Genomic DNA, 576,716 nt, shown 5'->3' on the forward strand with positions numbered 1-576,716 from the left:
ATAAATAAAGAAACCCAAGCTTTAAATGATACATTAAACAAGATGGACTTAATTGATATTTATAGGACATTCCATCCAAAAATAACAGAATACACATTTTTCTCAAGTGCTCATGGAACATTCTCCAGGATAGATCATATCTTGGGTCACAAATCAAGCCTTGGTAAATTTAAGAAAATTGAAATCGTATCAAGTATCTTTTCCAACCCCAGCGCTATGAGACTAGATATCAATTACAGGAAAAGATCTGTAAAAAATACAAACACATGGAGGCTAAACAATAGACTACTTAATGATGAAGTGATCACTGAAGAAATCAAAGAGGAAATTAAAAAATACCTAGAAACAAATGACAATGGAGACACAATGACCCAAAATCTATGGGATGCAGCAAAAGCAGTTCTAAGAGGGAACTTAATAGCAATACAATCCTACCTTAAGAAAAGAAACAGGAAACATCTCGAATAAACAACCTAACCTTGCACCTAAAGCAATTAGAGAAAGAAGAATAAAAAAACCCTAAAGTTAGCAGAAGGAAAGAAATCATAAAAATCAGATCAGAAATAAATGAAAAAGAAATGAAGAAAACGATAGCAAAGATCAATAAAACTAAAAGCTGGTTCTTTGAGAAGATAAACAAAATTGATAAACCATTAGCCAGACTCATCAAGAAAAAAAGGGAGAAGACTCAAATCTATAGAATTAGAATTGAAAAAGGAGAAGTAACAGCTGATACTGCAGAAATACAAAAGATCATGAGAGATTACTACAAGCAACTCTATGCCGATAAAATGGACAACCTGGAAAAAATGGACAAATTCTTAGAAATGCACAACCTGCCAAGACTGAATCAGGAAGAAATAGAAAATATGAACAGACCAATCACAAGCACTGAAATTGAAACTGTGATTAAAAATCTTCCAACAAACAAAAGCCAGGGACCAGATGGCTTTACAGGCGAATTCTATCAATCATTAGAGAAGAGCTAACACCTATCCTTCTCAAACTCTTCCAAAATATAGCAGAGGGAGGAACACTCCCAAACTCATTCTACGAGGCCACCATCACCCTGATACCAAAACAAGACAAACATGTCACAAAGAAAGAAAACTACAGGCCAATATCACTGATGAACATAGACGCAAACATCCTCAACAAAATACTAGCAAACAGAATCCAACAGCACATTAAACAGATCATACATCATGATCAAGTGGGGTTTATTCCAGGAATGCAAGGATTCTTTAATATATGCAAATCAATCAATGTGGTACACCATATTAACAAATTGAAGGAGAAAAACCATATGATCATCTCAATAGATGCAGAGAAAGCTTTCAACAAAATTCAACACCCATTTATGATAAAAACCCTGCAGAAAGTAGACATAGAGGGAACCTTCCTCAACATGATAAAGGCCATATATGACAAACCCACAGCCAACATCGTCCTCAATGGTGAAAAACTGAAAGCATTTCCACTAAGATCAGGAACAAGACAAGGTTGCCCACTCTCACCACTCTTATTCAACACAGTTTTGGAAGTTTTAGCCACAGCAATCAGAGATGAAAATGATATAAAAGGAATCCAAATCGGAAAGGAAGAAGTAAAGCTGTCACTGTTTGCAGATGACATGATACTATACATAGAGAATCCTAAAGATGCTACCAGAAAACTACTAGAGCTAATCAATGAATTTGGTAAAGTAGCAGGATACAAAATTAATGCACAGAAATCTCTGGCATTCCTATACACTAATGATGAAAAATCTGAAAGTGAAATCAAGAAAATACTCCCATTTACCATTGCAACAAAAAGAATAAAATATCTAGGAATAAACCTACCTAAGGAGACAAAAGACCTGTATGCAGAAAACTATAAGACACTGATGAAAGTAATTAAAGATGACACAAATAGATGGAGAGATATACCATGTTCTTGGATTGGAAGAATCAACATTGTGAAAATGACTCTACTACCCAAAGCAATCTATAGATTCAATGCAATCCCTATCAAACTACCACTGGCATTTTTCACAGAACTAGAATAAAAAATTTCACAATTCGTATGGAAACACAAAAGACCCCGAATAGCCAAAGCAATCTTGAGAACGAAAAACGGAGCTGGAGGAATCAGGCTCCCTGACTTCAGACTATACTACAAAGCTACATTAATGAAGACAGTATGGTACTGGTACAAAAACAGAAAGGTAGATCAAGGGAACAGGATAGAAAGCCCAGAGATATACCCACGCACATATGGTCACCTTATCTTTGATAAAGGAGGCAGGAATATACAGTGGAGAAAGGAGAGCCTCTTCATCAAGTGGGACTGGGAAAACTGGACAGGTACATGTAAAAGTATGAGATTAGATCACTCCCTAACACCATACACAAAAATAAGCTCAAAATGGATTAAAGGCCTAAATGTAAGGCCAGAAACTATCAAACTCTTAGAGGAAAACATAGGCAGAACCCTCTATGACATAAATCACAGCAAGATCCTTTTTGACCCACCTCCTAGAGAAATGGAAATAAAAACAAAAATAAACAAATGGGACCTAATGAAACTTCAAAGCTTTTGCACAGCAAAGGAAACCATAAACAAGACCAAAAGACAGCCCTCAGAATGGGAGAAAATATTTGCAAATGAAGCAACTGACAAAGGATTAATCTCCAAAATTTATAAGCAGCTCATGCAGCTCAATAACAAAAAAACAAACAACCCAATCCAAAAATGGGCAGAAGACCTAAATAGACATTTCTCCAAAGAAGATATACAGACTGCCAACAAACACATGAAAGAATGCTCAATATCACTAATCACTAGAGAAATGCAAATCAAAACTACAATGAGATATCATCTCACACCAGTCAGAATGGCCATCATCAAAAAATCTAGAAACAATAAATGCTGGAGAGGGTGTGGAAAAAAAGGAACACTCTTGCACTGCTGGTGGGAATGTGAATTGGTTCAGCCACTATGGAGCACAGTATGGAAGTTCCTTAAACAACTACAAATAGAACTATCATATGACCCAGCAATCCCACTACTGGGCATATATCCTGAGAAAACCAAAATTCAAAAAGAGTCATGTACCACAATGTTCATTGCAGCTCTATTTACAATAGCCCGGAGATGGAAACAACCTAAGTGCCCATTATTGGATGAATGGATAAAGAATATGTAGCACATATATACAATGGAATATTACTCAGCCATAAAAGGAAACGAAATTGAGCTATTTGTAATGAGGTGGATAGACCTAGAGTCTGTCATACAGAGTGAAGTAAGTCAGAAAGAAAAAGACAAATACCGTATGCTAACACATATATATGGAATTTAAGAAAAAAAAATGTCATGTAGTACCTAGGGGTAAGACAGGAATAAAGACACAGACCTACTGGAGAACGGACTTGAGGATATGGGGAGGGGGAAGGGTGAGCTGTGACAGGGCGAGAGAGAGTCATGGACATATACACACTAACAAACGTAAGATAGATAGCTAGTGGGAAGCAGCCGCACGGCACAGGGATATCGGCTCGGTGCTTTGTGACCGCCTGGAGGGGTGGGATGGGGAGGGTGGGAGGGAGGGAGACACAAGAGGGAAGAGATATGGGAACATATGTATGTGTATAACTGATTCACTTTGTTATAAAGCAGAAACTAACACACCATTGTAAAGCAATTATACCCCAATAAAGATGTTAAAAAAAATAAAAAAAAATAAAAAGAAAGAAATGTGTAAAAAAAAGAAAACTACAATGAGATATCATCTCACACCAGTCAGAATGGCCATCATCAAAAAATCTAGAAACAATAAATGCTGGAGAGGGTGTGGAGAAAAGGGAACCCTCTTGCACTGTTGGTGGGAATGTAAATTGATACAGCCACTGTGGAGAACAGTATGGAGGTTCCTTAAAAAACTAGAAATAGAACTACCATATGACCCAGCAATCCCACTACTGGGCATATACCCTGATAAAACCATAATTCAAAAAGAGTCATGTACCAAAATGTTCATTGCAGCTCTATTTACAATAGCCCGGAGATGGAAACAACCTCAGTGTCCATCATCGGATGAATGGATAAAGAAGATATATATACACATATATATATACATATATATACAATGGAATATTACTCAGCCATAAAAAGAAATGAAATTGAGCTACTTGTAATGAAGTGGATAGACCTAGAGTCTGTCATACAGAGTGAAGTAAGTCAGAAAGAGAAAGACAAATACCGTATGCTAACACATATATATGGAATTTAAGAAAAATAAAATGTCATGAAGAACCTAGAGGTAAGACAGGAATAAAGACACAGACCTACTAGAGAATGACTTGAGGATATGGGGAGGGGGAAGGGTAAGCTGTGACAAAGCACGAGAGAGGCATGGACATTTATACACTACCAAACGTAAGGTAGATAGCTAGTGGGAAGCAGCCGCATAGCACAGGGAGATCAGCTCCGTGCTTTGTGACCGCCTGGAGGGGTGGGATAGGGAGGGTGGGAGGGAGGGAGACGCAAGAGGGAAGAGATATGGAAACATATGTATATGTATAACTGATTCACTTTGTTATAAAGCAGAAACCAACACACCATTGTAAAGCAATTACACTCCAATAAAGATGTTAAAAAAAAAAAGATGTGATATATATATAACCGAATACTCCTCAGCCATTAAAAAAAAAAATAATGAAGTCTTGCCATTTACAACAACATGGATAGACCTTGATAGTATTACACTAAGTGAAATAAGTCAGAGAAAAACAAATACCATATTATTTCACTCATTTGTGGAATTAAAAAAACACACAAAACAAACACATAAATACAGAGAACAGCGTAGTGGGGGAGGGTGAAATGGGTAAAGGGGATCAACTGTATGGTGATGGGTAGAAACTAAATTTTGGGTGGTGAGCAAGTGTAGTGTATAAGGAAGTAGAAATATGTTATACACATGAGACTTACGTAATGTTATAAACCAATGTTACCTGAATAAAGCATATTTTAAAATTAAATTAAGAGTATTCAGCATGAAAACTGTGTTTGTAAAACAGACTCATGTTTTCAGTGTTTGGAGCAAGGATCTTTTATTACGTAGTGACAACTCAAAACTTTTGTAATCCAGTGTCCTTGAGCAGTTTTTAGTGAAACTGCAAATAAAAGAGGTCTTTGGAGCAGAAGCATCAAGGAGATTACGGGATGGTTTATGGCTCAGGACCTGCTACTGTGATTCCTAATTTCTCAAAAAACAGAAAGAAAGAATGAAATTTATATCACTATTTCTAACACTAGTGGGTTATTTTCAGCTATTTTATTTTTAATAATTTAATGTTTTATAAGTAAATATAGACATACATTAATAAATGGAAAGAATTCTTTTAAATACCAAATAACTTTGTAATTTTAGAGCTGTCATTTGAATGGGAATCAGTTAACATTTGGAAAATGAAATATGGGGACAAAAAGCTAATTAAGTTATTTGATTACAACCAAAGGATACTTCAAATGATAATATGTGATAAATGCCTTCCAGCGTTTTAGAAATCACAATACATTTGATTTTAATTTATTTAAATTTCACTTTTCCTTCTTTCTCTGGCTCTAATATTCAGAACTATATTAACTTACCAAGATTTATGCTTTTCCTTCTAGTTTCACTTCCATATAAGAAAATAGCTACTTCTGTTAATAAAACTCTGGAAGGATTAAAATTAAGAACAAGAGCTTTGTAACCCTCTTGTTAATTGGGAACACCATACGACTTAAATCCTAAATAAAATGTGTTTAAAGTGGATTTTCTTCCACTTCTGAAAGACTTGGTCCTTTTGCCTGGCTACCCTATAAGCCCATTGGGTTTAATGTCTAATAATTTTATTAGATATATTACAGTGTTGGTTCCACTGGATCAGTTTTTTCTGAAAAAAAATGGTATACCTTTTAAAATATGAAGATTCAAGTTTTCTTTAATTTACAGAAAGTTTTCTTAAATTACAGTTTAAAATCTGTAATTCAAAAGCCCTCTTTTCATGCTATTCTGCTATACTGTATTTTACACTTACATTATAACTCATTGGCAGAATTTAATATTTGGGAATGTCTGTTTTGTGTGAGGCTTTGTCTGAGCTGTTTTACATGTTATTATATGAACATATATGTTACCTATTTACAAGCCCAGTAGATAGGCATTAATATTCTCATTTTTATAGCTGATGACTAAGGTTCAGAGCTAGTAAGCGCCAGAACTGGGACTTGAATCATGCCTTTTCCCTCTGCAAACCATACATTTTCCAGTACATCATCATCATGAACAAAACTTGGACGTACATAAATTATACAATCACATCGAAGGGAATACATATATATCCATTTTTAGATGCTCAATTATCTGAATTCGAAGCAATGTGAAAAAATTTAAAATGGCCAGTCTAAACAGTTTTTTTTTCTTAATAGTAATGTACAAAGTCCTCCTAGGTGACCTATTTGCTGACCTTTAGTAATAACTTACTTTAAAAAAGAAAGATGCAACAAGATGAAGTTCTAGATATATCTGAGTCAGAAAAAGACATTTACACTTAGCTAGTTCTGTCTCCTGATTCCATAGATGAGAAAACCCAAGACCCAGAGAATTGAAGGCAAGCGTCCAAGATGATGTAACAGTCTTTTAAATTCAGAGCCGGAGCTTCTTCGAGCATTTGAAACAGTCTTTAATAGGAGGAGAGAGAGGTACTGAGAGGAGTTCAGTATAATTTAGAACTATCCTTACAAGAGGATTTGCCTTCTTCAATTAATTTTGACCTTCATGAACTGGATAGAATAGAGGAACAATGACTCAGTGTAGCACCTGCCAAACTTTACATGTTTATTGTTTTAATGACACATTTTTAGTGCTTGAAAGACTCTTACTTTGACCTTTTATAGAGAGGCAAGCAACGGGTATCTGGCGAAGCCACCCTGCGTAGTTCACTAATGGGTGTCTTGGTGGTTTGTTCTGACCGTTAAACTATCCCTTGATTAGTGGGAGGGGCAACTGTAACATAATACACATCCAGACAGAACAAACCATATTATGGCAGCAGGCACTGCGGCATTGGAAAATCTGAACACTCATTATACAATGAGATGCAGTTTATAGATCTAATATTAACAAACAAATGTTATACCGTGTGCTTCTCTTAGGACGTCTCATGTCTTCTCATAGGGGATGGTTCTTCTTCAGTCTGATACATATCTTATCCTTTCTGCTTTTGAAGCACTGGTTTGCTAACCCTCTTCCTTATAGTATATAGTCTTCTCAATCCAGTCTAACATGAAACAAAATTGCTGCTTCCATGTTTGGGGCATATAATGTAGGCCACAGACATTTTTCAGTCTCTCTGTATATGACTCAGACTGTTAGTACTTACCTGTACTTATCTGTTTTGGACTAGGGTAATGGTAAAGTAGAGAAATGAAAAATCACCAATTTTTTTTAATGAGGTTACTATAGAACTCATCGATGCAATGGTGAAGCAGAGAAAATAAAGGATAATACCTAGCCTTCCAGCTTGAGCAGTTAGATAGTAGGTGGCAATGCATTTTACTATTGACTGATAGGACTAGAATAAAAGTAGGTTTGGTACAAGGGAAAAATCAAAGATTTCATTTTGGGCTCATTAAGTTTAAAAACCCTATTAGACACCTACATGAAGATATCAGGGAGGCGGTGGCAACAGAAGAGAAGTTTCAATCGGGAGTGAATTGGGGAGTTTTCAGCATATAAATGATATCTGAAGCCAAGGAGAATGGCTGTAACGAACAAGAGAAACATAATGAACTTGGTCTAAATTTTACATGCCACCTGGTGCCAAGGTCCTTGTCCTTTATAATGTTGATGTATTTTCAAATGTCTTCCTTGGTGGCAACTAACGGGATTTACCATTTTTTCATTTCACTTCTGCTATATACATTAGGCAACAAATCTCCTAATAAATGGGTTATTCTTCATTTTTCTAAAGCCAGTGGCTTGTTGTTTTCTTTTTTCTTTAGTGAAGAATATGTGGTTTATTTTATATTGTATTAAATAACAATCTTAATATTAATTAAGTCCCTATTGCAGCATTGTCCAAAGAGCTTTACATATATTTATTCTTTAGATTATCAAATTCTCACAGCAATACTAAAAGGTAGGAACAATTATTCCCATTTTATAGATGAAGAAACTGAGGTTTAAAAGGGTTGCATAACCTGCCCATGATCAAATTGTTTACAAGTGGTAAAGCCAGAACGCACTTGTAGAGCCAGTAGCTTTTACACATTTTTTAAAACAGGGGCATTATTTTTAATACTGTATCAGGTAGCACCCCACAGTGACAAAAGAAGGAAGAAGGGGCTGAGGACAGAGACTCCCTGACTCAGAACATTTCCTTCTCCTACCTACTTCCCCTCTCTCTCCCTCCCTCCCTCCTCCGAGGCAGCCTCTGATGAGCTTCCATGGAAACCTAGAGTCCATTGACCTCACATCTGAATTTCACTCCCCTCGTTCTGTTCACGTAATCACATTTAATATTTTGATTTCTGTTTCACAATCATATCACATCCAATTTAGCACGCATTCTTTCTAATCCAAATGTCTTCTATTTGGATTTGTAATTGTCTTTGGCCATCTCTGTACAAAGTTAGAAACTTTTCTAAATGTCTGCATTCTGATTTTTTTGGAGATGAAATGAATTTGAAAGTAAATGGCTCAGAATTAGTTATTTGCTTTTCTAGTAAGCAGTATTTACCAAAGCTTGTAGATTTCTCTTCCAAGCTAGGCATATTCACCTCTCTCTCTCTCTCTTTCTCTCTCTCTCTCGTTTTATAATTATCATATTGTCATCATAATATATAATAGTTTCAGAATTACAATATTCTTTATAAAGATTTTATTAATTATATTTTGCTGTTGTTAGTAAGGGGAGTGTTGAAAACTTTTACTGGGAAATTATTTTTCAATAAAATGAATTATTGATACTATCACTATAAGAAGAGAAAAGCATATTAATTCAAACATGTAGCAATTCAACAGAGAATAATACTGTTTATAAAAAGTAGAGGATATGTGAAAATATCTATATCCTTAATTTCCGATCCTCGTAGATAACCAGTAAATGGATGGAGTCATCTACTTAACTCTTACTCTTACTGCTTCTCAGACCAGCAGCATGGACAGTGAACTTAGACATTAGAAATTTACTGGGCATAAGTTCACACAAACAGATTGAAGTGGGGAAGAGAATCAATCAGCCAAATAATTGCAAAAATTGCACCACTGCCTTAAATATCTTGACTGATTCACAAATGTTGAACTTTCGACAAAAGGATTCCAATAATAATTACAAGCCCCCCTTTTATTTGAATATTACATACAAGGTTGTATGTACTATAACTAGCTATAAAAAAACCTCTCTGAATTTTGTTTTTCCCCTCCTGGGTAAGTAAGTCCAAAGATGCATTTTAGATATTTAAAGAAAGAATTTTCCATTCAACTCGTGTCTCAGTAAAAAGGTATGTCTCTAACACAATGCTACAAATCAACTATAGTTAAATTTTAAAAAAAGAAGAAAAGAGGTTGTGTCTCTATTGTCAAAGTGCTTTTAAGTGTATTTATGAGCCTGTGAGCTGGGAGATGTCCCATGGGACAATATGTACCAGTGCCTCTTTCTCTTCCACCACAAGAAAAATACCCAGAAGGACCCCTTCATGGCTTCTGGCCAGCACACGAGATCCACGGCTGCCCATTAGAGAACTCAAAGACATTAGAAACAGGTATCATCCTTCTAAAATGAGGGTATATGAACTGCCCCAAAGGGAGAGCCAAGTGCTAACTCTGTTGGTAGCGCTGCAGGGTAGGTTGTGGGAGTGATACTGTCAACCCTGAAAAGGTAAGGAATGTCCCCCAAACAACACCATCGTGCATTTAACTAGATATCTTTAGCTAAGTAGGAACTCAACTTAGACTGTGATTTTGGAACTGACTGAAATATCCTCCTACTCTTTCTCATGTTATCGTATGTAATTGCAATATACAATTTTCCAATAATGAAATGATTTTACTGTGACTTTGATGTTCATGTATCATCTTGAATTTTACATTCCACTTCAAAAAGTTCCTTTAAGTCACCTATATAGGAGGTTGGCAAATTCAGAAAAGGTCTTAAAAAATAAGTCCCAGGGCTTCCCTGGTGGCGCAGTGGTTGAGAGTCCGCCTGCCGATGCAGGGGACACGGGTTCATGCCCTGGTCCGGGAGGATCCCACATGCCGCGGAGCGGCTGGGCCCGTGAGCCATGGCTGCTGAGCCTGCACGTCCGGAGCCTGTGCTCCGCAACAGGAGAGGCCACAGCAGTGAGAGGCCCGCGTACCGCAAAAAAATAAATAAATAATAAACAAGTCCTAGATGATGTGTGAAAGTTTCTCCCCGACCCCCTTAAGACTTCTCTGGATTCACGTCTGTCCCTTCGACTTCTCTCCTGTGACTGTGGAATCCTTATGCCACTTTCATGTTCCTGCTTAAGGGATTTCTGAAGAAACGTCTCTAACTATGAAAATCAACCGCTGCTTCTTGAAAATGTTCTCCAGATGCATCACTCCAGGGCAGCTAGTGAGACTCCTTACTCCTGTTCCAAGTCACCTTGGGGCCAAAAGAAACCTTGATTTGAGGACAAACACCAGAGTCGGCTAGATCTCACCCACAGATTCAAGGCAAGCAGCCTCGCTCAGCCTCTTTCATCTTCTTTCTCCTGCCCAAGGAAGTGTTTGCTTTCCCCAGAGAGCGAAGTTTGCTCCGATCAGGAAATGTGAATGCAGACGTTAGCACTTGAATTTTCCTTTAGCCATCATAACAAATAACCAAGAATTAGTCAAATGCACCATTTAAATGGAAAAAGTAGGTTTTGCCAGCAAAACCTAAAATATTATTCTCTTTGCTGATGTCTTATTTTGGTTATTGAAATTCTGCCCCTCACTTCCGCAAACCCTCTCCAGTGTAAGGCGCCTGCCGCGCAAGGATAAATGTTAGACTAACACATCTGACTGCAAATTCTTCCAGAAGATAACGGGCATGTGTGTCATCAGAACAAAGTAAGAAGGGAAAAGAAAGTCAGAGTCACCCTGACCACCAGCAAACAAGTCGTCGTAGCCTGCGGCTCTTACTCTTTCCCCGTGTCTCCGCAAGGGTGTTGGTGGGACCGGGCAGTGGAGTTACTAGGTGTCTGGTATCGGGAATGAAAACAACTTAAATTAAGAGGAAGGCACATGCTCACATTTTCAAAGATCCTGGCAAAAATATAATTTTTTAAATTATTAGGAGATATAAAAGTATATAGGCAAATACATCATTAATCTTGAGCATTGAATTGCCACAGTATAATAGCACGTAACATGTTTGTCATTCTAGTGACATCTGTTAAAAAGAAACTTTCAAAATGCTACTTGAATTCGCACAATTGATAAAAAGAGTGACTTCTGCAAGCAAACTCTGCTCCCCCATTTAATAACTATTGGACTTTGAACCAGTTAAATAACATTCTAAGTCTCAATGTCCTCATCTGTGAAAAGGAAATAATAGTGCCCATATCAGAGCACTGATTTGTGTGTTATATGTACTAATCTGAAAAAAAGATCCTTAGCACAATGCCTAACAAAATAAGTCCTCAAAAATATTAGCACTACCTGAGAAAAGCATTCGTGACCAAACAAAATAACCCGGAGGAGGGAAGAATTAGAAAAGAGGTCCTGCTTTATAAAGATGAACATCAAGTATTTAAAATCTGGATCAAAATAAGCTAAGAAGGGACATAATACAATTCTTAAAAGCACACCCCAAAGTACAGACTGAAAATATGTTGGCAAAATGTGTCAAAATGACAAATTTATGCACTAGAAATATATAAGAGGCTATTAAAGAAAAACTGGGATGCTTTGAGGCGTTTTCATATTTATTTTGAGAGACTGTTAATGGAAAAAAAAAAATGACCCCCTCTCAAACTCTTTTCTAGCATTACTGTTGGGAGTTGAGAGCTCACTGAATGCACAAGAACAACATTATTTTGTCCACTGATGAGAATATACATGAGGCAGAGTTTCAACGGAGAAAAGTTACTATTTCAAGACAGTGCTGAGCCCAGTCATCTAATCATTAGGTCAACAACTATTTACTGACTGCGGTTTGTGCTTGGACACAGTGAAATGCAGAGGACTGAAAAACAGACAAAAACCAGAAAGCCGTGAACATAAGCAAACGTGGCCCAGTTATTTCCACACGTTGCCTCTTATCAATAACGGTTCAATGAACATTGGTGTGCAGATATCACTTCTGTAACTTATGGTCACCAAAGGGGAAACGTGGGGGGAGGGAGGGATAAATTAGGAGGTTGGAATTAACATACACATACCACTATGTATAAAATAGATAACCAACAAGGACCTACTGTAGAGCACAGGGAACTCTACTCAATACTCTGTAATAACCTATATGGGAAAAGAATCTGAAAAAGGATAGATACATGTATATGTATAACTAAATAACTTTGCCGTACACCTGAAACTAACACAACATTGTAAATCAACTATACTCCAATATAAAATAAAAATTTTAAACAAGAAAGAAAGACGTTAAGAAAGAAAAAGAGAAAACAAACAAAAACCAAAAAACAGTGAACATAAGCAAATGTGGCCCAGTTGTTTACATATGTTGGCTTTTATCAATAATGATTCAATGAACATGGGAGTGTAGATAGCACTTCAAGATAGCACTTTCAATTCTTTTGGATATATACCCAGGAGCGGGATTACTGGATCATACGGTAGTGCTATTTTTAATTTTATTAATTGTGGCTTGCAGGTTTCTCTCTAGTTGCAGCATGCAGGCTTAGTTGCACTGCGGCATGTGGGATCTTAGTTCCCCGACCGGGGATCAAACCCATGTCCCCTGCATTGGAAGGCGGATTCTTAACCACAGGACCACCAGGGAAGTCCCTATTTTTAATTTTTTGAGGAACCTCCGTACTGTTCTCCATTGGGCGGCACCAGTTTACATTCCCAACAACAGTGTGAAAGAGTTCCAGTTTCTCCACATCCTGGCCAACACGAATTTTTTCTTTTTTGATAACAGCCATCCTAACAGGTGTGAAGTGATATCTCATTGTGGTTTGATTTGCATTTCCCTGATGATCAGTGATGGAGAGTATCTTTGTGTATACCTGTTGGCCATTTGCCTGTCTTCACTGAAAAAATGTCTATTCAACATAGAGAAACAGAGAATAGAATGGTGGTTGCCAAGCAACTGGGGGAGGGGGAAATGGGCAGTTGCTGTTCAATAGGAATAAAATTCCAGTTACGCAAGATGAGTTCCAGAGATCTCCCTCACAACCTTGTGCCTGTAGTTAATGATACTGTATTGTGCACTTAAAAGTTTGTTAAGGGGGGCTTCCCTGGTGGTGCAGTGGTTGAGAGTCCGCCTGCCGATGCAGGGGACACGGGTTTGTGCCCCGGTCCGGGAAGATCCCACATGCCGCGGAGCGGCTGGGCCCGTGAGCCATGGCTGCTGAGCCTGCGCGTCCGGAGCCTGTGCTCCACAACGGGAGAGGCCACAACAGTGAGAGGCCCGCGTGCCGCAAAAAAAAAAAAAAAAAGTTTGTTAAGGGGATAAATCTCAAGTTAAGTGAAAAAATAAATAAAATTGATTGTGGTGACAGTTAAATTTAAAAAAAAGCAAACATGGTCCACACTTTCATGGTACCCACACTCCACTGTCTGGGGAGAGGCTGGACATTAACCAAATAGCTATCCCAATGGTTGTTTATTATAAACTGGGCAAAGAGCAAAGTAAAGGAAAGAAATGTGGCCCTAAGAGATCAAAGAAAATAGGAATTACTGAGAGTGGGGTGTGTGTAGTATCTGGAGAAGAAAGATTTGTGCTGAAATCTGAAGAATGAATAGTAATTAACTAGGTATGGCAGTTGAGTAGAGGATTATAAGTGGTGTTTCTGGTCTTAGGGAATAGACCAGAGTCCTGTGGTGGGAAAGAGTAGGTTAAGCTGAAAGACACATGGGATTAAAACAAGCTGGAGAGCAGGAAGCCGGGGGGGGGGGGGGGGGCAGAAAAAAACGCATAATCAGTGACAGCCACTATTGCCTTAAATCCACATGAAGTGAACAGCATTCCCAGCTGAAAACTCAATTATGACTCTTTGTCTCAGCATCTGATAAAATTATGGAAACCTCCTTTTGTGGGGCAAGCCAGTACTTAGATTCCTTTGATAATCATGGAACAGAAATATTGGTAAAATAAGAGGCAGAAAATTGTCAGAGTTTCACTGCATTCTCCCTTTATTCCTCACCAATGTCAGTGCTGAGGAATGCCCCAGGAACATGCTCGCCGCTCCTGCACTCTGTCTAAAGATGGGATTCGTCAGTTTTCCAAAGGGTCTCAGGGCCCCAGAGCAGGTGCAGTTCACTCAGAGGGCAACCTCTGCAAGCAGGTTTAGGGCGGAGCGAATGTCCTCATTTTCACTTTGGGCGGAAATCAAGGGTAAGTGATGTTGACATGCAACCACAGTCTTCTTTTATTTTACTTGAGACACTGTTAGACCAGCTGCCTCCTATTCTTTTGTAAAAACATAAAAGTAAGCAGCATAATTTCTAGAAGAGGGACATTTAAAGGGGATCTTTTAGACCTTATGTTTCTCCTTATGCATTATGAATGGCAGAGTCCAGCAAGTGTCTTAAGGACAATACAGACGAGACTCACACCATTAATCTTAACCACGTCCAACGAGAAATCATTATATGGTGGCACTGGGATGACTTGAGGTCCTCTAAGGGGACTTTCCTGAGGGAATCTGTCAAACAGGCTGTTAGAACAATCCAGGTGAGAAACAACAAGGAAAGGCAATAATAAGAGGGATGAAGGAGATTCACTGGGGTGACTTAGGGATTAGTTGGAGAAATAAAATGAGATTATTTGGGGATATTTTGAATTTGAGTACCTCAAGAACGTACTGTCCAGTTGTCCAAAAGCAACTGGATTTTAAAGCCTGAGACTCAGAAAGTTCTGGTCTGCAGATTTCAGATCTCTCAGATTAAAAATAATGGATTTTAGCATCAGAGGTGACAGAGGCATCCACAAAAAGTGTGCAGAGTGAGAAGGAGAGAAGAGGGGCCAGACATGGTAAGACAGAGGAAAGTGAGCTCCCTCGGGGACCACGGAGTTGGGTGAAGATGGAAATAACCAATGATGTTAAAGGCTCTGAAGAATTTCAGTGAGATGAGACCCGAAAGGTTCTCCATTGTGTTTGACAATTAGTAAGTCTTGGTGGCCTTCGCAAGAGTGATTTCAGGGACTTCCCCGGTGGTCTAAGTGGTAAAGAATCCACCTTAGAATGCAGGGGACGCGGGTTCCATCCCTGGTCAGGGAACTAAGATGCCACATGTCTCAGGGCAACTAAGCCCGTGCGCTACAGCTACTGAGCCCACGCACCCTGGAGCCTGTGTGCCAAAACTAGAGAGAGAAAATGCACACACCACCGCTAGAGAGAAAACCACGCACCACAACGAAAGATCCCGAATGTCGCAACTAAGACTCAACACGGCCAAAAAATTAATTAAATAAATTAAAATAAATAAATAAAAGGAGTGATTTCAGTAGAGGCAGGGAGCAGAAATCAGATTTCAAAGGGCTGAGGGATGAATGGCAGGTAAGAAGGTGGAGTGCGGAGTTGCGGCCTGAGGTTCTGAGATGCTTTGATGAAGAGAATAGGTACCAGAGGATGGGGGGGTTGGGGAGAAGTGGTTACAGATCAAGGAGTTTGCGGTGGTTGTTACTTTCAGGTGTTTCAAGCAAAAGGTTAAAATGGAGAAAGTGAACAGGAGTCAGGATTCAAGTTCAATTCAGTTACTCTATAAACTGGGTAAATTCATTCAATTCCTGAAGAACGGATTCACTTTTTAAATTTCTGTAATTAAATATATGTCTTTATAGTCTTCTCTTAGAAAGGGTCGGTGTTCATTTCAGGGGAAACTGGGCTAGCCATTTGGTACCTTGACAAGGAAAACCCTTTTTCGATGCTGTAAAAATAAATGTTTCCATCCAGGCCCAGCAAGGAGAGTGAACACAGCTCAGGGTTAACTCTCTGAGGCCGAGCTAAGTAAAGCCTTTGCCTAAGGCTCCCAAAGACCCATTTCTGGAGGATAATAATGTCCAAATAACTGTTTCTCGGGGGGGAAAAAACCGCAATTTCTACTCTTGGGAGTAGGCATTTTTGCCTATTCGTTCTTTTTTCTAATTATGGGTTCCATTACATTTCATCAATTCGTAGGCTTATCTCTGGTTGAAATAGGTCTGTTTGTCAAGGCTCCAATTTACTGTGTCTGGGATTTATCCTGGGTTTGCTGACCTCTGGCAAAGCTCTGCCAGGACTGGGTGCCCTCCTTTTCACTAAGGCTGTCTTGACAGATTGCCTTAACTAAGGGATCTCATAGGCATGGAGGACGTCCTCGCCCTGGGAGGTTTCTATTTACCTTTGGTCTTAGCGGCATTTGTCTAAGGCTGGGCCGCATTCTCTCAGAATCCCTGCCCCTCCGTCTCTTTATGCTCTCAGGGCTACACCTTGGTTACGAGCCGACCCTTTGTCCCAGCTGCTGTTTACTTGGAGAGCTTAAGGATTTATCAAATGACCTAGATAAAGGCACTCGAAGCATGTCATCTGTGTGTTGTCCAAAGAAAATACGACTTGTTTCAGACCTAACATGACTACAGATCACAGTTATGAATGTATCATCTTGGAAGTGTTTGAAGATGACTTTAAAAAGAAAGAAATTTAGAGGTCAGTAAAGAACAGACTATTGTTGACAGAGAAGCTAGGTAATTGGTATGTTATGGAAGGTTCAAATCACCAAAAATGAGCTGACTTTGACTTCAAAAAGACAAAATAAAGATGAGTATGCTCTCAGTCACGTGTTCTGTATGTAACCCTCCACCACTGCTAATGGAGATAAAGGACAACCGTGGTCACATCATTTTCAAATAATTAGCAACTTTTGGTTAACAGGCCATAGACATTATATTTATTTGTTTTTCTGTTTGTTTTTATAATTTTTTAAAATTTATTTTATTTATTTATTTTTGACTGCATTGGGTCTTTGTTGCGGCACTCGGGCTTTCTCTAGTTGTGGCGAGAGGGGGCTTCTCCTCCTCGTGGTGTGCGGGCTTCTCATTGCGGTGGCTTCTCTTGTTGCGGAGCACGGGCTCTAGGTGCGCGGGCTTCAGTAGTTGTGGCTCGCGGGCTCTTGAGCGCAGGCTCAGTAGTTGCTCTGTGGCATGTGGGATCCTCCCGGACCAGGGCTCGAACCCATATCCCCTGCAATGGTAGGCGGATTCTTAACCACTGAGCCACCAGGGAAGCCCCACATTTATTTGTTATTCAACAAGTATTTATTGAATTACTTTCCAGGCATTGTTCTAGGTTCTAGAGCTAAAGTAGTAAAGAAAAGAGACAAAGTTCCAGGCTCATGAAGCTTACATTCTAGTAGGGAAAGACTGGCAGCAAAATAAGCAAGGGACTGTGTACTGTGTCAAGCGGTGATGCAAATGAAAGTCGCGGGAGGGCTTCCCTGGTGGCGCAGTGGTTGAGAGTCCGCCTGCCGATGCAGGGGACACGGGTTCGTGCCCCGGTCCAGGAAGATCCCACATGCCGCAGAGCGGCTGGGCCCGTGAGCCATGGCCGCTGAGCCTGCGCGTCCGGAGCCTGTGCTCCGCAACGGGAGAGGCCACAACAGTGAGAGGCCCGCGTACCGCAAAAAAAAAAAAAAAAAGTCGAGGGAGGGAGGTTGGTAGAAAGGGAAGTTTGGTAGGGGAACACCTCAATGAGAGAAACTTCTGGCAGAGGTGTGAGAGAGGTAAGGGAGCAGCCATGCTCGTATCTGGGGTGAGGACATTCCAGCGGAAGGACCAGCACAGGTAATGAGTGCCTGGTGTGTTTGAGGGACAGAATGAGCGATAGGAGGTAGGAAATGGGTTGACAAGTAAGCGATTGTCAGGTCATGCAGGGCCTTTCAGCACATGGCAAGGATTTGGGCTTTTATTCTGAGTGAGATAGGAAGGCATTAGAGGGTCTCAGCAGATGGTGTCATAGTCTGAATTAGGTAGATTGGGAGCCCATTCTGTATACTCTGTTGAAAATGTAACCATAGGGGCACATGGGTGGAAGCTGAAAGAACAATTCAGGAGCTATTGAAATAATCCAGAGACGGCAGAAGATTGTACCAGGGCAGTGACAGCAGAGGTGACGGGACACAGTCGGATCTCTTTTAATGGTAGAGAAAACGTGTTAGTTAATTGGATGTAAGATGTGAGAAAAAAAAGAGACGAGTCCAGGATAAATCTAAATTTGTGACCAGAGCAACTAAAAGGATGGTAAGAAGATATTAGGAGCAATAGTTTCAGGGGTAAAGGGAGTATCAAGAGTTTGATTTTGAACACGTTCATTTGAAGACCTTTATTAGACTTCTACATAGAGGCAGTTCCACATACAAGTCTGGAGTCCAGGGGAGACATCCAGGCTGGAGCTAATGAATCTGAGACCTTACAAGATGAAACTGGGGTGAGACAGATGAGATGAGATAGGAGGTGAGACAAAGAGACAAGGTCCATGGACTACGTCCCGGGACTCTTAGACTGAGAAGGGCAAGGAGAAGCAACCAGTAAAGGAGCAGCCAGTGTGGGAGCAGGAAAATCAGGAGTGTGTGGAGTCCACGCCAGGAAAGGAAAACTCTCAGGATGGTGGTGGTGGGTATTTGGGTTAGTCTGTGTTATTAGCAGAGTAAGAAAAATTCTAAGGACAAAGAACAGACCTTCAGGGTTAGCCCTATGGAGGGCATTGGAGACCTTGTCAAGAGCAGTTTTGCTGCAGTGGTGAGGGTCAAAAGTGACCGAAGTAGTGACAGTGGGAGGGGAAAATACAGAAATAATGAGTATGGACAGCATGTGAGTTGTTCTCCAGTGAAACAGAACCAATAGGATGTATATATACAGAGAGAGAGAAAGATTTATTTTAAGAAATTGGTTCACGTGATATGGAGACTGGCAAGCCAGGAGACCCAGGGGAGAGCTGCTGTTGTAGTGCAAGGCTGAAGGTGGTCTGCTGGAAGAATCCCCTCTTCTTCCTGTCTTTTTCTATTAAGACCTTCGGCTGATAAATGAGAAATGAGGCCCACCCACATTACGGCAGGTCTCAAAGTCTACTGATGTAAATGTTAATCTCATCTTTTAAAAAATACCTTGCAGAAACATCTAGAATGATGTTTGATCAAGTATCTAGGTACCATGGCCCAGCCAAGTTAATTCATAAAATGAACATTGAGACAACTCCAGGAGTACTGTTGTGAAGAGAAGGAGAAACATAGGCAGTAGGTGGAGGGGGATATAGAGTCTAGAGGTTTTTTTTTTTTTAGGATAAGAGGAAAAATAGCATGATTTTGAGACTGATGGAAATGAAAGTGTGGAGAGGGGAAAATGGACAATGCAGGAGAGAGAGGGGAGAACTGCAGGAACACCGTCCTTGAGTGCGTGAGAGGAAAGGTTCCCGTGCACGAATGGGAGGGTTGGCCTTTGATGGGAACCAGGAAAGTCACCCCTGTTCCAGGAAAAGTTCTGAGGATAAGACCCAGGTGCGGGCAGGAGAGTCAATGAGGAGAAAGGAGCTTATCCAAGTTGTCTTCTGAATTCTTCCATTTTCTTTGTGAAGTAAGAAGCAAGGCCACCAGTGAAAGGTGAGAACAGAGGAGGTATCAGAGGCCTGAAGATCCAAGGAAAGGGATAAAACACTGGGCAAGAAGAATATGAGCTTGAACCGCTAAGGAAACTGAATAGGATTTTCAGATCACGTACAGGACTCATTTAAAGTTGTCATGAACTGAAGGCGTGATCAGTCTGCACAGTTGTGTTTTTCTGCAACCATGCTCAGCAGAACCGCTGCAGGCGCTGGGCAGGCTAAGAGTTTGGATCCATCAGACCACGGGCATTTGCCAGGCAAATGCAACGCAAGGAGAAAGGGGCAAGGGAGTGGAGAGTTCATGTGAGGGAGTGATTATGACGATACACCATGAAGCCGAAGCGGCGTAAGAAGGGAAGTGCGAACGTGAGGGTGATGAAGGACAGAAAAAAGCTGGTAGGATCAATGGATGTCTTGTTGGGGGTCAAGGAATTGCTGAAATTGGGATCCTAGAGGGAGTGAGCTGGAAAATAGGCGGAGGGGGTTGGGAGAATAAAATACCGAAATTATGGAGATTACAGAGGGCTGTCAGCCCTTGATAATGGCAACTGCTATGGTATGTGTGGCCGAGGACAGTACCATCAGAGTAGAGGAGACAAAAAAATTCAAAGGCCAAGGTATTTCAGAGTTGCTCTCTAGGGATATTGAAATCACCACCATAAATACAACAAGAACACCATTGAAGAGAGTGACAGTGAGGCAGGGGCTGAAATCGAGGAATGAGGGAGGTGGCTTGGGGGTCTGTGAGGACTGGTATGGAGGGACAGTGGGCTGAACAGTGTGACGACGTGGAGGCCCCGTTGGGTGAGGTGGGCCCCCCCCACCTCCCCCACCCCCCCATCACCGCAGGCAGGAGCGGAGATGGGCCTAGAGCTCTGCTGACGGGTTTTAGGAACAGAGATAGAGCATATTCAGCAAGTGACAAAGAAGCAAGGAGTACAGTTCTCCCATTTCCAGACACCCTGGGGTGAGGGTCGTGGGAAAGGAAATGGCCATGACCTGAGCGGGGCTGCAGGGGAGGACATGGTGGTTTCGGGGCTGGGCCCAGTTTCAAGTAGAGTGAGCAGGTACTGGTGGATGTCAGCAAAAAGGTCGAGGATGGAGGGGAGGCCGCACATCACCCACTGGGAGATGCAGGCGATGTCAGGAGGGGGAGGGGCGGGCAGGTGAAGTGAAGAGGAAGAAAGACGGGTGATGATTAGAGTCTGGGGGTGAGAATTCCTTGCTTCCTGTGGGGACTGATAGGAGTAAAGCAAAGAGAAGAGCCTTGATGTTCTCAAGGCAGACGGTTCATACTGCTCATTTACGTTGTTACGAAAGAGTGGCTACTACCGTTAGTTGGCATGACTTATATTGGGGGATGGGGAAGAAGACTCAGGCACTGTTTCCACTCCCTTCTCTGGAGATACGATGGCGGGAGCGTGTCTCATCTAACCTGCGCATCGTGAATTCCTGGTCCCTCCTGGCTCACTCTCGACTCCAGGAGCATCTAGAGCTCTCGGGGCCACGTTTGCCTTACAGATTAGGTTTTTTCTCCTCAGCCCAGGGGCTGGATCTCTTAACCCAATTTGACTTGGACTCAGTGCCAAAGACTTCCATGAACAGTCCAGCTAACAGTCAAGGTCCTTAACTTTGTCAGAACAAATCTGTCTCTCTCAGCAGAACTTTTTTCCAAGGCCCAGCTCCTGCTGTGTCTTCATTCGTGCTGAGTTAAAATGCCAGAGTGGGCTTCCCTGGTGGCGCAGTGGTTGGGAGTCCGCCTGCTGATGCAGGGGACGCGGGTTCGTGCCCCGGTCCGGGAAGATCCCACATGCCGCGGAGCGGCTGGGCCCGTGAGCCATGGCCGCTGAGCCTGCGCGTCCGGAGCCTGTGCTCCGCAACGGGAGAGGCCACAGCGGTGAGAGGCCCGCGTATCGCAAAAAAAAAAAAAAAAGCCAGAGTCAGGACAGCCTGGAGCCATAGCGCTGGCCTGGGTGGGAGGAAACTTGGGTTCCAATCCTGCCTTTGCCTCTAGGGGGAGCCCCACACCTCTCTCAGCTTGATTCCTCGGCTGTTGAAGCCGTGAGAATAGATTGAGCTCACAAATTCTCCCACTGTCCCTGTGCTCAATGTGGTGGGCACACCAACTGATTACTTCTCAAAAGCACTATTCAAGAATGAAGGAAGCTAGAGGAGTGAAGGGAATTTTTTTCAGTGATGTGCTCTACATCAAAAGAAGAATGTCAGATACGTTTGAGATCACCCCCCCATGGACAGGGCAAGTCAGACGGACAGAATGCAAATCTCTTGCAACCCAGGATCATTAGAAATGATCTGGAGACAGACAGAAACACTTGTGGACCCGATAACTGAGAAACAGGTCACAAATTTGAATGCCTACAGAGGCCTAGAAGGAAGTAGAAGGAAGTAACATGGGCCAGCTGTAATACAATAGGGCATAGTGGGGACTGTGGCGCACTAGAACGGGTCCTAGTTTTACGAGCAGCCATTAATTGGCTCCAGCTGATTGTTTTCTTCCAGGAGCACAGGACTTGTGTTGCCAGATCTTCTGTTTTGAAAAGCAGCCAGAATCTTGATTTTATGTGAAATGCACTTACTTTCAAAATTTGCAACTAAATCAAAATATTAAAACTACTTCATGGGTGTTTAAAACAAACAAAAAACACTTACAGGCAGATGTGACCTTCAGGCTTCCAATATACAAAGAGTATTCTAAGGTTACACATGGGAGAAATGCAAGTTTAATCAAGGCATGCAGAAGCCTGTGAAGTCCTCCGAAGTCTCCAGTCACAGGTCAGCGAATCACACAATCCTTGGCACAGAAAAGGTTCTCCTTCAGTATTTCTTGAATGAATGAACATACAGAGTCAAAGAACTACAGCAACTATTTAGTCCAGTTGTTTTCACATGTCATTTGGCTTCTTTTCTCTAGTCAGGTTTCCTGGGAAACAGACTCTCAGCTGGAGACTTGGGTACAGCTGCTTTACTGGGAAGATGCTCTCGAGAGCGACACCTTCTTGGGACTGAGAGAAGCGGGGCTGGGCAGGGAAGGAGGTGAGCTGGGATGCAGTTGTGACACAGACCCAGCCAGTCCCTGGGGAGCTCTGAAGCTGGGCTGGTGCTTCAGGGAGCCCCAGACTGAGGCTGGGGGCTGGGTCTTTGTCATCAGACATGCCCTGCCCCTATGTATGGGCAGGAGAGGGGCTCAGCTCTGAGCTGTCATCAGCCAACACCCTGGCGGCTGGAGCGATGACTGCCCGGCCCTAAAGGGAGCATGTGGGCAGTGCACCGTGGCACCCACTCTACTTCTCAACCCTTTGGTATGTGAAACTGCACAGAGAAATTTAATGGAAAGCAGAGGCAACCAGAGTTGCTCCGGTTATAAATGGGATGCAGAATCCTACCTCACCCTTGCCTTTCCTCTGCTTACTTGCTTCCTCCAGGGTGGCTCTAAGAACGCATCTTCACCTTTGTGAAAACAGCCCTCAGAAGTTACTCACTTATTACTCAAGAATCCCCTCATCTGAGACCCTAGAAAGCCCCTTCAGGGAGACCTCACCCCACCTCCCAACTAGAGAGCAGCCCTGCCCCCCTTTCATGTCCCACCTGGGCTCTCAGCACCTCAGTGCCACAGCTCACCTCCTTGGCAGGGGGCTTGGGGGAGCTACACTACCTCAGGGGAGCCACTTAAACAGCACACGTCGCCTTTTCAGGGAATATTCTCTGATAGGAGTGCGATGATCTGAGAATCATGATCAAGGGTTCTTTCACTGTAAGTGATTCATCTCTGTGGAGACTGCTTAGGTTTTCTTTCTCAGAGAAATCTCTCCAGCATACTTGGCTTCCTCTTTGAAGAACAATATAATTATAGAAAAGAACAGAGAACGCCATGCAGATTAAAATGAAAGGTTCTTCGTCCTTACAGGCACCCCAGTGCCGAATAGAACAGCATTCAGATGTCCCTGAGCTCACCTTCCAGTGCGCACTTTTTCAGAACTGGAAACTTTTTCAAATGAGGCATGCTCGCTGACTGAACTCTCTTTTCTTTCACGTAACCACTTACCTTCCTTGCCTCATGTTAAGGAGCTCATTAAATTGCCTCAGACCTGTTTGTTTTCCCCAGAAATTGCCTCTCTCTTAGTCTCTCCACTGAGTTTCTTTGATATCTTTGTTCGAATAATACATCTGAGTTGCTGCTGTGACATTAAAAAAAAGTGCTCCTGGCTGCTCAAAATGGCCTATCCACCGCATCCATCATTTTTACAAGCTCTTTCCACAAAGCGAGGTCTAGTTTGTATTCATGATGCTTCTCTTTTCTCCTTCCCTGGTCGTCCTTTCACCTCTCCTCACCCTTCTCCCTCACCCACTCAACCCCACACGCTCAGCTCACTAAGGGCGATCTCGGAGCAGAATGCACGCCTCCTTGTCCCAGCAATGGACCATCTTTTTGCTCATTATCTGTAGCAGGGCATTTGGCTGGATGCCTATTTACTTCCTCTGCTTACTCAGCTAAAGCATGTCATCTGGGAAGATTTCAACCATCAAATTCAAGAAAGCGATCTGAGGACAGTGTTTGAAAATGGAGACATGTTATTGACACAAGCTACAAATCCACGGTTTATGTCATGTCCATGAATCTTGTGCCAGCTTCTCTTTCATCAGACACCAAAATAAGAAAAGATGACACACAACAGCACAAGGGCAGCCCATCAAACAACCAAGAAGCTGACATGCTCTGCAGGACTATAGGAAAGTTGCCATCTCGCCTGTCAGATATAACCTTTTCTTCCAGTTCTGTGCTCCCCCGAAAAGGTAGGGAACGATTGCTTACGTTTCTGAGGTTGGCACATTAAAAATTCCAGGAAATAGCACACAAGGCATTTGATTAAGTGGGACATTTTTTTAATCTCAATAACACAGGCTCCCTTTCCCCTACAGAATACAGCTCCCTACCGGGACTATTTTCAGTTTCTGCAGAAGCCCCAAACTCCACCACCTCTTCAAACGGTCACTGGAAGGGGGGCTTCTATACCTGCTCTTTAAGATAAACTCAGCAGACTCTATAGCTGACAGCCTTTCCCTCCACCTGCCTGGGCTGAAACTTGTGAAGCTATTGTGCTAAGAATCATCCAATGAAAAACCCAAGTGGCGGGCTTCCCTGGTGGCGCAGTGGTTGAGAGTCCGCCTGCCGATGCAGGGGACGCGGGTTCGTGCCCCGGTCCGGGAAGATCCCACATGCCGTGGAGCGTCTGGGCCCGTGAGCCATGGCCGCTGAGCCTGCGCGTCCGGAGCCTGTGCTCCGCAACGGGAGAGGCCACAACAGTGAGAGGCCCACGTACCGCAAAGAAAAAAAACAAAAAGAAACCCAAGTGGCAACACCACGCCACACCAGAAGTAAACATTTTTCCGGGTACACAGAGTAGATCCCTTTCCCACAAAGGCCAACACTTTTGATTTCATCAATAAATCATTGATAATCAAGATATTCAAGCTCAGGTTCAAACAGACTGGAAGCTGAACTCCTGGAATTGACAGGGATAAATATGTCAGATGTAGACTTACATGGATAAACAGTAGAAAAGAAGGATCTATTACCTCAGGAATTTTTTTTAAAACTGGAAATTTGACTCAGACTTGAAATTAAAATTGAGAGCTTATTAAGGATTTGCTCTTCTCTTTCTCAGCTCCCATACTTTCGATTGCTATTTCTACCATAATCTGAAATACACATTCTTGAAAGCGATAGCTCTGTCTAGTCCAATTTGTGTAGCTTAACTGGAAGAAGAGAAACCTCTCTTTATATTCCATCAACCACATAATCAAATTAACTTTAGAAATTTCATGTAGAAAAGAGCGGTTATTTACATCTGAGTTCGTAGACACATGTCACCTAGAAGCACTTGCAGAGATACAGGCACTCTGACAGTCACCAGGTTCAACTAAAGGAAACACAGAGAGGTGCTTTTTTGTGTTTTCAGAAACAACAGCTGATGCTTTCACCTACACTGAAAATCACGAAATAAGGTGGCCTCTCTCTAAAGTGCATTACGCATAAGCTCAGACTGAGTGGTGTTTATAAACCAACCCATTTTGGAAAGACCAAAAATGAAAGGCTTTTGGAACTAGAAGGGATTATATAGCTGCATCCCTTTTATTTTATGAATGAAGCTACTGAGGGAACATCTACCTCTACTTCCTAGGATAAAAGTCACAGACCCCACAGTCAACAGTCCCTCCCTCTACCTACTTCATCTGAAATTTGTGAAGCAGTTATGACCAGAATCATCCAGTGAAAAACCAGAGGAGCAGTGCCACACCAGGATGAAAAGTTTCCTCTGCTCTCTTCACTCAACATCCAGTGAGTTTCTGTAGGATGCTGCTCCCTTAAGAAGAAAAAGCATTTGTTTTTCATAAAATAATATGAAGTATTCTGCTTTGTAAATGAGCAATAACATGACAGATAGACATTATTAAATTACCAACAAGAGGTTGCTTACTTGGAGACCTGAGCTAGTCACAGAATTCTCATATCCTGTGGTCTGATGGTAATCACTTCTCTTAACAGCAGGGATTGGATGTCAGTTTGCAAGGAAGAATCAGAAAGCCAGATCCATGCTGGTTTTTTTTAAAAAACAGAAACAATGGTAAAGTGCTCTCTTATTTTTAAGACACATCACCTGAATCTATAGCTTATATTTATTATATAGTTAAATAGCCACTACAATTTTCATGTCTTCTGGCAATTTTCTGTGGCTTTATAGGTTAGGTTTAACAAGGCCACCTAAGTGAGTATCTTGTGATTTTCCCATTTAAGGGTTTGCCAGATCTAAGTTATTTAGAAATATGAGGTTTCCTAATAAGGGAGAGAGACTGAAATCAGTTCTTCAATCCAGTAAGTTCACTTTAACGTGAATGGAATCTTGAAATCAGTACTCTAGGTGGGGAAATACTTTCTTGCTGGCATGACCACCTAGTCACAATTATTGAAGGATGAATACTTCTGATTTTCATTTAAATGACTTTTCTAGGTTATAGAAAAGTAAAAAATGAATTTCAGCTTGTCTCATGCAAAAAGTGAATATAAAAATACAATATGCATTCAGGGATCCAATGACCACTGGCATCTGAAATTATGTCAGTGAAATGAAGAAAATGTTGTGAGTCTCTCAAATTGTCAAGACCAAGCTGGAAATGCAATTGTTCAAAAACCAAGAGTAGGATGGAAGGTGCCAGGTCGATTACATTTCTGACAGGCAGGGTTAGGAGTTGATGGCCACTTCTGGCTGCTATCTCTTTTGGTTTTTACCACATTATTTTGCAAAGTTTAAGACAAGGCTATTGATACAAGGGCAAAGGGAAACTATAAGAGAAACCATAAAAACTTAAATTTATAAAAACTGAATTTATAGCCTATAAAAGACAGTTCAGGAGAACTTTAATTTTTGTATATAAAGTCTTAACCAGCCTAGTTAATGCCAAATTCAGTTACTATTTCTTCAAAAGACAGATAAGAAAGCTCCAAGTGTAACTGCAAACAAAGAAAAATAAATTTGAAACAGATGTCATAAAATCACCCCCAACTCTTACTTTTTTAAATTATTGAAAAATCATGAGCTTGTGTATACAAAAGCTTACTGGAAAAAAATAGCAAAACATAAACACTGGGAGATCTTTCAAGAAATAATTACTGTAACTAGAATCCTGAGGGAATTGGAATACTAAGAGAAGATAAATCTTAACAGAATGAATAGGCTTCAATTATTCCCTTAGATTTTTTATTTTCTTAAACCTTAAAGAAGTACAGTAGAAAAGGATAAATTAGAAGGGCCCAGGCAAATTTTTCCCCCCTATAAACTTGATTCCTACTGAAGAACCAATGTTCAAATCTATATATTTTTTAAATGTTTGAAAGGATCAGACTTTCTTTTCTTCAGGAAAATCCAATGGCCCCAGCTCTTGCCTAAATTTCGTTCAGCTGCTCCTAATAGCTTTTTTTTTTTAATTTATTTTTAGCTGTGTTGGGTCTTCGTTTCTGTGCAAGGACCTTCTCTAGTTGTGGCAAGCAGGGGCCACTCTTCATTGCAGTGCGCGGGCCTCTCACTACCGCGGCCTCTCTTGTTGCGGAGCACAGGCTCCAGACGCGCAGGCTCAGTAGTTGTGGCTCACAGGCCCAGTTGCTCCGCGGCATGTGGGATCTTCCCAGACCAGGGCTCGAACCCGTGTTCCCTGCATTGGCAGGCAGATTCTCAACCACTGCGCCACCAGGGAAGCCCCATAGCTTTTTAATATTGGTTTCATAGCTTAAGATATCTGGAAAGTTTCCAGGAAAAAAAACAGTAAATGTGCAAATCCTCGCTATGAACCAAGAAAAGAAAGTGTTTATGACAAAATGTACCATCTTTGCACTAAATTTCCAAATAGTGGGTTTTGACATCAATATTTTGCTTCTGAAGGTTTAAGTGATTTAGGCAAAAACTTACTATGTTAAATTTTATTTCCCATGTGGAAACCCTTTAATTAATAAGATTTTCCTGTTCATTTTGGTAGAGTTGTTTGGTGAAGTTTAAATCAAAAATTACATTTAATGACTGAATAGAGGGTTGGATAGATGGATAGATGAGCAACAAATCAAACAGGATAATGGTAGAATCCAGGCTATAGAAAAATGGGTGTTCACTATACACTTTATTTCAAGTTTACTATGTATCTGAAAAACGTTATCATTAAATGCTGGGAGAAAAAAAAAAATCACAGTTAAGAAGGAATGACCTGGGCTTCCCTGGTGGCGCAGTGGTTGGAAGTCCACCTGCCGATACAGGGGACACGGGTTCGTGCCCCGGTCCGGGAAGATCCCACATGCCGCGGAGCAGCTGGGCCCGTGAGACATGGCCACTGAGCCTGCGCATCCAGAGCCTGTGTTCCGCAACGGGAGAGGCTGCAACAGTGAGAGGCCCACGTACCCCAAAAAAAAAAAAAAAAGAATGACCTTTCTGAACTCCGCCAACAGCAAAAAAAAAAAAGGCTTATTTCAGCAGCTGCAAGTCAAACCAAACAGCAATGAACTTTCAAGTGAGTCCGCGACGGGCGACTAGCTCATATCGCGTAGCAGTATTAGACCCAGAGGGTTGAGTCCAAATTGAAGAGGCATTTGGCAGATATTCCAGGCATTCTAGATATTTCTAGCCTATTTGCAAAGCCCATACCCTAGAGATTAGGCACTCAGAGGACCTCACGGTGCCTAAGGCAGACAGAGAACAGACAGGTCTAGACAAAGTAGGACCACAGGAGTCCAGAACTTCCCTCATTTCCCCAAGTACCTCTGTCCCCAAACCTGGTTCTCTTCTCTCTTTACCCATGATTAGCAAAGTCTCTATCAGTTGAGAGTGCCCAGCAAGCACCACAGGCTTCAGCAGCCACAGGGAAAGGCCTAAGGCTCCTGGGAGCCCAGGTTGGGGGACAGACACATCTGCAGGTTGGGAGCAGTGGGCTCAGATACACAGACAACCTGCAGCCCGGGTGGCCAGAAGTCCAAGCAAACAGCCTTGTGCCTTCCGATTCTAGGGCTGGCTTTTGGTCTCAGATTTTGTCATTTAGTCATCTGGGGGAGACAAGAGCTTTTAGGTATGTTTTTTTCAGGTAGAGAAAGGCCAAGTCCCATAGTTGTCAATGATTGTAGGTTGCCACGGAGCAGCAGTTCTCAATGTTTTTGACCTCAGGAACCCTTTAAACTTTTAAAAGTTATGAGAGCCTCCAAAGTGCTTTTGTTTATGAGGGTCATCTATCAATATTTATAACACTCAAAATTAAAAGGGAGAATTTTTTTTAATATTCATTTATTTTTAAAATGGCAATAATGAATTGATTACATATTAATGTAAATAATCTTTTTAATGTGACATGTAGCCTGTGGATAACTTTACTGCTATTCACTCTTGAAAGAAAGAGAGTGAAAAAAAGGGGAAATGTCTTAGTATAGTTATGAGAATAGTTTTGACCTCGTGGTTCCCCTGAGAGGGTCTTGGCACTCCCCCCTCCAAGTAGTCCTGGAACACACTGTGAGAACCACAGACACAGAGGCAATGGCTAAAACTTTGAGGGTTCTTGACCATATCTGCCACTGTAAAAGTAGCCTCCAGGTTGGTAATTGTAGTACACACACACACACACACACACACACACACCTTTGTAGTAGTAATGAGCTTCAAGGAGAGGTGAGTGACCTACTTACTTTTCATAGACTACCAGATTGGCTCAGATAACTTTGACAATGTAGGCTGTTTATCCTCCAGATTTTAATTCTTCAAGGCGTTTTGCTTTCTTCCCCTTCTGAGCCTTTAAAACTGATTTTTAATAATTTAGCAGCTTGGAAACACAGTTACAAATGATTTCCTCATGTTCGCATTCTTATGATGTAGATAAATAAATTGATTAAACCCAACACAGGTCATCAGCGGCCAGAAGACTGGTCTTTAGCCTCTGATGGGCACCTAGGTATGTCCTGCCTCTCTCCACACAGGTCTCACTGAGCCCACACGAGCTCCCCGGGTGCATCAGGGACCAGGCTACTGTCCCTTTGTTCATGCCCTTTGTGCAGCAAACTCCAACTCGTTCTGAAGGCCAACCAAAATTGTATTTGGCAATCTATGAGCCCTTCTCCTCTAATGACTCAGAAATTCTAAGCCCTGTTTTTAAGAAAGACCAAACTGAGCCACAGGGAGGAAGGAAATCTCCCCAGATCCCGTACAATTAATTGGCCGAGACAGGAGTAACACACAGATCATATCTGATCACCATCATCCACAATCCAATTAACTGTCTCCTCCGCCTCCTTGCAAAGCAGACGACGTTCCTGACTCAATAAGTCACATGTGTTTGTCTTTCGTGTTAAAACTGGAAGGGCATTTATTTATGCTATACCTCTGTTTTGTACTGCACTAAAACAATGCCGAGCTCTGCAACGATGAACGCGATTTGTGTTGAAATCTGAACTGCAAAGTTGTTCAAGAGCAAAGGCTGCCCTACATTCCTTCAGCGTCTCCTCTGTGGGTTCACACAGCACTCTCTCTCCTCAGTGCCTCCTCAAGAGGTACAGACTCACCCTACGCTTCTTCTCCTCTCCAGAATTCACTAATTTCAGCACTATTTGTCTCATCCATTCATTCATTCATCAGCCAACAAGTATCTATTAGACATCAATCCCATGTGTGAGACGCTGGAGATACATGGCCTCCACGTGTCTTTCTTACAAGGTTATTCACATCCGCAGAGAGTTCCCGAAACCCGTGTGATCTTGGTAACACTGCTGTACCTCCTAAACCCAAATCCTAAGAGCCTTGCCACCGCATCTCCCAAAAGACCAACAGGAAGAGCCCCACTTGGTTGACTTCACTCACACAGAGGCTGGCTTCCTTCTGTACAGCTATCCCCCATCAGCTGCCACCTCCTCCACCTTCCGAAACCTTTCCAAATCCAAATCCAAAATCCAAATCCAGCAACGCCAGTACAAAGTCTCGTTGTTTTTTCCTGATCTGAGTAAAGGCTGTCCTTTCCCAGCAGGTTCTCTGCTCTGAGCAACCTTATCCAAACTCAGAAACTGGCTGCATATGTGAAAGTGTCTTCTGTCTCTTGCTCACCTAAGAAGGTCTCATCTTTTGGGAATTTAATTCTTTTAGACGTTTTTGAGTCCATAGCTACTCCATGACTTTAAAGAAAAGTATGACTGGGGGTGGGGGGGGGTTCATTTAAAAATTTCTTGTTGTTTCAGCAGAAATAAAGGTACTCCTACATTTTAACCAGAAGTGAAAAACTAATACTTCTTAATGATGATTTAAAATGCAGTGTAAGGAAGACGATGTACAATCTACTCCTGGTAGCCTCATAAAATGACCAAGTGTGCTTCAGTAACATCAGCCATTTCCCCAAAGGGAGAAAAATGACGTCTGGTACCCTCTGAAGAAAAATGAAAAGGAATAAATGCTGCCTTGCATTCTAGTAATTGAAAAGTAGCTTCATTGCTGCTGCTAACACTGGAAATGTCATACCATCTGTCTAAAGTAGAGACCTCTACTGTTAGGTATTAAAATAGCATTTACTATAAATGGAGTTCGTTACAAGCAGTAACTGTTTGTAATCAAACTTCCGTAAAGATTTTGGGTCAGTGAATGGAAAATAACCACAGATACACAATGAATGGGACAGGATCTAAACCTTTATGATCCATCTTGGTCAAAGCCCTCCTTCCTCAACTGGCATTAGCATCATGGATTCTAATATAAATTCAATATTGTTATCAGTCTATCAATATGTTTTACAAAGAGTTCTGAATACTTTATGGTTTAGAAATAATCTTCCAAGAAAGTATCATCTGTAGTAATTTACCGCTGCTACAACAAATACTCCTTCCCCTAAGCTGGATAGAGCTACACAGAACTGGCTTTCTCCGTGAATCAGAACATAGATTAAAACATATAAACATTTTAAAGCACTGTGAGTCTGAGAGTCTGCTTTCTTGCACTGGAGTGTCCAGAGCCAATCAATCATGTAGTCTTACTCAGCAAGGAAAAATGGAATTGTTTAATCATTGTTATAGATGAAGACTTCTTTCTATGACACCTGTGTATATTTCAAGAATTATTCTTATAATTATTTTCATGAATTTGTTCAAGGAAAGTTCTAATTTTACAAGGATATTGATCTAGGAATAAGTGGCAGGCAGAGCTACCCCTCCCAAGAGGTCATCACTTTTTTTTTAACATCTTTATTGGAGTATAATTGCTTTACAATGGTGTGTTAGTTTCTGCTGCATTACAAAGTGAATCAGTTATACATACACATATGTCCCCATATCTCTTCCCTCTTGCATCTCCCTCCCTCCCACTCTCCCTATCCCTCCCCTCTACATGGTCACAAAGCACAGAGCTGATCTCCCTGTGCTATGCGGCTGTTTCTCACTAGCCATCTATTTTACGTTTGGTAGTGTATATATGTCCATGACACTCTCTCACTTTGTCCCAGCTTACCCTTCCCCCTCCCCATATCCTCAAGTCCATTCTCTAGTAGGTCTGCATCTTTATTCCCGTCTTGTCCCTAGGTTCTTCTGACCATATATTTTTTCTTTTTTTAGATTCCATATATATGTGTTAGCATACAGTATTTGTTTTTCCCTTTCTGACTACTCCACTCTGAATGACAGTCTCTAGGTCCATCCACCTCACTACAAAGAACTCAGTTTCATTCCCTTTTATGGCTGAGTAATATTCCATTGTATATATGTGCCACATCTTCTTTATCCATTCATCTGTTGATGGACACTTAGGTTGCTTCCATGACCTGGCAATTGTAAACAGAGCTGCAATGAACATTTTGGTACATGACTTTTTTGAATTATGGTTTTCTCAGGGTATATGCCCAGTAGTGGGGTTGCTGGGTCATATGGTAGTTCTCTTTGTAGTTTTTTAAGGAACCTCCATACTGTTCTCCACAGTGGCTGTATCAATTTACATTCCCACCAACAGTGCAAGAGGGTTTCCTTTTCTCCACACCTACTCCAGCATTTATTGTTTCTAGATATTTTGATGATGGCCATTCTGACTGGTGTGAGATGATACCTCATTGTAGTTTTTTTTTTTGCGGTACGTGGGCGTTTCACTGTGGTGGCCTCTCCCATTGCGGAGCACAGGCTCCGGCCGCGCAGGCCCAGCGGCCATGGCCCACGGGCCCAGCCGCTCCGCGGCATGGGGGATCCCCCCGGACCGGGGCACGAACCCACATCCCCCACATCGGCAGGCAGATTCCCAACCACTGCGCCACCAGGGAAGCCCCTCATTGTGGTTTTGATTTGCATTTCTCTAATGATTAATGATGTTGAGCATTCTTTCATGTGTCTGTTGGCAATGTGTACATCTTCTTTGGAGAAATGTCTATTTAGGTCTTCTGCCCATTTCTGGACTGGGTTGTTGTTTTTTTTTGTTTGTTTGTTTTTTTGATATTGAGCTGCATGAACTGGTTGTAAATTTTGGAGATTAATCCTTTGTCCGTTGCTTCATTTGCAAATATTTTCTCCCATTCTGAGGGTTGCCTTTTCATCTTGTTTATGGTTTCCTTTGCTGTGCAAAAGCTGTTAGGTTTCATTAAGTCCCATTTGTTTATTTTTGTTTTTATTTCCATTTCTCTAGGAGGTGGGTCAAAAAGGATCTTGCTGTGATTTATGTCATAGAGTGTTCTGCTTATGTTTTCTTCTAAGAGTTTGATGGTATCTGGCCTTACATTTAGGTCTTTAATCCATTTTGAGTTTATTTTTGTGTATGATGTTAGACAGTGTTCTAATATCAATCTTTTACATGTACCTGTCCAGTTTTCTCAGTACCACTGACTGAAGAAGCTGTCTTTTCTTCACTGTATATTCTTGCCTCCTTTATCAAAGATAAGGTGACCATATGTGCATGGATTTATCTCTGGGCTTTATATCCTGTTCCACTGATCTATATTTGTTTCTGTGCCAGTACCATACTGTCTTGATTACTGTAACTTTGTAGTATAGTCTGAAGTCAGGAGCCTGATTCCTCCAGCTCCGTTTTTCGTTCTCAAGATTGCTTTGGCTATTTAGGGTATTTTGTGTTTCCATACGAATTGTGAAATTTTTTATTCTAGTTCTGTGAAAAATGCCAGTGGTAGTTTGATAGGGATTGCATTCAATCTATAGATTGCTTTGGGTAGTAGAGTCATTTTCACAATGTTGATTCTTCCAATCCAAGAACATGGTATATCTCTCCATCTATTTGTGTCATCTTTAATTACTTTCATCAGTGTCTTATAGTTTTCTGCATACAGGTCTTTTGTCTCCTTAGGTAGGTTTATTCCTAGATATTTTATTCTTTTTGTTGCAATGGTAAATGGGAGTGTTTTCTTAATTTCACTTTCAGATTTTTCATCCTTAATGTATACGAATGCCAGAGATTTCTGTGCATTAATTTTGTATCCTGCAACTTTACCAAATTCATTGATTAGCTCTAGTAGTTTTCTGGTAGTATCTTTAGGATTCTCTATATATAGTATCATGTCATCTGCAGTGACAGCTTTACTTCTTTTCCAGTTTGGATTCCTTTTATTTCTTTTTCTTCTCTGATTGCTGTGGCTAAAACTTCCAAAACTATGTTGAATAAGAGTGGTGAGAGTGGGCAACATTGTCTTTTTCCTGATCTTAGTGGAAATGGTTTCAGTTTCTCACCATTGAGGATGATGCTGGCTGTGGGTTTGTCATATATGGCCTTTATTATGTTGAGGAAAGTTCCCTCTATGTCTACTTTCTGCAGAGTTTTTATCATAAATGGGTGTTGAATTTTGTTGAAAGCTTTCTCTGCATCAATTGAGATGATCATATGGTTTTTATCCTTCAATTTGTTAATATGGTGTATCACATTGATTGATTTGCATATATTGAAGAATCCTTGCATTCCTGGGATAAACCCCACTTGATCATGGTGTATGATCATTTTAATGTGCTGTTGGATTCTGTTTGCTAGTATTTTGTTGAGGATTTTTGCATCTATGTTCATCAATGATATTGGCCTGTAGTTTTCTTTCTTTGTGACGTTTGTCTTGTTTTGGTATCAGGGTGATGGTGGCCTCGTAGAATGAGTTTGGGAGTGTTCCTCCCTCTGCTATATTTTGGAAGAGTTTGAGAAAGATAGGTGTTAGCTCTTCTCTAAATGTTTGATAGAATTTGCCTGTGAAGCCATCTCGTCCTGGGCTTTTGTTTGTTGAAGATTTTTTTTTTTTTTTTTTTTTTTTTTTGCGGCCTCTCACTGTCGTGGCCTCTCCCATTGCAGAGCACAGGCTCCAGACGCGCAGGCTCAGCGGCCATAGCTCGTGGGCCCAGCCGCTCTGCAGCATGTGGGACCTTCCCAGACCGGGGCACGAACCCACATCCCCCGCATCGGAGGCGGACTCCCAACCCCTGCGCCACCAGGGAAGCCCTTGTTGGAAGATTTTTAATCACAGTTTCAATTTCAGTGCTTGTGATCGGTCTGTTCATATTTTCTATTTCTTCCTGGTTCAGTCTCGGAAGTTCGTGCATTTCTAAGAATTTGTCCATTTCTTCCAGGTTGTCCATTTTATTGGCATATAGTTGCTTGTAGTAATCTCTCATGATCCTTTGTATTTCTGCAGTGTCAGTTGTTACTTCTAATTCTATTGATTTGAGTCTTCTCCCTTTTCTTCTTGATAAGTCTGGCTAATGGTTTATCAATTTTGTTTATCTTCTCAAAGAACCAGCTTTTAGTTTTATTAAGAGGTCACCATTTTAAATGGAAATTCTTGCTCTATGATCCAAAAAGAAAAAAAAACAAAATTTTTTTTAAATTCTCTTATTTCTTAACTTCGGTTGCTTATCAAACTGGAGTCCTTTACCCTAATTACTCATCAACCACTTTTCTGCCCCAATGTCAGCATACACACACTTGACCTCAGCACCCTGTCCTGGCAGGTCCCGGTAGGGCAATACTGACACCAATACCCTAAATGAGGAACCCCTCAACTTGGAAAGTCAGATCGTTCCAGTTTCCTTGACTACATTCTTCACTCCCTCTTTACAGTATTTCGTAACAGAGAAGTAGCGTGAGTATTGATGAATCAGCTTGGATTTTTTCCTAAATAAAGGTCGACATACATCTAAATAAAGGTTGTTGCCCAGAAAGGTGTCATCACAGGAGGCTTTGCTCCTGCTGTGCAAAGATTTTTTGAAACTTCTCATTGGGAACAGCTTTTAAAGCCCATGGTGCCACAGCAGCAATGGTGGAGCACAGATTTCCATGAATAGTAGATTTGATTTTTGAGAACCTATATAACAGGACAATGTCGTTTGTTTAGGAAAATACCATGCTAGAACACTTGTGGATGGAAAGAAGTTTCATACTGCATGGCCTACAGCAGTGGCATAAAACACGCTTCACAACAGGATGGAATCTACTGAAAAATTCCACTTTACCATGAGCAATGCACTTGGGTATTTTCTATTTGATTCTATTTTCTTAAAATGCTAGTTTCAACTTATGGAATAAATTTCTCAGCCCACTACTTGATCACAACCTGCAACTGTACGAGCACTAGTCTAAAAGGAATCATTAAAACATAGAGAAAGCTAATCTACTTTGAATGAAAACTTGACAGGAAGTTGGAGGTGAAAGGGAGGAGTGGGGAAAATGAGGAAAAGGGAAGTAAAGACTGTGGGACACGGCAAGAGGTTGGAAGCCAGAGAAACTGACCAGGGAGAAACCCTCAGTGACAAAATGCATGAAGACTTCTAAGTTGAAGATTAATAATCTGTCTTAAAGTGTCTAGGGACAGCAAGGTAATTAACGACCCCTATTGCTACAAAACAACATTAAAATTGTGCTGCATTTTACAGTTTTGTCTTTGTTGCATTTTGGAGAGACAAATAAGAATGATGGGGCTTCCCTGTTGGCGCAGTGGTTGAGAGTCCGCCTGCCGATGCAGGGGACGCGGGTTCGTGCCCCGGTCCAGGAAGATCCCACATGCCGCGGAGCGGCTGGGCCCGTGAGCCATGGCCGCTGGGCCTGTGCGTCCGGAGCCTGTGCTCCGCAACGGGAGAGGCCACAACAGTGAGCCCGCGTACAGCAAAAAAATAAAAATAAAATAAAAATGATGTGTGCATAAGGCAGAACAAAAAGAGCTTGGAAAACACAGCAAGATCATTCAGAGACTGACATAGTTCAATGAAGTTAAGCTCAGAGCCAGTCGAGACCACATAAAATAACTCCCTCCCTCCCCTAACCCTCCCTTGCAAAAATAAAATAAAATCTTTTAATTCTATACATTATAGTAATAAATAATAAATAAATAAAATAAAATCAACAACAACCAAAAACTCAGAGATATTTCAAGGGCACTGGATGTCTTAGGACTTGTAGAGTGGAGACAAGTCTATTTTATTTGAGTCTCAAAGGCTAGGATGATTGCAGATGGGATCAAGGTTGCACACCCACAATTTTATTCCTAGTCAAGTCAGGTGAGTAAGGAAAGTTGCCTAGCTGGGTATTTCTGTTTGAAGGAAAGAGTTTCACAGGAAGCAGGCTATCTGTTGAGCTCCGTTCCAGTGAAAACATCAAATGTGGGGACTTCGGTCACTCTCTGCTTTGCATAGATCTTCTTAAATACTTCAGAACGATGCCTGGTCTGCCCTTGTGAAGACAAACACTGCAGAGCAAATTCTTTGAGCTCGAAGAAACAAACCAAGTCTGTCTTCCCTTGTTTCAACATATGGACTTTCTGAGATGTCAGATGTTTGGCTTTGATATTTGCTTTCTTGATCAGAGCGAAAAGAATCTGTTTTATTCAATATTTATTCTTGCCTTCCCTGGCCCCGTGCTAGTTTAACCCATCCAGACGGCAAGTTCCTAAATCAATCTTGACCGAAGTGGGCCAGAGATCAGTAAGCTGTCATCGACCAGCGGTGCCACCTGAACCTGCTTTCATTGCTAATAAATCAATACCCAGGGAGGCTGGGGAGAGCCCAGGTCAGCTGCCTGCTCACTGCACGTGGGCCATCGGGTGACCTTCGCTGTTAGTCCAAGTCCATCCAACAAGGCTTCTGCCTAAATTCTTAGAGGACCTTATCCCAAACTCCAGTCAGCTTGACTTTGACCCTATGCCCCCCTCTAACCACTGAATCGTCTCACTTGTACTCCCTGTGCTGTAGGCAGGAACCCTAATAAATTGTGTGGATATACACACACCCAACTGACATTGACTGACTCTCTCCCCAAGACCCTGGAGCTCCAGCTGCCACATCCCATGTCAGGAGCAGAGCTTCTTAAAGACCAGCATTGATCCAGATCGGATCTAGATGTAATTCTTCTGCCCACTCCCCCCCAGTTCCTAACCGTCCCTGGGCTGGCTCAGGACCCCTCAGTGTGTCTCACTTCACCCCACCTTCCTCCTCTCACTCTCCTGAGCAAGGGCATCATGACACCCATCCTGCGCCTGCACTCACCCAGCAGAGACGGTCAACGTTAGCCCATGTCAACCTACTTTTTGAAAAGAACAAGTGTTTTTAGACCCTTTCTGTTTCTCTCCCAAGATATGGCAGTATCTTCATAGAAATGTTTGTCATATTCATAATTTTCTGTCGGACCAAGTCTATCTGCTCACCTGAATCTTCAACAGTTTGAAGACCGTCTATTAGAGAAATCCAAATCTCTGAATTCTGGAAAACCACCTCACGCCTCACCATAGACGCCTGCCCTTCCCCTGTGAAACTCCTTCACTCAGCAGCTCTCGCTCTTGCCTTAACAAATGTTCCCTCTACCTGGTCACGGTACTACTCAGAAATATTTCGTGCACCTTAATGTATACTCTTTGCTCTCAAGAATGGTGATTTATTTTTATTTTTATGCTGACGTGAAATAACATATATAAACAAACACAGCATAAGATGGCCAGCACTGCAAATCAAAGCCTGCACTGCCCACCTCTGACATGATTTATATACTCCTCTGGGGGTAGGAGTTACATCTTTCTCTAATCACACCCTGTGTATCTTTTTAAATTCCAGTGTATTTAAATTAATTTTGATCTAAGAAATTTAGTATCCTCTAATACCCTTAGAGATTACTGGTAATGCCTTAGAGCAATACTATACAGTAGGACACGACACCTGTCTCTCAAACATGTTAGCAACTCACAGAGACCCAAGTCCGCATGTAAACAGATCAAATGCTTCAGAATCACAGATCTTTCTGTATTTCAGATGCCACAGACAAGACGACATTCAAGGTACCCTTTTTCTTCACAGAAGTTCCTCACCAATTATTTAAAGAGGCAATAATTCTATTTTTGTTTGAAGGCAGGGTGGCGAATTCTAATATTTTTAAATTCCTTAAGGAAAAGAATGATCACTGATATCTTAAAAATTTCTTCTCTAAGTGGAGAAGAAAGTTAAATAGCATATGTGATGGTAAAACAGACGTTTCTCTCAAAACTTCCTCACAACATTCAAGAGGCACCTTACTGTCTACCTCATTTTAGTTTTCTTCCACGACAGCACAAAAGTTCTCAAATATGTTTTCGTTGGAGCCCCTGCTGTTTGCTGAGCCTCCTCACTGCACCAGGTTCATCTGGGTGACGGCAACAGAATTAAGCACAAAGAATCACTGGAAAAACAAGCAGCAGCAGAATCTGTTTTGCTCATGTTGACTGCAACTCATCTATCAAACTCACTTTACTTTCCTGATCTGTGTGCTACTGACTTTGTCATAGGAAAATTAGTCTAAGAAATTTAAAAAATTATTTCTGGATTTCAAGAACAGGTGACAGAATTTTATATGAATGTAAGACGACTTTGGGGAATTCTACAGAATTCCAAGTGCATCACGAGTTGAGAGTTTATTTGTTTCCCCTCATTTCCCTCTTGAAGGAAATTCTGCAGCTCAGAAAATCCTCACCTAAAAGCAAAAGGGCAGGAGACAGTAGCGCAAGTAGGAGAACATGCCTCCCACCCCGCCCTCTCTCCCGCTGTAAAGGAGTCTGGTTGAGAATTTCTTCCTAACTGCTGCAGGGAAGCATAGGTGGTGCAAAGGAGTGAATGTTCCTCCCTTCTGTTCCAATAAACTACAGCAAGATGCAGGTTGAAATTACTATCCAGAGAGGTTTTAACAAGTTTCAAATGTTATCACTGGCTGCTCAGAGACTTCCCACACGGTTGCATTTACCCTGATGAATTCACTACAGCCCAAGGTCTGGTCTCAGGCTAGCAGGTTAAGAAACCTGATTTTACTGAGCCCTTTGGAAGTAGCTCTGCCACCCTTCAGAGGCAAACTTGCCTTCGTCAATTCATGGAGCCCGAATGCCTGTTTATGGTCATCTAATGAGAAGCAGGCATATGGGAGACCAAGTTATTAGAGGGTTTCATGGCGAGCACAGAGGCAGAACTCAGGAGCAAGGTGACCTTAAAATGAACCTCCCAGCAAACGGTGCATCAGACGAGCCACAGGAATAGCTCCGCCAGGGAATCCATAATGTCGAGGGACCGAACTCTCCTCCTCCCTGGATGGTGTGTGGACATAACAGCATTGATTTGGGGGGAAATTTCTTTTGTCTCAGCTATCAGACTGACCAACTCTTTTGGCTCAAACGTGTATAGATAATACCTTGGCATCCACTCATTCACAACCACAGCAAGTAAGCCCACCCACTGTGTTCAACTCTCAAGCCCTCGAGAGGGCGGGATAGATGCCCTCTGTGTGCATAAGGCTTACCTTACCTGCTGTGGTTCCCATGTGCTCACAGCAGCGATTAGGTCAATTAACAAATCCACTGATAATTAATGAGCACCTACTCTGCTCCTGGAATCCTACTAGGCAGGATGATATACACAAGACAGGTAAATGTCTCCAGTGCCCAAATGCTTTTGTCTGTCTCTGGAGGGCAAACGACTGCACGTAAAAATAATTTAAACCACAAACGGCTGGAAAAGACCATAAATGCAACAAGAATTTTAAACATGGAAGAATTATCATTGAGTTAAAATAGGAGTGGCTTCCTAGAGAAAGTAGGACAGAGCTAGAATCTGAAAGGTGAGTAGAAAAAAATAATAAAAAGTGATTTTCCTGTCTGGAAAAGCAGCATTAACAAAGGAAATAATATGGAAATTAGTACAAAAGTCTGCAAAGTGTTGGAACATAGTAGGCACTCAAAAATATATACTGAATAAGTGAATGTAGTTAAGGGTGCAGAGTTGAAACGCCATAAGAAGTAAGATGCATTTAGTAATATGAGAAAAAGTAGACTAAGTTTGGAAATCCAGGAAGAGTAATATACATAGACTTGATATCTTATTATATACCAAGAAAATACTGGAGATTCACCTACAATAATTACTTTCCAAGTTCTTTTTTTTCTTTCCCAATTAAGAGGCCAGCATTTTTATCATGGTATAATTCCATGCGCAGAAGTGCTACTCAAAACACACTGTGCTTAGTATGAAATTTCCAGGCAAATTACAGCTAATGATACAAGTAGATAGTTTATGTAATAACCATTCACCTACAGCATTCTCTACAATTCTTTTTAAATTCAAAAGCTATTTCCAACTTTAAAATTATGAGGGTGGGGAAGACCCATTTATCCTCATTTATTTTTCCCTTTTCCCTTCCCCTCTCTTTCTACATTTCTCATTCATTTATCCATTCAACAAATATGTAGTGCTTATTACTTTTCAGGCCCGTGCTAAGAACACAGTATGTGCTGAAAAAGAAAACTGACAAGATGCTCACCTAGTGGAGAAAATAGACAAGGAGAGGAAAGGAAATAAGGAATGCTCCACAGCAAAACTGTGACGGATCACTACTACATATGAAATAGGTAACTAATGAGAACTTACTGTGCAGCACAGGGAACTCTACTCAGGGCTCTGTGGTGACCCAAATGGAAAGGAAATCCAAAAAAGAGGGGATATACACGTAGCTGATTCACTTTACTGTACAGCAGAAATTGACACAACATTGTAAAGCAACTATACTCCAATCAAAATTTATCAAAAAAAACCACCTGTGACAGATGCAAAACCCAGGATTAAAAGGAAGTGGCAGAGAATGAGAGGAGGGAAAACACTCAGACACAGGGCAGCAGGAGGCTTCTTTGAAGGGGAGACTTGGAGTCAAGACCTGCCTGGGAGGAGCCTGCTGTGTGCATGCGTGTGTGTGTGTGTGTGTGTGTGTGTGTGTACGTCTGTGCACAGGGCGTGGTGGTGAGAGCCTAGTGTTCCCGGCAGAAGGGCCTGAGACAGAAGACCTCGGTCTGCTTGAAGACCCAGCGAAGAGAGCAGTTTGCCTGGCGTGTGCTGGGTTGGAGGACGGGGGTGGGTGGGACCCCAGGCACAGTCCAGGAAGCACCTCACAGGCTGAGTTTGGAGTTTATTCGAAGGGTGAGTGGGACCAGGACAGACTTCTGCTTTCACGGATGACCCTGGTATCTAGGTGGAGAGTAGGTCTGAAGGACAGGGAACAGCGGCAGGTGGGGCTGAGGCGGGAGCCCTGGTGAGGGCAGGGGTGGCGCAGTTAGAGGGGAGTGGGTGCACTTCAGACACAGTTGGAGGTGAAAAGACGAGACTTGGTGATGGACTGGAGTTCAGGAGGGAGGAAAAGGCAAAGCAAGAATGTCTGCGTCTCTCTCCCCACCTCCTTCTGGTATAAATCCCACAGTCTGGTCACGAATGTTTTTATAGTACATATTTCATGGTGCCACCCTCCTTCTTAGGTCAAAGAAGGGTTCAACAGCAGTGGACCCCAAACAAATAAGCATTCTTATTTTAGACAGTGCTAGAAGTAAGTAGAGATACCTGAAGTATAACTCTCAAATGACACTTTTAATTGTATAAGAAAGAAAAGCAGGAGATAATGGCATGCCATGCGTTTGTCATCAAACGAGAAACCATTATCGTTCATTGGGAATCAGCTAGAGAGAACACAGTTAAAGTTACAACCTCTCCTGCGGATTTAATTAACGTGAGAGGGATTTAATCATACAAACCAATGTAACGTCAAGGAAAGTCCCCACACACACCTCCTATGAAGTGGAAGTTTAGTCCCTATATCCCATGATGCCAGATGCTTAACAAATGAAGCCAAGGAAATAGGGGGAAAGAGGGTGCGTGTCACTGAGCGCAGCCCCCGAATCACGGCACGGGAGGTCCAGCCTCTCTCCCACACCAAATGAAGCCTCCTCCATCTCCCAGCTGCAGGAGACGGTACAAAGTGATTATAAGGAAGTCCCACCTTTGAATACACACACTGGTTTATGAGTAGAAATAGAACAGGATTTTTTAAGTGTTTTCTCAAAACCACCTTTAGAAGCGGGCTTTCCCCCACCCCCATCAACTGCAGCAAGTTGAAAACTTAAGTCTGCAAGTTCCTTCGTCGCCTGAGTCCTTTTGCCTTAACACAGTCAGTCCCAGACAGGCTTGTTCAATTTCAAGTCTGATCATTAAGTTAGCAGTGACTTAAAACAAATAATTGTGCATGGGCTGTTTGTTCCTTTCATGCAGTAGAACACAGAGCTCCCTAACATCCTGTTAGGATTCTAACTCATAACTGTGGCCAAAACAGGTGCTGATCCAAGCACAAAAATCCGTCTCATGTCTGCAGTTCTGAAGGAGAAGTGTCTGAATGCTATTTGGTTCACGAATGTTCATAACGCAAGTAAAAGTTCCTTTTTTAAAAAATTGTTCCTGGGTTATTTTTCTCTCATTTTTAGCTACCACTATGAGGTTACCTTCAGACGGCTCCTTAGCTGCACAACAAATATATCTTAAAGATTTATTTTTTGTTCAGGAACCAGATTTGTCTGGGGGAAAAATGTCAGAAATTCAGAATATCTGAAGAGCACATCTAGGTCATGTCTACATAAAGCAGAGATGATGGTACTTTGGTCCCAGCAATGGTAGGAGCCGTATCTCAGGCTGACTTCCAGTTTAAACTGGCTCCACATCCAGGCATAGAGAAGAAAGAAGACTTAAGTTATGTCCCCACCAAATGCTTATGTTGAAGTCCTAACCTCCAGTACTTTAGATGTGGCCTTATTTGGAAATAGAGTCATCACAGATGTAATTGGTTAAGATGAGGTCATAATAGAGTAGGATGGGGCCCTAATCCAATGTAACCTGTGTCCTTATAAAAGTCATGTGCACAGGGTGAACACTGTGTGAAGGTGAGAGGTATGCTGATGTAAGCTGAGGAACTCCCGGAAGCTGGGGGGTGGGGGGTGCCTAGAACAGAACCTTCCTTAGCATCTTCAGAGGGACCATGTGGTACTTTGCTACAGCAGCCCTAGAAATCTAATACAAGGACCTCACAAGTATCCCACAGCACTTACCTTCCTTATGAAGGAAGGGCTTCTTTCTCCTGAGCACATGTTAGAAACTCCCAGGTGATTCCCAGGTTCAGCCTGGGTAGAAATCACTGTTTATCTTCCCATAAGCCTGAAGAGCCAACTGTGTGACCAGGCAGGCAGGGTTCAGGTAGGAGACCACCTGGGCAAAGCCACTGATACGAGGTGGACCTCAGGCTTCCAGGAGAGAAAGAGGAGTGGAACTCATGGGGTAATTTGGGTGGAGCTTCCCTAGAAGGATTTCTAGATTAACCTAAGTTATGTTCACTTTAGGATTCGGGAATGACCAGAGAATGGGTGGGATGGAATCTTCAGAAGATCGTTTATGAGATGAACCCAAAAATTTCCTGAGGTTAGTGGGGAGAAGGGAGAATCATATAGGAGAGAGTTGTTATACATGTTTTGTATCAGAAGAGTAGTGTCACCTTGAAAAGGACCATCCCAAGTACCGTAGAAGTTCTGCTATGTAGTGAGCCTTCTAGCCCCTCACCTATGGTTTCATGGGTGAAAGTATAAAAGACGAGAATAAAAATCAAAGTGTCTGTGGCACTGAGAGTTCAAATCCCAACAGAATCGGTACCAGCATTCAGGAATGAGAGCCCTCACTCCCTGGAGAAGACAGCATACTGACAGGGGACATGGCGAGCCTCCCCAAAGGCTTCTGGGAGCTGTGTCTGCCGCATCCAGTCAGCTACACACCCAGGAATAACCAGCAAACCCCACAATGGGGGGCAGACCACTATGCCACATGGCAGGAAGAATCTGTGTTCAGAACACATATGAAGCATCTTCTAGGAACTAACTCAACTTCTCTGGAGGATTGTAAGGAGGGGAGCTATGGGCAGGGAGGGGCTATAGGGGAGGAACCAGAAAAATATATGCATTTGTGATTCTTCCTGTCCTCCAATCACTCCCAGGAAAGGGATACAGATTTCTTCTTCACCACAGCTGACATGAATGGAGAGGCAGATCTGAGCACATGTCAGTCACGACAAACCCAAATCGAATTGGGAGGACTCGTGAGGCTCTGATTATCTGGGACACTTTACCTAGTAAGTTCACACCATTATTATTTAAAAATCAATTTCATGAATGAGTACCTATTTGTTAACACTCTCGCCTTATCAAGGGAAGAAAAGATATGAATATATGATGGATATGCTTCAAGGGTCCTTAAAACTTGGTTCAAATTACTGCAGAAAAGACTGACACAGAAGAGGAGAGATGTAAATGGAAAGAAAGATATGGGCAGCTCTGAGAGGAAAGGTGGTATGATGCCATCAAGACCAATAGACCCAACCAGTAAAACCAGTAAAAAGAAAAAAAAAAAAAAAGACCTTTAAAAATGTCTAAAAGCCACATGATATACTGCCGACTTCTCTAACAAAGAAAGCAATTTGCCTTTTTATTAAGAGATGCCCCAGTTACGATTCTGGGAAAACTGAATCGCACAGGAAGTTGCTCAAGATCAAATAAGTTATTTTAAAAACTATGAAAAGACACAGAAACTCTGGAATTCCATCCGGTCCCTTGCTCTTGTCAGAACGCTAAGCTTGTGACTCTGTTTGCAACACCCCCCAACCATAAAAAGAGCTCTAAAAGCATGACAAGGGCAGCAAACAGCTCTCCCTCCTGTGTAAAGGAATCTCCTTTCCTGAGCCCCAAGGACTCTGAATTTTCCCTCGTATTATCCATCGTAAATTCTGTCGCCATCTGTCACAGACGCCCTACTTACGAAGCTAAACGCTGAACTATTGGCTTAAGGTCTTCTGACTAAAAAAATGGGTGTTTCTCATTTCTGATCCACTGTGTTTGGACACTGCTTCCCTCTGAGGAAACACCGGCCTCCAGGTCTGACCGGGCTTTCTCAGCTGCCTAAGGGTGTGGGACCCAGGCTGGCCATGGGGAGAAGGGGTCAGGAGAGGGAATGCCACTCAGAGCAAGTATTGGGATGCTCCGAGCTGCATGTGCAGTGTGGGTGAAGGGGAAAATACTGATCAGGAACGCATAGGCACACTTGATGTACAACCACACAGAGAGTGAGCGGAACACTGAGGGTTACGTTAGGGTCAAAACTATACCAACCAATCAGAATATTGGTCCACGAGACTAAGATGGGATACAGAGAGGGAATGTGTGACAAACCAACCATTCAGTCTTCCTTAAACTTAAACATGAAAGAAAGAAAGAGAGAGAGAGAAAGGAAGGAAGGAAGGAAGGAAGGAAGGAAGGGAGGGAGGGAGGGAGGGGGGAAGGAAGGGAGGGAGGGAGGGAGGGAGGGAGGGAGGAAGGGAGGGAGGAAAGAAGGAAGGAAGGAAGGGAGGGAGGGAGGGAGGGAGGGAGGAAGAAGAAAGGAAAGAAGAGAAAAGAAAAGATAAAGAAAAAAGCCCTTACTATATATCTTCTTTTCTCTACCAGCCCAGAAGCTTTGTGTCACTTTTTACTTTCTGTAGTTGGTATTATTAAAACATAGGTATAAAAAAATCATCTACCAATTCCACCTTCTCCTCCATGCCAGCATATTCGTCTCTGTTGGGACTCTCACTCAGGTATTCAGACAAGAAAACAGTAGCCATTTCTGGGGTGTGATGTTGCTCCCTTAGGTATGAAATGAGGGAAAGGAGGATGTGTCCTCACCCAGCGAGGATGGTGTCATGTTACATTGCAGGGGGGCGGGGCGGGGGGTGACATAAAATGACTTCCCGCACCACAGGGACTGTTTTCAGCCTGGTCCCAAAGTTCAAGTCACTCTTCCCAACAAAAGAAAAAAACTTAAGAACACAGTTCCCATCTCTGCTAAGTGAGTTGGTCAAAGATGCCACTGAGCAAGAGACCCAGATACCAGCACATCAGGGACCACAGCATTGCTGGGGTGATAAATAACAGCAGTGGGTATTTTTACAGAATGCTGAATGGAGGATAAACCACTTGGAAAGCAATTGACAAAAACTCTCTATTTAGGGTAAACTTCGAGATTTTTAGCATAAGGTCAGACTAAAACTTCTGAATTTTTTAAAGCTTAAATATAGTTATTTATATGTCTCTGCATATGTACATTAGTCAGTGTCAATACAGAATGACATAAGGTGAGTTTGGTGCAGGACTTTCCAAACAGAATCAGTAGAAAATGAATCATGTAAGATGAAATAAGAGACGTCCCCAGCCCTACTTGGCTAAGGATGCAAGCAATTTCTATTGAGGAAGAATCGAAAGTTTAGAAGCTTATATCAGAACTTCATTGTGTATTACATCTGGTTCACAGCATAACTGGACTTCAGTTAACTGTATGGTGAACTGTTATTCTCATTCCATAAGTTGAGTCTGTTTCAAGTAAGCTTATTGGAAACCTTCTATGAACAATTAAGTGTGCTAGGTAGGCCCTGGAGATACGAAAAGTCTGAGTTCAATCATTTTCAAAATCCTTTTGTCTTCTTGCAATTTCTAGTTAAATCCTCCTCAAAATATTGCCATAACAAGCCAGGTAGAGCCCAAAGGGCCAGTCATAACCCCAGTGTTCAGAGAGGGTGTACAAAACAGGTCATCATCCCAACTGAAGCCTTCTGCCTTAAAGATTTATCCAACTGGGGGTGCTACCTGTCAAAAATGCATTTGCTTTTTTCCTGACTGAATATTTCCATGAACTACTTTTCTGGCTGTTTTTGGCAACCATACAATCCACTAAAATGGAATTTTAAAAGTTCAAGGAACTTTTGAAATCAGATACCTAAAGTGCAGTTTGGACCTTCTGAAATTCTAAGGTGGATACTTCTGAATTGTACTCATTAATGCATGCTCCTCTACTAAAAGTGGAGCAGCCGTGGTTGAACAAATGTTTAAGGGATCTAACGACCCAGAAATCTGGGATTTCTAACATCTTGCTTTCATCTCTGGGCAAAACGATGAGCATTCATTCAAATAAAAATCAAACTTAAATAGCTTGGACTATTCCAAGCTGTGAGCGTCAACCATATGTGCAAACCCTGGGCAAGTCTTGCCTCTGTGGAATTTTGCGAGTGGGAGGAGGAAATAGATGATCAGATGACTGGACAGATGTTCAAAAAGATCCTGGCGTGGCAAGACAACCTTCCTCCATTTCAGCTTCCTTAGAGGCAAACGGAAAGAACGAACAAAAGCCTGGAGGTAAGGCAAAGAAAGCAAATTGCAGCTGGATGACAAAGCAACTTAAAGAGAAGATTCAATTAATAGTAAAACACATTTTTTTCTTAGGAACAAAAACACTCACTGAGAAAAGAAGTAAAATTATGGTGTTGGTACCTAGTAAATGTATAACCACCACAAAGGGTTTGAACCCAGGACAGTTTCTCAAATCAATGTACTGTGGTTGACATAAAAACAAAGGGCTAAGACTCAATCTACACGGATCAGAAGTAACTTTTCCTCCGTCTTTGGCCTCCAAGGAGATGTTGTGGATATGTTTCCTTCTGCTTTCAAGTTGACTCACAAGTGCCTACATAGGAATTGATCTTTGAAAAGAAGCTGAGGAAGGCTGCATGGAAACCTGAGAAGAAAGTGACAGAAAGTCTTCGAGTCTCTGTTATATGTTACTCTGTAGGGGATCTTGTTCACTGGGTTTTCTTACTCTGGGCATCAGAATCATGACTGTCCAAAACCAGTAGGGTTCACAGTGGGTTCAATACATTAGAAAAGTGGCTGCCATGACACTTTTTGTAACATCATTAAACAACTCACCAGGGTACCAACTGGATAGAACCATTTCCACTTGTCTTCTTAGGGTCCACACTTCTAGCTCTTCAAAACCAATCAGTGTCTAACTTTTCTGAGTTACATAGTGATAGATATTGACAGATGAGAAGCTGAAGCTGATTTGACTAATCTTCATCATTGCCTGATGAGAACCAGTTAAAAAAAAAAAAGATGTATTTTACCAAACCTTGTGGTTGTCTCCTTTTCACAAGATATTGTGTTCTAGGACGTCCTTTCACTTGACCAAATACCTCTCTTTGCTTTGACTTGATTCTACTTCCAAATATATGTTTTGCCAAAATAAATGCTTGTATTTAGTTATCAACTGAGAAATACAGGCTGGGGCTTCCCTGGTGGCGCAGTGGTTGAGAGTCCGCCTGCCGATGCAGGGGACACAGGTTCGTGCCCCGGTCCGGGAAGATCCCACATGCCGCGGAGCGGCTGGGCCCGTGAGCCATGGCCGCTGAGCCTGCGCGTCCGGAGCCTGTGCTCTGCAGCGGGAGAGGCCACAACAGTGAGAGGCTCGCGTACCGCAAAAAAAAAAAAAAAAGAAATGCAGGCTGAATTCATGAGGTTTTCCTGTTTTCCTCCTTCCCCAGATGGGTGCTTATCTGTTTCTCAATTTCCTAAAGAAGCCATTATAGATTCTTCAATAAGTTAGAGATTCTCTGCTGCTTTTAATTGACCTAAGTGCATTTCACATTAAAAATAAGTAAATAACATGAATACTTATGTTCACACAAAAATCTGCACATGAATATTTATAGAAGTTTCATTCATAATTGCCAAAAAACTAGGACTATCCCAAAGGTCCTTCACTTGCTGAGTGGATAAATACTTATATACAATGGGATACTACTCAGCAGGAACTTTTTATCACTAATGAAACTTGTGAAAACATGAATAAGCCTACAAGGTACCATGCTTAGCGAAACAAGTCAGACTCAAAAGGCTATGTGCTCCATGATTCAATTTCCATGACATCTGGCAAAATGATCATAGGGACAGAAAACAAATCCATACAAAAGAACACAGGAGAATCTGAAGCATAATAGAACCGTTCTTTGATTGTGCCGATTACACAGGTGCATGCAATCGTCAAAGGGTGAGATTTTACTGTATGTAAATTATATGCCTCCCTCAATGTTTGCTGCCCATCACTGCCTGCTCATAACTTGTCCTCTTAAGACAGAACTTGTAGAAGGGCAGGTAGATCTAAACTTACGAACTGCTCCAGAGACCGCTTCCAAAAGCTGGGGTAAATGGAAGGTATGGTGCCGTAAACAATGTTACAACTGGCAGGGGGGGTTCTAGGCGGGCCTTCAAACTCCGCCTGCCCACAAAGCACGTCAATAAGGGAGCTCTTGCTTCTAGCCAGAGTATGGAAATAAGTGGCCAAGAGGCATACGCACAAGGAAGACGGTCGGTCTGCATCAACTCATTCCTTTCTTGTTGCAGGGCCAGTCCTAGACCAACTTTAGAAATAGATGACGTGAGCCTTTGGCCTTCTGCTTTCTCCAAAAGAATTATCCCAATCTCCTTGCTCCTTGTCTTAGGTGACTATTGTCTTCAATAGATAGAAGGACCATGCTCAGTTCTGCCCCTCCCTACCAGCTCCACCCGCTGGGCTTTCGGAGAGAAAACAGTCAAATAAAACTGCTTCACATTAAAGTATAAAGAACCAAAAGAATCTTTTGCTTCTTCCAAGGGATTTATAATTAAAAAGAAATGCAGCACTGAGTCAGAAGGCAAACTGGTAAGTTATCTAGTTTAACACAACTTATTTTACATAGATAAATTTTAGCCCAAGATAAAGTTTCTCGCCCAAGACAAGAAGCTTTTTAGCCCAAATAAATCACAAATCTGGAACAAAGTAAAAAAGAGAGAAAGCTAGTAAAAGGAGCAAGGTTTTTATGTTCTGCGTATGGGAACAAAGTTAATGATTTGAACTTACTTAATTCCTGGTGTCGCAAGTTGAATCACCTGTAATTTTTCTATTCTTGTTCTCCATCTTACAATCCCTACATTAACCAGTGGAAAGGTTTACATATGTAAATTCTCAGCACTTACAAATGCATCCACGAGACAAAAATCCAGCTTCTTTTTCTATTCCAAATCAGTAGGAACTTGTAGTAATCTTGTTGCACAATTTTCCCAAACTTCAATCATTAAGGCACTACCTTCACAATTTTTGCCATACCTGAGATCACAGTACTCACATGTCCTTAATATTTTCCTTTAGCTGAAACTGCATTAAAAAGGAAGACTTATATTACTCGTTAAAATGGGGGCTTAGTAATGAATTAAAATAAATATATCACTCTTAAGAAAAATCTCAGAAAGTGAAAAATCAGCCCTGCTAGTAGTCAGACAGGGATGTCCCTAATAGCGCAGCAACAATGTTTCTAACAGAACCTATGCAAAGCCACGTGGCTGCTGCAAAAGGAACAGTTCTTTCTTTTAAATGATCAGGGCTTTCTTACAATTAATATTCCCAGTGCCCTCTCATTCCTTCTATCCTCTGGGCAGGTATCACTGAGATACCGTTTGCCAAACTGAGGGAAGCAGCAATCCAGAGCGAAGTTAACTCCCTCAACCCCTGTATCCGTTTCCTAGAGCTGCTGTAACAAAGTACCACAAACTGGGTAGCTTCAAACAACAGAAATGTATCCTCTCAGTTCTGGAGGCCACGTGGTATCCCTGGGGCCATGCTCTTCCTTGCCTCTTCTAGGTCGGGGTGCCTGCCTCAATCCTTGGCACTCCTTGCCTTACAGACTCTTCACTCCATTTATATGGCCATCTTCCCCTGTGTGTCTTCACATCATCTTCCCTCTGTGCATGTCTGTCTCTGCACCCAAATTTCTCCTTTTTACAAGGACATCAGTCATACTGGATTGGGATTCACCCTACTGACCTAATTTTAACTTGATTATTTCTGTAAAGACCCTATTTCTAAATAAGGTGACATTCTGAGATACTAGTGGTTAGGATTTCAACATATATTTTTGGGGGGAAACACAATTCAACCCGTAACAACCCCTTCTTAGAACCTTCGGCACGAGCCCAAACTCTACACGAGGTGGGCCCCAACTCTGTTACTGGGACAGTCCACGGTTCCTCTGTACCCTCTCCCTTCTGCAGTGAGTTGAATAATTTTTTCCCCCAGAAACAAAGGACTTTATTATTCAGGGTACAGCAAGTAGCATGAGCATCATGTTGGTTCGTGTCATTTCCCCATGTCACCAAAGTCTCTTGGGGGTGATAGAAGAGGGGCTAGTGGATGCCACATACACAGTAGGTTGCAGTGTCTGAGCCTGGGGTACCACAGCTGTAGAGTAACCTGTAATTCAGCCTGCTTTTCTTACTGGGCGGGGGGGTGGGCAGCTCTATATCATCTGTCAAGGCTGCTCGCTGCCAGCACAACCTTGAGAAATAGCCCAGGGAAGGATGGATCAGGACCCTCAGTTCTTGGCATACTCAGCAAGACATCATAGGAGCTTAAAGAGACCCGTGAAAATCTGTCTCTGAATAATCGTAACACTGACTTCAGATGTCTTCCTGGTGGTCTTTGACAGCTGGACTTCAAAAGTTCTAATATCACTTCAGGTTGTTTTACACATCACCAGGGTACACACACCATGCTTTACTAAACCCTGCTTTAACAAGCCTAGTCTAAGCGCAGTACTAACCAAATACCTATGCTAGTGGCATAACATAATGGTTAGAGTGTATAACCAAACCAGAAAGCCTCATAACCAGCATTCAGTTGGGAGCACCTCCATCTATTAGCTGTGAGTTACAGATTCTTTCTAAACCCCAGTCATCTTATCTATAAATAAGGGTATTATAATTGCACTTACCTCATTTGTAACGAAGATTATATGAAGTCATAATGCACACAAAGTGCTCACTCTGCACAGCCTAGGCACATTCTAATTATTCAGTTAACGTTGGCAATAATCATGATGATTGATAGTGGTGTCAGTTACTACACTAAAACTGTCTGGAGAATAACAGAAATACTAATTTCTGGAACTCCCCAGGATCCCTACGATTTCAGAATGATGGTGCTAGATTGGCGCTGAGAGACCCTGGTCCAACTTCCTCATCTGCTGGAGGAAGAAGCTGAGCATGATGGACTGGGTATCATAGGAGACCACCTTGAAGTGTCTGTGGTTCTCACTGTCAACGGCACACAAAATCGAAAAGCTTTGCTGAACTCTTAGACACAACCTTATAGAAGTCCTCTTTCCTGAAAACAAAGCACAGGCTAATGAATTGTTTCCTATCTGATTCTAGTTTTCCATCAATCCCTTCAAATGTCAATGTTAAATCCTCAGTAGGAGGATTTAATTACACTGAGGGTGGAAACAAAATGTGGCGACAATCCTAATAAAGGCATTTTTAGAAGTGAATTACATTGAAATGCCACTTATTTTCAATCCCACACCTGGCCAAGTAAATAAACAAAATTGAGTTTTATAACTAACTTTCTGAATCCTAGAACACAGAATTTTTCTGGTTGTCTAAATTTAAACACATTCCAAAAATCCAAAGGAAATGGTAGGAATGAACAGCCTTAAAGAAAAGGAGAAAATTAAAAATTATAAAATGTATCTATCTCTTTAAATTGTATTAACTCTATTCTTCAAATAATCTTTTATAAAGCGTAAGGTAATTCTTAGTGTTTTCCTTTATTCCCCTGGCCTCAGGAAGTCAGAATGGAGCCCAGTACTAATCGCAACACGAAGATTTAGCAACATGATAACCCTGGGTTTCTGGTCTGATTGGTTACACAAACCTTTCTTCTCTTCTTTTTACCCTCCTTCTTTCTGATCGCCTTCTTCTCTATGACCTTTGATCTTACACTCTTTCACTTATTCTCACATTAATTGAGAGTCTGCTTAAGGAGTAGGTGTTGGCAAAGCGAAATGGAAAGCTGTTATCGCCTGAATTGTGTCTCCCCAGAAATCACACATGGAAGTTCTAAGCCCCAGTGTCTCAGAATGTGACCCGATTTGGAGACAGAGACTCTAAAGTGGCCGTTAAGGTAAAGTAGGGTCATTCAGCTGGGCCTGATCCAATATGACTGGCGTCCTTATAAGAAGAGATTAGGACACAGAGAAGACGGCTACCGGCAAGCCAAGGAGAGAGACCTCAGAAGAAACCAAACCTGCCAACACCTTGATCTCAAACTTCTAGCCACCAGAACCGTGAGGAAAATAAATTTCTGTGTTTAAGCCACCCAGTCTGTGGTATTTCGTTATGGCAGTTGTAACAGACTAATACAAAGGCACAATTCCTACATCAGAGAGCTTGCAATTTACAGGCAGGGGTAGGTAAGAAACAGAAAATTACAGTGTGGTAATTGCTGTGACACAAGGAAGCATGAGAAAAAGAACTGATGCCCATACTGAAGGTGGAAGACATCAGAGAAGGCTTCCTGGAGGAGGAGGAAAGGAGCTACCAGGCATTCTAGAACAAAAGAACAGCATGGGTGGGCTAAGACAAGGACAGAGTTATAACACACAGAGAGTTTGAGAAAGTGAACACTTCATTATAGCTAATATGTGGGTAGAAGGTGGGAGGGGAAAGTAATGGAAGAGATTGGAGAAGTAGGAAAGGGTCAGATCAGAAGAGGCCTGATTTGCCTTGCTGAGGCCGTTAGCCTGGCTCCAGAGGGCAAAGGACAACAATGGAGGAATTGAAGCAGGTGAGAGAGTGACAGTCAAAGATCACTACAGAAGGACTGTAGAGAACGGACTGAGGTGATCTGGAAGACAAAACAACCTGCTAAGGGGTTGTTAAACCAATCTAGGTTTAACATTTACTTCTCATAGTTCTGGGAAGTCCAAGATCAAGGCGCCGGCCGATTCAGTGTGTGGCGAGAGCCCACTTCCTAGACGGCAGTCTTCTGGTTGTACACTCACGTGGCAGCAGGAATGTGCTCGTTCTGTGGGATCTCTGAGGACCCCACTCTCATGACCTAATCGCCTCCCAAAGGCTCCACCTCCAAATAACATCACTTTGAGGATTAGAATTTCAACATACGAATTCTGAGGGCACACAAACATTCAGACCATAGCAGCCATGTTGTATGATTACAGTTTTATGAAATTTCCAAAACAGGCAAATCTACAGAGACAGAAAGTAGATTAGTGGTTGCCAAGGATCTGGAGAGAAGGGGTTGAGGAGTGATTGTTAATGGGTCTAGGGTTTATTTTGGGGGTGATGAAAATGTTCTGAAATTAGTGGTAATGGTTATACAATCTTGTAAATCTACTAAAAACCACTGAATTATATACTTTTAAAGTGTACAATTTGTGTTTGTGAATTTATATACAATTTATAATGTGTGAATTACACTTCAATTAAAAAATAAAAACTTTGGACACAGAAAAAAAATTATCCATCATATCATATAAGTGATTGTTGAAGTCGTAGGCATGAATGAGTTTTCCCAGGAGGAGCAGGGGAAGAAAAAGTCATAAATCGTGCTTTTATTGTAAAACCTGTAAGTCCTTTTTGAAAAGGGCCCAACAAACAAATAAATAAGCATGAGGCTTTCCTTATCTTTTGGAGAAGCTGAAAAATATCTGTGAATCCTTCATAATTTATTATAACAACTTAGGATAAAATGTAAGTGGCAGCAGCACACAAAGCTAAGGCTTGTGGTGTCCACCCCCTTCCTGGCCATGAGCTTTGTCCCGATACTCACTGATATATGCTGTCCAAGTCATGGCAAATGTCCATCGCTCAATGACCAATTTGAAATGAGGCTATATTCTAACTTTAATATAATAGTTTATTCATTTAGCTATTGGTCAGTATCCCCACTAGGGGCTGTTAGCCCTTCAAAACAGTGCTTGTTGAGTATTCTTTGTTGCTTCGAGTTAGCTTCTAGATAAATGTTAGCTGTGTAAGGAAAGATGGTGGATGAAGGTTAACTGCACGAATGTGTAACCTGTGGAGGTAAATTTCTTAATGTCTTTAAGGCTGTAATCCTATTTAGTGAATGCTTGTTAAGTGCAATATGTTTTAAAGCCATGGATTTTGCTTACCTTCTACCCATGATATTTGGCAGTGTCGGGAGACACTTTTGATTGTCAAGCCTTGGCGAGAGGTGAAGGTGGGAGTTCCTATTCCATTTAGTGGTACAGGCTAGAGATGCTGCTGAATATCCCATAATGCACAGGACAGCCCTGACAACAAAAATTATCCAGCCCAATATGTCAGTAATGCCCAGGTTGAGACACTCTGCCTTAAGTTACGCTGACATGTAACGGCCATAATATTAACAGGAGACGGACCACCCGTGTTCCAGGATCATATATGTGAGTCAATCTGGCATAATGATTTGTTGCAACGAGATCAGATTGGGGCAGGACTTACGCAAACTCTTACCAATTTTTTTGCAACTTCTGCATTAAAAAGCCATGGCATTCATTTTAAATAGCCCACCTGGCATTCCGTAACACATGTAGTACATCGTTTGTGTTTTTTTCTCTTTGCTCTTGTCCTCACATCATCTCCACCCATATCACAGACGGCAAACCAGTGGGGAACTATAACAAACAAGACAGCATCACCTTCTCACAGACCTACAGAGATCCTCAAGTTGGGCAGACCAACTTGCACTGAGCAAACAGAAAGAAGGTTGATTTTTTTTTTTCTCTATTCATCTAAACTAGTGAATGAAGAAGCTGGTGAAACAGGTTTATGGCCTGGTCAAAGTCTGGCACCTCCAAGTCTCACCTCATTATGTGGGCTTAATATAAACATGAAATCAATTTAATTAATCTTGACCATGAGAGCTATAAAATTTCTTCCCAGCAGGATTTCCCATAAACCCTGGGGGATATGCAAGACTAATTTAACCACTTACCTACCTTCCTCCTGGACCAGAACCCTGTGACTTTCTAGCCATTTCCTCCTTTCTAATAACTAAGAGGAGAATGAGAACTGCAGATAATGAGTGAGTATAAAGGGACAGACAACACAAGTGTGCCCTGTTTTATGTTTGACAAAGATAATTCATCACTTAAAGTTTCAGCTCCTTGGGAATGGAGAGGTCTGTCTGCTTTCCAGCCTCAGGGCCCAGGAGGACTTGAAAATATCTCTCCTCCAATTTTCTGTCAACTGAAATAAGCCCAAGTGTGAATGTTGACAGTTTGGAGAATGAAGACAGCCTTTTTCCGTGAAGGAACCCCTTTCCTGAGCCTCCCTTCCCCTATGGAAGCCATTTGGCTGGAGTCTGCTAGCCTTCAGAAGAGAGAGAGAGGATTATCTGGGTTTCAGATTATTTCCAAAGAAGAAAGAAGGGTTTAATGGGTTTTAGGCCTGAATTTTTAATCAGTTTTTTATTTCTGATTTATCATTGCCCAGGTGACCACTGACAATTGGACGCATTGTTTTATGAGTATGAACATGAATAACAGAACAAAGAATTGATGATTCAACTCACAAGTGACCATCACAACTGCCCAAAACTGGAAGCCAACTGTTCACACACAGAGAAAAAAGTTACTTGATAAGTGAGCTTAAAGGTAAATCCAAAATGCCCACATCAGTCTATTAAAATGAAACAAATGGATAAGCATTCTTTAGGTGAGAAAAAATTATAAAATTTCATTCATTAATCTTTAATTAATCAAAAACAATCCTAGAAAATCTGCTGTCTGCAAAATATTCTGGTAAACTTTGTAGTGAACACAAAGATGAAACAAAGGTAGGCTCTGTCCATGAGGAAGATATGGTCTAGTTTGGAAACTGTACTTATAAATATGTAATTATAATGTAAGGTAGAGAAAGGTAATAAGTGAAATAAAATCCTTCAACTACTCTCATAACTTGCGAACGAAGTACAAACTCCATAGCTCATCAAACAAAACCCTTTGTGATTTCACTTCTGGCTACATTTCCTGCTTCGTTTCCTGACATTTCTCTATATGCTCTGGTTACTTCCACCAAAATGAACTGCTAGCACCAGGCCTTCGCACATGCCTTTTCCCTTTAGCTGGAATATACTTCCCACCTCCCTTTTCATCTAATCAACATTTTGCCTTCAAAATTCAACTCAAGCATCAGTCTTGTAGAAAATCTTTCATGAAGACTCTTCTACACTACCCTTAAGGTCTAGGCTTCCCTCCCTGTACTGGTCCCTGCTACTGTACCTGTCATGCCACACAGTAAACACTATTTTATTTGTCTTTCCAGCTAAGTCAGGAAGAGCCTAACACAGACCCTGAGCAGTAAAAGAACTTAGAAGATAAGGAGGTTAAGAGAGATTTCATATATCACATAAGTTGTACCTAAAAGAAAGTAGGGTTCGGATAGTCACAGGTCAGAAAAGGGTATTACACCCAGAATGATGGAATGTGGATAACAGCAAACTTGTGTACGAGACACATGCAAGTGTAGAGGCCATCCTGCCTTTACAGGACCTTTACTAGGTGCAAAGAGTATACAAGTTGCTTTATTATTTTATCTTGCTTAATCTTTACAGTAGCAAATAGCATACACTATGTCTAGGGCATAACACTCACCCATTGGAATAATGGGAATATAGGTGGGAAAGGTAAATCAGGGCCATACTCTGAAAGAGGGGTTCGAACTAGGAACATTACCAACTCCTGGGGAGCAGGTGGACCTGTCTGTTTGTCAGAGTAACAGGAAGACCATGCATGCTGGACATCCTGCGATATATAGGGCAACCCCTCACAACGAAGGATTGTCTTGTTGAAATGTCATTATGGACCAACGGAACATGCTCAGAGATCTTAAAAGCCAGGCTAAGGAGTTGGAACATTATTTAGTAGCAAATGGGGAGTGGCTGAAGGCCTTATAGTGTCACAGGAATTGTGAGAATAAGACTTTTACCACTTGTATTTCCCCATGAAGCTCTGGTCACATCCCAGGGGGGAATCCAAGGAGGAATGGCCGTGAAAGCAGAACTACTCACTTCTTCTTCTCGAGTGTAGGTGGAGATCAAAGCATCCCAGCCAAGAATTCATTTGGAAATTTGCACCATGCTATTCATCCTGCCCCAGACGTGCTGTATGAACAAACTGAAGCCCCCCAGGAATAGTTCTCGAGCCTCCTCTAGCCTTTTCAGAGAGGTTAAGCTTGGTGTTGAAAAAAAAAGGTTTTCTTTCACTCTGAGTTGAGATTGAACTGGAAAGATATTTTTACTGCTTTTGGAAAAGACTTCAAATGAGCAACTTTTCAAAAACAATGCATCATTAAACAGATGCTAGAAGTCAAACCCCGATCCAGAGGTGTCACAACAATGATGGTTTAATTTTACCATTGGTCTCGAGTGGCCCTGCTGGGAGGTATAGTCATTAGCCTTTAAGTACAAAACAAAAGAACATCCCAGCCCTCTCATATAAGAAGAGCAGGGCCTGCGTGGTGTTTCTGAAGTAATTATAGACTGCATTTTGGGAGGAGGTGTAGTCCTGAATGCTTCAGGTCTGGACACTTAAGAGTGGAAACTTCAAAAGTAATGGCTGCGCTCTTCTAACTTATGACTCAGAAAATGTGGCAGAACATGGGGATCAGGAGGATAATTTAGTCATTTGACCATTTTGGTGGACAAATTCATACCTCTGTGTGGCCCTGATGGCCCATTTACAAAGATGCTGTCAGCTAGTATAAACCTCACACATCTGCACTCTAAAGATACAAAATATCCCACCTGGGGGAAAGCAAACTGATGCACTACATTCCAGAACTTCACACCACAGACTAGATTTTGCATTTTACGTTTGCCTAAATGATGAGCTTCTGTCTGTTTTCATCTCTTTTCCTTGGTTCTTTGCATCACCTGCTGCTACATATTTATTTACCTGGGTTTACAGAAGCACTCTGATGTAAAAATTGTAAATGTCCTTCTATCCCCACCTGAATCCAGGTAACAACAGCTGGCTCAACCAGCTGCAAAATATCATGTGCTAATGACTGGAGTGAGGGTGCAGCAGGGAAAGGATTACAGATGTGAACTGCTGTAGTTAAGAAGTCAGAGCTCCTGTTTTATGCATTTTTTTAAAGGTCTCTATCTCTGTGTGCAGATGCTAATGAGGCCGAATTTGTGGGATTCTCAGCACGATGCTCTAAGGAGTCCTTTCTTCATTCAAAAGTCCAGAATCAGAGAGTGGCGAGGAGCAGAGGGAAGGGAGATTGAGCTTGATTGGATTACTTAGTTACTGATACATTAAGGTTGCCAGAAAAATACATTTACATTTGAATTTCAGATACACAAAGAATACTGTTTTAGTATAAAGTATAATCCATGCAATATTTGTCCAAGTATTGCATGGAACGTACTTACGCTCAGAAACTACCCTTGGGGCTTCCCTGGTGGCACAGTGGTTGAGAATCTGCCTGCTAATGCAGGGGACACGGGTTCGAGCCCTGGTCTGGGAGGATCCCACATGCCGCGGAGCAACTAGGCCCATGAGCCACAACTACTGAGCCTGCGCATCTGGAGCCTGTGCTCCGCAACAAGAGAGGCCGCTCTAGTGAGAGGCCTGCGCACCGTGATGAAGAGTGGCCCCCGCTTGCCACAACTAGAGAAAGTCCTCGCATAGAAACGAAGACCCAACACAGCAAAAATAAATTAATTAATTAATAAACTCCTACCCCCAACATCTTCTTTAAAAAAAAAAAAACCTACCGTTGTATATCTGCAATTCAAGTTTAACTGGGTGCCCTGTGTCTTGGTGAAATTGGCAACCCTAATTAAGATGGAAAATCGATGAGCAGAGACATCCATTCAATTCCCAAATTTCAGTGTGTTGAAAGGGAGCAGTGATGCCATTCTTAACGACCACAAAGGCATAATGTTTTAAAATTTGTGTTTAGCTTTGAGGTAAGGTGGAGTGTTTATATGTAAACATGGGTGCACTCTGATGTTCTAAACGTCACCAGTACTTCTGCAGCCTCTGTTCCCTGCCCCGGCCAAATCATCCCAGCAACACATACAGGCTTCTTTTCAAACTAATGGAAAGCAGAAATCAAAGCAGGAAGGTACATGTTTGCCAGTCTTGCCAGAATTTACAACTGAGTTAAGTTTTTATGTTTCAAATAGGAGTTTCTCCTTATTAAAGTCTGTACTCAAGAAAAGTAGATAGTCGATAGTTTGCCTTCAACCAGGACACAGTGCAAAAATCATTGGTATAAATTTGGAAGAAAAAAATAAAAAATGATACGCTATGGGTACATCGAAATGTCAATATATTGTGAAAATGAAGTGTTAGCTTTGGTCTCCAGTGGTAAACCAAGTAGCTGTGTGCTGCTCAGAAGTTTATAGGTAAAAATTCCATCACCTACCAGAAACCCGATGTGTCTCCTGTCTCATTATGTACTAGCTGGGTCATGAAGAGAAGCACAAGACGGTATGTGGGAAAATCAGCAAGTGTAGGGAAGCAAGATTTGCCACCCCAAAATGTCTCTTTGGCATGTGGGTTATTTCAAGCTGAAAATAATCAAGGCCCAAAAGACTCAGGAAGAAACTCTGACCTTCCTCATAACTGCCTAAAAGAATTTAGATAGAGAGCCTGTTCCAAGAATGGAGCTATCACCAGATATATCTGCAAAGAATATGGTACTTGGTGAGGGAGGGGAAACTTGGCAGGGCCTAGAGGTCAGGGTCCTCTCTGTGTCCCCTTGTCACTACAGGACCCAGCAAACATTTGTTTACCAAACATTTGCTTTTCCATCTCCATTTCCTTCCTCCCCCTCGAAGTCTCAAACCACACCCCCGACATTCTCTTTTGTCTTTAAATTGAAGATGTTATTTAAGGTGAGGGCTTAGCCATTTTGGCGAGTTACTCAGTCTTCCTGGATCTCTCCCATGTGTACATGTCATTCTGCTTTTGTTTGATTTTCTCCTTTTCATCTGTCTCATGTCAATTTAATTCTTAGACCACTCAGAAGAACCTAGAAGGGTAGAGGAACATTTCTTCCTCCCCAACACAAGCATTGTTGTTAGAGCTCCCCTGAAAATCCTGAAGATGGACCGGAAATATCGAGACAACACTATCTTCCCGAAATCAAAGTCAGTGACACAAAGGGAAACTGTACTGTAACAAATTCTGCCTCTCAAGGTGGAGAAAACTTAAGCATGTGAAATGCAAAATGACATAAATTGTTGACATTTCTGTGGTGCTGCCTGACGTACAGCCCAGCCAAGTAAACACAAGGCAGTGTAAACAGTGTTTACCAACCATGTCTCCTCAAGATGCTGTGGAAACAAGTTACAGCTGTGGCTTTGGAGGGACCCAGACTGCAGCCTGGTGATTTCAAAGCCAAGTTATTTGATGTACAAATCTGGATTCAAAGAGCTTTTGCGAAGTGGGAGAAGGTGCCAGGGAAGCACCTTCTGGAAACAACTGAAGACCAGACATGAACTTACAGATTGAGAGATATGACCTGAGGAGACTAATAAACTAAAAAGATTTAGGAACAAGAACGTGATCCCAGAACCTTGACTGTCACATTATTTGGCAGAGATGTGACTGCAAAAACACTATCATTTCAAAACACACAAAAACAGAGTGGGTGTGAAAGTCATATTATAATTTCTCAAATACAGACCTTAGTTCAATCCAATTTAATCTAGCAAGCATTTAGTAAGGCCCAGATGAGTGAGTTAGTATAGCAATTACCACAGATTCTTAGCTGAGCTGTAGCACAAAATACGAGGGATTCCTCCCCTCCTTTTTACCTCTTTCCTTCTGAAAAAAAGTATTGCCATCTTTGGGCTTTAAACATAAATTTGAAATGGATTGAAGAAGAATCCAGTCAGAAAGGGTCAACTTATGAATTAGATTTAGAAAAGTTTGCTAATCTTAGCTTTGATCTGGGAAAGTAAGGATAAATCCACCCTCAAGATTAAACCTCAGGATTTATCAGCAGGAGAATTTTGCTGACCTTCAATGCCCTCCTGGTATAGGAGGCTAAACGAAAAGTCTAAGTGATCTAAAACTGTGACTCTCGTAATTAAAAAAAAAAAAATTCTTTAAGTCGAATCCACAAATATATAAGAAATTATTGCAACTTATAAATATTGGTATATTGAGACTGTGATAAGGTTCTGCTACCAAGAATAGCTCCCAAGTAGCCTAACGTAAGACAGCATATAGAATATATATAGACTCCTTTGTATCCAAACAGTAAGATTTCCCAGTTAAAGGTAAGACTTTTATCTGGGAGAATCATTCATTAATTTATGTGCACGAACACCGCAGTGCCTGATTGACAAGTGATGAAATAAGGTTTTCGGAGGGAAATAAACACCAAGCAGGGTGGATGGACCAGAAGAGGCATTGAGGCAGCAAGAAAAGCAAGAAGAGAGAGCTTGGAGGTAAGAGGAAAGATGTTTAACAGCAGAATGGAAAAGCCTCAAATAGCTAACTTTCTGCCAAATGGATCCTAGGCACATCAGAGACCAGAGGCGTGCTTCTCAAAGCTCAGCTAGCGTACGATGATATATCCCCACCTGCGAGCCTAGGAAACAAAACTGAGCGACTCCATACGCAAGGAAAGTGAGAGGCGGCAACCAAACGAGAATAGAGTGGGTAGTAAAACATAATGGTGATCTGGGGGAGAAAAGCTATAGTTCGGTATGGCTGTGCCATTTGTGAGTAATGTGATTCTCTGACACATGTGGCAATAAGAACTTCACAATTTCCAGCATTTTCCTTCTCCCAGGATATTGCTGCATTGGATATAGAGACCCTTCAAGCCATCCTTATTTACCACTTTAATAAATATTCATGAAGCCCTTTCCTGTAATCCTTTCAGGCTCCCACACTGCAGGGGTGCTACCATTAAGCTATCCCACAAGCCCCCTTCCAAATAAAATGCTGTAATGTACATCCATTTATACCCCGTATGTTTTGCAGTTGAATTTTCGTACCTGGAATGTTTACAGCTTGGCTCTAAAAGGAAATGCCACCTGCACTTGAGACCAGGATTCAGTACTGAATGCTAAATCAGAAAACTTATCTGAGGCGCTAAGCCTCAGAGAATCTACTACTGTTCATTTCTCCTTCTCTAGCCTGTTGTCTAGAACAGAGAACTGCCTTACCGATTTTTCTCCTGGTAGCTACAAAAATGAACTTTTAATCAAACACAGGTTTCCACAGTCATTTAAATTAAATTTACCAAGCCAAGGAATGATAGGCTTATGTCTGTAAGGGGTAACGTGTTTGCAGGAACTTGATACCCTAAGGAATTTTGCCTCCGTCAACAAGATTTTCGACAGCAAGTTGTGTGCGCGACTGCCAAGTGCTCTAAACCGGCGGCTCAGCGGCTCGCCTTTCCCTTTTTGCTGCTTTCTGAATCGTTGTTCCCAGCCCTGGGTACTTTTTCTGATGTCTAGTTTTTCATTCACATTAGAATGGTTTTGTTTTGTTGATTTGTTTGTGGTAGGGAGCCTCTCTCCCTCTCTTTCTTTTTAGAATTGCTCTCGGGCACTACACTGACTCTTCTCCGAGTTTATTGATTTGGGTGTGTATTCACGATTTCCCGTTGTATCTGGCACCTTAGGACATAAATAGAATTTTCTCTCTCTTGCAGTTTACATTTTGCCTGCCCTTGCTTCAGCTAACATCAGGTCAGCTTCAGGACTGCAGAGAGTGAAGGACAAGTAAATGATTTCCACTCAAACTGCGTGACTTTAACGTGAGACCCTTTACTTCATGTTTTATTCCATTTTTCTGCTTCAGTCGTCAAAGCTTTCTGGGTAGTTCAGCAAAGATGCACTAGTTGCCACTATTACTTAACTTAATTCTTACCTTGTGAAGACTTCCCCCACCCCCCAAAAGCAAAATCAACCAATCAAAATAAAATGCTTACTTCTCAGCAAGGACATGAGTGAAATCAGACAAGGATGGCTTCCCTTCCTGTTGCTTCCTTTCGATTTTTTTTTTGCAGCATCTTTTCACTTTCCACCATGTAGTGGCTTCTTGTTCTCCCTATGCTCTCTCCAATTCCAGCCACCTCAACCTCCAGCTGTCCACTTGGAAAGGTTCAGATAGATGACTATCTCATTACTCTGAGGATTTAACAGAAAATACCTCATAATCCAAAAGAATGAGTCTCTAATGGAAGAATTTCATTCCTGACAGAAAGAAAAGAGATTTGAGGACAGAGGGAAGTTTTCTGATGGTTTTCAAATGGTGCCAGATCTCATGCTTCCTTGATCTCTGCTCTCTTTTGAAAAATGGATTTGAGGCACCTTATAGGAACACACCAAAAATTAACGTGATAAAATTAGGGGCGAGGGTACAAAACATAAAAGAGGGTAAGATAAGTCGGGGTTAATGTTACCACACAAAATACACATGCAACAACAACTTGAACGAGTGCTAGAACTGGCCTATTGCTAGAAAGCATAACAATGGTTACCTGAGAATAGGGGTTGGGGGTGTGGGAAGGACTCTGAAGGAGCATGAGAAAACCTGGGGGGATTATGGGCATGTTCCTTATCTTGACTGTGGTGATGGTTTCACGGGTATGTGCCAAAATGTGCCAGATCGTCCACTTTAAATATATGTATCTCACCGCATGTCAGTTACACGCCAATAAAGCTGTTTAAAAATAAACACAGAACAAAGCCTCTCAAATGCCTCTCTTCTGTGCACATTTCTCTCTCTGGCTCACCACTGGCCCTAAGCTCTAGCAGGGAAGGAGGACGTGGGTTTAGCTCTGCCCCTCCCAGGGCATGGTCTGGTTCACTAATGCCGCTCGGTAAGTATCTGGTGAATCGTATTGTGATGTCTGATAGTAATGGCTACCATTTCTGGTGTCAATTATCTGCCAGCAGTTTTCACTGATTAACTCTTTAATCCTCCCCCAAAGTTCTCTAAGTTGAGTCCTGTTATTACTCCACTTTGCTCTTGAAGAAACCCAGACACCCACTCCAGGGGCCTTGCTCTCTTTAATATGAGCCAGAGACTGCCTTTATGCATTACACTCAAAATAAATGAGAATCTTCAGAAAACTTAAGCCAAGACCTTAGCGCCTGTGGGGTGGCGATGCCAGAGAGTTTAGGAACTAAGATAATGAACCCAGAAGACCAAAGGAATAGGACTAAACTTGGCATCAGAAAATTTGGTGTTGAGCCCCAACAGGGCCACCTCAGAGTTACTGCAAGGATCAAATGAGAAAACGACTAGAGAATTATCATGTCAATTGAACAGCATCATGATCAAACTCTAGGATACATCCATTTGGATGATAAGAATTCTAATTAGGTGAGAAGCTTCATGTAATACCTAGTTCTCCCTGCAGCACACTTCCCCTCCATTACAAAGATAAATTTAGATCTCACATGCCAAGCAGCTGACAGAGTAAAACAAGAGACGCCTTTTGTCACTGTCACAGTCATATTGTTGCCACACGTAGCATATGGTTCTTTCAGGATCCTCATGGTTTGCTCATTCTATAGTCCTGAGGATCTTGTGGAATGAATATTTTGCTTTCATCGATCTCTTTGGTCTCTACTATTCTGTTTGGTTCTTTTATTAAATGTTTAATTATAAAGACATTGCGTATCATGTTTGTACATTTCGTGAGCTTTGTCCTAAGCAGCCTAATCGCTACATACCATTTATTACATAAGTCACCTACACAAGAGCTAGCCCAGAAGATGCCATAGTACAGAATTATCACAGGAAGTTCACTGCCTGCTATGCCACAATCGCTAATGTTAAACTGTTCGTATTATCAGGTCCGTTTAATAGAATTCAGTGTTAGCATAAATGGGTATTAAGTTGGAGGTTCAAGATGCTTTAAAAGTTTTTCCATTGAAATTAATCATAATTATATACTTGACTTAGAGAATTTACTTTTAGAGGGGTTTGGGGGGGAACAAATTAACCCTTGAATAGTGAGGGAAAGGCTATAAATAATATAAGGAATTAATATAATGGCCTTTATATTTTAAGCCCACAACATCCCATTTTTGGGCACTGTTTCCCAAATTGAATTCAAAGAAACAATACGGGGCCATTGTTCAGATGGAAAACACTGGTTGAAATTAAGTCAAGTAAGGCTATTTTGTAGGATTTCTCAAAAGCTATAATACCCAAGAAGAGAACATAGAACAGAGTATTTCCCCAAAATATATATATCTTACACTAATGTTTCCTGGTTAGAAATGAATGTTCAAGTAATTTGAAATTTAGTTGGTTGAAAGTGGGAGACATTTAAGGATATAATCAGGATGCAGTGAAAAAAATATTCTTTTGAATCAGAAGACCTGAGTTCAAATGCTGACTCAAAAGCTTTTTAGGCAAGTGATCTAACATCTCTAATTCTTAGTCTCTTCATCTGTAAATCAACGCAATAAAAATATCTGTTCCACTGGTGTGTGTAATTGAAAGCAAAATGCTATGCAAATGAGAGTTAGTTTGGGGAAGCATTCAGATTTTTCTAGTTCTCCTTCAACTACTCAATTCAGGGTGAGTAAACAGTTCACTAAATTCCACAATGTATTTTAGATTTCTAAGTCCTTGGACTAATTTAAAAGGTATTTGCCATAGGTAAAATAAATAGGAAGAAGGGGAAATATCCTCGCCTTGGGAGGTCTCTACTCAAAGATAGGGTTGACTTAGGCAAAAGTTCCAGGAACCTCAGGCATCACTCCATAAATTGCCTTTCCCTTTAACTTTCATTCTCTTAGAAATCTTCTCTTTCTTTAAGGAGTTTTATACTCCCGAATAATTCATACTACAGTGTTAGTGACAGATATAGGCATATTTGATTTTTAAATGGTTTAAGGAAAGACACATAGGGAATGCTAGAAGTATTTTTTATTCCAATGTTTCTTCTTCTTTAAGGCTGAATAGTATTCTGTTGTATGTATATACCACGTATTAATATCTATTCATCTGGCAATGGACATTTAGACTGTTTCCACATCTCAGCTACTGTAAAAATTGAGATTTCAATTCTTTGGGATATATACCCAGAAGGTGGGATCATATGGTGTTCTATTTGCTGGACATGGTATCCATTTCTTCTAGGTTATTTAGTTTGTTGGCATATAATTGTTCATAGTCTATTTTAATCCTTTCCTTTTCTGTTATTAGTTGTAATTTCTCCTCTTTCATTTCTGATTTTATTTATTTGAGTCTTCTTTTTCTCTTAGTCTAGCTAAGGGTTTGTCAATTTTTTTATTTCAAAAAAACAAGTCTTAGTTTTGTTAATTTTTTTCTATTTTCTATCTCCTTTATTGTTGCTTTAATCTTTGCAATTTCCTTTCTTCTGATAACTTTGGCCTTGGTTTATTCCTCTTCTTCTAGCTCCTTAAGGTGTAAAGTTAGATTATTTATTTGAGATCTTTCTTCTTCTTTTATGTATATGTTTATTGCTGGAACTTCCCTCTTACAACTGCTTTTGCTGCACCCCATAGTTTTGGTATGTTGTATTTTTGGTTTTGTTTGTCTCGTGGTGTTTTTCTAATTTCCTTTTTCACTTCTTCTTTGACCCAATGGAGGCTCAAGAGTATGCTGTTTAATTTCCACATTTTTGTGAAATTTCCAGTTTTTCTTTTGCTCTTGATCTTTAGTTTCATCTCACCGTGGTCAGGAAAGATACTTGGAATAATTTCAGTCTTCTTAAATTTGTTGAGACTTGATTTATGACCTAACATGTGATTTATCCTTGAGAAAGATCTATGTGGCTTGAGAAGAATTTGTATTTTCCTGTCCTTGGGTTCAATGTTTTGCATATGTCTGTTAGGTCCATTTGATGATAGTGTTTTTTGAGTCTTATGTTTCCTTATTGATCATCTGTGTAAATGTTCTCTGTTGTTGAAAGTGGAGTGCTGAAATCTCCTACAATTATCTACTTCTCCCTTCAGTTCTGTCAATGCTTTTTTATTCAGGTGCTCTGATGTTGTGTGCATATATCTTTGTAATTGTTACATCTTCCTGGTAGATTGACCCTATTTATCATTATGTATTATCCTTTTTTGTCTCTTGTGATAGTTTTGGAAAGTCTATTTTGTGTAAATGTAGCCATCCTGCTCTCTTTGGTTGCCGTTTGCGTGGGATATCTTTTTCTATCCCTTCACTTTTAATCTATGTATGTTCTTAAATCTGAAGTGAGTTTTTATAGGCAGTATATAGATCGATCTTTTTTTAAAATCCATTCAGCCACTCTTATGTCTTTTGATTGGGGAATTTAATCCACTTATATTTAAACTAATTATTTGTAGAGAAGGATTTACTGTTGCCATTTTCTTGTTTTCTGTTAGTTTCTGTTTGCCTTTCCTGCTCTTACTATCTACCTTTGTATTTTATTGATTTATTTTTGTATTGTATGCTTTGATTCCTTTCTGCTTTTCTCTTGTGTGCATTCTATAGGTGTTTTGATCTAATCTGCTATTGAATCCCTCTAGTGAATTTTTCAGTAGAGTTACTGCATTCTTCAGCTTCCTAATTTGTTTGATATATTTTAAAAATATTTTCTACCTCTTTGTTGAAATTCTCACTTTTTTCATGAGTTGTTCTCTTGACTTCACTAAGCATCTTTATGACAGCTATTTTGAATTATTTATTTATTTATTTATTTATTTTTGGCTGTGTTGGGTCTTCATTTCTGTGCAAGGGCTTTCTCCGGTTGCAGCGAGGGGGGGGCCACTCTTCATCGCGGTGCGCGGGCCTCTCACCATCGCGGCCTCCCCTGTTGCGGAGCACAGGCTCCAGACGCGCAGGCTCAGTACTTGTGGCTCACGGGCCCAGTTGCTCCGCGGCATGTGGGATCTTCCCAGACCAGGGCTCAAACCCGTGTCCCCTGCATCGGCAGGCGGACTCTCAACCACTGCGCCACCAGGGAAGCCCCGACAGCTATTTTGAATTCTTTTTCAAGTAAATCATATAACTATGCTTCATTTGGGTCAGCCTGGAAACTCATCTTGTTCCTTTGGAACATCTTCCCCTAATGCTACATTGTTGTTGACTCTGTGTTTGTGTTTTCACACATTAGATAAAGCAGGCACCTCTGCTTGTCCTCACTGACTGGCCTCACACAGGAGATGCCCCCACCAACCTGGGGACCTCTACCAACTCTTTCCGTCCCCAGGGAGAAGCCAGCAGCTGTGGTTTCTGTCAGATGGCTTTGTGGTAAAACTAAAGGTGAAGCTGAAGAATGCAATAACTGTACTGAAAAATTCACTAGAGGGATTCAGTAGCAGATTAGATCAAAATACCTATATGGGATGGGGAACTATACCATCTGCTATTCCAAGCTGCCATCTCCAGTCTCCCCCAGGCTGCTAGACTACAGTGGACCCATCCTAGTTCCTACTCTGTGAGGACAGAATTCAGTCCTGTAGGGAGCCCTCTCAGAAAAGTTCGGTGCTGGATGTGTGAACCAACCCATTCCCGCCACTAGGAGAAGCTGAGAGCTAGGGAGGCTCTTTCTGATCCTCTGGTGCTGCAGTAGGGGAGGGGACTCTGGTATGCGAATTACAATACCTAGATCATCTCAGAATCTATTCAATTTGCTACTTTTCTTCGGATTACAAGTCATATGTTCCTGCTTTCTGATTATTTCACGATTTGTGAATATGCTAGACCTTGTGGAGGATGCATGGTAGAGAGTAGATTATGTTGCCTTTCTTTAAGTGATATTGCATTTTATTCCGGCAAGCAGTTAATTACTGGCTGATCTTTTCAATCCTGTCAAGTTTCATTTTCTTCCTTATTAGGACAGGTCTATTTCCGTCTTGTCCTTCATCCTAAGGAATGGCCCCTAGTCCAGAGGGTGATCCTTACTCCAAAGGCATGAGCAAAACAGCCACTTGATTTAAATGAAAAGTTGTGCTTCTCCAAGAGACATATAAACTGATCTTCTGCAGTGCCTGTGATAACTTGTTAGTTTAAAATAACTAATTTTTAAAAAGATGATGATGTGTCCTCAGCAGACTTGTGTCTTCTGGTCTTCATATAGTCACTGATACCACCATCATCTGCTTCATAGATCAGAAATGTAAGTTACACATTCATCATCAACGTGTCTGAGAAAATTAAATATCAGTATTTAATTTTTCAGTAAACATTTCTTTCTCTTTTTTTTTTTTTTTCGGTACGCGGGCCTCTCACTGCTGTGGCCTCTCCCGCTGCGGAGCATAGGCTCCGGACGTGCAGGCTCAGCAGCCATGGCTCATGGGCTCAGCCGCTCTGCGGCATGTGGGATCCTCCTGGACTGGGGCACGAACCCGTGTCCCCTGCATTGGCAGGCGGACTCCCAACCACTGCGCCACCAGGGAAGCCCTCTTTCTCTTTTTTAAGTCCTTGCTCTGGATAGTTTGTTGTAAAAAAATTTTTTTAACTGCCAAACAATATAAGAAATAAATAGTTGTAGATCAATACTACAAAATGAATGAGTTAATGGAGCAAGAGCATTCAGACCACTCTCTAAATCCTCCGCGATAGGAATGCTTAGCCTCTAGCTCTCACACAAATTTCACATATATATATATAATTTCCCATTTTCCACTGACTTCACTGACCAGCAGCCTGATGATTTTGTGCATCTTGAAGGTTACGGCAAAGCTATAGACAACTAGCTGATATACCAAGTGGCAACAGGTTAACAGGCATCAGATCCTTCCCCTATCATAGTCTGAAACAGGAAGGAGTTGAGTTAGTTACCCTTTGCTATTTGCGTCCAGAAGCACTTGGTTGTATCACTGGATGCCCTAAAAAAATAATGCCCTTTAAAGGATATTATTAGTTATCTTGAGTCTGGAAAGATTCATATTAAAAGAGAGATAGGTCGTTGTTAGTGGTCTTTCATATTTAACCATGCTTTAAGGTTATTAAAGGGAGAACCCTTTACCCATGCCTTTAATATAATGTGGGATGAGACCATAGCAGAAGATAAAAGGATAAAATGAAGGTCTATCAACCTCCACCGTTACTGTAAATGCAACGATTAACAGTAAGATTAATCATAATTAAAAACCATATCAATGCAACTAAGTAATTTTTAAACTGTATTTAAAAGAATTTGGACAAGACTTGGATGGATCCCAGGGCAACTGCTATAACTCAGGATTGATTGTGCCTGGCAAACTAGAATGCGTGCTCACCCTGCTAGATAAGCTACTTGAAGAACAGTGAAATTCTTAAAAATGAAGAGGAAGGAGGAGGAGGGTGCAGAGGAGGGGAGACTATGACTATATGAGAAAGAAATTATATATCCAAGGCAACTTGGAAAAATAAGACTGTTTTTTGACACTAAAAGATGCTGTTTCTGTTCTGGTTTAGCCTGAAACCATGTGTTGTTGTTTCTTCCTACCGCTTTCCAAAAATGATTTGTGCTTACTTAACTGCCAAAAGGGATGAACTAAATATTGTATAAAATCCCTCTAGCTTTCACATATTGTGGTCTCTTTCCAGCCTTTTTAAGCCTAACACATTAAAAAATCAGAAACTTGGGCTTCCCTGGTGGCGCAGTGGTTGAGAGTCCGCCTGCCGATGCAGGGGAAACGGGTTCGTGACCCGGTCCGGGAAGATTCCCACATGCCGCGGAGCGGCTGGGCCCGTGAGCCATGGCCGCTGAGCCTGCGCGTCCGGAGCCTGTGCTCCGCGACGGGAGAGGCCACAACAGTGAGAGGCCCGCGTACCGCAAAAAAAAAAAAAAAAAATCAGAAACTTTTCTGTGTTTTACAACAGGTTCAAAGCTAACTTAATTTTTTCATCATCACTCTATTTTTATGTTAATGGTGCATCTATACAGAAATATTGTATAATTCCAGTGTCATGTAACAATCTTCATTAAGTGACTTAGGTTTTATTTTCAACTGTGAATTTTAAACATCATTACTCCATGTGTGAGGAGAAGTAATATTCCTTTTTTCTTTGCATAATACTTGTCATTCCCAAAGCTATTTCTAATGAAAGCAACTCTCCTGATCCTGAAAAGAAAAACACAGTGGTCACCCTCTTCACCTCTTCCTCTTTTACTTTCAGCTTACTCGGCATTTACAACTTACACTAATTAAACTGTGTGTCCCTCATTAAACGTGCACTGATTGGAGGCGGCAGTTATGGGCTGAAAAGTTCGTCAAGCAATTTCATCTTCTTTCAGTATAATGAATCCACCAGGAGCATCAGCCATTTCCTGATCTGGGGACTTCCAAGTTGACAACTACCACCCTTGGTTCCACATTGGGGACTGGTCATTGAACTTGATCAGGTGGTAACTCTGACCCTCGGGCTGGCTCCTAACCCAAGGGCAGTGCTTACACCCTTGGAACTGGAAATGTGGAAATGATCCTCATGAGAAGAGGGGATGTGTCAGTTCTTAAACTGTGGGTTTCCATGACTATAACTAGCACCCTTGAGGACAAGTTCAAAAGTATGAGCGCTCATTCTGTTTCCGGGAAGCATCTGCTTGACCCACCCCAGCCCTTGGTATTCATACGCTTTCATACGGACCCATGCTCAGAAAGGTTTTTAAGATACCAGCAAAATATAAAATATACAAACAGCTCATACAACTTGACAACAAAGAAAACAAACAACCCAATCAAAAAAATGGGCAGAAGACCTAAAGAGACATTTCTCCAAAGAAAAAAGTACAGATGGCCAATAGGCGTATAAAAAGATGCTCAACATCACTAATTATTAGAGAAATGCAAATCAAAACCACAATGAGGGACCACCTCATGCGGGCCAGAAAGGTCATCATTAAAAAGTCTATAAATAACAAATGCTGGAGAGGGTGTGGAGAAAAGGGAACCCTCCTACACTGTTGGTGGGAATGTAAGTTGGTGCAGCCACTATGGAAAACAGTAGAGGTTCCTCAGAAAACTAAAAATAGAATTACCATATGATCCAGCAATCCCACTCCTGGGCATATATCCAGACAAAACTATAATTCAAAAAGATACACGCACCCCTATGTTCATAGCAGCACTATTCACAGTAGCCAAGACATGGAAACAACCTAAATGTCCATCAACAGATGAATGGATAAAGAAGATGTGGTACATATATACAATGGAATACTACTCAGCCATAAAAAAGAATGAAACCATGCCATTTGCAGCAACATGGTTGTAACTAGAGATTATCATACTAAGTGAAGTAAGTCAGAAGGAGAAAGACAAATACCATATGATATCACTTATATGTGGAATCTAAAATATGACACAAATGAACCTATCTATGAAACAAACAAAATCAGGGACATAGAGAACAGACTGATGGTTGCCAAGGGGGAGGGACGGAGTGGGAGTTTGGGATTAGCAGATGCAAACTTGTATATATGGAATGGATAAACAACAAGGTCCTACTGTATAGCACAGGGAACTATATTCAATATCCTGTGATAAAACATAATGGAAAAGAATATGAAAAATAATGTATATATATATATACGTATAACTGAGTCACTTTGCTGTACAGCAATAATTAACACAACATTGTAATTCAACTATACTTCAATAAAAAATAAATGAAAAAAAGATATCAGTAAGATATAAATAAACTGATCTCCCTTCTGCAAAGTTAAAAGCACACTGGAAATGGGTCACAGATTTCACCTTCAAGGTTAGAAAGTCTTAGGGTTTCATCTCCAGATTCTGGCTACAGTTGTGTCCCAGCCCTGAGAATAAAACAGGATCCCCGAGAGCAGTGCCTCTCTAACTGAGCACTGTGACTTATTGCTGGGTCCCAAGCAATCCAATGGATCTTTTTTTTTTTTGGCGGTACTTGGGCCTCTCACTGTTGTGGTCTCTCCCGTTGCGGAGCACAGGCTCCGGACACGCAGGCTCAGCGGCCATGGCTCACGGGCCCAGCCGCTCCACGGCATGTGGGATCCTCCTGGACCGGGGCACGAACCCACGTCCCCTGCATCGGCAGGTGGACCCTCAACCACTGCGCCACCAGGGAAGCCCAATACAATGGATCTTCATCAGCAATTTTTTTTAATGAAACAGAAGAGAATTGAAAATACCAGAAGAATGTGCCTGTACTAAGCATGAGAATTGTTTTCTGAAACATTCATTTAAGCTTTGTGTGTGTACGATGGGCTGTGATGTAAAATATAATTTTTTTTTCCTCTGAGTATGAATCAAAACAAGTTGGAAGAACACCACTGCCTTAAGCAACTCAGTATATTTACTAAGAAAGTACTTACTTGAAGGCGCAGGTGGGAAAAAGAATGAGGACTTACACTATAGTGAGGATTAGAACTAAGGGCAGAAAGTATACATTGTAAGGGACAAATTTCAACTTAGCCAATGGAAGCACAATTCCTTTCCGGTAATGAAACATCCAACCTCTCCAACCTCCTGGGGAAATGGATTGCTATTTAAGAAGGAGCTAGGTGGTCACCTGCATGAGCTATGGAAACAGTGTGTCCTGCATTTAGTGAGTAGCAGCTCTGGATGATTTCTATCCACTCCTTGGGATGTCTTTATTTTTCTACAATGATCACAAATTCCCAAGTTGCTGATTTCTGCTACTGAACTCTAAGTTTTTAAGCTATTAAGGATGTTTTTAAAAACTTTTTTCTGTAACTTGGCCCTTTTTCTGCCTTTTAATATATGCCCTAATTTTAAAATAGCACTTTTAGGGTTTGGGACTGAGAAATTTCAAAATGGTAAAAAGCAAATGCTGTAGTTGAAACAATAGTCCAAGTTATGTTCCATTTTATTTCTTTTTCCTTTATGTTAAAAAAAAAAGAACAATGTATTACAAAATAGGCAAGAACAAATAAAATAATACCAGTTGCAGTGGGAACACTTTAAAATTAGTAGTTATAAAAATAGCCTTATTTTCCACTGAAGGCTACAGCACACTTTAAAATGAGGAACTCTATAAAATGGTATTAGTATGCTTGTGTTTCTCAATGAGGAAGGCATATAAATTCAAGACAGGATGTTATGTTGGACAAAGATGCCATAAAATAAAATAAAATGAGTACTTGTGTGGGGTTTGATTTCTAATTTCAAAATTCAGCATGCTGAATTTATGGCTTCTCAGATACAGGCCTGGACCCTAGTATCTGGTCATAAAAGGTTTAAGCATTTTGGATAGGGATAATCTCCAATACATAGGATGAAATGCCAGCCTGGGTTTTACAAAGACCATTTTGGTAAAGAAAATTTACGAGTTCACTTAAACTACATGTGGTTCCACAGTGGAGGAGGGTTCCCGGAGAGTGGTGTGACTTGCTTGCCAGAGAGAATGTAGACTTGGAACACCAATCTTCTGCTCTATCTTCCATTCTCTTTCTTCCATTCTATTATATTGAAGCTAATGGTTCCTAATTGTCAAAAGGAATCAACTAATTCAAAATCCACAAAGCGCTATACCCTACATTGGCCTTCAGGGTCCCCCATGGGTGAATGTAAAGCCGGTGGAAACAAGAAGTGACTTCCTGAGACAAACTGGCAATTCACCCCAACATAACGAGCTTTGGAAGACATGTAGGGTCACAAGCTTTAAAAGGTCAAAATTCATTTTACATTCAATCCACTCAGAAATTCAAGTGCACTTAAGTAAGCTGTGCTGATTAATTCAATTTCTTTAAGCATGCAAAACCGACATTCTTCTATATGGTTAATCACAGGGATTGCAGTATCTACTAAATTACTTCACAAACTTAGAAATCATATATATTCCCAGTATGGAAGCCCAAATTGCTCACCCAGTCCAGCTTTCCATCAGCAATAAAATTTCCACTATAGCTTAAAAAAATTAGTTGGCATAATGAATAATATACAGGAGACCTAGAACATTCTCAATTTCTTTTTACTTTTTCAGTAATGTAGCTGCCTGTGCTCCTCTTATGTAGAAGAATGAGACAGAGTTGGTACAGTGGCCAGTGGTCTAGGATGACGATTTTAAAAGCCCTAGGAATTAATTTAGGCTATTTATACCCTGGGAATGTGGTGTCAACCACTTGTCATTGGCCAATAAGTTCAAGAGCTCTCACCCTCACAGACGACTGGTCCTTCCTGTCATAATATAATTAGTAATCTCATTATACTAACGATTTTATAAAACGTATCCCCATCTATGACCTTAGCCTTTGCCATTGGTAGGAAAGATATCATGTTAGTTAAACAGGATTTTCTTTTCATATGTTCCACGTTTTTCTCACTCATTAAAATCCCTGCTAATACAGAAGCATATATTTTTCTCTCAGGTCTGTCTCTCTGCAATCATTATTCCTTTGACAGCACTTCTCATTTGCAGCTTCTTTATCATATTCCTTAAACTTTCTAGTATCATTTCATAAAATTCCTTTTTATTTCCTTTCAATCTCACTGTCTGCTTTTCAGTTCATGGGCACTTTTTATTCCCATTGCTCCCTAACTAATGAATCTTTTCAGTCCTTCTACTATCTAATCTCTTAGGCCTCAACAAGATTTTCAGAAGTTCAGACTTCAACGTTGTAGGCCATTCCAACTTACTTTTCTGTGTAGAGCAAGGAAGTCTGCTGTGGTTAATTATGCTGTCTCTTAGGAGGCTCCCACGTGCACTCGTGAGTTTTAACTCTTCTTTCTAGTGCACCAAAATGACTCAGTTTCGAAATTCACTTCCAAAAGAACCTACTAAGTGTAACATCCCTATTCTGCTGCCATCTATAAAAATATGTCTCTGGAGCAGCTTAGGGACTCTTGGGTTGTGGGGTTTTCTTTTCTATTTCTCAGCCTTAATTAAGCTTTTTTGATTTTATATCTCAAATCTACCCTTTTTTTAAATTGAATTGTAGTTGATACACAATATTATATTAGTTTCAGGTGTACAGCATAGTGATTCAGTATTTTTAATAGATTGTACTTCATTTGAAGTTATCATAAAATATTGGCTATATTTCCTCTGCTGTACAATATATCCTTGTAGCTTATTTATTTTGTACATAGTAGTTTGTGCTTCTTAATCCCACACCCTTATCTTTGCCCTTCCCCCCTTTCCTCTCCCCACTGGTAACCACTAGTTTGTTCTCTATAACTGTAAGCCTGTTTCTGTTTTGTCATATTCACTAGTTTGTTTTATTTTTAAGGTTCCACATACAAGTGATAACATACAGTATTTCTCTTTCTCTGTCTGACTTATTTCACTAAGCATGATACCCTCTTGGTCCATCCATGTTGTTGCAAATGGCAGAATTTCATTCTTTTGTATGGCTAAGTAATATCCCATTGTGGAGATATCTATCCTCACAGTGGCATATATATATGTCTATCTCACATCTTCTTTATTCTTTATTCATTCATTATTCTTTATTCATTCATCTCTTGATGGACCCTTAGGTTGCTTCCATATCTTGGCTATTATAAAAATTCTGCTACGAACACTGAGGTGCATGTATTTTTTCAAATTAGTGTTCTGTTTTCTTCGGATATATACCCAGGAGTGGAATTGCTGGATCATATGGTAGTTCTATTTTTAGTTTTTTGAGGAACCTCCATAATGGTTTCCATAGTGCTACACCAATTTACAATCCCACCAACAATGTACTAGGGTTCCCTTTTCTCCACACCCTCGTCAACATTTGTTATTTGTAGACTTTTTGATGATGACCATTCTGACAGGTGTCAGGTGATATCTCATTGTGGTTTTGATTTGCTTTTCTCTGATGATTAGTGATGTTGAGCATCTTTTCATGTGCTTGTTGGCCATCTGTTTATCTTCTTTGGAAAGATGTCTATTCAGGTCTTCTGACCATTTTTTAATTGTTTTTTTTAATATTGAGTTGTATGAACTATTTTTATATTTTGGATATTAACCCCTTTCGATCATATCATTCAAATCTATTCTTGACCTGAGATGACAAGTTGCCATTCTGTAACTGACCCAATTAATCCTAACCAGTACCTTTCCACTTAGAACAGGATGCATTCTATATCAGCAGGAGAGGAATGGGGCCAAATCTTAGTTCACCTGTGCCTCTGACCTCCTGCTGGAAAGAACCAGCCACACGCAGCGGTCCTCTGTCCGATGAGATTTCTGAGGACTGGCTCCAATTCCAGGATTTTCCAGACAGTACATGTAGTAGGTAGACCGCAGATTCTGGCTTTGGGTGTTTGTAGATTTGCATCCCAGCTCTATCTACCTCTTACTAACTGTGGGATCTTAGGCAAATTATTTAACCTCTCAGATCCTTGACTGCCTCTCAGGGCTGCAGTGAGGAAGAAAAGACATGCATATAACACAGTAAGGGTTAGCTATTATTATCTTCATCAATAGGACTTCAACAAAGTGTTAATTGCTTCTCTTTCATTTATTTAAAGATGTTGGTGTTTCCCAGCATGTTGGGGTTAGAATAACTTCCATGAGTTTTCCTACTTTTGTTTTTCTTTGGCTACACTGCGCGGCATGTGGGATCTCAGTTCCCTGACCAGGGATTGAACCCGCACCCCCTGCATTGGAAGCACAGAGTCTTAACCACTGGACTGCCAGGGAAGTCCATGAGTTTTCCTACAGCTCAATCTCTATAGGACCTTTATATTTTAGATACTATTATGAAAAGGACCATGTGGAAGAAAGGAAAACAATTCAAGACTAACAGGTGAAAAAATAATCCTTGCTACCCAGACAGTATGTTTCTACAGGATGGAGATTTTCTTTCATTTTTCTTTTCCATCGATTCAATCACTAGTTATTGTGGGCAATACCATGCTACACTCTTTGGAAAAATCTAGAGAAGCGATAACCCGTCTCTGACTTACAGATGTCACAAGGTGATTCAGGAAACCAGACTCACACACATGACTGGTTGTCTATACAGGATGGAAGATAATTAAATGCCAGCAGATATGAGCTGGAAATTACGAGGGGCTAGTTTGGTGCTCTAAACACAGCTGATCTTCAGGCAAAGCTCCTTAACTAATACCAGTAATAGTTTATAACCAATCCCATCAGAAAGTATATGTCTGGCGTTCCCAGATAATAATTTTCAGAACATAAAAATGTGTTGTCCTTGCCACTAATACCAGTAGGGTCTGTAAAAGTTGGATTCCTGTTTTTATCTTAATTAACAAATAAAACAAAATAAAGGGACAAAAACTTGACACACCGCATCACAGGAGAACTGCGTAGAGAGCTGGAGCAAGACGAGTGGAGTGAGGGTCATTTTACCCCCAGGCCCTCGCAATTGCTATAATTCGTACATATTTGAGATTCTGTGATACTCTGACTTTCTGTTCCCGTGAAACAATCTTATCAGCGAGCTTCCCTCCAGTATTCACCTCTACAAAGGCACTTTCTTTCTCTAGATTCTTGTCATTGTTCCCGTCAACTGCTGATGAGAGATCAACGGCCCAAACATACCCTGCAGCCTATCTACCTGGAGCACAGGACCCACTGGAAGCTAAGAGAACACAATTTGTTCTTCTCGGATAAGTGTCTCTCCTTTGTTACTTTATCCTCAGGTCTATGAACCCCTCTGGCTTGAAAAAGAAACACTCCTAAGAATCTTAATATGAAAAGAGGCCAAGAAAATATTACCATTCCTGAAGCAATATCTAGTTATTAGAGTAAAAAGACAGAGAAAATCTGTGTTGGGTAGAAATTTCATTATCCTGCAGGATATTAAAATCTTGATATCAAGGTTGTCAACAATGTGATAATAAATGCAGCCCTAGGAGTCACTGCTTCTTGAAATATATCTTTAAAGATCATTTATAATTCAATAATATCTCTACTACCCTTACCGCTAATATTAATTAGCAGTCAACTGCATTTATCAACTGCATACAATGAGAAACTTGGGGAGTAAGCAAAACAAAAATGAAGAAAAACCAGAAGGAACTTTTGCAGGACAGTTTTTATAAAGGGAAAAATCACCTTGCTTTTCTTTGAATTCTGGCTTCTCTGTAATAATAATAACCAAAAGGAAGCTACAATTTCAATAGAGAAGTAGAAAAGATACAAAGAATACACTAGAAACTTACTATAATACTGAACTTGACTTCTATATTCTAAGTTTAAAAATAAAATAAAACCAAAGGTTATAAGGAGATCTTCTGGGACCTTTAGTAAGAGAGCCCTTAGGGTAAGATTCAAAGTTGTTAGGCAGAGCTTTCTTAGAAGATTCCTGTAGACGTTTGCCTGCTCTAAGAGCTGAAAGCCAGTATTATGGAAGCCTGTAGGACAAGATTCACAGTGGCATGTAAGGCTCCCAAAGTTCCCCAAGTTTGGGAGATGGACCAGTGTATGCAACATTCAAGCAAATAACTCAAGAGAAAGACCTAAAAATGCTCTGTACTATTTATTCAAAAGCACAAGGTATGTCCCCCAGAATGTCTGTTTCTAGAATGGCTTCTACTCCATCTTACTTTGGACACACTGGTTGCCAAATAGTACTTTAGCAAATCCCAGGATACGGATATGTGGAATATTTAGGAGATTATATTGACAAGGTCACCCAATCAACAAGAGCCCCAGCTCAGATCCCCCATGGCAGCCCCATACCAAGAATGGGTCCTTTCAAGTTACTACAGCAATAACAATTGACTCACCTAAACTGAAGGATGGTTAGTGTTTGAGCATCACTTGCCTAAGTATTCCTATCACCAGGCCCCGTCTTTTATATTCCTGTCCAGAAACAATTCTTGGGATTTCCAGATGACCCTTTGTGTCCACCTGGGTCATGGGAATGCTACTTAGAAATGAACACTCGACAAAGGGGACAGCTGTATCACTATAGCCAATTTGGGCTCCTTGTGCCTCTGAGTCCATAAGCAAAGAAAAGAGTTACTACACTCGTCGGGGTGACTGATCCTGACTACCCAGGGGAAACTGGACTACTCCTCCACAACAGAGGCAAGGTAGACTATGTCTGGAATACAGGAGATTCCTTAGAGTGTCTCTTAATATTACCGTGACCTGTGTTTAAAGGCAATGGAAAACTACAAGACCCAATCCAGGCAGGACTAATAATGGCCCATTCAGGAATGAAGATTTGGGTCACCCCACCAGGTAAATAACCACGACCAGCTGAGGTGCTTGCTGAAGGCAAAAATAATGTGGAATGAATAGTAGAAGAAAGTTGTTATAAGGAACAGGTACGACTATGTGAAAAAAAAAAAAGAGCAATCGAGTAGGAGGGCCTAATTGAGAAGACCTTACGGAATGCTCTAAGAAGGCATATCCTTAACCTTTAGTTTAAGGATAGCCACATGTGCCCATGTTGCAAATGAGGCAACTGACAAAGGATTAATCTCCAAAATTTATAAGCAGCTCATGCAGCTCAATAACAAAAAAACAAACAACCCAATCCAAAAATGGGCAGAAGACCTAAACAGACATTTCTCCAAAGAAGATATACAGACTGCCAACAAATACATGAAAGGATGCTCGACATCATTAATCATTAGAGAAATGCAAATCAAAACTACAATGAGATATCATCTCACACCAGTCAGAATGGCCATCATCAGAAAATCTGCAAACAATAAATTCTGGAGAGGGTGTGGAGAAAAGGGAACCCTCTTGCACTGTTGGTGGGAATGTAAATTGATACAGCCACTATGGAGAACAGTATGGAGGTTCCTTAAAAAACTCAAAATAGAACTACCATACGACCCAGCAATCCCACTACTGGGCATATACCCTGAGAAAACCATAATTAAAAAAGAGTCATGCACCAAAATGTTCGTTGCAGCTCTATCTACAATAGCCAGGACATGGAAGCAACCTAAATGCCCATCGACAGACAAATGGATAAGGAAGTTGTGGTACATATATACAATGGAATATTACTCAGCCATAAAAAGGAATGAAACTGAGTTATTTGTAGTGAGGTGGATGGACCTAGAGACTGTCATACAGAATGAAGTAAGTCAGAAAGAGAAAAACAAATATCATATATAAACGCATATATGTGGAATCTAGAAAAATGTTACAGATGAACCAGTCTGCAAGGCAGAAATAGAGACACAGATGTAGAGAACAAACGTATGGACACCAACGGGGGAGAGCGGGGGTGGGAGGTGGTTTGGGATGAACTGGGAGATTGGGATTGACATGTATACACTAATATGTATAAAATAGATAACTAATAAGAACCTGCCGTAGGACTTCCCTGGTGGCACAGTGGTTAGGAATCCGTGTGCCAATGCAGGGGACACGGGTTTGAGCCCTGGTCTGGGAAGATCCCACATGCCATGGAGCAACTAAGCCCGTGTGCCACAACTACTGAGCCTGCGCTCTAGAGCCCACGAGCCACAACTACTGAAGCCCATGTGCCACAACTACTGAAGCCCGCAGCACCTAGGGCCCATGCTCCACAACAAGAGAAGCCACCGCAATGAGAAGCCAGCGCACTGCAATGAAGAGTAGCCCCCGCTCGCCGCAACTAGAGAAAGCCCTCACGCAGCAATGAAGATCCAACACAGCCAAAAATAAATAAATTTTTAAAAAATTGTTTAAAAAAAGAACCTCCTGTATAAAAAATAAAATTAAATTAAATTTTTAAAAAACATGAAAATGAGCACTGAAAAATAAATAAGTAAAAATTAAAGGGGAAAACATGTTCTCTCAGATTCTGAAATAGTATTTAATAAAAGTCAGTACATGTTAAGCATGTATCCAATAAACAATTAGTGACAAAATATATTTTTAGGATTCCCATACATGTTCCTTACATGTTATAAATATTTTAACTTACTCAATATTTATTAAAATAATTTTTAAAACTCCTAAAGCCTATAAGCAAGGAAAAACAAATTGATAAGTTTGCAAAAGACATGAAGTCAATTTACAGAAGAAATCTGAATAGAAAAAGAAATTGAAACGCTCAATCTCACTAATTATAAGGGAAATGCAAATTAAAACAACAATGAAATACTTATGATTGTCAAATATAAAAAAGCAATCCAATCAGCTGGGCCATATTCAGTAGCATTGAAGAGGTGCATACCTTTGAACCAGCAATTCTCCCTTCTAAATGCTACTTTAAGCAAATGTTTTTACATCTTCACAGAGACCTGTAGAAGAATATTCACTGCAGCACTGGTGGTAATATTTAAAAACTGGGAAAAGTAAGAGAAAATAAATAGTTTTGGGCATATCCAAAATGAACCAATTACATCTACTTTGTCTCAATGGATTAAAAAATATATACTGAATAAAAAAAGTAAGTAGCAGAAAGATAGTGGTCGTATAATACTGTTTATACGAAATGTGAAATTGTGCAAAACAATATTTTTATTGTTTATGGATAGATGCATATTTATTAATGGCATAAAAAGATGTATAGTTATGATCAACACAAAATTAAGGAGAGCAGTTACTTCCAGGAGAGAGAAAGAAATAAAAATGAGATCAGAGGTGGCTTCTATGCTCCTCTTGTATACTCCCTAAAAATCCTAAACAAATATGACAAAAGGTTTATAGTTGATAAAGCTCATTTGTGTTATGCTGGTGGTCATTTTCTTACTCATTATTCTTTCTATTGATTTTAAGGAAATATTAAAAGACTGATTGGCAGCTCTGTGTCTGAATACGGGGTCTGCTGATGGCTGGGATTCATTGAAGGGCAAGGGAACCAGGAGTTCCCAGTACTCTGGGATCCCCAGATACCAAAATGTCCAGGGCTTTTCTCTGGCAACTTTCAGTCTCTCCTCCAACCTAGGAGTGAATGCCTGCTTGCTGAGAAGCTACCGGTGGACGGGGAAGGGAATGGGGATTCTACTCTCCCAGCACCATGTCTGGTCTCTCTGACGCTCTGAGGTGCTGTGGGACACACTGGAATCTCGTCTTCCTCATAGCACCCATGCCCTGGGGCAGTGGCTTTGAATTCTACTCTACCAGTCACCCTCCCCCCACCTGCTTTCCATCGAAATCACTCAGATTCAGACTCTCCACTTCACTTTGTCCCTGTAGGCTTATCCCCCTTTTGTCCCTTTACTATTATTTTAAGGGGGTCTTTGCAGACCGAAAAGATAATGTGTGTGATAATCTGACATCCTGAGACCAAATGGATAATGAATCTGTATGAAGAGAAAAGTGAAAAACAGAGGGTGTTGCTGTGGACTGAATGTTTTTGCCCACACCACACCCCATTTACATGTCGATGTGATGGGAAATGGACCCAGGGCCTTTGGGAGGTAACTAGGGCATAAGGGTGCCCTTATCAGAGGAGATTAGAAAGAACTTGCTTCCCCTCTCTGCTCTCCGCCACGTAAGGATATGAGAAGGTGGCCACGGACAAACCAGGAAGCTGTTCTTCACCAGACACCAGATCTGCCGGCACCTTGATCCTGGACTTCCCAGCCTCCAGTACTGTGAGAAGTCAATGTTTGTTGTTTAAGCCAGCCGGGCTATGGTATTTTGTATCAGCAGCCCAAGTAAACTAAGACGGGGTAGTAGAAATGTCCTGGGTGACTTGGGTATATTTTCATGTTTCTGCATGCAAAAACTAGCAGATATGACCCAATAACACAAAACCAATATGGAAAAGAGGAATGAGAAATTTCCTTGGAACTGTGTGCAAGTAATTTCCTGGACAATTCCTGCCCCTAGTCCAATAAGCACCAGTGCTTTTGATCTCATGTTCCATAGACAAATACCCTGCTTAGGAGCAAAATAACCCATGTCACAACTGCCTTAGTTAGTTAACTTTCCAATCAATGAGGAGTTCTTCATGAACCATACCACGTACCACAGATGGAGACCTAATGATTGGTGTATATTGTATACCTAAAATGTTTTTAATGCCAAAGGAATATTTTGGCAGCAAAAGTAATACCAAAGAGAGAGTTTCTAATTACAAAATTTACTCTAGAAATTATTCAAATAAATTAATAATCCAATAAGACTTTTGAAAATAAATTCACTTACCCTTGAGTTTCTAACCTAATGTATAAAAGTGCCTGCTAGAAGTGAAACATTTAAGAAAAATATTAAAGGATAAAAGGATGACCCTAAGCAGTAGCTTAGGCATGATAAATAACCCGAGAATATTTTCTGAATTTTGTGAAATGTTGATAGCTTGGGGAAGAATTTTCAGTGCACTGCTCTAAGGATAGAAAGTCAAGTTCTCCTGGCCCCATGCGACCTTCAGAGAGCTTCTTCACACTGTTTGGACCCCTGGACTGGAAAACTGAGTTCATGCAGAATCAGCTGTTTCATTGCTCACTGAGAAAACATCGTGGTTTTCAGCAGATTTGGCATTCAAAATATGAAGTGGTTTGTTTTCAGTGATGTCGTTCTCCCTGCCTACGTCTCCCATACACACAAATAAACAGGTATTCATCATAGAAAGAGCTCGTGTGTGTGTGTGTGTGCAGCACACGAGGCAGAGTGAACCAAACCTTTCAAATGCTGCACTTGTTCAATCATCTGGAAAAAACAAAAGAAGTAATTTACATTTTCAGTTTAAATAATGCAAACCCTCTCATCAGAAGATGACAAATGGTTTATGAACACTGTCTCTGACGAACACTACAAAATCACTCTGGTTTTGAGAATAAAAATGCATGCTGCACACAGGTCAACAGTCTTTCCAGCATCAGCAAGGAATGAGCTGAGCTAATTTCAACACCACAGTTTGTGTCTCTCCCAACAGTAACTGGGTAACACCCACGTGCTGACTGTGTGTATTTTGCTGCTAGTTGTACCCCACAAATGGCAAAGCAACCCACTGCCAGAGACAGATTTGATTTCACATAATTTATGCTCAGCCTGATTTCCCTTTCATTCTTTGTTTAGATGCTTTCATTTTAATCTTATGGATTCTTTATGATCTTTCAGCATACACCTGTCCATCACTACAGCCTCTCAAACATCACAGGACCTCTGCTGAAGGGGATGCTTTTGAAGAATTAACTCATTCAATCTTTCAACATTTTCCAAGCCAGTTATCTTGCATCCTAATGCCAATGAACATACGGCACATCCAGACTGATGTGAGGTGTGCTTTCATTATCAGGTACATTCACGTCCCCCAATACCCCTTATACCACTACTTCTCCTGTCACTCATCATCACAGCGACAGGGGTTGAGCTGACAATCTCTCGTTGCCTGTTATCCTCACCCTCAGCAGCCCACATTCTTCCACATCATTCTCCACACTCAGGATCAAGGCAGAAAACTGAGAGGCTAGGAGAATAACTCCTCATTACTTTGGAGGACCTGAAATCCATCCTGGGTGGTACCTTAGTGCTGGAGCCGGCAAGAACCTAGACCCTAAATCCTTGTGTACGAGTCAGGGTTCTCCATAGAACCAACAGGATGTGTAGATAGATACATACATACATAGATAATAAGGAATTTACTCATGCAATTATGGAGGCTGAGAAATTCCAAGATCGGGGTTTAGGAAGCTGAAGACCCAGGAGAACCAATGGTGTAAATTCCAGTTCGATAGCCAGCAGTCTCAAGACCCAAGAAGAGCTGAAGTTTCCATTCAGATCTGAAGGCAGGAAAAATACTGATGTCCCAGCTAAAGCATTCAAGCAAGAGGAGTTCCCTTATTTTGAGGGAAGGTGTCAGGCTTTTTGTTCTATTCAGGCCTTCAAATGAATGGATGAGGGCCACCCACAATAGGGAGAGCAATCTGCTTTACTCAGTCTCCCCCATTCAAACATTAATCTCATCTGAAAACAACTCGCAGACAAACCCAGAATAATGTTTGGCCAAATATCTGGATACCCCACGGCCCAGTCAAGCTGACACACAAAATTAACCATCACACCTTGGTTTACAATCTTAGCTGTAAACTAGAATCAATTGAGAGCTTTTAAAAACCTTGATGTCAAATCTGTACCCCAGATCAATTAATTCAGAATCTCTCGAATGTGAACTCATTTTTAATGAGTATCCAGGCAACTGCAATATAAGTCCAAAGTTGAGAACTACTGCCCAAGAGATCACACTAAATAGAATTATCCTTTTTGCTTTGTAATATATCATTTGCACCTGAGCAGGAGAAAGCAATTCGTTGACTATGCACACCACGTGTTGGGCAGGGTGTAGAGGAAGTGAAACTCTTGTACAGTGATGATGGGAATGTAAATTGGTACAACCAATTTCGAAAACAATCAGGCAGTTTCTTAAAAGTTAAACATACACCTACCATATGCTACAGTCATTCCACTGTTATTTATTTATGCAAAAGAAATGAATACCTTTGTCCATACAAAGATGTGCACACCAATGTTCACAGAAGCTTTGTTTGTCATAGCCCTAAACTGGAAACCCCTCTAATAACCATCAACAGGCAAATGAACACATCAAAACACACTGCATGGGGGCTTCCGGGAAGATGGCGGAGAGTAAGACGCGGAGATCACCTTCCTCCCCACAGATACACCAGAAATACATCTACACGTGGAAAAACTCCTACAGAACACCTACTGAACGCTGGCAGAAGACCTCAGACCTCCCAAAAGGCAAGAAACTCCCCACGTACCTGGGTAGGGCAAAAGAAAAAAGAATAAACAGAGACAAAAGGATAGGGACGGTACCTGCACCAGCGGGAGGGAGCTGTGAAGGAGGAAAGCTTTCCACACACTAGGAGCCCCTTCGCGGGCGGAGACTGCGGGTGGCGGAGGCGGGAAGCTTCGGAGCCGCGGAGGAGAACACAGCAACAGGCATGCGGACGGCAAAGTGGAAAGTTTCCCACACAGAGGATCAGGGCCGACAGGCACTCACCAGCCCGAGAGGCTTGTCTGCTCCCCCGCCGGGGCGGGCGGGGCTGGGAATTGAGGGTTGGGCTTTGGTCGGAGCGCCGGGAGAGGACTGGGGTTGGCGGCGTGAACACAGCCTGCAGGGAGTTAGTGCGCCACGGCTGGCCGGGAGGGATTCCAGGGAAAAGTCTGGACCTGCCGAAGAGGCAAGAGACATTTTTTTCCCTCTTTGTTTCCTGGTGCGCGAGGAGAGTGGATTAAGAGCACTGCTTAAAGGAGCTCCAGAGACGGGTGCGAGCCGCGGCTATAAAGCACGGACCCCAGAGACGGGCATGAGACGCTAAGGCTGCTGTTGCCGCCACCAAGAAGCCTGTGTGCGAGCACAGGTCACTATCCACACCCCCCTTCCGGGGAGCCTGTGCAACCCGCCACTGCCAGGGTCCCGGGATCCAAGGACAACTTCCCGGGAGGACGCACGGCGCGCCTCAGGCTGGTGCAACGTCATGCCGGCCGCTGCCGCCGCAGGGCCGCCCCGCCTCCATGCCCCTCCCTCCCCCCCAGCCTGAGTGAGCCAGAGTCCCCAAGCAGCAGCTCCTTTAACCCCGTCCTGTCTGAGCGAAGAACAGACGCCCTCCAGCGACCTACGAGCAGACGCGGGGCCAAATCCAAAGCTGAGCCCCGAGAGCTGTGAGAAGAAAGAGAAAGGGAAATCTCTCCCAGCAGCCTCAGGAGCAGCGGATTAAAGCTCCACAATCAACTTGATGTACCTGCATCTGTGGAATACATGATAGACAACGAATCATCCCAAATTGAGGAGGTGGACTTTGAGAGCAAGATTTATGATGTTTTTTCCCCTTTTCCTCTTTTTGTGAGTGTGTATGTGTATGCTTCTGTGTGAGATTTTGTCTGTATAGCTCTTCTTCCACCATTTGTCCTAGGGTTCTATCCGTCCTTTTTTTTAAAAATTTTTTTTCTCTTAATTATTTTTTATTTTAATAACTTTATTATATTTTATCTTACTTTATTTTATTTTACTTTATCTTTCTTTTTTCCTTCCTTCCCTCCTTCCTCCCTCCCTCCCTCCCTCCTTTCTTTCTTTCTTTCTTTCTTTCTTCCTTTCTTCTTCTGCTAATTCTTTCTTTCTACTTTTTCTCCCTTTTATTCTGAGCCGTGTGGATGAAAGGCTCTTGGTGTTGCAGCCGGGAGTCAGTGCTGTGCCTCTGAGGTGGGAGAGCCAACTTCAGGACAGTGGTCCACAAGAGACCTCCCAGCTACACATAATATCAAACGGCGAAAATCTCCCAGATATCTCCATCTTAACACCAGCACCCAGCTTCACTCAACGACCAGCAAGCTACAGTGCGGGACACCCTATGCCAAACAACTAGCAAGACAGGAACACAACCCCACCTATTAGCAGAGAGGCTGCCTAAATCATAATAAGTCCAGACACCCGAAAACACACCACCAGACGTGGACCTGCCCACCAGAAAGACAAGATGCAGCCTCATCCACCAGAACACAGGCACTAGTCCCCTCCACCAGGAAGCCTACACAACCCACTGAACCAACCTTAGCCACTAGGGACAGACACCAAAAACAACGGGAACTACGAACCTGCTGCGTGCAAAAAGGAGACCCCAAACACAGTAAGATAAGCAAAATGAGAAGACAGAAAAACACACAGCAGATGGAGGAGTAAGATAAAAACCCACCAGACCTAACAAATGAAGAGGAAATAGGCAGTCTACCTGAAAAAGAATTCAGAATAATGACAGTAAAGATGATCCAAAATCTTGGAAATAGAATAGACAAAATGCAAGAAACATTTAACAAGGACCTAGAAGAACTAAAGATGAAACAAACAATGATGAACAACACAATAAATGAAATGAAAAATACTCTAGATGGGATCAATAGCAGAATAACTGAGGCAGAAGAACAGATAAGTGACCTGGAAGATAAAGTAGTGGAAATAACTACTGCAGAGCAGAATAAAGAAAAAAGAATGAAAAGAACTGAGGACAGTCTCCGAGACCTCTGGGACAACATTAAACGCACCAACATTTGAATTATACGGGTTCCAGAAGAAGAAGAGAAAAAGAAAGGGACTGAGAAAATATTTGAAGAGATTATAGTTGAAAACTTCCCTAATATGGGAAAGGAAATAGTTAATCAAGTCCAGGAAGCACAGAGAGTCCCATACAGGATAAATCAAAGGAGAAATACGCCAAGACACATATTAATCAAACTGTCAAAAATTAAATACAAAGAAAACATATTAAAGGCAGCAAGGGAAAACAACAAATAACACACAAGGGAATCCCCATAAGGTTAATAGCTGATCTTTCAGCAGAAACTCTGCAAGCCAGAAGGGAGAGGCAGGACATATTGAAAGTGATGAAGGAGAAAAACCTGCAACCAAGATTACTCTACCCAGCAAGGATCTCATTCAGATTTGATGGAGAAATTAAAACCTTTACAGACAAGCAAAAGCTGAGAGAGTTCAGCACCACCAAACCAGCGCTACAACAACTGCTAAAGGAACTTCTCTAGGCAAGAAACACAAGAGAAGGAAAAGACCTACAATAACGAACCCAAAACAATTAAGAGAATGGGAATAGGAACATACATATCGATAATTACCTTAAATGTAAATGGACTAAATGCTCCCACCAAAAGACACAGATTGGCTGAATGGGTACAAAAACAAGACCCATATATTTTCTGTCTACAAGAGACCCACTTCAGACCTAGAGACACATACAGACTGAAAGTAAGGGGATGGAAAAAGATATTTCATGCAAATGGAAACCAAAAGAAAGCTGGAGTAGCAATTCTCATATCAGACAAAATAGACTTTAAAATAAAGACTATTAGAAGAGACAAGGAAGGACACTACATAATGATCAAGGGATCGATCCAAGAAGAAGATATAACAATTGTAAATATTTATGCACCCAACATAGGAGCACCTCAATACATAAGGCAAAAATAAATAAGGAAACCCAAGCTTTAAATGATACATTAAACAAGATGGACTTAATTGATATTTATAGGACATTTCATCCAAAAACAACAGAATACACATTTTTCTCAAGTGCTCATGGAACATTCTCCAGGATAGATCATATCCTGGGTCAAAAATCAAGCCTTGGTAAATTTAAGAAAATTGAAATTGTATCAAGTATTTTTTCTGACCACAACGCTATGAGACTAGATATCAATTACAGGAAAAGATCTGTAAAAAATACAAACACATGGAGGCTAAACAATACACTACTTAATAACAAAGTGATCACTGAAGAAATCAAAGAGGAAATTAAAAAATACCTAGAAACAAATGACAATGGAGACACGACGACCCAAAATCTATGGGATGCAGTAAAAGCAGGTCTAAGAGGGAAGTTTATAGCAATACAATCCTACCTTAAAAAACAGGAAACATCTCGAATAAACAACCTAACCTTGCACCTAAAGCAATTAGAGAAAGAAGAATAAAAAAACCCTAAAGTTAGCAGAAGGAAAGAAATCATAAAAATCAGATCAGAAATAAATGAAAAAGAAATGAAGGAAATGATAGCAAAGATCAATAAAACTAAAAGCTGGTTCTTTTAGAAGATAAACAAAATTGATAAACCATTACCCAGACTCATCAAGAAAAAAAGGGAGAATACTCAAGTCAATAGAATTAGAAATGAAAAAGGAGAAGTAACAACTGACACTGCAGAAATACAAAAGATCATGAGAGATTACTACAAGCAACCCTATGGCAATAAAATGGACAACCTGGAAGAAATGGACAAATTCTTAGAAATGCACAACCTGCCAAGACTGAATCAGGAAGAAATAGAAAATGTGAACAGACCAATCACAAACACTGAAATGAAACTGTGATTAAAAATCTTCCAACAAACAAAAGCCCAGGACCAGATGGCTTCACAGGCAAATTCTATCAAACATTTAGAGAAGAGCTAACACCTATCCTTCTCAAACTCTTCCAAAATATAGCAGAGGGAGGAACACTCCCAAACTCATTCTACGAGGCCACCATCACCCTGATACCAAAACCAGACAAGGATGTCACAAAGAAAGAAAACTACAGGCCAATATCACTGATGAACATAGATGCAAAAATCTTCAACAAAATACTAACAAACAGAATCCAACAGCACATTAAACGGATCATACACCATGATCAAGTGGGGTTTATTCCAAGAATGCAAGGATTCTTTAATATATGCAAATCAATCAACGTGATACACCATATTAACAAATTGAAGGATAAAAACCATATGATCATCTCAATTGATGCAGAGAAAGCTTTTGACAAAATTCAGCACCCATTTATGATAAAAACCCTGCAGAAAGTAGGCATAGAGGGAACTTTCCTCAACATGATAAAGGCCATATATGACAAACCCACAGCCAACATCGTCCTCAATGGTGAAAAACTGAAAGCATTTCCACTAAGATCAGGAACAAGACAAGGTTGCCCACTCTCACCACTCTTATTCAACATAGTTTTGGAAGTTTTAGCCACAGCAATCAGAGAAGAAAAGGAAATAAAAGGAATCCAAATCGGAAAAGAAGAAGTAAAGCTGTCACTGTTTGCAGATGACATGATACTATATATAGAGAATCCTAAAGATGCTACCAGAAAACTACTAGAGCTAATCAATGAATTTGGTAAAGTAGCAGGATACAAAATTAATGCACAGAAATCTCTGGTATTCCTATACAGTAATGATGAAAAATCTGAAAGTGAAATCAAGAAAACACTCCCATTTACCATTGCAACAAAAAGAATAAAATATCTAGGAATAAACCTACCTAAGGAGAAAAAAGATCTGTATGTAGAAAACTATAAGACACTGATGAAAGAAATTAAAGATCATACAAACAGATGGAAAGATATACCATGTTCTTGGATTGGAGGAATCAACATTGTGAAAATGACTATACTACCCAAAGCAATCTACAGATTCAATGCAATCCCTATCAAACTACCACTGGCATTTTTCACAGAACTGGAACAAAAAATTTCACAATTTGTATGGAAACACAAAAGACCCCGAATAGCGAAAGCAATCTTGAGAACGAAAAACGGAGCTGGAGGAATCAGGTTCTCTGACTTCAGACTATACTACAAAGCTACAGTAATCAAGATAGTATGGTACTGGCACAAAAACAGAAAGATAGGTCAATGGAACAAAATAGAAAGCCCAGAGATAAACCCATGCACATATGGTCACCTTTTCTTTGATAAAGGAGGCAGGAATGTACAGTGGAGAAAGGAGAGCCTCTTCATCAAGTGGGACTGGGAAAACTGGACAGGTACATGTAAAAGTATGAGATTAGATCACTCCCTAACACCATACACAAAAATAAGCTCAAAATGGATTAAAGACCTAAATGTAAGGCCAGAAACTATCAAACTCTTAGAGGAAAACATAGGCAGAACACTCTATGACATAAATCACAGCAAGATCCTTTTTGACCCACCTCCTAGAGAAATGGAAATAAAAACAAAAATAAACAAATGGGACCTAATGAAACTTCAAAGGAAACCATAAACAAGACCAAAAGACAACTCTCAGAATGGGAGAAAATATTTGCAAATGAAGCAACTGACAAAGGATTAATCGCCAAAATTTATAAGCAGCTCATGCAGCTCAATAACTAAAAAACAAATAACCCAATCCAAAAATGGGCAGAAGACCTAAATAGACATTTCTCCAAAGAAGATATACAGACTTCCAACAAACACATGAAAGAATGATCAACATCATTAATCATTAGAGAAATGCAAATTAAAACTACAATGAGATATCATCTCACACCAGTCAGAATGGCCATCATCAAAAAATCTAGAAACAATAAATGCTGGAGAGGGTGTGGAGAAAAGGGAACCCTCTTGCACTGTTGGTGGGAATGTAAATTGATACAGCCACTGTGGAGAACAGTATGGAGGTTCCTTAAAAATCTACAAATAGAACTACCATATGACCCAGCAATCCCACTACTGGGCATATACCCTGAGAAAACCGTAATTCAAAAAGAGTCATGTACCAAAATGTTCATTGCAGCTCTATTTACAATAGCCCGGAGATGGAAACAACCTAAGTGTCCATCAACAGATGAATGGATAAAGAAGATGTGGCACATATATACAATGGAATATTACTCAGCCATAAAAAGAAATGAAATTGAGCTATTTGTAATGATGTGGATAGACCTAGAGTCTGTCATACAGAGTGAAGTAAGTCAGAAAGAGAAAGACAAATACCGTATGCTAACACATATATATGGAATTTAAGGGGAAAAAATGTCATGAAGAACCTAGAGGTAAGACAGGAATAAAGACACAGACCTTCTAGAGAATGGACTTGAGGATATGGGGAGGGGGAAGGGTGAGCTGTGACAGGGCGCGAGAGAGGCATGGACATATACACTACTAAACGTAAGGTAGATAGCTAGTGGGAAGCAGCCACATAGCACAGGGAGATCAGCTCGGTGCTTTGTGACCGCCTGGAGGGGTGGGATAGGGAGGGTGGGAGGGAGGGAGGCGCAAGACGGAAGAGATATGGGAACATATGTATATGTATAACTGATTCACTTTGTTATAAAGCAGAAACTAACACACCATTGTAAAGCAATTATACTCCAATCAAGATGTAAAAAAAAAAAAAACACACTGCATGATTCCACTGACATAAGTTTCTAGAAAATGCAAATTAATCCACAAATACAAACAGCGTATCAGTTGTTTCTTAGGGGACAAGGAGTGGAGGAAGGAAGGACGTGTGGAAATCTTGGGGGTGATTGAATATTCTCATTATCTTGACTGAGGTGCTGGTTTCACATGTTTATATATTTGCTAAAAGAACAAATTATACACTTTAAATATGGGCAATTCATTGTATTTCAATTACTTCAATAAAGCTTCAAAAATATTTAGGCCCTGACATGTGGCTGTTTACTAATCTTGAATCTATAATCATTTTCCTCATGGATTAATTCTCAGAATCCCTCTGTCCCATTTGTCCCTCCTTCCGAGAACCATTCTTATTTTCTTTCATCCCAGAAATGCATGTCTAATAGTTCCTTACTTTGTCTTCAAGGCAAAGTAGATATCCACAAGGCATATAAAATTTCTCATGCAATCCTCAGGGAAAGGATTAGAGAAAAGGAAAATCAGAGGTGTGGGGTCCCTAGCTAATCATACACTCTGTAAAATACAGGGAAGCAGCCAAACCACAGCACGAGGCCATGGGAAAAGCATGGAACACGGGGTCATGGCATGCATCCCTCCTTCCCATGGAGTAGAGACGTAGCAGGTTGTGTTTTCCAAAGATGCCCACATTATCTCCCACACATGTGGCCCTCTGTCAATGGATTTGACACCTTTTCCATTGAGAGGTGGGTCTATATTGTCTCCACTTGAATATGTGCAGGCTTGTGACAAGGGCTGAATTGACCCAATGTGACCTCTGAGGCCAATCATAAAAGATGATACAGCTTCTGCCTGGTTCCCGTGGGGCACTCGCTGTTAGAACCCAGGCTCTATGCTGTGAGGAATCTCAGACAGCCATGGGGAGAATTAATGTCTAGGTGTTCTGGCCACTGGCTCCATCTGAGATCCCAGCTGAAAGCAATGTCAGCTGTCAGTCACGTTAGCAAATGAGCTTTCAGATAATTCCAGTTCCGCAGCCATGGAATCTTCCCAACTGAAGTCCCAGATATTGTACAACAGAGACAAACTTTCCCCATAGGCTCTTTCCAAATACCAAACCAACAATATATTAGCTTAATAAAATGGTTGCCTTCTGTCTTCAAGTTTCAGGTAATTTGTCACAGTACATCAGTAACTAGAACAGGAGGCCAGGCCATCGTTTTTTTCATTAATTTCTATCTGTAGGAATCTGTCATTATTGCTGTTATTCTCAAAATTACTGTGAAGATACTTTAATTGGGAGGAAAACTCAAAACAACATTCTCTACAGCATGTTTCTGAAGCGGTCATGACCATGAAATACATTGACAAGAGTGTGACTTCAATATAGTGACGCCATGGCAACGAATAACAAAAAACCAAACAGGATGCTTTCCATTAGAAATTCAAAACCACATATGCTTAAAATGAAGTAATTAATTAATTTAAATGAAGCTAATGTCTATTGACCCATAGGAACATTTCTTATCAGAGCCCTTATTTTATTAATTACCATAGAATTGGAAGCGGAGAAAACAAGCAAAAAAAAAAAAAAAAAAAAAAGCAACATCCTTAGTTTTGGTGAAGTATAACATTTTATAGTAAAGTTAACTTTATTTTGGTTGAAAATATTTTCTCTTTTATATTTCATTCCACCTTCAAAATAATAATACCTTCACCAGCAGAGGCACAGCTTGGTTGAAAGTACATGGATGTCGCTTTGGTTTTCCAGCTCAGTGAGAAAAATCACATATTCAGAAAGTGAAGCCACAATTCTCCAGCTTAGTTCAATATAAATTTATTAAGCACCTACTAGAAGACATCAGTGGGATGGCTCCATTTCCTCTGGCCAAGTTCACTTGTCCACAGACATCTTAATACAGTCAATTTTCTGATGGAAACAGGATATGAAAGGGAGGTCTGCTGAAATGAATGGAATGACACAGTTATTGGCAAATCCCAAGGCACATTCTCTGAGCTGGATGCCATCCACTCAGGACAAATGATGCAGTGTTTCAGAATGAACTGGCTCTCTCAGTTAAATAAACTTTGGGACTAACGGCTTCTCTTAGACTCCTAATTGTTTCCCTGCACTGATGGATCTGACCGGCTATTCTGGAATTACACAGATCCATTACTCCCCATACCTATCATGCCATAAGATGGATACTTTCATTTTCATTTATACAGCTTTCCTGAGCTAACAAAAAGAAGGGCATCACAGTTCCTAAAACTGTCTATGCCAAGAAGCATAAATGAATTTTTCAATATCATTTTTTCCTGCCAAAAAAATAACCATGTGCTAAAAAGAGCACTTATTTGAGAGGTGACATCTGGTTGAGTCATGTCATTGTCACCAACTAGCTCTACGACCTAAGCGAGGTCCTTCTCTTCCTCATTTTTGTTGTGAATCCATGATTCTAATATAGTTAACAGTGCCACTTTGGCTCAATAAATGCGCTATTGCCTAAGGTTGAACCAATATTAGAAATATCAAGTTACAGTTGAGATTTTTGTTGTGAGAATCCAAGTCACAGGACTTTTAATTCCTGATCCAAGTAATAGAATGTCTGGGCCAAACAAATGTCCTTTTAGACTTTCCGGCTCCCAGAGAAGCTGCTTACCTTTGGCAAATCACAGGATGCTACATTAGAGAGAGAATTCAAAACCCAGAGCTAGTTTCGGCTTCACTGCTATGACTACTGACACCCTGGCTTTTTAGTTTCTGCGGTTCTTCATTGCTTGGTCACATTTCTTGGCCTTTATGATTTGGTTTGAAAGAATAGAAGAAGAAATAAGCTAACATTTACCAAATGAATAACCTCTGTTGAGTACCTAATCTGTTTCTGGAGAGAAAAGAAGTTATGGTAAGTTTTCAAAATAATTCTATGGGACAGAGATCATTTTCCCAATGTCATCCCAGTCATAACTGGTAGAACTGGGACCTGAACATAGGTCTCTCTGGCCACAGAATTCATTTTCCACCTTCAGTGCAAAATGACATTGGCAAAATACTGGAGCAAATATTGACTTCAATGTCATTTCCTCTCTTCAAAATATCTCACCAACAAACTTATTTCTGGAGCCCTAAATTCCACGATGCATTGATCATATCAACTCACTGATATGATACACTGATGTCCATTAAAATAATAATTGTTATGGATAATATAGTAAGCATCTAATTATTCCCATTTTGCTTTATTTTTGTGTGCATTTTATCAAGGCTTTACCAATGTACCTTTCAATAAATATATATATTGAAAAACAAATGTTTACTGGGAAAGGTCTGATAAAGGCTCCTTACCAAATGATAGGGCACATAGATGTTCCTGGACTGGAAGAACTCATGGTCTAGGGAGTGTTAACAGAAATATAAACCTCTGCTCTGCAGCTGTTCACAATCAAAGATCTATAATAGAAGAATACAGAAAGTGATTTAGGGAAGCAGAAGAGTCAAAGAAGGTTTCGACTAAATGATGACAGGTCATTGGAAGATTGGAATGGATGCTGTCAGTTTCCTCCAGAAGAGAAGAAATGTCAAAAAGAGAATGTATTAGTCAAGGTCCCAGTAGAAAAAGAAATGGCTCTCTCAAACTGTGTATTTTGAAGAGGATATAACCAAGAGATGACTTACAAAGCACTGAGACAGGCTGGGACCCGGGACCCTGAGCTGCCGTGCTGCAGTGCTTGCCCCTGCACACACCTCTCCTCAAACAGCAAAATACAAGGAAACTACAAGGGGCTAAAATTAACTGTGTGCATGGCCAGTTGGGGCAAATTCCGGACGAAAGATACAAAAAGACCAAAAAACCCCTGCTGCCACTTTTGAAGAACCTGCAGCAAAAACAGGGTGTTGGGAACAAAAGCAGGGTACCTAGCATGCCCCCTGCACTCAACACCACCAGAGGGGTGGGCAAACCGACTAAGCTACCCTTCCGGCCCGACCCCTGGACCCACCCCTACCCTCACCCCATATAAGGAACAAGCTCGCCCCCCCTCAGGAAGCGAGCGAGCAAGGGAACCTTTTGCTTGTTCTCACTCCCCGCTGCTGCAGCAGGGGCCCCAATAAAGCCCTGCCTGAATTTCTTGTCTGGCCTCTAGTCAATTTCCATTGATTGCGGAAGGCCAAGGACCCTGGTTGGTATCAGTATGGGCAGGTGTAGGGACTCACGGGGGCAACGTAGTGTCCCAGGACTAGTTACCACCCAAAGTGTGAAAGAGCGAAAGGGGAGAGTGACATTGAACACACAGACAGGGCCACCTGACAAGGGGTACGACCTTGGTCTAGAGACAGAGCCCACTGTTGGTGACTGCACTTAGAGGGAGACGTGAAAATAAGTACCTCAGCCTCACTCCCCTCCTGCCCTTCAATCTCCTGTGGGTGCTCTCCATGGGCCAGACCCAACCAGAAGTCAGAGGTCAAAGGAACAGTTTATGTAGTTTGAACAATCTCACCTCCTAGGATAGAAAGAAGAGTAGAAAATGAATCTGGGTAGACAAAAAGAAAGTATTCAGGCAGGGAAGCAGGAACATAATTTGTCAACATCCTGCATAGGGAGGAAATAGGACAGAGCCTTAGGTAACAAAGCTTGACCCTAAACCCTGGTTGGACAACTGTTTAGAGCCACGTGTTGATTTAAAACACAGTGAGCAAAGATATGGCACTTTTGAATGTATGCTTGAAGCTGATAGTCTTATCTCATGGAAAAGACTTCATCTTTTTGAGGAAACAATGTAGTGGAAATAATGACCCACTTGCATTTGGAGACAGAACAATAATATATTTTAAAGCCCTTTATCAAATGGAAGAAAGAACAATTCATCAGAAAGCTATGTTCCCACAATCTACATACACATAGATAGAATGAGTGCCAACCACATTACCAGGGCTGAAAAGAATTTGTGTAATCATCACGCTTTTTGAAAGCTAAAAATACACTTTTCCCAGAAACAAAAATAATAATTGAGTAAAAACTTGAAGCAAAGGATCAGACTTAGGAGATTGTACCAGTTTCAGATGATGTCAGATTTAAAGGTTTTATGGTTTCAGGGAATTCACTAGAATCAATCAGTTTTATACACAGTCTGAACCTCTTACATAATGTTTCACTTCTTGAAGGGTCTTCTCGTTTGTAATTTTTAAATCTTTTCCATATTATGTCCTTGTAGAAACTTTGATGATTTAAGAAACTACTAGAATTCTGAGTTTACAGAATTTGAGAAGTGTAATTCCAAGACAACAGACAGGCAGCGTCTCTCCGTATTTAGGGCCACACCTCCTAATCAATGACGATACTATTCTGGGAGCTCAATTGTCTAGGAAGCTCGACTTAACATATTTCAGAAGATAGAGTCAGAAATTCGTTTTCTTTCATAGAAGCCTGATCGGTCAAGTTGCAACAAGCGTAGCCCCATGTCATCTCCAAGAAGATACATTAGGCTATCCCCCCAACCCCAAACTCACCTGAATCAAGAGGTCCCCCTCCCAGTCAAGTGTGAGTCAGATAAGACTGTACAGGTGCTTCAAAAGCATGAAGATACCCAGAAGAGTTTAACCAGTGTCTTGGACTAGCTGGGCTCACTTTACTCACAAACAGGAAACAGTTTGATTTCTCTCCCTCACTCTCTTTAAGATGCTCTGGTGGCTCTCCCTTCCCCACCCTGAAATGGGAAGAACCTATCATTTTTTCTAGGTACCCTGCGTACTAATAAATAAATAAATATTAATAAATAGTCCATAACCAGGTAGTAAAATGTTCCATTTGTCATCCCACCTATAGCTTCTCCCCTTCCCCATAGCTCAGAGCTTAACCACATTCAAAGACCTCGAGTAGGAATTTTTTTTCTCCTGTTTCAGCGTCCCCCCCCACCCCTGCCACGCAGGAGCTGCTAGTGGTTCCTCAAGGGTTGGGGCCGGAGGAGTCAAAACCAGTTAAAGGGACCAAAGGTCTTTGTGGACTGGTGCTCAGGTGGCAGGTGTTGGTACCCTCCATGCGGAAGATGCTCAAGTGGTGGCTCTTCACCCACATGGCTGCAGGTGGCTGTGGGGCTGTGACTACCTCTTAGGTACCTATGAGCAAACCCTGACCATGGAGGAGCCAGCACTGGTCTTTAGAATGTGTTCTTCTCAGCTAAAAATCCAAGACCGGAAAACTCACGTTTAACATTCGTTTATATCTTTAAAACTGCCTGTACGCTGTGGGAAAAAAAATCGAAGTCGTAAGGTGACAGGATCTAGTGATAGCAGCCTTGCCCTCAGCATCAGAACAGCTGGATGCCTTCTATGGAATAATTACTGGCTGCATTAGCCTGACCAATTCAACTAACTCTTCTTGGCCTTCGTTGCTTCATCTATATTCTGTACGTGGTTAGATGAGGATATCTCAAAGTCTTTTTCCATATCTAGTATACTAATTTCCTATGAAACTGCTACCGCAAATATTATATAGTCCCAAAGTATTAGAAATGTTCCAACACATACAAGAGATTTCCACAAAGTATCTCTCTGGCATGTCAGAACCCATGTCCAGGCGAATGTAGGACATGAACCCATTAAGCCCCGGAATCTGGAATTCTTGTTGTTTTCTAAACCCTGTCTGCCTACCCCATTCTGCCCTGCCTTCACAAACATCACACACATCTTTGTATTTTCTTTGCATATGCTCGGCCATATTTACATGGATTTCTACCTGAAAACGTTTTTAAAAGTATTTTCAAAAACTATCCAAACCAAATTCAGAAAATAAAAATCTCTGAATTTTCAGGCTGTCAGAAAACATAAACCTTTGCAATGCTCAGACACAGGGTTTTCTGACCTGAAACTGTCAGTCCTTTTCCATCTGCCTTTATCCACTTCTACCTTTAACCAATTGTAATTCATTAATTATCAAAACAGGAGAAACTGACAAACATTCTTTTTAATTGCTAATTTGAGGAGCTTCATATAAGAAGCAAAGAACTCAAAAAAAGAAAAGGAAAACAGACACTCATTAATGGCATTAAGATAGTGCTGGGTAAAGAAAACTCTTGAGAGAAGATTCCCAGCGTTAGGACTTTTGATTAAATCAGATTATAGGTCATGTGGCCAGCTAGGTGTGCACCATTCTGTTAAATCTCAGTACTCTTTTGTAATGAAATAGATACCCGAAAACATACTGGAGACATTACCTAGCCACATAAATTCAGGCTACATTATATATAAACAAATGTACCAAACTATTAATATTTTCAAAGGATCTATTGTGGACAATAGAAACCACTCCAAGCCACCAAATTAGGAGTCATGACTCATCTGTATCACTTTGAGTAATTTATTTGAGCTCTCTAGGCTACAATTGCCACCTTTTTTCAATTTTCTCATCAATTTATCCAGTTTATCCAGTTGGTCCAGCACCAGTCCTTGTTGAAGTGCTTTGGCATGTCTGTCAAAATCAATTGGCCACGTAAGTGCAGGGCTCTTTCTAGCCTATATTCTATTCCATCATCTGCATGATGCCATTATTATGTCTTTGTTGACATAATTTTAAAGTCTTGAAATCAAGTAGTGTAGGTCCTTCAGCTTTATTATTTTGCAAGATTGTTTTGACTATTCTAGATCCTTTGCATTTCCATATAAATTTAAAATCGGCTTGTATATTTTGCCTCCCAAATGCTGCATTTTTAATGTGTGTCATCTATAGATGAAACTGGGGAGAATTGATGCTCAACAAATGATGAGTTTTCCGATCCATGAACAGCAATATTTCATAGTTTTCAGTAAAGCAATCTTGTACATCTTTTGTTAAATTTATCCCTAAGAATTTTAAGATGCATGCTATTGCAAATGATTTTTTAACTTTTGTTTTCCATGATTTGTTACTATTTATAGAAATATATTTGATTTTTGTACACTGATCTTGTATCCTGAGAATTTGTTCATTCTAGTTGTTATTTTGCATCTTCCAGAGGGTTTTTGGCGTATGTAAATGTCATCTGCAAATAAAGGTAGTTTCATTTCTTCCTTTCTAATATTTATGCCTTTTATTTCTTTTTCTTACTTTATTGGACTATAATCTCCAATACAACATAGAATAGAAGTGGGGACAGCAGGCATCCCTGTCCTATTCCAGGTTTTAGAAGAAAGTATTCAAGTTTCCCTTTTAAGTGTTTGGTAGGTGCCCTTTTCCAGATTGAGAACATTTCCTTCTATTTCTACTTTGCTGGAAGTTTTAAAATTATATATCGGTTTTGAATTTTTCAAATGCCTTTTCTAGATCTGTTTGAAATCATCATGTGACTTTTTTCTTTATCCTGTTCATTTCCGGTTGTTATGCATATTGGTTTTCTAGGGCTGCCATAACGAAGTGCCATAGACTGGTGGCTCAAGCAACAGAAATGTATCTCCTCACAGTTCTGGAGACTCGAAGGCCCAGATCAAGGTGCCAGTAGGTATGGTTTCCTCTGAGGGCCATGAGGGAAGAATCTGCTCCAGGCCTCTCTCCTTGGTTTGTAGATGGTCACCTTCTCCCTGTGTCATGACAAGGTCTTCCCTCTGTGTCTGTGTCTGAATCTTATCTTCTTACCAGGACCCCTGTCATACTGGATTAGGGCCTCCCTTAATGACCTCAGTGTAACTTAATCATCTCTTCAAAGACCCGACCTCCAAATAGAGTCACATTCTGAGGTGTTAGGACTACAACATATGAATTTGGAAGGGAGACACAACTCAGCCCCTAGACACGATGCATCTTCCTTCTGTATGTTGCTGAGTTCCATTTGCTAATATTTTGTTAAGGATTTTTGTATTTGTATTCTTAAGAAATATTGATCTAGAACTTTAATTTCTTGAAGTCCTCATTAGATGATCAGTCTCCTTTCAACTCTAACAGTCAATGATAGTACAGCACTGAGAAGAACAGTGCTATGGAATGCTTGCTTTCTATAAGCTAAGTGCCAAGAGATGTTTCATATGCAAAATGGCATGACTGGGTCAGCTGCACTACTGCACATGGAACTGTCATGTTTTGCTCAGTAAACTGTCATTAATAACGACCGTGTGGCAGATCTGAGGTTCAAAAGCAAATAAGACAGATCCTTCGTCCTCAACGTGTTCACAAGCAAACATAGAGAAAACTGCAGACTCAAGACAGCATCCAATCAAAATCGTGAAGTAGAACACACAATGGAGAACCAGTTCAGACTCCAGAAATGTGAGGATAAAGATACTAATATGATTCTCACTAAGAAAACAGAAACGGAGGAGAAATCCCTAGACTCCAAAAGTAAAACCCAAATGAATGGGGCAGACACAATGATGACACACACGTAGAAACTTTGCAGCCTTGCATGTCCATGATTACACACCTCACGTCCAAGCATTTCCCCATCTCAATGTCTCCCCACCTCCACATCCAAATTCATCCATTCTCCAGGCTATCCCTCCTTCTCTACAAAGACTCCCCCTACATTCCCCAAGAAGAAGTAATTCTCACACTTCTCACTCCCTACCTTTTATCATGTGCATGTGGTCTCACTGCGACTAGAAATACTAAATTCTCTGAAGGGAAAAATAATGTCTGTCCAGTTTATCTGTGTGTGTCTCTCAGAATCTAGGACACAGTGGAAGCACAACAAATTTTAGTAAAGGTAAATTTCTCACCTCCTTACCTGCAGTGTATATACATATCTGTCCTGCACCTGGGCACGATTCACCCACTCCTATGTTCTGTCAAGTCACTACAAGTGACAGTTTTCATGTCACTACAAGCCCCATAGTCTCAGTATGAGACAACCTAAAAACTTGACAGCAAAAATATATGAATCACTTCTCTTCAAATTTCAAAATCTCCTTTTGACTAGACTACAGAGCCTACTTCAAAGACATTTAACTAAATTGCCAGTTGTGGCAAAAACACATTTGCAAAACTACATTTTTCATAATTTTTAATCTACCCTAATGTTTGCTTGGGATATCTATCTATCTATCTATCTATCTATATGCCCATATTTTATTACGGTCATAAGCACCTACTTTTTTTTTTTGCGGTCCGTGGGCCCTTCACTGTTGTGTCCTCTCCCGTTGCGGAGCACAGGCTCCGGACGCGCAGGCTCAGCGGCCATGGCTCACGGGCCCAGACGCTCCGCGGCATGTGGGATCTTCCTAGACCGGGGCACGAACCCGTGTCCCCTGCATCAGCAGGCGGACTCTCAAGCACTGCGCCACCAGGGAAGCCCAGCACCTACTTTTTGATTTATGACCTTCCTGTACTAGAAAATCAAATTGGCGGGCGTTAACAGTGCTTCCAAGTCCTGTACAGTCCTGAAACTCGGTAAGGCAGCAGGACGACTGGTAACGCAAACCATCCTCCAGGAAATAGCTGCTTAATGCATGGCATCTGCCTGCCAAGTGTGAAATGGCGGGAATGGGTTACGGGGAATGGAAATAGATTCTCAAATCTCAACATGCCCTCCTATGGGATGAGTGCCTGGCTTATTATGTCTTCTTTTAAATGTGATTACTTGGAGAACACAGCTGAAGGAAACTCAAAGTAATTCCGTTTTGAGATGCAGTCTTAGCCAGGGAACTGGATTTGGTATCAAGAGCCATTATCCAGAGACTGGGCTCCCAAATGATCTTTCTCTGTTCACTAGATTATGATGTTTTAAGTAACTGGCTTAGTATGCCACAGTGTCTGTCTTGCCTGCCCTAGACTCCTGTGGTCTGGAAGGGTGACCGCATCTTCCAAATGTCTGTCATCTCTAGCCAGGAAGATTCGGGGCTGCGGTGGCCTGATCTGTATAAACAGCTGTAGTAATAGTTACAGAACATCTGGTTCTCTTATCGGCCTCCCCATTGACTAGCTATCTCATCTTGGGACAAACAGTTAAACTCCCTATTAAACTGGTTTCCAATCTAGAGGAATTCCTGTACTATAAACACCTTCTAGAGAGGTGTAGAGGTACGTACAGTGTACCATTCCTGCTGGATACGTTTGAACAGAGATGTTTTTTCATGAAATTTTGCTTGAGATGATAACAATTCCTTAGCATACTGGTTTGGGAAACACTAACCTAGCCAGATGCCACAAACAATAGGCCTGACTCATCGGTTACATGTATAAGACATACTGTTAGTATTTGCTAAGCAAGATTGGGTCATGAAGGGCCCAGGCATCACAACTTCAAGGGCCAGGCTACTGATTCTTTGGTTTGTAGAGTAAATGGGGGAGTCCGTGAATGTCAACAGAAACAGGGGTTACCATGAGTAAGAGCAAACAGATGAAAGAATAGGATTGTTTTAAATCCCATTTTCATGGCCATTGATGTAGACGACAATAAAAGAGAAGAAAGGCCCTGCCAGGATTGAGAGAAGCAAAATTTTTCTGTCCTCCTTGGGCAAGCTCCAGAGAGGACAAAGCCCAAGGCTTGACTTCTTTGGAGAGGAAGAAAGACATGGTGGATGAAACAAGGGCTCCAGGTTCAGACAGAGCTGGGTGGAGGTGGGCTTTGCCACATGGTCCAGCTGCATGGTAGCAGAACGCTTGTGTGTAGGGCAAGCCTCGAGGGGAAGGTGTCACCTAAAAAGCAAGGCCTATAGGATTTGTACACGCACGGCAGGAGGAGAGGGCTGAAGGAGGAGAGGTCGTCAGATCATGAGGGGACCCATGAAGACGGCTTCATCCAAAAGGCAGTAGGTTTCCTCAGAGAGAAATGACATAAGTAGGACGTGATTAGGGAAAGAAAGAACTAGCTTCTCCATGTGAACCATTAGATGCGGGGGAAAAGGAGCCACAAGTCCAGAACAGTGTCCAGTTTTCTGGATTAGGCAATTGGGTGAATGAAGCAAAGATCAGAAGCAAAAAAAAAAAAAAAAAAAAATTAGTCCAAGAGGCAAAGTTGTGATCAAAGTCCAACATGGCTCTCAGATCCCAAAGTGACAGCTGCTCATGGCAGTGGCAGCGGAAAGGATGACAAAGAAGCAAACCCGGCTTTTGCATCCTCATGAACACATCAGCAGCTTATCAATGACTTTAAACAAGAAGAAAAATGCTCACCACAGCGCTGTATTGAGCGTCATTCAAATTAAATAATTTGGATAATGGGGTGAGGTTGGAATCCTTCTAAAGGACTCCAGGCCAGGGCCGGCACCTAGAAAATATTTGAGGCGTTATGGGATATTTTAGAAGGCAGCTGTCTGCTTTGCCTTCCTCACACAAGAAATTCAGTGAGCCTGGAAAAGTTCAGCTTCACCAGCCAGAGTGTTTCAAGGCCCACAAGGTGGAAGTCACTGAAGGTAAAAGAAAATTTCAGGCACTGATGGTTAGGTTTCATAATAAATTGTCCAGCAAAGGACACTGAGACCTTCAAAATAGCACATGGTAGAGGAAATGGCAATGACTACAATTTCTGCAGGGTGTTGTTGGTTCTAATGATAGAGTTTCTTTAATAAAAAAAGAGTTTGTTTAATTTTTTTTAAGTGCCTGTTTAAACAGTGTTGAGCTTAAGAGCTTAGAAGGTCCTTGCCCCTCCTATGCAGAAATCCTGGGTTGTGTGTTTCAGGGAGGGAGCCCCACCCATGGAACGTTAGAAAGAAGTAAAGCTGACTCACTTCCTACCACTTTGCCTGACTGTCTGGGGACAAAATGGAATCAGGCTAGATACACGTGTTGTAGCCTTATTCAAACTCCCTAAACAGTTTCTCAAATGTATATTCTTTCTTTTCCTTTGCCCATAATTCTACTGTATGCTTTGTCTTGCAATGTCCTTGAGCTTCTGTTATGTTTCTTATTTCTCTCACTCGGGGACCTAAGATGCCACCAGGATTTTTTAAACATGGGCTCCTTATATCACCGTCCCTTTTATCATCATCAAGCCGCCTGGGGCACCACCCCTGCGCGGGTTCTGTGCGCTCTCCTCCTCTCTACAGCCGCCAATCAAATGGCCTCCAGCTACAGTCACATCAAATCACCCAAGTTAACAGAACGAAGACGAGTCAGTCCGTGGTCGGAACATCTTCAGTGGAGACGCGTGGCTGTATTTACTAGGCATCACGTCGCATTGAAGGAAACATTCCTTCTGTATCATGTTTAGCAAAGTTATGGGAAAATGTACTTATATATTACATTGCTTTTTGGAAGACTAAGTGTGACAGTCTAATTGAAATACAGTATTTAATAGCAATAATATTTAGAGCTTCGTACGGGAACTTTTATCCAATGATCTTAGAGATTTCTCTCCCTCATCACCCACCGCCATGGGAGTTATCTCTAAGGCATCTGATAATCAGACTCACACACACACACAATTCTAACTGCAGGACATGAGGACATAGAGTTATTTCTAATACCTCAGCAGTAAACCTCAATGAAACAACCAACCCTTTAATAATTCTTGTTCGGGCTTTCCTGGTGGCGCAGTGGATGAGAGTCCGCCTGCCAATGCAGGGGACACGGGATCGTGCCCCGGTCTGGGAGGATCCCACATGCCATGGAGCGTCTGGGCCCGTGAGCCATGGCCGCTGAGCCTGCGCGTCCGGAGCCTGTGCTCCACAACGGGAGAGGCCACAGCAGTGAGAGGCCCGTGTACCGCAAAAAAATAAAAAATAAAAATAAATGAAATAATTCTTGTTCCCTGAAAAACATGAAGCTGGCAATAAATCTATAAGGCCAGATCTACATTAGCAAAATGAAGCAGAGAATTAAAGCAATTATCTAAATAATTTATCATGAGCCTGGGGTGGGTAGTTGGATTACTTAAATGACTATTTCAGGGGGAAAATGCATTTTGGGTTTTAAAAAAAAGATTTTTGAAGACTCTCTCTTGGCTCATTGCACATAGAACAGGAAAATCATTATAATGATGAAGTCTATGTGTACATGGAAGGTATCCCTGCTAGAGCTTTGCTTTGAAAATGTTCAAAAATGTTACTGTGGTTTAGAATTTTTGCCATTTGGCTAAAAAAATAAATAAATAAAAACCTAGGAAGACCAAACAATGATTCACTCACTTGGGATTCGGTTCTCTCCTCCATTCTTTCCTGGGTCCCACAACGTAAAGGCTCCAAGAACCTTCCAGGTGTAATTTCCTTCCCTGCACTTATCTCTAGGTGAGTCCAAGGTCAACACCTACCTCAACGGCAGAAGACAGAGGCAAATTTGAAAGTTTCTCATGATGAGATATTTCTTCACTTCCTTCAGTGCTCAGCCCATCTCAGGAGGAAGGTTTCTGTTGCTCTGACTTGGTCTCACTCTGTTCCTACATTCCTGCCACACAAGAGCCATGGGTCACACCCTCTGAACGGGCCAGGAGGATGCAGGGCAGGGTACCAGGCTCTCCTTCCAAGCAGGGGGATTTTAGATCCTTGCAACTAAAAGTGTAGCTCATAGACCACCAGCAGCGGCAGCAACACCTGGGAGCTTCTTAGGAATGCAGAGTCTCAGGCCCTGCCCAGACCTGCTTATTCAGAATCTGAACCAGCTCCCCAGGAAATCATCATTTGTGAAGCACTGACCACGAGGGCACTGTGGGACTAAGAGAGGAAGGGGGAAATGTTGAGCAAACTGGCCAAGGTGGAAGAAAAAGGAGAGAAGGATCACAGAGGGCTGCAAGAGTCCAGAGATCTGAGAAAAAGCAAAAGGACGGTGAACAAAGTGGGCTGTTGCATCACGAGCACAGGGCCTGCTGTCTGTTGCTCCCAGCTGAGTGTCAGTGCCTCAGGGTCACAGGGGTTAATTGTGGCCACAAAGCGCTCAGAGGCCCGGCTGTGAATCATCCCTGTAAACGGTGTCCTTCCCTGGAGGCAGGTGATGTATATAGAAGACGTCCAGTCCCTCAGTCGTCATTAGGAGCTGGGGGAGGTGGGCTGAGAGCAAACCGGGTATAGATGAGAACGCCCATTTTAACATCTTTCCTCACCTGAGCTGAGCGTGATGCAAACACGCTGTTTCCACAGTACACATTGTGTTAGCTTCTATTTGAACATATTATTGCTGCCATTGATTTGATTATTTCATTGACTGATTTTGCAGAGCTTGCATCCTGAGGCCTTTTTTTTTTCCTAAGGAGAAAGCTCATTTCAGGATGAATGGACAGATTCCACATGTGGCTGAAACCAATTTCCTCTTGATTTGTCCTCAGAAAAGATGGAAAGCAGCTGGCTGGCTTCTTCCACGTGTCCTTAAAGAGCACAACTGAGTCCTAAGAATGCCCTAATCTCTGAAACCCAGCAGGACCCTGTGGGGCTCCTGGGCACGGAAGCCTTTCTGTGTCCCCCATTTCTTGTTTGTAGGGAATAGGCTTCAGCCTCCATGACCTTCCCTGAGTTCCAGAGGACAGGTTCAAACAGCTGCTAATCAGGGAAGGGAGGGGATGCACAGACAAGGGAGGAGCCGCCAAGAAGCAGTAGCGCAGCCTTGGGGCAGGATCCTGGTTCTACCTCAAGGGGGATACATGACAATATCTTTGAGCTCTTCTACAGAACTAAAACCCCCAACAAATGGACGATGTTGACTACCTGATGAAGCATTCTTCATTCCAGAGAGAAGGGCACAGTTTGATAACCTGGAGAACCACAGAAGCTCCTCAGAAGACCACCAGATGAAAGGCCAGATTGAAGGAGTGCAGGCCCTGCACTCACCCTGATACTTCTCAGCAACCCCACCCTTGAACCACTGTTACAAAACTCCTCACCAAATCCCTCCGGGTTGGGACACACAGTTTTGAGGGCATTAGGTCCCTGTGTCCCCCTTTGCCTGGCAAAGCAATAAAGCTCTTCTTTTCTACTTCACTCAGAACTCGGTCTCCAGGATTCCATTTGGCACTGGTGCACAGGGGCCGAGTTTCAGCCTCATTTCCAGGCTGAAGAACCCCAGGCCCAATCCCCTTTGTCAGCAGTATCAATAAGACCATTACTGTTGCCAGCTATGTGCGCAGTACGATGCTGTTGTCTCTTAATTTCATAATAGACCCAAGTTCCCACTGGGTTCTAATCTCAGCTTCAAAAACTCCACCATTTAACTTCTCTTTTCCTGACCAGACTACCTGCCCTGGCTGCACACCAGGGTTGTTTTTAACATCACATGAGAACATCCGGTGGGAGGGAGCAGCTCACCATGTAAAGGCTCACTGCTCCCCTGGAGCTTCTGTTTTCACCTGGAACTTCTTCCACAGAGATTCCCAAGTGGGACACGGAGGAAGCCTGTTACCTGCGCTGACTGCCACAGGCCCCGCTGAGCTGCCACGATCAGTAGTCACCTCTCTGTGCAAATAAGCCAGCCCTCCTATCAGACAACGGGGCTCTGGCTTTCCCTCCCAAAACGAGTTACACTCTCTTGCTCGTTATTAAACTCGTCCAACTTCATATTTAATTCCAACGCTGTCCTTCACACTATTAGCCACACTCGCCCCATTTGCAGCCATCAGTGGGTCCTCCCCAGAGCCCCACTGGGTCACAATCACCCAAACACTATCAGTTACTTCCTTCACCCAGCAACGGCGAGGGAGTTTAATTTATTTCAACATCGAATGTCTTGGCGAAGTCTGACTGCACTTTAACATATGCAATCAATACTTCAAATGCTCTAGGATGACATGCGGGATTCCAGATACCCAATCTAGTGACGTAAGACTCAGATTCAACATAATGTTCATTCAATAGCGTCTCCCTCTCCATTGAGCCCTGGCCAGGGGTTTCAGATTCTCAGTCCTTACGACAGGCTTATGAGATAAACAGCATGATCCCAATTCTACAGTGAAGGAGACGGAGGCTCAGAGATCCTAAATGCCTTCTCCAGAGTCACGCTGCTACTTGGAAAAACTGAAGTTCAAGTCCAGGACTCCCAGTTCCCAGTCCAGATGGCTGCTCACCATGCCACAGTTACCATCAAGAGCCATGTGGAAGAAACATTTACGGCGCTCTTCATGGAAAGCCTTCCCTTTATTACATCTGGGAGCTTTGTAAAAGTGTCTTGAGATGCTTAAAGAGGAATGTCACTTGCTTGATTTAGCTGAATATCTATTTTCCTGTCACTACTTACTTCATAAGGGTGCAAAACACATGAAGTACTGACTGCAATGCTTTATAGTGCTCATCGAAAATGACTCAGTGTTATTTCATATTTGGCAGGGATGAGTACGTTTTGTCAGCCTGAAAGAATTTTTGGCCAACAGGTTTTCTTTGGCTCCACAGTTGTTAACTATTAGAGATGTCTGCAAAAACATTCGCGTTGGGCTGATTGAAATATTTAACTAACAGCCAGGGTCAACTGAAACTGAGAATCTCTGGTTCTATAAGGAAATGCCACTGGCATCCAAAAGCAAAGGAGGATTTCATTGTCTCCCACCATTCAGGACATAGGTTTGGGGATGCAAATTAAACCTTTCTGTTCTAAGACGAGCTATGTGGACGATACGGTTCTGCAGGTTTAGACTCTCCATCCTGTTGAACTGAGTTGTCATTTATGAGAGGAAGCCCAATGAGTTGTATTAGTTAGAAACTTCATTCAATTACTGGCAACAAAGACCAGAAAGACAGTGACTTCTTTGTTCATTTTCGTAAAGAAATCTAGAGGTAGGCACTTTAGGGCTTGTGTGAGTTCTATCGTGTCATCAACAGCCCAGGATCCTTCTATCTTTCTACCGACCACTGGCTTCCACTGTGAACAGGGTTTCTTGGTCCTTGCTGGCTGCTGGGGCTCCAGCTAGTATTTCCACATTCCAAGGAAGCAGGAGGAAGGAAGATGGGCAAAAGAAGACCTAAGAGCTGTCTGTTGCCTCCTTAAGAAGCCTTCTCAGACCTTCTACACAAAGTTTCCTAGCTTCAAGAGAAGCCAGGCTTCTATCTTTTCATTCCCAGCCAATAAAAACTGGGCTTTCTTACTAAAGAAAAAAGAGTGAATGGACATTGAATAGTTGACTAAGAGTCTCTGTCAGTTACGAAGAGATAAAAGACTCCCTGTCCATCTGGAACATTCTTTGGGTGGATTCCAACCATGGATTCATAAGCTTTTAGAAAGACCTAGTCCAACACCTGCATTTTAAAGTTGAAAAATGGAGGGCCAGAAAAGCCACTGGACCTGGCAAGGACAGCCAAGGCAGTGAGCATTAGAGCTTGGACTAGAAACGGGGGCCTGAGGTCAGGGTCTGAGAACAGGGTGTCAGCAGGTCAGGTACTCGGTGAGGGCTCTCTTCCCAGTTTCCTCCTTTATGGTCATTCCTTGGTGTGTGTGCATGCAGACAGAGAAATCTTCCTCTTTTTATAAAGGCACGAATCCCATCTTAGGGCCCCTACCCTCATGACCTAATTTAACCCTAATCACCTCCCAAAGGTCCCACCTCCAAATTCCATCACATTGGGGATTAGGGTTTCAGCATATGAATTGGGGGAAAGGGGAGTGGACACAAATATTCAGTCCTTAGCACCCACCTAACCGCTAACTGCCCCAAGCCCCTACCTCAGGGGGCCGGCAGACTGGTGTGGAGGGACACACCAGAAGCCACACCCCCTGCAGGAACCCTGGCTCAGAAGAGAAGGGGCGGGGCTGAGCATGTCCTGTACCTTCTCCCAGGAAGAGGAATCCTTCCAACGCCCCGGCAGGGCACAAGAGGAAAGCAAGGAAAGACCAGACGTGATTCTCTAATGGGTTCCTCCAAATGGAACTTCCTCCACATGAGACCAGAGAAGAAGCGTGCCCCTCCACGCCTATGTTTATTTGTACCCTTCATGCTTCCTTCATAATATTCTACATGGCTAGACTGCTGTGCGCCCTCCCTGACTTATTATGAGACTTACTATGTGGTTGGCCATGAAAGGGTCTGGAAAGTAAGGCACCAAAAGGTTAGGAGACTTGCTCCAAGTCACACAGCAAGTTGGGGACCAGCTGAAAGTGCCCCACTTCCTGGGAGTTTACTACACTTGGCTGCCTGTCTGACAAATCAGCTGTACACTAAGCAGCTGGGGGGCAGCTGGAGCACTGCAGTAGCTCCCGAGGCTTTTGCTGGATTTATATGGCTGCCCCTCGCAGTGAGCAGAAGCCTCTGAGGGTACAGGATACTCAGGCTTCATGACAATGGCTGATGGGCGGAGAATTAACTCAGCTTGTCAAGAAACATTTTCACGCACCTTCTGGGTGCCAGGCTATGAGTGGGATAAAGTGGTTAAATTAAAAAAAAAAAAAAAAGTAGCTGAAAGCTGTCTGAGCCTAGTGGGGAAGACAGAGAAGAAGACAGACTTTACAGTGACAAGTACGATGACAGACGAGTGCTAAGTGGGGGGGGGGGGGGGGGGCAGGGGCGGGGTGGACAGGATTTGAGAGCAGAAAGCAAGCAGGGGTGGGAGACCATGTCTCCCTCTGATCGTTGCAAGTCACTTCGAACGGCCGGATCACACGATGTAAGGGAAGAACGGAAGGGAAAGAAATTTCCTAGGGACACACGCAGGTTGATGTTCCAGCTACTCCGGCAAACTGTGAAGGGCCCATCGAAGTGCGAGGTCATCACAGGGGCATCTGTCACTTGAATAAGAATAAACCTAGAAGACACTCACTTGCAAATGATTCATTTGAACCTCCTTTCAACTGTTCCAACCCCTGTGGTGAAGTATTACTGCTGACATCAACACAGAGCCATCGCTATGCTTGATTCCCTACCAGTTTCCTTTTATGCGGACCCAGATGTGCACTTAGCAACGTAGCTTATGTGTTTCCTTAGATGGACTCTTCTATTTATGCTCAGCATTTTCACTTAAACTTTGTTTGTAGCTCTGGCTCCTTTCTGAAGGAGGCCGGCTGTACGTTGGAAGTGACTTCAGATCGACTTGGCACGTTGGAGAACAGATGACGGAACAGGTTGAATGGGAATCACTGAGGCTTCATTCTTAGTCTCCACTTCAGGTTTCAAGTCCTCAGAATGACCTTCTACATGTAGATTTCCAAAACCTCTAAGCCACTAATCCTGCCTCACCTCCGTGGCAGCCCCTGAGATACATTCACAGACCCCTGTCCCCCTGGGAGACACGGAGAAAACCGCCGGTCTGATCAGGGTAGAGATTGGCGGGCAGGGTCCCTCTACATAACGATCCTCCCGGGGCCTCACCCCTCACCCGGGCTGTGGGTATGCAGACGATTGCAGACCACCTCAGCACCCTTCCAAACCCCCCCGCCCCCCCCCCCCCCCGCCGTTCCCTCGTAAGAGCTCCAGCTCTGACCTCCAGCCATGCCGTGGACAAGCCAGTTCCAGTCCCATGGGAACAGATGAAACTACAGGATCCCACTCACCTGAGATTCCCAAGCTCCAGTCAAAGGCACACTTCCTTTAAAAATAGCAAATGCAAAACAAGTCCTGTAATTAACTGTTCCCTGTGTCATGTGGTTTCCAGGCTCACTACCTTGAGAAGTTTCTCCTGGATAGATTCCAGTTTGCCAGAGTCTAAGGAAAAAAAATTTTAAGAATACAATTAAATTCTCCAGAACGGAAGGGCAGAATTATAAAGGATTTTTTTTTTTTTTTTTGGTGGGAGACAAAAATATTAGTGATGGCTTACAATGTCTGGGCATTTCACATATGTTACATCTTCTAATCTTTAGGTAACAGGTATGACAAAGCTAGATCACCAGAAAGTCTTTCTCTGGTAGCAAAACTAACAAACAGCAACAAAACAGGAAAACAAGATTCAGGCCTGTGGGTCTTCTTGGATTCTTCAGGGATCAAGCGTCTTCTCGCTCACAATTCCATGATCCTTAAGGGGTTGCCCTTACCCTCATGGTCCAAGGACGTATTTCCTTCCAGACGGAAGGAGAGAAGGAAAGAAGAGAGAAGGGCGAAGAGCAGGTGCCGCGTCTCTCTTCGGGAAGGTCTGTGGACACCAGCACCCAGCTCTCCTCCTGGGTCCTGTTGGTCAGGACTTTGTCACACGGACGTATCTAAGTGCAAAGAGCCCAGGAAATTTCTTCTTTTTTTGATGGCCATTGGCTCAGCCAGAATCTATTTTACTCTGAAGGAAGAGGATATAGGTATTTGGGGACGATCAGCAGTGCCTACTACACCTTCCAACAGCTCCGTGAACAGGTGTTAGTAAACTCACGGAACACATGGGGAAACTGGGGGTCACAATGTTTAAATAACTTGCCTGCGGTCATACATCTAGAATGTGCTATAGCCACCACCTAAATTAGACATTTTTATACCAAGCCTGTTTCATTTCCCTTGTATGCTGCCATAATAAGTGTGGAATGACATTTATATAGAAAATTGTCCAACTTTCCTGCAGTGGTATCACAGCATTGGTTTCCGGGACACTCTGGTGAACTAAAGCAAGCTGCCTTTCTCTTCTATTTCATTTGCCACTGCTACCAGCCTAGTGTAACCACATTGCCTGACTATTGCCACTGCCTACTAATCAGATTCTCTTCCCTTCTCTCCTCTTCTCCCCCTCTGATTTATTCTCCACACGGCAGAAAGGTGGGCTTTTAAAATCTCAACTTTAATCATTGTATTTCGCTGCTTAAAAACCTTTAACTTCTCATTGCTCTTTGGATAAAGACCAACAGTGTCGGTGAGGTTCCCAGGCCTTGTGTGCTCTCTCCCTGCCCACCTCCCTAGCTGCCTCACTCATGACTCTCCTCCTTCCCTCTCCGGGCTACTCTGGACTTCTGTGGACACTCCATCGGTCCTCCTATCTTGGGGCCTTACCCATGCCATTCCCTCTGTCCTCAGTCTCTTCCCCCTATATCTTTGTCAAGTCCAAAAAAAGAAATTCTTCATGATTTTGTTAGGATCTATTAAACTTGTAATTAATTATGGAAGAATTAACGTATTTATGATGTTTAATCTTCTCATTCGGGAATGGGCCTCTCCATTTATTCATACTTTTATATCACTTAGCAGAGTTCTATCATTTTCTTCTTACAGGTCCATTCATTTCTCATAGAATCATTCTTCGGTTTTGTTCTGCCTTGTTCTGCCTTTCTTCCCATGCAGAAGGGGGAGATGTCCAGTTTCCTAATTTTAGAGAATCTGTGTTTCTAAAGCAGAGACTAAGCAGGGGAGGAGGAAAGAGCAGGTCTTTCTACCTACATGTAGGCAGTTATTTATAGATTACTGATGGTCATCTTCTTCAGCCTCGAATTTAGTAAAATTAGTGCTTGATCCTGGCACTAATGTGGTAGGCAGTCCTGATTTCAGTCTTCTTCTTTCCTGGGTGTTCACAGGTTCTCTAGTAAGAATTTGCAAGAGTCAACGGGGGAACTCACCGAATGTCACTGGGTAGAAAATTTTCTGTTCATTCTGAGCAGTTTTCAAACAGGTCTCAGCCGTCTGAGAGCACTTTCATTCCTATGTGTATTTTGCCATATTATCCACAGTGATATCTTGACTGATTTTGCCAAACGTTTTCCTAAAACTAAGAAACATTAGATCTATGTTACTCCCCCAATCTCCCACGTCAGTAAAAAATGCTTTCATAAAAGATGAGGTCAGTTTGGCGTGACTTGTTCCTGGTGATTCCATGTCTTCTAGCAGTCAACACATTCCTTTCAAAGTGTTCATAACACATCTGCTTTAAATTCATTCTATAATTTGACCAAACGTTGACCAAAGTTAATAGTCTGTAGTTTCTGGGGTCCACCCCTTTTCATAACTTGTGACACTTACTTGTCATTAACTTTCTGATTCTTCACTTGTTGTACACGATTTTTTAAAGATTACCAGTGGTGACTCCCTGATTACATATTTGAATTCTTCCAGCACTCTGGGAGGAAACTTGGCTATACCTGAAAACATGAACTTATGACATGAATTAAGGCTCGCTCTCCATTTCCAGTCATTTGGGGCTGCGATTCCTTTATTATATAGATTGTTCTACTCTGCTAGAATTCTCTGGGACTCTCCAGAGAACCAGCAGCTGTGGGGATGTTCTCGTCCTTACCAGGAAAAGTATCTTAAACCAACACAGAAAGCAAGGTGTTTCCTGACTTGCGATCAGTGACATCCAGACTTGTGGTGGCACTGTTTACTCTCTGATCTGGTTGCTCTTCCTGGCTTCTCAATTTCTGACCTTTGCCCTGTCTCCTCTCATTGAAAACCTGCATGCACCACACCCATTTTGAATATCCAGCTCAAACCTCTGGATTTATATTTTGCCCCTAATTGTTGAATTGGGCCTGGCGTGAGGACCTTTCCACACACAGCCCTGCCCCTGTTGTTTCTGGATGAACAGTCCCATAGCCAGTTCTTGGGTCTCTATGCCACTCCCCCTCTGGCCTGCCCTGCCCTCGCGGCCAGTATTGGTTCCACTGTACGTTCTCCTCGGGAAGTCACACACACTGTGCACCAGGGTCATGGGTGTGTTCCCTCAGACTCCAGTAATATCATTATGAATTTGTCAAACTAGCATGGACTGCACAAACTACTGTCCCCATGGCCCTACTGCGTCCCATCACCCCTCCCCCCCACCTCCCCCCAGATCAGTTCAGGTCAGAAGACCCTGTGTTGCTTCTCTGCACCCATATGAACTGGATCTGGCCACATGTAGAAAATTAATAAATGCTTATGGGAGTGATTTAAGTAACAATGATCTACCTACGTTCACTTTGGGAAAAACTCTATTATAAGTTTTGCAGCTGCCCATTTTCACACACCAGATTTGTCCTTCCAGAACGACATCTGAAGCCCAGGAGGATCCATTACAGCTCTGTCTCTGATCTGTGCTGAGACACAGCCCTCTCTCCGGCTGTCCTCATGCAACTGCCCAAGCCCCTGAAACTGGATGTAATTCAGACCTGGAACGTTCTAGGCATCCTCAGGATCCTTCAGCTCGGGTTCCTTATCCTAGTGCCCAGGACCTCTCTGACCCCCAGGATGGGACATACTGACAGAGTCACACCACAGCTCTGGCAAGGAGGCTCTAGGTATCATGCAGTATATTTACCCGCTGTGGGGTCAAAGGATGACAACCAAAGGTATCAGAAGTAAGCCAACCTCCAAGATCTGTGTGAAAACACAGAGGCTGAGACATTCTTGTCCAGCCCCACAGGACTGCTAAACTCTGCTGCACCGGACACACATTTCATTCCGACATACAGGCTTCCTGTGGGGACCAGGCTGTGCCTTAAGTTATGAGTCCCTCCACCCCTTCTCCCACCGTACCCTCAGATCAGTCAGATGATCTTTAAGCATCACCAGGAAGTTCTACGTCAATGTAGTAACTATGGATAATCAGTAGGATATTAATTGTATCATTACTTGTCAGCCTTTATTTGCCAATATGGATGTGAGTGGTATACAGAATTAAGTTATTTCTAAATAGAATAATTTTATTTCACCTATGTAATAACAAGTTTATGAAAGATAGTTTCCTATCATACTGATTATTCACATATTCAATTTTAGCCTAATCTACTGTAGCAAAAGGTATTCAGAAACAGTACACAGCTGCCCTCTTGTGTCACTTTCATATAATTAAATCTATTGGTGTTTAAATACCAGGATTCAATCAGCTATGCATTTTTAAAGGTCACCACATAGCACTACTTTTCTACTTTTGAAATTAATATCCTAACTGGTAATTTACAAAGCACAATATGTAAAAATATGCCAGATATCTCTATCAATTAAACAGAACTTATTGGCATAAACATCTAAATATTTAAAAAGTAATGAAGTTACTCTGTCGAGGTCCTCTCTTAACCCAATACCCAGAAGTCTTTACATGCATCTGCATTATCTCATTATACTTAATTAGTGCTCAATTAATAGACCACCTGCTCTTATTAAGTGCATGGATTTGCACTAATCTTTTGCTACGGGCCACTCAATGGCGCCGGAGAAGGTGACATGGAAGCAGGTTCTCTTCTGTAACAGTTGGCAAGGGCGTGCCCCAGAGACGGCCACTATGGTCTCTGATGCCATTTACTAAGCACCTAGTATGAGCTAAATCCTGTGCTGGGTTCTTGACAAGCAGAATATGCAGAACATACGTGAAAGAGAAACCTTATCTCCGTTGGACAGATAAAGAAACTCAGGCGCAGGAGTTAGGTAGCGCCTTCCAAGAAGCTAAAGGTGGTGTCATTCTTCAGACTATAGCCCTGCCAACCCAGACGACTGCTCTTTTCTTTGGCATCCCTCCACCATGATAAGCCATCTCCATGAGCGCACGGTCTGCCAGCCATTCACCATCCTGAAAACAATCTGATTAAAGTGAGAGGAAGCTTAGACAATGAAGATAGGTTTATCATCAGGGTTGACACAAATGGATGTTCTGTTTATTAAGTTGTTGTGTTTCCTTACTAAGTACTATATGCTTCTAGCTCTGTATAATGTTTTCCACATTAGGAAAGAGTGGATATAAAAACTGAAAACAAGCCCTATTGTTTCAGGGAAATTAGGAACTGTGCTTTTGCACAGGTCAACACTTATTTGGTGGCTACCTACAATAACCAGGTAGACAGAGGATCCAGCAGTGGTACAAGAGGACAAACCAGCTGTGCAGTCTCAGTCCCTCACCTCCTGGGAGATGGAGCTTCTATAAGAACTTACAACAAAGAGACAGAAATAAGATGTAGTGAAGAAAGTATAAACTGAGGTCCAACATTCTGTGACCAGGTATGCAAGGAGGTGGAAAGGGTAGGTTCTGGGGAGGCCTGGGAGGTGGAGAAAGGGGGAGGGATGTGGGATACAGGGCAAGGAGGAGACTGCCCCCCATGTTGTATCAATATAGAAACCAGCTCCTCCAGCAGAGCCCGAGGCGGGCTCCCTCCAGACAGGGCATCAAGTGCAATTGATCCCGCTACACTGACTCCAACCTGAGGGAGAGAGGAGAGGCGGGAAATCATCCTTCCACAGAGCGTCATGTAGCAACAGTGATTTGGGGCCTGTAGCAGTGGCTTGCTTAGCTCAAGATCACTGCCAGGGGTTGGAGTCAGAGCAGGAGAGACACAGGGCACAGCCTCACTGAAGAGCTGAGCTTCCTGAGGCAGTGCAATGCAACAGGAAAACCAGGAGAGTTGAAACGCTGAGTCCTGGGCTCCTGTCCTAGCTCTATAACTAACTTGCTGTGACTTTGGGCCACCTGGCTCACCTTTCTGGCTCCTAGTTCCTTCATCTTTCAAATGCCTTCCCCGGGCACTCAGACTGTCCCTCTAAAATTCTCTAAATTCAATCCCTTCCAAGCTACACCTGTTTGTGCCTGGCTGCCCAGAAGTACTGATTTTTTTCATTCCTCTTATGGGCTGAACTTTGTTCCCCCCAAATTTATATGTTGAAGCCCTAACACCCAGTACCTCAAAATGTGACTATATTTAGATAGAAGGTCTTTAAAGAGGTAATTAAGTTAAAATGAGGTAATGAGGATGGGCTCTGATCCAGTATTGACTGGTGTCCTTATAAGAGGAAATTTGGACAGAGACAGGTACAGAGGGGAGCACCTGAAGACACAGGGGGAAGACGGCCATGTGCAGGCCAAGGAGAGAAGCCTCCGAAGAGACCAATTCCGCTCAGGTCTGGACCTTGGACTTCCAGTCTCCAGAACAGTGAGAAAATATCAATAAACTCCTGTTTAAGCGACCCAGTCTGCAGTACTTTGTTATGGCAGTCCTAGCAGACTAATTCGACTCCATACTCTTTTTCCTAGTCAGCCCTTCTCCTTCACACCTGACTCCTTCTCTGCATTGTCTATTTATACTTCCTCTCCTGCAAAATTCTGTCCTTCTGTCTGTCTCTCTCTCTGTACTGTCTCTGAGGTTTTAACACACAGCAATTGCGTATGTAAAAATGATGGCATTAACAGTTTCTGTAACTAAAAGGGGTACTCACAAAAATTAAAACAAACAGTAGCATGCAGTGTCAGAAAGGGCTTGACGGAACAAACGGTTGATGGCAGTATAAATTAGAGGAAACTTTCTGGAGGGTAATTTGGCCATACATACCAAATTGAAAACAAACAAACAAACATTCAGACAGCAGTGCTGCATATCCCAAGCAACAGAATGGAAGACCAGGAAGCTGGGGGCAGGGAGAACGGACTGCAAACAGCCAATAGCATGTGAAGAAAACGTTCAACCTCACTAGCAATCACAGAAATAAACGATGTAAAAGAGGAACAATCTACTGATAGTAGGTATCTAAATCGTAAATTTTGCTGAGTGACAAGTTAATAACAGTATTTATTAAAAGCCTTGAAATTATATGATCCTTTTATCCCAGCAATTCCCTTTTGATGGAATTTACCCTAAGGAAATAATAATGGAAATAATAATATGAAAATAGTCACTGCATTATTTTAAAAGGAAAACAATCTAAGTGTCCGGTAAGGTTAAATAATTCATACATATGATGGAATATTTTCCAAAAATTACTTAATGATAAAAGAAATTTTCATTATGCAACGTCAAATGGGAGAAAGGCCCATCAAATTGTCTATAAGACAATTGTTGTTAAAAATTTACACACATGTATCAATAAACACTCTGCAAGAATACACAGCAACACCACAGTTTCTGATAGTGGGCTTGGAAGTCATTTTTTCCTTCTCTTTACTCTTTTGAATGTTTTACAGTGAGGATGGATTACTTTTTTAAGTAGAGAACCAGTACATTCTTTTAAAAACAGGAAACAGAAGGGATGGAATAAAAGGAAAGAAAAGGAAGGGGAAAACAGGATGGCACACAACTGGGAGGGGGTGACTTGTCACGAGCCCCAAATCTATCTTAGGCGTCCAAATCCAAACCCTGCTGGCATCACAAGTGGGACAAATGTTTAAGAGTTTAAAAAGCGCTTGTGGAAATGACATTTAAAAACCAAGCTGGTTAGAAGTCCTGAGGCATTCTAACTACCCGAACGACAAGAGGTTTGAGTTTGGACCAGATGGTAGCTTCACTCATCCTATTAAAGTCCCCTCGGGAGAAGAAAGGGCTGGACATGGAACAGAACGCTTTCTGACTTCAAATCAGTGCTCTAAAGACCCTGTTCTCCTTTTATCTTAATTTGCAGTTGCAGAGTCTTAAAGGAAATGAGATACTGCCTTCCCGACCTGTGATATGAGAGTCTGGACACCATCACTTCTTCTGCTACTCCAAAGTGTCCTTGCCATGGTTTGGGTGATCAAAGCGGGGCACCGCCTGGGATCACTTTCCTCAGCGCTCACAGCTGTGCAGCAGAGCCAGTATTGGGACATTAAAGGAACAAGAAGGGCAGCTCCAGATAAGCGCTCACTCTTCTCCTCGCCATCTGAACCAGATAGAGCGGACGTCAAGAGCAACACTGTGTGAGGGGAGAGGCACCATGATCGAAGACAGAGGAGCTAGGTTTTTATCCACCTTCAAAGTCCAGCCATTAGATTATGATAGAGTCACCAACTTTCTCAGGCCCTGGTCTTCCAATCAATACAACGAGACAATCATGCCATGTCTTCCTGACGGTAGGGGTTTGACTGAAGGTCTCTGCTCCCCTGAAAATCTGTGAGTCCAAAGGCAACAAGTGTGAAAGGGCACGCATGTTGCTGGTTGAAACTTGTCCCTCTCAGAGATGTGAGACACCCAAATTCTACCTAACGCGGGACCTACTCAGCTCCGCTCCGATTAACATGGCTTTCTCAGACTTTAAAGGAAAAAAAGTCCATATAAAGGCTGGGGCATCACACAATACTAAATTCAAAGACTACATCCCAACTTGTACTCACACAAAGTGAACTTTCAGCATTTTCCAGATGCTTTCTAAATCCATCGTTCCCCCAGAAAAGCTCAGCAACACAACTGAGTGCGGCATTATTTTGTGGACATGACAAAACTGCAAAGACATGGGAAGATAACCAAGGCCAACACAGAGAAACTCTACCTCCTGAGACTGGAATCATTTTGAAAGACCCAATTCCAGTTGAAGCAAAAACTTTGACCTTTCATCCAAGTGAGGCCTTGGGCTCTTCAGATCTGCCCTTGCCCCAGCTACGTCCTTCCTTCTCTTTCCTGCGATGCTACCGTTCCACAGGTATTCACTCACTCACCTGACATGGTCATCTTTGGTACAGGACTTCTTTTGGCCGATAACTCCCCTCCACCCCAATCAATCGTAATGTAGATCTTGGATCTGTGCTGAAATATAACTAAATTAACTCTGTCAAATTCTTAAGGATTCTACATTATGAAACTACCATTTTAGGGTCTCCGTCATGATCAAGTAGCATATCATTTGAAGTTCTGAAAATGTTTCAATACCCTTCAGGCATGAAATCTTTCGATAATACTAAGAGCTGACATACTATAATAATGTTCTCATACCATAAACATTTTTATTTGCCTGCTTCGAAAAATAAATCAGCATAGGAGCCATCCTCTCCCCCACTCTCACACCTTTCTAGGACTTAAATCATGGAAGATAGAAAAATCTCCCCGTGCCCGTCCCTTGTTTTTCTGGGTGGAGGATGGCTGTAGTCAGATGCTTTCCACACTCACCTGGACCACTGGGTGGGTCACACAAAACAAGTTTGTCCCCCGGGTTTTCAGGCACCTCTTCTCCCGACCCCACTAAAATGAATGTAAAACAGTGGGCATATGGTTGTAAACAAAAGAAACTGTGTTACAATACAAATATGATGGCTGTAGTTGGATCATCAGAGCTACGCTTTTTGGAAGAAAAGCAACATAACAAAAAGATGTAGAAGTTCAGAAATCGCTTTATGCGGCACCATTTTGAAAGTCAAAACACTCCTTTCTAAAAGAAAGATGTACATGCAGCCAGCAAGTATTTATAAATATCAAAAAGTGTTCCCACACAAGCATTATGAGAGCCAAATACATCCAAAGTATTATCGATCATGAATTTAACTGGGGCAAGGGTACCGCAGATAAAATGTGCAAACATACTGTCAGATTTTTAAAGGAGACGGATGTTCAACAATCTTGCCAGAATTCTATAAACAAAGCTATGATTTACCTCCAAGCAAGGACTTATTGTAAATAATTACCAACAACTATCTTGCTTTGTGAGTGATTTTTCCCTGTGTTGTCCAGTTAATGGTTGAAAATCTAACTCATATCACATATTAGATGGAAGGACAATTCCCAAACCTGTGGAATCTAAAACAGGAGAGAACAGCATTTTTAATCAATGGTTCTGCTGCAGACTGTAGGACCGTAAACTCCAGTAAGCACATGCTTTCCAAAAATACTCAAGGAGGAAGTAAGGACACAGGAAAGTCTACATAATAACCAATTATCCAAAAAAGGAAGTGAAGTATTCCACATCTGTGCAACTTTGTGTGTATAATTAACTCTTTGCAACCTGCTGACTTTCGAAGTGGAATAAGTCATAATTAGAATAACCAAAGGGTAGGGCATGCACACATATTCGTGCACGTGCATACCCCAACTTTTGTTCATGAAAATTTAATTGAATGAAAATTACGAAAGCCTGCCATTGCTATTTAAATTAAAACCTGGCAGAAGACTAGAGTATTTCTATCATTAGCGGCCAGTGACTAAACTTTCCCACGCATCTAAGGCTTAGATGGACTGAGCTCTCAGTGCGGCTTTCAGCTCAGTTCAAATAGCAGATCCTCAGAGAAGTCTTCCACACCTTCCCCTGCGCCGAGTCCACAGGTCACCCCGGCCCAGCTCTAAGAACTCAGGGAGCACTAGGCTCTCCTTTCACAACATCTCTCAAACTGCAATGAAACAATTAACTGTGTTAAGTATACACAACTGTATACAAGTGGATAAATGCATATCATTGGTTGTTTAATGTAAGTCCCCCCTCTACCAATATAATACGAAAGTTCCTGTGTTCTGTTCCTTGAATCACGTAAGCATTGAATAAATCCATGCTGAGTGAGTAAGTTACAGTTACTGCTTCATCCACCTTAATCAAGAACTATCACCGAGGAAACCTGGAAGAATTAGGTATTTTTGAAAGCTCTGCAAAAACAATTCAGCTTTTGTCACTGGGACACCAGTGCCTGAGTCACTCTCTAAGGTGGCCCAGTCGTTCCCATGTTCTTTTCCAAACACTTCGAAGTTGATGAGAACATTCCTCTCCCTATCCTTTCTTTGTACAAACCCACTGGTTGAAGTTAAATTCATCTGTTATTAATTATTGATACCCTTCATAGAGCCTAGGGAAACAACTTCTAACTAAAGTGGTTTTCAGTAGCACGTATACGGTGTAATATGTCGCATCATAAAAGAAAACAAGAGAAAATTATTTAAGACAACCTTGGAACATTTCAACTGCAAAAATGTAATTGGCATTTCAATCACGTTGGCCACTTGGTGTTTCGTTTGGGGGACACCCTGCAAGTGTTTCCAACATTCATGAAATTTGTTCCTTATCGAGACAGGGGGAGGTGGCCTCACACTGGCAGCAGGACCAGGATAGAACCTTGAGCATCTGACATGGAGTGTGGCCACTTCCTCAGCAGCAGGGGCTGGGGCTCCCTACTCTCAAGGGCTGCTGTTAGCAAGAATCAGTGTCTTCCCATCTCCAGGGCTTGTGCCACCACCAACCATCCACTTTATTTTTTGCTCCATCTGTCCTAAATATCTTTTCCCCATCTCATGAGCTTTCCCCATCTCATGCTTTCTGCTTACTCACAGCTCTGCTTACTCTCGACTTCCTCCTGCTTTCTCTATGTCTTTTAGCTTTTAATAATCAGACCAGTTAACCAACCTGCTCTATACTGTGAACTTGGGCTCCTCAGGGAGACGTGGACAGGTTCAGTGACCATCATTCCTGTTGGGCAAAGTTCTTGTGAGGCTCCTATCAAGGGCTCCTGGGCATGCTATAGATGGGTCACCTCCATCCAGCCGCCTGTCATGAGTGGCGAGATAACAGAAGTTAATAAGGGCCACGTGGCCTTGGGTAGAAACCCTCTGGAAAAAGTGGGCTGGCTCAAGAACCAGAAACGAGTCCATTTTAAAAGCAATTGAGTAACTAAATTTGGAATGCAGAAAAGTTCCTTATTTTCTCAAGTGAAATAACAGCCGTTCAGATTTTGCTAATTTCTCTATTTTAGTCTATTATTCTCTTTCATGTTTGCTACTTTTTAAAAAAAGTGAAAGCAAAGATCAAAATGCCACAGTATAAATACAAAATCAGTAACTGTGTCCTTTGTTCTAATACTGACTTTTCACCCTTTAAACCCATTTTCTCATTCTATTTTTCATCAGAACTCTGCTGCTCCCAAGTACAAATATAAATGGACAAAGGCCTGAGAATTTTGCTTAGAACTGCAGAAAGGAGTTGAAGTTCACACTTGGACCATATCCAGTTTTCTGCCATCACAAAACTCTATTCAATCCCCCTGCTTAGGAGAAGCAAATTACATAAAGAAAGGAACAAAACTTTCCTTTTATCTATTTTTCAATTTATTATGTATAAGTATTTTTGTAAAAAGTTACTTTGGTAGACTTCTAGTGGTCACGTATGTCTCAATTACCTGTACAACTAACTTCACAAATTTTTAAGTTAATAAAAATACAAGCATAGTTTATCCTAAACCTAAATTATTTTAATTCAGAAAAAAAAAAATCTTACTAAGTTACTCATGTCTCTGTGGGTTGGGTTCCAAAGAGTAAAATCTGTGAGCACGGTGGGGAAAAAAAACTTTGAGAGAGAGAAAAAAAAGTAAATTCTTCAAATAAATAAATGAGCAAGCTGTTTTGTCATTTGAAATATTATCAGTATGTTTGCTGATTAATATCATACAAATATTCATTTCATACTTTTGGAATATGAGAAACACAAAACTCAAGATTATGAAGCGTGTTTACTCTATAAGCAAGAGTACTAAATGTGTCATCAGCAGAGTTTATCAGTTTACAATTAGGAGGGCTTAGGCACCATCAAAGAGGAACTTCTACAAGATAACACAATAAAGCTAAGATTCTAGTCTCAGCAGATTTATATGAGGGCAAAAAAAGGAAGTAACTCACTTTTTCCAACTATGGGAAACAGGAAGAAAGCAATTCTCCTCTATGATAAATGAGCCATTCTGAGCTGGGAAATCAGAGCATCTCCCTGTTTCATGCACTCCGTTTGTGCACTTCCTATTCTTTGCTGCAACCTGTTTCTTTCTTCTTACAAATACAAGAAAATTAAAACTGTACTGTTGAGGACATATGAGGAATTTAATCTTGAAAGAGGTGAACTACGATGATGTATTACTATAGTATGCTGATATAAAATCAGAAGGAGACTGAGCTTGCAAAAGCATAATATTGTTATCATTTAAAGCTAAGTTTATTTGGGGGAAGAAGACACATTCTGAATGACTCACCAAGGTTAGTGCACTGAGGCCACCACAGACCTTCGAGGCCATTTGACGTGAGTTGTCTCGATAAACCCATACCCAGGGTGTTATCAATGACCCCTGCTCCAAGAAACCAAGGTGAGAACCAACAAGTGGAACCATTTTGTTATATCCTGCATTTATTTAAGCAAACCGAATGTGTAGAGATAGGAAATTAAAGCGTTATCATGTTTTACAAATACAGAAAGAAGACACAGAATAATAATACCCTGGAGAGAGCGCATCTGAGAACGCGGTTCTATCACAGGAGAACACTTGCAGGGACCACTTGGAAGCCAAGGCCGATGCATCCATCTGTCATTCTTGTTCTGACATCGTTGACGTCGTTTTAACAGATAAATCAGCGATCTGCTCTTAAACGAATGGTAATACTAATGATTATGGTAGCCGTGAGGGGTTTGTGAGTAGCTATCTATACATACATGATGCTAGGCTTAATGTGTTATTTCAATGCCGCTGTACATTATGCAGGGGGAAATAACGTCTTGTTACACAATTCCTGTGACATCCACTAAAATGTGAACTAGTTTGCATAGGTTAGTCCTTTGGGCAGCACGATGTTGCTCTAGTCCACCAAGGCTTAAAGATTCACAGTGTAGAGGAAAAAAACATGAATTAAAGCATTTCTACTAAAATATATTTTAATAGCTGGTGTTAACAATTTGCATAACAAAAGCCAGATTATATTAATAACATTGTATTGTTCTGTAAGCCCCTTCATTTTAAAAACATGAAGCGTTTCCTGGAAAACTGTATGCTCTCAAAGTTAGTACAATCTTGCAAATTAATCATCAACCACAATTCTACATATTTTGAGGCAAAGAGAAGCCAATCTGCACAATGATTCAATTTTGGGTTTTAATCACAGGTCAAAGACCAACGGTTCCACACCCCTCCTGTAACACACTCGGTGCTGCTTGTAAATGCTCAGCAGTTCATTGTACGAACACCGAGGAAGGGAACTATGATGCAGTTTTCTCTTTTCCTTTAAAATAAATCATTCTTAACAGCAACTGGATTACAAAGAAGTATATACTATGCAAATTGAATACCACATATCAAACACAAAAAGCCTGTGGAATTCCCACGAAGATACTGAAGTAACAGGGACAACTGGGGAGGAGGTGTGCCTTAGGGATCCTTCCAGGCTTGCGGATCAGGGAATGATGGCCACAGAAGCATCGTACAGCGTCTTGACTTTTTTGGATCAGCACTGGTTGGCAGTGCCTGGAAAGAACCCTAATGGGCACGGAATACTTCAGAAAGAGACCTTCATTTTAGCATTCTTAACTTGGTTTACACAGCTTCTTATTAACCAAAGCTTTCTCACCTCCATGTCGAGTTACCCCAAACAACCATACTCTAGCCACTTTCAGATTATCAGAAGCAAATAGCTAAGGTATAATGAATTTATGAAGTGAATTTCATCTTATGTAATGAATTCAGCCTCATAACATAACTCTTCTATCTTACAATAGGAATTTTAAATCTCAAACCTAAAGTTAATGTTTATGCATCTCAACTATATATAAATCCAGAAAGAACCTTTCAGAAATAGACGGAAGAAGTCAGTATTTTCTAAACCTCTAGAGGTAAAATACAATCATCTATCACCTTTCGTATCTGTCAGGAGCATCTCACTTCCCCACCATAAAAAATACCAATCATATAATAAAATATTACTATAGAATAGGCAGAAGCTTGCTTGCTTGGTTTTCTTTTCAAGACCATAGTGAATAAACAAGGGTAATCATAAAGGCACCTATATATTTTTTATATCTCTGTATTATAATTTTGGTATAAACTATTAATATATCCACTTTATATAGGGAGGTGTTATTAAAGGATCACACACATGTTCTTTATCTTTTCATTAAAAACATTCTACTGGAGATGGACAAACCTGAAAAAGAGATGCACCTTGAGCTTCCACTGTGTGTTTAGAAAAGTCTGCTTCCCAAATCCCAGAGTGTTGTCTAGCTCAACATGGAGGATAAGGAAAGAAAGACTGTGGCGAGACTGGCGAAAAGGTATCTTCGTCATCCTCATGCAATGAACCTGGTGGCAAGAGAGGGGCTGGTCTGATCGCATCCATATTCATACAGGGTGCTCCTGGGAACTGTGCTTGCAAATTCCTGTGTGGTGTCTGAGGTGGGGGAGGCCTGAGAAGATGCGGGGACAGCGCGGAGATCTGACAACCAGATAAATATTTCAAAGTGGGCTACACTGCGGATGTGTAAACAATAACAAGAAGACATGAAGACTTTGTCTTGCCACAGGTTAGAAATAGAAAGCTCTCCCAGAGAACGAGAATTAGTAAAAACGCCTACTACAAAAACTTACACCAAAAGCAATATATTCTGTTGCCATGCTCTTCTCAAGAGAGAGATGATCCACGTACAGTTGTGTTTTCGGAACTTTGAAAAGCGTATCGAACTGCCCGTGTGCTTTTATCAGGATTGAGAACACGTTTAGAAAATCAGGTGCCTGCTCTCTGTGCTCGGGCACATACACAGTCTTCTTTAACTTGATTTTTAAAAGGATTGTTTTTGAAACCATCCTTGAGCTGTCAGCGTTATATGTAGCATCTGCCCGCTGCCAAATCGAAGGCGAGAGGGGGAGTGTGGAAAGGGGAGAAGCTGTCCGAGAACACAGTTTTGAAAATGATGCTGTAAAAATAGCGCTTTGGTTTTATACATCTATTGTTTCCTATGTTTCTACTGAGATGCTTAATATCCTGACAGGCTTTAGTAATGGTGACAACACTATCAAATCATAGCATCGTGAACATGTGCAACTGGTTCTCCCTCAGTCTTTATTGTAAAATAACTGCTCTCTAGTTAAATTCTGATCCGATCTTAATTCCTGAAGGCTGGGAAGGAGAAACACTTTACCAGGCAAACATTATGTGAGGCTTAACATTTTAGGAGAATTATTCCCCAAATAAGTATTGACGTTTACATTCAGCGAATCTGATTTTGAAATCAGTGGATGAGAAAAACAATGAAACATCAAGCTGTTACTTTACGGTTACTTCCCCGATTATAATCATCATTTCAAATCGGTCTCCTTTGAGCTTCCTATAAATGTGCTATTTATCAAAAATTGTACCCGTCTTACATTTCCTCTGCAAATTTAATCAACAACTACTCTTTTATAATCACAAAAAAGTAGTCTGTCTGGGTGAATCTTAAATATTTACTTAATGGTATAATAAAATTAATAAGCAAGCTTATTGCCCTCAGTTTTAATGCACAGAAATTTTTGCAAGAATATTGCAAGTTCTGCTTGTCTTTGCAGGTTTTTGTATAAGACACCCAGATCGATATGGGGTTTAATCAGATGAATCACAACTGGTCATTTCAATGACAGAAAATCAGCTAAGCTGGCTATGTGGTAATATGTAAAACCCCCTCAAAAAATCTCTAGTTATTTGCCTGAATTTTTCCCTTTTCAATTTTACATCAGCGTCATGCAGATGCAGCTTGAATGTAATAAACCTTATTTAATTACTCTTTTAGCCCGATGAAAATAAGACTACAGATTCTCAAAATGATGTGCTTATTTTTCAAAGGTGTAAATGAATTAACATTTGCCTTTGGACCAATAAACATTTCAGTAAAAGATGTTTTACAGCATATTTTGTTAATTTCTTTGAATATATTATTAAGGCAGAAAGCCCCAAGGCCCATACATTTGATTACATTTTTGTAGCTTTACTTTTTCAGTTTCATTACAGCTATAGAGTCAGGCCCTACATGACTGCTACCCTGTTGCAAGTCTCACTAAGGGCATGGTCAGAAAAACACAGAGTTGCTGATGGACCTTAGTCTCTCCAGTGATCTTGACTGTGGACTCCAGGTTAAACTTCACGACATGACGGTCACAGCTGTGAATCCAGCCAGAGCCTGCAATGTCACTCATTTGGAAATGAAAATGTGACAACGATCTCTTTTTAAATGAACAACCTGTTGGGCCTGTACCTCAAATCTCTGGTGACATCCCAATCTCACCCCTGGATGTGATTTACAAAATAAAAACCAGAAAGTGGAAAGGAAGTCTTTTCATTAAGCGGTTTTAGTGGCTAGATTCCCATTCCAGAATCTGAATACCATTTTCCCAAATAAGAAACCAGATCACCTGTCTCTGTGTGCGGAGCTGGTAATCTTTTGTTCGCTGGCTTCCCCCAGCACACTTCGTATTCCGACTTTGTAACTGGCTTTTATGAAGTTTTCTTTGCTTTTAAATCAATAGCGGCATTAAGTTAATGAAAGCTGTTCAATAAACACCTAAATCACTTATTTGCTAGAGTATACATCTATTTCCTAAGGTGTAAATCCTTCAAAACTAGAGTGCAATGCGGCAAGAGAATCTCAAGCAACTTTTCAAGTTATGTTTTTCTGATGAGCTGGCAACTAGAGGAAAGGGCTTTTAGATATCGGCCACACTTTTTGTTTTAATAAGAGGAACAGGCAGTGCAGCTGCCTATGTTACAGAAGCTTGAACCTACATGACATGCAACAGGGTAAAGGCTATTAGTATCAGGGAAATAATATAGATGACCTTAAAATTTGCCCTTTGTAGAGTAGCTGTGAAGTAATTTGGTCCTGACATTCTAGGCAGCCAAGCATATACTTAGGTCCATAGAATGTAAATGGAGAGTAGGATACACCTCGGTACAAATGAGAAATAAACAGACCCAAGTTGGCCCAGGGAACAAGGAAATTTCTTTGTTCGGTAGAAGTTTCTAGATCCCTAAGGCCACCAGTCAATATAATTTTAACCAAACTGTCATTCTGCCACTGCTTACATTTAATATATTTAGGCAATTTTCACTTGAATTGGAAATTGCGTCATGACTCAAAAGCTAAATGGTTTTTAAATTATCGGCTGTGTTGCTGAATTACGAGGACTGGCTTCTGGTGATTCCAAAGGGACAGCTAAGAAATTTCATATACTTGTGACATTTAAGGGACAATCAACGTCTCTATTAAAGTCTACAAAAATACATTTCCCCAGAAGGGTTCACGATAGCCAATCAAAGGAAAACATTAACACAATTAGCAGCACCAGGTCTCCAGACCTAATTATTTTGTTTATACGAATTACCGAAAATGCTGCTGTTTTCAGCCCAGAAGTCATTCCTTCTTCCTGGTACCTGCGTGTCTAATTGTCAAAGGAAGGATAGATTACTGTAAAATAACTGCCAAGTTGTCTTAAAAGTATCTTCTACCTTTTAAAAAGATTACGTTTAGTGTACATTAGAACAAAGCTCAAAGGGCAAGGAAAAATGATTAATTAACAAACTCAATGTAATTCGCCGGAAGCATCCCGGTTTTCCCAGTTCTCTGCACCGTGCCGTACATCCAGCCGTCGTCGATGGGCTGCACGTTGACGATGTAGTCGCCATCCCTGAAGGAGACTTCATCTTCATCCTGGGCACTGTAATCGTACATGGCTCGGTAGGTCCTCTGAGGAGGGAAAGACGGGGTCACACGATGGACACCAAGATAGTCACAGCCGCAAATGCGGGTCGCAACAAACCAACCCACGCATAAAGTAACTATCAGGAATCTTCCCAAGCACATCTATTTCTGGAGTCCTGCAAACCAGAGCGTACTGTCTGTCCTGACTGTGTTCATCTCAAGGTTACTAGTCTGGCAAAAGACGTAATACTGGGGGCCAGAGCAAGCCGCTAAATACAATAGCTAGCCCGTCAAAAAGTAAGCTCTGAAGCAGTAAAGCCACTCCCCCAGCTTCAGATAAGCCCAGACACCTTAGATTATGTAGATTCTCCACATTCTTCAGAGAACAAAACCCACCATAGTGGCAGACAGGTCCAAGTCACTGCCAAATCACTACCGTCGGTCTCCTGGCAGAGGTAATGAACTTGACTAAAAATTTTTGTTTCCTCTTAAAAATATTTAAAACAAATAAAAGAAAAAATCCATAATATACTCAATAGGTTTTTGTATCACAGTGATAGAAATCTAGCATATAAATGTCCTGAATATTTAAGTACATATAATTAAGTCCTTGTTATAATGAGGAAATTTTTTAAATGAGTTTTACTATATTTGTTTTCATTTGAGGTCAAGAGTTTAGCTAATGATATCAGACAATCTCAAAATCAATCATAGACTGAGGAAACTGGCTGAGATGCAAAGAACTTTAGAGTGAATAAAGATACCTTACTACCAGTTATAAAAAATAAGTAGGTCACAGACGTGTGACATATAGCCCAGAAAAACAGTCAATAATATTATAATAACTTTAATGGTGCATAATCCATAAAAACACCAAATCACTATGTTGTACACCTGAAACTAATATAATATTGTAAGTCAACTACACTTCAACAAAAATACATTTTAAAAAAGGTATTTTACAAGCTTAGAAGGGCCACCTCTTTCTAAGTGCACAGGCGAAGGCCAAGGGACTGTGTCGGAAGCCTGGAGAAGCAATTTCAGCCTAAGATGCCACATTTGACTAAATGACCCGGAACACTGCTTCCAAGCCTTACATTCAGTGAATGAATCAGCACTCCAAGATTTCCAGAGGAGGACTCAAAGACATATGCTGGCTGTGTCATTTAGCTCTCAGTGGCCATTCTGATTCACTAGTTAACGTGACCAGATATTTGTGCTTTTTTTACTGAATGAAGACCGTAGTTGACAACTTCCAATCATGAGATAACAATGAGGTTATGGTACTGGTAGAGTCTTTGTATGTTTTACTGTTTGCATGTTTTCTCATCGTGCCTCCCCTTCTCAACGGTCTACCCCTATATGTCTTCCACTTCCTTAGGGAAGCCTGTAAAAATGCAACACATCATCATTTACCCTTTATATAAAAAATGTACCCTATTCAATTCAACTGTATTCTACGTGCATTTACATTCTGGAGATAAAATATGAAGACCAGGGAAGGAGGAACGCTTCAAATGGGCACTTACTAGATTTGGTGAATGCTGCATTGACCTCATGGATGACAAGCTGGTCTGATGCATGTACCCATACCCTTGAGAATGGCTTTGCTGGTAGGCTCCAGGAAGAACAGGTGCTGGGCGTTAAACAGACACACACACAAAGAATCCTTAAACCGAGTCTCGAAGTACCCCTCCCAAGCCCTCAGGTGACCCCATGCTCTGCTAGACATTTCTGAAACCAAATGCCATTTTCAGTGTCATGTGAAATTTGAAGAGTGATATTGTAAGTGATCTCTAGAGCAGTATAAATGTCAGTAATTAAGGACATATACAGGTAATCAGTTTAACATGCAGTTAAATATGTTAGAAATATTTGTATTACACTATTGCAGATGCTATGTTAAAACAATACAAAACAGAAATTTCCCGCAATCCCTTAACAAAATCCTGTTTTCATTTGGCCGTGGGATCCTTGTAGGTATTTTCCAAAATAAAAATAAGAAATTTAAAGGAATTTACAACAAGGACCTATTGTATAGCACAGGGAATTATACTCAATATTTTATAATAACCTATAAGGGAAACTAATCTGAAAAAGAACAGATTTACATATATATGCATAACTGAATCACTGTGCTGTACACCTGAAACTAACACAGCATTGTAAATCAACTATACTTCAATTAAAAAAAAAGAAATTTAAAGGGATTTAATTGGATTGTCAATGACAGGGTATAAGTGTTTTCACAGGATATTTAATAATGGGTGCTTTCAATATTTTGAGACATACTTTTGAGAATATTACCTTTACAAAGGTAAAATATTACTTTTGAGAATATTACCTTTACAAAGACGGTAAACATAGCATAGGTTTAGCAACAAATGTTTGTTAAGCCTTAAAAGAAAATTTTACTTAGAATATTACAAATTATCCATTTTATTTTTGGCTATAAGTTAGCTGGATAGTGTTAGGAAAGCCTGAGGAACGAAACCACTTAAAGAATTTCGTAAACATTATCCTTCTATAATACATAAAAAAAGATAGTATTCACTTAGTTTGTGCTGTTCTCACCACTAATTAATGACATTCAAAAGACATAGTTCCTGTTTTGAAGAAAACTGAATTCTAGGTAAACCAATACAGAAGCTACATAAAACCCTACGAAATCAGTAGTGTGTGTTTAAGTATTTGCAACCAGAATCATGGGCTATAAATGAAGGTATTTTAGTAGGCATGCCCTTCGTTGTGGTTTGAATAATTATATGATGCACTAGTAAAACTTTTATGATATACGTGCTATAAAAACCCACAATAGGTTGCCATCTTTGTTCAATCAGGTTGAGTATATAAAGTAATTATCACGGGTTGATTTATTCAGGACAGTTATAATAAAAGAATAAAGCAGATATAATTCTTGGGTATCATGAATAATTAATATTTTATAAGTGGCACACTCATTCTAATGATCTATGAGAACATCAAACTTGAAAGAATTTAATCATCAGAAAATTACAAATCATTAATCTGTTCTCCAGATAATAATGATATTAGGTTAAATGGGGATTTTTTAAATAGTTCTTGAATTAATTCATATTACAATGTTGTTACAACTGTGTTTATTTAATGTCTTTTTCGAGAAAGAGCTTTACTTGGATTGTAGTATATTATAAAGCGATTAAACATCAAATATGTCAGAAAACAGCACTTTTTAACATTATCAACTCAATTTGAATATTAACATCAATAGATGTCAAGGATGTTGTCATAATTCCCTCATGAAGAAAAAATACTGGAATTCCCATAAATATCTAGACCTACTTAACTAGCTGAGTAAAAGAGCTTTTTCTTGTGTTGGAAGCTGGAAGCAATGACCATTCATTTATTTACTCCCTTGACTATCAGCAAGCATTTAAGAGACTTCATGCATGCACAGAGCTTACTACCTTTCCGGTCACTTAGTAAGCTGGCATGGATGTTAACAATAATCACTGCCCGCTATGCTCAAAGCATGCAGGTATAAGAGGAGTGACAAAACTAACTGCCCTCCTAGAGCAGTGATGGCCTTGGACATCTGTCCTTTGCCCAATGAAGGAAATGGCTCAGGATACTTAGGGCATTTCCTTAAATACATTATTAGTCAACGACTCCAACTGCATCCCCAGGCCAGCAGTCTTGAACTGGTTTTTAATCCATTTAAAGAAGACATTGCTTCATTATTATTTTGATCTATCTGTAAATACTTAAGATTAAATAAGTAACCCTTGACAAGTAATAAAAATAAAGAATTAAACACTTAATCCTTTGTTACACTACTTAACTATGACCTTTAAATTTTGATGTATAGAATCACGCACAACCATCTTAAAATATTTTGGGGAAAAAATGATCAGGAAAGGATAATGATGAAAAAACTCTTAAATATGTTATCTCATCAGCTGTAATGCGTTTATGTTTACACAGGTTGTGCATGATAATCCCAGTTTAGCACCCATCAGTACTGACAACTCAAGAATGTCGTTTAACAGTGTTCTCTAGATACAGAACCATAATTCAAAAAGACACATGCACCCCAATGTTCATTGCAGCACTATTTACAATAGCCAAGACATGGAAGCAACCTAAATGCTCATCGACCAATGAATGGATAAAGAAGATGTGGTACATATATACAATGGAATACTACTACTCAGCCATAAAAAAAGAAATAATGCCATTTGCAGCAACATGGGTGGACCTAGAGATTACCATACTAAGTCAAGTAAGTCAGACAGAGAAAGACAAATATCATATGATATCACTTATATGTGGAATCTAAAAAAATGGTACACATGAACTTATTTACAAAACAGAAATAGGATCACAGATGTAGAAAACAAACTTATGGTACCAAAGGGGAAATGGGGGGGGCGATAAGTTGGGAGATTGGGATTGACATATACACACTACTATATATAAATAGATAACTAATAAGGACCTACTGTATAGCAGAGGGAACTCTAGTCAATATTCTGTAATAACCTATATGGGAAAAGAATCTAAAAAAGAATGGATATATGTATATGTATCACTGATTCACTTTGCTGTGTACCTGAAACTAACACAACATTGTAAATCAACCATACTCCAATAAAAATTTTTTCAAAAAGAAGAAAAGTGTTCTCTAACTTTGGCTTTTAAAAATGAAAATTCATGCCTACTCAATTGTTCAAATCCGACCTTCAAAAGGAATCTGTAGCTACTGTCAAATACAGAAGGAGAAGAAGGTATTTATCCTAAACACGTGTGGGCTGGAGAGAGCAGGAGAGTTTAGAATGAGAAACCTTGTCCTTACGGTCTCTCCTCATGCCTTGATTGATTATTTCCATCTCCCTCTCTGTTTACATTATTTAACGCAAGTCTCTTTGGGGTTATCAAACTTGTTATCTACCTTATACCTGGTACAATAGAAGATATTTTAGGAAGCTCCTATTAGGACTATGAAAAATATAACTGAGAGCTCAGAGGAATCAACTTACTAAAAGCAAATCCCTATTTAAAAAGAGGCACAGACATTGCTTTTTTATTGTTGTGCTACATGAACGTTTTTTATGAAACATAGGTGAAACAAGCAAAAGGAAATTTCAGGTAATGGCTTTGGAAATTGGGTTTATTATGGATTTGGCTAAAAGATAGCTATTCCACGTGAGTATGAGACATTGTCCACAAAAATATGGAATTCAATGGGTTTTTGCAAAAGCAAGATGTTAGGCTAATTTTGCAACAAACAAGTACTTCTTATGAAAGAGAAAAACACACAGTGCCCTCCTTATTAAACTAGTGGTCAGACAGCATGAGCATTATTTTTTTCTTTTGGCCGCACAGAGCGGCATACGGTATCTTAGTTCCCCTTGACCAGGGAATGGAACCCGCATCCCTTGCTGTGGAAGCACGGAGTCTTAACCCATGGGCATTAGTACAGATGGTGGTAAAGGTATGATGGTCTTCCAGCCCAAGAGTCTTGAGGTTGAGCAGTTTCTATTTCAATAGCATAAAAGCCACAAAACAGTGGCTTTCATTATACTAAGGCAACAACAAAACACAAAAGTGTGACAACTTTCATTTCACATTGGTAAGATTTATGGACCAGAGGTCTGGAAGATGACTAAAGCTCTGAGGGTTTCAGGCTCTATTTGAAATGTCCTATAGTATTTATAAAACTGAAATCTCTCTTCTAGTGCACAAAAAATTCTTACATAAACAGCCAACACTAATATTTTCTAATTAAGGCTTATTCTTATGATTGAAGGAGGTAAAGTCAAGACAAAGAAAGAAGTAAGTAGACAGGAAGATCATAAAACAGAAGGTAAAAATGGAGGAAGGAAAATTTTTAGGAGCCTTCAGAAATCTGAAACTGGAAAAAGAAGGAAATACATGTAAATATACAAAGATTGGAGTAAATGAACCACAGAAATTCACCCAAATTAAAAGCGGAAAAAGCACCCCAAAAACGTCCACTCTGGGGAAGGTACCCAGAGCAGATGGGAGAAGAGAAAGAGAATTATGGAAGTGTCCTCCGTATGCCTGTGCTTTATGTATCGCCCCTTAATTAACAGAATAACTCTCTAATACAAGTGTCATTCCCACTTTATAGAATACAAATACAGAGGCTGGGAGATTAAGCAGGAAGGCATCAGAACAATCATCTCTGCGCAGTGACACCACAATAAAAGTCTCAGGTCATTACAGAAGGAGTGGAAGTTTTGACAGCCTCACAATGACCATAGAGTAATAGTATATGGCCAAACTCCAAATGCAGAACATAAAAATAAAAATGGTGCTTTACTGATGTCTTAGGTCATCTGGGGTGCGTATAAAAAAATACCACAGACTGCGGGGCTGAAACAACTAACATTTATTTCTCACGGTTCTGGAGACTGGGAAGTCCAAGAGTAAAGCTTCAGCAGATTCAGTGTCTGGTGAGAATCTGCTTCCTGATTCACAGAAGGCCATCTCTTTGCTGCGTCCTTACATGGCAGAAGGTGAGGGAGCTCTGTGGGGTCTCTTTCATAATGGCACTAAATCCCATTCATGAGGACTCCACCCTCATGACCTAATCGCCTGCCAAATGCTACACCTCCTAGTACTATCGTATTGGGGGTTAGGATTTCAACATATGAATTTGGGCGGGGGGACACAAGCATTAAGTCTATAGCAATTAGCTAACTATAGACGCAGAATGAACAGAGAAAATAATTTTGGGGTTTTTCTCATAGGCTTACTTTTTTAAAAATCTAGAATAAGGAGAAAATCAGCCCTCGGGAATTTTCCAATGAAGAATACAAGATGCAATGAAATCAGAAATATTTTAGATATTTAGAAATTCTAAAATATTTAGAAATAGATGGTTTTATCAGCTAATGCATGTCAAAGAACTTAATGAGGTTTTTTTTTTCCCCTAGGACAGAAAAATCTCTATTTAGACAATCACAGGAAAATTGCTACTGAACGAAGACATAAACGTAAAAAAGAAAGTATGAAGATGCTGTTAGTTTTGAAGTAAATATTAAATAATGAGCTAGATCCTAACTAGATCTCATGAAGGCCATGAACCAGGTGGTTGAGCTAACTGGTAATAACATAGGCCCCTGATGTGAACCTTCTTGCTCAAATGGCTTTTGCACGTGCCATCAAGAGTTCCATGCCAGGGCCGCAAGTCCTCGTGGCCTCTGATTCTCTCCACAAGCTACAGTGGGGACTAAATCCACAACAATTATGCCTAATCCAGCAACAGGATGCTATTTTTTAATCTGAGAGAATTCCTAGCACTATAGAAAATGCTTTTCCGTCCCTGCAGTAAACAGAAACAAGCCAGACTGCCTCTAGGTTTTAGTTGTTGGTTTTTAATGATAAGCTGTGAATAGACAACTGCCTGAGAAACAGCCTTGCTACATAAGAAACTATGAATAAACAGACTTTAACATAAAAGTGAAACCAACCATCTACCACTGAGTTAAAACCACCAAGTTTTAGAGACAGGCATAGTCATCACTGTGATATAAAACATTGCTCAAACTTTGGAAGCCATATGTAAAAATAAAAGCAATCATTACTCTATCATATTTTACATTTTCAGCTCCAGTGTGGGCCATGAACTGTGGGAAGGAAAGGAGGAGAGAGGAGGATTCAGGTACTTGCAGTGAGTTTCAACCCTGGCTGCATATTAAATTCACCTGGGATGTTTTAAAACCATGCTATGTCCAGGTCCCCCAGATTAAATCAGAGTCTCTGGGGTGGGAGTGGACACTGGTGTTTTATTTTTTAAATCTTCCAAGTGATTCAAATGGGCAGCCACGATGAAGAACAACTAAGCTACTGCTGGTGTCCTTCTTCTCCACCTGACACAAATTTAGAGGCACATGTGACCCTATTTATGCTACTCCCAAATTCCCTCTCTCCCCCTGCAATGGACTAAATGTCTGTATCCTCACAAATTCATATGTTGAAATCCTAACCGCCCCCCCTACGATGTGATGGTCTTTGGAGGTGGGGCCTTTGGGTGATTAGGTCATGAGGGTGGAGCCCTCATGAATGGGATAAGTGTCCTTATGAGAAGAGGCCAGAGAGTTAGCTAGCTCTCCTTCCATCACGTGAGGACACAAGGAGAAGATAGCAGTCTGCAGCCAGGAAGAGGGCCCTCCGCAGACCTGACCATGCTAGCACCCTCATCTCTGCCTTCCAGCCTCCAGGACTGTGAGAAATAAATATGTGTTGTTTCTAATCCACCCAGTCTATGGTGTTCTGTTATAGCAGCTGAACAGGCTAAAGCACACACACACACCATGACTTTTTTCTACTTGTGGAGGAAAATGTTTAACCCAGGGCTCAAGAAGCAACCGGGGATTGTGGGAAGAAAGCTGAGCCACGAGGAAGCTCGCCACAGGATAACTGGGCGGGGTTGGGGGGGGTGGGCTACCATTTGACACTCCTGGTGAGGCAAGAGCTACGTGGCACCAGCAACGGCGGGGGGGGGGGGGGGGTGGGCGACTAATAAAGTCCCTACTTCCAGGTCACCATCCGAGAGGAAAGGGAGACTGGGCAGCCAAGAACCATCTTTGCAATAATAAAATCTCCCTTTCCTCCCCAGAGAAGACTTGCTTCCTAACCAGGTTGATACAGACAATGTCTCCCTGTTGGGCAGGTTTGTTAGTGGTCCCCTTACACGATTGCGAGTTTCCTGAGCTTAGCACTTCTCAGCTGTGACAAAGATCCACTGTGTGCTCAACATCTACCTGCACTTGCTCCCATGACCCACCGGCCACGGTCTTCCTTGGAACTCAGGGGGTGGAGGGGCAAGGGGAACTGTGGCCACATGAAGCCCATGCTGCCTGCTGTGTCGTGGGTATAAAGGTTTCTTTGTTTTCTTACCAGCTGGGTTTATGAAGTGTGGTGAGACAGCCCTGCAGCTACACCGCACTTAGGGATTGCTTGATCACTTGATTTAACAGTAGCAATCTGTGATTATATTTTCTTTTGTGTGTGATGTTTTCCTGGAGGTAATCGTTAACCTCTTTTATTATTTGCAGGGTTCTAGGCATTTGGGATACATTTAAAAAAATATCTTTGCAAAATCAAAAATTATCTCTCAAGCCAATGCTATATTCCTAACAATTTCTCCTTCTAGACTCCCACGTCATCTTTGTTTTAATTTTCCAGTCTTTTATGAATTTTATTACTATAAAGTACCGCAAACCTCCTTTAAGAAAACGCGGTACACATGAAGATGTTTAAGCACCTAGGTATGCGCTTCTGTGAACCTTAATGAGGGAAAGATGTAACATAGGATTCCCAAGGAATACAAAATATGAATATGATAAAATTTGAATAATATAAATGAAATGCTTACAACTAGGAGGACCAACTCAGTTTGCTTGGAACTTTCTCGGGTTTCACACTGAAGGTTCTGCTTCCCAGGAACCTCCTTAGTCTTGGGCAAATTGGCACGGTCGGTCCCTCTCCTTATGCCATGCGGGGGCCCTGTGCCTAGAGTGTCACATGTGTGAGCTGGTGGAATCGTCACCCTTTGACAGATGGTAAATGCCCATTTCACAGACAGAGAGTCTGAAGGTTAGCAAGATTCATTACTTGGTCAAAAATATCAGAGCTATGAGGAGCTAGTATTTAAATGCCAACAGTCTGACTCCAGAAACCAAACTCTGGGCTGTACCACACCAAAATGATCATGGAAGAAATGACAAGATAGCATGAGGTTAATTTACAAATAAGCATTGTGAATTCAGAAATGTGGAAGAGCGCTATGGTCTGGAGAGGAGCTTCTAGGGGCGGGGAGGACCCGACCTGAAGTCGGAAGAGTCAGCATCAACCATGCACTCCTGCCAGTGGGGCAGAAAGGAGTTAGAGGGAGGGAAAGAAGAAAGAAGGAGGTTTAATGGGGAGATATGCAAAGCAGGCTTCTTATGCTCACAGGGGCAACTCTAGTTGTCACTGACTTTTCTGTGGTAAACTCTGGGGTACAAACCCCCCAAAAAGTTTCTGTGTCTGTGGTTGATGAGGTGTGCCAGGACATCCCTGGAAGGAATCATAGTGAGAACAATTCAGTCACTTTTGGAAAAGCAAGCTCAAATCACAGACAGTAGCATCACTTCTGAAGCAATGGCTTTTAGGTTTCTTCTAAGGGTCATTCTGGCATCTGATAATTCTCTGGAGTGTGTGTGTGCACACATGTTTAACCTTTGCTGCTTCTTCCCATTGCCAATACTATCCTACGTTACCTAGGGTGCTCGTCATTCAGTCACCTCATCCTGTATGAATGATTTCAGGTCTATGTTCAAATCACGTCTCCTAGTAGGAATCAACCACTTTCCCACTGAGCAGCAAAGACCCCCATCATGACGCCACCGAACAATTTTCAAGGTCATTCTGTAGAAACTGCCTGAAAAATGTCACTCTCTTGAGTCATTGTCAGCATAGTGACAAGCTCTACTCCCACAGACATTCCAAGAATCTAGCTGAAAATACAATGAAGTCCAGGAGACTATTTAACTATTTTCTTCCCTAAACTTAAATGATAGACTTATAATGTTGCTTCAATCAAATATAAGTTGGCTATTTAAAGATTCCTAATTACCTGTTAACTGCAAAAGGAAGCATATATAGGTTATGTACTTTTTAGAACCATGCATACATACATTACATCTCACCATTTCATTTATATATTTGGCTTAGTTGTCTCAAGCAAGAACTTCTAAAATATTGTTTTGGGACTCTGCAATTCCTAAATGTTGAAAAAGACACAAAGTTAGTTATATTTTAAATTATCTGCCAGTTACACTTAATTACTCTCGAAAGCCCAGAAAAGCAGTACGTTTTGATTTCAAAGCTGTTTTTTCTCTAGAAAACGTAAGTCTGTGGATGTTCTCTGACAGAACCGAGCTAAGACGTAATGTGGTTTGAATAGAAATAGAGCACTTTGGATTGAAGAATGCCTGCTATTTTGCTTCAGAATAATCTAGCCAATTTACTCCTACATTTAGATTTGAATTTCAACTTGCGTAGTTTTTTTCTCAGATTTATTTCTAATTTTTAGCTATCAAAGCCAGAATAAACTCCCCAACTTGTAACCGTAACCCAACCGTAAATATGAGCAGGTCTGTCACTGATGGAAAAGGAAATAATTTCTGCCCCAGATCAGAGAGTCTTTAATAATATTCTCATGGCACAAAATCCATATGGCATGTATCTGTGTCTACAGGCATATGTACACGATCCCTCAAAACAAGTCAGAAGGGCTCCCCTGGTGGCGCAGTGGTTGAGAGTCCGCCTGCCGATGCGGGGGACGCGGGTTCGTGCCCCGGTCCGGGAAGATCCCACATGCCGCGGAGCGGCTGGGCCCGTGAGCCGTGGCCGCTGAGCCTGCGCGTCCGGAGCCTGTGCTCTGCAACGGGAGAGGCCGCAACAGTGAGAGGCCCGCGTACCGCAAAAACAAAACAAAACAAAACAAAAAAAACAACTCAAAAAAGAAAATAAAGTAATGTACAGTGTAGATATAGATATGTATGTGGTTTCCTGACAAGGACTATATAATTTGGGGCAGTTCTTTGATAAGATGAAAGCAATAGGATAGCAGGTAGATGGGGACGCTGTTTCCATTTAGGTAAGCCATACCACCGAGACTAGCTTTTACACACAAATTATGCCATGACTGAAAAGTCAGCTCATAGCAAATCCCAATTTTCCTCAGTGACCACTACTGCTGGTATTGTGTAAATCAGTCTTATACAGCAAGATTCATCATCATTCAAGTACAGTGAAAGAAAATCTCATGACACGATTGAAGAGGTAATTCTGTAAATACTTGCTGGATCGATATACATAATATATTCTCAAAGACTTAAAACTGGACTATGCATTTAGTTTATTCTCGCACTAATCAATTCAGATACTGACCCTTAAGGAATACCATCAATCCACGAGGAGTTCTTGAATAGTTTTACATGAGACTCCCCTAGCAATAACCCACACTAAATATCACATCTAGACATGTCTCAGTATTGATTACGTTTGTGAATGAGCAGGTATATTTTCTTCAACCAATGAACATTTATGAAACTGACTCAATGTGTTCCTGACATGATTTGAAGACAGGGAAATGTGGGGAAATGAGTGTTAAAGGATTGTCTGGCTTTCCCAGAGCCCAAGCTCTAAGTTCAAGGTGAGTGGCAGGGACTGGTGAAATAGGCAGGTATGAAGAGTCACAGGCAGGTAAGGAGGTGAGCAACGGGTCATTGTGATCAAAGGCACACAAGGGTAACGACCTTGAAACAGGGTCTAGGAAAGAGCTTGACAGAGAGACTAGTAAACAATAAGTTCGGTACACATGGGCCAGGTAGATGGCATAAGATAAAGATCAAGAACCAGAATGTATGAGAAACGCAGCATGGACAGATCAGGAAGATTTGCGGGGAGGAAGATCAGACAATAAGAAATAGGAAGTCTGGTCACAAGAGAAACAGCACGTGACAACGAGGCCAGGCAACAGGAGCTAATGAGCAAAGAAAGGCAGAAACTCGATACATCGCCCAGCTGTATCAGCCCGTGGACATCTTAAGTAGTTCCTGTAAAGTCAGGATCCAACCCTCATGACCTACTAGCCTGGGGCTTGGGGCGGGAGGATGTGGGCACCTAGATGAAATAGGAAGTTGGGGGAGAACAGGGAAATTCGTGACTACAAAGATAACATTAAGACTTGACTGTTTTATGTGTAAGACAGAAATGTAAATATACGTACACTCAGTCTAGTATCCAACCTGGACATCAATTTTGATCCATAAAAAACAAAAACTACCATTTCCACTGCCAATGTTTAACAGTACCTAATAATAAATAATAAACAAAATAAGAAATAAAAATCCAAGAATACCTATTCGCTCCTTTACATGTATGCCACTTACGATTTATAAAGCTCTTCCAAAGTTTACTCATTTGACACATATGCTATAGCCACATTTACATCCTTCCCTTCTCTTTTTCCCAATCAGCTCAGCTTCACAGGAAATATATTTTTAAAGTTTTATTGTTTGCTACTTTAAGTGTCAGATGGTTCTCCTTCAGACACATATGGAACCCTTTGATTTAATTTTGGCAAATCAATGAAAGACACATGTGCATCTTGGAACAAGTGCTATTCATTAGTATTTGATCCTTTCCCCAACTTCACACTCAGAAAAGGAAACTTATGACGTTTCTTTCATTCCAAGTCTATTGATACTAGGAATATGAGCTTCTCTAAGGACTTCAAGTTCAGTCAGTCCTGAACCTTTTTCTTGGGGGAGTAACAGAACTAACTAAAAGTTTCTAACAATTTACATTGTGTGCTTCTTTTCTAGGCTAGATGTACTGCCTAGATGGCTAAATATAATTGTCATATTCTACTAATTGGATTTCATATTATAAAGGAATCATTTGTTTTCCTATAGATTAGTTTTAATCACAGAAATTTTGTATTTCAATCATCAACTCCTTAAATCTTCCTAAACTTAAATGAAGATACTAAACCATCACTTTTTTGACAGATGCTAGCAAAATTCTCAAATTTCGATCGGAAATAACAGTCAAATATAGAAGGGAAATAATACAACTGGGATTCTCGTACTGAATGTATTTTATTTACAGAAGTCAGGCTGGGAAGGAGTTGGATATTTTTCAAGGGATTGGGGGTTGTCAATCAGTAATCAGAAAATGGAATTAGTGGCGAATATAGAATTACTGGATAGTTTATTTCAAATGATGGCAAAGAGTTTAAAATTTGGAGTGTATTTTCTTGTAGGTTGTTCTGGTTATCTAATTTTAAAATTGAAAATCACCGAAAGCCAATAACATGAACTTGGGACAGAATGGCGTCTATAAATCATAAGACATAAATTTTCAATGGCAAAAGAGAATCAACAGAAAAATTAATGTGAATATTGGGCAAAGGATTATGACTTTATGGACACTTGTTATATTAAAAGAGATTTGGAACCAGTGCTGGTTGGATACAATCCGTCCCTTTCAAAATATATTAGTAGTTTATTATTGTGCCTGCGTTTAACATTTCTGTTCCCAGTTTCATTGCAAATTCAGCTTTTAATGACAGCTATTGCCCTTAGGAGCTTAAGGCAGATCCCAGAGGTCTTCGCTGAGCCTAGGAAAGCGATGGCTTGCTTTTGCTCTTCGCTGAGCACCCACGGTCCTGTGCCAGGCTCTGGAAGGAAAGCCACATGGTACATTCTATTCTCTATCTCCATGGAGTTCATGATTGAACAATAAACTAGAGTACACTGAGACAGAAGCCATGAAAGGTATGAATTTCAGAATTCTGATGGGCACTTCTACGCTATTGAGTCCCTACTGAGGACAGACGTCCTCAATAAACAAACAAAACACTGAGAGAGAAGTATTTATACGAGAACGGAAGTGTTAACGTAGGAATAATTTACTGATTTCTTGGTTCTGAAAGGTAATTAGCTGACTCAGGTTTTGTAATAAACACAGGTCACAATGTTACATGCTGGTGATAATCCTTCATGACTGCTTTTTAAAAAGTTATAATAAGGATTATTATTGCACTGTTACTCTCAGGTCAAAGTAACTTTAATTAGACCCTAATAAATTAAAGACTAATGCCAAGTTTTAGTGAGTTAACACATGCAACAAAGCTGTTTCTTTACATTTCAGATCAGATTTAATTTGAATATATTTATATATTTAACAATATTTACTGAGTGTCTAATACAAGTACTGTTCTAGGTGCTAGATATAGAATAGAGAAGCAAGCATGCGGAAAGAGTCTGTTCTAACAGAGTTGATATTCTGGGGGAAACATAGACACTACACAAACTAATTAATACATAATGAAATGTCAGGTAGTAAAAAAGAGTTATGAATCCTACTCAGAAGTAGGATTGCTGGACCAGATCTGGAACATTTTGGAGAACCTCCATACTGTTTTCCATAGTGGCTGCACCATTCTACATCCCCACCAACAGTGTGTGAGAGTTCCAATTTCTCCACTTCATCACCAACTCTTATCTTTTTTTGGTTTTGGTTTTGTTTTGGTAATAGCCATCCTAACAGATGAGGTGATATCTCATTTGATCTTGAAGAGATCTGCATTTCACTGATCTCTAAGAGACATCTGTAGTCCCTTGTTCACTGCAGCCAGACGTGCACGCAACCCAAATGACTACTGGCAGGTGAATGGAAAAAGAAACTGTGGTACACACACAATGGACTATTATCCAGCCTTAAAAAAGAAGGAAATCATGCCATTCGCGACAACATGGATGAACCTACAGGACATTATACTAAGCAAATAGAAGGGCAAATACTGCATGATTCTACTTAGATGAGGTACCTAAAACAGTCAGACTCATAGAGCAAAGATAGAATGGCAGTTGCTAAGGGCTGGGGGGTTAAAATGCTCTTTCCTTATTTTTACTGTTAGGTATTTTCTATTTTCTTTCCCTTCTTGAAGAGGCAACTTTCTTTCTCTTTCACCAAACGTGTACCTCACGTACTTTCCAACACCTCTTTCAATACTTACTTCCCGGGCTTCCCTGGTGGTGCAGGGGCTCAAGATATGCCAAAACACACCAGGTTTCCAATGTGCTGTGTTCTCTCTCATATGCTACCTCTCTTCCTAAAACACTTCTTTCCCATTTCTCTGCCTGGCTAATTCTAACTCTTTATATTACTCTATCATAATGCCTTCCTGAGCACAATGGATGTATGTATCTGGTTCACCCACTAGAATGCAAGTTCTCTGAAAACAATAAGTATATTTTTTGTTGCTGTTGTTTCCAGCATCTCACACATATGGGAAATACTGGATAAATGTTTGGTGAATAAACAGATGGAGTTATGGGTGTTTACCAGGGCTACTGGCTACCTAATTGGTGCACTGCCCTCTTGTCACGCCTATGGACAACAACTGAGAGTTCCAGGATGTACTGAAGCACCTCTTGCAACCTAACCTCTTTTGAGGACATATTACATGGGATGGGGTGCTATAAGCACAGCACAGCTGGGGCTGTCCTAGAACTCAGAAACTTGTTTTCCACCAGTTAAGGCAGGACTAGGTCATACCAATAAGATTCTTTCACAGCAGAATGGAAAAGTTCACAAGGTTGGAACACTGACAGTGTCTGCTTTGAAAAGTGCATCTGGTTTTCCTCCCCATCACACCCCCATCCACTTTACGCTCCAGAGGAAAACAGAAACACATAAAATACCTGAAGCAAAAAACTGAACCCAAGTTCAAACTGAGAAGGGTAAATATTGGGTGAGATGGCAAACACATGAGAATACCAGTGATACAAAACACTGTGAATTAAGGAAAACCAAAGGAATACAAAGCAGTACCAGAAGGCAAATACATGTTGCTGGTAAGTGCCCTAAAGACAAACACAGAGATCAAAGAAAACCTCACAGTGAAATAAGCAGAAACCATCAGGATTGTTTCCACTCAAGGAACTGTGTGTCAAGTGAAAATAAGTTAACCTAATCTAATACCAAAAGTCAATAAAGGTAATTTCAAATAATACTATGCAAGAATCAAAACAAAATTAGATGAAATTGAAATAAAAGCCTCCTTTATTGAATCGAAGTAACACAGTAGATATGGAAAATGCAAACCCTTCGGTAATGTAATACCTCAGATAGTAGACCCAAAACTAAAGAAAGTCCAAAATAATCACATAAGACAATGAAAATATTCAGCAATCAAAGCAAGATGGGAAAACATCATGAGAAATGCATAACTAAAACAATGATAAAAATGTAAAGGAGAAGGCTTTTATGTTAATGCTCATGAAAACCAAATGTGAATGATGAAAACTTTGTACTTCTGCCTCAAGGAAATGAGCTGATTGTTTAACCCTTCGTCCTAACAAGCTAAATTTCCTGTAACTCAGAAAAAAGGACCCTGAAACTATGACTCTCATAACTGCCCAGCCATTTAATTCAAAAAGTAAAACAGGTCACCTTCAGGACATAAACACATTCTCATACATAGAAAGAAGAGAAAGAAAAAGGAGTTTATTTAATTCATGGCACTTAGCTTAGGAAATGTAAAGTATCTTAGAATAGAAAAGCTACTTGTTCTACATCCTTCTTGTTACAGATGTGGAATCCGAGCTTGATAAGGTTAGGTGACCGCCTGAGAACCCAGACCAAGCAGTGGGAGAGCAGGATGGTCTCTTGCCCCCACACAGTGTTCTGTCCACCATGGGACCGCGCTGCCACACACGTCACCTCAAAGGCGGGAAGACGGCCCAACATTAAAGGGCCGTCTTTAATGTTGGCCATAACATAACACATTTTATCATATAAAATTCCAATCTAAATTTAAAGAAATCAATAAAATCTGGAAAAAAGGGCTTCCCTGGTGGCACAGTGGTTAAGAATCCGCCTGCCAATGAAGGCGACATGGGTTCAAGCCCTGGTCCAGGAAGATCCCACATGCCGCGAAGCAATGAAGCCCGTGTGCCACAACTGCTGAGCCTGTGCTCTAGAGTCTGCGAGCCACAACTACTGAACCCACGCACCTAGAGCCCGTGCTCCGCAACAAGAGAAGCCACCGCAATGAGAAGCCCGCGCACCACAACAAAGAGTAGCCCCTGCTCGCCGCAACTAGAGAAAGCCCGTGCACAGCAACGAAGACCCAATGCAGCCAAAAATAAATAAGTAAAGTAAATAAATTTTTAAAAATCATATTAAAAAGCTATTAATGAGATTTAAAATAATTGTAAGAAAAAAAGATGGCATCTCTCAATACGAACATTACCTGTTTTTCTTCATCTTGCCACTAACAAGTATTGTTCTAAAATTCTTTCCAATTTCTAGAATAGTATTTAAATAAATGCATATGATTAACTAAGGACAGTAAAGGTTTTCATCAAACAGCTGTCATCACCATAAAAGTTTCCTCCTTCTATGGAGTCACTCAGCATCTCATTACCAGGGCCCAGTGTAATACACATTTCAAAGGGGACCCCAAATTTCAAAGCAACCAAGACATCATGGATACTACTTCTTTGCCTCCCGACCAGAAAAGAAAATACCCTGCGAATGTTTCCACTTTAGGGGTTTTTTGTTCAGCTATGCTTTAATGTCACTGAAACATATCAAAACATCATCAAAACAAAAATGGAAGAATTTTCTTGAAAGGCTTCCACAATAGAATTTTAATTTTTAAAAAAACTCACATGTATTTGTATATTCAGTTCTAATTTTTAAGATATTAATTTTTGTACACCTACAATTATTACAATGTATTACTACAATAATACAATGTTGTATGTCAATTATATTTCAATTTGTTTAAAAAGTGAAGTGGCATGAGTGGAAAAAAATATTACTTTGACCATTTCATTCATTCACCAGATATTTGCTGAGTGCTTATTCTAAGAGCTGGAGATAGAGTAGTATACAAAATAGTCAATATCCCAGCCATTGTGGGGCGTCTATCCCAGTGAGGCAGAGGCAGACAAGCAGATGAACGAATAAATACATATTTCAGGTGTCAAGTGCTATGAAGAAAGAGTAAAGGGACAGACAGAATGGGAAGGGGTGCTGTCTTATCTCTGGTAGTTAGAGAGGGTCTCTCTGATAAAGTGACATCTGAGCAGAAACATGAAGCAAAACGGATCCAGGCAAGCACATGCCTTGGGTGTGGCAGGTGGGTGAGTGTTCCAAGCAGGGGGAACAGCAGATGTGAAGGCCCAGGGTGGGTGCTTTCTTGGAAGATGTGAGTAAAGCAGGGAGACCGGGATGGCGGGAGTGGATGAGTCTACCGAAAACGGAAGCAAATGGTTCAGGGCGGCAGTCAGGGCTCATATCAGGTACAGGCCCTGGAAGGCAACGGTAAGGATTTGGGATATACCCCGAATGAAATGGTAGCAAAAGAATGACATGATCTAACTTGTGTTTCAAAGAGATGCTCTGGTTGCCACGTGGAGAACAGACCAGGACAGAGGGTTGGTGGCTCAGGGTGGAAAGAGCAGAAGCAGAAAACTAGTCTGGAAGCTTCTGTGATGACCCGAGGGAGAGAGGGCAGTAGCTGAAAACAAGCGGCGAGGGCAGAGGTGGGCACAAGGGGTCAGATTCTGGATATATTTTTCCCGGGAGAGCTGACAAGATTTGCTAATGGTCTGGATGTGGATGGGAGTAAAAGACAAGTGTGGAGGATGATTCCTAAGAGTCTGAAGTCCATATCTGGAAAGCCGCAGGTGCTACTTAGCAAGCTGGGAAGCCTGGAAAAGCAGCAGATGTTGCGAGGAAGGTGGGAAGGTGGTTTTGGACTTACTAGGTTAGATGCGTCACTGATCATTTGAATGCAGACAGACATAAAGTACCGATCAGTAGAATGTGATGGGCTTCACTTACGATAAACAGAATTCGGAGCATATTCCCAGATATTCTAAAATCTTTTTGAATTAACTCAGATACCCTGTGGGTATGCCACCACTCGTGTTAAGGTTATAAAACTTACTGGTGCATCTTTACTTTTGCTTCATGCCTCAATATCTAGTTTCCAAAATTGGAAATGTCACCGAACACAGGCCTTGTAACAGGTAACTGAGAAATGACAGGTTATAAATGCCTCCGAGGAGTCAGCTTTTCTTACAAGGCATTACTTAAGCTACTGAGACACTCCTTCCTGTCAAAAAATCTCCCCCTACCACCTTCATGGAGTCTGAAATTCCCCCACTTCAAAAAATGTAATCATTCCCTCTTAACCATGCGTTACTCTTCCCCAAATTCTTGTATAAGTGCAAGAATATTTATGTGTACTTTCTTTTAATGGAGACTTTTCTTATGCAGTTTGGCATAACGTAGGGTCCTCTTGCTAGAAATACTTAGGAAGAAAAGGAGTGGTGGCTTGAGAGGAGAAAGGGGAGATAAACCAACAGCAGTAGGTTTTTAGAATGCAGCCTTAGAGGAGCCAGTGGAATTGGAGACGCGCGAACCTGGCGTGGAAGGAGCTGGGGAACCTGCCAGAGGGGTCTCAAATTCTCCTTCTCTGCGTAGATTCATCCAAGACCCGATCACGGACACAGGTGATGACTTCTGCATTTATCTGCAGTGCAGCCTCCTCCTGTGGACTCTGACTGCCTGCTCGATGCCTCCATTTGAATGTCTCTTTGATGCACCACTTCTGTGCTCTGTTCTCTCAAGGAGAAACATTATTTTCCCAAAGCCCCCTTGGCCTAGTTAACTTCCATTTAGCATTCACATCTCAGCTCAAATCTTCCTTCCCTGGGGAAGGCTTCCTTGATATTGAAGCCAGATGGAGTCCCCCCCCCCGCTTTGTGGCCCCCATGGCCTCCCCTCAGAGCACTTACTCAGTCCATAATTATATATTACTTGGGTAAGTATCTGCTCAATGTCAGGGTCCCCCGCCCCAGACTCCAAGCGCCTTAGAGCAGATGCATATCTCTGCTGCTCAATGCTGTATGTATTGCCAGACCCGAGCTCTTGGCTGGTGTACAAAGAGCACTCAAACATTTGGTGAATAAATGAATGAATGCCTCGTTTGTGCGTACAGACGTGAAGTAAAAGGGTCCCTGACGAAGCGAACACTAAGGTGCGTCGCCTTTGCGAGAGACATCAGCTCCAGTACACTGAGCTGAGTAAAGTTAAATAAGGTTGATCGAAATTTGTTCTCGTATTTGCTTTGGGTTTTATTTATCTCATCAGGCATCAACATTATTCTGTACCTCTAGAGCCACTGAAGGGAGAAATCAACAACCCTAAGTCCAAAAAAAAAAAAGTTACTGAATCCTTTGTTACATAAGCAGACACATGTCTGTAGTAGTTGCCAGAGGTTGGGGGGTGCGGGAGGTAGGGAGAGATTGGTAAAAGGGTACAAATTTTCGGCTATACAGTGAAGAAGGTCCAAGGATCTAAAGAATAACACAGTGACTATAGCTGATAACACTGTATTGTATAGATGAAATTTGCTGACAGAGTAGAACTTACGTGTTCTTGCCAAAAAAAAAAGAAAATAAAAGAAGAAAAAAGATAAATCCGTGAGGTAATGGCTGTGTTAACTAACTAGGTGGGGGGACATCTTTTCACAACGTACACATATATCAAACCACCACGATGTACACTTTAAATATCTTACAATTTTATATGTCAATTATACCTCAACAAATCTGAAATTTAAGAAAAGCAAAACTTTTCTACCAAGGTAGGGCCAGTCTGAATGTATAATTTAAGACGTATTGACTATAACTGATTTTATTCTCATAGGTGCTTTCCTATGAATGCAAAAAACAATTACTCAACTACAAGAGATTTCATAGTTTCATCAGGTCCTCAGTCCCATTACATTTTCCCCCAAGATGTTAAACTGCTCAACTTCAAAATCTCCTGCCTCAGGGATTTCAGCCCTATGGACTTTGGCTGAAAAGGAAATTCCGTTTTCCTTTTGTTCTTCTGTGCTCGCTACTCTCTCCGTCCCCATGTCACTAAGCCGTAGCTACACCTCAGTCTCAACCTTTAACAACAGCTTTATCAGAAGGAGTAGTTAACATCCAAAACAATTTCAACTACCAATTTCTAGACCTAGCCCACCAGCTTGGATGCAGAAAACAGGAGAAGGTAGAGGAAAAGTATGGTTATATAAAATACAGAGAAGATTATTAACAATCAACAGTATTTTCCATTGAAAAAAATCTCATATCCCAAGTACATACCCCATTTCTTTTTGCCAAGATCTAACTCTGTCTGCAGCTATATATCAATATTTAAACACACAAATTCATAGCAACCTCTTAGCCACTCAAATATAACCGTAAGATTGATTTTCCTTAATGGAAATCAGATACGAACTCCGTAGAACTCAAGTTTCCACTCTGGCTGTGTATATTCATCACATACAACTCCTGTGAAACAAACTCATGCAGCAGATCCCAAGACGCTGTTGTCATTAAAGATCCATTTGTAGCAAAAACAGTGAAGTAAGACAGGAAAAACAAGCAGGCAAAGATGCAAATTAGTAGTTAAAAAAAAAAAAAAGACTTAACTTTCTAAACATAATTTAAAATGTTCAGATACACCCAGGCCAAACGTTTGCGCAAAAGTGACACATTTGTTAAAGACACGCTTGTGGCACATTAAAAAAAATTTCTGAGAGTGGTTAACGTCTGATACCTCCTTCATCAGACGGTCTTGTTACCTCACTGCAGCACGAAAAGCTAGGGTAAATCTCGGATATTTCTGATTTGTCATCTCCCAGACCTGTACCAAAAGTACTGCTCGAATGAGATCGAGACCGTTGTCTCCTATAATGATTCGCCTTTTCTATATTGGAGGGAAAATATTCATACTTGTGATGAAGTGACTTGAAGAACAAAGGAAACAAAAAAATTACTTAAAAATTTAACAAGGAAGAAAAAGAATCCCTTATTAAATTACAATCCAAAAGCTCAGGTATTAGAAATTCTAGTCACCTATTCCCAAACTTCAGCACACATTGCATCAACTATATAAATGACTTAATGATCATTCATACTCATTTTTTGTCTCAATTTTAAAGGAGAGATGAGGGATGGGAAATTGACAAGAACTAAGAAAACACTGGCAAACTAGTAAACTTCTATCAAACAAAAGGTTTGGTTATAAATAATTCTTTTCAAATATCACCAAGGATACAGCATTTGTTGCCTTTATTTTTAGAAAATTAAATACAAGTTGGCTGATTATGTGGATCAAATTAACTATACAAATATTAGAATCGCTACTTTGCCTTGGGCTTTCAATTTTGTTAATGTCGGCAATCAAACGTGGAGTTAGAAATCAGGGGGCAGAGCAAGCCCTAAACGATATATCTATTTATATTTTTAAAATACTTGCATAACTGTCAAATCTTCGGTTTGCTAAATGTGGTCTGAAAGTCTGAAAAGTCAACCCATGCTATCACTATACCCAAACATCCGAACCATTTGGGTTTTGCTTTTAATTGTAAACATGCAGTCTAAGTTAAAAGTCAAATAAACTTCCTAGGTAAATGACAGATTTTGCATTTTCTAAAAACCCAGAGATAAATGTTAAGGATACTTGAAAATCTATTTTAAGACACTTATGGTACTATATAGAAAATCTCCCCACTGTTTTACATAGAATTATTTAAATTGAAGAAGTCTTTACATTAAAGAACTATACCTTTAAAATGTTGTGTTTTTCATGAAACAAATCTCCTTTATGTCTTAGCAGTTTAGTGCAGTCCAAATGGCTGCATTTGAAAGCCCAGAAAACCTCTAAAATCATATTCACTAATAAAAAGGAGATGTAAGTAAGCTCTAGACACCTTTCAAATAAATCTAGAACAAACTAACCTAGGATATATTAAAAAGCCCTTTGGCAAGTTTTGTTTTCATAAATGATTAAATAGCACAGCAACTCTGTCAGTTTTTCAAATTCCAATCTTAAAAATTTACACTACACAAACGGCACAATGAACCTCCACAGCTCACAGTAGCTTCCCTTTGAGGACAAAACCACGTAAATGGGGAGGAACTCAAAATGTAAGCAGTACCAGAGAGCATATGTAGACTTCTAGACTGAATATTGTCTTCCAGGGGATCAATGTCGAAGATGGAGCCAGGATCTGTGCGCCAAACTTTGAGGTCTTTTACCAAAGGAAGAAATCAACAAATCAAGAATGAATTAAAAAAGTCAGCACCCAAGAGAGTCAAGCAAAAGTCTGAAAAGGGGCGTATGCAAAAAGCAAGCATGTAATAGGCAAACCCACTGTACAGCCTACTTCAGAGAACAAAGGGATATTCACACTCACTGGATTTGCTAAGAAAACTTTGTGATCAAATTTAAGTTGCCTAGTTCATTGACGTTCCATGGGGAGCCTGCGAATCATCACCCAACACACGTGCACGCCAGACAACTCCCTGTATCCCTGAACCCTCACCACTCGTGCTCTCCACACACTGAAACAGGTAAAACGTTGGGTTAAAACTCCTGATTAAGGACATGTGAGTAATTCATAAGAAGCAACTAAAAGGTTTTTGTCTAAGAAAATAAAATAAAAATCAAAAACTTCTCCCCCTACAACAGAAACAAATGTTGAACAAATTGAAAAATTAGTAAAAATTTCAGGTATTAGAAATTCTAGTCACCTATTCCCAAACTTCAGCACAGAAATTACTAAAAATTTCCTTTCTAGCCCTGCCTTAGATTTTAGTATAAGCCTTGCTCTGTCACCATTCAACACTATGTTCCTAAGATTTTCCCAGGCTGACAAGAAGGAACAGCAGGACGAGAGGTTCCTTCCTCTCTGATTTGTGAGACTTTCAGACAGCTCTTGATTCTCCCAGTTCAGAGATAATATTAAAAAATATATAAGCTATTCATATTGCGGAAATCATCAGAATCTCTCTGGCATGTCTATTTGCGGTAAAAGGACGTAAATGGGATTACTTCTGTTATGTCACCCATGCAGACAATGTCTGCAGTACAATTATACAGTACATAAGCTAAAGGGAAACAAAAAAATTGCTCATCCTTCATTATCACCCATGTCTGATATCTGGGCTTCTTTGCATAACAAGTAGGAACACTCTTAAGACCAGAAGGTTATTAAAGACAGAGGACGTCCAACAACAGAATGGATTTGCAATGATACCTGGCAAAGGCCATGAATCCCATCCAACATGGTGTCAAACAATATTACCTGTGGTCCACTTTCACCTGGGCACCACCTCAAGCATTTGAGGAGGAGTCCGATGAATAAGGAAGCGAATTTTAAAGCCAGGGCAAGCACGATCTTTTTGACTGTGCAGACTTGCCAAGCAGGCCCGTCAGCTTACCAACGATGATTCCAGGTCTCCTGTCCATCTCCACGATGTGAGGATGGACACCTTTATAGGCAGCATCGCTGACGACCTGGGTGTTCTTCCTCACTCGCTCTGTCACGGGGTCATCCACAACAGGAGTAAAGCCCCTTCCCTTTGTCTTCTCAAAATCTTCATGATATTTCACCTGAAAAAGGGAAAAACCATATTAACTCAAACTGAAATTTCCTGATTGTTACACAACTCACAAAATTTTGATATAACGACGGTTGTCACTGTACCAGCTGCACCTATTTTTTACATAGATGTATCTTTTCCAATTATTCCAAAAATAATGTCTGAAACTTCAGTTTCCTAGCATCAGAAATCAAGCTGACATTTTCACAATGTTTTTCATCATTACGGTTAGCAGCTCTTTTAATATACAAACCTGTATATCAGTAAGAAGTGTTAAAAAGATATATTTTTAAAATCCTGGTTACTTCCTAAAACGAACTCACTTAGGTATAAATTAATATCCTCTCTCTTAAACTTTAGTATGCAATAAAATGATAAGGTATTTCTACACAATTATTCAAGAAAACCATATTATTTAAAATTAGATTGAGAGTTACCAATAATTATATATATATATTTTTGTATATAATTACAAAAACATATATATATTTCAAAACATGTTTTTCATGTTCTGAAATTGGATTAAGGTGATGGTTGTTCAACTCTGTAAATTATACTAGGAACCACTGAATTGTATACTTTAAATGAGTGAACTTTATGGTATATAAAATACATCTCATGAAACTGTTCTTAAAAAATACATATTTTTATATTCCTTAAACATTTAAACACACCAAACTCAACCTTAAAATGAACTGAAGAGAAGTCCAACCAAATATCTTTCCTAAAGTACATTTACAGTAGTCACGTTAGAAATAAAAAACACACCCAAAAAGTCACTGAGAAAAATTATTTTATTAGACTAAATATTTTCATTACATTTCAGTGTGATTAGAAAGCTCCCCCCCAGAGGACGGGCCCATCGGCCTTTCCATGCTTTGTTAGTTATCCAGATTAATGGTGAACAACGCCATCAGTGCATTGGGTGGCACCATTCCTTAGTATGTTTTAGTCACAGATGGAGGACCTGGTTGGACCCTACCATTGAAATATGATTTTGAGCTTCTTTGACATGTCTGAGACCAGGTGTATCTAAAATCAGACTTGGTCTACCTTTCATCTGTCTCTGGTCCTGGGTATATTTTACCTGCAAAGTAAATAGTAGAACATACTTAAAAATCAGACATTTATAATTGAAAAAAATTACATAACTTTTTCAAGCTTCCCAAGTGAGTGAAACATATACAACGTATCGTGAATTACTTCCCAGGTAACTTGTTTGGTGAATTACATTTCGTTCTAGAATAACAATCTAAAATTTTACTCTCGAGATGGTCTCCTTTAAAGGCTGCAGCCAAGATGACCTAAATCTCTCTACCAACTGAAAACAAATGTGTGAGTACCCAACATCCACTAACAATGTGTCAGTAAAAGTGGTTATCACACTTAAACAGGGAAAATCCAAAGCTAAATGGAACCGAAATTTATTTTTCCATTTCTCTATTTCCCCATTTCCCACCATAACGCTGAAAGAATGCATACGGAACATCCCTCTATTTCCTTTTATTTGCCCACTGCAGACGACAAGAATCAATAAGTAACAAATTTAGGTTCCCTCTAAGCAGCCCCCACTTCAAGGCAGTTTATGTTGAATACAATCAGCATCTCTGGACAGAAATACCACTAGAGAGCTGTGCACTGTAAAGCCTAAATGCTGATTCCTAGGCATAAAGCTCTTTTTGACATCTGACCATCAGCACACTGCTATTTGCGAAGCTGATTATGTATAAGATTAGGATACCAATTATTGCAGACCCGAGGGCATATGTGCATTCAGAACGGAAGCCCTGGTATTTCCTAAGAGAAAGCACACTCCCCGAATAAGACACCGATGTGCACCAAGGGCGTTTAATGAGTAAGTGAATTCTGTGTTAAATATATTTAAAGATTTTTTTCCCCTCTAAATCCTTACTTTGGAGTAATGAGTCATTTCTTATTTTGTTTTGCAGAGAGGATTTAACAATCCACATTCAATGGAATACATCTGTAAAATAACAATTGTTTAACTTACACACCAAAGACTTTACTACTTTCAAAGACACTGGCTAAAATAACATGAATCATTGTTTAAATGAACATAATACAGTTTAAAACAAGACTTTAAATGTAAGTGTTGGTCACATCTGGAAATATCAACAAAGAGTTGCAGGATAATATAAAGTTAGACAGTGGCAGCTTTTGGAAGTCATCTGAAATAATACATGGACTTATTGCATATATTACAAAGGTTTCTTGGAAATCGATTTTATTTTCACAAGGAGGAAACAGGTTTGCAAGTAAAGAATATAAAGGACATGTCCTTTGCGATAGCCCCAAGTGAATAAAACAACTTGCCGAACTAATATTTTCTTGATTCTTCTTTACTCTTTCCATTTCAGGAGTTATACTTAAAGCCGTAGCTCTTCCAGGCTGACCTTTATAATAAACCTGTCATTTCAGAAAACAAAAAGCAGAGCACTGTGAATCAATTCACCTAAATAAGAGTCTCATTGTACTTATTTTAAAGAGCTAGCCAGGGAAAGGAAGCTATGAAAAAAAAAAAGGATGCTATCAGAGGTTTAGTCATATTTAAAATGCTTGCATCTTAAATCATTCTATTTTAATTCATCCCATAGCAGTGAATCACTGTGAATGAAATCACTATTAATGTACTCATTATATGGGCATACCTTCGGTAAAGCTGTAATAAGCATTTTAACACAAAGGAGTATGATATGAAATGTCTTCGTGGATATTACTTTAAGGTACTCTTACCTATATAGAATGCTGCTATACTGTTATGGCTTTAGTAATTAACTGTGGCAGAACTTCTGCCAGGATGCCTAAGTAGTAACCAGAGTCATCCATGAGGCCAGCATTCTTCCCACTGCTCCATCCCTCCTTCTCCAGAATCATGTTCCCTTTTGAGAGTAACAGAGTTACATCAACTGTGACTCTGAATATATTGGGAAAAAGTGAGCATCTACTTCTCCAAAATATAGTTGTCAGGGAAAGTGCCAAACAGGAAACTGCCTTTCCTTTGTAATCTGGTCAAAAGGACTTTAAAGGCTTGAAGAATAAAAGATTTCTTTGAATCTAATAGATCTCCAAATTTCCTCTTCCAAAGAACCCAATTTATATATTAATGACTGCAAAAAAGGATTCTCTCAGTGACCTGCATCCACGGATTACATAACAGAAAGGAGTCAGAGCAGGACAGGAGTTGGTGTCTGAGTAAACACTGACAGCCCCTCAACAAGTGCCCCCCGAATGGACCTGTCCCATGTGACCTATTCAGCCAGGCACACTTTATAATTTTCCCCCAGCATCATCCAAAAATAAAGTGACAACAGCTGGGAGTGGGAGTCAGGGCCGGAAAGGCTACAGAACGAGAATATGTATATATATGTAGGAAAGGGACTGGGAAAGCGTATTTGTAGGGCCAAGATGCCCGAAGCTGCCACTGTAAGCCTTTGGGGCACCACAGAAACCACAAGCATGAAGGAAGACCAGAAAGGAGGGATGCACAGTAACCTGCAAACAAAAATCACACTGTAGTCCCTGGGAACTCTAGCAGGGAATGCCTGGCTGGACCCACAATACCTAAGACCTTGAAACCTTTCCAATAAATTGGCAGTCAATTGAGAGCAGAGTATCAACTCCAGGTCATGAAAACTTTGTAAACACGACCCCCTTCACTGACATGTTGACAATATGTTTGCTCTTGTGAGAAAAAAGTTACTAAGATCACACATTGCTGAGGTTCTTCTGGTTTTCTTTAACCCTCTTCAGCTCTGGTGGATCAGAAATTGCCGTTGCCTGTTTAATCTCTCCTCTGTATTTTACCTATGGAGGAGAAATAAGACTTTTAACAAACAGTAGCATGGTCTCCACCCAAATAGCAACAGAGGATGAGCCTCAAGATTAACCCTAATTTTTAAACATGTTTTTCCACAGTAGACACGTGTCAACCTTTCAGTTCAAATGCACCTGGATTCTGATTCTTCTAACTTAGCAAGCACGAAGTGTTGTTGTGCTTCTTAAAAATGATTTTTTTAAATAAATATATTGCTGTTCAATACCAAAACTAATTGCGAATGCCACAACTAAATGTAATGGAAATATAAGGGGAAAACACTGTAATGAAATCATCACAAGAGAACTATAGTGAAGTAGCCACGGCAGCCTGGGAAGCTGGCTCTACTCCCATTCTGACCCTGGAGCCTCCACCTTCAAAAGGAGCTGCAGATTCCTCACTCCTACCATCATCAGGGATCTTGTAAGGATGAAGCAGTCATCAGCCTGAACTCACTCTTAAATTTTAAAGTCTCTCAAAATTACCCGTTTTAGGAGAAGGTTACTGTTTATAATGGTAAAAGTTCCATAAAAGGGTGAAAGAATGGGAAAAATAACTATTGGGGGACACATCTGAAAGAGATTTCTGAATTCAGGGAGGCCTGGGTTCAAATCCCAGCCCTGCTGTCACAAACCGTGGGTTCCCAGCGTGTTCTCTAACTCCTCAAGCCTTAGTTTCGCACACCTACAAACCAGGAGAGCAAATCGTGCCAACCTCATGGATTTATATAAAGCATTTAGACCAGGGTCCACATTAGAGGAACCTCATGATTGCTAACTACCATTCCTTTATTAGCAATAGATTGCTGACTGACTGGATAATGTTTTCTGTTTTATTTATAAGGTTCCCTGCCCTGACATTATGTCTTAGAACCCCAGTCAAGCCAGGTCTTCTTTTGCCTTATGCCAATAGACAATCTGTTTTCTCAGACTGACAACAGACCCACGATACTATTCTTTAAATCTGTGTGTAGTTTTAGAGATATACCAACTATGAGGTCTTATCCATCTTTGTGTACCAGTGACCAGGATAATGCCCGGCACGTTGCCTAATGAAGATTTCTTGAATAAACAAGCAGGACTGAAGGACAGCAAGACAGTCCCCAACTTTCTGGACTCACACGAGAGGTCTACTGTCCCAGCCCCTCAATATGTGACTGTGGAGAAGAAGCGGCCAAGATGTAGAGGGTCTAATGCTTTTCAGAAGGCGTTGTAAAGAATACAAATATATACTGTTCGGTAAAATATAAGAAGAAACAGAAACAACTTGCCGTGCTCAGCTGCTCCTGGTTTTTCCTCACTCTCTCTATCTCTGGCGTCGTGCTCACTGGAGTTGCTGTGTAACATTGCTCTTTGTACCGGAGCTGAGAGACAAGCGCAAAACAGTGTGGGATTATGGGAAGAGCTAGCACACTGCAACTGACTAAAAGAAACGTTACACAGTGACGGAGCATTCATTAGCTAAAATCTTCATTAGGATTTTAGAGTGAAATATGCTTTGCTAAAAGACTTCGTCATCACAGTGATCCCAGATCCAAGCTTTTTCTTGCCCAAATGTTTTCAATTCTACCTTGGGTTGTTATTCTGCAAACCGCATAATTTAGTGGTGGCCTCTCTGAGTTCGATCGTATCGGCAATGATAAATGATCCCTTCTGTGAGCTTACAGCACTAAAGCACCATTGCCAAATGACCGTTTTATATTTAAAAATTAAAATTCTGCACTCTTATCATTAGAAACGAGGGTTATGCCAGTCCTATGCCTGCACCTCACTGAGTGGCTGTCCCTATGTAAAGAAACGCTGAACCTCAAAGTTTCCTCCTCTACCAAGTTCCAACATTAGAAGCCCGTGCTCTGGCTAGCATTACGGAGATATTTCTGACTGACTGCATAGAGGTGCTCTTTCTTAGCTGGGGGATCAGACCCAACGTTTGTGGTCAGCTTTCTTGGCAATTCCACAACACCCCGGGAAATAAATGAGGATCCAACACAGACAGATAGAATGACATGTCCATCAAATGAATTTTTGACAGGTAAAAGGAAAACTAGAGGTTAAAAATCCCATTATAAGGAACTCCACGGGGACAGTCTTAATGATTTTTTGGAGTTTAAATTTAGTGTTAGAGATTTTTTTTTTTTTTTGTAAGACATCACAAGGTCTACAGGGCCTGCAGATAAAATGGACTTGAGATGTACACCCTCAGCAGTGCATGTGCAAGTGAACAGATATTTGATAAGCCGGGAAAATAAATGAGAAAGGGTCAGGTCCCTGCCAGTGTGATTTCTTTCTCTGTGCCGTGGTATGCAGTTTGAGAGTTTAGGCAGATTCTGTGTCGGATAACTGCCTGAAGTGAGGAAAGGTCCAGTGTAATCTCTATTGATGGCAGGATACAAAGAAAGATTACTCTGGGCTGAGTTCAGAGGAGAAAAAAATTGTTGAACAGCATTACTGATGTTGAGAAACTGTTGTAGCCAATTTCTAGTGGGTATAAGTTTGGGGACATACATTTGAGATGCAGACTCTTTATGTATTGCATTCATCCACTCACAAACATGCTGAGTCTTTACAGGCAACATCTCACTTAATATTCTAGTCTCTGTTTTATAGATGAGGAAACTGAGGCTTGGAGAGGGGTTGGTAGCTTATGAAGGTTATACAGCAGGTAGGGCCTGAAGCTGGGATCAAACCAACAGTCCAGGGCCCACATTCTTCTCCACTACTCCAGTGTTATCCAAACTTCCACCATGTACACACCACTTCCCATATGACATGCCAGATATCACCTGGGCTGTGATTTATAGTATTTTCTTATTAAATTAACTCATTATTATTTTCAAATAGTTATTTTAAGGAAGTGTCATGTTTCTATGATAAATTGAAAACTAGTAACCCTTCTTTTAGAAAAAGGGACACATTATGACAATCTCTAGGCCATACTGAGTGAAGTAAGTCAGACAGAGAAAGACAGATATCATATGATATCGCTTATATGTGGAATCTAAAAAAATGGTACAAATGAACCTATTTACAAAACAGAAATAGAGTCACAGATGTAGAAAACAAACTTACGGTTACCAAAGGGGAAATGGGGGGGAGGGATAAATCGGGAGATTGGGATTGACATATACACACTACTGTATATAGAATAGATACCTAATAAGAACCTACTGTATAGCACAGGGAACTCTACTCAATACTCTGTAATGACCTACATGGGAACAGAATCTAAGAAAGAATCTTTTTAGATATGCATATCTATACATATGCATGCATATCTATACATGCATATATAGATATGCATATATGTATATGTATATCTATACATAGATATGCATATATGCATATGTATAACTGATTCACTTTGCTGTACAGCAGAAACTAACACAACATTGTAAATCAACTATACTCCAATATAAAATAATTTTTTAAAAAAGGACACATTAAAACAAGTTAATCCCTAAGTCAAGGCCAGAGCGGCAGCAGCTACCGTGTGCATCTGAATCACCATGTCGGGGCACTGGCACTGCCAACAGCCTCCTCGTGGCCTGAATTATGATTTCTCTCTCCACCTTTCTCCTGCCATCTTCCGCCCCGAGTACCCATCACACCAAACCTTCCCCTCTTTGAACAGATCTTGGATCCTGAACACATTCAGCTTGCACTGCCAGGAGGGCCCTTTCTCACGAAATCCACCCCAAACTTTTATCAATTCCTCAAGACCTAACTCAAATGTTACTCTTTCTCCAAGGGTTTTCCTCTCTCTCACTGACATAGCCTTCCTTCTCTGCATTTCCCCAGCACTTTGAAAACAGTATTATTACTTAATATTAAATGAGATATTGCATGTAAAGAACTCAAAAAGCGTAGTAAACACTCAGTAAATATTAATTATTGTTACAGCAGTTAATGCACCATCTTTATTTACTGCCACAGCTGCTTCTCCTAGAGACCCTGAGAATACACACAGCCCCTAGGACCTTAACCTCATCTCTGAATGCCCCCAAGGACAAGAACAGAGTAGGCATTCGATACCATGTTCTTTAATAAGCAAATACACATGCTTGGTGTAATGCTACCCCAACATAAATATGTGTGAAATCTTATCTCCACCTTTCAGGAACTGGCCCTCCTACAATGGTATTCATCGTAGTGGTACTTCACCCGGACAAGTGTCATGCGCACAGAAAACAATACTTAAAGGAATATGATCACACATTGCTGATGTTCTTCTGGTTTTCTTTAACTCTCTTGAGCTCTGGTGGATCAGAAATGGCTGTTCCATGGTTCATCTCTTCCTTGTATTTTACCTGCATGATTTATTTTTTAAAATGTAAGTTTTATTCAACACAAGGCTTAAAAAATAGTTAAGAATTCTTCATTTGTAACTACTGCATAGTTGAATTTTTAATTCCAATATTAATTTTCCTTCAGTGGGAACACAAATTTTTATTTCATCTGGTGCTTTCAGGATTCCTTTATCCTGAAGTACAAAGAAACCCATATCCATTCCCCTATCCATCACTGAAGAGGTTTTTGTTTGTTTGTTTGTTTTGTTTTGTTTTTTTGCGGTACACGGACCTCTCACCGTTGTGGCCTCTCCCACTGCGGAGCACAGGCTCCGGACGCACAGGACCAGCGGCCATGGCTCACGGGCCCAGCCGCTCCGCGGCATGTGGGATCTTCCCGGACCGGGGCACGAACCCGTGTCCCCTGCATCGGCAGGCGGACTCTCAACCACTGCGCCACCAGGGAAGCCCTGAAGAGGTTTTTTAATTAAAATAAGCATATATTGCTTGTGAAAATAAATTTTATCATCAGGCAGATGCACCAAAAACCTTGGAAATTATCTTAATATAATAACTTATTATTTTCTATTTGAAAAGCAGTTTCTATTTATTAACATGTTAATTGAAATTCACCATGTATTTAAAGGCAAAAGTCAAACTGAGTTAGCTACAAAGTCTTGGAAACACTGTGTATCTGACCGAGAGTACCCAAATGATCCAGAATAAGAAAAAAATAAAAGAAGAGAAAGGGGAAGGTGGAGGGAAATGCACTACAAACAGAGGCCACTGAGTGCTGATCGCTATAGATGGGCCAGTGGCAGAAAGTCAGGAAGTGTCTTCTACCCACACAATCATGTTATGTAAAGCCCGCCTATATCCCGGCATTTGCTTCAATCAAAAGCTCCTCGTTCAAGTCTATTTAGAGGAAGATCAACCAGACAAATGATAATGCCAACACACAGTTATGCCTGGGACAAGCTCTTTAAATTTACGAAATGATTAGTGATGCTATCATATCAGGTGGTATTTTAATATGTGTAAAATTCATGGAAGATTGGATTCGAGAAAAAGGACACACACATATATATGTACGGAAACATGGGCTAGACTTAAGAGGCATATGTTGACATTTAGCCAAGACTTAAATCTACATAAAACGTCTTTTAGAAATCATTTGGTAATGTTTAAAATGATTAAAGCTGAAACCCACACTGACAGTCATAAAGAAACGATACCTAAATATCTTTGCGATCATCTACATCTTAGCATCTGTACATTTAATGTGAGATATGAGTAACAACGTCAATATTAGGCCAGATCCAGAACAGTTAAATGGAGAGTACATTGAGACAGACTAGCTCTAACTAAGATTCAAAAGTAGCTCTTAACAGAGAAAGCTAATAGCCCAAAGACTTTTACTCTGGAGGTGGAAAATGTCGAGATCTTTAAATGTTAAAGAGTCCTACCTTGGTTTGACAGATCTAGCTAATCTTGAAAGGGCAACTTTCCATTTGAATACTAAGCAGGAGTTTAGGGCCCAACCTCATAGAGATACAGAACTACTATTGTTTGCTAGAAGGGGCAGTGGGATGCTGGGAGACGAAATGATAGACTGTACTACTTTCTGTGATTTTCCTCGGGTGAGGAGCTAAACATGATTAAAGACGAACATTTCTGTTTTTCATACGACTCCAACCAGTCATTTCACTGTAGGCAATAGAATTGCACAGTACAGAACGTTTATAACATTATATACACCAGTACACTGATGGGTACATTTCAAATATTATCATTTGGAAGTGAAGGAAACAACCGTTTTACATTTCTCAGCCGAACGAATTTCTCCACCAGACTCTAGCGTTGCCTGACACAGGCTCTCGCCATGGCGGATCGGAATCCTCACCGTCAGGTCCTCCTCCTTATGCTTTCCTCAGGAGATAGCTCCATTCATGCTACAGGGATTTTAGTGCACTAGGATTCTGCAGATTTTTTGTAAGTTCATTTTGAAGTCTGTTTACCACAGCATTACCTTGCCTCTCCTACTCTGTCTCCACAAATGCCAGTGCACACATATTCTAAGATGCCAGGTAACCGTCAGAGTTCCTGACAGAGGAGTTTAATCAAGGCAGTTCTACTTGGATGACTTCAAGAAAACTCTGCCTCTAAGGGTGAAGGTGAAGAGAAAGGTCAGGCAAGGGCAAGCGAGGAAAGAACCCTACTGAGTTCCTCAGCAAGAAGCTAAATACAGTAGGCCCTTCACTTCCTCAGTGTGAAACCGTGGATATGGAGGGCCAGCAGTAAGGCAGTTGAGCATCTGCAGATTTTGGTATGAATGTGTATGAGTGTGTGTGAGTGTGGGTTGGTGGGGCTCCTGGAACCAACGCCCATGGATACCAAGGAATGACTGTATAACAACTATTACCAAATATGCCTATTGGTAAGGATAGCAATTATCCATTGTAAATGTCAAGCACTGAATGAAGAAGTTTTTAATCCATAACATTAAACACCTCCTCTACCCTTCCCCCAAGCTCAGAGGGAACTGGGGGTGGGGAAGCAGGTAATTTATTTTACAAAATTATAGTGAAGGTGTGTGCTTTCCTTTGCTGGAAATTGGAAGAAGCAGAAGGCGAATGGGGCCTCTTTGAAACCTTCTCTTAAGCCACCAAATGAATGCTCTAGGGCCTTTAATCATTCTGTCAGGGTAAAATTTCTTTCCTCCAAGTTGTGGAAAGGTATTGAAATGTATCCTTTCTCTGAAAAATTTAATACACTTAAAATTCTGTTCAAAAGGGTGAAATCTAATCCTAGATTTCATTACTGTACTATTAAAGTGATCTATCTCTTATGCCCTATGATATATCAAGATGAAATACTGCTTTAGGTTCAAGGGGAACAAGGCTACAGTTTCCTTCTGAAAGTTAGACCTTTGATATTTGATGAAATAGTGCTTCAACAAAGTGAAGAAAAAAAGGCAGCCAGTTTAGTAAAGAACCAAAAACATTTATCTAGCTTATGTTTGCTTTTGGAAAGGATGATTAATGCTATAGAGAACTGGGGGCTTCCATGGTAGCGCAGTGGTTAAGAATCTGCCTGCCAATGCAAGGGACACGGGTTCGAGCCCTGGTCCGGGAAGATCCCACATGCCTCGGAGCAACTAAGCCCGTGCGCCACAACTACTGAAGCCTGCACTCAAGAGCCTGCAAGCACAACTACTGAGCTCACATGCCACAACTACTGAAGCCTGCGCACCTAGAGCCCATGCTCCGCAACAAGGGAAGCCACCGCAGTGAGAAGCCACCGCAATGAGAAGCCCGTGCACCACATTGAAGAGTAGCCCCTGCTCACCGCAGTGTAGAGAAAGCCAGCGCACAGCAACAATGACCCAATACAGCCAAAAATAAATAAATAAATAAATTTATATTTAAAAAAATGCTATAGACAACTTACTGAACTAATATTCTGCTGATTTTTCTTCACTCGTTCAATCTCTGGAGTATCTTTTACTGCTGTGCCAGCTCCTACTTCTTTCTTATAAAGTACCTTTATTATAAGAGAAGGAAAAGAATAACTATAAGCTTATTAGAATTCAAGTCCTAGAGATCTGATTCTTGAAAAAGAAAATTTCTCAGATTTTAAAGTAATGTGAATACAGCTTCTATTTATGAGAACCAATGTCACGTTAATCAATTAAATAATCCATTATGAGAACAAATGCAAAACTTTGGTTTTGTATTCCACAATATTACAGTAAACCTCTACTACCTGTTCTAGGGTATGCTTGGTAACTTACAAGGCTTGATCTGAGAATATAAATCAGCAAACTAGAGTTTCCTTCTCAAATACAAATACATATCACATGTGTATTTGAGAAAAATCAAAGGACATATTAAAAAAGCTCACTAAGCAGTTATCATTTAATTCAAAACCAGCATGAAGTTTTAAGCAACTGCTATTCTCCAAATGAGAGCAAAGATGCTCTCGTTCTCTTCAAAGAAAACATTAGCTCTATCTTCAACATCAACACTAAGTCAGCCTATTTTCCTTATCTTTCCACTTATTCCTTAGACCTTCCCATCCTTACCAATACCCACCCCTTTCAAACACAGAGCAAAAGAAAAAACAAAGTGTCCTACAGAAAAATCCCTACCAATACCCACCCCTTTCAAACACAAAGCAAAAGAAAAAACAAAGTGTCCTACAGAAAAATAGAATAATTATAAGGAAGTCATACGAGGACAGAACTACTCCCTCTCTTGATATTTGTTAACCCGCAGGTCCCGTGAGTGTGTGTGAGTCGGGGTGGGGAGTGGGGGGCCCTGGAACCACCAGGACCAGTGGGGGTCAGGAGAGCAGGACATGAGAGATGTTCCCCTGCAAAAGCTAGAAATTTGGGAGACCGTGGAATCACAGGAGATAAGAGCCACACTGCCCTTCTCCCTCATCGACTCCTCCAGCAAGATTTCTCCATTTCTCAGCACCGCCTGGCTGTGAAGACCCTAAAGGTACCTGAGCAGCACACCTGGAGGGTTAAGAGCTTGCCAATTTACTAGAAGCAGAAAATATTCCAGAAATCTTCAGAAATAATAGAATTTATATTTTTAATAACACATTTGCCTAACTACTAAATGAGTTCATTCTACATTAAAATATTAGCTGTACCATCAATTTTTATTTTAGAATTCAAGTTTATATATCCCTTAAATAGAAGCCCAATATCTTAATGAATGGTGCTGACAAAATTCCTATGCCTCAGAACAAAAATATGAAAGTTTAGGAACTGGTTACAAACTGCTAAACCCCTAAGTATATTATCAATGTAAATAATCAATGACCAGGAAGGAAATCACTTCATATGACTATTTTCATTCTTCAAAGTAAAATCTGTGTGGAAGATTAAGATCTCTTTCTTGAGTGAAATTTTAAAATTCAGTTAAAAATAGCAGTTGCTTGTACCAAAGAAGGAGATAGGAATTTGTAATGCTACAACAATCACGATAAATTATAAGTTGTAAGAACATTTGGTATTCTTATTATTTTAAAGAAGGAAAGATATACATTTGACAGAAAATCCTAGCAATGCAGCCAAAAATCAGACAATGAGGGAAAAAGGCCCTCCTTACAAAACATAATTTCAAGGTGGCAACTGAAAAGAAATAATGACTACTCACCGCACTAATGTTTTGTTGAGTTGTCTTAATTCTCTGGATTTCAGGAGTGTCTGCCACAGTAGAATAGCTAGAAAGCATCTTCTCTGCCTCATCTTTATACTTTTTCTAAAATTATAAACAGTGAATGTGAATCTGAAGCTCCGTGTGCGCATGTACGAGAGAGACAGAGACAAAGAAAATGGCACTACTTTTCCCAACTCTATTATATACCACCTGGCTCTAAATTATATCTTAGGATTCAAAGCAGTTGTCGATGTGCTTATGCCATAGTAAACATACAAGCATATGCAAACAGAGCAGGCAAACAGTCTAGGAAATCACACTCACCTCCACTCAGGCAATGCCTCCCAACCCAGACTACTCAAACGCCCTGGGAGGGCTTGACCTTGATAGCATTCCTACGCCTAGAACCTACTCTCTCAGGAGCAGTCCCAGTTCCTGTTCAAAGTAGCCCTTAGAACTCCTACCAGTAACCTGACTCTCTTTGCTTACTTGTTTTCATGCTTCTGGATTTATGTTTTGCTTCCTACTTCAGATAAAGATACATCTGATTAAGAGAAAGGTACTAGTATTTTGTAGTGGAGACTGAAATCTCAATTTTCTTTCTACTAAATGTACTCTGAGGGCTTCCCTGGTGGCGCAGTGGTGGAGAATCTGCCTGCTAATGTGGGGGACACGGGTTCATGCCCTGGTCTGGGAAGATCCCACACGCTGCGGAGCAACTAGGCCCGTGAGCCACAACTACTGAGCCTGCGCGTCTGGAGCCTGTGCTCTGCAACAAGAGAGGCCGCGATAGTGAGAGGCCCGCGCACCGCGATGAAGAGTGGCCCCCGCTTGCCACAACTAGAGAAAGCCCTCGCACAGAAACGAAGACCCAACACAGCAAAAATAAATTAATTAATTAATAAACTCCTACCCCCAACATCTTAAAAAAAAAAAATGTACTCTGAGCTCTGATACATCCTGGGCAATACCTTCTACTAGTGCCAGCATTTACACAGTATTAGGTATTGTCCTAAATACTTAACACACATTAACTCATTTAATTAACCCCACAAGCAGATACTATTATTATCCACTCTTACAGATGGGGAAATGTAGGGATTAGCTAAGAAGTGTCAGAACCAGGATTTAAACCCAGGCACTCTGGCTCCACAGTCAGGGAAGGTAACTGCATGGCATACGGATGCTTGTTAGGAAAGGTAATTCCTGTTCATGCTGAAATGCACCACAGCATCATTACACCGTTTTAAGTATTCCATTGTATCCCAAATAACTAAAATTCCTTAAATCAGATGTACCCTCATCATACTCAAAAAATCAACACTGTTAAGTTAAAGCAGGAATTCCAACAGCTCAGGCATCACTTCCTATGGGAAGCTTTTACTCTTTTTTTTTTTTTATTTTTGCGGTACGCGGGCCTCTCACTGTTGCGGCCCCTCCCGTTGCGGAGCACAGGCTCCGGACGCGCAGGCTCAGCGGCCATGGCTCACGGGCCCAGCCGCTCCGCGGCATGTGGGATCCTCCCGGAACCGGGGCACGAACCCGTGTCCCCTGCATCGGCAGGCGGACTCTCAACCACCGCGCCACCAGGGAAGCCCAGTATTGGATTCTTGAGTGACAAGCCACCGAAGCTGAGTCCTGTAACTCTCTCATTTTGAACCAGTGAATGTTTAGACTCTTTGCTCATGTCAACCAGAATTTTGACAAATTTGGTCAAATTCGGTTAAAAATTATTTCAACACAAACCCCATTAACCAAATTCAATTCCTTCATCATTTTTCTTTAACCATTTTATTTTTTTCATTCCCTTTACTATTTTTCCATTAGGATTCATTCTTTTTGTAACAAATTTTATAACAAAGAAATTGTTCACTAATGAATATTTTTGCCCAAATTAGATTTTATCTGATTAACTTTCTTCTTCCAATAAACTTTCTTTTGTGGTCATTATTTCTCTCACATCCAGTTTTCTAGAGGATATGTTACGGGTATACCTGGCAAATTAAATTTTATCAAGAAAACTTAGTTCTTCCATTAAATTTTAGTTAATATTCAATTTCACCTAGTACAGTTTTATTCACTCAGTTTCAGTTGAAGTTGATTATTTTAATTTTAACATTCATGATGAAATGGATAAAAGACAAATTGTTTGTAATTTTTTTCTGTAGTATAAGCATTAGAGCCAAGTTCACGATAGAGTCAAAAAATGGAAATTAAAAAGGTCAAAATGCCCTTGGACCCAAAACAGAGGGCCCCAACATGGGCGCTCTGACACTCAATAATGTCTGTTGAACTGAATCTACAGCAGTTGTCCCTTTCATTAATGAGGTAATCAGGTTTGGTCAATGGTTCCTTTATAATAGAGTGCATTGACTTTGAATAGAAAGCCCTCAAAAAGACACCAATCATAGAGACACACACAGCACAAGGTGACTGGATATTAGAATACATTATCCTAAGCATCTTCATTCTCTACCAACCTGGCTATAGATTTCAGATGCCCTCTTGGCTCGAAGCATATCCGGGATATCCATGCTCACTTGCATTCCTTTCCCTTTAATTTCATTTTCTAAGTCTTTCTTATATTCTTTCTAAAAGAACAGAAAACAATCTTCAGAGCTTTGCATGGCCTTCCACAGCAATGTAGATATTTATGTGTTTGAATCTCAATGCCACACGTATGGAAACACCACTTATACTTTTCCTGTATGCAATTCGGTATGTTTGTTTTAAACTGTGTGTGCCATTAGTTTCTTACCTGGCTGGCCATTTCAGATGCTTTCTTAGCTCTCTGGATATCGAGGGTACCTGTGCTCACCTGCATGCCTTTCCCTCTAATTTCAGTCTCCAGATCTCTTTTATAATCTTTCTGCAGAAAATAAAACCTGCAATTAGGGCTTTACAATAATTTGAAAATCTGTGTTGAAAAACTCGATGTCATTTTTGACATCAAGATCATGGCTTTTAGAAATAAGTCGGACCTTTATGTCTTTTATTTCTAGGAAACAACAAAGATTTTTAATTTGTGGCAAGAACACAACTTGGAGTGATGTATTCACAAGGAATCAGGAGGTTTTCTCTACTAACCTGACTTAAAAAAGAAAACAGAGTGAGCTGAAGGAAAATGTTTTATATTTTAATATGGTAAAATTGATAAATTATTGGTTAATATATAACTCAGTTGATGAATATCAATAAAATGTGAGTATAAAATTGTCAGGTCTTGTTCTGTAGTGAATAATTGCTGGTTGCTTCCCTGGAATCCCACTCCTCTTTTTCCTTCATTAGCTCCTTGATTTGCCACTGGGCAACTCACTGCTTCCTGTTCTCAGCCCCCAGCATGGCTGAGACTGGCCGCCATCCAAGGGCCCCATTGGGCTTAAGTAAATCGTTATAGCCCACCCCTGGCCCTTCATGATCGGTTCAAGGATAGGTACATTTCTTTTTCCACACAAGGTATCAAGAGACTTTCTCTTTCCTTCTGGACATGAATGGAGAAGTCTGTAGCCCTAGGATCTGCCAGATGTCTCTCTGCAAACAGGAGAAAAAAGCCTGCCTGAGAACAGAAAGATAGAAAACGAAACGGAATCACACTGTTTGAGTCCTAGATCAAGCCACACCCAAGAATTCCTCTACTGTTTGGTTACAAGAACAATAAGTTATCTGCTTTTTTGAGGCAGCTTGAGTTGCATTACCTGTTACTTATAATAAAATGTCGTAAGTACACAGACACAACTGTCTTAAGAGATTCTTGTCACATTCTAAAACTGATTATAAAATTCAGCAAGCTGTACTCTTATAATTGTACATTTTTCTGTATGTTTTTCGTCAATGAAAATTATATTAAAAGGAAAAAAACTATTGATTACCTCCTATTAAATTCTTTCAAAAACAGTTATTTTCTATTATGTTGACATACTGTAGATTTGTGATTCCCTGCTCTAAAGTAAATTTCGCTTTGCTTATTTGTGGTGTTCTAAATTTAGAGACGTCGTAAACAGAAATCTCAATCTCAGAGAAATACTATATTTTCCCCCATCTACTACCCATAAATCTGCCTATTTTCACTGACTTACAGTCTCAGTTTCACTTTTCGAATGAAAGTTCAAGTACTAATGTTTAACTTTCAAACTAATAATATTCAATTATTACTATGTCTGTAAAAAGCTCTGTTTTTAGCCAGCCTCTTTAGGCCCGAAAGCAAAACACCTCATTTGAAGGGCAATATATGTAGAAACTGAGGTACTGATCATAGATTTTGCCACCAAAGTCTCATGGTAGACGTATGTCATCTAATTTTCCGATATGAACTTTCAAACCTAAAAGCATTCAAAAGCACATAAATAGACTACATAGGACGCTAATCACATCAGTTAATATTGATGCATAATAAAATACCCGAAAACTTAAAAGAAAAACATGATGACATCTAGGTTCCAAGCAAGTCCCAATGCACACATGCTTTTAGAGCCTGAGTCAAATGTGTTAATGACCCAGTGGCTAAAGAAAGTCACATGGTCAAGCCCACAGGTACAGGAAGGTTTGAATATTAGACGTCATTTGTGTAATAATACAGCACATTGACTTTACCTGAAAAAATAAACACTGAGCTATAGCAAAGTCCCTAAGTCTGGTTGAAAAGGATCTGAGAGCCTGTCATTTGGGCAAACTGGGACATGGTTATAATTACATGCAAATGAGACCTCCGGATTACAAACATAATAGCCTCACCAAAATTGGTTTAAGCTACCTGTAACCACAGTACAGCTGACTCCCCTAGGCCTGTTTTTCCCATAGGCTCTCAATAACAAAAATGCACCATTTTCCTAGTAAGTCTGAGCCATGAACAACATGGGCTTGAACTGTGCAGGTTCACTTATACATGGATAGTTTTCAATAGTAAATACCACAGTACTACCTGGTCTGTGGTTGGATCAATCAGCGGGTGCAGAGGAACCACAGATACATAGGGGAGACCATAAATTATATGTGGGTTAACCCCCCGTGTGGTTCAAGTGTCAACTGTGTACGGTCCCAAGATACTCAGAGAAATCTACACCAGCGTATGGCTGAATAAGGTAACGTATCACCATATACTAAGGAAAGATGCAGCACTCCAACTTCTCATAAAAGGAATACGTCACAGAAGGTTCTTAGGTAAAAGTGTGAAATGCAAAATCTCTATTCTTCCCACATTCTTTTCTCCAGAGGAAGTATGCTTTATTTTGGCTTCAAGTCTCAGCCCCATGAGGGTGATTTGGAAAAACTCTTCTACAGCTCCAAATTCCCCACCCCACTCCCACACTCCAATCCAGGACCTTAACTAATACTGGATGTCACACTCTCCTCATAATAACAAAAATAGCAGAAAATTGTTAAGTAGTGATTTGGTAGTTACTGGGTAGTTAGCTACTCAGAAGCTCAAGGAGGCCACCGTAAGAAAGTACTAATAAATCTAAGAAATGAATGACAAGAGAGAGCACGAGAAAGAATCAACCATGCAAAACCCAGGGGAAGGAGTATGGCGCCCATGCTGCCCATGACTGGAAGCCACTGGAGAGTTTTCAGTGGGAGGAATCACATAACTTAATTCTTCCAGGATTATTCTGGCTGCTGGGTAGAGAATGGGTACTGAGAGGTCAGTGATGGAAGCAAAATTCTGGTTAGGAAGATACTGTAATGATCCAGGTGATAGAGATGGTAGCTTGGATGAGGGTGGGGGAGAGTAGATGGATCTAGGAAGTCATTATGGGGCTGGAGTCAACGAAACTTGCTGACAAGAGAAATCAAAGTGACTTGGGAAAAATTAAGGGTTTTCGCGTGTAATGTTGAGTCCCTGTTACAATGCACTTAAACGCCATTTCCATGTGGTCGTGCCTATGGGACATTAGATGTAAATGGTTGCATATTCACATCCACGTCATAGAATACAATTCTTCTATAAGAATGAAGTAGAACTATGTGAAGCAACATGGAAAAGGGTCCGTAATATTTAGTGAGAAAAGCAAGCACAAAGTACACGGTATTTATTTAAGGTTTTTTTAAGTCTCTGTGTGCACAAGTGTAGAGTCACCTATATACAAATAAAAGTGGGCCTGGAAGGCTCTACAGCAAATTCGTAACAATGGTCTCAGGGGGATGACAGAATTAAGGGCAGAGTCAAAGAAGGTTTTCAAGTGCCTGTTCAGCATGCATCCTCCCACCCACCCCCACCATTTCTAAATGGAATCCCTACTCGTCAAGAATTCTCTGGCATCCCTAGTTTCTTTGACTAAGTCAGTTATGGCTATTCCATTCCCCTGGCCAGTACTTAACCCTGGGGATGGAAGCAGATCCCAACACAGCAGTAACTCCGCCGGCAGTTAATCAGCTACCTCTCAACCTCCAGATTTCCTGGGTGGGACTCAGTCCTAAGCCAGCTCTTCCTAACTGCACTTGTCGCATCGTAGCTCTCCCAGTAACCCGACTGAAGCCTCACCCTAGCCAGCCTTGAGGTAAGTGAGCTGCACCCCTTAACCTGTACCCCAACTTTCTCTTTATGTATTCTTCTTCTAAGTCATCTCTTCCCAAATACTCTCTGCTCCAGTGGCCCTGTTACATTTTCAAAATTTCTGGGGGAATTCAAGAGATGTGGAACTGATTCTGGGGAATGTCCTTCGAAAAATACACATTTCCTTCTGACTGCTACAACTTTGTTATCTTGTATCTATCATGTCATAGCATCTAAGACAAAACTTCTAAATTAATATCCTGTTGTTCATGTGTTACATGAAGAAGAAATGAACCTCAACCCAAAATTGCTGACCCTACAGAAATTTCAGACGTGTTGATGAGGTCAACAGAGGATATTTTGAGAACATGCAACCAAATCACACAGAAATGGCATGATTGCCATGTTATAGTCTCGATGTGTGATTTTCAAGTTCTGCTCACCAAGTTGGAAACGCAGATATGCCAAGTAGCACACGATCCATCCTTCAAGAAAAAATGGTATGAAAATATTTATCATAGTTTAAAATTAACATGAGATTTGTATTACGGAATAAAGTGAGCAGGTGTGTGTGTGTGTGTGTGTGTGTGTGGGTGTGGGTGTGTGTGTGTGTGTGTTCTATTAAAATGCCTTTCCCCAAGTTTTCTTTGATATACTTGAAGTTAATGAGCAAAGCAGAAACTGTAAATTTTCCCAGTAAGCATGATGACTGCAGATGGTTTCCATTCCAAACTGTTAAACTAGTCACAGAAAGCTTTGGAAAATGTCATGTACTAATCAGTTTGTTACTATGATTTGTACGAGTCTCAAGGTCTGCATCACTCACTCTACTAACCTCACTAGCTATCTCAGAAGCTCTTTTGGCATGCTGAATTCCAAGGGTGTCAGTGCCAACTTGCATTCCCTTCCCTTTAATTTTTGATTCCAGATCTTTCTTGTATTCTTTCTGTAAAAAAGCAACATTTTACAACACTCAGACACTCAGGGGACAAACATACATCTGTATTCAATGATACCAAAAATGGCTAAACGTATTTTTTTAAAAAAGAAAACATAGTTTACTTTGAACTATGAATGACCGCCTAGAACTAAATTTTCTGAACTGCTTAGAACTATATTCACTATTCTCACTGAAGAAGAGTATATATACACTCTGAAGATTTTTATTTATTGCCAGGTGAGAATCTTCACTGACAATTGTCTTGAGGCCTGAAGGACAGAGGCAAGTTTAAATGAGTTGATATTTTAGAAAGAAGACTGATTTTGAGGTCAGAGCACTCTTGGCTGTGTGTGTGATGTTGGAAATCTTTCTTCACATTTCTGGTTTACTCATCTGCAATTGGGGATAATAATTCCTCCACGCAGGATCACTGGGAGGGTCAGTGAGACAGCACATAGCCTAGTGCCCAGCACAGAGCGGGTGCTCAGTAACTGACAGCTTCTTCTGGTCTTTTACTCCTATACCCACATGCGAAGACCTGGGTTTTTGCTGCTCCTGCTACCGTGTTGCCATTCACCTTTCACTGGCTGAACTCTGCCATTGAGAGTTTAAAACAACTTTTCCAAGTATTATTGACAAGTGATTTACAAGATCTGACTCTGAATGTCACTGGATATGTCATCACAACAGAAGAATTTGTAGAAAATTACTAACGCGGGTAAGTGTAATGACAATATTAGCCAGACATCGTGGCAGACAGCTGCTGTTTCTGCCCGAACAGCATCTATTCCTCCCTATTCTGGCAAAAAGTTCTACAATTTTCTCTTGAGGAATTACCTCTAACCCCTCTCAATCCATAAACTTTGGGTGGGGTGATTTCCTACTACCCACATATACTTTTAATTCCACTAAAATGCTTTTAATGTTTCCTTTAATTTATGTAAAGAACACTAGCCAAAGACGAACGTAAATCTTTAGAAACACATATCAATTTAGAATATTTTATATTTAAAACATCATTAAACTACCTAGAAAGTTAACTGACTCCTGACTCCAGTCTTGATTGGGTCAAGTGTGGGCACAGGACAGAAGGTGACCCAATGAGATTCAATCCTTAGACCTTAATCCTATTTTAAAGAAGCAGATGCTCACTTCCTACTGGGATTAGTGGCCACAGACATGAGTTATCCTGTCGTGAAGAGGGGCCATCACATAAAAGCAGCCTCTCACAAATGAAGCAACTGCGAAGATAACAGAACTGAGGGATGAAGGAAGAGAGACATCATTCGAATTCCAACCTGAAGGAAACCTGATCTTCGGATTTCTCTGTTCTTCAACCAAAACAAAGTTTCTTTGTTGCTTAACCCAGTTTGAGTTGGGTTTCTATCATTTGCAACCTAATAGGGTCATCACCATCATCACCACCACCATCATCGCCACCGTTTATTAACATACGGGGATAAAGCTTTAAATTTTTTCACTGCTAAAGTCAGCCAGATTCTTCTCAAAGCCCAGTGCCATTATTTACTATTAAAGTAACGACATAACACAAGGAGTAAAGGATTTAAAGCACTTCAGAGGCACTTCATTCTTATAAATTTCATGTAAAGTAAGTAATGGCCACTATCATTTTATACAGAGGTTTAAGTGGACTCACTTAGTAGCTAGGCAAGGACTAGGACAGTCATTTTGTTTATGGGCAACACAGCATGGGAACTTTTTAAAATTTTTTTAGTTTTTATTTTTTTTGCGGTATGCGGGCCTCTCGCTGTTGGGGCCTCTCCCGTGGCGGAGCACAGGCTCCGGACGCGCAGGCTCAGCGGCCATGGCTCACGGGTCCAGCCGCTCCGCGGCACGTGGGATCTTCCCGGACCGGGGCACGAACCCATGTCCCCTGCATCAGCAGGCGGACTCCCAACCACTGTGCCACCAGGGAAGCCCCAGCATGGGAACTTTTAAACTACAGTTATTGACAGACCATGATAACACACCTTCCTAATATGCCTTTCACTTGTTTAAAAGATGAAGTTAAACCTTATTAAATTATTTTGGTTAATTATACAGAATTTTCTCTAAAATGAGGAAATGGTCATTTGTCTCACACCACATAGACAGGAAATGGTGAGCATCATTTTTTTTTAATTCATTGATGGGGAAAAGACTCTTTTAGGTCATAGCTGCTTATAATCATCTTATACATAAAAGCTGTGGAACATTTACACTGTACACAGTTGACCCTTAAACAACAAGAGGACTAATCCGCCTATGACTCATCATCGGCTCTCCACATCCCAGCATCCACAGATCCACAGATGCAGCCAGCCGCGGACTGTGGAGCGCCGTAGAATTTACAACTGAAAAATACATATGAGGGGACCTGCACCGCTCAAACCATGTTGTCCAAGGGTCAACTGTAAAATCTCTGAGAAAGGTTTACAGACAAGGAGATCAGCTGAAAATGCATACATTCTCAATTGTTACATAAATGTACTCACCTCACTAGCCATTTCAGATGCACGTTTTGCTCTCTGAATATCAAGTACTTCTGAATTAAGTTCCATTCCTTTCCCTTTTATTTCATTTTCCAAATCTTTTTTATATTCCTTCTATGAGACAAGAATATTATTGCGTGAAACTTACTAGGAAACTCTAATTTATATATTGTTTTTTTTTTAACATCATTATTGGGGTATAATTGCTTTACGATGGTGTGTTAGTTTCTGCTTTAATAACAAAGTGAATCGGCTATACATATACATATGTTCCCATATCTCTTCCCTCTTGCGTCTCCCTCCCTCCCACCCTCCCTATCCCACCCCTCCAGGCGGTCACAAAGCACCGAGCCGATATCCCTGTGCCATGCGGCTGCTTCCCACTAGCTATCTGCCTTACTATATATTGTTTTACATGTTTTCCAGAGACCACAGAAAGAAAATATTTCTAGAAAGGAATGAACCAAATTTCGGAGCATTCATGCTCTATATTTCCTACAGATACTTCATTTTCTTTTTTAATCATGCTTGAGTGGCTTCCAATATTATCAGTCTTTTTTCTTTCATCCTTTCCTCTCATATATTTTGGTACCATATTGGTGCCGTATTTTAAAAAGACATCTTCCCTTTAAATGGTGAGGAAGATCTTAGGAATGCATATTTCTTACTAATTATTTGAAGTATTTCTTTGAAAGCTGTCTATAAAATATGAATCATCAGAAGAACATAATTGGAAAAGAATGAAAAACTACAAAATCAAAAAAGGACTGATATGGCCAAAATTTTTTTAAAGTTTCCGTTTTATTCAAAGATTTGTAAAACCAAATAATTTCCTACAGACTGATAATATATAGTCTGAATTTTGCCCATTTAAATATATGTTAAGTAGATCCAAATGTCTTTACTAATCCTTACATATAACATGGTTTTTTTTGTGTGTGCTCATGAATTTCTTGTCTTCTTACTAATTGAATTATGAAAACAATATATATCTTAATCCAATTCAACTAAGCTGCCTTTATGACTAACTTGTCAGATGAAAGATGAGACTTCCTTTAATGATAAGAAATCATGTTCTAGTTAATTCTAGGATTCATTTGATGTTATTTTCTCTTTGTCCAGTTTAATTAAATTAGCCAGTACTCTGCTTAACTAATAGCCTACAAGACATGGTAATGACCTGCATGTAATTTTGGAAAGAGCTCTGGAGTCAAATGACCTGGATGAAAGTCAGAGTTCTTTCACTTATTAGGTCATGTGAACTTCAAGAGAACTTTAAGTAACTGAGCCTTGATTTCCACAGAACAAAATGAAAATAAAAGTACTTGTCCTACCAGTGTCAAGGACAATTGAAGAAATCAAATGAAATGAAGTATAAAATGATACTTTGAATACTTTAAATGGCAACAGAAATGCAAAGAACATAAAGTAAAGAATGAGAAGACAATTTAAAGCCAAATGCTCACACTTTCAAAGGGAAGTCACAATATCATTAAGTTACTGAGTCTCTTTCTAAAATTAGACATCACTATAACTTAATCAAAAGATTTTTAATCACTGTCTCTAGGCTTTTTTCCTACACTGATGCATACATTCTAGATCAGTAAGTCTAAAATAAGATTCACTCAAAAAGATAAATAAAAGAGACTGGCGATGGCGTGTATATTAAAGTCATCTTTTTTTTTTGGCCACACCATGCAGGATCTTAGCTCCCTGACTAGGGATAGAACCCAGGCCGCCTGCAATGGAAGCATGGAGTCCTAACCATTGGATCACCAGGAAATTCTTAAGTCATTTATGATTCTCAAAATAGATCTCACATTGTCATTTGTATGTAAATAAGAAAAAGATTCCCCTTTAAAAACTTCATATAAATAGTGCATATTTTTTAAATGGAAGACAATAATAGCAGGGAGCTGCCACATGATCACCCTTCAACTTCAAAAGCTTTTATAGGATCTAGAAGTGAGAAGAGGTAGGGTAGCAAGGACTCTCTTCCATAAATTATATGCCTGTTTCAGCCCGGCATATACAACAGTGAATCACATTAAATTTCTAAAAGCAGTTAAATGGTAAAGGCCAGTTGGCATTTGCTCATTAAAAAAGTTCATGATGATTCATGTCTCTGTAGGTAATTATACTCCAATTTATTTCACTGGCTTAAGACATTTCTTTCACGAATAGTTTCTTCAGTTCAAAATTCCGGATGAAACGGAGTCCTCTAACCTTTCTCTTAATGTAAAGAGAATCTGTTTAAACAGGGAATTGAAAGAGCTCCAGGTTACTTAGCAACCATTTTTTAAAAAAAGAAACAAAACTTTTAAACTGTGAACATGCTATTTTTAACTGTTAGATTTGAGGGCCTTAATAGTCAACAAATTTAATACACTGTGAGCCAAAATGTACCACTAAGTTTGGGGTTTGGGAGGACGTCCTGCTGAGCATAAAATGAAAAATGGACAAGAATTCCTAGGTTCTATGTGCTAAACATTATTTTTCCCTACTTAGAACAAAAACCACTTATAAATGTACCATTTATCCCGACTGTCACAATAAGCACCTCATTTCTGATATCAAATGTCATGAGAATGCTGCAGTGCAGGGGAGGAACAGGGAACAATGGTTCTAATACATGTTCTTACAATAACTAAATTTGAGAGAATCAAGCTAGCCTCATCCATATTGAAAATATTCTTTTGAAAAACGAACTGCTATAAAGCTGTGAAACTACTTATAGAGCTTCTAAGCTACAACCCAAACACAAAATCAAACTATTTTTCAAGTTTTTCCAGGAAACCCGGGTAATTTCTTCCCTCATCTTTAAACGGAAATGTTAACACTTACCTGTTTTTAATGAAAATGGAAAACTCTATTAGTAAAGCTCAAAGTGAGGGAAAGAGTAATGGATGAATAACTCAAACACTGAATTAGAGAATTAGTAGAGAATTGTTTAGGACCTATTTCCTGGGTTATTTCTTTAAATGTCTTTTGTAGAATCGTATAGCAATAGTAGGATCATACCTCCTTCAGAAGGCTGGTGATGTACTTTACATGTAAAAACTCTGGAGTCTTGTCTAAATCCATCGATGACCTTCCTTTAATCTCCTTCTCAAAATCCTCTCTGTAAACTTTCTGTTAGATAAGACCACATGATTTTAAATTCAGAAAATATTAGTGACTGTTGAAAAGATAATAGAACAAAGGTTCCCGGAACAAAACTGATGTTTTTCGTATATAATTCTACCACCTCTGAATATTTTATTTACAGGAAAATAACTCCAACTTTATCATAAATTTTAGAATTCTACCAAACAAAAGCAGGCTCTTCAAGTACACTGGCTCCCTCTAGGAAAGCATTCTGAGAGGGGCTACTTAACATCTCAGACTCTGTTACTGTTTGACATCAGCCCGTTTCAGGAGGAGAACCAATAGCACTGGCTATTTGACTGGATCCCCTGATTGGTCCACCCAAAAGACAGTGGATCCACGCACTGGAAGAAAATCTAGAGGCATGGAAATCCACTCAAACCAAAGGAGCATGAACGTTTATGTCCTCATCGTCCCTCTTAAATGTTAGTCTTATGTGAATTCAAGGAAGACCATTTCTGGAAATTCCCTGGCGGTTCAATGGTTAACGCTTGGCACTTTCACTGCCGAGGGCTGGGGGGGGAGGGGGGCGGTTGGTGGGGGGGGGGGGTCAATCCTTGATCCGGGAACTAAGACCCCGCAAGCAAGCCACGTGGCGCGGCCAAGGGAAACAAAAGACCATTTCTAAAATGTAATGGAGGCTGGAGGAGATTTTCCTTTAATAATTTTGGCATTGAGAATATTTCTCTACCATCTACGGAGTTGACATGAATCAAGTTACACCGTGAGGAGAATCTTATCTGGAACCTGATAAACTGTTCTTTGGGTAACAGTTCACGACAAGAAATGAAAGGAGATTGCGGAGGGCCTAAACCCATATCCCCATCTGCCTGTTTGACATTGCCACCCTCTGGTTATCAGGCTCTAAATTCTACATTTGAGCTAGGCGTTTGAAAATCAGTGGAAACCCACGATTCATGACTGTAAAAACAGTCTCCCTAAGTAACAAAAATATGCGTCCACGTGAAATATTTATCAGACAAACAAGGGTCCAGACTTTACCAGCTCAATATTTAACTCAAATTGCAACACAAAGATCATACAAATAAATAAATTCTGCATGAATTTATTCCTATTGATACAAAATGAAAAGCTATTCCCAGGATCATTATGTACTTATTACAGGGATAGGTAACTGTGCACAGAAATTCTCCAAACTGTGAGGGAGGATAAGAGAATACACTGTCCCCTCCCCTACGTTTGAGTTACACATGGCCATTTACCATTTAACAAACAATCCAGGAACAGCCATGAGAAATAGATGTTCTATGAAAACTAACAGAGCTAATTAAGAAGAAAACACACTGAATTAAAGGAACTACAGACACACCAAAGAACAATGATGAGAAGTGGTCCTCTTTACGTGGAACTAACTGAGATCATAATTATAAAGCTGAATCTAGGGCATTTTGAGGCCAGAAATGACTCTAAAAAATGAAATACAAATATATGTACATTTATTTATTTCTTATTTTTCACTTCAAAAGGCCCTTCTCTCAAAAAAAAATTATTTGACAGAAGTAACTCACTAAGGAAGATTGACGATGACTTGAACTTGCCAGTATATGACTAGAAAATAGAAAAAAACACTGAAGTATGCTTTTTGTAGGAGAGCTCTATTTGTGGAACAGAAGACAAAGAACTTTTCAAAGCCAGATTTAGAGATTTCTTCTAGAAAACACACTGGCTAAACCTACATCTGGCATTAGAAGAAAGTGAGAGAAGCTTAGTTATGGGCTATAACAAAAACATGAGTGGCTTCTCCTGAGTTCATACTTAGCTTTACCTGTGGGAGGCTCTTAAAGAAGATGGTCAAGCTTATCCCTTAGGAATAAGAACCATCTTGTCTCTACTTCACTGGTCCTGCATTTAAAGACATCTTTCACATCCAACTTTGTCTAAGATTTTTAGATATATTATTTTTCTAGTATAAAATGTATCTGCCAATTTATACAGAATAAATTATAGAGTATAAATCTTTATAGTATAAATGTGGTTCAAAGATATTTTCCATTGGAAGATTTCTTTCTCCTCAAGCCCTGATGAGCAGAAACATAATTGCTGAGCCTAAAACTCTAATAGCCAATGGCTATAATTTAAGGGAAAACATGTCTCAGCCTCTGCAAAGGATACTTCTCCCCTAGTGACAATACCAGAAATCAGAATAGCAAAAATTGAAAGCCAATATTAATCAAAGACCCACACAGTCCACAACGTAAGTTAATTCCACAGCATATAATAAATGTATAACTACTGTTAAACATTAAAGCTGATTTACACCTAATGTCAGAAACAGCCAACCACTGCAGTGTACTTTCTTCCGGACCCACTAAACATTCTGAACCACTCTACTGGTTCCTTTCAATGATAAAACATCAAATTGGCATTAAACAGTTGATGACAAAACAAAGGGACCCACCTCACTCTGCATCTTCTGAGCCTCCTTTGAAGCCTGATATGATGGTGTCTCAACAAATTCAAGCATCGATTTCCCCTTATTTTTCTCATACTCTTCTTTGTACTTAACCTTCATTGAAAAACAGTATAAAAGGCACATAAAGCTCACAAGCCCTTACACAAATAGAGGAAAGTCAAATAAATATATGTGCAAAACCAATCACCCTATCTTCTAAAATCACACTCTTCTGGCCACTTAGGTTGATGACTGGGTTCTCTGTGGTTAATGATATACAATGAAAGTAAACAGGTAATATATGAAAAACCTTAAGGGGTAAAAATGATTTAGAACTAAATAATGCAGTTCTAGGACTTGTATAAGTATTTAGACAGCTGGGATATATAGATATGTATCATATATGTGGGGTTACATATGTATACACACATGTTATACACACAGGTATAGGTACATATATAGAGAGAAAGACAAAGAGACAGAGAGGCTGAGACAGAGAAAAAAGGAGAGAGAGAGAGAGAGAGAGAGAGAGAGAGAGATCCCCGTGATACCTTTGAATGCCTAGCAGTAAATCATGAACAAGAAGAAAAACATAGGGCTTCCCTGGTGGCGCAGTGGTTGAGAGTCCGCCTGCCGATGCAGGGGACACGGGTTCGTGCCCCGGTCCGGGAAGATCCCACATGCCGCGCAGCGGCTGGGCCCGTGAGCCATGGCCGCTGAGCCTGCATGTCCGGAGCCTGCGCTCCGCAACGGGAGAGGCCACAACAGTGAGAGGCTCACGTACCGCAAAAAAAAAAAAAAAGAAGAAGAAAAACATAGCTGTGATTCTCTCTTTCTGACAAAGGAAAGACAGTGTTCTTTGGGACTGTTGAATTTTTCCGTAGACACTGACTGAAATACACACACAGAGCTTTTATGTGACTTCTTTCAGTTTCACTAAGCATTATTTAATAATATCATAACATGAATTATTTATTTCAGTTACAACCAATTTCAGTTACAAACCAATAAATTTCGGTTTATAAAACGATCGATATTTTCTATCTCCTGAAAACAAAAACTAGAATTATATTCTGTAAGCTGTCAGAGTGGCCGGCTTTTTTAGCAATATACCTTTTTAAATTAAATTCACAGAAAAGTTCTGATCATGATTCATTTCATTCAGAAATGTATTTTCATTAAAATCCTTAGGTATAATAATTACTGATGAAATTGGTTCTTAAGTTGATTATAATAATAATTTTAATGGTAATTAAATCCAAAAGAACCTTTTCAAAACTTAGAACTTTGTGGTGGCAGGAAATATAACAAATTTTTAAATTCCTATTTTTAGGAATACTTTTGTTTTAGAGAAGTATAATAGAATGATCGATGAGAGTGTGTGAAGTACAAAACACATTATGTTAGGATAAAATTTTGTGGGGAAAACGAAGTAAAAGTAAGAACACAAGAGAAAAACACATACATTTCCAAACCTTAAAGGAGAGCTGGTTTGTATATTTTTTAAATAAATGAAGGTGGATATCACATCATTATGGAATTTATGTTCCATGGGATACATTTAAAAGTGTGATGTAAAATTTTATCTTAATAGATGCTGGAAATAACATCTTTTGCAACCATTGAAATTCAGAACCAAAGAAAAGTTATCAACTTTAAAGTGTTCAAGAAAAAAGATATTTTTAAAGATTTCTTTCAGAGAGTACATAGAATTTCATAGTCAAAAGAAATATTAATGTAGAATACACTGGTAAGATAGTTTTTCCTTTTTAATACACTTATAATTGAACTGAGAAATTATAATGAACTTTGTGCCTGGAAAATTACTTCTGCAGCTCCAAATGACAAACCAGTACACTATAAAATTGAAATTATGAGATATGATCATCATTTAATTAATTAACTCATATATTATAAGTTTTAACTTGTGTATAGTAACTATAGTATTATGAAATGCCTGCATATGAAACATGGTTCAAGCTTCCCCAGCCCAATAAATATAGAGAGCGTAGTGTTTGAGATTTTTTTCACGACGCACATTCCTTCCAGCAGCTGCACATTCTCGGTCCAGGTGCCCGGCAGTGACCGTTACAGGGTCTGGGTTGGGGAGGTCTCATACCTGACTCTGGAGCATGGCATTGCCTTTATGGTGCAGGTGTTCCACAGCGTCCGTGTCAAAATGATACATGCCTTTGTTTTCCTCAAAAAGCTTTCTATACTCTCGCTAAAATAGAGAACATGAAAATGAAGTCAGAATAAAAGAGGCTGATGAGAGCAACTAATACTTAGGAATGCAAACTGAAAAATGCAAGCCAACAAGAACTGCAAAGCTACCACCAGGCTCCCATGGCTGGTTGTACAGATTTCTGACCCTGCGCTAAACCGACAACACAAGATAGACCAGCTCTAGGTGGTCAATGTGAACAGCATCTAAAACACTGAAGAGAAGCAGAGGACAACTGGCTGTAAACACAATGTAAAAGAGATTTGCGACACTGAGGAGTGACAACAGAAAACCCGTGACTTGTGTGAACAGGCAAAGTGGGCAAAATAAAGGCAACTTGTCCTACCCTTATTCTAGAACAGAAATGTATTTAATTTCATCTACAAGAAGAGAAGGAAAGAAAAGAAGAAAGAACATAGGAACGGAAAGCTGGAGTCAGGAAAGAAAAATAAGTTGTATACAACGGTTCAGCCCTGAGAAAGATTGGGGTTCATAAGGAAAATTAGAGGGTGAGAAATAATTCAACTAATTTTCCTAAAAGGAGAGAGTAGGAAGTGCCTGGAAGAGAAACTGAGGAATCTGGGTATGGTTGGTTGCATTTTTAAGGTGAAGAAACTGGATTAAGACATTATTTAGACATACAGACAAAAAGGTAAATTTGGGGCTTCCCTGGTGGCGCAGTGGTTAAGAATCCGCCTGCCAATGCAGGGAACACGGGTTCGAGCCCTGGTCTGGGAAGATCCCACATGCGGCGAAACAACTAAGCCCATGCACCACAACTACTGAGCCTGCACTCTAGAGCCCATGAGCCACAACTACCGAAACCGGCGCACCTAGAGCCCGTGCTCTGCAACGGGAGAAGCCACCGCAATGAGAAGCCTGCGCATCGCAGTGAAGAGTGACCCCCGCTCGCCGCAACTAGAGAAAGCCTGTGCACAACAACGAAGACCCAACGCAGCCAAAAATAAATAAATAAAATAAATATATTTATTTAAAAAAAAAAAGGTGAATTTGGAAGAGACCAGAATGGATAAGGATGCCACATTTGGCAAGTGTAGGACTCTAAATACAACAGGCAGCAATAAGACAAAAATTGCTTCCTGATTTTTATCACTGGAGATTGGACACTTAGTTATTTTGCCTATTTGGAAGAGACTTTTAGAGGTAAATAGTAACTCTCAAAGACTTTTAGAGGTAAATGGCAACTCTCAAAGACTCACGTCTACAGAGACTTCAGCTAAAGTTTGTTGCTCCTAAGACAATGAAGATTTCAGTGAAAGTGGCAGAGTGGAGGGCGAGGTAAGCAGCATCTGAAAGGGAGCAGGAAACAGCTAGGACATTTGGGTCTTAGGAGATGCTCCGTGATCTGAGAGTGAAGCAGGAAGAAGGCCCAGTGCCAGGGATGGGAAGGATGGAAGGTCCAAGTGGCCTACACATGAAAACTGCTTTCCCTGGGGACGCAGCAATGGTCCCCAGAGGCATTTTCAGCCAATTAGGGAACTAAGACATGTGTCTACCCAAACTCTAACCAGAATACATTAGGGAGGATAGCACCCCCAGGAAGCTCATGAAAATGTTCACATAGTACATCTTGACGCAAGAGAACAATCTCTAAATAAATTTTGGCTTCTCTACTAATTTTTTTAAAAAAAGATAATTTCAAAGAATAACAGTATACTTAGAGATGTTATAATTTGATTACAAGTTATTTTATAATATATATTTATAAAATAGTTACGAACTGAATGTAACAAGCTAGGATACATTCCATTACTAAGTTAAAATCCAGAACTAATAAAGTCTGGGATAACGGATATATACTGAGAAAAGGTCAAAAACTACTGTCCCTAACTCAATGATCTATTGTAGTTACAGAGAATTTCAGAAACTCCTATTTTAAAACCAAAATAAAACCACCCTATTTGAACTAAGATCTGTAAAAGGTTACCAATACTTGTTTTTTCTTATATAATAGTCTCTGTTGCCTCCTAGTGGGAATTATACAGAGTAACACAATATATATATTTTTAATTTATGCAGTTATAAAAGAAACTGAAAGCTAATAGAGCTCTATTTTCCAAAGGAAAATGTTCTCTCAAAAATTTAATCAGTAAAAAACTCATAAGGCACGAATTTTACTCTACACACTACAATTTTTAAAATTATGATTTATATCAAAGACATTCAGAGGTCTTTAAAAAAACAGCCATTTATAACAAACTGACAACTAATTCTGGCAGAATGTCTGTTTAAGCATTCCCTTACTCAATCTTTTATTAAAATTAAGTTGCCTTTATAAATCAACAAAATCCCAATTCTCTTTACATTAAAATTTAAAAGAAGGCAATTCTGATGTACAATAAATTTGAGCCAGTGTAACATCGTGCAACTTTAATAAGTAGAAACTTCAGAGTAACACCTTTTTTGGCTCAAACTTTCTCTTCCATGAAGTAACTGTTCAGTCACAATTCTATGACTGAACAGGAAAAAAATCTATAATCCAGGCAAAAGCAACCTGAATGAAGGTTTAAACTTTATAAGTGGTATATAAAACAAATGGAATATACAAATTTGGTGGGTTTTCTCTGTTGAAGAGAAAATAGAAACAATTACTATTATTGCTTTTCACCACTATTATAAAATAAAGGTCAATTTTTTTTTTTTTTGCGGTACACGGGCCTCTCACTGCTGTGGCCTCTCCCGTTGTGGAGCACAGGCTCTGGACGCACAGGCTCAGCAGCCATCGCTCACGGGCCCAGCCGCTCCGCGGCATGTGGGATCTTCCCGGACTGGGGCACGAACCCGTGTCCCCTGCATCGGCAGGCGGACTCTCAACCACTGCACCACCATGGAAGCCCGAGGTCAATATTTTTAAAAAGAAATATTGCCTATGAGTGGCATGCCTTTTTTCTAGCTACCAAATTTTTGAATTACCACCATGATATTTTTGTTGGCTTATTTACACATGAAACCTTGTGTCCTAAGGAAAGTTAACCGAAATAGGGATGAGAAAGAGTCCCAGGTCAAATGCTACTGCAATGATCAAACTGGATGAGCAAAGACTAAACATAAAGAAAGCAGAGGCTCAGAGCACAGAAACATATTGATTTTTAGAAGCATACCTATGAGTCGTGGCAGAAAATGTATAACTGAAACAGAGCCACTCAAGGAACAGAAGCATGTGTGCAGAGGAGCAGGGGATAAGCATTGAAATGGCAGGACAGCATGAATTAAGCATCCAGGGACTGAGTCTAATTCTGTGCCTGACAGTCTCCCAACCTTCATCCCTGCTCAACAGACAGGAAAGAATAATGGACTGCTTTTCCTCCAGAGACCAGTGATAATTAATTAATTAATTAATCTCCGTGAATACAAATTATTTACACGCAGATTACATTTCAAGAAGAAAAGAGTGATTACAAAGTAATGAACAGAAGTTTCAATATATCAAAGCCAAGTGTAGACATTTTTAACCTGAACTGAAGCTGTTATCTCATTATTTAATGGTTTGGGAACCAGGTTTTGACTACAGATTTTTCTCATGCATGACCATGGGTACATCTCTTGAAGATGACTGTTTTCGCTTTTTCACATTCTTTGCCAACATATCAATACTTTTCCATCAAATCTGTGCCTGATCCAAAGCAGATATATGATAAATTTGGATAATTTTTGAGTAATTATTAAAATAGGCATAGAAATAACTTGAGGTCAAGTTAGAGTTCATCATCACCGTGGGCCATTCTGAGATGTAGGAAATACAGGCACAGGTGAGCCAGGGTCATCAGGAATGAGAGCCAGTGAAGTCAGGGTTCAGACGCACTGCGTGCTGGAAACAGCATGTAGGAGCTGAGCTCTGAGGGAATGGACCACTTGGCAGTGGACACAGATATTTTCATCAGGACATGAGGAAATCACCCTCTCCTCCTAGTTGCGCTGAAGAAAACATCGAAACCTTCATAAGAGTAAAAGTATAGCATCAACACAAACACCCTTGATATTTATTTTTGGAGAAGATATAATTTAGACTAAGATAACTTTTATGCTACCTACTGAATACCAGACACTCTGCTCTGGCCTGTACAAAATAAAAGATCCCTGACTTCCAAGTGGCTTCAATCTACTACAGAGAAAGAAAGGGGAAGGAGAAAGACAGAAAGGACGCTCGTACAAACACTTGGAAGGGTAGCTGTTCAACAAGAAAGTTTGTATTCAAGAGATATTAAAGAGCTAGCTTTGTAAAGCGACAGCCTGGGTGGGAATTTAAGCAAGACACTACTTTTCATTAAGTGAGTTACTGAGGGAGGAGTGAAGGCCGGGTCGCCTAAGGAAGCAGGTGCGCTCATGAGCACTGCAGACACATCGGCTCCAGAGACACACACCTACAGTTGTCAACAAACGACCACTTACTCCGCTGAGCATTTTGCTGGTTTTCAAAGCGTGGTTTAAAAACAAGTTTGGGAGATCTGAAACTGGATCATGCATATTTTGAATGTCTTTCTTGTACTTCACCTATGAAAATAACATGGAACAAAATACCATCTAGGAGAAGAAAATATTACGCTTTTGCATTATGGCCATTATTATTTTAAACACAACAAAGTATTATTTAACGGGAAATTGACAAATGAATTTACAAGGAGCCACTAGATGGTGCTCATTTACTACGGAATGGATAAAAGAAAACTACAGGGACTTGAAAATATTTTGGTAACTCCTTTTGTTTACTTGGTCAGAAAGGGTGATGTTAACAGAATCAAGTAACTTTAACAGAAATTCTGCTTGCAGAAAATGAAGAAAATAGAAACTTTACTCTTTAGAAATTACCACCATCTTTCTATTATATTTTGTGTCTATCTTAGAGCTTCTGGTGGTTTTCATCCTATTACTATATAGAATGTTTCTTTTCTCTTTAATCAGTTGCTTTGGAAACATAATAATATTAGTAATAATAATAATAAAATGTTAATAATAGAAAACATCAAGCACTTACTGTGTAAGTAAACAAGTAAAAACTTTGCTGTTTAAACACTTTATATGTATTAAGTAATCTCCACAATCCTAGTAGGTAAATACTTTAAATATCCCCATTTTACAGATGAGGAAACTGAGGCACCAAGATGAAAGCATAATATTAAGTGGTGGAGCAAGATTCAAATCCAGGCAATTGATTCTAAACCTTGAGCTTTCAGTACTGTGCTCTAGGTTCCTTTAAGTATATCCCAACTCTATTTGCTTTACATTTGTATACACACAAAAATAATCAAATAAGAAAAATAAATCATTATGATATTCCCAAAGGTCCTAAAAGACAGAAACACCTAATTCAATTGCTGGTAACAAAAGCTGAGTAATGAACACAAATTACAATACCTTCTAAACATGAATGAAAATAAAATATACCAAGTCCCAAGGATACGACAGGAGTTGAAAGGTTTAAATGCTCTAACAAAGCAACAGTTCAACAATAGTCAAACTTAACATTTAAAAAGGTACTCTATACATCATTTAATTATAGCAAAGTAATTGATTTCTTTCCATGTTTCTTTTTTCATATTCTTCCTAATTCTCATAAAAAATTAAGACATCTTTTCTTATAAATTGAAACTTTATTTTTAAAGACATGAAATGAAAACAAAACTTACGAAGAGGTATTTCACACAATTTACATAAGGGATAAGAAAGAAATTGTAAGCCATCTCAAGTACAATTTCTGGAAATTTCCTTATGATAAACTACTATGCACCAGGTATACTTTACAATATGCACAATTTCATGCATAATTACATGAGTGAACTATTGTCATAATCACTAATTTATGATACGACACACTACTTTTCTGAAAAACTATATAATCTATTTCTATTCTTGATCGGCTATAATAGTTTTATTAGCAATATTGTTCCTACTTATTAATTAGTTAGTAATCAGTAACCATTAATAGTAAATTACCATATGAAATTTTTCTCAGAAAAGCTTCAGGAAAATATGCTTCAGCTTTTTCTAAAATTATTTGGAAATGACATGATCTTGATTAAGTATCACAAGTACCACACAGCCAAGTCCGACAAAACAAGAATCAAAATATACTGAAAATAATCTTCTGTGAATTACAAGTCAGGAGGCAGAAAGTAACTTACATTACTCGCCAGGGCAGTGGCCAGCTGACTTTGCCTAAAAGAAGCACTTTCAAGAGGATTGTAATGATGTTTCTTATCCTTCATTTCATTATCAAATTTTTCTTTGTATTTAACCTTCCATAAAAGAAACAAAAAGGATAAATTAAATAGCACATTTACCTTTAAGCTTTCAAAGTAACATGTTTGATTTTTAATTAGATCAGATAAAAGCTACCTTAAAAATGTATGATAGCAAAAGTTTAAATTCCTGGTATTTCCTCCCACACTCCCCCACCCCCGTATAAAGCTTAATTAGGCATAAAGGGTTTTTTTAAATTAAAAAACACCTCTACTTGAACATGGATCATAAATGCAATTAGGCATGAACTCAAATCCTATTAACAAGAATTATATACTAAAATCTGGGGATTTTTAAATGTCAGTTTCCACTTCTGCATTCCTAACATTTATGATCAGTTAGAAATCAAGACCACAAATGTCTTAACATCTACCACGTTTAGAAAATGGGTCCTAAATCTCAGAATTTGAATATTAATTTTCCTAAGAGAATTATTCCAAATGCAGGACATAGCTCATACCATGGCTTTTCTCATCATTTCCCATTTGTTCAAAACCTCATTGTTAGGGATTACATTTTCTGAAACATCCTGGGTCTATTTAATGTCATTTTTCATTTCTCTGCTTTAACTCCACAATTGTATTCAGTGGCAGAACCATCTCCAATCTTCACTGTGGATTTTTTTTTTTTAAGTAGTCTTAAGGCAACCAAAAGAAGGATTATCAACTTACCGTGTAGAACTATATTTTTCTCCAGGAATAGAGAAATATGTGAATGTATGTTATGATAATTAATTAGAATATATATACAAATTCTTTACAAAAATAAAACAAAAATAGCTAGTCTCATTTCACATCCGCTTTTATTCCTGTAGGCAGGAAAGGATGCACAAATCTTAAAAGCAAAAGTAAGCTCTTTTGTCTTCTTGTAATATTCTTTATTATATAATGATTCTTACACTATTTTGTTTTCTTACAACATTCAGAATGCACCTGTATTCTACATCCTAAGCTCTGCCTTGCAGAAACCTTTACAAAAAAGCAGTTTGGGAATGGCTCATGTTACCTCTTTTAATCTAGTGTGTATTGGGGGATGGTCTCCCTCAGGGACACATGCCGCGTACCTACGAGTGGGAGCTTGTGAAAACCCTGGTGGGAACACATTTGGAAAATATGTCAAGATGGTTCACAGGGAACATCTTCTGTTGCAGTTCCATTTGCTAATAATAACTTCTGATACTCAGTTTACCTTATAAATCCAAGCAAAATGTCATTCATTCTAATTAACAGGCAAGGTCTCCCTAAAACAAGAAAAACTTTGATTTTTGAAAATTATTTTATCTTGAAATCAGGGCCAACATCACCAATGGAATAAATCTAGACCTCCTTTACTACTTTCCACAGTAGCTGGCACCAAAGCCAAGAGTCTCCCTACCTGGTCCTCCCCTAAACACACAATGCCACTCCTCAGCACTCCTCTGCTGTGGCATTTTCCACAGTATTCTTAGCTGTGTTTTTGTCTCTTCTAGGTTTTAGTGCCTGAAAGGTATTCACTTAATGATGATAGTAGATTCTCTGAACTGACTTTCCCTAGAATGGCACTCCTGATTCAGCCAGATTCACCAACACTTTCCACCTACTGAGGAAAACATGCTGCCTGATGCCACAGGGCCGTGAACACTCTCAGCCCGTAGCTGTTTCCATCTAATCAACTGATTCTGCTATGTAACACGGGCTTGCATCATTTCCTGTCAGTTATTCACAGTTCCCAACCTCAGGCACCATGAGTATCTTAGTTATGTATTAGCTAAAAGGCAAAACTTGAGCACAGAAAGCCCACCATACTGTCTTTTTACCCACCCCTGGGGTTCCCAGCACAATTACACTAAGCCCAGAGGCAACATGGAAGGAAGTGTTACTTGGAAATTAACCTGACACATTCTCATCTGTTAGATAACCTGGCAGCATTTACTCTTTCCAAGTAAATGCATAATTTCTGAAAAACAATAATCAATCTACACTGTAATGATTCCTTCCTTCCTCTATTCATTAAACGTTGAGCCTGCACTGGGTTCCTACTATGAGTTAGGATGAGTTCCTACCTGAGGTTGGGAATGCTGATACGACCCTGACACACTCCATCAGGCTTGGAGTCAGTAATGTCTTCCAAAAGCAAACCTGATCAAGTCACATACATGCTTAAACTCACTTCTTATTGGGCTTAGCATGAAGACCAGGATCCCAGACATGGCTACAAGGTTCAGTGGGACCTGGCATTCCCAGCTCTCCAATCTCCCCTTTAATTTCTGTCCTCTGGCCATCCTCGTGTTCTGAAGTTCCTTGAACATGCAGCATGTGCCCCTCTCTGGCCTTCCGTATGCTGTCCCCTCTGCGTCAGATTAATTTCCAAGTAACACCCCCCTCCGTGCTGTGTCTGCTCCTAGTGTAACTGTGCTGAGAACTACAGGGGGTACAAAGGCAGTCTGATGGGCTCTCCGTGCTCAAGGATGATATGACCTATTTTTGCCATTTAGCTAATACATAACTAAGACACTCACGATGTCCGAGGTTGAAGAATATGAATAATTGAAAGAAAACTTGATGGAAGCCAGCACTGCTCAGCTGGATTAATTGACTAGATTTAAATACTTCAATACAAACAGAACCCTGCATTTTTTCACCTGACGTTTTACAAGACACACTTTTAGTAATACTAACCTATTATTAAAGGTGAGTTTTCCCTGGAAATATAAGGTTAGACTATTTTCTAAGTTTTGGACATATTTGAATTATCTCTGTATGTCTGCTCTCCCATTAGACAGTGAGCAAGAAGTAGATTTTTATTCATTTTTGTATCCCTAGTGCCTGACACACTAGTGCTTTGAATGGATTTGGCACTTAATATGTGTTTATTAAAGAAACATATAAATTAAAGGGAAAATGATAAGCAATCAACTCTCTATTAGGACTCAGAATGAGTCATACCCTGAGGGAGGTGTTGGAACTATATAAAATACTCCTCTAATTTCCCAAGTCTGTTCCCCCAACACACACCCTCCACAGTCATTGATAAATTGGTTTGAACAACATCCTATTAGGAAGAAAAAAATGCAAAAGGAAATGAAAAACAATAGATATAAAAATAACATATTACATCTGTATCATACTTTATAGTTCCTGCCAGACTTTTACTCATTCATTCAAGAATTATTTATCTAACGCATACTCTACATCACTTATTATGCTGAAGAGTTCTATACTGAAGAGATTTGGGAATCAGGCGGTAACTGTCTTCAAACATTTGCAAAAACAGAAAAATAGCATTTGTTCTAGTACAAAAGGTAAAGCTCGTATTGATGGGTAGGAGTTGTAGCCAACGAGATTTCTGCTGGTTATAAGGAAAATGTTCTATCAGCTGAGCCGCCCACCAGTGGGACAGCTTTCCAGTTCTGTTTTCCCCTTCTGCTTTCCTGCTTCAAATCACTGCTTCCTACCTCCTCCCAATGTTCACCTGAAAAATTTCTACACATCTTGCATCTGCCCAAATGTAACTTCTTTCTGAAAGCCCTCTCTGACCCTCTAAACTATAATATTTACTGCTGATATATTTTTGAAGCACCCCAAATCTACCTGGTCACTCATCACACATTGCTGCAATTACCTGCAAAACTGTCTCTGGTGTTGGTCTTCCCCATTAGACCCTGAGCTTGGTGAAGGCATGGGCTATATCTGTTCTGTTCACCCTTGAAAATCTAACCCCCAAGCATAGTGTCTGGCATGTAATATCTGGTTCAGTAACTGTTTTGTTTGAATGAATAAGTGGATGGATTACACTGAGAAGGGATTGTTTCATTGAAAAGCAGGACCAGGTAACTTTCATGGTGTCTCCAAATTTTGCAATAGCCGTGTAATAGATCTTTATAAGAACTTTATTCTTAAAGATTTCTACCACCGTTATGCATTGGGCTACACACCCTAAAATTTGAATTTTAAAATGCTGTCTAACCTTTCCAGGTTATTTCTGTAGCATGAGATTAATTATTTAAAGTATATCTGTCATTCATGTACTTCTAATGAGTTTAATAATAAGCGAAGTGTTGTGAAATTTATCTTATTTTAACCTTCAGAACTCCGTGTGATCTGATTTAAAAGATACCTAAAGAACAAAAATGCAAGAATTTCCCTCATTAATTAACCAGAAAGTAAAATAACTGAATTACATAAAAAGTATATTTACCAGACACTGGTACCAACTGTTTCTTATCTTGCTGTAAGGTTTGCACATAAATGAACTAAGAAAATAGCCAAGTAGTTTGGTTCACTCACTGGTTCACTCACTAACTTCACATACACACCGAACATTCTATCCTACTTTTAACCCACAGTTCACACATCTGAGTGTCCACCTGCTCACGCACACTCGCTTCTGCTAAGGGATCAGGGTAATGCTTTCCTTTCATTATAATGGGTGACTCAAGCATGGAACAAAGTATCTTCCTTCCAGTTTTAAGACCATTTGAGACAAGAGGAAATAGGTGTTGGGTGACTTTGCTATGGTTTTAAGGCACAGTGTTACCCCTTACACCTAAATCAATCACTGGAAACAAATGAAAAGTTATACCTGTGACTGATTTTACTCACATTATGAATATCATATCTAAAAGTTAATGACTACCAACTTTTTAAAAAATATAGGTTAGGTATATGGGCTGAAACTCCTAAAAGCTTTATAAAGAATTTTAACAGACTTAGCAGAACTTTCAGAGGTACACACTACAGAAAAACACTAGAACTGTTCAACCGCAATGACAGAACTTAAGCTAGTTCCTCATAACCGCATCTGAACAGGGCTGTGTTTCAACAGTCAAAGCCTGGCTTCCGATCTCCGTAGTTCAAGCTTTCAGCACAAGGAGTGCTGGGCTTGGTGACATCACCTGTGGCTCGGTTTCACAAAGTGCCAGAAAAGCAGGCAAAAAGCAGACCCTGAACGAAAGCCTTTCATCATAGTCATAGAAACACATGCCAGGAAAGAAGTGGAAAACTGGATAAGTGCGCTTGATTATCAGGGAAAGTGAAAAGTAAACAACAACACAATGCCACACATCCATGGGCATCAATGCCCTCCAATTTTGGATGAAACTGAACTAAAAGCTGTTGAGGAAGAGAGTAAGAGCGGATTTTTATGTAGAATTCATCATAAAGTCCATGTGTTTAAGTCTGAATTTTACCCAAAATATACTCTGCCCTCATTTTCATAATAAAATAATACCTTACTGACTTTGAACCAAATGTGAATGATCTAGAGAAATTTGTTTAATCAGTCTCTATGTAATGCTTGAAAGCCTAATCTGTGCCATGAACGCCATTAAACCCTGTCCCCACAGAGCCTGCTGAGTGGTAGTGAATAGATGTTTAAAACACACACATATACGTTTATATGACTAATATACATTGTGTTAAGAACTATAAAGAAAAACAGAATAAAGGGGAACAGAGCAATATAATTTAAATCAGCAAGTCAAAGACGTGACATTTAAGCCAAAAGTTGGGTGGAAGGAGGTTGGAAGGGAGAGTGCTTGCCCAGAAGGGAGAACGGGAGATTCTCCAAACCAGTTAATACCCCTTTACAAGTTAAGGACAATACTTACTATTAAATTTTAACATCAATCTGATTAGTAATTTTAGGTTTAAAACCCTCTCTTACCAATACATCAAATGCAGTTTTAGAAGAAACACTAATTACTATAAATACAAAATTTTCTTTGATATCATAAAACTAAAGGAATTCCATTCATCACATAGACAAATTCCAATTCATAAATTAAGATGATCTGTGAATATGAAAACAAAATAACCAACTCTTAGAAGAACTTTTTTAAGATGATGACTTCAATAATTACTGCCCTGATATCTGAGATACTTATAAATACACCCATCTCTTTATCTTAGCACATGAGATTTCACTTTCACTTTTCACTGATTTTCTTTTAATTACTTGACCATAATTTTATGTGCCTCCTAGACTTTACAACTATGGGAGCAAAGCTATTGTACAAGTTAACATAGGAAGAGTTTTGTTTCCATTACTTTTTCCGGGTTCAATCCCACAGAGCTCAATTTCCAGGTAAAATGGGAGAATTGTGCCCTCTCGCTTTCTCTTTCTGTCTATTCATCTGGGGTGTCTTATCTCTCCACACCATGGGCACTGCCCCGTCATCGCCTTCCCTCTCACAATCCGGGTGCTCTCTTACTCTTTCTGTTCTGCATCTTGCATCCTGCCCCTAGCTTCCCAGCTTACTGCATTCCTAAATTATTTCCCTTCTACGTATCTACTTGCCTTCGTGGGCTCCTATATTCACAATCTCATTAGCTTAGGAGCAAGAGAATACATGATCTCCAAAGTTGTCAATAAAAATAAGAAACTACACTTTCTGCCTTTATTTCTAATCAATGCACCTGAAAATACAAATGAACATACCAAGTTCATTCCAGAAGTCCTATATATTCATCTGCCCAGTTTTTCCCTTTTCTAATAGGTTTGTACACTGTGAGATCAGCAAAAATGTCATAAAAAAACAAAGATGACAGATATAATGTAACTTGCAAATTACAATCTGCTTAGGCATCTGATAATTCAGTTATTAAATGATTTGAGATTTTTTTTTTTTTTAAGTCTGCCTAAGAACCCAGGTAGGATCAAATGGTAGGATTTTTGGTGACTGCATTTGAAATGTGAAAATAAAAACTCAAATACTAAAATTTTCTTCTAAGGACTCTCAAATAAGATTGTAAAGGAATGAATTTAAGACCAGAATCTAAGGACCAGTCAACTATTTCTGCTTCATTTTGTGCATGAATTCATGTAAAAAATGCAGAGTAGAAAACTATTCTGAATAGCTACAGTAAAATTATTCCTGGGAAATGATGCAGTGTTTCTATGGGCCAGGCAGTGTTTTAAGCTGCTCCCAGTAATTCATTTAATCCTCACAACAACCCTAAGAAGCAGTATTGCTGCCATGCCATTTTACGGGCCAGGAAACTGCAGATGGAGAAATTAAGCCATCTGTCCAAAGTCACTCAGTGAGCCGGCGGCAGGACCAGGAACTCAGGGTCCAGGTCCACAGCCCATTTTCTTAATTACTCAGCCAAACTGTACTGCTTTTATAGAACCTGCCGCTTCTCCTACACAACCGATAGGAACTCTTTGCCCCCAGAAAAGGCTGAAATTGTAAGAAGTCAGAAAATCTAAAGCGATACCGCAAGAGTTGCCAGGTCTGTGCCAATATTCCCTGCTCTTCAATTGAGTGTTATTTGGGCTGAGAAGAGCTTGGAGTCACGGCCCTTCTCAGGCCCTCCAAAGCTAAGAACATAGTAGGTCTTCTCATTTTTTCAGATAGTATTTTATGATCTTCAGTTAGATTTTACAGCTTTCCTCTTTTACATCTCTCCATTTTGAAGTATAATCGAATTAAGACTTTTGCAAGTTGAGCAATGGACATTTTCAAAGTTGAAAACACTACACATGCATAAAAATTACTGTTTGTTATCATTGACTTTGCAAATGTTACCTTTTTCCATTACAAGAGTTGTTAATTTTTATATAGTCAAGCATGTCTAACTATTATTTTATAGCTTCTGGTTCTCCAGTTTTAAGAACTCTGTTATCCCTATGTGGTATATATAGTCTCTTGGATTTTCTTTTAAGGTTTAAAATATTTTTTTGGTTTACATTCACATCTTTAATCCATCTGGAATTCATTTTGTAGATGGTTTAAGATTCAGGTCCCATTTTACTTTTACCCAGATGGATGGCCAGTTATGTCAGCACCGTTTATTAACTAATACAACTTTTTCCCACTGACTTGAACCAACACTTTTATCATATATTAAATTCTTATACACATTGGAACCTATTTCAGGATTCCCTAGTCTATCCTACTGATTATTTTATCTCTTACTATATCAATCCCATATTGATTTAATTTCAGTGGTTTTATACTATGTTATGGTAACTCACAACTTAAGTTCTCCTTCACTGGTCTTCACTTTCATACTTTTAAAGGCTATTCTCAGGCATTTCCTTTCCATTCAAACTCTAAGATCATTTACCCATACTTCAAAAAAACTGTTGGATTCTAATTGAAATTGCATGACATTTATATATTAATTTTGGGAAAACTGAAATTTTTATCTATTGAGACGTTCAGTCAAAGATATGGCATGTCTTTACACTTTTCCAGATCCTTTTTATGATTTCAATGTTCTCTTCATTCACATTACCTCTTTTTTACTTTGTGATTAAAACATTTAAAAATTGAGAAAATTGCTATTTTTCTTACTAAGTTAAAAGTTCTGTGTATGCGTGTAGAGATAGAAATTTAATTCTTCTTCTAATCTAATTGATATGACTCTTGCTAAATTCTAGAAATCCTAGGAAATGTGACAACATGGCTGAACTCATACAAAAAGGTTAGAATTTGAGCCAGGAGAAAAGAAAACTTAGTTTTATGCTTAAAATTGGACTTATTTTATCCCTTACTGAAATTTACAATTATTGTAATCCTATCTGACATGGTTACAGAAACATTATCTTTACGTATTCTTGCAATTAAAGACATTACCTAGAGTAAAATATCTTCCAGTGCTGCTAGAAACAAAATCTCTGAATAAAATCATTGTGGAATCATCACTAGACTCTTACTTGACTAGAAAGTTTAGAAGCTTCCACAGCATGTTCAAAATCTGGTCTTCCAATTACAGCGGGCTCTTTATTCATTACTCCTTGCCCTTTCTTGTATTCAGCCTAAAATGAATAGATAAGAGAATGTTGAATATTTCTACTTTCCAATGAAAAATTACATTGATAATAGCCAAAATAAAATTGACCCTCAGTCCATAAAAAATGATCCTTACAACTCACCAAATACTAAAATGCTGACTGCTAAGAAGGAACTGATTTTATAAGAACAACTTTTTTGTAGTAAAATAATTACTAAGTTTGAGTCCATGAATCCAGTCATCACCATCATTGTGTTTATTTTATCCAGGAGAAATTTCTAGATAATTGAGACCCTGCATTCTGCATACAGATGTCTTCCGGCTTTGTTTAGTCTTAGGAACTGATCTAACACTGTTTGGTTAACATGCAGTTGAATTTAGTAAATAATTATTGATTTTTTAAGGTGCGTATAGCCTATGTTACTCAAATATTTGGTTCAAGTTAAGTAATCATTTTTAATCAGTATGTAAGGTATGTTTAAGTAAAACGGTATTAACCAAGAAGGATGTCTTAGGGAAGATAAAAACAAGCATGATGGGCTTCCCTGGTGGCACAGTGGTTGAGAGTCCGCCTGCCGATGCAGGGGACACGGGTTCGTGCCCCGGACCGGGAAGATCCCACATGCCGCGGAGCGGCTGGGCCCGTGAGCCATGGCCGCTGAGCCTGTGCGTCCGGAGCCTGTGCTCCGCAATGGGAGAGGCCACAGCAGTGAGAGGCTCGCGTACAGCAAAAAAAAAAGAAAAAGGAAAAAAACAGCCATGATGTATAGGAAATGTGCATTGGTAAATGCTGACCAAAGAGAACCTGCACAATTAACAGCAACAAGATGGAAACAAGGCCAAGTGAAGTTCTTTGGGACAAGGTGAGAGATACTATGGGACCAGACGAATGACAAACTTGATTCTCAGGCTCAGACATTTGAATGTTATCTTATGTCTGAATAGTACTTATTTTTTTTTAAAGCATGACAACAGAGCCATGGTCAAGTCAAGTCTGATCAGTTTCTGCACATATCCAAATAATGTACATAGTGAAATGGATAATTCAGATGAAAAAATTGAGATGCCATTAATTCAGATTGATTAATTTCACTAACTAAATTAACCATCCAACAACCAAAGCCACTTTGTCTCCTGCAAAAATGAGAAATCAATTCTGCTCAAGATAAGAAAGAGAGATTACATTGCTTATGATCTTGGAGATCTGTGTCGCCATCTTGATGTCTGGTCTGTCAAGCTCCGCACTATACACATGGGTGTCCTGCACATCTTTCCTATAAAAAATCTGATCAAAGAGACAGTTTTGATTGAAAAAGAGAAAACAGAAATGAGTAGTTTCATATAGCTGCTAGCCTTAAGGTCCATAACACAGTTTATCCTTGCCATAATCTTCTAAGAAAGCCACTGACCCTAAGTTGTTTTTTTTTTTAATTTTTATGTGCCACATTTATTTGGATAACTATATTCTCTTTTTACTATGCCAATGCCTCACTAACATTATTGCATATGAACTGAATTTATACAACATAAAAAATATAATCCCAAGACCTTGGCACAGAGTCGATCTTATAAGATTTTACATAGACCATCCTTATAAGCATGTCATTCTGTGTAAGTATATGTGTGCATATTCACATACAGGATATCCTCACCAAGGGCGTTAACTTGTCTACCACACAGTCTTGACCCCTAGGGGATACAGGATAAGCTCCAGCACATGAATATGGAAAATCATTTCCTGGGGTGAGGGTATGTGAAACTCTGCAACTCTCCAGCTTTTTCACCCTCCCAACCACACCTTTATCTTCCTTTTCTGATTGGACTCTTCAAATGCCCCTTATGTGGGAGGCCTAGTGATGGGTACTGATAGTTTTATTCTAGTAAATATCACTGCAATGACTTGATCCTCCAACAATAAAAGGATCCACATTAAGGAATATTCGTCCTCTGAATACACATTAGATACAATCAAACCAACGTGTGGAAAATAGAGATTTAAAGAGAAAAATATATATAAGTTTTGCCAAACATACTTTAGATGACAGTGGTCATTTACATTAACTTGACTGACAAATGAGAGGAGAGACCAGAAGCCAACTCATATAATCCCTGATGGGCAAACATCTCACTGCCTACCTGCTTCTCTATTTCCTGAGATCGGTCATGAGCTGAAGAAATATTTATCTATTTGCCAGATGGAGTTCTATGTGGCAAATTCACCAGTGGATGGCTAGTCAACTTGTCCATTACATTAGATTCTATTAAATGTATAATGCAAAGCGTGTAGTAACAGTCACCTTTAAAACCCATCTTCACTTTTTCAAGATGTAAAAGGTAGAACGCAGAAATGTACAACTGAACATCTATACAAAATGCACAATTATTGCATTTGTACAAAACAAGTATTTCTAACGTTGCCTGCAAGCTTTCTGCAATAGCATCATCTGGGGTACTTATTAAAATTTTTAGATTCCTGAGATCCATCCTCAAACCTCTGTAACAGAATTTTGGTAAATGGGGCCCAAGAATCTGCATTTTAATGAATTCCCCAGTTGACCACTATGAATCAGTGCTCTGGATAATATCAATGTATCTTGTTATTTTCCTTTCAACCTTGCAGCGTTAAAAAAAATTGGTACATTTTTATTTCTTTCAAAAATAATATCAGATGTAAGAAACGATAATGCATTAAAACTCTCATAGGATCCCTAATGCATTGTATGATTTTATTTCAATGAAGTATATGTATATATACTTCTATTTAAGAGCTTGCACTGGGACTTCCCTGGTGGTCCAGTGGCTAAGGCTCCACGCTCCCAATGCAGAGGGCCCGGGTTCAATCCCTGGTTAGGGAACCTAGATCCCGTGTGCCACAACTAAGACCTGACGCAGCCAAATAAATTAATTAATTTTTTTTAAAAAAAAAAGAGCTTGCATTGGCCTCACCACCCACTACTTTTTTTTTGTGGTACACAGGCCTCTCACTGTTGTGGCCTCTCCCGTTGTGGAGCACAGGCTCTGGACGCGCAGGCTCAGCGGCCATGGCTCACGGGCCCAGCCGCTCCACGGCATGTGGGATCTTCCCGGACCGGGGCACGAACCCATGTCCCCTGCATCGGCAGGCGGACTCTCAACCACTGCGCCACCAGGGAAGCCCCACCCACTACTTTTTAAACTATGTTTATAATCATGAACCTGTCTGACAAGTGAACACAGCTTAAATATAATTAGCGTAATTTTGGCAAGAACATCTGTTTCCTTCACTACTTGCATTTTCACAGGCTTTACGTTAAGCAATTTTAAGTAGGTTTTGTGCACACCAGTAGCAAAAGAAACAAAAATAATCTGAAAACTGAGTTATTTTGTTGGGTGAGTTTAAAATCTTCAGGGATTTAAAATAAGCCACTTTTGGCTGGTTTCAAAAAGCAACGCACTCATCTACCAACAATGGCCAATCAACCTCAGCCTGCACCAAGTTAAACACAAACTGTGTCAACAAAAACGGACTCTCAGGTGAAAACAAACCAAAATTATTACCCACCTACAAGACTAACTGTTTCTAAGTTACTACATTCAGATGAAAGCCGTAGGGGGGATGTCTTTTTGTTTAGAAAAGAACGAGGGTAAAAATGTAAACCCTTACTTTTTGAAAAGAGCTGCAACCTTTCAGAAATCTATGCTTTACATGGGTTACCTAATTATATGCTGTTCAGCCTAATGGCTGCGTGAAGAGAGGTGAACAGCACAAAGGCGGCGGGAGCGGGACAATGAATAGGGCCCCATCATCCATGTAAATTGCAAATTAGAGGCCAGCATATGTGACTCAAAACAAATATTAAGATTGACATGAGCTGCACATTCAAACAAGCGGACACCACAGAGCCACACAGGAGAAAAGCCCAGGAGCCTGTCTCTACCGATCTCCCAGAATATCAAGGCTTGAGGTCATCCCACAGGAACGGGGGCTGACGCTGAGGGACATGGAGAGCGGCAAGCTCCTGATTTTCGCTAGCTGCAAGGATGTCTGAACATCGGAAACAAGGTTACCCGAGCAGATTAGGCATCTTCCTCCACCTAACCTGTTACTTAGGGCCAAGGGAAGCTCATCTGACATTTCTCAAATGTCTGCAACATGTGTTTCCTCCCTTCCTCAGGCCGTCACAACTGAGGAAGAATAAAAATGTTACAGTGGAAGAGAGGTTTGTCAGAGGAAGGGCAAACACACATACACTCTTTTTTTTCTGAATAATCCAAACCCTAAATGCTCGCTGTGTTGAGACAACGACGACAGATGGGACCCCATTCTCCAGGCAGTCTTCTCAAGACGAGATGGTGTTCTATAAAAAACTGTTTTGAATAAGAAGAAAGACAGAGATTCCTGAAAATCTCTGAAAATTCCTGAAAATCAACCCAGGAGAGGTGCAGGCCTGAGGGTCAATGACTGATTTTGCCTCGTTTTATTTAATGTTTTCTTCCCTATCGTGTCCTCAGAGTAAGAGAATGAAAAAGAAGGCGGAGGGAGGAGAAGTGAAAGGGGGAGGGAAGAAAGAGGAGAAATAATAGTAATAACAGTAATAATAATTGTCATTTTAGGCCATTTATTATGTACCAGCTACCACATTAAGGACTTAACATTCACTGTCTCACTCACACATTTCTTAAATGTATGACTATAACGATTTATATCCATTAAACCAAGTTCCCTTTATGACTCTTCTATTTCAAACTTTTTCTTAATTTTAAACTAGTTATTCTCACTAATGAACATTAGAATAATCCTAGTAAGTTCCACATAGGAAACAAATGGAATTTTAATGGGCACTGCACTAAACCTACCAAACAACGTAGGGAAAAATAATATCTCAACAAGATTTCAGTCTGTTCACAGGAGAAGGTATATTTCTACATTTCTTTAAATCTTTTATTTTAGCTTTCAGTGAAGTTTCATCCTTATCTACTATAGGTCCTATACAGGAAAATACAATCATTATCATTTTTATACATTTATTTTGCACTCAAGATAAACTGCTTTATCTTTTTAGTAGTATAAATATTTTCACAAAGACTAGTTATGGTTTCTTCCTCAGGAGCACCTAGAATTATTACTGTACATGCTTGATCTCTTCCTTCCGCCTTTTTTTTCCCCACTGAATTTACTTCCTTGCCCTTTTCCACATATCTGGATCATTTTCCTAAATTATTCCTTCGTAGTGGACATGTGTTAATTTTTTAAAAATCTGCCTAGCAGCATTATTTATTTGGAAACTGCCTCTCCCTCACTCCACGGGATCTAGCGGGGCCATCAAAAGCAGCCTTCCTGCCTAGTGACAGGAGTGGCCATGTGACAGGTTGTCCAATCAGATACCTCAACCCTTGGGAAACCATGATTAAATCGAGGGCAGACACATAACCAAGCAAGGCCAGGGTCACTGATGGATCTGAGGCTGGGGGAAGAAAGAACTGCTGTCCTTTCCTCTGGGATCAGTTGCTGTGAGGATGATTTAATTTTGGAAACACCAGCCTTGAGACCACCTAGACAGAGTCTGTCTGCAAGTGAAGTCATACAGAAGCAAGCGGAGCCAATAGATGGGAAGAGAAGGAGGGTCCTCGTGACACTGTGGGGCCTTTGGAGCCAGTTATGCCTGAAGGTAGCTTGAATTTCCCAGTTACCCAAACCAATAAATTCTCGTTTTTCACTTGAGCTAACATGAGATGGATTTCTGTTACTGAACCTAGAGACTCCAAATGCAGCCTCCATTTCATATGTTTTTCTGCAGTGTCAAATCTGTTCTTTTTTGCCTCCAATAAAGATTTTAATTTTATCACCTGAAACTAACACAATATTGCAAATCAACTATAGTTAAACTTTTTTTTAAAGATTTTAATTCTATCGTGGGAGGGAGGGACACGCAAGAGGGAAGAGATATGGGAACATATGTATATGTATAACTGATTCACTTTGTTATTAAGCAGAAACTAACACACCATTGTAAAGCAATTATACTCCAATAAAGATGTAAAAAAAAAAAAGATTTTAATTCTATCAAAATCTGTCATTGAATTTCTTCCTTATCTCACCATGTTCACTTTCTCCCTCAGGTTGTATTTTCACCTCATTTCATTGTCTTTTAATCTCAGCTTATTCTCCCCTTATAATCTTTCTACTCCTGTTTCATAAGGCCACATCTTTTGCATGTATCCTACAGTCACGCCGAGTGTCCCACGTGCCAGGCACTGTTCTAAACACTTTAAACACATTAATTTCTTAAATCCTTACCCCTCCCTTGCTGTGCTCGATTGTCTGTACTCAACTGGGCTCCATCAACACTCCCTCCCAAGGCTAGAACTAGTTATCCAGAATCCCCTTCCTTGTATCGTTCTCGGTTGGACTTGGCCAATAAGAGGAACTTTCAATTAGATATTGAAAATGGAAGTGAAATGGCTGCGTTTATTCTTCACGTACAGCCAGACACATTGAGCAAAGGATTCCCAGTGACTCTGCAGCAAAGCTCTTCATGTTTAGACAACAGTGATTTGAGATTCTTCAATAGGTGAGTTAATAAACTAGAGAAAAGCAAAACCTCCACCATGATGGTCCATACAGTGAAATTCAAGCACTTGGAGATGCAAAGATTGAGAGCTGAGGGATGGCAGGCAGGATGGAAGCCACAGACAGACACACCTGTGAGGCTAAGGGCAACGTGAGCAGACAGACTAAAAGAAATCAAATCCAACTGGCCCCGAACTCATTCATTCCCTTTGCTCCTCTGGTGAAGGTTAAAATGATTCTTGGTGAGAAGAAACTAGACAGGATAGGTATGTAGGACAGAAGTAAGTAGTGTAAACTGTATTCAGTCATAATCTCAAAACATCAGTTCAGTCAGCCTCAAGAAATTCTTTTGTCATAACCTCTTACATTAGAGAAGCCCTCCAAGTGTCATCAGGTAGTCACATGGACTGGAAATTCTATCTTAATAAGACTTATTTCTGTTTGGGTTTGCTGCATGTAAAAAACAACTAAATCATTAAATCATAAATATTATTTTTAAAGGAAAATATAAACCTTTGAAATAAAAGTAAATGCAGGATCTGATATTCATCAGAAAACAAAACTGTTTTTCAATTTTCTGAACAGTGGAGTAAAATATAGAGCTGTATCTAACAGTTTATCATTATTAGCAGTATTATCATTGTTTGTCAAAGCATTTTAGAGTTGACAAAAGTTTTCTTATACATGATTTAATTTTATCACCACCACAATCTTGTGAAGAAAGCAGGAGAGATATTACTAACTATTCTGCCTTAGAGATGAACAAAATACTAATATACCTATTTTAATACTAAATTCTAAAAGCGCTGTTATTTTAAGTCACATCACGGAATCACAGAGTCACAAATGTTTTTCCAGTATCATTTAACTGATTTATCCTTAAGATTTCTCTCTGTCTGATGGAATAGAAATTGTCTGCTTATTAGGTTTTTTTTTTATATTTACTGGAGTATAATTGCTTTACAATGTTGTGTTAGTTTCTGTTGCACAACAAAGTGAATCAGCTGTAAGTATATATATATCCCCATATCTCCTCCCTCTTGAGCCTCCCTCCCACCCTCCCTATCCCACCCCCCCAGGTGATCACAAAGCACTGAGCTGATCTCCCTGTGCTATGCAGCAGCTTCCCACTAGCTATCTATTTTACGTTTGGTAGTGTATATATGTCAATGCTACTCTCTCACTTCATCCCAGCTTACCCTTCACCCCGTGTCCTCAAGGCCATTCCCTACATCTGCGTCTTTATTCCTGCCCTGCTACTAGGCTCATCAGTACCATTTTTCTAGATTCCATATATGTGTGTTAGCATACGGTATTTGTTTTTCTCTTTCTGAGTTACTTCACTCTGTATAACAGACTCTAGGTCCATCCACCTCATTACAAATAACTCAGTTTCGTTCCTTTTTATGGCTGAGTAATATTCCATTGCATATATATGCCACATCTTCTTTACCCACTTGTCTGTCGATGGACATTTAGGTTGCTTCCATGTCCTGGCTATTGTAAATAGTGCTGCAGTGAACTTTGTGGTACATGTATCTTTTTGAATTATGGTTTTCTCAGGGTATATGCCCAGTAGTGGGATTGCTGGGTCATATGGTAGTTCTATTTGTAGTTTTTTAAGGAACCTCCATACTGTTCTCCATAGTGGCTGTATCAATTTACATTCCCACCAACAGTGCAAGAGGGTTCCCTTTTCTCCACACCCTCTCCAGCATTTATTGTTTGTAGATTTTTTGATGATGGCCATTCTGACCGAGGTGAGGTGATACCTCTTTGTGGTTTTGATTTGCATTTCTCCAATGATTAGTGATGTTGAGCATTCTTTCATGTGTTTGTTGGCAATCTGCATGTCTTCTTTGGAGAAATGTCTATTTAGGTCTTCTGCCCATTTCTGGATTGGGCTGTTTGTTTTTTCTGATATTGAGCTGCATGAGCTGCTTGTATATTTTGGAGATTAATCCTTCGTCAGCTGCTTCGTTTGCAAATATTTTCTCCCATTTGAAGGTTGTCTTTTCGTCGTTTATGGTTTCCTTTGCTATGCAAAAGCTTTTAAGTTTCATTAGGTCCCATTTGTTTATTTTTTATTTTATTTCCATTACTCTAGGAGGTGGGTCAAAAAAGATCTTGCTGTGATTTATGTCAAAGAGTGTTCTGCCTATGTTTTCCTCTAAGAGAAAACTTTTTATTAATGTTAAGAAAGTACATATATCATTCTTGAAAAGAACATTATGTCTCTGGTTTCCCCTGCTGGATACTTCTTTCTAATACACATTGAACTGATTACCAATATGGCATTTCGGGAAACTTTACCACTCTAATTTCATCACAAGTCTATACAGACCACATTATTTATAAAACTTAAAATGGCAGTTTAAAATTTGTTTGACTTACTTTAGGAGTACTGGACTTCATGTCTCTGATAAGATTCATGAAAACTATTAATGTTACGGGGGTTTTCATTTCAAGCCCATCTTTAGGGGAAAGTAACAGGATAGAATATCTCCAGTTCCTCTAATTACATTAGAAAAAATTTGGCAGGGGTACATCCCTGAAGATACAAAAAAATTTAGATTGGCTCTTTTAAATCATTTTTTGACTGCAGTATCAACAAGATAGGTAGTTAACTGGGTTCAGGAACCTTCTGAATATGCCCTTCTAACCTAAATGCTTCTTAATATAAATTTCATATTGATTTGGCCTTTTTAGAAATCTCATCTAGTTTCATTGTTTTGAATTAACTATGATATCACCCTAAACTTTTTTTTTTAGTATCTTTATTGGAGTATAATTGCTTTACAATGTTGTGTTAGTTTCTGCTGTACAACAAAGTGAATCATCTATATGTATCACCCTAAACTCTTAAATCACCCTTTAAAACTGAAGGAGGACCAAACAGAACTAATATTTTACGGACTGGCTCTTCTACAGAGCCCTTTACATATCATATCTCATTTATCACTTGCAAGAGCCCTGTGAGATGGGTATCATTGCCCCAACTTTACAGATGAAAAAAAAAAAAAACAAAAACAGATTTGGAGACATTTGTAACGTGTCCAAGGTCATCCACGCAACATGTGGCAAAGGAAGCATTTTAACCCTGGCCCGACTCCCAACTCCTTTTCTATCATATGTGACAGTGGAGGATATTATGAGAAATAATTTTTTCCTGTTCCATGATCATTGAATTTGGGGTGAAAGAAGAGACTACTGCCCCCAGAATACTCTTCCCCTTGGAACTCTCAGTTATTCAGAGGTGGAAATTCAGTTGGCCAGTCAGAAAGAATCCTCTCCCCCACCCTGCTTATTCACATCTCCAAAGGCATAAGGGACAGTAAGGTTCTGAAAGAAAAATGATTCCATTTGGCCCACTGATGATTGACTCCATTTGGCCCATTGAAAAGTTTGACCAAAAAGGAGGTAGAAATTAAAAGCTATTAACTGTAATCATCCCAGTTTCTTGGTCCTCTAACAGATATCAGAAAGCTGACTCGATTTTGGTGGAAACATAAAAAGATAAGCAAAGATGCTGACATGCACTGTTTCTAGGTAAATCAGATGCACATGTGACAACGTATTTTATTTTAAATTAAATTAAGTCATTAATAGGCACAGTGCAAAGTGACATTCCGCATGATGAAAAGGTAACCCTATTAGTTAAATTCTCTGCAAATGAATTTCATTTTACTGAAGTCTTCTGGGAGACACGGTCTTTCACGGAGATGCTGCAGCCTCACCTACTGAACCAAGAGACGTACTTGCTTTCCTGTGGTTTTCCAGACCCACGTTTAAATTTCATATCTTTGGGACAACAGATGTATTATTCTAAGTGACTTGACTCTAGGGGAATATCAACTACTTCACAGGTAGAATACAAATATCATTCTCCCCTTAAATCTGAGTAAATAGTCTTAAACACTTTCTAAATCCTATTACATGTACAAACTTTGCATGTAAAGGTTGAGCCAAGCAGACACAGGACTGTAAGTAAACACATCCTTCTCCCATAAGTACACAGTATTGAATGGAGGAGAAAAGGGCTTTATACTCTATTCCCTCAATCCCTCAATCAAAGATTTTTTAAAAGAAAAGGCAGAGTTAAAATAATAACCTCAGGTCTATGATAAGGAACTTCCGTATTTGAATTTCATTGAATTTTAGAGTTAGAAAGGGTCTCCCCAGGAGCTGTGTAATGCCAGCCATCTCCCCAGACCACCAGACCACCTTCGAAGCCACGCCATCTATGGGAGTTCAAAGTTTCTTCCGCTTCAAACAGTGGAAGCTCAGGGTCCAGTTTTTCTTTCTTGCAGATGCACTGGATCCACTGATCTGAATTCTAATGATAACCTATTTTGCCCTACATTTTAAAATTTTCATTTAAAATCTTGACCAATAACCAGTGACCTTCAAGAGGGAGGCAGCAGGGTGTAATGGAAAGAGTGGACTAGGGAGTTTGATTCTTTAGTCTCATTTTCTTCATCTGCAAAATGGGAATCAGTACACAGATTTTGCAAGAACTGGAAATGATCAAAGTCTCGGCACCGTCTCTTGTGCGCGGCAGTGCTCGCAAAGTGGTAGTTATTATGATTATGATAGTCAAGTTCTCATAAAGCCTCCTGGTGAAATGCCCTTGCTGGTAATTACAGCCATGTAGCTTCTTCATCTCTTATCAATCTTAACCCATTTTAGAAAAGCACTTTTGGTATCGGCATGTGTTTATACATTTGGATTAAAATGTAGAAGCTCACTCAGCTTTTACTCAAACATTGACCTATTGCAATTTAATATCAGATAACTGTTGCCATCCTACAAAGAGACACTGCACAGCTGGGGCTCTGGAGGCCCTGAGGCAGCAAAGCACCATTCAGTAAGAGAACTAAGTGGTGGGGCAGAGCCTGTGTGAGATGACAGAGATGTTTCAGGTACTTTTCAAAGAAAGGGAGCTTTTTAACCCAACGAAGGCAAACACTTTATCTTAACTGATTCTAACGCAAAAAGAACCTGACAAACAGTTCTTACATTCCTTCTAGAAAGCAAAGAATTCATGATAAGGAGACAAATAAGCTTCCACTGAAATTTCAGGAAGAAATATTCTTCTAGGCCCCCAAGATAGTAGTGGTAATTGAGTAAACACATGAAGGTTTTGATGTACTTGTTACCTTATAGCCAAAGAATAAATGTGTTTTCTATGGGCTTGTTTCCTCTCTCTCGGCTTCTGCTTCTAAGCCGGCCGTTACACATCTATTGCTTTCCTACTCCTCTTGGGTCTTAAGTGTGACAGTCTGCCCCTCACATGAATTCCAAAAGAAACCCCAGTGGGGTACAATCTCACTAGCATCCCAGTTCTTCTGCAATTCTGCACTGTAAACCATGGGAGTAACGCCATCAAGTCACAGAAGTTCTAGGAATTGCTGTTAAAAACCCAATTTCCCAGGTCTGCAAGTGCCTGACATTTTGAAGGCACTCTACAAGGTTCTAATAACAATTGACAGAATAATTCAGATGTGCTTCTGACTGAACACTGGGACATAAAAGTAGAAGAAACTTTGGAGTTCTTTTTGAACAGGAATGTTGTAACATTTAAACTTCAACAACATACCCATCAGCCCTGATGTCAGTTAACTACAATGTTCCAGAAAATCATGAGGAATGGCTTGCTTACGTGACTCTGGTGCTTATTCACCTCCATGGCATGTTTGATCTCAGGCGGTTCCTTCATGTGGGCATAATCTGAGAATCCTTTGGCAGCATCGTGCTTCTGCTTGTAAGCAACCTTAAGAAAAACACAAATAATTGTTACTTTCATTTACAGGTGTATGAAATTTCTTACCTTTTAAATTTCAGTGTTCCGTTAGGATTTCATATAGTTGAATACCACCATTAATGGTCAAATTTGCCTAAGCTTCTGTAACAAAATAATATACATAATACTTTAACCTAATTCTAACTCTTTGTCATTTATTTCAAACGTCTTTGTCCACACGCTGAAATCCCCACTCGCATTCATGTAGCTTCAATCTCAGCTACGGTTTTGGGAAATCTTCCACATCCAAGAGGTTTTAGGGTCATACATGTTCAAGGTTTGAAGCTCGGGAAAGCAAATGACAAAACTGGGGAAGTGACTGGATATTTAGAAGTGAATTGTTCATTTTTTAATTGATTGTTATGCTTTTATGGAGGCACAGCTATAATAGAATATAAACCTTATTAAAAGCCCTAAACTTCGGGAGAAAATATAACAAAATTTTCACATATGTCAAGCCTTGTTCTCTGTTAGGGAAATAAGCATCATAGCGATGCCACCCATCACCACCATATTAAATCTGTCCCACACAGGGTTGGAGAGAAGACATGAGAATAATCAGAAGTACTTCAGAAGTAGAACTAACCAACCTCAACAGAGTTAGAAACTGAAGAAGATCCATAAGACAGCAAATTATCCCCTTACCTCAGTCTAATGCCATATTATCCTATTTATTCCCTTCACAAGTTTAAATTACTCAGTTTAATTTTCGTAAAATTACTTATTTTCTGTCTTCTCGTACTAGAATATAACTGTCTAGTTCAATACCTGCTCAGAACCCAGAATAGTGCCTGACATAAACTGCAATAAATATTTGCTCAGTGAGTGAAGAAATAGGACCCCAGAAAATATCTGAAGAGATTATAGTTGAAAACTTCCCTAACATGGGAAAGGAAATAGCCACCCAAGTCCAGGAAGCGCAGCAAGTCCCATACAGGATAAACCCAAGGAGAAACACGCCGAGACACATAGTAATCAAACTGGCAAAAATTAAAGACAAAGAAAAATTATTGAAAGGGAAAAATGACAAATAACATACAAGGGAACTCCCATCAGGTTAACAGCTGATTTCTCAGCAGAAACTCTACAAGCCAGAAGGGAGTGGCGTGATATACTTAGAGTGATGAAGGGTAAGAAACTACAACCAAGATTACTCTATCCGGCAAGGATCTCATTCAGATTCGATGGAGAAATCAAAAGCTTTACAGACAAGCAAAAGCTAAGACAATTCAGCACCACCAAACCAGCTCTACAACAAAGGCTAAAGGAACTTCTCTAAGTGGGAAACACAAGGGAAGAAAAGGACCTACAAAAACAAACCCAAAACAATTAAGAAAATGGTCATAGGAACATATATATCCATAATTACCTTAAACGTGAATGGACTAAATGCTCCAAACAAAAGACACAAGCTTGCTGAATGGATACAAAAACAAGACCCATATATATGCTGTCTACAAGAGACCCACTTCAGACCTAGGGACACATACAGACTGAAAGTGAGGCGATGGAAAAAGATATTCCATGCAAATGGAAATCAAAAGAAAGCTGGAGTAGCTATACTCATATCAGATAAAATGGACGTTAAAATAAAGAATGTTACAAGAGAGAAGGAAGGACACTACATAATGATCAAGGGATCAAACCAAGAATAAGATATAACAATTATAAATATATATGCACCAAACATAGGATCACCTCAATACATAAGGCAATTGCTAACAGCTATAAAAGAGGAAATCGACAGTAACACAATAATAGTGGGGGACTTTAACACCTCACTTACACCAATGGACAGATCATCCAAAATGAAAATAAATAAGGAAACAGAAGCTTTAAATGATACAATAGACCAGATAGATTTAATTGATATTTATAGGACATTCCATCCAAAAACTGCAGATTACACTTTCTTCTCAAGTGCGCATGGAACATTCTCCAGGATAGATCACATCTTGGGTCACAAATCCAGCCTCAGTAAATTTAAGAAAATTGAAATCATATCAAGCATCTTTTCTGACCACAATGCTATGAGATTAGAAATGAATTACAGGGAAAAAAACGTAAAAAACACAAACACATGGAGGCTAAACAATACATTACTAAATAACCAAGAGATCACTGAAGAAATCAAAGAGGAAATCAAAAAATACCTAGAGACAAATGACAACGAAAACACGATGATCCAAAACCTATGGGATGCAGTAAAAGCAGTTCTAAGAGGGAAGTTTATAGCTATACAAGCCTACCTCAAGAAATAAGAAAAATTTCAAATAAACAATCTAACCTTACACCTAAAGGAACGAGAGAAAGAAGAACAAACAAAACCCAAAGTTAGCAGAAGGAAAGAAATCATAAAGATCAGAGCAGAAATAAATGAAATAGAAATAAAGAAAACAATAGCAAAGATCAATAAAACTAAAAGCTGGTTCTTTGAGAAGATAACCAAAATTGATAAACCATTAGCCAGACTCATCAAGAAAAAGAGAGAGAGGACTCAAATCAATAAAATTAGAAATGAAAAAGGAGAAGTTACAATAGACACCGCAGAAATACAAAGCATCCTAAGAGACTACTACAAGCAACTCCATGGCAATAAAATGGACAACCTGGAAGAAATGGACAAATTCTTAGAAAGGTACAACCTTCCAAGACTGAACCAGGAAGAAACAGAAAATATGAACAGACCAATCGTAAGTAATGAAATTGAAACTGTGATGAAATATCTTCCAACAAACAAAAGTCCAGGACCAGATGGCTTTACAGGTGAATTCTATCAAACATTTAGAGAAGAGCTAACACCCATCCTTCTCAAACTCTTCTAAAAAATTGCAGAGGAAGGAATACTCCCAAACTCATTCTATGAGGCCACCATCACCCTGATACCAAAACCAGACAAAGATACTACAAAAAAAGAAAATTATAGACTAATATCACTGATGAATATAGATGCAAAAATCCTCAACAAAATACTGGCAAACAGAATCCAACAACACATTAAAAGGATCATACACATGATCACGTGGGACTTACCCCAGGGATGCAAGGATTCTTCAATATAAGCAAATCAATCAATGTCATACACCATATTGACAAATTGAAGAATAAAAACCATATGATCATCTCAATAGATGCAGAAAAAGCTTTTGACAAAATTCAACACCGATTTATGATAAAAACTCTCCAGAAAGTGGGCATAGAGGGAACCTACCTCAACATAATAAAGGCCATATATGACAAACCCACAGTAAACATCATTCTCAATGGTGAAAAACTGAAAGCATTTCCTCTAAGATCAGGAACGAGACAAGGATGCCCACTCTCACCACTATTATTCAACATAGTTTTGGAAGTCCTAGCCACGGCAATCAGAGAAGAAAAAGAAATGAAAAGAATCCAAACTGGAAAAGAAGAAGTAAAACTGTCACTGTTTGCAGATGACATGATACTATACATAGAGAATCCTAAAAATGCCACCAGAAAACTACTAGAGCTAATCAATGAATTTGGTAAAGTTGCAGGATACAAAATTAATTCACAGAAATCTCTTGCATTCCTATACACTAATGATGAAAAATATGAAAGAGAAATTAAAGAAACACTCCCATTTACCATTGCAACAAAAAGAATAAAACACCTAGGAATAAACCTACCTAGGGAGAAAAAAGACCTGTATGCAGAAAACTATAAGACACTGATGAAAGAAATTAAAGATGATACCAACAGATGGAGAGATATACCATGTTCTTGGATTGGAAGAATCAATACTGTGAAAATGACTATACTACCCAAAGCAATCTACAGATTCAATGCAATCCCTATCAAATTACCAATGGCATTTTTTACAGAACTAGAAGAAATCATCTTAAAATTTGTATGGAGACACAAAAGACCCCGAATAGCCAAAGCAGTCTTGAGGGAAAAAAAAACAGAGCTGGAGGAATCAGACTCCCTGACTTCAGACTACACTACAAAGCTACAGTAATCAAGACAATATGGTACTGGCACAAAAACAGAAACATAGATCAATGGAACAAGATAGAAAGCCCAGAGATAAACCCACGCACCTATGGTCAACTAATCTATGACAAAGGAGGCAAGGATATACAATGGAGAACAGACAGTCTCTTCAATAAGTGGTGCTGGGAAAACTGGACAGCTACACGTAAAAGAATGAAATTAGAACACTCCCTAACACCAAACACAAAAATAAATTCGAAATGGATTAGAGACCTAAATGTAAAACTGGACACTATAAAACTCTTAGAGGAAAACATAGGAAGAACACTCTTTGACATAAATCACAGCAAGATCTTTTTTGATCCACCTCCTAGAGTCATGGAAATAAAAACAAAAATAAACAAATGGGACCTAATGAAACTTAAAAGCTTTTGCACAGCAAAGGAAACCACAGACAAGATGAAAAGACAACCCTCAGAATGGGAGAAAACATTTGCAAACAAATCAACGGACAAAGGATTAATCTCCAAAATATATAAACAGCTCATGCAGCTCAATATTAAAGAAACAAACAACCCAATCCAAAAATGGGCAGAAGACCTAAATAGACATTTTTCCAAAGAAGACATACAGATGGCCAAGAAGCACGTGAAAAGCTGCTCAACATCACTAATTATTAGAGAAATGCAAATCAAAACCTCAATGAGGTACCACCTTACACCAGTTAGAATGGGCATCATCAGAAAATCTACAAACAATAAATGCTGGAGAGGGTGTGGAGAAAAGGGAACCCTCTGGCACTGTTGGTGGGAATGTAAATTGATACAGCCACTATGGAGAACAGTATGGAGGTTCCTTAAAAAACTACAAATAGAATTACCATATGACCCAGCAGTCCCACTACTGGGCATATACCCAGAGAAAACCATAATTCAAAAAGACACATGCACCCCAATGTTCATTGCAGCACTATTTACAATAGCCAGGTCATGGAAGCAACTAAATGCCCATCGACAGATGAATGCATGAAGAAGATGTGATACATATATACAATGGAATATTACTCAGCCATAAAAAGGAACGATATTGGGTCATTTGTTGAGACATGGATGGATCTAGAGACTGTCATACAGAGTGAAGTAAGTCAGAAAGAGAAAAACAAATATCATATATTAATGCATGTATGTGGAACCTAGAGAAATAGTACAGATAAACCTCTTTGCAGGGTAGAAGTTGAGACACAGATGTAGAGAACAAACGTATGGACACCAAGGGGGGAAAGCCGCGGGGGGGGGGATGGTGGTGTGATGAATTGGGCGATTGGGATTGACATGTATACACTGATGTGTATAAAATCGATGACTAATAAGAACATACTATATAAAAAAGTAAATTAAAAAAACAAGAATAACTAAACGGATGAGAATAAAACAAGAATAAATTAATGAATTATTTCAAAATTAATTTAAAATATATATATTAAAAGTTTAATAATAAGATACTAAATGGAATTGGAATTACTTGGCACAGAATAAAGGTAACTTAAAAAAGGTAACTTAAAAAAGGTAACTTAAAAAAAAAAGAATAAAGGTAACTTAAAAAAGGTAACTTAGAACAGTGGTCACCAAGAACAAAACAAGATCTAATTTTTATTGAAAGAATACAGTTACACTTAAGGGAAAACTTTTTACCAACATGAGCTCCTTGAGAGCTGTGTCCGTATCTTACATATCTTTTAATATCCTGTGCCAGTCATACTGAATGACACAGAACAGAAATGCAATAAATGTTTAGTGAATGAATGAATAAATGGGTTTATTAAACATTCTCACGAGCTTAAACTCCTCGTAGGCTTTAATAAGTAGAATTAACCACCCACTTAACTTAGATAATATACTTGTCTCAAGGATTAAAGTGATAATTACAAAAATAATTTTTTTAAGTAAAAGCATCCAATCCTACCAAAAAAAAGGGAACGTCATCTAGCACAAATATCAATGTTCAAATCCCTTCTCTGGCTTCCCCCACTGAGTTTTTCTTGAAAACTTCCAGTGAAAGAGAACTCAACCTGGGTATCACGGTCTCTAAATTTTGAAGATGCTGATACAAAGTTCCTCCTTTAATGAAACTCAAGTCTATCTCCCAGGAGCTGCATCCATTTGGCCATAAGGGAAGAATCTGGTTCACAGGACAGAACTCCAAACATGGGAACACAGCTGTCAGTGGCTTCCATTCCCCGGACCTGTCTGTGTAGATTAAGGTACTGAACCCCTGTACACTCTAAACGCTCTCTGAAGCACAATTCCAATGTTTCCACCTCTTTCTTAAGGTGTCCACAATATCCCAGATATGGCCTGACCTATCCTAATTAGAACTGTTCAGTTTAATCTAGGTTATCATCTCAAATGTGCTACATGCTAGTAACACCTCCACGGATCACACCATTTTCCTTTTGATTACTGTGTTGAGATTTCTGTCAGCTAATGCCCCTAAGTCTTGTCCACTCCTGCTCAGCCCTGATCCCACATCTGGTTGAGTATTAGGCCTCGCATACAGCACCTCACATTATTCCAGGGTTAATTCATCTTGCTAGAGTCTGTCCGTTGATTTAATCCATCAGGATATCTAATTCTGATGAACTTATCGTTTACATTTTCACCAATTAATTATGTTAAACAGGATACCCATTAAGAACCTCCATTCAGACTGAGAAAGTCCATTATCTCAGTTTCATTACATTATATATTATAACTTGTGGGAAGGAAGGAGGAGTTTAGTGAGTGGCCAAGTCTCTTAAGCCAAGAAACAACTTCTATGAGATCTGTTATAAGGAAAAAAAAAACTGGCATATGCCTGTCTCCTTTCTGCTGGATGCCTGGTTGATTTTGCGTTTTTGACTATGATACTTGTGAACTTATAACCAATGCAGCTGATCATTTTGCGGGTTATCATAGAAGTGGTGAGTCATCAAGCACAATTTTAAAAAGCACTCTTTCTTAAAAAGGCTATGTAATTTTCTACTTGCAGCATTAAAATAGTCATTTCATTTATAGCTGCTGCTAAGCACCACTTTAGAATTAAGATTACATCAAATTGGAGGCAGCTGAACTTTATCATATTAATTTTCGCCCTTAAAATAGCTAATGGAAAATTATGTCACACTAATAAATTTTCTGATAAATTTGATTTCTTAGGATTTGTCATTAATGTGTGGCATTTCCCTAGATTAATACTGTTTTCTTCCAACCTTGTGAATTAAGGTTGCTATGATACTAGATGCCTAACTAGTGGAAGATGCTTGCAGTAGTCTTATATAAATTATACGTAAATATGTTTACGCAAATAATACACACATTTATGTTATATATTCCATCTTATATGTTTATATCTCATATATACATATATTTCTGATTTACAGTATATTTCATAACTACTATATAGGTAAATGTACTTTTAATCCCATAACACAGGCAGCCCTGAAGCTCCTGAAACAGGACCTTGTGGCCACTGTAGATAAAAACATAAGCTCTCATAAATCTCCTCAGGTCGGACGCCTGAGTAGCCTATATCACTTCTGTGATAAGGGATTATTTAGTCTCTGCTTGAGACAGCTCTGGTGAGAAGGGTCACAGCACTTCATGGCACAGCCCATCCATTTCCAGAAGATTTCTTTGTGATCTTTGCCTGTAAAAGTTTTAATGAGAGTTATCTAACAAAATGGCTTCCTAAAATCTCCACATCTGTCTCTCTCTCTTTTTTGTAAGGCGTTTCTTCCTATCAGCCATTTTCTACAAGGAGTATTAACCTAGCTAACTTCACCTCATCACTCTAGTTTGGATGTAAGCATCTGAGAATGTTTGCAAATTGATTTTAAGATAATATTTTGTTCCAGTGTCAAAAGTTTAGGATACTTTTCAATAGAAGTTGGAACACAGTTAAATTTTAGTATTTGCCTAATACTAATACTCTAATTCAGGTTGGCACAAATCTGATACTATTTGGACACAGTAAAAGGTTAGTTCTATAATTATCACAGACACTATCAAATAGCTCTACTTTCTTGCCTGTCTTATTAGGCAATTGAGAATTGAAATTTTAACAATAATAAAATAGATTTATGTAAATCTAAAGAAATGTTATTACAATTACATAAATCTTTGAAATAGATACCTTCTTTGGAATCCAGGTTTTTCCTTTCTAACAAGTTCAGTGACTATAACACTGGGCAGTGATGTTCCTTGAGAGCACACATAAGGGTGCATATTCTAATGTAAGTGATAACCTATTCTGGAAAAAAAGAGATAGATTCCAAAATGTACAGTATGGATTATTTTGTATGTTAAGTTCTATGTGCACATATTTGTGTACTATAGATGTGTTTATGCCATAAAAATTTGAGAAAAGCCGTGCCTTTCCAAAGCAATTAGGATGTAAATACCTGAAAATCTTACCTTCCCAAGTATAAAAACAAGAAAAGATTGTTTCTTTTCTTTATCGCGTAATTGCTGCTTATTATTATTATTATTGCATAAATGTTGTCAAATATCAAGTGTTGTAATTTCTTGCTTTATAAAGTAGTCCGTGTGATCGGCAAGTGGCTGGGTTACCAGGTGTTGGCAGGAAAAAAAGGGGGCATATTAGTCATGGTCAGCCATGCAGAACCCTGGCATATATTTTTAGCTTCATGTGCAGAGCTGAGATTAGCTTACTGCCAAGCTGGGTACATAGTGGACATTTAAGTTTGTGATAATGAAGTACTTAAAGATATTCTGCAAAGGATAACAATACTTGGTATTGTTCAAGAGTAATCTATTTTCAGACTATTTTAAAATTATCTAGGTATCCTCTACTTAAAAGTAAAAAGATTCTGAAAAAAGAAGTAACTTGTTTAATAAGAAAAAGAGGGATAGAAATAGTAAAAAGCGGTGGTAAGGGGTATAGTTAAGAACCCAGACTCTGCAGCCAATCTATCCATGTTCATGTGCTGGCTCTGCCATGTATTAGCTGTGCAACCTTGGGCAAGTTACCTAACCTCTCTGTGCTTCAGTTTCTACATCTCCAAAATGAGGATATCTCATGCAGTTGTGAGGATTAAATGATATAAATATATGTGAAATGCATAGAACACTACCTGACACATAGTAAGCATTTCTTTGTATTTATTATTACTAACCAAAAATGTAGCATGAAAAACATAAACTATGTAAAAGGAAACATCCCCTTAGAAAGGAAATCAATAAATTGAACAAAAATCCATTTTACAAGTGTTTACTGAATCCTCCCTGTGTTCCAGGGACTGTTCTAAGCACAGAGGTGGAGCAGGGAACAAGACAGATAAGGTCCCTGCTCTCTTAGGGATTAATAAAGTAACCAAAAAAAAAAAAAAAATCAGCTCGTGCTATGAAGAAAACAAAGCAATAATAGGAGTGAGAAAGAGGCGAAATATTCTGCTTTGAAATTCTGTTTTGAGAAACACAATAGATTAAATGCATTAAGGCTTCCTTCTGTGTTGATGTACTATAAAAAGAAAATTATGTGGATTCAAAATGAGTTTACATGATGACAGTTCTTAAGTTCATCTGCAACTTGCAATCACTAAAATGGCCATTTCCGCCTGGTGGAGGCTCTTTGTTGGTAGCCTGAGATATGCTACCAAGTGAAAAACACCATCCACGGAAAAGAAATTCAGGAACCACTTGTCTAATTGATGGAGCACAGATCTGTGGATCCTGAATTTAACCATTAATTTTTATGCAACTTTTAATAAGCTACTGGAATGTTCTCCCCTTAAAGATCATAGTTAAATTAAAGACTAGTTTAATATTTGCTATAAGATTGTAATCTAAGTAAACTGTCTAAATAAGATTTGAATTTGCTCTATTAGTAGTGGTGAATGGAACTAGGAAAAACAGCGTCATGTAACTGACATACTGGCAGGTCCTTGTCATTCTGATTCCACCGGCGACAGCTGACAGCACATGGATCAGTCGCTTCCAACTTTTCTCTCCGTATTTAATATCTAAGACAAACAACTCTTTTTAAAATGCTAAACAATTTGTACTAGGTATATGTTTGGTCTACACAATTATATAGTAATTCAGGAGAACCACACCTCACTCTGTAGCTGTGTAACTTCTCTTGCAAAGACACTGTCAATTGTGGCTGGCATCTGCTTATAAAGAGAATTGGAAAGGTCCGCCTTAATGGTGCCTTTGTATTTTGCCTGGGCGGGGAGAAAGAAAAGGGAAAAAATATTTCTTAGCTTTTTTTATTGTGAATATTGAAAAAGAATAAAAAAGTACTTTCTTCAGAAACAGAATCAGTTAAAAAATATAAAGTCCATTTTAATCGTAGATACTGAACCTGATGAACATATTTGAAGAAAGAAAAAAAATCCAGTTTATCATGGTAAAACCTTTAAATGAAACATGCAAGAAAATAACGACTGGGAGAGGGGGGGTTGAGCGATGGGGGAAATGGGTGAAAGGAGTTAAGAGGTACAAAGTTCCAGTCATAAAATAAATACATGGGGACATAAGGTCCAGCATGGTGACTATAGTTAATAACAATGTACTGCACATTTGAAAGTTGCTAGGAGAGTAGATCTTAAAAGTTCTCATCACAAGGGAAAAAAAAGAAATAAGATGTGTGACTCTGTGTGGTGACAGGTGGTAACCAGACAATCGTGGTTATCCTTTCACAAGGCATACAAGTATCGAAGCATGTACACTGTGCACCTGAAACTAATAAAATGTTAAATGTCAATTATACCTCAAATTAAAAACCTTAAATAAATTTGGTAAAAAGTAATAATGACTATTTTTCTGTTTAAACCCATGCACATTTCTCAAAGTAAATCTATTTGTGTGTATTGACAATTTCATGTTTGATCAGCAAAGAAACATGAGAACAATGAGACATTTAAATTGTTCCAGAAAACACAAGTCATTAGAATTTACAGTCTAGAACCTGAATGCAAAGGACAACATTCCTTTATTCAAGTCCTCTTAACTCCTTCCACCACAATGGCGGGGTGCAGGGGGTGCTTTTTTGCTGTTTGTGCACCTTCCCACATGCAATCTGCACTGTCTCTAAGTGATCTCAATCGTTACTCATAAAGAGAGACACTCATTCACTATTTACTCTTGGGAACATTAAGTTCAAAGGAACATAACAGATTGCCCTTTTCCTTTTCTCTGTGCAGGAGAACTAATAGCTGACACAAATAAACAAAACCGTGGTTTTCCCCACTCTGTCCACAGGTCCCTGCTGTTACTCCCACTTGGAGCTAGATTTGAGTGCTGATTTATTGAGCATATAGCCTGCGTAAGCCTTGCGTTCCCATAACTCTTTGGATTTGGGTACTTAAAATTTACCAATTTTCTTCAAAATGTTTTCACGTTGACAGAAATAATCCCGAGAATATCATATTGATCTTTTTCCAACATAACTTACGAAACACTAGAGGTCAGTCATTTACAACACTATCTAATCATCTTCCTTTCAAGTTTATCTCTTTGAAATGATATATTCACAGAAACCAGCAGTGCCTCATCACAGAAATTACCGTTAACATTGTGCTTTATAAGACAACATAAGTTGCAGTTCTAAATGCTCTCAGAAAAAGACTCTATGATATTTCAGCTGGAAAATGAATGTAGTGTATTTCTCACTCTATGGTTTCATAACAGGTATCTCTGTTGAACTGATCCTACTCAAAAATAGTTCAAACTGATTTAAAGTTACTTACCAAAGATACCACATTTTATGGAATCTGTTGGTTTCACTTATTTTCAAAATTATATTGAATCATTTATATCTAATAAAGTCTGTTAAGAAATAAAATAATGGAACTTGCCAATACTTTCTATTGAATAAAAATATCCCTTTTTTAAGAGTAATTTTAGATAAATAAGAAAGGGTTAGAGTCAAAATAGGCATATAATAAAATACATCAACCATAAATAATAAAACTTATCAGTTTACATGAGTTAATTGACATAGTGCACAGAATTATGTAATATACAGATATTACCAACATTCAGTGGTGTTATTGAAAATATTATTGTCTAACTTTCATGCACAGACTTTTACTTACATAAATAGAAAAAGAAAATGAAAGCCATTTTGCACGTTTTGATACCTTACCTCAGAAATAAAAGCGCCAATACGTTTTACATGTTTTAGCATAGGCGTGTCAGTCACAAATGTACACTTGTCTTTAGACTTTTTATACTCTTCTTTATAATGGATCTAAAAGAATATTTTATATAAGGAGAGAAAGAAAAACAATTTTAATGCTCCTTTTTTGAACAGAAGAATTAACTTGAGAAAATCTGTTTTCTGAAGTAAATACTCCAATGTGGAAGGATGCTCAAAACAGGCCAAATCAAATAAACTGATATCCAGCCCAGAACAGCAAAGGTGATGAGGCAAAGGCGGGAAAAGGCTGCTCTTTACATAAGCCAGGGTCTAGTTATCATCAAGGATCATGTGCAATGGCTAATGAGAACCTACCGTATAGCACAGGGAACTCTACTCAATGCTGTGGTGACCTAAATGGGAAGGAAATTCAAGAAAGAGGGGATATATGTATACGTACAACTGAGTCACTTTGCTGTACAGCAGAAACTAACAAAACACTGTAAAGCAGCTATACTCCAATAAAAATTAATAAAAAAATAAAGTTAAAAAAAAACAACCAGGGGCTTCCCCGGTGGCGCAGTGGTTGGGAGTCCGCCTGCCGACGCAGGGCACACGGGTTCGTGCCCCGGTCCGGGAAGATCCCACATGCCACGGAGCGGCTGGGCCCGTGAGCCATGGCCGCTGAGCCTGCGCGTCCAGAGCCTGTGCTCTGCAACGGGAGAGGCCACAGCAGTGAGAGGCCCGCGTACCGCAAAAAACAAACAAAAAAAACCAACCAACCAACCAAACAAACCAAAACAAGGATCATGTGTATTGGACCCACAGTAACTGTGGGTCCTGTTTGCCCAGCTTGTTCAGCATGATTATTAAACGTTCTCCATTTCACTCATACACTGTCCTAGTTTATTGTTACTTTTAAGCCACAGACCCTAACAGGTAAGCCTACGGTCAAACAGAAACATAGCTGCCTACCTCTAGGTTTAAAACAAGGCGTCACCAGGACAGATGTAACCAATTGAGAAGAGGCAGAAATTAAACAAATGGAGAATACTTCTAGCATCATTAGCTAGACATGCTGGCTTAGAGGAAGAGGCCTAAATTGTGGCCACAATGGGCTTCCTGTTACTAATTACTTATGCTCAAATCAAACTTACCCAATTTATGAGCACCCACAGGCCTCCCCAACCTCCTCCCCACCCCCAAGCATAGAACCCACCCAGAAAGCCTGCCACCTGGTGGAGATCACTGCAGAATGCCCCCTGTGGCAGGCAGAGGAGCTGGGCAACGCTCATTTCTTCTCTCCAACTCGCTAGTGAAAGGAGTCACTCCTTTCCCCCCGGGGAGAGGCCAGAATTAATCTGGGGGAAGATCCCACACGGACACATGAACCAAAAAGAGGGACCTAAGATAATCCCACTGTCACACTAACAGCCATCCAATCTAAAAACCGAGCAGGCAAAACTTACGACTAGTTGAGAGGATGAAGGTAAGTTGCTAAAAGTTGTATCACCCTGTAATAAGTCATCTTTATCTACCCAAGACTATAAATACTTAGGCCAAAAAAATGTCTTAGTTCAGATGATAAATTACATGGTCTCCTGGGACCTCCCTGGTGGTCCAGTGGTTAAGAACCTGCCTTCCAATGCAGGGGACGTGGGTTCGATCACTGGTAGGGAAACTAAGATCCCACATGCCTCGGGACAACTAAGCCCACAGGCTGCAACTACTGAGCCCGCAACGAAGAGTCCGTGCGCTGCAGTGAAGGCCCAGCGCAGCCAAAAAAATAAATAAATAAAAATAAATAAAATAAAAATTAAATTAAAAAATATAAAAATTAAAAAAAAAAATTACATGGTCTCCCTAATTACAGCCTAAAAGTGAAGTTTAATTGTATATACTACCTGGTTCTTAAAGATCATGACTAATACTGATGTTACACTTTAACATGACATAGAGATTTTACCATATTCAAACCTGATTTGAGGGGCATTATTTGACCTGAGGTATAACCAGACACGAACATACTAAGTAACATTCTTTTAAAATGCAGTATCTCATGGCTATGACTCAGATATTAGATGCTGACCACATTAAACATTTGCTTTATTCATGAAATCAACATTAGAACATATTTATCTTATCTGAGCACTAAATTGCTTTTTTTTTCTTCTCAGAGATTAGCCATAATTTTAGGTCTCTGCAAATCACCCTCCTCAGTCACTAGTAATTAAACCGTTAATGGCAGTATGATAAATAGTAGGCTATTTTGATCATAAGGAGAAAAAAAAAAAGGTATCTCCGTTATATAATTAAGTGTGAGAGAACATAAGCTATCATTAGGCTTAAGTCTGGCTCATTATTTTTATCTTTCGCCACCATCTCTTCCCTCTCCCATGCACATGCTTCACTGCAGCGCAGAGGTATGTGCTATGGCTACAGGCCCCCTGATAAGCTCTGACCTGAGCAGAATGTTCAGGACAGGCGCTCGGGATAAGGGTGAAGTATTTACTTCCTTTACTATGCAGGCAAATAGTTCAGTCTTAAGTGTGCTCTCCATTCCTTTCTCTGGTTTTTATTTAAAAGATACACACACACACACACGTACTATATGCTTATTGTCACTCGTATTTCTAATGAAATTTACAATATGAGTGACAACAAGCAAATGATCTTAAATTTTTATATAAAGAATACTACATATTAGTAGCCTTCCTATACCAGGAGAATAGGAAAAAATGGATGAAAGGGTACTGCATCGATGACTGATACTAAATCTTAGGTAAAATAAAAATCACTGAGTAGACAGTCAATTCCTAATACAACCATGGTCCCACCTATTGGATAGATTGCATATCCAATCCCTTTCTTTGCTAACAATAGAACTCAAATGTATTTATGAAAGTAGACATGCCCCTACCCCAGCCCCAGAGGACAAACTGCTCTGAACTAGGTATGGTTTTCTCATTCCCCTTGGCCAGTGATTGGCCGGGGAGGACAAGTGCCTAGCTCTGGCCTTGAGACATTCTTGGAAGACTTCCCAGCATCATTACTGGTGTAGCTGGTATAAAGGGAGAGACTTGCTGACATGGCCCTTTGACCCCTGGCTCTTCCGCCTTTTGTCTTCCCCAACCACAGGGAAACAGCCGCAATGATGCCATCATAGGACAATAAGCCATCATACCAATGATGGCAGAGCAGAAGGAAAGGCACCTGAGAGACTGATAACATCCACTGCACCAAGACTGAAGCCCCTACCTCCAGGATTCATATGTGAAAAAAATAGACATCTGTTAAGCCTCTGTGCTAGGATCTTCCTGTTACATGCAGCCATCTGCACTCACAACCAACACACAATCCAAAGTTGATGACTTAATGATCAATAAGATGCCCTAAATATTTACTTTCTGCTTTAACCTCACCCATTAATCCCACCATGTCTCAACTACAGTTAGAGTTAAATTAGTTGAGTGAGCTTCCTCCTCCGAGCCTAGTTTCTTTTACTTACTATGAGATCAGCTAATGGCTGACAGTAGATGACAGATGTAGAAATGTTAGAGGACATTTCCTTTTAGAAGCATTCTTAACCAAAAGGAGCTAGGAAGGCTTTTCACAAATGGAGCCACGCTGGCTAAATGCAGTGAACCCCAGAAGACAGAACTGTGGCTCCTGCCCTGTGTGTTAACTGGGGCGCTCGGAGGCAAGGCTGCTCTCTCAGGTTCCCTAACACCGTCGGAGCTTTCTCTGGAGGGGTAATCACGGCATTCCATGTTTTCAGCACTGGAAGGGTTTACCCACAACAAACAATGTTCACTTGCCTGGAAAATGTTCTTTCTGCTGCCACGCAAACGAACACCCTAAAAAAGGTCTGAATCAAAACACTGAATCGAGACTTCATGCAGATGTGGACTGATTTTCTCTGCAGAGACTCTTTATCCTAATTTACAAGAAACATATAAAGGGTCCCTTTTAACCCGCTGTTTTTTATGACCATCCTACAAAAGGCTCCCAGATCCGTGATTCTGACTGTTTAATGTAGTCAGTAGGTTTGATGTATTCAAAGAACTGATTAGATAGCTGAGTAACAGGACAAAATAACAGAGAAAGGATATCTGGGGAAATAAAAAGCATTATACGGTTAACAGAAAAATAAAAGAGGCTGCCTCGGAGGACCAGGGGTCTTTCAAGACTGGGAAGTGAGTTATGCAGAGGGAACCCCACAACATGGGCAGAGCATGTGCAAAGCGGAAACTAGGTGAGGCCCAAAAAAATTTGTTTTGAAAAATTCCTCATACTGATCCCCAAAATGAAGCCACCTGATCTGAAACACAGACATTTCTTTCTGTGGAGAATTCTAAACAGTGCAGCTCTCCCAGGACTTACCGCCAGGCCATTCTTATTTAACATTTTAATAAATTATCTGGCAGGGGCATGATACAGCAGAGTCTGCAGGTCTGCTGATGACCCCACGCTCTCATGGAGAGGGAAATGGTAAACTGAAAGAGATGAACTGCGGAAGCTCTCAAAGGGCCCTGCGAGAGGGTGGAAAACTACAGATTACATCACTAGCAAGGGACAAATCATTCAAACTATTAAAAGAGGATGGGCCCTACGTGATCAGCTGCAAGTCAAAAACTAGGACTGAAAATGGCTGAGGATCATGCCCTTACTGAGGTTGATCTGACAGCTTCCTGCAGCCCTAAGTCCAAGAAACACTAAATATCATCACACAGGGCGCAGAAACATCATCCTTCCCCACTCATAATCACAGCCACCCACATCTGTACTTCTGTGCACAGTTCTGGTTATTATATCCCGATAAAGACACACGAAAGCTAAAAGAGGTCCAAAGAGGGATGATTAGAATGATAATGAAGGGGATGTAGAGAGACTGCTCCATGAAGAGAAACCCGTAAAACTACCCTCCTCATTTGAAAAATGGAGCAGAGTAGCGGGTGGCTACCAGCCAGGCCAGATCTAAACCTGGATCTTGTCCCCACCCCTGAGTAGCCAGGTGGCCGTAGACAAGCTACTCAACGTTGGGTTTCACCACCTCTGAACTGAGGCTCATAGGACCTAGGGCACTAGCTTGCTGTGGCCTGAAATACAATATTGCACGTGGAGTGCCTGGCACACAGCAGCAGAGAAAGGACATCGTGGTGGCCAAGGCTTGGGAATCAGACAGACCTTGTTCCAAATTCCAGGTCAGTGGCTCACTAGCTGTGTGATTTGATCAAGAAAATGTGAGTCTGCTTCTTAAAGCTTCAAGATGTAGGACTCTACAAAGCAGGCCAACAAAACACCGAATTCACTCGGTGACAGGCTGGGAACAGATTGCCTTCAAACAAACAAACAGGCCCAGGTAAACACATGGATTTCCCCCCTGGGATATAAAGGATTATAAAACAAAACTAAAGTCCTCGAAGCTTTGTCTTTAAGATTGAGACCTGGGCAAAGACTGGTGGACTAAATTAAATGTGAACACGAACAGATGGGCACTATCAGAGACGTAATAAAGTCTTGACTGGAACTCCAATCTAACTCAATTCGTCCTTTTTTATATTTGTTTTCAGCTCCGTATTGATGCGATTTCAAATATACATTTTAGACAACCATCTAGACATGCAGACAACACAACAGAGAAAAGAACTTCAAATCTAAGTTCATTGGCTCCATATAAAAACATTGATGACACCAAGAGTGAATAAGCAAGTTATTACTTGATAATATTATTTAACCACACTTCTAAAAAACCAGAAATTTGATTTAGTCCAATATCTGAAGCCCTTCCAGAAAGGGTAAATTAAAATCTAATTTTCAAATGACTGTACAAACTCTTCATTTTTTTAGAAACAAAGTCATTGTTCAGACTGTTCATTGGGAGATATAAAAATTCCAAAAATTAAACCAGTATCTTCATAAGTATGGAATTCTCTTTGGAAATAAAATGTAAACATGCACACAGATATAAACGAGACCACAGCAATATGATCTAAATATTTAAGTAGTACAGGCATTCTGCCTTGCAATATAAACCTATACTAAACAGAAATTACTCCCACGCATTTGATGTCACCTGCATGAGAGTGGAATAACGTGGCTTTCGCTTTGGCAAAACGGTAAAGGCCATCGCCCCTCCCCACAAGACTGAAGTCACTGAGAGATGCTCTTATCCAAAACAACTCCAACAAAATCACCTACTAACTAAAGTTGCCACTTTAGTTTAATGGTTTATATAATTTAGCTCAGCCACAAATACACTTCAAACAAAACATAACAACACCAGAAGAGGTACTATCTCCAGAGTTATGGAACTTGAGGTTTTAAATGGTCGCATTACTATCACTAATATTTGTGTAATACATAATGATAAAGCTAAGGTAAACTGCATGAAAGCTACAGTGAGAGAGAACATGGCAAACTGGCTAAGAGAGAGGACTTTGTGTTCAGGTTCTACTCCCCACTGCTTAACTGTGTGACCCAAGGAGGTTACTTAACCTCTCTGAGCCTTCTCTTCTTCACCTCTAAAATGGGAAAACAAGAGAATCTATCTCACAAGTTGCAATGCCTGGCACATAGTACTCAATAAATCTTAACTGTTGCTGATATTATTATCGTTGTTGTCATTATCATTTCATTATTATTAGAGTTTACAAAGAACTTTTACATACATTAGCTTGTGACTATTATTAAGCAATGGCACAAAGAAATACTCAATTTAAAATTTGGTTACATTGCATGTCAAGTATACAGGAAGGGGTCTGATTCCCACCATCCTCTGGCTCTTTCTGACTAACCAGAAGGGAATACAGAATCATATATAAAATGTGACTGGACAGATACAAAATTAATTTACAGAGGCAGTAGTTAATAACAGCTAGCATCTCTTGAGTACTCACAATGTTCCAGACAATTTACTAAACACTTCAGATGTGTTACGATTTCTTAATCTTGCTATTAGAAATGCTGCCCTTGAGGAACTGAGCCCAGCCAGCCTGCCCAGAGTTACGGTGAAACTGACTCAGGCAGGTTGACTTTGGAGAACAGACCGGCACATGACCGTAAGGCCCAGGATTGACTTCCTCCACAAACAAATGTTTGTAAAATATTCTGATCACTTTGCTTAACAACAACAGAAACAACCAGTTCTCTGTTCCCCTCTCTAAATAAGACAGGCACCCCTTCCCGCTTCACGAGCCATCTTTCCTGTGTACCAGCGACTTTCCTACAACTGTTCCAATGAGGATCATCTAAGCTCTCATCCCGAGTGAAGAACACATTTCCCTGTGCTTCTGTAATTCTAGTTTACATATTTACTATAGATAGACAGGTAGACAGATAAATATAGAGATATATACATATGAATTAATTCCATAATTCTAGGATTCCCTTGAAATATAACATAAACCGATCCCAGTTAACGAAAAAAGTCACAACAAAAATGCTCCTTTCACTAATATCCATCCTCATCATATAGTTCAGGGCTCTCAACACACAGTTCAGTAATCCGTGAATCCTAAATTGTTAATAAGTGTTACATGCAGGTATATGCATGATTCTGGTTTGGAAAACTACTGAATTCATCAGATTCCAAAAAAGTTCCCCAAAATGCTAAAAATCATTCATTTAGATAGAGATCCTCTCAAAACAAATTACATCATTATACAAATTGTAAAAAAGCTTTGGGTTCTCAATGGAGTATGTTCTGAAATTCGATGCTTTATGATTTCATGACAGAGTGACACTGAAATTCAAGAAGGGACAAGATTCTGGCTGAACAACACGGAGACCTGTCCCCACAGAAATTCTCTGTCTGGGAGACCTTGGGAAAATCACCTAAAATATCTGGACTTATTTCCATGATCTGGAAAATCACAGTGTTTTAAATAAATGATTTCAAGGTTTTCCCCTCAGCTCTCTGATTCTATGACATAATAGTGGCACACGTGCCATGCAAAATCAGGCAAAAGTTACTTAAGCCACTTACATCACTAATGAGTTCGGTGCATTTTCTGGCCAATTCCATGCTCAGGTCTTCAATAACAGGCTTAAAGAACACCTGTCCAGAAAAAAAAAAAGAAAAGAGAACATTTTTCTAATCATCGACCTCGAGGAACAAATGCCGTTCTTCAGCAATGCCTTCTCACCCACCTTGTCTTCTTCATTTTCTTCTTCTCCTGTTTTTTCTTCTTGAGTTTCATCTTTTACATCCTCAAATACAGGGACCCTCATTTCTACTCCTTCTATGTGTGTGTGTGTGTGTGTGTGTGTGTGTGTGTATATATATATATATATATATTTTTTTAAAATCCACTAGTGCAGCACCTTTTTCTATACTACGGCACCTTGAGGTCTTGGCGTTTCTGTGTTCTGGCAAAAATGACCGTGCCCAGGCCTCCTCCCTATTTAGCTCACACTTCATCCTCCTTATCACAGCGGGTGTGAGTGGATGGCGCAGCGTCACTGAGGCCGGCCAGAGCTAGCCTCATAAGCGGAAATAATATTTTAACAGGCAAAATTCAATTTTGAGAACGTTTAAAGTCAACGTTCTCTAAACTGGTTAAGAAATCCAAAACAGACAACTTATTAATATTTCATGAATTCAATTCATTCATAAAATCGTTTGAAAAAGACTTAAAGATTCTGGGTGAACCACTCAGCTGTAACACTCAAGATAGCAGAGTGCAAAGCCTATTATCTCAAAGATTCCTCAACTCCATCTAAATAAAGCTTTCACTGGAATGTCAGACATATCCCGGATTCGGTATGGTGAATCTGGATCATTCAAACTCATTTCATTAACCTAAATTAAATTTTTTATGAGACATACATGTACTTCTCCAGTCTAAAAAAAATACTTTATATTAACTGATTAAAGGCTAGTAATTTATTATGAAAAACCCTTTGAACCACTTCAAAGAATCTATTCTGAGTTAATTATGACTGTTAATCTTATATTGCTATTGTATTATTTTAATTGTAAACATCATTAAACATGAGAAGCTGCAGTTAACATAAGCTGATATATCATTTAAGAATTCTAGAAACATTGTTTCAAAAAATAATAATTACCCTTTTTCAATTCTGCCCACTGTGTCAATTTTTACAAATCCACTAGTTACTTGTATATTTCACAATGTGTAATACATGCTTGGAAATGTTTGGAAAAATAAATTATAGCAATATTTATAATGTGGTATATGTTATATAATTTAAAATATATTTCTCAAAACTAATCCTTTAATGTCAATTGAGGTAATTCTAAGACTATACAGCTCAATTTATCAAATTTGGTTATTTAAATCCTAGGATAAATTAATATTTATAAAGCCATAGCATATTAATGTGGGACATAATAAAAAAATACCCTAAGGTGAATAATGAAACTAATGATATAAAATATAACTTTAATCAAAAAATACATCATTCTAGGTAGACAATGAAACTAATGATATAAAATATAACTTTAATCAAAAAATACATCATTCTATAGTGAGAGGCCCACGCACTGCAATGAAGGGTGGCCCCCGCTTGCCGCAACTAGAGAAAGCCCTCGCACAGAAACGAAGACCCAACACAGCCAAAAATTAATTAATTAATTAATTAAAAAGCAAGTTTTTTTTTAAAAAAAAACAAACATCATTCTAGGTAGACAAGTAATACTGTTTTCTCTTAATATCATATTTAGTTTTAAATTTTTAAAATTACCTTGGCCTTGCCTAAAAATTCCAAAAAGAAAAAAATTCTATACAGTCATCATGCATAGATTATTTCTCAAATTGTGTTCTATGAAGCTAAAGTTCCACAGAATACTCGGAGGGGAAAAGGGGGTTTCTTCAACGAACATGTTTGGGGAAACCCATATACTAATCTCTCCCCCTGCCACTTGGAGATCCACATGGCACAATGACACATTAGAAGCTCTAAGAAGACCCACAACCAAGAAAACTATTAAGTTTGCTTAACCCAGCATTTCCCAAATATGAAACCTATTCATCTCATCTAATCTAACCTATCTACCTACCTACTTACCTACCTACCTACTTACCTATTTTTTTATTGACACCTGATACTCTAGAAAACTAACATTCTTCTGTGAAATATTACTTGGGCAAACATTGTTTTATTCTGAAACAACGTGGTATTCTATAAGAGTAGTTGACTGTTTCATGAAATGACTTTTTTTTTTTTTTTTTGCGGTACGCGGGCCTCTCACTGTTGCGGCCTCTCCTCTCCCGTTGCGGAGCACAGGCTCCGGACGCGCAGGCTCAACGGCCATGGCTCACGGGCCCAGCCGCTCCGCGGCATGTGGGATCCTCCCGGACCGGGGCATGAACCCGCGTCCCCTGCATCGGCAGGCGGACTCTCAACCACTGCACCACCAGGGAAGCCCAAAATGACTTTTAATACAGGCTAACTTAATGGCATCACATATCCTGCTTACCGGCAAAATGCCAAGAAGAAATGCCCCGAGGGTGCTGAAATTGGAAACCTTAACTTTAAAATCGTAGTCCTGTCATGCCTATGTAGAGAATTCTACAAGGAAATTCTCTGTACATGATATTCGTTCCATAAAGGAGCAGAATGTGTAGACTCTGCTTGTTTCCCTCAAGTCCTCTGCCAAAAGACTCTTCTAATATTCCATAGAAGCTCTATTACATTATCTTTATTGGGAAATGGGGAAAAGAGCACTTTCTATAAGTTTTTCTCGCAAACTTCTAAAAGCGCAGGGAGAAAATCTTGGCAGAGCTGCCTAAGATGCACTGCCTGGCTAGTGTCTGAGGTGACAATACCTGCGATGCCCATGGTGACATCTATTCCCCACAGTGAATTACCTGCGTCAGACTTCAGTGGCTGCTATTTTTCTCATTTCCCACCATACAATAAATTCTTATTGTCTCTCCACTGTGCTGGAAGAAAGTGATCTGTTGAGATTATGCACACAAGTTTTGAAAGCAAAAACAAACACCATATACAATGTGAACACGCATTTTCCATTTGAGATTTTAGAATCAGAATTTTAAAGCTACAGGGGTCCTTAAGGAATCAATCCTACTAAAGCCCTCTCTTTCACAGAGGACAAAATTGAGGTCAAGAGAAATTAATGATTTGTCTTATTCACAAAGTTACTCAGGGGAGCACTAGGACCAGAATTTAACTAGAGCCTTACGTTCATTCATTCGAAGAAACGTGGGTAGTTATGCCAGGCACTGTGCTGGGTATTAGAGATGCAATGGTGAGTAAAATATACTTTGTGCTAAAATGAGATAGGAATTGTTTTAAAAAACCATCACTCAAGATTTGCTGGAGGAACTCCTTAATGGAGTGTTTGGCAAGCTAGATACATTATTACTTTTGATTGAATACATCTTTTTTCTTTTCACCTGTAGGTATAATATAAAATTCACATAAAGTTTTCTCTAAAATATTTTAAGCCCTGAACTTAATTACAGCAACGCTCTCTTGTCAATAGCTCCAAAATGTAACTTGGGGAATATGAAGAAAGTGTTCATGGATAGCTATCATGTTTCAAAATTCCCCCATTATCCTCTTTTTTTTTAAAACCATGTTAAATGTTGTACTTTAATACATATTTGCATCTTGGGGCACCCCAAAAGGGAATATCTGTGTAGTTGCTAATCCCTTTCACTTACTGAGCATTTCATTTATGTTGTCTATTTTTTACTTTCGCACTCTACCCATGCCCTGGTTGAGAATGAGACCAAGGTGGGAATCACATTATCTACAGCTAGACTCCCTACTTCCAGGTCTGGCTCACCCACATTCTCTAGGGGAAATTATTTAATCCCTCTATGCCTCTAATTCTCCATCGTTAAGCAGAAAAACTGAATTGCCAGAAGTTAATACAAGGAAAGCACCTAAAAAATAGGAAAGCCCCTTACAAACAAAAGAGTTTTCAACTATCAAATAAAGGTACACAGTTCCAGGGAAAGTACTTGGTATGAAAGGATCTCCTCATTTGAAAGGGTAAATTCTATACCATCAATATGTTTTTAAAGGCCAGTAGGGGGACTTCCCTGCCTGCCCAGTGATTAAGACTTCGCCTTCCAATGCAGGGGGTGGGGGTTTGATCCCTGGTGGGGGAGCTAAGATCCCACATGCCTCGGGGCCAAAAAACCAAAACATAAAACGAAGCAATATTGTAACAAATTCAATAAAGGCTTTAAAAATGGTCCACATCAGGGCTTCCCTGGTGGCGCAGTGGTTGAGAGTCCGCCTGCTGATGCAGGGGACTACAGGTTCATGCCCCGGTCCGGGAAGATCCCACATGCCGTGGAGCGGCTGGGCCCCCAAGCCATGGCCGCTGAGCCTGCGTGTCCGGAGCCTGTGCTCCGCAACGGGAGAGGCCACAACAGTGAGAGGTCCGAGTACCGCAAAAAAAAAAAAAAAAAAAATATATATATATATATATATATATATAAAGCCCAGGAGGGCCTCATGCAGCATAAAAGCCCAAAGATAAGAGCTAACTTGTGTATTTGTAATAGAGAAGTCTTCCACCTTTTTATAGTTTGATGTTTATGTGTAACCAAATATATTTCTGTAACAACTGCCAGGTCCTGGGGGGGGGGGCGGTCATTCAGGTCTCTGGGGACACAGCCCCTGGCCAAAGAAACAAGTCTATACCACCATCACAAGCCATGCAGTGCTCGACTGTCTTCACGTTCTTAAGGTCACATACAACAAGAATCTCTTGGATTTTGAGAAATGTTTCATACTTATTTCACTTCTTTCTCCTTTCTTTTCTCTACAGTGATAGAAAATGTGTTCTTCCCCAACATGGTGATGAAGTGACTTGCAAATGAAAATCCATATTAAACAACTGAAATAGATTGAGATACAGCTCTGTGTGAAGGAACATTTACAGAGATAAACTGAATATTTCCACTTTGAAAATTAATTCAACATTTCCTGTTAAAAAATATTCCCCCTAGGGCTTCCCTGGTGGCACAGTGGTTAAGAATCTGCCTGCCAATGCAGGGGATGCGAGTTCGAGCTCTGGTCTGGGAAGATCCCACATGCCGCGGAGCAACTAAGCCCGTGAGCCACAACTACTGAGCCTGTGCGTCTGGAGCTTGTGCCCCACAACGGGAGAGGCCGTGACAGTGAGAGACCCGCGCACCTCGATGAAGAGTGGCCCCCGCTGGCCTCAACTGGAGAAAGCCCTCGCACAGAAACGGAAGACCCAACACAGCCAAAAATAAATAAATACATTTATAAAAATATATATATATATTCCCCCTAAATGGTAGATGAGAGAGAAATTAGTTCATCTGACTTGTCTGCCTGCCTTGGCAGTCTTTTCATGTACTCATTTTTAGTTGCCTGGGTTTCTTTTATGACTATCCCCAAAAGGTTCCTGCTTCTCTGTTAAATCCCTGGTTATTTTACTTTTGCCTCATGTATTTCTTCATCGTTTGGCATCTATCCAAAAGAGAACTTTACTAATAGATGAGGGAGAGAAAATTTTTTTTAAAACAAGACATGTAAGCTCTCTAGGGCATTTTGTCTTCTTTATAAAAGAGAAGAGTTCTGCTTATTATTAGCCCAATCTATTTTTACAATTAACATTCATTTAGCCTATCTTCTCCTTCCTAATGGCTATTCCACTACTGTTTGTTAATTAGAAATCAAAAGAATACAAAACAACCTGAATAACTGTCACCATAATCAATTTTGCCATTAAAATAAGATTTATTAGTGTTTTTCTATATTCATACTCCTATTTTCACAAATACAGATCCTACTGACAAATGAAAGCCGCACATCTAGACTGGTGTTGGAGAAGAACAAGAAACCAAAAATTGGCTCAACAATTTTCAGGTTGGGATGCCAAAATGTAAAATACCTATTCTTCTAAGCATATTGACAGGAAAAAATAAGTCCTCTTACTCAGAGTCTACATTAACATAACCACCAAGTGAACTGAAAGACTTTGATTTAATTTGCTGCTTACTTGAGATATTTGTTCCAATTTAATAACCACAAAACTAAAACCATAAACACTTCCGCAATCCTTCCCACTGAGAGAAGCCCAAGGTTTGAATGGCCTCTTGAATGGCTTGCAATCAGAACCAAAGGGTCAAGCATGAAAAAACAGCTTGGCTATCCCAAAAAGTATCCCTTTCCTGAAGTTCTGTGTGAGATGTGTCAGGAAAAATTGTGAAAGACTTTGAAACTGACACACACAAAAAATTACACCATGTCTTAACTAGTGTTACCTTCTGGCTAACTTGGCCTTTCACTGTCTTTGAACTACTTTACCACACCTTAAATTGTTGAAAACTGGTAACAATGCTAATGATGCTTTAGCCATACAAATGCAAATTAATTGTGTCCTGGGGAAAAGCAATTGATTATTGGCTTGTTGATAGACCCTTTTGTATCTATCTGTAAATTCAATTCCAAATTCCTTATTACTCATTTACGTTTGGTCCTTCAAATTCACCTTTGAACCAACTGTAACATCTTATTGGTGGCCTCTTTAAGTAATGAGTTAAAATCTTTGAAATGTGCTCCTTTTATGCTTTACTAGTATCATGATTTCACCTTTTCTTAAGAAAATCCTTTAACAGATGCAAATGATTTCATTTCTTCTCTTTAACATTCAGCAAAAGCAGAAATTGAGAAGGTATTACTGGATAAAGCCCTAGTCTCTAAATTGTGAGATATAGCTGTAAAAATTTTTGGTATTTATGAAAATTAGCTTTTTGTTTTGTTTTGTTTTTTTAAAGGTCTGATCTCATTTGACTATTGGCAAATGCCACGTGTGCTTGTATATATGTACATTCACACGCAAAACACACACACAACACACACATGCACTCAGGCAGAGTTAATTCATCACAGCTGCCAGTTCCCTCTTGAAAAGCGTACAAGGCTTCAATAAATGCAAAGACTTAATTACTTCTCACATCTGGAAAAACTTGAATATGAGAGTGGATTTATTGAAGAAGCTCTTTGCTTGGCTGTCAACACCATATCAACAGCCAGAGAGAGCAGGCTTGATCAGTGTTGGCAATTCTTTAACCCTTCCGAGATAGATGTCCCACCAATTAATTCATAACATGTCCTGCTTACATGATTTATGAATTTTATGAAAACGCAGTGGATAATTTCCTAGTCATTTATGGAGAAAAGCTGTTTCTCTCATGTTTCCAGACGGGAAGAATCATATATTAAAATGTGGAAATAATGAGGAAGTTCTTATAGTCAAGGAAAAAGGGAAAGGCTTTGGAGTTGAAGAGCATCTTGGAAACAGCCATTAGAACAATAACTTATGTAAACATATGTGAAACTCAACAAATTCAGCCCTTTTTGGAGAAAGTTTAACAATGTCTCTAAAATGCAAGTAGGGAGTTACATGAGCTCATAACAAGAAGATTTAGCAGAAACCAAGGAATGGGCAGATCTCCCTCTAGAGAGAATATTTAAGCTGGAATTAGGCAAAGAAACGGGGTGTAGGGAAGACATCCAAAGAACATTTGCAAAGACCCAGAGACAAGATTTGGAGGAACCAAGAGTTCAGTGTCACTGGAGCATACAGTGGGGAGAGATGAGGGCGGCAGGGAGAGCTCCCTGAAGTAAATGTATGGAAATCACTTTTCCTAACACAGTAAGCCTAAGCGGGTTTGAGCCATGAACCTTTAGGAATAACACAGTTCCTGGTCAATTAACTGCAAAAACATCTCCTTTACACCTACTCTGTTCCCTTCATTTGCCTTGAATTTAATTTTTACCCCTTCATTTTATCATTAGCCAATTGAAATACCCCTCTTACCTGGACTTTATGAAAACTCACAGTGAAGAAATTATTCCCAATTTTATCAGTCTAATGAAGAAAAATATTCAAGGGAAATATATTTGTATTATATATCCTCCCAAATAAATGGAAATTATGTTAAATGTGTTTATGATATAAACTTCACACTTCTACGATGTTACAGTTACAGTTTACTTATTAAAACGCCACCTATTGGGCTTCCCTGGTGGTGCAGTGGTTGAGAGTCCGCCTGCCGATGCAGGGGACACGGGTTCGTGCCCCAGGCCGGGAAGATCCCACATGCCGTGGAGCAGCTGGGCCCGTGAGCCATGGCCGCTGAGCCCGCGCGTCCGGAGCCTGTGCTCCGCAACGGGAGAGGCCACAACAGTGAGAGGCCCGCATACCGCAAAACAAAAACAAAAACAACGCACCTATTTTTTTATACTTTTTACTAAATAAGCATTATCGATATTTCTACTTGAACCTTAAGCATCCAGTTACTAAATTCGCTAAGTATTTCTATCTTGAAGTCATGATTTCAATATCAGTTAAGCCAAGGAAAACAACACAACTGACCTTCGCAAGTTTGGAACTTTTGAAGCACTAATTCCTGAGTTTTGTTCCAACTGTTTCCATGGAGTTTCTTCATGTGTAACTCAAAATATAAGATACTATCAAAATAAGACCATTATTAAAGTAAATGTATTGTTAAAACAGCTATAAATTTAGTGATGTTTTAAAATAACTGGTACCCTTTGAATAGTGAGAACTAGTTTAACATACATTGGTGGTAATTTCTCTCTGAGGACTTTATCTTCTATATGATTTAATGTGTGTGTGTCTAACTTCATTCATTTCACAAATATTTCTTGTGTGCATTCTATGGGCTAGGCACTATTTTAATTTTAATCTCTTCAGATAATCAATGAACAACACCAACAAAAATCTCTACCCTCTCCTATTTCAATCACATATTCATTCATTAAATATTTATTGAGCATCTACTTTATATCATGTATTGTACTAGGCTTTGCATCTCCGGTATATTTCAGATACTAAATATACATGTGAGAGTCAATGTTCACTAGTATAGTCAGTTAAAAATACATATTTTTTATACTATGATAAATTTGTTGCACTTATAAAACCTGCATTTTCTAACAACATTGTAAATCAGCTATACTTCAATTTTTTTAATTAAATATAAATAAAAAACCAAAGCTGCATTTTCAAAAATGTAGCAGCATGTTTTTAAAAGTTTTTATCAATGTTCAAATAATTTTGTAGATATCAATTTTCTGTTCTTTTGTACACTAGTTATATCCACAGGTGGTTTTCTCCATCCATCTTTTTTTTCTTAAGTTGTATGTGCAAAATTTTTCTTCATAACCCCAATATGCTTGGCCTATTTTTGATTTGCTCATAAAGTGACATCTCCCAGGCAAAGTCTATCTATGTTGTTTTAACTATTTCCAAAATCATTCTCTGGAGCAGCTCTGTCCAATAGAATTGTAATGTGAGCCACATATGTAATTTTAAATATTTTAGTTGCCACATTAAAAAAAGAAACAGATTAAATTGATTTTAATGATATGTTTTATATAACTCAATATATCCAGAATATTATCTTTCAACATATGTGATATTTTATCTTTTTTTTATACGAGGCCTTTGAAATCCCGTGTGTTTTAATTTTACACTTACAGCACATCTCAATTCAGATGAGCCAAATTGGATTGCGGCTCCACAGTGGACAGTGCAGCGCTATGGTAATGCTGTGAGACTGGAAATCATTAGCTATTTTTTCATTTTTGATCACATATAATTTAAATATGAAAAAATACATTTAAAATTCAATTTCTTGAGAGGAGAATTTCAGAATCCTAATAATCAAGCAACAAAAACTGTAATCTATTTTAGTTTCCAAAACTATCTAAATCAGAGTCCTTTGTATGGGAATGTATTTTATTAAAGGGTTTAAACTGTTATTATAAATAATGAATTAACTCTTTAAATTATGTTTTAATTAACTTCACCAAAGGTGTATTTTCAAAATGCTATCTTGTTTCATTAATGAGAATGACATATTTAAAGTCCCAGCAGTTTTCAGGATAAATATTCACTCATTAATTATCTATCTAACAAATAGATAAGTATATGAGTGAATAATAAATATTCACTCTTTTTCTCTCTAAATAACAAAAGCCCAAATAGTGAAATATCCTCCATCAATACTCCCATTTTTTTGAAACTCACATTTTTGACTCACATTGTGCAATTTAAAACACACCAGCAATTTCTTCATCAATATGGCCAGGTTAAGTCCTTTTTAAACCATGTTGAAAAGCAATGTCACAATGAAGTATGAGATTTTAATAAAGAAACTGATGGACCACTTAAAGAACCTAAGTGTTTTACTGAAATGATACTTTTCTATTAAAAACTTGAAATCTTCAAATACTCAACAGAAAAGATCTTGAGGAATTAAGGGAAATGCAGCATGTCTTACGTCTGTTCCACAGAAGACCCAGCTTCTTTCCTTGATGGAGCCAGCAAAATGGCTATTTTTAAACTGTTGGGATCTTTAATAATATCCAATTGCCATGAAGTGTTTGAATCAAAAATACTGTTACATAAAATGATATCCAAAGCCTTCAATTTCATTTGTGTTATCCCTCATACAAACTCTGCTGAAAATTTTGGAGAAAGATAACTCCATATAAAAATGGAGGGCAGGGCTTCCCTGGTGGCGCAGTGGTTGAGATTCTGCCTGCCGATGCAGGGGACACGCGTTCGTGCCCCGGTCCGGGAAGATCCCACATGCCGCGGAGCGGCTGGGCCCCGTGAGCCATGGCCGCTGAGCCTGCGCGTCTGGAGCCTGTGCTCCGCAACGGGAGAGGCCACAGCAGTGAGAGGCCCGCGTACCGCAAAAAAAAAAAAAAAAAATGGAGGGCGTCAGTCAAGAACTCTTAGAAGCCCCCTCCTCTTCTGGCCCCTACCAGGTACTCTGAGAGGGCATGAAAGGGTAATTGCCACATGCCAAGCACTTGCCTTGGGCTTTACATATAAAATCCTACTTAATCCTCCCAACACCCATTTCACAGATGAGACACTGAGACGCAGAGTGAACTCGCCCAAGTTCTCACAGTAGGAGATTCAAACCCAGGTCCGTATTACTTCAGTGCGTGTAAAACCTACTAGACCATAGAGCAATAACAGAACGCTGACTCACTGACTGACTTCTGGTAGCAATATTATCATTTTCTATTATCTTTTTTGATTTCCAACTTCAAAGGAATTGTCGTTACTGATGGTTCTTGAAAGGAAGAGTACTTGTGGTATAGACACAATTTGGTTCCTGGGATGGGCGAAAGCAAGACTCCCCCAGAGTTAGAATCAAAGGCAAAAGCAGGTGACAGTGAAAGCATGATGAGCATCCCTGACCTGACACAACCTAATCTGAGAAGCTTTCCTGCTGTTCATTCATTGATGGTACATTTATAAGCAGTAGTGAGCCAGCAAATATTTAACAACCATCTTTCCCAGGGAAAGAAAGGAAGGAAGGGTGGGAGGGAGAGAGGGAGGGTGGAGCACAATTGGCTGGGATGAGCTGTTAGGAGCCGGCACCTCGCATGAAGCACTGTAACAACAACAAAAGCCTATATCTCCTAGTAAATGGACCAAGTGTCACCAGGCAACCTAAGAAACTAATCTCCCCAAATTTTAAATACTCATTTCAAGATATACCATTATGCCATAGTGCTATTCCGTTCCTTACCTGCATGTTGAAATCGTTCTAAATAATAAGATTTCAAATTTATTTAAGCAGTGCTTTTTCTCTTCTGATCATCATATACTGAGGTCATAAAGTCTGTGTTTGTGGTCCTCTTAATGATAATTCAGATGCATATAAGACATTGCACACGCAAATGAAGGAAGTGGAATGGAAAATAATTTAAGAGGCAGATTTCATTGTAACCAAATAGAGCCTGCTCTTTCTACATAGCTGCCTTGACACCCAAAAAGATCTGGTGTGTTTTCTTTTGTTGTTTTTTGTGTGTGTGTGTGGTACGCCGACCTCTCACTGCTGTGGCCTCTCCCGTTGCGGAGCACAGGCTCCGGACCCTCAGGCTCAGTGGCCATGGCTCACAGGCCCAGCCGCTCCGCGGCACGTGGGATCTTCCCGGACCGGGGCACGAACCCCGTGTTCCCTGCATCGGCAGGCGGACTCTCAACCACTGCGCCACCAGGGAAGCCCTGGTGTGTTTTCTTTTAATGGGATTCAATACATAACAGTTCAGAATATAGTTAAGCATTCATTGAAAACAGTGTGATAGCAATGACTTTTATGGTAAGGTTTCTCTGATTGACACAAAACTGATGAAGATAACTTACCAAAAAACCTGAAGAATTCTCTAGATTTAGACTAGAATACTAGGAAAAATTCACCGCCAAATTTAAAAGCAATTATAATTGTATAAAAGAAATACTGGCCTCATATGCGTTCCTGAGATGAAAATGAGAACTTCATTTAACAAAATGGATAATTTTTTAACTGAATGTTCTCTAGCCATTTCTTGTAAATCTACATTTTTAAAGCATCAAGTAGCTACTTTTAAGGTTTTCTATTATAAACTGTCCAAAAAAGTGAAGTTTCCCACTCTGAGGGTCTTTTTTTCCCCACTCTGAGGGTCTTTTTTATGTCAAAATTTTACTTAGGTATAAAGTTTGCTGATTTTTTCAAGATTTTTAATTAAGCTTTGATACTACACCACTATCATCATAGTCCTATGAAATATTTTTTTCTTACAGAAATATCACTATGTGTGCATTTGATCAAGGCTGTACTTGGTTTCTTATTTTAGGATTTAAAATCATTAGATATGTTATTTCCTTTGACAGTTCTTTGTAGTATTTACATTACTCTCTCGTACAAACATCCATGAGTAAGGAAATCTCAGATTTTCATTTAATCAGATTAAATAGCTAAATTGTATAATCCTATTTTAAAATATTCATCTGTATGGGTTTTTAAAAACTTATCATAATAGCTTTAGATTTTCTAAATAAACCTTACAAGATTCCTTTTAGAGACCACCTGTGGCCAACTCAAAATACAAACATTTCTATAAGGGGTAAATTATCTTTATTATAAAATCTAATCTTCTGGGATTGAGTTACAGAAGACTTTCTTGTAAAGAAGACTGTGCTTTAACTAGTTCTTTATTGTTCTTTTTATTATATCTTAAGTTCAGTATTTTATTAATTTGCCAAACACAGCACTATCTTTGTTTAAATATTCAAAGGTTCGAATGTTTATAAGGACTAAATAGTTTTCAAAATATCATCAAGAATGTATCTTTTAAAGTATATTACAGGCTTTTATAATGTTTGTATCTCAGAAACAGGACTAGTGATTGTATTTGGGCCATGATTTGACGAAGATCATAACTGACTCATGAAATATGTTATAATGGAGCTTCTGCTCAAGTTCTTTATGTTATACTAAAAAAACAGAACACATGCATGAGATCATATTCCACACCGAATTGATAGCAGAACTTTACTTTTTAGCCTGGCAAAAACACTACGACTGACCAGGCAAGAATGACTCCAGACGGAAGAGATACGAAGCCCACTAGCTCCTCACTGAATGAACTGTAGTCACAGAACCATCACTTGGAAAGGGTGAGCTCTGGAAGCACCACTCTGGTGTGCAGAGAGGAGAAAGTGCCTCAGGAGGAGGAGTCCCAAGATCTGGGTTCAAAACCCCACTCTGCTACTGACCTGCTGTGTGGTGGCTGGTGGGTCACCTGAGGTCTTTGGTCCTTTATTTTCTCGAATGTAAAAAATGAGGCCAGCCTTTCCAGTTCTTAGATTGTATGATTACCTGATTACCAAGTTTATCTTATCTACTAATCACCATGGTACAAAGCATTCAAAGATGAAAACATTATCATCAACAAATTCTTTGATCAAATCACTTTTTTTTTTTTTTTGGTCAAAGAGTAATAGAAGTCAACTATGTTCAATAGTAGACACTGGGGTAAGTCCTTTACATATCTTATCTCCTGGCATCCTCATCAACTCTCTAGAAAGTAAACACTATCTGGATCCCCAAACTGAAGATCAAAAGGGTACAGCACTTGCTTAAAACTAACAGCAACAGCACTAGAACCAAGATCTTCTATATATTTTATGTATTGCCTCACCATTTATAACCACTCTGCGCATTCAACACTGTGATGTCATACAGCTGGAATCTACTTTTAAAAACACCCTTTGTATTTTGACTACAGGTCAGAACCTAACCAGGTATGACTGAGTGGTTGATAAAGTACAGGATGTTTATAAAGCCCATTTCCACACACATCAAAATGTTTTTAACTACTAAAAAGACTTAGCCTTTAAACAACTACAAGAACATTTTCATAGTCTAGTCTAAAAACAGAGTATTTAATTCAAGGTACTTACATATAAGAAAATATAAGTGGATTCCATATGCACATAAAACAGTGATGTAGTCCCAAGGCATGGGAAATCATCAGTGATGTAGCTATGCTGAGTATATACATAGCCATGTGTTCCAAAATCGATAGAGCCATAATCAGTGGGAAATTAAATTCTGATAGAGCCAAGAGTATGGCTTTGAAAAGCTTTTAAGCATTTATCTCTCCAATGATCTCTTGAGGAGTTCAAGCTTGCTTTTCAAGCAATGACACTGTCCAAAGCTCTAAAAAGCAGATATTTGTCATAGCACTCAGTCTGTTGCAAGAATTTCTTGGCAGTTTGACTCAATATAAGAAAATAAAGTTTTCATGTCATCACAAATGGGGAAAGAAGTTATCTTAAGCACTATCTTTCCTTAACCCTCAATTTAATTAACATACTCTCTCAAGGTTATAATAATAACTTTTATTATTCTTCACACTAATAATATTTTAGTTGTCCTGCAAATATGAATGTAAATGTGAAAAAAATAAAAATAACTCTTTTAAAATGACACTAGATGACCAACACAAAATAGAGGACCAACTTTATTTATATTAGTTCTGTTTTATATTTTCAGTTGTATTACCATCTCCCAAAGGAATACTTTGGAGGCAATGGCACTGATATGTTTCAAATACAAATGTATATTGTTCATATATACATTACTTTCAAATAATTCAGTATTTGATTCAAAATATCAATGTTTGAACTATTATGTATAAATCACTATGTTAGGCATTATAAGAAATATAAAACAATAAAATCTAGCCCTTTATACTCAAGAAGCTTTTAATCCATGAGTAGAGATGAAACAATCAGAAAATACACTGAAGTCATCAGGGAATTACAGAGTGCTGTGACAGCTCGGAGAATGAAGGAAATCACAAATATCAGGGAGACTCTAAAGTTTCATGAACATTGCCTTGGATCTGCACATTATGAATGTAAGTCAGTTTTTCATAAGTGAGAAAAGGAAGGCTGGAAGACAAAGCATGAGAAAAGATAACAGAATGACCACACTATGGCCCCCATGAGAAATGAGTTCAGTGTGCATGGGGAAGGTCTAGGAGTAAGGAATACATGAAGGGCAAAAGGAAGACAGCTTTCAAATGCCAAGCCAACAATTTTAAATATAATTCAATCAGAAATGCTGCCTCACAAAGTTTTAAGCAGAGGAGTGACATATAAGTCAAATATAGAAAGATTACTCTAGTTGCAGTGCAGGTGAAATATGCTGAAATAGAAGGAAGAAGGATATCAGAAGACTTCTGCAAAATAGTCCAGGTAAGAAATAAAAACCTATACCCAGGATTATGAAAGCTGATAAAGGTAAAGTGTTGGGAGACACTAAAAATGTAGGCTGGGCAGCAGACAAGAAGCAAAAATGAGAGGAGAGAGATCATTCTAGGGTATTTTGAGTTGTCGGGATAGAGAGGGAAATAGGCTCAGGCACAAGCATGTTGAATCTAAGATGGAATTGTTCAGATGGAGTAACAGCTATCAGTTAGATACGCATAGCTGTCAGATTAGGGCACTGATTCAGCTCAGGAAAAGAGGTAAGAGTTCAGAGAAGCAAATCGCGGAGAAAAAGAGAACAATTTTCAAAGGTATCTTCTAAAAGAAAAGCAATTCACCCTCATGAACACTGATGATTGTTCATGTTGTACATAGGAAAAGGTACACTCCTGAAACAAGGTGTTCCAAGAGAAAAAGAAAAATTCTCTCTATTCCGTTTTCTTAACAGTTCTCAAAACCTACTTTGTTTTAATGGAATGCTTCATTTGAAATATTTATTGAGACACAATTACATGAATAAGGAACTTGGAATACAAAAAAAAAAAAAAATTAACTGCCCTGAGGGGCTTTTAAAACCTTTTACATATTTTTGTCTGATTATAAAAATGATAAATGTTCATAGTGTACCGGAAGTAGCAAAAAGCATGAAAGCCAAGTGTTTGAAATATTGTATCAGGAATTGTTGAATTGTATCAAATACTTTTCCAGCATCAGATCAGTTTTCTTATTTGATATTTTGATCGGTATGGACAGCATATTGGTTTTATTATATTATATTAATAAGTGCCCTAATATTGAACCATCCTTGCATTCTCAGATTAAATACTACTTTTTATAGATTATTCTTTGAATAAATACAATTTTATAGCATTTGTTTATATAATAGTATGTAGATGAAAATGCACAAATATGTTCATGAGTAGAGCCATTTATGTTGATGAATTGGAGTTTTCTTTTGAGGCTGTCACCTTTTTGTGTGCTCTCTGCCAATTTATGTACTTTTGAAATGGTTGTTCCCTAAACAATAGGACAGACTCATCAATAAGCTGTAGCAAACACATCAATAAATTTGCCTGTGTGAACCATTCTCAGGTCCCAGGCTCTTATGAGACTATGACTCACACGACCTGACTATTCAGCGATAGCTCATTAGACCCAGAGCAAACACCTCACTCGAGGAGAAGTACATTGGCCATTCAGTGAGCAATAAGAAAGTGTTTATGTGTTTGAACCAAGAGACATTTAGCTGTAGATAATCAGACAGTGGTGAGTGCTAGAGCTATAAGGCCAGGTGGGTGGCTATTTTTCAACCATATGCCAATAAGCAGGCTAAGAAATCCTGTATTCAGAGAAAAACAGAGACAAAGAACCGTATGTATGCTAAAACACATGATGAAAGAGGTCTGTCTTCTAAGAACTTCACAGTTCCCATGAAATTCAGCCTTACTTGTTAGAACTGCTTTCTATGAGATTACACTAGATTCTTCCTATAAATCATTTTTTTCTTTAGCCATTTCTTAGAATTAAACATCCCTAAGACAAGAACAGGGACAGGAGCCTTTCATAATTATTTCACAATATTTTTCAATGTTTTCTTTAGTTATTGCTTTGCTCAGCTATTCTAATTCCCCTAACATCAATTTCAGTAATCTACATAATTCTTTTAAAAATCTATTTTATTTGTATTTTCCAGACTTATTGATATAATGGCCTATTATGAGTAGTTAATTTATTGACAAGCTAATCAGACTCTGAACTAGAGGCAACAACACATCTAAACAGATATTCAAAACTTAAAAGAAATGTATGAGAGTAAAAATAATGGAAATGATCTTAAATTATCAGGACAACTTTAATAACCAATTAGATATACATTGACTATACTATACTAGCTCTCAAGATTTATTTTTTACATATTAGTAAAAGTTCTTTATAATACAGAGCTGGGATCTATGAATGAAATATGAATGAAAATAAACAAACCTATCATTATAATAATATTTCACCAACAAATACCTTTTAGACATTTAGCTATATAAGACACTAGGCTTTGAAAATTTTAAGGTTGATGTTTTAAATTAGACCTGCAAGCTAACAGGACATATTTAGAACTAGAGAGTAAATGAACATTCTATTAAAAACATAATTGTTAAAACTCATTTCCAAATGTTATCGTAACCTTATCACTTAGTTATATAGCATAATAAGACATAAAAGATTATTTTTAAATTATAATCCTTCTTAACTAGGTCATCCCTAATTTCAGAAATAACTAGCTTTTTATTTCCTAGGAAAGGAGTGAAACACAATGAATCATAAGATGATTAACCTGTCATCTAGTTTGACTAGATGTTTGATGAGTACAGATTGCTAAATGTCAGAATTCGAGAACTACAGGCCAGAATTGTTCTTTATGGAGTTCCCAACTTTTTTTGGAACAAATACAAAAGAAGGGAGGGTGGAAATAGTAGCAAATTATCAAATTTAAAATACAAAAAATATTTAATGTAGGAATATCTATGGTCTTATTATGAAATCTTTCTTAGGCAACTCTGAAGAAAACAATTTAATTTTCAAATACTCCCCTGATTAAAAGCCTCTAACTTTATTTAGGGATAAAATGTGTCCCCAGCTGAAGCTCTTCAAGGCAAATAGACTGTTTTATACTCTACCACTAGAGTGACAGACCAGTGATATTTGAAACAGGATATACACATCCTGCACTGCATTGACATGCAGGGAAAATCACTGGAATGTCTATCCACAAATTTTTTTTACTCTGAAAATTTAAGATAGAAAACTTTAATAACTGATGGATCTACAGTAGCACATGTATGTAATTTATTAAGTAAATATAAAATATACTAGGAAATGAGCTCAGACTTTTATTTACTGATAGGGACTACACGGTAAAAAAGAAGAGGTCAATGCACTAAATCATAAACCTCTTGATGACAGAAACTACCCTGGGTTAGCCTGATAGTCCATGTGTACCTAGAACAGAGTTTATGAGAGTATTAACTTTTTACAACGTTAAAAAGCAGGCTGTGAATCCAGAATCTACCATTTTGTTCTCTCCTAGCACACAGACCTACAAAATTGCACTTAAAATGCTGCCAGCAAATCACTGTCTTCTGTAATAGTCACTAATACTGTATTTTCACACTGGCCTGATACACTGAATTCATTTCTCTCTTCAAAATGTCTTTGCCATTTTTCATCTTTCTTACTGATGTGTCTATTGATGTCACAGCTGAATGTACGCTGCTGAGCTAGGATGCAATTTGAGGCAGGTTTAGAAAATGTCTATTTTATTTACTTTTGACTGCACACTATTTACTCTTCAGCCACGCATCACTATGTACCTCATCTTTTTTTTTTTTTTTTTTTTTTTGCGGTACACGGGCCTCTCACTGTTGTGTCCTCTCCCGTTGCGGAGAATAGGCTCTGGACGCGCAGGCCCAGCGGCCATGGCTCACGGGCCCAGCTGCTCCGCGGCACGTGGGATCTTCCCGGACCGGGGCACGAACCCTTGTCCCCTGCGTCGGCAGGCAGACTCTCAACCACTGCACCACCAGGGAAGCCCTGTACCTCATCTTTAATTCGAAATTTGGCACAATTTGGATCTGGAAAAAAATAAAGGTAGTTATGCAAATTTTAAATAAACAAACTTGCAGGGAGGCTGTTCAGTCAACATAGGAAAGTAAACTCCCTCTGAACATCATGTAAATCGTTGAGCAGCAACCATGTCTATAAAATCAATGCGCTTTTCTGTCTCACACTGGCCTTCACCAAAATCATTCTACTTAATTTTCAAGATACATCTTTGTATACCTGCCAAGATCTTATGAATAACATCCGAAGGAAAAAAAATAAGAAAAAATATTTTTAACTCCCTCTTCTTACAATCTGATATAAGCAATTTAATTGTGTTAGAAGAAAGGTGATATTATAATCAAAATTTAATATGACCATTGAGGAAACAAGGCTTCCCTGGTGGCGTAGTGGTTGAGAGTCTGCCTGCCAATGCAGGGGATACGGGTTCGAGCCCTGGTCTGGGAAGATCCCACATGCCGCGGAGTAACTGAGCCCGTGAGCCACAACTACTAAGCCTGCGCATCTGGAGCCTGTGCTCCGCAACAAGAGAAGGCAGCGACAGTGAGAGGCCCGTGCACCATGATGAAGAGTGGCCCCGGTTTGCCACAACTAGAGAAAGCCCTCACGCAGAAACAAAGACCCAACACAGCCAAAAATAAATAAATTTATAAAGGAAAGAAAACCAGACCTATTCCAGAAGCTCACAAATGTTCAGCTTTAAAAAAAAAAAAATTACTAAAATAACAGGGTCCAAAATGGTATACATGGGATTCAGTGGGCATAGCGGTTAAAACATAGGAGCTGGAGGAAACACATGAGTTAGGATACAAGCTCCATTAGATTGGGCAAGTTATTTAACCTCTCAGAGCCAGCATTACTCATAAGAAATATTGAAATAATAAAGACTGCATCCCTAGATAGGTTTTGTGATAATTAATTAAGAGAATGTACTTAGAGCACTTTAATCAGTGCACTGAGGTACGTGCTTAATAAATGCTTAATATTACTGTCATCCTCTCAAAATTGTTTCCACTTAACATGATCATAATAAACAAAAGATTTTGGCATTTAAAAAATTCCAGAAATTGACCAAAATATTAATATATTTCTGGGAATCAGTAGCAGGGTTCTTTTCCAAATATTCTAAAATGAATATACTATAATTAAAATAAACTAAATCATGTATTATTTTAAATATTCCAAGCTACGAAAATATTTTGTGATAAGAGAAGGCATCTGAACTGGTTCTAGGTCCTTGCTAGGAGACTAGTCACCCATATTTACTGAGAAAATCATATCTTTAAGAGAAAATCATGCAATGTAGTAGTTGAAAACATGGGTTCCAGTCCCACTGCTGACTATCTGGTAATCATCTTGGTGATTCTGGATGAGTTTGTACAAACTCTGGAAGCCCTACTTCCCGTCTTTGCAAAATGGAATAGTAAAAGTCGCTCATTTGCGTGGTATCTCTAAAAACGCTTCTGTTTCAAACTTCACGTTTTTATAAACACAGGAATCATGTCACCATTACTTTTGTTTAAAAACTATTTTTCACACATATTATAAAGCTCCTGTTATTAAAACTGTATGCTCCTGGAGCATTAATACATAGAATGAGATAAATCAGGCAGAGACAGACCCAAGTACATATGATAAAGGGCATTCCAACCAACGGGAAAAAGGAAGATGCCTTAGTAAATAATGTTAGAACAACATGGGAAAATATTTAATTGGATCCACTCCTCATACCTCACACCAAGATAAATTCCAAATGAAATCTAATTGTACAAAATGAAACCATGGAAGAAAATAGCTGGGGCTTACTTTAGAACCTGGAAGTGGGAAACCACGCCCATCTCAAAATCCAGATCCAATGGGGAAATGAATGACCACATAAAGATAACTATAACTACAAAAAAATAAGTAATAATTCAAATTTACATGTAAAAATAAAACACTGTAAGCAAAATAAAGATAGTAAGGAAAAGAACTGCAATATATCATGAAGGAATAATAGCCCTAGTTTATAAGGAACTTCTGAAAACTGAGAAGGGAAAGATCAACAGCCCAATGTAGGCAAAAGATGTACATATAGTTCATAGAAAAAGAAATGCAAATGGTCCTCAGCATAAGAAAAGATGCTTAACTTCACTAATGATATGAGAAATACAAATTAAAACAACATGAGATCCCATTTTTCACCTTTCCGATTAGCCAAAACTCCAAAAATTTACAAAAGTCCTCAGCATAAGAAAAGATGCTTAACTTCACTAACGATATGAGAAATAACAAATTAAAACAACATGAGATCCCATTTTTCACCTTTCAAATTAGCCAAAACTCCAAAAACTTACAACATACTCTGTTGGTGAGACTGGGAAAAATTTGCTCTCTTGTATATTACTGTTGGGAACACAAAACCTTTCAAACCCAATGGAGATGGATTTGGCAATTTCTACAAAAATACATATGACTCTTTGACCCAACAATTCCTCTTATAAAAATCAACCCCCAAAAGTACTAGTAAAAAATATGAGATAATGTAAGTACAAGACTATTCATTACAAGACCAATAATAGCAAAGGACTGGAAATAACCCAAATGTCCATCAACAAGGGACTGGTTAAATAAACTACAGTACAGCACACAAGGGAGTGTCAGATACATAAGGCAGATCCCCATATACTGCTATGGACTGCTCTCCAGGATACATGAATAAAGAAAAACGCAAAGTATAGAAGACTGTGTACTGAATGTTACAGTTTGGGTGAGAAAGGGAAGAACATATGCTATATAATAAACACAGCTACTTACATATCTGAGAAGAAATAAGGGAAAGATGAACCAAAATTAATCAGAAGAAAAACCAAAACAATTATTATCAAGAAAGGGACAGGCCAAAAAGGAAGAAATGGAGATAAAAGTGAGATCTCTCCCCACATACTTCATTTCATAGTTTTGATTTTGGAAAATCATGTAAACATGCTATATAACTGAAAAATATAAACAAAAAAAAGACAAAAATAAAGCAACCTCCAAAATTTAAAATCAAACTGAAATAAGTGGACCTAAGTATATATCAAATTAACTAGCATAACCACACAGAAAACAATTCTTCCTAGTATTTTGACATGCTGCATTCAGTGTATTTGGTACCACTAAGGTTGTTATTTTGTCAATACTGTATTTTCCTTTCTTAAAAATACGTGTTTATTAGCCCTGTCCACTGAAACTGTTTAGAAGTAATGACAACCCAGTAAAAATGGGTAGTCAAAATATTAGAAAGACTATTTTCAATCTGTGTCACGAACAGTCTGAGATAGTCACCAAGAGAGTGAATTTATGCCTTTTTCTAATTAGGAAACAAACGTTGAGATTTTACCTAAACTGTTAAGAGAATCCAGAGTAGTGCTGGTACATGGCAAATTTTTCAGGTTTTCTTATTTCACATTAGAAAAATAAGAACAAATTCTTTCTCTCTCTCTCTCTCACACACACACACAGCTATACCTATATATCCACATCTAAACATACATACACATACTCTCCTATATTCCTATATACACACACAACCACATGTATGCATACATATATATGAACATATGTGTCTGTGTGTGAAGTTGGCAATAACCCTTACCAGCATTTTATGTGAAAATGCACTTTTTGGAAAGGAAAAATAGAGTAAGTATTGGTCCTAAGTAGGTTCCCCCCATTTTTTTTTTTTAATTCTTGGCTCCAAATCAAATGTCTGGACACTGGATGACAGAGCAAACCCCACAAACACAGAGAAGCACGAGGGTCAAGAGCAAAGAGAGTGAACCTGGAGAGCCGACAGCCAGGAACGGCATCTCCGCTCTGCATCAGCCAGGCTGTGACTCTGGACCAACAACCCCACATCTGCATGCCTTGCTGACTCCTCTGTGACACGGGGACCCAAAGAAGGGCCCACCCACCTCACAGGGTTGTTTTGAGGCTCCAAATGCACCGAGTGCTTCAGAAACATTAAAAACATGAGAGGGATATAATTTCTTCTATTTAACCAGTATATGTACAGTGATACACATCAGTAATTCAGAGTGTCACTTTACCTCCCTCCCTGCCCCCACCGAGAGGCAAAGTGATTCACTTAAGAGCGCTCGAGACAGAAACGAACCTTGACGGGAAAATCTAGCCTATTCCTTCTCATCAGTAGGACTGCGTCAAAACCATTCCGGACAGATGGATATTTAGTTTGATTTTTAAAGACCTCCAGGGAAGGAGATTCTACAAACTGCCTTGACGGCTGATGTGCCAACGCGTTGTAGGATAACTTATAAATATAAGGACAGTCGAGAAGGGTCTCCAGAATGCAGCCCAGAGTGTGTGTGCACTCACTGAGCACACGCACAGCTAAGGAGGTTTCTGAAAATTGTAGCCATCCCTTTGATTGCTCTTCCTCTTCCTTTTAATTATAATTGGTCCTTCGGAAAGCAAGTAAATTAAGTGCAGGGGAAAAAAAAGAGAAGACTGTGTTAATAAGAAAGGTTCTGAATAACATAAAATAAAATGATCATACCAAACACGCAGAAATAGAATACTTCATACAGAAATAAGGGTGGAGTGGAGGACAGCGTTTTCTCTCCTGGCACATGGTAGATGCTCAGTAAACATCTGTTAGGTGAATACATCTGAGAAGTATAATCTGCCTCTTATCCATATTAATGAGGAAGTGTCCTCTTGATATGCTGTTTGGAAGTGACCACAACACAGCTGACTGAACGTCGAAGAGTCAGTTAACTCTGTTGGTCCATCCTTCTGCAGGGTCACCGGCCCTGCAGAATCTGTTGTTTACCAACTCAGCTAGACTTCCAGACTTAGCTCCAGGCCACAAGAAGCCCTCGTAGCCAAGAACCCAACAGGAATAACAGGAGGGACAGATGGAGGATCAAATCCAGACTGCGCTTCCTTCCCTGGTCCTCTTCTCATTCATCTGCCCAGAGGGGCACCTCTCCTAATTCTGCACAGAAGCACTTTGTACACTTTCAGAAAGCCTTGCTTTGCCCCACCTGTAGGTCTCCAAGATTTGAAGACTGCTCTTTCAGTAAAGAACAATCCTTGGAGACTGAAGAGCAAATCCAAAATCACTCCAAATCAGTGACTGTCAGCGAGGGCAATTTTGCCCGCAGGGGACATTTGGCAATGTCTATATTTTTTACTGTTCTGATTGGGGGATTCCTATTGGCATTTAATGGGTGGGGGTGAGGGATGCTGCTAAACCTCCTATGATGCACAGGATGGTGGAAAAAGGAATTATGTGGCTCAGAATGTCAACAGTGCCAATGTCGAGAAGCCCCGTGCTAGATTAGAGTCCTTTCCACAGTGCCTCCGAGGCCATGAAAGTTTTATCTATGACAGTTTACAGTGACCAGTCTGCTTAGGCATCCACCGCTTAACTTACTGACCCAACAAATATTTGCTGAATGCCTATGGCTCTCTACCAGGCATGCAAACAAATAAAAGGCATTACCCTTCTTCAAGCTAGCTGGAAAAGAAAGTGCAAAACATACGGCACTTTGTTGGAAACAAACTAACAAACAAAAAACCCAGCAGGTATTCAAGTAGGTAACTGCATACAGTGTTTTTGTCATTTCTGATGAGATAAGCAAGAATGTGGTCAGATAGGGCTTCCTGGAATAAGTCTAAAGTCCTCTTTTTTTTGTTTGTTTAAGGAAGGTAATAGACATGAAATTGAGAGAAAGTGGGAGAGACAATTTAGTTTAGCATGTTCTCTGGAACACTGTAGAGTTTTCCCCATAGAAAGTGATTATAAATAGTAGTTCAGTTCCAGGTCAGCCCAGAAAAGCTTATTTAACCATAATCCAGCTGAGGTAATAAAACCAGAAGAGTCCTGGGGTATAAGAGCCCTGAGCTTTGTGACTCAGAAGAAAGAAGGACAAAGAGATTATCTGTCCCCTCCCCACTTCCCTCTTTCTCCCTCCTCCCTTCCCCCACTCCCACCCCCACCAAATCTCCTAACGGTAAGAGAGTAATCCTAGAAATTTAACTAGTTCTCTTTTCTTAATTTAAAAGTAAAGAGCATAAAAATTCAAACTGTACCCAAAAACTTGCAAAAAAAACAAAAAATCCTCTCTCAGACCCAGGTCCCCAGGCTCCTTTCCCAGAGGCAGCCAAGTTACTGTTTCCTATATTTCCTCCGGAAATACTCTCTGCATATACTCATACAAACAAATACAAGCATATATAACCTTGCAAAGCTACATACAGAAATGGGAGCATACCATACAGTCTGTTTTGCACTTTCTTTTTAACTGCAAATCTACCTTGTTTCTTTAATGGCTGCAGAATATTCCATCATGTAGATGTGTCGTTTGTATCAACATTAGGTTGGCTCCTGGGAACATTTTGAAAAAGCAAAAGTTTATCCTTCCCCTCTTACGGCCCAGGACCCCAAACCCCAAGGTTTCCCTGTTCTTAGTGAAGAGCTGCCCAACCCTTCACTTTCTCTCTGCTGACTGCTTCCGCTCTATCCCCTTTCCCAAAGCCTCCACACTCCCAAAGCACGTGCTTCTCTCCATCCAACACATTTATCTCCTTTCAGAGTGGCTGACCTCACTCACCAACCTTATTCTGAAGAAAGCAATCTGATTCATACTAATTATTATATGAATTACTGACAAGTCCTTAACCCTCACATTTATACAAGGCCAACCCAATTACTATAATTCCACAGAGAACAACAAAATTAAAAAAAAATAAAGCTAGAATAGAAGCTGTCAAGAATACACAATTTTGAGTTGGGGGTTACCATACTGACTGCTGACTCGTGTCAGAGAATCTAGGCAGAGAGAGTTTCCTCTAAATGATGATATTTTGGACAGTTTCTTTGTTCTCTGGCTAAACATCCAATCATTCTTCCAAAGTTCTAAGATTTTTTACAATACTCTTATTCAGTAGGCTGTCTGCAGGTATGATCATTCATAAACAAGTATTTGTAACATAGGGACCCACCATTCTGAGACCTACCACTAGTAAACTGAGAGAGAGCAGAGAAGAACATTTTGTTTAACTAAACTCTCCATTATACTTCTTATGAAATCCCACAGGCCATATAAAAGTACCAGTATCTCTTCATCAGATGCACGGAAAACTGCTTGAGTAGCTACTGGCATCTTGTTGCTACATTATAGACAGAAATAACTGTTCCCTTTTCACCAGGGGCAGGAGGGACGCAGACTCATTTCTGAAATTATATCCGTTTTGGAGAGAGACCCAAAGTAGATGCTGAAGTAATATGGTAACATGGAACTCCAGACGTGACTTATATTAATGGCATTCTTTTGAGATCCTTATGAAATCTGACTAATTTTTCGGAGAACTTAAAACGCACTTGTGATTTGATTATATGGAATTCTGCTTCTTTTACAGTCCCTTTTTTACTTTTTCTTTCTTTTTTTTTTTTTTCCTTAGTTTTCTATTGCAAGCTTTGGCTCATAAACAGTGAACCAAACGCTCTGCCTATACACCTATATGGAAATCATCCTCAGTTTGTCCCAAGGTTATTGAGTATTAGATATCACATTCTAGGGATTTCTATCCAGTTCTATTCCCCAGAGACGTATCAGTTAGTCTCCAAGAAAGAAATCTGTCCCCCATTAGCTGGAGTAGCCAGGGAGAGATTTTCGCTGGATCCACGTGAACCAAGTGGGAACATGGGTACAGCATGCGATCTTGCATTCACCAAGGGCTTGCAGCACTGCTGCTGACTGTGCATCCAGCTGGGGAGCTCTGCTGAGTAAGCTATGCTAACAGTATTCAGGAGGGAGGGAGAGAAGAATGCACATGTAGAGAGAAACATAACCTACGGACATTCCTGTCAACAGCACAAGCTCTCAGCTAAGACCTAAAAACCCAAAGATGATAGAGACAAAGGCCCCTCTCAGGAAACTGATCAGTGGGGAAAATAAATAAGTAAACAATCGCAAGTGAATGGGAGCAGAAAGAAAAGTTAGGGATGTTTGAAGGTCTGAACTAGGCCGTGGCAGCAGGTAGAAAGAAGGGATGAGAGAGACCGGAAGGACGTGGAGAGTCACTTCACCGCGATCGATGGCGGCATCCTGGGGGCAATGCAAGAGAACCGGAGTTGAAGATGACACTAAAGGCAGGGAATGAAAAAGAGGAGGAATGGATAGGGAGTTCAGTCTGAGACGCCCTGACCTTCAGATGCCCATAGCAAATCATGGTAGATCATAACCCTTTAAAATTTATATTAACTTGAAATTAGTCCTATGAAAAATAAATAAATGTCTTCTTCACGAGGATCCCTAATGAAAGCTTAACAATCGCAAGACAAAAGGAGTGTATCATCAAGCATGGGATAATGGACTAAATGCACACCAGCACCTGGTGATAGCAGATCCAGTGCACAGAGCAAACGGTGGTCATCATTAGTAGTAAATAAGAAACATGAAAGAGCCGACTGTTAGTCCTTGCGTTCAAGGCCAGGGAGAGGCCTCACTATAAACTGTGTATCCTCAGTGAAATCAAAGCAAAGTCAGTAACAGTACATTAAAACCATACCCCGAGAACCATAATTTCAACTGCTTGAGTTAAAAACCAAATTCTGCCCTTTAAGTGTCCATGTAAATATCCTTTGCTAGTGTAAACACAGAATAACTCAAGAGAAAGAATGCACAAAATGACTTCCACATGGTGCACGGTCCAGGGCACAGCCTGCAGGCAGCCAGAGAGCCAGGGTTCAGATCCCAGTTCTGCAGCCCTGAGACCTTAAGCAAGCAGCATCAACCCTCTGAGGTCACTGCTCCTTGTAGTGAGACATGGACTGCTCTTAGACAGGCGTGACCAAGCACACACCTAAAATATAAGCCTTTCTTACAGGCACAGCCCTAAAGCAGTGCCGCCCGACAGAAATACGATGTGAGCCATATTTTAATTTGAACTTTTCTAGTAGCTACTTCAAAAACATTTTTGGAATCAACTGAAGTTGATTTAACAATATAGTTTACGTATCCAGATTATCATCGTGTCAACATGTAATCGATATAAAATTATCAGCAAGATAATTTACTTATTTTTTTAGCTAAGTCTTCGAAATCAGGGTACAATTTGCACTCACAGCACATCGCAATCCAGACACAAAATTTTATTGGAGATCCCTGGTATAGTTGAAACAGTAGATTCACATATCAACTTTGTCCCAAACACAGAAAAAGTTTTTCCAATAACTGAGTCGGGAATCAGTATTTAAGTTGAAATGAAATAAAATTAAATGTTCAATTCGTTCGTCGCACCAACCACATTTCAAGCCCTCAACGGCCAGCCATGGCCACTGGCTACAATATGGGACAGCTCAGTGCTCAGGTGAAAGCAAAACTCTGAGAACCACCCTAAGGTTCTGGCCACGGCCTGGCTATGCCCTCACTTGTAGACACCCACAAGAGAACTTGGACATACACAGGGTATGTGACTGAGGTGAGACTGGAGTTGTGCAGAACCAATTCATAAGCACTGAGAAAAAGGGGATTTAGAGAAAGGCAGAGCCCAGAGCCCAGATCCACAGAAACTGGAAGCAACCCACTGCGACTACCTAGCCTCCCCACCACCAACCATAAACCCACCTGTAACTAAATGCATACTTTCTGCTTTCCCTTCTCATATAATGGAAGGAATATTCCTGGATCCTAGCAAAGCCAACCCTACACTTGGGCTTTGAATTCCATGCCTATCCTCCTCCTGCTGTTATCCTTCTCTCCCCTGCATCACCAGTTTCTCCTTCTCCAATGGATCAATTCCATCAATGTTCATTCAACTATGCTGTAGTAGTTCCCATAGGAAAAAAAAGAAACAACAACAACAAAAATGAGAAATACAACAAAAATCTTTCCACCTTAGGTTTACCTCCACCTTCAGCCCTTCCCAGCAACACTTCTTGAACAATTTACCTCTATTCACTATCTCCAGTTCATCACCTCCATTCCCCTGAACCCTTGCCAACATCAGCAACTCCCTTAAGGGTGCCAAATTTAATGAGCATTTCAACATCCTCCTTTTATTTGACCTCCTCAGCAGCATTTGACTTGTCTTTTTTAAAAACTGTGTCGGGCTTCCCTGGTGGCGCAGTGGTTAAGAATCCGCCTGCCAATGCAGGGGACATGGGTTCGTGCCCCAGTCCAGGAGGACCCCACATGCCGCAAAGCAACTAAGCCCATGCGCCACAACTACTGAGCCTGCGCCCTAGAGCCCGCGAGCCACAACTACTGAGCCTGCGCTCTAGAGCCCGTGAGCCACAACTACTGAGCCCACGTGCCACAACTACTGAAGCCCGTGCGCCTAGAGCCCGTGCTCCACAACAAGAGAAGCCACCACAACAAGAAGCCCGCACGCTGCAACGAAGAGTAGCCCCCACTCGCCGCAACTAGAGAAAGCCCACACGCAGCAACGAAGACCCAACACAGCCAAAAATAGATAAATAAAATAAATAAATTTATAAATAAATAAATAAAAACTGTGTCTTCTCCTGGCTTCTGTTTCGAATTTACCTAATTCTCTGTCATCTCACGAGACCCATCTTGTCTTGTTTGTCTTCTTCTACCAGACTCTAAAGGCTGGAGAGCTTGGGGCTCGGTTCTGGCCCCTCTTCTCAGCTCTACCCTTTTTTTCTAGGTGACCGCAGAAGTTTTCCAGGGTTTGAAATACCACATGTACCATATAAGGTCTGATGACTCTCTCCAATTTATACTTCCTTCCCGGCCTCTCCCCTGAGCTTCATGATCTAGCGAGAAAAGCTTAATGGCTGCCCCCACATGGAAGCTCATATCCAACCGAACAGAATTTCTGTCTTCCACTTGTTCCTCCCCTAGTCTTCCTCATTTAAGTTAAATGGCCACACCATTCAATCATTTGTTAGAACCAAAATTCTGGGAGATGTCTTTGTATTCTCTGCTCCTTCATTCTCAACGTCTGTTCTTCAGCATGAGGCTGAAGGAGCCCTACCTCCAAAGTAAAACTTGAAATGGTCCTATTTTCTTCATTTCCATTGCCACCAGATTAGTCCAAACCACCATTATCTTACCCATCCCCCATAATTATTCCCTGTGTTCATTCTTGGCCACATACAATCCGTTTTTTCCACCTATCAGCCAAGGTTATCTTCTTGAAAACGTAAATCAAATTGGGTCACACCCCTCCTTTAAAACTTTCAACGGCTTCCATTAGAGCTACAGTAAAGTCCCCGCTCTTTATCGTGGCCCTGCCTAGTCTCTCTTCTTACATCCTATACCACCTCCCCCTTTGCTCTCTCCAGTCTTCTCTTCATGCCTACAACATACCAAACTCCTTCCTACTGCAAAATTTCTACACTAGCTACTCCTGTGCCTTCAGCCTAAATAGATGGCCTCTCCTTAGAGGTGGACCAAGCAAATACTCACAAGGAAGACAAAATCCTCCTTGCAACAGTTCTGAGCCTCCATCAGCGCAGAGAAGCATATGTGACCCAGGCTCCAAATGCTATACCATAGGGCTTGCCTAGAACGATTCAACTGGAAAACGTTCAAAGAGGCAATACTACATGTCCATTAGAGATCTGGAACATTTTAACCCGCCATCTCTGCTACGTGAATAGCGATAGCTTTGCCTTCCACATATGAGACACAGAAACAAAAATCTGCACCTTCATCCCAGTTAATCATGGAAGATAAGTACTATTTAGGCTTTGAGAAAGGACAGTGTAACTCTGAGCAAGTAATTCCTTTCAAATTCACACCTAAGTCGTTCATAATTCTCTCAACCCTTTCTTTCCCATAAGAAAAAAATTAATTCCCTGGCGTTTCAGCTTAAAATCAGCTAAGCAAAATTTCACTGGGAAGATGTTGCTTAAGCATGACAAAGACACACCATAATTCTCAATCTCTTCCAAACAACTGGTAGATTTTAAATTCCTGGCCAATGGGATGCAAAAAAGGAAATCTTTCACACATCTTTAAACTACAGAACTGATATTTCAGAATCAACTCTGTTTATTCTTGTCCTTCCATGAACTGTTAACATCGGGAGCTGGACATTTACCAACAAATAAGTTTATAAATCAAGAAAAAAAACTTTTTCAGTTGAACCTAATAACTAGACAATGCAGAATCAGAACTATAAAGAGATCAAAGAGAGATTTTCCTCCAGACTAACAAAGGTACAGGGTGGGGGTCAGTCAATCACCAAGCAGTGAGGACTGTCAACCCCTGTGCTTCACAGCAGTGTCCCGGAAATGTCCAGGCCTCCTCTCGGAGGCTCCTAAGATTTCTCAGGGAGGCTGGACCCCAGATACCAGGTTTTCCAGCCTGAGAAAGATCCCAGAAGTCAGAATCTCCTGAGATGACACGGACAAGCATATCAACAGTGACCATGAAGGGCTGGAAATTGGAACCCTTCCCCTCTACCCAATCCCCCACCATTCTGTCATCCCTTACATTCTCACGTGCACCCTTAAAAAAGCCAAAAGAAGCCCTGTTCTAACTGAACCAAGTATTTCTAGGGGTCAGCCTCAAGCTAAAATAAAGAAATAAATAACAATGAAATAGAATATTTCTTACAAAAATTATTTCATTCCTAATAGCATGTTTTTTATACTGGCAATATATTAGAATAAATGCTCTTTGTGAAAACTGCTACATATTCTAAAATACATACTCTGTTTTCTAAAATGTCACATTGCTAATTAAAGACTTGTAACTCACCTCTATTAAATACTGTTAAATAAAACCATTTTATTTGTCAATATTAGCGCTTGTGCTATTTCTGTGCATGCCTTTTCTAGTCAAGGAAATTTTGTTAAAAGGACAAAAGTTGAAAACTGTAACCTCAGCAATCACTAACTTTGGGGACTTATCCCCTGGTACAAATGTTCATGCATATGCATATTTTTATCACATACTCAGACAGATGCCCTTGCATTGATTTGAATACTTGCATAAATATTAATGTGTACAAATGCTTGCATGCAGAAAACCCATTTAAGAAATATCCAATTGCATAGATTAGGAACATTAGATACTAACTGTATTAACACTTCGTAAAATACATGCACAAGTTTGCATGACAGAAAAAAAAGGCACAATCCATTGGAAGAGGCCAGATTCTCTTAACATGTTTGCCATTTTGTAGGTGTCAACTGGGAATTGACACCAACTATTTGAAGCCTTTAGGTTACTTAAATAATTCACTATTTACATGCATCTCTCCTGGTTTGAAAACTAAACTTCCCTTTTACAGAAAATTTATAAACTGTTAGCCATGACCCCAAAAGGACGTGTCAATTTTTTAAGTCACTAAATGGCCTCGGAAACTTTTTCAAAAAGAATATGACTCAAAAGTAATTTTCACAAAACAACACTCTCAAAACTTAGCTGTATACCATTACATTATACATCTGATTCATTCTTAGAGGTGGCAGGTAAATGTAAACTTTAAGAAGTACACACACACACACACACACACACACACACACACACACACACAAATACACCAAAGCCCCTGGTTTAGTCAATTTGGATACAGCACAACCGGCAGTTGGCTGCTCCTGTCCTCCACCCAGCTTCCGTTTTCCAATGCAGACAGGGCTAAACTTCTTATCTGAGGGAGATGGGTGATGAGGAAGTAACTTCCGTGTGACCATTTGGGACTTCTCAGTTCAATATATGGCCAGCGGGGTACGCTTTAAGTTTCACTTTATGTTTGTACTTTTGGACAGCACAGATTAACTTTAAAATATTGCTTCATTAACTCTGACCAAAAATCAAGTCTGCATTTTACACTTGGACTTCTTGTATCCTCTTTATCATATTATTGCAAGATCTCACTGCCCACTTTAGATTGGACATTAGTCTCACCTGTGACTGAGCCAGACCTAAGAGACAGGTCCACAGTCAAAACAAAGGACAGAGAAAGAGTTCTCAACCCAAAGTATTCCTTCTTCTCCCTGAAACCCAGATTCAGCTCTTATGAGAACATGGTGAGCATCTTAGAGGCTAAAGGGACACACAAAGCATTTGGCACTTTTTCTGCCTCTCCTAGAAGGACAGACTTTTGATAAAAGGTTGTATGGCAGGAACTGACCATGGCCGCTAATACCCATTTTTTGCATTCCTCCTTGGCATACCACTACTCAGTATTTCCAGCCCCCAGCAGTCAAATGAGTTCACAGGACTGAATTCTGGCCTGTGAAACATAGATGGATGTGATGTACACAACTTCCAGACCAAGCCCCTAACACCTCTTATGACTCACCATGGTTCCTCTCTATGGCTGACTGCATGCCAGATGTAGCTCACCTAGTGGAGAATTCCAAGGTCCAGGCAATAGCAGAGACACTAGATAGAAGGGGCCTGGATCACTGAATGACTCCATGGAGCAGAGCCCTTAAGCACCCCACCCCCACTACCACTGCATTGGCCTTGTATGCGAGAGAGGGATCAACTTTATTGTGCTCAGATCTGAGGATTGTTTATTTCAACAGCTAATCTATTCTGATTCATATAAGGTGTAACCACAGCACATACAACATCACTAACGTTTCCTTAGTAGACAAATCTTTAAGACATTGCAACACATCTCTTCTAGGAGCCAAATGGGAGGAGAGGAGATCAAGGAGTGTGGCAGGACAGGTCAGGGCCTTGTGAAAGTCTGAGTGGAAATGAATCCGGAAAAAAACTTACATGCTGTGCATCAGTGAAGTAAAGGGCTACACAATTTCACTTATTCATTAAAACATTTATTGCATGTTAACACATGCCAGGCACAATGTCTGGTGCTGAGGTTAAAAATACGACTGGCCACATGCCCTGAGCTCAAGGAACCACTGTCTAGCTGACTGGGGAGAAAGAAAATGAAATCAGTTCTTCGCCAAAGTGTGGCAAATGCTATAAAAGTCGCCCTGAGGAAGCAGCTACAATCCCCTCTCAGATGCGGATTTTGTGTAATACACAGCTTGGGTATCCGTAACAAAGGTCACAAAACAAATTCATTTCTGGATGAAAAATCACAGAAATCTTTGAATCTGCCAAGACTGTGCTAAATATGACAGACATCAACTGTGAGCACACCAGCGATTCTAATATTAACTAACGCTGCAGATGATCCTTGGCATCTCTTCATCAAAGTCGCTAAGCACCACACAGCAAGAACACACATAACGGAACTGCAGGTGCCGCCCTCCCCCACCCCCGCCCCCGCCAGGTGAGCAAGCCCACTGCAGCAACCTGCCTGAAAATACCCATATCACCTGGACATCGCACCATGGACACCGACGGACCTCCTCCTGCAGATCAAATATTGAATCTGGAATCAGTGCCTTCTGATGAAGCAGAAGCAGAATTTAAGCGTTAGTTTCAACCCTTTTAAGTTAAAATACAGAATTCCAGCAGAAACATGGGTTTTCCTCCATCCTCCATCCACCTCCTCCATCCTATTTAAAAGCTCGCCCTTAAATAACCCTGATGTTTATAACCCTGATCATAATGCCTGTGAGGAAGTAAAACACCATTAGGGATTTGTGTAAAAACTTTAGAGTTCTGAGCCTAAACTGGGAAACAATTCATTTGCGGACGTATGTGTTGCGCTGAGCTGCATTACTGAGATTTTTTTTTTCTCCTTGAACACATGAGAATCATTCAATCAGTATGCATACTGTCACTGAAACGACCACCTTCTACACTTATCAATGAAAATTCTATAAGAGACATTAGCTCCCAGGAATATTTTGCAACATTGTCTAATGAAGATGTTTTACACAAAACTATGAGTGACCATAACCAAAATAATCAAAATAATACTTCAAGGATATCCAAATAAAATAAACTGTCATAAACGGTATAAATTTGAAGATTGGAAATACTGTTCCTATTTCCACAAAAACAAAATGAAGTGACTCTTTAAACATTTTCATGCCAAGATCTTTTCTCAATTTTCAGTTTATTTCACAATAATAACAAAACTATCTGTCACTGAGCACTATGCCAAGTGCTAATATTTAATTCTCATAATTATCCTACAAGTGAAAGTATTTTTTAAAATTAATTTTATTTTTGGCTGCGTTGGGTCTTCGTTGCTGCATGCGGGCTTTCTCTAGTTGTGGCGAGCGGGGGCTACTCTTCGTTGCAGTGCGCGGGCTTCTCATTGCGGTGGCTTCTCTTGTGGCGGAGCACGGGCTCTAGGCGCGCGGGCTTCAGTAGTTGTGGCTCGCAGGCTCTAGAGCGCAGGCTCAGTAGTTGTGGCACAAGGGCTTAGTTGCTCCGCAGCATGTGGGATCTTCCCAGAAAAGGGATCCAACCCGTGTCCCCTGCATTGGCAGGCGGATTCTTAACCACTACGCCACAGGGAAGTCCCAAGTTAAAGTATTTTGTAATTTCCATTTTACAGATGTGGAAACTTAAGATACAGTGAAATAAATGAAGCAGAAACCCTTTATGACTCTATTTTCTAGAGAAATAGAGGTAATAAAAGATGCTGTCATTTGAACCCCAGTCTTTTCTGCCTCTAAAAATCAGCTCTTAAGGCCCAAAGTTCTGCTGAGTACAGAAGCTAGGAAACAGCAGGTAGTGATGATGAAATAGGTACAGGCAGAATCCAACCTCAGGTCGGCTTGTCTCTATGGTTCATGTCTTTCCTGTCCCGAGTCACATCGTTAACTGTGTCCATTCCCCACTTCACTTTACAGTTAGATCTGACCTAAAAGCAAGAATTAAGTGAGAGCTTAAATCTGATTGACAGCTTCTTCTCTAGTCTACAAACATTCCAAAAGCAGAAAGCCAGCTGCCTCTCCCTTGGCATGTTCCCACTGAATCCAAATAAATAATGCAGTGTTTTCTGTGTTTTAATTTTCTTCAGGATTACTGTTCATTATGGTTTAATTTCTGCCTGTTGTAATTATTGCCTATTCTGTCCTTCAAAATGACCTTGTCATCCAACATTGTTCAACAGACTTGAACATTCTCCCACCTTCTGAATAAGGTTAGGTCGCTTCTTTTTCAGGGCCATAAACATCAGCTCATCTCGAATATTCTTTTTAAAAGAACAAAACCATACAGAAGAAGAAAACTGGATCTTTCATAAATAACAGAGGGCTTTTTGCCTGGTATTAATCCCCATTTCAAAATATAACACTTTGGGATCCTCAGGAATAATTACCACCACTTGGCTTTCAATGTGTGATCTGGAGGGATTTCAGAGAGCATCTGGCAAGTACAGAGCAGCCCAGTGATGTACACCGGCATCTCCTCCTCTACACACGCATCTCCCTGACTCTCTCAAGCCAGACTACACTGCTTTCCCCGGGTTTCTATTACATTTTAATAAAATTATAAAAAGCCAAAAAGGAAACCCAATCATCCCTCCATGTACCCAGCTCCATAGACAGAGCCTGATTTCACATTGTTATTTAACAGTGCCTTTCTTGTGCATCACACAAAGGGCTTTTCCATCAGGCTTTCACTGATCCTCTCAGCTTAAGCATAAATATTATCATTCCCGTTTGAGATGTAAGAGAAAGAAGCATAATGATTGAGATATAAGGCTCTGCTGAAATAGGTCATTTTAAAAGTTGAAAGAGCCTTAAGACTTTATTCTATAATCCACATATCGTAGGAAGTTATTTCTTTTTTTTTTATTATTTTTATTTATATATGTTTGGCTGCACTGGGTCTTCATTGCTGTGCCCGGGCTTTCTCTAGTTGCGGCGAGCAGGGGTTACTCTTTACTGCGGTGCACGGGCTTCTCATTGTGGTGGCCTCTCTTGTTGAGGAGCACAGGTCCTAGGCGCGCGGGCTTCAGTAGTTGCAGCACACGGCCTCAGTAGTTGTGGCTCAGTATTTGTGGTTCGCGGGCCCTAGAGCACAGGCTCAGTAGTTGTGGCGCATGGGGTTAGTTGCTCCGCGGCATGTGGGGTCTTCCAGGACCAGGGCTTGAACCCATGTCCCCTGCATTGGCAGGCGGATTCTTAACCACTGCATCACCAGGGAAGTCATGGAAGTTATTTCTTGCTTCTTACCCACATATCTTGCTACAACTCAAAACTAACTTCCTTTGCTTTTAACTAGGATCAAGTCCTCAATTTCTTACACACATAAAAACTGTCATTCAAAACTATTCAACTGCAAGGATTTCATTCCTTTGCATTCTGACTTGAGGAGCCAATGGTAAATCATCTCAGACAGGTATCCTTATAAGCTGCCAGAAAAGATTATTTCCGGACAGTACCCTGAGGACAACAAGGACCCCAGGTCATCTCTTGGACCATCTATATGCACAACATAGTCATCTGTGCTGATTGATGTCTGCGATCTCTGGCCTGTTGAATGAGCAAGAGGCAGTTACGTTTTCTGAGTTAAAGTTAGCTGCACTCTGGTTTGTCATCTAACTTTTGAAAACAAACAACAAAAGTTTAGGCTTAACCTTTATTAAAACATAGTTAAGTTTACCCCAATTGCCAACAGTTTAGAAATGGAGATTTTCCTCTCCATATTCGTATGGAACTAATGTAGCACCTGCATGCAATGCTAAAGGCATACATACCTATATGGGTTTACACGCTCAGACCTACCAACCGGACATTGTGTCTGAGACTGGCCACACCCGGCTTGTATCACGGTTGGTGCGCGAACACACCTTTGCCCTATTTCCATACCATACCGACACCTGTGCTCGACATTGGTCATTCAAGTCTAAATCCATGCACCAAAAGTGCCTAAGTGCTTTTATTTTTAATTGGCATAGCTTAAAAATACGGAGATACAAGAAGTCGTGATTTTGTTTTTGTTGTTCTGCAAAAGCAGAGCCCTACAAACACTAGTGTTACAATCACCACAGGACCAACAAGAGCCGGACGTAGGAGCTTCAAGATCCATGGTGAAAACTGCAGTGAAATACCACCCATACAAGGGCCAAGTTGACGACAGGACTAGATAAACCACTCCCAACATTTAGACAAACGATGACCCTGAAGTCTAGTGCCATTCCCTTACTAAAAAATACCTTTTAGTTACTCCCCCAATCTTCAGGATAAAATTAGTATTTGCAGTTCCTCACATGCAGTTTCATTCTTGACTCCTTGTATACTCAGTTCCCTATGTAGGAAGTTTTCACCACCCACCACTCGCCATCACCTCTTCCTCCCCTGTCTCTGTCCTTATTCATTCTTACAAACTCATTTCATGCCACCTTCTTCCGTAAGCCAACTGTGACCGTCACCACATCCCACCTAGGGCTGGGTTCCTGACTCTATGATACCCAAACCCCGAAACCTCATCTCTCTCCTAACAGGCTGTGCTGTGTGTTCTGGGCTGAGCAAGATCCATGCTCAGATCCTGTGTCCCCAGCTCCCAGCACAAAACCAAGCACAGAGCAGGCACCTTCAGAGGAAGGTAGAACAAGAAAGGTAAGTACATCCCGAAGTAGAATATGCATTAATCCTTAACCTCAAGTATCACATGAGTAAGTCCCACACTCGCACTGTCTGGGGCAATGCAGTGCCTTCCTGCACCCCAGCACATAAAGGAATGTTTGAATGGGAGATTCCACTCATCGGTGATAAAGCTCTGTTTCCGGTGGTAACAAATTTGAAACTTCTAAATTTGGTCCTAATATCATCATGAGGCCTCCAAAATGCCATTTAAGGATAAATGAACTGCTGCATTAACAAAAAGAAGTTCCTGGGAATTCCCTGGCGGTCCAGTGGTTAGGACTCGGCACTTTCACTGTTGTGGCCCCAGTTCAATCCCCGGTAGGGGAACTAAGATCCTGAAAGCCATGAGGCGTGCCGAAAACAAAAAAAAACCAGAAGCTTACATCTTGGACATTTGCACTATGGCACAAGAGCTCCAGATATAACATATAAGCAACAATCCCAAAATTCTGGTGTAGAGGGAAAATTCAGCATTTTAAAGTCTGGAAAAAAACCCTGGACTCAAACCTCCATTCTGTTCTTCACTGGTTGTATGCATTTAGGAAATTTATTTATTTTCTCTGGGCTTGTTTCATCCATGACATGAGGATAATGACAGCTATTTCTAGGGATTGTTGAGAAAAACAAATGAAACAACAAATGTGAAAGACTGTGCCCAGCACAGAGTGAGCCCTTCATGAACGTTTGTCCCCAACCTCATCCTCCATTCAGGGAGGAGGCGTCATCTAAGCATAAACAGTGGTGCACAGTGTCACAGTGACTGACATTCTCATGCTTGAGTCCCGAACAGCTGATTGAGGATAAACCTGCCGACCTTTGTGTGCTTTATGGTGCAAGAAGCCAATCAGGTTTTCTCCAAAACCTGTACATTGTTTCCATATATGGAAATTGTGTTTTCAACTCATCTTTTCGTCATTTGGATGTGAAAATCTGTGTTTTCAAGATGCAGTGGCCCTTGTGTTGCTGGTAGCTAGTCAGGGGGATGAGGTATAAACCTAAGAACATCAGGGCCTTCAAATGTTTCCAAAACACTCTATTCTGTAAGCTGGGTATTCTTTAAACTGTACATAAGTTTCCATAGACAGTTTTGTTTGTGTAATATATTTTACAATTTAAAAGGGGGGGTGTAGTCTTAATACTGGGAGACTGAAATCAAGGTCACAGGCATGGAAATCCCGATGGCATTTACTATGGATAACTCATAAATATTTTGTGAAATGATGGATTTTTTTGAGCCTCTGATGATATTTTAGAGGATTTACAGTTTAATAATTAAGAGTCCTTTTTAAAATGCACCTCAAAAGTCTATTTCTGAATGACTGCAAATTTCAACAATGACCATCAATGTAATTCAAAGAGTCATGCATCCAAAGAGAAGGGCAAAACAGGCTAGAGGTCAAGAGACCTTGGTTCTAGCCCCAGTTATATCCCTGACAGTGTGGTAGAGTTGCAAGTTAACCTGCAAAGTATTCAGTAAACACAGACTCAGTGTCAGGTGGTACTTTGTCTAACACCTTCATCTGGGGTAACTGCAAAATATAGGCTATTTTATGAAGACAAACTGATACTGCCCCCCTCTTCTCGTGCCTTCTCTCAGGACATTCTTTTTTCCTTTTGGTTGTGCCATGCGAGGCATGAGGGATCTTAGCTCCCCCACCAAGGATCGAACCCACGCCCCTGCAGTGGAGGCGCAGAGTCTTAACCACTGGACCGCCAGGGAAGTCCCACTCGGGACATTTTTTACCCCCGGTTTCGGGTGTGCTTATGGTGGCAAATTAAAAAATAATTTAATTATTTAATTTTAAAGATATTATTGTAATAATCGCAGTGATGATCTAAGGAGTAATCTGCAAAAGTAAACACAGCACTCACCAGTTTAAGAGCCTTCCAGGTGTGTCGTGCTTTGGCATTTACAAATCACAGTCACAGACATTTGTACTGAGAAATCACACACACACACACACACACACACACACACACAGAGGAGGTGTCAGGAGACAAATGGGTAAGAACGTAGGAAGCAGATGGAAGGACTGTCTCATAAACAGACTGAGCACAGGCTTCATAAACATAAGTGATGTGAGGCACCCCCAAAATAGCAAAGAGTTCGATGAACTTATCCAGAAGCATGCAATCAGAAAATCTAACAAACTACTCATCATTTTCAGGGTATCTGTGTGTTCTGTGCTTTAGAGATCTATCGTTGACTTTTTCATATATTTCGTTTAAGGGGAAGCACCATAATCTTTGTAGAATTTAGAACCCTCAAAGGTTATTATAATCTAACCCTGGAAGCAGAAATAGTCATGGAATAGAGGTTGGAAGCAATGCAAATAATTTTAGCCGTCTGTCCTGCCTCGTGCTAAATATTTCACAATTTTTTGACCAATAACATGAAGTCTGTGATCAGAAAGCAATGGGCTAGTCAGTTTACTCTAAATAACCCTGTGGTGTGGCTTATTTAATTATATAAGTGACACTAAATTATTTTTATAAGTACAAAAAATGGTTTTCCTCCTTAAATAAATAAATAATGACCTACCCTTCACAGTACTTAGTAATTTAACAGGCCAAATGCCTTATCGAGCGAAACATAAATGTGAAATAAAGTTACGAAAACATTTACAATAAATGCCCAGGGGTGGACTGGAGCAACTTTGGGAGAAAATGAGGGAAATAAATGGTTAACTGCCAGCATACGCATTCATGCTGGAGGATGCAAAAAGGTTCACAGCAGTTGTTAAATTCATTTAGAGAAACTCACTTTATTTTTCCAACAGAGCTCTCACCAGCTAATCTGTATTACAACCTCCAGGAGTCAATATTCTCAGCAGGATCGAGATTCAGGCCACACTGATTCAGCTATTTAATCTTGCAAGAGAACGATATTTGGCAGGAAAAGACCCCACAGCACTGAGGGGACGTCCCAGAGGTTCGCTGTCAGCACAGACTGGGCCAAGAACACCGAAAGTAGAAACCAAATAGCACCAACTGATGTTTAGCAACTCATTTCAGTACCTCTCTACTCAAACACGTACGTACACTCTACATATGTGTGCTAACGGACACATCACACGTTCATATATGGCTCTTTCAGATCCATATATTTTGGACCCAGTCATGAAAATTTTTTAACTCAGAACTATCGCTACAAAGGTTGGGAGTAGGGAGGAGATGAAGGAAAATGGCCATAGTTTTACTTTCAAAACCCTTCAACTTCTTAAGCACTGAAAACCAAAATAGAGAGGACATGTATCTGAACTTTTAAATGCATGCAAATATTTATATGTTGATCTTTTTAGCCATCCTGAAATTAATAAGCCAATCGATACTCTTCTATAGATGAGCACTTTTTACATTTTATATATAATACCATGGTTTGATAAATTTTTAATGATAGCTTCCGGAAGCCCATACTGACAGTCAAACAGGGAACAGGGAAAACAAACACAGGACACAGGAAAACTGAAAAACAAAACTGATAGCACCTACTATACAAATGAACTGTATGAATCACTGTTCAAGAAAATGATTCAGTAAAATTCTCCAAAAACTGTTTTAAAACAATGCTGGCAAGGGTTCGATTTCTTTACTTCCCAAACCTGGTTAGTTACCCTTCTGATATTAACACAGTGTTTCCCTCTATCAAGCACTTATCACTGTGCTACAATTATCTGCTCACCTTTTATAGGGTAACCTACAAGCTCCATGAGGTCAAGGGTCATATCTATTTTATTTCTCATTAAATCCCCACCTCCTAGCAAAGTGCCTGGCACAGAGCAAACACTCAAAATGTTTGTTAAATCAGCAATTGTTTTCAAAAGTAGTTTCTTTTGAAAAAGAAATAGGGGTGGGGGGGCGGGCACAGATTTACAGGTACACATTTGAAATCTGCACATTTGAAAATATGATACTAATCTTTCAATAATCTTGCCTCAATCTACATTTCAGTGATGGTGTCTCTCTCTGCACTCTCACAAGTAAATGCTGGGTGTTCCTAACCTTACATTCATTCCTTTCTTCCTTTGCTCATTTCAATGCCATGTCCCTCATTTGTGACTTTACATTGCATTAAGCCTCTCCTTCTCCATGAAAGCCTTTCCCAAACACTTCACGCATTCTAGCTTGGGCATAAATGCATGCAAAAAGTGGTTTCTCATTTTTTTTCTGCAAGCTACAGGGGCTGGTGGAATGTGATGTCCACAGCAAATGTTTAATGTTTAACAAACATGCATATACACGTAAGGGAACAGTGAAGGCAACTTCTACTTCTATCATTATTTACAGTCAAAGCACTCTGTTCTGGAGGATTCAAACATGTACAAGAAATGCTGCTTGCCCTCAAAGACCTATAATAATTATACAACAAAAGTAAATATTTAAATCACTTTGGGGAAATCAATTCTGTCTATCAAAAATAAGAAGTGTTAGGAAGAACAGAATGATATTTTTAGGTTTCTTTGTTTTATTCTTTCTTCTAAATCTATTACCCTTTTTCACAGTTTGCTAATAAACACAGGCAAATTCTGACACTTTCATAATTCTAAGGAGGCAATGATACAAAAGCTTAACTCAATTAAAAGTTGGCTTTGTTACAGTTAATACAGCCACAAGAGGAAAAATAAATCATAAATGTGAGCAAACAAAAAAATGATTGCTTCTTGTCCTTGGAAAAGTCTGGGGGTACTTTACAAAAGCAATAGGTCCTTCAAACAGAAATTTGGAGCTATCCTTTTACAAGCATCATTGCACATGATTCTGTACAGAAAAGGAAAAGCCTACAAAGCAGCCTTGACAATGGGGAAAGAAAAGAAAGCTAGAGTAGAAAGTATAAGCAAAAAATAAAGAAAAGCAATTTTCGTGACAATTCTTCTAGGAAAATGAAATGCAAATTAGAGAACATATCTGCATATGCTTGAAAAAGAAAAACATTCTTCTAACTTCCAGTCATGCAATTTTCTTTTAATTGTCTAAACTTGGCTTGGGTTACCAATGGGTTTTAATTAAATCTCTGTATAATATCTCCCTTGACTCATGACCTCCTAATAAGTTAAAATGACGTTTGACTATGACACCTATTAACTGAAAAAACAACAGGTTTTAAACCTACCTCCAAAAATCCATTGAAATGATAATTGTGGCATAATTATTAATGATAGACACATGTGGGGACTCCACACCTATATCTGTAAGATTCCTGTGTTTTCTTCAACATTTAGTATGTGCTCACTGTAGATACGTCCCAAGAGGTATAATAAAATCTGGAAGAAAATTCAGATACTTTTTAAGTTTTAAATCTGTATAATGTACTGGAAATTGAGACTTTTTTTAAAAAAAAAAGCTAGTCTTTATTAGACTTGCCCTGTGGCATGGGAATATTTCTTTTCTATTGTCACACCTCTGCCCTCTTTTTTCTTCATATCCACCCAGGTCAAGCTGCCAGCACAGGACACGTGAAATCTATATTCTGAGCAACTGAGGCCTGGAGAACTTAAAAATATAATTACACCTGTGAGTTACCTTTGTTTCCATAAATGACCCTCAATGAAAACCACAAGTAAAAAGAGGCCTGAAAGGGCCAATTGGCCCTAATCCTTAATTAAGGATTGGAAAGAGGAACCAGACATTTTTTTAAAGATTGTTCGGTTTGAAAATAGGAAGAAATTTAAAAACTGAATGTGCAAGTTTTCCTGGAATAGCAACAGGTGATATCATCTACCTCCACTAAAGACAATGGCTTATGATAGTAGCTTACGTGTCCAAGCATATCTAAAACATATGTTACTTATCTCAAAATTATCCTGTGATTTATGTAGATCATTTCTCATAATGCCCTGTTATGGACTGAATTGTGCCCCACCCCCAAATTCATATCTTAAAAGCCCTAATCCCCAATGTGACTGTATTTGAGATGGGGACCTTTAAGAAAGTAATTAAGGTTAAATGAGGTCACACGGGTGGCGTCCTGATCCAATTCAACTTATGTCCTTACAAGAAGAGGAAGAGACACCAGAAGTCTCCTTCTCTCATGCACAGGCACTGAGGAAAGGAAAGCAGCTATCAGCAAATGAGGAAGAGAGCTCTCACCAGAACCCAACCCAGATGGACCTTGACCTGGAACTTGCAGCCTCTAGAACAGTGAGTAAATAAATGTCTGCTGTTTAAGCCACACAGCCCATGATATTTTTTGTTATGTCTGCCCAAACAGACTACTGTAAGCCCTATTTTTTTCAGGTACTTACTCATCAAAAAGAATTCCCTGGCTACGACATTTTAAAACAGGGGCAGTCCTTGCATTTCTAATATGATGAAATTCTTCAATGCCATGTTAGAAACCAAATGGTCCTGCTTTACTTAGAGAACACTACTATCATCTTTGGATAAAACTACAGAAGTCACTGAATATTTAAGTAAAAATAGGAGAAAGTGAAAAATAGGTGTTTATCAAGCAGCACAAAAGGAAAAAAAATAACCAAATCAAAGCAATCTTAAAAGCTAAGAATGCTCTTTCAAAGAGAAGTTTAAAGAGAAAGAATGTGCAAAATGAGTCAATATTTTAAATATTATTATATTCATTTATTCAACACACATTTATGGAGCACCTGCTATGTGTCAAGCACTATTCTAGGCATTAGCAATTTTGTGTTGAAAGGATAGATTAGTTCCCTACCCGATGGTGGCACATATCCTAGGAAAGGTTTAATTTGCCTAGACTGAGAAGTAGATGTGAAACAGGAGGGAAGGGGGCAGGGCACAACCTTTAAAAGAATGATAGAGCCATTGGACAGGACAAAAACTGGTTAGAACCAACTAGGTCCAAGATGGTGGAAGATTCAACTTCCAGTGGACCTTGAGCCTCATTATACACTCATTGCAATACATTAGCATACGCTAAATGACACACCCACCAGCACCATGACGGTTCTGAGGCTGACCATAAAAGGCCAAAAAGTAGGCAGTGAACCAATTCCTGGAAATCTCTGCCCATTCCCCCAAACAGTTGGAATCATCCTCCCACCTGTTAGCCTACGAAATGACCCAGCCGATAAAAACTAACCACCCCATATTTCAGGGCCTCTTGGCTTCTGAGATGGCCCACACTGTCTGTGGAGTGTGTTTCTCCCAAGGTCACTCTAGCCTTTTGAGACGGACCACATTCTGTCTATGGAATGTATATCTCTCTAAATAAATGCACTTCTTACCTATCACTTTGCCTCTCACTGAATTCTTTCTGCAATGAGACATAAAGAATCTGAGCTTCATTACGTCCTGAGACCAGGTGTGTGATCTCAATTAAAAGACAGTGGGTTCAAGTCCCAATCTGGGTTTTGGCTGAGTTCAAGTCCTGGCCTGTCAGTGCAAGTCCCAATCTGTCTGAGTTGTGTGGTTTCAGATGGAAAGGCAGGCTCTTTAGTAAAAGAAAAAAAAAAAAAAAATGAAGAAATGGAGAAAATGACACCCTCAAAGGAATTCAGTCCTTTACTGAACAAGTATATTTAGGTAACTAATTTGTGCTAGAAAATTATGGAATGGAGGAAAGATCTGGGAGTTTTAAGGAAGAAAATCCATGTGATATCTACACAGATCTTAAAAGAGATGTCTGATTAAAATCAATATAGAAAGGTTAGAACTCCTGTAATAATCTCTATTATAAGATGAAACTCACACAATGCTAGAAGGAGTCACTCCTCAAAGTCTCAAAATGGGTATGTTAATCAGTGGTAGTCCTGGGTAAGCCATCCCAGAGCCCGCAGCCTTGGGCAGAGTGAGAAGCCACGGGAAGATCTGTTGGCACAAGAAGTCAATTCATTTGTTTATCAAACTTGGCTCCACGCTAGGCCCTGGGGCTAAAGAGAAAAAGACACAGCCCAGTCTTCATAGAGTTCAGTCCAGGAGGAAGATAGTTCATAATGCAACTCTAGAACCACAATGCCAGGGAGGCGAGAGGAAGAGCGAGGTCATGGGAGAAAAGACAACCTCTGAGCTGAGTATGGCTCGGGAGCGGGTACAATCAGCCTTCCAGACAGACGTTTGAAGTGGATCGGGCTCAGGGTCCAAGAGGGACCCCAGGCTGGAGATCTCAGCTGGCACTAAACCAGGGACAGCCTCATTCCTCGCTAAAGGTTTTACACTTTAACCCAAAGGCCATGGGGAGACGTTGATAGGTTTTAAGGAAGAGAGTGACAAGATCAGATGTGCACTTTAAGAACCTTGAAAGAAACCACAAGGAGAACAGCTTACGAGGGAGCAGAGGCAGTAGAATGACAGGTGAGAACGGTCAGAAGACCATTCCCACAACCCAAGCAAGGGATAGGGAGGGCTAAATTAAGGATGTGACAAGAAAGGTAAAGGGCAAAGCATCATTCTTGGCGATACGAAACATAAATTGAAGAAGACATGGATAATCTTCATCTTCACAAAGTTAGAGAGGTAAAACACATACCACATGAAATGTTAATTAAAACCAAAACGTGGAATGCAATGTGTGAAGTCGGTGCTACAGGTAACAGTGCTATTGTCAAAGTACTGTCATGATTCAGAGATTAGAAAGATCGCTACTCCTTGGGGTCTGAATGTGTGCCTGGGATAAGGGGGTGGGAATGTAATTACCAGGTAGTGTGAAATTGTTCCAAACCAGAGGAAAGGCTCATGAAAAGCCCAGAACAGAGTAAATAGCCAGGCCTAAAAGAAATGGAAGAAGAGTGTTGAAGGACAGTGAAAGATAAGGTGAAAAATAATTTAGGAGCAGATTGTAGAGGGTCCTTAGCGTCAGAAATTAAGGAGTTTAGGAGATTAGACTTTATCCTACTCAAAGGGGAGGTCCAAGGGAAGTTTTTTAGTGGGTTATAATTAGGGTCATGATGAAAAAGATATTTTGAGTCCTCTGGTGACAGTGTTTAAGATACAATGGAAGGAGCTTAGAGAGCTTGAAAGGAGATAGGGCCAATTAGGAGACCCCTACAATAACTTAGGCAGGATAAGGGCCTGAACACAGCAGGATTGAAAAGAAAGGAATGGGCGGGGGAAAAGGGATTTCACAAAAGAAGGACCTTCAGAAATTGTTTGCTGAATCCTTAATCTCTGTTTCCAAAAAGAAGTCATATGTGTTAGTTCTTTTATTATGGGGGCCCTTCCCAAACCTCCTCTTTAGACAATGCCATTTTACAATGAAAACTCTTGTACTTGCCACGCACAAGTAATTACTGGTCTGGGATGTATTTGTTTCTTTAAGTGACTGTGGCTAAAAAACTGAGGATAAAAAGAAAAGATCAACCTTTGATGTTCTGCCCTAGGTGGAAAAATAAAGCAAAACCAGGTGTAAGGGAAACCACGGATTCAGATGAGAAAGGATGAAGAGGTAATTTTCCGTACATTTTTCTCATGAATATTTTTATAAGTATTCCTCATAGAAATACTTTCCCTAAGGAGAGGTTGTTCAGAGGATCTAATTAGACTGGGTATGTCAAAGTGTTTTGAAACGAATAAACCATTCATACATGTGGTAGGTATTATAAGGAAAATACATGTTATTGCCCTATCACTTTCTTTGACATATTCGATCTCCGCTCTAAAGATAATGCTGCAGACCCTATTACTCAGCAGTGCATCGGAGTCACTGGTTGAGATAAGATGGGGATAAAGCATGGGTCATTAAGGTAACACATAAATTCACTCTGTGAGAATACTAGATTTCAAGGGCTTAAACTGAAACCACTGACCTCATCACTAATCACCTATGTTAACCAGCCCAGTTATGAGTTATAACAAACTGTCTGTTATAACAGAAATAACCATTCTCCTTTCAAACTACTTGGTGTACTAGATTTCACTACTCAAAATCAGAAGATTCCATATCAGTTTTTCATTAGTTATAAAACAGTTACGCTTCTTGTATGAGGAACAAAATTAACAATCTATTTCAATACGGAATGGTGTTTACCTTTCCCACCTTTAAAAGAAAAATTTTATGTTTGCTCAATATAAAAAAAAAAAGAAAGAAAAACTCTATGTCAGTTGTTCGGGTTCATATAAGACCTAATTGCCTCATACACTATAATTTTGCTACCAGTTTACAATTAGCATGCATTTTTCATGCATGAGTTGACCCAATTACATAACAAATTTTGCCTTTGGGGATTTCTCCTGACTGCTTGTCTTCTGTCCACCATACAACTCAATTTCACACCATCAGCAGCTTGAATATGGCCACAGTCAGTCTCTGTCAAAATGATTTATTTAAATTACAAACAGAGACCAGATCCCCAGATAATCAACCCTACCCTCATGCTCACCCTTACACTCAACATAACTTTGAATCAAATCTTTTAATAGTCCATAGACACTGCTATTCAGTTATTAGGCCATGTTTACCTCCAATAATCTAATATTTTTGAAGCTAACTCACAAAATCTCAGGGAACTAAATCAGCAGTATCCATGTGAGCTTATTAATGGGCACATAATTTATTTTGCATTCTAAGAAGTCAATGAAAAATTATGTAGCTGTCTCAAAAAAGCTAAAAATAATTACATTTCAATATCAAATTACAGAGAGACTCTTTTCTATAATGTTAAAAAAAAAAAAAGAAAGAAAAAAGACTTCAACCTGAACTTTTCCTGTAAAGCAAGCAAGCATTTCTGGGTATGCTAACTGTGAAAATGGCAGTGAAAAGAGGTATTGGGGAAACAGGATAGATAACTGTACGGATAGATACTTACAGGGTAAGGGACAGAATACAGAGCAGATGAAAACACTATGGTCTATATTGTCTGTGGGCCAGTGATCTAAGGAAAGGGAGTTCTAGAGATTCCCACTGAAGCCAACACACACAGGCACACATGCATGCATACATATACATACGCAGAAGTATTTCCTCTGTGAGTCAAGGCACAAATCTTAACAAATCACATAATGGTATACTTACCATTTCAGTCACTCTGTAAAATACAAGATTTTGTCATCTGGGTTTTTTTTTTTCCCCCTTCCCCTTCACACAATATTTCTCCACCACCTGAAATAAATTAGAAAATAAACATCTAGATTTTATCTACAGCACAAAGATTGTCAAAGTCTCTCGGGGTTGAACTTCATCATTTTATTTCACAATTTATCCTCAGACTGTCTCAGTTAATTGAAAATACAGCTCATATTAGTGTGTAAACAGGCAAACTGAAACACATCAATAATCTTCTTCAGGCTGGACTGAGTCCCTTAGATGTCTGGTGGTGATTCTGCCTTGCTATCCTGCTGCAGATTCCCTGAATGTACTGATTATAAACTTGAAGGTGGTAACCACATGAATTGGAAACAGCCTTTACAATTACCCACACAAGCTAGAGCTAGAAGGACAACGGAGAAAAGGCTTTTTTTAATGTTCAAATGCACAGGAATTCCTCAATTCACATTTGTACGTTGTCCTTTAAGAACATTTTCCTAAAATATCACTAAGTAATGAGGGTGTACTAGGACATTTCTGCCATTTCTGAATTTATGACCTAGAATGTATGACCTAGGGAGGTGGGGTAAGCAATCAGACATCTTCTGGAATTTCATGGAAAATTTTTTTCTTTATTTTGGGAACCAGTTCTTTTTCTTTCCAACCATTCTGTAAATTGTGAAATCCTGCCTCTTTTCTTATTCTTTCTGCAGCTATACTAAGAGAGTAATATAGCAGAAGAATTTTAAATTGCAGCATTTAGTAAATCTCCAGGTTCAATGTATTGGCATTATAGACACCAAAAGAAAGAAGTTAAGGCTAAACCTGCTCTCACCCTTTTCATCACACACAATTTCAAATTTACAGTTGTATTTCATCCCACACCTCAGTAACATAAACAGACTGAGTAGGCATTTCCAAATGATTTCAAATCTTTGACAAATGAATATGAGAGTGTCTGGAAAATTTTCATAACACTGACACAGACACAAGCAATCAAAAATGCCCATTCATCTGTAACATATTACCCAGAACACCTAGGAGTTGTCATTAAATCCACTGTTTTATGTCTTTATATTTTCCTTAGTCCAAAAGGTATTAAAGGCAGCTTAGAAGGATCCAGACAATATTCAAAGATAAACTAAAAACAAGTAAAAAAATGAAGCAAATGGAAAAATAAAGATCGCAAAGACCCTGACTTAGTTAACCCACCTACATCAACCCACATTAAACCTGGAGCTCAAATCTCATATCCCTTGTGATTTTCAGGATAAGCCCACTCCATCCCAGCATCTCCAGCAGGAAGATGCTGGTGTCTCTTCAGTCTGACCTTCTTCCTCCCAAAACAGACACAATCTAGGCCATTGTCAAAAATTATCTGTCTGGATCTGGCCAATAAATTTCAGTGTTTGGGTTTATCTGAAAGCAATGCAGAAAACTAGACTACCCAGAGTACCACTTTTCAGATTAACTCAAGTTTCTTATGGAAAAAAGATCCTTGAGTAATACGGAAAACCTGTGAGGTCACAGGAAAACTCATGAAGTTGTAGCCTTACAAATGAATAATAAACTCAACAGACCTCAGAATATTTAACAGCTTCCTTTCTTCAAGAGTAAATCCCTAACTCCTTGTGCACTGTTGGTAGGATCGTAAATTGGTGCAGCCACTATGAAAAACAGTATAAAGGTTCCTCAAAAAATTAAAAATAGAACTACCATATTATCCAACAATTCCACTTCTGGGAATATATCCAAAGGAAACAAAAATACTATCTCAAAAAGATATCCGTACTCCCATGCTCATTCACAATAGTGAAAACATGGAAACAACCTAAGTATCCATCAATGGATAAGCAGATAAAGAAGTTCTGAGATATATGTATGTATGTGTATACACACACACACACACACACACACACACACACACACACACACTGGAATATTATTCAACCATAAAAAACAAGAAAATCCTACCACTTTCAACTATATTGATGGACCTTGAAGGCATTATGCTAAGTGAAATAAGTCAGAGACTTATTGACAAATACTGTATGATCTCACTTATATGTGTAATCTAAAAAACAAAGAAACAAAACACACACCAAACTCATAGGAAAAAAGATCAGTTTTGTGGTTACCAGAGGGGTGGAGAGAGGGAGAACTGGAGGAAGGTGGTCAAAAGGTACAAACTTCCAGTTATAAGATAAATAAGTATTAGGAATGTAATGTACAACATGATGATTATACGTACAACTGCTCTATGATATACAGGAAACTTGTTAAGAGAGTAGATCCTAAGAATTCTCATCACAAAAAGAATTTTTTTTTCTTTTCTTTTTATTGTATCTATTTGAGATGACGATGTTAACTAAACCTACTGTGGTAATCACGTCACAATATATGTAAATCAAACCATCACGCTGCACACCTTAAACTTATACAGTAATGTATGTCAATTATTTCTCAGTAAAACTGTTAAGAATAAATCTCTAACAGTAATATTATGACATCTGTATTTTCTTACTGCTATCCAAATAGTAATACGCCTCATCACAGCTAAAAGAACTACTTATAAGACTGCTATCTATGGCTGCTAACATCAAGAAAGTGGCACAAATTTTTTTTTAAAGATGTTATCTAATTTAAATACTTCTAAAAATCAGCACTGTCTATATTACAGGCTTAATCTAAATAGTATTTTGCATATACTGCTATGCATATGATAAATATAGGTTTATACGTACCTGGGTTATAATGGTTTTTTGCATAATTAAGAATGGATCTGCAAACAGCCTCTGGTATTGAATAAAATGTATATTCCTGCTAATGATAAAGGTTGGTGAAATGATCAGTTCTTTTCTTATTAAATATGAATAATGACTTAATTTGAATATAAATTAAAAGGCTTACCTTTGAATCAACTGCAATCCTTACGTTAGCTGTCATGTAGATGTCTTAAGTAGAAATGTTTAGTTCTTTTTGAAATAAATTTGTGATAGTTGAAGATTTATGATGTAACTTTGTTTTATGCAGCATTATTTTTATTTTTTAAAAAAGCTTCTCCAAAAGTAATCCAAAAAAAGAAACATTACTGAATGTAACTGCCAGTGGGACATATCTCTAATTTGCATTTTAAAAAACAAAAATAGGGTTTTGATTTAAGGAAAGAAATGAAGGGGAAGAAAGACGATGGACTCAATCTTCAGTATTAATGATTAGTGGGGTTGTTAGGATGGGGTAGAAAAACTAAGGGACAAAAGCCATGAATCCTTAAAATTCAACCCTTTCTCTTCAAACAAAAAAGTCCTTACTGAAATAAAATGTCCATTTAAAGAGCAAACAATGGATAAACCTTAGGGAATATGGCAAAACAAAGTCTCTGCTCTGCCTCCTCTCACTCCCTAAATAAATTTTTAAAATACTGAATAATTCTGTTTTTGAACTTTTGACACATAAAATTCTTTCTCAGATTATAGCCTATGATTCTATCTGCAAATTGTTACTATATATATGTATATTATTATGATGGCCAAATACCAGTGAGTTTAAAACAATCTGTTAATTAAAAATTTCCTAGAAATTAATGCTACGTAACTTAAAACATCTCGACACACAAATTTTGGTGATTGTACAAGTGACACACAAAATAGACTTCTCGTGAAAAATGGTATGCCTCTTGCATATTTGCTCATACTTTTATATCACGTACACAGTTGTTGATTTTCTTTCATATTTCCTCTTGAATACCTAACACTGAGTTAATTTTTTTCTGGAAAAAAATTCATTTTGACGCACTTCATATAATACTTTAGAAGAAACATAATTACCACTTTTAATAAGTACTCGGTTAACAATTTTGGTCCCTAATATGTTTTGAACTTCTGTTAGTCTCAATTTTCTTTTTCAAGAAAACACTATTACTGAACAAGACGCAGCTTTCAAATCCAAAGCAACTTCATAGGTAAATGTTTATTTCAAAAATTAGATGTAATATGCCATTTCAACAAATATCTGATTTAAAATATGAAATCTTAAATATACACAATTAGCAAATATGAGATTTCTCCAGATAGCTAACCTTATATGTATACATTGTATACTATCCCAGTGCAAAAAGTTAACTGATGGCTTTAATATTTCCCTATACAAGTCCTATTTTGGAAAAATTCAAAAGCTGAGAATCATTCAAGAAGAAATAAGATGCTAAATTACAATAATGTCTTTTAATAGCAATATTATTATTTCTAAATACACAATTAATTTATTTAATTAAATTGATTTACTAAATAATTTACTAGATAAATCAGTTTAATAAATAAGTTAAAAGTGTATTCAGAAATATACAGGCATACCTCAGAGATATTGCATGTTCAGTTCCAAAACAGCTCAATAAAGCAAATATCACAATAAAGCAAGTCCCATGAATTTTCTGGCTTCCCAGTGCATATAAAAGTTATGTTTATACTATACTGTCGTCTATTAAGTGTGCGGTAGCATTATGTTTAAAAAAATGTACCTACCTTAATTTAAAATACATTATTGCTAAAAAATGCTAACCATAATCTGACAATACGGGGTTGCCACAAACCTTCTGTTTGTAAAAAACACATTATCTGTGAAGTGTACTAAAGCAAAGCATGATAACAGGTATGCCTGTAGTCACTGCTATTCAAGTGTTAGGTTCTTGATAACTGTGATGAAATCAAAGGGAAGGAGTTTAAAAGGTTAACTTGGCATATTTTCTGAGGATACTGAGTACTGCTTGCATCCCATAGCAATAAGAACACTTCCAAGTTGCCCAATTTCACTTTCTCACCAGAAATACAAGTTAGGGTATTACATCACTGAACAAAAGGTCACCTACATTACTGATTTGTTCCTGAGTCCTCTTCAGCCTCTGTAGTTCAGGAGTGTCTGTAACAATGCTGAAGCCCCTTCCTTTGCTTTCTTCAAAATCTCTTTTGTACTTGACCTAACAGAAATAGAAGTGAAAGAAAGAAAGGAAGAAAAAGAAAAGTAAGCAAAAGAATCACAAATCCCACTCAGGATAGACGGGGGCCATATAAGCTGCTAAAACTGGAAGCAGAGTCTCCAGGAACAGCTCTGTTAGCAGGTGGCGCAGTGCATAGCTAGACTGCTTGGTTTGTGTTCCAGCAACCACTGTGTGACCTTAGGCAAGTTACTCAACCACTCTGTGCCTCGGTGGTCTCGTTTGTAAAATGGTGATGATAACCACAATAATAGTATTTAAATAATGCTATTTAGTAGGCTGAAAGATAAGATCAAATGTCTTAATTCACATACCTAGCCCACAAGAAGCAAGCAAGTACTCCATAATAGTTATTATTATCATCATTAATAGTTATACTAAAACTGACAAAAATGTAGAAAAAGAAAGTTAAATTTGCTCCCATGGCTTGTCTTGTCAGTGACAAAGCATCATTTTGAGCCTGGACAGCACTATGGAGGAGGGAGACATACAACATGATCAACAGCAGCCCTGTCCTAACAAAGTTTTCATTCTGTTTCATAAGGCAAAGCATATGGATATGATTATACAATGTTGTACTGCCAAACGCTGACTATGTAAATGCTTACGAAAATATTTATAGAACAGGCCACACCTAGAGATTAAAAGGCTTCAAGCGCATGCCCTTGGCATACTGTGTGAGGTACCTAAGTTTTTTTCAGTATTTAAACATATTTCTTTTCTAATTACAACCCGGTGAGGCTGAATTTTACAGTTTCCTCAGGGGATTGGAATAGCTAGTGCTTAATCTTACTAGGGCCCCACCTCCTATTATTAGCATAATGACAATAACTGTCACACCAGTTAAATATCCTGCTTGTTAATGACTGAGATGGTTACATCACTTGGACTGGTCTTATTTCTTTAAAAGGCTAGATATCAAGACATATGGAAACATATTTTTGATAACTCATATAATCCCCATTTTCACATTCATAATTATCAGCTTCAAATTAAAACTTAAATTAATAATTAACATTTAGGGTAGCTAATAAAAATGATTCTGTAAATGCTACTTTCTATATAAATTTGAAAAGTCTCCTTAACTGATCATGGAATGACTGTTCTTGTTGAGTCGTGTTTGTATTTAAATACTCAATTCTCTCAGGCATTACTGTCCGTGAGGCTACTGGAAGATTTCCTTTTACCTGAAGAGCTTAAAAAAAAAAAAACCTCAGATGACAATAAATAAAAAGAAACAGATACTCTCATCACTTTTAGCCTAAGAATATCTAATTTTCCCTCCACGTTTCGTTTAAATGTATAAAAGTACTAAAACCCTTACTTTATTTCCATAAGTAAAAGGTCAAATAAACCACATTATTTTTCTTCTACAGAAAATGCTGAATGAGGTTAGCCTTCTAACTCTCAATCTCCCAGCATGTGTGAAGATACACACCAGTACATTCTCAGTGTTTTATGCCTAACCAAGCAGGGAAGACATTTAGCTTTGCTTGAAGTAAGCACTAAGGTGCAGAGCAGTAGAATAATAAAAGTAAGAAAGACGGCAAGGTTATAGCAGCAACAGGAATGAAGAAATAAGAAGAAAAATCTATAAGCCAAGTTCTAACATCCCTAACACCAATTTCAGAGAAGACACAATCACATATTCTTTTTGTGATTAGCCTGGGGTTTTTTTTTTTTTAATGGCAATTTCCAAAGAAAGAACTGAAAAGAAAAAAACATTAAATTTTGGAATCGTAACTTTTGAGTTAATTACCATTTAAGTGTCCTTTGCACATTCACAAGACACATAAGAATCATCTGATTTGGGCTTGCCACATTAAATGACTAGTTTTGAAGAGTATACAATCACTTCCATAACTGGATTGCCGAGTTTTAGAAGATGTTTAATCCTTTTTTAATGGGGTGATCCACAACCAAGCCTCCTATACTCTTAGCATCAACTCAAGCACCAATCCACCCAGTAAATCTTTCCTGCACACAGGGAGCCTTGGAGCCCTTAGTCAGTCCCTCTCTTTTCTGTACTCCCAGCCACTTACATCCTATCTCTCTACTTAGGTCTAATTTTAAATGTTATATCTGATGGTTTGCCAGGTATGCATAGTCTGATTCTGAGAGACAAGTGGATATAAAAATAAAAAGAGCTCAAAGGTCAGAGGGAGGTAAGAGGATTCCTCCCTGCAGTCTCATGTGTTTCCTCTGCCCTCACAACATGACCCCATCCAGCCAGTGAGAGCACTGCACCCTGGACCCTGGAATCGGCCCACACACTGAATCTGGTGTGTGTCCAAGAGCCCCAGATCTAGGACTTTGGTAGGAACTCTTGGGAAAGGGGTGCTCTTTCTCCACGGTCTGGCTAGTTTAGCAAGCTGTAAAACTGAAGCTGCTGGCCATAATTTGGCCACTACCCAATGAGGATGAAGCCAACACACAGGCAAGCAAAGCAAGAGATCATGAGAGACTCCTGACAACATCATTCGAGCACCTGGATCTAACTCTTCCTAAAGCCAGAACCACCAGGCTTACCAGTTAAGTGAGCTAATATCTCTCCTTTCAATAACCAAAAGAATTCTGATTAATACACAACCCCTAACATGCCTACAACGTATACACATGTACAGCGAGTTTCCCAGAATTGTTAACGTGTGAATTTCTCCTCATTTACTTCTACGCTCTGGTTCTTTCTATTTGTGACACAAGATTTACGAGTTTATAAAAATAGGGGATTGTATCAGGGAAAAAGCGTTGCTTTAGCGGACAAGAGCCTAGATTTCACATCCCATCCCTGTCACTTACCAGTCACCTCACAGGCCTCCTAGCTTCTCTGAGCCAAAGTTTCCTCATTTCTAATTAGAGATTCTGATAAATTCTTAACTAATAAGGCTGTAGGGACTGAATGAGATAAATCACAGGGAAGAACCTTAGAAGGTATAAGGTATTGTGCAAATGCCCAGCATTATCATCATCGTATTAGTTTTGCTTGACTTGAAAGGGTTACCCAGTGTCTGTCATAGAACATCAAAAAGAACAGTCCTAGGGCTTCCCTGGTGGCGCAGTGGTTGGGAGTCCGCCTGCCGATGCAGGGGTCACGGGTTCGTGCCCCGGTCCGGGAAGATCCCACATGCCGCGGAGCGGCTGGGCCCGTGAGCCATGGCCGCTGAGCCTGCGCGTCCGGAGCCTGTGCTCCGTAACGGGAGAGGCCACGGCAGTGGGAGGCCCGCGTACCGCAAAAAAAAATAAAAAAAGAAAGGGAAGAAGGGAGGGAGCAGGGGAGAGAGAAAGAAGGGGAGTAGAAGCAGACAACAGGAGTGTGGCCCAGACCCAGAGGTAAGAGAGGAACCCCATATTCAGGGACTGAAAATGCCTCCGTTTGGCTGAAGAAGGGGGAAGAGCTGGAAGATTAAGCTAAGAAACACAGATCTAGATGAGATTTAGAAAGAAATTGCTAGCCATAGTGCTTATCTTAGTCCATTGGGGTTGATATAACAAAAAAGCCATTGACTGGGTGGCTTACAAGCAACAAAAATTTATTTCTCACAGTTCTAGAGGCTGAAAAATCAAAGATCAAGGTGCAAGCAGATTCGGTGTCTGGTGAGAGCCTGCTTCCTGGTTCACAGATGGCCATCTTCTCACTGTAACCTCGCATGGAGCGAGGGATGAGGGAGCTCTCTGGGGTCTCTTCTATTAGGGCATGAATCCCATTTATGAGTGCTCTACCCTCATGACCAAATTACCTCCCAAAGGCCCCACCTCCTAATATCATCACATTGGGGATTAGGTTAAAACATATGAACTTTGGGAGGATACAAACATTCAGTCCATCGCAGTGCTCGTATATATTAACATTAACTCAAAAAGTATTCACTGAGCCTCATATAAGCTGCTCTTAGAAACTCCTGCTCTGTCCCCATTAAAAATGCCTTTTCTTCCCTATGCTTCAGCATTGGCTATAAAATTATCACCTCTGGTCTCCTGTTAAAGAAAAATCATGAGCAAGTGAATAGGAAAAGAATCTCAAGGCCAGGAATTCAGTGGATATTTTCAGTCAGCTTAAAGACAAAACTTGGGTCTTCCATGAAGTGGCAAGTGACTTAGTCAGTGGCCATCACAGGCAGAAAGTTAAATTAGTCCCTCTAAATGTCTTCGTCTTCATGAAGCTGTTTCACTATGTTGGCAAATAATGAAATGAGGCAAAAAGGCAAGAAAGGAGAAATCGAGAAGAGGATGAAAGGGATTCCAAACGTGGATTAATGAGCAATAGTAGCAGTACAAGAGAATTCTTGGCGAATCACAATAGACCAGAGGGCTAAGAATAATCCAGGGGCAGAAGAGGAAGCAAAAAGAGAACGGTATTTAGCCTTAAAGCAGCTTACCTTGTCCGATTATGTTTAACGGAAGCCTAAAATCTACAGGCATGTTTATTACTGACTGATCTTATTCTGCTCTTTATGTCACATATTTTAAAGTCTCCATCTGATACAATAAAATCAGGGACCAATTTTATGATCTTTCATGACATGATGGGTACTTTACTTTTCTTCCACGGGAGTTGTGAGGGTCGTGTCATTTTTAAACTACACGCAGAATTCTTAGTTTGATTTGCAAAATTCAGCACTCAATTATGTCCCATCTTGTATAGTTCAGTAGATTTCAAAGTGCTGGAGAATGTCTACCATATGCTTCCTTCTATCTCATTGCATTTTGCTTGGTGCTAAGCATGTATTAAAAGCTTAATAACTGTTTCATGATTGATTACTATCGAGTTTTATATCTTTAATGTCTAAAATGCAGAAAATTGGCTAATCTTACAATGCTAGATGGGAATTAAACAACTACAAAGGAAAATCTGATTAAGGGATATTTTTTAAGGTGAAGTTAATTTTAACAAATGTTAAGTCAAATGAGCTCAAAAGTGAATTTGTTTTTTATAAATTAATCGCATAATTTGTAAATTTATGGTTAATTAAGTAAAATTAAAATTTTAATTACCTTTTTAAACATAATTAAAAGGCATTAAAAATAATTTTCATAGATTTCTAAGCCTTCAATCAGCCTTCCACTGTATTTACAGAGGTACTTACTGAATATTTACAGATTTGTCAGTATTCTAGGTATATTCACAACCCAACTTCATCAGTTTCGGAGTTCCTTCACTTTAAAAACATTGAAATCTACATTTTATTCTAAACAAGTACTCCGAATACATAATAAAAAGCATATCTTAATTAATTTCTCAATAAGCTAAGAAAATTAAAAATCACTCCTAAGACACTAAAGTGTAGCTTAGACGTTAACGGCTCAGGTTTAGGATTTTGACAAACTCATCTTGGGCCCCGGCTCCACCTCTTAATAGCTGTGTGACCTTAAGCAGGTTACTTAATCTCTCTGAGCCTCAGTTTCCCTGTGTACAAAATAAGCATAACTGTAGTAACAGCACTGACAGTACGTTTGTGAGAATTAAATAAGATGATGATAATAATGCCTGCCATCTATTAACTCTCTATTACATCCCAGGCACTGCACCGAGTGGTTTATATATCATGCAAGCAGAGCCAGGGTGGGAAGGCTGGCAGCTAATGTGTAAGGAGGGCTGAGCACTCAACTCCTGTAAGCATGTGTTAACTTACAGTACCTAAACACCTAGAGAACGCTTCCTACCACATGGCCCAGGCACTGTGCCACCTGTACCTGGAAGCTCCTTCAGCCTTTTTAAGATCAAAAGAGAATATGAATAAATAAAAGAAAAAGAAATTAAAATACGCTTCACCTATATTATCTTCAGATAAATCCTAGCAGGTACACAATTTAGTGCTCATTTTTATCGATGAAGGGCGGGAGTTTGAGGTGACAGCTAACGGGAGGCAGAAGTCTCTCTCTGGCATCTCCCCAGATACTATCTTTCAATTCATCGGACAATGAAAAAAAATGCCAAAATGAAAAAAATCAAACTGAACACATATAAGATATAAACAATGTCCTGTAAATAATTAAAGAGGAAAGTGGAAGCAATTGAGTATTTTTAAAAACTAATTTAAAAATTTTAAACACTAAAACTTTAGCTAGTTCATTATCTGTAATGGAATCTGTGGTGCTGTAAAAGGGACAAAAATTATCACCCAAAGTAAAGTTTATCACAGCCCATACTTTTCACCCGAAATGTTTTCAGGTCTTTCTTTTGAAGGAAACACTTGTTTAAATTTTCTATTAGTAAGAATCAGGCCAGGGGGAGAAGGTCATTGCCAAAACTCTGGTACAGGCATACCTTGGAGATACTGTGGTTTCTGTTCCAGATCACTGCTATAAAGCAAGTCCCATGAATTTTTTGGTTTCCCGGTGCCTATAAATTTATGTTTACACTACACTGTAGTCTATTAAATATGCAATAGCATTACGTCTAAAAAAACAATGTACGTATTTTAATTAAAAAATAATTTATTGCTAAAAAATGCTAACCATCATCTGAGCCTTCAGTGAGTCTTCATAGTAACATCACAGATCACTAATCACAGATCATCATAACAAATACAATAATGAAAATGTCTGAAGTATTGTGAGAGTTACCAAAACGTGACACAGAGACATGAAGTGAGCAAATGCTGTCAGAAAAATGGTGCCAACACACTTGCTTGACATGGGGTCGCCACAAACCTTCAATTCGTAAAAAACGCAGTATCTCCAAAGTGCAGTAAAGCAAAGCACAATAAAACGACGTATGCCTGTACTGACGGAACTACTGATTCCAACCAAAAAATCATATCTACGCTGATGAAGAAAACTGGTGCCTAAAATATACACATGTAATGCATATTTCACCGAGAATCTCACAACAGAAAAATGTAACTGACCCACCAAGTTCTACCTGTGAGCTATAAAGTACTCTGGGGAGAACATTAAGTATTTGGTGATGATGATTAACTTTTCCAGGAAACTAAAGTACCATCCAATTAACTATTCAGGTACTAAAGAAACAAAACACAATTAATATTCTAAGACCTGATTTAGTCCTGAAGAGTAATTGACTCATAGAGCCTGACTCGATGATTTATGTTGCCATGTTACTTTTTAAATAACATATAATAATTCAGACAATTTATGAATTTTGATTTCTGGACACGTGTTCTCTTAACTATTAATCCTTTAGAGAGAACCAGTCTCATCCCATTACATGATTATGTTTTTTAAATACAAATGGCCTAATTCACACACAGAGTAGAATATTATTCAAATTATTTTGAACCAGAAGATATCATGCAACTTTAAATTAAGGAGAGGATGGATAAGAAGTTACAACGGGGAACATTCCTGTGTGCACATTCTGAATTACAAAGTATTAGAAAATGGGTAATTTCCAGTGAGGATAAAGCTAATTAGCCAATCAGTCATTCAGAAAAGAAAGCTACATTCAAACTACAGTAAAGAGATAAGGATAAAATCAAGAATCAAGCAAATGTAAACAAACAGAGCTGAACTAACACAAAACAGTCATGAAAGTGAAAGTAACCTGTTCTTAATCTCAGAGCCACAGCTGATGAAAGTGACAGATGATCCCTCACCCCCAAGCTTTTCTTACATACGCCTGCTTCCTAACAGATTGATATTGTCGTTAAAATTGGCCCTAACAACCCTCCCACACCTGCAATAGCATTATCCATCAGGCAACATCGACTGTTTTTCTGTAAGAAAACATGCTTCTTCCACTTCTACAAAACTCGGGGGGAAGGAGAATAAAAACTATAACAGCAAAAACAAAGGAAAAAAGAATGCAGAAGAAGAAAAAATCTAAATACATTATACACTTAATATGCACACAAATGACACTGAGAATAGCTTCCACGATAGATAGTTTTCGCCACCCAGAAAAAACCATGGATCTCAGCAAGGCTTTTGTTTTGTTTTGTTTTGTTTTGTTTGTCTTGTTTCGTTTGCGGTACGCGGGCCTCTCACTGTTGTGGCCTCTCCCGTTGCAGAGCACAGGCTCCGGACGCGCAGGCTCAGCGGCCATGGCTCACGGGCCCAGCCGCTCCGCGGCATGTGGGATCTTCCCGGACCGGGGCACGAACCCGCGTCCCCTGCACCGGCAGGCGGACTCTCAACCACTGCGCCACCAGGGAAGCCCCTCAGCAAGGCTTTTTAATCAAAAGAAAATTTTTAAGATTCAATCCTTAATATGGAATTTTGTTTAAAACATAAATTTCCCAGGAATGTTTACAGGTTATTAACATACCTATACTACAACTAGAAACGTAGTCCTAATTCAGGTCATGCACAGGGAAGAGACTATGAGAAATAAATACGTGAGCAATGCTAAAGAATGAAGTGAAGAGTTATGGCTACTTATGCTTCTTAGTTAAGAGTGAGAGCGTCACACTGATTACAGGTGTCAGTTTTGAGAAATGCTGGCTAGTTGCCTCCCTGCTATGTTATAGCAGCTATGATTTATTAAAGAGCTACAAGGTAGCAGACATTATACTAGGCATTTGACAGATTATCCTGCTCAGTCTTCAAAATCACTGTAAAAGAGATGTTTATTTACCACTTTCTACACATGAGAAATGTAATGGAGACGACTATTGTTTGGTCCGCCCCCAACCTCCTTCTGGTAACGGTCCCGGGCCCCATTCACCCATGTAGGTCTTTTCAAGAGCTGTCGTTTCCCTACAGGACACACTTCCTTAACCGCCAAGGATCATTCCAAAGGCAGTCAGTCATCTAGCCCAAGCTAGTCCAAGTCCAGATGTTGAGGGGGTTTGGGAATTGAGATCCAAAGTGCAGAATGAGTCTCTCCCTCTGGCAAGTAAAACTCTAAGACGTGGGCTTCCCTGGCGGCGCAGTGGTTGAGAGTCCGTCTGCCGATGCAGGGGACATGGGTTCGTGCCCCGGTCCGGTAGGATCCCACATGCCGCGGAGCGGCTGGGCCCATGAGCCATGGTCGCTGAGCCTGCACGTCCGGAGCCTGTGCCCCGCAACGGGAGAGGCCACAACAGTGAGAGGCCCGCGTACAGCCAAAAAAAAAAAAAAAAAAACCTCTAAGACATAAAACTTTGGAACTGTCGACAGCCAGGCTTGCCACCACCAGAACCCAAAGGGGCAGATGCAGCCCACCTGCCAAAAAGAGTCCTGACCTGCTGACTTTTGAGTCCTGATTCACACTGTTCCTGAAGCTGAAACAGGCACATTCCTGTCCATAGATTTGTGTACCTTGATATTCTCAAATTATCATTTTGTCCAAGTGAATGAGGGTTGGGTTTTCCATCTCTTACAGCCCAGAATCCCAGCCAATACAGGAAACTGTGACTTGGTGATTAAGGCACAAGTCTAACATCACTGCCTGGTGAGCAGTAGAGTCAGGATTCAAAGCCAGATCTGCCGTCTTGAAAGCCTTGGCTCTTTCTAGCCTATCATGCCACGAGATGGTAATTCAAACACTTGGTAAACTTCGAAGACCTTCACTTGGACTGAAATGTAATTTTGATGAAAATACTCAGTATTTCTTTAAAAAGACTAGATTTTAAACAACAGTGTAAATATCTTAATGTTTAAATTTTCTCACGTTACATACATTATCCCGTACTGGATCTCTAATGCTTACAAACACTGCCAGTTAGGTGCTCAGTTAGGCGTTCACCAAATGAGTAAGAAGCTAAGGTAACCACTTCAAAATGAAGCTTTAACATGATTGCCTTCTTAAGCATCAACTTAGAAAGGTCTGTAGATGATTCAATATTTTCACTCTTAAATTCACTCTGATTTCCAACATAAAAAATTAGATACTAAGTAATTCAAGAAAATCCCAAAGTTTAACATTATAATTAGAAAAAATTACTGCATGTCTGCACATCGATTAATATATTATCTTGGTTATATTCCTATGAAGTTTCATGATTTGGTGTAATTTCATGGTGCTGTAGGTACAATTCTATTCTTCCCTTGCTGACCTAGAAGTGTCCTGTTTGGTCTGAAAACATGAATGGAGTTTTGGTGAGTCCATTTCCCAAAAGGACAAAGGATCTTTCTTTTCCCTCCAGAATAAACATCTCAAGAAGAAACAGTTTTGTTTTGTTTTTCTCTCTCTGCAATGTGGAAATAAAAAAGAACTGGGTTTTATAGTTACAAAGAGAAAGAAGAAAAAAATGTAAATGGAAGAGAGTGGCCAGTTTGAGTTGACATGGGTAAGTGTTTTAATGTCTCTTAATAATTCTAATTTTGGAATGTTATTCTGCCTGAGCCCATGAACATCTCACTTATACATTTCACAGTCCGTGAGAGTACAGCTATTTGAGAAACAGGAATAAGTTGGCATTGCCAGGGAGCCAGGTGGTTCCACTGTTTGGAAACCATCTGGTCTGAGTTTTCTCTTTGTCAGCACCATCAATACTTCTGTAGCAAGAGCTATTATAGGGATTGTATGTTTCATTTCTTTAAATAAACTCAAACAAGACTACCCTGAATATAAATTCATTATTTCTTTGAATTGTGCTTGCAGAGTATAATGAAACCCTTGTCAAGATGAGTTACACTTGAATGCCTACATTCATTCCATAACTTCACAAACCCAAGTGGCAAAATACTGGAAGTATCCCTATAACTCCAGCAGCATCTCTTGGACACATTGACCTTTAAGGGGGTAACTACTGTCCAACATACCACTGGTAAAATGGGGGGTTTTCTGCTGAGGTAGATGCCAAGGCAAAGCTACATATTCAATGTGGGCAGTAAAGAGATTTATATATTGGGATAGCTCAGAGGTACAAGTTACTTAATCAATCAAGGAAAACAACAGAAAGGCTCTAAGAAACTTAAACCTATTAATCCTAGGCTCGACCGACTCATCCAACAGAGGATATGACAAATCAGTGAGCAATACCCATCAAATCATTGCCTGGGCTGCAGAACACAGGACGACAAATGTACTGCAGGCACTGGGCCTTTACCTCCCCCTAAAAGAAAGGGGCACTGCTGACTAAAAATACCAGGCTCTCTGTAACACACATATGTGAACAGACACTGGCATTAATAAACCTTGTCTTCTAAGACCTTAATCTCAGCTTCAGTCAAAGATAAAGTTCCCAGACCCAGATGTTTTTATCAGAATACCCAAAGTCAAATCTCCCTAAATGCCAGCATCTACCTTCCAACGGCAGGCCTCCGTTTCACTGCCCTTTAGATAGAAGCTGGATGTCACCGTGTCACATTCACTTAAGAAGGGACAAATTAAAGAGGTTAAAGTACTGACCTAGAGTTAAAAGAGAAAGAAAGTGAGGCCATAAGAGATTTTACTTTCTTCTATCAGCAGGTCACCCTCATCCCCCTTCTTTGCACCAGTGTTTGACTTGTCAAAATTGCTTTGTTGCATCTACACCTGACATCTAAATCATTTGACAGGCACATAACCTTATCAAATTTCTAGTTATAGTACAAATAGAGGTAACAAAGCGTATCCACTGAAATTGATAACAGCTCACACAAAGAACCACAAAGCTGTGACTGCAGAAGAGGAGAGAGCCCCTGCAGGCACCCTGGCCTGGGAGCCCACAGGAAGAGGAGGTGGGGCTGCAGCCAGAAAAAGGCCAGTTCCACCAAATCCAACTGCTGCTCCCATTCTTCTGCTGAGATTGAAGCAACCAAAAGGCCCCTCACCAGGGGTGAAAGAGATTGTGCAATGAGTGGTATCTGTCCACTCCAACTAGCATTTTAACTTAAAAGGCACATGGAACAAAAGCATCAGAACGGTACCTTTGAAAGGCACCTGCCAACCACCATTTGCCCTAATACACTGTCAGGTTGTTAGGTACCATTTCTTAATTCGGGAGTGCGATGCAAGGAATAACCAATACATCCCTGGTTTTATCTGTAACTCAAGCCAAATGCTCATCTCTAGTCTTTGCCCAGGAACAAATAGGGAAAACAGTGTTACCAAAAAAGAAAAGATTTTGAGGTAATGTATCACATGAAAAAAATCAATCTTAAAATCATGATATGAAACCAAAACACCTTTGAAAATCTGTTTTCTTCACGTAAATGTTCTGGGCTCCCAATAATTATGGAAAACACTACAGAAAAAAATAAGGAAATAAATATGAAAAATATATGTAATCAGTGAGACAATTCCCAGTTAAACAGGACAGACACTGAAATTAGATTTAAATTCACCCACCCATAAATATCCCAGCTTCCTAAACACCCACCCTGGTCTGAAACCTTTTAACCCCAGGCCCAGGAAAGACTCATCCAGGATTAAATACTCTAATCCGAACACCAAATCCTTTTACTTTTCTAAAATGAGGAATATACAGCTTACCAGTATCAGATTACTTGATCTGTGAGTCTATCCTATTCACCACATTTCTGGGTGAAATTAACAAGTTGCGTTCCAAGTCTCCAGTTTCCTCTCATTTCTTTTTCTTCACCTCATCCCACCCAATTCCCAGCCTCAAGTGCTAATGATTGTCTCTCCTCAGTATCTCAAATGCAACCTACTTTTCTCCATCCTCTTCACCACTACCATTCCCAAGCCACCACCATCACTCACTTAAGTGACTGTGATCCCTTCCTACTAATCCTTCTGCGGGTTGTCCTGTCTCTGCAATCTGCATCCAAAATGAATTTTCAAAACTGCAAACCTGGGAGCCCCCACGTCTCCCCTCATCGGTTCTACTTGCCACAAAAGTTGGTTCCCCAACCACCTAATATACCTAAATTATGGTTAGAGAATTATTCAATATAATTATATATATTTGTATGTGTGTGTGTGTATATATATATATATATATATATATATATATATATGTTAAATGGTATTTTTGGGTAGGAACATACATACATCTTTTAAAAAAGAAATGGGGAAGATGAGCATGAAAACAATAAAAATGCATAAAATAATTAGATAATTTCTGAACAAATGAAATTTCTACAGATCTGGCATTGTCCACGGAGTGTCACAGATGAACTTGACAAAAATATGATGTATATGTGACTATTCAGTAGGCAGTAACAATAAATCCAAAATATACAGGATGTACTTGGATGTTTATTTAATATATGATTTTTTTCCCTTTTTAATGGAGGTACAAATGACGAAATCTTGGTATTTCTTACATGAGAAAACCCAGAGTCAAGGTATGAAACCATCATTCTTTTAGTGACATTTGAAAACCAAATACTGAAGGAAAATCAACAGAATTATTTTTTACCTGAAGAGAGAAAGATTTTGCCTGGGAGCAATAAGATAAAAACAACAAATTCAAGTAAGTAAATACAAAACTGCTAGAACATTCATTCTAATTCATTTCAAACCATCAATAAAAGGCAAATTTTTAAAAAATCTATGCTTTAGATATTATGTCAATTTCTTTCTTAATATAGAAAATAATAGAGAAATACCTTCAAAACTCTTAATGAAAATGATTTCACCAAAAAAATATATAAACTCACCAGAATTATCTTTCACCTACAGAGAGAAAAGTTTTGAAGTAGTCTCAGCCAAAACTATTGACCAAGTGTGAAGGGTAGGTTGATTCTAGACAAGTAAGGACTCAAGATTTACCAACCACATACCTTTTCTCAGAAAGCTGCTGGAGGATGTGTTCCACCAAAAAGAGGGAGTAAACCAAGAAAGAAGACATGGTATCCAAGAGTAAAAAAAAAAAAAAAAAAGCAAAGGGAAAGCCCAGTGTAATGGTGAAGGGAATCCCAGGACAAAGCTATTCAACAAACTCAGAGAAAAAGCAGTCCAGATTAGAGTAGGAGACAAAAAGCTCTGGGAGGAACATCTCAAGAAAAAAATTATAGAATTGATAGATTACCTAATGCATGTAGATCTAGTGAAAGGACTTTTAAGACTATCAGAGTGTGGAGATAAAGTAGGTACAAAAGAAATTAGCAACTCTAGGAAAAAAGAAAAAAGGTTTTCAAGAAAGAAAGTATAATCATAGTACATTCATTGGCTCAGCCACAAACAATATTTAATAGTCCAAATACAGGCATACCTCATTTTATTGCCCTTTGCTTTACTGCACTTCATGGATATCACACTTTTTTTACAAACTGGAGGTTTGTGGCAACCCTGCTTCAAGCAAGTCTATTGGCGCCATTTTTCCAACAGTATCTGTTCACTTTATATCTCTGTGTCACATTTTGGTAATTCTTGTAATGTTTCAAACTTTTTCGTAATTTTCATATTTATTACGGTGATCTGTGGTCAGTGATCTCTGATGTTACTATTATGACTCACTGAAGGCTCAGTGATGGTTAGCACTTTTTATCAAACAAGTTCTTAATTAAGGTATCTATATTTCTTTAGCCATAATGCTATTATTGCACACTTCAGCATAGTGTAAACATAACTTTTACATGCACTAGGAAACCAAAAATTCGTGTGACTCGCTTTGTTGCAATATTCATTTTATTATGGCACCCAACCCACCATATCTCTGGGGTCTGCCTGTAAACAAAGGATACTGAATAACCAAGAAAACGGGACATAACTATATTGGGTGGATCGGGAGGGGCGGTTTAACAAAGAATAGATCTTCTTCTTCCATATCAAAAAGTCAGTAGATAACATCTAAAAAAATTTTAAGCTTACAAATAGCAATATATAGAATAGACAGGTGCCAGAAAGAAAATCAAAGGCTTACAAGTGGCTGTCTCTGGAGAGAAGGAATTAGAGGTTGGAAGAAGTACAGAGGGGACTACTGCATCTTATTAAAATCATAAGTTATGTACTTTGAAACTCTGACAAAAATTTAAAATGAATAAAATACACATGCCATTCAAAAAAATTTTTAAGGAGAAAGAAGCAACTTTCTTTACCACACTGCTTGTGCTAACTAGCTTTTCAAACCCAGTCTTGTAGTAATTTCCCTTTTATTGAGAAATAAAGTCATCGTGGCAAAGATAAAGGTAGATATGATGTCACTATTTCCATTATTGATAAGAATGGCCCATACTTTGCATATTTATCCCATATTGTATCACCAATAAATACTCAATCAATTACTGTAACAAAAACTCAGGCTTGATTTCACATAGCAAATCCCTGCGATAAAAGGGGTGTTGGAGATGTGTACGTAGTGTTATGATTATGAACCGAGATAGACCTGTTTTGTCTACATGTGATGAAACCTACCGCATTAACAGCAAATACAGTCATATACAGTGCTGGGGTTGGTCACGGCCAAAAGATCCAAAGGTCATCTGTGAACAGGCTAAGTGATACCTCTGTCCAGCTTTAGTGATCACTAAGCTCAGAAAAGAGAGAACCGGGAAGAAGAAGGAAAAAACTGAGTGCTTGAAATAGTGGAAAAGAAATCGAAAGAAAAGTAGCTGGAGAAGAAAGAAGAAATGGAAACGGGCAGATGCACCAACATCTACAGTGCATCTACGGTATATTCACTGCGGTTATGTACATACAGTGTAGACAGCAGGGCTATTGTGGGCAGCAGTGGAGATGACCACCATTCACCAGTACCCTCACTGGGGAACTCGGCAAACTGTCAGTGGGGGCCACTAACACAGAGACAGCCCCTCCCATCTCAGCGCCAGGGTGAAGACAAGGATCTGTGCACTGCCGGCACCACCCTGAAAGCTAGAAATGGCTTTGGTGAGAGGCTTAGCAGGTCCTGCCCCAGGACCCAGCTCTTCTTGCTGCTTTTGTTAACAAGAGTTAGAGTTATTTTCTATTTAGGTATCAATTACTTTTTGAATCGTCTTATAGACGGAGCATATTTTAAATTTATTATTTCTCCCTTCTAAGAAGCAAGACTTTCACATTTTCCCAAGTCTGATAAGAACGGTTCAGACATTCCCTCGAAGCCTCTTACCACACTGACATCCTGTGGGTCGCCCTAACTTTAACACACAGGTGATTTCATTTACTGTCTTACTACATAGGAACAAGCTCAAACCTCATGTGCCGGAAGGAGCAAGGGCTACAGGACACATAACATTCAAAAAGAGTCTTATTGGTTCAGGGACAAGTCCTACTGGAGAGACAGTCTGCCGAAAGTGGCTTCAAATACTAATACCAGCCCTCCACCAAAAGGCATTTTAATGTTAGTTTTACAGAAAGAGAAAAATAGTTTATCTCACTCCCTTCCTAGTATTATGAAGTGAAAGATTCTATGACATTTCACAGTAAATGCAAAATCACATAATGATTACTTTATGAGGTACACCTATATTGTGGTCGCTATTTGTTATTCTCTGACCACCCAGCATCCATCACCCCTTCTTTTGGTATAACACCCTTACTTTCTTTTGAGAACTCAAGCTCTCCCCAGCTCTCTACAAGGGTGGATTATGTGACTTGGAAGTGGCCAGACAGTGTACTGCAGTCCCCTTGATTTGTTCAGCCACTGACACAATAACCAATCAGGACCAGAGAGAAACAGTGAGCTCACTGGTGGGGGCCTCTTCTTCACTGCACTGGCACCTACAGCGATGTAGGTTGAACGTATGGCAGCTGTCTTTCAGCCACACAGGTAAGCCAGCCTGAAAACTGAGTTGTCACAGAAGACACAGGATTAAGAGATGAAGAGAAACTGGGCCCCAACGAAACCCTTTAAGCCCCTATAGGCAGCCCTGCCCTAAAACCAGTTTCACCCCTGGGCTCTTCAGGCACCTGAGCCAACAACTCTGAAGCCAGGTGTGATTGAGTTTTCTGGCACTTGCAACAAAAAAAAAGTCCTAATTAATATACATTTTGTTAGCGGATAAAATTTCAAAATGGGTTTTAGAGCCTTCCAGATTACTTTCCTCTCAGTATCATACCTGTCATCTGTTGGGCTAAGACTTAACACAGCTGTTTGTGATCAAAGCTCAACTCTACACACCAACAGAAAAGTGGTTCCAATAATCCCAAACAGCAGATACCTGCCAATCATCTGCATGTGGTTTGGCAATCCATCGTGTAGTTAAAGAAACAAACAAAAAAAATCATAAAACACTGTTTAATATTTTTTTAATTAATTCATTTATTTTTGGCTGCACTGGGTCTTCGTTGCTGCCCGCGGGTTTTTCTCTAGTTGCTGCGAGCTGGGGGCTACTCTTTGTTGCAGTGCACAGGCTTCTCATTGTGGTGGCTTCTCCTGTTGTGGTGCGCAGGCTCTAGGTGCGCCAGCTTCAGTAGTTGTGGCACGCGGGCTCAGGAGTTGTGGTTCACAGGCTCTACAGCGCAGGCTCGGTAGTTGTGGTGCACGGGCTTAGTTGCTCCACGGCATATAGGATCTTCCCAGGCCAGGGCTCTAACCCGTGTCCCCTGCACTGGCAGGCAGATTCTTAACCACTGTGCCACCAGGGAAGTCCCTAAATATATTTTTTAACAACTCCTCAAATGGGAGTCCCCTTCCCCAACTGACTGCAGATAAGTAAAGAACAGTTAAACTTGAGCAAGAATTCTGTATTCCAGAATTTGCTGGGATGTCACTGTTTGAGATACCAGTGAAAACCACACTTAAGCAAAGCAAACAATAATATAACAAAAATATTATTTAAAACTATTTTCTGAAGAGGAGATAATTCCACAAAATGATTGAAAACAAGATAACTGTGATTTAGCTGTGTATGCCCGGTATTTCTGTTGAAAGGTGTTTTTTCCATTATGCAGAATTCCTAAAAACCTAAGAACAGGAACTGGCAAGCATCCCATTTATACCCTTTTGAATTATTTAGCACATAGTAAGTATTCAGAAGTTCTTACTATCTCCTCCCCCCTCCAAAATCTTTCCTACCTTTTGTTTTTTCTAGTCATTTTGATATTTTCTTTTTCAATAAAAGTTTTGTTTAGAAATGCCCACATAAAGAAATAATAAATTCTCATATGAGGACAGTTATGTCTTAAGCAAGAAAGAATGCCAAGTTTTACGTAGCTCTGAGCAGAGCGACAATAAACTTAAAATGCTTCGCGGTAAGATCTCACAATACTCACTAGAATGTTTTAACTATAAAGTCGTACCTGGGTATCTGAGGGGGATTGGTTCTAGGACCCCTCATGGATACCAAAATCCAAAGAGCCTCAAGTGCTTTACAGTCGGCCCTCCGTATCCACGGATGCAAACCCACAGATACGGAGGGCCAACCATAATCCGATTTAAGTCAAGAATAAGGAAAATGCTAAGGCTGGAAGCTGATATTCCAGGTGGGTAGAAACCCCACTCCCTGGAAACAGCGTTGCAGAGAGTGGGTCAAGCTGGTGAAGGAACTTGCATGGTAAACTTGGAGCTGGGCCTAACAAGCTATGTGACCTTAGCAGGTTCCCTGAGGATCCTATCTCTTCACTTGGTAAGGTGAGAAAATTAAACTAGATGATCCTAGTAGGTCTTGTAGAATGCTAAATATCTGAGCTTCCTTTTATAAAATCATCTAGAGAATTAACCATGAAAGATGGTGAGAACAATTATCCTGAGACAGCTTATAATAAGAACCAAATAAAAATATGACTGTGCTTCTATTCTAAGGCAAAAATGTACACTAAACTTCAACCATGGCTTAATTTCAATATATTTTAGAATTCTTTTCAAAACTCATCAGTGAAATAAATGGAGTTTTCTGATTAACCTTTGGCTAACCATAACACCGAACTTGGGGAAAAAAACCTCTTTCCTTAATCACTCCAGTTCTCTATAGCAATAAACATAACAGTTGGTCTCAAATTGCAAAGACTTGTGCCCAAAATATCTGTTCCTAAGGATTCACAGGCATCCAGTGATAACTAGTGCAGTCTAATGTGTACAGGGGAGAGAGAAATTACAGGAACTGGCTTGTCCAGGGACAGAGCCAAACCTTGGCCTCATTAATAAACTGAATGGGCCAACTGGGCAGCGCCATCACAAACTAATGAGACATATGCACTTACCTCTCCTAAGACAGGCTCCAGAAAAATGCTACACGTGATACACACAGCCAAGAAAAAAAATGCCTAAACATATCAGATGCTACGAAATACTGGTTTCTTACGGTTAACTGTAAGTTATACTTTAGTTAACCAAGTCCTACTTGAAATGCCTCAGAGAATTGGCCTCTAAAAATCTTTTAGAGCAATTACTTTCTTAAAGAGAAAGTAATTTACCTTCATTTATCTATTCTGTAAATCCATGTCATTTATCAGAAGGTAAAAATATTAAACAGCTCACCCAATTACTTTTTAGTCAAAACTTATAAAGAGGGAAAAGAGCACTTTCTATCAACGCTTTCCAGGCAAACATTTAAAAGTCCAACAGAAAGTTTAATTAAAACAACAACAACAACTCTACAAACTTCTTTTTAAAAAATGTCAAGATTAGATTAAAAACAGGTACACAAAGAACACACAGTAAAAATCTAATATCAAACTTGTGAAAGCTACACTGACTTCCACCATCATTTTAAATCAAATTATCATGATGTTATCATGATGTTATTTCAACTTAATAACAAAATTATTTGTTTCCAAGCTACCCGAACAATGTAGTTGTCAGTTTATTTGACAGGGTCCAGAGGACAAAACTAAATAATCTAGTGGAATGGAATGTTATTTGTGTTTTTCATATAGAACAAAATAAAATTTTGAACTAAAACTATTACTTCTAGAGAGGTGACAAACTGCTAAAAGTTTTCAACTTGACCAAGAAGGACATCTTTGTTTCATCAGGTTTTGACAATGAGAAATTTTTACCCTACCAAACTTTAAATGCAACTTTTTTTTTAAGAAGAAAAGAGAAGAACTGAGGGCATTCTATTAGCCAGGGTCATTCCTTTCATCAAAGGTTTACAAGGAGCCCTGGGAAATCTCCTCCCACGCAAGATGAGCTCTTGTCCGATGCAGCCGTTTCTTACCCTGGTTTTATGCGCTTAAGAAAATGCCACCCATTTCTATAATGCCCTCGGTCTCCCCTGGATCCTGGCAACTCCATCCCCACGGGCAAGGTGATCAAGGAAAGAAGGTGCCTTCACCCGCTGAAAATTGTGTTCAAAAAATTTTTTTTTTTTAAATCAGACTCTGTGACGTTCAAATAAGATTATCCCCACAAAAAATACCAGAACATGGATCAACTTTATCACTGTGAAATCTCAAACTAAAGTGCTAATTAAATATCAGACGAACTTTAGCAAAATTTCTCGAGTCCCGCTACTCATTTTGGTTAGTCAGAAACACCCCAAGTATTGAAAAAACTCTTCTGTTCTATTTGACAAAAAAAAAAACAAAACAAAACAAAACAAAAAACCATGTTCCATAATTACAAGTACTCATCTCCACTAAACATACAATATTCAGGGTGAAGAGCTGCACTGAATAAAGAGATATATGTAAGCTATGACTAAATCCTGTTTTTTAAAAAGCATGCATCCATATATAAAAAGACTGGGGGCTTCCCTGGTGGCGCAGTGATTGAGAGTCCGCCTGCCGATGCAGGGGACACGGGTTCGTGCCTCGGTCCGGGAGGATCCCACATGCCGTGGAGCGGCTGGGCCCATGAGCCATGGCCGCTGAGCCTGCACGTCCGGAGCCTGTGCTCCGCAACGGGAGAAGCCACAACAGTGAGAGGCCCGCGTACCGCAAAAAAAAAAAAAAAAAAAAAAGACTGGAAGGAAAATAAAAATATTGATGCATTGGATCACCTCTACATGATTTCAGAATTTTATTTCCATTATTGCTGTTATAAAATTATTTGTGCAATAAATTAAACGTGTAAACGCACATCCCTTCAGGTTAAGAGTAACAGTATATTCTTGACCCAGTGGCATTACAAGCATGGAGAATGGATCTTGCTCTACAAAGCAGGTGAAGTGCTAAATGAGGGATCAGAGACAATCACACATCGAAATTCATTGTCCTCCTGCAAAGTTCTAATATATAAGTAGTTGTGTATATGTGCTTTCTCCAAATCAGTAAAATATAGCCATATAATATATACCATATATATTATTCATACAAAACAATCCACATATATAATTATCTATATAATCCATATAACAAAAATATATGTGTAATATATCTACTAATTCACAAATAATATACATAACTAATGCAGCCACCAAACAGGTCAAAAGTTGATTCAGTTGCTGTAAAAACCAGATCAGCCTACTCAGAAACAAATACACACTTTAAAATAGGGCTAACGGTAATGGAAATGTCACATATTTCACTGACCTCAGCAAAATAATTAAGCTGAACATAATTCAATAACTATTCTCTTCTTTTCAATATTTCCGAAGTACTTTCAGGTTGGATCCTAACAGAGGTAACTTAATATGAGGATTACAAGCAGTCCAGCACCAGTCATCTTTCAAGTGTGCTGGCATTGCAACGGTTTAATTAGCCTAAACGATGGCTTAAGGAAGATTAAATTAAATGATATCTAAAATCACTATCAAAAATAAATTCTGTGGTTCTCTACTTATCTTAATATACCAAAACACACACAAATACATGATTTATAGGTGCTTGAAGGAAACTAGCATTGAATTACAATGAACAAGTCCAAGTTCCATAATTTCGTTACATATGTTTAGATAAATGACCTAGAACCTTGTTTTCTCTTGAGTATTAATTTCTATCATATATCTTAGCCAAAACATACTTGAAAATTTAAAATGAAACCAATGAGAATGAAAAAGTGAAATCATACTTTTTCCAAACACTAAAATGAAGAAGCAAGATAATAAATCCAAGCATCTGCTTTAGATTTAAAAGAACTTTTTATCTCATTCAATTATGGGGAGTTATTAACACACACCCCCCAAAAAAAGATGCTATTGACTTACTATCTTGGAGTCCTGTATTAGCCAGTCCAAAGCAACATTATTAATTTTTAATCTAAAAATTCATTCCTGATACTACATTTTTAAGGTACTGGCTGGACTAAATGCTGATTAAATGGATAAAAATCAGTCTACTTTCCCTAAGTACTATACCATGCTGCTGCAATTGTATATACACTATCTACAGGATCGTTATTGGCGTAGCTATAAAGAAGATCACTGCTTCCTCACGCTAGCTTCCACTTTTTTACTAAAACACGTACATAGGATTCATTCTAACCAAACCCTGGCTACGTCCTACGGACACTGCTTTCCATGAAGCTCCTCAAGTGATGGCAATATTTTCTCCCAGGCCCCACAAAGCGGGGTTGAGTGGCCCCATTACTGCCCACTGCTGCTTCCAGGCCTTTATTCTTCTCTCCCTCCCAGCTCTTTTGGGGTACATGCTGCTGGATGACACCCCCACTGCATCCTTTCTACAGCTAACACACCAACATGCCGCCTCATTTAACCACTGGCTCACGACGCCACCCTCTACTTCCACTCTGCCAACATTATCAGGGACCTCAACGTCACTCATACAGTGCATTCAACATCCTGGCTCCTAACTCCCTGACCAGCTCTTCTCTGTCCTCCACTCATCTCATCCTCCCACTACCAGAGCCAGAGCCTGGAGCCCGACGACAACAGCTGTGCTACCTCCAAAGTCTGTTTCAACGCTCTCCATCAATCACCAGCACCATTTACTTTTCATCTACTCTTTTCAATACTTTAACTCCAACAATTCTCTGACCTCACCAGGACTTCCAATCCACTGACCTACTGCTTACCGTCCACCACTCTCCATGTCTTCACGCCCTCTACATGTATCTTAGATTCTATGGCCCATGGTTACAATCTCTTCCCAGCAATTACCCTTCAATACTTTTCCCCTCTCTTCCTCTGATGTACTCTCCGAGCAAAACCCAGCCCTCATGAAAACCCAACTCTTTGCCTACTCTGCATTGCACCCAAAAGGCCCAATGTGGTAGAGACAAACATACAACTATGCTATCTGATCTCAGTTTAATATATGATCATTTCAACTGGGCCCTCGCTGTGCCTGGCAACCTTATAACTTGTCCCAAGTTCATCTCTTTCTCACTAGTCAGGAAAACTATTTCCACACTCTTCTGTCTCCCCAACATCCTACAGCCATTCCCCCAACTGGGAGCCTTCTGTTTTGTTCTATTGACAATTTCTCTGTCCCTGGGCCAGTTATTCTCAGTGATAACTTTTTCACTTCACTGTGGAAGTGGAACTACTCAGAAGAAAACTTCATTTTCTCCATTTTCCCACCAAAAAACTTACCAACCTTTTTGTATCTGTGCCCACAGTTCTCAACGAGGAATTGAGTCGCTGACTTAATGAACAGTTTATATAGTAGATTTTTAAAGGTAGATTTATGACTGCCAAGCCCTAAAGGAAATCAAACAATGCTACCAGCTTGATGAAAAAGAAACTTGTTAAATTAAGTATATAGAATGGTAGATAAATAGATGATTCTGAAGTTTGAGAATTTTTTAACTTAGTGTTATAAACACTGCCATATTGTGAAACTAATAAACCAATTTAGTCAAATTGATGATCACAAATTTTGAGTAAGTGGAATCTAAATCAATGAGATTTTGATGTAAAAATTTTTCTACTTGATATATTTGTTTTTATGGGATATTTTAAAGAAAGTGCCTAGTTGAGAAATACATGCCTATAAGGCCAGAGGTACTTTTGCAATTTTGTTTTATACTAGTGCTCTTTTTTTTTTTAATTGGATATGGGACTTCCCTGGTGGTCCAGTGGTTAAGACTCCACACTTCCACTGCATGGGGTGCAGGTTCAAACCCTGGCCGAGGAAGTAAGATCCTGCATGCCCCATGGCATGGGCAAAAAATTTTAAAAAATTTTTAATTGGATAAACTACCTTTATTTTCACTTTTTTAAAGTTACTATACTAATTAACAGTAACTAAAGGTTGGTTTTAAAATAGATATTATGGATTTATATGGACATTTTTCAAGCTTTATGACTACCTGGTATCTTTTGAACAACCTACCTAAGTTTCAGTAATTTTCCACATTTTAAGTCTTGCTTTCCTAAGGTAGAAGTGATAAACTCACTTCCTCAGGCTCCCTTGCAGCTAGGATACAGGTATGTGATCTAGGCACCACCAATGAGCTGTACTCATAAAAGCCTTTCATTCAGAAGAGAACTTGAGGAAGCAGAATCTTTTCTAAGAAGGGTGATGACACAGGTTCCCAGGCTCAGGGCAGCAGGGACATGAGTGGCAGAGGTTCTAGGGTCCAGTAGCCCATTAAGGCAGCAGAAGCTGTGAGGTCCCATCAGCAGATATAAAAATAAAAGGGTCCTTGCTGACACAGTCATGGTTTACTCTGAGAACATTGCCCCTATCAGCTTAGCCTCCAGACCTGTGTCTCCTGTCCTCACCTTCTTTGAGCTACCTAATATGGTCTATTAAACTTATTTTCTCCCAAACTATAGTGAAATTAATTACATGCAACTAAAAACTCTTTTACAGAATTTTTCAGTCACTCAAATTTCCTTTTTAAAGCAATCAAAAAGCCTACATAAAGTCGTAAAATATGTAAATTCCCCCAATACATAATTAAGTAGGGTGTCTAATTATATTAATATATAAGAGGATATATTCATGCAACCTCTGGTCATGAAATCTCACCAGCAAAAGACGTCACTGCATTGCAGCCAAAGGATACCACTAAGTTATGAATGATATAACCCACTCCCTACGAAGGGTGTGGAAATGAGGATCTGAATGTAAAAGGAGCTTGTTAACCCAAATGAAATTCTTACAAAGGCAGGGTTTTTTTTTTTCAGTATGTACATCTATTAGCTATTTCCACAATTATGCTTCATAACAAACTCGCCCAAAAGTCAGTGGCTTACGATCCTAAGCATTTATTTTTCTTGCTCACAGGTCTGCAAGTCACAGTCTGCTTGGCTTCAGGTTTCAGGTGGGATTCACTTCTGTTCCACACGCCTCCTCGTCCTCCTAAGGCCAGCAGCCAACCAGAATGCATTCTTCCCATAGTGGATGCAGGAGCGCCAGAGGCCACGCCAACCACAGAAGCACATCTAAGGTCTCTGCGGGCACCATGTCTGCTTAAGTCCACCGACTGACATGAGTCACGTGGTCATGCCCAACACCGATGGGGCAGTAGTACCTCCTATAATGGAAGCTCCTACAAAATCACATGGAAAGATGTGGGCATACAATTCTAAAAGGGAGAGGTGAAGAATGGAGGAAAACACTGCAATTAACCACAGAAGTCGCCCACTCCCTACTCTAGGGCACTGCCACCCTAATGAACTCTCGAGCAAAATATATTCGCTTTTCATGGTTTAACAGGCTTCAGCCTCATATCACTCACCCACCCGCCCTCACCTTGGCCAAAAGCAATACCCATTCTGCATAAAGACTGGACCAGCACATTGTCATATTAAACAATACCCACAGAAACAACTGCACCCATCTCACAACAGAATCATCTCACAGCAAACACAATTAATATTACATATCTCCAATTACCTAACCTCAGAAGGCAAACCTCAGATTCTTCTTGTCCAGTAATTTAAACTTTCAGTCCAGCCAGCTAAATCATGTTTTCTCGCATTTTGAACTATGCTGACCTAAATGGAATATACATTGTCACTGAGTCATTTATTTGACGTCATACCTAATTGCTCTCTTTAGTTCCTCCACGTGCAGTCAATTTATCAGACAAAATGTATTTGAACTTGAAACTGACTCCATGTAAGAGGAGCTAGAGGCACAGTATGGCTAACACATCTCCAGAGGGATGTGTTTCGCTGAATCTAATCTATCGGATCCAAAAAGAGTAACTGCATCTACAATATACATTAATCCAAGCCCCAAAAATCACTGCAGTCATCGATAGATAGGAAGATGATTCAAATGTAACTAATTCAGTGTCCTTTTGCCTTCAAAATTCACAATACAAGATAACCGGTTTCATTGGCCATAATCTAAGAAGCCAAACTCCATAAAAGCAATGAGCAAGTGGTGCTTCACTTACAAACACCTCTCCTGATAGCCAACCACACACACTCATCTCGGGTTGGAGAAACTTGAGGGCACCGGGAAGCCCTCACCTTTGAAACAAAGGCCAGAAGTCTGGACAGGGAAATGCAAAAGGAAAATGTTCTTGAAAGGGAATGGTTATTCCCCCTCTGAAAAATGCCCAGCACCTCCTGGTAACCGCAGGGGATCACTGGGCTGACAGAGCCTGCAGCACAGATATCGGGAAAAAATGTTTATAGTCCCCAGGGCTGGGGACCACAAGCACTGCCTTCCTGGGAAGGAAACGGATTAGTAATTGCATCAGATGTGAAGGCGGCTGCTTGACCATCCTGCCAGCGAGACAAAAGGGGCAGGACAGGAGCTGTCATTCCGGTGCAAGATTAAAGCTGCCACACAGAAGAAAAACGGACCCTGCGCTTGAGCAAGGCCTGAAAAGTAAAGATTCTCTAGCTCAGTGCAATTACGGAGGGATTCGCAGCAGCACTGCACGCTGAGGAATACCAATGAGCAGTGCTATGGTAACCGAGGAGACAAATCTATCAGGAAGATAAACAGGAAGACGCTGCGGAAATGAAATGAATTCCCAACTTTCCATCTATATTTTTGTAAACTGTTGCTAATAACCCTTACATATCAAAACATCCTTGAGCTGTTTTGTTTTTTTTTTTTTAATTTCCACAACGTACTTTTACGGTTTATTCTTGAGCAGTTTTCACACATTCTAAAGCTGACACAGCTGTTTGGGAGCTATCTCTGCAAATGCTGCTCGGTTTGAAAATAATTACCTCTGAGTGGATAAGGCTAGCTATGGGCTAGATGCTGTGAGCAGCAATTCTTACTGCTGTCTCAACCCACTTACTCTTTGTGGTACTAATTCTTTTTCCTTCACAGTATATTTAAAAAACAAAACAAAAACGCGCTTCCATTTTTAATCTTAAGAAGGGAGCACTCCCCCTCCATGGCCAGCTTCCTTTACACAACTAATCCCTGCTTGGACAACAGCGCCCTCTGGCTCATAACTTGGCCAAACCTAACGGCATCCGTGGGCCATTCACACTCATCATGAACCTTGGGAGTTTAAGTCTTCTAGGCGAACCTTCCCTGGAACAATGCAAAATCAGTTCATGTATCACTGTCTTGCACCATCGTGGCCCAGAGCTTTAGAATTATTAGGGAACACCCAGGCCATTAAAGGTACTTCCTTCCCATAGTAGTCTACTTTACATCAAATACACCGAAACTGCTGTATCTTCACACAAAACTGAGACCTGCTGTTCAGAATGCCTTTCAGCATGAATATACTTTTGTTTGATTTGCTCAGAAAAATAGTCTGATTTTAAACCTTGCTCTTGGTTTAAGCCATTCATTACACAAGAAGAAGCTGATGTGCCTTAATCGTATTTAAAATAACTTATGATCTGTCAAAGGTTTCTATGGATTAAAAAAATAACTTTACTTATTTTTATTTTATTTCTTTTACTACCTCCTTAAAATTCCACTAATTCAACAACTCACCAAAAAGTATGCAGACATTCCTTTACTGAAAGGAATAAGCCAGGTCATGAGAAGTAACTGATTTGATTTACCTTTTCTCTAATAATCTCTCCTGAGACTATCATCATTCTCTAAACTCTCAAATTACCGCTGCTCCTCAGATATTTTCCATAAGCTAATAGATTATTTAAGCATCCATGATAAATTATCTAATAAGTAATTTCACTATTTTTTTATAAATCAGGATTTCATTAAGCTTTAAAACGATGAGCAAGTAATACCTTTTCCCCCTTTTGCTTTTTTAGCTTTGCCAAGTAATAGCACCAGGAACACCTAAATATGCCCTAGGCTGTCCCCATAATCTGGTCCTCTTGCTTCATTTTAACACCCTTTCCCCTCAAGCCTACTGCCCAGCCCCACTGGCCTTCCTGTGCTTCAGACTCACGTCATCCTGTGTGATTCTCTCAACATCCATGCGTGTGGTTATCGTAACCACACTTTGCAGAAACAAACTCAAAAATTACTTCCCAAAGCCACATAACTAGCAAGTGACAGCCAGTATTTTCACCTAGGCCTGAATCCATGCTTTTTACTCTACCTTACAGGTTCCCCATACCAAGTTTCAGGAGGGAGCTTTCTCCAGGAGGTGAGGGGCCACCTAAAAAGGTTTAGGGATGTTATTTCCAGAATGCTTTCTTGCTCACAAGCCCCATCCCACTTCCACAATTAAGCAAAACAGCTGTCATTTAAAAAAGTGATAGGTATCACCCCACGGACAGCGAAATGAAAATATATAGTATCCTAGTCAAAGTGACTATAGTTAACATTTGCTGGGTGCCTGCTTTGTGCCAAGACCCATACTGGGCCTGCTGGCTCGATATATCATCACTAACCTCATGGTAACTTTTGAAGAGAGAGAGGAAAATCACCATTTTAAAATGAAGAAAATGAGAGTGTAAGAAACTTGTCCAAGACCACACAGTGTTACATGGTAGAGACAAGTTGAAACCCAGGTTTAACTCACTCCAAAACCCCTACTCTTTCCTTCGCATTCCACTGGCTCTCTGGGGGTTAGACTGTCTAAGGGTCAGCTTTCTAGCCAAGCCATTAACTGCATAAGGTGCCTTCTAAAAAGTGTCATAGTGATCACCTAAAACCACGTAAAATCACCCAAAGTTTCACAGGGATATTTTTTTTATATCACTCAATATCAAGACTAATGGCAAAGCTAAAGAAATTTAAAGAGCAGTCATCCCCAATACTCATTCAATACTCAGGTTCTTCTCGGCTCTCTTTCTCTCTCTGTAAACCCCAGAACAAATTTTGAAATGTGTGTGCAATCAATCATCGCCTTGGACCCTTTGCAAAACAAACGTTCAAACTGGTTAACAATTCATTATGTATAACTCTAATAACACTTATGTAACTTATCCATGCAGCATAAATGTTTTCTTTTCAAAACTCAGTCCTTTTATATTGCAACTGAATGTGGTTTTAGGAAGCTTTAGTCACCAATAATTGGCTTTCTCCCGAATGTCACTGTTCATCCATCTGTATGGAAGTCAGTTCCCCCTAAATAATCGCCCAACTCTTCAAGTCAATGCTAATCCTGAACTCACTCATTCTCAATCCTTTATTCATTCAAACGTTACAGTTGTGGGGTTTACAGAGGCAACGGGCCTCTGAATTATCTACCCCTGACCACAGGCATGACAACAGTCCCAGCTACTCAGGCCTAAGAGTCACAAAGGCCTCGGTCACACTGGACTCCATCTCTCCCAGTGGCACCACCAAGGGGATACGGGGTAGGGAGGGGAGTGGCCACAATCTCCATTAGACAACCCCCTACCTCTGCAAACCACACCAAATCAACACTCAATCTCAGTAAAAACAGCAACTTGCTATGTGAACACAGCATCCAGCCACGCTGCCTAAGGGTCTCTTCCCACTTCCAACGGGTTTGCCAACTGGAAGCTCCTCCCACAGGAACTCTAGAGCCCGACACCTCTTCCCTCACATACAGTCATTCTTCAGGGTTGTCTCTCCTCTCCTTTCCTTTCCCTTGATGATCTGCTGGATTATCACGCACTTTCACTACAGCAGACGTTTCCCAACTTGGCTACCTACTTCAAATCTCTCCCCATCCAATCCATTTTGCTGCCGGATTAATCTTGCTGCAGCATCATGTTCAGCAAATCACTCCCCTGCCCAAGAACTGACAGCCCCCCACGCCTAATGATAAAGCCCAACCTCCTCAGCACGCTGTTCAGGTGCTTTACACCCAGCCTGAACCTCTTCTGCATTTTCTGTAGGGTCACTGGTCCACTGATGATCAATCCACACATCTATCACACTCCCAGCCCCACCCACAATTTCCTGGGCCCTGCCCGTCTCCCTCCGTTAAGAGGCTTCCTCCTCTAAAAGGCCTCGCTTCCTTTCTCATTATACTCGTAAATATCCTCTAAGTGTTTTCCATTGAGAGTGATGTTAAATCCTCTCTGGCACCAGCAGAGCCAGGACAAAGCTCACAGGCATGCAGGCATGCACACAGTGGATATGGTCAGTGAACCCTGCCCAGCCCACAGCGGTGATCTTGCCCCTCTCGGAGCACCTCTAGTGCTCCCCTGTGGACCCCACTCAGCGGGCACTAACGAGGGGTGCTTCTCTCCTTAGGGCTGAGCAAAGTCAGAAACCACAACTCGAGCTGCTCTGATGCTTCGGAGCCCCTGGAAGCAGCACCACAGCAGCCATTGAGTAAATGAGTGCTCTGGGTTCCTGAGCTGTCTCAGAAGAGAGAGACAAAGGATGTGATGAAATGGAAAACATCTTTGCCAATAAAAATTAGCTCCTGAAGAATTTATGAGTAGCAACCAAGTCTCCAACACACTATGCATTAACGTGTTTAACCAGTTCCTCGCCATTATTTGGCGAAATAGAGCTACACCAAAAATCAGATTTCTAATATAACTCGGTGTTTTCTATGATCAGACCTACTTTAAAAACTGTTATTGAAATGTGAATAATTTACCCTTTTTTCATTGGTTTTATAATAAATTAAATGGCAAGACTCTGATCAGTAGAAGTATAGAAATAAAAGTTTAAAAATTAGATGCATGGGGCTTCCCTGGTGGCGCAGTGGTTGAGAGTCCGCCTGCCGATGCAAGGGACACGGGTTCGTGCCCCGGTCCGGGAGGATCCCACATGCCGTGGAGCGGCTGGGCCCGTGAGCCATGGCCGCTGAGCCTGTGCGTCCAGAGCCTGTGCTCCGCAACAGGAGAGGCCACAACAGTGAGAGGCCCGCGTACCGCAAAAAAAAAAAAAAAAATTAGATGCATGAGGTAGCCTATATAGAATTAGAATTTAAAAATCAGTAAGCTTAAAAAACATGAGGACATTTATTCAACACAACTTAAAATGGATAAAGCAAACAAAACAGCAGAGCTGTTAATAACTAAACTGGCTAAAATCGCTAACATGTAAACAAAAAGTTATTGCATAATTTAAACAAAGGTATTTAATGGCTCCAGGAATGATATAAACCAGACTGAGTGTCAAAATAACCACAAAAGTAAATAAAATAAAATAATAAGACATTTACCAGAAATTACAATTTTAAAAGTCCAAATATAAAAATTTTAACCTCATGAAGAGAACTTGGAGAATTTTAAACCTAAAGTGTCATTGCACTGCTATGATATGGTACTGAAATCACAAAAGTGTCATTTAAAAGAACGGCTACACTGAGATCGCCTGGCCTGGTAAGGAACAGCTCAGGCTTTGGAGTCAGAAGGACCTGAGACCCACGGCTGGCAAGGGCCCCAACGAGCTATGTGACCCCAGGTAGTTTACTCAACCTCCCTGAGCCACAGCTTCCTCATCTACAAAATGAGAATAAGCATGCCTACCTAAGGACGTTATCAAGATTTGCTGAGACACTCTACAAAAAGCCCTGAGCACAATGCCTGGCTCATTATAAACCCTCACTAAATGAGGTCTCATGTTGTCTCCCATCATTCGCTCAATTCATTCATCTGTAATCTACGGGGAAAACAAACACAGGATCTCTATCCTTGCTGGGGCTCTTGCAACACGGGCATTTGGCAACCACAGGCTCTGACTGCTACAAGGATTGTGCCGCTGAAAGAGGGCAGGAGGAATGGTAGAATAATAAAAATCCTATATCTAGGTCTCATACTTGACATCAGAATAACCAAATATATAACAGAGCAGATGGCTGTGAGGAAAAATAGAAATTATAATAAAGCACACAGCAATGATACTCTCTCTCTGCACATTATATTCCACATCCAACTGGCTCTGCTTCTAGCACTCTGCAACATGTCGACTCGGATACCCTGTAAAAGTCACAGTCTGATTCCATAACTAGCCCCAATTAAGTTACTTAATGCATCACTTTAGTTTCCACTAAGTGACTCCCTATCTGTCCAGTATATAGTTAAGGAGAACAGCGGCAAAGGTGAGATGGCAGGATGACAAGGATGGACCCAGGAGTCGATCACACTCATGACAGGGTCCGGAAGCCGACAGCAAGGCCAGGTTGGCTATCTGGAATCCAGGGATCATGCTGGATATGCAGGTCAGGTAAGGCCCGGGGTCAGAGCCAGATAAATAAACCCAAGCAAGCAATAATTCTCTTTCCCAGGCTCTTGTTTTAACTGCTTATTCCCATCTGCAGCGCCAAAATGTTCCCAATCCTAGGACTGCGTTAACCATACAAAAGCCATAGAGAAGCCCAGGCGTGTGTGGGCAAGAGATGGGGGAGGGAGACCCTCTCTGAGTAAAGACTTTTCCACTTTATTTCAATAATCATTGATTGATTGCCTAATGCGTGTTAGAGCCCGGAGATCAAAATAAGAACTATCAGTGATGCTGTGTTCTCCTACCCGCACGAGAAATACACACCAAATGATTGCATGTCCAGGATTTATACACCCGGGACTGGAAAGTGAAAGTGCTTTGCCTGCACTCATTCAGAGATACATCTAAAGCAATGAGGTACCACGGTTCCGTGTTCTCTTACAACCTCTGCTTTAACTGCCTCTGAGGCCATTAAGCTTTCACATTTATTCAAACATAAACATGAACGTTTCCCCTTCAATGTCTTTTTTCTGCCATAATAATCTGTACTCTAATTCAAAGAAATGCAATTTCATTGTTGGTTCACCTGATGTTGGAGAAAAGATCATGTGATGCAAGCCATAATGACTAAGGAATATAATGAAGGCTCCGCGGGCAGATGATTTCAAGCAATACAGTCATTTACTATAAAGTGCTTCCTTCCCTGATGAAAGGTTTAAGGAAATTAAGCTCTAACTGCGACCATGAATTGTTATATTTTGGAAGCCAGCCGTCACCATCCTCGTCATTGGTGAATCTCTTAACTCAGAAAGGACTCTGGCCACTAGGCAGAGGGGGCCGAAGAGGACTGTGGCCACCACGACAGATTTATTATCGTTCTGCTGTCAAGTGTTGGTTTCGCCCTAGCGTGACGCACGTGAAGGGCCACACAGGGGGCCCTACGCTACAGCTGAAGCAGGTGGTTTAACTTAGCGGCTGGATGTTGCACTACAGAAGATTTTCGTTTTACTTATGTCCTCAGTCAAAAGTGACTTTTCCTGGCCAGACAAAGCCTATCACTCTCCCTGTCTGCAAAGGGTTGCAAGATGCTGACCCCTTGCAAACAACAGAGGTCTCTGAAGAGGGAGAAGCCATTCCTAGGTAACCTGCAGATCAGCATTTGCAAAGGAGGGAGTGAAATAGCTGTAGAAAAAAAATCAAGTGGATTTAGAATCTGTTTAAATCTAAACTCCAGACATTTGGAGACGGAAGGGTCAAATACTTACTGCTAACAGAAAAACGGCCCTTGAAACAAGAAAGTCATATCCCCCAAAATGCATCTAAGTAAGCAAAAGCTTCGCATGGACACCAGAAAACGTATCTCCAGTCTTTCTGGATGCTCTGCCATTTGGAAGACGGACAAAGATTTGGAAGGAAGCTGACGCACTGAAGGGAAAGCCAAGTGCAAGGAAGAAGAGGAAAGCAGTGGTCAGACGGTCATGGGTGTCTGTGTTGAGAGCAAAGGGCAGAGGACAAGCTCGGGAAAGCACAGGGGAGAGGTGGAGAGCCCGCAAAGGATCCCCCTATTAGCTTCTATGTATCCCACTTTCTCTCCAGAAAGTCACGGGCAAGATGTCACAGAGAGGAAGGCTATCAGGAAAAAGCAAGTGTGGAGTCAGACCTGGACACCAGGTTCTACCCCACCAGGGCCAGCCAGCTGACCGAAAGCTGACACCGCCTGGCCGCCACATTCCATGGGGAGAAGGGCGACTTGGTACAAGAGGATGACTGGCGCGTAGGAAGTGGAACAGGCACCCGTGTCATACACACGTTCCACGGAACAGGCTCAGAGCCCGTGTGGCAAGTGAGAGCCGAAGAAGCTGCAAAGTGAAACACAGCCAGAAGATTCTTCCTAACCAAAGTTTTCCAAGTTGTAAGGTGGACATAATTTCAAGGTCTACCAAAATAACCGATCTACAGCATAACATACAGCATTATCATAGGTACTCCAGGGAAATAAAAACCCAGGAAAATAATGCCACTATTGGTAAAGCCCTCTGGTCAGCAACTAGGAGACAGATGACTAACGGCACTGCACACGTGAACAGACTGTAGAAGCTTAGCGGTCCCTGGCAACTCAACACACTCTTTCAACACTGTCTTTTTTTTTTTCTTTCTAATAGTCAGACGCTTTGTTTCCCAATAGACAATATGAACTCGTTTCCTTGCTCTGTTAGGTAGCAATTTGATGTACCCATTCTCTACACCCACTACACCAAATATCCAAACAGTTTCTAACATAACTATTTCTCATATATTGATTGATCTAAAACTATGCACAAGAGAAAAGATAAAGCCAGCTCCTTTTCTCTGTAGGTAGTAATCAAGGTGATTTGTTTGGTTACTTGGGTTTTTCTAAGTGGTTTTTTTTTTTCCTTTCCAGAGAAGAAAAGTACCAGCTCAGTGTAAATACAGACTTCTAAAAAGAAGTATGTATTTTTTAGACAAGAGGAAAATACCCCTGATGTAGGAAGGAGGGGTTTTTTTTTATGTTGATGAAACATTGTTCTTTTAAATGGCAATTTACAATAGTCTTAGAACATGAGTTATAAAAAGTTATTCACAAATAACTGTAGCAGAGCTTTGTGTCCCAGGCAGGAAAACGCCTCTCATAGAATTGCAGATTACCTTGCACGATAAATACCAGAATTTGTCATCCAGCACTTATTTACCACCTACTGAATGAAAGCCTACGAAGTTATTCTAAACCATAGAATATTTACCATGTCAAAGGTCTATTCAATGATAGTTTATGACACAAATGAATTTCTGAAGACCAAAACTCCACAATTTAAAAGTCAATTAATCAGGTTTATTCCCCACCACTAGTCACTGTTTCCCCTCTAATTTAAAGTTTCTCAGGGGGCTTCCCTGGTGGCGCAGTGGTTGAGAATCTGCCTGCTAATGCAGGGGACACGGGTTCGAGCCCTGGTCTGGGAGGATCCCACATGCCGCGGAGCAACTAGGCCCGTGAGCCACAAGTACTGAGCCTGCGCATCTGGAGCCTGTGCTCCGCAACAAGAGAGGCCATGATAGTGAGAGGCCCGCGCACCACGATGAAAAGTAGCTCCCGCTTGCCACAACTAGAGAAAGCCCTCGTACAGAAATGAAGACCCAACACAGCAAAAATAAATTAATTAATTAATAAAGTGTCTCAGATTGATGTGTTTAATACCTTCACAAATATTTTCATTATATGACTTTATTTTTTTTCCCCAACTTACCCCTAATATCCAATTTTCTCCAAAAGTAACACTAAGTTTTGCTTCCCTATTTTCACAGCCACGATCCTGATTCAGCCTCCTCACTTCCTCACACTGGAGTTCTTTCATTTCTCCAAGCTTTGCATTTCACAAAATCCCTAGACCATGATTCTTCAACAGCTTTTTCACTACCCTGATTGAGGACCTCATCATTTCATTCCAAAGCCTCTCCACCCTCCAGAGCACAGACTCCCCTGACCGACTGCCCACAGCCTCCAGCTGACGACTTTCGGATGGAGACAGCTTCATGGGTTACGCTCATGGCTTCCTCGCGTCTTGCTCCTGTTCAGCTGTCTCTCTACAGTGTCATGTGCCTGCTCTCCAACACCTCCCCTATTCCACCATCACTTCTTTATGTTGTCTTCCCTAGTATTTGTTGAAAGAACCTTTTGTTACGGAACCATGTCAGCGCGTGCACATGTGAACCACCTTCTGAATTAGACTGTTCTTCAGAGGCAGAAACTATGACTCTTCTTCTGTGTGCCTCGTGGTGTCTAATACAGAGCCCCGAAACCAACTCTACTCAATCGATGATTATTGATTGAGGGGTGAAGTCGTGGGTTTCTAGCATCGACTCGGATTGTATATATCCTGCTGTGGAGATAAAAGGTTCCCAGACAAGGCCTTTCTAATCAGAACAGTACTAAGGTTGTTGTCTATACAGGTACAATCACATGAGGAATGTAGGAAAACAGTCACTCAGTTCTGCTTTTCATATGAACTAGCCTTTGCTTCAGTTATTTTGACATTTTAGATAAAAGGACTGGGGAAGAAACCCTGAGTAAAGGGATAAATCTTAGATATCTGAAAAACACTTTCAGTTCTTGATTCTATTACGAATATTTATAAATAAACCAGAAGTAGCCCAAAGAATCAAGAATTCCAAAACATTTACATCATGTGTGCAAATCGTGGTTTCACTCCTGTCGTTACAAACAACAAAGTGCATTGTAACCTGAAATTCTCTCTTGTGTGTATGTATGTACTGACTCTGTTACATTAAAGACATTTGAATTTGACCATGAGGTTGTTGATTTTTCAAACCATTCTAGTCTTTTTCTGATCTACATTGATTTCTTTACATTCAGAATGAAATTGTGTGTGTTCAGTAGTGACACTATGGTCTGAAAGTTTCTCTTCATAAAATCTCCTCTAAAATGCAGACATCACTAATGAACTAAAAGAGGAAAATAAAAAGCCATTTTGATATTAGACAAATGTCTGTAAGAGTATCTGCTGAGTCAAATACCTAAATGTCCTAAAACTGAATTAAAGCATCCCTTCTCCTGTCTGTGTTCTCTGGACTTGCATCCTAAGCAGTGGCATAAGCTTTCAGAAGCCTGGCAGCAGCACACGCTCCCAAGTATCCTGCCTGACAGACGGAGGTCAGTCCATCTGAATGAGAAACCAGTGAACGGGGACCAATGTCCACATGGCACAATATCTAAGCTTTCCACAGCCACGTGGGAAAGAAGTCCAAGGATATGGAAAAGTCTTGGTAAAATTCTGGGGAAAGACGCCAGGAAGGCTCATTATTTGAAGCAAAATTTGATGGCACTGGCTCTCAAACGTTAACGTGCGTGAGACTTCCACGGGGCACTTAATAACGCTGTGGACTTCTAGGCCTCCCTCTTAGTGAGTCTGGGGCCAGCTCCACAGGTAAGCATCTTCCACATGCTCACCAGGTAACTATGATGTGGGAAACCACAAGTTTGAGAGACAATGATCTACAGGAAGCACCTCATACATCTTTTTCCTTTAAAGTCCTTTCAGTACTATCCTCTCTAGAGGTCTTCAGGCATCTCTGAGGAAAAGTTGGAGAATCAGGCAGTAGGTCATTTAATGGAACAAAAAGAAGGAATGTCAAGATCCTACTCCAAATTCTTAGGTTCTTACTGACATGAGAGCAGCATCTATGCTCTCGACCCTACACACCCACAAGCAGATAAATGACAGATTGGGGGGAGGAAGTTCAAATGCAGCTGCAAACAGTCCCTGAGTTGTGTACACACACACACACACACACACACACACACACACACACACACACACACACACACACACACACACACCCCTTAGTTCTTTGAGTCCTCCCAGCACAAAGCCTAGTACACGACATAAAATAGACATCCAACAAACATTTGCTAAAGACTAAATAACTTCAGAGCAGTGAGTCACAGGAAATCCACCTAATAAGTCAGCAGGGAGATCGCAGGCTGGCCATATTGGCCTAGTTAGCCCCACAAGACTGAACTGAGAAGCCCCAGTGTTACTGGCTGTGAAAGAAGTAAAAGAATGGAATGCTAAATACATACAAGCAATTATGTCTCTAAGTCATTGTGTTCTTTCTTCTCACATATACCCACCAACATACAGATAATAAAGAGAGATAGACAGATACAGACAGATAAATAGATAATTGCATAAAAATGCATTCATGCCATCATAGACATCTTTTAAATTATTTTAACCATTTTTCCCCTTTGTTTGGCTCACCATGGATAAGCCCCCAGAACAAATAAATGCTAACACCCTAGTGCATACTACTTCATATTTTTCTCCCCACACATATAATCTTAATCAGACATACGCAAATACATAGATATGCACACACATGCACAGAGGGAGAGTTTTGTCATTTATACACTTTTCTGTATCTAAATTTCTCACTGAGTAATACCACATGGACATCCCAAAGGCATCTGGTTTACCTCTATCTCATTCTTTTTAATGGCTGCATGATATTCTGTGGTCTGGGTTATCATAATTTATTCTACTATTTGTTGATGGGCTTTCATTCAGTTTCCAGTTTTTTGCTGCTACAAACAATGCTGACCTAGAGGTCCTTGCCCATGTGCCTCATATGCTGATATTTCTGTTTCTACAGGAGAAATTTCCAGGAGTGGAACTGCTGGATCAAAGAGGACGCGTATTTTTAAGGTTTAACGGTTGTCGCTAGATTGCCTTCTTTAAGGCAGTAACATTTCACGTTTCCAAGACAGTTAATATTTTAATCAAGATAAATTTGTGCTTAGAAGGCAGGGAATCCATAACCTCTGTGCCAATCCTCTAGCCTCTGCTAAACCTCTAAGTTCCGCCTATTTTTTCTCTGCTCCTCCCACTGGCTGACCTGACCACACCTTCTAAAACCTGGGACTCTGATGACCTTTGCTGACCCATGAACTCCCTGCAATTATATTCTAAAGTTGGCATATTTTTGCTTTTGTACCTTTTCCAAAGGAGAAGTTCAATGGCTTTCATCAAACTTCCAAAGGGGTCCGTGACCCAAAAAGGGTGAGGAGTCTGCAGGATAACAAGAGGATTGGGACATTGCTGATGACATGATTTAATTCTCCTGATGATAACCCCCCCCAAAAAGTGGATTTTATTGGAGAAGCTTTCCTGTGTCCATGAAACAATCAAAAACATTTTATCCACATTATCTTAAGAAGGAGCAAACTCTACAAAAAGTTTACAAAAGGGCACGGGTGCTGGGGAGTTATTTCCAAAACCAGTTAAAAGATCATTTCTTCCCCAATACATAGTTTCTCAGAGCAGCTGGTATTTGATCTATGTAAAGGGAAAGAGAGTCATTCTGGGCTTCCATTCGCAGAACGGGTAAACATTTCAGCGGGGAATGAGAGGGGAAAGCTACACAGAGCACAGAAAAAAATAACTGTTTGCAGAATTGGGGAGAATATCTTTTGAGGAAACTCAATAAACACCTCTAAGTCAGGGGTCGTGTTCCTCCCCCATGCTGCTGGCTTCTGTCCACACACACCTTCACCCCAAGAGTAGGCAGTGTCTGGCCAAAGGAGGTATTCAGTAAATGTAGATTAAACCAATAAATAATTGAAGCAGCTTTATACAGAATTAAATTACAAGAAGTACATGTGGGTCCTTAAATGAGATTTCTTTGCTAGTAAAGGTCTGAAATCAAAAACACCTTGATTTTTCTTGATTTGTAATTAATGTCAAGAAAAACTTCGAAAAGCATCTGTCTGCTTTGCAATAAAGTATCTAATTCTTCATTCCCATAAGACTCCTGGTTTTCATGAAATTATTTTCTTTGTTTCTACTTCATTTCATACATTATTACCCTTATCATCAAATGGTATAAATACAGTCCTGACAATTGCTTAGCCTGGTTATTAAGTAATAACTGTTACATTAATAAGATCTCTAGCTTCTAGTTTAAAATTTAAAACAAAGGATAAAGAAAACAGCTATTAAAAAAACATTAAATTAATTAAGAAACTACAGAGAGAGTAAGGCCCATCAAAACAGGTAAAGCTTTAACGACGTCTCTGCTCGTTATATTGTGAAATGAGTAATCTGCCCTCTGGAATAGGTGATATTTTGAAAAAGATCTCATTACCTCACTTCCAGAAGTAATACCATCTCTGTTACACTTTTTCACCTTAGCTATTTCCTAAAACATATGGAATGACTAAAAGACACAGGAACTGCAGAGCTAATTTACATGATGGGAACTAAGATTGCAAATGGTGCAGCTGTTTCAGTGTCCGGCAGTGAATTAAATCATACTTAGCCATCGATAACAAAAGAGAAAAGATACTTCACGTTTTCTCAGTCTTTCAGATTTTCAAGGAGACTATTTTCTGAACATTGTCTCTCCAAGTTAGCTTTATTATATTATTATATGTATGTATATATATAAATATATGTATATGTATGTATCTGCATATTACACACAGATGTATATACATGTGTGAACATATATGTACAATGTGCATTACATCATATACACACATACAAACATTTTATATGTATTATATGTAAATATATATATAGTATATATACATACCTAAGATTTAAGCAATATTCCTGTAGAGAATAAAATCTTCTAGAATGAAAAGTTCTCTCAGAGCCTTGGAGATTATCCAATTCTAAGGAAATCTTGCAAAGTACATAGAAGAAACACAGTTAAGATGTACTTTCATTTTAATTTTAATAATTTATAAGCATTATAGCCATTCTAGAGATAAAGAAAAAAATCTGTATAAGGGCTCTAAGATTGTTTGTTTAATTAAAACTAGGATAGGAACCTTGGTTTCGCTATTCTTCACATCTTTAGTTTAAGCAAGAATGTGAAATTTGGTATATTTAGTTGCTTGGGCTCTAAAAGTACCGCACGCTTAGGAAGCTAAATCTGTAGCTGAAGAGGCTTGTTCAACTTCCCTTAGACGATATCTGCAGATTACAGATTCCCTTGAAATAAAGCCAATTTCATATAAATGGGAACTCAGAGTGTCAGTCAAACGGAGCTTTGACTTCCCTACTAGTTAGGATCAAGTTTGTGTCACCTTAATTTCTTTTTTTTTTTTTTTGCAGTACGCGGGCCTCTCACTGTTGTGGCCCCTCCCGCTGCGGAGCACAAGCCCCGGACGCACAGGCCCAGCGGCCACGGCTCACGGGCCCAGCCGCTCCGCGGCATGCGGGATCCTCCCAGACTGGGACAACGAACCCGTGTCCCCTGCATCGGCAGGCGGACTCTCAACCACTGCGCCACCAGGGAAGCCCTCACCTTAATTTCTGATTTACTATCATCCTCATCCTTGACTTCACCAGAAATCAAGAGAGCTGAGGAGGAATGAAGGAAGGGAGGGAAATTCTAATTGCTCTCCTCACCCTTTAAAAAGTACAACCAATATCTTCGGAAGCTTCAGTAGAGATCTCATTTCAGAACACAACACAGGGCTTCCCTGGTGGCGCAGTGGTTGAGAGTCCGCCTGCCGATGCTGGGAACACGGGTTCGTGCCCCGGTCCGGGAAGATCCCACATGCCGCGGGGCGGCTGGGCCCGTGAGCCATGGCCGCTGGGCCTGCGCGTCCGGAGCCTGTGCTCCGCAATGGGAGAGGCCACAACAGTGAGAGGCCCGCGTACCGCGAAAAAACAAAACAAAACAAAAAAGAACACAACACAATGACTGTTGCAAATGGAAGCTTTTTTAAAGAATGAAGCCATCATAGTCATCTTTCTGCACAGAATTTCTCGAGCCAGTTTCCATCTGTACAGGCCCATGGAGAACTCCGGCAGGAGGTCCTCCTGAAGAGAGCGGACGCTATAAGCAAAGTTCTGAGATAACATGAAATGATAATTAGACCAAATAGTTTCTGGCAAAAGAAAACACAGGTACTTGACAGGAGTTGAAAGATTCAGTGCACTAATCAGACCTACTGTGTGCTGCTGGCTACTACCAAGAGGACTTTTCTGAATCCGATATTGTACTATAAATTTGGTTTCGTTGCCTGATTCCATGCTGAGGCAGTGACCTCGGAGGGAAGCAAGGGTGAAGCGCTGGACCCAGGCCCACGTTCCCTCATTCTCTCCTCCAGCTCGTCTGACGTCGGTGGCCTCTCCCTGTCCTCGCGCTCGCTGGGCCCCTCCTGGAATCCCTGACGAAGCCTCTGGCTGTTGCCCTCACGGTGCCTTCTCCCCCGGCTCAGAAGGGCACCTCTCGCCGAGGTCCCACCGCTCCTCCCTGCCGCTCACCACCCCTGGCTCCTGGGGACCATTATTCCTCGGTGGCACTGCCCCAGCCAGCTCCTCAGCGAGCACCCTCAGCATCGCTCTACTGCCTCTGCGCCGGAATGTCTGACCCCTTCTGCGCCACATGAGGGACTAAACTCCGGTTCTCTCCCTGCCCGCAGGCACACCGTGGAGCTGGCAGGGGCCAGCAGGATGCCTCGTGCGGTGGTCGTCTCTGCTTCTCGCTGCTCTCCACCGACCTGCCATGCCTCCCCCATCTTCCCAATGAGAGACTTCCACCGGAAGAGACGGGGCAGGGGCACGTTTCAGTCTCTGATTTTTTCCTGCCTTTTTTCTACAAGTTACCATAGCCAGAAGGAAGGATAGGCGTCCCCCTCACCTGGGACCATATTCCCTCCTTCTCAAAGTGGGGTTCACTCTTCTCCCTCCTCTGGAGCCAGAAGTGTGAGGTGGTAAAGCAGAACATGATTTATAGACGAGAAAGATGAAAAACACGTTAATTTCGTATTTTTAAAATAGTCTCTTCATCACAGCTGTTATATCCATGACCCCAGAGCCACAAAAAATTGACAGGCTATATATTCAAGTGCCTGATTAAAAGGACGAGTAATCTGGCTGTGGCCCACAGAATAATAACAAGTAGCCCATGGCCTGCCCACCCAGAGTACAGCACCTCCACCCTCTACCACCGGCTGTGGGCACGATGGGCAGGGAGGCAGGATGAGCTGGGAGGGCACCAAAGAACCACTCTGCTGGGACTCTGAGAACAGATGGAAAGAATATGGGTCATTTCAGAAGGGTTAGGAGTAGAAAACCAGGCCCCTGTGATGAAAGGCTCTGAAACTCCATCATGACACAGCAAATCAAAACATCTTGGTTATTTTGCTGTCTGTCACTCCTGACATTTTTGCCTCTTACATCATTTTATCCAGAAGTAAAACAGAAAAACAACCTGACTTGTGGGAGATGGTGGGGGTTAGAGTTAACATCTGCACAGCATGTTCTGTTCCCTGGAAGAAATGTGCCACATCAAGTGAATTAATATTTCTCCTTTGAAGTACTTATTCACATTCAGCCCTTCCTATATGTGAAACATAATCTCTCATCACTTTCACTGCCTCAAAACCTTGAAAAGAAACATGCTGAAGCTTCTCCCTGTGAACTTTTACCTTTACATACATGAGAAAGCGCTTTTTGTGAGAAATAAGAAGCATCGCCCTCGGATCAAAATACGGCATCAAATGGTGAAAAATCAAAAGATGGGGGCTATAAAGCTGCCAAAATTAGGTTCAAAGAAGATGGAAAATTAAAAAGCAAATATGAAAGGCTTCTTGTCCGAGATCCGTGGAATATAAGAATTACCAACGAAAAACTATCTGGAGAGACGGTCTTCCTGTTTAGAAGTATGAGGTTGTCGCGTGAGATAAGGGACGGTAAGTGGACCCAGCAAGGAGCAAAGAATCGTCAGCTAAGATCAGGAAATCGGAAAAAAAAAAAAGATATGCATTTAGAAATGGGATCCACCACTGGGCAGGATGCAGCAGGCCACTCTGAGATCCCATTATGTACCTGTCTGCAGAAAAGCACTCAGGCCTCCAACTCCCTGAAAATGTTTTTAAACATAATTAAGATACACACAGCTCTCTCTCTGCAGCTCTTGTCACAGTTGCAATTTTGCCTATGTTCGTTAATTTTTTATTAGCGCCCTCTCCCCCACTAGACCATAAATCCCCTGAGAGTGAAGGTTTATGATTTTGCTCACTACAGCATCCCCAATATCTAGCACAGAATTTGGCATATCATTGGCTCTGGGTGGCAAATGAAATTCAGGTCAAATTTATGATCGGGTTGGGGCCTCTGGGATGAGATTTGACACATACACAGAGGATACTCTCCAAAGGAGCTCTCCAGTCATCTTTAGACAATTACTGATGTTCCCTAGTCGTGGATCTGTTGCTTTGAAGGAAGTCAGTCCTCAGTGATACCTTATTAAAAAGCAACTACCACCTGAGAGGAGTCCTGCTTTAGGTAATAACTGAACACCGTACTGGCTGGTTAGATGACAGAGAACAGAGAGGGAAAAAAACCTGAAAATGGAAGACAGAATGAGGAGGTACAGAAAGGTACCTAGGGCAAGCCAGAAAGGGAATGCTGGTCACAGCCCTACCTCCTTGACCTTCCAGAGGTTTATATTAGACATGTGTCTTCATTCCTCCCGCAGATATGTATAACTATTATGTTTCCCTATAAAAAAACCATGTCAACTTCTCACCTTACTACTGTCATATATCCTGTTCCCTGTGCGCCATGTTTTTTATGCCCCCAGAGAAACATGGAAAATTAAAAAAGAATTAACATAGGGCTTCTCTGGTGGCGTAGTGGTTCAGAGTCCGCCTGCCGATGCAGGGGACACGGGTTCGTGCCCGGGTCCGGGAGGATCCCACATGCCGCGGAGCAGCTGGGCCCGTGAGCCATGGCTGCTGAGCCTGTGCGACCGGAGCCTGTGCTCCACAACGGGAGGGGCCACAGCAGTGAGAGGCCCGCGTACCGCAAAAAAAAAAAAAAAAAAAGAATTAACATAGATTACAAAATGAAAATGAAAACTCAAGATTCCAGAATAATCTGTATTCGATCCATCATAATTTTCAATTTCATCTTATCAGCACTCATAAATCATACACACTCCATTTAAGAACCCAGGGAGCCCCAATTCTCCATTATTTTCAGCAGGATTGCAAACAGCTAAGCCAATCACATAAACAACCAAGTGGGAAAGTTAGCTAACGTTTTGTCTTTCAGCAGTGCTTTTCAGAACTCTGGCCTACAGAGGCCCAAGGCTTCCTAAGACATTCATCCCAAGGCCCTAGAGGGGGAGGATGGGGAGAAGCAGGGGAAACACCCCCTCCCCTTGCTAAAGCTACAACGGCCCTGTTTTGCTCTCTTTTCTGTGAAGGCTTCCCCTCAAAATTCCATTTGAAGAACAATTTCCCCAGCTTTATGAAGTCCATAGACTCCTGATGGAAGGTACTCAAAGCATCTGCGCCTTTTCTGCCACAGCCTGAAAACAAGAAACACTTGCTACAACATCATGTGAAAATAATAAGTTTAAAAACTTTCTCTCCTAAGGGGGTTTTCACCTCACTTAAGTTTTCAAAGTTTAGGGGCTGCCCAACTTACAAAGAGTTTGTGTTCCAGAAGTTTAGTTTACCAGGCAAGGCTTTGGAACTCAAGGCTCACCTCCGCACAAAAACAAGGACATCACACTGGTCCCAAGGCATGCAGTGAAAGGCCGATGCCCCGCGGATGAAGTACAACGTTACTAATACCACTGGAAGGAAAAGTCTCCACTTTTGCCCCTTACGGCATGGGCCACTGTGGGCCAGTGGGGGCACCTAACCTCCAGTTATTCTATTTCTTTGAAGCAGTTCATCCTGTGAGATGTGATGGAAAGGGAGCTAGGGAAGAAGGAATGCTTCCCCTCCCCCGCTTGTCTGCAGAGTTCCAGAGCCATCCACAGCCAGCACGGTCAGTGGCTGCCCAAGTGGACAGGCACCAGCTATTTGCAAGCTGGATAATGCCTGTAAGCCACCGCCTATCACCAGTTCTGAAAAGCTAACTCATGGTTTCCTTGTTTACTCTCCGGTATGTCGTATCATTTTATTATGACAATCGGCACCTAATATAGATCCCAAAAAAGTTTGAGAGGATCTACCACTCAGACAAAAAAAAAAAAAAAAATGCTGGCTCTGTTCATAACCCTCTGAAAAAGAAAGAGACCGAGACAGAGAAGAGAAAAAAGGGAAAGATAACAATATGTAACCATAAATAACTTCCTAGGTTGGACTGAAAATTTATTTTTGTTTTCCCTTCATTTGGGCTCATTTGGTAAGCTAATGAACTAAAAGAAAAAACAGGAGTTTTAACCAAACAATTCTAAAGGATTTCAGAATTTCAAAACGCGGAGTAATGAAGAGATTTGGCTCATTTAGCATCACAGGTTATCAAAACAAGTAAATAAAATTTTAATAGTCAATCTTCCACCAAAACTGTTGAGCTGTTCAGAATTCTTGGTATCAAAACTCAAAGGGAATGCTCTACCACAGAATCAAATCATTTAATATGCTAACATTAAATGATTTGCCAGTAATGAATACTACCATTAGGGTAGATATCTTTCCATGTCTTTGCAAAGGTAGAAACACTCTAGAAGTATTTTAATCGCTCATGGAGAAGGAGAAGGAGAAAAAGGAGGAGGAGGGAAAAGAGAAGAAGAAGGGGGAGGGGAGGAAGGGGAGAGAGAGGACTTCTGCACCTGAGAGGAGTCCTTCTACCTTTACATACACTGCCCTATTGGCTTGTACTGAAAGTATCTGCTTACACACCTCCTTTTCTAGGTGCTCTCTGAGTAATGTGACCAGAGTACTGGTTGAGATTGTGGACACTTGGGGCTCACAGATCTAGGTTCTATTCCAAGTTCAATTCCTTGCTAAGTTTGAAAGGGTGAGTTCTCTAAACTCTCTAAAGGTTGAATGCTTCATCTAAATAGGGATAATAATAAATACCTGTCTCACAGGGCTGTTTGAGAGGAAATGAAGTAGTACCTGTAAAATTATGTGCCCTGAATACAGCAAGATTGACAATAATGATGATGATGATGGTGGTGATGCTGTTCCCTCCCCCGACATCTAGCACAATTCCTTGTACATAGTAAGTAGTCAACACATGTTTCTAGAGTTGAGTTGAATTTCCCCATGCCATCTGCCTGATGAAGTCCTACATTTTCTTTCTGAAGGAGATGATTTTTGAGCAAAATTTTACAGAAAATCTGATGCCTTCACCTGACCACTGCCTGGAGACCCCATAGCGCGTTGTGCCCCTCTATGAACTCCTGTCCCACGAGCCCAAAAGCATGTGTGTGCTCTGTCTTCTGAAGTTCGCAGCTTGCTACCTACCTGAGGGAGAATAAAATCAGTCTTTCATGAAACAGTGACTCCTTTTTTCTTTGCCTTTCCAGAGGTCAGGCGTGTGGTGGGAAAACAATAAATGCTTGTTCCTGGACCAAGGAGACGACACCTATAACCACTAACTGAACCCAAAGGGAGCGGTGTGCTCTCTAAAGGAAGGAGATAAGGGTTCATATCAGATCCTCTGTCAACCTTCAAGGCTCCACTCAGAGCCCCCCACCCCCACCCCGCCAGCATGAAGCATAACCAGACCAACCCATACTCGCCCCCCCATTTCTGAGTCCTTATTTTAAATTAAACATAGTTGCTCGAGGTGGGGGGGGGGGGGGTGGTATGTTAGTCCTGTTTCCTCAGACACCCCGTGAACTCTGTGAAGAGAGGATTAACTAATTATAAATTCTATTGCACAGAACAAGGACGTGTAACAGGCAGGAAACAGATATTTGATTGCTTGATTTAGTTCTGTTTTCCAATGTGCTCGAAGTACTTCTCCAGAATTACCTAATTAATCCTAACTTGATGAGAAGAAAGGCATATTGGAGCTGCACAGACAGGAGCCAAGTCCTGGCACCCTCCGCGGTGTGAATGAGCAAGGGGTGTTCTTGCTGGCTCTGCAATAGTGCCTCTCTTTGGCCGGCACTCAATTTTTTGAACTAATAGCTTAGCACACGGAAAATTAGCATTTTACATAAACCGAAAACTAACTGCCAACCAAGTCTTCATGGCGTTGTTAACCAACAGTAAACCCTACGCGGAGTTTTTTTCCTCTAATTAAGTGGACTGGGAAGTGGTCCCAAGTCCTCCAGAAAGAGGATGGAGGGAACTACCATCTCCCCTGTGATCAGATAAACCCGCGTGGAAATAATTAGATCCGTTGCAACTGAGAGCTGACTACTCTCATTACGAACAGCTACAACTGACATTTTCAAAGAGTGTTAGCTAGACACCGCCCTCCTTCACGAAGTCTACTCTTCTCCTTTTTCACATCGAGGATTCTCAGGGACCATGGTACTCATAATCAGCCTCCACAGTCATACAATCTTTTTTTTAACTTTTCAACATGCTTTCACACCTAACTACCTATTTGACACCTGCAGCCACCCTCAAGGCAGGTAGACAAGATCAGATAGACTGTCTCACTTTACACCAGCACAAAGAATCCCAGTGGCTGGCCCAAGGCCACAACCAATGAACAGTGGAAAGGGGACCTCAACTCAGCCTTCCCTCCCCGCTCCTCAGTGTTACTTTACCTCGCCGCTGACCAGTGGGCTGCCACGTGGCTGCCCAGCACACACGCTGAGGACTGCTCGGCAGTCCTACACCGTGGCCGGCAAGAGAACTTCTCTGAAAGAGAGCACCCTAGGCTTCTCAAGAAGAGACGGGGTGTCCCTGAAGAAAACACTGTCATTCAAATCCCTAGTCTTAACCGATGTGTTTCACCATACTGAAGGCACGTTTCCATCCAAAATGGTTGACTGGGAGCCAATCATGGTGTTCTAATCTTTGTTCATGCTGTCAGTGTGACATATGAAAGAAATATGAATAAAGTGACAGGATGAAAACAAAGCTAGTGGCTGGTGTGAGATACACAGACAGGGTGTTAGCCCCACACTCACTGCAATTGGGTCAAGTTAACACCTCTTTTCTCCCCTACATATGCAGTGTGGAAAAGCTATTTATAAAATGTTTTTAAATATTTAGGACCAAATAAATCAATATTGTTGGGAAACACTTACTCTGACCAGAACTCATTTACTCGCCCTAGTCCCATGTGGATAACAGAACCGAGAATATCAGGGTGATCCAAGACCGGGAATAAAACAGACACTCAGCGCTTCTGCCCGGTCTGCCCACCCAGGCCCGCTTTCGGTCTGCACACCGGCTGGTGACCTGGCATGAACAGTACGATGACCGAAGAGCGGCCTTGTGAATAACATTTAGAACGAATGTAACAAAAATAGGCCTTTCAGAAATTACCTGACTCTGCAATTCACTTTGCTGTTTCAGGCGAAGATTTTCAGGTGTATCTGCCACCGTGGTGAAGGACTGCTTTGGGTAGTGTCTGTGGAGAAATTTTTTTAAAGAACATAATTAAAATACTGTGACACAAAACAATACTTTAACACCAGTTGTTTTATTCTTCCCTTCTGTCCCAATGGAAGAGGTGTCTCTCCTCTTAGCCAAGGCCACCTCTCTGTTATTATTCTGGGTCCCAAGCCCTCCTCCGTTCTCATGACCCTCTATGACCCACTTATCCCCACTGTCTGCCTACGCTTTCACCCTACGCTTCTCTATTCTATGAGCTACATCCCGTCAGCACCCAAGCGCACTCAAGGCTCCCCTGACTTCTATCCCTCCCTCCACCCACACTACTCCAGCATGAGGTCCTAGAGTCTGTTCTCTCCTTCAGCCAAACTTCCTTACAAAGAGGACTAAGCTCACTGTCTCTGCTCATCTCTTCCAGCTCTCTCCTCAATGCTATGCATCCTAGCTCCTGTTTCCAGACGTTTCTCTGGTTAAAGCTGTAATGGCTTCCTGCAGCACAGAGGAGCCAACAGACATCTTTTGGGCTTCCTCTTGCTTAGCCTCTCCTCCATCCTCTTCCTCGGTGTCTTTGTCCCCACACACTCCTGGCCAGCTTCTCCCCTCCTAGCTGTTCCTCCTCTGCCTCCTGGGGGCTCCCCTCTGCCCATCCTCCTTCAGGGTTCTAACAGGCTTTCTTCTCTTCTCAGCGTACGCCTGGGTGATCGCCGGGGTGATCTCACTCATTCCCACAGCTCTGGGTACCCCCTCTATGCGTGCTCATCACTTCCAAATCTACATCTCTAGCCCAGCCTTCCCTCCTGAATTTCAGAGCCACTGGCACTGCCACTTGTGCATACCCCATATTCACCACACATTCAGTCTGAAATCCAACAGTCCATCATCCCACCACAATCCCACAACGATTTCTTCCCCGGGTATTCTCTTTCATTTATTAGCGCCCAGTTGCCCACACTAGAAACCTGGGAGTAATCTTGACTCCGCACACATCTAATCAGTCCATCACCAAGTCTATTGATTTTATCTCCTAAACATGTCGATTATATTTACTTCTCTTCGTCTCCACTGCATTTTTTCATTGTAGGCCACGTTTATCTTTTAGATAACTACAACACGTGCCAGACTTGCCCTTCTAATCCAACTCGTCAAAGCAAACTTTCCACAATGCCAACCTGATCACCTGACTCCGCTGAGTAAAACCTTTCCATGGCTTCCCATTGATCCAAGAAAAAAGTCCAGCCTCCTGTCCCCCAAGGCCCCCACGATGAGCCTTCTGCAGACTTCTCGCTCACATCCACACTCTGGCTGAGAAGTTCACCCCTCTCCTTCCCACCTCTTCCCCTGCATGCTTTTCCCCTGCATGCTTTTCCCTGGCCTGGAACACCCCACTTCTCTGGCTAATTCCTCTTTATCCCTTAGGTCTCGCCTTCGATTTCACTTTCTCCAGGAAGCCTTTCTGGTCTCACAAATGTGTCCTAGAATGTACTTTCTGTCCCATTATAATTTTTTTCGTATTCATTTGTATGTTCCTATTGACATGTCTCTGTCTCAGAGTTACAAGGAAAGTTCCGCGGCCGCAAGAACAGGCTATCTTGTCCCTTGTCAGAGCACATTCAGCACCTACCAGCATCTGGCTCATATGACCTCAATAAATATTTGTGGAAAGAAGAATAGAAGGGAGGGAAGGAGGGAGGGAGGGAGCAGGGTAGGAGAAAGAGGAGAGAGAAGAAGCCATATGACCACAGTGCATGTCAGGCTACAGAAAGCTTCACCGCATTACATCGTACATAATGACATATATGCAAACACACAAACCCTCCTGGTGGTGGAGTCATGGCGTCTACCCCCATGTGTGGTTAAGAACACCAGCGACTGCCTCTGCTCCCCATGCCCAGCCAGCACAGAGGGTACATCTCTGGCTGCTGTGACTCTATCACCACAGAAGCTGTGGAGCTCAGAGCTGTCCCTCAAAGAGCCCCCACTCCCTGTTTCCTTCTCCCTGGCCCCTCTCCTTGGTGATGTCCACCCTCCAAATCTTCCTGTGGTTTCTCAAAAGTCCTCTAAGCCTCACTATTTCACCATAATTTTCTTGCCTTCTTAGAGCAGATACAAACCTAATTTAAATTTTTTCTTGATAACTCAGGGTCATCTAAATAGACATTATCAGATCATGATACAAAGCAGGAGTGCTTTCAAAGTTTACAAAGGTTGGGATGGCCTAAATCCCATGAGATCGTTGCATTTTTATGTCTGTTGGACTGGCAAACAGATCATTTCTCACACACAGCAGTTGGCCTTGCACAGCCTTCTTCCCTTCTGGTTTCCTTCTTCTATCCCAGGGTAAGCAACTAGAGAGTAGTCAAGTTTAGTGAAATGTTGGTAAAACTAGAGTTACTGGTTCAAGTGAGGAAGCTGTAATAGGCAAGGTGTCTCCCTCTCCGTATCCTGAAGTCATAGACTTCATGTCAGCCACACACTCTGGGGGCTACTTCTTTTTCTTTTTAATTTATTGAAGTATAGTGGACTTACAACATTTTATTACTTTCAAGTGTACAACACAGTGATTCGATATTTTTATAGATTACTTGGGGGCTACTTCTGAACGGTGCTCCAGACAGGTGAAGCTGGGCAGACAATTTCAGTGTGTTTTAGAATGTTTGCAACTCAATCTTGGAAAGCTGAACTTCACTGGACTTTAAAATGTAGCCATTATGTATGTATTGGTATACTTTAAAGCTAAAATAACAAATTAGCACTTTTTTCTTTCAAAATATATTCTGTGGAATAAAGTTTCACAGAGATTTTCAGGATTTCCACAATGTTTAATTCAAAAATGTTATGTATGTATTTTAACTACTTTTGAAACTATAATTAAAATCTACTCTCAAACATGTTACAGAAAGTTTAACCCGTTGAGACTGTACTATACTAACTTGCAGGTTAACTCAGTTTAGGGGCAGACTTTGAGGGGACAACCTTCTCCTGCCATTTACGTTTAATTAAAAATTATGTTTAAAAGCTAAACATTACATTTTAAATTAAACATAAATTAAATATTAAACAGAATTTTTAAGTAAACAAAATTTAAAAATTAAACAGAATTTTTAATTAAACAGCATTCTAAGATGGAAAATTGAACTGTTGTGGGGGGGGCAGGACATGCAATTTGCAATTGCTTCTCTGTATGTACATGAACTTGGCCCACACCAGGCAAAAGTAACATCTACTTGGATACTAACAAAACCTCACTTGCCACTCATATCTCCCATTTTAAAGTTATCATTTCATGAACATAATCTATTCCCACCATTTGATTTTATAATGAGAAAAGGTGATAGATTTGAACTTACAAAATACATGCATATAAATAAAACACCACTTTAACACGTTTGATATTGGGAACCCATACTAAGTTCTATTTGGAACAAAGTTTTACACTGAAAAGAAAAACAAACTGAAAAGCTTCTGCTTTTTTCTTTCTTTCTTCCTTTTTAGAGGACATACTCTGCTCACGTGACGGCCGAAGCAACAAACTGACTGACACGCTGAGCAATTATATTGAGGACTACAAACAGATTGTAATACTTTGCACTTTTTCCAATATCCTTCCCAATCCTAAAATTTAATGATTTTGTAATAATGGGTAACATAACTTTCTCTGAAGATGCATAACAAGAAGGAACTATCCAAATTTTTGATCCAGAAGAAAAATTCAACTTAGTATTAATAACCACAATAAAAAATGCCGAGGAAAGGAAGAATTCATATCTGAAACTACTAGGAGTCATGAGCACTACAATGGATTAAAACCTAAGGCTCTGGGGATCAAAGTTATCTTCAGAGCTAGCAAAATTCAAGTGAAGGACTTCCCTGGTGGCACAGTGGTTAAGAATCCGCCTGCCAATGCAGGGGACATGGGTTCAAGCTCTGGTCCGGGAAGATCCCACATGTCGCAGAACTAAGCCCGTGTGCCACAACTACTGAAGCCCACACGCCTAGAGGCCGCGAGCCACAACTACTGAAGCCTGCACGCCTAGAGCCCGTGCTCCACAACAAGAGAAGCCATCGCAGTGAGAAGCCCACGCACCACAACAGTAGCCCCCGCCCACTGCAACTAGAGAAAGCCCACGTGCAGCAACAAAGACCCAACGCAGCCAAAATTAAATAAATAAATAAATTTATTTAAAAAAAAAAATTCAAGTGAATAGGGTCTTGGAAAAAGTGCCTAACAATCAAAAGAGTGGAATCATCTCATGAGTTGGAACCATGAGACACAGAAGTAGTAAATGTAATTACAGACATGGCAGTACACACTATTTACATAAAAAATAATAATTACAACATCTGGAGAAACCTAATGAATTTTGCCAAACTGGACACATCTGAAAATCCTGGATTTCTCAACATCATGTCCACGTAGCAATGTCCATCTAAACTAATCTGACGATATTCTGCTCTGAAGTCATAGTCTCAACTCCCACCCACTCACTGCCCCACCCATAAAAGAAAAACAGACCCAGAAATAAACTGAGGGCTCAGTGGTCCCTCATGGGATCATAGGCACGGAGAAGCAAAGCATTTTAAAACTAATTGACGGTACCATACAGTTAATTCTAGCTCTACACAAATACTGCATTTAAATGATTGTAGAAGTGTAGACACTTCCTAAAATAAGTGTCTTGAAAAGAAAGCTCCAGGAAAGATGATTTCTTCACTAGGCTTAGAGGAAGAAGGACATTTTCTCCTTGTCCATATTAGGGGACAGAACTTGGGGCATAAGGCACGGGGGCATGAAAAAACACATGTTGAAAAGGAATCAGGAAAAAAGTAAAAAGAAAAAAACCCAAAAGATGGAGTGGATAAATTGGTACATTAAAATATTTCCTGGATAATAAAATATAATCATGGAACTATGAAAAATAACACATTGGGAGGTGGTGGAAAGATCTGAAGAATATCGTGAAATGTTTAAGCATCAGAAACAGAAGCCTCTTAGCTGAAATATGCAGGAATTGGATGAAGCGTATGTGTCAAGATTAGGCTGACAGCTGCAACAAATCCAGATTTCGATGAAATGCTACATTAAAGATAAATAAAAAGAGAAAGAATCAAGATAATCACAGAAGACTACAACTGAAACAGCGAAGTTAGGTCACAAGAAGAGGGCTTCCCAATTTTTTCATCCCTGTGAGATTCAGTTGACAAGAATATAGGAAAAGTTGTATGTAAACCAGGAGACCAGGGCTGGGCGGAGCGAGGAAAGCAGTGTAATAAGCAAATGGCAACCTCCACAGAGATAGTAATGAGACAGAACACTATCAGAGAAGAGCAAGAATCCAGAACCTCTCACTTTTTATCCAGAGCCCAGGGGTCACGAGAGCACTGGAGCCAAATGGCCTGGTTCTGGACCTGGCTTTTCCACCTACTGTGTGTCTTTGGCAGGTTTCTTAATCTCTCTGGCCTCAACTTCCTCATCCGTAAAATCAACACAATGATAGCACTTGTTACGCTTGTTGCAAAATGAACACCTGTAAAGCATTTCAGTGTCTGGCTCATCAGGCACTCAATGAAATATCTATTATTAATAACAAAAAATGTTATTATTACTATTATTTCTACTATTACTTTCTCTTTGCTTTACTGCAAAGTGACTTACCCTCTGTGTCTCATTGCCTTCATCTATATAGCCTCTTGCTAGAAACACATGAAAGAGCTTTATAAATGGAAAACTACTCTAAGTGTGAGATATGAGCAAACCACTTAGCTATATAAAGCTAAGATCGTTATGAATTTATTTATTGTAAACCCTGTAGTAATACAATGGTTCTCAACCACTGTCCCTGGAGGATAGCTAGCAACAGGCGATGTCAGGAGACAGTTTTGGTTGTCACAACCGGGCGAGGTGGTGAGGAGACAGATGCTATTGGCATCTAGTGAGCAGAGGCCAGGGATGCTGCGTAACATCCTGCAGTGCACAGGACGGCCCCCACTCTAAAATATCTGCAGTACTGAGGCTGGGGACCCTACATAATAGATCTCTAACATTATAAGAGGCCACCAAGTTTAAGACTGCTAGCTGTTTCCAACCGCTAGCTGTTTCAAGATTTTCCAAGAGATCGTCCAGAAAAAGACCAGAGGTCTTTTTTTTTCATTCTCCCCTGCCTGGCAAAGTCAAATGGCCTGCCATCTCCCTCTAATCCTGCGCCACAGTGTGGGTCAATGACGCCTGTTTGAGTCTCCTCCCCTCCAGCACTTAAGTCTACCCACCCTCTCCAGTTTTCTGTTTCTCTGACCACGGTTACAGTCCTACTCAAACTAGAAAATCTGAGAACAGAACTCAGGTGTCAAAAGCATTTATTATTATAGCATTATTTACTGATGGGCCCTGTGCAGAAAAGAGTAAATAGAGCAGGCCCAAATGCTATCTATGAAAAGCCAGCTTTCCAGGTTGGCCCTTGGCTAGTGTCTAAGAACTTGGATTCTGGGAGGGTTCCCAGCATCCCTAGTTGATAAGAGTGGAGCACTGTGCCTAAGCTGTTTGTACAAACAATAAGGTTGATGCAGAACACTTGCTCTCCTTCCGGGAGTCTGGAGTTTGGGTACATGCCAGGCAGAAGAGCCCCCCGGTAAGAACCCTGGGAGCTGAGTCTCTAACGAGCTTGAGTGGTTGGCAACATCTGACACGTGTTGTCACAGCTCATTGCTGGGGGAGCTAAGTGTGTCCCACGTGACTTTCTGGGCGAGAACTCTGGAAGCCCATGCCTAGTTTCCTCTGGATTCTGCCCCATGCGCCTTTTCCCTTTGCTGGTTTTGCTTTGTATCTTTTTGCCGCAATAAATCATAGTCACAAGTATGACTCTAGGCTGAGTCCTGGGAGGTCTCCTAGAGAATCATCAAACCTGGGGGCAGTCTTGGGGACCTTAGGCCCTCTTCTGCCTAACAACTTATCATTCATGAAAGAGGAACTGTATTAACATTTTTAGTATATTATCTCCTTTAAGAAAATGCAACTTTTAGTATATTATCTCCTTTAAGAAAATGCAACTTTGAAAAGGCAAAAGTTCTGACCTCGCGTTGTTAAATTGACTCTTCAGTTCTGCCTTTCTGAGTCAGGTGAGGGCCTGATGACTTTTCTTTGGACCATCGTTTTATGCTCTGATTTTACCCAAGGAAGTAATTTTACCCAAGGGTCAAGATCATAACTATATTGGATAGTGGGGAGATGATAGAAGGTTTGAACACAATTTTAAGTATCTCCCAAATTAGAACAACTCCATTTTGTAGCAATAATGATTGTTTCACATCATTCAAAATTATCTTTAAAAAGTGAAAAATAAAACATTTTAAAATAACCAGGCCCTGAGAGAGATTACCACCACCAGGGTCTTCTATGAAGCTGCTTATAAAGGATGCAATGCAGCAAAAAAGAAAATAGTTCCAGAAGGACAAGCTGAAATGCAAAAAGGAATGGTAAGCAAATAAAATGCTAAATGCAATGCACCACACACATGCATACGCATACACACACCCACATACACACAACATTGTATGGAAAAAGACAGAGCTAAAACATCTGATAGTAAAATGAGAAGGTAGCATGAAAATAAAGCATTCGAAGGTCCTTCTGTTCTTCATGAGAAAGGTTAAGACATTACTGAATTTTAAACTGTGCTTAAATAAATGTGATAAAATTCTAAGGGTAACCACAAAGAATGGAAATATAACACATAAATTCAAATCCTATAAAAGGGAAAAATCAAATTTTTTAAAAGTGCCAAAACTCTAACTCAATAAAATTTTAAAAAAGAAAGAGAATAGAAACAAAAAGCAGCATAGAATAACGAGACAAATAGAAATTTAACAGTTGGGAGAAACAATTCAATAATCACAAAAATGTAAATGGGTTACATCTGCTAGCTAAAAGATCAATATATAGTCATATTTTTTAACTCCACTATAAAATAGCTATATTAAAATGAGGCAAAATATACTTTTAAAGTAAGGCATTATTAAGAATAGAGACACTATAGGGGCTTCCAAGGTGGCGCAGTGGTTGAGAGTCAGCCTGCCGATGCAGGGGACGCGGGTTCGTGCCCCGGTCCGGGAGGATCCCACATGCCGCGGAGCGGCTGGGCCCGTGAGCCATGGCCGCTGAGCCTATGCGTCCAGAGCCTGTGCTCCGCAACGGGAGAGCCCACCACAGTGAGAGGCCCATGTACCGCAAAAAAAAAAAAAAAAAAAAAGAATAGAGACACTATATAGTGATGAAGGCTCAAGTCACCAAAAAAGCATCACCTTAAATGTAGATTTTAAAAAATATGTGTGTGTGTATATATGTATACACGTATATATAAGGAGAGAGGGAGAAAGAGAGAGAGAGAGAGAGAGACTGTGTGCACATGCATGCAATATTAATGACAGGAAAAACTGGCATATTCACCAATATGGTGAGAGATTTCAACACCCCTCTCCCATGTATCGCTAGGTCAAGCAAACAGACACAAAATGAATAAATACAACAAATATGTGAAATACGGAATTTGTGACAGTAACACTAGTAATGTCTCTCCACGGGGCGGTATTCAACCTATCTAATAACCAGCACATCATGGACACCCACCAATCAAAAGAGGTCTCAGAGCCGGCCCGGCCATGAACCACTGGCAGGACTCACCAGTGTGGACTGAGGACCACCAGTCTGCTTTCAAGGCAGGAAAAAGCAGGATGCCAACGTGAGCCATTATGGAATGACAGCAGAATCGTGAAAAGAAATGAAAACTGTCTCAGTTGTAATATCAACTCTTCATACGTGTATCCTGCCCCATAGTTTAGAGCTTCCCTGAGGTTGGCCGCTTTGGAGCCCAGATGTAGTAAGAAAAGGAAACAGCATGAAACTGGGGTGGGGACAGAGACAGGATGAGAAGGGAGGGGAAGAGAGAAAGAGAGAAAGACTTCAACCCAGGCTGGGATCTGCCATCACACACTAAACATGAGAAACAACTGCTAGACCTCCATGAAGAAGACGCATCCAGCAGGAGGGGCCCAAGGAGCCCCGTGCTCTGCACAGAAAAGTTTCTAACGGCAAAGGAGCAACAGGGACAAACGCAGCACGAGCACACACAGGCCAGGCACAGCTCTGAAGACTAGATCAAATCAGACCTACTCATGAAGGGATGGGGTCTCAGGGACGGTGAGATGGAGCCGCTTCAGACAGAAATAGGAACTGGTACATTTACATCTACAATGTGCTGTGCTCCCTCCAAAACTAAAATGTTAACAGATTTGTTTAAGGAAGACCTCCTCCATGGCCGAAAAAATCTGAACTGAAGCCAGTTCCAAACTGCCACGGGCCTTCCTTTGTAAATGCTTTTGCTGCCTAAGCACACTTGGCCAGACACATCAGGGAGCTTCTCCTACCATTTCCTTTCCCACCTGGAAATCTCACGGGGCGTGAACACCCAAAGCCGCACACTGGGCTTCTTTACCTGGTTCTTCAAGGGCAAAGCATGTAGGCACTCACATTCCTTGTCTCCATTTATACTTCTTTCTCCAAAAGAATGTCCTAAAACTCACGTTCATTGTATTGGAAGGTTTTTGTTTGTTAAAGAGCAATAATGGAAAATGGCATATTAGGTAAGAGAAGGAGAAAACCTGGAAGTTTTTTTCCTTTGAATAAAAGTTGCTGGGAAATTCCATACCTATTAATAATTTGCAAAAACCATCCTACTTTGGTTATCCTTTCAGATGTGTAAAATTGTATAAATTAGGAAATTCTCATAGCAAATGTTTTAAGACCTAGATGATAACATTGAGTAAAAACAATTCCACATCATTTCTACTAATATTCCAGTGTGAGCGCTGTCAGGGAAATTAACATCTAATGGGTAGAAGCATTTTAAGATAATATCTTTTTTACACATTGGGGTCAATCTGGGCATTTTCTACCTAATATAACTCCTTAAGTAAAAATTTGTTAGTGTATGATTAACACTATTCAACGTCAGCGAAAGACATATTATAATTTTACTCATGATATTCTTCCAGTATCTTCGAGTTCAACATGCTTCTTTCACTCTCTTGCTATGTCACTGATGTGATGTCTCTTCATAGATTTCTCTCCCCAGCTGTCATCTCGTTCTTAATTCTACCACTAATCTTCCCTGCAGCACCTCCATAAACAACTCCCATATAATGCCACTGGTTGCAAAACATCAATTTTTATGATTTAAAAGAAGACGGTGAATTAGAGCAAGTAAATGGGGAGTGCTCTTCAGAAAGGAGGTTTACGAGAGCCGCTGGTAGATCACATAAAAGCGAAAAATGGATTATGATAATGTAGGCCGCCCGTACATGAAATACAAGCCCAGCTGAAAGGAGGTACAGAAAGCAAACCCCCGGCTCTCTAAAGGGCAGTCAATAACCTAACGATTTACCAAATTCTCTTTCTGTCTGTAAGGGTCAAAAACTTGCCACCCTCTGAATTACTTCCTCGGCGGGACTCCATCATAACCTCTATCGTGTGTTTACAAAGGAGGCCATGATCAAAGGGATTACACAGAAAACCAACCACACTATGAAATGCTTACCAGCGTTTGGAACATGTCACCTAGATTTTGAATTACTCTGTAAAAGGTGAGTAATTAATACACACACACACACACACACACACACACACACACACACACACACACACACACACACACACACACACACACACACACACACACCAGATGCTGTTTAAGAAAAATATGAGCTGGTAGAGGAGAGTCTGTGCCTGATGCTGTTGCCGACATTGACCGTGGGAATGTATAAACAGGGGCACACGTGCAGCTGGGCAGCTCTGCGATTCGGGCCCAGGAACCACCAAAAGGTGCTGGTGACCAGAGCCAAGAGAACGCACGCAGATCTGGGACTCAAGCATCTGAGGCATTACCACAGTCTGAAAAATATTAAAAGCAAAGTTCCTAGGAAAACAGAACATTAGAAACACAAGAAAGATCACATTATCTTCCTTTGCTAAAAATAATAATAAATATAGTACCTATAGCAAATACTCAGTATCCGTAAAAATAATTATTTAAAGCCTAAAGAAAGAGGGGGAAGCATAATTCTGTTTTTTAGAAAGACCTGCGCAAACCTAAAAATGTGATATTATACCCAGCTGTGCATTTTGGGTAAAAATGTTATAGTCTCACAGAAAAATGTGTGGCCAAAAATCAAATCAAATATATTGTGGGAAACTAAGAAGAAGAGCCACTCCACTGGCATACTGGTCTATACTTCTTCGCCCATGTGTTACCGCCCACGTTCAGGGCAGACATCACTAATTCACACCACTCCTCCTGAAGGGTCCAGGAAAGACCCAACGTTCTTCTCAACACAGCACTCCAGGCAACCACCCGCCAAACATCCTGGACCACAGGCTAAATGTCCTTGCCCTCCACAGACTCTACTTATTTGACAATTTTCAGATCAGCTGTTTCCTAACTTTACAGGCTATGAAAGTAATATCGAGAATCTAAAAGCTATTTAACCATCGGCCTCCACTATGCAATTAGCGATATATTCTGGTGGAGCAGAGGAAGACTTCAACATCCTTCAATTTGTTCAGTGCCAAACTGTGTACAATAATTCATTTGATATGGTTTCAGAACAGGCAGACTGGGGGAAAGCAAAGGGAACTGTACCAAAATTAGCATCTTTGACACCAGTGTGGGTTAGAGAAAAGGAACCATAGTAGACAACATCACCGACTACTTACGGTGGCCCTGCCTGTCCCCCTCTAAGCAAGTCACATTCCTTTCCTGGGTACCTCAGGCAGAGTCTAACCACAAAACAGATCAACTCTTCTTTAAATGTACTTTTTTCTGGCTGCTGATTATACAGTAAACGAAAACCCAACAGGCCTGTACTGCTGCTGTGTCCAGTGCCCTGGATGAAGAGAAGGACATGCAGCTTGAACCCTTTTCCATCACAGGTTAATGGCACAGGGAGAAAAGAGGGACTTTGTGAAAGGTCTGAATGAAATGCTCTATTTTAAAAGAAATACAGGTATTACCTTCAAAATTGTACATAGCTGCTTCAATATGTTTGACTCAAGTGGCAAACCAAGCACCTCCCACCCAAAGTCCAATGGAAATACTTTTTAAATGTACATAAACACATATATAATAAATACATATATAAACATACAGAGAGAGAGAGAGAGAGACAATGTTAGTTGTTTAAAAGCACTGACTGTAGAGAGGAAAAAATTAAAGACACCTTAGCTGATAGTTAATGGATAGAGTCAAAACTGTTGACCAGATATAAGGGGGCTCTGGAAATGTCAGCAGGGTCACCAGGCTATCTGAAAACCAGCCAGCTCCTTGGGCCCTTTCCCTTCTCCATTTACTCCCCATTCAGAGCATATTCCACTGGCAGGAGAGGTGGTCACCCGGGCAGGTATCATCAGTCTTATGGGCAAAAATATGGCTTTGAAATTTTGAAGGAAAATAGTTTTATACTGTATCAAACTACGAGGACAAAAATATGACATTTTCAGTCAAGCCAACTCAAGTTTCCAACCTATGCACTCTATATTTTTTAAATATTAAAATAGGACATTTTCCATAGTAACAAAAATTTTAAGATACACCAAATTCAGTGGCAACTGAGAATGTGTTTTTAAAGCCCTGACTAGAGCCCACGGTAAGAAATGCATCTTACCCCACAGCCCAGTACACAAAGTGTATATAAAATGGAAGTTTCCAAACAATATAGACATCTGTTCTGCCTGATGATCTCTAACATTTTTCTACTTTGTTCTAGTAGATTCCTTTTTTTTTTCTTTAATGCTGGTCTCAGCCCACTAAGTCAACGTCCTAATCCAGGAATGGGTCCAATTCGCAGTTTGAAAAACACTGAACTCACAGAAGCAAAGCAAGAAAAAAATAAATTAAAAACCATAAAAAAAAATCTGAGGACCCACTGGACCTCCAAGTGTGGTATACTCTGTTGACTGGCGGGGTTTAAAGGCATAGGATGATGTGGCCAGGGAGGATTTTTGAAATGCCAACTGATTTTTTTCCTCCCAGTATTTCCCCTTCCATCTGCACAACCTCTCACTCACTCTGACTCCTTCCAGAGTTCACAGTCTCGCTGGGGGATGACAAGGAAGAAAGCAGAAAGGGCCGGCTAGTCCTTGCTTTTGTATCTCCTGATGCCCGAGACCATTAAGGAGACTATGCTGATTGGCCCTTGAGAGGAAAAAAAATCACAGAGAAAGTGCCCTTAAGAGAGTATCACTCAGATGAAGAGGGGAGGGGAATAAAGAGAATAGAGAGAGGGGACTGCAGGCCTAGGCCTGGCTCAGAGCCCCAAGTCCAGGCAGAAAGGGCCACTGGCAGTCCCGAGAGTCAGTGGCCTATGGAGTCCGGGGACCACAGTGCCCTAGTATGTACTTCCACGCAGGACACAGAACCACTAGAACCAAGAAGGCTGTGGACAAAGGAACAAGAGACATCTCAGGGATGACCTGTGTGAGCCTGGCCTTGAGAACCAGGTGATAAGGTCAAGATAAGTCCTCCTCCAAGGTCCTGGCAGCAAATCCCCAGTAATTTAGCCACAATCTTGGGGAAAGGGGAATGAAGTCCTACATCTACTTACATTGGGTTTTCATCACCCCACCAGAATGAGGACTTGAAGAGAAATTAAGTCGTTATAGGAAATTAAAGTTACATTTCTGGTACACTTTACTTCAGGACTGGGACTTATATCTCCTTCTTACTGAACCAAACCACATATATATCTGTTCTCCCAGGTAGATTATTTATACAACCTAACTTTCAATGCTGTTCTTATAAGATTTAATTTTGTAGGATCAATCTATAAACAAAGCATGGAAAACTTTAGTTAATGCATAAATGTAAATATTATAAAGCTTTTAATTGCTAAAATGGTAAATATCAATCAATAAACACAAAAACTTTTCCTCAATAATCTTAAAGAGTTTAAAGGGATCCTGAGAACCGCTGGTTCAAACTACTGTTAGTGAAATTTTGTCACTTTAAATCATAAATATGTCAATCAAAAAAATAATCTACTGGACTGAAGTAAAAATTACACATTAAAGAATTCTGGTTTTAGACTAGATTATGCCTACCCATGAGATCCAGAAATTTCAGACAGGGAAAATAATTTGAATGTTTTGCTCAATAAAATAAAAACTTTAATGACTTTTCATATGAATTTTCAGATTCTAAATTAGTGATGTTCAACTTAATATGATGGTGCTTATTAATTATTTGAAAATATTTCAATGGTTAATATTAAATGATTTAGGCTTAATTATCTTATTGATCATTTATTTTTAAAATAACTGATTTTTCGGGCTTCCCTGGTGGCGCAGTGGTTGAGAGTCCGCCTGCCGATGCAGGGGACACAGGTTCGTGCCCCAGTCCGGGAACATCCCACATGCCGTGGAGCGGCTAGGCCCGTGAGCCATGGCCGCTGAGCCTGCGCATCCGGAGCCTGTGCTCCGCAACGGGAGAGGCCACAACAGTGAGAGGCCCGCGTACCGCAAAAAAATAAATAAATAAAATAAAATAACTGATTTTTCCTCTTACCCCAAACCCCAAAACCCCCACTGCAGCCTCTATGTTCACTTGTCTTTTCTGGACTCTGAATAATTTGCCAGTTTCATTCTAAAGCTACAGATGCTTCCTGTATCAAAGGCTTACAAAGATACTCTGGCATCAATACCACAATAGCATTGTGCAGACAGAATAAAGACAATGCTATCCTTTCCAATAAAACTGAGGAAAGATCCAGACTACATGGAAAAAGCCATGGAGAAAATGGAGAATTTTTTATGTGAAAAAGAAACTTCTTTTACTAAAAACAAAAAATACAATTTTAAAAGGTTATACTAATTGAGGTTATGGCCCCTTATTACCAACCTTCAGCTTATGGCCCCTTATTACCAACCTTCAGCTTATACATAAAATCATTTAGTTGACTCTTGAACAACACAAGTTTGAACAGCGTAGGTTCACTTATACACATATTTTTTTCAATAAATATATTGGAACATTTTTGGAGATTTGCAACAACTTGAAAAAACTCATAGACTAACCACATCGCCTAGGAATATCAAAAAAATTAAAAGTTAGGTATGTCATGAATGCATAAAATATATGTAGATAATATTCTATCCTTATATATGCATATGGTAAGTGATATTTAATATAAAATTAATAATGTGTGCCTCTTCTTACTGTTTTATCACTTTGCTTTCAAAGAATTACAGAACCATACAGTATGCCTCTCACTCTAAGCGGAGAAACTGCTTATCAGTCTATCATCTCAGGTAAGTGAGTTGTTTTTTTTTAATGTAACGATGTTTCCAATACTGTGTTATGGATATGACTGTAACACTGTATGCCATAAAGATTTTATAATGGTTCATTCATTAGTGTATAGGCTAGGCTACTGTGAGCAATCCTATCGATGACACTGGGAGACCATAAAGCAATCATATTGCTGCTTCTTCATGAGCAATGCATGGATCAATGCTGTAAATAAATATGAATTTCTTTTTCACATAATCTTTTCTCTTTTGATGTCTAGTGTTGTAATACATACAACATCTACGGTGTTTTACATTATATAAGACCATATTGATGTAGGTACTGATAGACGATTCATCTTGTAAACAGATGACATAAACTTACTTCATCAATAATACAGTACAGTACTATGAATGTATTTTCTCTTCCTTATGGTTTTCTTAATAACATTTTCTTTTCTCTAGCTTACTTTATTGTAAGAATACAGTATATAATACATATAACATACAAAATACATATACAAAATAACTGTTTATGTTATTGTAGTTAACAGTAGGCTGTTAAGTAAAGTTTCTGGGGAGTCAAAGTCATACGCAGATTTTTCAACTGCACAGAGTACAGTGCCCCTAACTCTCGCATTGTTCAAGGGTCAACTGTAGTTTAAAATAACTAGAAAGATACCTATAGGGAGAGCCATCCTGCATTCCCTTTACTATAAAAGATCAAACACTAATAACTGCTTACATTAGCACTTACTATAGTGTCAGGCATTACTCTAAGGACTTCTATTCAATATCTCATTTAATCACCCCAACAACCCTATCAGGTAAGTACTCTTATCAAACAGCTAGTCAGTGTTGGACACAGAAATCTAACATAGGTCTGCCCCCACCAGTGGTCTGTGAACTGGAGCCATCTCATGCTAGCTTATCAGAGTCAATTATTAAATTTTCAGGAATGTTGTGGGCAAGCTGCTAAATACAGCCATTTTTAAAAATTAAATTATAGGGCTTCCCTGGTGGCGCAGTGGTTGAGAGTCCGCCTGCCGATGCAGGGGACACGGGTTCGTGCCCCGGTCCGGGAAGATCCCACGTGCCGCGGAGCGGCTAGGCCCGTGAGCCATGGCCGCTGAGCCTGCGCGTCCAGAGCCTGTGCTCCGCAACGGGAGAGGCCACGGCAGTGAGAAGCCCGCGTACCGCAAAAAAAAAAAAAAAAAAAAATTAAATTATATAAACTTAGAGTTAAATAAATTATTATAATACAAGCAAAAGTAATACTCAAATCTCATCACTTCTTAATTATTTTACCACACTGTGTATTATTATCAATGTTCTTGGCATTATTTACATCTACTGTATTGTAAAGGAAAGCACTGTACAATGAATGCTATTGTGTACCTCTTCCGGACTCCATCTTCTGTGATGTCTGGTCCGTGGCTTGAAATTAACCACGGTGGGAGTCTTTTCACCACGGAAAATGGCAAATACTGCAAATCAGACTTTTTGTTCCCAGAGAGCCGGTTGTTAAACATTTACCAGCACACCCTGGATTCTTCCTCCAGACCACAAGCTCTTAACTCTATAATTTTCTTTTCCACCTGATAAACATTATACATTAATTTTTGTTTAACGAAAACAAATGGCTTTCAGACACGTTTTGCTTTTACTCAGAAAATTAAACCACATGAAAAGTAAAAGTAGTTCACTCCACTGAAGCATTTAATTAAGTTCTCAGAGGAAGACTTTGCCTTTCTGGTTCAAAAATAACATTTCCCAGGAAATAAAGGGGCGGGGGAGGGGGAGAGACTGCTCTGTAAACAAACAAGAAAGAAATACGTTTTCACCAATATCTTCCTACAACCTACTTATACCACTTCCGCTAAAGATTTAAATCTGACATAAGTAGTTATCTTTCCCGAATGTAGTACAATTTGTATCTTAGAAAGAGTCTGAGATTATAGCTCAGCAGTCCCCTTTCCTCACCACATACTACATCACCCTTCTGTCTGATGCTTCACATCCAACAGATGGTGGAGCCATTTTTTATGCTTTTCTTCTTTCAATAAAATGAAGCAACACCAACCAGTTGTCAATCTACAAAAAGACAGCACTTGACATCGACTAATTTAGAAGCAGCCTTGTCAGAATTTTGAAAGCCTGCAATCATAAAAATCCAAGATCTCCAAGTGTGCTTTCTATGCACAATGAACAAGATAATTATCTCCTTTCCTTGAATACTTAACTTTCCCATTTAGGAGGGACAATTGCTAGATATCATTCTCCAAAATTTAATTTTCTCTTTAACAAAATAACGTGCATGTGACTTATATCTGTGCATATAGACACACATACATGATTAAAGGAATTATGAATTTATTTATAAACTAGATTTTCTTTTTACTCAAAAAGAATTGTAGATGGGAATACTGTAGATGGAAATATTTTAATATCATTGCTTTTCCTACGGAGAGGGTTGCAAGTATTGTAACTGTCACTCCTCAGTAAAATACCTGCCAAGCCAGAACACTGAGGTCTCTCAAACCTTCATTCTTTCAGCAAGTTATGATTAGGTATCTAATAACAATGTTGTTATATTTATTCAACACAGATGCATCAGGCTATGTAACCATATATATATATATATATATATATATATATATGATGTATTTGCTTTCTATTATCACCTATCAATAGCATAAAATAAAAATAGTTGTCAAAGTTCAAGGTGGGAGGAAAGAATTGTAAAGTGAGTTATACACACTCAACCCACTAGTCTATATCCACAACGTAAGTACCACTACCTGAAGCTCCTTTCTACAGAACTGCTTTAAAACAAAGTAGGAAATGTCTTTAACAGAAAGCTAAGGTTGGATAATATGATTGCTGACCAATGTTCCCTAAATAATGCTGCATGGAATATAGATTCCATGGGGTGTTAAAAAATTGTTGTTCAATATAAAGGAGGGGAGGGTACTCTGTCATCAAATACATTTGGATGACAAAGTTAAACAGGATCTTTACTGTAGGACTACTCAGATTTGGCCCTTGCTGGCCAGGAACATCTCACACAGTTGGTGCTCCTCAGATCAAACCCTGAGAAATGCTCATTTACGCAGCACTGTAGCCTAAGTATGTAGATTGGAAAGGATAGTTTAAAAGAATAGAAAATAAATTCATATAACTGTCCACAAATTCTTTCCTCAGCACTGAGATTTCCAGCTGGATACATTTGCTTTTTTTTTTTTTTTTTTTTCCCAGTACGCGGGCCTCTCACTGTTGTGGCCTCTCCCGTTGCGGAGCACAGGCTCCGGACACACAGGCTCAGCGGCCATGGCTCACGGGCCCAGCCGCTCCGCGGCATGTGCGATCTTCCCGGACCGGGGCACGAACCCGTGTCCTCTGCATCGGCAGGCGGACTCTCAACCACCGCGCCACCAGGGAAGTCCTGATACATTTGCTTTTGATTTTCTTTGAACGTGTTCTGCCTGATGGCTGGTTGGCCAACACCAAACCACCCTTTCAGGCCCTGTTCAAATGCCCCTGTTCCATAAACCCTTCTCTGATCTCCCAGCCGCACACTCAAAGCAGCTCTTGTGCAACTCACTTATGACACCCATTGTATTGGCATCTGTATACATCCCATCATCCCTAACTGCCTGTATGCTTCCTGGGGGGAGGAGAGGAACTTGCAAAAACTATTGAATGAAAAAATGAGTGACTAAAAGACTGATTAACTGAAAGAATGATACAGTAAACAGCTCACTGGAAATGGTAGAAATAAAAAGGTATAACTGACCCAAAATAGACATCCTCAGAAGAATGTTAATTATAGAATACTTTGCTAAAATGGAAATTAAGCTTTTCTCTTCCAATATATCTGGATTCCTAAAGGCTTCGATAAATTGTTAAAATTAAAACTGTATCTTTAAAATTATTACTTTTACCCTGCACCACTTGTTTAAAGTCAGTAACCTTCTTTATGGTTTCTGAATTGTAGGCAATACTATAGTAAATTAACAGAATCCAAAAATTTACACTCAGAGATTAAGTCTGACCGCTCAAGTATTGAACAAATCATAAGTCGTAGGAAAATTCAGTTTACACATTTAAAGAAACGTGCTTGTCTTCTTTCAGGTGTCAAATCCCAGTCTTGCAGCACTGACTGCTGAAAACTGAAAACCCACCCGAAAATGCTATTAAAGTCGGTCCTCACAAACCCAGAAGACACCAAAAAACACTGTGAATGTCCAACTTCTTAAAAAAATAAATCCCCTTTGGCCAAGAAATAAAGGTAGACATGTGACTTCTCATTTGCTTCCTGCTTTTAAAATTTGGGGATTCTTTAGTGCCAGGTTATAACCTAATTTTAAGATTTTTATCATTTGCTACTTTATTTTAATAATTAAAGAGGAAATGTCCAACTTGGATGGGGAAAAAGTATACATACAGTTTTAATACATCTTTTATAGTTTTATATTTTCAAGGAAGCATGATTTACAGAATAAACATTTTATGCGTATGTCTGTCAAGTGGCCTTTTCAGCCACACTAGAAGTTGATCACTAATGACATCCCAATAGTGAAAAGGCCGCAAATCTAAACTGTGGGGGAAAGGAGATCATAAATCTAGTCACTTTTACTCAGTACTGTCCGTTAAATATATATATACACATACACACACACACATACACACACACACACACACACACACACACTCACGCCTTGCTGATTTACTCAGGAACAAAACTAAAAGATTGTTGCAAGTTACACACATTGACTATGGTCATGAACGAAGTGATGACTGAGACATCCCTTGTCAAAATGTCTGTCGATACTTGAACGAATCATGTCGTTATCTGGGAGCTCTATGCCCAAAGACGGTGTCCAGTCAGGCACTTGGTAAGAAGAATAGGACAGAAAGAATAAAAATATCTATCGGACTTTGCAATGTTCTAATTATTTCAAAAGAAGGCTCTATCAATAATAAACTCACCTTTCTCCTAAGCTCATTCAATAACAGATCCCTTGGTATTTAATACCTTCCCAAATGAAGTTATAAAAAGAACTGTTTTTTTAATATAATCTTCTTTGTCGCAAAAATAAATTAAGATTCAGATAAAGTAAATATTGGCTAAATACATAGTGGGAGCAAACAATCTACTGGACTTCTATGGAAATCTGGTCCCTAAAATAATCTAAGCAACTATTGTATGAATCAGAAGAGATGAGTCTTAATTCTCTGTGACCTTGACCAAGTCACTTCATCTCAAGAGGCTCCTTTCCTCATATTGTAAAGAGAGATTGTAATACCTTTCCCACATGCTTGAGGGATGTTGTCAAAGGCCATCAACTGAAATAAATCATGAAAGGATATATAAATTTCAAGGATTATTTACTTTGCCAAGAGGGCCGCTTTTATCCCACAATGATGCTGTCATATAGCTTATAAGCTTCCTTTCTTTGTGGGGCATGCAAGCACCACAGAATATTTATACCACTGATACATCCAGAATCTACTCAACAAAAGACTTCTGTATGTCACAATACCAACACATTTCAATGCAAAGTGAGCAGCTTTCCAAGATAAAAATTTCCGCTGTGGCAACTCCACCAAGAGGAACAACCTACACTGCATTCTTACAGCATTCCTTGTCATTTGCACGGGCTCTTTCAATCTTGCTGTCTTTCCCTCACACACTGTTCTGAAAGAGTTGGTATCCCATCAGTCACTGTGACAGTCCCACATTACAGATCAATGTAATTTGTTTATTGACTTCTGAATACCAAATTCCTCCGAGGAAAGTCACAGATCCACAACATGCTGGGAAAATATGGCTGGAAAACATGTAAATACAGACGTGCCCTGACAGCTCCTGATGGCTGCCACTCAGAATATCTCCCAGAGTACACTTCTTCCTTTAGGGGCCACTCTACTCTTAAACATGATAAATGTCTTCCTGCAGGGATGGGGAGCGGGGAAGGGAACAGACAACCAAAGTCGAACAACAGAGTTCTAAAAACACCACAGTGGTAAAGACGTAAATGGCTGCTGTGTTAGTCAGGTCTCCAGAACAAAAGACCCAATAGGATGTATATACATATAAACAGAAAGAGAGAAGGATTTTAAGGAACTGGCTCACGTGATTGCAGGGGCAGGCAAATCCGAAATCTAAGGCCAATCCAGCAGAAAGTGCTGAATATTGCAGCTGGAGTCTGAAGGCAGTGTGGAGGCAGAATTCCTCCTTCTCTGGGAGATTCCTTACGTGGGGAACTCAGTCACCAACTGATTGTCACCGATTAGGCACCTGCACACAGAAGCTCTTGGTACCTAGGGCTAAGTCTGTAGAGATGCTTGAACCAAGATCAAACGGCATTGTCTTGACAGAGTACAGATAACCCAGTAAAACCACCAACAGGCAGGAACAGCAGTTTCATTCCAGACCTGGGACTGGGGGTTTACAGAATGGGTCCTCTCTAGCCCACTGTCTGTGGAAACGCCACCTCCTTGCATCCGATGAGGGCTGGAGCCACAGCTAAATGTGGCGGCACGGGCATTACGTGTAGAGAGGAAAGGCCCAACACCCATCTGCCCTGGCCTAGCCCTCTGATGACCAAAGTCAAGGACCTGGGGTCACCAGAAAGAATTCACTGACAACGTTCTTCACCCCCCACCATCCTGACCACGTACAATACAAGATTTGTAGTTTGGAGACTCCAGAGAAGGGAAAAAAAGAGGATCAAGTGTTATGCTAACTTCTTGGTTATAATCCCATCTCCCACTTTTTTTAAACAGTGGCCATCCTTCTAGGTTGGCCTAGAAGCACTCACATACACTCACGAAAGTCTTAAAGGAAATACGCAAAAATATTAGCAATGATTGTTTCTGGATGATGGGAAGTTCAGGTCGTTTTTTCTTCTTTATTTGTTTAAATGCTTAAAACATTTATAATGAGCATTAATAGTTGCGGGAAAGACAGTAGAGATGTTTTCGCTTTTCAGTTATAAAAATAAAGCTAATCCCTTGGGATCTCTGTAAACCTCATCCAATGGTCTCTTACTATAACAATTTCCGAGGAAGTATGCACATTTACTTAGCAGTTCATTTTTAAAGGTGTCCCTGAGACTTGAGCGAAACCAACAGGAGGAGTTGTGTTGTAAGTATGACAAAGTAAAAATCAACAAATATGCCTAAACACTCAGGATATCAGGGCAAAATGAGCAAAACAGGAAAAAAAAAATTTTTTCTAGAATACTTTTTTCAAAAGAGTTTCTAACCAACTTGTGATAAGATAATGCTGTGGCTAATGAGCTAGAAACAGTACAAAGGTGGGTTTTGACCCACTGACATTTTCTCTTTTTTATGCTGATTTTGGTTTTCTGTTTGTTTTTATTGTTATTACTATTAACAAGAAAAACAGAAAGTTCCCGTTAAGGTTGAGTCAGGTCGGATATGTTTAGTGACTGTATTTCCTGAAAAAATATTTACAATTTTGAGGACTGGTAAGAACTCTCTGAGACCTCAAGAGACATTTTAAGAAGGGCGATGTTCAGCTAGCAACAATTTTTAAAATCTGCTAATTCACATACTGAAAGGAAGCAGGGCTACGATGGGGATGGGGGTCTGGTGTTAAAGTGACAACTCTTTTAACTTTGGTGTCAATGCTGTATTTACACACAAAGGTTAGGGCACACAATGGTCCTGTGACATATATAAAAAGCCACTCCCCTGCTTCACTAGCTTAAGGTAACCGTCATTCATCTAACTGCATCCTGGCTTTCCCACCCTCCAAGCTCTATCGCTTGGGCGTGTTATTTAACCTCTCTGTGTCTCAGTTTCCTTCAGTAAGCACCTCACAGAGTTGTTGTAAGGATGACGTGAATTAATATTTATAAAGTGCTTCAAACGGGTCTGGCACATGGTAAGTGGTTTGTGTTCAATAAACTGACATTTACACAACTGCTTGCACCACCCAACTCTATGACAAGCCCATAGTCCAAATGATCCACCCAAATTAGCCCCAAAAGTAGCCACAATTCCTACAAGAGAATTCAGGGGGCTCCCGTACGAAAATGAAAAGAAACTACCCAAAAGGCCTCGAAGTAGATGCATCATGGTGACACACACATGAGAATCAGCCAGAGTAGCTTGGCTACGGGCTGCCCTGCGGCTACACAGACAAATACTTTGTTTGTCCTGAGGCTTAGTTGTCTCCGGGTGATTCATCACAATGCAGACCAATGAACCATGTTCAAAATGTCCTGCATTAGCACTGGAGCTGAGTTAGATGGGAAGCAGAGAGAAACTTGTATTCACTGAGCTTTGACATCGGCTAGACAGTGTGTAAGACATCTCCACATCATGATGTAAGGACGACTACCTGTTCCTCACAGTAGAGAACATTCTGCCATCATGAAGCTAGTGAGCGGTGGGGCCAGCTCGCTCCAGGATGCCTGACTGCAGTCTGGACTTTCTCCTACACGGTGCTCCCTCTTGTTCATAAAAACTAGTATAGAATACTTCAGAGAGGAGGGGGAAATTTACTCCATTCTTGAATCCAGTATTTCCCAAATTTGTGAAAGTTTCAACGTTAAAAACTAGATATGCAAACAGGCCTATGGTGACTGTCCTCTGGCACTTTAAAAGCAGTAGGGAAAAAATCTGGAGCAACAGGAACGTGTATATGCTGCCGGTGGAGGAATAACTTAGTACAACCACTTTGCAGAACAAAGTGGCATCACACTCAGAAATGCTGGAAATGCACATAGACCCAGCACTTCCATTCCTAGGTATATCCTCTAGACTCAGAACTCTTTCACATTTACACCCACACTGTCTATCAAAAAACTGGATACACTGTACACTGAAATACTACACAACAGTGAAAATCACAGCAGCAGGATTCAATCCCGAAAGCACAATATTGAGTGAAATACAGCAAGTCAGGAGAGTACACAGTTTTATTCTAGTAGTATATAGTTCAAAAAGATATAAAATCAAGAAATATATTGTTTATGGAATCATTCACATGCAGATTAACTACAAAAGAAAGCAAGGAAATTACAAACACAAAAATTTAGGACTGCAGTTACTTGAGTGGGAGAGGAATGGGTCAAGGAGGGTGTTATGGACTGAATGTTTAGGTCACCCCAAAATTCACATCCTGAAGTCCTAATCTCCAATGTGACAGCAATAGGAGGTGGGGGACGTTGGAAGGTGCTTAGGTCAGGAGCTCTCATGAATGGGATTAGTGCCCTTATAAAAGAGGCCCCACAGAGATCCCTCATCCCTTCTGCCATGTGAGGACACAGGGAGAAGGCAGCTATGAACCAGGAAGTGGGTCTCACCAGACACTGAACCTGCCAGTTCCTTGCTCTTGGACTTCCCAGGCTCCAAACTGTGAGAAATAAATGTTTGTTGTTTAAGCCCCCCAGGATATGATATTTTTGTGATAGCAGCCAAATGGACTAAGACAGAGGGCTCCATGCAGTACTGGCCACCTCTTTCTTAAGCTCAGTAATTTGTATGCAGATGCTATTTTTATAATTCTTTAAAATGTGCATTTAATTTATAGTCTTTTGCATGTATAATGTATTTTCTAAAACAAAGCGTTGTTAAAATAAGCAGAAAAGATCAACTTTATTAACTGCTAAAAGCAAAACAGTCATACACACAACTAGCCACAAAATAAGGCAAAATAAAACGGAGAGATGGAGAGCTGACATTCCCTCAGTGTCTCTGTGCCAGGACCATGGCGGGGATTTTCACATAAAGGAATTCCATTTTAAAAAGCACAAAGGTAATATGAGGTCTCAAAGAAAAGAGAGATGACACCTAGGTGGGAGAACAATTTCCTGAAGAGTGTTGCTTTTTGACTCTTGCTGTAAGACTGGGTAATGCTTTTGAGCAAGTAGCGACAGGGTGACTGGATCCCTAGGGTAGAGAAACAACACTTCAAAAGAGGGCAGCAGAGGGACACTGGGCATGTCCAAGAAATGTCAAATAGTCCAATTTGGATCCTTGCCTTAGCTTATACATATAGCCAGAGATACAGTTTACTATGAACTGGTTCCCAAATCTGAGCTCTGTTAAAAGAGTCTGGATGATCCCAATAGCCTATTAACTCCCCAAGTCTGAGTTCCCAGTAAGACTCTATTAGAAATGCCTGTACTGGTAATTTATTCACAGTGTAATATGACACGAAAAGAATTTTAAAACTAGACTTGTTTCTCCAAATTTCTTCAGTAAATCAGATAGTCTTGAACATCAGTTTACTCCACTACCAAAGGGGAAGTTTCTAACTTTAAATCTATGTCTACGGGAAGATACATCAACTAACTAAAAACAGGACAAACATTTTTATAGCCATATATATATATATGGCTATAAAAGTAAAAGTTAGTTATAGTCATATATATATAACTAAAAACATTTTTAGGGCTTCCCTGGTGGCGCAGTGGTTGAGAGTCCGCCTGCGGATGCAGCGGACACAGGTTCGTGCCACGGTCCGGGAAGATCCCACATGCCGCGGAGTGGCTGGGCCCGTGCGCCATGGCCACTGAGCCTGCAGGTCCGGAGCCTGTGCTCCGCAACGGGAGAGGCCACAGCGGCATGAGGCCCGCGTACTGCAAAAAAAAAACATTTTTATAGTCAACTGCAATCAGTTTTGTATGTTTTCTCAGAAATATGACTAAGAACAGCTATTATCAAAATGAATAACATTCATTCTAGAGGCTGTGGGACCAGGCTACCAGTGCCACAGCCCATCAGCTCCTCCCATTCTGGTCAAGAGTCAGGGTTGGTCAAATACATTACACTCATATCCTTTCATTCTGCCTGTGATCCTGACAGCAGCACACTCTCTCTGCTCCAGAAGAAACACGTATGATCCATTACTGCTCTTCTAGATTTTTGGAAGATGCTTTAGCTAAACATGGCATTCAACTAGTCTATCAGATAAAGTTTCACTGCAAGTTTTAAAGTAATCAAAAATAATTTCAAACACACACAAAATGGCTTCAATCACTTATAAAGATGTGGGTTTAAAATATGGATAAAGAGAAGGGGGAAAAGCTATCTACCATAACACTTCATATTTGAGAATCTACAAGCCAAAAACTTCTCCTTTGGAAACAACAAAGCATGCATTAAGTTTTTGGGGGTTTTTTTTGGTAAGTTTTTAATTTTTTTTATTTATTTATTTTTTGCAGTACGTGAGCCTCTGCCTGCGTTAAGTTTTATAATGCTTTTTTTTTTTTTTTTTTTTTTTTTTTTTTTTAGTATTTCAGAATTTTCAGGCCATTCAGTCTCTATTTTTTTCGGCTGCATTGGGTCCTCGTTGCCGCGCACAGGCTTTCTCTAGTTGTGGTGAGCGGGGGCTACTCTTTCGTTGCGGTGCGCGGGCTTCTCATTGCAGCGGCTTCTCCTGTTGCGGAGCACCGGCTCTAGAGCGCAGGCTCAGTAGTTGTGGCGCACGGGCTTAATTGCTCTGCGGCATGTGGGATCTTCCTGGACCAGGGCTCGAACCCGTGTCCCCTGCATTGGCAGGCAGATTCTTAACCACTGGGCCACCAGGGAACCCCTATAATGCATCTTAAAGTAACTTCTTCTAAAAGAACCAACATTATTTTACGGCATGCTTATCAAATGCTACATTAAATACAAAATTATCTCAGTCCAAAACCTCAAACTAAACTTTCTTAAAACTTCACAAAGCTATTATAGTATCAGAGTTTCAGCTAAAGATTTACAATTTCGAGGAAACTTAACAACAGTTCAAACATCCTTTAAGTGATTGCCGAACTGTCAGTTGTTCTAGACCTGATTTGGTTCACTTCAGAACCAAGGATTTCCTTACCTATGTGTGTAAAACATTTGGACCAGGACTCAGATGCCCTGGGTTTTAGGCTTAGCTCCTATACTTGTACTTACAATTGGTAAGTATAGGAGACGAGCCTTAAACCCAGGACATCTGAACTTGGGCAGGTCAAAGGCACTAAGCCTTGATTTTCTTTCCCAGTCTGCCTATATGTAGAGTGTTTATGAGGATAAAATAAAAGGATATAAAAGTAATTAAATATAAAATTATGAAATATTATTATTGATATAAGTTATTATAAAGTATTTAAAAGATCACATATTGGAAGAGCTCCACTATCACGTTCTCCCATTCACCATGCTTACCAGTGACCGCCGCGCCCAGCAGTCACAGGTAAGCCGCCTCATCAGGCAGCCAGAGCACCTGCGCCTGCATCTATTGTTGCTCTTACCACACTGGATGTGTTACAAATGCTGTTTGCTGGACTGTCAGCCCCACGAGACCCTGCACTCCTCAAATTCTGCATCTCCCGTGGTGGGCACAGACAGACACTCATCTGTGGGATGTTGACAAATGCCCCAAAGGGAAAAAGTTAACGTTTGACACTAGCATAAGCAGGATACAAAATCCCAGGGTACTAAGAGGTAAGTCTCATTCCAAATTCCCTCAGACACATTCAGAGAAACTAGGGAAATACTTTCTAGTACTGAAAGGTAACTCAAATCCTTTCTGACTCCTTCAAATGGGAAAGGGGGATAAATATCCTCTTGATAAATGGAAACCTCAGAGAGTATGGGATGTATAACCTTGCTAATCTCATAGTTTCCACCAAATAATGTGCAGTCAATATTCTCAAATTAATTTCAATAGGTAGTAATGCATAATTCTCTGTGCTGGCCAAACATCTGTTCACACCAAGTTATTTTACTAAAACTGAAGTCAATTGCTGCCTGCTTTGATTAAAACTCTCCGTTGTCTCAACTTTCTTCAGTCCTCTAACATTAGGAAAATGAAAGTGAACTTGCATTGATTCAAGAAAGAAAGTATGGCTCTCTTATTGGAAACTGTGTATTTTGGAATAAAAGTGAGTCAAAGAGCAATCACATTAAGGTGATAATACCAACCTTTAGCTACAATTTTGAGTGAACAAAATAAAACTGAACACTCCTCAGACAAGCCAAACTGGGGTTTTCTTTGGAAAGTTTTAATGGAAGTCCTAGGTCACATTTTATGTTAACTCAATATACAAAAATTTGATAGAATAGCATTTGGGTATTAGGACATTAATCTGTCGTACAGCATTTGAGTCCTGCCAAATACAAATATTTCAAGTCTCCATGACATGCTCTTCACTCTACTGGGGTCTGATGCAGGGTCATCTAAAAATAGCAGTTGGAGACACAGCCAGATCTCCCAGGCAATGCTGAAGAGGCACCTCTAAATGGCAGAAATGGTAGTTTAAAGAGACAGTACAGCTTATTAAGGCCCTGAGAGTAAAGCACAGTGGGAGAGCTACCATGCCCTATGGCTCAACTCCTTGTACATACTCTGTGGTCATATCCATCTGAACTCATTCTTCGCGCACATTAGGCAGTAATCATTATTCTAAACAAAAGGGGGATTTCATACTCAACTAATGGGGTAAAATACATCACAAGACATAGAATTTTATTTTATTTATTTTTGTGTGTGTGAGTGGTACGCGGGCCTCTCACTGTTGTGGCCTCTCCCGTTGCGGAGCACAGGCTCCGGATGCGCAGGCTCAGCGGCCATGGCTCACGGGCCCAGCCGCTCCGCGGCATGTGGGATCTTCCCGGACAGGGGCACGAACCCATGTCCCCTGCATCGGCAGGCGGACTCTCAAACCACTGCGCCACCAGGGAAGCCCAAGACATAGAATTTTAAAAGGTCCCAGAGATCAACTGGAACAGCGGGTCTCCAACTTGGAAGTGCATAAGAATCACCTGGAGGGCTTGTTGACACAGCCTTCCTCTGCGTGGCTATTACATTCCACATCCTCTTGCCACCTCAAAGACATCGTTCTAGAAATTGTCCCCTTTTCTCTGTAATACTCCTCCTCTCTATTGAGTCATTCCACACTGGTATATAAGCATACTGCTACCTCTCCCACTGTTTTAAAATTTTTCCTTTGAACTCTGGTTTCTCCACTGCCACCACCCCATTCTTCTCATGCCTTATATGCAAAATGCCTCAAAAAGCTGTCTACACTTGCTTTCTCTAACTCCTCTGTTTCCATTCTCTCTTGAACTTCAATCCAATTCTCGCCCTCACCACTACACTGAAACCACTCATGGCAAGGACACCAATGACCCCCACATGGTCAAGCCAACGGTCAGTCCTCAGTCCCCATCTTGTTTGTTCCATCACCAGCATCTGACTCAGTTTATCCATCCTTCCTGTCGGAAGCACATTCTTCACCTGGCTTCCAGAATACCACACTCTCCTGGTTCTCTTACCACCTCGCTGGCTGTTATGAATTGAATTGTGTCCCCCCCAAAAAGATACGTTGAAGTCCTAACCCCCAGTACCTGAGAATGTAACCATGCTTGGAAATAGGGTCTTTGCAGATTTCCCATATATAACCAGGTTAAGGTGAGGTCATTAGGGTGGGCCTTAATCCAACTCGACTGGTGTCCTTATGAAATGGGGAAATTTGGACGCACAGAGGCACAGAGGGAAGATGAAGTGAAGATACACGGGGAGAAGATAACCATGTGACTGGAGTGACGCATCTACAAGCCACTGAATACCACGTGTTGCCAGTAAACGCCAGAAGGTAGAAGAGGCAAGGAGGAACTCCCCCACTAGAGCCATCAGAGGTAGTATGGTCCTGCTAACACCCTGAATCAGACTTCTAGCCTCCAGAACTGGGAGACAATAAACTTCTGTTGTTTGAAGCCACTCAGGTTTTGGTGCTCTGTTCTGGCAGCTGTAGGAAACTAAGACACTGGCTAACCCTCCTTAGCATGTACGGCTGGTTCTCAACTGCCTAACCTTGGGGTGGCTTAGGGCTCAGTCACTGTACTTCTTTACTTTCCTGTATATACCCACACCGACTAGATCTCGACCAGTCTCACGGCTTTAAATACCTTCTCTATGCTGACTCCAGCCCAGACTTGTCTCCTGATCTCCAGGCTCATGGATCCACCTACCTTCTTCACATATCTTGGATGTCGGGTAGACATCTCAAACCTAACCAGTCCCACACCAAACTCCTGATTCTCCCCAGAACACCCGTGCCTCCTTGGGCCTCTCCCGTTTCCGTAAATTACTACTCACTGACCAATTTCTCAGACAAAAAAAAAAAAAGGGATATTTATCTCCTTGTATTTTTTTTTAATTAATTTATTTTTATTGTTGGCTGCATTGGGTCTTTGTTGCTGCGCACGGGCTTTTCTCTTGTTGCGGCAAGCGGGGGCTACTCTTCATTGCAGTACACAGGCTTCTCATTGCAGTGGCTTCTCTTGTTGCGGAGCACAGGCTCTAGGCATGCAGACTTCAGTAGTTGTGGCATGTGGGCTCAGTAGTTGTGGCACGTGCGCTCAGTAGTTGTGGTGCATGGGCTTCATTGCTCCGCGGCACGTGGGATCTTCCCGGACCAAGGCTCGAACCCATGTCCCCTGCATTGGTAGGCAGATTCTTAACCACTGCGCCACCAGGGAAGCCCTATCTCCTTGTATTTTCTATAACCCACACCCCAAAGGTAAATCCTGGTGGCTCCACCTCCAAAATATATTCTGAACGTGACCCCTTCCGATCTCTTCCACTATCACTACCATGGCACAAACCCCATCGTTTCCCACCTGGATAACTGCCCCTGACACCTGATGGGGCTCCCTGCATCCACCCCTGCCTCCTACAGTCTATTCTCAACAGAGCGACCAGACAGGACTTGTAAAACATAAATCAGACACCATCACTCTTTTCTTCTCGGTTAGTGGAAGTCAAAATTCTTAAAATCTTCTAAAAGAATTTTGTTTCCTGCTTCTTGCAAGCCCCACCTCCTTTGCCCTGTACTCTCTCCATTCATTGTTCTTACTTTTTCCAACACACCACCGTGCTTCCACCTCCTATCTTTATACTTGCTCTTTCCCCAAACATCACAGCTCCCTCTCTCACTTCCATCAGGTCTGCTCAAATATCCCCTCATTGGAGACCATCTCTGATTATCCAGCATAAAATAGGAACCCACCCCTCACCCCAGCATTCTCTTTCCCTGCATTACTGTTTCCACAGCATCAAGCACCAAGTGATTTGTGAGCTATTAACCATTTTTTTAAATCTGTGTCCTTTCACTAGAATGAAGTTGCATGAGAGCAAGGGAACTGCTATATCCCCAGCTCCTAAACTGGGCCTTGTACTTGGTAGGCACTTAATACACGTGTTTTGAGTGAATGAAGAAATTTAAAAAAGGAGGTAGAAATCCCTAACATGAGGTGACATTTGTTTTTACGTAAATAGCTTTTTCACAAGTTCATCTACCTACATTTCTCCAAAGTTGGCACAAGCACAGCCCAGTCTCAGCCTTGCAAACATTGTGGCCATAAAAAAATAATAAAATAATCAGAGATCCTAGGAAGAAGTAAAACTCTTCAGATTTACCCCCCAGAAAGTATGCTAATATCATTCTTCCTTTAAATGATGTTTTTGCCCCTAAAGATGGGTGCGTCCTCCTCGGCCTCACAGTCCCTCGGGATTGAGCCACCTACTTGGCATCAGCTTCTCCTCTGCAGAAGTTGTACCTGGGTCGGCTCTACAGATAATAATCTGTAAATTATCACAGTTTACGTGCACCTAAGTTACAGACGCAATCACATAGCCATATGAATCAAGTGTCTGCTTCTGCAGGATGAAATGACCATCCCAAAATGTACTTTCCCAACATGCAAAATGCAAGCCCAATGAAAAGAGCCAAGATGTAAAATGAGAATACTGAAGCAGTCAGTGATGAAGATGCGGATCGCGTTCTCTATGTACACAGCAGCTGCATCATTTGTGAGGTTTAATTTTATCAGACTGACTTCTATTTCATGTGCCAAGTTTTTTTTCCACTAGGATTTCAGCAGGTGCGATGTGACAAATCAATACAGCTAAATTCTTAGCCTCTGAACTAAGAAAACGCTCTATCACAACGTGTTAGGGTGAAAGACAGAAAAAGTTGGGGGAGGGGAAGCAAGAAAAGGCAATAAAGAGAAAGAAATGAGATTTTGAAAGGAATCTGGCTTTTTCGCAACAGGCTTGCCGCCAGGACACAGGTGTCAGGAAAACCACTGCTGAACCTAAGCAAAAATGGGAAAGGAGACATCAACATCGTTGTCATCGGACACGTAGATTCGGGGAAGTCTACCACTCCTGGCCATCTGATCTACAAATGTGGTGGGATTGATAAGAGAACCATTGAAAAGTTAGAGAAGGAGGCTACCGAGATGGGAAAGGGCTCCTTCAAGTATGCCTGGGTCTTGGAAAAACTGAAAGCTGAACTCGAGCGTGGTATCACCACTGATATCTCCCTATGGAAATTCGAGACCAGCAAGGACTATGTGACCACCACTGATGCCCCAGGACACAGAGGCTTCATCAAAAACATGATGACAGGCACATCCCGGGCTGACCGTGCTGTCCTGATGGTTGCTGCTGGCGTTGGTGAATTTGAAGCAGGTATTTCTGAGAATGGGCAGACCCGTGAGCATGCCCTTCTGGCCTACACTCTGGGTGTGAAACAACTGATTCTTGGAGTCAACAAAATGGATTCCACCGAGCCACCCTACAGCCGGAAGAGACACGAGGAAACTGTTAAGGAAGTCAGCACCTCCATTCAGAAAACTGGCTACGACCCCGACACAGCAGCTTTTGTGCCTGTTTCTGGCCGGAATGGTGAAAACATGCTGGAGCCAAGAGCTAACATGCCGTGGTTCAAGGGACGGAGAGTCACCCGTAAGGGTGGCAGTGCCAGTGGAACCGCACTGCCTGAAGCTCTGGATGGCGTCCTGCCACCAACTCGCTCAACTGACAAGCCCTTGCGTTTGCCCCTCCAGGACGTCTACAAAATTGGTGGTATTGGTACTGTCCCTGTGGGTCGAGTGGAGACTGGTGTTCTCAAACCTGGCATGGTGGTCACCTTTGCTCCAGTCAACTGAAGTCTGTTGAAACGCACCAGGAAGCTTTGAGTGAAGCCCTTCCTGGGGACAACGTGGGCTTCCATGTCAAGAACGTGTCTGTCAAAGATGTTCGTCGTGGCAATGTGGCTGGTGAGAGCAAAAATGACCCACCGATGGAAGCAGCTGGCTTCACAGCTCAGGTGGTTATCTTGAACCATCCAGGCCAAAGCAGTGCTGGCTATGCACCTGTGCCGGATTGTCACACAGCTCACGCTGCTTGCAAGTTTGCTGAGCTGAAGAGGATTGATCATTGTTCTGGGAAAAAGCTGGAAGATGAGCCCAAATTCTTGAAATCTGGTGATGCTGCCATCGTTGATACGGTTCCTGGCAAACCCATGTGTGCTGAGAGCTTCTCTGACTATCCTCCTCTGGGCCGCTTTGCTGTTCCTGACATGAGACAGACGGTTGCTGTGAGTGTCATCAAAGCAGTGGACAAGGCAGCTGGAGCTGGCAAGGTCACCAAGTCTGCCCAGAAAGCTCAGAAGGCTAAATGAATATTATCCCCAACACCTGTCACCTCAGTCTTAATCAGTGGTGGAAGATTGGTCTCAGAACTGTTTGTCTCAATTGACCATTTAAGTTTAATAGCAAAAGACTGGTTAATGATAACACTGCATCGTAAAACCTTCAGAAGGAAAGGAGAATGTGTTGTGGACCATTTGTTTTGTGTGTGGCAGTTTTAAGTTATTAGTTTTTAAACTCAGTACTTTGCAATAGAAACAACTTGACCAAAAATCTGTCACAGAATTTGAGACTCATTAAAAAAGTTTAATGAGGGGGAAAAAAAAAAGGAATCTGTTAGGTATGCCCAGGAGTGCTATTAGAAATTTTGTTCCTTTGTTTCCATATCTGAAGGATTTAGATATGTGTCTTATCTGGCCAACCCCTAAATCCCCCACTGGTCTAGTTATTACTGCTACACACAACAGAAGTAGGACTTGAAATGGGATCTCAGGAAGGTCATCAATTTTTTTTAACGTATTGAGTATCTGAGAAGAGTGTACACCTAAAGAGCACAAAGAAGGGAGGGGTGGCCAAGCTGCGGTCAAGAAGATGAATCTACAAGAATGATTTTGCTGCAAAGGAGAACCAAAAGTGGAAGTTGAGTATATAAAAGATAAAGCATTAGAAATAAAGGTTGCACAAAAGGCCACAGGTATATGAAAGCCAGAGTGATTTCAGCTTGGGGACACTTGGGACATTACAATATATGCCCAATTGCTCCAGGGGCTGAAGGACATAGCAAAAGCCCTGGTGTTTAAAAGAGACGCTCAACCACACACGCAGTTACGATCTTGTTCCCTTATACCTTCCACCTTATTTCTAACCTCCTCGGGTGTCCACCCTTGCACACGTCACATGCATGGCCCTGCTCCTACATCGCTCCCCATGTGCTATCAAGGACACAGGCTGTGGCTTCCGTCCTGCATGGTACCTAATGCTCTAAGTTCGCAATTAATATCAAACCACTAATAGTTATTAGAGACCTAATATTTTAGACTAACATTAGAATTACATTTAATTAAATTTAATAAATAAATTGTAATGAGTAACTGGAGCTGGAATGTCTCTTTAATGAAATCCATGGAAACATGACTGAGATTATCAAGGTTTTCTATTCAAACTTTTAGAATCAATGTTGGTTATATTTTCCTTCTGATTCCCACTGTAGAACAGAGATGTTTTTTTGATTTTAATTTTTATTGGAGTATAGTTGCTTTACAATATTGTGTTAGTTTATACTGTACAGCAAAGTGAATCAGCTACGTGTACACACATATCCCCTTTTCTGGATTTCCTTCTCATTTAGATCACCACAGAGCACTGAGTAGAGTTCCCTGTGCTATACAGTAGGTTCTCATTAGTTATCTATTTTATACATAGTATCAATAGTGTATAGATGTTAATCCCAATCTCCCAATTCATCCCACCACCTCCCTTTCCCCCTTGTTATCCATATGTTTGTTCTCTGTTTGTTCTCTACGTCTGTGTCTCTACAGAAATGCTTTTAAATATCTCTGGAGTTACAGTTTTTTTTTTTCACTTGGGATTTTTGTTTTATTTTGTTTTGCTTTGTTGTTTAAAAACCACAGCAATGATGAAGGCTTAAAATAGAAAACTAGTACCTATTTAAATATATAGTAGAGGTCAAAAAACAATCTGAATTCAAATGAGATTTCTAAAAACACATACATATTTCCTTTCTGATTTCTACAGATTGTTCACTCCTTAAAAACTTTTATGCTATTTTGGGATTTTTACTGCAAAGCCAAGATAAGCCCTGATTTTTATCTGTTGAGGGTGTTTCCTACTCAGAAAAACAATCCAGGTCAACCACCACAATAATCATAAACACAATGGCCAAGGATACAGAAAAAGAAAATTCATGAGTTCACATCCAGCACATAGGGATCTGACTCAACTTTAAGAAAAAATTAATAATACACACAATCCCCTTCAGTTTTATTGACCATTTAAGGCAACTGAAAGTTTTTATTAACTTTTACTAATTAAATTATTCTGCTTCTTTATTTGTTAATGAAGTTTTTAAAGTAATGATTTTAGGAGATGCATTTCTAATTACTATTTCTAAAAATATGGCAAACCATGTTCTTACCACATCAAAATTAAGCCATTACTTATAAATGCCCATAATTAGAAATGCAGTATAAATTCTGTTCTAACAAACCAAGCCACTGTGTCTTAAAGATAGGATAATTAGCACAGATACTATTAAATGGGTGCTATGGTGATAGGTGCCGCAGAGATGTACAGACAGACGGGGTGAGGGGAAAAAGCAGCCCGAAAAAGGAAATTGATTTGTGCAAGCAGAAGAAAAAAAATCTTGAGAATGAGATAGGCAACTGGAGGGAAGAAACAAATCAGCAGAGGGGCTTTTTAACTGATATTAGCAAGGTGTGTTGTAACAAATATTCAGTACAGGTAGTTCTCCCTGTATATCGAGTCTGCCCAATAATGAGTCACTGAAAGGGTTTATTCCTGGATGGCACTGAACTATACACGGAAGCGCCTTTAAGGAACAGGGAGAAACCTCACTTTGAGTGAAGAGAAAAATCTGACCACAGCATACACTTTAGTTTCAGAGGAACACAGAATCCTTTCCAGTCTGTTTTATATTTACATCGTGAAATAGATCACAATTTTCTGCTTAACACACTCTAACATACAAATGAATAAAAGTGCTATTTTGTTTTCTTCAAACTTGGCAATAATTCGGGAGGATTTGAGATGATTTTTTTAAAGCTTGTGTTAGAGGACAAAAAATTAGGTACACAGCCTCAACCTCATAAAAAGCTGGGATTATATGACTGTTTTTCCACACACAGTACCTAAAATGAGTTAAGTACTTAGCAGGTGTTCAGAAAGTATTTGTTTAAGAAGAAAGAAAGATGGGAAGGACCGAAGTGTTTCCTTTTGAATTGTAGGCAGAAACTGTTCTAAAACATGTTCATGTCTTAACTCATGTTTCTTATTGCAAAGGCAGCCCCATCAATCACTAATGTCTTCACTCAAATCCAATGGCATTTACTGAGCAGCTACTATGTATGAGGATTGCCCCTTTTGCGTCTGTCACTCAGGATTAGTCTTTAATCCTGCAGCTGCAAAGCCCCAGGGGCCGTAAGCAGATGGGACTAGTAATAGGATTTCATTCGACCCAGTAACACTTTCACTCCATCTGGCACGTTATTCCTGGAACAGTCACTGGAAAAGAAATTGCACTAGGTAAAAACATTAACAAAGCCGGGGTGATGGGTTTCAGTCGAAACTGCATGTGACAAGTTGCTCTTCTGGTCTTACCATCGGCAGCTGCACACCTTTCTTCCACCCGGTTCCGTGTTAGCCTTCCTCTCTGTCCTTCCACACCTGCATCCTCAATTCATCCTCCTCTTAGACTAATAGTTCTGCCAACTCAAGATCCATCAGTCTCTCCACATCAGCATTAAGCTGTATGGAAAATGAGAGAGTGAAGAACAATCTTCCTAAGACTTTGGTCACTTCCCTCCATTCTCATAGGCTTGGATAACTCTATTTAAAGTCCACTCGGCTTCTCCTCCCTGCCTTGTAAGAAGTGTACACTTCTTAAAGATGCCAAATTTCTTTTTCCCCAGACTTTTACCCACCAGACATATATGTTGCAGTTGCTGGAAAAAATATTATTAAATGAGAACTTTTTCATGAAAAGAGTAATCATCACCTAGATAAATGAATAAATTTGCTACTACTGCATTTCTTATAAAGATGATAGCAACTCAATGTTGATCAAACTTATTCTTGCTAATGCTTATAAACAAAAATAAAGGTTAAGAACTAACAAAATTTAGTGATTAAAAGAGATCGATTTAAAGTAGAAAAAACAGGAAATAGAACAATATACACTTTTTCTAAGACAAATCTGTTTAAGACATTTAGCTAAAGGAAAATGACACTGATCCAGAAATGTCAATGGCTAGTAGAGAATCACTAATAAAGAAGTTTTATTTTAAGCCTCTGAATTTCCTCTAAAAAGCCAAGATTTTAATATTCTTGGCTTGGACTTACTGTACTAAAAACACAGTAACACAAGGGAGAACAATGAGACATTCCTTAAGAGTTCATTTACTAGGTCAAGTGTGCGTTAGAATCTTAATTCTGATCTACAAAATCATTATTCTCTTACAGGTTAACTGAATATTTATATCCATGGACTATTTTAGGACACTTCAGAATTATTGTCATCATGCCCCATTTGCTCCATCTTTAGAATATTTAGAACACACACCAAAAAAGTTTAAAGGCCTATGTTTCTGAAATAATTTCACTTTACTTTTGAAATTGAACACATAAATGTCTGAGAGCGCTATTTTTTAAATTCACTTTCATGACAAACTCTTTATTGAGCCTCAAACTGTAATTCATGAGAAACTTGAGAAACTTCTAAAGATGAATTACATGTCCAACAATTGCCATGAAATTGGAGACACAGAGTTTCCTCCAATAATGAGCACCTGTAAGGTTTCTTTATATTATAAAAAAGAAGGAACAGGAGGAAGCGGGGAGAGAAGTGTACAATGAAGAGAAATAGGTGTGTGTAGCCAAGAGACAAGACGGAATTTGAAAGAGCCACGAGACCGTGGCTTAGAAAGATTAAATTTACTCCGCGTGACTCCAAAAGGCAGAAAAGGGACCATGAGCACAAAGTCAAGAGAGGAGAGGGGAAACTCTCAACTTACTGTGGTAAAGAAGAACTTCCTATTAAAATGGTATACACGCACTTACGGAGTAACAAACTTAAGATCTTCAAAGGAATTCAAGTAGAAGCTGAAAGACTACTTAGCACGGACACCGAAATTGTGAATTTCTCTACTGGGTGGGAAACAAGGCTAGGAGGCCAGCTCCGTGATTCTCCACTTTACGTGTGTGTAGTCACATGTGTTGAACCCTTCTATAAGGTCAAAGAAGTGTAGGTGAGCACCTTTAAATAAATGCATTATAATTTACATGTCCGGGACGAACGTCTGCATTTCGGTGTTCAGCATCCATGTTCCTCCTCTGGTAGCATCAACTTGCTCTTCCCTTTGGAATGACCCAGTCCCTCTGGTCTGAGTGTGGTTGCTCGAAGCCCCACCTCTTCAGTTTGTCTCGTCCTCCTGGCCACAGAGATGGGCATGTGACTAAAATCAGACCCAGGCAAATAATCTTGAAGTTTTCATTCAAACTAATGGGGAAGGAAAACTCTTTCTGCGGAGCTGGCTAGGATATAAGGCTGAAGCTTGCTTAAAAGCTATCTTGCCATCATCATAAGGAAAGAGGCTACCCGGAAAAGAGTTAGGAGAGAAAAGAGCTGAAACCTGATGATAACCCCAGGACCCACCGACACCTGGGCTTTTCAGCCATCAGCGAGCAAAGCAGTACATCCTCTCTTCTGCTTTAGGCTAGTTTGCGTTGCCTTTCTGTCACTTGCAGCCAAAAAGTCCTAACCAATGTCAAAGGAGGAAATAATGAGAAAGGGAGCTTGAATGTCTAAATACTGGCTAATAATTTAATTCTGTAAGTTTCGACCTTTACAACCTAAAATACTTAGGGTACCTCCTGGTACCGTTGGAACTTTCTCATCTTCTTCATCATGACTATTTTCCAATTCATATGGAACCAGCTTTTCTCCCAGCTTTCTGCCTTGGTATCCCTTAACCTCTCAAGAGGTTCTGTATTGGTTTCTCAATCTCCCAAGAAAGAAATGACATGGGGCACTTCCGAGCGTCATCAGCTGTCCTGTTCACACAAAACAGCCAACTCTCCCCTGTGGCATCAGGCTCACGCAAACCAACTGGAAATTTTCCCTCTAAGTGAACAGACTGTTTCAAAAAACACAGGATTCCAGAAATAGTTTGTCAAGCTGTCCAGGTTTGCTGTTATGAAACCAGTGCCCAGGCCAAAAGAATTAATCTCTTTTCTCCCTGAATCAGAATTTTCTCAATGAGCCTTAGGCCAATTAACCAGGGAGGGCATCGAGAATCTCATCACTCCACACTTACGTCTTCTGCTTTTCTGAGCATTTCTAATCTTTCTTTACATTTTCTAAACAAACTAAGAAATGCTTGATTTTACACATTTTAATACAACCTGGCATGGGTCACTGGTCATCATAATTGTTTCTACCCCTCTATAGAACAAAATAACGTACAAAGAGATTAAAATGCACATACATGTATTCCTGTCTGATGATTATCTAATAATATTAATCACACCACCAATTTTTACAAAAGACATAAACAAGTTTTCTGGAAGAATACGTCTTAACGCCATTTTCCCCTGTTAGTGCAAGTCACGTAAATATCCCCTACCACGTACTTGTGGCAGCTTAGCCGAAACGCAGGCCCTCATAATAGAAATGAAGCATCGGATTTGCTGCACACAGTGCCACGTCCACACAAAGCCTCACACTTCGGACAGGAAGGGAAGAATAATACTGTATCCACTGGTAGCTGCAGGGGGACTTTTCGGGAGACAAAATGGCATTACTTGAGTTGGAATTTGGCCAGGACACTGGGGCTAAATACCCGGACTCTTGTGAAAAGTGCCCTGGGACTGTTAATGCCCTCCAGTCATCAGGACCTCAGTTTTGTGTCTTCTATGAAAAGAAAAGCTGATTAGATCATTTAAGTAAATCTCTCCGTGGGCTTCTTTAGCTTCTGATTATCTAGGTATGCTTTAATCACCGTCAAGACTGCCCTGGTGAAAATTAATGACAGATTAATGTGAGACACTCCAAAAGATATCAAACCACCAAACTATATACCTCGACAATAGATCACATATATATTTTTCATTTGTTCCCCAGGGGATTAATTTAGAGACCCAGCGATTCCCACTTGGACTAAATCATGTTGTTTTAAAGAGTACACAATATCCCAATTACCCTGTTACCCTTATCTTTATGAGTCTCCAAAGGAGGGACAGCCTAAGTGGGGTGATTAGATTTAATACCACAGCCCTGATCCAAGGTCCTGTTTCAACAGACACTCTTTTTTTTTTCCCTAACAATTACTCTGAACATTAAATCTTCTATGTTATTTACTAAAACACCATAATAAGACTTTAAACACAATTATTCATTTCCTTTGCCATAGAGAAATCTAGGCTCTATTCAAATTCCTTAAGGGAATAAGAAGAAACTGAAAATCTCATTTTAGGTGGTAATAATATTCATAAATATTTCATACTGGCATGCATGTATAAGAAGGGAAACATTTCTTGTATTACGTGAACAAATGCTCTTTAAATACAGGACTGGGGGGAGGACCCTTGAAAATATTAGCAAATGAGTTCTTCCTCCCCCTCTTCATCACTAGTGTCTACTAAAACCCCAAAATGAAACGAATTCATGAATTTCTTCCCCTTTTTTCCCTAAATCTTTATTTTTACCAACACACTCATTCGTCTGCCTGAGTGAGTTGTTTTTGTCCTTCCCAGCCTTGACAGAAGGATGTTTTAAGGTTTTCTTTGGCCCACAGGGCAGCTTTGCTGACTCTTGGTTTCCTCATCTGTAAAAATGGGACAGCTCGAAGAGATCAGTGGTTCTGAACCCAGGCTGTGCATTCAAATCACCTAGGATGCTTTCAAAATTTTAAAAAAAAAAAAATTTTTTTAATCCCTTAACCCAGCCCCCTGAGATTCTGATTTGGTTGTTTTAGGTTTAGGGATCCAGCATCTATGCTTTTTAAAAGTTCTCCATAATGTGCAGCCAGAGCTAAAAAAAAAAAAAAAAATGACTGAATTAGTGTCTCCAGGTTTCTTTCAGTCCTAAAGCTCTCCGTGTCCATCTATTCATATAAGGACCACTTAGCTAACATGTCCAACACACGGAATGGGTTGGTTTCCTAGGGCTGCCACAACAAATTACCACAAACCTGGAGGCTTAAAACAACAGACATATATTCTCCCACAGTTCTGGAGGCCTGGAGTCTGAAATCAAGATTTTGGCAGGGTTGGTTCTTCCAGGAGGTTCTGAGGGAGAATCCGTTCCATGACTCTCCCCGCATCTGGCGACTGCCAGGCCATCCTTGGCGTTCCTTGTCTTCTGGAGGCATCACTCCACTCTCAGCCTCCATCTTCACATGGCCCTCCCCTCTTAGGCCCTGTGTGTCTTCTCCTTTTCTTTCTCTCATAAGGACATTTGTCATTGGATTTAGGGCCGACCCTAATCCAGGACAATCTCATCTGGAGAGCTGCACCTTCATTGCATCTGCAAAGACCACTATTCCAAAGAGGATCACATGCCGAGACTCTGGTCGGACATATCTTTCGGGGCCACCATTCAACCCACTCCCCTGGAGGTGCCACTTTTATCAGAAGCCAATAACAGAATCCTCTGAAACAGGTGCTGGGACCACTGAAAGGTACACTGCACAGAGGAGACGGGCCACGGGGCTTTTGGCTGCCATCACAGGGAGAACAAGGGACAGAAGGAGGAGAACACGAAGGGTGCAGCAAGGTGGCTCTGGGCCAACTCCCACCAGCAGCTCGGGACTCAGCTGTCAGGTCAATTCTGCTCTAGTTAGAGACAAAATGAGCCGGCACCTCCGCTATGCTGGGACAAAGCAGTGCGTGCTGCGTGGCCTCATAAAGAGGGACCGCAGAGCTGGAAAGGCCTTCCGCGCGCGCTCAAGAGGCTGTGCATTCCTCAACCCTGGAAAAGGGCCCTCGTTTATGATGTTCAATAATCTCACTACTTTCTTTCTCCTACTATCCCCCCCCTGCAAACAAATCCTCAGACCCAATGGATTTCCATGAATCCTGTTACACATAGCAAGGAGGAAAAGAGACGATGATGCTATAAAATGCCTACTACAACTATAACCTTGTTTTCATGCCAATTCGTGTTATTGCCGTCCTTCAAAGCTATGCTCAAAAATCCTTGCCCCGGGGGCTTCTCTGGTGGCACAGTGGTTGAGAGTCCGCCTGCCGATGCAGAGGACACGGCTTTGTGCCCCGGTCCGGGAAGATCCCACATGCCGCGGAGCGGCTGGGCCCGTGAGCCATGGCCGCTGAGCCTGTGCGTCCAGAGCCTGTGCTCCGCAACAGGAGAGGCCACAACAATGAGAGGCCCGCGTACTGCAAAAAAAAAAAAAAAAAACCCTTGCCCTTTCACGGTTTCTCCCCACCCCCAGGCCTATGGACCATCCCAGTTCATCCTTTAGCATAAACATGCATCATTTTAAGTGTGTCTGCTTGTACTTATAAATATGTTTACTCCACACCTCCTATGCCTGTTTAGACCCAGGCCCAGTGAGGTTGATGGCTCATCACAGGCAGAGATCCTGCCATCGGCTTCTGTGGGATTCCTTTAGGACTATCACCCAAAAAAGAAGAAGAAAAAAGAAAATAAGATAAAAGAAATGTTTCTCTGTTCTGAAATAAGAGTGGCATACCCACTCTCGAAATACAATGATAACATTTTGAATTACAAACCCATGAAGGGATCTAGCAACGAATACTTACATAAATAAATGCTAAGGGGAAAACACCTCTGGAACACCCACCCATTTCCTCATTTCTTTAAAATGGTTGGAGACTAACTGGGCTGTGTCACTGGCTGATAACAGGTGAGCTGTAAACGGAGAGCTTGTTTTTCTTCTTCAATCCCCTGAAGTAACAAGACCTAAGAACAGCTCCGTCGTTAACTTGATTAACTGGGTCTCACACGGTTACATCAGTGATCTGTGATGTTACACCAAACGGCAATGATTTCACATAACCAACCTATCACACTGAGGAGAAGAGGTGGCAGGAGCTGTTTTACACTTGCAAACCCAGCCCTTCCCATGATGTGGCTGCCCCAAAGTGACAGATTCTGCCCCCGCTCTCTAGCATGGACTGCCTGTCCAGAGGGTAACCTTCATTTTCTTCGAACCTTAGCTTTCAGCAGTTGTCTACTGAGTTACATCACTCGAATGGTAGATTTTCTCAGCCCAGGGTATCATCCACTTAAATCATCAATCCACTTAATACAGCCACCCTAAGAAAATATCTGCAAATCCTTTATCTGATAAGGGATGGGTATCCAGAATACACAAGGAACTCCTACAACTCAGCAACAAAATAACAAACAACCCAATTTTAAAATAAGCAAAGGCCTTGAACGGACGTTTCTCCAAAGGAAATCTACAAATGGCCACTAGTCACATGAAAGGATGCTCAACATCACTAATCATTAGAGAAATGCAAACCAAAACCACAATGAGATACCACTTCACACACATTAAGGTGGCTATTATAAAAAAAGAATACTAACAAGTGTTGGCAAGGATGTGGAGAAATTGGAACCCTTGTTCATTGCAGGCGTGTAAAATGGTGTAGCCGCTGTGGAAAACGGTATGGTAGTTTCTAAAAAAATTAAACATAGAATTACCATATGACCTAGCAACTCCACTTCTGGGTATATACCTAAAAGAACTGAAAGCAGGAACTCCAACAGGAATTTGTGCATCCATGGTCATAGCAGCATTACTCACCACAGCCAAAAAGAGGAAGTAACCCAAGTGCCCACTGATGGGTGAATAAATAAACAAAATGTGATATATACATACAATGGAATACTATTCAGCCTTAAAGAGGAAGGAAGTTCTGACACATGCTAAAACACATGAATCTTGAAGACATCATGCTAAGCGATTTAAGCCAGTCACAAAAGGACAAATACGGTATGATCCCATGTATATGAGGTACCTACAGTGATCAGTTCATAAAGATAGAAAGTGGAATGGTGGGGCTTCCCTGGTGGCGCAGTGGTTGGGAGTCCGCCTGCCGATGCAGGGGACATGGGTTCGTGCCCCGGTCCGGGAAGATCCCACATGCCGCAGTGGCTGGGCCCGTGAGCCATGGCCGATGAGCCTGCGCTCCACAACGGGAGAGGTCACAACAGCGAGAGGCCCGCGTACCGCAAAAAAAAAAAAAAAAAAGAAAGTGGAATGGTGGTTGCCAGTGGCCAGGAGGAGAGGAGAATGGGGAGTTATTGTTTAATGGGTACAGAGTTTCAGTTTGGGAAGATTAAAAAGTTCTAGAGATGGATGGTGGTGATGACTGCACAACAATGTGAACGTACTTAATGCCACAGAACTGAACACTTGAAGACGGTTTACATAGTAAATTTAAATCATATTTTAATCATAATAAAAATAATATATTAAAATAATAGCCATCCAAATCCAAAAATTATCTACATTATAATACTTATTTTTAAATTAAGGTTGTTAGAGTCTATCTTGCTTTTTGGTCTGAGCAGTACTGAAAAATCATGCTTCATCTACCTTTCTTTTTAAAAAAAAAATGAGGAAAAAGAAATAAAAGCTTCTTACCTCACTTATCCCCTTCGTATTTGCTGCACAGTAAGGTAAGTTTTAAATTACTTTTGAGAGTAAAAATAAAACCATGGTCTTTTTCATAGTTAGAATTCATCCGATGTTCTGTTGGTTCCACTCACCCTCCTGGTGTTCTGTGCCTCACTTCCATCTCGTTCAGAAATTCCCTAGCACCCGTCCGTCCCACCCAATACACCCAGAAGGTAGGAGGAAATCTCTCTCCTCTGGGGTTAATGCCTCTCGGGCACAACAGGATTGATAAAGCTTTTAGCAGCCCAACACCATTCATGACCACAAGAAAGTGCTTTAGCGCTTAGGAAAGCAATACCACAAAGAGCCAAACGATCGAGTAAAATGAATACTGCAGACACTGACTCTAGAATTCTGGCTCTCACCACAGTCACTATTCTGAAACTCAGGAATGAAGGGGAAGGTGGATATAGATAATGTGTTCTACAGGTGAGAAAAAAGACAAGCAATGGGGAAAGCAACAATTGAGGCTGGAAGTTCATCTCACCTTTTGCATCTAAAAGTAGACCTAAAAGTGAAAACAGCAGCATAAGTACAAATATATTCTTGTCTTAATGACAGAAGAATGGACACGGATGAAGTAGACGTCTGCATATCTTGAAAATCTTAACATCCTGTGTTACTTACAAAACGTTTGAACAAGTAAAATGTATTTTTTTTAATAATAAATTTTCCAAATTACCATGGTGAGCACTTTTACAATCAGAAAAACAAATCCTCGATATAAAAACTGAAAATATCACCGAGTATAATAAATGTTTTCCTTTCCTAAATATAGTCCTTTTTATTGTCTATACTGTTTAGAATTGTCTAGAATATATATCATCCTGGACCTTCATTCCTGGTCGATGCACCTCGAAATACTTCTCAAATCCCAGCACACAGCCCCATGCTGCTGTTTTTACAAATGACCTGTATACACATACGCAGAGGTATCTACCTCCATGACATGCTCAGTTGGGCAGGTCTTCAACAGTTTTGATTTCTTAATAAAGAAGAATCATCTATCTATACTTTGCCACATGTCAGAGGAAGGTTCATTTCCCAGATCATTCTCTCTCTATCCAGCCAAGGAAAATATCCTTGATTTTTAGAAAAAGAAAGAGACAGAGACAGACACTTGGCCAATGCCCTGGAAGAAGTTGCTGTCTTAGTGTTTCCACTTGCTGATTACCCTGGTGCCACTTGGTGGCACTGTTGATTCCAGTTTGCTCCCTGATCCAGGGGACGGGTGTATCAATTGATCCAACCATAAGAAGCACGTGTGACTCTGGCTGACAGCCTTAATAGAAACATCAGAATGTCTGTATTCCTATCTCCCAAATATAAATGGTAAATCTTATAGTAAATGCCCTTCTCTTAGAACCTTCCCTTGCTTTTCTATCTAGAAATCCAACCTTCCCATGAAGGTGCCTATCAGCCTGCCTCCGTGAAACCTTCCCTATAAACTCTGCCCGGAGTCTCCCATAGGGCATGGCAATCTGGGAAAGTTATCGTGGGCACCGCCCTGGTAGAGAGACAAGTGGGCAGGGACTGGGAAAGAAAACGAGTTGGTGAAAAGGAAGCAGTGCCACCATCTTGAGTTTTTTTTAATACAATATAAAACACAGGGAAAACAACACTTTGATAGACTTTCATTTATGTGATTTATTTGGTGGGTGCTTTCACTAAGCCTCCCAATACACCTGTGTGACCATCCTATTCTAGAGACAGGAAAGGGGTTAAATAACCTGCTCGAGGGCAGGCACACGGAATTTGTGAGTTGAAGACTGGAACCTCATCCTTTTCTCCAAGCCCCAACCCCACATTGCCTTGACATAACAGGGGCTCTGAAAGAGCTCCCGGGGTAAATACACACAGAGGCCCAGCAACCTCTAACCCAAACCTAAAGACTGAAGAGGGGCAATGACCCCTCATGAAGGTCTGTGGCTCCTATCTTCATTTACCCACTCCCCATGCACCCCACAAACACATAATCACACATATTGAGCTGCATATTCCTCTATTTGTTCAACTTTGTTTTCTTCCTTCAAGATTGCCAAAGTTGTTAATTTTTTAAATATTTCAGTCATACAAACATTTGGAGGAACCAACAGACACTGACATACATGATCATTGTTTTGTTCTCTGAACCCCTCGGGGAAGCTCTGCCTCTGTTCTACGTTGATCTTTCCTCTTTTGTATAATAAGGGGACGTGACAGAGCCTTGGGCAATGACAAGATAGAACGCTCAGGGGAGGAGCAGAATATGGATATTTTATATCAATAATTATTATATTATTGCTTTGAACAACATGTATTACGTTCTTTAGTGGTGAGAATAGCATTATATGATGTTGCAGCTAGTAGCTCTGATCACAAATCACCATCAGTGAAGGATAAAACACAGGGAGATATTTCTGGTGGCTGTGATCTTACTCTCAGCATTTAGTTTATGATGCATATAAAATATGACTGACTATAAAAGAGTGATGCTAATCTTTTAACAAACACCACAACTTATATGGACAAAAAAGAATGTCATCACCTTCTAACTGGGTGCTTTGGAACATTATATACATATTCTTGAGGCTGCTCAAAACTCAGTGAAAATTCCTCTTTTGCTATTATATTCAGTGCCTGAGACATATACTTTTGATTCTTCTCAACTGTGGTAAATATTCATACTTTGAGGGTGGATTTCATTTTCGGAAACAGCTGAGTCATCTGGAACTAAATCTGATACATAAGCTGGAGAAAACTGAACCAAAAATAAGATTCATTCATTGAATTATTCAACAATTATTGCGTTGGACACTATGCCACGTGAAGACAGCCTCAGCTCTTAAGGGGCTCACGGTGGAAATAATACCACTTTCCCAAAGATGTTTGAGTAGCTCTGGTTGCTTTTAAGGAGGACTATGACAGGAGAGTAACAAGGCTAGGTTTCTGAACTGGCTCGTAAGGCAGTTATAAAAGCAGTCGCAGGAGGAGGTGTTCCAAACCTGTCTGAGCAACAGAACTTCAGTGGCATCAATGGCACGAGCATGTGACCTCCCAACAGGGCTATTCCCACAAAGGATACGCGCCCAGAGAGTAACATTCTGGTATGTGTTACTTTACAATTTGATCCAGTATTACTTTACCATCACATCTACTAAGCCCAGCAAAACTGCAGTTATGGGTTATGATACTGAATGATAAGACATCTTTCCATTTGTTTCCTAAGCTGGCCTAAAAATCAATGTGGCCACCATTAAAGGTAGGGGAGAGCTATAGTGCCTTACAGGATGGTAGAGCCTCCCACGGGTGTGGGGTGCGAAAGACAGCCAGCACAGTGACATGCAGCTTAGTACATACGGGGCGGGGGGGGGTCAAGTAAGTAAATATATAGAAGATGACAGGAGCCAGGCTTCGGAAGCAGCAACACCCCAATAGCGATGAGCATACCTAATGCCCTAATGCTTGGTTTCTAAAACCATTCTTCACTAAAAGAAACCAGGGATCCTTGGAGAAATAGATGATTCCAAAGATGGACAGGGAGAATATCAGATGAGCCTAGAATACCTTCATGTGTCAGAAACTAAGGAGGTGCCTAAAGAATGACAGAATTGTGTCAAAAAGACACAGAAACTTGCTTATATGGGGTCACACTAGCCAGGTGTGGGACCATTTTAGGACCAAAATAAATAATGATAGTGATGGATTATAACCCACTGAATTAAATAGGAAATCGTAAGTCTGTACTGATAAAAATACACCAATGGGGCTTCCCTGGTGGCGCAGTGGTTGAGAGTCCGCCTGCCGATGCAGGGGACACGGGTTTGTGCCCCGGTCTGGGAGGATCCCACATGCCGCGGAGCGGCTGGGCCCGTGAGCCACGGCCGCTGAGCCTGCGCATCCGGAGCCTGTGCTCCGCAACGGGAGAGGCCACAACAGTGAGAGGCCCGCGTACCGCAAAAAAAAAAAAAAAAAAAACCATGAACGAACAAATTAAAAGTCTGGTGAGAGGACCGGGATGCATATCTAGTCTCAAAGGACTCTCTACAAAGTTCGTATTAATTACAAAGGGGAAAAAAGTAATTTTACAGAGGAGAAGGCTGGCAGACATGACCTTAATCAAGTGATTAAGTGAACATCACCAGTAATGGATCAAATCAAAAATGTGTGTCACCCGGTAGGAGGCAAGGAAAATACAGCACCATGTCCATGGAATCCCTGCCTGCGAAGCCTAACCTCAATACAGTCATGAAGACACATCAGCCAAACTCAAGTTGAGGAACATCAACTGACCTTCAAAATCATCATGAAAGTCACTGAATGACTAAGGAATCGTTGCTGGTTGAAGGAAGCTAAAGAAACAGGACAAGGAAATGCAGCAGATGACTCTAGACTGGATGCTTCTGCTCTAAAGGGTATTAAGACAACTGGCAAAACGGGAATGGGGTCTGAGGATTAGATGACAGCAACAAATCAGTAGTAGTCTCTTGATTTTGATGGTTGTACTGTGACTATGTAGGAGAATGCCCTGGCTTATAAGAAAGCCACACTAAAATATCTGGTGGTGACGCGGCATCATGCTGGCATCTTACTCTCAAATGGTTCAGGGGCAAAAGAAATGTTTTTTATAGTGTACTTTAAAACCTTTGTAAGTTTGAGATTTTTCCCCAAAAAAAGTTTAAAAAAAAGAATGTGTCAAGAGAGTAGAATAAATAGTCTGATGCCGCAACTAGCCATCCCCTCATCCCACTCCATTGCCCAGCTTGGTCCTATACCAGCGAACTAGCACAGGAGGGAAGAATACTGTCCCTATCCCTAAGGACTTGAAAATACGCTTATCTTAAAAGGGAAAATTACAGGAAATGCAGGAGGTATGTGCCCTTTTCCTGCTGACTGCTTCATAGACCAAGGACCACAGCGATAAGTATAAACATTAATGCTTACCAGAGGCCAGCAGAGCCCCGTTGGGTATAAAAGCTTTAAAGATTTTTAGGGTATAAGAATATAAAGTAAGTTTGGAGGGCCTATCTAGGCAGACCCGGGGCAGCACGGAGTGACCCCAGGGCAAGCAAGAGTCTATTTAAATTGGTTGAACTGTGTAGCTGTTGTATCTGTCCAGGAAGCTTCCCTGTCCCTCTTCTGGGGACAGAGCCCACCCCTCCCCACCACCACAACAGTCATCTGTCTAAGGGGTACATATGACCCACAATCCGAGTTCTTCCTGAAGTATGTATACAACGCTAGAAGAAAGACGCTCTCTCTTTGCGCTGTGGTCCCTCAGCTCTCCCTACAACTCTAACAGATCTGGTACCCTTCCAGAGCCAGTGTTCCCTTTCCTACTGAAGCCACTGTAGACTGGGTTTCTCTCACTTGCCCCACAGAGTCATGACTAATACAGCTGCCATCTCAGAAAAAGACAGTCTCTGGTGTAAAGTTGTAACCTGAATTTCCAGCACCAGGTCCCACACACCTGGGTACCATATGCTGGTTTCCAGGCCCTAACCAACTGCTGGATGCATAAACCAGCCACTGAGGTCTCAGACTGATGGAACTGAGATTAAATCCTAGAGTCCAGAGAATGGGAGTGGCCTTGAGTCGTCCTCAAATTTCTCTGCCCCTTTAATTCAACCACAAATCTGCGGTTCTGCTCAGTACATCTGTTTATGGTCTGGGTGTTGGATGCAGTTGTATACATTGTTGCCTTGTTCCCCAACTGCCTTATATATACTGTTCCTCTCCTCGGTGACACTTTAACTGTTTTATGGGCAAGAACCTAGACTCCCTTTCTCTCTGCCTGCTGAATGGACACTCAATAAACACAACTGAATGGTTGCCCAAGTATAAAAAGATCAGATTAAAGCTCAAGGCTCTGAGTGAAAAAATGAGACTCACAATAGCTGAAGAGTCTCACTGCAAACTCACAGTGCGTTATGCGGGATAGCCTTCCAAGAAACACTGAATGAATGAAGTAACCTTGCCGTCTTCCTCCTGTTAAATCCCCAGCAACATTCGCCAGAGCACCGGGGTCACACACTCCTGCCTGGGGCGTGCCTGCTTGCTGCCAAACCTTGACGTGAATTTAACCACCTGGTCTGGTCATGGTTCTTGGTCAACTCATTAGGAAGCCTGGCGGGGAGTTTATGCATGGCTAGCCCTGTCGCACATGAATGCTTTTTAGAGAAGAGACCAGTGGGTTAGTGCAGAAAAATGTGAAAGGGTTATGCCCATCTGATCTCCTCTCTGCTCAGGCAGCATCACCGTGCTTGTCACCCTCGCTGTGCCTAAACAGCTTCCTCCCAGCTGTGAACCAATACCGTGAACTCTTAGAAGACAAACGACCGCAGATTTGGAAAGAATCACCCTCTAAAGCTGCTCAGCTTCCATGCGAGGACCCCTTTTCTTTCTCATGCTCCATCGCATTCTATTCTTGAAATCTCTGTATTTTTTCCAAAAGTATAATATACTTCAGAGACTTTATTAATTCCATCAGCTTTCTTCTCATTGTTTTAAAAACACTGAATTTTTTACAACAGAGTATTTTAAACAGCGTTTTTAAAACACCAAACACGTAAATGCTCATTTAATTAAGACATTAAAACCATTTTTTCTCCATAAAGATTAAAAAGTTTACTTTTGTTAAAGTAAAATTTTATTCTAATATACATACACAAATATGAAAATATATATATATATACAAATGAACCCCATGACAGCCAGACAACAGGATATTTCTTCCTCATTGGCATCATACTCTGCAGGGTAGACAAGTCTCTCAGACATCATGAATAAACATAAAAATATTTTAGATACATTGGGGAGAGGTGGAAATGGAAATGTGCACTTTTTCATTTAGGATTTTCTTAAAATAGGCTACTTTGCCTTATCTTCAAAATACGCCTTTGATAAAATGTATTTTGAAAAAAAATCCATAAATATGTATTCACTGGTCAGGATTTAGTATTCTACTGGTGCAGTGATATAGAAAAGAAACTAAAGAGACAGGAGCAGTACCATTGACTGTGCTTCACCATAATTCTCACAGGAATTTAAAGGTTCAATTCTATGCTGTTTATTATTAGGGCCAATATAAAATAGAGCTCATTTGTATTTTGTGTTTTGTGTTTAGAAATACCCCACAGTCGATATTAGCTTATGCAAAGCTGCACAATTTTTGTAAGGAGAAATCAATGACTGGTAGATTTCTAACTTTGTAGCAATTGCGTTAAGACCCCATAACTCAAACAGCATGATGCTATTTCTACAAGGTTACCAATGCTCTTTATCTGTTTCTCTGAAAAAATTTTTCTTTAAAACACTGAAACCAAAGAATGGCTTGGAGATTGTGTTTCTGAAGGTGCAAATTAGAAATCAGACTTCTGGTGAAACTAAAAATCAAGAATAGTTACCAGTAATAAGGAATCTAGTCACAGCTCGTATAACTGCCAACCCTAGGGAAAATGGAAAGCCAACCTCATCTCCCTCTAGAACCACAGGCCCTGCCCTCACCACAAATACATCACACACTTTCATGACTGGGCAACTTGGTGCTCACTGTCTGTTCCCCCACCCCCAGGGTCAATCCTAACCAACTTGTTTGTCTGCTAAACTATCCATCTAGACTCCCAACTACTTCTTTTGCAAGGGATCTTTCTTAATCCACCATCTACTCTCCCTCACCAAGAATCTGCCTGCCTCTCTCCTCTGAGCTTCTATCATATCTGGGTACACCTACAGGAAAACACAAGACACAGTGTTCTCATTCATTTATTTTTCTATCTCTGTGTACTCCTGAAGGACAGAGACAGTTAACATCTCCTTGTGCCCCCAGTGACTAGCAATGTCTAATGCTGTCAACAATAAGTTTGTTGAATGACTGAATGACTGGGGTTTCTGAAAACTAACACTGTTTTTTACCTCACTTTTACTTTTTTTTTCCTATATATATATTTATTTTTGGCTGCGTTGGGTCTTCCTTGCTGTGCACAGGCTTCTCATTGCAGTGGCTTCTCTTGTTGCCGAGCACGGGCTCCAGGGACGTGGGCTCAGTAGTTGTGGCTCGCAGGCTCTAGAGTGCAGGCTCAGTAGTTGTGGCGCACGGGCTTAGTTGCTCCGCGGCATGTGGGATCTTCCCGGACCAGAGCTCGAACCCGTGTCCCCTGCATTGGCAGGTGGGTTCTTAAGTACTGCGTCACCAGGGAAGTCCCTCACTTTTACTTTTTATGGTTAAGTTTCATAAGACAACCCTGCCCTGTTGGGGTATAATACATGATTAAACTTTTCTTCTTGATGACGCAAGTTCATCCTCATTCGATAAATCATCACTGAGGCCCTCTGGCTACTGATTCATACAGGACTGCGTGCTGCAATCCTAAAAGCCTCCCTATGGCAGGGATTTATGAACTCTTGGGTCACTTCTTAAGTTTTCTGTCTCCTTCTTTTTCAGACTTTCTCTTCAGCCTGTTTTCAGTAGAACTGCCTCTAGTAGTGTTCACAATCCACCTCTCTTAATTAGTAGCCTGTAATCGGCTAAAGCAGAGGAATTTGATAACTAAGCTTGTTAAACCTGTGCAACTAACACTAAAGCCTTTGAAGTGGTGCCTATAAAGCAATAATGTCTTGGGGCTCCGGTATTTGGAATGTGTGACAGCTACTTCAGATGTCTGAGATCTCGGAAATTACATGACGTTTTCTCCACCCTGGTTTGCAGTCCTGACCTCCACATAATTGAGATTTTATAACAATTAAGCACCTGAGATATGATTTTCCATAATCCATCATTAGAAGAAAAAAAATTCACATGGAAATCACTCAGAAACTGAAAGTTTAAAACGAATTAAATGGCTCTTGATACATTCTGAAGTCAGCTAATCGATTTCTGTTCTGAATCTGACCGTTTGTAAAACAGAAAACACCACAGTAGACATTGTCTACCAATCAGGATAGGCTTGATTACGCTGTGGGGACAAACAACCCAAAATTACCAGTGTCTCCCACTGACAGCAGTTTTCTTTCTCACTCATGCTACATGTCTACCACGAATCACCTAAGCGCCCACATTCTCACCCTGGGACCCAAATATCTATCTCCATGTCGTCACTCCTAGTGTACAGGAAGAGATGCAGAGCACCACATACTGGTTCATAAAACTTCTGCCCAGAAGTGACACCATCACCTCTGCCTTCATTTCATTGGCCAAGGTAAGTCAATGGCCATTCCTGAGTCCAGCCAGGCCAGAAGGAACAATCCTCCTGCAGGGAACGGAAGCACGGGAAAGGAAACTGGAATATTCGGTCGACAGAAACACAGTTGACTACAGTGACTATAAAAGAAGGGAGGCAGATATCAGTCACACGTGCTGCCAGCAAAGAATAATGACAGCACCCCTTCCCACAGAGGATGGACTTGACCTCAGAATCTCGCTGACCCCAACATTCCAGAAAACTGACCGAGGCTGGCAAGTGAAATAAAAAGTATTTGCCAACCCTTCTCCAGAGTCGAATATTCCAATGTCCGGGGTTAAAGGAAGGCTTCCCAGAAGTAACATCTGAAATGAGCACAGGCGACGTCCTAAGCGGGTAACGAAGACGAAAAGGCTGTTTGAGGCAGAAGCAGCAGCACATGCAAAGCTCTGGGGGTGGGATGATGTGGTTCAAAATGAGGGTTACACAGCACTCCCCATGAAGAAGGACGGAGCTGGAACTCATGTGGTGACAGAGGAGAGTGAAAAAGTGAGACATAACAAGGAGATTTAGTTGATCTGACAGGATCTTATAGGGGATGAAGGAGAAGAAATCAAAGCTGACATTGGTTTTTCTGTCCTGAGCAGAGTCTGGAGGACACTGACATTCAGGAACAAGGCACAAGGAAGGAGGAACAGGCCTGTGGGGGAAATACGAGGCCATTCCTAGGCACAAGAAGTCTGAGTTGCTCAAGGGACCCGCATTTACACATGTAAGTGGGGGCGTGTCCAGGGCACAGCTGGAGAACTCAAGGTGAGTTGAGAGCTGAACGCCAAAAACGGACCATCGGCTTAGAGATGGTAACTGGAGTCCGGGATCCAATGAGCCTGTTCAGGGAGCAATCAGAGTGGGAAGCACAGAAGCCAGAGCTTCTGGGGAAGTTTCAACGTCAGAGCTCAGGGGAAACAGCACTGGAGAAAGGAGAGAGATGAGCGCGGGAGAGAAAGCCGGAGGCACAGAGACCCAGAAAGATGGACTGAAGAGGAGCCTCCGAGTTTACCCCAAAAGTGGGGTACTAGCGACCTGTGAAGAGCAAAGGAGAGTCGGGGGGTTAAGGACAGGCGTGGGGCTGCCAGAAGTGGCTAAAAGAGCGAACGGGAGGTGGGAGGGCAAGGACCGCCCTTCACTCACCACCACGCCCCAAGCACAGCTCCGCCTTCCTCCCGTACCCCGCCTCCTCCCAGACACAATCAATCGCTCCTCTGAATGAAAGTCCCCGTGAGAGTTAAAAGAAGAAAATGAAAACAGACGTGTCTTTCTAAGAAAAATAATTTCATGGTTCTAATATTTAAGTTAACCTTTTGTAGCACTGTGCCTTCTTTTAAACTTAAAAATGATTGCACGTCACGTTTTACTGCGTGGTGAAGATACAAAGCACACGCACTGCCTCTAGATCGATGACTCCCAAGCTCACACTCCCAGCCCGGATCTCTGGCCCCCACGTTCCGGCTGTCCATGGGTGTCCCGCTCGCCGCTCACACCTAACCTGGCCAAGGCTGACCGCTGCATCTCCCCCAGGGGCACTGTGAGCCCCGGGAAAATGGAATTCCTGCCCAGTCAGACAAATACGGCACTTAAGCTGTTCAAACAACATTTTAAATCAACTATACTTCAATAAAATAAGTTTAGGTTGTTCAAGAGCCTCTATCTCCGCAGTGAACTGCTTACAAAACAGTATCGCCCCAAGAATCTCTGCCTGATAAAACTGCAAACATAGATTCTTGCTATAAACAAAGATAATGTCTATCTTCTCAAGCACAAGTACTTGGGCATTCCCTCCTCTGTTTTTTCCCCTTAAATATAAGAATATATTTTTAGAATGAACAAATCAGTCACACTTAACATTTTTCTTTTAGTCCTTATCCACCTCGCTGACCTGTGTTACACCAAGGCACCTGAGGCCAAGGGCCAGGGATTAGGAATCAGAAAGCCGAGCAGCCTCGCTGCCCCCATCCAGTTGTGTTATTAGCCATTTCCCACCTGGCTCAGAACTCACCTTTCATGCTTACTGGTCCCTGCTGTTCACTTCCTGCTCTTCAGCCTAAATACATATCCCTACTGAGCTTTAGACATACACATCCAACTGGCTAGCAGACACTTCAGACTCAACATGACCGAAGTCAAGTTCATCTCACACACACGCGGTGCCCCACCGCCATCTCATCCATCATCCCAACTAGAACCTCAGCATAACTTTGACTTCTCCCTCTCCTCTACAGCCCCAGGTCAATTCCACCCCCTGAATCGCTCAGATCTGTCTGTATATTTCCCTTCCTACCACCGCTGTCTGGGTCCAAGCCTCCATCCTCTCTGTGCCGGCTTACTAAAATAGCCCCTGACCACAAGGAAGCAAGGAAACAAGGCAGTACTTCACAATTAGCTAAGAAGACTTCATGAGTCTACAAGTGGAATTCTGGTGTTGTGGGGCTGGGTGGCAGGGGGGAGGTTGCCCCTTGTAGTGTCTCAGTCATATCATTTATCCTGTTGGAACATTTGAACTTAGATCCTTATTTTCCTCAAAAAAAGAAAAAAATCTTGAGAGTGTTTAATGTAGCTGTGACATTTCAATAAATGGAAGAACAAATAAAGGATCAAGAATCATAGCTAGATTTTGTTTTTTCTACTACACAGAAATGGAGTATGAGACTAATAAGTAGCCTACAAAATACAGTGTCAATACAAAACAAAAACACATCCTTATCCAATCAGCTTTCGGGTACCTTCAAGTTTCTTCTAAAATTTTCCCCAAATTCAATCATGTAGTCTCCATCTCTCCAACTGAGATTCTTCGTAACTGATGCTTGGATTGCTACTACAGGACAGTTAGTTTTTCTTCATCTTGTATTTGCTACTGATATTTAACCCATAATTAATATAATCTTACAGCATATAATTTTTTTAATTTGTTAAGGTCGACTTGAATTTTTTCATATTTTACAAAGTATCAGCAACTCCATGAAATCTGCAAATTTGACGTCATATTCTCTAATTCTTAATCAAATTACCCACAGAAATATTAAGCAGAACTGGGCCTTATGTTCTATCACTCCTCATATCATTTCATTGCTTGTGCAAACAAATATAAATGTTCTATGGATGTGACACTCATTCATTCATTTATAAACCATTACTAGAGTCAAGAGAAAGTATCAGCTTGCTAAAGTTAAGATGAACACAGCTATTATTGTCCCGTGGTTTATCTGTCCTGTACACAGAAGGCAGTTAGATTAGTCTACTGCTATTTAGTTTATACAAAACTCAGCTGGTAACTAGGTTCCTCCAGAAATGATAGTAAAATTATTTGACAATTTGATCCGATATGTCTTTTATTTATCATCTATGTATTCAATGTTAGTCTGAGTTATCTATAATTTCCATGGTCAGTCTATTTTGGCTGTGTCTTTTTAAGCTAGTCACAACACTTAACATATTTTAATTCTCACGGACTTTTCTTTATCTACACAATTTAAAAAATAATAATGGCACCTGCCAGTTCCTTCAGTACCCAGCGTGCCTGACTAATACAAATAGTTCCAGTTCTTCAAAGCACTTTTTAACTCTTTTTCTATTTTGACTCTTTGCTTTCATCAAAACTGGGAACTGCTCCAGGCCCCTTCACATCTGATATCTCTTATGAAGAGTGAATTGAATAAGACATTAAAAGCCTCTGCCTTTTCACCAGCTTCTGTTATCAGTTTTCTCATCCTGTCCATCAGGGACCCATGCCAAGCAACTGGTGAAATTATATTACAACAAAGTCTTTCTGAAACTTGCAGTAACTAGCCCAGATGGACAGGGTCCAAAGTGGACTCACAGGAGATTCTCCCTGAGCTGGGGAAAGTTTATAACAGGAAAATAGGAGGGAACATAGATTGCTTTTTTTCAATTCATTGTATTTTATTTTTTCTTGGCTTCTTGTGCACCTTCCAAGAGGAAGAAAAAGGAGGGAAAAAATTTTAAGCCCATCTCTAGTAATTTAAAATCAGGTCAGTCCTTTTTTTTTTTTTTTTTTCATTTTAACACAAACAAATGAAGATTCTTCAAGATTTGGTCTCCTTTCACCTGGCTGTGTCTATCTTGGTGACTCAGAGGAGAAGCATTTGGCAAAGAAATGCATGGTGGTGCCAGAGTGTTTGAGGCATTTTATTAGAGGACCATGAGTTTTAAGGGTAGAAAGGAGAGAAGTCAGCAAGAGAAGGTGGTTTCTGGTCTCCCTTAGTTTGCTTCGGTCTCCTCCTCCCATCACACAGCACTTTGAAAGAACTAGGTACCCAGCGCCAAGCTCATCAGCCCTCCACCAGCAGTGAAAAAACTCCATCAGTGTTTATTCAGTCTGCTAAGCCCGTGAAAACTGAATAACATTTCCAGAATGTCGCTCTTGCCAACAAGCTGAAATAGGAGAAAGAATGTGCAACTATATGTGGTCAAAACTTTTTAAGTGCTTTCTTCAAGATTAAAGAGTTGATAGAATCAAGAAAAGGGAAAAGATACGTAGGCCCTCTTTGGCTCCTGTATGCACAAATCTCTATCTTGATCAAATACATGTAAGTTCACCCACTAGAGGAGGAAAAAAGTATTTCTTCCTGAAATATCTACTGCTTCATACACAAATCAATACACGTCTTGTGAAAATCTTTTTTTAAAATGTCCTAGACCAGTTTACTAAGCCTCTACTGCAGGTGTTTTTCATACTCCATGAATCACACCAAAGTTCTCCTTGACCTTCTTTTGTACAGAGATAAATTTTTTTCCTCAGAATCAGGAAACATTGTGTGATTTTTATGAAAGACTATTTTCCATTCCAAGCTTTCCACAGAAAATTCTATTTATCTGTGGTCTGACACCTTAAGAATCATTACTCAACTTCATTTGCTCTTGTGAGTTCTTAAGAGTCTAAATAAGGCCAGGAGTCAGCTACTGCTTAAAACCTGTTTCTTCTAAAATGTCATTCCTTGGTGGTAGCATGTGCTTTCAAGTCCCTTTTAACATCAGATAACACAGTATGGTCACCTCTTGGCTTCCAAGCCTCACAGTATTGAAAGTGAAATTCACTGAACCAGATTCATCAACTGGAAGAATGACAATACTGTATGAGAGACTAGAATTCTTCCCCATCAACTATTCCTAAGTGTTAGTGAGGAAAAGACTAGGGCCAACAGACAGAACCAGTGGCTGGAATAGCCCAGAAAAAGCTCCTTATAATTAGGTAAAGGGATCCAAAGTGTAACTGTCCCTGTGATTTATATTAGTGCTTCCAAAATTTGACATCGTTAAGCATTGTGGTTCGTGGACCACCTGCATCAAAGTCAATGCTAGTGTTTGTTTAAAATACAGGTTCCAAGGCCTCATCTCAGACCAACTGTATCGGGATCTAAGAGGTGGGGGTCCAAGACTCAGCTCCTGGGACTCTTCTTAGGTCGACTAAAGTTTCAGAACTCTTGCCCTGAAAGACAAGTCTCACAAATGTCCTAACCAGTAGACAGTTATCCAGTGGGTGGTAAAATGTGAAGACATCTGGCCAAGGTATGGACTGAGTTGGGGAAAATCCAGCCTAAGAAAAGCAGGTGGAGGGAGTGCTAAGGGGATCAAGGTCAGAGTGAAGGAAACTGATGAGGAAAGATGGCCAAAACCAAGTACACGTTCCCGTAGATGTAGCATTTCTTTTAAATTCTAAATCAATAAACTTCCGGAAAACACTGAGTTAAGGATGTCAAACTAGGATATTCACAATTCTACCTCTTAAAATCAAACCACTAAACTGCTAGGCCAATTGTTGAGCTTAAGGAATTTGAAGCAAATCAGATTTAGAGCATAACTCGAGAATGTAACGTAAGTATGATAAAGTAAGGGAAGTAAGGCTCAAGTCATACTGGGATCTCGGACATTTTCTATATTAATTCCCCTTGAATTGAATTTAGAGCACCCTATGCTCAAAGACAGAAGGACACCTCAGTGGTGTTCACCTCCTGGCCACCGGTTAGCTTTGTTCGGTGTCAGTCAGGAGTAGTCTATGGACATCAGCTTTTGGAGAAAGTGGCCGGGCAGACTTGGGTTTGGCTTTCTCATGCCTCCTTCCCCCGCCAGTCCTCAGAGCACTATGCAAAAGAGGCCAGAACTGGGATGTAAGAGAACCTGGGTACCTGGGTTCTGATCTCTATTAATCCGCTAACTAGACTGAAAAAGTCATTTAACCTTGTAGGTTGCAGCTTCCTCATCAGTGCAATGAAGAGGTCAGACTAGATTACCTTCCAGCTCTAAACCTCTAAATGTAACATTATCCACAACAGTGATGCAGTGCTTTTTGCTTTAAAGAGGACAGAACTCATAGGCATCTCAATTTATTTTCCCCCATCGAAAAATGTAATATGTCAAAATGATCCCGTTGTATTGTGACTTTGGGAAAACAAAATAGATTCTGACTAAAAGAAAAATAAAATCTATTCGGGCTTCGGATACTAGTGAAATTCTAAGTCCCTCTTCCTTATCTTCCCACCACCTTCCTTGCTTTAGCTCTCTCCTCTCTGTCCTCACCCTCAATCAGCTAATTGCTTTAGCTGCATAACATGATTTCCATAGAACACGTAGTCCTCAAAAAGTTTTGCTGAGGGTAGTATCTTAGATTAGCCTCAAGAAGTCGTTTAGACATTCCTAAAGGGTCTGTAAAGGACAGAATATTTACACAATTTTTTAGAGCTACTCGGTTTTGACTGTATATTTTTAACAGAGCTTTAAACTGGATTCATCACATCAATCTATCTTTCCTTAACCTGTCTCTACTCTTCACCTCACTCTGGGCCCATCTCTTTGATCCTAGCACCCGCATCGTTTCCTCTGCCCTTCTTAATCACAGTATCAATAACCAGCAAACTGTTATACCTCTCAGCTTATATTTCATTTAACTACACTTGTAGGAGTTTTCACTTCTCAGCTACCACTATGTCGGGAATTTTTGCCCACACTGTCAATTCTTTACTGTTTCCAAATAAAATTCACCATAACTATTTGTTTACTCTTAGCAAATAAAATGAACTCAATAATAGAGTGCATCTTTTCTGTTCCCTATAGCAATAGGCTTGCCTCCATTTCCGCTAAACTAGTCATTTTTTGTATTGTCAGGCGCTGGGGTCTCTGCCTGTACTATGCTGGTTACAGCATTACCAACAAAAGATTTACAAACAGGTTTCCATGGCAAACAACAAGAACAAATGAAAAAGTCCAAGAGAAATGTAAACTGAAAAGATAAGGCTGAATCCATGTCTGATGACACTGGAATGCAACCCTCCCAAAAGCAACCACTTTCATCAGGACAACTGAAATTATTGGCATTTCCCTGAATCATGACAGGAGCCACGCAATAAATGAAGACATTAGACTTTTTTATTGACATAATAGTCACAGCTCCATGCAAAAGACTCTAATGACACAAGGGCAGTCACCTTCTGCATACAAATTCTCTTCCTTGTTTAATGGACGAGACAAGGGTTGCCATTTTAATTCATGGTCCTCCATAAAATGAACACTTAAAATAATCTCCTTTTGAATCTTTATGTTTTCTGTAACCCTGATAGCAAAGTGCTGCTACCAACAATTATCTAAGCGTAAACAGTTGTTAGAAAAGGCAGAATCAGTAACGATGGGTCAGCTGAAAAGAGGCAAAAGAGTGGAGTGGGTGCAGATTTATGATAGTGTTAGGACTCAAGCTGTAGGCCCCTCTCAGGTGATAATACAGCAGCACACACAGAGTACAGATACTGAAAGGAGACATTTGCATTCACTCACACAAAAGACAAAGGCAGAACTATGACTTTTTCCTCTTTGTAGCCCTAGAACGCTTTCTCACACACAGTAGGCAGTCGATGCTCACTGAATGAAATCATAATGCCAAACTCAGAGTCAGGAAACCCAGTGATGTTAAAAAAAAATTATTACGCAAGTAAAACCACATCATTTCACATGAAGAGAACGTGGATGGATTTCTCTCTCTCTCTTAGTAATGAGAAGCTAGTCTGAATATCTTATGCTAGAATTGGAATAATTTCTTGTTTCTCGAGTTCCTCTCTCCCAGTAATTCTTCCCCCACCCCAATCAACCCATAAAGATCAGGTCATTTAGGACTCTACAAGGCTGTTACAAGAAAGCATAAATATTCTTCAATATGTATCCCTATCATCTGAATGTATAGAGAAAAACAAATTTGATAGCATCTTCCTCTGGCCCACTTCCTCCATGGCCTCTCACTGGTGTTGATTTAAATATCGTTTTGCCTATAACCAGAGACTTAGCAAAGGAGTCAAAGTGAAGTCTGCCTTTTTCACAAACGTAATGAAGGTCTATTACAAGACGTGAACTTACTGAGTAAATGATTACACTGAAAGTGTTGGGTATGGATTCAATAATTCTAATTTCTTTCTACATAACCTCAAAGGCTCTCAGTGCCCTGCCCACCGGCACGGCAGCCTCCCTCAGCCTCCCCGGCAACCTTTTTCTCCCTCTCCCCTCGCTTCCTCCCCCGTCTGGTGCCAGCCTGCGCTCTGTCCCTTCACACCAGCTTGCCATTGCTATTCCCACCATCTGGAGTCAGTCTTCAGTATCTCTGTCTCATCAACTCTCCATCTATTTTAAAATATCATCTGAAAACATATGTTTCCCCCACACACACCCCTTTCAATTTCCTCTCTGCTTTTATTTATTTCATCCTCTGACTTCCTTCAGCTCTGAAAAACCCATCTGATTCCCTTCAGAAAACTGCTCTACAAAGGGCTGTGACTGCATTTGATATGAAAGACTGTAATCTCTCAGGTCTGAAACATCTCATGTGAGTGGTCAGCACATGCTCTTCCATTTTATCTCCATGAAATGATGGAAAGAGTGAGAAAGACTATGAACCAGGAAATGAGGGCATTTCTAACATTAAAATTACCTTGAAGGCTGTGGAGCATTTCCAAGTGTCCAGCGCTGCTCGGCTTCTAGCGCACGAGCCACAAAGAGGCCAACCCGAGATCACCACTGAAAGTCGCTGTCCTGAACATTTGCTAAACACTTAGAACTCAAGAAGAAGCTGCTTAACCCACTTCTAGGGTTGCCAATGAGTGAACTGGAGAAAAACTTAAAAAGTTTCCCTCCATCCTTTCTATATCCCTTCAAACTTCCCAAGAACCTGGACCAAAAGAGAAAAAAAAGGAACAAAAACCCCCCAAACAGGGGATGAAAGTGCTCTAGACACCCAGTTGGTCAGAAACTTCCAGACTGCCCGGCCACCTCATTGTACTGCCTCTTTATTTTCTCTAATTAACCTCTGCCGCTGTGATTATTCCCTTTTAATTCTCCCGGCCAGCATTTATTAATCATGTGTACGACGCATGGCGCTCAACCCTTCTCCACCATCAGCCAAAGCCTTTCTGCGCCGCGCTGTTGATTGTGATTCTTTCATCTTATTTGCCTTTTCTTTCTTTATTCCCCCTCACCACAATGAAGAAGCTGAAAAATGAGAATCTCGCTCTCAAACTCCACTCTATTGTCAGTTCCTCGGGCTGCAGCAGTTGTGAGAGCTGGAAGAATCACTGTTGCTAAGCAACACTTTTGCACCCTGTGTAAAAGATAAAGAGCACCATGCGTGGCTCTGAGGGCCAGGCAGTCCAGTTCCCCACGAACTCTAGGGGGCCGACCTCAGGACAATCAACAGAGAAATGTCGACTCTATTAATACAGGGCTTGGGGAGGAAAGTTCTTAAATTTTCTTTCTTTTTCTTTAGATCATTTCTCATTTTCTCCAAAAGAAAGATGACCTAATGAGCAAAGAAATGGATGGCAAACCCATAATTTGAGTTGCCAGGACTGATCTGTGCCACAAATTCACTCGTTGAACAGAGCTGCTTCATTATACACCCTTCCATGACTCGGTTTCTTCCCCTTGAAAAAGTGAAAATTAAAATCAGCTGCTTCACAAAATTGTAGGCAATTGATTTTTTTCAACAGTATTACAAAGTCCTCAGCAATGACTAAACTACCATCTGTTATTAAATGGTAATAACACATTTCCTGCCAGTCTTCCTCAGATGTCCCTTGTAGCAGTTTTTCTTATCAGAGATTCCATTCCCACCTATTGACCTCCCGTGAGAACATTTTGTGGCTTTTTAGCAGAAATATTAACCATCAGAACGTAACTTCAGAGAAGGGAGAGTCACCTCAATCATTCACAGCCTGAAACAGAAACGGATGTGTCAGCGATGGGGTAAAGACTGAGCACAGCCATCAGGCTCCTCCTTCTTTGTCACTTCTGAACTGAAGCAAAAAGGGAAGAAGTGGGTGACGTTAACAATACCATGACCGTCTTGAACTCCAGTTATCTGTCAGTCTAAAACTCCTGTGATACTCAGATCCCTCCCTGTGGCTCAGACTGCTAGTCAGCCCCACAGTATCTATTCTCTGTTCTTCCAAGATCAGACTTCATGCCCAGCTCACTTGCAGCTAGGTGTGGCCTAGCAGCAGCTCTGGCCAAAACAATCTGCACAGAGGTGCTGGGTGAAACTTTCTGGCCGTAGCTTCCATTTCCCATGGCCCCCACAGCTTCTTGTTGGAGGGAAAGTGGACGTGGTGAGAGTCATCATGAAACATCTGGACAAAGGCAAGATGAAGGCAGAATGGAAAAACAAGAATGAGCCTGGGTCTCTGATGGCTTCACAGACTTAGGTGATGGAGAAACACACTTTCATCTTGTTTAAGCTGCTGTTATCTGGTTTCTCTGTCACCTGCAGATCCTACGTAACATGTTGGACCTGTTCCAACTCAGAGGCTTTCCTAGACCCAAGCAGTGCCAAGCATGCCAATAAAACAACTTTGTGCCCAAAGGAAACTCCCAGAAGTTTAATAAGTGGAAATTGTAATAAGATATACCACTTACTGAGTGCATCTTTCCACTATACCAAGAAAGTGAAGCAGTTCTCATCTATAATTCAGCTTAGGAAACATCATGCTTTCAACTAACCAGCATATATTTACTAAGCACCACTGTGTACAAAATACTGTCTAAAATAGATAAAAGCCACAAAGATGGACAGGACATGCCAGTCTTCCTGGAACTAGCATCCTTGGGGGAGTGCCATGAGATGTAGCATTTAAATAAGGCTTAAATGAATGATGTGTGACTATCCTGGACAAATCATTTACTTCTCAGTGATGATAAAGATCACCTCTAAGGTCTCATCTGCTGTAAATGTCTAGGCTTCTACCAGAACTGTTAACATGCTACCTCAGCATCTCACCAGTGGTATAAGTTAGGATTCTTTTTACGGCTTTAATGAGGTATAATTGGTGCACAATGCAACGCACATATTTAAAATGTACCATGTAATGGGTTTTGTATGCCCTGAAACCACCACAATCAAGAGAATGAACACTTCCATCATAACAATTTCCTCATATTCCTTTGTAATCCATCTCCTCTTGCTTCCCACTAACCCACACTCAGGGAACCATCAATATGCTTTCTGTTGCTATAGATCAGTTTTCATTTTCTAAAATTTTATTTTAAATGAATCATACAGTATGTTTATGTTACTGCCTGATTCCTTTCATTCAGTATAATTATTTTGAGATTCACCCATGTTGTTGAGTGCATTGATATTTTGTTCCTTTTAATAGCTAAATAGTATCAAATTGTAGGAATACACCAAAATTTATCCATTCACCTGTTGATGGACATTTGGGTTGCTTCCACTTTGGGGCTATTAGAAATAAAGATATAGGTTATGAACATTTGTGTACAAGTCTTTATACGCATATGTTGTACACATACGTTTTACTTCTCTTAGATAACTATCTTAGAGTGGGATGGCTTTGGGGTATGGTATCCAACTTTTTAGGAAACTACCAAATTGTTTTCTTATAAAATACTTCACCATTTTATAATATATACCCACCAGCAACATTTGAAAGTTCCAGTTTCTCCACATCCTTTTTAACTCTTGATATGGTCAATCTTTTTAATGTAAGCCATTCCAACAGGAGTGCAGTGGTATCTCATTGTGGTTTTATTTTATATCTACCTAATGACTAAACATATCGAAAAAAGATACTTCTCCAACTCTTCCATCCATGTTTAATTTAGGTTTTTGTCTTCTTTCTGTTAAATTCTAAGAGTTCTTTACATATTGTGGATACAAGTCCCTTGTGTGATACGTACTTTGCAAATATTTTCTCCCAGTCTCTATCTTCCTGTTTCATTTTCTTATTTAGTATCTTTTGGAGAAAAAAAGTTTTAATTTTCATGAAGTATAACTTATCTATTTTTTTTCTTCTATAGTTTGTGCATTGGGTGTCATATTTTTTAAATATTTGCCCAATTCATGGTCACTAAAAGTTTTTTCTGTATTTTCTTCTAGAAATTTAATTGTCTTAACTCTTACATTTAAGCTTACGATCCACTGCAAGTTAATTTTTGTATGTGATGTGAGGTATGGGTTGAGGTCCACATCCAGTTAATTTTTGTATGTGGTGTAAGATAAGGGTTATAGTCCTTTTTTTTTTTTATGTATATGGCTATAACAATTGTTCCAGCACCATTTGTTGTAAGAATTTTCCTTACCCAATTGAACTAACTTGCTGTCTTTATGGAAAATCATTGCTCTCCATTGCTCTATATATCTCCTACCTTTATGCTACTACCACACTGTCTTGACTACTGTAGCTTTCTAATAAGCCTTGAAATCAGGTAGTTATATGTTCCAATTTAGTTCTTCTTTTTCAAAATTATGTTCTTAAATCAGCAAGTCAAATTCTACAAAATAAAAAGCCTGCCGAAATTTCAACTGGGATAATATTGAATAAATAGATCAATTTGGGGAGAACTGAAAAATAATATTGAGTCTTCCAATCCATGAGCATGGTATATCTACCCATTTGTTTAAACCTTAATGAATTTTTCTCAGCAACATTTTCTAGGTTTCAGTGTAGAGGTCTTATTTTTACACATCTTTGTCAAATTTATCCCAAAGTACTTCACATTTTTCCCCATTTTTTCATATTTTTTGATGCTATTGTAAATGGTATTGTTTTTTGATTTCAAGTTCCAATTGCTCATTTCTGGTATAGAGAAATATAAATAATTTTTGTATATTGATCTTATATCCTTCAATCTTATTAAACTCCCTTATTAGCTCCAGTAGCTTTTTTCTTCTTTTTTTTTTAGATTCCTTTGTATATCTACATAGTCATATTGTCTGTAAATAAAGGCAGTTGATCCGTCTTTTCCAATCTATGTGCTCTTAATTTCTTTCTCTTGCCTTATTGCATTGACAAGAACCTCCAGTACTATTTTGAATAGAAGTTGTGAAAAGAGATATCTTTGCCTTGCTCCTCATCTCAGGGGAAAGCTTTCAGTCTTTCACCATTAAGTAAGGTGTTAGCTTTACATCTGTCATAAATGCTCTATATCTAATAATAGAACTTCTAATAATAGAAGTTCCCTTCTATTCCTAGTTTGCTGAGTTTTTATCAGGAAGGGATGTTGGAATGGTTAAATGCTTTTTCTACATCTATTAAGATACATGTATGGTTTTCCTTTTTTATTCTGCTGGTATGAGTAACATTTATTGATTTTTTTTTAATTTAAAAACAACCCAGCATTCCTGGGATAAACCCTACGTGGCCATAATATATCATCCTTTTCATATATTGTTCAACTTGATTGGTTTGTTAAGAACTTTTGTATCTGTGTTCATGAAAGACATTAGTCTGTAATTCTCATTTCTTATAATTTCTCTGTCTAGTTTTAGAACTAGGATAATGCTGGCCTCATGGCCTCTGCTATTCTCTGAAAGAGTTTGTGTAGAATTGATTTTTTTTCCCTCAATTGTTTGGTAGAATTCATCAGTGAAAGCAACCAGGCCTGCAGCTTTCTTTGTGGGAATGTTTTTAAATAAAAATGTCTTTTTTTAATAGTAATGTGGTTATTCAATTTGCTTTTCTTCTTGAGCTTTTGTAGTATGTAAGGCTTTCAAGAAATTTTTCCATTTCATCTAAAAGTTGTCAAATTTATTGACATAGAGCTGTTCATAATATTCCCTTACTATCCTTTCAATATCTGTAGAATCTGTGGTTATGTCACATCTATCATTCCTGGTATTATTTATGCCTACTCTTTTTTACTTAATCATTCTAGCTAGAGATTCATCAATTTTCTTTTCAAACAGTTAGCTTTTGCTTTCATTGTTTTTCTCTATTATTTTTCTATTTTATATTTCATTTATTTCTACTCTTACATTTTATTTATTTTCTTCTGCTTACTTCAGCTTTAATTTGCTTTTTTTCTAGTTTCTTATGGTCTAAGCTTAGGTCATTGATTTTAGAACTTTCTACTTTCCTAATATATATATGCATTTAATGCTATAAATTTCCCTTTAAGCACTGCTTTATTTTTTACTCACAAATTGTAACACATTGTTTTAATTTTCATTCAATTAAAAATATTTTCTAATTTCACTTGTGATCTCTTCTTGACCAGTAGTTATTTGTAAGTATGTTATGTAGTTTCCAAGTATTTGGAGATTTTCCAGATGTCTTTCTGTTATTGATTTCTAATTTAATCCACTATGGTCTGAAAACATACTTTATATGACTTAAATCCTTTCAAATTGATTGAGATTTGTTTTATGGCCCAAAATATGGTCTATCTTGGTATGTGCACTTGAAATGAATGTACCTTTTGCTGTTGTTGAGTGTAATTTCTGGGCCTTTTTCTACAGATTGTTTTTCTCCTCATTATGGGTCATATTTTCCTGTTTCTTTGAATGCTGGTAATTTCTGATTGGTTGCCAGACAATGTGAATTTTACATTGTTGAAACTGGAGTTTTTTATATTCCTTTAAATATTTGGGGGCTTTGTGCTGGATGCAATAAAGTTACTTGGAAACAACTTAATCCTTCCATGGCTTGCTTTTAAGCTTTGTTAAGCAAGACCAGAAGAGTCTAGACTAAGGGCTAATTTTGCCACACAACTGAAGCAATGGTCTTCTGAGAACTTCAATTGATACCATGCATGTTAGGAGGTCTTTCCACTCTGCGTGGTGGAAAATATAAACTGCTGAGCTCCAAGAATGATTCCACCTGATTCTTTCCATGTCTTTCCCTGGCCTGAAGCAGTTTTTTATTCACTGAAAACTCTGCAGATCTCTGGAGCTGGCTCTCTGTGTAGTTCTCTCCCATCCAGGACCTTACCCTGTGAATTCTAGTGGCTGTAGCCTCTTCAAACGCTGAAGTGCATCTTCTCAACTGAGGGTGATAGCTGGGCTCTGTTACGTACATGAAAATATAATATACTCTCCAGGCAGGAAGTTACAGGAAACTTCTTTGTTTCCCTTCTCTGAACGATTAGTGTTTTGTGCTACTTGTCTAATATCTGAAAACTGTTGTGTCATATATTTTCCCTAGTTATTTTTAGTTTTTTAAGTTTTGAGAGTTATTCCAGTCCCTTTTACTCTATCGTCACTAAAAACATGTCTTATCTCTAAAAAGTCTCCACGTCTTCTTAATCCGTTCTCTCCAATATCACCTTTAGAGAGTCAGTTAAGTATAGTATTGTGGTTAAAAAATGGGCTGGAGTCAGACAACCTGGGTTCAAGTGGCAACTTTGCCACTACTCTCTGTGCGACCTTACGCAAGTTATTTAACCTCTCTGAGTGCACCATGCTTATCTGTAAAATAAGAATATTAGAAGTATGTATCTATCTTATTGAGATGTTGTGAGATTTAAGGGGGAAACACAAATAAAGCATTTAACATTGCTACAAGTACACATTGATTACTCAATGACTGCTGTCATTTAAAATATTTATCATCATAATCACCTCATGTGCCAAATGACAAAGAAAGCAACCTAGTGTCACTCTGGCTAATTACCAGTGAAACCCATACCCACCACAGGCTACACCTGAACTGTCTATACTAGCTGAAGAATCTTGTCAACAAGTTCAGTAACAGACAGGAACGTCTCCTCTAACTAAGGGATTATATTTGTTCCCCCTAATTCTTTCCTTGTCATCATTCTTTCTATATAGTTTTCTTTCAGTCAGAGTCAAAATACCATTTTATAAATACCCTGGCCTGTCTCCCTCTGAAGGGGCAAAATATTCATTTTCCATATTCATTCCAAGTACTCCATGTACAGTGACTCAGTTTTATATTTAGTGTAGCAATAAAATAAAAACCTAAATTGAAATTATCACAAGATAATAGCACAGCAGGCAAATCTGAGCTTTTCTCTATTTAATGTTCTATTAACTTATGTTAAAACTCTTGTTTGCTCTTTTTCCAACCTCTGGGGGAAGATTTTTCCATAAGTACAACAGGTTAAATGAGCATAAAAAGCAAGTGGAGTTTTGTTTCATTATTGAAAAAGCTAATATTTGTTATATGCAGACACTGTTCTAGACAGGCCATAAGGCAGAACTATGCTAATCTCATCGACATGGAGGCAGCTTTATTCTTCTAAATTACGTATGTTTTGGAATGGGTCTTAATAAAGTCACTGACCCAGTTTGTCTTCCTATGAATGCATACTCTCTATAATGATAAAATACAGCACTGGGTGTTATAATTCAGCACAAGTTATAATACCCCAAACACAAAGACACTTGGAGACATTATTTTCGCAGCTTACAAAGCACTTTCACATACGTTATCTCATTAATTCTTACAATAATCCTGTGAGCTAAGGACCCCCAACAAGAGAAAGCCAATATTGTGAAAACAAAAGAGACTAAGACGTCCAACCACAATGCTTTCTCTACAATAAAAATAGTTAATTCCAGACTATCTGAGTCAAGTTCACTCAACAGTTTTTGTTTGTGAATACTTATTTTCAGTGGACTGTATCATCTAACCTTGCTTTATTCAACAGTAATAAAATGCCATTTTCTCATAACATGAGTTTAATAGCTCAACATTTTTCTCCATTACCTCATCCCTAAACAAAAGTTCTTTTCTTCCCCAACTTTTTAGTTTGAAAAATTTCAAACCTCAGGAAGATTTCAAAAATAGTGCAGTGAATATGCTTTCTATCTAGATTCACCAATTATCAACATTTTGCCATATGTGCTTTACACATGCATGTAAATGTGTATATGTGTTTAAAGCAAATATGAATAATATATTTAATATAATGTATTATATTTGAATGATTGTATATTTATATTTATTATATATAATAAAAATCATATATAATATATTTTTATCATGACAGTTAAGTAGTAAACACTTCAACATGCATCTCCTAAGAACAAAGACGTTCTCTTACAAGAAATTACTGCACTCAGGAAATTTAACATTGATACAATGTTATTATCAAATATATAGTCCATTTTTAAATTTCCCCAAATGACCCAATAACTGTCCTTTATAGCTCTTTCCCTGATCTAGGATGCAATCTGAGATCATACACTGCATTTAGATGTCATATCTCTTTAGCCTCCTTTAATCAAAAAATAGCTTCCCCTGCTTTTTTGGTCCGTAACGACTGGCATTTCTTAAGAAAACAAGCCCTCACTTTTGGACTTGTCTGATTGTTTCTTCATGATTAGATTCAGGTTAAACATTTGAGGCAAGAATGCTGCCTAAATGACAGGCAGGACTATCAAATCAGTCGATACATGACATCAGTTTGTTCCACTTTTGGTTATGTTAGAGTCCTTAAATTTGATCACGTGTTGAGTATTTTCCCTCCTAAAGGTGCCTTCTTCCCTTTGTAATCAAGTAGTCCAAAGGGTGACACTTTGAGAATATTCTGCTCCCCAACAATCTTTCACTGGCTGACTTTATCATCCACTGATCATTCTTGCCTGAATCACTTATTAATTACCAAGGTTGTTAAAATAGGGATTTTTCTCTTCCATCATTCCTTCTACAGTTATTAACTGGCACTCTTCGAAAATACTTTGTGATGGCCAAAACATCGAGGACCACCTACATGAGAGGGTTAGAACAAGAATGAATGTGCTCGCTGGAGAGACCAAAGCACTCCAGAGGAAGGGCACGCACCTGAGTGAAGTCTGGGGCTAGTGCTAGATACACACCACTCTGCATCTGCTGCTACGGAGATACTTTCTCTATGGTCAATCTGGTTCAAAGGAATTCTTCCATCGTGGAAGCTGTGGATGTTTACCATGTTCTTTGTTTCAAGATGATGATGCAATACTGGCAAAGGATCTAAAGGAACCACATCTTTTCAAGCTTCATATAATAACCTCTAGCTTCCTCCCTGAAGCAGGGGAGAACCTCTGAAAGTACCAGACTAAGAAAACTGGACACGGCTGAGAAACCCAGGAGATCATTCCTAAAGTGTGCTTGGCTCTGAAACTTTTTTTTACAGTAGAGATCAAGCACCCCAAAGTCACACGCTTTCATCCCTTGTCTTGCATGGCTTCTGTTCAAAGAAGGAAAAGGTATTTCTTTCTATCCCCTTCCACCATTCTTATGGAGAGATACCCTGAGCCTTTATAACTATATATCTTTATAAACTTGGTCAGGCTAATTGTCTGCAGACCACCTTAATGCCACAAAAATGCTAAACTCGGTGCTTCCAAGCAAGGTTCAGCACCTACCACCGAGGTTCCATGTCAACAAAGTCAAAAGAGTATTTTTGTTTAATTCAACATTTACAGTGTAATCCATGAACACTCTGCCAATGGTGCCACTCTTGGACGTCATTGGTAGGTGTTTAACCTTATACTTTCCCAGGTGCTATAGAGAAAGCCAAAACCAATGCATGTTTATTGCCAATATATTATATAACAGAAATAAATTACCAAATAATGCTCTTATGAATCACTGTAAAAGGATAACATCTTTTATTTCTTTTTTTTTTTTTTTTTGTGGTACGCAGGCCTCTCACTGCTGTGGCCTCTCCTGTTGCGGAGCACAGGCTCCGGATGCGCAGGCTCAGTGGCCATGGCTCACGGGCCCAGCCGCTCCGCGGCATGTGGGATCTTCCCGGACCGGGGAACGAACCCGTGTCCCCTGCATCGGCAGGCAGACTCTCAACCACTGCGCCATCAGGGAAGCCCAAGGATAAAATCTTAATCTTAGAAGGGGTCACAGAGAGCTAGTCTAATCTCCTACCCAATGCCAGGCTCATGTCTTCAGTATCTGAAACAGCAATGCCGTCTCTGTTTAAATACCACCAGCAAGAGACAGCCTAGGACACCTGACAGTTCATGCCACTAATCATCAGCTACACATAAGACGGCCCAGAAACTATGGAGCGAAGAATCAATGTGTTTTGCATGTAAGGCTACCAGTACGCCAGAAAAACACAGTAGTAGGAAAATGCAAATTTAATAATAGACTTCCTTTCAATACTAAGATTTTCTAAAATATTTAAAGCAGAATTCTACTAATCAAAATTTGATATACCAATATTAAGCAAGTTAACAGGTAACATGTTTCAGGCCAAAGAATGTGAAGATTTCTCCCACTGTTTCTCTTGCCCTGAAACAGACATTTCTCAGTACCATTAAGTCAAAGCTCCACCGTCTATGTCTTCCATTAGAGTCCCAAGAACATTATTTCCTTCTGTCCACCACACTTGCCCTGCATATATGGGCTCACTTGATTAAAAATCTCTTCTTTTCTCTTGATCTACTCACAATCCAGAATAGAGTGGCAATGGCAACTGCTAAGCATAAGGAAATATGTAGACACAGAAATAATCAATGACTTTGAGCCTGGGTGATTAGAACAGTGCTATTACAGAAAAGGAAAAGGAACTTAATCTGGTTAGGTTTAGAGATATGAGGTCTGAGATGATGGAAAAATTCTCAGTGTCCAGGTATGAAATCCAGAACATATCAAACTGAGTCATCGATAGAGATATCAGTTGAAAATATGACATAGATCAATTTCCTAAGGAAATGAGAAAAGAAGAAAAGAGCAGCAGTGAAGATATCCACCTATACTCCCCTCCAGTATTTCTGCCTTGTATACTGTCTTCTGATTTTCTAATTTTTCCCCAATGAATATTCTTAGTCATAATTTCTGTAATGTCAAGAATCAAGTCTCACATACGTTATGTTACTGGAGTCATAGAAGATACTCAATAAAATCATTTTGGCTGGTTTTAATAACCACCCCAAGATATTTATGAAAAACTTAGTAGCAGTGGGACTTTACCGACACATATTTCCTGGACAATGAAGTCTACCTTCTAAGGGTGCTCTGGAGTGTCATTTATAATGCCTTTTTGAGGCCAACACCAAAGAATGTCTTTATATTAATGCATTCATTCAATGAAAACTACTAAAAATTCACCCTGTGCAAGGTACTGTTCTAAGATGCACCTCTTGGGAGACACAAAGCTCAATCAGACAAGGTCCTCACTCTTGTAGATCTTACAGTATTGTAACCATCTTGTGCAAGGTCAAAGATAAACCTGTGGGGCTTCCCTGGTGGTGCAGTGGTTGAGAGTCCGCCTGCCGATGCAGGGGACACGGGTTCGTGCCCCGGTCCGGGAAGATCCCGCATGCCGCGGAGCGGCTGGGCCCGTGAGCCATGGCCGCTGAGCCTGCGCGTCTGGAGCCTGTGCTCTGCAACAGGAGAGGCCACAACAGTGAGAGGCCCGTGTACCGCAAAAAAAAAAAAAAAAAAGATAAACCTGTGTCTTGAGTCATTTTAGGGTGTTCCACTGTAGTTGCTAATACAAGTGCTTATAATTTGATAGTTTTCTTTTGACTTTGGGAAACAGTCTAAACTACTTAAACGAGTAGTAAAATGCTTGAGTATAATGGCTACTTACTTCATATCTATAGATAAAACTTCATATTTGTAAAGTTCACTATCATCAACTTCATTCATACACTGAAACTACTGGTAAAAAGTTCACTAAATCTCTTATGTACACAAGCTCTCAGTCCAAGTTATCCTGGCCTTCCCAGTGGCCCGTAAATCCTCACCACTTGCCTAAATTTCTCCCTCACTCCCACTATACAAATTATCTAAATTCTTCTCTTCCACGTGGCATGTCGAACTTATATACACGACAGTCTCCCTTCTATGCATTCTGATAATTTTATACATATCCAACCTCCATCAACTGAACATTTAGGTTTAAGTTTCCTTGTGTTATTCAATAAATGTTTCCTGTAGGTTATTTTTCCTCTTTACTGGAATATACCAATAAACGCTTTGAGGGAAATCTCCACGTTTATGTATGTATGTGTGTGTGTGTGTTCACTGGTACCATTTTATGCAATTTTTTACACAGAGAAGGTAGACAATATATGCAAATGACAAATGCTTCTTGGTATTTATAGAATTTCATAAAATACCTTCTATATTTGGTCCTTTGACAAATGCTTTTAGATCATAATATTGCTTATTAGACCAACATATATTCATTCTACTCATAACCTAACTCTTCAGAGAAGGTTCTATTTCAATGGAGGATGAAGAGGGATGAGGGTAAATCTTTTAGCATATTGATATGACTATCATCATTACTGTAGTACTGGTCTTTATAATTTAAGGCAACATCACTAACAATGATTAGAAAAAAGAACAATGTGTTATTAATATAGGGATCTAAAAAAAGTATAATACCAAAGCTATCGGACCTAATAATATCTTGCCCTTCATTTGCTGACCTGTAATAATCAGACCAGGGCCACAGAGAGGCAGTTTCTTCCTGAGAAGTCACAAGACCCTCATGGCACCTATAAACAACCACTTTAAGCTCATTAGGATCACTCTCTAAGTCAAGCAGAACCACCGCCCAACTATATCAGGATCCAAAGTTTCAAACAGAACAGTAAAGGAGTAATAAAAACTGATCAGAAATAAATAGGCCAAAAGAAATGAAAAACAGCAGAGCCTGAATCAGTCTGCACTGAAGCCGCACTGTGGAGGAGTAGCTGGGGGGAAGGCAGGGCAAAGAGGCCACAAAGAAAACTCGCCCCAAAAACATGCCTGAAAGAACCATCTTGTGTTGGTAAGGGAGAGACGGAGTCGTTGGAAAAAACCTTGATGCCTCTAATTTCTGGAATTAATGGAATCTCTGGGTCTCAAGAAGCTTACACATACACACACACATCACACACATGCATTAGGTTGGAGCTATATTCGCTCATCAATAAGGTATCCCGTCAGACTGAAATGAAACCAGGACTTCTTTTCACAACCTAAGACTCCTATTAAAAGGGTGTTTCATTAGTTTTAAACAGTCTTATAAACCACTGTTTTAAATTCTGAAGACACATTATGGCGGGAAGAAAGAACTCCAGGAGGGGGGTGACTGACGAACCAGGCTGTCCCAGGCTTCACTTGAAATCATCTAGTGTCACGCTTGCCTTTTTCCTATAAAATAAATTCTCAAAGTAGGGAGAATGCACAGGTTAAAGAAGTAGAAACTGTCACTGTAGGAAAACTAAGGTGGTCCTGCTAAATGCAAGTGAATCTAGAGGGAATATAAGTTTTGTTTCCTAGCCATCAAAAATAGTTTGGGGGATCTGTGCCAAAATTAGAAATAAAAGCATGCTCTTTTCTCCCTGCACCCTGCAGAGTTGCTTTGAAGTCACACGTGCTCCACAGGGCACAGACAGAAACAAAAATCAGGTACTTCTTAAGTTTTATTATAGGCGGTTCAGTATGAGACAGTGTCCTTCCAGCATTTATTTAAAAAAGTCATTTTCAGCTCCTTCTCCTCAGAGATGATGAGCTGTTGTCTTATGCCCTGGAATTTAAATCCATGCTTCCCTCTAGTTATACCTTCTGGTCCCAGGGACAGCCTCGGGGACTTGGCCCAGCTGCCTGGATCTGGTTCAGGCTCTGCCTGGATGGACGGGCTCCAGCTCCCAGCTTGTAGGGACTGGGACTGACTGCAGCCACCTGGCAAGATCTGGCTGGCTTTGCAGCCTTCTGGACTTCCCTGAACAGCTCATTGGGGTGCTTCAAGCCCCCCTTATCTCCCCATTCTGCCTTACCAGGGCTATGGGATAAAATGCAGCTGTCCATTCTTCCTGCCTGGTGCCCCAGCTAGAAGGTGAGAAAGATTCCACATTTGGAATAACAACAACTATAACACTGGTATATTTCGAAAACAATCCGTCTTCAAAATCAGGCACTTCCTTGGTAAGCCTCACTGCAGCCTTAGGTAGAGAAATGTTTATATCGTTTGTTCTGTTTTGTTTTCTGCCTAGATACTGGCCTCAGAGTGTGGAAGTGTCCTGAGCCAGTGTCACATAAGTGGGAGCTAAAAGATCTGAGGGGAGAAACAAAAATATTTCATATTTTCCAATGCATTAATTCACCCACTGTGTGAACTCAAAAGGGGAAAAAAATCAGAATAGTATATTTCCAGCATAAAAGAGTTTATTGTAGGCTATTAAAATTGGCTTTTCTGGAAGGGAAGCTAGAACTAAAGGAAATCTTAAAGACCAACTAACCCGATTACTTAACGAGGTGGAAAGTGCTATCTAGAAGTCAGTGGCTCAGACTGACAGGGTAGCGTCAAGAAGACATACAAGCGTTTAGAAGAAGCCTCCACTGGCCAAAGCTGGAACAATTTGAATATCAAAAGGAATGACTGCAACTGATTCAAACACATCAAATCTATAAAGTCCATGAGTTTATAATAAGTTGATAAGATGTCCTCCCACCTCCTCCCCCAAAACAGTAGATAACAGTTCACTGGGGACCACCAGTAAAAGATGCTAGGGCCCCAATTCATCATTCTGACAATTGATAAATAAAAGGCAAGGCTGAATAATGTATCCTGTTTTTTTCTTTTCAAACTACTCAGGATAACCAAACAATTGATGATGAAAAATTCAAAAATGCAGAAATAACAACGGAACTAGAAAATTTCCATTTTGACTTTATCAGGTGAAATTTAGTCTTTAAACCGGGTCCTAAGAGATGGAACACAGGACAGCTAAGAATCAAGGGAAGTAGAGGGGGGTAAAATTCTACCGTCAGGGTAATTAATTAGTAAAAATGTAAAATGAATGATTATCTGGAAAAGAAATTTCAGGATGGAAATGGGGCAGCAAAAGCAGAGTCCAGGGAGACAAAGAACACTATCAACACCTTTTCCAAGCTTCAATTTAGCCCAGGATTGTTTAAAAAGAAGAAAAAAGCATGACAAAAGTGAAAATGTAAATAAAGGATGGAAACATAATACTGGGGGGGAAAGCGGGAAAAAGAGAAGCTGGTCCTATTCATTGCATCATTTTTCACAACAGTCAAAACATGGAAGCAACCTCAGTTCTACTGACAGATGAATGGATAAAGAAAATGTAATGTGTATATATACAGTGGAATATTATTCGGCCATGAAAAAGAAAATCTTGCCGTTTGCAATATGGATGGAACTTGTGGGCGTTATGCTAAGTGAAATAAGTCAGACAGGCAAAAACAAATACCGTATGATCTCACTTATATGTGGAATCTAAAAAAAACTGAACCCATAGATACAGAGAACAGATTGGTGGTTGCTAGAAGTGGGGGTAAGGAGTGGGTGAAATGGGTGAAGGTGGTCCAAAGGTGCAAACTTCCAGTTTAAGACAAATAGGTTCTGGGGATGTAATGAACAGCATGTTGGCTATAGTTAATAACACTGCAGTGTGTATTTGAAAGGTGCTAACAGAATTAATCTTAAAAGTTCTCATCACATGGGGCTTCCCTGGTGGCGCAGTGGTTGAGAGTCCGCCTGCCGATGCAGGGGACGCAGGTTCGGGCCCCCGCCTGGGAGGATCCCACATGCCGCGGAGCGGCTGGGCCCGTGAGCCGTGGCCGCTGAGCCTGCGCGGTCAGAGCCTGTGCTCCAGAACGGGAGAGGCCACAACAGTGAGAGGCCCGCGTACCGCAAAAAAAAAAAAAAAAAAAAAAGTTCTCATCACAGGGCTTCCCTGGTGGCGCAGTGGTTGAGAGTCCGCCTGCCAATGCAGGGGATACGGGTTCGTGTCCCGGTCCGGGAGGAACCCGCATGCCGCGGAGCGGCTGGGCCCGTGAGCCATGGCCGCTGGGCCTGCGCGTCCGGAGCCTGTGCTCTGCAGCGGGAGAGGCCACAACAGTGAGAGGCCCGCGTACCGCAAAAAAAAAAAAAAAAAAAAAAAAAAGTTCTCATCATAAGAAAAAAAATGTGTAATATATGTGCTGACAGATGTTAACCTAAACTTATTATGGTGATCATTTCACAATATATACAAATATCAAATCATTATGTTGCTCACTGAAACTAAATACAATGTTACATGTCAATTACATCTCAATTTTTTTAAAAAACCTGGTGCTCAAAGTCCCCCTTGATCCCCATCTCTAAGGAACAGCGTGAAAGAAGGACATGCTGGGATTAAGGCTGACAGTGGGCTAAGAGCCCAATATCAGATGAGCCCCATGCATATTAACCAGAAACAACAAAGTTTCTGAAACAATGACCCCGTGTATCCTCCACAGTTAGGTCTCAGTGGGCTGTACTTGGCTCACTGTGAGGATTCTCTCTGTCAAAATAAATAAGCAGAAGTAACAAAATCAAACAAACAACAAAACCCAACGCAGCCAGAGAAAAGCACAGCACAGCACAAGACTAATAAAGGCAGTGAGGAGAGCGTCAACACTGTAAACTGTTGTTTTGTAATACATTTTGGAACCTCTGGAGTGTTTGACAGGTCATGACATGGAACACTGACCTTGAGATGGAAACAGAAGCATCATCTTTTTTTCTCCCCACTGAACTAGTCATTTCTTCCAACTGCTAAGTTTGAGAGAGGGAGTGAGGAGAAGAAAAAGAGAAGAGAAGGAAACTCATTTGGGGAGGAGCTGGATCCCAGTTTCCCTTGGTTCCTATTTTCCAAATGAAGCTGGTAAAATTTCCTGATGTGCTTTTTGAATGATCAATAGAAACTTTGTTTCCAGCTTTTTCCAGAAGGGCAGATATATATATACTGTTTTTTCAGTATATATATATCAATATATGTATATACATTGAGATATAATTCTCATGCCATAAAATTCACCTTTTTAGAGGGCACAATCCAGTGGTTTTGAGTACCTTCTCAAAAAGCCACCTGTATATAATTCCAGAACTTTCTCATCACCCCTCAAAGAAACGCTGTACCATCAGCAGTCATTCCCCATTCTCCCCTTTTCCCAAGAGTCAATACCAAGGACGAATCGTCTCTATGGATTTGCCTGTCCTGGACATTTCCATTGTATGGCATCATACGATACATGGCCTTTGGTGTCTGGCTTCTTTCATTTAGCTTAATGTTTTCAAGGCTCATCCTGTGACACCATGTATCAGTACTTCATTCCTTTTTAGTGCTGAATAATGTTCCACTGTATATACTGTATTTTGTTTATCCATTCATCATTTGACAGATATTTCCACTTTTTGATGAATTCACCTTTTTCTGATAGACTGTTTCCACTTTTTGGCTATTATGAATAATGCTGCTATGAACATTCATGGACAAGTTTTTGTGTGAATGTATGTTTTTGATTCTCTTGGGTATATGACAAGGGTTCGTAGAACTATTGGATCATATGGTTACTCTATGTTTAACTTTTTGAGGAACTGCCAGACCGTTTTCCAAAGTAGCTGCACTGTTTTTACATTCCTACTAGTATTCTGTGTGAGTTCTAATTTCTTCATATCTTCACCAACACTTATTACTGTCCATCTTTTTGACTATGCATATTCCAGCAGGTGTGAAGTGGTATCTCCTTGTGGTTTTGATGTGCATTTCCCTAAAAACTAAGCCTCTTTTCTTATGCTCATTGGCCCTTTGTATATCTTCTGTGGAGAAATGTCTATTCAAATCTTTTGCCCAATTTTAACTGGGTTATTTGTCTTTTAACGACTGAGCTGTGACAGTTCTTCATATATTCTGGATACAAATCATTTGTCAGATATATAATTTGCAAATATTTTCTCACATATTGTGAGTTGTCTTTTCACTTTCTTGAGAATGCCCTTTGAAGCACAAGAGTTTTTAAATTTTGATGGAGTCCAATTTACTTTTTCCTCTGTTGCTTGTGATCTTGGCGTCATATATAAAGCCACCACCTAATCCAAGGTCACAAAGATTTATGCCTGTTTCCTTCTAAGAGTTTTATAACTTTAGCTCTTACATTTAAGTTTTGAGTTAATATTTTTAAATGATTTGAGGTACAAGTCCCACTTCATTCTTTTGGTAGCCTTCTTTCTGTGACACCTTCAGTCTGTTCGTAAGGCTGCAGCCCTCACATCATTTCTCAGCCCAAGTCGCTGCTTCAAGGTAAGAGAAGGAGGTACTATTTTTAACAAAATGAAATGACTGAGGAGGCGTACATAGGGTGGTGGTTCAAATTCTGAAGCCAGACTCTATCTCAATTCTACTACTAACACTCTGTGTGACTCTGAGTTGAGTTACTCTCTTCTCTGTACCCAGATCTTCCCTATCTTAAAATTAAGAGAAAAAAATTAAAATTAAAAAATTAGGAGAGAAAAAATAGAGCATTTTCAGAGAGTTGTAAGGATTATATGAGTTAATACAGGAAAAGCACTCAGAACAGTGCACAGCCCACTGTGAGCATCAAGTCCCTGTTAGCTACTGTTAGCAGTAAAGATCCAATTACATTAATCCTAGGGCTACCTTTTCCAAAGAAATATAGGTCTTAAAAAATAAGAGCAGAGTAGAGGCTGGATGGGTGATGTGGCTTCCATGACAACATCTCTTATTCACCCAGGTGGCGTCCTTGCATCCCAGAGCCTCCCTGCTGGGGACCACTTGATGTTGTCGGTCATCTTTGTCCTGCATACAAGTCACTCTCTGTTTTCTTTTCCACAGACGTGCAAGTTTACCTAACAGGTGCCAAACTTTTGATGCCACACACCAAAAAACTTACGTTTGAATTTATTGGAGTAATACTCTACCTTCTTAGACTCAAAGCTGCTTTATAAGGGCAAAGTATTCTTTCTCTATAGCCTTTTTGTTTCCAGGTCATTTTAGCAACAGTGTTAGAAATACTTGGTAACAGTAAAGTCAGAAGGCAGGATTGATTCGCTCATTCTCAAATTTTTTCAGGAATTTCCTACATGTTTCATAAATTTTAGGAGACACCATTCAATCCATGTAAACCCACATCATAAACTATAAGTCTCTCTTCCCCAAAGGCTATCTTTTTTACTTTAATCCCTAATTATCTGGGTTTGAACAAGTTTCCATTCAAAGGTGGTTTCCCATCCATCAGAAAGCTCCTGGAACATCTTCCTCACTACCCTCACAAATATCCCATCAATTAGTGTGTATTTAGCAATTGCAAATTACTTTTAATATTAGCAATTGCAAAATATAATTAGATGGAAAACCTTCTGGGATCAAGTTATGTCCTGGGTGATTACTGAGTTCCGCCACTGCTGTAACAAGCATCAGGATTTGTTACAGGAGAATGCTGTTCCTTTTCACCTGGGAGGTGTGCTACCCTGATTCTACAATGATGCTTTGGCTTAAAACAGAATTTCTCTTAAGAATCCCATTCAGACTCTGTTATCTATGTACACACACTTCAGTATTTTATATCTCTTTTAAAAACCAAAAATGGGCTTATTCAGCTTGCTCATTTGCCCAGTCTACCCTCAACTGAGGACATCGCTTGTCCAGGTTCCAGCACGCTCATTCACTTCCCTCCCTGGACACCCACCGTGCATCATTTTAGTTCAAACAGAGCTGTGTGTATAGACTCTGTTTCATCCAGGAGCCCAAGCTGAGAACAAAGCAGCCTGAACTCCACCTGCGGGACATTCCACACTCAAGAAAACACGTTTCCCTCTTCCAAACTGAATTCAGGAAGAATATACTACAGTCTCTCTAAGCTAATAAAAGAGTAAGTCCACTGGGTGAGGTGAAGCCACAGGGCCTCTGCCACCAGGATAGTTCATCCTCCCTGAACCCCTTTCTCTGGTATTCCCCCATCCTTAGCCTCCCAAGGGGCTGTTTTAAGATCTAATTTCTCCAGTCTCAGGAAACCCACATCCTAGTTACAGCCTCAGTGGAGAATGAAAAAAAAAAAAAAAAAAAAATTTAAGCTGGCAGTGATTCTTGGCATAATAATATTTGACAAAAATGAGGCATTGATAAGTTACTTCTGGGACCAGGTAAGGTTACCTGCATTCAGCCTCCTGGAGCTGCAGGAAATAAGCCTGAAGAGCCAAAGAAAATAACCACAAAGGGCGTCTACACTAAAGAAAAGGAAGAGTTCCAACTGACACAAGGAATGTGCCTGTCGAGCTACTCATCTGGCCGAGATGCCATTCACCGCCCTTCTGTGTGCTGAGCAGAGGTGTGATGGGACTACACAATGAGGGCTTCTGTGCAAGCAGGGTGGCCAACCATCCCAGATGTCTGCGACTGTCCCAGTTTCAACACTGAAAGATCTGTGATCTCAGTGGCTACCCTACCACCATCGGCTCTCTGCAGTTGGCCACTCTTGGCCTAAACCGGGCCAGGACAAGAGAGGAGACTAGAAACTAGTAAGAGGTGAGGAAGAGTAGGACACCCTGTCCCTGAGGCAGAACTTTCTGGATCTTAAAGAGTTTTGACTGGTTAGATCCAATGCAGTTCTCAAAGAGACAGAGAGCTCCTTCTTTTATTCAAGAACCTTCAGTTGTCCAGCTAGGGGGACTACACCCTCATAGAAGCCACCAGATCAAAATCTGAGTTGGGTTGCAGGCTTTCTATGAGCTCAGTGGAAGAGACTCCAACCCAAAATTTCCAGAAGCTTGGTCTTCAGATCATCTGCATTAGAATCACCTAGTGAGGTTGATAAAACCTAGATCCCTGGGTCCATCCCACACCTGCTGGATCAGATTCTCTAGCAGCAGAGTTCAGAAATCCCCATGTCTTAAGAAAGCCCCAAATGTGTGGTGAATATTGAAGTCTGAGAACCACTCTCCTGACTGTTCCCTCTTTCATATCCTCTCCCTCGCCCGCATCCTCAGTTACACTCCAGGGCTCAACCAGGACTCCAGTATCAGGAATCCTCAGGTTCAGCAAAATCAGAAGAGAAGTGAACTTGACTTGAGGCCTCCCCCACTTCTCCTCTGTATCCCGGCCCTTTTCCAGCTTCTAAATCCTCTCTCTCCTCCCTCTGCAGCCCATTACCTTTGGCTGCCCTTTTGCTAGACAAGGCTCTCGAAGACCTGCTCTATTCTGAGCAGTCTCTGTGTCCCAAAATTACTTCCAATCTCTCCTCCCTAACCATCTAAACTTTTGTTCAATAGTACATTGCAGTTTGTTGTAGGAAGGCAATCTGGATACGTTAATTCATAGTTAGGGCAAAAGGACTGATATAAAGTCTCACTCTTTGTGGGAAGGAAGAGCTGCTTATTACCCCAATAAGTCATCGATTGGTGGAATTATTAGACATCTAGGGAAAGTACTGGGGGGTTTATAGGGTTCTTCCTTAAATCAGTGCTTTCGGCTGACTTCCCTGACTGGCACAAAATCTTGATTTAGCAAGGAAAAATCCTTCTAAGATAGGCATTACATAACGCCTTATAACATACGCCTACAGGGAAGTGATTAAAGCACGGTCTTTAGTCCCAGGCAGACACAGGCCTGAGTCCTGACTCTACCATTTACTGGTCACGTCTGAGCAACATATTTAACCTCTTACTCATAAACCCAGAGATTATTACAACACTTATCTCAGAAGGTTGTTAAATTCAACAAAAACCTTTTCAAAGCATCTGGCATCTGGTACTTAACAAATAGGTATTATTATTAGCATTATAAGAGTAAGTATATAATGAGTATTTATCCAAACTCAACATATTCTCAATGAATACTCAATGAGTATTCATCCAAACATCCAAACTCTATCGTATTCAACTACACAAAACTATTCTTGTGTGCTTAGTCTTCATGGTTAATTGTTCATGTAGCACTGGTGTTCGTTTACAACTGTAAAACGTAGGGGAAATGTTGGTCATCACCAACCTGGCTCAGCCTTGGACAAGTAGAGCTTTGTAGAATTAGTCCGGTTTACCAAGTGATCGTGCTCAGTGGCTAAGGATACCATGGCTACTGCTGCTAATTTCCTCCTGGGCTTTCGGCCTTTAAAAATCCATCGAAGGTCAAGGTCACTGAGGCTATTGCCACGGCCACTTCCTATTAGTGGCACCACATAAGCAAAAGCAAAACAGAGCATGTGGAGAGGAGATGAACAAGGGGGGGGCCATGGGCACTGGGATTTCTAACGGTCAGTGGTCAGCTCCTCTTTGCCAGGTCCCTCTTCTACAGGCTAATGATGACTAAAACCACGAAGGACAAGGAAGGAAGGAGCATAAAACTGGCTTCTTCAAACAACAGAAACCAAGAGAGTCTTGCATTATTGGCACAACTGATGGCACTGTCCCAACCCACACTAAATACTTAGAAAATGTGTCCGTTTTCTGCTGGGAACTTCCAAGACCAAGAAGAGATGGACACATTCAAGAAACAGCCCTCTGAGGGAGAAAGTTGATGGGCTCTTCCTTTGCGCTCAACATGCAGTGACTCAGAAGGTAAAACTGAGGGGTGTCCCCAGGAGACACAGAGAAGAAACCTTTCAAATAAATGGGCCTTCAACTACACCTCTACCATAACCACAAGGTAAAAAATACCGAGCAAATACAAGCAGCGCTTGGCTTCTAGAAAAACCAAAAGAGGCGTCAGAGTTCACCGAGATGAGATGTCAGAGGAGGAAGTGAGGCAGACCAGAGGCAATGGATGATAAAAACACAACAGAGATGGCAACTCAGAATTAGAGAAGAGGACAATGGGACGGAATACCTGCCAAGAAAACAGAAAATGGCTATTATTACCGCAGACACTGTAAGTAAGCAAAGTGAAATTAAATTTTAAAAAGGAAATGGCACATCATAATAAACAGTAGCCACTATCCATAACTTCGATATTCTTATACGGTACCTACTCGATCCTATCTGTCCAATTGTGATTAAACCTTCAAATCTTCTCAAAAGCAATTCAATAACAAAATTCGAAGACAACACACTTTGTCATCTCTAGTTACAATATATACACAGAGCTCTCAGATGTTAAGAGCAGTGGCTGGCCTAGGAATTTTCATAATCAAATTACATAGCACTAGTGGAACTCTTTCTGGGAATCTAGGCCAATCTCTAAAGGCTATAATTCAAAGTAACATGGAGAAATTAGAGAAACACATCTTCATTAGCGTGAAGCTTTAGACTTGTGGCCAAAAAGTTGAAAGGAAATGCAAAATCCAATCAGATAGAATAAAATGACTATATAATGCTGCCAAAAACTAAAGAAATGCAGAATGTAATCAAGCAGTAGAGGAAATTAGTTGCAGCCTGGATAAGGATGCAGACGTATGCCTACTCAAATCAGATGAAAGGACACAAGGCTATCAACCCAGGAGACCAAGGTTGAAAAATCCATCTTATGGGAAGTGTGTGGACTGCCATCTGTTGTCATAGCAACTGTATAGGGTTTCGCCCCCTGCTGTCATAGTGATTATAAAATGAACTTATTGGCAGTTCTAAAAGAACTGGACATATGCCTCCTCAACTCCAACTCTCTGTCAGATAAGCAAATGCACGGTGGCCCACTCACCCCAACTATTAGCATGGCAACCTTAGCCAACCTCACATAATATATCTTCTTCCCTTAGTGAGTATGTGTCTTGATAACCCTGGGAGGATTTGGAACTAAATACAGAGATACTGAAGTATATAAAGGCAACAGTATTAATAATTTGTATTAAGTTCAGGATAATCTTGGCACATTAGGTATTAAATCGCATGGAATGCTTGAGAACCTGCCATCTTTGGGAATGTGCTGGATTGTAACACACTTGTGACTAAGTATAAGTGAAATTGTAAGTCTTTTCCAACAGTACTAGAATGTTTAGAAGAATGTGAAGGCCTTTCAGTTTACTTTAGTAGGCATTTAAAGCAATTAAAAAGAAGAGTGGATATATTCATTACAAATGAAACTTTAAATGCTTAAGAAATGTGATTAACTTTTAAACTAAATGGATTAATGGGAATTTAGTCTGTCCAACTTGAATTTATTGGCCATTATTTAAATCAAACATCTGAAAATTGTTTGTTCTTATTTTATACATTACTTACTAGATTTATATAAAGAAGAACAAGTATTTTAGATAAAATAAAAATAAATCTAGGGCTTCCCTAGTGGTGCAGTGCTTGAGAATCCGCCTGCCAATGCAGGGGCCACAGGTTCGAACCCTGGTCCGGGAAGATCCCACATGCTGCGGAGCAACTGAGCCTGTGTGCCACAACTGCTGAGCCTGCGCTCTGGAGTCCACGAGCCACAGTCACTGAAGCCCGCACACCTAGAGCCCATGCTCCACAGCAAGAGAGGCCACCGCGGTGGGAGGCCCGCGCACCGCGGCGAGGAGTGGCCCCCGCTCGCCACAACTGGGGAGGGCCTGTGCACAGCGGCGAAGACCCAATGCAGCCAAAAATAAAATAAATAAATTTATAGAAAAAAATTAAAAATCTAGTTTTCAACTTTAATAAACCAATATTCCTTATAAGTTAATATTCATTAAAAAAGAATAGTAATTTTAGACCTGCCAAAAATGAATACCCTGAATCTAATAATGAGGAAACAGCAAACAAATGTAAAATAACGGTCATTCTAAGGAAGGAAGGGAGGGAGGGAGGGAGGGAGGGAGGAAGGACTGGTCGGTACTGCTCAAAAATGTCACTGTCATAAAAGAAATGAAAGAACTGTTCCAAATTAAAGAAGACGAAAGGGACATGACAATTCAATAAAATGCATGGTCTGGGATTTTCTTTTGCTAAGAATGACTTTTTTTCAATTAGTAAAATCTGAATGAGGTCTGTAGATTAGATAGTACTACGGTATCAATGTTAATTTCCCAATTTTGAAAGTCACGTGCTATTTAAATGAGAGTTCCATTTTTTCTAGGAAATACACAGTGAAGTATTTAGGGACAGAGACACCATGTCTGCACTTATCCCAGGGGTTCAGAAAAAAGAAAAAAGTAGAGAAAAAGAGAAAAGGATAAAACATCATCATTTGGAAAATCTAGATGAAAGGTTTACAGGAATTCTTTTTAATATTCTTGCAACTTTTCTGTATGTCTGGTATTATGTTCTTTTTAAACTTCAAAGAAAGAAACACAAATATTAAAGTAACTTTTTTTTTAAAAAGCCACCCTTTGACATCAAAAATCACCCACTAATAGAGAAACACAAAAAGATGATTAAGAGCTGGAAAAGTAAATCTGAGAGAGTAGAATTGGATTGAATAAAATGGAGAAAAGGGAAATTAGAGAAAGGATTATTTAAAGTATGTTAAGCTTTCCTCTACTTTGAACCGAAAGTCAATTATATCCCCTGAGATGAGGGCTCTAATACCAAGAACGTGGGATGCCCACAGCAAATGCTTGCCCCAGAGTTTAACTTCAACAGGGTAGCTGAGGTTCAGGGTTATCTCCCCCACCCCAGCCCCTTCAGCAGAACTCTTCTTCTGGAAAATCTCCCTCTTGACCTAACACCAAATGCTTCTAGGTAGAAGGCAAGTACCACGCCTGGTATCCAGATATCTACCCAAGCCAGGCCAGGACTAAACGGTTGTGAATCACTCTTTGTAACAGGACAAAAGACCTTATTCAGTGGGGAAACTTGTAGGAACAGTAATTCTCCTAGCATTCTCCTTGGTAATATAACCCCCCCATTCCTAAGCATTCCCTATTGGTGGTGTTCCCAGTACACAGATATCCGATTTCAAATGTGCCTGGCCCTTCTCTGAGCTCATGACCACACAAACAAGAAAAATACAATTTCACCCTGGATTGTACCAACCCCATCTATTAGCACAACCTGAGGCACCCTGTGACCCGTAACCATGCACACTCCAGCTTGCTTTACCCTGAGGGTGCTCTGTGTGACAACACACTGGAGACAACAGCAGCCTAGAACCAGAGACTAAAGCACACAAAGAAATTTCCTAACAAGATCAATTATGAAAAATCAAAATGAAGGCTGAAGGGGACATTTGGTGTCCCCTTCTGTAAATGCTTTAAAATCAGGGGAGAATTTTATTTACTCTGAGTATTTCAAATATTTCTATGTCTGAAACCAGGAGATAGACTATATAACCTTGAAAGGGTGAAACAGTGGTGAATTTGGAATTAAGAACGTGTGTGTCTCTGTGTGTCTGTGTCTCTGTGTGTGTGTGTGTGTGTGTGTGTGTGTGTGACTGAAGCACAGAAATACAAAACAACTACCTAAACCTTTCATTAATTCGACAAGTGCTGACTAAGCTCATGTTATATGCATAACAGAAGCTGCAAAAATGGGCTTTCAAAAATATGCAGAGATCCACCACAGGACAGACAGCAGAAGCAAGAAGAACTACAATCCTGCAGCCTGTGGAATGAAAACCACATTCACAGAAAGACAGACAAAATGAAAAGGCAGAGGACCATGTACCAGATGAAGGAACAAGATAAAATCCCAGAAAAACAATTAAATGAAGTGGAGAGAGGCAACACTCCAGAAATAGAATTCAGAATAATGATAGTGAAGATGATCCAGGACCTCAGAAAAAGAATGGAGGCAAAGATCAAGAACATACAAGAAATGTTTAACAAAGACCCAGAAGAATTAAAGAACAAACAAACAGAGATGAACAATACCATAACTGAAATGAAAACTACACTAGAAGGAATCAATGGAAGAATAACTGAGGCAGAAGAATAGATAAGTGACCTGGAAGACAGAATGGTGGAATTCATTGCCGCAGAACAGAATACAGAAAAAAGAATGAAAAGAAATGAAGACAGCCTAAGAGACCTCTGGGACAACATTTAAAGACACCAACATTCGCATTATAGGAGTCCCAAAAGTAGAAGAGACAGAGAGAGGACCCGCGAAAATATCTGAAGAGATTATAGTTGGAAACTTCCCTAACATGGGAAAGGAAACAGCCACCCATGACGAGGAAGGGCAGAGAGTCCCAGGCAGGATAAACCCAAGGAGAAACACGCCAAGACACACAGTAATCACACTGACAAAAACTAAAGACAAAGAAAAAGTATTAAAAGCAACAAGGAAAAAACAACAAATAACATACAAGGGAACTTACATAAGGTTAACAGCTGATTTCTCAGCAGAAACTCTACAAGCCAGAAGGGAGAGGCACGGTATATTTAAAGCGATGAAAGGGAAGAACCTACAACCAAGATTACTCTACCAGGCAAGGATCGCATTCAGATTCGACGGAGAAATCAAAAACTTTACAAACAAGCAAAAGCTAAGAGAATTCAGCACCACCAAACCAGCTCTACAACAAATACTAAAGGAACTTCTCTAAGTGGAAACACAAGAGAAGAAAAGGACCTACAAACACAAACTCAAAACAATTAAGAAAATGGTAACAGGAACATACATATCAATAATTACCTTAAATGTGAATGGATTAAATGCTCCAACCAAAAGACATAGGCTTGCTGAATGGATACAAAAACAAGACCCATATACATGCTGTCTACCTAGGGACACATACAGACTGAAGGTGAGAGGATGCAAAAAGATATTCCATGCAAATGGAAATTAAAAGAAAGCTAGAGTAGCAATACTCATATCAGATAAAGTAGACTTCAACATAAACAATGTTACAAGAGACAAGAAAGAACACTACATAATGATCAAGGGATCAATCCAAGAGGAAGATATAACAATTATAAATATATATGCACCCAACAGGAGCACCTCAGTACATAAGGCAAACGCTAACAGCTATAAAAGAGGAAACTAAAAAAAAAAAAAAAAAAAAAGAGGAAACTGACAGTAACACAAAAATAGTGGGGGGCTTTAACACCTCATTTACGCCAATGGACAGATCATCCAGACAGAAAGTTAATAAGGAAACACTAGCTTTAAATGACACAATAGACCAGAGAGATTTAAATGAGATTTATAGGACATTCCATCCAAAAATAGTAGATTACACTTTCTTCTCAAGTGCACATGGAACATTCTCCAGGACAGATCACATCTTAGGTCACAAATCAAGCCTCATTAAATTTAAGAAAATTGAAATGATATCAAGCATCTTTTCAGACCACAACACTATGAGATTAGAAATCAATTACAGGGAAAAAAACATAAAAAACACAAACACATGGAGGCTAAACAATACGTTACTAAATAACCAAGAGATCACTAAAGAAATCAAAGAGACAAAAAATACCTAGAGACAAATAACAATGAAAACACGACGATTCAAAACCTATGGGATGCAGCAAAAGCAGTTCTAAGAGTGAAGTTTACAGCAATACAATTCTACCTCAAGAAACAAGAAAAATCTCAGATAAACAATCTAAGCTTACATGTAAAGCAACAAGAGAAAGGAGAGCAAATAAAACCCAAAGTTAGTAGAAGGAAAGAAATCATTAAGATCATAGCAGAAATAAATGAAATAGAAACAAAGAAAACACTAGCAAAGGTCAATAAAACTAAAAGCTGGTTCTTTGAGAAGACATACAAAATTGATAAACCATTAGCCAGACTCATCAAGAAAAAGAGGGAGAGGACTCAAATCAATAAAATTAGAAATGAAAAAGGAGAAGTTACAACAGACACTGCAAAACTACAAAGCATCATAAGAGACTACTACAAGCAACTCTATGCTAATAAAATGGAAAACCTGGAAGATATGGACAAATTCTTAGAAAGTTATAACCTTCCAAGACTGAACAAGAAGAAATAGAAAATATGAACAGACCAATCACAAGTAATGAAATTGAAACTGTGAGTAAAAATCTTCCAACAAACAAAAGTCCAGGACCAGATGGCTTCACAGGTGAATTCTATCAAACATTTAGAGAACAGCTAACACCCATCCTTCTCAAACTCTTCCAAAAAATTGCAGAGGAAGGGACACTACCAAACTCATTCTATGAGGCCACCATCACCCTGATACCAAAACCAGACAAACATACCACAAAGAAGGAAAATTACAGACCAATATCACTGATGAATATAGATGCAAAAATCCCCAACAAAATACTAGCAAACAAAATGCAACAACACATTAAAAGGATCATACACCATGATCAAGTGGGATTTATCCCAGGGATGCAAGGATTCTTCAATATACACAAATCAATGTGATACACCATATTATATGAAGAATAAAAACCATATGATCATCTCAATATATGCAGAAAAAGCTTTTGACAAAATTCAACACCCATTTATGATAAAAACTCTCCAGAGGGAACCAGGCATAGAGGGAACCTACCTCAACATAATAAAGGCCATATACAACAAACCCACAGCAAACATCATTCTCAATGGTGAAAAATTGAAAGCATTTCCTCTAAGATCAGGAACCAGACAAGGATGTCCACTCTCACCACTATTATTCAACATAGTTTTGGAAATCCTAGCCACAGCAATCAGAGAAGAAAAGGAAATAAAAGGAATACAAATTGGAAAAGAAGAAGTAAAACTGTCACAGTTTGCAGATGACATGATACTCTACATAAATAATCTGAAAGATGCCACCAGAAAACTACTAGAGCTAATCAATGAATTTGGTAAAGTTGCAGGATACAAAATGAATGCACAGAAATCTCTTGCATTCCTATACACTAACAATGAAAAATCAGAAAGAGAAGGTGAGGAAACAATCCCATTCACCATTGCAACCAAAAGAATAAAATACCTAGGAATAAACCTACCTAAGGAGGTCAAAGACCTGTACTCAGAAAACCATAAGACACTGATGAAAGAAATCAAAGATGACACAAACAGATGGAGAGGTATACCATGTTCTTGGATTGGAAGAATTAATATTGTGAAAATGACTATACTACCCAAAGCAATCTACAGATTCAGTGCAACCCCTATCAAATTACCAATGGCATTTTTAACAGAACTAGAATTTAAAAATCTTAAAATTTGTATGGAGACACAAAAGACCCCAAATAGCCAAAGCAATCTTGAGGGAAAAAAACAGAGCTTGAGGAATCAGACTCCCTGACTTCAGACTATATTACAATGCTACAGTAATCAAGACAATATGGTACTGGCACAAAAACAGAAATATAGATCAATGGAACAGGATAGAAAGCCCAGAGATAAACACACACACCTATGGTCAACTAATCGATGACAAAGGAGGCAAGGATATACAATGGAGAAAAGACAGTCTCTTCAATTAGTGGTGCTGGGAAAACTGGACACCTACATGCAAAAGAAAGAAATTAGAACACTCCCTAACACCATACACAAAAATAAACTCAAAATGGATTAAAGACCTAAATGTAAGACGGACACTATAAAACTCTTAGAGGAAAACACAGGAAGAACACTCTTTGACATAATTCACAGCAAGATCTTTTTTGACCCACCTCCTACAGAAATGGAAATAAAAACAAAAATAAACAAATAGGACCTAATGAAACTTAAAAGCTTTTGCATAGCAAAGGAAACTATAAATAAAATGAAAAGACAACCCTCAGAATGGGAGAAAATATTTGCAAAAGAATCAACAAACAAAGGGTTAATCTCCAAAATATATAAACAACTCATGCAGCTCAATATTTAAAAAATAAACCCAATTAAAAATGGGCAGAAGACCTAAATAGACATTTCTCCAAAGAAGACATACAGATGGCCAAGACGCACATGAAAAGCTGCTCAACATCACTAGTTTCATCACTAGTGAAATGTAAATCAAAACTTCAATGAGGTATCACCTCACACCAGTTAGAATGGGCATCATCAGAAAATCTACAGACAACAAATGCTGGAGACGGTGTTGAGAAAAGGGAACGCCCTTGCACTGTTGGTGGGAATGTAAATTGATACAGCCGCTATGGAGAACAGTATGGAGAGTCCTTCAAAAACTAAAAATAGAATTACCATATGACCCAGCAATCCCACTACTGGGCATATACCCAGAGAAAACCATAATTCAAAAAGACACATGCACCCCAATGTTCACTGAAGCACTATTTACGATAGCCAGGTCATGGAAGCAACCTAAATGCCCATCGACAGACAAATGAATAAAGAAGATGTGGCACACATATACAATGGAATATTACTCAGCTATAAAAAGGAACGAAATTGGGTCACTTGTAGAGACACGGATGGACCTAGAGACTATCATACAGAGTGAAGTTAAGTCAGAAGGAGAAAAACAAATATCGTATATTAATGCATATATGTGGAATCTAGAAAATGGTACCGATGAACCGGTTTGCAAGGCAGAAACAGAGACACACATGTAGAGAACAAACATATGGACACCAAGGGGGGAAAGCAGGGGTGGGGGTGGGGGGTGGGATGAATTGGGAGATTAGGATTGACATACATACTCTAATATGTATAAAACAGATAAGTAATAAGAACCTGTTGTATAAAATAAATACATAAACTTCAAAAAAAAAAAAAACTAAATGTGGATTTAACCCCCCACGTTTCCTATATATCACCTGGCGAAGATGCAAAGCAGAGAATCAGGGTACTTGATGATTTAGGGATGCTAAAAAAATCATCTGCCATAATGGGAAGTTAATAGATAATGCCTAAAATTGATACTTAAAAAATAAGAAGTAAAATCATAAGTAGAAATACGGACTTCAATGCCCAAAGAAGCTGCTAAAACATCAAAAGTGGTCCTCTGGGAAATAAGACTACAAAGTGAGGAGAGCTCAGGTAGGGGAACTGCGTTTTTGTTGTTGTTTGTTTTCGTTATAAGCCTTTTTGTACTTATTTTGGTCAGGCTGTATTATGCTCTGCTGCAGTAACAAATAAATCCTGAAATGCTCAGTGGCTTAACAAAATAACAGGTTTTAAAAAAAAATGAAGAAATGGGGTTAAAATTCAAATGTGAACATGCTTTTTAAATAACTACTTAGCACAACAGTTGAATGAAATAAATACCACCAGCCTCACTTTCAAGATAAGAAATCTGGAAGAAAAAGGAGGAAAACAATAGACAAATTTCAGAAAGATGTCAAATGGTACAACCAGAAGTCCTAATAGAGTTGAAGAGTCCCCAGTCCTAGTCTTTGACTTGGAATAATCGGGAAATCTTGGCAAACCACCATGCTTCCCAAGATCTTAGATTCGATAAGTGAATTGAACCAGATGGCCCCTAAGGTTGCTTCCAGCCTTAAAAAAAAAATCTAGAATCTGTACCCTAGGATGTGCCCCACTGAACATACATCACAAGCCAGATCAGGATAAGAAGAGAAAAAGCCTAAAATGAAGCCATTTCAGGAAAACTTTATTCCTGGTTTACACAGAAAAGGAAATGGTAATGATTCAATCAGAAAAAGAAGTTCTGATTATTCAAAAGAGGTGCTGCAGAAAATTCAAATAAGGAGAGGATCTTTGTTCTGTTTCTCTTGTGATTATCAAGAATAGTAACATTCTCCGGTGTCTGCAATGCAGAGGCAGCTGAAGCGTAGGGTACTTGTGCCCTTGCAAGGCGGAAAGGCAGCACCCTACAGGGGCTGTCACTCTTGTTCTCCTCTGCCTTTCTATCCACCTCCTAAGGAACAAAGACACAGTCATCAGTCCCCAATCTTCACTTTTTCCCAGGATTAGGTAACTCATGAAGGGCCACTGACACTTGGAAAAGCCTGTGTTCAGCCCCATTCCTCTTCTGTGACTCAAAGGCCTCCCTCATGCTGCTTCCAGCCACCCACCACGGAGGTAACCCACCCTCCCTGGCCTGCTGAGCTTCGCAAATAACCTCTCTGCTCAAATAAAAGCAGACTGGACTAGAAGGAGCCTAGCTCTAAACCAAGTCCCACCATTAACTGGCTGTGTGACCTGTGACTAGCTATTTAACTTCATGCGCCTCTTATCTCCCCTGTAAAATAGCGACTAACACTGGACCTATCATCTCAAAAGTATGTCCAGTCAAACATGTTTTAAATGTATAAAACGCCCCTTCAAATTAATAAGACAAATATATATCTCCCAGTAGATAAAGAGATTAGCTAAAAAGGCTAATCATAGAAGAAGTAATAATGGCCAATAAACAGTAAAAGATGCTCATTAATAAATCAGGAATTGAAAATAACACAACCATTAGATACTACTTTTCATCCAACACATCGGTAAAATTTAAAAGATCATATTAGCAAGGGTATGGGAAGATGAGTATTCTCATACGTGTTGGGTAGATAGTTTGTCAATTGCCTTTTGGGAAGAATATGATAGTACCCATCAAGATATTAAATATGCATGCCTTTTGATCTTTTGCAATACTCTCCTAGAGAAATGTTCTCATACATGCCAAAAATATATGCATAAAGATGTTCAATGAAGCACTGTTTACTTAAATGTCCATTAATTGGGAGATGGTTAAATAAATTATGGAACATCTATACCATGGAATATTAAACTGCCATGTGAAAAAATTAAATAGATCTAGTTATCTGTGCTGGCATGAAATATATTATGAAACTAGAACAGTGCCTGGCACGTAGGAGCCACTCAGTAAGTATTTGTTGAATAAATGAATACACATATACCTTTCCACAGCACTTTCACATATCCTATCTCATCAAATTCTTATGGCAATCCAACTACATGAGCCAAGGAGGGAATACTGTCCCCAGTGGAAGGGCAAGGAAATTAAAGTTCAGGGTGATTATGACATGCCCAAGATCCTAACATATTGGTCAGTGCTCTTCAGTGACTGACACCCACTCTGCCTGCAGTGGGGCCAACCTAGGAGAAACTCCGTGGGGAAGCGACAAGTTTATAAGCAGCTGCAGGGTCACCCAGTAATTGCTTGGTGACTGGAACAGACTGACTCCTGTTATCAGCAAAGCCGTCCACGAGGTGAGGACCTCTACTCCAGCCCATTGGGCATCTAACAACAGGTCTGAAAGGAGGTCATTCAACACCAGGTCGTCATGGAAACCCTACCCCACACCCACACCCTTGCCCCTGGATCGGGAAGGGAAAGAGAAACATTTGTAAAGCGTCTGCCATGAGCCAGGCACAATGAGTAGGAAAAAATTCATCTGAGCCTTCCGTTACAAATCACCAAAAGAAAAAGACACTCTGTGTTGTTAAGCAAAGTACGTAACATGCCTGCATCGCAGCCTAATCTAGGTCAGTCAATGGCTGCAAAGGAGGTTGAGCTCATGTGAAGCTCACTCGGGTCACCCCGCTTGCCAGAGCACACGTCAGACAGTGCGGGCCTGGGTACCACATGGCCAGTCGTGCCACAGCTGCACAGGGACCCTGCCTGAAGCAGGTGCTCACCGGTTCACGTGAGGAATATGTACGGCAGACACAAAAGAAAAAATCACTGGCTGATTTGTCAAACACAAACACTCTGTCCTGAGTGAGCTAGAGGACAGCCAATATAGTCAGAAATTTCAGACACTGGGCTCTCACTAAAATAGAGTCTTCTTTCACTTGTATTCACCCTACTCTCAACATTATCAGAAAATGGTGAAAATGGTACTATGTTTGGGCATTGTTACCTTGCAAGTTTCATCTTAATTACAGAGGCTCTTGGTAACGGTTGCTTAGTAACAAACACATTTGAGATAGATTTGTTGACTTATCAGGAGATACTCTGAAAAGACCTTAGCCTGAAATTCACTGATGGAAAAACAGCAACAACCTGGTAAAGCAAAAATATTTTTTTAATGAAAAAGTACTCGTAAACTTAACGTTTCACCAGATTCCAAACACATTACTGAATGTCTACAGTAGTTTCATAATATTTTACTATACTTCAGTACTGATCTATTAGTTGCTGAAGCACTTCAGATGCAGTTATCTGACTGAAGGGCTAATTGAAGCTCTGTGAGACAGGCCTTAGACTTGGACTTTGAGTCAAAGCAGGATCCTTCACAGAAAAGCAATGGCTTCTGGGTTTCCACAGGTCCAAAATATCCTTCATAGCATAGTTCTGAACTCACTTCTTTCAAGATTTCAGGAAGTGTTTAAGGCTTCTGGTGAGTTTTCAAGTCAGAAGGAAAATGCAAAAGAAGCTTTCCCTCAATCTTTCCAAGAATATTTCTTTAGCACCTGTCAATAAAATCTGTGATAAAAGTGGAAATGGAAATGCATTTCAGGACTCCGTCCTATACATATCTTCTCCAAAGCAAAGCCCCAACCCGACACACTCTCCTCACTGAGTGCATGACCTCCTCCTGCCTCCTGACAAGAACTTGCTGTCCGCTTGCCATTTCCACCTCAGGAACTGGGCATCAACACCCACTCTGCTCTGCTCTTACTACCTCAGAAAAAGGGATCCTCATTGGTGCTGTAAATCCCTCCTACCCCTTGTATCTTTCTGGTATTTTCCACTGCCCCTGCTTCTGCTCCGGTCTCTTTTCTTCCTTTTTTGAAAAACTTCTCAAAAGAGGAGTCTCCATTCACTGGCTTTCCTTTCTCACATCCCACTCAATCCTCAACCCACAGCAATCTGACTTTACCTCACGATTTCCTCTTCCAGTCACCATTTCTGTTGATTCCAGAAAGACTTCGATGAAGAGTAGTATACTTTTCAGAAATCTGTTTTTCTAATACGTTTGTCTTTGCAAAAATAGTGCTAGATATTAAACTATTGGTTCTTCTCCCAGTGCCTGCTTCATTTAGCTCTGGCACAGACTATTACGTTAACCTCAAAACCTACTAGTCCTCTGTTCTACTTGAAGACATCTCAGTCTGCTAAAACTTTCTTCCTAAACACTCCCTCATCCGATGATTTCTCGCCTCTGCTCAAAAACCATCTTGACGCTCCAGGTCCTCCGGCAGACCTCCTTCCAGTTTTCTTTACTACTTAAGTCCACCACAACCTAACCCATATGCCTGGGGCAGTCCTTCAAATTTACCACAGTCCAAGCCTACACCCCTATGATGGGAAGAACTAGCCTCCACTGAAGGAGGGACAAGAACATCCACTAGGTGGGCACCTGTCCATGACATTCTATCTGGTTGCCCAGCACATGACAAGTCATTTCACTAGTCTCCTTCAATCATTTACTTGGGCTGCTGGCCCCATAGGCATTTGAACTGGAGGACATGAGCCTAAATCTTTCTATTGGCCTTTCTATAGCCACCCACATTCAATCATTCATGGATTTCTTCATCAAACAAATACCTATCAACTGCCAAAATTTATCCTGTGCCAAGCATTGTTTGTAGGCAGTGATGATGCAATAATAACAAAAAATAATGAAACTCTCCCTAATCTCATGGAGTTCCTAGAATAAGTATATTATTCAAATATGAAGAATTATGTAAGGCTATAATATAATTATAATAATTATATATTTTAAGAATTATGAAGAATTATGTAAGGCTATAAAAGTGTACCGTAGAGAGACTAGCCAAATCAGAGAAGACATCCCCGTCAAGCGTTGAGAACTAAAGGAGAAAAAGGCACCAACTAAGCAAGGTTATGTGGTGGCGGGTAGGGGTGAGGAAGGTGATACTCCAGGAAAAGGAACAACATGTGGTAAAGGTCCTGCTCCTTCTCAAATTCTTTACCCAGTAAACAGTCGTCCCACGGTATCCGAGGAGGTTCTAGCACCTGCTGTGAATACCAAAATCCATGGGTGCTCAATTGCGCGGGTTCCGCCTCCGCGGGTTCCGCCTCCGCGGGTTCCGCCTCCGCGGGTTCCGCCTCCGCGGGGTTCAACATCAACGAGAGGTGGTTGATGGAATCCACCGAGTCGCAACCCACAGACATGCAAGGCTGACTGTACTCGCCGTTAGGGAGCCTCCCTACTAAGTTATGCTTCTTTTTCAGTGTGTCACATTGACCTCTAAACAAAGACTCCTATTGCAAAATCAGAGCCATCGTTGTTTTTGGAAGACAGGCTGAAACAACAGGGCCTAGGTTTTAAGACACATATTTACAAAAATATTTTTCTACATTTCAATACCCTGGTTTATTCACAGCTTGCATCCTTCTTGAACTAAGGATTTAAATCACAGTGTTGTAAGCATTCCCTTCTCTTTAACTTCCTACAAATTCCACTCTGAACAGCTGCGGCCATAAAGTTTAATTTGCCACTTCCCAAAAAAAGTCACTTTGATGTAAAATAACTTTGCCTTCCTACTAATATTTTATAAGGAATTAAAACTGAAATGATGGACTAAGAATCCCCCCAGTTTGGCTCCATCCACAGACTTGTACAACTACAGTATGTGGGGAAAAAGTCAGTCATGACTGTTGGAGAACATACAACGTGTCTCCAAACATTTGCACTGCCAAGAAACGAAACTGGTGGGGATGTGTTTGGCAAATATAAAAATGAGATGTGAAAACTTCAGAACAATTATCTGTGTAAATCCACTTCTGTGTTTCCAAGGTTCAAAAGATAGTCATGGTGTGCTCCCAATTAAACTCTTTGGTAATCGCTGTTTGCATACCTTCTGTACAAAAGTCACCACTGAAGCCAACAGACTGGCAAATCACTTTATGGTATTTATTATGAGCCCACAAAATGAAAACTTTCTTCAAATGTTTTCCTAGGTGCCTTAATTGTACAAGAAAATGAAAACGAAGTAGAACCCTGCCAACCTATGGCTGCAGAACAAACGCATGCATGCCAAGGTGGAACGCTACATTCCAGAGAGGTGACAGGAATGATTTTTCAGCCAATCCAAGGGAAAGTAATGACCACCACTCAGAAAAATACAGTCTGTTAGGGCAATGCCCTCAGCCCTCATCAACAAGGAAGAGCAGGAAAGGGGAGGATGGAATGAGGGGGGGTCAAGGAAAGGAATGAGGTCGTCTGAAGGGAAATCAACAAGAATCAATCATTCTACAGGATTTTTCCAAGTTCCATCTAGATCAATCTAGGCCTACAGTACATTTGGGAAATAAAAGATCTATTTTTGCACATAAAACAATGCCCACAAGTATCCACCCTGATTCAGTCAAAAGTAGTAATTAGTCACCGACAATGATGGAAACCCCTGCTCTGTCCCTTTCCTAGGACCTTTGTGTCCTGGCAACTTCCAGGGATAAAACTCCCTTAAGGACAGGAGCCTCATGAGAACTCTGGGTTCATTTTTATGATAAAATACAATCTTGTTTACACTAAAGGTGACACCCAATGTGTGACTGTCCCTTTGGCATATATACACCGAAAAAAAAGCATTTGGGGGCCTATTAGTACATTATTTTCGCAACAGCCAGAGCGATCCTGTTAAAAACCTCAGTCACACATCATGTTACTCTTCTGCTCACTCCCTGGCCTCCTCCAGGTTTTGCTCAAATGTAAGGACTAGATTTCCCTGACCAACTGATTCTAGATTGCAAGCTGCAATCTACCGTCGACAAACATCCAACATTAATCCAGAACAGAAAACTGCAAAAATAAAAAGAGAAGCGTATCATTTCATCCAAACACTTAACTGGCCTAGCCAAGTGTAGATCAGGTAACATATTTGGTTCCAGACGCAAACTCAACTCGGAACAGTAATTTCACTTCCTGTTTGGAGAGAATAAGGAGATAGATGCATCAAGTTCTAGTCCAGGAATCCAGTGACTACAAATCTTTTCCTATTTATTCTGCTAAAGTGAATTCAAAAAATAATAATAATAAACTCTGTATCCATTTCCTTGCTTGTAACGATGTGAATTATAGAATAATCCAACAGAAAAGTAACACTGCCTTTTGTTCTTAGAACCAAGGTCTTACTCTCCTTAGTCTCAACCCCCACTTTCCATCCTTTGTGGATCTTCTCTGGCCTAGAACCCCACATCTCCAATCTGCTAGTCCCAAATTGTTACCACACACCATGCACCTTCTATCTCATAAATGCACACTGGCAATGGTAATAGCTAACATATATGGGTCAGGCATTTTACATGCATTGTCTCACGTACATCTCCCAACAACTCCAGGTGGTAGCTGCTATTATTATCCTCATTTTACAGATAAGGACACTAAGGTTGGAGGGATGAAGTGATATTCGATTGGGTCCAGAGCTCAAACTGAAATGTCCGACTTCAAAACTTGGGCTCTTAATGACTACACCATACAGTAAGGTCACAAAGGCTAATAAATTACAAATTAACTTCTCAAAATAAAAGTACTGTAGTCTTCCCTTATCCGTGGTTTCACTTTCCACAGTTTCAGTGACCCACGGTCAACCACAGTCCAAAAATATTAAACGGAAAATTCCAGAAGTAAACAGTTCATAAGTTTTAAATTTCGCGCCATTCTGAGTACTGTAATGAAATCTTGAGCCACCTGGTCTCACCCGCCAGGATGTGAATCATCCCTTTGTCTGGCGTATCCCACCCATTAGTCACTTAGTAGCCCTCTCGGGTATCAGATCGCCTGTCGTGGTGTCACAGTGCTTGTGTTCAAATGACCCTTATTTCACTTAATAATGTCCCCAAAGTGCAAGAGTAGTGATTCTGGTGATCTGAATATGCCAAAGAGAAGCCATAAAGTACTTTCTGTAAGTAAAAAGGTGAAAGTTCTTGACTTAATAAAGAAAGGAAAAAATTGTAAGTTGAGGTTGCTACAATCTACGATAAGAACAAATCATCTATCCCTGAAATCATGAAGAAGGAAAAAGAAATCTGCATGCTTTGCTGTCGCACCTCAAACTGCAAACGTTACAGCCACAGTGCGTGGTAGGTGCTTAGTTAAGACGAAAAAGGCATTAAATTTGTACAGTGAGATACTCTGAGACCACATTCACATAACTTTCATCACAGTGTATTGTTATAACTGTTCTACTTTATTATTAGTTATTATTGTTAATCTCTTACTGTGCCTAATTTATAAATTAAACTTTATCACAGATATGTATACATGGGGGAGAAAAACATAGTATACATAGCATTCGGTACTCTTGGTGGTTTCAGGCATCCACTAGGGGTCTGGAACGTCCGCCCCAAGATAAGGGCAGACTACTGTCTATACAGAAATAAAATGCAAGTCTTCACGGTGTAAAAGTAAGACGCAGGACTGCGTTTATAATATCTGTTAAATGGTGCACAGTGTAATAGGCCACATAGAATAGAACAGGCAAAACAGGAAAAAACAATTCATGACATGTTTTTCAGAAATGTTTCACTGTTTTTAAGAAATGTTTGCTAAAAACTAACTTAATGGAGAGAACAATTCCCCAGTTCAGAAGAGAATACCTGATATTATTAATACCATCCAGAAAAATAAATACTCTTTAAAGCAAACACTAAAGTCAAACTTAGAAAGGGAGTCACAATGTAAATGAGCTGAATGTTAACCTTTCCTCTCTGTCTGCTGCACTCCTGGGCCTGCACAGCACCTGTCTGTTTAGAAACTCACAATATGAAGCAGAGTATAAGAAAACCACCACAACTCTCAACACGATTCAGAATGTTAAAGAGACGATGTATGTGCATTTTCCTCAACAATATCATAAAATATATCTTTAAGATTTTGACCATGAGGATTTTTTTAATTTTATTTTTTATTTTAGTTACTTATTTTTTTATTTTTTTTTGGCTGCGTTGGGTCTTCGTTGATGTACACGGGCTCTTCTCTCTAGTTCCGGCGAGCGGGGGCTGCTCTTCGTTGCAGTGCACAGGCTTCTCGTTGCAGTGGCTTCTCTTGTTGCGGAGCACGGGCTCTAGACAAGAGGGCTTCAGTAGTTATGGTGCGCAGGCTCAGCAGTTGTGACTCACGAGCTCTAGAGTGCAGGCTCAGTAGTTGCGGCACACATGCTCCTCGGCACATGGGATCTTCCTGGACCAGGGATCGAACCTGTGTCCCCTGCATTGGCAGGTGGATTCTTAACCACCGTGCCACCAGGGAAGTCCCACCATGAGGATTTTTTAAATTGAAGCTTAAAACTAACAGACCAAAAAAAAAAAAAAAGTAATTTCCCTCTCAACCTCTCGTTCAAAATCTCAGTCCTACAGAAAATCTAAAATAATATGAAAAGGCATTCCAATTTGAAAAATACACGTCTGGAAAAGAGTGCTTTTGAAACCATAAGTACTGTGCCCAGAAAAATTGAACACTTCAGCTTTAAAATTCACACTCAAAACCCAGGTAATCGCTGCATTGCTAAGACTCAAACAATTGCTACACTTGAAAAGAAGACTAGAGCAGCGGAATGGATAGAGCATTTCCCAGTTCTAGAAAGAAGAGAGAGATTGGGCAAGAGACACTTGGAAAAGCAAGTCAGGTGGCCATTCATGCTCCCGGTGACGGAGAGCTGTGCCTTGATCTTTATAAACACGTTTTTTCTTCCTCTCACAATCAATCCCTCTGCACAGACTAACCCCACTACATGCAAACAGGGGTGGATGGGCCCCAGGCCACCTGCCTCTGCTGACTCTCAAAAAACCAGATGGGTCACTGCACTATGGTCTCAGGCCAGGCCCAGAAATCCTCTTTGGGGTCAAAGGTTTTTAGAAAAATTAAAAAGGTCCGTCATACATCAAGGCTAAATTTCTGGCCAGTCAAGTGGTAAAAACAGAAAGGACCGGTAGAAACTGTAAAGAAAAAAAAAAAAAAATTAGAAGCATTCCTTTATTTAGGGGAGGAGAAATGACACTAGGACAACTGGAGAAAGGTGGCTTGGTCCTTTTTTTAAGGCCCTAAGAGCTTTCCGTTCGGCATCTTGTGGAGCAAAAAGCAGCCACGTATAAATAGACAAAGAGTTACGAAAAAATTAACTCAAGACAGAAACATCAACAGGACTTGGGAGGCATTGATAGTTAAGATCTGATTACGAGGAGGAAAAAGGAGTGTGTTTGGGGTTTGTTTTCAAAGTCAGGGGGCGAGGGTAGAGGAGCAGTGCTGTTTTTCAAAATACGCATGAACTCACTGGGTGGATAAGATTTCTATCTGGTAATAAAGTTCACCTGGGAGAAGAGGTTAAGCAGAGAGCATGGCTACTGAAAACAAAGCAGGACCCACACAAGCCTTATCACAGGATCCACCTGCCCTGCAGGCCTGGACCTGTATTTTTCAGGAGCCCAGCACTTACACTTAAATGCCTACGTGACAAAAGTCAGTCTACTCCACTACCCCTTGAAACACAGATGAAATTCTTCATCACTTAATAAAATAATAAAGGCAGTTGTAAGAAAGAGAAGCCTTCTGAGAAACGTTCATGATCAAATTAATAATTAAATTCTGAAATGGAAATATAAATCCTAAAGTGTAGGAATATTACGATGATAAATCTGCAGACGAGAATCTTTCACACGAACTAAAGCATGAAGTCACAGTCAGGAGATTCCCCCCCTTTCTCAAAATAAAATGATAAGGACAGTCATTTTCTATGAAATTTTAAACCATATTTCTTCTGGCCTTTTCCACTGGAAACTGAAATTCATTTCCCTATAAATATTTTAGTGCCATTCTCCTGCGAGCAGGAACAATCCATCAGAACAATTTCATAATTGTTTCCCAAGCTTACGAAGCACACGATGTCACAAAGTAAAGGTCCTGGGTGGACGAGAAGAAGGTGATTACACCTTGAAGATAAGAGTGAGGTCTTGAAAATATAGCATCAAATGAAGAAACAGGGCTTCCCTGGTGGCGCAGTGGTTGGGGGTCCGCCTGCCGATGCAGGGGACACGGGTTCGTGCCCCGGTCTGGGAAGATCCCACATGCCGCGGAGTGGCTGGGCCCGTGAGCCATGGCGGCTGAGCCTGCGCATCCGGAGCCTGTGCTCGGGAGAGCAACGGGAGAGGCCGCGGCAGTGGGAGGCCCGCCTACCGCAAAACACAAAAAACAAAACAAAAAACAAACCAAAAAACAAAAAAAAAGGAAGAAACAGATACTGTGGCCAATGTGTAGTAATTCAAATGCAGATTAAACCCTGTGTCTGCATGGGAGGAAGGGAGAAACACACTCACCATAGATATCATTTATGAAAATCAAGAGTATTGAATACACTTTTTTAAAAAACTCAAAGTTCACTGTGTATATATTTCCCTTCTTCTATACCATCAAAAAAATAAAATAAAATAAGGCTAATTTTGCTTTGCCTGACTTCTGTTAGTGAATCTGTTAAGGGCTGAATCCCCTTAAAAAAGACATGTTGAAGTCCTAACCCCCAGGATCTCAGAGTGTGGCCTATGTATAGACAGGGTCTTTACAGAGGGAATCAAGTTAAAGCGCGGTCATTTGGATGGGCCCTTATCCAATACAACCGTTGTCCTTGTAAAAAGGAGAAATTTCGACAGAGACACGTAGGGAAGGTGATGTGAAGAGACGCTGGGAGAAGATAGCCATCTACAAGCCATGGAGAGCGCCCCAGCACAGATCCTTCCCTCACGCCCCTCCACCCCCAAAAAACCAATCCTGTGGACACCTTGATCTCAGATTTCTAGTCTCCACAACTGTGACACAATAAATTCCTGTTATTTAAGCCACCCGTCTGTGGTACTCTGTCCAGCAGGCCTAGCAAACGAATACGGAATCCGTAAGGACTTTTTATGTTGATCCTCCCAAGCCATCTCTGTACTTGTCTGTATGAGGATTTTGCCAGGAATTAATGCCAAATTTATTAGGCTGTAATTTCTACAATCTGTCTCTTCTTCCCCTTTCTAAACTTGGGATATTTTTCCATCTCCAAAACTCCCAAAGCTCTCTTTTGCAGATAATGTCTCATAGAGAATAGGCAATAATGAGTATAACTGGTGCTTAGATGGTATCAACTATGTCAACTGTTTACACAAATTATCTGATTTATTCCTCACAGTAACCAGAAGAGGTAGTAAGTATTATTATCACCAACTGAGGCACAGCCTCATTTGGCAGATGGGCTGACAAGACATCATTTTACAGATGAGGGACCAGAGGCAAAGCCAGGGGAAGTAACTAGCGCAGCTGAGCGCCCGAGTCCATCTCGTAATTCTCCCACCACATCCTCTCTTGTCATCAAGGGCCAGGGCACCATGATTTCAGTTCCAGGAGCTCGCCCACAGGGCCTTCTCAGGACCGAACGATGCCATTCATCTCGGTCTAGAGATTCCAACTTCTTTTATTACCATGAAGAATGCCTTGATGTTTTCTTCCTAACCTTATCCTCCTGGCTTTTACTTTAATTTCTTAATGATGTTTATGGGTCTTTTCTACTTTTAAATATCTTCTTCTTCATTGAAAAGAGGAAAGCTAAGTAGGAAGCAAATAATTCTACATTTTTCTGTGTCATTTTTTTATTATCCCAGCATCTTCCCCAAGCCTCAGTTCACCTTTTTATCTCGGAACATAAGTGCTTTCAAAAGTCTTTGGTTGTGAGAATTTTTCACAAGCCACGGCTCATGTCGGCCTTTAGCTTTCCTGACCCTAATCTTCCTGTGTGTGCATTTTTGATTTCTCAGTTTCCCATCCTTTAAACTGTGTGTCCTACTAATCGGAGCTCGGAAGGCTCCAGGGGGTGGTGCCCTAGGCTGTTTCTTTGTCTTTCAGTTTTTGTCTTAAGAGGTATTCCTCATTTTCTCCCTCACTGGAATAATTAACATGTTTTCTATCAGAACTTTACGTTTCAAAGTCTTCTACCTCATGGAGGCCCCTTTCTTTTTATTCCTTTTTTCGTTTACTCGGTAAATCTTTATGAAAGTCTGATCGTGCGCCAAGGACTGCTCCAGCCCCTGGACACACAGGCGGAAATGACTCATACATGGCTCCTGCCTCACAGAGTTTCTCATAACCCGGGGCTCCCTGAACACACATGCCCCCTTTGCTTCTCGCACACTGAACAGGTGTCCTGAAGTCTGGGATGTGGTGGGACCAGCCATCCCCCCTTTCACTCCGATGAACTTCAAGGTAGTGAGGCTACTTGCTCTAAAATCCTCACAACCACTGCATCTCCAACCCACGCTTCCTCATTTTCCATGTTCAGTCCGAAGCAGCTTGAAAACAGTGGAACTGTATACAAAAGCAAAGCGAAAAATCAACTGACATTCTCTAAACTTTCAGCCGCTGTCTCGGTAAAGCCTCCCTTTATACGGCATCCAGCCTCTGTGCCACAGTGTAAGTATGTGGAGAAACCACTAGTTATCTTTTCCATCCACGTATGTGGCCCCGGTCTGCCCTGAGTTGGTTTCTCCTTCATTTTCATCCTCTTCCAAATGTTCTCCATCACTTGTTCCCCTTCTGGTTTCTTTCCTTCTATACATGGACCCGCCTATGAGATCTGTTTCTTCTTTAGCACCGCAAAGCCTCTCCGCCAGCAGGGTTTACTGATCAGCCTGTCCTGTCACCACCACACACCGGGCGTATCTCTGGACCCTATGAACCACCGTTAGTGTCTATACTTCGGTACAGATGGGCGAGACCATCAATATTCCGCTGCTGGTATCTTCTGAGGATTACTTGATCCTTCCTCCATCCTCCACTCAGGTACTTCTTCTTTTTTTTTTTCTCTTTATCTTGTTCAACAGACTTTATTGTCAAGAGTGAAAACTGTTTCATAGTTGTCTTTACATCCCTCAGAATTTTGTATATGATTGCCTTGCATTTGATCTGAGTTCCACAAATATTTGTTTAGTTGAATTACCCAAGCTTACTGTGAGGCCCCATGTTTACATTCTTTAGATGAAAAGCCCCCAGAAAACCTAAAGCAACAGTAATAAACACTGAATACAGATTCTTTATCCTCAAACAGAATACAAGGCAAGGGGGTGTCACCAAAGTGTAAATTTAACTTCTACAGAGTCTGCCCTTAGAGTGAACACCGTACATAGCATCCCAGCACCATCTTCTCACTGGAGCTTTCCCCGTCCCTCCCCTCTTGGTCAAAGTAGAAAGACATTTGGACATGGTGAGTGGGTAACGCAACACAGATCTGGATGTGTTTGATTCTAGAAATAAGTCACAAATGTAGGCAAAGTTTTATCTGAAGAGACATGGAAAGAAAAAAAACAATAGTTTCTACATACTGAGAACTTGTAGGTACAAGGTGCTGTGCTGAATTCTCTATAAATAATGAGCTGTACTATCACTGCCTCCGATTTACAGATAAGGACAGATGAGGAAACTGTGACAAAGAACTCTTGAGTAACTCTCCCCAGCTAGTGAATGGTAGGGTTGGGATCTGACGTTAGGCCATCTGGCTCCAGAGTCATTACTCTCCGTGCTGTGCTACCTCTTCAAAATGATTGCTAACCTTTCCTCTTCTTTTCAATTTTTTATTTGTATACAATTTGTAAAGGTTATTTTCCATTTACACTTACCACAAAATATTAGCTATATCCCTCATGTTGTCCTTGAGCCTATCTTACCCCCAAGAGTTTGTACACTCGGGTCCCTCTTTTATGTTACCGCCTGTTTTCTCTTAGGGAATTAATTTTTAAATCCCGAGTAGCACCCTCTCCTGACCCACCAGTCTGCACCAGAGAAAGATGCCAGCACTAAGAGGCTTACTATCAAATAAAGGACGGCTGTCTCCTGTTCAGCATAAATGTGCTTTTAAAGCCAACCCACACATGTTTATTCAGTGGCTCTCACATACCCATCACCGCAGAAAGAGAAAACAAACTGCTTTTCTTTCAGCATCTATCAAACTGCCATTATACAGGACACTTCCTGGCCAGCAGCCCCCATGTACAAATTATAGGTACTTACACTGACCGTTCAGCCCCTCGGGTACATATGACACAAGAGGCACACAAATAAACCGGCTTCCGCACTCCTGGCCAATTAAACCTGACATTACGTAACTACCATATAAAAGATAAAGATCACAGAGGCAAACCCTCTAAATAGGATTTTCCTTGTTTAGCAGCCTCTGAGGAAGAACTGTTCTAATACGGTGTTTCTATTCCTGACAGGAATAACCCTTAATTATTATGTGCCTTAAGCGTCTAGACATTTTAAAATAGAATCTGACTTAATGTTAAGAAAATCAGGGACCTCCCTGGTGGCGCAGTGGTTAAGAATCCACCTGCCAATGCAGGGAACACGGGTTCGAGCCCTGGTCCGGGAAGATCCCATATGCCACAGAGCAACTAAGCCCGTGCGCCACAACTACTGAGCCTGCGCTCTAGAGCCCACGAGCCACAACTATTGAGCCCGTGTGCCACAACTACGGGGGCCCGCGCCTAGAGCCTGTGCTCTGCAACGGGGGAAGCGACCACGATGAGAAGCCTGTGCACCGCAACGAAGAGTAGCCCCTGCTCACCGCAATTGGAGAAGGCCCGCGCACAGCAACGAAGACCCAACACAGCCAACAATAAATTAATTAATTAATTTTTTTAAAAAGAAAATCAGAAAACTACGTCAGTGACAACAGAGAAGACTTCAGCACAGTGAGAGAGAGCGCACGCTCGCTCTGGCACGGGGGATGGGGAAGGTAGGAGGAGGAAGCACAGATCCTGCTGAGTTGGTTTTGAAGTTCTGGAAATCTGGGAGAAAAGACAGGATTGAAGGAAGTCACTAAAGAAAATTAAATTCTTCCGGAAGAGAATGTAAAGACTTTTCACTTCTCAGGGATTAATGCATTAATCCCTGATTACATTTGTTTCAGGAAATAAATAAATCATACTTATTTCTGGGAAAAAAATATATGGATAGGCAAGTGAATGGCGACATGGCCTGATGTCTAAAACACAGGCGTTTGTCCCGAGACTTTTGGAAACACAGTTGTAACAAAGTGATTTTACCTACGCCCTCCGTAGACAACATTGCTCTTGTCATCTTTTGTTTGGCTGCATGTCAGTGACCCATAATCTAGCTATAAATGTCAATATTTCACTTATCAGAGGAAGTGGTAGCTATCGTTCATGCGTATTGTCAGCCCAAGCACGGCCAGCTCCACTGGGATCACCAGTGGAGGAACAGAAAGAAAGTCTGTTCCTTCCTGTTGAGTCTGCTCTCTCAGTGAGGGATGCCTGAGGCTGAGCTGTACAGCTCGGCCAGCCAAAGGTGCTCGCTGCACCCCCAAGAGAGCTGCTGGGCAGTGGGCTCTATGGGGGGGACACTCACCAAGCACATGGTAGGTGCCAAGGTGTACAAAGGTGATTGGGACCGTTCCTGCCCTCAAGAATGTAATCCGCTGATAGGGGAGACTTGCTTATTTAAACAGAAAGCAATCTAGAGAGTTACATCAAGGATCCTTCCATAAATAGGTCCTCCCACCCACCTCCTGTGTGCAGGCTGTCAACCATTTATATGTCTCACCCAACTTCTACTGATCGACAACATAGACATGGTGGGTTTAGATGGTCATTCTTGTCATAATGGGATAGGAAGGTTCATGATACGAAAGGGAGGCGCTGTCTCGACGATGCAAACAAGACATCTGAAGAGGACGGTGAGAAGCAAGCCTGTTGTATAATCATGAATTTGACTAGCTTTAGTCCCCGGTTCCTGCAACATACTCTAAATAGTTGGAATTTCCCTAGTAACTGGAAATATCTTTGATATTCATGAGCCCCAGGGTCCATAACTGAGTTGTGCTAACAAGATGCTCAGGGTGGGGCTGGCCACTCCAGAAATCCTGGGATTAGAGGGTTGGAGCTTCAAGTCCGGTGAGGCAAGTGGACCTCCTCTAGGGAGGGGAGAGGGGATGGAGTCTGAATAATCTCAGAGTCATCACACCTGCACAACGAAACCCCACTAAAAACTCTGGACGCCAAAGCTCCAGATGTGGCGGAGGTTCCTGGTTTGTGACTGCATGGACGTGCTGGGAGGGAGAGAGACAGACCCCTCCTGATTCCACAGGTGAGGGCAGGGAAGCTCCACGTCCAGGACCCTCGCAGACCTGGTCCTACGTGTCTCCTCACTTGACTGGTCCTGCCTTATGTCCTGTATGATAAAACAATAATCTTAAGTACAGGACTTTCCTGAGTTCTGTGAGCCCTTCTAGGAAACTGTCAAATCTGAAGGGGTTGTGGGACCCCCTCCCCAAATCTGTAGCTAGTTGGTCAGAAGTGTGGTTGTCCTGGGGACACCTGAAATTGCAGCGGTATCTGAAACAAGGGCTGTTTTGTTGGGGACTGCACCCTTCACTCATGGTGTGGTTAGTGTCAGAACTGCACTGCAGCACTGCAACCCCCATTCTCAATTCCTGAAACACAAGCCAGAAATGATCCTTTAGAAGCAAAGCTCAGCTGACTTGACTTCCCCACCCTCAACCCAGCTCCAACCTCAGGCTAAGAAGAACTTCCATGGTCCAATCTCAGCAGGAAACCACCTTGAATGGGAAGACAAACACAGTTCTAGTACAAGGCAGGCTTTTTGATTAAGTGACATAACTGAAATATAAAAACTACAATGGGCGCACAGAGAAAGAGTCCAGTAATTGACTGAGAGATTCAGAACGGCTTCACAAAGGTTGTCATGGCTGTGTGCCTTAAAGATGAAAGCAATTTTAAAACAAAGGAGGATAGCATGGCTTAAGAACAGTGTAAGGAAAGAGTGAAGTCACTGTGTCAAGTTTAACAACAATGAATATCCTATCTAACTTTTATTACCTCCTTACTGTGGCTAAAGTTATTATTTTGACATTCCAATGAATCCTTAATCCTATGAGGCAGAGTCTATTATGATACCCATTTTACAGGTGAGGCTACTGAGACTTCGGTTAGGAAACCTGATGAAGGCATCAGAGCTGGCAGTCCAGTGTGGCTGGAGAGGGTGAAAGGAAGTGGATAAAGTATGAAAAGCCCTGAGTATCTATCAGAAACCCAATTTTTTTCTTCTGTAGGCAGTGGGGAGCCATCAGAGGTGTGTGCATAAGGGAATAATATGACCAGAACTGTGGTTTCAAAAGACAAACTGCAGTGGCAGGAAAATCATTCACAAAGACAAAGACTAGAAGAGGGAGACCAGGTAGGGGATGATGGTCAGATCACTGGGCAAACAGGATGACAGCCAGAAGCAGGGTGAGGACAGAGGGAATGAACACGTGGGGATGGGGAAGGAGGACAAGGACGTCTAGAAGATGACAGAGATACACAGGGCTCTGGATGGATGGTCGGAAGAGCAGCCAGGAGGAGATGGGACAGGCATCCAAACAGACCATCAAAAATACATCTGGGGACCTCACTGGTAGTCCAGTGATAAAGAATCCACCTTCCAATGCAGGGGACACGGGTTCGATCCCTGGTCGGGGAACTAAGATCCCACATGCCGCTGGGCAACTAAGCCCGAGTGCCACAACTACCGAGCTTACCCACCTCAACTAGAGCCCGCATGCCGCAAACTACAGAGCCCACGCACCCTGGAGCCCGTGTGCCACACCTAGAGAGAGAAAACCCGCACGCCACAACGAGAGAGAATTCTGCACGCTGCAATGACGAGCCCACAATGCAATGAAAGATCCCACATGCTGCAACTAAGACCCGATGCAGCCAAAAAAATAAAGAAAATAAATGAAGACACATACATCTGTTTATATGTCTTTCTGTACTGATGTGTGCGTTTACTGCACCGTTCCTTTTTTTTTTTAACACCTTTATTAGAGTATAATTGCTTTACAATGGTGTGTTAGTTTCTGCTTTACAACAAAGTGAATCAGCTATACATAAACATATATCCCCATTATCTCCTCCCTCTTGCGTCTCCCTCCCACCCTCCCTATCCCAACCCTCTAGGTGGTCACAAAGCACTGAGCTGAGCTCCCTGTGCTATGCAGCTGCTTCCCACTAGCTATTTTATATTTGGTAGTGTATATAAGTCCATGCCACTCTCACTTTGTCCCAGCTTACCCTTCCCCCTCCCCGTATCCTCAAGTCCATTCTCTACGTCTGCGTCTTTATTCCTGTCCTGCCCCAGGTTCTTCAGAACCTTTCTTTTTTTTTAGATTCCATATATATGTGCTAGCATATAGTATTTATTTTTCTCTTTCTGACTTACTTCACTCTATGTGACAGCCTCTAGGTCCATCCACTTCACTACAAATAACTCAGCTTCATTTCTTTCTATTGGCTGAGTAATATTCCATTGTATACATGTCCTGCACTATTCTTGATGCTCCCGTGCGCTGCCTGAATTTGGTGGAGTTCACACTCTTGATGCAACAACAGATAATGAAGTCAGATTTCAAGGCGGAATTCAATGTTGGCGGGCAACCATTGAACTCCACATCTCACATCTCTGGCCCTAGGCTGCACACAGCCATTCCACGCCTCCGTGCTCTCTGTGTGGTTGACCGGCGCCTGCTCTGGACTGATAACGAGCATCAGAGGAGCCCATCAAGGATTTCTGTCTAAATGACTTTTTAGACTGCCGAGCTGAAGCAGAAGTATACCAGGCCACCGGTCTACAAATAGGTCTGAGGCTATTCAAAAGTACACACATCGAACTAAGTTTTCTTCTAGTTCCTCCTAGGATTTGACGGGAATGAGTCGACAGAGTGTAGAAAAGTAAACAGAAGCTGAACACAAACGTGACCCCCTCAAGGACTCCACTGAGAAAAACACACAGCTGACCACAGATAAAATTAATGCCGGGCTTCCAGTGCTGGAATAAACAATCCTTGCCATTCAAACCTGGTCCTTCCCACAATTTCCTGTTTTCTGTTTCTGTCCGTGCCCTACGTCTAGGTTTGACGAGAGAGGCTGTGGAACCGTTTGATTCATTAGCAGAACTTTAGAATCAATAATCATCCTTCTACCAAGTCCTCAAAATGTTCTGGGCACTTAGCTCATAAATATTATTCTAGCTCCCACTTCCCACACTGCAAAAAGCCTAGCTCTTCCTAACAATGCTGACTAGAGGAGAACGAAACAGAAAGGAAAAGAAAAGAAATTCGACTTCCCGTTCCTCTGGAGACGGAGCTTTGAGGGGGTCCTGAAGCTCTGGAGGACAAGGGTGTCGTGTGTGGGTATGTCTGCTTCTCTCTCACTCCTGACATTCCCAGGAACCACTCATCCTTTAAAGCACGCATCTGAAAACGTTTAAAGAAGACATACCAAAATGCACTCTTACACACGCCCCTGACACATAATCAATACCCTTTTAAGCACACACATCTGTATCTTGCATTAACCTTGCATCTCACCATAATTTAGGAGATATTGCTGTGCTTCATCTCCAAATGTTTTCTGATCTGACATCACTCTGTAACAGACAGATCATCATAAAGAGACGGAAACATTTTCAAATGTGGCAGAACTCAGGACATGATTTGTAAATACGGTCTTCTACAATTTCAAAGGATACTAAAATTCATTCGATGTCATCAATGGTTCAATTCGGTAGCTGAGAATCAGATCATTTTGCATATACACTGGAACCTTTTTATTTGGTTCAAATAAAGTGTCTCCTTCCCTCACTTTCAATCATCCAGTTTCAAAAAAACAGAAAACAACTGTCATCCTCCCACATCAGATCTGTGTGCAAAAGGTCTAATTTTTTCTAGGCAGTACGTAAACCAAGAAGTCAGATAAGGCAGATTATAACTGACGCAAACTAGAAACCCTACGTATCACAATATCATCCCATAGAAACGGTTGCCTGTAACATTTTCTCCTCTCTTTAAGGGGGAGATATGAGACAACAGCTTTCAATTTATTATAAATAAGGGAGGGGACTAACATCTGGGTACTAATAGGTGTCATTTGATGTGCTGAGGCTTACTAATATTTCCCCCTTTTCATTTCTATAAAGTTCCTCTTAGGTAGAAATTATCCCATTTTACAGATTACAATTAAACTCAAAAGAAGCTAAACGAGCATCCATAAAGAATCTTTTACAAAGGCATCATATTTTGAAACCAAGCCTGTAAGCAGTGAAAGGAAATTCCACCACGTTCACTTTGTTTGTATTTATTTATTTATTTATTGGCTGTGTTGGGTCTTTGTTGCTGCACACAGGCTTTCTCTAGTTGCGGCGAGCGGGGGCTACTCTTCGTTGCAGCGCGCAGGCTTCTCATTGTGGTGGCTTCTCTTGTTGTGGAGCACAGGTTCTAGGCATGCGGGCTTCAGTAGCTGTGGCACACAGGCTCAGCAGTTGTGGTTCGCGGGCTCTAGAGCGCAGGCTCAGTAGTTGTGGCACACGGGCTTAGTTGCTCCACGGCATGTGGGATCTTCCCGGACCAGGGCTCAAACCCGTGTCTCCTGCATTTGCAAGCGGATTCTTAAACACTGCACCACCAGGGAAGCCCACCACATTCACTCTGGATTGGCAAAGGTGAGCCTCCTTTGGTGGGAAGACTTTACCCCTTGGTATTCAGACCTGGTGAAGCTCGGCCCCCAGACCACCATTCAGGTTCCGCAAGGCCTATTCTCAAGCCAGCTCCTCTAGATGCCCAGCCTCAGAAGGAACTCAGCTGGACCACATCCTGAACTGGGGGGGGGCGGGGAGGGGAGGCAGGGACCACACTCTGAGCTGCAGCATAACCATCACATTCCCTGACATGGCTAATCTCTATTGAGCGCTGACTGCCAGGCTCTGCGGAGACGGGGTGAGCAAGACAGATGCCCTCAGAGCCACCCTACACTGGAAGAGGGTGCAGACAGGTAGGCTCGTTGTTCCTTCATAGGATGGTGAGGGCTCTGAGGGCTGAGCTGAGTCCTGAGGGACGACTGGCGTGGGTTAGGGTGTGGCTGGCACAAACAGAGAGAGTGAAAGCAGTGGCTGTCTGAATTCATGGACTTTCAGCATAGCGTTGTACACGCTGGCAGCTTCCAATGCTCTGTGATGTGTGGGGCGTTAAGAATACGGAACTGGGGCTTCCCTGGTGGCGCAGTGGTTGAGGGTCCGCCTGCCGATGCAGGGTACGCGGGTTCGTGCCCCGGTCTGGGGGGATCCCACGTGCCGCGGAGCGGCTGGGCCCGTGAGCCATGGCCGCTGAGCCTGCGCGTCCGGAGCCTGTGCTCCGCAGCGGGAGAGGCCGCAACAGTGAGAGGCCCGCGTACAGCAAAAAAAAAAAAAAAAAAAAAAAAAAGAATACGGAACTGGGGCTTCCCTGGTGGCACAGTGATTGAGAGTCCACCTGCCGATGCAGGGGACACGGGTTCGTGCCCCGGTCCGGGAGGATCCCACATGCTGCGGGGCGGCTGGGCCTGTGAGCCGTGCCCGCTGAGCCTGCGCGTCCGGAGCCTGTGCTCTGCAACGGGAGAGGCCACAACAGTGACAGGCCTGCGTACCGCAAAAAAAAAAAAAAAAAAAAGAATACGGAACGAAGCTAGTGTTTCTCAAACTTTTTTTGACCATATCTTCCAGCAAAAATATGTTTTACATCATGATGCAGTACACACATTACACATATAACTAGGAAAAGAACATTTGCCAAAACAATACTCTTCCCACTACTCAAACCCATTCTGATATTGTCTCTCTTCTTTCTGTCTCTCTTTTTCTTTAAGTTCTAGATACAACCCTCGAATGGGTGGCAACCCATAGTGTGAAAAATACTGGTATAAACCTTTTAATAGGCATGACTGTCATTTCTTTGATATATAGTTGACCCTTGAACAACATGGGTTTGAACTGTGATGCACGGATTTTTTTCAATAAATACTACAGTACAACCCGATGCCTGGCTGCTTGAATCCGAGGATGCGGAACCACGGATGCGGAGTGGGCGGACCGTGGACTTGAGCAGCCTCGGATTTTGGTACCCGAGGGACGGTCCTGAAACCAATCATTCCTGGATATTGAGGAACTTCTTCTTCTGCCTTCTACCCTCCTTTTCTTCCTTCACTCCTCAAAAAAGTACCGCCAAAGAAATAAGAACACTACAGTTTCCTGAAGGTCTGTTATGTGCCAGAAACTGGGCTGGAACCTTGACATGCCCTGTCTCATTCATCCTCACACGGCCCTGCGGGTTAAGCATTACTATTCCCATTTTACAGATGAAAAAGCCAAAGCTCAGTGATCAAGAGACTCGTTCAGTAGACCGTGACGGAGCCAGGATTCGAATCCAGTTCTGTCTTGCTTCAAATCTCCAATCACCCTACTGTGCCTTTCATGAAAAGTTCTTAAGTAATTAAAGCTAACGTAATAGCAAGAATTTCCTAAGTCTCCTTGAGATAACTCAAGTCCTTGGAGTGTTATGGAACCAGGTTTGGGAGGCCTCAGCAGAGATAAGGGAAATATGAGGTGGAAAATATCTCGGGTTTAAATTTAATTCCCTTCCATGTCCTCTGAGTACCCCTTAGTAAAGGCACTTGTGGCGAGTCACCAACAGAGAAATGGTAAGTGAGAGCTACTGGGGGGCTGGCCTAGACAATCCCCCTCAAGGCAGGCAGGCTGAACAGAGCTGCCCGTTCTGAGTGGCTCATACCAGGAGCACCTTGCCCGGCATCTTCCAGGCTGTAGACAGTCCATACATATTTACAAAACGGAACGCTCACACAGGCAGAGCGAAAGTAAACACGGAGCATGGCTCCTGCTGGTTTATTTTTAAATTGGTCCAAAATTACGTTAAGCGAAACTATCTGTTGAGAAGGAAGTGTCTTTGGAAGGATAACTGAACGTATTTACAGCACAGACACTTGTGTTCTTTCAGCCCCCTAACTGAAGATACATTTGACACAGATACAAGGGATATTTAACGTGAGCAGGTCAGGACAAATGTTCAGCCCCCCCAAAAACATCTCTGCAAAAGTGACGATTTGGGGAAATTACTGGCAAGGCTCCGCGAAGCGACTGCATCATAAACTGATCCTTCCCCTGACTTAAAATAACGTGATGTTTGGCGACAGTACGTTAACTGGCCAGTCATTGGCACTGCTATTTCTAAGTGATGATACTGCTCAGAATACTTTAAGAACTGATGTATTTTCTACAAACACATAATAAATGCAACTGTGACACCTACAATAAGTTAAATTATTTATCTGACAAATGGCCTTTAGGGTTTATATTCTTTGTGGGGCTTGCTGGGTAGCAATACATTTATCGTTTAACTTGGCATACCAACTCACATACAAATATATGAGCCGTTTTTTGTCTAATCAGCTAGTGTTATTTTCCCAGCACCTCTTAGCAATAAAAATATTGCCAAGTCCTCTTTTCTTTGCAAGTTCCACGATGGGAAAAAAATCCTGAACGTGCAAAAGAATCCACTGCCTGCTGATGAAACGTAAAGGCTTATGAAAACATGGCATGTCCTCAAGCAGATCAGTTTGTTTTTAAATGTTTTAGTAGGGTACACTGATGCATTAGGAACTAAATGTGTATTATACCTAATCTTACATCTAGCGTGTACTATATACCTTGATCATTCTATCAAAAGATCAAAATTTAAATATTAGGTAAATTATATTTTATACATGTTCTCCTTTGCATGAAGTCAAACAGGAAACTTGTTTCTTCTCTAAACACACAAGAATATAAACAAGCAACATATTTAGACCGAAGAAAATACTCACTACTTCATTCCATTAAAAAAAAAATGCCCCTGGGTATCCATTAAAATAAAAAGCTTTTATGCTTTCTTAAAACAATCCTAAATGTCTGCTTGTGCTTTCAGATATTTTCACCATATTTTAATATTTATTTTAAAGTTTAAGTTAATTACATGTTATTTTTACAAGAAATGCTACTTAAATACTCTTCCTGAAAGCTCTAAGAGGTTATGTAAAACAACAGAAATGACAGCAGAAATTAAAGAACTGATATTGAATCTCCAATAGTCAGAAGTTGCCATTTTCGTAACAACTGAATGTAAAGTATGAACCTTAATTGGATCCTGGATTTTTTTTAAAAAAAGCTATAAAAGACATCCTTAGGACAATGAGGGAGACGTGAATATGGACCAGATTTTAGAAGTTATTGTGAAATTTTTGTTAACTTTCTGAAGTGTGATACTGGCTCTGTGATTCTTCAAAAAAAATATCCTTATTCTTAGTACGTGCATAAGGTCCTTTTTAAGAATGAAATATCTTGATGCGTGAAACCAGCTTGATGCCTGAAACTAACAAATGGTCCAAAAATAATAAATATATCTGTACATATACTAGATAAAAACATGAAGCAAATTCTGCAAAATGTTAATAAGAGTTACATCTCAGTGGAGGATATACAGACGTTCATTGCATTATTCTTTTAACCATTTTGTATATGAAAATTTTCATAATAAAAAGTTGCAGTGGGGGAAGAATAGTCGTTTTCATTTAATAAGCATGTATGTGTATTCACTCCTGAGCCAAACTAGGGGCCGATAAAATATTACCTTATATGGACACAGAATGTTTCATTTTTCAGTCGCAGTATACTTCAGAGAATCAATTTTCCACCACGGACCCAGAGAAATTATGGCAGCCCTTCTGGCCAAGATCACAGGGAACAGCTGATTGACACACACCACCTGATTTAGAGCAGAGGCATCAGGATCCCCAAAGGGTAATCCACGCTGACCAGTGAATTTACATGCCAGCCTGTGCCCTTGGAAAACTAAGGGTGGAGAATAGGGGCCTTCCAGCATGGAACCTTTATAGCAGACAGAACCTGCAACTTTGCTAGGCTCGTTTTCTGGGAGACAGCGTATCAAGTTGTGACATGAACGTAAAGCTAAATCAAACATTTAAACCATCGATTCTACTCATTCACCCACTAAAGATGGATTTCTGTCTTACCTTGTCTCTCTGCTCCATAAAGTGGGCTACCAGGTTCAACGTTCAGCAAAAAAAAATCTGAGATGCTACTCCCAAAACTCTACTTAAACCTAATAACAAAGCACTAGAATTATATAAGAAATTTTAGAGAGAAAACCTGTAAGCATTCCCTTTAGATATAACGAAAGTATTAAAAAATAAGATTCAGACCTATGAAACAACATAGCACGATGTTTCTCATCTACAAACAGAGGTTTTTTTGTTTTGGGGTCCAAATCTCAACAGTTCTGGGCACTAGTTCACTACGAAGTCAGAGGGCCAACCAGCCGTCCATGACTTGCTGCAGAATCTGATATTCTTTTTTAACTGGAGTGAACTGAAACTCAGCAGTAAGCATTGAACTTTCAAGTGGCCTGATGCAATCAAAGACTCCACTTCAGTTACACTTCTTTCTTCTGTCCTTTTATTTTTATCATCTCTTTTCCTCCCTCGTTCAATGCTTTATCTATATGTGTGTGTCTTGTGTGTGTGTGTATATATACATATATGTTTATGTGTGTGTGTGTGTATACATACACATAAACACATTATGCATACATATACACATATACATATATATTTGTTGCTGTCTTCTCCTTTTCTTTTTCCTGTCTTTCCTCTTCCCCTCCCAATTCCTCCAGAACCACCCAAAGGCACTGGTAAAACCCAGTTAAACTTCAGGCTGTGAAGCTATAAAGAATCCTGATGTGGCCCATGAAGCCTGATGGAATCAGGCCACAGGCTAGAAGGGTTACGGGAAGAATGGTTCACTTTCCTTTAACCGAAGAACAATCATCCTGTTTATGGGTTGTCAGGGCCCTTTCCCTTCTAGGGACAGCTACCTACCTTTGATCTTTAACCAGCTCACTACACCTCTCTTTAAGAGAAGCAGACGACCACGACACTGGGATCTCACTTATTGCTTCATGTTATTCTAGTAAGAGGCATGATACAGGAGAGCTGAAAACATCAATGGTTTGGGGCTACCTGTGGACTTCACTTATCCAAATCATGAGTTCTGTTCAATGCCACCATTTTCTGATTTCTTGAAAAGTTTCTGGTGTATCTGTAAGCACTAAGCTAGGACCGAAGGAAATACAAAGAGATTTTTTTTTTTAGGTTATTCATCAGAGAGGTATGAGCGCATTACATTCGTTTACCAAAAATTCACCGTCTATGAAAACTCACTCCCATGAGTGAAGCATGAATTAACCATGGGCCCTCCATCTCCAGGAGACCTGAATAAACCTGTTTCCAAAACTCCAGGGAGAATGAATCTCTGGCAATGCTCCAGCCAGAAGGCGAGGGATCCTCTGCCGCCTCCAGGCTGGAGAAGCCCCCACAAGGGAACCAGGAAGAAGGCGGCTCAGCAGTCAGTGCCAAGAGCCCACCGCTGAAAATAATCTGGGCGGAGGGATGCTCAAAGAGTGGAGAAACACATACCGAGGGCGGCAAGGTAGCCATTTGGAAGCACCGAACAATGTTTACAGTTTGCAGGCTCTAGGAGTGATCTGAGCCCCTTACCGAGGCTTATCCTCTCAATGCCTCAATTTCTTCATCTGACAAATGGGGAAAATAATAGTACTCCTCAAAGTCCCAGGGTCTGTAATGATTAAATGAGTCAGTAATGCATACAGTGCTTAGAATAGGGCCTGGCACATGGTAAGCACCGCATAAATGCTACCTAATCGCTAGTATTATAGGCTGGAAGCATGCCAATGGAAAAGCCTACTGAAGAAAACTTACCTTCTTTAATCCCCACCAAGAGATCTACTACTAACCAGCTGGAAGTACCCAGGTCTCAACTCTTTGATTCCCTTTATTAAGCTCCAGCAGCTCTGGAGTGGTCTCAGCTAAAGCCAAAGGAGCGAGACTCCTTTCTCTAAGCAACGAGGTTCGGGCAGAAAATGCAGTATGGCAACATATGATAAAAATGGAAACTGACATATGAATAAAATGCCAATCTATCTGACATGCATTTCAGAGCCCAGGTGTTCTCAGTGTGTAAGTTCTGCAGCTTCTAACAAATGTCCCTAAGTCTGCAACACTGTGAACCTCAAGAACCAACCTTCTGGTTGAAGACACACACAAATCACCCTGCACGTTAGAAAGACATAAATGCAATGAACTTCAACAAACTACATGGCCCCAAAGTATGGGGCATAAACAGGTAATTGGCCACTGCCACACCTGGGTGACACAGCAAGTCAATTCTTCAGAACAGGCAAATCCACTCACTTCCATATTCTGCTGCTGTGCCACACCTGGCACACTATGTTGACAATACTTACGCATTACAATAGGGCTTCTTTTCATAGCCTTTGTAGTTGTTCATGTTCAGAGCCATCTTGCAGACTTCACAATGGAAACATCCTTTATGCCAATACTGAAAAAATAAATATTTAAAATTATAGTACAATGCCAGTTCTTTCCAGGATGGGTACAGAAAGAAGACATTTTTTTTTAGTGCATCACAAGTCCCCGTATCTGAAAATACTACAACAAAATGACTTTAGGTACCAGTGGATGTTTGCTGACTTTCAGTTAAGTAAACAAAGAAGACAGTTATTAAAACGGAGTTTTAAATGACTCTCCACCATAACGTACAGACTCAGATGAAAGAAATGTCGCGGGCTCTACCCGTATTACACTTCTATGAGCAGCCAAAGAGGAATTCTGCGCTTGGTTAATGGAGAAATGGAGCCTGTGAAGTGGCCTCAAAAGGAAACCGAATCCAGTTCAAAGTGCCTAAACAACACTGTTTGTAACATCTCGATAAACATGTGCTCACCGGAAGTCAGGCAACCCGAGGTGGCCGGAGGCGCACTATGTTAAGTACCCCCGGACCCCCCATCCCTGTCCAGCTTCCACTAAATTGCGGGAAAGGCGGACTCTGTCTGGGATGGCTATAGGGATGACGGCGTGCTCTTATGAGGCATTTGTATGACCACACGCAAATTTCACAGCGACCGCCTCCGGCTGGGTTCAACTGTCAGTCGCTCAGGCTAGCGCCAGGGTCTGTCTCCCAGGCTGCTCAACTCCATCCACGCCCGGGAAGGGCAGGGAAGCAGGGCTGCAGGGGCCGGTCTAGAGCCACTTCCTCTGGAATTCCCCAAGCGGGTGGATTAGCCCCCAGTGGGTCTGGCTCGCCGCGCTCAGCCCGGGCTCTCCGGCGGGGCTTATTCTTAGCAATGCGGCAGCGGCCGCCCCACGACATGTTAATTACTATCCGCCTCTCCACCTCGCCGCCCTCACGCGAGGCGCTGGGGCGGGGGTGAGGTGGCGATCCGGGCGGATCCCTGAGGTGGGCGTGCGGGGCAGTGAGGGGTCGCAGCGGAGGTGGGAGGCGAGCGGCTGGCCGAACTGCCCCTGGGGGCCCAGCCCGGGCCGCGCACCTCCAGGCGCCCTCCGCAGCCGCTACGCCGCCGCCCGCACACCGACAAAAGCCTCTCCCGGTTCCAACATCACGATCGCCAAGCGTGCTCTCTGGCCCTCCTGCGGGCGTCTTGCTTCGCGTGCCCTCACCCGGGGCCAAGACACACAGACGCGCACACACACGCACAGACCCACTCTTCTCTTTCCATCCCAGATGCCAAAACTTCTCCGAGCAGGTGCAGCCCGGCGCCTCCTCGCTCACCTTATCCAGGCAGTTGACTTTCTCCGTGGGATACACGACTTTCCCGCAGCGGGCGCACTGGGGGTTCATTGTCGCGGTTCCCGGGGGAGGCGGCTGGGCGGCAGCAACGACGGCTAGGGGCTCCGAGGAGCCGCTGTGACATCCCCCGGCGAGCCCCGCACCGCCTCCGGGCAGGCGGGAGGGCGGCGCGGGCCGGGCGCCGGGGTCTGGCGTCGGCGCGGGGCCCGGGGCGAGCGGGCCGCGCGGCGCGCGGGGAGGCGGCGGGGGCGCGGGTGGGTTCGCGGCGGGGCCTGGCGCCGGGGGACGGCGGCGCTCTCGGGCTCGGCTCCGGCTCGGGCTCCGCGCCGCTCTCTCTGCGTCGCTCGCGCTCCAGGTACCGGTGACTCACACAGGCACTCGCTCCCGCCCCTCGCGCTCACTCGCTCCCCCGCCTCGCCGCCGCGGCGCAGGCCAAACCCACCGGCACGCCCCGACCGAAGTGACAGGGAACGAGCACGTTGGGCCCCGGGGAGGGCGGGCGAAGCGGGGGAAGGGGGAGGGCAGACACAAGGAAAGCTCCGCAGACCGCGCGGGCTGCCACCCGGAGGCCTGGAAGCGAGCCTCGCGCCGCTGCCGCAGCGGGGGCGGCCAGGTGGGCGGCGGCGGCGGAGGGAGGGAGCGGTGGGGGTGAGAGGACGCGGGGCTGGAAGGGCTCAAACCCGCGCCCTCACTGCCGCCCTTCCTCCTGTCTCCTGCGCCGGCCGGTGCAGCCCCCCTCCCAGGCAGACTGACATTCCTGGTACCCAAAGGTCGCGCGGGGAGCGCGGGGCGGGGGTGCGCCCGCCCTCCTCCTCCCGGACCCCGGGTCGCAGGCAGCGGCGCACCAACGCCTGCGCAGCGCCCCGTCCCCGGGCGGAGGCTGGTCCGGGCGCGCGCAGCGACGCGCTGGGGCCTGGGAGCCTGGAGACACGCGGGGAACCCGGAGACTCACGTACCCGCGGCGCCCCCGGCTGTGCCGCGCCGCTCCCACGGGCCTCCTCCCAGAGAAAGCGTTCCCCGTGTGCCTGCGCGAAGTGCTCGGACCCTGGATGGGAAGAGACGTCTCTCACTGATTCCTCACGACTGCACTTTTTGTATCTGTTCTTGGAGAACGACTGGTCATTTTAGGCCCGAATCAAGCCCTTCCTGATTAACTAAACGGTCATCATTGGTTTTGCTGTGTGTGTGTGTGTGTGTGTGTAAACACTGTAAATTTTTGCAATTAAACACCACAGGGTCTAGGAAAAGTTCTTCACCTCCATGAAGGGAAGCAATTACAAACTCATGGTCCTAACCGGAAGGGCCAGAAAATCAAGCTGAAGGCTGAGGGGAGGATACCAAACGGAGTAGGAATCGGTTTTTGGTTTTAATAAGGTTACTGGACTTGCTTTGTAAAAGCAGCAAAATGGAGCTACGCGGCCTGGGTTCAAAGCCCAGCGCTGCCCTTACTGTCATGTGACTTTGTGCACATGACATACTTCGTGCATAGCCTCTCTATGCCTCAATTTTCACATCTGCAAAATGGGGATAACATAGCGCTACAAAACAGCTCCTGCTCTCCTAGTGTGAGGATTATATGAGTCAGCAGTTCTGAAGTGTTTCAACCGGCCTGGCTCTTGGTAAACGCTGCGGAAGTGTCAGCGAGGATTATCATTGGCCGGTTGTAACAAATAAGCAAACACATTCCGTTGCTAGCACACAGATTAAGACTCAGTAATGCCACATAGCACTACTGTAACAAATATGAGTCGTTTTTTTAAAAAATCATAGCTGCAGCCTTTCATGAAAAAAGAAAACTACTGATTTCTGAGCTCCTCAGGCAGGCTGCACTGATGAAATAACATTCATCATGAGGCTGTGCTGTTTGACTTTTCCAAAGAGATCATTTCTTAAAAGAGGTCCATCCACCAATGCAGCAGCCTTTGAACCACTCTTTGCCTGGCTCACAAGCCCACCACAAAAGCAAATAAAACAGTAATGTGCTGTCAGAGATGATCAGTTGTTTAAAAACACCCCAAGAGCTAATTAGAAATGCTTAAGACCATGGGTGAAAGTGGAGGATTTTATGCTAAGTGAAACAAGCCAGGCAAATACTGCATGGTGTCACTTACACGTGGAATCTTAAAGGGAAAAAGTGGAACATAGAGTAAAAAGTGGTTGCCAGGGGCTGTGCAGTGAAATAGGGAGAGGTTGGTAAATGGGTACAGACATTCAGTTATAAGATGAATGAGGTCTGAGGATCTTATATATAACATGGTGACTATAGTTAACATGGTGTTGTATACCTGAAATTTGCTAAGAGAGAACTTACATGTTCTCATTCAAAAAAAGGGAAAATATGAGCAGTGGTGGATGTGTTAACTCCATAGGGGGGTTCCTTTCACAATATATATGTACATCAAATCATTACATTGTACACTTTAAATAGCTTACAATTTTATTTGTCAATTATACCTCAGTAAAACTGGGGAAGGGGAAGAACCTACATTGAATATTTATTTAAATAAATAAATGGCTGAGGAAAAAGGATGTGATCACCTGGAAGACAGTAATTTTTTTTTAGCACTTAGATCTTCATAAGTGTAGATCATAAAAGATAGTCTAAAACTCCTATTGTCCTTTTTAAACGGTAAGCAAAAAGTTCTAAGGAGGCATGATGGTGATATGTGACATTTATAGCTGATTTATCAGATATTTTAACTAGGAATTATATAACTTCCTAGCCAACCAGCACCTATCACAATGCCCGACACATAGTACCTACTTATCAAATGTTTTTTGAAAGAAAGTATAAGACAAATGTATTAAAATTGCAATTAACTATGGTGTTTTATTCTCTCAAAAGTAAACAGTGAATACTCAAGTTATATTTTCCTCTCATCTATGTTTTTCTTGCTAATTTTATTTTCTGCATTAAGCCAGCTTCTAAGTTTCTTAGTGCCACTTTACTGATGTAAGAAGAGTTTTAATACCATCCGTCTTTAAAGGCTTCTTTATTTCAAAATTCAAAGAACTATAAACAGAGAATTGGCAGAAACCTGTCATCTGGTCCAGCCTTCCTCTTTCAAGCAGATGAATGATTTAATTATCCACTGGGGAGACCTTTTGCCCCTTTCATGTCTTTTTCACGTGATTAGTCAAGAAATCGGTCCTTATGGTTACTATACCCCAATATCTCTAATTAAATCCTTTTCTACTGGCTTGGACATCCACAGATATAAAGAAAACCTTACCATCATGACCCTTATGAAAACATTTATAATACTTAAAAAATTAAAATGTTTCTTTAGTTAAAATTCCAAAATCTATTTACTTTTACCTCTGAGACCTATTTACATAGAACCTATTGAAGTCCCTATAATTACCCTTATTATTTAAGCTACATGAAAGGAACTTCAAATTAAAATCCTTGAAGAGTAATTAATATTACAAAAGGCCAAATAGTGGCTTTGACAAACAGAGGATGTAGAGTGTGGTGGATTGTATTATTGGTTCACCATTTTTTGTTCCTTTCCAGCCTGGCAACACTTCCTGTAAGCAGAGTATATTTCCCCACTGCAGTAACTCTGAGCTTGGTCATGTGACTTCCCTTAGCCAATGGAATTCCAGAGGTCATGACTTAGAGCAGAAGCTTTACAACATTTGCATGGTTTGCCTCTGTTCTCCCACCTCTTTGAGCCTTGGCACCTGGCTGTAAGAAGAGCATATCCCAGGGAGTGGCTGCTTCTTTGACTTTTCTCCAGGAATTTGAAGACCTGTCTAGACAGTAGAGCCAAAATGAATTCAGTAAGCCCAGTCATGCCCAGCAGAGCCACAGCTCTGGGAGTAAGAAATAATTGTTTCTGTGAGCCACTGAAATTTGGGGGGGGGGGGGGGGGGGTTGTTCATTACTGCAGCAAAAGCCGACTGATACACCAATAATAGGAACTGAAGAGAAATGCTTTCCACTTCATCACACCAAAAAGAAACTAATGGATTTCCATACAAGATTCAGTATGGGCTATTTTTTTTTTTCTATAATACATGTTAGAAGTGTAGTAAAGCATCTGTCTCATTACTAATTAATAAATGATTCATTCTCTCATTACACAAAGTTTTATTATGTGCCCTGTATTTGTCAGACATTGTGTAAAATTGTGTACATTTTTTCAGCTGGCTCAAATTCACCATAGAGGCAACTTTTCCAAGCCAACACTTTGGTAGGTGAAACTAAAAGAAAATGATAAATTTTAGCTCACAATTTCATTTGATAGCTGTATATGAGCCTTAGCCTAATGACACATCTTTCCAAAGATCTCATGCACTTACTTTAGAGAAATTACCTCATTTACCCTTACAGAACCACCACAAGTCAATGAGAAATGTAAAATAAAAACATTAATGGAAATTTAAGATTCAGAAGCTGTTATAGAAACAATTACTAATTTTCATTCATCCATTCAATATAAAAGTATTGGTAGGCAAGATGTTAGGTACAAGGGGATGCAACGGAGAATAAGGCATGATCTCTGCTTATAATAAAATCTAGTGGGACAGATAAGGAAGCAATGAATTACAATACAATGTGATAAATGCTCTAGAGTAAAACCCTGCCCCCAGACACTGTGGCAGAACAGAGGAGGAACTTGTAATTCAGCTGGGAAGTCAGAAAATGCTATCTGAAGGAAGTGCACACTACGCTTCTTACCAGGAGTAGGAACTGGCTAGTGCCACTCCCCCAAGTATATGAGCACCCCTAAAATGAGGGGTTTAGGGTAATTAGCCTATTCGTTCCTATTTCAGGGATGGTATTATTATGCTTTTACACTCATGCTGAAATTTTTATATCACTTTAATATCCCCTCCTAACATAGCATAGCAACAAACTTCAAATAATGATGATTTTTTTCTCTTTTTTTCCAGTATTATTGAGAGATAATAATTGACAGACAGTTTAGGGTGTACCACATAATGACTTGACTTACATATATTTGGAATTATTTCTTGATAGATGACACATCTCTTCAAGATAAGGCCCACCAAATCTCCAATTTAACAAAAACATTTGTAGATATCAACTCATAATTGTAAGTTTGCCACAAAACATTTTAAGATCTGGAAAGAGGGAAAAGAAAAGCTGGGGGAGCAGCAACATCTTGTTCTGGTCCTCACGGAACTGAGCCTCCCCCAGATGAAGGACAAGACAGACCCTCTGTGGTAGGCAAAACAAAGGCCCTCCGAAGACAACGTCCACATCCTAGTACTCAGAACCTGTGAATACATCACCTTACATGGCAAAAGGAACTTTGCGGATGTGATTGAGGTAAGGATCTTAAGATGGAGAGATAATCCTAGATTATCCCTGTGGGCCAATGTAATCACAAGCATCTTTATAAGAGGGAGGCAGGTAGGTCTGTGTCAGAACAGGAGATGTGACAATGGAAGCAGATGTCAGACAGAGAGAGATTTGAAGATCCTGCTGGCCTGGAAGACAGAGGAAGGAACCACAAGGCAAAGAATGTAGGTAGCCTATAGCAGCTGGAAAAGGCAAGGAAGCAGATTCTCTCCCCCAGAAGGAACACAGCCCTGTCGACATGTTGATTTTAGGACTTCTGACCTTCATAACCGTCGGACAGTAAATTTATGTTGTTTTTAGCCACTAAATTTATGTTGCTTTTAGCCACTAAATTTATGTTGTTACTACAGCAATAAGAAACGAATATACCCTCTATGTGTGAATTCTGTTCTGTCTTTAGGACCACACTGAGTTCCAGGACTGCTAAAAGAAGCAGCTGGAAGTCAAGATGGCTGTGATGCTCCATCATTGTTGTCTCCAATGGAAAGATTCTAAAGCAAAGTAGTTAAGAGCACAACATGCCTTCATTCTCTCTCCCCCATCCTAATTAAAAGACTTATTTTACTGGAAGTCTTCAGATAATTGCCTCACTTCTCCATTTAATTTCTCACATAGATAGAAATATTCTGGGTTTCTCAAAAAGTCAGCATATTTCTCTCCATCTTCCTCTCCTCCTCCTTAGAGTAACTCGATGAGTAACATCCTCATCTTCCCAGCCAGAACCCTAAAAATCAACCCAAATCCCTTCCTCTCTTCCTAAGCAACCCTGTCCAGGTACCCAATCCTGTCAACTTTACCTCCAAAAGAGTTGATGGATCTGTTACCATCCTCACTGCCACTGCCTTAGCTTAGCAATTTATCATATCCACCCTGGATGGTTCTATAACAACCTTCTAAGAAGTCTTATCATCATACAAGTCATGGAAGGACTCCATGAACTGTGAGAAAATTAATTTCTATTGTTTAACCCACCCACTTATGGTGTATGGTATGGTATTTTTGTAATACCTGTATGGTATTTTGTTATGGCAGCCCGAGATAACTAATATATTACCTCAGCATGACTTATAGTCAATTAAGAACTAGATCAAGTTCTCAGGAGATGGGCAAAATGGGTGAAGGTAGTCAGAAGGTACAAACTTCCATTTATAAAATAAATAAGTCATGAGGATGTAATGTACAGCATTTTGACTGTAGTTAATAATGCTGTATTGCACATTTAAAAGTTTCTAAGGGCTTCCCTGGTGGCGCAGTGGTTGAGAGTCCGCCTGCCGATGCAGGGGACACGGGTTCGTGCCCCGGTCCGGGAAGATCCCACATGCCGCGGAGAGGCTGGGCCCGTGAGCCATGGCTGCTGGGCCTGCGCGTCCGGAGCCTGTGCTCCGCAACGGGAGAGGCCACAACAGTGAGAGGCCCGCGTACCGCAAAAAAAAAAAAAAAAAAAAAAAAAAAAAAAAAAAAAAGTTTCTAAGAGAGTAGATCTTAATAGATCTCATCACAAATTTTTTTTTACAAAAAAAAAATTTTGTAACTATGTACGGTGCCAAATGTTAACTAGTCTTATTGTGTTGAGCATTTCACAATATATACAAATGTCGAATCATTATGCTATACACCTGAAACTAATAGGTCAATTATAGCTCAATAAAATAAAATTAAAAGGTTGCTTTCTGCCAGTGAAATAATTAATTAATTAATTGCAAATCAGATCAACACAAATGTTCTTCTGGCCCAATAAAAATAGTGATAGAAAAAAAAGTGTTTTTTTTAATTCCTTTGTCGACTGAAAAACATGCACAATGTGAGAGTTGTGAGTTAAGTTTTATTTGGTGCAACAATGAGGACTATAGCCCAGGAAACAGCCTCTAAGATAGCTCTGAAGAACTGCTCCGAAGAGGTCAGTATTGTATATGACTTTAGTGATGGGGGTATGTGCAGTCAAGCACGCATTTTGGCAGAGGCTAGCTGCTAGTCACAAGGAGCAGATGTCTCTGTTAAAGATTTTAGTGTTTTTATAGATATGAGAAGATGCAAGAATTGGGGCTCATAAAATCTTCTGAAAATATCTAACTATCTGAAGACCTGTTCTGCCAGTTTTTCCCAGAGCACAGAGGGCCTCATTCCTGATCTCCGCCCTGAACTCCTTTCAGGGTGTGTTGAAGGTCAGCAACTGCAGTGGCTAGTGACCTCATCCTTGTAGAGGCAGATGGCAAGTAACAATTTTTATCTGGCAAGGCACCCTCATGGTCTTAAATTCGACCCTGGCTTGGAAGGCATTTCATGACCATTTCATCCTATGGTGCTGGAATGCTCACTCCTAGGTCAGGCGAGGATGTCATTGATGGGCCACTCAATGTGCTCTCACGGGACTAGGCCCTGTTAACAGCAGCCAAAAGTCTCTGGACCACCTGTCTTACTAGTCTGTTATGGTCCAGGAAAAAAAATTCCCTCTTGTTGCTTCTTCCGATATCTAAAGTTACACTATTACAGTCACTGATCTCATATAGAACTAAATATCTGGTCAACTGGCTCAAGTCGCCTGGTCATCATTTTATCAAAGGCTCAGTCACACATTTGGCAATGCAAAAAGCAACAATTTTGTAAAACAGACAAAATACAAACAGTATATCCAGCAGTGTTAGTAAGGTCATGAGTAAGAATTTAAGCCAAGAACTTCCATTAGGTGCAGCTCAGTGTATTCCCAGGTCATCTGACTTAGTCTGTTCTGTACCCGTCCTTATCTTTAAGGGAAATTATATATTGGCCTTGCTCATAAGGCACCCAGCCCAATTTCCTAGTGTTCCTAGGCTGGCTATCCTTAGTATGGTTTAATCGTTCCCAACAGAATGAGCTTGAGTGACCCCAAAAGAAAGTTCATATTTATGGCCAGGGTCAGAGCAGGTATTATTAATTGACCAGGTGAGGGGATCCCACCTAGTAATACCAATAGTGGCCTCAACAGAACTATAATTTCTTTCTTCTAGAATAAATTTCCTAAGGGCCATCCAATAAGAGCCCCAGGGTGAAGAAATCCACCAAGGTAACCCACAAGTACTAGATACAGATAACTGAACACAAACCCAACAACTGGATTAATTTTAAACTCTGCATAAGACTGTGCCCAAGAAAGAAATATATTTGGTTCATAAGCAAAGGTGTGAGGAAGTATCAAAGTAATTATCAAATGAGGTATAAAGTCTTGGTCCAGCATCTTGGGTCAGCTGTCTACTTCAGATGTCATCTTCTCATCCTGGTCTGGTAGTTTCTCCTCTATTTGAGCGTTGTCTAATGGTGATTTTGAGGTCATCAGTCCTCTCTATAGCCCAGTCCAGTGCAGGGGCCCTTTGTAAATGAAAATTAATTCAAGAGTCAATTCCCTTAAGTTTCACTGTGTATGAGCTAGTTAAGAGTAACTGATAAGGGTCCCTCCATCTAGGCTGGAGATAGTCCTTTAAATGATGTCTTTTCCAGTATACATAATTACCTGGTTGCAGGTCATGGGGCACCTGATCTTCATCCAAAGAGATTACTGAGATAAGCTTCAGAAACAAACTTACAGTGTCCTTTTTTTGTTTATTAAAGTATAGTTGATTTAAATGCTGTGTTAATTTCTCCTGTACAGCAGTCATTCACTAATATTCAATACATATACATTCTTTTTTTAATATTCTTTCCCATTATGATTTATCACAGAATATAGTTCCATGTGCTATACAGTAGAACTTTGTTGTGGTTTTTTTTTTTGAGTTTTATATTTTATTTATTTATTTATTTATGGCTGTGTTGGGTCTTCATTTCTGTGCGAGGGCTTTCTCTAGTTGCAGCAAGTGGGGGTCACTCTTCATCGCGGTGCACGGGCCTCTCACTATCGCGGCCTCTCTTGTTGCGGAGCACAGGCTCCAGACGCGCAGGCTCAGTAGTTGTGGCTCACGGGCCTAGTTGTTCTGCGGCATGTGGGATCCTCCCAGACCAGGGCTCGAACCCATGTCCCCTGCATTGGCAGGCAGATTCTCTACCACTGCGCCACCAGGGAAGCCCACCAGTGAGTTTTATATCAACAAATCCAATGATGCATTACCATTCCTTATCTTATTGAGTGTCTCCGAAGAATGTGGCATTATGGCTACTCTCTCCCTGAAACACCATCTTTGCCTGGATTCTGGAACTCCACATTCTCCTGGTTTGCCTTCTTCCTTGCAAACCGCTCCTGCTCAGTCTCCTTTTCCTACACCTTCCTCCTCTTGCTGGTGTCTACATGTTGTGTTTTCTCAGAGCTCAGTCCTCAAACATTTATTCTCTTCAAATGATCTTGGAGGGGCTCAGGACATGCCACCCCAAAATAGGCCACTAGTATAAAAGCACTTAAGCCTAGCCACTTTGGGTCTTCATTTTTCTATGAGGACCCCCATGTACATGTAAAAATTATTAAATAAAATCTCTATGCTTTTCTCCTGTTAACCTGTTGTATGTCAACTTACTTCTCAGGTCCAGCTGGAGAACCTAAGAGGGAACAGGTAAAGCTTTACCTCCCCTACAATCTCATCTAGGGATATGGCTTTAATTACTATTTATACACGATGACACACAAATTTACATTTTCATCCCAACCTTCTCTATTGAATGCCAGGCTCATATATATTGTAATCTATGTAACATCTACACTGGATATCTAATTGGCATCTAACATATCCTTAACATAAGGCCTGATTTCCCCCCATAGGTTCTTCCCTCACTCCTTTTTTTTTTTTTTTTTGGAGTATAATTGCTTTACAATGGTGTGTTAGTTTCAGCTTCACAACAAAATGAATCAGTTATGTATATACATATGTTCCCATATCTCTTCCCGCTTGCGTCTCCCTCCCTCCCACCCTCCCTATCCCACCCCTCCAGGCGGTCACAAAGCACCGAGCTGATCTCCCTGTGCTATACGGCTGCTTCCCACTAGCTATCTACCTTACGTTTGGTAGTGTATATATGTCCATGCCTCTCTCTCGCTTTGTCACAGTTTACCCTCCCCCCTCCCCATATCCTCAAGTCCATTCCCTACTAAGTCTGTGTCTTTATTCCTGTTTCACCCCTAGGTTCTTCATGACATTTTTTTTCCTTAAATTCCATATATATGTGTTAGCATACGGTATTTGTCTTTCTCTTTCTGACTTACTTCACTCTGTATGACAGACTCTAGGCCTATCCACCTCATTACAAATAGCTCAATTTCGTTTCTTTTTATGGCTGAGTAATATTCCACTGTATATATGTGCCACATCTTCTTTATCCATTCATCCGATGATGGACACTTAGGTTGTTTCCATCTCCGGGCTATTGTAAATAGAGCTGCAATGAACATTTTGGTACATGACTCTTTTTGAATTATGGTTTTCTCAGGGTATATGCCCAGTAGTGGGATTGCTGGGTCATATGGTAGTTCTATTTGTAGTTTTTTAAGGAACCTCCATACTGTTCTCCACAGTGGCTGTATCAATTTACATTCCCACCAACAGTGTAAGAGGGTTCCCTTATCCATTCTATATATAATAGTTTGCATCCGCTATCCCTAAATTCCCACTCCATCCCTCTCCCACTTCCCCTCCCCCTTGGTAACCAGAAGTCTGTTTTCTGTGTCTGTGAGTCTGTTTGTTTCATAAAAGTTCATTTGTGTCAGACTTTAGATTCCACATATAAGTAATATCATATAGTATTTTTCTCCTTCTGACTTACTTCACTTAGTATGATAATCTCTAGTTTCATCCATATTGCTGCAAATTGCATTATTTTGTTCTTTTTTATGGCTGAGTAGTATTCCATTGTATATAAGTACCATATCTTCCATATCCATTCACCTGCTGATGTATGTTTAGGTTGTTTCATGTCTTGGCTACTGTGAATTGTGCTGCTATGAACATAGGGGTGGCATGTATCTTTTTGAATTATAATTTTGTCAGGATATATGCCCAGTAGTGGGATTGCTGGATCATATGGCAAATCTATTTTTAGTTTTTTGAGGAACCTCCATACTGTTTTCCACAGTGGCTGCACCAACCTACATTCCCACCAACAAAGTAGCAGGGTTCCCTTTTCCCCACACCCTCTCCAGCATTTGTTATTTGTAGACTTCTTAATGATGGACATTCTGACTGGTGTGAGGTCATTATAGTTTTGGTTTACATTTCTCTCATAATTAGCTATGTTGAGCATCTTTTCATGTACCTGTTGGCCATGTGTATGTCAGAGTCTCCTTTTAATAATTCAACTGAACTTTACAATAATATAACATAACAGCCAGGAACTACATGTGAAGCGAGAATTCGTAAATACAGACCTCAATTAACAGAACTAGAATTTAATATTCACTAAAACATAACCTTTGTCTCTCTACACTTACCCTCATTTCTACCAAATACAGCCAAATTAAGACTAATGTGTTTGCAAAATAAGTCTGGTTTCAATAAACCTGGCCTGATGATTTATATAAGTAAATTGATCATATAGACTTTTTTTGTAATTTTATTTTATTTATTTACTTTTTATACAGCAGGTTCTTGTTAGTTATCTATTTTATACATATTAGTGTATACATGTCAATCCCAATCTCCCAATTCATACCACCACCAACAACAACAACCCCTCCCTCGCTTTTTCCCCTTTGGTGTCCATACGTTTGTTCTCTATATCTCTGTCTCTATTTCTGCCTTGCAAACCGGTTCATCTGTACCATTTTTCTAGATTCCACATATATGCGTTAATATACGATATTTGTTTTTCTCTTTCTGACTTACTTCACTCTGTATGACAGTCTTTAGGTCCATCCACATCTCTACAAATGACCCAATTTCGTTCCTTTTTATGGCTGAGTAATATTCCACTGTATATACGTGCCACATCTTCTTTATCCATTCATCTGTCGATGGGCATTTAGGTTGCTTTCATGACCTGGCTATTCCAACAGCGCTGCAAAGAACATTGGGGTGCATGTGTCTTTTTTTTTTTTTTTTTGCGGTACGCGGGCCTCCCACCGCTGCGGCCTCTCCCGCTGTGGGGCACAGGCTCCGGATGCGCAGGCCCAGCAGCCACGGCTCACGGGCCCAGCCGCTCCGCGGCACGCAGGACCCTCCCAGACCAGGGCACAAACCTGCGCCCCCTGCATCAGCAGGCGGACCCTCAACCACTGCACCACCAGGGAAGCCCCGCATGTGTCCTTCTGAATTATGTTTTTCTCTGGGTATATGCCCAGTAGTGGGATTGCTGGATCATATGGTAATTCTATTTTTCATTTCTTAAGGAACTCAATACTGTTCTCCATAGTGGCTGTATCAATTTACATCCCCACCAACAGTGCAAGAGGGTTCCCTTTTCTCCACACCCTCTCCAGCATTTGTTGTTTGTAGATTTTCTGATGATGCCCATTCTAACTGGTGTGAGGTGATACCTCATTGTAGTTTTGAGTTGCATTTCTCTAATAACTAGTGATGTTGAGTGGCTTTTCATGTGCCTCTTGGCCATCTGTATGTCTTCTTGGGAGAAATGTCTATTTAGGTCTTCTGCCCACTTTTTAATTGGGTTGTTTATTTTTTTATTATTTTTTTAATATTGAGCTGCATGAGCAACTGTTTATATATTTTAGAGATTAACCCTTTGTCCGTTGATTCATTTGCAAATATTTTCTCCTTTTCTGGGGGTTGTCCTTTTGTCCTATTTATAGTTTATTTATAGTTTCCTTTGCTGTGCAAAAGCTTTTAAGTTTCATTAGGTCCCATTTGTTTGTTTTTGTTTTTATTTCCATTTCTCGAGGTGGGTGGGTGATTTATGTCAAAGAGTTTCTTCCTATGTTATCCTGTACGAGTTTCATAGTGTCTGGTCTTACATTTAGGTCTTTAATCCATTTTGAGTTTATTTTTGTGTATGGTGTTAGGAAGTGTTCTAATTTCATACTTCTACATGTAGCTGTCCAGTTTTCCCAGCACCACTAATTGAAGAGACTGTCTTTTCTCCATTGTGTATCCTTGCCTCCTTTGTCATAGATTAGTTGACCATAGGTGCGTGGGTTTATCTCTGGGCTTTCTATCCTGTTCCATTGATCTATATTTCTGTTTTTGTGCCAGTAGCATACTGTCTTGATTACTGTAGCTTCGGAGTATAGTCTGAAGTCAGGGAGCCTGATTCCTCCAGCTCCGTTTTTTTCCCTCAAGATTGCTTTGGCTATTTGGGGTCTTTTGTGTCTCCATACAAATTTTAAGATTTTTTGTTCTGTAAAAAATGCCATTGGTAATTTGATAGGGATTGCATTGAATCTGTAGATTGCTTTGGGTAGTATAGTCATTTTCACAATATTGATTCTTCCAATCCAAGAACATGGTATATCTCTCCATCTGTTTGTGTCATCTTTGATTTCTTTCATCAGTGTCTTATAGATTTCTGAGTACAGGTCTTTGACCTCCTTAGGCAGGTTTATTCCTAGGTATTTTATTCTTTTTGTTGTAATGGTGAATGGAATTGTTTCCTTAATTTCTCTTTCTGATTTTTCGTTGTTAGTGTATAGGAGTGCAAGAGATTTCTGTGCATTCATTTTGTATCCTGCAACTTTACCAAATTCACTGATTAGCTCTAGTAGTTTTCTGGTGGCATCTTTAAGATTATCTATATATAGTATCATGTCATCTGCAAACTGTGACAGTTTTACTTCTTCTTTTCCAGTTTGGATTCTTTTTATTTCTTTTTCTTCTCTGATTGCCGTGGCTAGGACTTCCAAAACTATGTTGAATAATAGTGGCAAGAGTGGACATCCTTGTCTTGTTCCTGATCTTAGAGGAAATGCTTTCAGTTTTTCACCACTGAGAATGATGTTTGCTGTGGGTTTGTTGCATATGGCCTCTATTTTGTTGAGGTAGGTTCCTTCTATGCCCACTTTCTGGAGAGTTTTTACAATAAATCAGTGTTGAATTTTGTCAAAAGCTTTTTCTGCATCTATTGAGATGATCATATGGGTTTTACTCTTCAATTTGTTAATCTGGTGTATGACATTGATTGATTTGCGTATACTGAAGAATCCTTGCATCCCTGGGATAAACCCCACTAGATCATAGTATATGATCCTTTTAATGTGCTGTTGCATTCTGTTTGCTAGTATTTTGTTGAGGACTTTTGCATCTATATTCATGCAGTGATACTGGTCTGTAATTTTCTTTCTTTGTAGTACTTTGTCTGGTTTTGGTATCAGGGTGATGGTGGTCTCATAGAATGAGTTTGAGAGTGTCCCTTCCTCTGAAATTTTTGGAAGAGTTTGAGAAGGCTGGTGTTAGCTGTTCTCTAAATGTTTGATAGAATTCATCTGTGAAGCCATCTGCTCCTGGACTTTTGTTTGTTGGAGATTTTTAGTCACAGTTTCAGTTTCATTACCTATGATTGGTCTGTTCATATTTTCCATTTCTTCCTGTTTGGTCTTGGAAGGTTATACCTTTCTAAGAATTTGCCTATTTCTTCCAGGTTTTCCATTTTATTGGCACAGAGTTGCTTGTAGTAGTGTCCTGTGATGCTTTGTATTTCTGCAGTGTTTGTTGTAACTTCTCTTTTTTCATTTCTAATTTTATTGATTTGAGTCCCCTCATTTTCTTGATGAGTCTGGCTAACAGTTTATCAATTTCATTTACCTTCTCAAAGAAACAGCTTTTAGTTTTATTCATCTTTGCTATAGTTTTCTTTGTTTCTATTTCATTTATTTCTGCCCTAAGCTTCATGATTTCTTTCCTTCTACTAACTTCTGATTTTGTTTGCTCTTCTTTCTCTAGTTACTTTAGATGTAACGTTTGATTGTTTATTTGAGATTTTTCTTGTTTCTTGAGGTAGGATTGTATTGCTATAAACTTCCCTCTTAGAACTGCTTTTGCTGCATCCCATAGGTTTTGGATTGTTGTGTTTTCATTGTCACTTATCTCTAGGTATTTGTTTATTTCCTCTTTGATTTCTTCAGTGATCTCTGGTTATTTAGTAACGTATTGTTTAGCCTCCATGTGTTGGTGTTTTTTCCGTTTTTTTCCCTGTAATTGATTTCTAATCTCATAGTGTTGTGGTCAGAAAAGATACTTGATATGATTTCAATTTTCTTAAATTTACTGAGGCTTGATTTGTGACCTAAGATGTGCTCTATCCAGGAGAATGTTCTGTGAGCACTTGAGAAGAAAGTGTAATCTGCTATTTTTGGATGGAATGTACTATAAATCTCAATCAAATCTATCTGGTCTATTGTGTCATTTGATGCTTGTGTTTCCTTATTAATTTTCTATCTGGATGATTTGTCCATCAGTGTAAGTGAGGTGTTAAAGTCTCCCGCCATTATTGTGTTATTGTCAATTTCCCCTTTTATAGCTGTTAACATTTGCCTTATGTATTGAGGTACTCCTATGTTGGGTGCATATACATTTATAATTGTTATATCTTCTTCTTGGATTGATCCCTTGATCATTGTGTCGTGTCCTTCCTTGTCTCTTGTAACATTCTTTGTGTTAAAGTCTATTTTATCTGATATGAGTATTGCTACTCCAGCTTTCTTTTGATTTCCATTTGCATAGAATATCTTTTTCCATGCCCTCACCTTCAGTCTGTATGTATCCCTAGGTCTGAAGTGACTCTCTTGTAGACAGCATATATATGGGTCTTGTTTTTGTATCCATTCAGCGAGCCTGTGTCTTTTGGTTGGAGCATTTAATCCATTCACATTTAAGGTAATTATTGATATGTATGTTCCTGTTACCATTTTTTTAATTGTTTTGAGTTTGTTTTTGTAGGTCCTTTTCTTCTCTTGTGTTTCCCACTTAGAGAAGTTCCTTTAGCATTTCTTGTAGAGCTGGTTTGGTGGTGCTGAATTCTCTTAGCTTTTGCTTGTCTGTACAGCTTTTGATTTCTCCATCGAATCTGAATGAGATCCTTGCCAGGTAGAGTAATCTTGGTTGTAGGTTCTTCCCGTTCATCACTTTAAACAGATCATGCCACTCCCTTCTGGCCTGTAGAGTTTCTGCTAGAAATCAGCTATTAACCTTATGGGAGTTCCCTAACCTTATGGGAGTTCCCTTGTATGTTATTTGTCATTTTTCCCTTGCTGCTTTCAATAATTTTCTTTGTCTTTAGTTTTTGTCAGGAACTATGTGTCTTGGTGTGTTTCTCTTGGGTTTATCCTGCCTGGGACTCTCTGTGCTTCCTGGACTTTGGTGGCTATTTCCTTTCCCATGTTAGGGAGGTTTTCAACTATAATCTCTTCAGATGTTTTCTTGGGTCCTTTCTCTTGCTCTTCTCCTTCTGGGACCCCTATAATTTGAATGTTTGTGCATGTGATGTTGTCCCAGAGGTCTCTTAGGCTGTCTTCATTTCTTTTCATTCTTTTTTTTTTATTCTGTTCGCAGTAATGAATTCCACCCTCTGTCTTCCAGGTCACTTATCCGTTCTTCTGCCTCAGTTATTCTGCTATTGATTCCTTCTAGTGTATTTTTCATTTCAGTTATTGTGTTGTTCATCTCTGTTCTTTAATTCTTCTAGGTGTTTGTTCTTTAATTCTTCTAGGTCTTTGTTAAATATTTCTTGCATCTTCTAGATCTTTGCCTCTATTGTTTTTCCAAGGTCCTGGATCATCTTCACTATCATTATTCTGAATTCTTTTTCTGGAAGGTTGCCTATCTCCACTTCAGTTAATTGTTTTTCTGGGGTTTTAACTTGTTTCTTCATCTGGTACATAGTCCTCTGCCTTTTCATTTTGTCTGTCTTTCTGTGAATGTGGTTTTTATTCCACAGGCTGCAGGATTGTAGTTCTGTTTCTGCTGTCTGCCCTCTCCATATAGGCTTTTTTAAAATTGGCTTTGCTAGAACTTTTTATAAGGAATCTCAGACTGAACTTTTAAGAGGGCCAGGAAAGCCATACCAAGAGTTTGTCACAGATTTAGGTGAATTCCTCCCCTTTCCAAGTCCCCCAAATTACTTGAGATTCCTGCACCTGTTAGGAGGTGGCCCTCCTAATTTATCTGATAAAGCTGTTGTGAATTTAAGAGTTTCCAATCTCTGGGGAAATCAGGTAGAGAGAAAAGATAAATGTTTCAACTCCTTTTACAAAGGTACAATTTACCAAATTGCTGTAAGTCACAATTACCTTGAGGAGAAGGGTTTCCTTACATCTGGAAAACACAGATTAAAAGCCAGTAATATTTCAGGCAGAAACCATAGAAGTTATAACCATATTCACCAGTTCACTCAGTCCTATGTAACTAATCCTTTTTGTTAACAGTTTTATGAAGCCACCAGGTTTCCCATTAGAATTCTTTAATTCTGGGTAATTTCTTACCCAGTTCAGCAGTATGATCTGAAAGGTACCAGAAACCTGAACTTGTCAGAAAGTCTTTTCTATAAATCTTCTTGAAGAGGAAGAATTTTTGCAAAGGCATCAGAGTAAAACCATAACTGTCTATGAATGACAAAAGACTTAAGGAGGCACGGTTAAAAATCTGATTACAATGCAATTGACAGACCAACATGGTTACTGCTGTGACAGACAACATTTTAAAATAATAACTAGAATTATGACTGATAACATTTTACCAGGATGTACCAGATTTTTTTGGAATTCCATATAATTTCTAGACTATCTATATTAATAACATTTACCATACAATATAACCTAAGATTTATTACTCATTTGACAACACTTCCAATGTAATTTAATGTACCAAATGAACCCAATTAATTTAACATCTCTCTTTGGGATGTTTTGGGGGCCTTTTGAAGCATCCCAATGTTAGCTAGAGGTCAAAGGACTTGATTAGAATTTGATTTGGGGCTTCCCTGGTGGTGCAGTGGTTGAGAATCCGCCTGTCAATGCAGGGGACGTGGGTTCGATCCCTGGCCCAGGAAGATCCCACATGCCACAGAGCAACTAAGCCCGTGTGCCACAACTAGTGAGCCTGTGCTCTAGAGCCCATGAACCACAACTACTGAGCCCACGTGCTGCAACTACTGAAGCCCGTGCGCCTAGAGCCTGTGCTCCACAATGAGAGAAGCCATAGCAACGAGAAGCCCGCGCACTGCAACGAAGAGTAGCCCCCGCTCACCGCAACTACAGAAAGCCTGCACGCAGCAACCAAGACCGAACACAGCCAAAAATAAATAAATAAAATAAATAAATTTTTAAAAATTAAAAATTTAACATTAAAAAAAAGAATTTGATTTTGGAAGTTTGTCAAAATATCAAGAAGGTTTAAAACACTTGGTCAAATAGGATCATAGGTCACTATGAAACAATACTTATTCCCTTAACCAAGGTGACAGTAAAAGATTTCAAAGGCAAATATGGCAAGTTATAACAGATTACAATTTATGGTAAAAGAAACTTTACAATCTGTTATCAAATGCAGATTCACAGCCTAAGAAAACTTTGTCCTCTTAACAGACAGAAAAACCAAATTCAGGTTTTGCACCAGCTTACTATAAAAATTCATTTACTCAATTAAATTTATTCTAAACTTAGCCAATCCTGATCATGCACAAAACTCTTTTCTAAGGGTTCCCTTTCCATAAACCTTCCATCACTTTCTGTATGCATGTTAATGTGTTCCTTATTTTTTTCCATCCACAAACAACCAGCTCTAGGACAAAACTCTTTCTTTTCCCTTAACAAAATGCAGTTCCATTCCTCATACCTTCTTTAATTAAAAGCACACATCCTACTTTGCTACTGTATACCAAAATGTTTCCTTTATTATTTCTAGTAGCTTTAATTATGTATTTAAATTAGAATCGTCAACTCCTAAAAACCTTACTTTCTAGTGAAAACTAAGAAGTAAGCAATTACGAACTATGTCTTACATTAGCATTTTGTAGACTGGCAAACATAAATACCAATAATAATTTCTATAAACATGTGCTTTCTAATAGAAAATATCTCAGTGTGGCACCAAACATATTTATTAATATAATAATCCTAAATATCATTAGTTTCTCTGTAAAAGGAAGGGAATGTTCAGTAATTAATGTTTTAATATCTTATTTTATTTGAGAATGATCTAGCTATTCAATAAATTTCCATTTAACTTAATTTAGCAGAACTCTAAAATTTCAAGTTACCAAATATCTGGAGGGATTTTTTTTTGGCCATGACTCATGGCGTGCAGGATCCTAGTTCCCCAACCAGGGGTTGAACCCACGCTCCCTGCAGTGGAAGCATGAAGTCTTAACCACTGGACAACCAGGGAAGTTTGTGGAGGGAATATTTTTAAGTAGACATTCCTAAAATATAACTATTCCTAAAGAGTTCTTATCTCATTTACATTTAATTTACTTATAAAAAATTTCATTGTATCAAGTTATTTTTCTTGCTGACAAATTTGCAAGACATATAATAAGATCCCATTTGACTTCTATTAAACCTAGGTAAAATAAAGGTAGCATACTTAATGTTGATTATTTTAAAGACATGCCTATTAAATCAACAAGCTTTAACTTTAATATCTGGTATTAATTTAACACTGAATATTTCCCTGTTCACGTGAACCTGAAACTCATTCTGGTCAGTTTCCTTTTATATTTCTGAGAATTTATATCAGTGCTTAATTTTCCTTAAGCCAATTAAGTAGAACTCAATTACAAATTAATTTTGATAATACCATCCAAAGGTAAAGACATATACATAATGCACACATGTAGACAGATAGAACCAGAGATGTCATAGCTACATTTTCTAAACTTAGTCAAGGATCAAGTAGTACAATATAAAACTCACTAGTTTATAACAGTTGGAATAAGTTAAATTTCAAAAGGTCTTTTCCCCCTTTTTCCCTCTGTCTCAGGAATTAGAGATGATCTAGATAAGATAAGTGGTCCTGAGAACCCTGGTCTCAAGGTGCAGGGAAAGAAAAGCAAGTTCATCTAGAAGGATTTGTTCCCTCAGGGTCAGAATTCTGGAGAAAAAAAATTATTTTCAAGCCTGTTTTCTCTAACAACTGCAAATGCAATAAAATAGCCCATTTTGTCCATTTTCAGGGCAAAATTTTCCTTTAATTTCCAATTAAGTGAGTACTTGTAAGTATAAGTTTTGTACATACATAAACCTGGCTGGGGTGTTAGTCAGAGGCTAGCTTTCTGACACCCCTCACTTCCCTGTTTGAGGTCTCTATTTCCCATTTTAAAGCTGAATTTAAAGATGAAATTGTGTGGTGGGCCAGCGTGCTGCTTGTGAGTTAACTCCTCTAAGCATCACTCTAGAGTCATTTCAGCCCTCTTTTGGGGCTCAGTTCTTCCTTCGGTGGTCTAAGACCACAGTGGGTGCTCAGATCACTGAATGGCCAGTTCTTATGCGTGACCTCTGGTTGAGCAAGTCTTTCAATTAATGAGCGGGTTTCCCTATGGGACCACTGCACAGAATGAGGACTCTGCCTTCACTGTTCCCATAAATTTCTCAGTTGCCTAAGAAAGCTGTAATTGGTAATTGACCAGGAGGAGTCTAGTCCTTCTTCTTCAGAGCAAAGGTTTCACGTAATACCTTCACTTTTATTCCAACAAATCTTGTTAAGGCAGCCAAACTGAGGAAAGGCATCAGAGCAGCCTCTTACCTAACCACTCAGCCCAGACCACTCAGTGTCTTTCAACTCAGCAAACCCCAGTGTCTTTCAAGCAGTCCCCGCCCCCAGAATCTTTCAAAGGTGTGAGTATTTCCCCACTGTCTCAACCAGCACCCCCGTCAGGCATCTTTCAATTGGACGGACATTTGCTGGGTGTCTTTCAAACCGCCCCCCACCCCCGTATCCTTCAACTGAGGGACCAGGTACTTATTATATACCACCAAATAAAACTCAGGATCAACAACCAATACAGGAGATCTGAGAACCAGGAGAGACTCACCCAAATTCCTCTGGATTCTCTGCGGAGGTGAATGGGCCCAAGGGCTTCTGCTGGTGCCAAGGCTCTGGTTCTTCGCAGAGTTCAGGCAAAGCAGAGAAGTCTGCTCTGGGTCCCTTTGTTGGTGTCAAAACCATCAATGGAAAAAAAATGGACAACGTGAGAGTTGTGAGTTAAGTTTTATTCAGGGCAAAATGAGGACTGTAGCCTGGGATACAGCCTCTCAGATAGCTCTGAGGAACTGCTCCAGAGAGGTAGGGGGGAAAGTCAGTATTATATATGACTTTAGTGATGGGGGTATGTGCAGTCAAGCATGCATTTTGGCAGAGGCTAGCTGCTAGTCACAAGGAGCAGACGCCTCCATTAATGATTTTAGCACTTTTCTAGATAGGAGAAGATGCAAGAATGTGGGCTCATAAAATCTTCTCTTGAAAATATCTGTCTGGAGACCTGTTCTGCCAGTTTTTCCCAGAGCACAGAGGGCCTCATTCCTGATCTCTGCCCTGAACTCCTTTCAGGGTGTGTTGAAAGTCAGCAAATGCAGTGGCTACTGACCTCATCCTTGTAGAGGCTGATGGCAAGAGACAATTTTTATTTGACACCTTATAGTAAGTTCTTATACTTTTTACACCAAGGCTCTGACTCACTAATTAGCACCAATTGTGAACTTCAAAGGAAAGCAGAATTCTAACCTGCTTGGCAAGAATTGCAAGTATGTTCAATGACAAAATTAAGAGATCATCCTCCTCTTAATATACACAAAAGCAAATAAAATTTAACAATCTTAAAGTTATATCAAATTATTTGGTTTAGGGCAATTGATGAAGGGTCATTTTAAGTATTAAAAAAGACTAGGGTTAGCGTAGGTTGGTTAAAATTCTGTGTGGACTTAACAGAAAAGTGCGAGTGGGAAGGGGCTGGAAAGTTTCTAAAGCTCAGAGCTATTTTAGTGAGGAAAGAAGACATTAACTCTAAAAATTATGAAAAATGAAGGTGGTGCTTCCTTTAGATTCTGGTTACATGAAAAAGAGAGCTACTCAAATAGTCTCAATGAGAGGAAACTCATAATGATGTTCTGTAAGCTATCTAGTCTGTGGTATTTCAGTTATAGCAGCCGTATCAGACTAAGACACCTGTCGTTGGGATAAATCAGCTGATCTCCACAGGTCTGTTTCTCCCTGTCATTACCAACTTGCTTACTGTCACTCTTATCTTGTCCATCTTACATGCTTCTCCATAGATAGGTTTCCCTGCTCACAAATCCTGTTTACTCATACTGTTTTCCTTATAAGTGTGGCTGCCCACAGCCACACATGGCCTCGATTGCTTCCCTTAGCATCTTTTCATCTTCATGTCCTACAAATAACAGCCTTATTCTTTCCTAATTCCAGATCAGAAAAACATGCTGATGGGCCCAGCTCATGGTTTCATATCTCTGGCTCATTGGTCTCCCTGTTGGTTGTCCCAGAGTCAGGTCCAAGCAGCTCTGGAGGAAGTGGGGCGGGGGCTTAGACAAGATCACGTGGGGCATGGGGACCTGGTAGTAGGCATTTAGTGGCCTGACCCATCAAGAATACTAAGGGAAGCTCAAGAACAAAAATGAGAGAAGGGCTAGGCTCATTTTTTAAATCTGGATATCATTATAGACCAAAATCTATCCACGGATAAGATGTGGCTACGGGGGTTTTTCTCCCTTTTAAATTAAATTTAAAATAAATTAGCAGAAGTATATATATATTTTTTTTTCTTGTCTTTAAGACATACTATTCCCGTTTCTAAGGAGCAAAAGTAAATAAGAACAAAGAAGTCATAATGGCGTCAAAAGAAAGCTCTGAGCCCTTAGCGTTTGGAAAATGGCAAGTTCTGAGCAAGCATTCAAAGAAAGACTTGTACGTGTGCTGCCCAAGAGAAACAGAGCGAGAGCCACAGATGTGAGCCACATGTGCAATTTCAAGTTACCTAGTAGCTACATTTTAAAAAGTAATAAGGAACAAGTGGAAGATATTCTAGTAATTTATTTTATTTAACCTAATTTATCCAAAATATTATTACTTCAACACGTGATCGATATTTTTTTAATTAATGATATTTTTAAAAATTAATTCTTCCTTTTCACACGAAGACCTCGAAAGCCAGTGTGTTTTACACCTACAGCACCTCTTGCTGTGGACCAGCCACGTTTCACATGCTTAATAGCCACTGGTGGCCACTTGGAGAGCATAATACTTGTTCAACCTAAGACAGAAAGCAGGTAGCATGAAAAGGGTCAGGTCAAAGAATGGGGCAGGGGTGAGTGCTTACTTGGTCTTAAGGGCTCCCCTCGGTAGTGATTAAACCCGGGATAGCACCACCCTCTGCTGACGTCAACCTGGGGACAAGCAGCCTGGAAAAGGCAGCGAGGGCAGGTGCAGGTGAATGAGAGGAAGGTAAGAAGAGCACAGAAGATGGAGAAGGAAGAAATAAAGTGAAAGGGAAGGAAGGAAAGATGGGAAAGTAAACCGCGATGGAAGAGGCTCGTGTGGCAACCACAGTGCACGAGGGAGCTTGAACAGCATCAGGAAGGGCACCGTGATGCGTGGGAGGGAGCTTCTGCGCAGGAACTTCCCACCGGGATTACAGACGCAAACAAAGAAAAAAGGGCCCGCGAAACTCTGGGAGGCCGGCGTGCTGCTCTGAACCACAACGGGGCTGAAGTCACCAGGCCCAGAAATGCAGTTCATAAAAATCAAATGCCTGGAAAAATCAACAGAGAGGCATCAAGGGCAAATGCCATTTACGTAGTTGACAAAAGCAGAATATGTTTTGCTTTATATGAACAAATCAATTCCGTTGATTAATGTACTTGAGCTCCTGGTAATGAGCTCCATGGGAAGGCTTCGCATAAGGAGAAAATAATTGCTGGGCAGGATTTTCATGAGTGAAGAAATAAAGACCTCTTCTAATGGAAACTGAGCTAGCAGTTCAAGTAATCAACACTTTTTTCTTTCATTTTTACTTGGTCATCATTATGATTTTTCAGTGGACTACAGGTTCAAGCTCATCAGAATAGCTTTTCCTGTTGGAAACACTGCAGCAAAAGACGTCTTGTGGCAAAACTACATCCGAAGCAACCCACGCTGATGCAAAGGTGCTGAGATCTCAGGGAAAGTTCGGGAAGGTGGTTTCCCTTTTCATTTACAATGACTCACCAAACAAATAAGTCTGCTCTTAACCATTTTTACAACGAGGTTCAGACCGTGCGAGGTTCAGACCGTGACCATTAGCAGTAGGTACCAGAGCAAGTAAGTGCTCTTCAGCGTGAGTGATGTAAACGAAATGAAATGAATGGAACTGACCACATGGAGATGGCAGAAGGAAAGCACCTTCCTTATATAAAAAAGAAAGCTGAGCCCCTCCTGCTGCTGCTACAGCAGCTTCGTCCAATAAAAACAGGTATTAAAGCTCAAACAAAACAAAACAGAGACTTAATGCTGTAACGGAGTACCTTGTAAAAATTAAAGTGAAAAGGTAAAACATAATGTTAAAGAGTGTTTAATGGCATGAAAAGATGTTCCTGATGTTTTGTTAAGCAAAAAAAGCGGGTTATAAAAACATATGTTCACTATGATCTCATTTTTGTTCATTTTATATAGGTAAATGTGCACAGAAAATGCTGGACTGGTGTATACTAAAACGTCCGCCCGCAGCTGTGGGATTATAGCTGGTTTACATTTTCCTTTCCATCTATATTTCGCAAATATTGTACAAATTTTCTACAATAAATATTATTTTAACAAGAAAACTCTTCCATAAAGCATAAAGGTGCTTTGTTTTTGAGGCCGCTGCCTAACATTATTCCGGGTCCCCCGGCTCTACCCCACCAGTTCAAACTGGCAGCTCCACTTGTCACTCAAATGGGCCCTCATTTGCTCCCTTAGAGAAAAGTGGAACCAAGAGGAAGTAATGATCAGTTTTCAGGACAGATTTTAGGGTGTGGGCTTTTGTTTCGTTCACATTTTAAAGAATGTGTCTAGTAACACCCAAGCTTCTCATCCCACAGGCCCTGTTCCAGCTGCTAACAAGAGCCCAAGGGTGTGGAGAGGTCACCAGCTCCCAGAGAGACTGCTAAAACCCCGGGTCAAAAGCTGATGGGGGAGAAATACAGGTCCCTGAAACTCCCGATGGTCAGGGAATGAAGGAGGGTGGGTCTCCTCAAAGTTAACCACCAACCTAAACATACAGAATTTCAACTTCTCTTTCTGCTCCATTGTCCTCAGACCCTACAACACATAAATAGCTTTCATAAAAATTCCAGCAGTATATGCAATAGATTTTGCTATTTGGAAAATTCTCATGTCTGGCCTGTGTAGACCTTTCATTTTGTCTTTTTTTCTTTTTTTTTTACTTTTCAACATTTTAGCTGAAAATGGAAAATTCAATTATATTTCTGATGCTGCTTGAATTCCCAGGGAAACTCGCTAGAGGCATCAGAGATTTGGTCTACGGTGGCTTCTGTTTCTGGTGAGTGAACTGTTGTTTTGTAATTCCCATTTGCATCTCTCTACATTCCCATTATTTAATAAAACAGTGAAGCAAAAGTGACTTTAAAATCTTAATACTTCTGATAAAAATTAGTGCACACTTTTAAAACTTAAAAATGTGTCTTCATACATAAAAAGACATTAGAGATATACTGAATGTAAAATGTAAAAGCAGACAAAACAGAACATCCTTAATAATTCCCTTTAAAAATTGTTTATGTCTATATGCATCAGAAGAATCTGAAAGGGTGTTTATCAAGGTATTGACAATGGTTGTTGCTGAATGGTAGACTTTTTTCTTGCCTCTCTCTCTCACACACACATTTTTGATGTATGTTCTAACTTTCTATATGCATATGTCATGTAGTATTTTTACTTAATGAAATAAACACAGTTCAAATTGTATCAGATTATCACCTATATTATGTCTACACATAGTAGATACTTAAACATTTTTTTCTAATTCTGTCAGAAAATAATCATAGGTAGCATTAACTGAGTATTTATCATGTGCCAGGCACTGTACTAAAGGTTTTTTATATATTATCTCATTTAAACCCTACAACAACACTATGAGGTTGGTACTATTCTTCTACCCTTTCAAATGATGATTAAGACAGAGGGAGTTTAAGAAATAGGAGAGGGACTTCCCTGGTGGCACAGTGGTTGAGAATCTGCCTGCCAATGCAGGGGACACAGGTTCAATCCCTGGTCCGGGAAGATCCCACATGCTGCAGAGCAACTAAGCCCACATACCTCAACTACTGAGCCTGTGTGTGGCAACTACTGAAGCCCGCGCACCTAGAGCCCATGCTCCACAACAAGAGAAGCCACTACAATGAGAAGCCACGCACCACAACGAAGAGTAGCCCTCCGCCCACCGCAACTAGAGAAAGCCTGCGCACAGCAACGAAGACCCAATGCAGCCAAAAAAAAAAAAAAGAAGAGAAAGTCCCAGAACACTAGACAGTCTGGCTGCAGCCCTTGCTTTTAATCACCCCACTAGGGAGTGGCTTTGATTATAAAAATCAAGTATTTTTTATTATAAAAATCAAAAAAAGATTTTCAATACATTTGGGTTAATAACCACCATATCTGTAACTGTTTGCTATTCGTTGCCTTTGTTCTGAGTTCCTTTTTTGTCTTTCACTCTTTTCTCTTTTGAGCATTTCATATGATTCCATTGTTTTCTCCTCTCCTAGCATATCAGTTATACTTTCTACAACCTTTTTTTAGTGGTTGCCCTTGAGTTTGCATCATACATTTACAACTAACCCAGATCCTCTTTCAAATAACATTATACCACTTCTCGGGTAGTGCAAACAACTTACAACAGAGAATTCCCAGTTCTTCCCCTCTACCCCTTATAACATTGCTGTCAGTCATTTTACTCATCCATAAATTAAACTCACTGAATACACTGTTGCTGTTATTATTTTGAACAAACTGTTATGTGTTAGATCAACTGAGAACAAGAAAAATAAATGTTTTATTTTAGTTTCCTTTATTCCTTCTCTAACACTTTTCCTTTTTTATTTAGACCTGAGTTTCTGAAATATATATCGGTTTCCTTCTTTCTACAGAACTTCTTTTAATATTTTTTGCAAGGCAGGTCCACTGGCAACAAACTTCCTCAATCTCTGACTGTCTGAAAAAGTCCTTCTCCTTCGCTTTTGAAGGATACTTTCACTGGATACAGAATCCTAGGTTGCTGGGGTTTTCTTCTGACAGTTTAAATGTTTCACTCCACTCTCTTTTCTGTTTGCATGGTTTCTGAAGAGATTTCCAATGGGACTCTTATTTTTGTTCCTCTATAGGTAAGGTGTTTTTCTCCTCTGGCTTCTTTCAGGATTTCTCTTTGTCTTCAACTTTCTGCAGTTTGAATATAATATGCCTAGATATGGGGTTTTTTGCCATTTACCCTGCTTGGTGTTCTCTGAGCTTCCTGGATCTGTGGTTTGCCATCTGACAGTATTTGGGGAAATTCTCAGTCATTATTGCTTCAAATATTGCTTCTGTTTCATTCTTTTTCTTTTCTTGCTGGTACTCCCATTACACATATGTTATGTGTTTTGTAGTGGTCCCAGAGTTCTTGGATATTTTGTTTTGTCTATTTCATTTTTTTTTCTCTTTGAACTTCTGTTTTAGAAGATTCTATCAACATTTCTTCAAACTCACTGATTCCTTCTTCAGCCACAGGTGTCAGAGGTTGAAACTTTCCCTGATGTCCTTGTTTTGTCTCCCCTGTTGTCTTTGGGTTTCCCTAGAGACTTCTTAAATAAGGTCTGAGAGGTACACTTCTTTCAGTAGCATTCCCCTGTTATTATAGAAGTCCTATTGATGTGATGGTAAGGTATGGGGGAGGGGAAGCATGCTCTAGTCCCATGATTAGGTCTCAGTCTTTTAGTGAGCTTCTGCTCTTCGGCTGTGACCATCCCAAGTATTTCTCATATTCCCCTACCTCCCCTTACATTACTTAGACGTAATATAAGTCATCTAGAGTAAGCTGAAGTTGAGTTTTTCCCTTCCTCGGGGAAATTAGGCTCTGGTAAAGCAGAGCCAGGTCTTCAGGTCTTATTAAGAAGAACAGAATGCTCTGGCTTATTCCAAAATGGCCCCTTTTCCCCTCCCCTACCAGAAGCAGAAAGAGATTTTTCTCTGATCTTCACTGTGAGAACCTGGTAGGGTTCCCGGAGGTAAAACTCACAGAAGTTTGGGGCCCTCCTAAGACAAGGTCCTCCTGAAGTTTTTAACTCTCGGCCAAGTCCCCACTGAGCCCCTAGCGATTCATCAATTACAGTTTCTGTTCACAAGCATCTGCTCTGGTAAGTTGTAATTATCTGTATCTGCCTATTTGTCTCTCCAACTTCAGGAACAGTGGTTTGCCCTGTGATGTCAATTCTCTGATGAATCTAAGAAGAGCTGTCGATTTTAGTTTGTTCGGCTTTCTTCTTGTTGTGTGGACAGGAGTGATGACGTTCTAGCTCCTTACATGCCCAACTGGAAACTGGAAGTTGTCGTGTAAGACTTTCCATGGCTTTCTCCTGTCCTTCTCCATGACCAGAGAGCACATATGTGATCTGAAACTTTAAGAAAATCCCAGTGCCTCAGCATCATTGTCACAAGTGTGGTATAAAAATAGTTGTCATTTCTAGCTAAGACGTGTCACAGTTTGGGAATTTGTATTCCTTATATGATTTACAAATCTATTTCTTCTCCAAGTTTAATGTATGTTATAATAGCAATGCACGTAAAATGTAATAGCTGCAAAATATTTATGAAATTAAAACGTGTTTGGTGGGGGCTTCCCTGGTGGTGCAGTGGTTGAGAGTCCGCCTGCCGATGCACGGGACACGGGTTCGTGCCCCGGTCCGGGAAGACCCCACATGCCGCGGAGCGGCTGGGCCCATGAGCCATGGCCGCTGAGCCCGCGCATCTGGAGCCTGTGCTCCGCAGCGGGAGAGACCACAAGAGTGAGAGGCCCGCGTACCAAAAAAAATTTTTAAAAAAACGTGTTTGGTGGATACGTAATGAATTTTTAATTATTCATACAAGTGGAGAGATAACAGAGAAGCTCAAAATTACTGTTTTAGAGGAGATATTCTGGCATCTGTATTTTAGCAGGGTACGTGAGATTTTTCTGAAGATTTAGAACAGTCATAAAAATGTTGAAAATATACTGTAAAGACAACTGTAGTGGGTTGAATGGTGGCCCCCAAAAAAGATACATCCACATCCTAGTCCCTAATACCCGAAAATGTTACCTTATTTTAGAAAAAGCATCTTTGCCAGTGTAATTAAAGATCATGGGATGAGGAAATCCTCCTGGGTTATCTGGGTGGGCCCTAAATCAAATGACAAGTATCCTAATAAGAGAAGGAGAAGACACAGAGAAGGAGACACAGGGAGGGAGAGATTGGCGTGATGCAGCCACAAGCCAAGGAATGCTGAGAGCCACCAGAAACTGGAGGAAGCAAAGAACGGATTCTCCCCCTGGAGCCTCCAGAACGAGTATGGCTCGCTTGACACCTTGATTTCAGATATCTGCCCTCCACAACTGTGACAGAACGAATAACTGCTATTTTAAAGCAATCACTTTTGGGGTAATTTGTTTAGGCAGCCCTAGGAAACTAATCCAACAGTTTAGAAGGGTTTTCTAAATGGTCCATTTTTCTCATTCTGCTCCTCTGTTCAGAATTCTTCCCTACATCACAGCTTCTCATCTGTGTCTGATGCAAAAGAACAGCATAAATCAAGTTACCCTTTTGAAATTTTTCAAAATGCCAGACATCATCCCAGAATTGAGATGTTTTGGATTAAAAGGTCTTTCTGCTTCAGGGCTAAAATGAAGCAATGTCCTCTACTAAATTATAAACTCTTTGAGTGATGGGATAGTGTGGATAATTCATCTTACTGCCCCAGCACAAGGCTTGGCCCATTATAGGCACTCAATATTTGGTGATTAATTGATTGAAAAGATAACAAAAGATCCTGGATCTGGTACCCTCTCAGATTAGTTGATAAGAATTTGCAAAGCAGAATTATTCAAGGCTAATTTAAACCACAAGTGATCCATCTGTTGATTATTAGAAGTGGATTGTACCATGTAATTAATCTCTTAATGCAGTTTGAGTGTCATAATCTGCTTATACTAAACATTTAAAGGATAATTAGGAAGACATTCATTAAGAACAAAAAATCTAGGAGTCCAAACTGTTACTGATATAGAAATGTATTCATAGGACATACAATAACTATTATGATGCTTATAGAATGAAATAAAATGCTGATTTTATTAGCAAGTAAATAAAACTATAGAATAGATGTGTCCTTTCTATTAACCAGCTATATTTTAGTGTTTGAGGGATGTGATATCTGAATGCTTCCAAATTACTGTCTCAGAATTCAACTTTCCCCTCTTTCTGAGGACTGAGAATAGGTACATTTCTGGAAAGGAACTGGGCACTGCTCTCTAATAAGTTTCTTCCTTTGTAATTATTCCCCACCCCACCCCACCCCGCCTTATAACTAATAATGCCTTTTAAGTACCTTCCGTTGGCAGAGGGAACTTAAAAACTACTTAGAATAGAGGGATGCAGTTTTGAAGATCTCCAGTAATTGTTCAGGAGTATGCACGGGTGTTCTTACACAATTTACGGATTTCCCACCAGGGGCCCCACCCCAAGCATTCCTGAATCTGGTATAGCATTAGCTAACACTTCTAGAATGTTTATGATATGCCAGGCACTCATCTAACCATGTCACGTATATTGGTTAACTTACTCCTCTCCTGATAACTTACTACACTAGCAGTATTATTAGACCCATTTTACAGAGGAGCAAAATGAGGTATGTGGATGGTAAGCAACTTGCCCAAAACTACACAACTGATCAATGTAAGAACCTGAACTTAAACTCAAGCCTTCTGATGTTGGAGTTTGAATTCTTACCCACTGTTCAATGTTGAAATGAGCTGAAATTTCTTTATAATACCTGGATACCAGGTTAGGAAGTCAGGCCCAAGATCTTCCCCATCCATGAAAGCTTTCATCTTTGGGATGTCCCATCCTATGACCAGGACAACACCTGAGTTTGCTGATAGGAGCTTTTGTTGTTATTTTGGCATATGTAGGAGAGGCCTGTTCAGCAAGAAAAGTATGAACCCAGAGTCTGCTACTGGCTTTTGTAATCCCATTATGTAATTATTTGACCATACACCCAAAGCCTTGGACAATAGGTTATTATATTATTATTATTATATATTATATTATTATTATATTATTGTTTTTAGCGGAAGGCATTCTTGACTCAGAGTTGAGTGTTCAAAGGATGAGAAGTTTGCTGGGCAGTCAAGAAGGGACAGGGCATTCCAGACAGAGGGAAGAATGTGTGCGAATACGCTGAGACACCCATGCTCTCAGGAATCAGAGAGCCAGTCGCCCCAATGGGAGGGAAGAGTGAAAGCGGAAAGAGGAGCCGGGCCAGAAATATGGGGGGATGGGGTGGATCAGCTCCTAGAGACCTGGAAGGGGCAACAGCCTAGGGATTCAAGGAAGTCAGAGATCTGAGTAAACGGAACCAGTAGATGGAAGTGAACAGAAAGCTGATTACTGATGACTGCAAACAATTCAGAAAGCCAGAGCCAGGAGCCCGAGATGAACTTAGACCAGCAGGGACATACCCAGTAATGTAGTGAGAAAACTTCAGTGCCCATTCCCACTGTCATCTCCCTTAGCCCTCCCCCCAACCCCAATACCCAAGCACGAAATCCCAGTGTGAAGAAGGGATGAGCTTCCTGTGCAAACACTGCTTCAAGCCAAGTCCTACAGAGCTCTTTCCAACCAGATTGCTTGTCCAAAGCTCTTCTCTATAGAATCCTAGAGCAACCACTGAGAACCAGAAGGACAAAAGGAGAAAAGGCTGTGGATTCCATGACCTAAGTCTGAGTAATGATTGACAGTAATTATAGCCAATATTGACTGAGGGCTTAGGCACGGTATCTACACTTTCTCTGCATTATGCCCTTAAATCTTTAAACGATCCTGTAAGGAATTCCACGTGGGCTGTCACTTACACCACAGCACTGTTTATTTGTTGTCGAAGGGATTTCTTCAGCACGAAAATTAACTGCTGTTAAAATTTAGCAGCTTCGGGCTTCCCTGGTGGTGCAGTGGTTGAGAATCTGCCTGCCAATGCAGGGGACACGGGTTCGAACCCTGGTCTGGGAGGATCCCACATGCCGCGGAGCAACTGGGCCCGTGAGCCACAAGTACTGAGCCTGTGCGTCTGGAGCCTGCGCTCCCCAGCAAGAGAGGCCGCGATAGTGAGAGGCCCGCGCACCGCGACGAAGAGTGGCCCCCGCTTGCCACAACTAGAGAAAGCCCTCACACAGAAACGAAGACCCAACACAGCAAAAATTAATTAATTAATTTTTTAAAAAAATTAGCAGCTCTTTACATGCATGTTACTTTTAAATGTTCCAGATTCAAAGATGAAATGCCAAGGTATTATATTTCTCCCCACTGAAGAATGTAGCTTCTCAACAGTAAACTATATTTTAAAATATTTAAATTCTACAAAGTTACAAGAAATACTGTCAAATCTAGCAACCTTTTTTTAATAGAAAACAAGTTATTGAAGCAAATAAGCGTTCATACCAAAGGCAAGAAGTTTAACTATTTTACAACAAATTATCAAATTGTACAGACTTCAATTTTCTCATCATTAACTTGGAGCTAATTACTAATTTTTATGATTTCAGGTAGAATAATCTGTATAACTTTACAGAATAACTTTGTAATCATTGTTCTAATCAGAGAAATAAAGTGTAATAACTTAGATGCTTATTTCAGGGAAGAGCACCGTTTCCAAAGTCTCATAAGGCCATTCTAGGAGGGCAGCAGCAACCCTGGGAGAGAAGCCAGGAATGGAAACTATGTCCATTTTCTGAGGCCATGTCAAGCCTCTCCTGAGACCTACCCCTGCACAATTCAGTTATATGAGACAATAAATTCCTTTTTTTTTTCCATCAGCTACTTTGGTTTTCAATTTTCATTTTCAATCACTGGCTACCAAAAGGATCCTAACTGTTACAGAGCAACATGCTCAGACCCACAAGATCCACTTCAGGGAAATCAGATAGGAAGCTAATGGCATAGTTTAAGAAAAAGAATGGGGTCTTCCCTGGTGGCGCAGTGGTTGGGAGTCCGCCTGCCGATGCAGGCAACACGGGTTCGTGCCCCTGTCCGGGAAGATCCCACATGCCGCGGAGCGGCTGGGCCCGTGAGCCATGGCCGTTGAGCCTGCACGTCCGGAGCCTGTGCTCCGCAACGGGAGAGGCCACAACAGGGAGAGGCCCGCGTACCGCCAAAAAAAAAAAAAAAAAAAAAAAAAAAAGAATGGGGTTTGTCGCAGGAGGCCCCACAATTGGGATGCACTCAACAAGTGGTCAACAGCCAGACTGGATCGATGGGACCTGGGGGGGACAAATGGGACGTACGAGAGGAGGGAGAAGATAATCTAAACTGACTCCCACTTCTAAGTGCCCCTTAGAATCTCGTAAATTATTAACTGATAAAATTAGAAATGTCCCACCCCTGACTCACTCTCTTTTTTCCTCTTGGTGTTACTGTCAAATTACTCCAAACAGTCAAGCGCAAAGTGTCAAGTAGCTACAGCCATCCTCATGATAGGGATATCCTCAAATTTTTTGGAGAGACATCACTCAGCAAGATTAAACCACAAGGAAGAAAAGGAGATGATAACAAATGAGGAAATACACCTGGCTCAACTTGAGTGACAGCCATAAAATTAACCCTACTTAGGAGGTTTTTTAAAAAAAACATAAATCTCCAAGTTGTCAGGGTGATGCTCAGCATAAAAATCACAACATATCCAAATATACAATGTATTCTAGTAATTAAATCAACTATCTGTCACCAGAAGGGACTTTTGTTCTCTGAATCTGTTACACCCAGGAACCTGCCAGGGCACTTCAAACATGAGACAGGTGCTTTCAATGACTAGCTAAATACTGGATGTCAGCCATTTAATTGCATAACTCTAATTCCCAGAGTTGAAAAACAAACTCATCTTCACTGCTTTTATATCATGTAACCACACACCTCCCTCCCACTATCCCTGGAGTTTAAAATAAACACGTTATTATTCTATTAGCTCTAAGTAAATCAACGTTACCAAAATATGCTATAACCAAATGGAAATATTGGTGCTCTTTGATAGCGATTATAAGGATTCTGGTAAGGACGTTAACATTTATTTCACAAGGGCTATGTCTTGTGCTATACAGCCAAATTTTAAGCAATCAATTGAAATTATACCTATACAAACCCTCTAAAGAGTTTGTTTCGTTAACTTTATTTTGACACTATTGGAGCTGGCGACAGCTCTTCAATTTTGGATCTCACTACTCCACTGGCTTCAAGGACTGTTCGGCTTCTGTCCTACATCAGGACCCTTCTTAACAACTGATTTGAAAAATACATTTGTTTTCAGACTACCCATTGGTGTCACTTGGACCCAGTCTCATAAGTGAGCATTCTATGAGTCACATAATTGAGCATTCTTTAAAAAACTCAGGATCTTATTCTAAATGTTTTCTTTATAATCCTATCTTTTTTCTTTAATACATGCTTCAGCTCTGCTGCTAAGGAAATGCACAACAGCATTTTGCATAAAGTGCAATTTTCTAGGACGTTATTTCATTTTCTCACATTTTCAGTTAGCAGTTATGATGGATCTCATACTTACCAACTAAAAGCATGACGAGGCTACATTGGCATAGATTCCACTAAAACTAATGACATATTTAATTTTGATCTTCAACTTGTGAAAAATGATTATTTCTCTTCTGGTGAATTTTATCAAGTGGTTTTCTACAGTCGTGGCGCCCAGCCCTGGCTGTGCATCAGAATCCCTGTGAGGTTGTTTAAACATACAGATGCCCAAGGCCCTGCTGCCAGAAATTCTGAATCTGTAGCTAGCACTTGTATATTTAAAAGCTCCACAGGTAATTTTGATGGGCAGCCAGCGCTGAGAACTGCTGTTCTACAATATGACTAAAAGCTTTTCTTCTTAGGGAATGGAGTATAAAGATGAAGTAATTTCTAAGTTTTGAAAGCAGCAATTCAATATTGACTTATATTTTATGTAATGACTCAAATGGAGCAGGGGTTCTATAAGTAAAATACAGAAAACAAGGGGTACAGCCTTGGCCCACTGCAGAGTCTTACATCCTGGTTATCACACCCTTTGCTGACCTCCTCTGAACACAAGCTTCTCCCATGTTACACAGCTGTCTGCTGTCCGGATGTCCCCATGTCCTTCAGCCTGCTGGGATCCCCTCCTTCTCTGAGATCTTAATAAAACTGACTGAAAACCATTCCTTTAACAAGGAATTACTCAGAGACCTTTCCCAGATTTGGGGGATTTATTGGGATGAGGAACAGAAGTGGTAGAACCTTGCATATTTCCTAGTCTCTATGTTCTTTACATCCATTCGGGCTGCTATCACAAAAATACCTTAGACTGGGTGGCTTAACAACAAACATTTATTTCTCAGTTCTGGAAGCTGAGAAGTCCAAGATCAAGGCACTGGTAGATTCAGTGTCTGGCGAGAACCCACTTCCTTGTTCACAGACAGCCATCTTCTCACTGTGTCCTCATACGGTGGAAGGGGTGAGGGATCTCTCTGGGGTCTCTCTATAAAGGCACTAATTCCATTCATGAGGGCTCCACCCTCACAATCTAATCACCTCCCAAACCCCCGCCTCCAAACCCCATCACATTGGGGATTAAGCTTCAACCTATGAATTCAGGGGGGACTCAAATATTCAGTCCATAGCAGTCCCCAAGTTCCTACTTCCTCTGGATTCCCCCCTCTGCTTTCCTGGTTTTGCCTCTATGCATGCTGCCCCTTTTCTGTGCCACCCACCCCACTGGCTACAGCTTTGACACCGATGTTCTTCCCCACAGCACCACCAAAATTTGTGTTTTACTATTGATAGTTGAGAAAAGTCTCTTTCAACTTCATAAATTTCTATTGGTAATGTCAGGTAAAACTTTAGGACTGTTGTCAAGATGAGAAAATAAACTATCAGATTTTTTTTTCATATAGATTTGAAAGAATATTCTACAGAGTAGGTTGTGGCTCCATGAATATCAAACTTGTTCCCCTATCTACATTTTTCTAGTACCTTACACTGTCCTCAGTTTCCTCTCATGAATCAACACCTATTCCTGCATGTTTATTTCATGACACCAGGATAATAAACAATGTTGGCTGCCAGAGAAAGTCTGTGAAGTTCATAGAGAATAACACCTGCTCTATGCACCTCACAAAGTCGTTTTGTTTTTTGTAACATAAGGACTAAATGTGAACACATGTGAGCAGCACGTTATAAATGGTAGCTAATTTTATTGTGTTCATAAAGTATCATATAACTGGTAGCTACTTTTAACACTGTTATTATTTTTGTGAGGTAAATAGGAGGCACTGGGAATTCCTGTCACATGTTTTGTGATCTCTTATCCAACCACCCACATTCTAGAAACACATATAACAAAACAACTGGCATTAAGCTTGGACAGAATAGTTGATTCACCTTTTTTTCCTTTCAGTTTGTAAAGTATATATTAAAATATTGAAAATGTTTTCTTTAATAAGTAATGGTATTGTTGGCAAATGTATATCTAGGGCAGTTTATCTTGCTTCCAAAGAATTTCTGCTCAGACCACAGAAAACTCCCTACAGACGAGGAACAGCGTATTAGGATTGGTAGGTTTAGTAATGCATTTATTGGGAGCATATTTGCATATTCATTTTAAAAATTAACACTGCAAGATTGGGAGTAAGGTTCTTGGGAATCGAATTCCTATGCTCTTGGAGATTCCTGAATCAAGTCATTACTGTAGGTCTTTTGAAAAAAATCTGTACTGATTAATATGCGGCTTGTTCTCTTGCAATAGCATGCTCGATGCGGAAGAAGAATGCTACTGTGCTGTTTCCTCATTACCAACAAATTGTCTCTCTCTCCCAAGACGTTCTGTGTACAGTCATTAGCCAGGCCCAGATGGCCAAAAGCTCCCACATCAGAACTTCTCAGAAATCCTGAGCTAAGTATTTTCCCCAGAGGATCCACAGTCATCTGTATAACTTAGTGTAAAAAGGACTGAGAAATTGCTTCTATAAAAAAGTTCTCCAACTTGTGGACTGAAATCCCGTGGGTGTTTATCTGGGGAGAAGAATTTCTCACTTCATTTCTCTTTTAGCCTAGGAGTGGTCAGTAGATAATTTTCTATTTTTGCAGAACTGCAGCAAACGCCTTATTACTCCCTCGGTAATTCAAACAGAAGAGTGGGGGGCTGAATGATAAAGAATAAAGAATGAGAAAATAACATCAGTATTTTCTATACTAACAATGGCTTTCCAACAGGTCTGAACACAACCTGTTTCCATATTGGAAAAAAAGAGTAACCCAGCAAAAATACGCAATGACCCCTCCAAAAGGACATTTATTGTTCTTTTGAACTGCCCAGTATTTGAACCTCCACCCTGAGTCTGACAGCCTGAAAACTCCACTGACTGCCAGATACTTGCATTTCCAGGCTCCCTTGCAGCCAGTATGCTGGCAGGTAAATTGGCTTCTCTCCCAGATGCTGACCCAGAGCACAAGAAGCAGGAAGAGTGCAGCATGCTCTTTCTGCAGTGTCAGCGGCAGCTTTGTTTCCGAAATAAGCCCATTGGCCCAAATAATCTATCAAGTCAGATTCCCCCAGATAAGGATCTGAAGACAAGTAGGGGCCGTGATCTCTGGAAGCACTGGTCAGGAAGTTAGAGAACAGAAGAAAGCCAAACAGCAAGCGTACCTTGGTGAACAGGTTACTCTTGTGAACACTGAAGGTTCAGTCCTGCTGAGACCTGTAGGAGACAAAGCAGAACACATCTCAGCATTTCGCTACTGGAGTATTTATCCTCATTTATCGACTGAATGTATGTGCCTCTCAAAATTCATATGTTGGAGCCCTAAGCCCCAATGTGGCAGTATTTGGAATAAGGAAGTAATTAGGGATAAATGAGGTCATAAGGGTGGGGTTCTGAGCCAAGAGGATTAGAGTCCTTATAAGAAGAGACATCTGCAGTCCCATATGTTGAAGTTTGCTTTTGTTTCCCTTGCCTGAGGAAACATATCCAGAAAGATATTGCTAAGACTGAGGTCAAACAGCAAACTGTCTATGTTTTCTTCTAGGAGTTTTATGGTTTCAGGTCTTACATTCGTCTTTAACCCATTATGAGTTAAGTTTTGTGTATGGTGTGTGATAGTGGTCCAGTTTCATTCTTTTGCATGTGGCTGTCCAGTTTTCCGAACACCATCTATTGAAGATATTCTCCTTTCTCCATGTATGTTCTTTGCTCCTTTGTTTTAAATTAATTGTCCATATATGCATGGGTTTACTTCTGGACTCTCAATTATGTTCCATTGATCTATGTGTTTTTCTGCCAATACCATGCTGTTTTGATCACTGTGGCTTTGTAATATAGTTTGAAATCAGGGTGTGTGATACCTCAGGCTTTGTTCTTTTTTCTCAGGATGGCTTTGGTTTATGGAACGAACAAAACCAAACCAAAACAAACATGTAGATACAGAGAACAGAGCAGTGATTACCAGAGGGGAAGGTGGGGGGAGGGCAAAATGGATAAAAGTGATCAACTGTATGGCAAGGGATGGAAACTAAATTTTTGGTGATGAACATGCTGTAGGGTATATAGACATAGAAATAGAATGTACACATGAAACCTATATAGTGTTATAAACCAGTTATCTCAATAAAAAATAAATTTAAAATAGAAGAGACACCTGAGAGCTCTCTCTCTCTCCCTATGCACACTCAGAGGAAAGGCCATGCGAGTACCCAGCAAGAAGGTGGTTGTCTTCAAGCCAGGAAGAGGACCTTCACCAAAAACAGAATAGGCCAAAACCTTGATCTTGGACATCCCAGCCTCCAGAACTTTGAGAAAATTAATTTCTGTTATTTAAGCTATCCAGTCTGTGGTATTTTGTTATGGCAGCCCGGGCTGACTAATACATCCTTCGATTGTCACTTGTCCTGAGGTCATTAACACTCCAGTGACATCCAGCCCGCCCTCCTGGGATGGTCAGAGCACCACCAGAGGCAGCCTTCCCATGTAGAATCACAGGTACTTGCAGCAACCATGATCATGGAAGGAGCAGTGGGGGCCCAGGGGCTATGGACAGGGATTGACAGAGTCTGCTGCAGTGGCAGCCATGAAACTATGACATTTAGTGTTTTGTGGCAGCAGAAGTGGGTTGTTTTGTTTTGTTTTGTTTTTGGCCTTGTAGCATGTGGGAATCTCAGTTCCCCAACCAGGGGTCAAACCCACGCCCATGCAGTGGAAGCGCAGAGTCTTAACCACTGGACCACCAGGGAAGTCCCGGAAGTGGGTTTGTTTTTTTTTTTAACCAGATCAGCTCTGCTCCATCGTTTTCAATCATTTTTCCTGGCTGCTTAGCTTTGCACCAGGGTCTCCTACTCTCCCAAGGATTCAGAGGGCTGCCTTTATTTAATAAACTACTCTTCTACTTAAATCAGCTAGTTCCATTTCTGCTGCTTGCAACTAGGGGCACTAACTGTATGCTCCAAGTTAAATTTAGTCATGAAAACAAGAATTTATCAGTGTCATCTGTGTCTTACTATCCAAAATTACAAAAGCAAAGCTATCAAATTCATGACTGAATTAAGGCAAATTAGTAGATGACCTGGAAGGATACTTCCTGCAAAATAAAATTATAATATTTGCCGCAAATATGTATCAAAAGCCTTAACATTTTGTTTACCATGTGGCCCAAAATATCTATTTCTAGCTAACTGTCCTAAGGAAATAATTGGACAAGAGCTCAAAGATGAATACATAATAATTTTTTTCAAGGCATTATATGTAATAGCAAAAAATCAGGAACAAATCGAAATCAAGGTAGTATTTAAATAAATTATAATTACATCTATAGTGGAGTACTTCACAGCTACTAAGAGTGATATTACAGAAGTATGTTTTTTAATATAAAAAAGGAAATTCATAATGTAAGTTAAAAAACAAGTTAGAGGACAGTATATTCAGTGATACCTCTTTTTTTATTGAAGTATAGTTTATTTACAATGTTGTGTTGGTTTCTAGTATACAGTAAAGTGATTTAGTTATACATATATATATTCTTTTCATATATATATAATATATTGAATATAGTTCAATATATATATTGTTCAATAGTTCAATATATGTAATATATTGAATATAGTTCCCTATGCTATAGAGTAGGACTTTGTTGATTATCTACTTTATATATAGTAGTTTGTATCTGTTAATCCCAAACTCCTAATTTATCCCTCCCCCACCCCTTTCCCCTTTGTTAACCATAAGTTTGCTTTCTATGTCTATGAGTCTGTTTCTGTTTTGGAAATAAGTTCATTTGTATCGTATTTTAGATTCCACATATAAATGATATCACATGATATTTGTCTTTCTCTGACTTATTTCCCTTAGTATGACAATCTCTAGGTTCATCCATGTTGCTGCAAATGACATTATTTCATTCTTTTTGACGGCTGAGTAATATTCCATTTTATATATATATATATATATATATATATCTCTCTCACATCTTCTTTATCTATTCATCTATTGATATCCATTCATCTGTTGAACGTTTAGGTTGCTTCCAATTCTTGGCTATTGTAAATAGTGCTGCTATGAACACTGGGGTGCATGTGTCTTTTCTAATTAAGAGTTTTCATTTTTTCCAGATATATGCCTAGGAGTGAGATTGGTGGATCATATGGTAACTCTATTTTTAATTTTTTATGGAACCTCTATACTGTTTTCCATAGTGGCTGCACCAATTTACATTCCCACCAACAGTGTAGTAGGACTCCCTTTCAGTGAGATTTTTAAAAGAAGAAATATACATAAATCTTGGAGAAAATTCTGGAAAGATATATAGCAATATATTAATCAAAGTTATATTGAGGTGGTAGAAAAAAAGATGATTTTTATTTTCACCTTATAGTTAGATATATTTATGACTGTTCTGTACTAAGCATTAACTGCTTACCAAATTTTAATATAATAACAATACCTGCTCTAACTCACAAAAATATTACAGTATAAAAAAGCATGATTGTCACTAAAAATTTCATAAACATGAAGTTAAGGAAAGCTTTCATAGCAGAAGATAAATGACAATCTTCAAAACAACTTAACATATAATTTAACAATGCATTACTAGGGCTGCTATGATTAATAACAATAGGCACAAAAATAATGCTAAGATTATGCACAAACAATTAGCTGTCAAGTGTGAATCAATACAGGAATTCATTCAGTACTAAACGTACAAACCTAAGATTGTCTTCAGCATCAGTTGCAACAAGATGTCCTGGAATAAAACCAATTACAAGAGATCAAAAGGTACTGGCCGATAAAACAAGGCACTGGATTATGTAAAAATATTAAAACAGTGGATATTACTGATATCATAATTACTCCTAGCAGGAACACTTGTAAAACCTAAGGAGACAGAATTAAACAAGGAGCTCTGGCAGAAGAATTAAAGCAAATGTGTAAATCAAACACTACTAAATTAAATTCTGTTGTCCTGGCAACTTTAATGCTTTAATAAATAAGTTATTCGACATCTTACAGAGCTTGGAATTTATCATGTGTTAGTGAAAATTCAGAAGCTATTCCTTCTACGTACTTGTAATATGGCCAAAAAATTTCTATCTCAAAATTAAGTTATGGAGTTAGCCCCTAGGGCCTGAGAGGTCACCAGCGAGGTAGAACTGTGGATTGCTCCCCACTATTCCTTATCCCCTCTGCCATCCTGACAGAAGCCAGATTTGGTTTGGGCAATGGATTTGCACACACAGCCTGTGCTGGATGTCCCCTCCAGATCTGCTCTCCTCCCTTCTCTAGCACTTTGACCTGAGAGACTGACCCACATGGACTACATCATAGGTGCTCATGACCTTAGGCTTCTAGTTGGGTTTGGACAATGGGGAACCCCTGCAGGAGATCAAAGGGCAGGAGAAGAATAAGGCCAAGGTAATGTTCTCTCTGGCCCCCTCCGTGCAGACTGGCTGCTTCCCTCACCTAAGGTCATAGGACAGGCCCTCTCCCCACAGCCTCTCCCCACAGCCCTCTCCCCACAGCCCTCTCCCCACAGCCTGTCTGTTCCTGTGGTACATTTGTCTCTAGGTTCTGGAAACCTTTCACCAACACAACCCACCCTCCAGGCTAGGGGTGCCAAGGCTCTGCTCTTACTAACCATGGGGTACTGCACTCACGTGGATTCCCTACATGCTTTCCCATCTTTGTAGGTAGTCACTTTATTAAACTCTCCTCAAATTACTCATTTCCTGCTGGGACCTTGACGGATCACATGTCCCAGCCCCAGCTCCAGGAATGGTTTGTTTAAGCCATCAGCAAAGTCCATTCTATTGATTAAAGAGTGGACCCAAGATGTGTGATCCAATGAGAGTGAGTCTCAGGATTCTTGCTTGGAACTCTAGGCCTGAAGCAGCCTCTCTTACAACAGGCAATGTTGACTTAGTTGACCCCAAGGAACCCAACAGCTCAGTGGCTTAACTCAAGAGAAGTCTATTTCTTGTTCACATTATAGTATAATGAAGATCGGCGCAAGGTGGGGAGGGTCTACTTCACAAAGTCATCAAGGGCTCAGGTCGCTGTCATCTGATGTCTCCACTATCCCTTAGGGCCCCTTGTTCTTGCTGCAGACATGGCAAGATCAGGAGCATGGACTCAGGCCTGAGAGTCACATACATGAGCCCCACTCACATACCATTGTCCAGAACTCACTCATAGGGCTCCCACCGAACTGCAGGGGACTGGGAATTGTAGTCTAGCTGTGTGGCAAGGACGAAAACAAAAGTTTGGTGAACCACTAGCCAGCCTCTCCTTCACCCTTGCAGCGAGGGGCAGCTATATCAGTTACGATGGCATTTGGCAGCATGAGGCCAGAAACTGAACTACAACGACTTAACCAAATAAGGCCTTTGTTTGTTCTTATGTAACAAGGAATCTAGGGGTAGGCAATTCAGAGCTGCTCAAGGAACCAGGCTTCTCCTCCTTATTTCTCTGCAATCCTTAAAAGACATATTCTCCTGGTTGCAAGATGGCTTTAGATAATTCTGTCAGAAGTCCAGGCAGGAGGAAGGGGGAAGGACAAAGTGCAAAGGATGAAAGGAATGTGTCTGGCAAGTTTGGTCCCTTTCTTCAAAAGCTTTCCTGGAAGCCCCATCTAGCAGACTGTCTCTTTCATGGCCATGCTACCTTCAAGGAAGCCTGGGGTAATGTTACCGGGTAAAATATAAGACATTCAGTTAAACTCAAATTTCAGACAAACGACAAATCATGTTTTGTATAAGTATGGATGTCTCACACTGGGCATCCTGTTTTTATTTGTTTTTGCTAGATCTAGCAAGTCTAGCCTGTGAAGATGTGTATTTTTTAAGGGCCATATTGCATCTTTGAAAAAAGTCCAGGTTCTGTTGATAAGGAAGAGGAAGAAATGGACATTGGGTAGGCAACTGGAAATCCATGCCTCAGTAACCACGCGACCCAGTACTTGCCAGTAACACAACAGTAGAGTCTGTTGGGTGCAGCTCTCAGGATAGTTTTGTCCTTCTCCTGATATAAGCGGGCAGACTTGACTTTTTCTGGAACCATGGACGTGAGTCTTATAAGCCCAGCAGTCACGTTGAGACCATGAGGTAGCAAACATGAGGACAGAGGCCTATACATTGAGGCTGGGGGAGTAAAAAGATGCAAAGAGCCTGGGTCCAGAAGGGATGGTTGCACTGCCCCAGACTTAAGACCAACGATATACTGCCATCTAAGCCGCTGCTACTGTGTGGTTCATTCTTTGCTTCTTTCTCCCTCTCCCATCCCCTCCCTCTGTTTCTTTCCTTTTCTTCAGCAGAACACATTCCTGGCTGGTACATCTCTCTTTCCCGGATTATGGGTGTGGAGCCAAGAATGCTGCTGTGCCTCTTTGTCAGAACAAGAGAAGCAGCCTGAGAATTACACAAAGACCCCAAAGACGGTCCAGCTGATGGAATTTGCCCCAAACAAAGCCAGACCCACCAGGCTGAGCTGACCCTAAAACCCACCATTCCTCTAGTTACATGAGCCAACAAATAAACGTCTTTATTGTTTCAGATCATCTGAGTTGGACTTTCTTTTCCTTGGAGGAAGAACATCCTGACTGATAAAACCAGATGCTTCAGCACAATACGTAGACTTCTAATGGCTTTTACAACATTTATCTCATTACACCAAGACACAGAAATAAAATCAACATGAGGTCCTGTAACGCGGCACGCATTTGAAAGTAGGAATACACGCATTTTTCAGAAGTTCAAATGGTACAATTAAATGTCTTTGTCAAGCATGTGTTTTCCTTATCACTCTATGAGCTTTGTAAGGCCTGTAAATAGATTAAAATTTTTAGTATTAATTATTCCCACTGGTTCTGTAGTCATGCACTGAAGGGCTGCATTTTTAAGTTTCAGTAATTGGACTCTGGAGACTTACAGAGAGGAAGACCATACGTTAACATGTCATACTCTATTCTCAACATGTGCCTGTCATTATCTTCCAACTCAGTAACGCTTATAAATGTACAAGCTACGTATGCGCTACTGAAAGTCTTTAAAATCCTGCAGCTTGACATTTAGAGCTATCATCGCCAGCAGGAGCTCATTTCAGCTGGGTTGCGCTTATTGTTTCAAGTATGCCCTCTAGGTTCTTTGGAAACAATGTAAAATATTGTGGGCCAAAAACCCAAAACCATGACCCACACCCTCCATCAGGTTTTCTGTGACTGGAGCTCTGTGTAACAGACTGAGTGGGAATAAGGGCCATGAGACGAACTGGGTGATGAAGTAAGTCTCAAGTCTACCTCGGTACCAAGTGATTTGATCATTCTGGAAAATTCGGTAATGAAAAAACAATCGAAATATCAACAGTTATTTCACTGAGTCGACTGATGCATGCAGTCAAAACCCTTGGCCCCATCTGACCTAGACTGGCTCCTTTAACAGTCTCGCATCCCTGATGAAGAAAACCAACTAGCTGCGGTCTCCCCTCACACAGCGACGCCAAACCCAGTTACAGCAACTACAAAAACCCAACCTGTCAGAGTCCAGGTAAAATTGTGCCGTGTCAAAAGTTCCCTATGGGGCTTCCCTGGTGGTGCAGTGGTTGAGAGTCTGCCTGCCGATGCAGGGGACGCGGGTTCGTGTCCCGGTCCGGGAAGATCCCACGTGCCGCGGAGCGGCTGGGCCCGTGAGCCATGGCCACTGAGCCTGTGCTCCGCAACAGGAGAGGCCACAACAGTGAGAGGCCCACGTACCGCAAAAAAAAAAAAAAAGTTCCCTATGTCAACTAAGTTGGCCATTGCCAAGGGACATCTTTTTGCAAGAGAGGGATCTTCCAGCTAGCAGTGATTGTGAGGATGGAAACTGATCTATAGGTGTGGCTTCATTCATCCCCGCAAGGTAGTTGAGGAAACACAGAATTTCTCAATGACGCTTGGGTCAGAAGCCTTTCAGAAATGACCCACCAAGTTACCACCAAGTGTACTTTCTCTTATGTAAGGTTATCCAAGCTAGTAAATACATTTCAGGGCTAAAATTACTCAATTCTCTTTCCTTCTCTCTCCCTCCGCCAACCCTATATATTATGCTATACATTTATTGCTATTATTATTATTATACATATATTATTATTATACATTATATATAAATACATAGTATTATATATATAATACATATAATCTCGTATATCTGAAAGATAATACTGTATATTTACTGTCTGTACGATACTGTATATATTATATGTATAATACAGAGAGAATACTGAATATATTATTTATATATATTGTATACAATATGCATATATAACAACTTATAGATTTACATATACCTGTAAAACAACATTTTGTAAAACTTTTTTAATCTTTAAGAAAATTCATTGAATAAACTGAAGAACAAATATCTCACAACTAGGGCAATCTTTGTCCCAGTGTTCCTTGCAAAGATTTCCAACACCCAGCACATTTTTGGGCACCCAGCTCTGGACAGCCTTCTACCCATCCCCAGAGTCATCAAAGGAAGGAACTAAAGGCAGATGATGGCTCAAAGGACAGAATGAATGAACCCTCACCATCATTTCTCAAGATTCTGTGACACCTCCCATTTTCTACTTCTGTTCCTTTAGAGTAAATTAAAGAAGCTTTGGATAAGGGGGTGAAATTACATTGTCCTTCAGCTTGCTTTGCTTGTTGGGTGATCTGGGAACAATCTTCACATTTTCGTTTCTGTGTCTGCCTCCGTTTCCAAGGGCTTTCCAATGGCCCTGTGGCTACTGAACTTCCACTGGCTTCACACGTTTCTATTCTAGTTTTGAAATAGTTGCCGTTTTTATCGTACCGAATAGCTGGCTTGACTACATTTCTCACTCTTTTAGCTGCTGTGTCAATACTTCAAAACATTCAGTCAGTTAACTCAATTCAGTCAAAAATTGTCACAATGTTTACATTGTGTTGACACAGCCCATGGCATTGGAGGAAATACAGCTCATTAAGTTCTTAGTGATTCTTTACGGAGCAGAGCTACACACTATAACAGAGCTACAAATGTAACCACCGTGACAAAAGGAAGGAAATGAGGTACTATTGGGGTGCCAACTACGTGCCAGGCACCGTGGTAGAATTCATCCACATTTTAGCTCATTTAATCACACAATAATCCACACCATTCATGCTATCACCCAGAGCTGGACTGAAAATGATAGTTTATTGTGGAGTTCCTCTTTACACACTAATACTCAAAGAATGCAGGAAGAACAATAGGCTTCCCAGTCAAGTTTCACTTAATGGTTTAACTTTCTTGAACCTGTGTTTGGTTTTGTTGCAAACTGATATAGCTCCTTTTACAAACCAGGATGCAGAGCCCTCAGCCTCCAACCATCACGCACCCAGGGAGAGTGGACTTCAGAGGGGATTAGATACAGATGCAGAGGTGGCGCTGGGGGAGGGAAGGGAGAGGGGAGCATGGGGAGGCTGTAGAGAGAGGCATGTGCTCAGACCTAAGGACAGTATCTGTGAAATACAGGCACAAACAAGCCGTCTGAATGCCTACTGTGTGCAGGTACAGGGCTAACCCAGGGAGTTTAAGGAAACAGGAGGAGACACTAACGAGTAGCCCAGGAGTGTTAACGAGCCATTTAGCAAAGGCTCTAAGGACCTCTCAATGAGAATGTCCTGAGGCACAGAGTCAGGGCAGAAGAAGGCCTGGGGCAGCCTGGAGAGCAGAGAGTAGATAAAGAAACCCCTAGAAACAGTCCCATAGCAGCTGTTACCTGTAATATACACGGAGTTTACATTTTAAATGAATTATTCTATTTTTCCTCGAAAAATCTCTGTCTTTAAAAGAACTAGTGAAATATCTACACCTTATATCCCTGCTTGTCCTCGATGTTCCGTGCCCAGAGAAAGTCCAACCCCGGGCTGGCACCGGCCTGAGCCACCCTAATCATTTCTGAAGTAGAGGAAGCGCACATCCTTAAAAGCAACCCATCCACCTCCTGGACTTTCATAAAAATATTGATGCAGTAAGGGAATTGTCGCAGGTGGAATAGATTTTCCCCACAATTATAAAACTCGGCAGATTCGTGTCTTGAATGACAATCATAGAGACAGATAATTAGGTCCTAATTTCTGCTCCGACGTTCTGCAGTTCTCAACAACTAATTGGTAATTTACTCATGAATCTCTGCTCTGCTTGTATCTCACAGTCACACACCAAAAAGTCAGAGTCAAAGGAAATTGCTTCCTATCTTATGTTTTTCTCAAATTAAAAAATTTGTATCTCACACACAGTTTTAAAGGGTATGAAATAAAGCATTCTTTGAAGTTCCCAAAGAGTTATTAAGATGCTAGTAAGCCTTTATGGATTTATTCTAAGGAAAAAAAGGGGAGAAAGGAACGACGAAGGGAAGGAACGAAGGAGGGAAGGAGCGAAGGAGGGAAGGAAGGAAGGAAAATGACTCTGCGGTAAAATCACAGACACGCACGCGCACGCACACACACAGGACTGTGGGTGCCATGGGGTAAGGAGTCTTCGAATGCTTCTGTTTCTTATTGCTAATACTTTCTAAATATTTACAGAAAGGGCAAAAACTATTCTAAAAAGGAAAAAAAATAAAAATCACTTCTAATTCAATCTCCCAGCATTAACCACTGTTGATATTTTTAGGTTGACCCTTAGCATTAGATTCTTTGAAGAGAACATCCTGTGTTCTTTAAAAATCTAATAATAGGGCTTCCCTGGTGGCGCAGTGGTTGAGAATCCGCCTGTCGATGCAGGGGACATGGGTTCATGCCCCGGTAGGGGAAGATCCCACATGCTGCAGAGCGGCTGGGCCCGTGAGCCATGGCCACTGAGCCTGCGCGTCCGGAGCCCATGCTCCGCAACGGGAGAGGCCACAGCAGTGAGAGGCCCACGTACCGCAAAAAAAAAAAAACAACTAATAATAAATTAAAGGAGGAATCCTACTGCCTCCCTGGCCCATCTCCTCAGACCTACTTCCCTTACCTGCCAGTGAGTGGCAGTATAGTGGGATACCCACACCCATCCCAGGCTGCCTCACCCCACCCTACCCTAAAACCTCTAACCCCATGAACACACATCAGCTGCCACTTGGCCAAAGTCCTAATGCCCAAAACGGGAAGAAGTTCAGATCTAAATAATTAAAATGACGTTTTGGTTTCTCTGTTCTTCCTTCACATAAAATTTGGTTAGATCTGTACAAATTAAGAATTGTATATTATGCCATTTGCAGCAACACAGTTGGACCTAGAGAACATCAGTGTATGGATGGACTTCTCCCTGAAAACCAGGGAGCTGCACAGCCGCACGTTCTCCTTGCTGGGCCCTGTAATGAACCTTTCTCTGCTCCAGAAAAAAAGAAAAAAGAATGTATATATTAACTTATATAATATTGTACATTAAATAAGTAAATCAATAAAAGTGAATTTTAAAAGAATGTATATATTGAGTTGTCTTAATATGGGCATTTCATGGTGTTCGTGAAATTCACTTCGGGAGACTCTCTGGAGCAACTGCCTCTGGAAAAGAATTTCCACCCAGTTTAAGGGACAGAACTTAGTTTTTATGGGGCCTGAAGTCTAAACAATTTAGAGTGGTGATTTCTTTAAGAAAAATAATACAAAATCATGAATGCAAAATGTAGCATGAAAATAAATATTTATTTAGAATGAGAAAAGAATTCCCAGCTAATAACAGATCTTTAAAACCTGACAAATACCACAACGATAACAAAATCCAGAAAAACGACATAACCTGTTTGTGAACTGGTTCATCCACCACTATGATATTTTTCCACAGACTAGCTTCTGGCTCTACTTGCTTCTCCTCCACTCCTTGCCTCCGTGAAGTGCCGGTACCAGAGGACAGGTACCTATCACAACTCGGCCTCTGACCCTACAGCTTCGTTTCACAACACCAGATGAGTTGGTACAGTGGGTGGGAGGGCATTTGGAAACCCATTCCTGCACTAGACAGCCAGCAACAGTCTATAGCCTAACTTTGAACCACACAACTATAACCTGCTAAACCCCCCTAAATGTATCCCCAACACAACTTCCATTAGCCAGATCCCAAAAAGGCCTGCGGCCACTTTCAAGGCCACCCAACTAGAGGGGAAGTACGACAAGAAGTCAGAAGAGAAAGACACAACCGTCCCAACCAACTGCAACGGAAATATCTTACTAGGAACACAGTGCCTCTGGGAAGGGTTCATACCCTGGGGGGCCTGTTTAGCCCCATTAGCTTCCAGGTAAATCCACGTCTACCCCATGGTGTACTCACACTGCTGAGGAGTACTTTGTCCAGCACCCCAGAAGCTGGCATCTCCAGAGAAGCTAAAACTGGTGAGGGGGTGGTCACCAAATTAGATATGTATACAAAATGAACTTGAGAGGTCCTGGAGAGGAGTTCTAGAAGGTTCTCCCAAACAGGGAGGTGAGAGGCCAGCCCTAGCTCAAGACAGAGAAAACAAACCAAACATGAGCCCCAGAGAAAAGTCACAAGGGACACCCTCCTCATTATAGCATGGATTTGCAAAGGAACTGCTCTTCACAAGAGTAACTCTATACAGTTCGCTCCAATGAAGAGCAACAGCTGTTTATTTATTTAAGTGTGGTGAAGAGCTCTCCCGGATACTGCCAGGGAGGCCAGCAAGTTCTCAATACAAATCGTCTACCAATAATCTGAAACCCTTAATCTTGATAGAACCCTGCTGTTGGAAAAATGTAGCTTTGGGGCATCTCACAACTCCAGCCTCTGCGAGTTACTGGCTATATGACCCCAGATAAGGTACTTAGCTGCTCAAAACCTGTTTCCTAACGCATAAAATGGATGTAATAATACCTACTCTAGGTTTGTTGAGGCTTCATGATATTTGTGACAATTATCCCACAAATGAAATTTTCAGCCAATAGTTGCCATTATTAGAAAGCTGCCTTTCCCATTTACTTTGCCATGTTTGGTGACCTTGCCTGTTACACAAATAAATAAGTGCTTGCTTGTGAAATTGAGATTAAAATCCCAAATGAAAATTGAGAGTATGTGGTCAAGCTACATATTGATCAGTCTGGTTTGTTAAAAATAAAACCTTTCTAAGGATGTGAGTTGGGGGTGTATATCTGGGGAGGGTGGGAGTGGAGTGAGAGGAGAAGGTATTAATTATAAGTAACAAAGTTTTATTTTTTATAACTGAAGGCTATATAAATTCCAAAGTAGTCAGGACTGATTTAAAGACTAACATTTTGGGGGGAGGGGTAAATTGGGAGATTGGGATTAACATATACACACTACTATATGTAAAACAGATAACTAATAAGGACCTACTGTATAGCACAAGGAATTCTACTCAGTATTCTGTGATGGCCTGTAAGGAAAAGAATCTGAAAGAGTGGATATACATATATGTATAACTGATTCACTTTGCTGTACACCTGAAACTAACACAACATTGTAAATCAACTATATTCCAATAAAAATTTAAAAAAAATAAAGATTAGAACTTCTGCTACTAAAATATGCATCCTGGCGGTTGAAACCCTTGAGATTCAAGAGCATTAAAGCATGTAAGCTTATGTGAACTCCTAGACTCTATTATTGTTTTATTTTTCCCTCAAATATGCTCATTTTGGCATTTAAAATATAACTGATACATATTCTAAATCAACTATACTTCAATAAAAAAATAAAAAATAATTGATATAAATGTGTTTGCCTACCCACCGGGAACTCAGCCCCACACAGCTACAGCACACCAAACTACCATTCAATGAAAGACGCCCAAGTCAGCCCTCATTTCTCTCTAACTTATCAGCGCTTTCCTTCAAGTCCTGACTAGTTCACAGGAAGAACAGATGTGCGATTTTTTTTTTACTTTTTCAAAAACTTTTCAGCAAGTGTTATTAGAGAATTGAGTGTTTACATTTCAAAACGCTATGGATTTCCTGGGTTCTGTCCTCTCTTATTAAGACCCAGGAACTTATCGTGGTTGCAAACTCTTTGCGGTGAAGGGTGAGGCCCGTGGAAGGAAGTAGGAAGCCTTTTCTTCACGCTGCCCCTGAGAACCGAATGGGGAGCCATTTGCGCCGCAATGAACACTGCCAGGGTCACTTCAATGGGTTTTAGACTATTATCTTCTTTTGAAGTTTCTATCTCCAAGTTGTGGAATATCCACCATTACGAGAGACTTTTGAAAAGTTTAAATCCTAGAGAATAATTCATTCGAACTACAGATTTTCCATTGTTTCGTTTGTTCTTTCAAGTCTCATTTTCTCCTATAAAATCTACAGTTTAATTGCTGCTATTACTGGTTGATAGCATTAATTTTTTTTCTCCTAATACCTTATTGCTGCTAAACCTAAAATTTCTAATCCTGCCAAATCACTACTATTTTATTAAACTATTACATCCCCCCCACCCAGGATCTCACATATAAGATCTCACCCAGTTTAATTCTTGATACATTTCCCTGCCAAACAGCTGAAACCCCAAATCAGTGATAATTTTTTGCTGTCACTGGGTGGCTAGACTTTAAGCACAATTCTTTCTTTTTTTTTTTCCAACTGGAAATTTTCTGATCTGTGAACTTAAAAACCCCGTTTACGGGACAGTTCCTTGATCTCACTGCAACCTCCCCCGCGGGAGACCTTTCAGGACGTCCTCCACTCAGCTATTTCCATATATTAGGGCTCTTGTTTGTCTATTGCAAGAACTCCCAAAACTTTCAGGAGTTTTAGCACTAGATCATTACTTATTTATAAACCTCCTCCTTTAAAAAAAAAAGAAAGTCATAAGGCACTTATCTAATTTAAAGAGGATGAATATTAATTTTGTATCCAAAATGTTGATTCTCCTGTGATCATCAGACACGGTCTCCAAGCACAGAGGTACGTTTCCTTGCAGGTGTTTGACTTTCCACCCCCTGTGGCTAGAAACCATGTCCCCCAGGTCAGAGAAAAGCTATCAGCTTTTCCAAATTGCATTTTACTTTGTCAAGAAACATGGCACTGTCCTCAAATATCTGTAAGGGTCATTCAAGAGCACTTGCTTTATCAGGACGCCTTGAGAGAGAGACAGAAGTATGGTAAAAATACAAATGTTAAGGTTCACAATCTTGGAATAAGCACTGATTTTTAAAATAATAGTTAAAATTTGTAAAGGTGGCTCTGAAATGCTCAGATTTTGAGAACCAGAATTAAGAAAGCAGAGGGTGATAGCGTTCTCCTCTGCAGAGGGTATTTTGTTTCGCTCTGCTTGCTTGAAGTCAGAGCTAATAATCCAAAGTTTTTAATGGATGATTTGGCCAAAGACCATCAGGCCGTCTTGCCGATTTGCAGCCCTATTTTCCATGTGCATTACTCTCTACAGACAAGTATAGCCCTTGGTACACTTTTTAAAATTAGAATTGAATGAAAAACAAAATGACTTTTAAAAATCACTTTTACCCCCAGCTCTTTGTCTCCCTCTCACAGCTGCACCACCTCCAGCTTCAGGAGCAGGTTGCGGGGACACAAACAAGCAGAAATTCCTTAACTTGCACTTACAATCTGAAAAATAGTCAACTAAGTATTGGGAGAAGCAGTAAACGGAAGACTCGGCCAAATTTGCCTTGGATGGGCTGACCTTCCTAGGTGACTCCAGACAGAGGGATGCAGGGCCCTGACTGGGCTCCCGCGCTCACCGCCCCCGCCTCGCCCCCCTCACCGTGGGCTCCGCAGGGTCAGGTATGCACACTCGCTGCAGAGGACGGGGGCGGGTCACGGCCTTCATGGATCAGGCCATTGGCAGCCTACTGGGGGCTTAGGCGCGGCCATGGCCATGGGAAGGGCGGCTCCTCGGACAAGGCATCCAGGGTAGTGGGATGTGGACATCCGGGTCTCCACTGGAAGCAACCTCGGCTCTGGCCCCCCAGCAACCTGTTGTCTCGCTCAGGCCCTGCGCAGGGTACCACGTTTTCAGTTCCTCTTCACCTGCATTTTGTGGCAGAAATCCCGTGACCCGGGGCCGTGGCCACTCTGGGGCCGAGCAGAGTGGTGGTCAGAGGACACGCTCTTCCGACCTTAATGTCCAGCACCCAGACACTGGAACGGCCCATCACTTGCCCCATAACATGCCGGACGGACGAGGGTAGTGGGATTCCATCTTGTTGACAACTGTCTTCCCCACGCCAGCCCCTGCAGACAGAGCGCCTGACCAGCATCACCCGGAGGGGCCGAGGCCGCCCTGTCCACCCGTCCATGGCCATCCAGATGACCATTTAAACAAAGGGCCCAGGGAAAGATTGTGGAAGCGCTCTGTCCTGACCAGGAAGCATCACCAAGGTCTCTTTTGGGTAAAAGGAGAGGGGACGCCAGTGCAGCACCGTGCAGAGCCAGCCCTTCCTGCGGTGCGGGCCCGGGGTCCCTGTCCCGCCCTGCGAGACCCAGGAGGGAAGCTGGTGCAGACCCAGAGCCAGGAGGGAGACTCCATGGATCTCTGTGGTACTGTCTGAACCTTACCCTACAGGCATGAATCTCCCGTTTTACAGAAAAGTTCCTTCACGGAATCGTAAAGCTGCATTTTGACCTGCTCTTTACGCTCCTAGAGCACGTGAAGAAACTGAAGCCCAGAGAGGCTAAGGGCCTGGCGGGCGGCTTCCAGAAGGCCTGGGCGAGGGCACAGTGCACCCAGTATGCCATGTACCCTCGCCGTCCTCGCCGGCCCCGCCAGCTGCAGAGAGAGGAGCAGGGAGCGTGCCCAGGGCCAGGTCTCGGCCCTCCGGCTCCGCCAGTGTCACCCTAGCCCCACCCCCGCCGAGCCCCACCGCTCTGCTGACTTCCACCCCCAGGCTCTTCTCCGGCCCTGCACCTTCCCCACCAGCGCCTCCTGCCCGGAAGCCCCTTAAATCCCCTTCCCCTTCAAGACCGGCCGTCAGCACTAAACAAGCACTTACTGATCACCTGCCCGTCAGCCCCCAGCGAAACACAAAATGCCTTGAGATTTGCACAGCAAACGGGCCTGGGCTCGCGTGTTGAATAAGCAGTGGCCCCTTCCAGAAGCTTCCTCTGGCTTCTGGCTCCGTCAGCATCTACTTAGCACCAACACGTGTCAGAAGTTGCACCCGGTGTTTACAAATGTCACCCCAGTCTGTCCCCCAACACTCCCATAGGCCTATGTGCCCGTGACCTCATCTGACTGAGGAGAAGACAGAGGCCCAGAGAGTTAGTAATGGCCCATGGAGGGAAATGTGAGACCCTCTTTTTTTCCTCTGTCACAGCTGCATCCCTGAGTGAAGACAATGACAAAAGGAAACAGAGCCCCCCACCAACTCATAACTTTTTCTCAAAGAGAAAAAAATAAAAATGCTTGTTGTTTTAGACCACTAAGATTTGGGAGTGTTTGTTACTGCAGAGTACTCTAACCTATCCTGACTGCTACAAGTTCCATGTAATGAGATAATGTAATAATATTTCACCAATTTAAAATAATGTTAAAAAAAATAAACTGGAGTGAATTAGTAATTCCTCTGAATTACAGAAATTTTAAGAAAAGATGTTACTTCTGACAACAGTCTGCTGTGATATTCACCCACCCCCTGATTCCACCATTTACTGGAACTCTCTCAGCTGTCCTATCAGTGGAGAGTAAGTGATGTTATTTTAAATGGTTTTATTCCCAGTTGTTTCCTTTCTAGTCTGTGTCTATTAAGTACGTAGGAGGGGATATAGCCAAATGGATAACAGTGTAGGCAAAGGCAGATGGACCTGGCTTTTGGTCACATCTCTATAACACACCAGCTGGTAACCCTGAGCATGTCATGCCCCTCCGTGCATTAAAAAAAAAAAAAAATGGGGATAATACCTGCCAGCACAGAACATGGTGGGCGGTAAACCTGACTGGCACATAGTCAACCTCAGATAATGGCCTGACATTGACAGAAGTTGTCCAGAGCAAGAGCTATCCCTTTTACATTTAACTCACTTTGCATTGTTCTGCCCGGGGTGGCTAGTCTGCAAATGGAGTTGGCAGACAACGTGTTTCAAAATGAATGAACTCTTCTTCTTCCTCCAGTTCATGGTTCATCAGCTAATTCCATCTCTTGGGTTGGAGATTCCTGCTGTGGCATTTTTAGATGCACACATTCAATTTCATTTTTAAATTGGAATTTCGATAACCCATAAAAATAATTCAGATATACCTATGAGAGTCTCACTCCAGTTTCCCCCGTGGGAAGCAGTGTTGGGAGATATTAAGAACATGGGTTTGGGAATGAGTCAGGGCAGGGGTTGAATCTCAGTTCTGCCTTTGACTACGACCTACAGCAAGCACATAATTCTCTAATTCTCCATTTCATTTTCTCTCTAAGGGGTAATAATACTCATCCTACAGCATGGTCATAAAAGTGAACTGAACATGCATGCTGAATAAAGCACATTACCTGGGATACAGTAACTGCTCACTTAAAAAAGACCAAAAAAAAAAAAATTTCGTTTCCTTCCATGTTGTGTTTCTGAGTTTTTGACATGGTTTACTAAAATTTAAGCTCCTGTGAAGAGAGTGGTGATTTCAAGACTGAAGGTGTCAACAATCTCACTTTCTCAGAGCCCCTGCTATTCCCTTTTGTATTGAGAGAGGTCACGTCAACACCATTTGGATTTTAAAGTTAAGATCGTCCACAAACTGGAAACCAACAGTCGCTAGTGTTAAGAAATGAAAGCAAACTCCAGGCAAGCTATTTCTTCTTAATCACTCAATTAAGCTGAAAACTATTACAATTCTGCTCTATTTCATGTTTTCAGTCCAAATGAAGCAGCATCCTTTGAACAAAGGAAAATCAGTTGATTCACTGTAACGCACTGCTGAAAACAAGAGTGAAACGGAGCAGGACCCTATGGTGCTTGCCCCTCCCCCCATGTCCTCAACCTGCCTTTCATCTGTGGAAAAACTTTAGCCAAAGAATAAGTTTAATCAGAGAAATGAGAAAATGCAGAAACAAAGGTAAACAGTCAAAAGAGACCAAATAATAGTAGTTTAGTCATTAAGCATAGTTAAAGACCTTTAGTTCCTTCTCAAGGGCTACAGATCATATTCTGAGCCATATCCCGTGAGCTGTCTTATAGAGACCGAAACCCTCACCAGGTGGAAGAAGTTAACTACATGATGACCAGGCTGTCGCCATGACATAAGCTGCCACAATTCCGAAAATTGACCCTGGAACTGAAGATTAACTGTACCTAAAACAATCAAGATGACGCTGACCAGACCACCGATGACCAACGTCAAGATGACTGTCAGAGCTGACTGCGCTGTTTCTGCATGTAGCCCCCTCCCCGCATCTATAAAAGCTCTTGCCCACTGATTGTCAGCGGGGCAGTGACAGGCGTCCGCCCTGCACCCCCCAGTTGCCCTGCCGGCCTCCAAAATAAAGCAAACTGTCCTTTCCACCAACCTTGCCTCTTTATTAGCTTTTGAGCAGGCAGCAGCCAGACCCCACTTTCAGTAACAGTAGGACACAAGCTCATTTACTCATTTTTATTGAGAACTCACTCTGCGGCAGCACTTCTGGGTACATGCAGTGATGAGTAAGACAAAGCAGCTGCCTTCGTGGAACTCATATTCTAATGGAGGAGACAAGCAAACGCATAGATAATAAAATGTATTATTTATTGTAGAGGTATCTGCCTTAAAGAAAAATAAGAGAGGATGAGAAGATAGAGTGATGTTGGGGGAGCCAGCAGTTTCAGTCGCAAGCGGGAGAGAACACGGGAGGAGGTGCAGTCAGCTCAGTGACGCAAACAAGCAAGCCAGCGATAGGTGACCTGGAGAAAGAGCCTCCCTGGAAGAGACAGTAAAAAGCCTTGCAGCAGAACACACTTGCCAAGTCCAAGGAACAGAAAGCCAGCCAGTGTGACCAGCAGAAGTGGGTAAGGAGAAGAATGGTAGAAAATGAGGTTAGAAGACAAAGCAGCAACCAGATCGTGTAGGTCTCTGACCCAAGCTGCTGAACTTGGATTTGAGGTCAGGTGTTCTAGGAAGACTTCAGAGGGTTTTGAGCAGGAGAGTGACTTGGTCTGACTTAGAGTTTTAAACAATCACTTAAGTTTCTATGTGAAAGTGGACCACAAAAGAGCCAGGGTGGGAGGCGGGGGACCTATTAGGAAGTGGCAGCAGCTGAGGGGAGCGGTGATTACAGCTCAGATTGGAGTGGTAGTGGAAGTGAAAATTGGTCATATTGGGGGAATATTTCGAAGATGGAGCAAATAGTACTTGCTGAACAACTGAACCCGGGATGTGAAGGAGAAACAGGAATGAAGAGCAACTCCTAGATTTTAGGCCTGAGCAACTGTGTGAAACGGGGTGCCATTTGCCGAGAGCTAGAACACTGGGGGGCAAGGAGGGTTAGGTGAGAAAGTCAATAATTCCGTTTTAGATATTAAGTAGGAGATGCTGATTTGACATCCAAGAGGTGCTGAGTAGGCAGTGGGATATATAAATCTGAAGCTCAAGGAAGGAGTCTGGGTTGGAAATAAAGTTGAGATTCACCAGCATTGCTGAGTCACTAAAACCATGGGACTGGAAAAGGCCAAATCAGCTTTAATAGATGCAGAGAAGCCAGCTGAACTCACAGGAGCCCCCTCCAGTGACCTGTCACTCAGCAGGACCCTCCTTTAACGTTTCAGAAAGCTTGAGAGCCATCGATTTGTCCGGAGGGAAGAGACATGGAACAACTTGCTTCCTCCAGAAGAGGCCAAAACAAGGCTTGGCTGTGAGGTATAACCAACACCCCAAGCCTCTTTCACAGAGAGAGAGGAGCAGACCTATAGAGATCAAAGAACAAGGGCCTTGAGAAGGTCACACAAATACAGCCAGAGGTCAGAAGAACCGGAAGCATGGATGTTTTTAGAACTCAACAATTGTTCTCCAAAAAGTGAGTGTCAGGTGGCATTCGTCATTCAGGGCAGTAGATTAACTAGCCTCTCTGAACTGAGAACAGCAAATAAAAACATCTGGGGGTCACTAAAATTCTTACAGATGGCAGCTGTTAAAAAAAGATGTTTACCTTGTTCGCACACATAATTAGGAATCAAGGCTGCATCAAGGCAGAAAAGGCATTTTACTACATCATGTATTGATTTACGACACGCTTACCTCATCTGAGATGTGGAGATCATTCATGCTTCCTGAAATATAGGTCATCAGTCAAATCTCCCAGAACATATTACAAAATGGAAAAGAAATGACTCTTTTTAAAAAATGATATATTGCACCGTCTTGTAGCCCTTTATGGTAGAGAAGAGTTCAAGGCCACTGGCTTTGACATTCATAGCCCCCATAGCTTTTATTTATATGATAAAGTAGAAGTTGTTCCTCTCCAAATCGATTTTCTCTTCACCTGTACAAGATTAGTGTTCAGTAATTCTTTCTACAGGTGTTTTGTATCAAATCAATTCCCAACGCCCCTCACGGTCTTCCCAACGCCTCTCACGGTCTCAATCACCAAACGGAAAAGTTAGCATGGTTAGCAGTTTGGGGCAATGGCTGGAAATATAACCAAAAAGGACTACACCAAATGTTTAACAACTGTATTTTACACTGTTGTTGCTTCCAAATGTTTTGTTGTTCTGGTGCTATTTACTTACCTACTTTAAAAGTTTTTTAATAAGAAGAAAAATAATTTAAAAACTCTAAAAAAAAAAAAAACTCTAAAGATTCCCCCATTGCCTATCAAATTAAGTATAAACTTAAATCTGATATATTTTAGGCCACAAAATGAACCCAAAACTCTCTGCAGTCTCATAAGCACCACACCTCCTTCTAAACTTCACTAGCAACAATAACAACAACAACAACAGCAATAATAATAGCTAACACCTTTCAAGCATTTACTATAAATCAGGAGCAGGTCCAAGAGTTTCACACGTCCTAAAGAATTTAATCCTCACAACTAGCTGGTGAGATACTATTATTATCCCACCTCTTTAAAGATAGAGGACTGAGGCCCAAAGAGGTTTGTGACTTATCTAAGGTCAGAATGCAGTAGAGAATGCAGTACAGCTGGGATCTAGAATGCAGTAGAGCTGGGATCTAAATCCTTGTCCTTGTCTACCTGCATCTTCAATACACTCCTTGAAAAAAAATCCATTCTGTCAAAGCCCATTTCACATGCCACGTTTTCCATGAGGACTTCTTGGCTACTCCCATCAAATTAACATCTAATCTTCCCTGGAGCTTATGCAGCATTTTCTTCATGTTTTCATATCTCCTTGATGACCCTAATTATATTCTACCTTTATGTATTGTTGGGTTTTTTGTCTTAGACCCTTCAGTAGCCTGTAAACCGTTGAGCACAGGGACTAAATCGTCTTCATCCCTGCATCCCAGGCAGCAGCTAGCAGAGTCCCTGGAACACTGAAGGCTCTGGATAAATGTGTTCAGCGAATGAACTTTCTTCTTTGTTTCAGTCTAAATTTTCCCAGGGTGCAAAACAAAAACTAGTCTCAACTTACAGGTGTGGTATCATGTGTCCTGGCCTTGTGTTATGTCAACCTCAGCACTGTTGAGAGAAAGCCAAATAGGTATTCCCCCATTTTCCAGAAAGTCATTTCAGGGAAAAGGATAATTGTGTGGATTGGCACTTGCCATGTCAGCTAGGCAAATGTCCTAAATAGTTGCACTTTTTCCTAAGAGCTTAAGACATAATCCAATTTTGCAATTTCATGAAAGTGGATATAGCTTTTCCTCTAAAATAAAGAAGAATGTGGGGAGGGGGGATTGGATGAAGGTAATCAAAAGGGACAAACTTTCAGTTATAAGATAAATAAGTACTAGGGATGTAACATACAACATGATAAATATAATTAACACTGCTGTAGGTTATATATGAAAAGTTTTTAAGAGAGTAAAACCTGAGTTCTCATCACAAGGAAAAAAATGTTTCTATTTATTTAATTTTGTATCTATATGAGACGATAGATGTTCACTAAACTTATTGTGGTAACCATTTCGTGATGTATCAATATGTAAGTCAGATCCCTATGTTGTACACCTTAAACTTGTACAGTGCTGTATATGTCAATTAAATCTCAATAAAACTGAAGGATAAATAAATAAAATGAAGGATGGAGGGCGGGGGGAGAAGAGAAGAAACTGGACTTCCTCTTTTAGGAAACTCAGCCCCCATCCAAAAAAAAAAAACCCGTGTAACTGAGTGGCAGGTGGCTGACTAGCTAAAGCATGAGGTGTCTCTGATGTTGGTTTGGCAGGTTCAGGTTACCAAGAAAACGAAGGCTCTGGTTACCTTGACAACACAGGAAACCCAGGGCTACAGCATGTTTGACTAAACTCCCTTTCAAAGCCTTCATGGATTCAAAACCATTTTATCAGAACTACACGCCCGAAACTCTTGTTTCTGTGATAGAGTAAAAGTGCATCAGAAATGTGTTTTCCGGTAAATACTTGTTTTGTTTCATGGATAAAGTTACACAGCTTTAATAACTCTGAGACACCCACTCTCCTATCTTGAGCTGCCTTGGCTGTTATCTCTACTGCCCAAAGTGTCTGATGAAGAGTCCCAATGCTGTTCCAATTGACCCAGTGAGATGGCATAGCACAATTTACTTTTTTTTTTTTTTACAAGCACATTACAAGGAGCTTTGGCCTAATGTTCGGATGCTAAGTATTTCACTCTTCATTATAAAGAAAACTTCCTAGAAATTGTGATTTGATGACATCAAATTATTTCCTCTGGGAGCTAGTCAGTTGTTGCTGATACCAAGGGAAACAGACACCTTTAAAACTCCTGCCCCGACCTTGCAGCCCGAGTCTCAGCTACCCTCTCACTCCTGCCTCAGCCCTTTGCAGGCTCAGAAAGGACCTATTTTCAAGACTTCCAAACCTAGGATCTCTGGAGTGCTACTCCTCTAGAAGCTCTGAGGTTCTGCTTTTTGGGACCCTACCCACCCATCACCCCCATCTGCCAGAGCCTCTGGGACCTCGACCCCTCTCCCTTGAATTGCTGGAGTATGATCTTGGCCAACCTGGTGAAAACTCAGGATAGACTTTCCCATTAAAAACTGTTGTGAGGGGCTTCCCTGGTGGCGCAGTGGTTGGGAGTCCGCCTGCCGATGCAGGGGACGCGGGTTCGTGCCCCGGTCCGGGAAGATCCCACATGCCGCAGAGCGGCTGGGCCCGTGAGCCATGGCCGCTGAGCCTGCGCGTCCAGAGCCTGTGCTCCGTAACGGGAGAGGCCACAACAGTGAGAGGCCTGCATACCACCAAAAACAAAAAAAACCTGTTGTGAGTTGTATATATGTATATAATGGAATATTACTCAACCATAAAAAAAAGAATGAAATTTTGCCATTTGCAAAAACATGGATGAACCTGGAGGGTATTATGCTTAGTGCAGTAAGTCAGACAGAGAAAAACAGATATTGTATGTTTTCACTTATATGTGGAACCTAAAAAATAAAACGAATGAATATAACCAAACAGAAACAGACTCAAAGATACAGAGAACAAGCTAGTGGTTACCAGTAGGGAGAGGGTTGGGGGAAGGGGCAAGATATGGAAAGGGGATTAAGAGGTGCAAACTACTATGTATTAAATAAATAAGATACAAGGATGTAATGTACAGCACAGGGAATATAACCAATATTTTATAATAACTTTAAGTGGAGTATAATCTACAAAAATGTCAAATCACTATGCTATACACATGAAACCAACATAATATTACAAATCAACCATACTTCAGGTTTTTTTTAAAGTATTGTTAAGTGAGAGTTAATACCTGTATTCCGTTGGTACCATAAAATATGAGCTAAATTGAATTGTATAGACTGGCCTAACTACCCTTCCATGCCTGATAGCACTCTTTCTATCAGGAACATTTTCTAAGTTCAAACCAGTTAAGTTACAAACTCTTGAAACTTAATATTCAGTTGGATTCTGCCCATATTTACAGTTTTTCAATGGACTTTACATATTGGAAATCCCTTTATTAGTTTAAGATCATAAAGATTCGTTGCAGGGGCTTCCCTGGTGGCGCAGTGGTTGAGAGTCCACCTGCTGATGCCAGGGACGCCGGTTCGTGCCCCGGTCCGGGAAGATCCCACGTGCCGCGGAGCGGCTGGGCCCGTAAGCCATGGCCGTTAAGCCTGCGCGTCCGGAGCCTGTGCTCCGCGACGGGACAGGCCGCGGCAGTGAGAGGCCCGTGTACCGCAAAAAAAAAAAAAAAAAAAAGATTCGTTGCATATAAATATAGCCTGGAGAAAATCAATCACTTGTTTTGCTAAAAAAAAAAAAAAAAAAAAAAATAGAAAAGAAAAAAAAGCAGTCATTATAATGTATTAAATATAAAAGTAACATTTAATGTCCTTACAAGGTATCGTTGGATTTATTTTTCCATGTTTTTAAAATTTATAACAAACAGAGTTACAAGCTCAGAATTTAAAACATCATCTCTTAGTTTTGGCTAGCTTATGATAAGTAAGAAAAATCTTAAGATTAGAAGAAAACATCATTAACAAAGTTCTATTTCCTGGATGTAGTGTCTTCTATGATGTCCCCCCAGAACAAGCAGAGGGAACTCATTTTCAGAAACAGAACAGGGAAAAAAAAAAAAAAACAGTATCAGAACTTCTCCCAAACTGTCTACAACTTTTGGCATGTGGAGCATTTTCTATTGAGCCCCGTTTTCTGGGTTTTCACACTTATATTTCCTGGCTCTTCTGTTGCTTTATTTTTATGAACTTCACAGATTTGTGAAAAGGGGATTTCTTCCCAGATTGAACCATGTTTCCCTATCCTTTCACATGTTTATTCCTGGGCATACATTCACGCTTCTGTCCTGATTTTATGTTAGTATCTCTCTAACATGCAACGAACTCCTCCTTCACAAAGTCAGAAGCTAGAAAACTCTGATGCCTGCAAAAAAAACAAAAAAGAAAAGCAAGAGGCCAGGCCAGCCTGACCCAGGCCACCAAGCTCCCATGGACCGAACTCCTTCAGCTCCCAGATTCTATTCCCAGGTGACACATTTGAGGCTGTTCTGCCTCCTGCATCTGGAAACGTCTCCTACACGGAGCCCCACGAGTGACGGATGTTTTGCAAAGCAGTCAACACAGCACTAACACAATCATGGCTGACATCTCTGCCTTTGTGCTAGAAAAATGTCCTTAGTGTATACTCTTGCCAAATGTTTTATGGTGGATGTTTAATTGTCATAAGAAGTCATTTGCTAGAGGCTGGAAAGAGAGACTGGCCTGTAAGATTTTTCTCCACACCAGGAGATCAGATGAGGAGGTTCAGGTGCTACAGGGAAATCAGGACACAGGGACATGAGTCCAGTGTGGCCAGTAAGGGGGTGACAACCCTACCCAGCATTAAATAAGAATTAAAAGACTAAGCCTGTGATGTTTTGTAAAATCAGACCAGGATCTGGTATCCCACATCTGTCTCAGTACATCTTGGTTCTTGTATTGACCCATATTTCCTCTAAGAAATGTCCTGTTGTACTGGCTGAAGGACACACAACCTACCTGGGTAAATAGAAGAAAGGAGGCATTTTACTAACAATGTATAGGTAGTTTGTATTTGCAGAGTATTTAGAGCATGTCAACATATCAAATGGCTAAAAAATTGACTGTTGTTCTTCAAGCCGGGACTGGAGAAAGGACTCGTTTGTTCAAATACCTCTATCTAAGGGAGCTGTAAACCAAGTCACAGGCAAAGCGACATATGTAATGTTCTCAAGGGCTAGGGAGGGAGGACCAGAAAGAAAAAAGCAGCGATTAACCCCGAGCATACTGCTGCCTTGGAAATCCAGCAGGCTCCTTCTCATAGCGAGGTTTGAGGTCTCGAGTATCTTTCATCTCACGAGGGTCTCAAAATGCTTTGGCCTTTGCTCTCTCAGCCATGCACACCTGAAGGAATGAATGATCAGGGGACCGATTAGCAAAGCTGATTGCTACACTCTGGTGAGTCTCCAGTTGGAATCTGTTACAGCTCCCCTGTTCCAGGAGTGGGAAGTATCTAATGAGTGTGGTTAAAACTCACTGTAGAAAAAATTCCCTGGTAGTCAAATGCTTAGGCCTTCGCGCTTTCACTGCAAGGGGCACGGGTTCGACCCTGGTTGGGAAACTAAGATCCCGTAAGTTGCGCGGCCAAAAAAAAAAAAAAAAATCACTGTAGACCTCCATTCAAGATGTCCAAATCCCTGGTGAAAAAAGAAAGAGCCACTCTGTCAACCTGCAGGACCAAGCATAATCTAGCCGCTCCTGGGTGATTTATCATATTAACATTATTACTAACTAACAACAGGTATTGGGTCTTTACAACATGCCAAGAAACATGCCAACCACTTTACAAGCATTATCCCCTTAAATATTGCCAGCTACTGTATGAGGCAGGGACCACGGGCCCACCCCCCATGGTAGAACATATGCAAACATCAACCTGTGCTCCTTTCTCCATCCTGCCCCCACAGAGCAGCAATGAGCATGCCACACTCACCCCCTCAGTGTGAGGATGTTCCAGTAGAAATATAAAAAGAAAAAGTCTATTCTCAGTTACCAAATGTGCTTATGGAACTCGAAGAAAATAACTTGAGAGAAAAGGGTGCATTTATGAAGATGTAATTTATTTTTAATTTTTTACCTAAAAGAATTATAACAAAAACTAGCAATCCTCCATCCTACCCATTCCCACTCTCCCCTAGCCTAAACCTTGGGAGTCACAACTTTCAACTCTTTAAACTTATTCTTATGTTTATTTTCTTATTCCCGAATTATGTACTTATACTGCTGTATAGTGATTTCTCAAGATTAAATATTTTCTACTGACTTTCTGTTATGGTAGATAAACTTCCACACCACCATCTCCACTTTCCCACCCTCTAATCTCCCAAAATAATTATATCATAAGTTTTAGTTAAATCAGTTATTTACATTTATACGATTTTGATTGTGAGAATACTGTTTCACTTCATGGCCAAGTAGTGTACTATGATTACATTTCCTTTCTTGAATAATTAATTGGTAGACTAAAACTGTGGGGGTTTTCCCCACCTGGTAGAATGCCTGTCTCAAGATAGCAATAAAGATCAGCTATCAAAACAGAAAGTTATTTTTGGCATGCCTGGGTTTGTGGTCTGAAATTTTATATCCACTCTACCTATTTTAGAGATTTTAAAAATTGGGGATTAGAGAGAATAAATACCTTGCCTAAATTCACACAGCTGTTAAGTGGTAGATCTAGCATTAAAACTCAAGACTGTTCCCTTGAGGGCCTCTGTTCTTAAATGCTGTTTTTCCCTTGGAGATAAAGCCAACACACAGGACTTCCCTGGTGGTCCAGTGGGTAAGACTCCATGCTCCCAATGCAGGGGGCCCCGGTCAGATCCCTGGTCGGGGAACTAGTTCCCACATGCATGCCACAACTAAGAGTCCGCATGCCGCAACTAAAAGATCCCACATGCAGCCACGAAGACCCGGTGCAGCCTAAATAAATAAATAAATATTAAAAAAAAAAAAGCCAACACACAGACTACAATTTTCCAAGAGGTCAACCCCACCTGTAGAATCCACATACCTTTAAACCAGTGGTTGTCAAACTTTAATATGCGTAAGAATCACCAGGAGAGCTTGTTAAAACACCAGGGCCCCACTCCCAGATAGTATTCCAATTCAGTAAGTTGGGATGAGCCAGAGAATTTGCATTTCCTATCAGCTCTCAGGTTAAATGACACTGATGCTGCTTGTCCCGGATACTCTTTGAGAACCACTGGCCTAATAGAACAGGAATTCCTAAGGACTGGTCAGGGACATCCCATCCTGATGGGAAAAGAGTACATGAGACACTGCCCAGCCCCTGACCTCATGTCATTCTCCAAAGGCCCCTGACTGAGCCATTCATTAAGTCTGAAGAAGAAAAAAAAGTGGGGCTTGCCTGGTGGCGCAGTGGTTGAGAGTCCGCCTGCCGATGCAGGGGACGCAGGTTCGTGCCCCGGCCCGGGAAGATCCCACATGCCGCGGAGCGGCTGGGCCCGTGAGCCATGGCCGCTGAGACTGCACGTCCGGAGCCTGTGCTCCGCAACGGGAGAGGCCACAGCAGTGAGAGGCCCGCGTACCACAAAAAAAAGAAAAAAGGAGTGATTTATCTACCCTGTTTAGAGTTTAGGTTTTGGTTGAGAAGAGCCACAGACATTCAGAAAAACCTGTTTCTGACACAGTACCTGAATCTGAATAGCCCCATTAATACTATAAAAAGTTACCAATTTCTTAAGGAAAACTCTTAGTATAAACCTAGTTGTGAGGAATAAGCCTCCAGAAAGGAAGACAGCAAACACAGAACCTGGTCTCTGGCTGGTGACCATCAAGTTACAATCAGCCACTGATGGCCGCTATGAAGCCATCAGTTTGCTACAAGCACAGGAACAAGAGAGATGCCATCTCAGTGCCTCCTCGTGTTGGGAAGAAGTCACTGGGTTTAACTCTAGTGGTGAAAGGAGGCACCTCACCTGCTTCATCCCAAGAAGGAAATCCACAAGTCTACCTTAAAAAAAAAAAAAAAAAAAAAAAGTCGGCACTTATAAAGGTCTACATCCTGAAAGAAAACATTTGGGGAGAAAGAGATAATACTGAACCCAAGAGAACAGAAAGCCTAAACACAAGTGAAGACAGTGAAATTGGCCCATACTTATGAAAAATATCAGAGAATTTATCAATTTAGACTAGACACATGTCAAACTATTGTGTACCTTATTCTATTTTCAATATCTTACTGAATAGACTGTACAAGCTTAATAATATTTATCAAATCAATTGTTGACTACAAGCAGTTTGTCCTCGTAAGGAAGTAGTGGTTTATCCTTGTATGTTTTTACTCACGTTTCCACAAAAACCTGTATACAAATGTTTATAGCAATTCTATTCATATTTACCAAAATCTGGAAACAACTCAAATGTCCTTCAACTGTTTAATGGATTTTTAAAGTATGGTATATCCATACAATGGAATACTATTCAGCAATAAAAAGGAACTAGCTATTGATACATGTAACAACTAGGATGAACCTCAGAAACATTAGGCTAAGTGAAACCAGCCTCTAAAGGTTACATACTATATGATTCCATTTCCTTGACATTCTTGAGAAGACAAAACCATAGTGATGGGGAAAAGATCGGTAGTTGCTGGGGTGAGGCGGGGGGAGGATGGGAATATAAAGGTACCGCACAAGGGAATTTGGGAGGGTGCCGGAACTACTCTCTGCCGGTGTGGTGGTGGTGACATGAATCTATACCTGTGTTTAAATTCACAGAGCTGGACAGCAAAAGGAAAAAAATAGTCCATTTTATGTAGGACAGTTGTTTTAGGTTTGTTGACTATAAGTGAACTACTTAAAAGTCACTTAGAAATATGTGAAGTTTTTTTTTTTTTAAGCATAAAGAAACTTTAGATAACAGGAAGTACGGAGGTAGGGTAGTTCCAGAATTGGTTTGGGGACTCACTGACACCACCAGCGACATGGGCTTTTTCCATTTTTCTGCCTCAGCAGCAGCAGCAAGTTGGCTTGTCCGAAGGCTAGGACTGCTCCTGGTTGCCAGATAACTGTAGCTGTCCATGCAGCTCATTCAGGTGGGACCACAGCCAGTAGAAGAGAGACTGTTCCTTTCTTTGTGATTGTCTCTTCTTTTTCAAGAATTTTTTATTGTGGTAGAATATACATAATATAAAATTTACTATTTTAACCATTTTTAACTATACAGCTCAGTGGCATTAAGTACATTCACACTGTTGTGCAACCAGCACCACCACCCATCTCCATAACTTCCTCATCGTCTCATACTGAAACTCTGTACTCATTACATAGTAACTCCCCATTTCCCACTCCCACCAGAGGCTGGCAACCACTGTTCTACTTTCTATCTCTACGAATGGCTATTCTAGGTACCTCACGTAAGAGGAATCATGATTGCATCTGCCCTTTTGTGTCTGGCTTATGACTTAGCATAATGTTTGCAAAGTTTATCCATCTTGTAGCCTGTATCAGAGTTTCATTCCTTTTTAAAGCTGAATAATATTCCATTGTATGGATATACTACATTTTGTTTATTCATTCACCCATCAATTGACATTTGGGTTGTTTATACATTTTGACAATTATGAATAATGCTGCTGTGAAGATTGGTGCTCAAATATCTGTTTGAGTCTCTTCTTTCAATTCTTTTTGTGCGGAAGTTAAATTGCTGGATCAAACGATAATTCTATGTTTAATGTTTTGAGAAACTGCCATCCTGTTTTCCAAGGTGACTGCACCATTTTATCTTCCCACTAGCGATGCAGAAGAGGTACCAATTTCTCTACACCATCACTAACACTTGTTGTTTTCTGTTATTTTAATAACAGTCATCCTAATAGGTGTGAAGCTTCCTCTTCCAGTGCCTCTTCCTGTGCCCCTCATTGTGGCTTTGATTTGCGTTTCCTAATGGTAAATGATGTTGAGCATCTCTTCATATGTTTATTGGCCGTTTGTAGACAGTCTTTGGAGAAATGTCTATTTAAGTCCTTGGCCCAGGTTGAATTAGATTGTTTGTTTTGTTGTTGTGGAGTCTTAGTTCTTTATATATTTGGTATATTAATCCCTTATCCGATATATGATTTGTAAATATTTTCTCCCATTCTGTGGGCTGGCTTTTTACTCTGCTGATAGCATCCTTTCATGCACAGAAGTTTTAAATTTTGATAAAGTCCAATTTGCCTAGTCTTTTGTTGCCTGTGCTTTTGATGTCATAGCCCAGAAATCACTGCCAAACCCAATATCATAAGGTTTTTGCCCTGTTTTCTTACAAGAATTTTATAAATTTTAGGTCTTATATTTAGGTCTTTGATCCATTTGAGTTAATTTTTGTATATGGATTAGGTAGAGGGAAGATCTTATTTAAACATTTTAATTTTTATTTAGTGTCATTTAAAATAATTATTCAAATATTAAATTTATCTGTACAAGCCCCTCAAAATAGTTCCTGAGTTTATCTAAAACCTTGTATCTTAACATACTTCTTACAGTCTAATACTGAGTTGTTCACAAAACACTTCTTACCCAAAAGGTACATCCAGACATTCCTCTAGGACCTGTCCAATAGAATTTTCTATAATGAAGGAAATTTCTTTGCACAGTCCAATAGAGTAGCCACTAGCCACATGTGGCCACTGAGTACTTAAAATATGGCAAGTGTAACAGAGGAATTTGATTTTTAATTGTATTTAATTTTAATTAATTCAAATTTAAATACCCTTGTGTGGCTAGTGCCTACCATATTGTACAATGTCCACATATAGTACAATGTCTAGATTCTCTTAAGTTTTTCCCCCAGAAAGTTATATACTCAGCTTTTTGTATTATTCTAGCTTTTCACACAAAAGCCTTCAGCACCTCACATTGATACTATACCCTTAAGTTTAAGGTTAGATCTAAGAAATGCCAAAAGAAAAATGTCCTTGAATTTCCTACAGAATTCCTATTAAAGAAATCATATATCATGGTAGTCTCTGTTCCCTCTATAAATGCCCTTTATGACAGAGTCCTCTCATATCCAGTATTTTTAAAGCAATTTTTTCATCTTTTGGCATTAAGGTATGCTTCCTTGCACTAATAATAAGGTCCTTATAATCTTTCATCCTTCCCTTCTTTTCTTGGTTGCCCAGAAACCCAGGGCTAAGAAGAAGTACTTTTTGATGAATTGTAATTGTTCCTCTTAAACTTAGTTTTCTAGTTATAATTATTTTCTCCTCTCCCCCCCTCCCCCACTCACTTTATGCTCCCATAAAATACACCGTCTTTGCTTGTGGTCTTCTACCTTGATTGTAGTGGTTTGGTAGTATCTGTTTCTTTTATTTCCTTTTCAAGTAGTAACTAGAGAGATATACAGTGATGTGGTAATTTTAAACTCAACGCTACTCAGATACACATAGAAAATGTAACGTGTTCATTTTCTACAACTGTTTACTCTTCCTTATGAGCCCCCATCCTTTTGGGTAGTAGCCAGGGCTGGGGAGGGCTATTTAAACTGCCAATTTGTGGTATCTCAGCCTCATCAGGTTGAAAATAGTCCATTTCAGTGAGATCACTCTCTTTTGGGTGAATGTTCAGTGTTTAATTTTTCCTCTACCTGTGTAGTAGGTTGAATAGTTTTCCCCCCAAAAGTCATGTCCCCTTGGAACCTGTGAATGTAATCTTATGTCTTCTTTTCCAAGAGTTCTCAAAATGGGGAACAGGGTAGAGAAATCCTCCTCAGCTTTCAGCTTCCCTCTCTCCCCATCCAAAGCCAGCCCCACATCCCGGGATGCCTATCCAAGGAGGGAAGTCAGGACTCATGTGTCTGCCGCTGGCTTCCTCTTCCTGTGCCTCTTCATGCTACATCCTCGGGACTGAAAGGCGCCAGCTTCTACCACTTCCCACGCATATCACAGCCTTGGCTTATAGAAAAGCCTAACATTCAAGTCCCCCAGCTTTCGATGCATTAAAAGGAGCTTAAGAAACTTAGAAAACACTTCCTCTATTTCAAAGTCTGGTTTTCAGTAGTCTTGCTGTGGACTCAAACATCCTATTTTGGATATCAAACACTTAACATTGATTCGGACTTTCTTTCTGCATTTCTGTGTAATAATCCTAATCCTCCCCAAGGCAAGTAAATGCCCCTGGCAGAATAGGTGGAAATTCACACAAGCACTGAAGGCACACAAGAAAAGCCAAAAGTTGTTGGTAGATAAATAGATGATAGATAGATGGATACAGATATATAGATGATAGAGAGAGAGAGAGAGGGAGGGAGGGAGAAAGAAAGAGAGAGAGAGAGAGAGAGAGGAAGGAAGGAAGGAAGGAAGGAAGGAAGGAAGGAAGGAAGGAAGAGAAAGAAAGGGAGAAACCGAGATAGATACATAGATATTTTATATTAGGCTCCTTACAGGGAGATAGAAAGAAAATAAATTCCACTCTTTAATTTTAGGTGAATTCATTTTGGATCTTGCAATTCTTGTTGGGAGTTTTGTTTTGTTTTGTTTTGTTTTTTGCTGTACGCAGGCCTCTCACCGTTGTGGCCTCTCCCGCTGCGGAGCACAGGCTCCGGACGCGCAGGCTCAGCGGCCATGGCTCACGGGCCCAGCCGCTCCGCGGCATGTGGGATCTTCCCGGACCGGGGCATGAACCCGTGTCCCCTGCATCGGCAGGCGGACTCTCAACCACTGCGCCACCAGGGAAGCCTTGTTGGGAGTTTTTAAGGAACTGAATTATCCAACAGTATAAGTCCATAGATACTACACATAAAGGATGTACAACTTCACTGGGAAGAAAATATATGAATGTACAGAACAATAAGAGAGCCACGTGAAGGCTGCCTTAAAGCACATACGGGTAGTATGCCCTGCCTACCAAAGCAAGGCAAAAACCAGAGACCGCTGGCTGTGGGGTGTCCAGAGCAGGAGGGCATGAGTCACAAGCAGAGGCAGCTTTAGGGAGGCAGAGTGGACGGCGGGAAGATAATCTGGGCACTGCTGCCCACGGTTTTCAGGTCAGGGCACACGGAGAAAGAAATATTGGCTTGGTATGCTGGGATCAACTAGAGGAGATTGAGGGAGGTGGCCACTTATATAGTGGAGAAAATTCTTACTTTTTTTTTTTTTTTTTTGCGGTACGCAGGCCTCTCACCGCTGCGGCCTCTCCCGTTGCGGAGCACAGGCTCCAGACACGCAGGCTCAGCGGCCATGGCTCACGGGCCCAGCCGCTCCACGGCATGTGGGATCTTCCCAGATCGGGGCACGAACCCGTGTCCCCTGCATCGGCAGGCGGAGTCTCAACCACTGCGCCACCAGGGAAGCCCGAAAATTCTTACTTTTTAACCTTACATGATGATAAGAAGAAAAAATAATAATATAAATTTTCATGAATTCCAAATAAATCTTTCTGATGTATTTAAATGAGAAACTTGAGCTTACTTGCAAGAATATAACGTTTTTACACTGTTATGCCAACAATGGCAAAAATGCCAATTTTTTGAGGATCATATCTTCAAATTCTTGAACATCATCATCAGTGAGAAACTTTGCACAAATATGTGCTGAAGAACTTAAACCTATTTTTACAACTATCAAAAATGTACAGCAGTTGAAATTATATTTAAAGACTCTATTAGTGATTGCTGGGGAAACCTGGTGGTCCGGTGGTTAGGACTCCACACTTCCATTGCAGGGGGCACAGGTTCTATTCCTGGTCGGGGAAAATCCCGCAAGTTGTGCAGCCAAAAAAAAAAAAAAAAACACTCTACTATAAAAAAAATTCCTATTCTTTATTGATAAATATGACATTTAAATGCTTTATGATAATATGGATGGATTTCTAATTTAATCAGACCTCTATAAAGAGAATTTCAATTTGCAGAGTGTACATATTCTTAATTTGCAGAGTGTACACGTATTGTTAAGGCAATTCACGGGTGGCTAGCTTGGACACCGCTTCAAGGATCTACCATCCACAAATGGACAGAAGTATCTGAACTATGTACAGAGGAAGATTTAGGACCACCCTACGAGCTGCACCCACTAGAAGCCCCTGGAATCCACTCCATACCACTTGACTGTCCAGCCCTTGGGCAGGTGACTTACATCCTGGGGACCTGGAACATGAACTGGACACACCCGGGCAGCTGGTCAGAACAGCAGGGACCCTACTCTGTGGCTGGCTGCTGAGGTCAGTCCTGCTGGCAGACTATCTCCTTAGCCACAGGGTGCACTGCGGTGGGTCCTGGAAAGAAGGTGTCACTGGAGCCCTCAGCCTAGGGACCCATGGGACAGTCGTCAGACTCTGCTCCCTCTCAGGGGCCCCAAACAAATCAACTGGGGTCTGAGGGTGATTCTCCCAGGAGCTCCAGCCACACCAGGCTCTGCCAGGCTACCCTACAAGTTGAAGAGAGCAATAGCTCACGGGCACTTCCTTATAGCCCATGAGAGGCACGTAGGGGAACTAGAGAGAGAACATCAAGCCCAAAGGCCAGATATGAGACTCAGCTGAGTATGTCAGTTAGGGATGGAAAAAAAGACTAGCGGAGCTGGGAACCAAGCTGAAAGCTGGAAGAGATCAAAGCAGAGAGGCTAAGACAGCCAGAAGCAGGAGATGCATGCTCAGGAGCTGCCGTGTTATTTCATAACAAAGACCCGCTAGGAAGTATCTCCCAGAGTGTAAGCTGTGCTGATCAACTGGCCCCTTGGGTTTTAACTCCCCTGAACCTGCAGGCTGTGCCTCCTGGGGCAGAAAACAGAGTGATACAGGCGTGCAGGAGACGTGGGACGCTGACTTGAGCCAAAGCTTGCACGGAACTTACCTCTGAGGCCGAGGCTGAAGTGAGGGGACACCAAGGGGTGTGGCACAAGGTGAGAGTCCTGTGCACGGGAGCTGTTCAGAAAAGAGCGGGATAGTGTTGGCTGGGAAGACTCCTGAGGGTAGCTGGGCCTGATCCAGGTCATGCAAGATGGTGGAATTTGGGTGGAAAGAAATCAGAGGACATTCAAAGCAAAGAAATAGTATGATCAAAGACTACGAGGTGGGGGCGAGCCCAGAAAAGGACAGTGAGGGCAGAGAAGGCCTTGCCAAAGGGACACGCGGGGAATGAGAGCCAGGTAGGCAGGGGCCAGGTGCCACCCCACCTCCATGACAGGTCAACTGCAATAGAGAAACGAAGCTACCTGACTTATGCCAGAGAGCACTTGGGCAGGGCCAGCCTTACAGCTCAAGCACTCTCTGCCCACATTTAGGGTCTCCTACAGCACGGGCCAGCTACCATGCATTCAGGTGTCGATTCATTCCGCACACACGTGTGGAGCCTTTTATGCGGCAGGCACTGTGCTGGGGGCTGAGCGTGCAAAGAAAAATAAGTCAGGGACTTCCCTGGTGGCACAGTGGTTAAGAATCCGCCTGCCAATGCAGGGGACACGGGTTCGAGCCCTGGTCTGGGAAAATCCCACATGCGGCGGAGCAACTAAGCCTGCACACCTAGAGCCCGTGCTCTGCAACAAGAGAAGCCACCCAATGAGAAACCCGTGCACCACAGCAGAGTAGCCCCCGCTTGCCGCAACTAGAGAAAGCCCACGCGCAGCAACGAAGACCCAATGCAGCCAAAAATAAAATAAATAAATAAATAAATTTATTTAAAAAAGAAAACGAAGTCAGAAGGCTGCCTTGTCTATTGCTGGAGATGACAAGGAAATAGATTTTTTCCCACGGAATAATAATAGGTAATATTTACTGAGGACCTACTTTGGGTCTGGCACTGTTCTATGTGCTTTAAGTGTTTCAACTCCTTTACTCCTCACAACAATCCTGTGAGAGGGGTAGTATTATGTCCCCATTTTACAGATAGGGAAATTGAAGGCCAGAGATGTTAAGTAACTTGTCCCAAGTGGTACAGCTGGTAGGCAGGTGACAGTGCCTGAACTGGGACACACACTCTTAATCACCAGGCTGTGCCGGTCGTTCTCCGGGGAAGGTAAGGAGGAAAGCACGTGGATGGAAGGAGAGTGAGGGTTCAGCTCTAAAACTGATCCGGGACTTCCCTGGCAGTCCAGTGGTTAAGACTCCATGCTTCTACTGCAGGGGGTGCACTTCGATCCCTGGTCGGGGAACTAAGATCCCGCATGCAGTATGGCGTAGCCAAAAAAAAAAAAAAAAACTGATCCAAACAGCCTCCTAGTTCATCCCCATCCTTCCCTCCTACGGTTCAGATGTAACTCTCCCCTCTGCTCTTGCCCATCCGTCCCTCCAGCCTTTCCCTACCCCAAAGATCAGGGCCTGGAGAGGACCTATGGTCATTGCTTCACCAGCATCCAACCCCTCCCATGCTTCCCTCTTGCTAACAGCACCCAGATTTTCCTTCAAGGGAACTCCAATCTTCCAAGCACAGGGTGCTTGGGGTGGGATTGCCCCGCCTGTACACTCAGCTCCAGGGGAGGCCCTGATTGGCCTAAGCCAGTCCCAGCATTCCACCCCACCCTGTGTCACAGTGAAGGCTGCGGGGATGGGTAGTAATCCAGGCCTAAACCAATCAGCCCTGGCATTTCTGTGGCCACAAGGATCGCAAGTGCACCCCTGCAAGTCGGGGATGACCCCAGGTAGACTGGGGAGACGCAAGACTTGGGTCTGTTGTTTGAAGGAGAGAGAGCCTCTCACTCGCTCTCTCTGAACACAAATGGCCAAAGGCAGCTGGCAACCACCTTCACCAGGACAGAGGCCAGCCTCGGAACAAATCCGACACCACTGGGGTCAAAGCAGGAAGAGTGAAAGAAGCCCCGTCCTTGGTGATATCACTGAATGACTGGATCCAACCAGCCTAGCCCTGCCTGAGGTCTGGGCCCTCCCATTAGGCAAAGCAGTATGGTTCTTCATGGCCTGAACCAGTCTGAATCGGGTTAGGTTGAAACGAAAGGATTCCTTCATGACTGAGGTCCTCAGGAAGCCCCAGAACTTAACAATCCACCCGAGAATCTAGTCCAGACTTCTGCAGCCTCTGACCCTTTGGGGACATCTCCAGACAGCAGTGGGTCATGCAGCTCCCTCTCTCCCAAAGGCGCAAAAGGCTCTGGAAGAGCCCAGGCCCACAGTGCACCGAAACAGCCAACAGGGCCTGCTGGCTCCACACACAGTCTGACGGGCTTCTTTCTTCTATCATTGCGTTTTCCATTTTCTTGTTTGCAGTTAGAAACATTGCCTTTTCATTTAGATAATTCCCCCCCGTTTCTTTCGCCTGCCTTTAAAATAGATCTGTACTGAAATGCCGCTTTACAAACTTGCCCTTGATTTTTCGTGTGCATTTGTTCAAGTATTTGGTAGGTTTGCAGCCAAGAAGCCTTAGGCTCTGGATCGTTCTGTTCCTCTGCTTTCCCTTTTCAAGTACTCAGCTAAAACCCGAGATGAAACCAGACAGGCAGGGCTTTCAGGCATTTTTCTGAAGGTCGAGCGCCCCTCTTCGGCACCCCGGTCAGCCGGTGCTGGTCCCTAGTGGCTCCTAAGAGCCAAGAACGCTGCCCTTCTGCGTGCCCTTCGCTGAAGCAGCCACGCACAAAACAGCGCATCATTCAGACTGCAGGAATTTTCTTCAGAGGTTCTTCTAAAAGCTCGGAGCAACAAACAATAAAATCTTGCAGGATAACATTCAAAACACCGGAAGAAACAAGCTCTCCCCGTGTTTGAAAATCCCACGGAGGTGTGTAGAAGTGCAGCTGTAGCCACGAGGACAAGACGCTTTTCCATTTAGGTCACTAAGAAGGGAGAGCTGATGGCGATGGTGCTTTGATCTGCCGACCCTCTTATCGGCTGGCTTGCTTTGGTCGTTCTGCTGGTGAGGATACGCGTTTGTTTGAATCACTAATACTTTTTGCAGGTCTTGGCTGACACCTATCAGGCTAAACACACCCCGGGGAAATGGTGGGCGTAGTCAGTCTGTACACGTAAGAAGCATCAGAGGAGTGGGGCTCACGAGGCTCCAGGCCTCTCTGCTTATGCTTCTCTGCATGGAGGGTGACAGAGGATTCTCTAAAAAGGGAGCAAAATTATTGTGATTCCAAACTTCAAGAATGGACCCTGAGCCACACAATGAAAATGTTTTCATCCTGAGCACCCCACCTTTAACCTAAAGAGGAGCTGTCAGCTCCAACACATGCCCATGTGCAAACAAAAAGAAGTTCCCTGTGGCCTCCTCCGAGCCAGACGCACGCCCCCAGACCGTCATCAGGGCTGGGCCAGTGTGGCCGGAGAAAGCAAGGAAACTGCCCGCACGGGTTCAGTCCAAACTAGCGCCTGGGATAATGAGCAGAGGCCGAAGAATTCTGAAAGCCGTAAGGCCCTCACTTTTGTGCGGCTGCCCCCAGCTGAAGGCAGACAAAAAAGGCAAAGATGAAATAAAACGGACTTTGTCTTACTAACCTGGCACGCCTGCTGATCAGTGGCTTAGCTGGCAAATCGCAAGGACCTCGATGGGAGGCTGGAAACTCAACAAGTCGCTGTCACTATGGAAACGGCTCAAATGAACCCCGAGAATGAAGGACCTCGGTCTGGGGAAAATGTCGGAGGAGGATGGATGTTGCCTGGAATCTGCCATCAGCTAAAGCTGTGCCGGGGAGGAGGTGTAAGTGATGGAACAAATGCCTTTGCATCCTGAAGTCAACACACGACGGTCGCCCCCAGGGCACAGGATTTAGAAATAATGGTGCCCTCTCTCCCCTGGGCTGGGGGGGTGCCCCGGCTGCGTGAGTCTCTGCTGCCTGCGGGGCACAGCTGGCTCCGGGCCTGTGGCCCACGGGGCCTCTGAAGAGTGTCGGCCTTGCAGGGCCTATGGCACCAGAGCTGGAAACAGGGTGAAACCAGGGGAAGCAAAACTCGTCTGGGATAGGAAGCGAACCTGGGCCTCTAACTAATTCAAAGCTGTGGGCAGTTAAGCACAGAGCTGGATGCTCTCTCAGGAGGTGATCGGATCAAGGACATATTTTTTTAAAAGAAATTTCCCCAGAAAAGCCTCATTTGTGAGATAAGGCCTGGCTTGTGTCTGAGCTGGGGGATGGGGGCTGAGGGCTGGACTTAATGACATCTGTCGTTCCTTCCAGCCTGTGATTCCATGATAATTGCTGGCGAGTGTAGTGCTTTCCAGTCCAGCATGCTCACAAGGCGCTCTCTAAACGCACGGTGTAGACACTCTAATAGCACGTTGGAGGCAGTTACCCAGACGGGAGACCACACGAAGGCACTAACTAACACCGAGCAGGGCCCCCACCAGCTCGGGGGCAGAAAAGGCCATCGGAAAACAGTTCCCACAGTCCCGGGGGATGGGGGGTTAAGGAGGCGCAAATTTGTTATTCACTTTGAGTCTTCGTGGATGCACAGATGTGGTTCTGTATTTTGTGTTCTCGTAATAATAATAATGGCAAGATAATAATAACAACAACAGCAGCTGAACGCGTCACTGTTCTAGGCATTATCCTAAGTACTTTCATGTGTATTAGCCCCTTTTCATCCCCCTATTTACTCTATGTTCTGGATTCTGCATTTGAAGAGACTGTTCCCAGTCTTGCACTCAGAAGCTTAGACGCTGGTTGGTGTTGGACACGCGTCCACTTTACCCTGTGTCCTCGCTGAGGTGGCCCCATAGGGACACAGCCTGGGACCAGGAGTGGGCTGGAAAGGCACAGGGGAGACACCAGGGACACCTCCATCGGCCCCGGAATGTGTCCTGGGACAGCGCTGGGCCATCTCAGAGGCCTTTCAGGCAGCATGTGGCCACCGTGTGAGGGGCTGGAGAAGAGACATTTGCTGGACCTCGGTCCCAAGAGAGGCCTGGGCCATTGCCCCTGCCTCGACTGCCCCAGCAGGAGCAGAGGGCTGAACGGAGCAAGCCCACCCCTCCTACAGGCACTATCCTCAGCTCTTCTTCCCATTCTCTCAAAACGTTAGCTGTGTGGGTTCTTACGAGACGTGAGCAGGAGTTTAAGCCGAACTGTGCTTCCTTTTTGGATGCCTGTGTCTTTTCTCAAATAATCCCAGACCTTTAGGGAAAGCACTATGGTTAAGATCACTCAGACTCAACGAAAGAGAAATCCTGAGCTCGGTTTACAACCTTTGGAGTTTGAAGTGCCCTTAAATACCCAAGAGCTGGGCCCAGAGGAGATAAGGATATGGGAGTCCTCTGCCCACAGGGACCCTGAAGCTCCAAGACGACTGCCATCCCCAGAGGGGAGGAGAAGAAGGTCCCAAGTGGAGAGTCTGGTCAGTTGCCACCCTCTCCCACTCCACGTCCAGCCACTGGCCTGCACTGTCCAGGATCACTGAACCTGTCCTCGTCCTTAGATCTGCTGCCACACCTCCTCCTTCTCTCCCTCCACAGACACCAGAGGGAGGGGATCTCCATGCAGGTCTAACACTTTCTAGACTCTGAGAATTTTAAACTACAACCTTCAAATGAGAATCACGTCTGTAGGTAGCTTGCAGGGAATTAGGAGCGTTAGTTGGGGCTCTCTAGCCCCACTTACCCTGGGCCTGCCTGCAGGGGCCAGGAAGAAGGAGCGGGCACCTCTGCAACTGGGTCCCAGCCACGGACAGCTGAACAGAACCCAGAAGACAGGGCAGGTCCAGGTCCAAGGCCACCCACCGCTGGAAGGAGAGAGGCAGGAACTTGTACTCTTCATAGGAACTAGAGCAAAAGGCTATGCATTGCTTTTGAAATGGGGGGAATTTGCAGTCCATTCAGAAGATAATATAGCACGTTAATTAAGAGCCTGGATTTTAGAGTCAGACAGACCTGGATTTGACTTCCACCCAAATTTGCAATAGCTAGCGTGATGACCTTGAACAAACTTATAAAATCTCTCAACCTCAGTGATCTCATCTGTAAGATGAGGTCAATATAATAAACGCCTGTCTATTAAATTGCTTTCAGCTGCAAATAATGAGGACTCCTAAATCAATGGCTTAACCAATAAGCAGATTTTTTTTTTAAATCTCACACGACCAGAAATCCAAAATCAGAGCAGCCTCTAAGCCCAGCCCATCAGGGCCCTGGTTCAACTTCTCTACGTGTTGGCTTCATCTTCAGGCTAGTTGCACCATGGCTGCTGCAATTCCAGACACTTTATCTAGATAATAGCAACAACCAGAGGGGGGAAGAAAATGGGGAGCTGTTTCTTTGAATTGAGAAAAAGAAAGTTTTCCCAGAAGCCCCCAGCAGCCCTCTTCTCCCTTCTATTGTCCAGACATGGATCTCATTCAGAGCTGCTGTTGGCCTACACCCCCCCTTTATGCAAATTGGAGAAAGTCACCTCTTCTTCAAACAAAGTGTGGCTTCCGAAGGGCACCCAGCTGCTTGCTCTGGGCAGTGACTGTGTACATGCCTGCTCTCCTAAATGCTTTCTCAGTGGAGGGTACTGACGTGGATTTATGCTCTAGAACCGCATTGTCCAATACGGCAACTATCAGTCACACAGGGCTTTTTAAATTTAATCTTAGATTAATTAAAATTAAATAAAAGTTAAAATTGAATTCCTCAGTCACACTAGGCATATTTCAAGCACTCAGTAGCTATACGTGGCTAGTGGCGACTGTATTGGTACACGCAAAATATGTTTGTCATCACAGCAGGGTCTGGGGGACAGAGCTTTTCTATGATTCAGCCAGAGTCTTCATGCTTGAACACTCTGATCGGTTAATATATGTCTACGATGTGAATGGTGCCTCTTTAGATGTGGTGCCTTTGTGTTATGCTCAAGCCCAGGTAGGGCAGCCCTGACCACATGCTCATTCCTAAACCAATCACTGGCAAGGGAGACAAGACACCGCCCCCCCCCCAAGGACTGATTGGCTCAGCCTTCGGCCAATCATGACTCAGCCCTGGTGTTCGAAAGGCACCCCTCCCACAGTCCATGGCCACTCGGAAGAGAGTGGAAATTATAGAATTAAGACCGTACCAGCAAAGGAGTGGGTGAATTGGGGGTCTGAATACAACTCATAGTTCATTGTAAGAGTTAAATAAAGTAATAGATCCAAAGCAGTTTGTATGATGCCTAGAATATAATAATTATTTAATGGACTTCAGCTGTCATAATCATTATTGATTAATAGTTACATCTAAATTGTGTTTGGGCCACTGCCAAAGCTGAGCTTCTCACAAGAAGGCTAAGAAACACCACAGGGGTTCCCAAGTTCCTGCTGAGAACAACAGAGAAATAGAGGACACTTGTCACCTGTCCTCCCCAGTTGGCTTTGCAGGAGGGCATCCCCAAGAGTGTCATAGCCTGAGTCCTCAGAGCACAACTGGCTGGGTGCAAAGCCCCAACAGCTGTCTCAGGCAGGCTGGGCTCAAGCAAACGGGCCCCCCACAAGAGAATGTAAATTCTCACAGCCACCTCCAGAAAGAAAGGGCTGGGTTCACAGGGGTGGGATCTCCCAGATAAAACCCTGCAAGAGCTTTGGGCTTCTTGGGAAACACTCTCAGTGAGCACAAGAGATGCAGTTGCTTTCATCTCCTTTACCCCCTAAAGACTCGGTGTTTAATATTCCTAAGCAGGCCAATTTGTCAAACAAAATAATAAATGTTCATGGTTTTAAACTATCCAGCAACACCAGAACATTTTGACTTCAAAGCCTCTATTCTCTTTCATTATCAAATATTACAAAATATCAACACATTAGGATGGAGCCCACAGCTCATGAATGCTGAATATAATTGCATCAGGCTGTCCATACTGGCTTTTCCACTGGGCTGAATCTGTAGTGTATCAAGATTTGCTGTAGGGAATATATTTGCATATAGAGTGAGCGCCAATGCATAATAGAGTAAAAAGTTTACCTCCAAGATGGTGGCCCTCCCTCCCAGCCTTGGTCTCCGGATCAGCTCTCTGCTGCCTTCTGTTAAATCTCATGGTAACTTGATTTGCACAGAGCAAATACTAAAAAGGTGGTAAGACCCAGCTAGGCTAATGAGACAACGTACAGAACTTAAGAGAAAGTTGAGGAGTTCTTTGTTATCAGATTCTCTGTTGCTAATGTGCATGAACTCCATGAAAAATTACAGTAAGAAAATGATTAACGTCTGAAACAGGTTCAACTATCTTTCTAGCCATTATCTCAAACTTACCACAACTGTACTTGTATCAGCAAAGCAAAAATCTCTGGAATTCCACTGAATAGTGGCATCATCTGGTGGACATAAGTGGTACTGCAACTCCTCTACACATTTTTGCCATCCTTCTGTGAAAAATATTAATTTCTTAATTGTGTTAAATTGCTCAAGAATTGCTGTAAGCTACTGACGTTTCCTCCATGAACATCTTCAGTTAAGTGGCACGTCTCCAAATTAGTGTAGCACTTACAGACCATTGTTCAAGCTTATAATCTGATAGAGTCTGAGCCTGTCTTCCATACTTTTCTAACGGTTTGGTGCATAGATCAAAAGGTCATGGACTCCTTGAGGGCAAGTCTTTTAACTCTCTTATACACCGTATGCTTCCTACTATCTTAGTGGGTTCTGATAAGGGCTTGCTAAGGACTGAATAATTTACATAAGTATCTATATTAAGGTGAGCAGAACTCTGCAGTAGAAAGTGTACAGAATTTGAAAACAATACCGGGTTCTTGTTCCAGATATTCCATTTGATAGCTATGTAGCACTGGGTCATCTCTAAAAGTTGGTTTCTGGACCTGTAAATTGGGTATATTAACAGTCTCCTCACACCATTATTTTGAAGAATGAATGAGATCATCAGAGTGAAAGACAGTGTGAACTGTTAAATCCTTGTTAGTTGCTCTTAGTGTCCTTTATATCCATCTTCCCTGAGCAGTTTCATTTGCACTTTTGCTTTAAGTTATTGTTATTATATCCATTATGGTCATCCTACCATTAAATTACAAGATAAATTCTCCCTTTAAGCCCAGGACCACTCTGGCTATCTCTCTCCTTGGAGATGCAGAATGGACAAATCTCCTTTTTACACTCCCCCCCCACAACAAGAATAAACAAACAGATGCCCAGGTACCAGAGAGAGAGGAGATTTGACTCAGCATCTGCTCACTGAAGGCAACTTGGGTCATTCATTCACTGACTGGAGGTTTCAAATAATGGAATTTGACAACCAGCCAGCGGGGGTTGGGAGGCGGGAACCAGTGGGCTCTCGGGCCCTTGGACAAGGTTAATAGAAGAGTGGTTTGTGTGGAGATGGGAGCTCCCCCACTTCCCAGATCCACTCCGAAGAGACCACATCCAGGACACAATACGCAGCTCTGAGCACCAATCTCTAACACTTAACCAGGACAAAGCATCTACAGAAGCAGGACTCTCCCTTTGAGGGCCAGTCCTGTGAAAGAGGGAATTAACTTTCTCTGAAGGAGAATAAAGATGAAAGGGAGCTTCAGGGAAATAGGTTTCATTTCTGTGTAAGAATAAACTGTCTAGGGGCTTCCCTGGTGGCGCAGTGGTTGAGAGTCCGCCTGCGGATGCAGGGGACGCGGGTTCGTGCCCCGGTCCGGGAGGATCCCACATGCCGCAGAGCGGCTGGGCCCGTGAGCCACGGCCGCTGAGCCTGCGCGTCCGGAGCCTGTGCTCCGCAACGGGAGGGGCCACGACGGTGAGAGGCCCACGTACCGCAAAAAAAAAGAAAAGAAAAAACTGTCTAATAGTGCTGAAAGGAGTGGGATGGAGAAAATTCCAGCCTGGGGGACACCCTCTCCTTGAGCTGAGCTGAGGGGTTCATCACAGGGCTGGTAGAACTCGCAAGCCTTTGGGTTGTGATCCAGTTTGAGATGTTAGGGTTCCATTCCATATTCCATCTCTGCTGACTTTGAAGAGGGGACAGTCTCTCCCTATGCCCTACAACCTCTACCAAGCATTGCTCTGTGGTCCAGCTGTAACACTTCTGAAGGGAAACACAAGAAAGACCACCAGGCAGAGAGCAGAGCACCCCTCAGAATGCAAACTCTAGTCATGCCCTTGGGGGCTAAGACCCAGGAGCCAGGGTGCTGCTAAGTGCTACTCTGCCTGTCCAAAGGGGCTCCGCCTCCTGAGACAGAAGGCTCCCTGGGGCTCTCAGCCTATCCCCATGTGTGATTTACTCTTTCACTTTCCTCACCATCACCCTTCCCCTTGCCAGAATTTGCCTACCCGGCTCCCAGCCGATGCTGTCAGTTCTGTTCAGCTGGCTCCAATGAGCCCCGCCTCCCAATATTCACAGCCTTTGTAATTCTCTCCCCTTGAGTAACTTGCTTCTAATCAACAGAATATTGCAACGTTGAGGGGATGTTATTTCCACCCTGAGGTTACAAAACATTCTAACTCCCATTTTGCTAGGAGACTCTCCTGCTGTCCTTAAAAGCAAGCTGTCAGGTTAGAGAGACCCACATAGCAAGAAACTGGGCAGAATCCAGCCAGCAATCAGTAAGGAGCCAAGACTCTCAGCCAACAGCCCTTGAAGATATGAATCCTGCCCACAGCCACGTCTGTGAGTTTAGAAGTAGATCCTTCCTCAGTTGAGCCTTCAGATGAGACCCCCATCCTGGTCAGCACTTCTCTTGCAGTCTCATGACAGACTCTGAAGTAGAGGGTCCTCAAATGAAACCACGTCCAGATTCCTGACCCACAGGTATTAGAGATAATAAATGTGTGTTATTTTAAGCCATTTTAGGCTTTCAATGAATGCACAGGCTCTCTGCATCTTTCTGCCTGAGGACATTCTCTGGCCTTAGAAGCACGCTTGGCCCCAGCCGGTAACACTGCAGGAGCATCCCTCAGCCACTGGAGCTGGATAAGTTTCCCCAGCTTCCTGCTCTTCAATGGGATGATTCCAAATATGCAGTATCTCAGAATGTTCCTAGCAGACGGAACCCCAGTTGCTCAGAGAGGTAATCAGTCCTTAACATACCCTTTACTAGCTCTCCTCCCTTCCCTTTCTCACTTCCCCACCCCTTCATTGTGTTTACTGAGACCACCTCTGACAAAACTACTTGTCTGTCCCATATGCTTGTCTGCTTTAAATTAGAACCTAAACCAACATAGACCCATCACCTTACCATCTTACCGGGCTTATGAAAACCTAGAATCTTTTCCCTAAGTGTCAGAGCACTACTTTTATGAGGTTGATCCACATCCTTGGCAAAAAGTCTTCATCCCACCACAACCCTCCACCTCCCCACCCCCATTCCTCAGAGAGACTCTGGAGCAGCCTTTCAAGTCTTTGCCCCAAGACAAGACATCACTTCCCATAAACCCGCTTCTTCCTCAGGGAAGCTTCTTCTCACCAAAACTGAGCTGCAAGGAGAACTTGGCAGTATGGCAGTCAAACCTTACTGCCCATGTCCTATAGGTACATGGCCTGGGGCCAATGTGACCAATATTTCACAAAAATCTTTGTTCAAAGCAGTTCTGCCTGCACTAAGCAGAATGAGCTCCACTCTTTATTCATTTTGCTTCTAGTTCTGCTCTTCATTCATTCACCCATTTATTAATTTGATTAAGCATGTGTTCCCCAGGCATCATGGAGGACCTCAGCTCTAGGCACCAAGCAACAACTCTGAGTGGGTCCTTTATATCTCACAAGCTTCCTACTGGCATCTCAAAGTCTTGGGGGGTGGGGCTTGAGGGGGTGAAAGCCATTGTCATCAACTTGCAGATTCTTAAAAACCATTAAAATGTCAAGTCCTGTTTCCCCCTCCTTGCCTATTTCTGCAACAGTGTCCCTTGTTGACCAATTGGCCTCAGATACTTATTTGTAGTACTAACAAGTCCTCTGGGCTTCCCTGGGTGCAGGATTCTCAGCTACTCTCATTCTCTTCCTACTTGACCTTGAACCTATGATCATGTTTTCCCACTGGCAAGTGGGAGGGCCTTCTGGTCGTCACCAAATGTCTCGTCCTCAGCAGGCTCCCTTAAAGGCAGCTTCACTGGATGGGTGCCTTTCTTCTGGGAGACTCAGACCCACCATCTCCATTCTGGGTTTAGCTCTAAAGGATTTCCACAGGCTCTGCAGGACCTTTTCATTGTCCTGATTTCTCCAGGAAAGATTTCAAATGCAGATAAGATGGTTTATGTCTCTAAAAACGGGGAGTATGTTATTGAAACCTCAGTAGACGGAGCCCTATTGCAGGCTGAGCAATCAGTGAGGCCAGGCAAAACTGAGGTCAGTGATGTCTCCAAAGCTCCAAATTCTCCTTCAGTGAGCTCCCCAACTGTGCCTTCCAAAACACAGTGTTTTGGTTTTGTTCTAGAACATTCTACCTTGCCAAAATTCATTGTTGAGCTGCTTGGTGTTGTGCGGCCCAACCTCTTCCTCCCCATTTGAGGTTGTGTTGCTAGAATTCAGCAATCAGGGGCCTGTCAGCTCCGTGATTCCTAGATGGGGCTAGGTAAGTGCTTCCCAGCATTTCTGTTCCCTTGGCGGGGGTCTATGGTTCGTTTCTTGCTCACAGAACAACTGGCAGCCCTCTGATGTCCAAAGCCCTTAACTGACTTTGCCTGTGCACAACTTCACCTCTAGTGATAAGAGCCATTTCCTGGCTGTGAAACCCTGGGCATGTTCCCTGACCTCTGAGCCTCGTCTTCTTCATCCAGGAAACAGGGTTGTTCCCAGGGTTTAACGAAATCATGTAAGTTATGCAAAGAGTGAGCTTAGCTCACTAGCAATCCCCACCCTAACTGCTCTAGGCCTCTGCAGTCCAAGGCAGAAGCCACTAGCTCCATGTGGCTATTTGACATTTAAATTGAGATGAATTAACATTCACTTCCTTGTAAGTGGGCTGAAGAGGGGAAATGACCTCTGGTTTGGATGGAGAGGGATAATGAAAGACTTTTTCAGTGCAACAACAAAAAAAATCAGTCCCTCACTTAGACTGGCCACATTTCAATGACTCAAAGCCACATGGAGCTGGTGGCTACAATGTTGGACATTTCCATGACCACAGAAAGTTCTGTTGGGGAATTTAAAAGATTCCAGTGCCCAGGTGGCACCCCTGAGCAATTATATCTGAATTGTCTATTCTAGACACTCTCCACAACCGAACTCTCTATTCCTGAATATTCTACTTGCACACACTAATCTCTGACCCCCAGCTAGAGAATGTCTCAGAGATGTGTCCCTCTCCTAAACTCTAAGGCGTTTGCTTCCTACCTCTGACCCTCATTTGACACCAAACCCCCTCCTCCCTCAGATTGTTCCTCCTTCCTGCATCTGGCTGTTCATGGCGCTGCTAGGCTGTGAGCATCTGTGGGGCAAGAACCAGGCAAGATTGTTCCTCCTCTCAGAACTTCCAGAGCACTGGCCTGAGATCCCAGCAGACCCTACACACAACCCTGTCTCCTGTCTTCTATCAGATGTTCAGCTCCTCGAGGGCAGGACCTGCCTCTATCTTTAGAGACCTCACCTCCCAGCCCCTTACAGATGAAACCCCTCAAGGATATGAGCATGAGCTGAGTCCAGCCGCCCTGGGACAGACTGCACTGTTTGTTGGGAAACTGGATAAATATTTAAACCGACCTTGCTTCTTACAGCATTAGCTACCAGTCGATCAAATGGTTATTAAAGAGCAACTACCGAGTGCACAACCCCATCATGGGTGCAAAAAAGGGCCAGGGGAGTTTTCACAGCGTCATCACGTTTAGTTCTCACAGTAACTTGTAAGAAAATAACTAATGTTCCCATTTTACAGACGAACTAACTGAGGCTTGGTGAGTTTAGAAAACATACCCAAGAACCCAGTTAGTCAAGGGTAGATTCAGAATTTAAACCCTGGGTCTTTCAGATTAAAAAGCCCATGCTTTTTCTACTGTCCTATGAGGCCAATATCTGTCCCAGCACAGTGGTGGTGATGAAAGGTAAGACAAGCACAGAGAACAATCAATGAACATAAGATCATTGACAGAGGTTCAATAAAACAAGATGCTACCTTGGCCATTAGGGCGAAAGAAAAGAGTTAGACTCCCCTAAAGAAAGCAGGCTGGAACTGGGTCTTTAAAAACGACTTTCATAAAATCAGTGGACATGAAGAGGGGAGGGACAAGATAGGGATAGGGGATTAAGAGGTGCCAATTACTATGTATAAAATAATAAGCCATAGGATATATTGTACAGCACAGGGAATATAGCCCATATTTTATAATAACTTGAAACGGAGTGTAATCTATAAAATTTTTGAATCACTTTGTTGTACCCCTGAAACTAATATTGTAAATCAACAACAACAAAAAGAAGTCAGTGGACGTGACATTAAAGATGGTCCAGGCAGACTATGTTATATGGAAAGGCTCCGAGCCTCACGTTCAGAGGAACAGAAAAAGCTAGAGGCAGGGGATGACGATCGGGGATAATAATAGAAGGTGATGGTTATTGAGCGCTGAGTAATGCCAGGCACTAACTCTCACCCACTAATGTTTTATCCCACTAATCCACACAATAATATTATTGATCCTACCGTTATTCCCATTTGACCAATGAGGAAACGGAAGCTTAGAAAGGTTAAGTCTGTCCCCCAAAGTCACACAGCAAGTGAGAGTTATAAATAAATCCTCATACCTGTTGACTAAAAGTAGCCCAAGAGGAATGAGGCATCCACACTCCCTGTAAAGGAATGGGCTTTGATGTCACACTGCCTGGGTCTGTGCCCAGCTTCCACATCTCACAGTGGCATGTCCTCATGCAGGATACTCTCTACGACTGTGTCCTCTGTGTGTGTCTCATTTGTAAAATGGGAATAATTCTAGTACCTACTTCGTTGGGTTGCTGTCTGTATTAAATGACAAAAGGTGCATCACTGAGGGCAAATAGTAAGTGCTCAGGAAATTTTAGTTGGTTTTTTTTTTTTCATCTTTGAAGTATAGTTGATTTACAATATTGCATTAGTTTCATGTGTACAGATAGTGATTTGGGTGTTTTTTGCAGATTATATCCCATTATAGGTTAATTCCCTGTGCTATAGAGTAAATCCTTGTTGCTTATCTATTTTTATGTATAGTAGTTTGTATCTGTTAACCCCGTACTCCTAATTTATCTCCACCCCTCTTCCCCTTTGGTAACCGTAAGTTTTTTTCTATGTCTGTGAGTCTGTTTCTGTTTTGTATATAGATTCATTTGTATTATTTTTTTAGATTCCACAAGTAAATGATATCATATAGTATTTGTCTTTCTCTGTCTGTCTTATTTCACTAAGCATAATACTCTTTAGCTGTTGTTATTAACAGCATCTGAATGATGACTGATTCCCTGAGGGGAAGACCCAGCACCAGGGAAAATTCTGGTTGTCGGGGCCAGAATACATGGCCAGACTACATGGCCTCAGAGCATGTGGCACTGCTCAGCTGGTCCCAACCAGCTCTCTGTGAGGAGGACCTAGACCCACAGAACCCATACCTGATAGGCCTGGGAGGAGCTTTCAAATTTCTCCAGGGCCGTCCTCCACTGAGGGACTCAGGTCGGCACTGCTTCTAACAGGGTTGCTCCACTTTTAGCCGTTTAATGTGTTAGGGGGTCTATGTGAGAATTCATTTGAGTAAAGATTCTGCTAAGAAGCAGCAGAGAGGGAGGGAGGACATTTGAGAGCCACAGAGAGTACAACCCTCTCCTCGTGCAGATGTGAGGGTCTGATGCCCAGAGCAGTTAGGCCATCCCCCCCCGAGTTGCACAGCCAGGGAGCTCTTAGCTGGGCCATGATCAGAATCAGGCCTTTCTTCCCTGACCCCCTGCCTGGGCTGCGGCAGATCTGGGGCCTCCTCCAGGGGGCACTCTACCCATTGTATTTTTTTTTAATTTATTTAATTATTTATTTGGTTGTGTGGGGTCTTAGTTTTCCCATCGTATTTTAGGTGAATGGTGCCTCCCTGGGGTCCTGTAACTCCAGGGCCTGTCAATTAGAAAGCTCAAAGCCCCAGTTCCCTTCAGAAAGATCACGGCCATGATCAGAATGTCTTATGTGCGTTAATGTTCAAATCAGAGGTCAGCAACTTACAGGACGGTTAATATTTGGCTTTCGCCGGCCATTCTCTCTGTTGCCCTCTCTCACGTCTGCTGTGATAGCACAAAGCAGCTGCAGACAGTAAGCGAAGGAATCCGTGGTGACTGTGTTCCAAAAAAACCTTTTTTTATGGACACTGAAATTTGAATTTCTTTTGCTGTTCATACGTTATAAGGTACTCTTTTCATTTTCTTCAACACTTAAAAAATGTAAAAACCATTCTTAGCTTGCAGGCTATACAAACACAGGCAGCGGGCTGAATTCTACCCGTAGTTCACATGGTTTGTTCATATTCTTGTCGCTCCTGAGCTTTGTAAGAGTTATGAAAAGTCGGAGGGCAAGTATAAACCACACTTCCTGCAAACATATATGGACCACAACTCAGAGAGGTTAATCTTATACCATAGCCCTGTCTCTGAAAAGCCTCTGCCTCTCTGGAGAAGCTACACGGTCCCCTAGAGACCCTAGAAGGAGACAGTTTTGAAATGACCTTCTGCTGGAGGCTGCCTAGAACTTGAGTTGATGGTCACCAAGGTCTTTTTCAGGATTTGTTCCACAAGCAGAAACCCCAGCAATTCCCCCTCAGCAAACTGGCAGCGGCCTGGGGTACAGGACACACGGGCAGAAGTCACACAACTGTCCCTTCCAGGTGTGTAGATCTCGTTTCTACGTATAAGTGCTCACCCACACGCTCCCATGAACACCAAACCCAGAAGATCAGAGTTCAGTGCTACCCTTCCAGCATGGCCCTAGGCTCTAGAAGAAAAAAATAATCCCAAGTCCATACAGGAGCTGGACTTGGGATAGAGAGTGAGTGGGGAGGAAGATTCGAGTATTTCCAGCCCAGAGAAGCGCACGAGGCAGATAGGCTTGTGGGGGATGAATTGGGACAAGTTAGAAAGACGGGTGGCAAGAAGGTGTGGATGGCAAACGGGGGTCCCCCTGAGTCAAGAAGGAGCCCAGACTCGATGTAAGAGGGATTATGGGTTTCTTTGAGGAGAGAAGTGATATGACAAAAGCAGGGAAATACATTTTAATCCAGCAGTGTTGTACAGGATTGTAGAGGAAGTAGCAGCAAGTCCAGGAGAAATGTCTACTTCAGGAAACTGCTGGAGTATGCCAGGGTGGAGCTCAAGGGAGCCTGACCCACAGAGGTGGCCCCAAGGTCACACACAAAGCCAAGTGCAAAGGCCCTTCCAAAGGAAGGGTAGCGAGGCCCAGATTCACTAGACCTGGAGGGCCCAGCTGAGTTAACAGGGCCTCCAGCGGACCCCGCCTGGGTGAGCGGACAGAGACGGGATGTTGGTAGAAGCAGACTGTTTCCTCGTCTTAGGAATCATCAGTTCGTCCACACTGACTACAATTAGTATAAATATGGTAAGCCTCCCAGGCAAAGTCCCAGCACTCAAGCTTAGTACAAGCTCTTTCCTTTTCTTTTCTTTTTTCAATTAATAGACTTTATTTTTTAGAGCAGCTTTAAGTTTGTTGCAAAATTGAGCAGAAAGTACAGAAAGTTCCTACATACCCCCCTGTCCCTGCACACATACACCTGCCCTACTGTCGACATCCCCTACATTCGTTCTAATCAATGAACCTGCACTGACGCAACATAAGCCTCCTCCGAAGTCCACGGTTTACATTAGGGTTCACTCTGGCTGTTGTACATTTTGTGGGCTTTGACGATGGTATAACGACACGTATCCCCCATTTACAGTATCAGACAGTATCATTTCACTGCCCTCAAAATCCCCTGTGCTCCCTTTGGTTTTTTACCATCTTCATGGTTTTGCCTTTTCCAGTATGTCATAATCCTTTTTCTTTTTGAAAAATAAGTGACTTTATTTTTAAGTAATACCTGCAGAGGTACGACATTCAAAAGATACAGTTTAAAAAAAAGTCTCTCTCCTTCTGTCCAGCAGCCACTTTTCACTCACCCAGTTCCCTTCCTACCAGCTCACACACACACACACACACACACACACACACACACACACACACACACACGCGCGCGCGTGTGTGTGTGTGTGTGTGTGTGTGTGTGTGTGTGACTTTTGAGGGGAGATGTTGAAAATGAGGTGCTAGCAAGATGATTAGGAAGAGATCGGTAAACATCCACAACAATGGAAAAGGAATTCTGGTGAAAGGTCAGACCTGCATATGTAGATTCAGGACCCCAGCCCAGCGGGGCAGCTGAGAATGGATGAACTCTCCTGGGAGAGCAGTGAGCACAAACTAGAGATCCAGGCCTGGGGAGTTCCTTCACTGCAAGTATTTTTCTTAGAACCTACTATGAGTGAGGCCCTGTGGGGAGCACTGACATAAGGAAAGGTGCAGACAAAACAGAGGTTTGAGCAAGAGGTTGCAGGGAAGTGTAAATACTACAGCATCCTGGAAGGAAGCCAAGGAAAGAGTCTGTACAAAAGGAAATGTCACCCCTTTGCCACTGGATCTAGAAGAATTAAGACCAACAAAAAACTAGGGACTCTGGCAAAAAGAGGCCATGGTGAGAGCAATTTCAGCTGGATCCTGGGGAACAGAGCCAGATGTTGAATGTATAGGGAATGCATCGTGAAGAAATGGAGGGCAGGAAAGAAAACATTTTACGACGGGTCATAACCCTTTATCTAAAACCGTTGGAGTCGGATGCAAATATTTCAGAATTCAGACCTTTCTGGATTTTAGAAAGGTAATACAGTGCACACCATCATGTTAGATTAGATATAACACACCCAGCAGAGTCGGGGATAAGCCCCCCTAATCAGACACATCAATATTTCTGCAGTGAATCATAAGAATATTCATACCAAGTCGGATAGATTAAGATCATAAAGTTTGAGCTTCATCTTAAGAAAATCTTTTTTGTTTTCAGAGCTTTTGGGGTTTCAGAGCAGATAAGAGCCAAGTAAGGGATCTGAGCTGAATTTCTTTTCAGCTTTTAGGTCGAGCATCACAGGCTTATTTAATACCTGGAATAAAGTCTTCTACCTCCACAAATAGTGAAGCTCCCTCAAGGGGTTTCACGCATGTGTTCTTCCTTTTAACTGGACCCTCAGTGGTTTGAAGACAGGATTCAAGTCTGATTGTCTTTGGGTCCTCAGCACAGGGCATAGGACCTGACCCATAGGACATGCCCCAAAATTTTGGCTGCACTGAGTTTTCATGACCTATAATAAGGCACAGAACTGATCGCTGTCCCATCGTGGCTCTTTCTGTAGCCCAACCTCCAGCCCTGTCTGCCCAAAGCTCCAGAACTACTTACTCCTCTGTTGATATGCAGCCGGCACGTCCTATTTCTCTTCTTAAATCCAAACTCAACAGCCATCTGTTTGTTCTGGTATTCTAGCACTAATTGCGATTCCAGATTTTGTTTGATATGTTTGACCTGGTATTTTAGAACTAACTCTTAATTGTGTTTTTATTTAACATGGATAGCACATATAAAGCAAGAGCATAAGGAGTGCTACATAAATGCAAATTTTATTGTATTTCACTCCAGACCTCAGAGACTTGCCAAACTTGGTTCTGCTCTAAATAAGTTCTCCCCTGAGGGCTTAGGGAAGTCTCTCTCTCCCTCTCTCTCTCTCTTTCTCTCTCTCTCTCTCTCTCTCTCCCCCTCACACAACTTCCTCAAAGCTGGGCAAATAGAAACACCCATCATACACAAGCCAACATCTCACTGACTGGTCCACCGACACCAAGGCCTTCAAATTTTACTGAGTTTTGTGTAAAATTAACACAACTCGCGGGAGGTCATGACATTCTTTGTCTCGCTTTTGGGAACTGGTTGAGCATCTTACATTAAGACGCGCCTTTCTAACTGGGTCACTATGCCATTACATACAGTTTAAGTTTGCAATGTGAAGAGGACTGTTTTTATTTTCTGCCTTTTGAAGAACAGATCCAACATTACAGAAATGTGCCATTAACCCATAGAAAATTGGTACAACTTGCAAAGCTCCACAGATATTTTTCAAGATAAGCTATTCCACTTCTCCAGGAAGTGTCTACAGTTATTATTTTAATGAGATTTCAGACCTTGTGAGAACTGAGTAAAGCATCAGTTGAGAGCAAAGGAGTAACTCTTACAACTTGTGAATCACCCTATTCAGGGGCCACTGAGTCACCACACTCGGTCCCTATGCACCCAAACCCCATGCCACGTAGGGTTTATGCTCCCGCTGTCCAGAGTCTTAATTTTGAACTTCTCACCCTGACCCATTCCTCAGGCCACATTCCATGCAGCTCTCATGTCCTCTGGCTTTTTACATCATTGTTCATTCTTCCGTTTCTGGTTTGCCCCTCTCTTTAGACTTGGCCCTCAGATTATCTTCCTAGCTACGACCTTGGCTTTCTCTCAGCCAGTCTATGACTGGATGAATGAATGGATTTCATTTTCTTTTCTCTCTTAGTCACTGATTCCATCCCATTGTGTTCTTGAAACAGTCCAATAAGTTATACACGTCTGCAATGTGAACAGCATATTTGGTTTTCATCGCTGGGAACAGAAAATGCTGGCCATTTCAGGAATCTTTCTATCTTTAATGGTTTATTTAATAACATTCTTTGTAGCCCAGAGCTGGTCATGGAAAATTACTAACATTCTCCATTTGTGGGGCATGGTCAGGCCAATTAAAAGCTACCAATATTATTATGAAGTCTCTCTTAATATCTGAAGAGAACTGCCACATTAAGAAAGACATTCTGGACTTCCCTTGTGGCCCAGTGGTTAAGAATCCGCCTGCCAATGCAGGGGACATAGGTTCGAGCCCTGGTCCAGGAAGATCCTACATGCCACGGAGCAACTAAGCCCGTGCGCCACAACTACTGAGCCTGCACTCTAGAACCCACGAGCCACAACTACTGAGCCCACGTGCCACAACTACCGAAGCCCACGTGCCTAGAGCCCATGCTCCACAACAAGAGAAGCCACTGCAATGAGAAGCCCGCGCACCAACGAAGAGTAGACCCCGCTCACCGCAACTAGAGAAAGCCCGTGCACAGCAACGAAGATCCAACACAGCCAAAAATAAATAAATAATATAAATTTTTAAAAAAGAAGGACATTCTGGTATTCCATGTGTTATCTCACATGTGTCACTGAGAGGTTGACTATGCCCCTACTATTTTTGGTCATTAGAAAACCAGATGTAGACCACTGCTGTGAAGATTGTAGGAATTATACAAGAACTGAAAAGTCCATCTTTGTTTACACTGGAATGGCAGTAGTAGTAATGACAAGTATGACAAAGAAAAGGTGGTGGGGAGGGAGTGAGGCCATTCTGGAAGGAGAAACCAGGTCAAGGGTCAAGAACCGAGTGATTAAGGTGAAAACCTGAGCAGGATTCTATGATGAGACACCAAGGCCTGGTAAGGGTTCTAGAAGAGCCACTCCCAAAAGTAACCAGTAACAGACAAGCGGGCCTCAGCATGCAGGAAATCTGAAGACCACGGGGAAGTCAGCAGAGGCAAGTCAAGGTCAGGAAACCAGGAAGTTGTGAGAACACTGAGAGAGATGGTCGTGAAGGGCCTTGGTTAAGAGTCAGATAGATGCTTACATGGGGAATGTAAAAAATACAACAGATGGGAATTCCCTGGCAGTCCAGTGGTTAGGACTCCACACTTCCACTGCAGGGGGCACGGGTTTGATCCCTGGTGGGGGAACTAAGATCTCACACGCCACGGAGCGTGGCCAAAAGAAAAGAAACTAACAACAACAAACTAGTGAATATAACAAAAAAGAAGCTGACTCACAGATATAGAGAACGAGTGGTTCCCAGTGGGGAGAGGGAAGGGGAGAGGGGCAAATTATGGGCAAGGGCTTAAGAGGCACAAAATACTCTGTATAAAATAAATAAGCTACAAGGATATATAGTACAACCAGGGAATCTAGCCAATATTTTATAATAACTATAAATGGCACATAACCTTTTAAAAAATTGTGAATCACTATATTGTACACCTATAACTTATATACTATTATACATCAAATATACTTCAGTTTCAAAAAAAGTCTAAAAAAATAAAAGAACCAGATAAAGCCTATGTTCATATCCAAATACTTCATGAGTGATGCCAGGTAAGCTACTATCTCTCTGAGCCTCAACTTTCTCATCTGAAAGAAAAGGAATAAGAACAGTTGCCTGTATCCCCATGGGGCTGTGAGGATGAAAATGAGATCACGCACAGAGAGTGCTTAGCCAAGTCCCTGGCACCTGGAAACCACTGAATAAATGGTGATCAATATGGTGCCAGTCATCAAGGGGTGAAGTAATAACAAGACATGAAAATAATTGCCCTCTGCCTTCTTTTAGGTTTTATGATAGAGCAGGAATGGGGACCTAAGCCTGATTGGTCCTGAACCTGAAAGAATGAGCGGGAACGTAATTGCCCTGGTTGAATGAGCACCTTGTGGCCACAGGGGAACCCTGACACCAGCCTGAAACTGGGTGGGAGCTCAACGACTCAGTATTCAAGGGAGACTGTCTGGGTGACAAGCGTGCAACTCGTTCCTTTAGCTAAACGGTCTCCATTTTACTTTGATTCCAGCCCAGACCACCGGCAATCCAAGTAAAGTGTCTCATGTCCTCAGATTTGCATTTTCTGGACTGTGCTTTGGAATCACGCCCTTGGCTCACTTGGAGGGATGCTTAACAGCAGCTCCATGAACCTGGCTGTTGAAAATACGATGCTGTGGACTTTGTCCCTTATACCAGTGGTCCCCAACCATTTTGGCACCAGGGACCGGTTTCGTGGAAGACAGTTTTTCCACGGATGGGGGAGGGGATGGCTCAGGCGGTGATGCGAGTGATGGGGAGCGGCAGAAGAAGCTCCGCTTGGCCCCTCTCCGCTCACCTCCTGCCGAGCGGCCTGGTTCCTAACAGGCCGCGGACCGGTACTGGTCTGCGGCCTGGGGGTTGGGGACCCCTGCCTTATACCACATAACGCCCCTTTCTCAGGTCTTTAGGAAATGATCAAAACCACAAGGCCAGAATTCCTCCAGAGCAGCTGGTGTGCTTTCATCTCGTGGAAAGTGAGATTTTTAAACGTAAGGCTGGGACTTCCCTGGTGGCGCAGTGGTTAAGAATCCGCCTGCCAATGCAGGAGACACGGGTTCGAGCCCTGGTCCGGGAAGACCCTACATGCCACAGAGCAACTAAGCCCGTGCGCCACAACTACAGAGCCTGCGCTCTAGAGCCCGCGAGCCACAACTACTGAGCCCACGTGCTACAACTACTGAAGCCCGCGCACCTAGAGCCCGTGCTCCGCAACAGGAGAAGCCACCGCAATGAGAAGCACGCGCACCGCAACGAAGAGTAGCCCCCGCTCACTGCAACTAAAGAAAGCCCGTGCGCAGCAACTAAGACCCAATGCAGCCAAAAATAAATAACTTAAATAAATAAATTAAAAAATAATAATAAAGGTAAGGCCAGCGTTCCTCTTTGCTTTGACCTTTAGGAAACTCACAGCTGAATTTAGACCCCATTGAGCAATTATGCAGGCCCTTCAGTTATACAGTTCACCCTAATATATTTTCGTTACTTAATTTTAACATTCTGAGTCTAGACCCGGGGTCGGAAAACAGCAGTTCACGGGCAAATCCCGCCTGCTGCCTGTTTATGGTTCCAGTGAACACGATAGACCCCTTGACTATTTTCTACAGCTGCTGTGGCAACACAACAGCAGAGCTGATACTTGTAGCAGAAACTGTGTGGGCCAAAAAGCCCCAAATCTTTTTTTGTTTTCTTTTTAACGGATGTTGTGTTAGTTTCAGGTGTCCAGCAAAGTGATTCAGTTTTTTGTTTGTTTCTTCTTGTTTTTTTAATTTTTTGGCCACACCGTGGGGCATGCAGGATCTTAGTTCCCCCACCAGGGATGGAACCCAGGCCCCCTGCATTGGGAGCACAGAGTCTTAACAACTGGACTGCCAGGGAGGGCCCACAAAAGCCCCAAATCTTGCTCTAGACTTATTTTCTTGTTTTCTTGATTTTTGTGTGTTTTGGAAGCTGCCTCAAATCCATTTTGGAAGAAAGCAGGTTCTAAACAATCTAACATTAAAGAGAGGCAAAGAGGGCCATCGGATTCACTATAGTTCTTCACACACACACACACACACACACACAAGAGACTACAGGAAATTGGAACAACCCTCCCTGGTGTTTGCATAGATATTCTGCCCTGATGCACGGAGCTGTAGTCAGAGCAAAAGGAATCATCACATTTCCCCAGACTGGATTTCAGTCCTGGGTCTTGAGGATTCCTATCTCCTAGAACTCATTAAAGTTGTTCTTCTCCCTAAGAGCCTTACTAAGTTCCTCCAAATAATCAGTTTTCAGAAGGTCCCACTAGAAGCTAAAAGAAGAAATACTGGGCAAGGAGAAGGGAGTGCGCTGAGGCAAGAAGCCTGGGAGGGCTGGAGGTCCTGTGAGCCTTTCCGCTCAGCGCCAAGCTTGACATGGAGACTGGGTCATGACGATGACAATTATGAAAAATAAAAACCTGACTTCTTTCCTAATTAAACCCACACGCAGATAATAATTGCTGTTACGCATTTAATGCCCAGACTTGTCCCTCTTCCAAAAAATGAAAATATCAGTCAGGCTGTATAACTTAGTAATGCTCTTAAATCTGACTTAATAAGGAGCAAAACATCAGATTTTCAAGGTATTTGGTGTTTGGTTCTCTCTAGCTGAAAGTGGTTTTATTTTTCTCTCCACACAGGATATTTCTAGGGAGGGCCTTTCATCAAAAACAACCAATTTCAGGGCATGTGTTTATTTTGTATAAAATGTACACGTTTCCTAAGATCAAGTTTAATTAACAAAGCATTGTACGGTCTTATCTAGCAAAATCCTGAAAAATGGAAGTTGGCCATTAAAGTGTAAACCAGCATATCATTAAAACTGCAAGATGATCTTGGTCTCTCACCACCTAATGTCAATGCAAAAGACTGCATTTAAGAGGAAATTTATGGCTGGGGTAAAATAAACAATAGGCCCCTGAGAAATTTACTGAGAAAGTAACTTTAGGGGTTTTTTCCCTGAAAACTGTTCAAGTCTTAAGCAACTGCAGTTATACTTTTAATCTTACAGTAAATACTGTCTTTATAATTAGGAAAACATCCCTTGTGCCTAGTCTCTTAAAAGGGACTTCCCCCCACCCCATTCACTTAAAAAGAAAATCAGTGTTTTACATTTTCTGTTGATGTCCTAAGGAAAACCATGAAGGTCTCAATCATATGAAAGAAAAATCACATGGGCATCAAACTTAAAATTGTATCTTGGCAGAATCGGAAAGATACATTGCTTCCTTTGGTTTCTTTAGAACATAAGAGATTTTGTATCACTCACATTCTTGGCCTTTTTTTCCACCCACACAGGGAAACGGGGAGGAATGCAGGAATCAAAGAGCTGCATTCCTCTTCACCACAAAGTACTCACACTTGGCGAATGGCAAAGATTTGGGTCATCATTTTTTAAATGATTGCCAAGCAGTGAGGAGCTCAGGCCCAGCACAAATAACAGCCTCCACGATCCCTTCCAGCCCTGCGCCTGTGGCGTCGACCACAGAGCCTGTTTGCAGGGAAAAAATCCAAATTTCTGTGTCCCGAGGGGAGGCATTCATTACTCAGCAGCACCCGCTTTGACCTCATAAGTAGGACAAGTGTTGTTTGCTGTGGGCAAGACTTTTTGACTTCCCTGTAAACGGTTTCTGCATCTAGTCCAATAGAATGGGTGTGGAAGTGTATTTATTGCAACCACAAGGATGTGCAAATTTATTTATAGTATAAACGGTCCTTTCCACATGTCCTAGCTGTCAACAACTCCCTGTTTTCCTGGAGTTCCCCAGGAGCCAAGAATGTTTTGTTTCTGAAGCCTGGTACCTGGAGAGCTAAAATAACAATCTTGTTAATGAGAAGACAATGAGACTAACTGCTGTTTTGCAGTGTTTCCACGGGGCCATACCTTTTAATTGCCGAGTGTTGGCAATTTAACAGACTGTAATGAGTACACTGTCCCTCTTTTTTTTGCACACAGCCCGTTGAGCTCGGTGGAAACAGGAGTTTGTTTTGTGTACGGAGCCGAGAAGACTTATTAAAAGCTGACGGAAGCGTTTGGAATGAGTTTATTTTGACTGGCGAGGTATGTCTTGATGGTTTGCATTCAAATGCGAGAGAAAAAAAGAGATAAAGTGGATTAGCCTCAATCATCTGGGAGATGACATTTCTCTCCGTGTTTGAAGTATTTTATGAATTAGAGAATGGGACTGATTTTGAAGCCTAAATTAATTTAATCTGTTTGCTTTTGTTTGATGCAGCAGCTGCAGCAACTCACCCTCCTTCTTTGAAAATCTTCAGCTTCGAGGTTTCGAAAAGCCAGTGCAGCCGGTGAGTAGCTGTGGGCAGGAGGCTGCCTTGGGTGGGGAAGGTAGTCGGTGTTCAGTTTCCCCCGGTGGACGGTCTGGCATTCCCCGGTGGGGTTTTGTCTCCAGCTTCAAGCTAGACGCTCTCACACTTGCCCATCGTGCTTTTTATTAAAGGACAACTTGCCAGCAGAAGCCAACAGGAGGAAAAGAAAGGAAATTATTATCCCAACTCCTTTTCCTCCTAGCACATTTTCATTGGGGCGGGGTGGGGGGGGACCTTCAGCGTGAAGATGAAAGAGGCAGAAATGTTCCCATCGGTCATGGCCCATTAACAGTGCCTGACACCCAAGTCTCCCACACATTCGGCGCACCCGGAAAACCCCAGTTGTGTTAAGAATCCGGATTTCTTTGGTGCGGTAGACGGGCCAATACACTCGAATCCTTGATCATAACCGTGCATATGGGTCCGCCCGTAATCTTCCTAACTCCACCTCGGAAGGCGAGGGCTCCGTGTTTCCTAGCAGGACATGGAGAAAGTGTCTTTACAATAACACTGTCTGAATGTTCACAGTCAATATTCCCAAAACTCTCGGTTACTTAAAAGGAGATTAAGTTAACCCGGCTCATCCCAATACCAATCCACCACCAAATCAGGCTGGCTTATCACAGCCGGATACACCGACGAGAGACGATTTCAAAGTTGAGGGAAAGAAAAGAGAAATTTGCCTATCCTGGTGCTTGATTCGGGATTTCCGATAATATAAGTCCTCCCCACCGTCGACCCCAGCTTGGTCTGGAAGGAAAGTAAGTGAGCCAATTTTAGAAAAAGAAGTACTTGGAGAAATCAGGAAGGTGCAAGAAGTGTCCGAGGACGGTCACATCTCACTGGGCAAGTTCTGGTGGCAGAATGTTATTGAAAGTCTACATGGCATTTACGGATTCATTTCTATGAGGACCTTTAAGTTAGAAGCTGGAGAAAAGGAAACTTGATGAATTTTCTGATGAATCTCATTTATCAGGGCATTTGCCCTGTAACACAAGTCACCCTACATGTAAAGTGTTTTGGATTCGGGTTTGGAGAGCTGTTCCTGCCATTTGGGGTTGGAAAGAATCAGGGTCTCCAAACTTTTTGCACGGGTACCTTGAGCGTATTAGAAAGTTTAAAAACAATGATAAATCTCCTTAAGCCTTTGAGATGGCAAAACAATCTCAAATCTTCAGAGAAGGCCCTGAGAGGTCAGTGATCTTCCTCCAGCAATAGGGACAACTCCCAAGGGAGCCCAGCAGGAATTCCAGCCTATTCTCTAGGCTCTAGCTCCAATTTTCATTTAAATCAATCTCTATAAGACTCTGTTTCCTCTTCGGTAAAATGGGAATGAGAATTTCTACAGGACAGATAACTGTGAAGACTCAGTGAAAGGATTATGTAAAGCATTTAAACCCCTTTACGTTGTCAATGTTGTGCTGTAATCCTTGTTACTGTTATTATTACACCCATCAAACTGCATCTCTTCCCCTCTGGGAATTCATTTTGAGGTTATATCTTCTGGTCTTTTTTGTAAGATGGTTATTTGCAAGCAAATGAAAGATAGTCTTAGCCAATATAAAATGAGAAACGATTCTTCTAGGAGTACATATTCTGCCATCACTGAATTTTGATAGTAATACCACACTAGAAAACAAAACACTCCTAATCAGTACTCATCCAAGATTGCAGCTTTGGTCAAAATATACTTTTCTATTCTCTTTGTCTATGTGTTTGTGTGTTAAGGATATCAAGTCATCTAATTTTTTGAGCACCTACTCTGTGTTAAATGTCATACTAAATATTAAGGGGAACAGACAAATGTCAGAAGAAGCTATCTTCATTCAATCCATTTATGAACCCACTGTCAACATAATATAGTCCCTGTACTAGTCTGTCATTTGCAAGGGACAGATTCCCAATTGAGGCTGGCTTAAGAATAATTTATTAGCTTGTGCACCCCATGGAGTAACAGAGGAGTTTGCTGAAGAAGAAAGAATGCTACCTAGAAAGAAGACAGATGTCAGTGCAGGTGGTTACAATCCACCACACCCCCGACTGATAACATCTTCATCCTCATTCATATAAACCACCCCGGGAGTTCATACAAATAGCACACAAACAAGAACTTCTTTTTTACACTGACAAAATGATACTTGAATCTTCCGGGAATTAAATCAAAGCAGACAAAAGATTCATAACAAGTGGTCTTGCATAGGGAACAGTATTTCAGTGCCTCCACTCAGCCTAATTCTAGAAACCTGGAGAGGTGGGAAGAACGAAGATATGCTCCTTCTACTCAGCACCCCCCCACCCCTCACTGCAATCTCATGAAGCCTCGCGCTGGGCAAGCCAGGCACCTGCTCCAGAGCTGCTGCCCCCCCCGGCACGCACTGCACCAGAGATTAGGTACCCTTTTCCTATTGACTCTCCCTCTAAACAGTAAGCTATTGAGGGACAGCAGTAGAGTCTGCCCTGCTCACAATTTTTTGAGGGCCTACTATGTGCCAGGGGGGCGGGGCAGTGTGGGCACAGAAGTGAACAAAACAAAGTCCTTTTTCTCAGGGACCTTGCCTTCCCATGCACTAAATAGGTAAATATACATCAGATGTGAGAGGTGCTAAGAAGAAAGTGGAAACACAAGAATGGGATCCTCCAGGCCTCGCCTTCCCTGGAGGTCCGGGAAGCCCTGGGGAGGAGCCCTCCCAGTGGCAAGAGGACTGATGTGGTCCGGAATCAAGACCCGCTCCCCACTCCACCCCTTTTGAAGAGCAGCATTGGGTGGGGGTGAGGGTGGAGGAGGGGGGCCGTGGTAAAGACTCGGGTTTTATGCTAAGTCAAATGAGAAGCTGTTGAAGAGTGTTTTTTGTTTTTGTTTTTTTTTTTGCGGTACGCGGGCCTCTCACTGTTGTGGCCTCTCCCGGACGCGCAGGCTCAGCGGCCATGGCTCACGGGCCCAGCCGCTCAGCGGCATGTGGGATCTTCCCGGTCCGGGGCACGAACCCGTGTCCCCTGCATCGGCAGGCGAACTCTCAACCACTGCGCCACCAGGGAAGCCCTGTTGAAGAGTCTTGAACAGAGAATTTGTAGTATTAGAATTCGGGACATAAATGAAGGGGAACAGGACCTGCCACCTGAAAATATGCCACTTTGGCATAAGAATTATTTTGAGCTGAAGACATTTGCCTTCTTGAAACCCCTTATCTGCCTAAAAGCATTGCCTTCCCGAAGAACTTGTTTGTCATAAATCCCTTTCCAGAGAGCAACTCGAATCTATTCTAGAGACAGAAGCACCTCACCCAAACAGACAGTGTCACAAAACTACCGTATTTCCTATCTCTTCTCCTATGAGCGCATTTATCTTACAAAAAAGTCATCTGTTCTCCCAGAAGTGCCCCTTTGCCCCTCCCCATCCCCTATGATTATGGTGTAGAAGCCCTAAAATCTAACCACCTCCTTGAGTCACATTTCCTCGTGAACTCCCCTGCCTAAGTAGGTAATTAAATCTGTTTTCTTCTCTTGCTAACTTGTCTTTTGTCGATTTAATTTGCAGGCCCCCAAGAAAAACACTAAACAGGATAGAGAAAAAGGTTTTTCTCCCTGACACTTCTGTTCCACCAATGACCCATTCGTATTTAGACTGAATACAGGAAAACAGGTTTATTCTCAGAATTTGTGAAATGATATGTTAAAGTATATAAATTCCCTCCTAAAAACAAAAAATATGTAAACATATTTTTTTTTATTTCAAAAGTCTATTAAGAAGCCCTGGTACTGGGAATTCCCCCAGGGCTGTCCAGTGGTTAGGACTCCGAGCTTCCACTGGAAGGGGCTCAGGTTCGAACCCCAGTAGGGGAACTAAGATCCCACAAGCCAAGCGGCAAGGCCAAAAACAAAACAAAATCAGAAAAGAAGCCCTGCTACTAACAATCTGTCACATCTCCTTCTCAACTAATCTTATAGACGTAGCGTTCTTCAAGGGGCCTACTGGGGTTCTAACCTCAGAACTGGAATTTCACCCTCTCCGTCCACTCCTCTTTCTCAAAGACAGGGAGACTGGGCCCCTGCTGGTTACAGAATTTGGGGGAAGGAGGGCAAAGGGAGAGTCCAGAGATAAATGACCCAAGGTCAATGGGGCAGTGGAGTGGTCTAGGATGGATTTTTTTCCTCCTTCAAATGAACAGCCACTGGGTAGGATGTTCTTTAGTCCTGAATCAACACGTCATCACTATCACCGTCCACACCAGGAACAATCCTTGTAATAATGCTTACATTCTCCTAAGAGAATACTGAAACATTTTTTCTGAGACACACTGCATTGTCTCCTTCGGGAAACTAGATGGGTGGAAACTCAGGGAAGTTAAATACTTGACTGAGATGCTCAGAAGGTCAGCCGCTGACACGGAAAGGGATCATCAACGCAATTCAGTGAGCATGGTTCCCATCAGCTGCAGACACTTCATCTTGGCCTAAGTACCGTTCTTAGTACCTGTGTAACTTTGTCAAGTAAAACTGCACAGTCTCTTGGTCACAGTCTTCACACTATTTATTATCTACCAGGCCCTCTGATGTCTTAATTATATCTGACTTGCCTAGATTTAAAGTCCAGTGGCCAGAAACTAGGGTCTGGTCTCCCTATGTTCCAAAGAACCCAGAGAGCAACACACATATGAGGAAAACAAGTGTCCCAGGAAGAGTCCTCCCTAACCAATTCAGAAATGGGTGGGCATCGTGGGTCCAAGAGATAGGATTTTTTTTCCACCTCCACCCCTTTGCCTATAAAAGCTTTATTTCTTGTTACTTTAAGTTTCTGACATCCTCTCAGGGGAAGGCTTGTATTCATGCAGGCTTGCAGAAAATAGCCCAGAACCCCACAATGGCAGCAGGAAACCCAAGAACTGAGTCACCCACTCAAGCCCCCCACCCTCTCCCTGGCCCTTAAAATGTCAATGTTATTAAATGCAACAGTCAGAGAATCAAACCTTTACCTGGGCCTGTCTCGTCTTTCTGTTGCTCCCTTCTTTCCCCTCCCGTTGTTCCTCCAGCCCATATAAGGATTGATCTCTAGCTTCTCCAAAGCTGGCACAGCTGCTCGCTCTTTTTGCAGAAACAGCCTTCCGTGGTCCCTGTTGCCCCCATGGCCCAGTCTCAGGGGTCACGACCCTGTAAGTGGTGTCCTGAGCCCCACAGAATGGCTGCTGGAATTGGGCCCCTTTGCATCCTGTCCCCAGACAAGAGCAGAGACAAGGGGTTACTCCTGGGAGAAGACACACTTGAAAGAAGCACACTGCATTTCAAGGTACAACAGTTATCACGGGGAAATAATGGCTTTTTGTGTGACTCTAACGTTGGTAACTTGTTCTATTTCTGGCTTTCACTTACGAAAAAGAGACATTGGTCCACAGGTCTTACCGTGTTTTTCTGCTCACTCAAGACAATGTAGATTCTAATTTTCAGTATCGTCCACGAGAATGTCTTCAAGTCAGCTGGAGTGATTCAGCTCTTGAATCTGACTTACAATATCATCTTGCATTCCTAAAGAACTTTCCAGCTTAGGAAGCGCTTCACGTAATACATTTCCTCACCAGGCCTTCAAGGCAGGCAAGGAGGCTGGAGACGGTCGGGTTTTACCAGGGCTTCTAGCTGCTGGTGCAGCAGCCTACCCACCAGAGCATGCTGCTGTGATGGGGGAGTGTCTCAAAAGCACTTAAAATGAGCCACATTTTACCCTAATGAAATAGCACAAAATGCATAGTTACTTTTAAGGCTTTGCACACTTTATTCAACAAATGTTTTTTAAGCCCCTACACTGTGCCACCCTCTGGCCAGGCACTATGGGTACCGTCGAGAGCAAACAAACAGAAGGCATGGTCCCCTTAAATTCTAATGGACAAGATACACATGAATCTGCAATCACACATAGTTGCAACTTCGAAGGGTATAGGATGCTGACTTAGTCAAGGAGAGCTTCCTGAGGGAGTGACCCCTGAGTTGAGATGTGGAGGAGTGCTGGCATCAGGAGAGGAGAGAAGGAAACAATATTGCAAGGAGAGCATGGATGGTTAAAGGGCCCCTGAGAAGGCCAATGCGGGGGAGCACAGGGCACAAGAAGCATGGGGCGGGGTCAGGATGAGGCTGGAGGGGGAGGGGGGCCCACGTGCAGGGATTTGTAGGATGGTTTCCGGATCTGAGTCCTTAGCATCAGGGTAACAGGAAGCCATGAAAGGGGAGGACCTCTCATGATGAGATGGACATCGTCAAATACCACATTGTGGGGTTATGAGAGGGAAGGAATCAGAGTGGGGAAAGGTAACGAGTCCAGTGCTGTTGAAGCAATTCATGTGAGAAATAATGAGAGCCAAGGGGGCTTCCCTGGCAGCCCAGTGGTTAGGACTTTGTGCTTCCACTGCAGAGGCCATGGGTTCGATCCCTGGTTGGGGAACCAAGATTCCACAAGCCACATGGCCCGGCCAAAAAAAAACAGAAAGAAAGAATAAAAAGAAATAATGAGAGCCAAGACGAGAGTGGTGAGACAGAGAGGGAGAGAAACAGGAGGATTCCAGAAACAGGAAGTAAAGCCAATAGGAGTGAATGATGGATTGGAAATGAAATGAAGAGGAAGATGTCAAGGTGTCCTTTTCAAAGGAATATTTTGTACTTTAAAGATATTCACTTAAAGTACTTAAATGTATGTAAAGTCATGACTAATGTCCCCCAAAGCAAGTTATATCAGGCTCTCTCTTTGTACCATAGTGGAGTTCTCAGACTTGGAATCTGTGGAGTGTTCCAACAGGTTCTGACAGCTTATAGAGCATCCCTTACCCTAGTGTCTTGCTTATCGGACCTGATTGGTTCTTTAATGCACTGAGTGTTTAAGTAAATGGCCCAAAATGATGGCGGAGCCAGGATTTACTGCTAAAGACAGAACTAGGTATGAATTGAGACATTGTGGCCTAGGAAATTAAGGCATTGCTATTTCCAGAATCTAAGAGTTAATATCATATCCATTTACAGAGGAGAAGTAAAACAACATTCAAACAAAAACTCATGGAGAAAGAAGGTGCGTTCATCAGTTCATATTTTTATACCTTAAGGTATTTGAAGGCACTTTAAGGCATTTAAAGCAGAATGCAGAAATCAACCCAATTGCCTGCCGAGGAATAAAAATTTCCCCAAGTTCAAATCAACACCATGAAGTTAGTTCTTTTTATTTCATTCAACAAATGTTTATTAAGTAAGCTAGCTTGGGAAAGTTATTTAACATTTTGGGTCTCAGTTTCCACATTAGTAAATAGCAGATACTAGGAGTACCTGCTTTATAGGATTGGTGTAAGGATCAAGTGAGTCGACTGGTGCCCGGATGCCTCTTCAACACTGTCGTCAGCCACTCTCCCCCAGCTAACAAATATCTACTATAACCCTCTTTTCCCTTTCCTCAAAGCCTTCCCACATGCATTTTCCTTCACGAAAACACCCTGCCTCTGGCTGGTTTCTATTCTTCCTTCATGTGTTGTAAGAGCAGGAATAGCAGAAAAAGATACAGGGGCCAAAGCTGACACACACACACACACACACACACACACACACACACACACAGTAGATAAGTATGTTTGTGTGTGCCAATGCACACATACACGCACTTGCATATTTGTATATAAGTCAGCAGTACAATGCTAGTAGGATTGGAGGCAGTGTCTACATGAAATCAACGTTCTAACAGGAGCATGACACCCTCATGCAGTAAGTAACCACACTACTGTCCTCTGTGTTAACCTGACCTTTATAAGAAGAGTTCACTCTGTTGTGGCCCCTGATGTTTGGGGTTTTTTTTAAAGCAATTGTGAATGTATTAGGGAGATTCCAAAAAAGTGTACCATGGATTATCAAAAGCATGAAAAATCAGTCCTGAGAAGAAAGTTGTAATGATTGGAAGAAAGACAGGACTAACAGATGACCAAATGCCTGCCTCTAGAATGACCATTAGATGCCATTTTAGGGAAGGCTGGGTCTGTGGAAGACAGAGGAAACAGCTTCCTTACACCACAAGACAGACCATTTTTATGACAATATAGTACACTGAGAACTGGATTCTTGGTGTCTAAAACATCTAGATTGTTTTTCCTAGAATTTAGAACCCCTGAGTTAGCTCCCTGACCTTACCACTAACTCGCTGTGTGACTTTAGGTGAGCAATTCATCTAAGTTTCAGTTATTCTCTTCTGCCAAAAGGGAATAATAATATCTACCTCCTAGGTTTTTGTAAAGTTTTAACGAGATAATAATTTGTTCCTGGCTTCTAGTAACAATTCAACAAAAGCTGGCTCTACTCTCCACTTCCTACCTTACTCCCTCAAGATGGGTCAATCAGTATTAAGAAATTATGATCACAAATTATGATCACAAAGTAAAACACATTTTACTTATGTTTAAACTATATATAAGAACCATTGAATGCAAAGAATACTAAATACCAAATGAAATTACTCTGAAAGGATGCATTTGGAAAAAAGAAGGAGTTTGTTATAGAACAATCATTTTAAACAGAAACAGTTTAAAAGGTAGCAAAGGCATCCTTGATGCATAAGCAGTAGTCCATAAGATTAATAAAAATGTTTAGGCAGTCAGCAATTTGGCTAATTCACATGGGTGACTGACTGGGAGAAAGAAGGCTAAAGAGTTAAATTTAGATAAAGAAACAGACTCTTCCTTAGAGACAACTTGAACATATAGATTGCACCACACATTTTTGAGTGATAGATAGAAATGGAAGAGATGTATGCCTCTTTTGCCCTTATCTTTTAAGGACAGCTGAACAAATGGTACATTCTTCAGGAATAGAGTAAGTGGTGATGAACCATGTGTTTTCCAACATGACCTGGAAAATGAGTGTCAGCGCCTACAGTGGGGCTCTCCAACCCCTGGGAGGACCCATAACGCTGATGTAGCAAAATCACAACGGATGACAGAGTGGATTGGTTTCTTTGACGTCAGGGGCATTGTTCATGCAAAATTCATTCCTCAAGGTCAAACAGTCCATCGAACTTATGAAGAAATTCCAAAGCCTCTGATAGATTCTCAGCATGGCAGAAAGAGGAAATTCTAGTTCAAGGCTCCAACTCAAACTAAGCCTCTGCAAAGTACTTTTTTTTTAATCTTTTTCTTTTTACTTATTTATTTTGGCGGCGCCAAGCAGTATGCGGGATCTTAGTTCCCAGACTAGGGGTGGAACCCCTGCAGTGGGAGCTCAGAGTTCTAACCATTGGACCTCCAGGGAATTCCCTGTAAAGTACTTTTGATATTAAAAAAAGAAAAAACCTGACAAGACGCCCTCCTTGACCAAACTTTAGTCAGGCTCCTCTGAACCTTCTTATCAGCTTGGTCTCAACCTTTGGAGGTTAGGACAGTGTTTACTTTGCTCAATTTTAGCAAAATTCCTGCTAAATCAGTTTAGCTAGGATCCTCACCCTCAATATCTGATCACCCTCCATATTGGATCAAATTTCTCATCTCCTCTGCTTGGTATCACATCACCCTGGTCTGCCTTCAGCAAGAATCCTAAGTCTGTTTAGCCAGAATCCCCCTTTACCTAGATAGAATTTTAGTAATTTTCCATCCACTGACCCCCACCCTTCTCCTTGGCTAGAAATCCCCACTTGTCCATTCAGAATGGAGCCCAGTTCTGTACTGAGGTCTCTCTACCCCTATTACAATCATTCCTGAATAAAATCTACTTTCACAGCTCTAACTTCTGTCTGGCTCTAGTTTTCAACACTTGCCAACCTGATCACTCATCTTTTCCCCAGTCTTGGCTCCAATTACATCTAACTGTTCCTCAAAACGAAATACATTCTCAGAAGATGAAGATTCCCCACCAATAAAGAAAGGTATATGAAAGTCTGTCAATGTTGTAGGCTTAGAAAATAAAACCAGGGAATTCCCTGGTGGTCCAGTGGTTAGGGACTCTGAGCTTCCACTGTAGGGGCCACGGGTTCAATCCCTGGTCAGGGCTAATAAGATCCAGCAAGCCGAGTGCATGGCCAAAAAAAAAA

At 40.9% G+C, this 576,716-nt stretch overlaps 2 protein-coding genes and 1 pseudogene across 3 annotated transcripts; 1 reads left to right on the forward strand and 2 right to left on the reverse strand.

The window, feature by feature from the left end:
* Positions 1-128,956: 128,956 nt before the first annotated feature.
* On the reverse strand, positions 128,957-466,160 carry NEBL (nebulette). 2 transcript variants are annotated; one of them, XM_060006186.2, is made up of 8 exons: positions 465,825-466,160; positions 464,479-464,573; positions 341,180-341,264; positions 292,347-292,454; positions 159,324-159,495; positions 158,039-158,131; positions 135,984-136,090; positions 128,957-134,499 (listed from the first exon to the last, which is right to left on the reverse strand). In XM_060006186.2, the coding sequence occupies exons 1-8, from the start codon at positions 465,891-465,893 to the stop codon at positions 134,323-134,325; spliced, it is 906 nt and encodes a 301-aa protein (XP_059862169.1). In that variant the 5' UTR covers positions 465,894-466,160; the 3' UTR covers positions 128,957-134,322. The 2 variants fall into 2 exon arrangements, with proteins under 2 accessions (XP_059862169.1, XP_059862170.1); XM_060006187.2 differs by lacking the exon at positions 158,039-158,131.
* On the reverse strand, positions 160,275-281,781 carry LOC132421067 (nebulette-like). Its single transcript, XM_060006185.1, has 23 exons — positions 281,657-281,781; positions 237,903-237,974; positions 229,922-230,026; positions 227,886-227,996; positions 217,673-217,783; positions 206,644-206,745; positions 205,384-205,485; positions 196,626-196,739; positions 194,896-194,997; positions 190,381-190,485; positions 188,268-188,375; positions 185,723-185,833; positions 182,705-182,815; positions 180,105-180,215; positions 175,538-175,648; positions 175,260-175,370; positions 172,777-172,881; positions 171,056-171,148; positions 167,534-167,626; positions 164,591-164,683; positions 163,218-163,310; positions 161,820-161,912; positions 160,275-160,572 (listed from the first exon to the last, which is right to left on the reverse strand). The coding sequence occupies exons 2-23, from the start codon at positions 237,939-237,941 to the stop codon at positions 160,438-160,440; spliced, it is 2,259 nt and encodes a 752-aa protein (XP_059862168.1). The 5' UTR covers positions 237,942-237,974; positions 281,657-281,781; the 3' UTR covers positions 160,275-160,437.
* On the forward strand, positions 373,821-375,061 carry LOC132421066 (elongation factor 1-alpha 1-like; annotated as a pseudogene).
* Positions 466,161-576,716: the final 110,556 nt, after the last annotated feature.

The sequence above is a fragment of the Delphinus delphis genome, chromosome 2 (genome assembly GCF_949987515.2).
Source record: "Delphinus delphis chromosome 2, mDelDel1.2, whole genome shotgun sequence".
Classification (NCBI taxonomy): domain Eukaryota; kingdom Metazoa; phylum Chordata; class Mammalia; order Artiodactyla; family Delphinidae; genus Delphinus; species Delphinus delphis.

Excerpts from the sequence above, each read along its gene's own strand:
- LOC132421067 (XM_060006185.1), bottom strand. The coding sequence starts at position 237,941 with ATGGAATTGGCCAGAAAATGCACCGAACTCATTAGTGAT. Across the intron at positions 206,746-217,672 it reads TGAATAAGCACCAGAGTCAC|ATTTTTTATAGGAAAGATGT; the intron begins GTAAGCAAGCCA and ends CTCTTTGATCAG. Across the intron at positions 172,882-175,259 it reads CATCTGAAATCTATAGCCAG|AAAAAGTATAAAGATGAGGC; the intron begins GTTGGTAGAGAA and ends TTATAATTTTAG.
- NEBL (XM_060006186.2), bottom strand. The coding sequence starts at position 465,893 with ATGAACCCCCAGTGCGCCCGCTGCGGGAAAGTCGTGTATCCCACGGAG. Across the intron at positions 292,455-341,179 it reads AAAGTGAATTGCAGAGTCAG|GTCAAGTACAAAAGAGATTT; the intron begins GTAATTTCTGAA and ends TATTTCTGTTAG. Across the intron at positions 158,132-159,323 it reads GAGACCTGGAATCATCGTTG|ACCTCAAAGTTTGGCGCACA; the intron begins GTAAGCTGACGG and ends CTTTGGTAAAAG.